Below are 576716 nucleotides of genomic sequence, written 5' to 3' on the forward strand. Positions count from 1 at the left end.
TTGATTTCCAAACCAGTCGAGAAGTTTCTAATCATAAAACTTGTCAAATGCAAGAAAGATGTTGAAAATGCTACTATCAGTGAGTTCTAAGAAATGTATTTAATTACATTCTCTATTATCTTTTCTTCAAAGGAGAAAAAATTACACTATTAGCCCAATATTATTTCATTAAGGATTTAAGATAGATTTATAGGAAATAAGATACGGAATCTGTTATAAATATCCCAATTTATTATACAATATTAATCTCAACCATGATCATTACATAACCACTGGTTTACAAATCTGTGATTTTATAGATTAAGTTAATTATTAAAAAGAAATTTACAGCCTGGATAGCTTGGCTCAGTGGTTGAGCATCAACCTATGACCCAGGAGATCTCGGTTCGATTCCCGGTCAGGGCACATGCCCAGGTTTCGGGCTCAATCCCCAGTAGGGGGCCTGCAGGAGGCAGCTGATCAATGACTCTCTCATCATTGATGCTTCTCTCTCTCTCCCTTCCTCTCTCTGAAATCAATAAAGACATATTTTAAAAAAAGAAAGAAATTTACAGACACCATTTTTACTGTTACAACATAGGGACAAGTCACAAAAATTTAAAAAACCAAAAGTATATTTTATGCTAGAGTTACTTTCTGTCCAGGCCGAAACATTGTTCCACTCTGATATTTCCTCTTCTTTGGATTTTGAAAACTTTCATACCTAAAAAAAAAAGAGAGCGCTAATATTTAATACATGTAAATGCTAAAATTACAAAAGACAGTGGATTGTTTGCAAACACTTTTAAGAAACAGGAAAATAACAAACTGGAAAAAAAATGTTCATAACAGGAATTAAAGTAAGCTCTTACAAATATATTTTCAAAAGTTGAACACCCCACTAGAAAAAGGAGCAAAGGGGATGAACAGACAATTCAGAAAAGATAAAATACAAAGGGCAATGATTAATATAAAAATATAACCTTTATAGTGTTAATCAAAGAAACAAGGTAGAATTTTTCTCCAATTGGCCAAGATTAGAGAAATACTGTGATACTCAATGTTAGTGAGAGTGTGGCGAAGGGGGCACTGAGTATATTGCTGTTGGAATATATACATTAGTATTTTTGGGAGGCAGCATGGCAACAGATTTTGGAAGCCTTACAAAATGTGATTGCCTTGTGATGCAACAATTCTACCTCTACCCCAGTGAAATAATTAAGGATATGTTCAAACATTCAGCTCCAAGAATGTTAGTTATCACATTGATCAGTGAAGAGCTGGAAACAAATGTCCCAAAATTGGATATGTGGCATAGCTATATTATAAAATGTGTTAAAAACGATATAGTAACATATGTGAGATGTGAAAGAATGTTCAAGATGTACGGGTGGATGAAAGGGGGACTGCTATACAGCGGTGTGTGCAGCGTGTCTTCTTTTAGTAAGAAAAATCATCTGAGCACACAAATAAATATGCTTTGGGAGGCAGAGGGATTAAGGGAAATTTGTTTTCTTATTTTTCCTTCCCTTTGTTTTCTGGGTTTTTACCACTCCCTTAACTGTCTAGAATTTAGACAGGGGGCCTGTACCAGAAAGAGAGCCATTACCAAGTACACTTTATCTGAAAGTCTTACCCGCACGGCAGGGCAAACATGATTAGCACACGTGTGCCTCTTCTTGCTGTGAACGGCCTTCCCCCCCTTTCCTCTTTGAAGCCCTGGCCTTTTCCTTAGCTCAGAACAGCATAGAAGCTTCAACTGCCTCACTACCTTTGAGTAGGTACAAAATTAGGTACAAAATTAAATGTTTCTCTCCTGTTAATCTGTTTTATGTCAATTTAATTCATCCAGCCAAAGAGTCCTAGAAGGAACTAAGGGACATTTTTCTACAGCTACAGTTTGGCTGGTGCCCATCATGGAGCTTACCAGTAGCCTGCTGCAGCTGAGATCCTGGGACCTCCCACAAGAGCCGGCAGAAGGTAAGAATTGTTACCTCCTCCGTCTCCTGATCTGCCAGCAGGGTCCAGTGCAAGTGACAGTGGGAGAGTCCTTTTTCTAAATTTAGATCAAGAGGAAAAAATCTTGTGTGAACTAGTTCCTTGGGTATAGCAACTCTGGTAAAGATTTGTTATGAGTACTTGTTTTGTAAATGAATTTAACTTCTAAATTCATTTGTCATAAGGAAAATCCTAGGGCAGAATGTAGACATAGGTCCCATGAGCTTGTGGTTCAGACCAGCCTTACAGACTGGTGAGTTCACAGATCTCACTAGACCTGCATCTGTGTAGATGGACTCTGCTGTGGGTCCCTATATAAAAATGCTGAATGAGGTTTTCCTCGTCTTGTCCTGTCTTGAAAGCTTGGCTTTGTAACCAATGAGAATATTCTCCCTGGTCTCCATCAGTCAGAAGATGCACGTATTGGTTTGCATCTGGCCAAGCTGAGTAGACTCAGGGTCTGAGGCATGAAGTCCCTAGCAGCACTCTCTCCGTCCAACTGTGCCAGCTCTCAGGGAGTTAAGGGCTCCCAACCCATAAGGGGCCTTTGTCGTCTTAACCTTCATGGTTTTGTTAGTGCTGAAAAGGTCCCATTCCAGGAGTGCCTGCCCAGTGCCACAGATTAGCGGGTCTGTCACCAGAGGCATCTCATGTTCTCACGGGAAACCAGACACCGTTTTCAGTACACCATTTTTACCACCTACGACAGTGAAGGTCTTTGCTTCCTTTGGCTAGTTCTGGGAGTAAACTTGATGGATTCTGTGAGGGCTGCATCTTTTGCATCCTCTTGGGCCAATTCTTGCATCCATGGTTAAGTCACAAAAAGGCTTATTGGTCTGAATCACTATTAAGGTTAATGTAAGATCCTACTTGTCAATGGCCAAGTGATGGATCCTTTGAGTTGGAAAAACTTATAAATTTAAAAAAGTTTTAGAGCACTCTCGTGCTAACCAATTGCGCTACTGGCGCTATGGGAAGAAGACACACGGGACAAAGCAGCTAGCCGCAGGGACTCAACCGGGGGGGGGGGGGGGGGGGGGAGGGGGAGAACAGGAGCCACCATATCCAACGTCAGCTCCCCTTCTCAAAGTCCAGCCTGTCTGCCTGGGTTTTTTCAATTAGTTTACATTCAGTATAACTTGTATTAATTTCAGGTGTGCAGCATAGTGGCTAGACAGTCATATACTTTACAAAGTGCTCCCCCTGACATTTCCAGTGCCCACCTGGCACCATAGTTATATTACCGACTGTATTCCCTGTGCTGTACTTTACATCCCTGTGACTGTTTTGTGACTACCAATCTGTACTTCATAATCCCTTCACCCTTTCCACCCAGCTTCCCCGCACCCCCCTCCTTTCTGGCAACCAACTCTCTGTTCTTTGTATCTGAGTCTGTTTACATTTTGTTTGTTTCTTTTACTTTGTTCTTTAGATTCCACATATATGTGAAATCATACAGTATTTGTCTTTTTCTGACATATTTCACTTAGTATAAAATCCTCTAGGTCCATCCATGCTGTCACAGATGGTAAGATTTCATTCTTTTTTATGGCCAAGTAATATTCCATTGTATATATGTACCACTGTCTGCCTGTTTTAACTTCCCTTTCCCTACAAGATTTACAGATAGCACTCAGGCTGGGGGGTTATATAGGTTACTCCCGTAAATGCTGAAAGCCAGGACATGAACTTAGAAGAATCATGTCCTTCAGGGATGTATTTACCTCCATGTTCAGAACATCCTACCAAATTTAGAGAGAAGTCAGTTTTCTCTATTAAAAAAGCTAAAGTTGCTTTTTGTTTGTTTTATAACTGTGTAACTTTCTGTATTTGCCTGCAGAGTTTTTGTCACTTTGGTTAAATGGACTATATATTGTGTTAAATGGACTATATATTGTTTCACAGTGACATATAATCCTATGTGACTGTTTTAAAATCTTTTGATATTTTTGACATATGTCCCACAAGTGAAATTCTGATGAAGTCTTTTGACCTCAAGCTCACTTTGAAATTTTTAAGAAACCTCTCGGACATCTCAAAAGATCTGTTCTCTCCTTGTAGAGAGAGAGATGTTAAACTAATTAGGCTTATTAGATAGATACACAGTCACGGACCACTTGATGACAGGATATGTTGAGGAACGTGTCATTAAGACAGTTTTGTGTAACATCATGGAGTATACTTACCCACCAAAACCTAGAAGTGATACCAAACCTTCTTTTGGTTATATCTGTAGGGATATATGTTGTTATGGATTTCAGAAACTGTATAAAATTTCTAAAACTTGATACATAATATCAGTTTCCAGGTATCATCTTAAAAATGTTGTGTGTCACAGAAATAACCAAGTTACCTTGTCAACTGGATTATAATGAACTCACATCAGATCTTTAATCATGGCCACTTTGGTCATTCACAGACAGTTACTGTCTTAGTTTGATGCTTTTGAAAAAGTGTTTCTGCAAAAGTACTCTAACAAGTACAGGTTTCTGATAACCTTCATTCAGAGCATACCACTGAACTGGGTAAGAATCTGTAGGCCTCTAATGGAGAAACTAATGAGGATTTTTATAATTTTTTGTTTGAAACATTGTCAGTTCTTTTATGTTTTCCCCCCGGTTTAAGGAAACCTTTTCTTTTAAGCTATTAGTAATTTGGTAACATATACCTTTGTAAACAAAGATTAAACATTTTTTTCTCTCTACCTGATCCCTCCAGAATTCAGAAACTCTTAGTGAACATTCTTATTTTTTTTTGACAATATAGTTACTTGCGTAAGTTCAATAAGAATCTTTTCTCCTTATAACAGGACACAGAAACGTTGATTATACTTTGAGGGCTTGAACTGGAATATCATATTTGAGAATGCACATAGGAGGAACTAAGTAAGGTTGACTTTATGGAGCCAATAAAGCACCTTGGAAAATCAGCCTGGTACCTGCTTACAGGGTTCCCAGGTGAGTAAAGAACATCACTTCCTGGAAGATGCAAAAACCTCAGGATATCTTGGGAACTTCAAGAAGAGAGGAACAAACTCAGATATAGGTATTGCAAACAAAATCTGATGAGTCCCTGGCCTGGCTTCCTAAAACCTCGAGAGGCTTTGAAAAGTTCAATCTGAGATTCCTTATGAAAAGTTCCAGTAAAGCAGATTTTTAAGAGCCTATATAGTCAATCACCATTCCTGCTGCACTTATGTAAATAATCAGGCCAAGTTTATTGAAACTACACTTAATTTGCAAACAGATTAGCCTTACTGTGGTTCTCTTCACTAGAAATGGGGGTGAATGTAGAAAGAGGAATTATGTTTGTCTTTAATGTTTTGTTTTCTACAGGTAAACTGGACTGGATCCTGAATTCTTTTACTTTCCTCCAGTATTTGGCTACAACTCTCTAAATTAACATTTCTAAATTCCCCCACTCTGTTGACTTGGAAACACTGTCAACAAAAACTGTTCTTTTCCTGAAGCCCTGAAAACTGAATGTGAACAACCAGATATAAACTTTCCAGAAATCACAACAGCATATGCACAGACAATCTTTGTGCCTGTTGCTGTGTGGGCTACTCAGAAAGTTTACCTGAACACCCAATGACATCATCAGACATTCAACCTGCAAAAGACACTTATATCCAACACCTAGAAATCTCAACTGGCAGCCCTCAGAACTCAGACTGGGTTTATGCTACTCTAATTGATAACCTTTGTTTTTCTTTTGTTTCCTTAGAAACACCTCTTATTAAATACTTGATTGCCTCCTGCAATAAGACACACTGTTTAGTTAAACGGATCTATTCTCAGGACTGACAGACTGCTTCAATGAGATGGAACAATCTACCAACTCAGCTTCTGGACTATGAAACTTCTTGGGGAAATTTCAAAGGTGGGACTGAAAAGAGCAGAATATGCCACTTTGGCAGGTGCATCATTGTGAGCTGAAGGGAATCAAGACCCAGCAGACTCAGGAGTTTTTTTACAGCTCCCTTATCTGTCTAGAAGCATTTATACAGGAGGCCTGTGCCAGAAAAAGAGCTATCACCAGAGGTAACCTTTTATCTGAAAGACTTATCTGCACTGCAGAGCAAACATTGATTACCACACCTGTGCTCTTCTCACCTTCCTTCCCTTTTAAATCCCTGGCCTCTATCCCGAGCTCAGGATAGTATATAAGCCTCAAATGTCTAAGAGTTTTTGAGTCTTAAGTCTCTTATTTTTATGGGGCTCCTATAAGTATGCAACTAAGTTTGTTTTTCTGTTAATCTGTCTTATGTAAATTTAATTATTAGACGAGCCAAAGAATCGAGAAGGGAAAATTTTTCTGCCCTTACAAATGTACACACACATGCATATTCCAAAGTGCTATAAAGTTAAATAAGAAAGAGTTGTAACTTCTAAAGAAGAGGAAAAAGCATTTCTTGAGTTAAATCATTCACCTAGAATGGTCCCTAATCTATGAGCCTCAGATTCCTAAGTCACTACAGAGACAATCGCAAGAAGACTATAAATCCAAATGTGTACAAGTGAGTAAACTTGAATGTATTGAATATTTTGAGATAAAAAAAACAACAAATTATTTTGAAAGTGAAACAGGTATGTTTTTCATAACAATTTTTACAAACTATATACTGAAATCATTTTGAGCTTTTAATTTTCCTTTTATTTCTTTAAAGCTCTTAAAATTAAGTCATTCGTTAATTCAAATGAATTGGTTAATGAAAATGCATTTTTACTTCTGCACACCCCCTACTGGGGATCAAGCCCACAACCAGGGCATGTGCTCTGGCCAGGAATAGGTCAACACTCAACCACTGAGCCACGCCAGCCGGGCACTGGGTGTTTAAAAGCAGAGCTACTAAACAAATTTCTGAATTGGTTTTTAAATATTCAAAATGTTATTTGTGATTTTAACTAAGAACTTTAGAAATGTAAGTGAATAACTGTCACCGCTAATAATATCTATACGTATGAATCAGAATCTGTTACTTACAGCTCCGCAAAATTCTTCCAGTCGTCTTCAGTAATGGATGGCCTTGTGTGACTGAGTGCGGTCAGCAAATGCGACTGACTAATGGCCAGGCTGGTTTTGATTGGTCCTGGTTGGTTAAAGGAATCATCCTCCTTAAATGAAAAAGAAAATGACATGATTAAAAAGCAGCAGTCCCCAGTGTTGTTCTCTTATCAGTTTTTCAGGAGACTACTGATAAGCTACTGAAACTTGTTTGAAAGCAGGAAGCACATAGCAATTTGATCAATGCGTTTCAGTCCCTTGTTTATAAACATAGCTCATAGCTCATTTACAAATCAGATAAATACATATTAAAACAAATTTTTTTAAAAGTTGGGGAGAGAAAAGCCATACTCCACTTTGGCTCCGGTATCTGCTCTTGATAACACTGATATCTGCTCTCAGTTGATCTCTCTGTTCCTGGGTAAGTTCTTGGTAACCTTCCTGTGAAGCTGTTCTGAACATTGGAGGTCGTGAAAACAACTGATCCTTCCCAGGAACTCCAGAAAAATCCTGAGTCATGGAGTTTGGTGCAGACAGACACTGTGAGCTCTGCATGGTTAGGTGTAATAATGAGAGAAGGAAGAGGAGAGAAGAAAAAAAGTATGTATTTATCAAAGAGAAAGTTAAAAACTTTAAGCACTAAAACCTTAACATGGATAAGCTTACATTTTAATTAACTAAAATTAAGCAAACTGTTCATATTCTATAAAGGTCATTTATAGCTATATTGTTGAACCACCAAAGTGGAAACTGCCACAACACAAGGTACTTATAATGCTTTGTTATTAAATCCACCACACTAATGCTCTAGAGATAGAGTCCAAATGGGTCTTATTCTTAGTTTTTAACAAATATAAGGCTCTGAGACATTTACAGAAGAAACAGAAAACAGAATTAAAGACTAGAATTAAAACAAGAGGTTACTATTCTTGGGAATAAAATGGGTCACTTTTATATTTTCAACCTGAATTAATAGGGCAAACTTACCAAAACCAAGAAAAATATAACTATATATAAAAATGTTATATGTGCCAATAATAGCAAACCACCGTTAATGGGGGGGGGTATATGTGTTAAACGCTATTTTAATTTAGAAAAATAAATGATATTGTCCATACTTAATGTCTCAACACAAAAAAATGTTTAGATTATTACTCATAACATTTTTACTGTGCTTATACTTTCTACCAAAAGTGTTACAATTTTCGTTGTCAAAAATTTTTTACATTATTGTACCAAATTTCTCATTATCCTCAAATATTCTATAATAACAGAATTTAAGTTTAATATAAAATGAATCTGCTACTAAAGATGTCTGGAATCAGTGATGAAGGGAGATAAACCTGAAAGAAACCAACTGGCTACTATGGCTCCCCCTCTGTCTTCTAGTTCTTATCAAAGAATGAAAATAACTAATCGGTGTAAGGAAGGAAAACAAGACTGTTTTACTGAAAAACCCACCCATCAGAAAGAACATGTGGGGCTGGTTAGGACACAAATCACTGTCCAACTTTACATCAACATATGGCTTTTTATCTCAGCACTGGGCAATGACTGCACAACATACCAAATCAGAAGAGGTTCCATTTCCAAGTTCTGATTCATAAGAGCTTCCAAAGTAGAGCCGGTATATATTGAATTTTGACTCATCTGGAAGCACCTCAGACATCTCTAGAGAAACAAGGGACTGCTCCAAGCCACTCTCTCCATCCCCAGCTGAATCGTCAGAGCCACTGCTGTGGTTAAGAAAAACCATTGAAGACAGACTTAGGTCACTGTCGGAACTGGAGCTTCCATCCTAAAACACAAAAGGACAACCAGTTATAAAGATCTAAATAATACAACTCAGAAATAAACAACACAACATTTTCTAACAGAAGAGTACAAGGTAACCTGAGGCATTTTTCAAAAAAGCTCTTATTTTCCTTTTTTATTTTTACACTAGTTTCTCCCCTTGGATTTTTTTTTATTTAATATTTCTTTATTGATTTCAGAGAGAGGAAGGCAGAGGGAGAGAGTCATTGATCAGCTGCCTCCTGCACACCTCTGACTGGGGATCGAGCCCTCAACCCAGACATGTGCCCTGACCGGGAATCAAACTGTGATCTGGATCCTAGGTTGCTGCTCAACCCCTGAGCCACGCCCGGCCAGGCGAAAAAGCTCTTATTTTCTAATGGCTCTGAAGACATAATAAAAATCAAACTATTAAAAAAAGACAAGCCTGGCCGGACATGGCTCAGGGGTTGAGCATCGACCTAGGATCCAGGCGATCAGGGTTCGATTCCCGGTCAGGGCATATGACCGGGCTGCGGGCTCAATCCCTGGTTGGGGGAGTGCAGGAGGCAGCCGATCAATGACTCTCTCATCACTGATGTTTCTGTCTCTCTCCCTCTCCTTTCCTCTCTCTGAAATCAATAAAGATATATTTAAAAGAAAAACAAAAAAAAACAAAAAAAAAACCCAAGATGGAATGTGTAGATAATGTGCCATCTCTTCTCAAATTCTGTAACAAACCCAGGAGTCAGACCTCTGGTTTTATTTTTATGTCTTTTTCTATTCATATTTTTCAACTCTGATGAATCAACCATGTTATAGATGCTTTATCATTATAGAGTGCTTTACAGATAAAGAACTTCAATGGCTTACCAAAATTAATAGCAAAAACTTAGTAGTATCTGCTTTAGGAACATCAGGACCTGCAAGAATCTCCAGTAAAAAGTAGGGAAGAGAAGTACACAGGAAAACCCTTCCTAGAAAATGTATGGTAAAGTCTTCACATAGCAGAGTTCAAATTACCTGCCATAAAAAAAATCAAAATACTATCCTCAGAGAACAGGCTGGGATACAGAAAGCACAAGATAAACCAAGAACACCCTGTTGTATCAGGAAGAATGACCAAAGAATGAGAGGACACATCAAAGGGATACAGAAGCCATCCCAAAGCAGCTCCTACTGGCCAGATCCGGGACAATTTGAACTTCAAAATAAATAACTTTTTTAAAAATTAAAGTATAAAACTAAAAACTCCAATATTTTTCTATTATCTAATTCATGATTTCCCAATTTAAATAACATCCTTCTACACATCAACATTTTACCAAGAGTAAGGTAATGTTAAAGAAAAAGACACCAAACTCTTCATTATTACATACAAATTCTCTGCAAAGGCAATATTCCAACTAGGGAATATTTGACTAAAGGTAAATTTTTATACAGTTTACCAAAGTTGCTAAAAAATAGAAATTTTTAAAAATTTTTCATTGATTTCAGAGGGAGGAAGGGAGAAGGAGAGACAGAAACATCAATGATGAGATTCATTGATCGGCTCCCTCCTGCAGGACCCCGACTGGGGATCAAGCCTGCAACCCCGGCATGTGCCCGGACCAGAAATCGAACCCCGATCTCCTAGATCATAGGTCAATGCTGGCTTGGCAAAAATAGGAATTTTTTAAGGTTGAGATTTGGATATTGAACTTTTCTCATCACTCACAAAACACCTTAGTAACGATCTCATATAACTTACTGGGAGCCCACAGGACAGCAGCCTTCCGTGTAGGGCCTCTAACTGGGCATTGTAAAGTAAAGCTTTCAGATCAGCTCCCGTAAAGGAGTCAGTTACAGAGGCCACATACTGAAGGTCCACATCTTCTGCCAGAAGTACAGAGCCACTGAGAACGTTTAAAATTTCAAGACGTGACACCTGAAGGGAGAAAAACTAACTGATTTAACCAATAAAACATAAAATTAATTACTTTAAACTGTATCTTATGATTTTTCATAAATTAACTTTACATATCCAATAAGCTTTACAAGTAAGTTGAAAGATGTACCACCACGTTACTATCTGTCCTCCTGGGAACTTTTTCCTTAACAGAAGGAACACATGGAGGAAAATGAATGAAAATCAACATTCTTAATTATTCAGTGTAAATGATTTCTTATTCAGACAGTGCTTATTTTCTACATCTGGGCAAATGTGCTGAGAAAGTGTTTCAAAAGGAAAATTAAAATAATTTAAATAAAAGCTACATGTGACGCATTTAGATATTTTATACCTCTGACTAATTTATTCTTTAGTTTCTAAATTTGGGAAGAAGAGTTGGGACAACTCAGGACTAAGAAGAGTTAAGAATCATATCTCTATGTAACCTGCTAATGTGCTTACTGGTCATATGCTTGATTCTGTATCAGTCTTTTATTGGGATAATGAAGTGTGTTATCTTTAAACACAGAGAATGGGGACATGCAATACTTGAGGCTTCCTTTCTTTTTTCCCCAACAGGCCAACACTGAAAGATCATACAGTTTTCAGACTTGCATGGAAATGGCTGGACCAAAGGGAGGCTTTGTATCCAATTCAGAACTTTTTCACGTTGTAAGCAAACAGTGACTAAGACCTTTGCCTAAAGAGGATCTTCTGAGGACAATTGCTATTACCTGGCAGAAGTAAAGTTCACAAGGAAAGAGTGTAGCATTTGTTGGGTTTTGGACTCTAAATATAAAATTGTCACCTGATCAGGAGGAGGACAGTATACACATTTATCTAGTCGGCCAGGCCTAAGAAGGGCAGGGTCAATCAAGTCAGGGCGACTAGTAGCAGCTAACACGTAAACACCTAGGGAAAAAAGGAAAAATTCTTTACTAAATCCTGGTGAGATTTTGTTACAATAAAACATTTCAGTATTTACAATTATTACCCTGTAAGCCTTCTACTCCATCCAACTGAGTCAGCAGCTGATTAACCACGCGGTCTGTGACGCCTGTATTATCATGGCCACGTCGAGGAGCAATGGATTCAAACTCATCAAAGAAAAGAATGCAGGGCTTTGCAGCCTGAGCTCTGGGAAAAACACAGTTGAATAGGGCTTCAGAGTTTGCAAAGTAATTTTATATACATACACACACCCATTATGTATTTATTTAAATCTTCACAATGAATCCTTGAAAATGGCAAGGCATATGTAATGAGCCTAGCTTTCAGTAAATGGGTCTTAGAGGGTCAAGGTGTTTGCTTGAGACTCCGGGGTTCTCGACAGGGACTGAAACAAACCCAGAGTCTTAGTCAACAAGTGAAAGGCTGCTTTGGTTCTTAACATAAGTAAACATTTTTATATGCCTAATGGCCACCTTTCTTTTATGAAATGCCTATTCATGTCATTTTGTCCACTTAAAATTTGGAAAGCTCATTATTTTCATATTGTTTTGTAAGAATTCTCTATGAAATATATTTTGGTTATGTATATTATTTTTTTCTAATTTGAACTTTGATTTTGGATTTATTAATTAATTTTGTTTCAATTAAAAAGAGAACAAATTCCAGCTCTGGTAACAGGCTGGGCTAGATGTCTGAAGAATTGCCCCTAATACAAAACACCTGTCATGACTGAAAAAAAACACCCAACAAATACCTTATTAAATGCATGACAAGATAAATTTGGGGCCAACAACAGACTGGAATGATCTCTCATAGAATGACTGCCAACACTCTCCTAGAAAACCAACTGGGTCTGATATTTGTGAAAAGATTTTTAACAAATTACTCATTTTTTTCCTAGTTATAAAACTATTCAGATTGTTTTTTCTTGCCTTGATTTTGGTCACTTATATTTCTGTCTATGTCACCCCAGTTTCAAAGGTATTGGCATAATTTCATAGTATTACTTCATAATTTTCCCTTATCTTTTACATTTCTGGTATATCATTTGTCATGTCCACCTTTTATCCCTAATATTGTTCATTCATACTCTCTTTCTTCTTGATCAGTCTTGCTAGAGCTTGATCAATTGTACTAAGCTTTCAAAAAATATTTGGGTTTGTGAACTTCTCTACTGAACTGTTTTCTATTTCATTAATTTTTGTTCTTACCTTTATTATTTCATTTTTAGTTTATACTTTCCTAATTTCATGCGATGGATACCTACTGATCAACTTTCAACTTTTTTCCTAAGAATTTAAGGCTATAAATTTTCCTTGAAATAAGTTGTGCAGCATCTGATAATTTTAATACATGAACTTATCATTATTTAATAGTGCCAAGCATTTTCTATTATGATCTCCTCTTTAACCCATGAATTATTTAGAAGAGTTTTTTGTTTTTCTAAAAAATATCTAAATGTATGGGAGGGGATTATCCTCTGTTTTCAGAAAATAGAGTCTGTATGATACTGTTTCTTTGAAACCTACTGCCATTGCTATGTATGGTGTGGCACATGGCCAGTTTTCAAATATGTTCCAGGTGTGCTTGAAAAGAATGTATATTCTCCAGTTGTTGGGTCCATGTTCTAAATATGCTTAGATCAATCTTGTTGAATATGTTTAAATATTTTAAATTTTTACTATTTTTAAACCTCAATGTAACTAATTACTGAGACGTGTGTTAAAATCTTCTACTATGAAGGTGGATTTGTCAATTTCTCCTTGCAGTTCTGTCAATTTTTGCCTTAAATATTTTGAGGCTATAGTATTAGATACAAAAATTTTTAGAACTGTACTGTCTTGCTGGTAAATCACCCCTTTTGTCAATATGGGGACTGTCTTTATCTATAACAATGCTTTCCTGGTAATGTTCCATTTCTAAAATTGGGTGGTGGATATACAAGAGTTCATATCATTATTATTCTTCAAAATGTATATATATGTACATTACATATATTCTAATTGCTTATTTTATAATCAAATTTCAGAAGAATGAAACAGAGTAGCTTTTTAATTTAAAAACTCTCTATAATCTGATCATATTTAAATAATTATTTTGATTCTTAAATATTAGCTTCTCATTCATATGTATTTTTATATAAATGCAGTAATCATTATACTCTATTTTAATTAAGTTGACCACATGGAATCTTCACTTAAAAAGAGATAAACTAAAGTGATTATGTGGTTCATATAAGGATCTACTTTGAGATTCCTTTGAATAACCACTTATGATTCCACTTTCAGCATTTCGCGAATATTTCTATTGAAAACATAAAACCAAATAATTTCCAAATCTTAATACTGAAAATGTTTTATATGTAAATGGTATTTGGTAAAACAGAATCTTTATTCATAAATCACAGTTTTCAAACATTAGTCCTTTTAAAACAAAAACAAAAACAACTGAAGACCAGAAAGCATTGACTGATAAATAATAGAGTCTGTTACTTAAAAAACACTCATAGGGAACCAACCTAACAAAAAGATCCCGAACAGCTTGTTCACTTGCTCCAATATATTTGCTGAGTAACTCTGGCCCCTATGAGATAAAATTAAATTAAATTAGAATTAAGATGAAATTATATTTTAAAACAATATATAATTTTTATTTATGATTAAATCTAATGCAGTCATGGAAAAATTTTAATTTGATTAAATAAATGCCTCTTAAACACATTTAAAAATTATGTGGCTAGAATAAATATCACACCAAAAGTTCTACACTTGGTCTTTCCTCTGTCTAGAACATCTGTCCCCAGATAGCCTCATGACCCATGGCTTCACTCTATTTAGATGGGACAAAACACCACATCCTTAGAAAGGCCTTACTTGACAAGCCCAGTGACCCTGCACCTCCTTATCCTGCTTGTTGTCCTATTAAATAGCCTCTACCACCATCTGGCAGTATATCATATATTGAATGTGTCTGCTTTTTGTCTCTCACCATTAGAATGTAAGTTCTAGAAAGGCAGTTTTGTTCACCACTGAATCTCTAGTGCCAATGCCGGCCACGTAGTTAGTACTGAATAATTATTTGTTTAGTAAAGTAATAAATGGTTTACAGGAAAATTTTCCATCTATCTCAAATCTTTGGAGACTCTAAAAAATATGTAATGAGATAAATTACTTTAATCAGCATCTTCAATTACTGAGACAGGTTTATTTGTACAGAAGTTGAAGAATATATAACAAACTTTACTACATATAACAAAATCAATCATGAGAATAGTCTTTTAAAAAACAACTGACTAGACCCTAAAATAGTCTCCAGTGAAAAATCATTACCTTGAAAAGACCAAACACTGATCAGGATATGTGACCAAAATAAAGAACATCTAATACACAGCCATCTACATATCTATTAATGTGCTAGTATTTAATTAGATTTCCTTAATACAATCAGAGAACTATAGAGGATAGAACAAGAAATAACTAAGGCAAAATAGTAGGGACAAGGCAACATACTTGGTCAGTGAAAGAGGCCTCTGTCTTTGATGCATGCCTCTTAGGATTGACCCTGGTCCACTCAAGAGAGAATTAGCTCTCTACCAAAACTGTCCATAGAGAACTGACCCCAAATTGTGATTTGAATATCTACTCGAGGGGTAAGATGTCCTCCCTAATGAAACAATCGAAAATATAACAATATTCACAAGCTTTAATCTTGAGATTATGTTTTTTGAAAAAACAGTGAAACCACATTCCAATGACAAGGAAAAAAGAGCATGGTCACAGTTACTCCAGAAAAAAAGAAGATAGGGAAAGTTAAATGTTACAGTGTTTCTCCATTATTGCCAGAGTACCCATGTAATCAGCTCACAGAAAATCATGTGATAAAAGAAGGGTACACATAACTCAATTGCAAATTACTAAACTGGCTTTCAGATTATAAATCAATTTTTAGCACGGTTACAATATACCTGAAATCTAATCACTCTTTGGTAAACTAATATTGCTGGATGCTGAAACTGTACAACTAAGATATCTGATCCCAGACTAGTGAACTATGAAGCATTACACATGGACTATGAGACATGCTAGCATGTACCTTCATTTCCACACTCACTCTCTTTCTGAAAATATTCAGACCTAGTGTGACACAAGCAAAGGTGAAACAGCCAACAAATTAGGAGAACCAAATGGATCACTGCTCATACTAGCTTTCCAAATATGAGACTAACCCATGATCAAGAAACATAAATGGTGTTGGCAAGGATGTGAAGAAAAAAGCACCCTCGTACACTGCTGGTGAGAACATAAAATAGTGCAATCATTGTGAGAAACAGTTTGGCGGTTCCTCAAAAAGTTACACACAGAATTACCATATTACCCAGCAATTACACTCCAAGGTATATATATTTAAGAGAAATGAAAACATGTCCACACAGAAATTTGTACACAATTTATAGCAGCATTATTCATAATAGCCAAGAAGTGGAAACAACCCAAATGTCTACCAATGATGAATAGATAAACAGTGGCATATCCATAAAAGGAATTATCATTCAGGCATAAAGATGACTAAAGTACATGCTACAACTTGGATGAGCCTTGAAAACATGCTAAGTGAAAGAAGCCAGATACAACATGTGACACATTTCAAGATTCCTTTTATATGACATGCCCAGAATAGGCAAATCCAGAGAGAGAAAGCAGATGAGTGGTTGCCAGGGGACAGAGGAAATAGGCAATGGCATGAAAAAGTTTTGAAACTAGAGGGGTGGTGGTTACACAGCATTGTGACTGCATTAAATGGCACTAAATTGTACACCTTAAAATAGTTAATATGTTACATAAATTTTACCTCAATAAAAAAAGAAAAAAAGAAAGATAAATGCAAAACATACCTTGACACTAATAAAATTCATTCCACTCTCTTGTGCAATTACTCCAGCTAGTAAGGTTTTTCCCGTTCCGGGAGGGCCATACAACAGTACTCCTGTTCTCTGACGTATGGGCAAGTTTGCAAATAATTCTGGGTACTGAAAAATACAAAAATAGACAAAGAGCTCAGATCTAAAATATATGACTAAGCAGCAGCCAAAGATAAATGTATAAAAAAGGTATTCGAATGGAGATAACTGCCACCTTTACTAATAGAGCAATGATAGAATATAAAATTACTCAAAATAATAAATAAATTAAAAGAAACTACTTTAGATTTTTCCCAGTTGGACCATGGAACACAGTCCACATAAAATGCAAGTAGCTGCATCAAATTTCTTTCCATTTTTTTTAACATTATAAAAGTACTACATAAAATAAAACCAATCTTTTAACAAGTATACTGCTTTCCACTTACATTGTTCATGGGCAGTTATGACCAGCTATGTATATTCAAAGAAAGAAAAATAATAGAATGGCTTGTTTAATGGTAACAGACAGTAAAATCTGCCATCTAGTTACATTAATTGAGGTCCTTATTCACCCATTTCTCTCTGCCTGGGTCCCTGATCTCATGCAATGATCATCATCTCTCAGGTTCCCGATTCAAACACACTACCCCCTAGACTCTACCTTCTGATCTGAAGAACAATGTACATTTGCCCCCATATGCTGCCATCTGCCTGGTCTATGCAGTCTGATCACTCTGTCTTTCCAAGTCTGACAGAGTCCGCAAATCTGGCTTAATCCATCAGTCCTGTGACCTAGATGACTTTCCACCTCCCAGTTACTCCTATCTATTTCTGTTCAAATCCCAGCTGACAGTTCATTTGCTTTAGTACAACCTGAATGAGTCAGGCAAAACATAAGAATTATGAAATTCACACCAAAATGTATTTAATGTAGATATCACCCCAGCTTTCTTTACAAGCTGCTTACGGGCAAGGAGTGTGTCAAATATTTTAAAAACCTGTTAGCGTACCAAAAATAGTGCAGGACATTTATTTGGTAACTAAGTAAATACTTGTTGAATCAAACTGAGAATAGGCAGGCCAACCGATAAAGCCAAAGCCAATGACTTGGTGGTTCTTCAGGGGTAAGTACTCGATTTTTTTAAGTACCTTGGCTGGTAACTGGATAGTATCCATAAGTATCTGCCGAACTTCATGTAATCCACCAATCTTATCCCAGCCCAGGTCCTGAGGTTTATGTAGGTTGACATTTCGCAGAGATGCAGGAATAAATCCTTGGAGAGCCTTTTGGAAGTCCAATGTTGTTAAAACTAATTCTGTTTAAAAATAAACAAAACTTCTTTTGGCAGTCATATTGCATATGAATTTTCAAAATATGCCATGAATCCAGCTGGCAATGCCAATTTTCTACTCAAATAACTATGTATTTGAATACTAAAGTGGAACATATTTAATTCTTGCCTTAATACAATTACATTCCTCCATCATGGAATGAAGATTCCAAACTTTGGTTTTAATGGTAAAACATACCTTCCCTGGTGGATATACTCTGATGGGAGAGACGAGAATGTATGGCTCGATCCACAAGCACTGTAAAATCTCTAGCCACAAACCCTTCTGTTTCTTTAGCTATATGCTGCAGGTCAAGATCAGTGAACTTGTTTATATCACAGTCCAGTTTATTTTTTATTACATTATGCAGAATTTCACATCTTTGTTCCTAAAGAAAAAACACAAATTTCTAATTTTGCTCAGCTGTAAATTTTAGTACATATATTTTGAGAACTATCAGGTTGGTGTAATCTACAGTGACAGAAAGCAGATTGGTGGTTGTCTGCAAATGGAGGGAGGGAGGGATGGACTGCAAAGGGCACTAAGAAACTTCTGGGAGTGATGGAAATGTTTGCTACTCTAATTGTGGTGATGGTGTCATGGTATATACACATGTTGAAAGTGATCAAATTATACATCTTAAATAATGAGTTCGTTTTCTTAAATCATATTGATAAATGATTGCTATTTCTTTCTCCAGTAAGAAAAGCCTTTTAAGTAAAATCTGGTTCCTTTAAGGGTGTTTTTTTGCTCCTATAAAACATTTCTAAAAACCTGTTCAATGACCAATACCACTCTCATTTTGTTATGCTTAACAGGTATATTTTATTCTTTTTTAAAAAATGTTATTGATTTTAGAGGAAGGAAGAGGGAGAGAGAAACATCAATCGGTTGCCTCCTGTATACACCGACTGGAGACTGAACCCACAACCTGGATATGTGCCCTGAGTGGGAATCGGACAGACGACCTTTTGGTGCACAGGATGATGCTCAACCTACCTAGACACACTGGCCAGCGCAATACTTTATTCTTCAGTAACAATTAATTAGCACAGGGTCTGAGTATTTAGGGTAGATGCTAGCTAAGAATTTTAAACAAGAAATTAAAATGTGCTTGCCAAGTCCCAGATGAGCCACTGCCATTAAAACCATCATGAACTTGAGTCCCCAAAGGGGACACTGTGCCATGTGCTTGTGAAATTGTGATTTATAATATGAAATATATATTTGGTCTTTGTCCCCATTTCTGGCACAGATTTCCTAAACCCCTTAGAATTTCCTAAGTGATGAGAGTGACAAAGGTGTCTTGACATTCACAACAAACCCCTTTCAATCACATCTGAGTTTATATTAATGAGGTGACTTTTGGAAAGCACTTAAGGATGGGGGCTTGTTGCCAGGGGAACCAACCATAAATAGAAATGAAACTTTCAGTCCCCCCCCACCCCCTGACACTTCCCAGGAGGGGGGAGGGGGCAGGAGGTTTAATCAACTGCCAATGGTCAATGATTTAATCAATCACACCAATGTAATGAAGTCTCCATAAAAACACAAAGGAGAGGGTTCACAGAGCTTCCAACTTGGAGAACCAGACACTACCATGTGCCAGGTACTGGGCCCCAAACTCCACAGGACAGAAGCTCTTTTATGAGGACATACTTTAACATCCTCTGTAATAAGTCAGTAGTCTAGTGAGTAAAATAGTTTCCTGAATTGTGTGAGTTGCTCTAGTAAATTAATCAAACCCAAGGAGGGGGTTCTGGGAACCTCTGATTTACCCAGTCAGAAGCACAGGTAACAACCTGGACTTGAGACTGGCATCTGAAGTGGAGGGCTGAGCCCTCAACCTGTGGGATCTGTTTCTCCAATGTCAGAATTGAGTTGAATTGTAGGTCTCCCAGCTGGTGTCCAAGAATTGCTTAGTGGTGTGAGGAAAAGGCCCACACATTGGAATTAGATGCTGGAATTGTAGTGGGTACAAAATATTAGTGCTGGTAAAAAAAGAAAATTAAAATTTTAAGACATGTATTTGCATTCTCACTGCTCTTACTCATTAAAAAAAATGCTTAAGAAAGGTAACTATGTGAGATGATGGATGTGTTAAGATGATTGTGGTAAATATTTCACAATGTATATCAAATCATCATGTTGTACACTTTAAATACATACAGTTTTGTCAAGCATACCTCAATAAAGCTGAAAAAATTCTAACTTCCATGATGTATTTACAGATTGAATCAATAAAAAATTGAAGCAGCTCAGAATTTTTAGGGTTTTTGTTTCTTTTTAAATGGAATAAAAAAGGAAAACGTTAGTTTTAAAAAAAGAGGAAATAATGTTTTCAAAAAGCCATTTCCTCAGAAAGTATATAGTAATATTTCAGACAGTTATACACGAAAATTGTTCCTAAGCATAATATGCACCAAATGTCACCTTTAAAACAGTCTTAAAGCCTGGCCGGGCGTGGCTCAGCGGTTGAGCATCGACCTAGGATCCAGGAGATCAGGATTCGGTTCCCGGTCAGGGCACATGCCCGGGGTTGCGGGCAGGTGACCAATGACTCTCTCATCATTGATGTTTCTATCTTGCTCCCCATCTCCTTTCCTCTCTCTGAAATCAATCAAGATATATTTAAATAAATAAATAAATAAATAAAAAATAAAATAGTCCTAAAAAATTTTTTTTCCTTGACCAGAGGAGAGAGAAAGAAAGGGAAAAGAGGAAAGGGAGGGAAGGGAGGGAAGGGAGGGGGGAGGGAGGAGGGATAGGGGGAGGGGGAGAAGGGAGGGGGGAGAAGGAGGGGGAGGGAGAAGGAGGGAGGGGAGGGGGAGAAGGAGGGGGAGGGAGAAGGAGGGAGGGGAGGGGGAGAAGGAGGGAGGGGAGGGGGAGAAGGAGGGAGGGGAGGGGGAGGAGAGAGGGGGAGGGGAGAGAAAGAAAGAAAAATCAATTTGTTGTTCTGTTTATTTATGCATTCACTGGTTGCTTCCTGCATGTGCCCCGACTGGGGATGAAACCTACAACCTTGGCATATTGGGATGATGCTCTAACCGAGCCAGGGCCTAAAATATTCTTAAGATCATTAACATAAGCATATGTTTAGAGCCATAAGTCATTAATAAAGTTGAAAAATAATTTACATAAAGGATATAGTTCAACAATCTTCCCAAGCGCTACGTTACCTGATCAGGAGGTTGAATGTGTCGGACACACTGAAATATGTGAACTCCCTGAGCAGAAACAAGTGAAGGGTGTAGAGAATGCTGAGACTGGCTTGTGGCAATCAGTGCAACCAAACTTCCCATGGACATAAACTCTTTCAAAACATTGTTCAAAGCTAGAATTAAGCAATACAGTGTAAAAGCTTAGGAAATATAAACAGAAATTTTCAATGATACATTCATTAAAAATAATAACCTAAAGTCTTGCTTTAAGGCAGAGTATGAATGGTAAGGCTCCTTCATACTTTTAAAAAATTAAATCTTCCATTCGTTCATTCCTAAAATTTTTGGCAGGCTCTAACTAATCTAATGGAGGAGGAATAGGAGGCACTATAAGCTCAGAAAAATGCCTGGTGAAGTTCCTTACTTGTGGATCTTATAAAGTAAATGAAAAGGAGTTTGTGAAATAAATATTATGGAAGGATGATACATTTCCATATTGTGTTCCGTTAATAAAGCAAAATACAGTCATTCCTATGACGTCCTGAACAATCTCTTTCTACCCCAGGTCTTGCAGGTTTGGTTGGTATGAGGTCAAAACTGAACCAGTCTTTGGTAATGTATATCTGAGTCCTGACTAGAAACTTGCAGCATTCCCTTAAACGCTACACTAACAAGTTTTGCAAATGCTATAGGATTCAAAATGTGAGACTAACACTAGTTTATAATAACCCATGCCACTGTGGTTGCATTTTGTACCTATTTTAGCTCTCCAGAACCTTGAGGCAGCTGAATGCTGCCTAGTCCTCCGGTACTGCCGTCCCCAGTCCTCTCCTTGGATTCTAAGCTCCAGTTGGGGGTTATTCCTTAACATACCATGATTCCTGCACCTCTGTGCCTTTGCCTGTGGAACATACTTCCTCTGGTTCTTCATTAGCATGAAGCTGCTTCATGCTAATTTCTACTCCTTCATCAAAACATATCTCAGTTATCAACTCTTCAAAGAAGCCTTCCCTGATAAGTCCTTACCACACCCCGCATCCTAATTTGGTGTATGTGCTCCTTTGGTACCCTGTAATACTCCAAGCAGAGCATATCCAACCACCTCCTATGTTGTGTCACCCTGGTCAAATGACCTATTCTCTGCATTTCTGTTTACCCACCTGTAAAACCAGGAGAATATTTGTGTGTAGAGTACAAGGCAATCCCTAGCCCCGTAGGGGCTCTCAATACATGGCAGCTGTCATTATTAGTATCAGTATTCTCAACTAAAATTGTCTGTTTACTTTTCTCTCTTCTCCTAGACTTTGAGAATGCAGACTGTGCACAAGTGTTAGACAAACATTTGTCAAATGAACAAAGCAAGAGTAAATCTATACAATTAAGCACTTTCTAAACAGTACAGGAGAATTAAAAGGCCCCAAAGCCTGATCATGAAGTTGCAGAATTTCCACACTGCTCTCATTCTACCGATTTTGCTAATACAGAAAACTACAGAATGCTATCAGAAGCTCAATACATAACGTGGCATATATAGTCTATTCTCTGAAAAGAGCAGATTTACCATTAAGATGAAAAACGCTGCCTGGTCAAAGAAAAGGACCTGAAGCCAGTGAGTGGATGCATTACATTACCATGTGCCAGCCGCTGGCTCTGCACCACCTCAGGACCGTGCTCGTGTTCCGGGGCGACAGGCAGGCCCGCAATGAGATCCAGGTCATCCAGCAGAACAACAGAAGGCTGCCTCCATGCTGCCTCTGAGAAAGCCACCTCTAGGGCTTTTTGTATGTTTTCAAGTCTTTTTCCTTAAGACAGAAGATATCAAGTGGTTTAATGTTATTTCATGGCTGGGAAAGTTCAGGTTGCCCTTTGGAAAGCATTAGAAAAGCTCAATATTGACTTAAGTATGAAAATTCGATCCATATTTTGTTAATACACCAATCATTAACATTTGTTAATCATTGACATGGTTTAATTAATACAGCATCAAAGGACTAAGTACTGAATTTTGTAAAACTGAAAAAAGGAATATGCTTCTATAATTTCTGAATGTATGTATTTATCTATACCTAGCATCATTCCATATGGAATTTCAGATGACTTACACAAAATAGTAAAAAAAGGCAGGTTGTGGGAAAATATGAACGAGAACAGGGAATCAAGATCCAGAAAAAAAATCAAACACAAAAATATTCCTAGAGTTGTTGTATTTGAAACATAAATTTGGCTTTAAAGTTCCTGGTGAATGACAAAGGTTTAATTTTCAAAGAACAGAAAACATACCAATTCATAAACCAATGTAAAGAGTTCCTGTAATTTAGCTGTAAAACAAAATTTTCACATGAGGCTTCAAACAGGGCTGGGAGATGGGCAAGCTCTCCAAACCACCTTTATAGCATATGGAGAAATGGGTTTCACGGGCCATTTCTTAGTTTCTTACCATATACTAGATAAAAAACCTGAAAGTAAAATGATGAGTTGAAACTATATGGTAGTGGCACCAAGGGAAAAAAAAGTAAAATCTTTCCAATCATTTTTTTAATTGAATAGATAATAATGTAAATGTTAAGGCTTTTAAAAGTACAGAAGTGCACTTGGTATACTGTAATTCTCCTTTTTACCGTCCACGTCCTCACTTTCCCTCCTAAGGCAACCATGCTGCCAGTTTCCCATAGCTATTCGGGGATAATTTATACCCTTTAGAGCATATTCTAAATAGTAACTTTCTCAGAGTGGCATTTCCAGGAATACAGTCAACAAAGAATTTTGGCTAGAAAAAAAAATTGGCCTCTATTTATATGGAAACTTTTAAAAATTTTATTAAATACATTAGAAAGCCAGCCAAAGATTTAAATTTCTAAGGAATTTAAAATTAGATATTTGTATTTATTAGACTAACAGCATTAAACAATAACCGTTCAGTCTTTCTACCTACTGAGGGATTCATGCAGAGTGCTCCCACATTCATACCTCGTAAAGCCTTACAGTCGACCATCTCCACGTGGGCATCCAATGTGTTGAATGCTTCCTTACAGATCGCCTTGGCTAGAGTTGACTTTCCACTCCCCTACAAAATAATCAACTCATAAGAACTCGCAATACATTCAGTCACAGAAGTGGTCCCTGTCACTGTGGCAACCACAAAGATTAAGCCTCATCAATCAAGTACATACTATATCATGTTATTTGACAATTATAGCTCAATAAAGCTGGGGGGGAAACCCACATCCCTGGAACTCTAGGATCACATTATGGTGAGAGACATTTAACATAAAGTAAACAAACAGGAAGAAGTGAAAATCTAGATTCACAAAGTTGTAAGAGTACAGCAGGAAAAGTGGGGAAAAACTACTTCCTTAGAACTCAAGTCTAGCAAAGAAAACACAAAATATTCTACAAAGAAACCAGGAGGTTCCAGCTTCCTAGCCTTAATAGCAGGATTCCAGTACTCTATAACCATACTAAAGATTAACAGAAGACAACACAATCTCAGAACTATAAACGCTATTAAAAAGGGCATTTCCCTACCCCAACTCCAGTCTCAATTCATACAAATACTAAAAATAATAAATAGCTTTGAAAAAAGTTAAGAAATAAGAGTATATACCAGTTTAGCTGCTGTGTGAGATATGCAGAGGTTACTAACACAGGGCTTTTCTTTTAAGCTTATAGGAGCTGGATGTAATGTATCATATGCTCATTATAGTGTCTACATGGCAAATAAACATCTAATTTGGTTTTTACAATTTGTTAGTTAAAACAATCACTAATACTTAAATCTTTTATCTTTAAAAACAGGTAACGCTTCATATTTGTTACTAGATGGGAATAATATGAACATTAAATAATTATTCTAGATCAATGAAACATTCCTACTTAATTTCAATTATTTTTAATTTTTTTAATCAATTATTTTTAATAGAAAAATATTACCCACTTCTCTATTATCTTAAATTAACTGTTACTTTAATTCAGTTTCTTGGTGACTTACAGTATAACTTGAGCACTAATTAGTGTACAAAGGAGCTGCAGAGACTATTAAGGTAGGTAGACCATTTACTTTTACATTAACTCTAGATTGTATAGGGTTTTGATCCAATATTCATTTTTTCAAGTAAAAGCTTATTTTTTCTTGATTATAAAATACTTTGCAAATAAAACCATAATAATTGTAAATACTTAGAGAATAAAGGTAAAAAATCTCCTATAATCCCACCACAAAGAAGTAACCTTTGTCAATTGTTTTGATGTATCATGCTTACAGACACCCTACATACATTTTATACAAATTTATAAAGATGGGATTACAGTATTTATTTGGGTTTACTTGCCCCAGCTGGTGTTGCTCAGTGGTTAGAGCATTGGCCCTAGCACTGAAGGGTCGGTCACAGGTTCGACTCCCGGTCAAGGGAAGGGCACGTACCTGGGTTTCAGGTTCAATCCTCAGCCCCGCTTGGGGTACATGTGGGAAGCACCCGATCGATGGGTGTTTCTCTCTCTCTCTTTCCTCCCATCCCTCTGTCCCTTACTCTCTCTCTAAAGAAATCAATGGAAAAAACTATCCTTGGGCGAGGATTAACAAAAAAAAAGAAAAAAAGAAAGGAAAAGGGCAGGGGGAGCATCACCTTATTTATCACCACTTTCCTAATATCCACCAGCAGGCACTAAAAATATTAGTGAATGAATGGATGATTTCCATATCTCGTTTCAATAACCCTAGATAACAGGTGATCAAAGCTCAGAGGGGAATTAGAAGTTATTGATGAAAATGAGCACATTTTAACCCCATACCTTTCCTCCTGTGAATAAAAGGGCTCCGTTCCTAAGTCCTGCCATAAGAGACATCAGCTGCCGAGACAAAGGGCGTCCCAGGAGGCTGTGAGTGATGTGCTCCATGGAGGACACAGCTAAGGAACTCACTCCTCTGCAAAACATGCAAATAGTTGTATGACAAAACACTGAAGCAGAATAAAATCTAGCCATAAAAAATTAGGATACTTTCCTTCCCAGGCTAGTTAATGATTTTTAAAAGAGTAAAATCTTAGAAAACTCTTCCTTAGTTCAAAGTAAACTGAATTAATAACAAATCTGAATCACAGCTTTAAAACAAGTTTTTTACTTTCACACATGTGCAATAACTACATTTTGTCCAAATAGGACTCCTTAAGGAATCTGTCTTAACATATACAAACATGCCCCTCAAAATGATTTTCAGTTTGGTAATCAACATAATCATAAACGGGTGCTTTTGAAATGTTAGGACACTTGAAGATTCATTTCCTCTTAAAAATCGCCTTTGAAATCCAGCTTCGATCTGTAGATTACATAAGCATGAACTTCAACCTACTTCCTGCTTCTGACTGCCAATTACTTCTGCTAATATCAGGAAGAGATTTTACTTTATACATGAATATTATGCTATATTTAAACATTGTTACATTATGGTTTAATTCTTTTAATAAAACATTTACAGGCTATGCTATTATAGGAAATCAAATCGCTACTATTACCTTTACTAAAAGCCTCTGTGAAGAATTCTAAGAGGTAATGTTTACATGCGATCTCATATTGTATAAGAGATTTAAAAAATTAAGAGGTTCTTTCAGATTTGATTGTCTAAAAGTTGAGGAAAACACAAATAATCCTGATCGATACATTAATAAGATATTGAAGGAATAACTTAATTTGAAATATTTTTAAACATTGAACTAATGTTTTTAGATTTAACTTTTAAAATAAACTTATCAGCTCTAAGAATTATTGTTTTATTCAAGCACCTATGATCCAGGTCATATCTAGTAGCTTTCTTCTCACAAGTCAAATCTCAAAGTAAAATTTCTAATAAACTTCAGACTTTGTTATCTAAGAAGACAAGGCAAATTATTAAGCTAGGTATGAAAACATAAATAATCCTTAAAAAAAATCTACGAATGCATTAGTAAGATTATTCAATGACATTAACATCTACTTTAATATTTACACATAAAAACCCTGCCAGAGATAATGTTGAACATGTCTCTACACATGCTAGTTTGGCCATAACTTCTTACCCCAAGCAGTTCAGCTTTAAAAAAGGAAGAATAAAGTCAATTTCCTCACTGTTTTCTTCTTTTAGCATAGGATCTAGAAGGACCTATAGTAGCAAGGAAAAATCAGTTTTACATTTCAAAGTTTTATCTTTTGCTTGTTTTTCTTGTGTCCCAGAAAATGAATTGATGATTGTTACACCAGGAGAAAAGATAGAGTGTGCATGCAAAGATCATTACTTAAAATAGCCTTGACAATAATAATTAACTCATCCAAGGAACACAAATATTTATGGTCCACAAGCAGTAAAGAATGTTCTCTCCTTAATGCATTTTATAGATCTATCTTTATTTGCAATTTTGATTTGTGTCATACATTCTTTTCACAATTCTTACATTTATATAGTCTCTGAATGGTATTCCTTCAATTAAATTTTACAAGTAGAGAAACAGCGTCTAGTTCCAAACCACTGAAGTTCTAAATGACCGGAGCATCTTCAACTTTACAATTAAGAGTAAATATCCTAACTAAAACATAATAGTCTAAAATGAAAACTTTAAAAATACTTCTGGAAGAAAAGTGATATAATAATATTTGTAAAGAGTTGAGAATTTAAGAATTGACAAAATAATATGGGTTGTGCAGCAAAACTGCAAGTAAAAATCTGAATTTTAAAACTCAAACCACTGAAGCTAAGTTTTCCTTTGTTTCAATACAGAAGGAATTTTAAATCATGATCCATTTGGCAGTTAACACAATCAACTCTATTCCTGAGACTTAACATTGATTTTAAATTTAGGAAAAATCAACAATTTGTTTAGATAAGTGAAAGAGATTGTGAAATAAAATATTTTAAATCAAGTTATTCCTTATTCTTATCATTTGAGTTTCTAATATACTTTAAGATGCAAGGTGTTACAGGTAAGTCCATATTATCTCATTGAACAGTCAATAGGATGTAGTTACTTGTATTGTGATCTTCTGCAGCAGATTGGGACTCAACAGAAAAATATTTTTTTCTTTTTCTTTTTCCCAAGAATGAACTATATTCAGAGAAAACTCCTTCAACCCTATTGAAAAGAAATAAATGTATAGTACTGAAACTGAGATTTAAAATTTAAGATTTTAAATATCAAATTTATCTAAATTTAAATAAAGACATTCTTTGGTATGTAAAATCTGTTTATCACTGTTATATTTCCTATTCACACGCGTCACAAGTTGGAAAAACAATGAAAAATTTTATGACTTCTTCAACAGAAAAAATATCAAAATAACAAATAAAATTTACACACCATCTTTAATTTCCAGCTTAATATATTCTTCCTCTGATATTATCAAAGGAAGTGTGGTCGAAGTAGACTGTTGTAGCCACGAAGAGAACACAGTTTTTATGTTTTCTTCACTTATGTCTTTAGGCTGCCAAAAAAAAATGAAAGAACAGGAATAAATTATACTAATAGCTGACTCTAACCATAACATCCTTATTTTAACACCTTACCTTGCTAATAAAATATAAGCCTTTCCAAACAAAATGAGGGCGTTCACGTTTTATAGGCACAGGTTTAGGATATAACATTGCAGTCAGTGTAATGAATACAACGTAACCTAAAGAAACATTTAAAAAGTGGCAAAGTTTTAAGGTTATTCTCTATGCCCAGCTGTACACATGCCATAATGTGACTCACTGGGTAACCATTCCAACCCTTCTCCCTTGCCCCTCTCTACTACAGAGGTGGGAAAGCAAACTCTTAGCTTGGATTCCTAGCTTGGGGCATGGCGGGAGGGGGAGTGCGTGTGCACGTGGCTGGACTCTGGCCAGTGGTGCATAACCAGAAAACCTTGGGGAGGGCTTCTCTTCCTAACTAAATGGTAGAGAATCCTAGGAAGGAAAAGGCTTTTGCCTTGTGCCTTTCCATTCTGCTGCCTGGAATGCAGACAATGATGGCTGCTAGGACAGCAAATACCTTGCTTCTAAGAGGAGGAAGGTCACAGGCTAAGGATGGCAGAAGAGAAAGACCAAAAGAGCCTAGATCCTTGATGATATGGTTTAACTACCTAGAGCTCCTCAAACTTCTCTGTACCTGACAAAAATAAACTCGTTACATGCTCAAGTCACTTTTCCCCCTTCTTTTCTATTAAGCAGGCTGGGGTGCTGATATACTCAATCAATAGAGTGTTAATAAATTGTTCAAAAGGTATGAAGAAATTCTGAGAAAAACACTGCTAATGTTAAGGCTTTTAAATTAAAGTTACTATGTTTTTAAAACCTATTTGAAATTAAAAAAAGGAAACACAAAAACTCATATAGGAAAGATGACTAATATCAGCCTAGGAAAATAAAACCTCTTTCTACCATTTCCAACTGGTATATTTATTATTTCTCTTCATTCAAAGTCAAGCATTCATCTGCTGATTAAGAGCAGTTCAAAACTTGACCACTACCAAAAGCAGTCTAAATTAAGAAAAGATATCACTTTCCCATTTTTAAGTATCACAGAAATAGTTACTTCTTTGGATATTATTGGGCAATGGGATTAAAGACCTAAACAAAGTCATAAAAGTGAGGTTTATTTAAAATCAAGAGTTTTAGAATCAGAAAGTAACTCACAATTTCTCCAGAATCAAACATCTTTATGTCCCAAGTGATATAATCATAGCCCAGAAAGACCTGCTAAGGTCATATAGCTTCCACTAAAATATGCAACTTAGGACAGGAAAGGAGTTCTGTAGTAATACTCCATCACTGAGACAAAAATAAAATCTCATAACCAGTAGCTAATAATTTTCACACATAAGAGACCTAACTTTTGAAAAACATCAAGGTCAATAACAAAAAAGTTAAAACAAAACTACAGATCACTGTGTACTGCTGAGCCAATGTGTGAAATGCTCAGTTACATACTGTTATGGAAACGGCATTTATTCTGTGTTCTTCTCTAGTCATATAATATAAGCTATCTTATCTGGGGTTTCATCAACTAGAAAGTTCTGTTAAATTGGCTCTTCCATGACATAATGACCATCATGATCCTGAGGAACCAAAAGTACCATCTGAATGATCAGAGAAGGAATTTTTTAAACACACAGTACAGTAATTTTCCTGCATTATAATTCTCTGAAAACTGGTAAGCCAGACTGGTACAGATGACAGTACTCTACTGAAAAGATTTCATAATTAAGTTCAACACCTCATTTCCCGACCACACCAGTTTCTAAAGAATTAACAGAGTAGAAGAGTAGAAAAGTAAAACAGTCCAGCACTCTTTTAGGCTGCAATATTAATACTAAAACAACATGGGAGGAAATTTTTTAAATTACATAAATGTGGCAAAAATATCAACTTTTAAAAAGCCAAAACTGATCATATTTGTATTGGCACAATACATATAATAAGCATATTAGTTTATTAAGACTTCTTGGTTTCTCAGAAAGTTACATACAGAATTACTAATTCAATTCAATTCCTAGGTATATACCAAAAGAACTGAAAGTGAGGACTTAAAACAGATACTTGTAACCAACATTCACAGCAGCAATATTCACAACAGCCAAAAAGGTGGTAACAACCCAAATGTCAACCAAAAGATTTATGGATAAACCAAACATGGTATATATATGAATGGAATATTATTCAGTCATAAAAAGGGATGAAGTTCTGATACATGCTACAACATGGATGAGCCTTGAAGATGTGTAAGTAAAATAAGCCAGACACGAAGGAAAAATATTATATGATTCCATTTATATGACATATCTAAAATAAGCAAATTCACAGAGACTACAGATTAGAGGTTACCAGGATCCAGGGGATGTGAGGGTAGAGAGCTACTAAATGAGTTCAGATTTTCTGTTGGGTTGATGGAAAAGTTTTGGAAAGAGCGATGATGGTTGCACAACATTATGAATGGAATTAATGCCACTGAATTGTACACCTAAAAATGGTTAAAATAGCATTTTTATGTTACACATATTTTACTACAATAAAGGAAAAAAAGAGACTTCTTTGCCCTTCTAGCAAAAAGGAGTACTGTATAATTATTACTTAGCTAAAGCAACTAGAATTTTACAACACATGTGAAACAATTGTGACACAACATGTAAATGTGAACCTACTAAGTTTTCTCTAGGTTGTAATTTTAGAGATCTTGGAATTTTAGGAGTAATTTTCACTGGAGTTATTCTGACTACTGCATGCATTTCTATATTTAGTCTCTTTCTCAGGTCATCTGGAATCTGAAATTTAAAAATAAACAAAAATATAATTATGTTCAACGCTTGATTAAAAACTATTCCACAGCACATTCATATTAACTTCTATGAATTCAGATGAAACTGTTACCATGATTCACAGTTTAAACGGCCATTGACATCATAGCGTTTTGTTCCCCTACCAGAATGTGACCAACTTGAGCTACCAAGTCAAGCCTGTCTGAGTGCCTGAGGGCACCACTGCCACTCCCCGCGGCCATGGCTCCCAACATTTAAAGTAGTGTGGGAAGTGTGGACTCCTCCCTGCCATCCTATGTGGTCCCCAAGACTTGATCATCACTTCTTCACCCCGTCCTCACCACACAATTTCAAGGAAGTGAAACAGTATTCACACCTAACGCAGAACCATTGATAAAGGAGATAAGTCATAACAAGTCCATAGACAATGCAGTGGTATCTCCTAAACTGAGTTTAGAGCCAACAGGAAATAATGAGGCAATGGTCTGGAACTTTAGAAAATGATGTAGGCCAAAGAGATTAAAACTTCATAAGTTGCCTCCGTAAAGGTCATAGGTTAAACTGGAAGAGTAAAAGAAATGTACAGAGGAAACCCCTATCCCGTCCCACTTTTCTTCACTATTTTAACAATTTCTTCCTTTTCATCATGAAGTTTCACTTCACAGTGGTTCAAAATTAAGTACAAGTAAAGGGGGCTGGTGACTCCTTTCACAAAGGTGTAGCATTTATATTTGAGGATGGAATAAGAGGGTGGAACACCAGTTGCTCTGCTAACTCTTCTTCCAATTACACACAAGTTAAAGAGCTGATACCAGCAAGGTAAGCAGCTTCTGGGTACATGCCAATCCAGACACCGTCAAAGGCAGCTGTCGGCCTCTCCCTGCGCTGGGCATTTCCCCCAATACATAACAAATTCTTTCTTTACTTTCAAGAACTTGGAAACAAACTTGCAGGCATTACAGATGTGAGGCTTTGTAGGGCACCCCGAGGTAAGCATGAACTCGAGTCGCCCTGCCTGGGTTCGACTCCCAGTTCTACTTACTAGCTATTTAATCCCTGACAAGTAATTTTGACCTCTCTGGGCCTGTAACTAAGATTTTACTGTCCAAGTTTACTTAGGCAGAAAATACACAATCTTTACCCAAATAAGGACTTTACCCTGCAACCAGAAATGTGTCCCTGCAGGGACTTCAGATACAATTTCTTATTATACTGGTTTTCAATTTATATATAAAATATTATTCTAATTCGTAATTTCAGGACATTCAAACAACATAAAATTATTTCCTCCCTAATTATAAATTTTATACTAACCCAGACTTTCCCAAGATGGAGAGTGTCTACATTTTTGGTGTATTTTAGGGAGTTCTTCAATTCCTCAAGTCCATTCCAGACTACCTTTAGCACAAAAGCCTTACCAGCTTCTGGACTATGGTCTGGGTTAATTTGTTTTTGATCTAATGGTTCTGACATCTGCTTCTCTTTTTCAGATGATGGGATATTTTGCTTTGTTTTACTTTGCTGTTGCTTTGGAGAAAGCAGTTGAACTAGCTTTCCATAGGTCACAGTAAAGCTGGGCTCCACATCAAAATATTCCTGGTCCCATGGAAATACATGAATGGTAGAGTGTTTGTGAAACACAGAAGTTGCTGATGCGTTGCATATACTGGGAGGCTGAGATTTGCATACTCTGAAAATATTGTCTAGAGGAACAACTTTTGATTGCATATTTTTGAATGCATTGATTTCAGTTATACCCCAGGATGTTTCTTGTTTCTTCTCAGACCCAAAAGAAAAAATGCTTCCTATCCTAGACCACAAGCTTGGTACTGATGGTGAGTCAACTGTATCCTCTGAATCTGTTTCATTAGACCAAGTGACTCCTATAGTGTTTGACTGAAGTTGCTTGGTTTGGAGTTCTTTTGTCAATCCTTTTTGGTCTCTTTCATAATTATGAAATGTTCCATGTGCATTATCTGCTTTTGAAAATACATTCTCTTTGGCTTGACGGGTCTTTGGCTGAATGAGAAGTCTGGTGTCAGTCTCCAACCTTCCAAAAGTAGCAGTTGGTATTAGTGCAACTGTGTAGAAAATAAAGTTTATTAGTGCATGTTCGTCTCTGCTTTGGACTCAATGCTGTGTCATACAGGATAATGGCAAATATTACAATGGCACCTACCAATCTGGATAAATATGTAAGTCTGTTGATCAACCCAAACAGGAAAAATGGCTTTTGGAAAAACTATTCGAATTTGATCTAGAAGATGCTGTTCAAGGGAAACAGCATGCAGTTCCTAGAACCAACAACAAAAAGATTAGCTCATTTTACATTTTGTCCATCCCATATCTAGCAGGAAAATCTCAAGTCATTCTTATAACTAAAATAAAATCAGAATATATGATGAAGCTCAGAGAAGAGAAATCTAAAGACACTGACAGTTTGAAGTAGTTTGATCTTAAACTAGAATAGTTCTCATTTTACTTTCTTTACCAGTATTTCCCAATCATCTGCTGAGAGGGGTTCCACCTCAACTTGTTGACATGATACCACATGGGAACACGGCTTGAGAAACACCTGGAAAAAATTAAAAATGTAAAACTACTTTTAAAAGACTTGTATGTATCCCTGAAAAATAAGTTCTCTCTTTAGGTATGTAATTGTGTGTGCGCGTGCAGTCCTCCATTTGACAAATATTAATACTTTAGGCCTTGATATACTCAGCATTTCAGGAGAAATTATTTCATAATAAATTATTTCATAATAAATTATTGCAAAAAGGAAAATATATCCTAGCACAACACATTTAAAAAAATAAGCCCTAGCCAGTTTGGCTCAGTGGTTAGAGCATCAGCCCACAGACTGAAGGGTCCCGGGTTCGATTCCAGCCAAGGGCATGTACCTCAGTTGCAGGCTCCATGCTCAGCCCCAGTTGGGGCGAGTGTGGGAGGCAACCAATTGATGCCTCTCTCTCACATTGATGTTTCTGTTTCTCTCTCTCTCTCTCTCCCCCTTCTACTCTCACTGAAAAGCAATGGAAAAACTATCCTCAGGTGAGGATTAAAAATAAATAAATAAATAATAATAATAAAAAAACCCGCTTTAATGCAAAAAACAACATCATCAAGTCGTGGCTTGATCCAGTATATAAATACCATTATTTCTAGAAGTTTCACAACTGTTAGTTATATAACTAACTTGAAGCTACGCTGCTTCTATTATAGAAAACTAAAAAACACACTGAAATAGAGATCACAGCCAATTATTTAGATTTAGAGGTATAATGATCTACAGCTAAAAGTAAAGTAAAACAAACACCCCCTCATTCCAGTATAGAGATATATATATTAAATGCTAGTGTGTCGCAAGAAGCTGAAATCTACCATCTTACCTTCTTTCTTCTGTAGGCATTTCTAGAAATTGGAAGACTAAAATTCCAAGCCATCAAGTATTAAATGCTCTAGGTGACCAGCCCTCCCTTGCCTGCTTTTGTGGAATGGAGCAGACTTTCCTCAAGTGCCTCATCTGACTCCCCCGAGAATTTCTCCTCAGTACCTCCAGTAAGCCCTGTTTGAAAGGAGTGACTCTGAGGAAGAACAAAGCAGCTCCTGCCCACTAAGAATAGAGTCCTGGGCAAACCAGTCTATTTCCTGTTCCTATCAATGATTCTTCAGGAGACAGTGCTTTAGTGGCATTGCTATAATATAGGGGGATCTACCAAAATCAGGTAAAAGTTCACTTTGGAGCAAATGGGAGTTATAAACAAGCAGGACTATTCAGCGTGCTGATGAGACATCAAGATCAGGAATAGGAAACTGATGTTCTCCACAGGGGAGTGGCACATACTCAAAGAGAACTAACTTGCTATGAAATCCGGGGCAAAATATTCCATCTCCCTAGGTTTGTAGAGCAAGGCAACAAAGTTAGTGATTTCTAAGGTCACTCTGGTACTAAAGTTTTAAGAGTCTAGTAAATATTTAGGGTAAGCAAAGGACTAGTGCTAGGCCTATTGATTTCTCATCAGGGGTCTATTCTCATCAAAAAACATATGTGGTCTAAACAAGTTAAAAAAATATGAAATTCTTGTGTACTGTTGGGGGACACCAGTAATAGAAAGCAAGTTAGCTCTATTTATCAGATTTTTAAATGTGTAGCCCTCTAGACTTGGTAATTCAATTTTCACTATTTCATTCCATATATACAGAGATGTTCAATGCATACTGTTTTTACTATTGGAAAGGTATTGTGATATGAGATTCCAACATACAGTACAAAATCATTCTGAGGCTGGAGCTAGAGAATGGGGAAAAGGGTTTTTTACTTAAAAGTGTAAATAAAGTATTCATAATAAATAATGTATTACTTCTGTAGTTTAAAATATTTTTAAAAGAATAAATTGATGAATATATTACAATGATAAAATACACATGGGTTCTTAAGCTTTAGAGTTTACAATCTCAGCACATTAAATTCACAGGCATGACAAAAATGGAAAATCAACCTTCTTTGTAGGAGAGATTTTTAGAAATCAAGTACAGCCCTGCAAAGGTTAGAAAATTTGTCAGAAAAAAAAGAAGTTATTATTAATAATAGAAAATAAAATGAAATAATTTATAAAACAAAAATAATTGCACAAAAGCGAAATTAGGGAACCTGGAAAATAGCCAGAGTACAAAATCAACTAGAGCGCCAGGTAGACTGCAACATAATGACCTAACCGCACACTGCAGATAATGACTTAACAACGGCACCCGCAGTAAGCTGGAATGCCCTGGACTCATTACAGCGGCACCCCAGCTAGGTGTCATCTCTCCTCCTTAAAAACCTGAACTTTAAATTCTATTTCCACTGCTACATTATGTGATATTAAAAGAAAGTCACTGTCATGACATTTTGTGCTTACCTGCTCCCCGTTTGAGAGTCCAAGTTTCTGACCAACTTGTCTGTTAATTTCGGCCACATTTTCACCTTGATCACTAAAATGCCTGCCTTCCACCCAGCTCAAGAAGGCAGGCTGGTGACTCCACGATACCTCTATAGCTTGATTCTATGTATTCAATAAGCAGAAAACGGGGGAGAAAGGTTTCAAAAGGTTTACATGCTTTTTTAGATCCACATAAATGATAAAACTATTACTGAAATCCACAAACACAAGAGTTCTACAGATAGTTGATTGTTCTCTGTTAACCACCTCTGGGACAGCATTTAAAAAGCTATAATCATTTCTAACACCCAACACTGGTGATACTATGGATGAAACCAATACAATTACATTTCTACAATGGCATTATAAATTGGTTCAACCATTCCAGAATTCAAAATGGCAACAGATAGCCAATGAACTTATGTAGCCTTGAGATATATATTCTGAATTAATGATTCAAAGAAGAAAAAAAATACAGCAGAACATATCTCTGTAGTATTTTCTATAACAATGAAAACTTAGGACTGGCTTAAGTGTCTATCAGTAGGAAAATTATTAAATAAGCTATAAATTTACTATTTTAGTCAAGTATGAATCAACTAGAAACATATCATGATCATTAAAATATAAGTATTTATTTATTAGAATAATAAAGGTACATGGTAAAAGTGTAAAAGCATAACACGAGGGCAGATCCCTGTTTCCAGAGGTAATTACTGTTAATAGCTTCTTATGTACACTTCCAGAAATTTTATATTATTCAGCTTCTTAAATGTTTAAAGTTCTAGAACTATGAAAACATATTTATAAGTTAAGAAATAGCAAACTAACATTTATTCTCATTAAGAGCATTTACATAAAATATGTAAGTTTGTGGCTAAGGATTAAAACAATGTTTTCTATGATTAAAGAATTACAGCTCACCCGGCCAGGTGTGGCTCCGCGGTTGAATATCGACCTAGGATCCAGGAGACCTAGGTTTGATTCCCACTCAGGCCACACGCCCAGGTTGCGGCCTCAATACCCAGTTGGGGGCGTGCGGGAGGCAGCCAATCAATGACGACTCTCCCATCATTGATGTTTCTATCTCTCTCCCCTCCTCCCTTTCTCTCTCTGAAATCAGTAAAGATATTAAAAAAAGAAAAAGAAAAAAAGATTTACAGCTCGATCCCCAGTTGGGGGCGTGCAGGAGACAGGCAATCAATGACTCTCCATTTATGTTGCTATCTCTCTCCCCTTCTCCCTTCCTGTCTGGAATCAATAAAAGATATATTTAAAAAAAAAAAAAAGAATTACAAACTCACTATAGAAACCTTAGAAAATATATCAGCTTGTAAGGAAAAAGAGATATTGATATTTTCTTCACAAAAAGAAAACCATGTGAACAATTTTGTCTATTTCCGGCTAATCTTTTTTATATGCACAATTTTTCAATTAATTAATTTTAAAAATTAAATGTTTTGGGGTAACATTGGTTAATAAAATTATATAAATTTCAGGTGTACAACTTTATAATATGACATCTGTATATTACTCCATTTGTGCTCACCGCCTTTCATCTAGTCTAGTCTCCCTCCATCACCATATATTTGACCCCTTTTACTCTCTTTGCCCTCCTCGATCCTCCTTCCCTCTGGTAACAAGCTAATTTGTTACATAGTTGTATATTATAGTAATGATTTAGTATCCTTTTTTCCCACTTAACATTGTATCATAAGCATTTTCACACCTAGATCATTTTTTAATAAAAAGTGAGAATTTCATTCATAGCCAGAGACTTAACATATCAGGAAGTTTTAGTATTAAATTCATTTACTTATATAAAAATAAATCCACTAAATTCAAATTATTAAATAATAAACCCATTAATATATATCATATTCTACTACCTCAAAACTGGTGATAGGCTGCTCATTGTGTTTCTTTAAACAGAACAAATTTCAGAGGATATAGGAGCCACTTCTGAGGCACTCTAATGTTCTCTGAATTGACCATGTTAGTAAAATTTTGTATATAAAAAAAAAAATCACAGGGTATCACTAAGTTGTGTAATTTTTCTGACAATTCTTCACAGGCCAGTCCAAGTGCTCTGGCTGACAAAAACCTTTCCACTGAGTACAGTGTGATCCAGCAGAAAGAGCCCTAGATTTGGAGTCAAATGTCCTGAGTTACTATGTCAGCTGTAACTGCTAGAGTTGAGATTACAAGAGTGAAGCTGACCAATCCCAGATGCTTCCTACAGGGTTTCGTCAGTCAGTTACGTATAACACAGATCAATTACCCTATTTCACATAAAATAACTTTTAAAACCAGAGATGCTAAATGAGGAAATATAAAATATGCCCTGAAATATCCAAAAGGAGAATTCTACCAAGTCACTGGAAAAGGGGGAAATCGACTTTATTAAACAGGAAAAATACTTCAATTATTCATTTGGTCAAAATGTAGTAACCAGCCCACAAAAAATCACACTATATGTTCAGCTGGATTTGGTAAATTTTGCAGACTAATAATGTTTTGAGTTTATTTTTATGTCAAAAGTTTTTCATTTGGACCACAGAGCTCCTGGGCATTCAGGTAGAGAAGAAACAGACAGACTGGGGAGAAAAGATCCCCTTTTCCAGTTTAATCTAATCAACAAATGATTGACTGCTGTTACCAAAACCTACAAGTGAAACCATCAGCTGCAATGATTTAGGAATGGCCAGTTCCCAGGCCTGGGTTATCTCTGTCTAACACAAAGGAAATGACAAATTTGTACCTGGCCACTTGTGGAAGGCGATTTAGGTTCATTTGTTTGCATCCAGTGTGGATATGAATCCTCTCGCCTATTTCATCAATCACAGCAAGTCTTCAGCCCAGAGTACAGACAAAGTAAGTGAGTCAAAGTTGTTCTCAAATGGGGGTGATTTTGTTCCCCAGGAGACCTATGGCAATGTCACCCCTGGGAGGAGGGGTGCTACTGGCACCTAGTGGTTAGAGGCCTGGGATGCTGCTAAATATCTTCCAATACCCAGGACAGCCCCCCACAACAAAAAAATTATCCAGCCTAAAATGTCAATAGTGCCAAGGTCAAGAAATCTCGAGTTAAAACAACTACTGCATACCTAGTCCTGAAACAAGGGCTTGGATAAACAAAAGATAATTCTTGAAACACTGAAAGGAGTATAACGTGTGTGTCACATAAACACAGTTATGAAGTTCTGAAAAGGAGACAAATGTAGGCAACAGAGAATTTAAAAACTATATGGAGGTAGGATTATGCTCAGTTTTTAAAGGAATGGAATGAGGCAAAATGTAGAGAAGTGGGAAGGAGCTGGGTTACAGAAGAAACAGTGAGAACACTGTATGGATGATGCAGAGTGAGTTATAGACAAGAAGGCAAATTCATTGCATGGAAATGACACTGGCCTAGGAGTCCCAGTTTCCTTATGTGTTAAAGTACAGAAATGACCTACAGGCATACCTTGCTTTATTGCACTTTGCTTTACTGTGCTTCACAGACGTTGTGTGGTTTGGTTTGCTTTGTTTTTACAAATTGAAAGCAAGATCCTCCACCAGCAAAAAGATTCTGACTCATTTTATTGCCATACTCGCTTTATTGCAATAATCTGGAACTGAACCACAATACTTCTGAGGAATCCCTGTAGATACCTAAGGTCCCTTTCACCATCAACAGTTTATGATTCTACAACAGTGGGTCTCAACTCGTTTGTGCATCCAAGTAGCCTGGAGATATTTTAAAAATTACAGATGCCCACCCTCCCAAGATTCTGATTCAGTAGGTCTGTGGAAGAACCAGAATATCTTTATTTTTAAAAGCTTCAAAGTAAGGCTGACACAGACCAGAAAACCACTGTTCTGACCCTCTTCCCATTACAACATTATCTGTATTATGTACTAAATGCTTCAGCCTATATAATATAATTCAACCTGTTAACTCTTAACTCATGACTTTCTGCTTTAATAATTACCTATGACCTCTAATCCAGCAATTTTCAACTGGTGTGCTGCAATAATTGTTAAAACATGCAATACCTGTTTAGTCAGGGACACTGACCTCTTTTCCCTTTGACTGTAAAATTAAAAAATGACAACAGATAACACAACGATAGCCATCTGGTGTGAATGAATCACAATTATATTTTTTTGTCAGACCGGCAAAAAATATATTTTTTGGTGTGCCACAGATTTTTTAGTAGTTTGTGTGTGCATGAGATGAAAAGGGTTGAAAAATCACTGATCTAACCCAATAATTCTGAGAACCTATCCTACATAACCGAAATAAAAACAATGTTTTATAAACAAAGATGAGCTATTTTTAACATTTTATTAAAATAAAACTAGAGTATCACTTTTAATGTCTAAAAATTGAAAACAATATAAATGTTCAAACACAGTGAATAATTACACAAATTACGCAAATTTATGATAGAATACTAATTAACCACGAAAAATGATTACTTTTTAACAAAGTAAAACAATACTATAGGAAAACAACAAGACAAAACTCTAAGTGTGTGTGTAGGGTGTGCGTGTAGGAGTTCATTTGTGTTAAAAATAAAGAACAGAAACAAAACTGGAAGATCTGATTCAAACTGTTAACATCTATCTCTATGTTTTGGGATTATGGGTAACTTTTATTTTCTTTATAATTTTCTGTGTTTTCCAAATTTTCTATAAATTATGTATTACTTTTAAAATTGGGGAGAAAAGTTGGCCTATTCTGCTGATATAAGCTAAACAGAAACAATTTGTTCTAAGGTTGAAGAGGTTTAAGTTTCAAAAAGATATCCATGAATTCTTATGCATACTTATAGAGGGCTCAAAATTTAAAGCAAAGATCAAAACCACTAAATTCTTAAACAATGATGAATGTAACATAGCATTCACAGTTTAGGATCAAATTATTAGAATGACTATAAGAGAGCACTCCTATAAACTCAGTAGGTGTGGAGTCTATTCTTTAAAACTCATTAGGTGAGGATTGAAAGCACGATGAAAATCTCTGTCAAAGCTGACAGAGCACAGGGCAGGGTCTACCTAGGATTTGATGATAGTGACTAATCTCCAGCCATGAATGAAGCTCGTCAGGGCCAAAAGGCTGTCTATTTTATGGTAAAAGAAATAACGGAAGGATCTTTTTAATCTTTGCAAGATGGTGGGGGAAATAATTTAGAACAGCAATTTTCAACCTTTTTCATCTCATGGTACACATAAACTACTAAAATTCTGCGGCAACCAAAAAAATATTTTTTTTGCCAATCTGACAAAAAAAAAAAAAAAAGGTATGATTTTGATTCATTCACACCAGACGGCTACTGCTGTGTTGGCTGTGGTCATTTTTTAATTTGATAATCTAAGGGAAAAGAGATCCGTGACCCTGACTAAATAGTCAGGTGTTGCATGTTTTAAAAATTCTTGCGGCACACTGGTTGAAAATCGCTGATCTAGAAAAACAGATACCGAGAATTAGCTAAAGTGGAAAGGTGGGATACTTGAAATTATTGCAAACTCTTACCTATTTCCTGCGTGGATTAGCCAGTGGTGGCTACCACATATCCAGGATTTTCGAGGATTTCAAATACAGGTACATCTCCTTGTATTGGGCTTTGCTTTATTGCGCTTCACAGATGCTGGCAGTTTTTACAAATTAAAAGCAAGACCCTCCACCAGCAAAAGATTACCGCCGGCTTTATTGCCATACTCGTTTTATTGCAGTGGCCTGGACAGAACCAATAAGGGAAGCCTGTATTCTAGCCTTTTGCTCCCATAAGCACGCTCAAACTCGTAGACCAGGTGCCTCTGTTTTTAATTATGAAAATAGAGATGTTGTATCTCTGCCAGCGGTTAGAGCCATGAACCACAATCACAACCTCCAGCAGGGCAACTGACAGCATTGGTGCAAATAATCCTCACTGCACACGTCCAAGGATGCATAACCCACGGCACATTCCTGGCACACCTGGACCTTCATGTTATTAACCTATCGCGCTGGTGGGACAAGGTGCTCAGTCCCGGTTAACCCACAGCGACCCAGCAAACCAACCAACCAACCAAGTCTGCCCTCCCTCTGGAGGCCCGGCCCGCAGCCGTCCAGGCACCTGGAAATCTCTGGCGGGAAAATATTTTTGAAAAACAAACACAAACAGCAGCAAAAGGAACGACTTCTCAAGAGCTTTCCAATCTGGAGTAATATCTGAACGCAAAAGTAGAATATAAAATTGCTCGAAAGCCTAATTCACCGAGTGAAAGGCGCTGGAACAAGGCCGGTTAAGTTAAAGGCCGGGCTGCACCAGACGTGGCGGGGCTGCAGAGGCGGCCCCGACCGGCCCTGCCCTCGAGGGGCCCGCGGTCGGCCTGCGCGCCGCCCGAGCCCTGCCGCCGGGAGAGGCCCGCCAGCCGCAGCGCCTCTGGCACGCTCGGCCCACCCGACCCCAGACCACCGGCCAGGTGTGCAGCCTCCGGGGTGGGAGCCCGGCCCGAGGCCGGCGAGTTACCTGCCGCAGGTGCAGCTGGGACACGAGGCGCCGCGGCAAATGGAGGAAGCAGTCGCGAGCGTTGGTGAAGGCCAGAGTCACGGCCGCCCCACTTTCCCCCGTACCCACCAGGCGTTCGCTGCCCCACATCGTCCGCCGACACGGCCGCCGCGACTGCGCACCCTAGCGGACCCGGGCCAAGCCCGTAGGCCCAGCGCGCCGGAGCTGGGTAACGTCGACTGGCCCCGCCCCCTGCGACCCCGCCCCCGAGACCCCGCCCCTTCCCCGTGGCGTGTCTCACCGCGGGTAGGGGGCGGGGCAAGCAAGCCACCTCCGTCTTTTCTGGCCTCTCCACCGCGCCGCTGGGGGGCGGCACCCCGTTCACCGAATCCGCTTGTTTCAGGAAACGATGGCCGACGCTATCGATTCTCCAGCCAATCCCAGCACGTCTTGACCCATCCCTCTCTCTTATTGGGTAAACAGGAGGGCAGCCTGGCGGATGTTGTCGTTTCTGCGAGGGCCAAAGCCGGCAAGATGGCGTCGAGCGGCGGGGAGCTCGGCAGCTTATTCGACCACCACCTCCAAAGGGCTGTTTGCGACACGCGGGCCAAGTATCGGGAGGGGCGACGGCCTCGTGCCGTGAGGGTAAAGTGATTTGGGTTTCATTTGTTATTCTCGGTAGTTTTATGTGAGTTCTCACGCCACACGCCCAGCCTGTGTAGATAAAGGCTTGAAAGGCTGCTGGCAGATCCGTCACTCGTTGCAGTTGGTGGAGGAACCCTGCTAATCAGGTACCAAAGACTCTCAGGGCCCCTTTGGTCAACTGCGAGGACATCAGCTCTGCGACAGGGCTTTGTTTTAATCATAGTGTCTTCCGTGTTTACGGTACTGCTGGGCCCATGGTAAGAATTCAGTGTTTAACGCTTTCCAATAACTTCAACCGAGCCAACTTCTGAAACACGTGTCAATCGAAGGTAGTCTGTCTTTTATGCTTTAGTTGAGTGAAATCACGTGGGGTGAATTCTTTATCAGAGAGAAGGGCCAATTTTTTTATTTTCTATTTTCTGCAAACCGGTTGGAGAATACTGTTTTCAAAGCTTTGGGATATTTTTTAAAGCAGGTTTGTCTTAGGCTTATTAATGAAATATGTTTAACTTTTTTCCATTTCTTTTAGGTATATACAATTAATTTGGAATCTCGGTACTTAATAATACAAGGAGTTCCTGCAGTGGGAGCAATGAAGGAATTAGTTGAGCGATTTGCTTTATATGGTGCAATTGAGCAGTATAATGCTTTAGATGAATACCCAGCAGAAGACTTTACAGAAGTTTATCTTATTAAATTTATGAATTTACAAAGTGCAAGGTAATGTGCAAGTTAAGCACTGTCTTATCTCCTCCATTCCCATTGCTATTATTTTGGCCCCAGGTTTCCCCCACTCATACCTGAATTACCCAATAACCTAACAAGGCCCTGTGTTGTTCCTGTCTTCCTCCAGTCTTTTTAAATGTTAGCCTTACCAGAACACTTTCGATCACATTGTTCTCATGCTTAACAGTTTTGTCATGTAGATTAAAAATTGGGTTTAGATTAAGTTTTCCAGTTCCACTGCTTACTAATATCATGACGTTAGACAAGTTATTAAATCCTATGAAGCCTGTTTTTCCTGTTCTATAAAATTATTATAATAATAGGATCTGTTTATTGAGGTTGTGTGAGGATGAAATGAGGTAATCCATGTAAAGGGCATAGCATAACACCTCCTGTCCAGAATGCAGTAAACATTAGCTATTGGGGTTCTTATTGTTGTGCACCTGTGTGAATTGACCCCATCTCTTCCAGCCTTCTATATAACAGACTCTGCTCCAAAAAGGCTGAAATGTGAAATGCCTTCTCTATTTTTATGTGACCCCTACTAATTTGTTCCAAGACCCATCTGTCCCTGGTTATTATAATTCATATTTTCTTTTCGGTGCCACAAATAGCATTTGTCTGCCATAAAGCACATATTTTATGGGGTCAGGTTGCTCTTATATGTAATTTCACTTCCCTATAACCAACTTGCCAGCTCCTCGTGGTTGGGTAAGGCTATTTTCCACAGTTTTGATGTTTCCCATAGCGCCTAGTACAGTAGCCTTGGAGTTCGACATCTGGATTTGAATCCTGGCTCCACTAACCAATGTGAGCATGGCCAAGTTCTAAATCTCTCCAGGCCTTACTTTATCATAGGGTTGTTGTGAAGTGTTAATTCAAATGAAGCACTTAGGACACTGCCTGGCACGTGGTAAAATCTCAATCAGTATTTCTTACTATCCCTGGGCACAGAAGTACTTAAATATTGATTGTAGTAATGCCTGACCAGTTACAGATGTTTAATAAGTGGTGAATGATACCATCCTCTCATTGATTAGTTGTTACATATTCAGTATTTCCTCAATTATTGGTTTTACAATTATATTTTTATTAACTTTTTATATATGAATCCCGTTATAGGAACACATTGTATTGAAAGGCTAAATTGGATATGAGCTAATTCTCAAGGGCCATTTAACTCCACACAGAGAAAAATCTCTATTTTATGACCACGGATTGTGTACCTTAGGCTACCCAAATTGGTTAAAGGGAGTCTAGATATGTGTGGATGACTTAGCTCAAACCCCATTAACGCTGTTGGGAGAGGGGAGGAAAGGCTCTCAGAGTATGCACTGGATCAATAAAGTCAATTCCATCCATAAGCACATTATCTTAATTTCCAAACCATAGGATGTACACACACATAGCAAAAACTGGACTTTGCTCTTTAGATCAATGCATTGTATACTAGTCAAGATTTTATCCTAAGTAAATCTAAATTAATAAACCATGCTATCATGTATTTCTGTTTAGGATAGCCAAGAGAAAAATGGATGAACAGAGTTTCTTTGGTGGATTGCTTCATGTGTGCTATGCTCCAGAATTTGAGACAGTTGAAGAAACTAGAAAAAAATTACGAGAGAGGAAGGCTTATATAGCAAGAGCTACTAAAGATAAAGGTATGGAAGGCCTATTACTAAACACCTATGTATCAGGCATTCTGCTAGGTATAGCATCATGGAACTCTCAAAGTCTAGTGGGAAGAGTAGCAAGTAATTGTTCAGAATATTCAATAACTATAACAGGGTTCTTTTTAGCACTCAGTGTAATCGGGGCTGGGAAGAGAGAGATGTTGGTTTGTGGAAGACTTTCTACAGGATGAGAGAGGTGGCAGAGCTTTAAAGGGTAAGTAGACATTACTCTAAAGGGGAGAGGAAGAAATGGAAAGGTGGGCCAGGCGGCATGTTTAAAAGCCCAGAGGAATAAATGAACATCGTGCATCTTAAGAAACTGTGAGTAGTACAGGTTAACCACACAAAGAGGCTTCAATGAGGAGTAACAGAAAAGTAGATAAGAAGTGAATTGTGAAGGGCCTTGTGTGTCCTGTGCTAAAGAATTAAGGCTTTGACCTAAAGGAAGTGAGAAACAATTAGGATCCAATTCCCAGTGGCTAATGTAAAACTGCTAAAAGCGGGAACATTTCACTTTGACCAGCAGCTGGCCAGATGCCCCATATGCCCAATTGAATTTCCCTTGGCACAAATTCCAGATGCTTGGAATGGAGTCATGGGATCTGGTACGTGGATTGTAAGACTAGAGCAGTCAGAATTGGATTAAGATAGTGTGTGTAGTCTGAAATCTAAATACTACTAGAGGCTCAGATTATCTAGTTTCCACCCTTTGGTTCAAAGACAAAGCAGTGTCCATACTGAATATCGAGTATGATGAGTTTATGGCTGATTGGGGAATGAACATGTGGTATTGGTTAAGAGAGAAATAAGAGAGGGACACTCTTGAAAAACTTACCTGAAAATTTAGGAAGAGAGCTGTTGAGAGTCCCTGGTCATTTGTAGACACTGAACTTTAACCTGTAAGGTATGTAAATAATTAGCTCCATGCAAACTTGTATGTGTGTGGGGCAAAGGAAATTAGGAAATATGGACCCAGCATATCTCCTTTGAAAACTGACCCAAACTAAGCAACATATACACTCATACAGTAGAATACTCTGAAGCTGGAGCAGGGGAGCAGCTTTGTATGTGTTGACATGGAAAAACTCTCTAGGATCTACAGTTGACTGGAAAATGCAAAGGTGCAGAGAAATGGGTATTACAGGAGAGAAAGAGGGGTAGGTAGAAGGAAGAAAAGTTAACATATTGGACAGATAAGAAAGTAAAAATAGTGATTGCTTATGGGGGGTGGAAACCAGGCATATGGGGAGCAAAGAAAGAGTGTAGCTTGATACCTTTACCCATTTTAGCTTTTAAACCACATGAACGCATTGCCTGCTCAAGAAATAAATTTGTAAGAGTAGCATTTGTTCACATTTTAAAGTAATGTTTGTTTTTAGAGTTACACTTTTCTGAAGAAAACAAATGATCTATTTGTTTGCCTTTCTCTCACCTTTTAATATAAAGATAATTTCATGACAAAGAAGAAACTGGTTACAGAGCATAAAGACACAAAAGATTTTAGATGGGACTTCCATTCAAAGAAGTCTGGATTTTGTGAAGCTGCATTGAACACTTCTGCTGGGAACTCAGATCCTTGTCTTCCTTATTCTTGTGAGTTGCCTTTATGTTATTTCTCAAAATGTACGTGTTCATCAGGAGAGTACATGGGCAGAGCATCAAACTCTCAGGATGGTAGAAACCATGATGAAACAGTGGGGCATTGTAACCACAATGACTCTTTGCAGCAAATGCAGATAAAAACTTTTAAAAATTCAGTGGCCTGCTCTGGCGCACAGAAGGCGGTTACTGCTTCAGAGGCAGTTGACAGATTTATGCCTAGGACAACACAGCTGCAGGAGCGGAAGAGAAGAAGAGAAGATGATCGTAAGCTTGGAACTTTTCTTGAATCAAGCACGAGCAGTAATGAGGTTCTGATTGGGCCTCTGTTACCAGACATACCTAAAGTGGACATGCATGATGATTCATTGAATACGACAGCGAATTTAATTCGGAGTAAACTTCAAGAGGTAAGATCATTGAAGAAAACTAAGAGATGGTTTGGTTATAGGACTAACGCGAAATGGAGAAGTATTTATGAGAACTATAGCATTGTCAATTTTTTTCATTTTTAGTTTTATGTTTTCCTATAATTCTTGGTTGAATTAACTGAATTTGATTGACAAATTTATTTGCTTTGATACCATTAATCTTTGCCTCAACAAGAAACAGAATACTATGTTTTATAATGTGATTAAGGGTGGTGGTTAAAATAGCTTAATTTATTTTATGTACATTTTTTACCTGAAAATTATTGTCCGAAGGATAAGGGGTTGTTTTATAATAATAAAAATCCATGGACACAATTTTTATGCTTAAGGCTCATTTAAATTTTTTTTAGCTTGTTCTGGCAACCCTTCCTTCACATATAGCTGAACTAAGGCATGGGTACAGACACACAGCTGTCTCAGCCAGAGCTGACTGTATTTTCAAGAGAAACGTGTTAGGTCCAAATCCTAGGTATAGAAATAGTAGAACAACTAAAAGGAGAGATGCTAAATATAATTTACTACAGTTTTGAACAATTTTCCATTTTAAGTGAAGTCGTCTTACTTTGCTTTAACTTATTACCTACTCTTCTCATGATGGTTTTGATTTCATTTTTCCTAAGAAATTGAGGATCATACCATTTTCTCATTATTTCTTCAAATTTTTCATCCCCTCTCCCCCCAAACCTCCATGTCTCTATATTAGACATTACCAGTGTTTCAGGTTATGCACGAGGATAACTATCTGTATCCATAAAATAACAAGTGACTTCGGATCTATAAAGAAATATTAAAGTGGAGCATATGTTTACTTCTCACCCCTCAAAATTTTTTTTACATTAAATGGCTTTAGAAATTTCACTCCCATCAAGGTTTGTACAGAAAATTTTGCTCTGTACCTAGCTTGTAGGTTGTACCTTGAACTTGCGTTAGCTCTGCTTCAAATGTGATAGCAAGGATTGGACTACTAGATATATATCCTACATCTTCTGGTAGTTTATTTACTCTTTTACTATAAAAATTTTTCTGGTTCTCTTTTTTGAAACTAGGTGGTTTCATCTGTGCCAAAGCCTCCAGAGGACAAGCTAGAAGATGTGCATACAAGTCATCCATTAAAACAAAGAAGAAGAATATAAGATTACTAGTAGCAAATTAAAATTTTCTAAGAGTATTTATTTTTTATTTTTAGCCTGTCATTTTAATTCTTGAAGAGGTTGTACTGCTGTTTTTTTAATGCACTCCTCTTTGTAATTTCATTCAGGCTACTTGTCTAATTTAGTTTCATCTTTCAAAATTAGTTTATTGTGACAAAATACATGCCAGCCAACTGTTTCCCTTAATAAAACTTTTGCAGAAACTCCACCCAGTGACTTTAGTTACACTTTATTGGCTAGAACTGGGCCCATGACTGTTCCTAACTGATGAGTCTGGAATAGTGAATGTTTCAGGTTTCTAACTTCGGTGGTTTAGGAAGCAAGAGAAAAGAGGTCTAGGAATGCCTGACTCACAGTATGCCACAAGATCCAAGGTCGCTGGCTAACTTAAATAAATAAATTAGCTTATCATTACCTATTATAGATGTTATTTTGATCCATACTTAATATTACAAAAACTGTTCTTATGACATTACCTCTCATTGCAGTAACTATATGTGAACTAACTGAAGGAAATAAACATAGGCAACCAAGATCTGTTTTTTATTTTAATGCAAATATTGAGTGATTTACATTCAAAAACTAGAAGTCAGGATGTGTCTAAATGCCAGGACTTCAAAATCAAGACAAATCTGTAAAGTAAAAAGGATAATAAACTGTTAGAACAAAGCTGAAATTAGAAGCTTACATGCTTTAGTTAACTTGTAAGAAGTATTTACTTGATCTATGGCAGAAACAAATTAGAATTTGTAAATACTAGACTTCTACCACTACTTATAGTACACCCACATTTATTTTTCTCCTATTAGTAGACCACACAATGGGAATCCATTTATGTCCAGGCTGTTTCCATATTGTTACTGATAAAAATAACTGGCGAAGGCCCATACCAAACAGCATCTGTTTTCTTTTCTCCCTGTCCTTAAGAGCCTCTGCCTAGTTGAATTTGAACATATCAGTTAAGAAGGCTCATCTTCATTTACGACTTACTGATCCAACCTTGTTAGGAGGGCACTAAGTGGTGGATGGTCTTAATAGAAGCTGCAGGCAGGGGGTTTAGCCCTAGTTCCTCATAAGGTAATATATTTCTGCTGAATTCAGGTAAAAGGTACATTAGAGACCTCAGCACAGAATTGGAAAGAATATATTGCTGTCTAGATCTGGCTTCTCAGACTTTAAGGCGTTACGAACCTCCACCTCAGGGTCTTACTGTAATTCTGATGGTGGTGGCCAGTGGCTGGCAGGTGGCAGGAACGGGGAGTTGTTTAATGGGCATAGAGTTTCAATTTTGCAAGATAAAAAGTTCTAGAGATTGCAAACAATGTGAATGTACTTGACTAAACTGAATACTTAAAATTGATTTGGATGGTAAAGTTTATGTTAGATGTATTTTACCACAATTAAAAAAAAATTCTCGCCAGGCCGGGCATGGCTCAGTGGTTGAGCATTGACCTAGGATCCAGGAGATGGAGGTTCGATTCCTGGTCAGGGCACATGCCCGGGTTGCAGGCTCGATCCCCAGTACAGGGCATGCAAGAGGCAGCTGATCAATGACTCTCATCATTGATGTTTCTCTCTCTCTCTCCCTCTCCTCCCTCTCTCTGAAATCAATAGATATATTTAAAAAAAAATAAATTCTCTGACAGTTCTAAAGGGAGGAGCTGCTAAGTGGATTCTTTGTTCTTGAATGGATTTCTGTTCTGTTCTGTGTGTAGAGGCCAGTATTCCTCCCCAACCCCACCAACACACGTAATATAGTATTTGACCATGATGAGAGAAAGAAAAGCTTTCTTGTATCAGGCACCAAAAATAGATTCTGATTCAGTTGGTTTGGGGTGGGGTCTGAGATTCTGCATTTCTCATAAGTTCCTAGGTGATCCATAGCACTAGAGCGCTGTTTCACCCATCAGTCTCTTAAAACGAGAAGTCTGCCTTTTACACATTGCGTTTTACCACACATTTCCAGACAACAAAAATGTGGGAATAGCCCTGGCTGGGTGGCTCAGTTAGTTAAAGAATTGTCCCATAGGCCAAAAAGGTTGCAGGTTTGATTCCCAGTCAGGATACATATCTAGGTTTCAGGTTTGACCCCTGGGCAATGGATTATGTCTCTCACTCTCACTCCCCCCCTCTTCTCTTTCTAAAATCAAACATATCCTCAAGTGAGGATTTAAAAAAATATGGGAATAAACTACAGTGGGACAAATTAAGAGTGGATGAGCTGAGATGGCTAAGGATAGCTTAACATGTACATTTGTTCATAAAATCATCTAAATTACCACAGAATAAAAAAGTTTCTTCAAAAAAGAAGTGCTGTCATGTATCACGTTTGCAAAGCATAGTTGCTGAAAGGCAGAATTAAAGAAAATGTTAATGGTCAAATAAATTATTAGGCTGGCTCTTCTAGCTCAGAAAACTTTTGTCAAATCCAAACATGAAAAAAACCTTTATGACCACAAAATGCTCCATACGTGTCCAAATTTTTTAAAATTTACTTCATTCTTATTTGACATTTGGGTTGAAAGACATCAAGTTTTCTCCTAGCAGTTGCTGAATCTACTCTTTATTCACGGTTCTACTCCTTAAGCCCAATAAACCCTTGTCTTTTTAAGGAAAATATTAACAGACAGGAAATCAGGACTTGTGTACAGCTGAAGTTATAAGCTGAAAAGAAAAGTCTGAATATAATTAACTTAAATAGTCATTACTGTCTTGGTTCCTGAAGCACTAGGATGGGGGCTGAGCCTTCCTATGGCTGCCTAAACTTCACAGTGAGCTGAAGCCCTATAGAGGTGAGTATCTAGCAAGTGTTATTTTTAGATCCTTTAAAATGTTCCCTCAACCTTTGGGACTGTCAGCACTGTACCTTTGCTTCTGGTAAACACTGTCCAAACACCTCCAACAAAAGTCTCTCTTCTTTCACTGCTTTTTCAAAGTCAGCAAAAGATATCTTGCCATCGGTGTCATAATCCTAGAGAGAAAGATGGTTTCTTGATAAATGATTGTGTAGTTTTTAAATTTTGCATGGAAAATAACTACCTAGAATAAAAGGTTATACCAAGTAAAACTAAGTTCACATTTTGTAGGCACTACCTACAAATTAAAAAGTACTTATTTAAGGAGGCCACTTTATACTTAATTGTATAGGCATCCCTGGTATTTGGGCTGAATGTTTGTGTCCCTTCCCCGATTCCCAAGTTCACATGTTTTAAAACCCATTGTGATGATATTTGAAGGTGGGGGCCTTTGTGAGTTAATTAGGTTTAGATGAGGTCATGATGTAATTAGTATTCTGTTAAGTAGAGAAAGGGACCAGAGCTCCCTCTCTCTGCCATGTGAGGACATACTGAGGAGGTGGCTGTCTGCAACCCAGGAAAAGAGCCCTCACCAGGGAAGTGAATCAGCTGGCACCTTGATCTTGAACTTCCCAGTCTCCATAACTGTGAGAAATAAGTTCTTGTTGTTTAAGTCACCCAGTCTATGGTAATTTTTTATAGCAGCCCAAGCAGATGAACACCTGAGTTACCTTATACCAAATATAGCCCTATATTCTAGACAAGACAGACAAAAAATTAGAGGAAGCCCAATATTATATTGCTATTTTTGTGATAAAATAAGTGCCATAGGCCAAAAATGCTCAAGCTAAATTTTTAGTAGTAAAACTTGTTCCTGCCCTAGCCGGTTTGGCTCAGTGATTAAAGCGTTGGCCTGGGTTCGATTTCAGCCAAGGGCATGTACCTCAGTTGATCCCTGTCCCTGGTTGGCGTACATGCAGAGGCAACCAATCGATGTTTCTCTCTCTCTCTCTCCCACTCTCTCTGAAAAGCAATGGAAAAAATATCCTTGGGTGAGGGTAAAAAACCCCAAAACACCTATTCCTAAAAGGACCTCTTTCTTGGGAGCTCATCATGCAAAAAGGAGAGAAGTGCAGTTGCTCAGTTAAGGAGCAAGGCACTGGGCATTAGAGCGCTAACAGCCCAGGATGGACTAGTCAGGCAGACCACTGCTAGGCCTTTAAGGATGGCTGGGATCTAGACAGGCGGAGGGGCGTGTGGAGGAAATGCAGAATGGCCCAGCCTGGATTATGACAGGAAGCAGGAATGTAAGTCAGGAAGAAGAGAGACCGGCCAGAAGTACAGCATTCATGACAGGGACTGTGGGTGATTAAATCATGGGGATGGGGTAGGAGGTGTGGAGATTATGAATGCCTTTAACTGCTTAAATGAAATTTGTATTTGATTTGATGGGTCCTTGTTTTTTTTCACTTCTGGGCATAACTAAGTCAGGGTTGCTGAAAGTCTAATTTAGAGAAAGGTGGGAGTAATTGTGAGAAAAAGGTTCACTCGCCTGGCCAGTGTGGCTCAATGGTTAAGCAATGACCTAGGATCCGGGAGATCAAAGTTTGATTCCCAGTCAGGACACATACTCAGTTGTGGGCTCAATCCCTGCTAGGGGGCGTGCATGAGGCAGCCGATCGCTGACTCTCTCCTCATTGAGAGAGTTTGTATCTCTCTAAAATCAATAAAGATATATTTTAAAAAAAGAAAACATTCCTTTCAAAAAAAGAAAGGGGTGGGTTTGGTATGAGGGAACATACTATCTCTCAAGAAGTCTACCCTGAGCCCTGGCAGCATCTAGTGAGAGTATTTCTAAAGGAACACAATACTCTGGAGTCTGTGTTAGCTGAGGCTGAGACTTGGCAGTCCACGTCATTTATTTCTTGAACTCCAGTGTAACGGGTGAGCCAGTCCTGGGTTGCCTTAGGGTCACAAATCTTCACTGGTACCCAGTTTAGGGTCAGAGTTAAGAAAATAAGAGAAATTACTATGTCCATCATACATTGATATTATTGATTTCATCGAAAGATGAATTCTGCACCCAATTTTCTAGTGTGACCTTGAGTAAACCTATCTGTACTCCAGTTTTCTCATCTGCAAAATAGAGATAATATTTCTACTTCATAGGGTGGTTCTGAGGATAAAACAAGTTCATATATTAAAGTTCTGTGAAGGGCCAGGCATATAGCAAGCACTATATAAAGAGCATCTTTTACTATTGTGTTATTTGTTATAATGAGAGTTTAGATGAATTAGAGTTTAGAAAAACTGGAAGGGGAAGGTCAGAAAGACAGACTAGAATAGCATCCAATTTTATACAAATTAAATCTGCTGCCTGCCCGACACAAGTAGTGAGGTTTTACTGATATTAAAACATTTTAAAATAAGAAAATTAACATTCATTTGGTATAGTGATTAATTTAATCGCCCAGCAATTACATAAGTATTTATTGAGCACCCACTATCAGCCAGACACTGTTCTAGGCAATGGACAGAGCAGAGAACAAACAAAACTCCTGCCCTCACAAAGGCCACGTTTATTATGGGGGAAAATAATTTCTTCATCGTTAGCTTTAGCCAACATCCACTGGATTGGATATAATGAATTACAGTATTTCATTCTTACCATTTTCCTCAGTGTTATCTCTACCAACTCTTTTACTGCTTCATCAGTCTCTTCCTCAGATGACGGCTGGTGTAGACTGTTCCTCAGCATGTCAAATATTTCCTCTCGAGAAATGTAACCATCATCGCCATTCAAATAATAAACTTCAAAACAGACTTTTCAAAGTATAAGAAGTTTAAAGACTTAGATGAGGGCAGTTAAAATGTCATTAATCTTCTCCTTAGTTATTTCAATGTATAATAAAAAAGAAAAACAATTCATACAACCTACAATATTGGTCTACATGGTAAAGAGATTCTAAAATAAAGCACCCTTTATTCTATTTCTTTCTACAAGATTAAATACCTTCTTGGAATATGAAAAGAAAGATTTATAACTCCTGGGTTTTGAAATTGAGGGTTTAAAAATGTTATGAAGCTGCAGTAAAGGAGATACATATTTTTAAATCTTTGACCATACAAAACATATATACATATGTATGTAAAAATCTCAGTATTATTCTCTTCTTACATAGAGCACAAAAACTAAGTGCACATTTTGATACATCACCTACATTTTTCAGTGTATTTGGGTAGCGAGTCTGTCATCCCCTTGCACTATCCAAAATGACAGATCTCTCCCTGGAGTGACTTCCATCTCATGGAGTGAGCACCACCACAGTTCACTCATTCATCCACCAGTAACTTAGGTCCTGGGAAGACAGCAGTGAAAGGGCTCTTGTGGCGTTTGTAATCCAATGAAATGTTTTAGCAAAAGCAATAGAACCACATATAAAACTCCAGAGTATCAGATTAGCTGTGTGTTTTTGTTGAGCTTCTCCAATCTCTTGCATACATGAGTTTGCAACACAACCCTCCTGTAAGTAGTATTTCCTCCCAAATTAACATATCTTGAAATTTACATGAAACATTTTTAGAAAGTGGGGTTAGAGAAGGAAAAGTTTTTTGATAGTATGATGCTATTCAATCATGTACAGCTACTTTCAATGTCACAACCGTTTTCACCAGGTATTAGTATTACCACAAGAATTCACGTCCAAGAAACTTAGCTTTTCACTTTTCAGTGAGACTTTTGTACAGGAATGTTGCAGTAAGCTTAAGTGGCAGCTATCCAGGGTGGGGCAAAAGTAGGTTTTCAGTTGTGAATACTTGAAACACAGAGTTTATTCTTGTAGTATTATTTATTATTTATTGTATGATCTTCCATATGAATGTCTATAAACCTACTTTTGCCCCACCTTGTATTTAAATGTTATCCTGTAAAAAATTAGACTGAAGAAAAGAAGAAAAACCACAAAACTAGAAACAAAGTATAAATGGTCAAAAAGTTGGTGATTTTTAAAAAATGTTGCTACCACTTTTTAAATGTTTCATTTAGGGATTTTTTTTTTTTTTAATCATCTGAGGACATTTTTTCCATTGCTTTTCAGAGAGAGTGGAAGGGAGAGTGAGAGAGTGAGAGGAACATCAATGTGAGAGACACATCAGTTGGTTGCCTCCTGGTTCATAGGTCGATACTCAAGCACTGACCCATGCTGGCGGGGCCTAATTTTATATTTTTTAAAAGTATTTAAACATTTACTAAATACAAAATGAACAAAATATATTAATAAGCCAGCAATCCCATATAGAATTCTTACACTTCAGCTTTTCTTCAAAAGTCCCTCGAAGAAGAAACACTGATAATCCTTTAACCCACTCATGTACATTTATGTAGTTATCACTGTCTTTGTCAAATGCAAAAAATACTGAAAAAAAGAACATGTAAGCATATTATAATTTACAACTATTTAACAATTCAAAAATATGCATGTATGAATAGATTTTTAAAATTTCCCTCCCAAACTGAGGGGGAAAAAGGGTTTTGGCACAATCATTCTTGAAAGAATCAGAATTACTGAAAATGTTTTCCCCAGATTTTTTTTTAAAATATATCTTTATTGATTTCAGAGAGAGGAAAGGAGAGGGAGAGAGAGAGATAGAAACATCAGTGATGAGAGAGTCATTGATCGAGCCCGCAACCCGGGCATGTGCCCTGACCAGGAATTGAACCCCGATCGCCTGGATCCTAGGTCGACGCTCAACCTCTGAGCCACACCCGGACAGGCTTCCCCAGATTTTTATAGGAAGAAAAGAGTCATTCTCCTCCATAATCAATGATGAGCTTCATTTGTGATGTTTTGTATAGTGACTCTGAGCCAATAGGTCCAATGATGTAGCCAACATCAAGTGGTAATTTTTATTCTAAAAAAGTGGCAAAATTCTGTTCTAAAGAGTTTGTACGATGTCTAAAGGTAAATTACTAAAATAACACAATTTAAAAATTACCAATGACATCTTAATATTATCCTATGGAAAATAAATTATTATTGACTCTTTTGGGGTGATGAATATATTAATTATTTTGATTATGGTTATGATTTCAATGGTGTATATATATATGTGTATATATATATATATACATATAAACTTACCAAATTGAACACTAAAAATCTGTTAGTGAAAATGACTGGATCACATTAAATAACTCCGTATTTTAAATAAATAAAATCTTTGATTTTTTTCAGTTTAATGAGTATCATTTTTATACTAATATATTTTTCATTTTTATGAGGAAAAATAATTAAAAAATTTACATGTCTACAGCATGTGAATTCATAGATATCAAGATTAAAAGCCACATGCTTATCTTTAAAAAACAATACTGCTAGCTTATTTAGCCCATTACTAGTTATCTCTCAAAGTGGTACAGTTATACAAAATCCCGAGCAAGTTTATGTTAAAAACCATCTTGACAATAAAATCAACTAGTGATTTGTATTGGCAGCACTACCAGATTGTCTTTCTAGTTCAGCATTAAAAAACTCAAAGTCTTTGATGAAAATTAAATATATAATATTTGCCATATATTAATCTATTTTAATATATATATATGTCATATATATATGTTTGCCATCCAGCTGGCCCATTTCAGTCTCTATGACTTCTTACCCCTATTCATTAGCTTATCATCGGTTATTCCAAATAAACTGTGCAGAACCATTAGAAATGTGTTCCGATTTAGTCCAACGTTATCAAGTCTCATACCAGCTCTTTCCGCCAAGTTGTGAAAAAGGATTATGAGACACTCCACTTCACCTTTTTTGACTGTAAAATGAAAATATAAATATGACAATCACTGAGTTCTTCAACCTAATTAAAAATATTTTTAATAAAATCTATGTTTTCCTATGATGCTAGATGCCCTAGTGATTTTTTTAAAAGAACAACATGGACTTGTTACTTAAAAGGTTACACAGTTAAGATGGATCTCACTCAGAAAGAGGAATTGGGCCATTTCCATGGGAGTGGACTTTGAATTGAGCCTTGAAGGATGCATAGCATTTTTATAGGAAGGAATGAGTTGGGGATAGTGAACAAGTGGAGAATTCCAGGGAGAGGGAACACCATGAGTAAAGAAAAGAGGTAGAATGGGGGTTGAGGTTGAACATGTCTTATAGGGAGCAAGAAACTTGGGCAGAAGTAAAAAATGATTGAAGAGAATGGGCTGATGGTAGAGTCTTGAAAGCCTGGTCAGAAGAGTCACATTTATTTCACTGGAACAGTGTTTTTCATGGTGTCATCTTTGGACCATGAGAGGGGGTATGAAAATCAACCCCCTCTTTAAACCCTGATTTGCTTGTTACACGTGCAAATTGCCAGGCCTTGCCCCAGACCTACCTCAGAATTGCTAACAGTGGGCCCAGGAACTAGCTTTTAAACAAGAGCTCAGTTGACGCTTCTGTGCCTCACAGGGCTGAGAAGTGGTTTAGGAAGAGAAGTGGCCAGCTGTACTGAAGGGGAGACCAGAAGCACAGAAGCCAGGCTTGGGGCGATGGGCCTAGGGAGGTGGAAGTGAGGGCAGAGAGCGGGGAGGGAGCCTGAGACACTGCAAAAAACCCGGTAGGACCTGGTGACTGATTTCAAACCGAAGCTTTTTAATACCAATGTACCTGGATCGCACTCCAAACTTAGCGAACTAACGGTGGATTGAAGAGGTGCACAGGTGATTCCAACGCACCATCAGGACTGAGAACTAAGGGGTTAGACTCAGTGGGCTGGTGGTACGACTACAGTTAAGCACGTGGGTTCCCCTTCCGTGTCTGAGACTAAATGGCTGAGAGACACGTCATCTAGATCTTTATGCCTCACCTATGAAAACTGAGTCTTGTCTGTCCTAAGTGATCTCTGAGAGTCCTCAAGTTTCTAAAAGTTTAATTCTATGAATCAAAGATTGAGAGAACTAAAAGGGGAGGGAGCCCGGCTGGCGTGGCTCAGCGGCTGAGCATGACCTAGGATCCAGGCGATGGGGGTTCGATCCGGGTTCAGGGCACCTGCCGGGCTGCGGGCTCGATCCCCAGCAGGGGGCGAGCAGGAGGCAGCCCATCAATGGACCTCTCATCACTGATGTTTCAACTCCCTCTCTCCTTCTCTCTGAAATAACACATATCAAAAAAATAAAGAGGGAAAGCTCGTTACTATTTGTCTTTCTCTCTACCTTGTCCTCCCCCTTCCTTTTTTCTTTTTCTTTCTTTCCGTTCTCCTTCTGCCTCTTCTTTTTTGTGGGGAAGGTGGGGAGGAAAAGAATTCTTTTAGATGCTGTCTTCGAGGCGATTTCAGGTTACACAACTGAAATGAATGACCGCACACAGCAAATGTGCCGCTTACAATAGGGTTTCCACTGCGGGCACAATGACTTGATTCCTAGGACAACGGTTGACACACCTAAAGAATAAGCCATTACAAAGGCACCTAATACTACTATTTTATGAACAGAATTAGACCCTCAGGCTTCACACTGTAGCTATGAGCCCTGAAATACGGCATAAAGGTCTTTTTTATCCATCCAATAAGCATTTAAGGGTCTTCCGTGAACCGGGCAAGGACTGCTCCATGGTTCCTGCCCTCAAGGATGTTACAGTTTAGTGGAGATGAAGAAATAAGGGCAGTAAGGCAATACCAGCGCTGTGATTGATAGTGGTTAGGGGGTGACCCAAAGAAGGAATTACTCAGATGGGGGGAGGTGGGAAGAAATCAGGCAGGGTCCCAAGGAGGTGTCCTGAGCTAAGACCTGCCAAAGGAGTACGCATGAGCCCAGGAGGCAGCCTGCATGCACGGAGGCACGCTCTGGGAGCTGCAGGGGGCTTGGTGTGGCTAGGTGGCAGAACTAAATTAAGACAACGGGAGCTTACTGGAAAACTGGCATGTTAACAGGATCAGATTTGCACTTAAGGAAGATCATTTGGCAGATTCCTGAAATTAACTTATGGATGGGGAGTGCAGATGTGACAGACTGTATTTCCCCAAAGACCATAGAAACAATCTATGCCACCCCATATGCCCTTCTTACAATGAGACTTGATACCCTGGTCTTAGAGAGGTGGGGTCTGTCTCCCTCACTTGAAACTAGAGGGGCTTTTGTACCGGTTTCCTTTCAACCAATAGAGTACAGTGGAAATGAGGCGATGTGACTTTTCAAGGTTAGGTGATAGGGATTCAATTGCTCTGAGGACAATTTGGAAATACATTTCTTTTTTGGAATATGAAGAAAATGGAAGCTCAGATGTGGACACACTCTGCAGAGGGCATAGTAGTATATGCTTGTCTGACAGTCGTCCTGCTCTACTCTGATGGAGAATTACTACCCGAGTGGAAATGTTAGCACCAATGACATTGAATGGATCCCTGAAGAAAGTGAGGAGCTGCTCTGAGTCAAATATTGACAAGCCATCCAACAAAGCAATCAGGGGTTACAGATACAATCTTCAGCAGGTACCTTTTTCTGAGTTTATCCTTGTGGCTCACATTTCACTAAGTGTGAGGACCTTATGCACATGGTCAAGGTATGAGTGTGACATCTGAGAAATCGTGGACAGGGAGAATGGTGTTGAGATGCCAGAGATTGACACGTTATTAAGCTTTTTAGTTTATAATAATTTTAGATTTACAGGAGATGCAATCATAGTACACAGCTCCTGTAAACCCTTCACTGTTTCTCCCTAATGCTGACATCTTACATAACCATGGTACATTTGGCAAAAGGAATACAGCAACTGGCATATTATCAACTAAATTACAGATTTAGTGGTTTTCCCACTGTCCTTTTTGTTTGTTCCAGGATCCATTTGGTCGTCATATCTCCTCTACTCTTTTCAGTTTTTCCTTGCTTTTCATGACTGAATTATTTTAAGAATGTTCCTTAATTTCGCTTTGTCTAATGTTTTTCTCAGGATTATACTATGGTTGTGTTTGGGGGAAGAATGCGAGATAAAGTGCTATCCTTGTCATCACACCTCAGGGGCATACATGTGACCTTGATTACTTGGTTAAGCTAGTGTGCAGGTCTCTCCACTGTACTTACCTTTCCTTTTCCACAATCGTTTCTTTAGAGGCCAGTCTCTCAAAGAAAAGGGACTTAGGCACCACTACTTGGGAAGGGGTATACTACTATTTGGAATTCTTGGGTAAGAAAGATTGGCCTCTTTTCCATTTATGTTCATATGGTCACATTTTATACCAATATTGTTATTTTGTTCTCAAATTGTTCCAGCCTTGGTGATTGGGAGTTTCCAAGCTGGCTCCTGTCTTTCACATATCCCCAACCTTCTGTTTTTCCAACAATTCCTTGCTTTCTGGCACTACTTGCCAGGCTCATTTGTAATATCCCTATGAGATAACAGGAAAATATATGTTGGTCTCTGCCCCCAGTTCCTAGCATAGAGCTCCTAAAACCTCTATAATTTTCCAAGTGATATAAGCACTACGAGCATTTTTTTTTCTAGTTGGTCTTTGACCCAACTAGAAAAAAACTAAATCCCTTAGAATTTCGTGGGTGATAGGAATGTCTTAACATGACTATTGGTGGCTCCTGGTCAACAGAAGGACCAAGCCACAATTAAAACTTGGATCTTTCAGCCCGACCCACCATCCTTTGGAGAGGGGCTGGAAATTTGGGTAACGATCATGCCCATGTGATACTCTCCACAAAACCCCCCAGGGCTGGTGAACATTAAGGTGCAGGGAGAAAGCACAGAAGCTCCACATCCTTCCCCACACACCTGTTCTATGCATCTCTTCCACCTGGCTGTTCCTAATTATATCCTTTTATAATAAATTGCTAACCTAGTAAGTAAACTGTTTCCCCAAGTTCTGTGAGCCACTCTACCAAATTAATTGAACCCAAGGAAGTGGCTGTGGGAACCTCAGATTTACAGCCAGTTGGTCAGAGCCTGTGGCACAGTAACAACCTGGACTTGTGATTGGCATCTGAAGTGGGGGGAGGCACACTCTTGTAGTACTGAACTACTGACCTGCGGGATCTCATTCTATCAGCAGGGAGTGTCAGAATTGAGTTAAACTGTAGGACACCCAGCTGGTGCCAGAATTCCTTGCTGGGGAAAAACTCCAGTTGGCAAATAGAAGTGATAGACGTGTGGTAGTAGTGTCAAAGAGAAACAAAAAGTACTGCAGGTTTTTCCTTTACACTGTTCGGCTTTGTCAAGGAATCCTGTTTTGTTTTGTAATTTTTTAAAATTGGAGATTGCTCTTTTGAAACCAAGGTCTAGGTACTGGGGTGTTATTTATAAGCCTTCTCAGCAGACATAGCCAGGAAAATGTGTATTAACCTATGTAAGCACACCTATTGGCCCATGTTATGTCTTACAAGTGAAAGCCAAAAATATTGGACTGGTGGGCTTGTAGGTGGTCCAGGGCTAAGTGCCAGGAAAAACAATCATATTAAAAACTCATGAACACTTAGGAAAGAAGGGCTCATGAATTCACAAGGGCAAATCACACTAGACTTACTTCTCCCCGTTAGGAGTGGATCAGAGAAATGCAGCCCACAAAGTATTTCAATTTTAACAAGACGTGTGACAAAATCTCTTAACCATCCTTATGTTAGTATCTACTCAGTATCAAGTAGTCCCGACAGAGCATGGTAGTAGGCTAATGTTTGCTAAATAATCATCAGCCACTTGTAAACTGGAGAAGTTAAGGAGCATGCCAGGTGAGAGTTAACATCTAGATGCCAAAATAATCAGCTGAATCAAACAATATGAAGTCAGAGAGTTTTAAAATTCTTCACTTAGCCTGGGTCAATTCCCATTTCCCTATCAATCAAGTTGAGATTGATGTTAGGCCGACAGATTGAAGTTTCATCTGGAAAAGACAGTTTCGGTCAGGAATCCTCAAACTTTAGTGTCTAAGAATACACAGAGTGAACAATCTGGATGTCTGGCCCCACTTCCAGGGATTTTAAAATATGCCTAGGGTAGTGCCCAGGAAGCTGCATTTTCAATACAAACTGTTAGGTGATTCTGACGGTGGAGAGATCCTCCTACCGCACAACGAATGAGGTACAGAGCCAGGATCGACAACAAAACTTGTGGGTCCAAATACAAATTTTTGTCAGGGCACTAAACTGAGCACAGGGCCCTATGAGAACATAGTTTGTATACATTTGAAGCCATTTATTACATCCTGAAGGAATTTATCTGCCTCTCCACATGACATAAAGGAGCTATTGTTTGGGAAAGGGAATGAGATTTGTGACTCTAGAGCAGCACTATTAAAGAACCTAATGAGATGATGGGAATGTTCTGTATCTGTGCTGCTCCAATTTGGTAGCCACAACCCACATTAGTTATTGTGCTTGGAAAAATGGTTGTGACCAAAACTGGACTTTAAATTGCACTTAAGTATAATTTACGTTCAAATAGTCCTCTGTAGCTGGTGGTCACCATATGGGACAATGAAGCTCGAGAGAGCAGTATGAAGATCAATGGAAGTTACAATAGCTCTAGAATATACACTTTAGATCTCTCTGGAAAAAAATGGAAACAGCTGCTTGGTAAGGTGATTAATTTTCCTTTGTGAAGTCACTGGACACCAGTGGAGGGTCTCTGTAAAGAGAGAAATGCAGTGATAGCCCTTTGAATCAAAGAGGCCACGTGGCATATGAGGGCTGAGCAACTTATGAAGGCTCTTTCCTAAGAATCTCTAAAGCAAAGCCCAGGAAAAACCACTTCAACTTTCAGCCACATGAGACAATTAGGACTTTGTGCACCAAGAGAAGTAATAAAAAGACAGTCCCTTATTGAGAAGGCCAAGGCAGCACTAGCAGTAGTCTTTATCACTCCCCATTAAGAACCAAAACCACTCATGAGAGGAACAGTGTCTGTCCCGGTTTCAAATGGAAGGACCCAAGAACTGAGCTGAATTCAACAATGTTCATTGTTCACTATGGGACAGCACTATACAGAATGACCATGAGGGTCTATAATGCTAATTAGGAGAGTTAACTTGAGAAATAAAGATTCCAGTTCTAGCTCTGCCTCCACCAGGAAGAAAAATCCACTAACTGTAACTTCAGACAAACAAAATCTAAGTCTTGGTTTCCTCATCTGAAACTGTGGAAATTACCACCTTACCTGGTTTGTTCTGAGTTAAAGATGATGAACATAAACCACTCAGCACAGTGTCTTGCCAATGGAGAGCTCCATGAACATCAGCTATTAGTAATCTGAGTGTAAAGTATTCATCTGGTTACAGGGAATCAATGTCAAAACTTTGGAAAAATTGTAGGGTGAAGGCCTGGGGAGTGGACAGGAGTGGGGAGGACAATGGGGGGAAAAAGAAGGATACTTGTAGTACTTTCAACAATAAAGATAAATTTTAAAAAAATTGAGAAAACAAAAATAGAAACTTTGGAAAAAGAAATGGTAACTCATTTCTTTTTTCAAACAATGGTTATAAATAACTTCTTTGTAGAAGACTGTGGGATATGGGTCTCATCAAGTATTACATATTCACACTTACAGGCTATTTCAGAGAATTGCTTTCAAATAACAATATGGTATTTAGCAGACATTGCTAAAAATAATTTCATTAGGATGGGGAGAGGGGCTATACTTTTTCAAGTATGCCAAATTTCCTTTTGAATGTCATAAAACTCAGGCTCTGTTAAAAGAAAGCAGCAAATGACAGAAGATATTTATTAAGCACTGGCTAAATCTGCCAATAAGATTTAAGGATTGAACTGACAGCAGGATTGGAAAACAGGCCCTGGAAGTACCTGAAGGGTTTAGATCATTTAAAATCCAACCACAATAAGAAAAAACACAATTAAGTCTACAATGAGATTCTTAGAAAGGTGTTGTCTATCCTTACGAGGGAGGACACATGAGAAGAAGTGGAAGTGCCCAATAATGAGTATATAAAATTATGTGGCTGAAATAAAAGTAACTTCTTCCAATTCTAAAAAGAGATTCTCTAGATCATCAGTCAGGATGGCTTGTGGTCACGCCTGAGAAAAAACATTCACAACATTACTTTTTAAGGTCTGTCAGGGCAAGGAACACCCCCCACCCCTGCCAAATCTGTTAAGTTAGACTAGTTTTCATAAACATTTGTCACATTCAAAGCACCATGCTACTTCAACATCTAGTATCCTGTTATGTATCTCTATCAATCCCCTGAAGCAGAGTAATCATCTCCTTCTATGGATTTATGCCAGAGAACTCAGAGAACTGGTCCAAGTAAACCTTCATACTTTTAAATCTCTTATTAAATTTCAGATAACAAAAAAATCAGTCCTTGGATGGCAGACAGTCCTTTAGCACTTATGATGTCACATAAGTTTTCAAGCACTTCTTTCCACATACACAAATATATTTTAGGACACCTGGTTATTTTCAGCGTAAGTGCAGGAGTAATTGTTCACTTGCTATTTTTTAAAGTGACCAAAATATTATATAGAAAACAGAGGAACTCTAATTTGGAGCTTACGAAGCATAAAGATGCTCAGACAGTGCTGGATGTCTGCTCAGCACTTACAGCTCTTGATAGTTTTACTGATGGATTCCACCAGATTCCTCAGAGCCTTCTGGTCCATGCTGAATGTGGCTTCCGCACACTGCACACTTCTCAAATAGCCTAGCTCCAAGCCTGGGCATCCTGGGCTGCCACTGATTCCAGTCCACTATGTCATACCCAGCACAGAAGGTGACTATGGCAACATTTCAGCAACCAAACACAGAAGGTTCTCAAGTAACTGGAAAAACATGCAATGATTGTTACCACTCAGTAATAATGTAGTGATTTCATTAACGTTACTGTGATCTTAAATATTACAGCAATTCTAACATTTAACTTTTCTTTGGGTCTAACCACCACTGAAAATGGTACTTGATATTATTGCCATTTCTATTTCCTCAGCACAAATTCTACAGTTGATAATGTTTCCCTCCTATTTGAACAAAATTAAGCTACATAATAAAGACCTTAAAACTGAAATAATTTCCCAGGCTATAAAAAGTGCCTTCAAAGGTTATAACCTCATTTGAAAACTCAAACCAAGTACCTTCGCATGATATCCAAACAGAGGCTTCAATCTAGGAGTTTCTAGAGAAACAGTAAACTCTACACTTTTATCCCTCCAACTTATATCTGACTAACTAGTAGGAAAACATGATGTAACTATGTCCAAGGTGGCCAAAACCCAAACTTCCTTTTGGGTACAAAATGTCCCTCAAACTTGCTGTGTACTCAAGAGCATACAGATATCTTTTATTAGGTAAGAATATGAAGCTTTAAGCATAAAATTTAATGAAACTAACCAAGAAACATTCTTATTTTTACAGCTAAAAACTTGGAGACATGTCTTATTCTTCTGCCACTTAACACCTAGTTGTGTTTCTTAATCACTGTAACTTTACTTGTGACTCAAAGGGAGCTGATAGAACACGGCTATTTTTAAGTAAAATAGCTATTTATTCAGCCTCTTGTCATGCCAAAATGTTTTGTGCATATACCACTATAATTAGCACACAGGCAAAATTATACATCAAATTATATTTCATGTTACCCGATTATATAAAAATGTAAAGTGAAAATGATTTATCAATTCCTTTAACATAACTAGTAAACAATTCAGCACGAGATATGAGGCAGAAAAATCTTAGTAAAACGACACAGAAAGAGCAATAATGTAATTCTCAGTTAAGTTTAACTTGTCATATTTTTTATGAATATACAAAGACAAACTTTTAAAACATTATATTTACTAAGATTCTGGCAAGAGCTTTATGTAACAAGACAGAGCATACCAGGCCTGCCACTCAACTTGTATATGGTTTCAGCTTCAATATGAAGCTGTTACAAACAAACCAAACCAAACCAAACCAAAAACCTGCTTTTCACATGCTAAATATTTTGGCAAGAACGCCATTAATGCAGTAAGGAATTTAAGATAGCAAGAATAAAAAGTTAATAAAGGCTAAACATTACAGCCTAACAAAATTCATACAAAAAATAGCTATCACTGGTTACATAAAATTTTCCTGACTGGTTAAAACTTAACAGTATAAAACATGCATTTTAGAATCTTTAGCTATCAAGTTCAAAAAGTACCAGTGTCTACTGGAAATGACTCCTTCCCAAAGCCAAACTGTAGTCAAAATTAATTCAAATGTTACAACACATTCTAATGCTAAAAATCATTCAGTATTATCGAAGTGGAGGTAAATCCCAGAGCTTCTGGGGCTTTCTCGTGTTGCAAAAGGCTGTTTCTCTGGTTCACTCACAGAAGCATACGACAGAGTCCAACGATGTTACTAACTCAGGAAAATGTAAGACTGTCGTACCCAGCTCTGACCTCCCCATGAAGCATGGCTACTGTGTCCACAAAAACAGGGTGTGAGGATAAAAGGCACGCTATTTTGCTAGCTAAAGAAATAGCAAACCACCCCCACCCTTAAAAGCTCCTTTCCCAGGTAAATAAAACTATACAAGGGGAAAAAATTAAAATACACTATCTACAGAGTAAGGATTTTGAAATATCAATGTAATCCCTACTTCAAAAACATTAGAGTCATCTGGTCATTTCTGCTTACATATTAATAATGTATCCAGACTCAATTTCTGTTGGTTTATCATCAGATACTTCTAGTCAAAAATATTAACTTTATTCCCAAATGTCAGCCACCAGTACAACTGCAGTGTATTATCTCCCAGTTAGTAAGCAATGGAAGAGAAAAAGACAGATGTTCAAGCAGCAGGCAACTGTTACGGCCCTTTCACACAGCAGCTCTGAGTGGCTACTGAACAGGTCAGGAATAATTCTAGAAACAACAGAAGTCATGCATTTTAGTAAAGATGCTATTATTTTCACAGTTGAGATCTCCTCCGACATTGCACTTCTTTGTAAGGGAGTCCTGGTTCCCAACGTCACGGTGAGCCAGGACTGGAGCTAGCAGCCTTCTTTTTCTTTTTCTTACTGTGCTTCTTATGCTTCTTTTTCTTTTTTGATTTTTCCTGTAAAGACAGTTCCATGTGAGATATTTCTACATGAACACATGCATTAAAAATAACAAGTTTACCATGGTACTTCTGAGCTAATGCAGTTATTTCAAAGCATTTCTTCTTGAAAAGTCTCAATAATCACTATTAGGACACAGAGTGCACATCGACTTTCAAAAGGGTAAAGAAACACTTAAGTCATCAGCACCTCAAGGGAGCTTACATCAAAATTTCCTGTAGAAAATAAATTTAACTGAATCATGGTATCAATTGCTATATTTCATTTATTTAATTTCTAAAGGTAAAGTCACTATAGTTACGGCAAAGGAATCCCCACACCACAGCTAAGCAACGGTTTTGTCCAAATGTTAGTTTTCAGAGAACAGATCTACTAAACCTGCTATGTAATAGAAACACAGATATCATGTACTGCTTAGGCTGGGAGGACTTGATGCAGCTAACAACTAACTGGTACAAAATATTGACAGAGAGCTGAAAAGTCTTCTTTAGCTCAGTAAGAGATGTTTGACTGTTAAAGGAAAATGCCATTGAAGCCTAGTAAAAGTAGTCAGATTGTCACTGGATAAAGGCAGCTAAAATTTTGCTGAACTCGGATTCTTGTCACTGTTTTAGATGCAGAAGAGAAGGCGGTCCTTAGCTCTTCTCTCTGCCTAGGATGTAATTCCTTTGATCTTCACATGGTTGGCTCTTTCTTGTAAATCAGATTTCAATTTAATTTTACTTCCTCAGACAGGCATTCCCTCCCAGAAGTTACTCTCTCTCACATATCACCCTCTTTTCTTGTACCCCATTATAACAGCTCTATCAAGACCTAGGACAAGTGCCTAGAAAGCTTAATAATTACATGCTAGCTAAATGCATGAAACAGTGAAGAAAGAAAATACAAATCAGAATTATCCAAAATTAGTTAATCTTACATCTTAATTAATCTGAGCCAAAAACCAAAGCAGTCTTCACCCAAATTATTTTAAATGTCACCTTGGTCTTGAAGGCATATAAAATGTTAATTCTGAATCATACATTACCAAGTGAACCTCTTATTAGAGAAGGACCTCATCTTAAGAACTAGGGATATTATGGGAGTTACCCTTAGACCTACAAATGATACTGTTCTCATCTTTATTTTACCTCTCCTTAAGGAAATGCCTGTAAAGACCATGGTACACACTTATACCGAGTGCTCCCAAGTTAGTTCGCTCACAGGGTCACCGTCACTCTTTGGTACGTTCCCACTTCCCTAGGGGAGCCAGCGGCCCATCTGAATACCACTTTCATTTTCGTTGTTTTCCTCCTTCCTCCTTTCCTACTTCTCAATCTGTGTTAATAGCAGAGCTGGCTTTAGAAATGATCAAGAGATTCATCTTTATTAGTGAATCATTTATGCTGTCACATTCCAGCTTATTATTCACTGCAGCCTGTGCGTAGAAAGTTATCACCAGATTTTGTTGATCTAGAAGTAGCTACTATCGAAGACAGAGGGAATCACCATACCTTAATATCATACTACACCTTAAGAAAGTCAAACAAAACACTAAGCTGATATTTCTAACAGCAAAACACTGAAATGGAAACAAAACACATCTGCTGCCAGCGTAGTCTTCCTTTTTCCTGAGCCAATTAGTTTTCTAGAAGCCATTAAGTGAAGCTGCTGAACACCACAATAAATATTTATTTGGTCCTAGTAAATGCAGTCACATGAAATAAAAACAGCTACACTGTTGTCATGTAAAAACATAAGTGATACTTGCTGTTGCTTTTTCTCTGTCTTCACTGCTTTTCTTCTTTTTTGCTCGTACCTAAAGTTTAAGTTTTTGTGGAAAACAGAAGACAAATATGTGAATTGTACTAATGGCATTTCTATTTCATTCCCTAACATACCTTGCATCTATAAAACTTTATGTAAAAAAACTGACAACCAAATGACATTTTAAATGCCTTGTTTTACCTTAAACCCCTGTTACATCACAAAGAGGATTAAATAAAAAATATTTAAAGAGAGGGAAATTAAGATCTTAAACTCCTAAAAGGCTTCTCTTATATTCCCTTTCAGAACCTAAAAAAAGCAATGAGGTACAATGGATAAAAAACATTGCTCTGGCCCAGCTGGAGTGTCTCAGCGGTTGAGCATCGACCTAGGATCGAGGAGATCCCAGTTTGATTCCTGGTCAGGGCACATGCCCAGGTTTCGGGCTCGATCTCCAGTCGGGGGCATGCAGGAGGCAGCCAATCAATGACTCTCTCATCATTGATGTGTCCTTCTCTCTCTCCCTCCCTGTCCCTTCCTCTCTCTGAAATCAATAAAGATATATTTAAACAAACAAACAAACAAACAAAAACATGTGCTCTGAAATAAAACTGACCAAGCTCTGAATCCTACCTCTGCTATGTATTACCCTCAGGGGAAGTGCCTGGAATAAAATGGGTATTTCTCTAACTCTGTGGTGTTCAATAAATAATAGCTATACATATAGTTTACTCAGCATAACCCAACCAGTTAAAATCCTTTTAAGTAAGAATTATTGATTGCTTCATTAATATTTTATTTCAATCTTTTATTTTTAATTTTTTAATTTTTTAAATATCTTTATTGATTTCAGAGTGAGGAAAGGAGAGGGAGAGAGAGAGATAGAAACATCAACGATGACAGTGTCATTGATCGAGCCCGCAACCTGGGCATGTGCCCTGACCAGGAATCGAACCCCGATCACCTGGATCCTAGGTCGATGCTCAACCGCTGAGCCACGCCTGGCTGGGCTTATTTCAATCTTTTAAAGTATGGAACATTGATACAGATTAAATTCAAAGTTGCTAATGCTCAGGTGTACTTAATGTTAAGTCCAAATGTAACATATTTTACATTAAGACAAGTGCTCTAGAAAGCACTTAGGAAATTATTATTTTTTGTTATTCTTGTGACAACAACTGTAGTAGCAGCAGCTGTGTTGCTTAACCAGGCCAAGACACAAGACGCTATCTATCATGCAATGTCCAGGAGAGCCCTGACATGACTTCTCAATAGCCTGCTAGACATTCATGAAATGAATCTATTTATAATAGAAAAGCTAAATTTACTGTACTGTGAACATGTAGTATTTTGTGCAGGGTTTTAAGATAGAGGGAATCACCATACCTTAATATCATTCTACACCTTAAGAAACTCAAACAAAACACTGAGCTGATATTTCTAACAGTAAAACACTGAAATGGAAACAGAATACATCTGCGGCCAGGGTATTCTTCCTTTTTCCTGAGACATTAGTTTCCTAGAAGCATTTATGTATTAAATATTCAAGCATTTATGTAGTAAAATATAATTTAATTAAAAACAATACAATATTTTCTTCTATTTCTGTTAGGGGACAGTAATATAAAAATGTGTAGGTGTTATATATATTAATTAAGGTATTTATATAAAAACTAAATTTCACTTCAAGGTCCATTACAAAATATTGCTACAACATAACAGCAATGAGGAAACCAATTCCAAGAAATACTTTAAGGATGATAACTTACAGACCTAAAACTAACTAAAAATGGACTCCAATTCCAAGAGAGTACAAAATCCAAGACAGGGATATCAGAGCTGAAAAGGACTGTATAACTGACCTCATCCTACTCCTTCACTTTATAGACAGAAAAACTGAGATCATGCCAACATTTCTGCTCCACCTCATCACCTTTCTGCTACCTAAATAGAAGTTCCTAACAAAAACAAGGGAACTCAATCCGCTAAACATCATACAGCATCCTTCATGTAATCGAAAAGATAGTATAATAAAAAGATTATTAGAAGAATAAAAATAACATACATATCTCAGATCGGAAATGTGAAAATATGGTTAATTATAAAAATCGTAATATAATTATGGAAAACTGCAGAACTTATTCTGAAATGAACAACTTCCTTTCCTTTTTAACGGTACATCATACTAAAAAAGTAAATCAAATACTTATGAAGTATTTTTTCAATTAATATTTATTAAATCAAATAACTAAACATTTTAAAGTAAAGAAAATAGATTTGATCATATACTTACCTCCTCAATATAATCTGACTCTGATAAGGACTCAGATGATAAAGGTTTATCTTCAGGATACATCTTTCTCTTTTTGCCGAGTCCTTTAATGTCCTATTAAACAAAAAATACACGTATCTTGACTCAAAAAGACATTACTATGCCTTGCAAATTTTGTTTCTAAGTTCTATTAACATTTCTTCCAATTATCGTAAAAATCATCCATTTTCATTTTAGAGATGTCTAAAATTGGTGACATTTAGCAGGATTCAGTCTTTAATTCCAAGAAAGTAACGCTTTTATTAAATAACCTGAAAACAAATAACTACATATCCACTTAGATATAACATCCTCCTCATCTTCTTTAACTCTGTGACAGAATTTTAAAGTCATAAGGAACTATTTCACAGACGGTGTAAAATGTGGGTCCCTTCTATTCTAATCCTTTTGTTTCTATTCAGTGTTGGATCAGACAGGCCTAGTACTGCAGAGGAGAAAATTCAGTGGGTAATTACTTGCAATGACCTAAGGATCTGTACACAGTAATTCCTTTAGTGTATTAAGTGTTAAATTCACATTTAAAAAAAATCTTAATCCCTAAGTATTTTTAATGATGAAAAAATGCATAACTCTGGGGAAAGAGAGGGTCTCAGAGTGGAACTGGAGGAGTACTTAGGACTTAAATATATATTTTAAGAAATAAAAAGTGTTAGGATTTGTTAAAAACTGTTAGGATTTATTAAAGCTTCAAAGTGGACATGCTGTTATCATTTTATTATTTTCCATATACTTTTTTGGTATATCTCAAGTAGTTTATAACAACAAAACCACACAATAAAAAGTGCTCATCCCTAATCCTACACAGAAAAAGATAATATAAAACTTTATATAGCATGAACCCAATTTTGAAGATATAAACAAAAAATTCATGTAGAAAATAAACAGTGATGACCTTATGTATTAGATTATAGGTGATTAACAGGTTTATTATTTTAGTAGAAATGATAAATGCTCATTGTAAGAAAATTCACCTAAATCCCACTACCAGGTTGATTAAACATCATTAAGATTTTTGGAAACATCCTTCTATGTGTATATTTACAATTTTACACAAATACTTGCTGTTTGGAACCCGCTCTTCTCACCCAATAGTATCTTTCCATGCCAACTACATCGTCATTTATGGCGGCCTTTGACATTCATTGAAAGTATATGCCACAATTTACTTAACCAATCTCCTTCTGGAGGGCAGGCAAATGGGTTCTTTGCTATTAAAGACAAAGTTGAAATACAGTGAAGGGTATCTGAGTGCAAAATCTTTACCTAATAATAATGACTAAGTCAAAGACCAAAGTAGCTTTCACCCAAATGATTTTCTCAATCTCTCACAACCCCACAATAGCCTTTTATTTTATTCTTTTATGAGTCACACTTTACCAAAAAGCCTTTTTTAATCAGGCTCTTTTATCATATTATCAGATTATTGGACTAAAGTTCATATTTACTTTTAGAATTACTAACCACGTAGTTTACCAGTTTTTCTGTATGTGAAATGTTCTTTAATACTGAAGATCACTAAATTTTTGAGTGATGTATTCCTCGTTTTACTTAAATCTGTTCATTATATTTAAACTTTGTTCATGGTTTATTCTTTTGTGATTTTTTTGCCATTCAGAATTAGAATTATGTGGTACAAGTTTGTTTTTTGAGGCACAGTCTTTCCCTACCTCAGGATTATGTTAATCATGTCTTTCTCTAGTTATATTTTTGTAATGTAAAACTCTGATTTATCTGGAATTTATTTGGCCTTAATGAGTGTCCAGCTTTATATTTTCCAAATGGCTAGTCATTTTGTCCCAAGAAAAGCAACCTTTATCATATAGTGAATTACATAAATATTTAAAAATTTTAACCTGAACTCTATTCTGTTCCATTGTCTTTTTCTATTCTGGTACCATACTACACTGTTTTAATCAAAGCATTTAAAACATCTAGTAGGGAAAGTCATACCCAGGAACATTTATTAAATCTTCATATGCATCTCTGAATAGATTTATAGTTTTCTTCAAATAAGTCCTACTCAATTCTTCAAAATTTTCTTATATAGTCTTTGTTACTATTATAACTGGGATATTTTCTTCCACTATGTTTTCTAATTGGATATCACATTGCACTTTCACAACAATTTAAAATAAAAATGGAGCTGAAAACAATGGTTGATATATGACTTAAAATTACCTTTCCCTTACATGATTACAACAGAAACCCTAAACAAGATTAAGAGATGCTATACACCAAAAAGTGTTAATCATTCGTATAAAGGAGTAATAGTATCTAAAATACAGAACTCTTATGAATCAGAAAGGTCAAAAACAATCCAACAAAAAAAGGGCAAAGACTAAACAAGGCAATTCACAACTTACAGAAGATGAAATCTGAATGGCTAACAAGTAAATTAAAAAGTTCAACCATCTATACCAGTGACTTTCAACCTTTTTATCTCATGGCACATAAACTAATTACTCAAATTTGGTAGCACACCAAAAAATACACTTTGCCAATCTGACCAAAAAAAACGAAGGTATAATTTGATTCTTCACTCTAGACAGCTACCGTTGTGTTGGCTGTTGCCATTTTTTTATTTGATAATCTAAGGGAAAAGAGGTAAGTGCCCCTGACTAAATTGTCAGGTATTGCATGTTTTAAAAATTCTTGCAGCACATTGGTTGAAAATTGTTGATCTATACGCATTATACTAACAAAAAGGAAAGCCTCCCAGTATTGACATGTATGTATGTAACAAGAATACTGTCATACGCTACTAGTGGGAATGGAAATTAATAATAAACACTTTGGTGAGCAAAAGGTAGAAAAGTTAAATGTATGTACATCCTAGAACCCAGAAATTACAATCTTAAGCATATCTCAGAAAATTAAAAATAACTTGTGGGAAAGGAAAAATGGATAAAAAATAGCCACTGAAGTACTGTTTGCATTACTGAAAAATGAAAACAGTCTCGATGTCCACAAACAGGAGAATGGAGAAGTAAACTGTGGCAAATTAATATAATGGAATACTATAAGCAAAAGAAGCAAACTTGAGAGGATCAACAAGGATAAATGTCAACAGCACTGTTGAGTGAAAAAAGCAAGTTTCAGAAGGAAACACAATGATACCATTGTGAAAATAGGAAATACCCTATGCTATTTATGAATGTATACAATCAAAGTGTATAAATGTGGAAGGAAGGATGGGCACTAATTTCAGAAATGGCTGCTTCTAAATAAGGAGAAAGTGTCTGGTACTTTTTGTTTTTTAAAATAAAGCAAAACCTGAAGCAAATATGACAAAATGTTAATCATTTGTTAATGGATATTTATATTATTCTTTATTATGTATATTACTCTGTGCCTTATATTATTTTGAAGTGCTTCAAAATCACAACGCAGGAGCAGGTGCTCTAGTATTTCATGTTTGTATATTACCAGGTTTTAGTTTCACACATACATTCAAAAATATGTAAATTTATTGGGGTAACTGGTTAGAAACATTATATAAATTCCAGGTGAACAACTTTATAACACATCACCTGTATAATCCACTGTGCGCCCACTACCCGAAGTCTAGTCTCCCTCCACCACCACATATTTGAACCCCTTGACCCTGTTTGCCCTCCCCAACCTCCTATCCTTTCCCTCTCATAACTATCATTCTGTGTCCGTATCTATGAGTTTGTTTGTTTGGTTTGTTCATTTGTTGCTTTTGTTTTATATCCCACATATGACACATACATTTTTTTTTTTAAAAAACATGAAAATAATCACTTATTCTATAATGGTTTTGAAAGTGAGGAATTAATGTTGAATCACACCACACCCTTTTGAAAACTATTAAAATAATTGTATGGTTTCATTTGGCCAGTTTACACCACACATTATATTAATGCATTTCTTATATTTGAATCCTTGTAATTAACCCAACTTGGTCATGAGATTTTTTTTTTTTTAGTGTCTTAATGGATTTTTATTTGCAAACTGATATCACAAGCACTCCTAGGTATATACCCAAGATAAAAGGAAACATTATTTCCACACAGAAACTTGTACACACATGTTCACAGCAGCATTACTCATCTTAGCCAAAAGGTAGAAACAATTCAAATGTCTACCAATAGATGAATGGATAAATTGTGGTATATACATTCATGAAAAGGAACAAAATACTGATATATATGTTACCACTTGGATGAACCTCAAAAATATTACACTAAATAAAAAAAGCCAGAAAGATGACATATTGTATGATTGCTTTTATATGACATATCCATAATATGAGTATGCAAATCCAGAGAGAGAGAAAGCAGATTAGAGGTTACCTGGGAATGGGAGGAAAGAAAATGGGAACTGAATACTTAACAGGTTGTTTTCAAAGGGGTAATGAAAAAGTTTTAATACTAGAGCAAGGTGGTTGATGCATAGCCATGTACACACACTAAATACTACTGAGTTGTAATTTAAAGATGATTAATAGAATATGTGCATTTCACCTCAATTTTAAAAAATGATATAAAAAGTAAAATATAGTGACACTCATTCATAGTTTTCTTTCATTAGTAATTGCTTTCTTTAGGTTTTCATTTTTAATAATCAGAATAAGATTTTAAAATGTGTATCTGAAACACGGGTAGGGATAAATTTAGCATTAATTATAGTTAAATCACAAGTAAAGATAAAATATCTACTTACAGTAGTAAGCATTTTTTTCAAAACTTATCTAAATATACTCTATTTGAAATATAAGTCCATGTTCTTTCATTAAAAGGGCCTCCTTTATGCCCAGCTGGCGTGGCTCAGCAGTTGAGCATCAACCTAGATTCGATTCCCACTCAGGGCACATGCCCAGGTTTCAGGCTAGATCCCCAGCAGGGGGCGTGCAGGAGGAAGGTGATCAATGATTCTCATCACTGATGTTTCTCTCCCTTCCTCCCTCCCCCTTTCTCTCTGAAATCAATATATTAAAAAAAAAAGTCTCCTTTAAAATGACTTGAAAAAACAAAGGAAATGTTTAATCTCTATTACTTAAAATTTTTAATCTGAGATAATTTATTAGACCACACAAATTCAAACTTTCTGCAGTACTACTCTTTTGATCTCTTACCTTCAATAATGAAACTAATAAATAATTTCCTTAAATCAGCACAAAACATCATAGAAGCAAAAAAAATGTTTAAATCTCAATTTAAAAAGGGGAACACATTATTTCTTGAAGTGAATGAAGTATTGTATGATAGACTACTAAAGGCGATGTAAAATTATAATTACCTTTTCTTTCTCACTTGCATCCTTTGACTTCTTTTTCTTTTTTAAACTATCCTAAACAAATAAATATATATATATGTAAATTTTAAATGTAAAGGATACAGCATAATAGCATAAAGACAAAAATACCAAAAAGGTGATTTGTTCTATAACTGAAAAAAGTTTACTTCAATACCAGAATTTTATTTTAAAAATACAGAAAAAATGTGTTGTGTGTATGCGCTTGTAAGGAAATGAGGCTTCTTCATGTATTTGGCCATATATCAAATCTATGTACACCAAAAATGACATATTGTCTGTGAAGACTTTATGCCATTGCGTATTTTTGTCTGTGGTGGTAACATGCACTGGAGTTCTAATTCACTGTGTGCTCAGGACATCTACCAATCTGATTTCCCTACTCTCCTTATAAGGAGGGAGGTAAGAATTTTTGCTTTTGAATCCCCCAGTTCTAGCTATTAACGTCCCTGAGCCTTTCTTATCCATAAAGTGGGACAACAAATATCTACTTCATAGGGTTAAGAGAACTGAGTTAACATGTCAAGTGCTTAGTAGGCATTCAATAAATGTTAGCTATCGGCTGTCATTAGACTAGCTCTTCGGCTTTAAAAAACAAAGGAAAAAAAATCAACATTTCCTGAATACTTCCTAGACACCAGGCACTTTGTCAGAAGAAATCTCACTGGGGGTAGATATCTGCCACAAAACAATACAGTTGCTTTGTTCTCCTGGGACATTAGGACATTGTTTGTTCAATTGTGGTCCTTGGACACCCATGTCAGAATCACAGAGGACATGTGTTAAAAACATAGACTTTTGAACCTAATCAGACTTACTATATCAGACTCTGAAAATGAGGCCCAGGAATCTACATTTTTATTGCAACATGTATTTCTTATGACCACTACTGTTTGAGAGCAAACTGTGTCAGAAAAATCTGGATAGTACAGAACAGACTTAGGTACAGTAGAAAAGACATTGGACCAAATAGGAGAAGACAGATTCAACTTCCAGTTCTAATACTAGCTGTATACATTTAAGCAAGACATTTTTTCTCTGAACTGTGACTTCATGAAAATGTGAAAAACAATGCCTGCCAGGCTTGTTATAAAGCTGTCATGGAAATGTTGAGAGACAGAAATGTGTGTGTAAGTATTTAAAGAATAATAAAATGCCATATGTAAGGTATTGGCAGAGAGCGTCACAGTATAAAAGATAGTATCTCATTTTTAAACTGAGAGCAATTTAAGATAGGAAAAACTAAAAGAAAAACCTAATTATATGTCTTCGCTACCCAAAATGTTGCTAATTCAAGTAATTTTACCTTGCTGTCTGATTCCGTCTCTGACATGGAGCTCTCAGAAGACTTATGCGAACGGTTCTTCTTTTTCTTTTTTCTTTTTCCTTGTTTCTTATCCTATATAAAAATGTTTAGAAACGTTTGCTTTCTGTTTCAAAAATATAATTGATGCATTTCACTAATATCAAATCTTTATCAATGAACAAAAGTTAATGAAAGGACCAGCTTATAAACATGTTTTATTTAATATTTAAAACTTAACATATCAATTTCCTGTTTTATAAAAAAGTCAAGTGATTTGAGTCACAATTCCTAGCATCTAATCAAATAGCATTTTACATTTTTCCAATCATTTCTTCTCTTATTTTTAAATGAACAAGACAAATTCAGAAATCTAAAAAATATATACATCAATATTTAAATATCTAGATATTTATTTATGTCAGTGCTCTCAGTTATAGATAAGTAATCAAAACCTGGAAGTGAACATTTTTAACTGATATTCCATAATGTGTTTCCTTTGTCATTAAAGAAATTTCAGGTATTTCATGAATCGTTATAGGCAATCCTTACCTCGTCTTCAGAATCTGAAGAACTGCTGGAAGAATCAGAGCTTGATGAAGAAGAAGATGAATACTTGACCAAGCACAAAACAATTAAAGCTTGTGAGATGCAGGAATTTTTTTCTTTTACTAAGTCTCTCAAATACTTAACAAAATCAATCTAGTGTCTGAGAAACAAATGCTATTTTCATAAAACTTAAATATTAAAACATCAAATCTCTCTCTCTCTCTCTCTCTCTCTCTCTCTCTCTCTCTCTCTCACACACACACACACACACACAGAGTAACAGATAAAGCGATGGTGGTCAATTTCCCCTCTTTAATAGCAATACAGAAGTTACTAGGTTATGAGGAGGTTGGCACCTGTTTTTGATATCAGAAATACAACAAAATCACCCATAACAAGCAAAGGGCCTCCAGGCTCTTTGACTGATCTAGAGTTAGCATACAGGCTATATAAATTACTCTTACTTTTTTCATAGACTCTTAATTGTAATATTTAGAAAAATGGAAAAGTTTCGCTCACCCTACCAGATTTCTTCTTTTCTTTTTTCTTTCTCTAAAAGCAAACAAAAGCACAGATCTAAGCAAGTTGGTGTGAATTTTCAAATGTATCTATTAATAATAGTACACAGCAGTATTATGGAAACCCAAATGTGAGATTAAGGACAGCAATAAAGTAAAAATGGTATTACCTGTCTTTTTTTGGAGGAGCTCTCACTTCCACTTAATAATTTCTCCCTGTGTTTTTCTAGTTCTTTCTTCCAGTTCTGTAAAGGTTATAAATACCATCAGGGTACATCTATTCCCTTCTAATAGACCTAATAGATAAGACAGCCACTGTTTCCTTCTCTCCATCCCCTTACCCAACCCAGCCTCTAATTACAAAAGACACTCCAGGTGCCAGAACTACCACCACACGAGCCTCTACCAGCACTTTTCAAAGAGGATATTAAGGGATGAGAACTCTCCACTGTATATTGTATATATTGAGAGTAGGTATTATTACTGAGGCTGAAGAATTTTTTTCCTTCTAACAAAGACGGTTAGATTCTTTTTCCAAACAGTGAAAGTTAAATTAATCTTTACTGTGGATGAAATACTTACTACATACATGTTTGCAATCACACCAAGCAAATATCACCATGGAAATCTCAGGGTAAGATGGGGGCATGGGGATGGGGGAAAGAAGGGGAAAAACCTAACATTTAGAAAACTTCAAGATGATTTAAATTACTATAAGATGGTTTTCCTCTATTTTTTAAAAAGGTCATAAAATTTATATACAAACCTGTACTCAGTATAACAAAAACACCTATAAAATACAGAGCCCCCTTAACCTACAGAACTAGACCCAAACTCTTGGTTTATTAAAAAATTATTTCCTTCTTCTTATAACAAATATTAGTCTATTTTTAAAAAAAGGTACTATTTACAAACCTCATTCATTTTTTCTTCAAATTCAGCCAATGCCTTGGAGCCTTTCTTTTTCTTTTCTAGTTGTTCTTTCACTTCTTCCCTTAAAACACAGAATGTAAAAATGTTTTCAAGCAATTCAAATTAGAGATGGATGCTTATAAACAACACAAAATTTCATAAAAAAGTTTTTCTTAATATCCTAATTTATAAACCTCCATTCCAGTATTGATACAGTTCAAATTTGTGTTCACATCCTTGTAAATCAATTAACATAATAAAGTCTATCAGGCAACACTAATCACTACTTTTCTAAACATGGATTATAAAAGCCAATTCAGCACTACATGCTACAGGCACTGTTTTAAATAAATTTTCCTTTAATTTTCACAACAATCCCAAGACAAAAGTAGTACTATTTTACAGATAAAAGCTGCAGCTTGAGCCCTTGCTGATTCTGCTTAGTGGTTAGAGCCTCAGCCTGTGGACTGAAGGGTCCAGGGTTCGATTCCAGCCAAAGGCACGAACCTTGGTTGCAGGCTCGATCCCCGGCCCAGCTCACAGCACACGCGGGCTGCAACCAATCGATGTGTCTTTCACATCAATGTTTCTGTCTCTCCCCCCCTCCCACTTTCTCTGTAAAGCAACTGAAAAAGTATCCTTGGATGAGGATTTAAAAAAAAAAGCTGCAGCTTGGGGCAGGCAGGAAATCTGCCTAAGGTCACCAAGCTTCGATAGTATCAGCGTTAGCGTGAGCTAAAATCTATTTGATTAAAATACATTCTATTAGTAAATCATCCATCTTATAACGTTCCTCAAACATGTGCAGAAACGAGAACAAGCACATCTGACTGCTTATTCATAGAAAGGCCTGCTTACAAGACTGGCTCTGGCTGGCGCCTGGGAACTTGGATTTTAGGAGGGTCCTTACCACTCCGATAAGAGTGGTTCACTGTGCCTGTTTGTACAAACATTATGGTTTAGGCTGAACACCTGCATTCCTTTGGAGAGTCTGGTGTTTTGGCACCTAATACACAAAGGCTGGCCAGTTCCCAATAAAAACCCTGGGCATACAGACTATCCATGAACTCCTCTGGTTGGCAACATCTCACATGTGTTATCACAACTCTTGCTAACAGAACTAAACACATCCTGGGCGACTGCACAGGAGAGAAGCCTTGGAAGCCTGCCCCCAGTCTCCCTCAGACTTCACCCATGCGCCTTTTCCTTTTACTAACTGTGGCTGGTATCCTCCCACTGTAATAAATCTTTCCTACGAGCACAACTATCTGTGAGTCCTAGGGAATTAGTCAACCTGAGACTTGCCTTGGGGACCTCTGACACACAGGTAATACCTGCTTGAGCACAATCCTTGTTAAGTTCATTACTTCTCTCCAACTTAAATACAAAATATACTTTATTTTGGGATAATTTATTTTCTGGTATTCTGTCACAGTTAACAATAACACCCATGAACACTGTAAAAGGTGACATGCTTACTTCCTGTTTAAGTCAAAGGAAGATTCTGTTACATGTAAGCACAACTTTCAACTACAGTTGCCTAGCTTCTAGAGGAGCTTAGAAAGAGTTTGTAACTCACAACTCTGAAGCATATCATATGTCAAGCTATTTAATAATAAGGAAGAATATGATATGCAATAACAAGGAAGACATACTACAAACAGTAAGGCCAGTGCTATGAGCTTTATTTACAAAAGGTCAGTGCCATTCAACAAGGGCAAAAAACCATCAATTTAAAGCAAAAATCTTACAATGGGAAATTCTAACTCACTGAAAAGCCAGCAGATAAAACTTGAAACAAGACCTAACATTACCCTTCCTAACACCTAGTTACATCTCAGCGAAGGATGAGATTACTCAAATCTACCATTTTAAATAGAACACTGCAAGGTTAAGTTCATTTTTAGGGGACAGAGAAGAGATTGGTATGAAAAGGTTATCTGGTAGTGCCTTAGCTATTTTGGGTGGTGGGCTCTCAAATGTTTCCTTTACACTCATGCATGTGTTTCATACATTAAAAAAAAAAGAGCACATACGAAATATTACTTCAAAAACTACACATCAGACTGATGAATCTCAGAGGGGAGGCGAGTGGGTGGGGAGTGAACTTATATGCATAACCCATGGACACAGACAACAGTGTAGTGAAGGCCTGCAGGGAGGGAGGGCAGGGGCAGGGAGGAAGGGGGCAATGGGGAAAATAAAGGGGACATCTGTAATACTTTTAACAATAAAGATAAATTTTTTAAAAATTACTCATCTGTCAACTGCTTGGCAATCAATACAAGTTATCACAGTAACCTTTAAAATATTTATGAAAACTTCATAAATAGGTAAATTATTTCAAAATACCAGGTAGGCCTTGGTCGATTCAGATAATCTTGGATCGTTGGCCCTGAAGACTGGACTGGACCCCTTGATCTGGCCATTGCTATTGGGTTCATGTAGGCCTTGAGAAAAGAACAAAAATTTACTCCATTAAAATAATCATTACAAATGCAAAAGCTCGCTTACTTATCAAGCAATTTTTATTAAATAAATGCATATTATATCCAACTAAGCACAAGCAATCTGGCTAACCAACTTTCCATTACAAAAAAATAACTTAACACTCTATTAAGCCTCACAAGTTTGAGTGATGAGTAATATTGTGCTTTCATAAAAATTGTGTTTTTACTAGAGATTTGATGAAAGTAATGATACCTCTTTCTTACTGTAAGATGGCTTTATATTGCTTTCTCTTAAAGCCCAATAACCCTGTGAGGGTGATAACACTGCTCTCCTGCAAATGAAAAACTCAGTTCCAAAGAAAGTAAAGAAGATCTAACTCTAAAATCATTGCTTGCCAGGCTGGCGTGGTTCAGCAGTTGAGCATTGAACTATGATCCAGGTGATCGAGGTTCGATTCCTGGTCTGGGCACATGCCCGGGTTTTGGGCCTGATCCCCAAAGGGGGGTATGCAGGAGGCAGCTGATCAATGACTCTCTCATCACTGATGCTTCTATCTCTCGCTCTTCCTTCCTCTACCTGAAGTCAATAAAAACATATTTAAAAAGAAAAAAAATAATTGCTTATTCTACTGTATTTTCTATCTCAGGAAGTATTGTGCCATACTGAAAACAATTTTATTCACAAATTAACATTAAAAGTTAAATTATGCACAGGTAGGAAAAGAAAAATAGGACTTCATCAAAATTTAAAATGTGCATCAATGGGTACTATCAAAAGAGTGAAAACACAATCCACAGAATGGGAGGACATATTTGCAAGTCATGTCTGGTAAGGGATTAAGATCCAGAATGCATTAAGAAATCTTACAACCCAGTAACAAAAAACTCAAACAACTCAATTCAAAAACGCACAAAGGACTTGAATAGACATTTCTCCAAAGAAGATATACAAATGTCCAACAAACACATGAAAAGATGTTCAACATCACTAGTCATCAGGGAAATGCAAATCAAAACACCACAATGAGCCCAGCAGGCGTGGCTCAGTGGTTGAACGTCGACCTATGAACCAGGAAGTCAAGGTTTGATTCCTGGTCAGGGCACGGGGGGGGGGGGGGGGGGGGGGGGGGGGGGGGGAGCGGCAGCAGGGTGCCAGCTCCATCCCCAGTAGGGGGTATGCAGGAGGCAGCCAATCAATGACTCTCTCATCACTGATGTTTCTCTCTCTCTCTCTCTCTCTCTCTCTGAAATCAATAAAAACATCTTTAAAAAACAAAACAAAACAAAACTACAGTGAGCCCTGACCAGGTGGCTCAGTTGGTTGGAACATTATCCCATACATTGAAAGGTTGTGCATTTGATTCTTGGTCAGGGCACATACCTAGGTTTGGGGTTTGATCCCCGAATGGGGCGCATACAGGAGGCAACCAATAGATGTTTCTCTTGCACATCAATGTCTGTCTCTCTCTCGCCTCTTCCTCTCTAAAATCAATAAAAGAAAATATCGTTGGGTAAAGATGAAAAACAAAAACATCTACAATGTGATGCCACCTTACACCCATTAGGGTGGCTATTATCAAGAACACAGAAAGTAACAAGTGTTGCCAAGGATGTAGAGAAAATGGAACCCTTACGAATTACTGGTGAGAATATAAAATGGTGCAGCTGTTGTGGAAAAGTCTAGTGGTGCCTCAGAAAGTTAAACACAGAATTACCACATGACCCAGCAATTCCATCTCTAAATGGAATTGAAAAAGAATGGAAAGCAGGGGCTCAAACGTAAGTATACCATGTTCACAGCAGCTTTATTCACAATAGCCAAAAGGTACAAACCACCCAAATATCCATCTACAGAGGAATGGATAAATAAAATGTGGTATATACATACAATGGAGTATTATTTAGTCTTAGAAAGGAATGAAATTATTACATGCTATAACACAGATAAATCTTGGCAACATGCTAAGTAAATTGAGGCAGACACAAAAGAACAAATATTATATGATTCCACTCATATGAATACCTAGAATAAGCAAATTCATAGAGACAGAAAGTAAATAGAGGTTACCAGGAGCGAGGGGCAGGGAGGCAATTGGGAGTTATTGTTCAGTGGGTACAGAGGAGCTTCTTGTTGAGATGATGAAAAAGTTCTGGAAATAGATAGTGGTGATAGTTGCAGAACACTGTGAAAGTACTTAATGCCAGTGAGCTATACACCTAGAAATATTCAAAACTGAACTTCAGGCTATTTATATTTTAGCACAATAAAAAATATACAGAAAATTAAATTATGCTCTGTATACTGCACTTACTATTTCAGGACAGTTTAGACATATTTTCGAAGATATATTGAGACAAAATAAAGCAGGTTTGTTAATTACAGTGTTTAGCAAAGATATGTTGTTTTATTAAAATTCACTGCTATAGATATAAAATCTGATATTAACTCAGTCTCAACCTCTTGTTCTTTATATTCAGTTTTCCAAATTTAACTCAAGTCAACAAATATTTATAAAAAGAATTTTGGTTGAAAATGACGATTTTCAAGGCTGATTTTTAAGGCCTTAACCCTAATACTTAATGTTCCAAAAGAAGCAAAAGACAACAATGTATTTGTTGAATTTTACTTAACAAAATCTGTAAAAACGACCAACATTTTCCACCTTCAAAACAAATACTAGTTATATATTTCTAGATTTCTCTGTCAGATTAAACAGTACAAAACCACTATAAATACATTCTGAGAACTATTTCCATTCAATTGGACACTGCCTAGTTACTTGGGATGAAAAAGTTAAACCTTTAACATAATTTTCTTACTGGCCGAAATGAATGCTAGAGCTCCTATTGTCAGAGATGTTACAGAAAAAGGGCTAGACATGGATATAAAATGCAACGCTAAAGACAGTGGCATATAATACTTTTTATATTAACTGTTATGCCCTCAAATATTTCATTCAATTACCTTTGCTGAGAATTTCAGTCAGTTCATGTGTAAATATGACAATCACCAGAGGTTGCAATAGAGGAATTGGTTGCCCAGCTAATGATACTGATAACCCTAACCAGAAGCAAGTAAAATGTGTAAGCTAAGTTCATCATTTTTAAAACACAAGTATCACATCATAATTTCAGCAGTACCCAATGGTAAAATATTTTCAGTTTAAATTGTAAAAGTTGTTTATTTCCAAAGAATTCAAATATACACAAGAATATTCAAAACTAAATTCCTAAAGTAGGAAGAAATGAAAATATCCAAATAGCCACCAGAATAATTCATTAAGCATATTAAAGTATACCTACCAAATAAAATACTATGTAGCCATTAAAAAGAATGAGGTAGATCTATAGTAACTGATATGGAAAGATGTCCAAGATTTCTCAAGTGAAAAGCAAAAAAAGCAAGTTGCCCGCAAATAAGATACCATATTAATAAATAGCTATAAAAATTTAAAAACCTAGATGCATATGCACTAAAACATAAAGGGAGATGTCCACTTTTCATCATTTCGTACACTAGAGAAAATTTTTAAAAAATAACTCATTACCTTTATAAAAAAAAAAACCCAAACCACACACAAATATCATCACAATACTGTAAACCCTCGATTTTTCAGACCTTGATTTAATGGACAAAATTTCCGTCTTTATGTCATATGTGAAAATTAACACCCTATTAATTTTAAAATGCTTTTAACCAAGATTTGCTTATAACTAAATTAACAGGTGTTTCTTTTGTTATTAATTCAGGTATTTTTAACAAATTTTATCAAACAGGGCATATGTTGAAAAAGCACTAGTAATTTCACTAACATAAATATTACCTATCTACAACTATAGTCTACATATTTAACGATGTTCGGGAAGTGATTAACACTGATCCCATCACTTCAAGGTTAGTACTGGTTCTGTTGTAGAGTGGCCTGAGTTTGAATGCATGCAGGCCTGAGCCCCGTCTCAGCCATGTGCATTTGTTTACTCTCAGTGACTGGTGAATGCATGCCATTTACTAGGCCTATTCAGTATAAATTTTAAATTATGGCAATACCTATAGAAAACTTTCCTGTTAAATTAGACTTTTTATACATACTTATTTTTAATTACACAAACATGTCTGTGTAAGTAAAAACAGGTAAACCAACTAATTTATCAATTTTTTAAACATTCAGAAAACCTTTATTATATGACAGACTTCTGGTTTTAACAGACACTCCCTTGACCAAATTAGTCCATTATATTAAGGTTTTACTGTATTAGAGGTAAACAAAATGTGAAAAATTTGATCACAATACTGCCACTCCAATTCAGAGAGCTGAATTGTCTTCAAGTAAAAATTCACAAATAGTGCAATAGTAATTTTTCACTCTAATTTAAAAAAATCATAACAGATTTACCATGATTTACAAGTCTTCAATTTACTTTAAAAGTATATTAATATTATTATGTCTTAATGTCTACTGTAAAACTGCTTTCCCAAAGTACATTCCAACCTATCTTACTGCTTATTTTTCAAAGGAAAATAAAATAGTAGTGTCTTCACATGTTAGGGCCATTACTTATAAACAATTTATAGTACAATTACATCAAATATCATTGAGTATGCAATAAAGCTTAACTTCCAAGTTTCTGACCATAAACACTACTCTCATTCATCCCAAACATCTCCATTATTTATTTCAGTTATTTATTAAGTACATCTTATGTACTAGGCTCCTTGCAAAACACTTGATAGTTTGTGCTCATAATCATAAGCAACAGTGCTTTTACTATGCACGAGAAAGGTTTTTAAAACAACAAAAAAAAGTATTTTATAAAGGTAAAGCTTTTTCACTCGTTATGCTTCAGTGTGAAAAAGAATACTCCTAACATTACGGGGATGGGTGGTTAGGCATCGGTTAAAATAAAGAAATTGTACAATTTCTTGAAACATCTATCATTTAATTGCTTTAAATACTGTCAAACACTCATATTCATATAATAACTAGAACTGTCTATGGCACCAAACTGCTGCATCAGTTTGGGCAACAGAAAACAATTTGTTTTTGAAACTCAGGATGGCAAGCTGGGCTCAAAGGAATTTAAGTGGGCAGGTTGGAAAGATAATGCAGTAAAACTAAGGACAAAATGTGCAGAACTTCATTTGTTACTTTGATTACCTATTTTTATCTAGAGGACACATCTATGTAGGGGGCACAAAGTAACAGAAAAAAAATGAAGGAAATTTCTGGAAAACAAAGGGCACAAAGGGTAACTGATCATCATGAATTTAAGGGCCCTTTACAAATTTCGAGAATTAAAATGTTCAACTTAAACAAACAAACCTGTTCAAGAATGCTCAATATCAAAATGAACCCTAATATAACTATGGAGTTCTGGTGAAAATGGTATGTCAATGCCGGTTCATCAATTGTAACAAATGTACCACTCTGGAGCAGGATGTTGATAATGGCGGAGGCTGTATACATGTTGGGGCAGGGAGTATATGGGAACTCTATTTTCTGTTGAATCTTGCTGTAAACCTAAAACTGCTCTAAAATATAGTCTATTTTTTAAAAAAACTTTCAACTTGAAATTTAATGGTTTTTTAAAAAGTAATTCTGTCATCTTTAAAACTATAATTTTATCAATATAAGAAGAAAAAATGCCAATATTTTAATTTTGTTACATAAAATCAAGAATTATGATGTACTGAGCTAAGTGTCAGATAACAAGTTTTGGTCCCAGCTTAAACAGTTACATCTCCTCCTCCATACAATGGAACACTGAATTTGACAATCTGTGTCTTCTATCTCTTAATTTCATGTTTTCATTCCCACAACCTTTGAAGTGCAAACAAATTGTCACCAGAACACTGTGCCAAGACACCATACTGAGAAATAAGCAGAGCCCAGACTAATGCTCTAGGGTAAATGAGATCACTTGAAAAGTTTTTCAAATGCTTTAAAGGGATGCTTTAAGTTTAAACCAACACATTTCCCCAGTAAAACAAAGTATCTTATGCCCCTGTATGAAACTGCACCCAAGGCCTGAAAATTTCTAAGCATTCAAGGCCCAAGCGCATTAAAGAGCCAAAACACTCCTAACACTTCAAGTCTAAAGAATGTTCCAGCAGAACACCATTTCAACTCTATGAGAATCAGGATACAAGCCACTCTGACCTACAGCCCGAGGAGCAGGGGAAAAGAACATTTCTCAACCTTGTAATGAACGTTCACTTTGGCTGTTCCTAAGACATCTTCAATTTATGAAGACTACATAAAATTAAAGCAAACGTTTTAAAGATGGAAAATGTAAAATGTCATCAATTCATAAAAGCAAAGATCACTTAGCACTTCCCATCGCTCCCTCCTTCAAAAAAAAAACAACACCCAAAACGCACAAAGGAAATAATCGTTGAGAAAATGCTCAATTTAGCACATACATTAGCTTTAATTTGCATTTATTTTTTCATTTTGGTGTTCAGTGGCCAAAACTTCGTCATAGGGAAGCCCAGGAATTGTAAGGATGCCACCTAAGTTTATTGCTAATCTTTTATGTTTGCAGCCCATCCAATCTGATGCACAACCTGGGTTTTCCAAACCAACCAACCTAGTAGCCATCTAGAATGACTTCTTCCCATCTCCACCTTGTCAAAAGTACCTTCTCTTTTGGATGCTCTCAAAACCTCAAATCTCTATCAGATACCATGTCTTATTCTATTATTTATGTATCTCGTTTATCTCACTAGAACAGTAACTTTCATGCCAAGCGCTCGCCTGGCCATCTTTCTTTTTGAAGGTTGAAGGTAAATAATGATCTCCTTTTACAGAAGAAACTGAGGCTCAGAGAAAAACAACCTGGCCCACGTCACCCAATTCCCGAGGGGCCCAAACCGACATTCCGGTCAACATTCCAAGTGGACTGCAAAGTCAACTATTTTCAGGCCATTCATTCCTTCAGGGGGCCTCCTAGGTGCCAGGCAGTGCTGGGCGCTGCGGCCACCAACACAAACGCTGCGATTCTGGTTTTCAAACGGGAGCACGCCTGCGCTAGAACCCGGGCGCCGCAGGCCCCGAGCGCGGCGACCGCGCAGGAGGCCTCCGCGCCTCCATCCCACCGGGCTGCGCACGACGCGGGCGCAGAGGGGGTGCGAGACCCCGAGAAGCGGGGCGCGTCCCGGCGCCTCCCTGGACCTCAGACTTTCGGCAAACATGCTGGAGAGGACAGACAGGTCTCCCCGAGCTCTTAAAAAAAAAAAAAAAAGGGGGGGGCGGCACTGCTGGCTCCAGTAAGGCAGGGAAGGGAGCCAGGGAGCATCGCCAAAGGGTGCGGCGTGTTTGGGGGTGCTAGAGCAAAGAGGGGGACAAGAAAAAAGGAAAGAAGGAATAGCGAGGGGGCCCCCGGAGGCGCCAACTGCGTGCGCGGCGCACGCGCGTCCGGAGCCGGCGTGGGGGGCGGGGGGAGAGCCGAGGCTCCGGGCCCCGGGTCCCAGCGCCGCAACCGCCCCTCAGGCCCAGCCGAAAAGAGTGAGGGGCCCCGCTCTTCTGCCGCAGGCCCCACGTCGCCCCATTGTTTTCCCCACCGGGTACTCACCACCCGGTTGTCCCGTTTCCCCATGGTGCTGGACTGAGCGCACAGTCAAACGCCGAGGGAGACGAGACCAGTGGAGCGGCCGAAGCGGGCCCGCACCGGACCTTCTGGCGACTCCCCCGCCCCGCCCAGAGAGCGGCGCCGCGCCGACCGGGCGGCCGCGTCTGGCCACAGCGCCACCTATCGGCGCGGAGGAGAGGCCAGCGCGGGCGATCCCCCGCGGCCCCCAGGGTTCACCCCGGGATTCCAGTTCTTTACCACACACCAGGGACGCGCGGGCACTGCTCTTCTGCGCAGCAGCCCTCACCAAGACAGCTCCGCTCGGTTTGGCCTTGGATTGTCTTGCTCCCTTCCGTTTCCGATGCGCTGAAATTCTCATTCTAGGGGATTCAAAAATTATTGCAACTTTTTGTGTGTGCTTAATATAATGCAAGCGCTGGGAATAAAGTGATGACCAGGACAGAGGTGGTCCTTCACAGAGTGCATCAGGTGGTGAGGGAGAAGACAGTACTGTCGTAGATGTTGCTAATGAAATCGCCCTTTAAGTTCAAGTCCATTTATCCATCACCCACACATTCATTTCACACTAATTTTTGAACATCTACTTTGTGTGATGCACTAACTGGCGACTGGAAGCTGGATCTGGGTCAGGACACAAAGATGATTAAGACACATCCCTACCTTCAAGGGGGCTGTTTATGACGTGGTATAGAAGATAAGCCTACACAGGGCCAAATTTACTGCATGGCCAGTCAGAATATCGTCAGTACAGAATTAAAACTTAAAGGGAGGTGATGGGGGCTCCAGAGGAGTTATATTTATTAAGTATTTACAGACCTGGATAAAGCTAGGCCTTCTGTGCCCATCTCAGCAGTGTCATTAGGAAATAATTAAAAATTAACCTGGATCTTTTCTGGACCCTTGGAAAATGGCAAAATGGGCTCACACATTACATACAAGAAAAATTCTTAAAGTCCTCTTTCCCAGTTTTCTCCTTCCCTTCTTTTCTCATACTGCACAACAGATGCTCCCAACTCCCATTTTCTGTTTCAAAACTTTCTTAAACTCTCTCAAATGCAGCTGTTAGTGGTTCTACTCCCCAGTAAACATTCATTCTCCTGAGTAACCCTCTGCTTTTTACTGCTAATTAGACCTCCGCAGTCATTCGTTTCACCTCCGCTTCCATGACTTAAGCTGGGGGACTCTCTAACCAAAGACAGTTTTTCTGTGTGCACAACAGTAAGAGGAGAATCTGTGAATATTACCTTTTTTTCATGGCTCAGTTATAGTTTTCTTTTTAATATTCCAGGAACTTTACAGATATTACAGCAAACACTCGATTTTTCTGACCTCGATTTAAAGGACTTTGGATTTGATGGACATTTTGGCCCTGTATGTCATATACGAAAATTAACACCCTGTTAATTTTAAAATGCTTTTAACCAAGATTTGCTTATAATTAAATTAACAGGCTATTTTTTTATTATTAATTTACTGTGATTTTTAACAAATTTTAGCAAATAGGCCATATGTTGGAAAAAACACTGTAGTAATTTTGCCGACATAAATAAATGTTACGTATCTACAACTATAGTCTACATATTTAAATCAGAGAGTCACCACTTGAGAACAACGTTTCTCGAATGATTATCACGTGACCACACCGCATCCGTCATGATCATTGGTCCTGTTGTTGCGTGGGGTGACCTTCTGCAGCAGTTTCAAGGAGTGCTGACCGATGTTCCCACGTGCTCTAGGCCCCCCCAGCTGTGTGCACTTGTTTACTCTCAGTGACTGGTGAATGCACGCATTTATTAAATCTACTCAGTGTAAATTTAAAATTACTGTAACACATATAAAAAACTTTTCTGTGAAATTAAACTTTTCATTCATAATTTTTTGTTTTTGTTCTTTCTTGTTAATCCCCACCTGAGGATATTCTTCCCATTGCTCTTCAGAGAGCGTGGAAGGGAGGGAAGAGGGATGGAGAGAGAGAGAGAGAGAGATATGCACTGACTGCTTCCCCCTCGGGAACCTTGGGGGGGGGTGGGGAGGGAACCCGCAACTCAGGCTGCCCTTAACCAGGAATCAAACCTACAACCCTCAGGTGCACCAGCCCACGCTCTAACCACTTAGGCACATTGGCTAGGGCCATACGTATTTCATTTTAATTACACCAAGTGTCTACATAAGTAAAAACAGGTAAACTAACTAATTTGTCAATCTTTTAACATACGCATTTGGAAAACCTGCTTAATTATGTAACTGACTTTCGGCTTTAATGCATACCCACCCCCTGGCCCGAATTAGTCCGTTATATTGAGGCTTTACTGTATTTCCAACACTTCAACATAAGCTTGAAAATACCTATGGCAGAATATGGTGTTTTTCCTCGTTAGCTCTGTCTTACCTTTCACTTCCTTTGGCTGATTATACAGAATACAGAGGTTTTTAAAACATATACTAATGCCGTAAGGCTACAGAAGGGTTTTTTGTTTTCTGTAGATGTCTCCCCCTCTGGCAATGTACACATCCTCCCAGATGGTGCATGGATCCTAGGGGAGACAAAGAAGCAGGAAAATGACCGAGAAGTATGTAGAAATAATGAAGAAGAATGCTAAATCTATTGGGAGGTCCTCTGAGTGGATTCCATAAAGACCGGATCAGTTCTAGCCTTCTTGGGATGTAACTCACAGTGACTCAACGAGAAGAATAAAAAATGCTTTACACATGCTCTATACATGTGTGAACACATTTCCCTTCTAGCTTGGACCTACATGCCTTCCCAAATGTTCTAGGCATAACCAAGAGATTACATTCCATTTTTCAGATAAGAAAAACTGAGGCTAAAGGAAACCAAATAATTTGCCCCAGTTCCCATAGCTAGAAAGTTGAGAAGCTGGGAATTCAAATGCACGTGTGGCAAACTTGAAAGCATGTGCTTTCCTTACAACATCACACTGGCTTTGGAGGGGTGAAGGAGAATTGAGAACTGGCATTGCAGGTGAACTGTGAAAGTGGGCAGAATTCCCACAGAGGACCTGAGGGGGAAGGACATTCCAAACAGAGGCAACAGCCTGAGTAAAAGGAAAGGTGATGGGGTGAGATGTGGCAGCACAGACCACGTGCGGTACAGGGGAAAGAAGGCTGGAAAGGTACATTGGAGCTGGAGACCAAGGGCCTTGAATGCCAAGGGAAGAAGTTTTAATTTACTCTGCAGGCAAAGCTTCTTGAACAGGGAGTAACATGAGCATTGATAAAAGGCAAAGCTTTAACTAGTGACAATAATAATAATAATAATAATAATAATGAGGAGGAGGGGTTTTTAACCTGAAGAGCATTCAAAGATTTTAACTCAAATGGCATCTTTAACATAAAAGATGAACTTGGGTGTGCATCCACATTTAATAATGTAGTTGGCTGAATTTCACATACTTTTCATTGTTGTTGTATGGGTATTTAAAAAATTTAACAATAGTGAGAAACACAGAAACCCAATCCACAAAGCCAAGTGTCTGTCCTTTGACTGGGCACATCCCTAGACTGGAGATGGAAGCATAGCTCTTTCATGTTTGAAGACAATAGCCATTTTCATCATACAACTATATTAACTAAGGGAGCAAAAGACAGGAAACAAGTTAAATTTCCATCACAAGGAAACTGCTTAAATAAAGTATGGTACAACTTTGCAATGACAAACTATCCAGGTATTTAGAAAGTGATGTATAACTGTATGTGTTGATATAAAAAAAATGACCACTATACATTAAGAGAGATAATTGTAGAACACTAAATAGAATCTGAGAGCATGTGCATTAGCAATAGAATATCTTGGTTAAACTATATGAAACTGTTAATATTCGGCAGTCTCTAACCTATACGAATTTCAATTTCATACGGTTCAAATAATTATATATATACATGCTTGAATATGTCCAGAAAATTTTCTGAAAAGTTTACACAATAAACCTTTAGTGCTGGTTACTTCTTAGTAGTACTAGTAGGCTGAGGGGGTGGGGCATAGAAATTTTTATTTTCACCTGTATCCCCTTCTTTTCTGATTTGATTTTTATGAAAGATTGCTGAGCTAATCAACTCCCCTTTCTCTGATTTCACACTCACCATGTAACTTCTGGATGTAATTTTCCCTACACAGAGAAAAAACAATGACTGGTAAACATGATTACCTTGTGCTCTTGACAGGCATATTTGTCACTGTAAAAGACATAGAGAGGATTTTTTTAAAAACAGAATTTGAATTATGAAAACTAAGTAACGATTCACTTCAATAAATCCCTGGTTCATACTACTAATGAACCAAGGCAGTGGAAGTTACCAAGTAAAATGACTCAGAAAGGAAAATTCCTGATATTCATGAGAGCTTCAAGTGAATCAATGTGCAATAGTTTCACTATAATTCTCCCCTTGTTCCATCCCTACTGAGGTGACTCACAAGCTGTAAAAGTTTTTGGCCACTTATTTCAGGTTGGCTTTTGTTAGCATTGAAAGAGAATGCCTTTAATTAAAAAACACACACACCACACACACAGCTCTATTGAAGTACAGTTTACATATAATAAAATTTACCAGTTTAAAATGTACAGTTTGATGAGTTTCGACAAATATATATAATCAAGATATAGAATATTTTCATTTTTCTAAAAAATTCCCTTATATCTCTTTGCAGTTAGCCCCCTTCCCTATCTTCTAGTCTCTGGAAACTACTGATCTGTTTCTTGTCACTATGGTTTTGCTTTTTCTAGAATTTCATATAAGTGGAATCAAATAGCAGTAGCCTTTTGTGTCTGACTCCTTTCACTTACAATACTTTTGAGATTCACTCACGTTGTGTATATCAACAGTTGTTCCCTTTTATTGCTAAGTAGTAGTCTGTTGTATTTGTAAATAACAATTTTCTTATTTGTTGACTTTTTGATGGACATTTGGATTGTTTCCAGTTTTTCGCCTATTATGAATAAAGCTGCTTTGAACATTCATATATAAGTGTTCCTGTATACATGTTACCATGTCTTTCAAGATAAATACCTAGAATATATTTACACTGAATTGTAAATACATTGAACTGTAGATCATTGAATTGAATTGTAAGTATATGTTTAACTCCCCAATTCTTTGCAAAGTGGCTGTATCATTTTGCATTACTGAGATCAATGGTGAGAGTTTCAGTTGTTCCCCATGTTCACTGATACTTGGTGTTGTCAACTTAAAAATATTTAGCCATTCTAGTAGGTGTGTAGTGTATCTCGTTGTGGTTTTAATTTGCATTTCCCTAACGACTAATTCAGTTGTTCATCTTTTCAGGCTCTTGTTTTCTGTTTTTTTTAATCTTCTTTGGTGAAGTGTCATTTTAAATCTTTTTCCTATTTAAAAAAGTGTAGTATTTGTCTGAATACCAATCCTTTGCCAGGATATGTTTTGCAGTCTTTTTCTCCCAATCTGTGGTTTTCCTTTTTATTTTCTTAAGAATGTCTTGCCCGGCTGGTGTGGCTCAGTGGCTACTGTTGACCCATGAACCAAGAGGTCACCGGTTCGATTCCGGGTCAGGGCACAGGCCCGGGTTGCAGCCAGATCCCCAGTGGGAGGTGTGCAGGAGGCAGCCAATTGACGGTCCTCTCACATCAATGTTTCTATATCTCTATCCCTCTCTTCCTCTCTCTTTAAAATTAAAAAAAAATGTCTTTCAAAGAGCCAAAGTTTTAAATTTTGATGAAGTGCCGTTTATCAATTTTTCAATTTGTCTTCTCTAAGAAATTTTTGCCTAACCTGAAGTCACAAAGATTTCCTTTTATGTTTTCTTCTTATGATGTGAGATAACAACCAAGGTTCACTTTTTCCCATATGGATATCCAATTTCTCCAGAACCATTTGTGGAAAAGATGTCCTTCCCTCATTGAATTGCTGTATTATTTTGCTAGAGATTCCACAACAAAGTACCACACTGGGTGGCTTAAGTAACAGAAATTTATTTTCTCACAGTTCTGGAGGCTAGAAGTCCAAGATCAAGGTGTCAGCTGGGCCATGATCCCTGTGAAGGCTTTAGGGAACAATTTCTCCTTGTTTCTTTGGCTCTCTGTGGCCCCAGGCATTTTTTGACTTGTGGTTGAATGAATAAATAAGTCCAAAGACTAGATGACTTAAATCAAACTGCTGACACATGCACATAGATGCACACACAGTACTGCTCATGGAAGCATTGTTTCATATATTGAAAATTGGGAACAGGGTGGAGAAAAATACCTACTAATAGAGCATTGGCTATGTAAATTATAGTACATTTATACAATGGCATGCTATACAGCCATAATAGATGGTGATGTAGATTTGTATTTATTGAAAGGACAAGTTATCTAGGATACTATGTAAAGTAACAAACAAGTAGTCCCCAAAGCACAATTTATTGAATGGGGTGGACAGCTCCACACTCATTCATTCAACACAAATTGAACTTCTGCTCGGTTCCAGGCACCTCTAGACCCTAGAATATGCAATTGTATTTCTTTCTTACGTTATATGCAATCTTATTCCAGAACTGTTTAAAGCTGACCACACCATTTACTTTTCACCCGGAGATAAGAATGACTTGATGAAATAAGATAGAGTTTGTATGGAATGTTCCAGAATGCCTTGCCCTTGGGGGCTCACTGAACCCCCTTCTCCTCTTGAGAGGGCCATTTTTGCTGCACCCACAGTTAAATAACTGTATCACGATGAAATCCAGTTAAGGGTCCGTTAACATCAAGCAACGCCATTGATCCAAGGCCTCTCGACACTTCTGCCTATCAGATGCTCTTTGAGAGTTGAGGCCAGTGGTAGATGCACAGTGAATACATGTAAATTGACTTTCCTTAGCAGCTTTCTGAATACACTGTCAGAACAGATGTCATTTTCCAACGAGGAACCCTGGAGACCACAGGAAGTACAGCCTTCAGAACAATGGGCCCCATTCCAAGTGCTAATGTCTCCTCTTGGCTGATATAGTGCTTTCAAAAATTTCCACAGGAGAGTGAATTATGTCAAGGGGGATCTGGTGGTACAGTCTTATGCAGTTATTAAAATCATAAAATGTCTTTGAAGTTGGCTATATTATCTAAAAATTTTGAATTTTGCATTCTATTCCACTTTTTTATGTATTTAAAAAATAGCATCTTTCTTTAATAAGAAACATTTTTCTCCTTTGAGTAAAATCGAATCTTGAGGAAGGTTGACCTTGTTTATCTAGCTTTGTATTCTCCCTTGCATACCCCTGGTTTCTGGGAACCCCAGTTTGAAAAGTGCGGGCTCTCCTATTTTTGTTCTTATTTACACTTAAATAAGGACACAACTCTTCGACTTAGCTTTTCACTAGCTTGAAGTTACAATGCAGAGCAGGGGCCCCAGAGCAGTGTGGACAGAGAGGAGGCAGCTGTATTAGGATGTTTGCTACAATTAATAGAAATTTAGTTGAGCTACATAAATTGAAAGAAAAAATAAAAGCTGGACGCAGACTTCGTTTTAAGGATATGAGGAGTTTGAGCCCAGGGAACAGGAACCAGAAGGTTGTCTGGATTCAATCTCTGCACATTTCCTTCTCTCCAGATTGGCTCCCCATGATCCTCTGCACACACAGGAGAAATGTGGCCACCCTCAGACATGAATTTACAGGTAGCAGTTCCAGACATGTCACAGGCTGACATGGTCCCCTGGTTTCACATCCCGTGGGATGCTCTGGTTGCTCCATCTGCTATGGCAAGGAAAACAGCGTTTGCAGAACAAGCCTGCCTCCCTAGAGCACAAAGCAGTGTAAATTGGGCTGACGTGGCAAAGGGCAAAATCAGTGGCAAAGGCTGTTAATGGAATGAAGTTCTGTATGAGTAGAGCAGAAATAGAGAACTGACTGGCGGGTCTTTTGGTACACTGCTTTGAGAAAAATGGTCATCGAATCTGGTTGTAGATGCCTATGGTTTGTAAACATGTATAAAACTATGACCTCTTAATAAATTACAAACTAAATTTCATAATGACGATCAAATTCTTGACTCCTTTATTACTCCTCCTGACTATTTCATGTAGTTTTAAAAATTTAGATGCAATTTAGGGCCTGTTAAAAATAATTGAGGCGCTCGGCCAGGCGTGGCTCAGCCCTTGAGCATCTACCTAGGATCCAGGAGATCACGGTTCGATTCTCGGTCAGAGCTCATGCCCGGGTTGCGGGCTCGATCCCCAGTTGGGGTGTGAAGGAGGCAGCTGGTCAATGTCTCTCATCGTTGATGTTTTTCTCTCTCTCTCTCCTTTCCTCTCTCTGAAATCAATAAAGATATATTAAAAGAAAAAAATAACTGAGGCAAGTCCTAATGAGAGTATTCCCAGGGGTTTCTGGAGGATTAATTTAAAAATACCTGGTATTGTACACAAAGAAGGCAACATGTATCAGGCAGCAACCATGGCCCTACTTTTGGTTTGTTGTGTGTATCTCAGGAGCTGCTTGGTCTGTCACTCTGCATCTAGTATGTAAGTGGCCCGAAGAAAAACAGGCCAACATTAACAGATGTTATCTCCCTCTTAAAATCCTTCAGTGGTTCCAAACTTCTTTATATGGCATATTGAGCCCTTTGTGACATCACTTCCTGACTCCTTCGAACACCCCCCTTTACTGACTGTGTTCAAGCATTAAGTCAGGGCCTACTGGTGGAGGTGTGAAATCAGCGTGGTGGGTTGCCACCAGTATTTTCAGAGTGGAAGATAATAAAATAGAAAAGAGAACATATGTGGGATTCATAGTATCATTTGGTGAAATACAAGTTTCTGATATATGTCCATGTGAGTCCATGAACCAGATCATGCTGTTTGATTATCTTTTTTCTATAGGTTATGACCCAGATGTCTGAAAGCTACTGCTCCAGGTGCGGCCTCTCCCAGCTTCCTGCCCGCTCCTTTAGAACTGCATGCCTCTGCACACGCCAAGTATTTTTCCTTTGAGGACTGGCAAACATTGCCTTGTTTTTGAGTCCACTCAGGCATCACTTCCGATGTGAACTCTTAGCTCAACTCCAGGTTATCAGCAATTGGTTACATAAGCCTTTTTCACACTCAAGTCTGTGAGCTTCAGAAAGGACTGCCCATGTCTCATTTTTGGGTCTTCAGTGTTTAGCACAGTCTACTCAGAAGAGCTTATTAAATATCTGTTACTGAAGCTCTAAGCTCAAGGAGCTATTTACTTTTTAAAAACACTTGAAGCTTGAAAAGGAGTCTTTTAAAAGTTTAATACATATTCTGCTAAAACTTATTTTATGTTACTTTATCACTGTGGTTATATTCATTTTACATTATAGTAAAGAAATATAGCTAGGATAGTGATTCATCTCCAAGAAAGCAGTTCATATTGCTGTTTTTATTATTTTTATTTGCTAACAATATTCTTATTGTAAGAAATACAAAAAGCATGACAAATATACAAATAATTTTTTCGTTTTGCTTCTGTTTAGCTTGTGTAAAAGTGAAAACTGGACAGTGACATTTCAACACCAATTCTTAAAAAACAATAAATTTTCCATTTTCTGACAATAAATACCTAAATTTGCATTCTAGCACCCAGTAAGACATCCAGTTTCCAACGGATAATTGATGTGTAACCCTCTGAATTTTCTGACGTGACCTTCGCCACTGCAGCATTCACTCTTGGCAGTTCTCTCTCCAAGCACATCTTAGAGTAAGGCGCATGCTAGAATGGCTACTTCTGACCTCGGAAACCCGGGGTCATAGAGCATCCTTTACTTGAGCTACCTGTAAAAACAGGTTGCTAATGATCGGGTATTTAATGTGAGTTTTGGCAGCCACTGGCTTACATATTTTACACTACACAAACATCTACTTTTCAATTTTTTTTTTCTTCAGGTGGGAAGAGTCTAGATAAACTGACCTGTATTTTCATCTACCTAATGGGAAGGAAGCAAGATCATTCAGCTCAGGGTGCTATGAAGGGGATAACTAAGCTTTATATGCCCTTTTTTTTTTTTTTTTGGCCTCATGTGGGTTTTCTGTTTGGAAAGGAGGGATGGTCACTAGAGTGAGACTGTCCTCCCCCATTCTGTTCCTGTCTACCCCTGAGGCCATTTTTCTTTAAGGGTAAGTGATCTGGATATGCAGGAAGATTCTGTTTTCAGAGAGATGCACCGCACCCCTACTTTTGGAGAGCACAGGGTTTATGTACCTTGTGAGGAAGGATACCCAGGTGAACCTGCCAGGCCAGTGTCAATCTTGCATACGGAGAAGAGAGCAGAAGCTTTATCTACTATCAAGCCATCTGCCAGCATTCTTGTAAGACTGTGTTCCAGGCAGTAAATTTCCACATTGCTTCTTTGACCTGCTGACCCCAAAGCACCAAAACAGAGCATTCTGTGGCAATATGAGCAAACAGAATGAGAGCAATTTTGCACCTTTAAGAAACATGCACCCTTGTAAGTCTGTACCCTGATATTAATATAGCAGAATGAGTTTCAAGTATGAAGAAATACAGTAAAAGTAGAGCCTGTAAATGGATAGAAAACAGCAGCTTGAAATGTGGTTTGTATTCTTGGTTAGTTTTTCTCTTTGTACCACAGCCCAAACGGAATGCTCTGTTGAATGAGCTGGCTTAAAAATCAAGATATATACAAAAATGCTAGATTTGAGATTGGTGTGAGCACACTCTGCGCCGGGCACCAGGAGCTTTCTCTTGACTGTGGCCAGCAGAAGGGCAAGTAAGGATGGTGGCCAAGCCTGAGTTACACCCATGATGCTGAAAGGATCTCTCATCATGTCCCTGATGCCAAGAGCAGCAGAGGGTGGAGAGCACCACATGGACTGGCCAGGATGGGGGCCGGGAGCACCTCAGAGGGGGGGAGGAGGAGATGCAGGGGATAGGCGAGTATTGGTTATCCTGGGCTGGTTCACACAGTCTAGATGAGTGTCTGACATGCACACGCACAGTCTCTACATCTCCAGATCTGTGATTTCAAACACACAAACCAAATTAATATTTTTTCTACTTTTAGAACACTTTCTATTCTAAGTCAAAAAAAGAAAAGCTCACTGGGTGTGACATCCTTGCTGAAACCTAGAAGCAAGCTTTGACTAGGCCCAATGGGAACGCAGAAACACGAATACATTTCACACATCTCAGAAATGATAATCCTGTAAGACCCTCTAGTTCTAACCTGCACTCTACGGGCACTGATATTGTGCTTCTTTGAACACATACTGCTCTGCTAGACCAAACACTTGCCACTCAACCTTCAGATCCAAACGTAAAATACCAGAAATGCAACAAGCTTCTGAGGTTGCTGGGAACTGTTGGTTGTTAAGATCCCACAGCTGACTACTGTACACACAGTCCTTGTTTTTATTACCAGACTGGGTTGCTTCTGTACAAAACCAAGTTGAGCGAAGCACGAACTTGGACTTCTCCATCTAACACGTTCTGGAAGCTTCAAGGCACAAGCTGACAGCTCTGCTTCTACAGAAAACTCACACTGCTCTCCTTTCCACTGCTCTCCTGTTCCCATTACTGCACACAACGCCTATGAGGGCTCTAAATCGCACCGGGGAAGCTTCTCAAGGCCAGACAAGAGGCACTGCCCAGGCATCTACTCCAATGGCCATCAGGCAGTTCCTAAATTAAGGCGGTATCCGATGCTTTTCTACCTGTAGTTTTTATTTTTGCTGTACTTTCACACTATATTATTATATGAATATTTGCAAAAGAACTACTACAAAGTCCTTTGCTTTAATTCCTTTATATAACGATAGTTAAAACATCTAGACACAAGAACACTATATCTATAGACTTAAATTCTACTACCATGTTAAAATGCATGCAGCTTATTTGGGGGCTTCATCTAATTTTTATTTTCCGAGTTCCGTCAAGACCATGATAATGAAGGTTAAATGCATATCTTAATTCGGCTTGCCTTCAGTTGTACTTTCACAGGGCTAGTGTGATACAGAAATAAATAATATAAATGAATAATAATAGAAATAATTTATGCAAATGTAGAAAAACTTGAAATAGATATTCCTTACCTTGTTAAGTGCTGACCCTATGGGTAGTTGATGCTATTCACTCCATGTACTAACTAATGTATTTATTACTTGTCATAGTAAAATAAATGAATGCAAATAAGTGAGGAACCATAATAGTCACGTATACATTGTTGCAAACACAGGACCAAAATGATAAGATACATAATGCACTTGGGGGGAGGTGTGTGTTCAAGAAATCTATTATTGCTGGAATCTCTTTTCATTATTGAGACTTCAAGGTCAAACTGGAAATTGCTGGTGAACACAGAACTATTGCTAGCTAATACACAGTATTGCATTTCATAAAACTTAAAATTAGAAACTTTCAAGTGAGGGTATAAAGGGTAACTTCAGGACTGTAACCTAAGCACATGAATGGAATTTGGCTAGAAACCACGAGAGTTAGAAATTAAATAACTGTGTGGCTCTATGCTTGATTAGTGCTACAGTCATAGCTCTTGGTAGTAATATGTACAATTATGTGCCCCCGTAAGAAAACCTACATTTAACAATCCAAACTCCTAAAATATAGAATGGTTGATTATTTGCCTAACAAAAAAATTAATACAAAAGTTCCTCTAAACAGGAAAATCCCCTACTACATGAGATAATTTGCTTACAAGCCTTTCATTACTTGACAAAGAAAAAAAAAGAGAAAGACAAAAATTAGGAACAAAAGAGTTAGGAGCTTTTGCCAACTGAGGATGAAGCAGAAAATAAAGTTTCACAACAGAACTTTTCCAGGCATATCTTTTGCCTTCATATAATGTAGAATGATAGAAAATAAAAAAATAAACAAAAATCTTTCCTGTAATTATACATCTTAAAAAAACAACAACAAAAAAGCAACTGAGCTTAGAGCTTGCGAGATGCCTGACAGCTTCCTACAGAGCAGCATCTCTTTATTACCTGAACTGTGGGAGAATTGTGTTGTACTTATTTCTGCACAGAAGACACCGGTCTGCGTCCCGGGACATCTGACGGCCTCAGGCTGCAGAGCAGATGCCTCCGAGACAGCAGCGGGCGCGGGGGACGGGGCCGCGCACCCGGGGGCGGGGGTGGGGGTTGTTTCGGGAGGGGGGGACAAATAGAGTAGAGCAAATAGAATTCAGACTGGTCCAGCTGACAGCTGACTCGCGGTCTGCGCTGGGCCTGCAGCTGCACCCCCTTCGGAGGGGCTCCCGGTGGCGGGCCCTGGGGCCCCTCGCGCGGGCTGCGGTCCTGCGGGAACCCCCGAGTCCTGCCTGAGGGCTGCTCCCTAGAGAGAAGCGGGCCCCACGGAGCTCCTGCCGCTCATCAGCAGGAGGCTGCCTCCTGCCCTGCTGTTGAGGGGGCTCCGAAGAAGACTGTGATCTCCTTCCTCCTAGATTTCAGCGACACTACTGGGGAAAGTGCCTTCTAAAAGGAGACGGCATCTGGGGGTTAATGGGCCTCTGGGCAGACCTGTGACTTCAACCAGGAGAGCCCAGCCCGGCGGGCTCCGCGGCTGAGCACGACCTAGGAGCCAGGGGATCCGGGTTCGGTTCCCGGGCAGGGCACAGGCCCGGGCTGCGGGCTCGACCCCCCGGCAGGGGGCGCAGGGGGCAGCCGATCCATGACTCTCTCATTGATGTTTCTCTCTCCCCCTCTCCCTTCCTCTCTCTCTCTGAAATCAATAGATATATTTAAAAAAAAAAAAAAAAAAGCCTTACCTTACCTCCAGTCTTAGGCAACCACTGGTCTGTTTAAAAAAAAAAAAAAGTACATGGATATCTACATTTACATCTATAATAAAGTTGCCAAGAACTTCACGATGGAGAAATTAAAGACTTGTGTAGGTATGCTCATGTTTAGACAAAATTTTTAAAAATTATAATTTGTGAATTTATACTTGTGATTATACAAATGGAAAAATTACCAGGTCTTTCAGTATTTCAGGGCTGTTTCAGCATAGCTGATTCTTTAGAAAAATAGTTTTGCTATTTAATAACTGATGTGTTGCCTATTTTATTCATCTTATTTTTTTTAACTAGGATTAAAAACTTAACGTCTAATGGCCACCATGGTAAAATATGTAGGGAATGTGAAAGCAGCAGACAGGGGGTTTGGTGCTTGGGCTTACACTCCTAACAAAATGAGTGTTGCCTTTTTAGTAATAATAATCCTGTCCATCTTTGAAACTTCTGCACCTAGAAAAGTGAGGTAATTAGGTACCTCAAAAAATGGTTTTTAAATAAATGAATGCCTAGGCTTTCTTTACTTACTTACATGATCAAAATGAGTGTATTATCCATTCTCAAGAACAATTGCAGACAATCCTTCAGAACCTAGCTAACAACTAAAATATCTAAGTTACAGAATAGTATGAAGACTATTTGCCATCCTGAAAAACAAGTACTAGGAAAGAGCTAAGTATGTGCAGAAAAATAAAATTAGAATGAAGTCTTCAGATATATCTCTTCAGCCTTGCTCAGATTCAACCCCGCCCCCCCAAAGTGCCACCTTGTGGAATATACTGGAATAAAACAAAACTCAGGATAGTGTGAATTTTAAAACAGACCTTTGCACCGCTTTTTCCTACCATATTAACTTCCAGTTGCAGTAATACAATTGAAATTGATGCTTGGAAAAAGCCAATACTTATTTTCAGGTGGCTCTTGTTTTCTTCTTGAAGGCCAGAGCACCAGTATCAAGGAAACAAGCATGTTGGTGGAAGTTCATATTCATTTACCTAAATTAACTCCCTGGGAGTGCTGAGAAACAGAAATCATTTTGAAAGGCGCACTCATGCCTCATTAAAGAAAAACACAAACACCTAATTGGCGAAAAGGTTTAAAATCAGAACCTGCCTCTTTTTGTTGTTTACAAAGGTCAGAAGATAGAACAGGCCAAAAGAATATTTTTGGTTTTTCTGAAAAAGTACATGTTAGAAATGCTTGAGATATAAGTGTGTAACAAAACTAGGTTGAAAACTGCACTGTTAAGGAAAATGCTGTTTTCTTATGCTTTTGAGGAAAACACCACTACTAATTATCTGAGGACTTACACTGCTTGACAGGCTTTTGGTAGCTTCAAGAAATTTCTCCACTATGGAGAAGGAATATGTAACTATTTTTCTAATTATACATCTGAATGCATTGAATACACATGCACATGATAAATGGTTTGGGTTTCACAATTTTTCAAAGATCCAGGTGGCATAGGAAATACATGCCTTTTAAAAATTCCTCTTTAAAAAAAAAAAAAAGAACATTCTTAGACTTGCATAACAAGTGTAGCTTCATATGGATGCTTCTTTCCACGAAATGAGAAAGGAATACTGATGGTTTAGTTTGCTCAGCTCAACTTTTGAAATGGTAATTGTTTGGAATGGCTCCTCCAAGTTCATAGTGGTCAGATGACTTCAGTATCAATTCTTACAATATATTTGTGAAAATATATATCCCTCAAAATAGATTTCACTTTGAAATGTCCTTCTTTGAATACCTTCATTTTCTCTAGATTTTCCTCTATCAACTGCCTGCTGTTTTATGATTTTTAAAGATTTAGAAATCATTTAACGTCTTTATTTTTAGAAATACATTATTTTTACATGTCACAATGTAAAATAAGCATTTTTGTGAATTCTGTCACTACCTATGAATTTATAATATTTCAATCTTTTCTTTCCAAAGTAAATATTCTATAGTCTCTATACTAACACAATTAAGTAATTCTCGGGGCTTATTAAATTTTCAACATTATTCTTTCTTAGACCCAAGAATGCAACAAAAGCCTGCTTTTGGAAAATGTGTGACACTCTCATGTGCTTATCATAAAAACAGTCAAGCTGTCACTTAGAAGAAGCAATTCTTTGGAGAGAAGAATTTTAATATGTTTATGATATTCAAAAGCTTACATGATTTAATTTCCATAATGGAATGAGAACTGCTGTTACTGACTTTTACAGGCATGACTTTTAAGAGAAGCAGCTATAGTTAGCTAAAAGATCATTTAAAATACAGAATTTAAGATTCAAAATGTTTGGTACAATTTAAGTTTTTCCTCATCATTATGGATAGTACCACATCCTGGAGTCAAACTATAAATTTCTCAATTAAAAGGTATACGTTTTCTTTAAAATATTAACATCCAGTGCATTCTGAAATCTTCATTTTTACTTAAAACTAAAAGGTTGAGATTCTATTCTTAGGTGAACATTCTGCACTATTTTTAGTAGGTCACCTGGGGCTAAATGAAGTCTGCCGTTCACAGTGTGTGTTTCCTGAGAGAAAATCGTGAGAATACAGGGGGCTGAAATGGCCCAGAGCTTTCTTCCAAAACTGGTTCTTTTGCTCCTTGAGTTCCCATCCACTTCAAAGGGGAGACACAGGGGAGGCTCCAATGCACTGGATTCTTACAAGCTCTTAGAAATTGTGTTTTTAAGGTTATAAGGTTAGGTCTTTATTACCCTTTGCCACCTAATAGCTATGATGACTAAAGGGGCAGGTTTTTCCTTTACTCTTTTTAAATGTACGTTTTTACAATTCCACCCTGCACAACAGTTCCCACAATGCCTGGGCCAGCAGGATGGAGTATGATATAGAAACTGTCGTGCACATTTTTGGACAAGTACTAGAAATTCAAATGCAATTTCAAATCTCTTGCCATATTTTTACTGCTATAAGCTGCTTCAGTATAACTCTGGGGCAGTGTGACCTTTTCAGCTGATCACGGGCTAGCTTTGGGCAAAGATGTTTGAAAACATGTGTCACAGAAGGATAGCTGTAGTCAGTAAGTTTGCATTCTGCTATATGCTTCTAAGAGCCCTGAGGGCAGGTGTGCTGGTGTGGGATCTGGATTTCAGAAGCCAGAAGCCGTGAGCCTGATGTAAAGGACAGAAAACAAGAAAGTAATCACTCAATTGTCACAACCACAACCGTGGAAGAGCTGGGGACAGACCCTTAACAAGTTCAGAGAGGCTGGGATGCCCTCTCATTCGGCTTCTCAGAGGATAATTTACCAAGGATCTAATACCATAATGTTTGTACTTTAAGTTTTCTTTATAAACACTGCTGAGAAATGAACCCAAATAAAAGTTGAGCTCTCATCTGTTTAAAATTCTAAAGAATGCTGAAAGAATTCCAGTTTAGAACTGCTGCATTTTTCTCGAGCAAACTTATGAAAATTTTGCAAAAGCAAAAACTCAAGCTATGGTCACTTCAACCATGGGTACTAACAGAAAAGCTCATGATCAACCAGTGCAGTGAGTTTTAAAATTCAATTTCTAGGCCCCAGCAAAAATGTCTTTGTGTTTTGTTCCCTATCAGAGGAAACACAGAACTCAGGTTTCCAGGGGAGACTGCTAGCACATCTTGCCCTAACTGCTCTGGATTCAATATATCTCAAGCATTTACAGTTATGACAAAGCATAATGCTGTCACAATGAAGAAAGTGTTAAACATTCTTATGGCCCATCTTTTCATCCGCATCTTGCTTTAGAAAAATGTTCCTGCTCTTCAAGTGACCGAATCAGAACAATGTTAAACAATATATGTATTAAAAAAGAATGGTTCCTGATCCAAAAAGCTCTCAAGGAGAAAACTCTCCTAATTTATCTCTTGTTCAAGACAGTCACATACAATATTAAGCTGTGAGGCATTCAGTAAGGCTTGACTATGCACAAACATCCCTTGGAACATTTCCTACTCAGTGAAGCGATGTCCCTTCTTTGAAAACTCTAACCCTAAATGTGGCCTAACTGTCACATGAACTCAAAACATGAGTCAGAAAGCAAAGGTAGCTAAAAGTCCCCTAATCTGGGTCTTCTGGGTATCAGAGCCAGAGGAGCACTCACCACAAATAAGGCAGTGACGGTCCGAAATATAAAGTACTACAGAGAGAAAGGCAAGAGGAAGAGTGAAGCCGTTCTCAATGCCCGAGTCAGGCCGGCTCTGCGGACAGCGGGAGCGTGCGCGAGGCTCTGGAAACGAGCACAGCCCGGGGGGTGGAGCCAACGGTGTTTTATAGAGTAAATATTTCTCTCTAAAAAACAAAGAGATTCTTCCAGATGCTACACGGACGGTGTATCCCGTAAAAACATAAAACACTAAGTAACAGTTTCAAGCCATCTATAGCTGGTGAGAGAATAGCCCGTCTTGAATGCCAGGTAGGGAGAGCGCGTTAGAGCCAGAGCCAGGGGACCCGCTAGGGCCGTGGAACTGCAGCCACCAGCCACGCTCCGGCTCTTTCCGAACGGTCACTGAAGAAAGGAAGGAAGGGAGAAAGAAGAAAGAGCACGCACACAGCTTAAGCAACCTGTTACTGGTTATGTAATGGCAGTAATATATATAGAAGCGCTGGGGGATAGATAAGGTGGATACTTCGAAAACAAGGCAGTGCATTGTAGAAAAAGTACAGTGTCATAGGTGGGGAAAACTTAAATGGCATTCCTGTCTCTAGTCAGAGAACTGCTCTCCAAACCAAACCAGGGAACAGTTTCCGACCAACTCCTAAAATCAAAAACAAAACAACGACGACGAAAAGGAAATACATTTTAAACCAGGAAATAAAGGTTTTCTCTATTCGTTTTTGGACAATTTTACCTATTTGAGGTACATTGCCTAAATCTATACCAAGTAAGAAAGAGCTTATAGGATATTTTTTCAAAAGAAACAATAAAGCATATTATACAGGTTAAAATGGACTCAGAATGAGTCAATTCAGCTTTTTGCAGAGTAAATGGAATGTGTGCTTTAAAAAATAGGTTTCTTAAAAGATACTAGAGTTTTCCCCCCCTTTTGTTATGTGTATAAAACTTCATCTAGACAATGAACCTTTTACTATTAACAAATTTACTATTTTTGACCAGAAGAGAAACTCTGAGGGTATAGGCTCAACTTTCTAACTTGGGGAGCCTATTCTGGTGGGTAAAAAACCTTCAGTCAACCGATGCCTGTTATTGATGGGTCACCTTGAGTATCTAAAATTCAATGATTCTCGTCGTTTACAGAAAGTAACACTTTAAGAGATCAAGAATCACACACACATTCACTCGCACATGCTCACTCCAAAGTACCAAATCAGGCTCGGCAGCTGCTGAGACTACATCAGAATCAGCTGTGCCTGGATTGCTCACTTTACACTGGCAGCATTCAAGGTTAGAAAAATGAAATGGCAGCATGATTGGTCAGCAGCTTCTCTTCTGGAATTTTTCCAGGTTTTTGAAACAGACAGACAGACAAACACACAATGCATGAACATAAAGCTGCAATCACTCTTGCATTGATTTCAAACAGTAAACTAGGCCGTTTCCTTGGAGAAGCAGAGCCCGTCCAGAAGACGGCAGCTAGAAGGTCTCCAGCCAGTGATCTTCAGCAGCTCTGCAGGGCTTACTCAGGGGGACCCATCAGCCACCAACGGTGTTCTCCAGGGGATCCGCTCAAGGCAGCGGCTGGGAGCTCAGGCTGTATTCATCTCTGAGCTGTTCTGGCTGGGAGGCAGGTGGGAATCCAGGTTCTCCTTGCGCCTTTCCAGGTCATGGAAGTATGGGTGAGACAGGGCGCCGTAGGCAGATATTCTTTTGGCTGGATTAAATGTCAAGCACTTCTGTAATAAAGACAAAATAATTGACTGACATAAAACATGTCCGTTAAAAAATGTGCCCATATAGTTATACATCTTCACTGCCATGAGCTATGTGCATCTATGATGAGACAGTACTCATCTGATATATGTGCTTAATCTATAAACTGCCCCTCAGGAAAAGGTGACACCCTTTGGGTTGCCTGTGGACTGTTACTACCCAGAATTTCTCTGCAACCCACTCCAGGTCCTTTAAAAGATATTATTATTATTATTATTATTGTATGAATATAACTTTATTTAGGTAGTGATTTTTTCCTAATGCCATCAAACTTAATGCTATAGTCCGAGACTTCACCCTAACTTTGAATGCTTCCCCAAGATTTGTTAGTGTATAGGGAATGGCAGGGTACTGTTCAGGTGGAAAGGGTAATTACTGAACTATTATCCAAACCAGAACAGTTTCTGACAAATTCCTGAAATCAAAAACAAAAAACAAAATAACAAACACATTTCAAGCCAGGAAATAAAGGCTTTCTTTCTTAAGGAGGAAGTAAGTCAGGGATAAAACCTAGATCCTAATTATCCCCATGTACTAGCGAGCCATGCCCCCCTACCCCAGAGCTGTCCCACCAGAGCAGGGATGCCTTCTTTCCTCAGGCTAGCAGCATCCCTATGAGGAATCCACTGATTCAAGTCCAGCCGCTCAACTCTATTCCAGGCTGTCAACTCTATTCCAGGCAGCAATGTCCATTCCCAAACCATCGATTCGTAATCAATTAGCCAAAAAGTTTCCCGAACCTCAGCTCCATTTCCAACCCAACCCAACCCCAGGCAATCTTCTTTAAATCACCCTCCTCTCCTTCCACCAACACCTCCGGAGTGCCTAGCAGGTGGCAGGCACTGCCCTGGGAGTTCACAAGTAGCAGGGAAGCTATGCCAGCTTTCCCATCCTCATGATGTAGGGTCCACTGAAGTGAGCTGGGTATCGGAACATGTCTATGAATTTGAGTCTTCTATGTAATCTAAGGACTATGCAGACCACTATTATCATGGCTATGCAGACCACGTCCACTTAATCTGGGTTTCTGCTCTTAAGGAGCTCAGCTGAATGCCACTGACCTAGAAAAACATGTACGAACAGAAAATTCTACATATAATTTCAGGCGAACTTTTGGGTCCCCTGAAATCTTTTTTATCCCGAGCTCCCTACCAGTCCATGGCTGCTAGCCTCCTCATAGCATCTTCTGAAAATCAAAGAGCGGAAGGACAAGGAGAGGAAGGAGCTTGTTCATTGAATGGTTCTACTGTCTCTAATAGCAATAAACATCTTGAGAAAAGCTTTACAAGGAAGGGCTGAATTCCAGAAGGACAGGAAAGCAGGGCAAAATTCTTGAGCCTGAGTTCTCTCTTCCCAGAGTCTAAGAAGGAGAAAGTTAGGTAGTGGCACTAGAAAAGGAAGCAGCCAGTTTAATCCCCAGAACATAGAAAAGAAATAAAAAAGTTGTGGGAATATATTCAAGATACAGAGAAATGTCCCTTGAGGATTATCTGGGAGGAAGCCCTGTCCCCACAGTTATACTGATGGCTTAGAGCTGGAAAGAGGGTAGACAGGGGAAGAAATCCTTAGCCTAATGTGGGGGTGTGTGAGAATCTCAAGTCAGAAGTCTTAATGCATTATGTCCTATAGAAATTCTGTGGCTAAGATCTCTTACTGCTCTGCTCCAAAGGAGCAACTGGCTGGCTTGAGAATTAAAAAAATCTTAAGTAATAATATTGTTTCTGCAAGAAAATGTAATTTACTTCCTCAAAATACTGACTTATAAAGTGGGCTTTTGGAATTACAACTTACTCAAGAGTTGAGTACTACAATGGATCTGAACATTTTTCAGCATATATTCCCTTTCTTCCCTTCCCTCCCTCCATGATAGGAGTATTTTTTCCTCTGCTAAGGCCGAGTAACTAGCTTTGGCCAGTGGAAAGTAGACAGAAGTAGCAGGGTGACCCTTCCAAGCATAGGCCTTCTGGGGCATCCCATGTTTCTGCTTGTCCTTCTGGGAACATCCTCCTTCTACCATGAGAAAAATATGCTCTGGGGAGCTGAAGCCTCTCTGGCCTGGGTCCCAGAATAAGACACATGGAAAAGACCTGTACTTGACCTGAAGGCAGGAGGAGAGCTGTCTCCGCCAATTTGCAAAGAAAAAAATGCTCACTGTTACATGCAAGTGAGGTTTTTTCGGTTACTTGTTATGCAGCAAAAGCAGACTAAATAAAATGACCAAAAAAAAAAAAAAAAAAAAGTGTCTCAGACTCTGAAAACAGCAGGAACTCTAACATATTTTTCAGCAAAAGCGTCATATTTGGAATAAGTATTCAGCCTCCCAAGTTAACCATGACCAAGGGGACAAAACTCATAAAGATGTGTAGGTTTTAGTTGTTGAAAATAATTCTTCTCCTGAGTTGTCTTATATACAGGGGTGGACAAAAGTAGGTTTACAGTTGTTTGTATGGAAAAAGACATGCAGGTTATGATGATTTCAATAGCTTTATAACTCAAAAGAATGTCACAACTGTAAACCTATTTTCGCTTGCCCCGTACGTATGTAAGAGCATTTATAAATGTTGATGTATATATGTCCATACATATAGGACTGAGGCATTATATAAAGTCAACCCTTTTTTTTCCAGATAAAAATGAAGAATAACTCTTAATGTGCTAAACTTTGCAAAATTAACTGTTTCTTAAATAACACAAACTTTCTGAAACAGTCTTCACTTTTCTTCCATAGTAAGTGATTTTCAATAGAGGCAACAGGTACTGTCGGGGGCTCAGCTGCCTATTTTGCACCAAGTGGTCCATCTTCTGCTTTCCAGTTCTAGCCTGGGTCCCTCGAGCAGCTCCTGAGGGTTCTGAGCTGTGCGGTTTCGGGCTGTCCTTTCTCTGAATGCCTGTGGATATGACGCTTTATGCTTAAGCTTCCCCTAGTCCTGATGTTACTGGCTCTGTGTCTTACTCCTCAACTCGCTTCTTCTGTCTCTCTTTGGTATGTTTCTTTGTTCCTTTCCTTTGTCTCTGCTACTTTTCCAGTGTAGCACGAGCATGTTGTCTGACTTTGAAAACCACCACCGCTAGTGGGGCACCCTAAATGAGCAGGTGACATTGTCTGTCATTCAACTTTCCTGCTGAGAAGGAAAGCCTATGGTGGCCAAATTTTATACCACACGATCCCTACCCCTTCCCAGCACAGCTGCCTGGACCAGCAGCTTGTCAAAAAGGTAAGGTGTGCCAGTCAGGTTCTTCCTTTTAGGAAATACTGATGGGGCAAATGTTAGCAGTGGGGGTTAGCACTGAAAGAACCATGACTTAGTTGCAGTTCTGACAGTCAAGGGACCAGTTAAAGTTAAGGGGAGTAGGCAGTACAACTGGAAAGCAGCAAAGAGGTGAAAAACGGCACTGTTGCTAAGAGCAGGTGATGCACAAGACAGGGACAGAGCACTTAGGCTCTGAATGGCTTTCCATTTCCAGGCCACATGAAACAGTCCATCAAACCCCCTTTTCTTAAGGTAATGCAAGTACATGTCTGTGCTATTTGAAATCAAGGAAAAATGTTCCTAAGTGGCAGGTGAGTCAGCAAATGTGTGTATGTATTGTGAGCCTTTATCTAGGTAAATATTCTGCCTTCTAATTAATTTATATCAAAGGATGTAGGCCTTCGTGAGTGTCTTAGAAATGAACAGTGGGGAGGAAATATAGATGTCCTTATTCATAACTTGGAAGTGGAGAGAACCATTACCTAAACATCAGAAAAGCAGCCACCATCAGGGGAAGGGGGAGTGGAGCTTCACTTGGAAAACCCATGGCTCTGCAAACATGCCAATCACTGGCCGTGTCCACACAGAGCTGAAGCGCAACATTTCTACTAAGACTATAGACTCTGAGATCTATATTTGAAATTCCGAATACACTGACAGATTGGGAGCACTGGCTCCTGCCAGTCTAGGAGTACTTTCATGGTCAGAGAGCAAAGGTTGTTAATTTAGTGGTGAAAGATATACTCATTACTTATTGGGTTCCAAACACCAAGAGTAGCCAAGTAGGTACACTCCCGTACCTATTGTGTTCTGGCCACCAAGTACAGGGAATTATGTAAAAGGTCATTATTACAATTTGAGTCTCAAATAGGACACCAACATCCTTATATTCAGTGATGTATTTTATATGTGCATGACACATTCAATACTTATTACAAGCATATGTCTAGATGAGTAGAGAGGCTTCAAAAGCTACAGTGAAATGAACATTCAAAGATGAAGAACTGAATGAATGTGTATCAGACTCTTTCTGTAAGAACTGAAAACATTCCAGAATCAAAAGTCACCAGCTGCTTCAGGTGTGGAAATGAGAGCTGCAGAGATTGCGGCCCATGCCTTGTGAGGTTGTAGCCTGTGATGCTGAACTGATGCTGTCCCCACCACCCAGAGAGGACAGGGCAAGTCTCTCATCAGCACAATGCTGATAACTCTGCATCGCCTGAACTTACCAGAAGTAGGTCTTTGCCTTGTTCATCAATATCTGTTACAAAATTCTCAATAGGTTGGGGAGTTTTTGAGTGAAAAGCCTGCCTGGGAAGGGCAACATCTCTAGGCCAGTCTTCTTCTCCTGGGAGTCCAATTACGCTACAAAAGAATCACACGTGAACATAAGCATAAGCTGCTATGCAAAAGATATTTTTCCACCAAATTCTATTTTTAAAAAAATATTTTTATTGATTTCAGAGAGAGGAAGGGAGAGGGAGAGAGAGATAAAAACATCTATAATGAGAGAGTCATTGATCAGCTGCCTCGTGCATGCCTTGCCCTGGGGATTGAGTCTGAAACCCAGGAATGTGCCCTGACTGGGAATCAAACCTCGATCTCCTGGATCCTAGGTCGATGCTCAATGGCTGAGCCATGCCAGCCGGGCACCCACCAAATTCTAGATGAAGGTAAAGTCTAAGGGACAGGCATGGTAGACACAGAGCCCCAGGAGCCCTTCACTTGAATAACTGGCAGGATTCTCATTTCTCTCTGGCCTCAATACGGTAATCAAAGGGTAGAGGGTAATCTCGCAGGAGTATTGTAAAATTCACTGGGAAGAGATAAGAGATTACTCTGGAAGCAGATAGTAAATGGAAGAGATAATGAAGAAATGGAAAATGTTATATTACCCATAAGCCCTGACATACTGACAGAGCAGGATCTATATATTCAAAGTAGACCCACATGGGCATAGAATATTTTCCTTTATGCCCAAGAGTGCTTTTGGTGTTCTGATCAAACACTTGGGTATTGACATGCTTTTATGATGCTCATGTAACATGATTTCTTAACACGTAAGTTTGGTTGCACTCTTGGTTAAAGAGTAATTCCCCAAACAGTAGCTATATACATTAGAATCAGACAAAAAAAAAAAAAAAAAAAAAAAAGAAAAAAAAAAAAAGAGGCTAAAAGGTATGTTAGTCCTGTGTTATGCAAACACCTTTTTATAATTTAATATCAAATTTAATTTATATAATTTTTTATCCCATAACTATTTTAGGGTATTTCAAAGTGAACAAGTAAATAAAAACAATACCATTTAAGTTTTCCCTGAAAATCATTCTGGGATCAGAAATGTGGACAGAGCAATCAGATAATATAAAAATAGCACAGGCTTTGGAAACAGGCAGACCTGGGTTAAAATTCTGCACCTGCCACTTATGGGTAGGTAAGGACAAATTACTTAACTTCTATGAACTTCAGTGTCATTTTCATACAATGGTAATAAGTTATGATTGTTATGAGGATCAGTGACAATTTATACAAAGTGCACATAACACAGTGTCTGATACACAGTACAGGTCAATATCAATACATTACTCATTATTATAAGAGGGAAAAATGTTATTAATCTAAAATGTGTTGGCAATGCATCCCTACCACCCTAACATATGAACTGTTTGAGTTCTATTAATGTGTAATGTGTTCTTTAGAAATATTAATAGGTCAGTGGCCTTACACGCCATAATATACATTATGTAGATATTATTTATAGCTTACATAAAGGTGGAAAAAGTAGGTTTGAACAAAGAAAATCAGGGGATGTAAGAACTTATGTCTCACATAGACTGATTAATTCTGAACTAAAAAAATGATGGTTTAGTGAACAGAATCTATGGCTATTCAAATAGTGACCAAACAATTTAAATGACAGTTAGAGATGCTGCTGGCCTGCCTGCATTAGGGTCTTTCTGGCCTGCACTCACTGGGACTAAGGCCCAGAAGGGGCGTTCTTCTGAATGGATTTCCAGGTTTGGGGAGATGTGGTGGTGAACGCCACAGGATCTTTGTAGGGCTTTGATCTCCTTCTCTTACTTCACAGAGCGCAGGTCCTAGACCTCACTGGGGGAGAGCAAACGCCATGTCTACCTGCACCTGTCACTGGGTGTCCAGGGAAAGACAATCCTACCTCTGTAAGGCATTCCGGGAGAGCCATTGAGGCAGATAAAGACAGACTCAGGGACATAGTTACTGGGACAAATGAAAGGAAATGGCAACTTGAGCCAATATACGAATGTGTTTAATAGCAATATCTAGAGTAAGAGTAGGAAGGACACAAACCTCTTTCTGAATTATTGAAGGAAATAAATGTGTATGTGTTTGGGTAGAATGAGACTGGCAGAGGGTGAAAAGGAAAACGCTTATTAAAGAACTTAAAAAATTTTTCTTCCATTCATTTTTAGTTTTTTAGCCATTTTTATGTCAATGTATTTGCATGTCATCACCAGCTACCTAGAAATTGGTTACAACAACTCTTGTTAATAGTTTAAAATCTTTTTATTTGCAGCTTTCAATATATTTATATTGAGTTAAATCTGGCAACACGCGCAGCTGAATGCCAAAAGCCCTCCGAAAAACTGTGTCTGTATGTATGTGTTTATGTGTGGTGTATAATTATATACATGTTTATATAAATAACTTTTAGAGGTGTTTGCAAATCTATCACCTTCTCTGATCCCCATAACACCCTCCCACGATATGTAAGTCAGGTATTATTATTTCTGTTTATAGATGGGGAAACTGAGTTAGAGGGATGAAATGAACTGCTAGAGTAAAACAGAGAGAGTTTAGCCACAGAGCCTGGAGTGAACCCAGTTCTCCTTATTCCAAATCCAATATTTTGTTTCTATTTAACTATGACTCTGGTCTTAAAAATGCTCTAAAATGCCACAGGCTAAAAGCATTCAGTTTCACTTTCAAAGTACTTGTTGTTCTTTGAAAGTATAAATCTTCCTAAACACAAACATTTTTTTTTCCCCTTAAAGAGAATGTGAATATAACTTCCTTTAAAAAAAAAAAAAAAATTCAGTTTAATACAGTATGTGCTTTTATGGCCCATATGTGAGTGTGGTGAAATTCTGATAGGTCCATTAAAAAGTGCCGGCATCAAATTTCAGTATTTGGACAGCTGAATATAAGCCTTAAAAGTTGACATTTGTACTGGAAAGAATGACAGAGCACAAAACCTATAAATGGCAGTGATGGTGGGGACAGAAATAATTTTTCAAGTACTTCAGAAGTGACACTAGGGTGCAGCATTGTTCCTTTTCTCTATGCCAAAGTAATAACTGTATTCAGAGGAAACAGCACATAATTTCAGTGAAACAATGCCAGAAACCAAGAAGAAAAATCTAAAGGCCCAAAACATGTAGGGCTTTATGGGCTTCTTTCTGCTGGCAACCTAGGATCTCAGGCCTTTGCCGAAAGTGGAACTGGCTTTCCCTCAGAAGCAAGTCAAGCATGCTCATCAAAGGTTCCTTCTGGCCCACCTCGCTGGCTTCGTATACTCAGGGGCACCAACAATGTTAACAAGATTGCAGACGCCAGTGCTGGAGGTGGACCAGACGCCCAGGTGGCGTCCGTAAGGGAAAGCAGGTGAAGGACTTCACTGCCTGGCAAGCCGCTTTCCTTTCCACAGAGGGTCACTGGTGTATGTCTGACTTTCCCAGTTCCCTCTTCAAGATCACATACACACAAAGCATATTCAACAGTGATGGAGAAGAGGAGATGGAGTTCATCACTGAATGACAAAGAACTTGACATTCAGAAGCCAGTTCTACCCTGAACCCACCCATCGTACAGAGTGGTCAGTAGCAGCAGCAGAAGCAGCAGTTGTGGCAGTTGCCTTGGACCCAGGCAGACCTTAAAGCCACCGGGTTCTGACTTAGCAGTGGCACTGGCACGAACAGATGTCTATCAGAGCTGCTTTCAGTCACCCAAAGAACAAAGTCAGGTTCCAGTCGTGTTCCAACTGTTTTAAGCAGTCATGCTTGAGTAGATGGGATTAAAACAGAATTCTTTTCTTTAAGGGTACTTCTCCCCAGTTTTATAGACTAAAAATATAAAAAATCACCGGGATTCCTATAAAATGTCACAGACCAATGATCAGGGGTATTTTGGGTTGTACAACTCCCACTTTCTTCCTATTCCACCCCAATTCTGATGGGACTTGGTAAATGTATAAATCCCCAAAGGATGCCATACTGCATGCTTTGTGAGAAGAAAAGCTCCCTTTTTACATTCTAGAAACATGAAAGCATCCATATCTTCACATGCACACATGCAGACACAAATGGAAACCTGCAAATCAGTGAGGAGCTATGTAACAGACACCTGGAGCCAAAGAACTGGAGCACAAGAAAGGAACTTAAAGAAAATTTAAGCCCCAACTTTCATTTCTCAGGTAAAAAAGTTGAGGAACAAAATGCTTAAACAATTAATAATGAATTATAACAATAGCTAACATTTAAAAATCATTGACTATGTACCAGGCCCTGTATAAAATCTTTTTAGGGTATGTTAAATGACTTACTCAAGGCTGCATAGTTATTTAGCTAAAGACATAGGATTAGAACCTAGGATTCTCGTTTTGTATTTCAGTGCTTCAGAGAAAAATGGATTGTTTAGTATACCATTCTTTGTCCAGGAAAACAATACAAAACCAACCTGGATGACTAAAGGATACTCAATGGGGACAGGAAGCCCAGTGGGCAAGGATGGGTTACCAGGCCACCAAGCACCCCACCTCTGATGGTGGAGGCATGTGAAATGACCTCAGGCAGACAACACATTTGAACTAAAGAACAGAGCTCAGCCAAGCAAAAGCAAAAGGAGCAGCGCAAAGATCCATACGAGCAACATACAGGCCTTCAGAGCAGAGCAGTCAGGCCACCTTTCATGATGGGCTCTGCATAAAACAGCACGTTTACCATGTCCCCACTCACCACACAAACAGTAACATTGTCTGCAGCAGCAGCTTGGGTAGGAAAGACAAGAGATAAACGCATTATATGAACGTCAGAGGAAAGTCACTGTAAATGTTTTAACGCTACAGGCACTGATGTAAAATTACAGTTATTACTTACTCCAAGATCTTTCCTAGTTGATCCACATCTGAACTTCCACGAAAAAGAGGCCTAAAAGAATAAAGATACAGATTAAACAACCAATTTTCTCAGGTTACATTTCAATCATCCTTGTCATTATCACTGTTTAACAGAAAACAAAATATTCTCTAAGGGTGGGAAAGAAGTAAGGGATCGAGACATCTTCCCTTTGGTAAATGAAAGCTATTCTTGGATGTCATTTAGGGCAAGGACCTCTCACCGATAACTGGAGGCATCTGATGCCCATGTTTTATAATCATGACTATCCCCTATTCATGGTCATTGTAACAGTAGTGCCAACATCACATACAGGCACTGGCTTCAAAGTTCTACTTAACTTTGTGACAGATGGAACACATCACTGTCCTGGTCTCAAACCAGAGGTGTGTGGGGTTCTTTCCAACTGGTTTTAGCCAGATCCTTCTCAGAGCACCCTTTCCTCACCACTAGGCGACTCTAGTACTTCCTCTTGAGTCTCTCTCCTTCCACTTGTCCTGAATGCTGGAGTGAGCTACCTCTGGGTCTATTTCTCTGATTTTACCACTTCTCTTCCTCCCAGTATTATGGAATATAAGCATTCAAGGTCAAAGCCCTAACTCTGGACTTGGGAGGCATTTGTGAACACACCACCCCCATTGCCTACCCTGAATATTTAACTGGCATTTAGTTCAGCTCACTTGGTCACACCTCTGGCATATTTCCCCCAGTAGATCAATATCCTTTGAGAGCAGGGACTTCTCTAGGTTTGCCCTTAACCTTTGGCCTAGTGCTTTACCTAAACAGGTGCTGGGTTAAAAAATATTTTATATGCACCTATGGTACACATGTAAACGTTCCCTCTTTGCTCAATGAGTGACATAAACAGGTATTTTTCAGCAATAATGTGTTTAAAAAATATCTGTAGCCTATTAACAAAGCTCATATTTTAAAAATATTATATTTCAGTTTATAAATCTTTAAACCTGACCTCTTAAATATTTTGTATGCCCAGTAAATAAACTCACTATATAGGTCATCTATAAAGAATCCTGCAAAGTCATAGCATTTCAGGTAGAAGGCACCTTAAAATTCTTCAACCACACTTTCTATTTATTATTATTCCCAAAATGGTTATTTTCAAATGCAGTGGAAAATGGATTTGTGGAAATGTTATAGGCTGAATTGTGTTCTCCCCCAATTCATATATGGAAGCCCACACCTAGTACCTCAGAATGTGACTGTATTTGAAGATAGGGCCTTTAAAGAGTCAAAAAGAGGCTGTTGGGGTGGACCCTAATCCAATCTTTCTGGTGTCCTCATAAGAAGAGGAAATTTGGAGACACAAGGAGACAACAGGGGCATGTGTGCACACACAGAAATAACCATGTGAGGACACTTCAGGAAGGCAAGTCAAGGAGAGAGGCCTTAGAAGAAACCAAACCTGCTGACACCTTGTCATGAACTTCCAGCCTCCAAAATTGTGAGAATACATTTCTGTTGCTGAAGCACCTAGTCTGTGGTGTTTTGTTATGGCAGCCCCAGCAAACTCATACGGGCAACTTGCACGTCACTAATGCAGCCACATTCATAAAGAATTATGGGGTTGGGTTCCAAAAGACATCCAGACAGGTCTTAAAGACATTAAGGTAAGAAGTGTAAGTTTTAGAAAAGCCACACAATGGGATCTTAACAGCTATTATTCATAGAGCACTAATGTATGTGGCATAGTGCCACGTGCTCCCCAGACGTGCTCTCACTTAATTCTCACAGTACCTCCCGGAGCACACAGTATTATTATCATCGTCCCTATTTTTAGGTGAGGAAACAGACATTTCATGACTTACCCTAAGGACACATAACAAATTGCAGCCTTAAAATTCAACCCAAGTCTGCCTAGCCCCGAAGCCTGAATGCTTTCATGATTGTGCTGTGATGCTTTCATTTCGGTTACTATGTTCTCTGCGTCAGTCAGTCATGGCAGCTAAGCTTCAGGGTGGGGTGGGGTGGGGGTGAGACAGTCTAGGGACAGCGTGAAGAGCACTTTATGGAGAGAACCTGGGTCTCACAGCAGATGCCTGGCAGATTCTGTACTCAGACGGCTTTGCATGTGTCTAAGTGCCTTTACAGTCTTGCTCTGTTTTAACAAGGAACAAAGCAATTCACCAGAATGACTGAGGCTCTCTATCCTCTCCAGAAACTGACTGACTGATGACCCTTCTAGATTTTTAAAAAATTGGTTTAATGTCATTATTGATTTCAGAGAGAGGAAGGGAGAGGGAGTGAGAGAGAGAGAAACATCAACGATGAGAGTCACTGATTGGCTGCCTCCTGCATGCCCCTGACGGGGGATCGAGCCTGCAACCCGGGCATGTGCCCTGACCGGGAATCGAACTATGACCTCCAGGTTCATGGGTGGATGCTCAACCACTGAGCAACACCAGCCAGGCCAGAGAATATCGGTTTAATCTGATGAGCTGGTAAAGTAGCTGTGTCAATATGTCAAGCCCTCCCCTTCCCCCCGCCCCACTCTTTGGGAAGACTGGCATCCACAGAAGCATGGGTGAAATTACCTTTGAGTATCATGGTTTATTTTATTTTATTTTTTACTTCTCACCTGAGGATATTTTTCCATTGCTTTTCAGAGAGAGTGGAAGGGAGAAAGAGAGATGTCGATTGGTTGCCTCCCACATGCACCCTGACCCAGGGACAGGGATCGAGCCTGCAACCGAGGTACGTGGCCTTGGTAGGAATCGAGCCCAGGACCCTTCAGTCCATAGGTCGACGCTCTAACCACTGAGCAACTGGCTAGGGCTTATGGAGTAGTTTAAAATAAATATGTTGGCCATGGCTATCAGGAAGCAAACCAGGCAGACTAACTTGAATGGGTGTTGTTCCCGGGCAAAGGCACAAGACCATCTCTTTCCTGGGTGGGCACTGAAACCCAAGCCTGAAGCTCAGCAGCAGCAGTGGCTCATGCCCTTACTGTTTTGGTTTTCAGCTCCCTTTTCTGTTTTTGTCTCTTGGCAATATTTCTAACTTTTTTGCTGGTTCCATTATGCATTTAAGCAAATGGTCGCTACCTTCTTTTACATCTACTAGATGTTTTAGCATAGGACTTTGAAATCATGTAATCAGTCCACCATCCTGCCAGAGCCAGAGGTGCTTGTCATCCTTGAGTGAGGGCTGGCTCAGCAGTTTGGCCTCTTTTAATAAAGAGTGTGGCAACTAAAGGTGTGAATCATAATCACTCTTCTGTGACTACTCCGCAAAACCTGCAAGGGAATACAAGAAACCTGGAGGCAGCAATTCAGTGTACAGATCAGACGACTTTTGCCACCTTAGGAAGACCTGGTGTGCAACTCTGAGGTCTGTTAACTTGGCTTTGCAGCAGATGTGGGTTGGCTTCAATTACACAAAACCAGTGAACTCTGACTGTAATTAACTCCTAAAAAATGGATCTTTGGATGTAAATACATAGTCAAAGACAATGGAAATGGAGCACATAAAGGAGTGAAGAGGCCAAATCGGAACTAGGACTCTCAGCTGACCAAGTGGTTGGACACAAATGTGATCAAACTCTAAGAACCACCTATTGATTTCCTGGCTGAAAATTCTGAGTATTTTGCATGAGCCAGTTTTATTACCGAGGATCAGGAGCATGGAAGGGTACAATGGACTCAGAGGAAGGATGAAAACTTTCAACATGATGGACTCTTGGGTGTGCCATGGTGGAGTATGAAGATGTAAGAATAAGACTGCTCTAGGGACCCTGTATGATACAATCTGTTTTGAAATAGGCTCTATGAGAAAAAGTCTTGCTGTATAAGGTCTCTGAGCACCATGTAATGAAGAAACACACAGGGCTGTACTTTCATTGAGATTATTTTGAAGATTTCTTCCTTAGATTAGCTGAGTTAAATATCCTTTAATTCATATAATTTATGGCATACTGCAGGTGAACAAATATGAACATAATCTTTGATTATATTCTTTGGGTTGGTGCGGTGAGGGACAGTTTAATTCTGCTGCCCTGAATAATTTTATAATTACAAGAATGATTCAGCTAAAACACACACATGCATGAGTCGGCCTTGGCTGGCTCTTTATTAGCATGACATAGAGCTGAGCTGGAAGGAAGTAGAGGGTTGAAGGAGCAAAGTGGGGGGAATAAAAGACACTGAAAGACAGACTGAGAGAGAGATGGCCAGATAGACAAGCTGAAGAGGCCCAAAATAGCTTTGAACTGTTTCTTCCCACTGTCTAAAAACGTTCCCCTCCTGGAAATCTTTATAGAGGCCCTGCATGAAGACTGAAGACGGGAGAGGAATGTTCAATTACATACCACGAGACAGAGGCTCATAAAAGATAAAAAGCCATGCATTTTTTCCGAATCACTGCAGGGAGAGAATCCACCAAGCTATCCCATCTTGTCTGTTTTTAGACACAAACCTCCTTACAGGTGACACACTTACTAATTCTTTTAAACAAATTATTTAAAGATAAAATTAGCAATAGAGATATTCTACTGAGAGTAGTAAATCTGAAGCCTATTTTTATAGTTTTAAAAATATTTCTTCCTTAAATACACACTTTTTTGGGGGGGGTTAAGGGGGTTATTAAGTAATAAAATGAAAAATTACACCTACCAAAAACATTCCCAAATAAAGACTATCCAATTGCTTTGACTGGACAAACATATTTAAAAAATCCTTTTATTATACAGGACAATATTTAAAGCCAGTAACTTTTGTGAATTTTGCTATCTCAAAAACTACAATTACTTACTTTTAGATGACTCTCTAGTAGTTTAACCAAGTGCTTGGGTACACAAACGATATCTGCTAAAGACCTTAGTTGGATCTAAATTTCATGAATCCCATTTCTAACTTTATACCTACATTTCTTTTCTCTTTACTTCACTTATGATCCTCCTTTTTCTTTGGAAGATTTTCTCCGCACTCACCTCCTGAGACTGTTACATTCTATTGCATAACCCTCCTTCTGTCTTTCATGGCCCTGAGCCTCTTTCTATTTGGAATTTCCACATAAACTACAGGGGAGCCTACTGGAAGGTCTTTGCCATGCTACCCTTTGAAAGCAATTTATTTGACAAAATAAATAATATTTTGGGGGAAAATATCTGAAATTGAACATTGCTATGAGTTTTTATGAAAGCGAATTTTAGGTTATTTCCAAGTATTTTCTTCAAATATTTTCCTTCACTATTATACTTGATAATACTAGTTAATGATGGTAAGATACACTCTTTTTGAAAGAAATACATTTTTCATTTATACATGTAAGCATTTTTTCTAACTAAAAGGGGATTATTGCAAAATGTAATGGCAAAATTGCATTCGTTTCAAACCACAGCAAAGTCAATTCTCTTCTCATATCACCTTAGGCACAATCATGCCAAAACAAGTATGGCTCTTGGGGGTTTTTAGCAAGGATTTCCCCTAAGGCTTTTTTGAATTTGTGAGAGTTTAAGCCTTAATGTTTTCCCTGCCTGTAACATGTTGGCTTTTCAGGATATCTGTTGACCTGGGAAAGGGCATAAACTTTGGTGATGACGGTCCTGCGTATGAACCCCTACCAGCTAGTTCTCCCTGACTGATGTTAAGAAAGTCACATAGCCTCTTTGAGCTCATCTGCTTCAACTGTAAAATGTCCAGTTTATAGTAGATCCATAGTAAGTGGCAACTAAATACCCACATGCTTTCTCACACTCACACATGGTAGCTATTTCTCTTGTTCCTGGCCACTGTTATACACAGACGATAACATCAAGTATTCATACAGTGAACAAGAAAGGAAGGGGACATTAGTTACCATGTGGTGTGTGTCCAAGTCATAGTTAAGCCTAATAGTCCTTCCTCTGAGGTCACTATATATTCTCTACACCTGTTACAACTCATACCTTTATCATCAAGAAAAGAAAGAATAAATGTCAAATTTTCCAATAAGGGTTAATTAATTTTGAATTGGCAATGTAATTTCTTCTTCTGCATGTAGTTTTAACTAGAAATTCTTTTATCAGTGAAGAGAATTTTCTTGGGTCAGATTACAAAGGAACTACATTTCAGATTATGTGCCTTTTTAAATAAACTAAAAGAACATATAGAACATATAAATGTCCCCCACATCTCAATGAACAGTGGAAAACAACATTTAGAAGCAGGGTATGTTTTCTAGCAGATGAGAAGTGTATGCTGGTGTGTCTGTTATAGAAAGGAAATGATTCATGCAGAATGGAAGATGAAAGGTGTCGTTTACAATAACTTCATTGTACAGAAAAGAAGTCACAGATCACCCTATAGAACACCTTGGTAACCTGCTGTTATGCTTTTACTGTTATTTTTCTTGATTAGACGAGGAAATTTCCATGTTCATAAAGTGACCTTTTGAAAAATATTACCTAGGGAATGTCTACTATTTTATACTTGTTCCCATGTTTAGTTCTAGAGCTGATATCTGTTAAGTTAAAAATGTTTATCACCTTACAGTTACCACCTATTCAAACAACCAGATTAAGCAGAAAATCAATTAATTGATTTACTTCATAAACACTGAGTGATCACTCTTTAAGCACATAGGGCTGCCTTAGGTGCTGGGAGATAGCACTCTCCAAAAACATATACTAAGTGATATATGGCCTTAATATATTATATACATATGTTTAAATTATATTATATATTTAATATAAGTACATTAAAATATAAATACCTGTACATAAATATATATCTGTATGCTACATACTACCATAATAATCCTTGCCCCCATGGGAGGCAAGATATACAAACACAGGACCATGAAACAGAGACATTCATCTCATTTTGCTGGTGGGAGACAGAAGCCCAGGGCAGTAATTTAATTTTCACTAGGATGTCAGGAAGCAGTCTGATTAACTTCTTTCTTTTTAATAGGTGAGAAGTAACTTAAGCAAGGAAAGACAGCTCAGTAAGCGGCTAAGCTGGTCTGGCTCTGATGAGCAGCAAACAGCACTGTGTTTTAGAAAGATCACCATGGCAGAGGTTTACCGAGTCAACCGCAGGCGATGGAGATGGGGCCAGGGAGGCCAGAGGGAGAGGCCAGTGGACAAGTGAGAAGACAAGAACCCAAACTAGGTGGATAGGACCATGGGGAAGGACACAGAGGCATTTGAGGGGAGATGATCATAACTTGGTGGAAGACTATCATTTGGAAGAAGTAGCGTGATTTTAAGTTTGTATTACTGGTAAAGCCAGGCTGAATGAGGAAGGTGGGGAAGAGGGTGATAGGTGGAAAAGATTAAGACTGGATGATAATTAACTTAGTTTTAAACTCGTTCCTTTATAATAACAAATAATGTATAAAATGATATTTATGAAATTTAAGAATGAAAGACATGCAAAAAAGGTATAGTTCATCATATCCAAGAGTATGAAAACGTATGTCCACATAAAAGCTTGTACATGAATGTCCACAGCAGCACTATTTCTAACAGCCAAAAAAGTGGAAACAACCCAAATACCCATCAACTGATGAAGGGAAGAACAGAATGTAATGTAGCAGAGCTATATAATGTGGTAGCTGACACTCAGACATAAGAAATGAAGCACTGATGATACATGCGACAAATGGATGACCCTTAAAGACGTTATGCTCAGTAAAGGAAGCCAGTCTCAAAAGAGCACATATCTATGGTATGATTCCATTTATAAGAAGCAAATCTCTAGAGTCAGAAAGCAGATAAGTGGTTGCCTAGGATGGGGGACCCTGGGGAGAAACAAGGAGTGACTGCTAATGGGCATGGGGTTTCTTTTTGGGTTGATGAGAATGTTCTAAAATGGATTGTGGTGACGGTTGCCCAACTCTGTGGATATGCTGAACGAAAAACCAATGGATTGTACGATTTACACTGGAGAATTATGTGGTATGTGAATTATATGTTAATAAAGTTGTTTAAGAAAAGTACTTAAGAAACTATATTTCCAAGGAAACATTAGATTCAGGACAGTAAAAAAACTGCTAAGAAAATGGCTTTAGGCCTAAACATATGAAAGCACATGGGCTAAGGTATAGTGACAAACACTGATTTTACCATATAGTCAATGAAGTACCCATTTGAAGACATGTGCTCTGAAAGTTATGAATAACTTACTAACATGATCTGAATTTCCCCAAACGCCTGATTTATCAGATTAGGATGAAACAACAGACCAAAAAATGTCTATGTACAAAAAGGGCACTCTTATAAAACTACTATTTTATGCTTTCCTCTGGATGGTGAGATTATGGGGAATTTGTTTTCTGCATTTTTCTATTATTCTGTATTTAGTATTTTATGTGTACTAATTGCTTTGAAAATCAGAAGGAAAAAAATCCCAACATGGCTACTTGCCACATAGTGCATGTATGTGAGCTGTTCATCGCACCTCTTCCTGACTCCTAAGCTAACCCACTTCTATTACTCACTTACTTGTTGGTCTCTACAGCCAAACTGGAAGTTCTTTGAGGAGAGGGCCAACCCCTACTTGTTTCTACAGCCAGGGCACATAATTTACTTCTTACCCTGCCCCTAACTGGAACCCATTGAATACATAAGAATGGTTACTGGTCTTTTCACCAAGAAGGCTTTCTCTCCCTTCTTTCCATAAACTTCAATCTCTCCTGCCTCAAAATTTACTTGCTTGGCTCATTTCATGGTAATGCAAGTGCGAGCATGTGTATTTGCACAGATAAGTATATATGAATAGATACACACACACGTAGAGCCAAACTGGATTTGACTCCTGTATCCATTTATGCTTTAGCTGGTCTGTGGCACTAAACAATATTTGCCTGTAAATAATGGGCATTTAAAAACCAGGGCTGGCTGACAATTAGTTCTCTAAATCTAAAATCTTGCCAAAATCATCAGAGAAGCAAGAGGCACATAGGATGGGAACTTTGGCTTTCGGTGCTGACTTCACCTAGGTATGTAGGGCAGGGATGGGCTCCTTGGAAGACAAAGACAGGCAGGTGTTGAGAAAAAGTGTAGCAAAGGCAAAACACAGAGGGATTAAAGAGGGCATGGAGGGGAAAGGGGCGCTTGAAGGAAACCAGTCCAGAAAGGAAGAGGGGCTGGTGGGAAAGAGCACTGGAGAAAAAATTTAAAAGCCCAAGTTAACACAAGGGAAGCACTGGGGCAAAAAAGAAGAGTCTGAGTTGAAGTTCTGTCACTGAGACAGAGACCATCAGAAAAGATACTTCTACCAGGGAAGGGAGGTGCCACTCATAGTTAAGACCAGATGAACCTAAGTTAGAGTGTGTTCTGCCATATCTGTCCACAGCAGGCGACTCTGAGTCTGGTAATTTCCTTCAAAACAAATAGCTGAATTAACTTTTCCTTGATACCAGATGTGAATAATTTATTTCTCCACAGAGAGCTCATACTTACTGGACTATGAGTAACTTCCGAGAGAGAGAGAGACAGATACACATCACTGTTTTTCAGTTCAAGATTGAGAATGAAAATTAAACCAGAACTCAGCAAACCACTCGAGATTCCTGAAACATTACAAAACTTACAAATTAATATATTAACTGACTTAGTCAATTTTATCTATGACTAAAGAAGCCTAAGCAATCATTAAGATAAAAAAGACCCATTTCTTATCACTTCAACAATTACTGAGTATCTACTATTTTCCAGAAATAATAATTTCTCTTAAATACTTAAAGAATTGCCTTTTCTTCCAGTGCCATCTCTTCCTGGCTTAGTCAGCCTGAGCTGCCCTTACAAAATACCATAGATTGGGTGGCTGAAACAACAGAGATCTATTTCCCACAGCTCTGGAGGCTAGGAAATCCTACATGAAGGTGTCTGGTGAGGACTCTTTCTGGCTTGCAGACCACCACCTGCTTGCTGTGTACTCACATGGCCAAAAAAGGAAGCTCTCTGGTGTCTTTTCTTATAAGGGCTTTAATCCCATCTTGAGGGATCCATCCTCTTGACCTTATCTAACCCTAATTATGCCCCATCTCAAAATACTATCAAATTGGGGTTTAGGGCTTCAACATCTGAATTTCTGGGAGGCACACAAACATCCAGTCCATAATACTTCCTTCCTCACGTTACTAAATCTCTACCTTTCATAACCTCTAAAATTAGAAAGCTGGACTGGCATTATTCTTGTCCAATAGGAGCAATAAATACGATTTGTCTCATTTTGCATCTGGGATCCAAACATTCATTTTATATACTTTCTGGTACATTTTCTTGCCAAATTGTGTAATTTGGCAAGAGATAAGGGAGCCACGTTCATTACTCCCTACAGTGGCTCCCTTATCTCTTGCTCTCGAATCATACTGCTCAGGGGAGTTCTTAAGGCAGGAAAGAAATGATTATGTGTTATGCAGTTTCTAAGTCTGGGTTCCTAAATACATTATTGCATTTCCATTCTCATTCTAACCCTAAAGCCAAACCACTAGCAGTCACTAAGTAACTTTGCATTTGCAAGAAAATTCTAAAACCAGGAAAAGAAATCTGAGTCAAACCTAAGAAGCAATCTTGCAAGGGTGAAGCATTTATATTCATATCACTAATTACTGGGAAGCTGGAGGCCAGTCCAGGGTCTGTAACCCCCACGGAAGCACCTGTCTCACTGTGGGGAACTAGCTTCTTTAACAGGCACCTCAGGCTCAATGCCCTGGGGAATAGCTGCCATCTTCTGTCTCTTCATATAACTACAGAGCTTGGATGACGGTCCTTCTTCCTTGTGGAAATTCCAGCTGTAATACTGTATTTTAAGTTGGGCTTGGTATTGAAAAACTTTAATGGCAACACGCTGGAAGATCATTTGGGGCAAGGGGATGGTGGTGTGTGAAGACAGAATAGATTATCAGAGAATACCAGGGACACCTGGCAAAATCAGTGCCGTAGATTAATTAGTCAGGCTTTAATTATCAACTGGGCTCAGGGCTTATCAATTACCCTCACTCTACAGAAGAAATGTGAACCGAAGACATCACTTAACCAAACTAGAACCTCACCGCACCCCATAATTGTCTCACAGCTCCTAGCCTTTCTTCATACTGTGCCTTCCAGGGATAGAAAGAAAAGCTGTAACAGGGAGGTGGTCCATGAGCGAGAATCGCAGACCTCATGCTCCTCAAGACCTGGCCATTTGGGGGCAGGGCACCCAGGAATAAGGTGACCAACCTGTCCAGTTTGCCCAGGATGGTTCCAGTGTTTTTGTTTGTTTGTTTATTGTTAATCCTTACCTGAGGATATTTTCTTCCCATTGATTCTGAGAGAGAGTGGAAGGGAGGAAGGGAGGGAAGGGAGGGGAGAGAAACAGAGAGAGAGAAAAATATCAATGTGAGAGAGACACATTGATTGGATGCCTCTCTCATATGCCCCAATCAGGACCCACCAGGATCGAACCTGCAACTCAGGTATGTGCCCTTGACCGGGAATTGAACCCGTGACCCTTTGGTGCAAGGGCCGATGCTCTAACCACTGAGCAACGCTGCCAGGCAGGATGGTTCCGGTTTTAACACTGAAAATCCTGTATCCTGGGAAGCCTCTGTCCCAGGTAAACTGGCATGCCTACTCAACCTATCCACGATACCCAGAACAAGAGGTTATAGAAAAAAATTAAAAAAAAAAAATCTTTAAAAAATTATCTTTGTTATTTCAAAGGGCTGTTTTGAAAACTCAGATGAGTATCTCTCAAAATAGTAAGAACAAAAGGTGGTCTAGACAGGTTTCATTCTCTCTTTTCCTAATTACTCACTGCTATTGTGTAATAAGGGATTAGACCATTGGTAGCTCCCTCCCCACACTGTAATTCAAGATGTTATTTCTCTTTTTTAGCAAAAGGCCTTGTAAAACTATATAAATCTTGCTCAAGGAAAGAGCATTATCTATGACTTAATCTACACGGTTAAAGGGACAGTCTGAGGGAAGTGCATGATCAAAAGAGGTGGCCACCAGGAGAGATGCGGTGGAGCTACCTACATTTCTAGAATGACAATTTTGTCCAATTTTGATTGATTGGTAGCCAAGATGAGAATGATTCTTAAGTGCTATCTAGGTAGAGCAGGAAAGTGCTGAGATTAATCAGCAACATCCACCACAGAAAACAAACTAGCTACACAAATCAAGGTGATCCAACTGACTCAAGTTTTCTCTCTCTGATAGATTGACATCAAAGCAATACACAAAAGAATAAAAGTTAGAAAATGTAAAAGCCTATTTAATGGTGATGTACTCCTAAGAGCTAATGTTATATATATTATAACAAAAATGTGGCATTCAAAGCCACTTCTTACTTTTAATCTAGGAATCCACTAGTCTTGTCTTTGACACATTTTTGCCAAAGGGGGTCTTACGGGCTCTACTGTGGGTGTGTCTTTGCGTATATAATTATGGTCACCTCTATGCTCACATGCACATGCTTTCTCTTGCAAACACTCCAACATTGACAAGAGCTATCTGTCAGGGAAATGACATAATACAAGGCTGAAGGTTTTAACGTTGATTTTGGGGGAAAATAATCACTAGGAATTTTTTGAAATAGGAGTGGCTGATTTTTAAAAAAGCAGCTCTGCTCTAAAGGAAACCAAAGTTTCACTCATAGAGTATTACAAATGATCCAAAAATATCCTCAAATTGGATTCATTCATTGGTTAAAAATACTCCTAACAATAGAAGACTGATTGTCTCATTTTTTCCTTAAAAAACAACCCAATTAGTCCTAGCTGGGGTGGCTCAGTTGGTTGGGTATCATCCTGCGCACTGAAAGGCTGCCAGTTTGATTCCCAGTCAGGGCTCGTGCCCAGGTTTGGGGCTCCATCCCTGGTTTGGGGTCATGCAGCAGGCAGCTGATCCATGTTATGCTCTCATGTGGATGTTTCTCTCCCTTCCTCTCTCTCTAAAAATCAATAAACTATTCTTTCAAAAAAACAGAACACAAACAAAAAATCTATTTAGCATACAAATCTGGGTGTGGGCCCTTGAATGTCACTGACGTTATCTACATATGACTCTAATAATGAGAGATCAGTGCAGTGATCAACCAACCGAAGCTAGCATTTATTTTCTCAGGATAAAATTTTACTGACCCAAGAGCTGGCTTAATTTTTTAAGAGGCTTATTTATTGCATTAATATTGTTAATGATGGGTGGGTACTTTAAAAAGGAATTATTTTGTTGATTATAAAAAATATATGCATGTAGAATATTTGCAAAATAGAGAAAAGGAAACAGCATAAAGAAATCACACATCAGTTCTTTTCTCTCTTTTATAAAAAGTGGAAGAGATCTCTAAAGATCTCTTTCAAACAAAAAATTAAGGATGGCACCATACCCCAGAGCAGGATCTGAATCCTGGCTGTACGGTCCTTGGTTGAACAAGACCAAAGAATCAAGAAAGTGGTTAGCAGTCCTACCAAAGCTGAGACTGAGTACAACTTACACCTCTACAAAGAAAAGAATCAGGACATACAGGGTGGGGCCAAAGTAGGTTTACAGTTGTGAGTAATCAAAACAGTTTATTCTTGTAGTATTACTTATTACTTATTGTATTATTTTTCAACCGAACAACTGTAAACCTACTTTGGCCCCACCCTGTTTTTAAAAGAAATTATTTGCACAAACACACACATCTCCACCTACCCTCTTGGAGTTTTTATCTTATGATAAGAAGCAGTAGTAACCTTTTCCCTTTCTAAATGGTAAAGGCAAACCGGTATCCTGCATGACTATAATATTCCTATCCAGCACATTTTGGGTGAAATCCAATAATGTGTGATAACTCAACAATTTAGCACAGGAAGCAAAGCCCACAACATTCCTTAGAAATTTCACAGACTCTGTAGACAGAACAGACCCGTTTGAATGGGATTTTTTTCAGTGATATTTGAAGAATGCAGTTTTTCATGGTGGATGCATTGGGCCTGTGACAGATACAAATTCAGATATGAAAAAACCCCCCCACAATGAAATGATTCAGACTCTTGCAGTTTGCTTCCACAGGCCTTATTTCTGCATGGGTCAAACAAAGGAAAGTTGGTGTTTGACAACTGTGGATGACTCATCAGAGGAAGTTCTTACCATATGGATGTGCTTGTTGAAATGGAGCTGGTTAACAAAGCCAGCCTTTTTTCTCCCTGTGGGCCAATGAGGGTTTCATTTTAGGAAATGGAAGTGTCAATGTGGACAAACTGTCCTGAAGTATTTATAGTATAATGTGTACTTTCCTTGAACTGCCTTTGAACAAAGAATATGTGAATGGAAAATAAGATCTGAGTGTATTTCACTCTCTCATGTCATTTGAACTGTGTTCTCTTTATAAAACTCATTCAGCACTGTGACATACGCGTAATATGACAGGAAAGTGGTAACACTATACTGGGGTGTGCCAGTGGTTTCCCAGTTAATTTTAAGAGCTCTTTATTCATTAAGGATATTATGCCTTTTTCATATTCATTGCAAACATTTTTTCTAAGATTACAATATGCTTTTAAACTTTGCAGCATTTTAATTTTTTTAATGAACAAAAGTTTTCAATTTGTACATAGTCAAATATAGTGACTTTTTAATGGTTTGAGAGTCTATTTGCATTCTTGGGTCATCAATATTTTTCATCTTTTTTTTTTAATCCTTTTATGGTTTCATTTTTAGTATTTAACTTTTTAAGCCATTTATTTGCTCTGTGGTAAGAAACGGAATCTCCTCAGATTACCAGTTTTCCCTCCAATGAGTTGAACCAGTTACCCTATCTCATGTATGGAACAAGCCATTCTGTCCTGCAGGATTTGTGATTTATGATAAATTACATCACTTCTTAAACTGGGGCCTTTTTCTGGGCTCTCCATTCTGTTTCATTAATACTTGTCATGTCTTCTGCTGGAACCAATTTGTTTATTTATTTATTTATTTTTAAAATTTATCTTTATTGTTGAAAGTATTACAGGTGTCCCATCCCCCCCCCACTGACCCCTCCCCCTCGCTCCCACCCCCTCCCGTGGCCTTCCCCACACTATTGACTGTGTCCGTGGGTTATGCTTACGTGCACATAACTTCTCTGATTAATCTCTTCCCACCCCCTGCCAGCCTTCCCTCTTCACTCTGAGATACGACCGTCTACTGCATGCTTCAATGTCTCCTACCCATCTTGATGTGCTTCTTCAGTTCCCTAGTTGTAGGACTTGTGTTCAGCTAGATTTCAGGAGGTTCTGAATGACAGTTGTTCTGTATTTTAGCTGTAATTTTGATGGGTTGTGGGAGGCGGCGGGGACCACTGTGACCTACGCACCATCTTGTCTCCTGTTTTTATTGCTGTAGCTGCATACTGCATTTTAGTGCTTGGTGGTGGGAGTTTCCCATATAACTTAAAAAAACCCTAAAAAACCCAAACCAAAAAATTCTTAGCTATTTTCACTAATTTAAGTCTTCCCAAGTGCATTTTAGAAAATGCTACTGGGATTCTGATTGGAGTTGCATAACCTATAAATTAATTGGCAAAGACTTTATTTCAATATTCAATTTTCTCATTCAGAACATGTAGTATCTTTCTAGTATTCAAACATAAAAGACTTACATAGATGTATAGAATATCTCTCAATCAAGTGTTATAGTTTTCTTAATAGTATAGATTCCACACATTTGTTCATATTACTCTACATTTTTTATTTTTACTGGGAATAAGACGGAGCTGCTACCAACTGGAGAAACTGTCACTCTTGCCTGAGGTCATAACCCTGACTGTTCTCTTAAATCACGGGTTATCCTAGGTTTGAAAAGTAGAAGCAGAAGAAAAAAAGGGACAGATGGGGGATGGTTTATATTTATAGTGTGAAGACTGTGAACCATCTAGAAAAGCTCTAAAGGTTAAATAAAAAACATGTATCCAAAATTACCGGAGGGGTTAGTAAAAAAGAGCAATAATGTGTTAATAAGCCCTTAGAGTGATGACTCACTGCATTGGATCATCCTTGGGAAACTACCTACTAAGCAGAATTTAGCTGTTAAGGGGTTATTTTTGGTACAGGATTTATTGCTACTTCCTCTTGGGAAAAAAATGATTAAACGCTAGCTTCCTAAAACACATGAAAATGGTCATCCTGGCAGACCAGCCTGTCAGGTAACAATACTATTTCTAGAACAGAGGAGGGTTGTGTCTCCTGGAAAGACTCCTTTAAAACAAGACAGGAGGACTCAGCCATGTGTAATGGAAAGAAGGTAAACCAGGAGACAGAAGATCCAGCTCCTAACGCTGGCTCTGTAACTGATTAACAAATTACTGGGTGCAGGCAGGCAGGCCACGTAACCCCTGCTCATCTGTTAAAGAACAGATACTGTACCACAGACGTGCTACAAAAATAATGAACTATGTGGATGAAGCAGAACTGCTGAGAATTAAAATTAGCTGCTCAGTAAAGGCAACGCCATCAATCAGAGGGAAAGAAAATGAACTCTCACTCATTCCAAATTACTCATTTTTGCTCAATACGGTATTAGTTTTTATTCCTCCCTACCTCCCTGGGTTCCTTATGGCTAAATATGAAAAAAAGGAAAAAGTTCAATGCTATTGTTTTGGCTTTATCTCTGAACCAAATCTCTGAATCTAATTTACCCATAATAGTCTGCTTTGCTATGTTTTCAAAGATCGCTGACTTTAAAAATGATGTAGTCAGTCCCTGGATGTAGCTCGGGTGGTCAGAGCGTCGGCCTGATACGCTGAGATTCCGGGTGCAATGTCTGGTCAGGGCACACACAAGAAGCGACCATAAATGCATAAATAAGTGGAACAAGAGGTAGATGTTTCTCTCTCTCTCTCTCTCTCTCTAAAAAATAAGATAAAAATTTTTAAAAAATGATGTAGTCAGGACAATGACAAATACAGAGTGGGGCAAAAGTAGGTTTCCAGTCGTGAGTGCATGCAAGTTTATTGTTGCATTCTTATGTATTAATTGTATTATTTTTCATATGAACAACTGTAAACCTACTCTTGGCCCACCCTCTATGGGGGGAAATGTGTTTGCTTATCCAGCACCCATGGTGGTAGTAAAGCTAATTAGAGCATCTCTCTCCCCTTCAGCGGAGCTTGAATATGGTCTTTTCCTTATACACGAAGTCCTGAGAGATGAAGTGACTTGCTTGAGTCTTCGTATGTATTTCCTTCCTTCCTTCCTTCCTTCCTTCCTTCCTTCCTTCCTTCCTTCCTTCCTTCCTTCCTTCCTTCCTTCCTTCCTTCCCTCCCTCCCTCCCTCCCTCCCTCCCTCCCTCCCTCCCTCCCTCCCTTCCGAGAATATTTACTGTGTCAGATGCTGTTCTGGATGCCAGAGATATTGCAGTAAACAAAATACACTTCTTTCTAAATGCATTAATAAATTGTTAGGATGCGCATTTCCCTGGTTCAGTGGCGAGTTTGAACACTTCTATCCTCATGCTTAGTTACTATTGGTAACACTTCTGTGAATTTCTACTTCTCAATTTCCAACACAGCCAGATAATTTTGCTTAATGGAATGGGTTAAGAACTTATAGGTAAGACATATTTTCCTAATCCTTACAAACAATCCTGAAACATAGGCATTGCTCTCCTTATTTTACAGTTGAGGAAGCTGGGGCTTAGGAGAGTTGTGTAACTTGAACAGACACAGTCATGTAAGTGGTAAGTGTAGGAGCTGGAATCAATATTTTTAATCATGATTTCTTATTGATATTACCTTATCATATATATAAATGCAAGCTACCATAAATTTAAATGCAATCTCTCTATACTTAAAGTGCAAACGGCCACAGCACATTTAAAAATATGTTACAAAATAAAAATTAAGGTGAACTCTGGCCTTATTTATGAAACAAATGAATTTATAAGAATGAGGAGGTTGAGGGCATATGATTCTATTTATGATCTGTTTGCATTACACATGCTCTAGAAGGGAACAGCTCTATCTGCCATGCATTTGGCTTTATAACTATAAGAGGAAGGCATCAAGGGCAAAAGGTTTTGTTAGTCACACTAGCAAAACATTTGGTAAAAAAAAAAATGTACAGAAGTAATTACATTTGGTAAAAATATATATTAAAAAGACTGGAGCTCAGCTGGTATGGCTCAGTTGGCTGAGTGTTAGCCAATGCACCAGGAGATTGCTGGTTCGATTCCGGTCAGGGCACATACCCAGGTTGTGGGCTCGATCCCCAGCAGGGGGCGTGCAGGAGGCAGCTGCCGATTGATGTTTCTCTCTCATGGATGTTTCTCTCTCTCTCTCTCTCTCTCTCTCTCCCCCTCTCCCTTCCTCTCTCTCAAATCAATAAAGACACTTAAAAAATGCCTGGAAATATATATATACATTAAATGTATGTTTATATAATGCAAAATATTAATGTTATATAAAAATATATATCAAAAAGACTAGAAAAAAGGATATGAAGAAAATGCTAAGGTATATGTTATCTACCTACAGGTTATAGGTAATTTTCACCCTCTCCCCCTTTCTCTTTTTGCTTTTCTGAAGTTTTCTAAATAAAACTTTCTAAGATGTTGCTAATATATCAATTTTTAATATGAAAAATGCAATAAAACTTTGTTACAATGAAAATAAAAATCCAATTATATGCTGTCATCTCTATAAATTTATGGTCTTAGAAAAAAGATGAATATAGAGACATTAAAAGAAAAGCTTTCAGGGGGGTATCTATTATATTCTCAACACTATGTGGCTGCAGGGGGCTGTCAGGTTACGTGAGGTTTCACACACTCAACTAAATTGAAGATTTAAATGACAACTAAACATTTTATTCAAAAACTGCTTCTGGATTCGGAAAATACTCTGGTTGCATTTTAGATATGAAGCAAATAAATGTTTACTTTCTAATATAAAGGGTAATTACTTCCTGACCATCTAGACCTCCTGATCATCACTGGCAGGCTCGCACTGTAACTGAGGGACACATTTTCCTTGAAAATGTAACTTAGATCCTTTCGGCCTGGCACCGAAAGTAGGAAGGCCTTGATACCAGGGAAGAGTCTGCAGGCTCAGCCTGGAGCAGCTGAGGAACACAGCCACACCAATCCCACGGCCCATCACGGAACAACGTTTTACTGTCTCGTGTTTAACTGATCCACTCATTTGAGGCTGAACTTTCCTGGTACCTTTCCCCACTTGTTTGGGAGTTCTGCCAATGCCCAGATAGAAGGACGCTTCAGAGCAAATGTGGGGTTTGCCTCACTGAGTCCTGCTTTGTAAGGCTTGGGCTCCAACAGGCGGCAGGACAACACACCCTGTGTGGACCCTCCAGGCTGGGCACAGACCCCAGTCCTGCTCCATCATCGATCAGTTGTGACCCACGAGGGCTTTGCTAACTCTGAGCCTCAGTTTCTTTAGTCTTTTCCTTGAGTGCTCCAAAGAATATCACTTACAGACTGAATTATAATAAAAATGTCCACAAATTAAATGTTTTCTCTGCCAGGACTTGAAAATATCTCATGACCCCTAGACTTAACCAGCTATTGGAAACCAATGGTGTGCAGAAAATTATTAACTTTTGATTTTTAAGCAGAACTACTGTATTTTATACAATCTAAGATGCTACCACGATCAATTGCAATTTACATTCTGATTCTACAAATAATCAACTATAAAATAAGGTACATCTTAGAAACACTGAAATATGGTAGAATAGCTGGTAAAAATAGCTACTTTCTTGTTGGGAGGCAGTAAAACGCTTCAGGTGTAGTGTGCTCGGACTCTCCTGGATGTTACTTTGCAGCTTATGTCTTTTGTTCCTTTATAGATACATTTAATTTTTCAGTTCACTGAATACAGATTTACTTAAAGATTTTTTCTTTTGAAAGCATAAAACAAACACCTCGGTGGGGGGGTGGGGGCAAAGGAAGGGAATGGAGGACATCTGTAATATTCTCAACAACTACAAAATCACACACACACACCTTGGGGCTTTGGTGAACACACATGGAGAGCTGCCAGTCTCAAGTTCTTGAAATAAAAACAGCAAATTGGAGACCTTGACAGCTAAGCACTTCTCAGTTACAACATGCATTTCTTGATAACTGCTGAATGGTGGCAATATTATTGAACATTTGTTCTGGAAAGGTGAGTCAAGAGGATTATGGGGTAAACTCTTTTGACATAATTTGGTGACCAGCCCCCCGGCCTCCTTTGTGCAGTAATGGTCTGAGAAGCTGACAAAAATAGCTTCAGTTAAACTCGTCATTCTCTTCCCTCCAGAAAAGCTTTCCTGCTTAGCAGTATTACTGGAGAGCTTGGGTTTGGTACTTAAAGCCTTCCTGTTCTCACTGGAAAATTGGAGTCTGCCCGAGGCACCACCACGCTAACCTCATCCCTCCTGATGGCATCAGGCTGCAGGCCTAAACCGCCTTGTACAATTTCCTTTGTCCCCCCCCCCCTTTTCCGTAATTTTTTGTTGTTGTCTCTTTGTTATGGGTAGTGACAGTTTCTGGTTTCTTTCGTTTATCAACGGTTTCCTTTACCACAGACTCTATTCCTCCTGCTGGAAGCCTGGCACGACTGGAAGCTGGAAGAGAAACCACAACCGAATAGCCTGGCACTTACTTTAACAGTCATTTCCAACCACAGATTAATACTATTACTGGATTTGACTAACGGCTCTCAATCAGCCCAACTGTCATCACTCGAGAAAATACGAGCCAGTGAAAGCCAGAGGGGAAAATATAAGCACATCCAAATCATGGTACAATTTTCTGATTTCTCATCTTTTGAATCCAAAGGTACCTCTCTGAAATATCCTCCGCTTGGTTTTCCTTAATAATCTGTGTAATGTACGGATCAGGAGACAATATCCCCCTGCTTCAACCAGCTGGAGGCTTAACTCAGCCAGCAAGGGTTGCCCTGGGCGCCGGGCAGCCTCAGAGGGCAAACTGCTCTCAGCTGCCGGTGGAGGGTGCATGCACCCTGCCCTGTCCCCCTTCGGAAACTGCACTGGATGCTGGTGCTGCAGTGTGTTAAGAACCTGGCACCAAAGTCCAAGTGAAGGAGGCCCTCCTGGAGGTTGTGTGTTGACCGCAGGGGTGCTCAATGCTAGCCTACCTCAATGGGGAATCAGGTTTCCCTCTTCATTATTTACTCTGACATAGCGCACTAGAGGCCTAGGGCAGTGATAGGGTTTTCCAGTAGATACTAAAGGAGTATGGTATATATGATGTGATACAGGACTGTATCAAATAAAATCAGATTCTATCCCAACTTGGAGCTTTCTGCACTGACAAACACTCCATTATATAAGACTGAAGCCTTTGGAAAACTGTTCGCGATCGCCATCTCTTGGTCTTGACAGAAGCTAACCTACACACACAGAGAGAAGAGGGCTTGAATGGCTATTATTTCCCTGACTGACGATTGTGGGGTCCTCCTCTGGGTGTTTTGCAGACATTAATCTCAATCTTTCTCCTTAAAACTGTAGTGAAAGGCATGTGTGGGGAAATAAAGCAGAGGGCAATTCAGTTCCATCCATCACAGGCTGTGGGGGTTTGAATATTCTTTACCTCACTATTCCACTTCCAGGAATCAGTCGTGGGAACACAAGAAATGTGCATCCCAATCTTGCTTTAAAGATGCCTGCAAATTCATTTATTCAGCAAACAGTTATTATGCTTGGTATGGGCTGGGGAATATTTAAATAGAAATAAATAAGATCATAATATATTTTTATATGAGAAAAGCAGGTTACAAAAAAGCATGAGCTCATTTTTAGAAGGAAATCAAAACTTTATAATGTATAGGAAATATAGTAGAAACAGTAGTTAAACTATTAATAATGGTCATTTCTTGGTCACTGGCTTATGGTTTATTTTCCTTCTTTTTTCTTACCTTTTTTAAAAAAGTATCTTATAGAGAGCTATTTTGAGACTATATAAATCTCCTGATCTGAATTAGATGTTCACTCAAATTTTTAGCATCCACTGATGATTTTCTAACACTATTTTTCCTTCTATATTTATTAGTTGGCATTATACTGTAGGAAAGAGCTTTCTCTTTCCTTTTTATCTGTTTATATCACTATGGATTCATAGATTTTTATTTTATCCAATTGGCTATAATCCATTCCTATAATTATATATTTTGATGCTCAAACTGGCTTAGATTTGACCAGTGGCCCCTTCAAGCTAAATTCTGTGCCCTTTTGACTGTTCCCATTATTATATTTTTTAACATTTTCTTACTTACTGTAGGCTTGTCTTATATTCTTTATTCATATTTTTTAAAATGTTCTACAATAACCATGTATTACTTTTGTTAAGTGAAAGAACACAATACCTACTATTTTAAAGTAAATCTTATATAAAAGTGTAAGATTTTAAAAAATCCAGATTGTTGACACTGCATGGTTCAGAAATATTAAAACAAATGGAGCTCCTTTTTGAATTCCAACTGAGATGGGAGAGGGGAGCATCTGCCTTACAAATCCGTATGAAAGGCAGTTACGTCCAGTAAGATCATTAAATACATAAGTCATTGCTCTCTCCCTGATTGAAACCAGTGAGCCAGCCACACAACCCCAGATATGAAAGAGAACAGTTAAAGTACATTCTGTTCAATTAATGTCTCATAGCCAAATGTCTCCTGTTCCCACCTCCCCCACTCCCCGTCAGAAAACTGCATAGACAAATGGTGAGACAAAATCTTTTTCATCTGCGATTGAGTTTCTTCCTGCTGACTGTTTGGAGTTTCCCTATGAGCTGGTATGAGACACTTCTTCCTGTGGCTCAGAACAAGACTCTGTCAGAGTCAACACTGGGGACTGTACTCTCGAATCTGTAAGGCACTAAGGGAAACAAAGCCGGAGGCTTTAATTCATCCCTGTCAAGGAGTTAGTAGGCCCCTCACCCCATAATGCCCTGCCTGGTTTCTCTAATCTTATTAGATGACTTGACTAAAACTCAGTGTATGCTCAGCCTCTGGCCAGACTCTAGGATCAGTTCTAGCCTTTGTGGCGACTGTGGTGGGGTGGAGGGGAAGAGACATAGGAGCCCTGCGACGATTAGTCATTACTTAAGTATTGAGTCATTTGGCCATACCGCCCAGCCGACTATGACCTAAGTTCATAATTTGTGCTCTAGGCATATAATTCTGCCTAGAATCCCAGTACTCCAGGTCATAGGCTTTTTGACTCTGAATTCTCCTGTCTGGTGTTACCTCTGCCTAGAAGCCACGCCTATCCTGTTCTACAAAATGATACCCAAGGTACTTGAACAATATGAACAATAACAGTGGCTAAGTTTTACTAAGCATATGCAATGCAAATACAAAGCTCAGTGCTTTACATGTGTTGTTTTATTTAACCTCAGACGAACACGAGGTGGGAGATCTATATTAGTGTCCTCATTTTACAGTTCAGCAAACGGAAGTTGAGAGGTGGCTAATAATGAGTCACCATTACCCAGCTAAGAAGTGAGAGAGCCAGAGCTAGATGCCCCAAAGCCAGTTCTTGCAACCATTTCACTATATTACGTCTTTCAGATATGACTATGGAACTGTTAATGAACTTGAGACTCTGAACAAAAATTCCAGTTTTTTAAAAGAAAAGTAAATGAATGGAAACCACCCTGGTAAGCTGATGTTGAGACCAAGTAATGTTTTTTTAGCTGAATCTAAGAAAAGAAAGAGGCAATTCCAAGGAACCATGAGTCTACTAGAAGACAGAACAAGCTTGCCATACAGCACCTCAGTAGTTCATTCATTCCTTCAGCACACTTGGGGTGTGTAATGCACTCTTTGCTGTGTAGAGTGCAGGGTACACAGAAATGATAGGACTGACATGGTCCCTGACCTTGTAGGGCTTACAGTTTAGGTAGGGAGAAGGAACAGTCATTAAGTAAGTGTGAGTGCTCTGCAGAAAATAAGATACCCTGGTGAAGAATACTAATGGAGTGATCAGAAAAGGCCTCTCTAAGGAGGTGACGTGTAACCTAAAGGGTGACACAGGAGAGGCAGAGCTGAGGAGGTCTGTTCACTTCCTTTTCATCTTTGGAATCAGCTGGAACTGGAGCACTTTTTCAAGGGTGCTTTGCAACTTGGGTTCTGTTAAGCAGGTCAACCTCTACTTTACAGTCCATGTACTTTCTCACGAATACCTTCACCCAGTTCAACATCACAAATATGACATGAACGAGATTTACTCTTCCATCTAGGAGTGTCCTACGTTTATTTTGAAGTAAAGAAAATTACTTCAGAATCAGGGATAAGAGGAAAAACCTCTTTGTGTTTTGCAGAGGTCATCCAAGTGTACTATTTTGTTTCTTCCCTGCAGAACTGTCGTATCAGCTTTAGTAAAGATGATGAAAGAAATGGGCCCAGAGGATCCTAAGGAAACAAGGCCAAACTAGCTATTCCCATGGGCCTTTTGGGGGAGAGTGAAAGGCAAAAGCAATGACCTGGGTCCAAAGTTTTTTTCTATGAATGCAATCTGTGCAGTGGTCAGATGTGGCACTCTACACCCAAAGTCTTTCTGAACCAGCATTGCTGAGTCCTGACCCATCTTCTCTACATTTCTGAGAACTGAAATTTCAGTACCTCACAAGTAGAGATTTTGGAGTCTGCTGAAGACAGCAGCACAGAAGACCTATGGGCCTTCTTTACTGGATTCTGACTGCATTTTCTCCAGGAGAAGACAAGCTCCCTAAGGCTATGTGGGGTTGGGACAGGAGATCATTTATAGTTAAGGAGAGGATATTTTTGATGTGGAGAGCATTCAAATCATGATTATTTCCTTGTGTCCAAAGACTGTAATAAAATGGCTGTGTACTCTCTTCATGGAGCAATTTGATATTCTGAGACCCTCTGCTCTCTGGCTTCCAGAAGACTAATGTTTCTCCATCATAGTATTTCCTCTAACTACTGAATAATTAACCCTAATGACTAATGGAGTCTCACAGGAAAACGGCTTGTGAAATCTGCTCCTGATGCATATAAGTGCAGAAGGACACATTAAGTAATGTGCACAGTTGGAGAATGCCAAAATTCCCTTCCCGAGGCCTGGTCCACCCTGAAAATAGGGAGGAAGCCAGTGCTCTAATGGTCGGAGCAGCCATTTTATTGTTTCACAACCATCTAGGCCCAGAGGTTTCTTCTTTGCACACAGAAGCGACAGGGAGCAGGACGCGCCCCTGCTCCCCTTTGTCTGCCAGTGGAACTCCGCACCAACTGACCGAAGCTGTCACCACCCGGGGCTGCCAATGTGGGCCTCCAGATTGTGAGGCCACAGGGTCAGATATGTGGCCTGGCGCTGGGCCATCAGTGCTGCGTATCCAAAGGGGCCAGCAGCCAGGCAGAGCCCTCTCTGTAATAGCTTGGCCACCTGTCTGTGAGGGAAGACAAATCCCATTTCATGAGGTTTGGCATGGTAAGCAAACTGTCCAACCCCGAATCCAAAAGCACTTGAGTGGCAGAAGAAAGAGAGGAGAAAAGTGCAGACCCCAAGCATGGATATAAAAGTGGATTTCTTCGGGGATGAACCTTTTGGTTAATTTTATTTGGATCCTATGGTGTCTTCACCCAGCTTCCGTCAGTCATAAGCTGTATTTCTCAGGCTTTTAAGATAATTCTCTCAATGAAGTAATGCAATGCCAAAGCAATGGCATCACAGGGCTTTGCCCTTTCCTGCTTTTTAAAGGCCATCAAAACCATCACTCCTTAACATACTCATACAGGGAAAAAGATGAGGCTTATCTTGTTTTTAAGCTATTGTGTTACCGGCATTTCAATGGCACAAGAAAGATAAATACAGGCTTGCAAAATACGGTCTGACCCAGGGCTCACCTGATAGGCAGTTTGTATCTTGCTGAGTGCACATGATAATAAAGATTTCAAACTCATTAGAAACCGGGGTTCAATCAGAAGTGTGCTTCTACAACACAGGGAGGGCTCCTGATTACTTTGCAGTGAAGCCACTGTCACAAACAGGATTTCCTAAAGAGGTTTTAGGGCTAGGAAGCTTCGTTCTAACTTTGGCTCTGCCATCTGGGCAGCCCTGCTGCTCCTCCCCTACTGTAAACAGGCAGTTGGAGGCGACTGGGGAACACTCCTTCCTATTGTTCCTCAGGCCTCTCACTTCCCTTTCATCTCTGGTAATAGCTGGAATTTATGGGAACATTGGATGAACTTCCAAGTCTTTTTTCAGAGTTTATTTACTTCGTGGATACTCCTCAGAAGGGCTCCATCTCTTGGCCTCCCTCATCCCAGCTGTATTTGCCCAAAGGTGTGGCACCATCATTCTACACTGTTAAACTGTATGGGGAAAAAGTCATAAAGACTTGTGTGCAGTTCTCACAGTCCCACAGTGATTGTGCATAAAAAACTATTTCCCAATTTATTCCTTCCACTCCAGCCAGGTATTGCTTTTCCAAGAATACACTGCTATTTCTATGGCTTGCCTAATGAAGTTCTTGTTAAAGATCCAATCAAATATCTCCAAAATCTAGCTCAGGACTAACTGCATGATTTTCTGTTATTCTAGTCTAGTTTGGAGTAACATTGAATTTTTCTAAGCTCTTGTAGTATTTAAATCTGTACCACATAGCTTAGCACTTGCTAATTATTACCTGCTAACACATCATGTCCAGTTTTTCCTCATTTGCCTTGTAGGTTATAACCTCCTGAGGTCTGGCCACAGACCATCGTGAAAAGTGAAAAATGGTCTTTCATTTCTTTGCCATCTCCCCCAGTACCCAGAATAATCTTAACCAACTGGTAGGTTTTTCAAAGAATATTGGATAAACCATAGGAGTTCCTGGTTTCAGTAAGTTTTATTTCTTATTATACGTGTTGAATATATAAGTGTACACATTATGTGATCTAAAGAACTAATGCTAGAATCAGTATGTATTTAATATGTTTCTATCATTTTGCTAATCAAAATGATATAACATCTCTAAATTTAATATCAAGTCTTTCTGGGATCATAAAATAAAAAACAATTAAGCTGCACTGAAGAAAAACCTCTGAGATTGTGTCAATAGGGAGAAACATGGCAAAACTGTTTTGAGGAAGGGCCAAATAATGCATTTGGACCATTTTATGCCAAAGCTACTCAGGATGACAGGCTCTGAGCTACAGGCCGCAACGTGTTCATTCATTCATTACTTATTTACTCAGTGCCCACTTATGCTGAGCTCTGCTAGATATTAGGTATATAGTGGTGAGCAGAAGAGACAGTTCACAGCTACGTAACAGGACAAACAAGTTTTAAAACAGAAAACACTATAGCAATAAATATGTATTTGCAAACTGTGGTAAGTGCCATGATGGAGGAGAACAAGGTGCGGTGTGGCTCAGTGATTACAGCATCAGTCCGCACACCAAAGGGTTGAGGGTTCGATTCCCGGTCCAGGGCACATACCTGAGTTGCGGGATCGCTCGCCGCCCCAGGTTGGGGAGAGTGAAGGAGGCAACCGGTCGATTTCTCCTCCCCCCCTTCCCACTCTCTCTGAAAAGTAATGGGAAAAATATCTCTGGTGACGATTAACAACAACAACAAATGAACAAGGTGCTACTGCAGTGAATACCAGCGGCTTCTGATTTTATTTTGGGTTGGAGAAGGACTCTTTGAGGAATACATTTAAGATGGTGCTTGAAGGATGAGATGGAGTAGCCAGGAGGTGGACTGGGGGTGGGTGGGGAATGTTTCAGGCAGAGGACTCCAGAAACACCGTGGGCAGTCTCTTGAAAGCACTGATATAACTGCTGCGTCTGTACGGCAAAGCCAATACAGTATACTTATGAATCCCAATAAAAGGACATAGGAAGCTCATTTGCTCATTCAACAAATATTTATTGAATGCAGACTATGTGCCAAATACGGTTCTATGCCCTTGGGACAGCCAAGTAAACAAAGCAAATGTCCCTGCCTCTGTAGAGTTTATTTTCTGTGACAGACATAAAAGCATTAAGTTATATGCATCCAACTGCAGGTCTGGCCACCTTGCTATGTACATGATGGGCCTAGAGGAAGTAATAGTGATGTAAAGGATGCAGGAGATTGCTGTTACAATTTTGCACGGGTACCTTGTGTTTTTGCACATGTTGTGAGTAGAGGCACTGACTGCTTTTGTCTTGGACTAGATTTTCAAGTGAACAGCCTTGGATGATAGAGATAGTGTTTCTCATTATCTGCTATCACAGAGAAGGAAACTGAGGCACAGGGAGGTTAAGTAACTGGTCCAGGGCTACCTAGCTGGTAAGTGGAAAAGCTGGGATTAAAACTCAGGCAGCCTGGCTCCGGAGTGTCAATCCCTATGCTCTACTGCTGCTGGAACTACAGCATATGTTAGCAAACGTCCCCATTACCAGTGTAATTCATATCACAAAGCAATTCACTGTAGCTTCAAGCTGGGCTGACGCTTTATGTAAGTAGCCTGCAGGACTTAGGGACATAAAATAACACCCAGAACTTGTGCTAACACATCTTGAAAAGTTGTCAAAGTTTTACAGTCGTACCAAAAGAAATAAAATAGAAATGGGACAGCATGTACCCACTGTCAAAACAATCTTCTCTTTGCATAATTCCTTCTTTTAACCAATTTGTTACTGTACACAACATTAACCTTTAAGTAAACAAACAAGAAACGACGAATATACGCACCCTCTTTTAATCACAGCACTGAACAAGACCACTTGGTTAAAACAGCTCCTCTCCAAAATATTTTTCTCACAAAAATCAGATATACATGTGCATACATATTTGTGTATTCCCCCCAAACACCCAACATTTTGTAAACTCTTAGCAGAGTGCTGAGTGCAGGATCCGACTGGATCCTTTGGCCTTTGGACCTGGTGCTCCTCACGGTACCGACATTCTCAGCTACTCTGAATTGTGTGTTCTGCAATGTTTACTGTTAATTCCAGTGTGTCTTCTTCTTGTTGTTGTTTTGGTCATGTTGCCTTTATTTGATATGTCGGTGTGTTAATTTTCTATTGCCACTGTAACAGATTTAGGGGCTTAGACAACACCCATGATTCATCTCACAGTTCTGTGTATAAAAGTGCAGGTATGGCTTGGCTCAGCTGGTTCTCCGCTTAGAGTCTTACAAAGCTGAAATCAAGGTGGTGGTAGGGCTGTGATTCATTCTGAAGGTTCCGGGGATGAATCAATTCCTACCTCACTCATATTGTTAGCCAAATTCAGTTCCATGTGGTTATGCTGAGGTCTCTGTTTTCTTGTTGGCTATAAGCTGGAGGCTACCCTTAGCTCCTAGAGGACTCTCTTCAGTTCTTAAGGTGGACTCTACATCTCAGAGGCAGCAACAGAAGGCAGAATCCTTCTCACATTTGGGATCTCTCTGACCTCCCCTCCTGCCCCACCTCTTCTGCCTCTAGCCTAAGAAAGTTCCCTTTTTTAAAAAAAATATCTTTATTGATTTCAGAGAGAGGAAGGGAGAGGGAGAGAGACAGAAACATCAATGATGAGAGAGTCATTGATTGGCTGCCTCCTGCATGCCCCCAACTGGGGATCGAGCCTGAAACCCAGGCATGTGCCCTGACCAGGAATCGAACTGTGACCTCCTGGATCCTAGGTGGATGCTCAACCATTGCCTGGCTGAGCAAAAGCTCTCCTTTTTAAGTGGCTTGTGTGATTAGGTTAGGCCCACCCAGATAATCTAGAAGAATCTCCCTATTTTAAGGTTCATAACCTTAATAACATTTGTAAAATCCCTTTTGCTATTATAACAGAAGAAACTTACAGGGATTTGGGTTTAGCCATATTTAAGGTCCATTCTAGGTACAACTTTTGGTGAACATTTCTGTGCCAAGATGGCTAAGAGAGGTGAACGATAATGCTAAACCTGCCTCAAAAGTATACATATAAATAAAAAAAAATAAAACAAAACAAAGAAAAAATTTTATAGCTTAATGTTAAATTCCAAATTTTACCTTGTTTCCAGAAGCATTTAGGTCCAGGAAACATTGTAAAGATCAGCAGCCAGTTAGGGACTGGTAGAAGGTCTTTGATATAAAAAGCATAATGAGCCCGGACGGTGTGGCTCAGTGGTTGAGCATCGACCTATGATCCAGGCAGGAGATCGTGGAGGTCGCAGTTTGATTCCTGGTCAGGGCACATGCCCGGGTTACGGGCTCGATCCTTAGTCGGGGGCGTGCAGGGGGCAGCTGATCAATGACTCTCTCATCATTGATATTTCTTATTCTCTCTCTCCCTTCCTCTCTCTGAAATCAATAAAGATATTTTTTTTAAAAAGCATAATGAATTGCCCTAGATCAGTAATTGTTCAAATGGTAGCTGGAAGAAACGACTGCCGGAGAAGCACAGGACGATGTCAAGGGACTTAAAGGAAGCACTACAAATATATATTCCTAGGCATGCACCTCCATAGCCTGAGATAATATTAAAATTTCCCCCCCCCCAACATGGAAGGGCAGGAGCAGAATTCTTGGTACATCACCTGGTAACCCTTTAATTGGATCCCAAGGAGGCCCTGGAGATCTTGGGAGACATGAAGGGGCATCTAGGGAGCTGAGGTATTCTGGGCAGTGGCTTTTTTACCAATGGGTATGGAAGTATGTCTAACAATGGGTAAGGGGTGCGGTAATATGAGTGACACTAAGACATCCAATAGCATGAGTAGCAGGAGTTGGCGCTCACTTCTAGGGAGGAATACTATAGCACACACACGTTCCTATTTCAACACTCCTCGCAAATGTATCAGTACACTATTATTTATTAAGCAATCTCACTAATGTTGAACAGTTTAATTTCACTTTTGGTATTAATATAATCTTTAAATAGAGAAATTCAGTGTTAAAGCAAAGTGGGAAAATGCGAGAAATCTGAAGGAACAAATCACCACCGAAAGTTTAACCCAATTTGCTTTTCGCATCCCTTCCTCAGTCCTACGAGTCCATTCTGCCTGTGTGCCTCAGAAGGACTGTCATCTGGCTACTCCATCTTATGTCTTTATAATTGTTTCTGATCCCACTCATCTCCCTTTCCACTTCATCTTTCGTTTTTCACTTTGACCTACTCTTCCCTATTTTTTTAAAGATCATTAGAGACCATTTCTTTCTAGCCATAGGTGGGTTAAAATGAAACATAATTTTCGTCGTATCTAATTAGACTTTTAAATCTGATGGTACACACACTGCCTGAAGCTTTTTCAGGGGAATTTCTGAAGCCCAATTATAGGGCTATTCTCATAATAAGGACTATTAATTCATAATGAAATTATTTGCTTTAAGCTTCATCCAGAGGCTGTGGTAAAAAAGATACTAACCCAACTACATTCCTATAGGGTCATTAGTACAGCCAGTACAAACAGGTGAGGTCTGCTGAAGTCACACTTCTCTTCAGCATTTTGTGAAGAGTTGGGTGTTGGATCTGTGGACAGTCCCTCAGAGAATCCTACCAGTCCTTCCATACTGCGGCCTACCATTCTTGATGTGCTAATTTTGATATCCCTCTCAGTCAGCTCAGAGTATGTCCAATTAAATTGGTAGTTAACAAACAGAACAACAATAACCAAATCCTGGCATATCTGTACCTTTCTGTTGCCTTCACACATTTAGGACAACTCACCTGAGAACAAAGTTTTTGGGTTACAGTCTTTCCCTTACAAAGCTATAGATATTTCTCTATTTTCCCCTGGGTTTAGTTTAAAAAAGGGAAGTCTGAGGCCAGTCTGTATTCCTTCTTTTTTGTATCGCTTTCAAATAAATTTATTTGATCCTTGTAGGCTTTTTCTTTCTCCATGCAATTCAAACATGTAGCAGCACGTGCTTTGTGTCAGTCTTTGCAGTGGATTCCACGGGTTGCCTCCCCCAGTATCCATTATTTCCTTTCACCTTGTAACAGAACCTGGTATTCTTCAGTCTACCACCTATCTGATCACCAAATTGCATTTCTCTGGTCTCAGTCCCTGCTTCAACTGTAGGCATATGTCATAAGCAGTCCCAAGGATGAATTCAGCACTCCTCTTTGGACCCCGGGTACAGAGGAATGTGTCCTTTGTCTGAGTGTCCTTGTCTGAGAAACCTGGAACCACTATAATCACTTTGCCATGAGGAAAGACAGACTTTGAGGATGCCAAGACACAGAACATGGAATCTTAAAGAAAGGGAGCTGCAGCTTCTGGATTAAGCCAACCTGTGTCAGTCTTTGCAGTGGATTCCATGTTTCTGGAATCCCTGTTTATGTGAGCCAACAAGTTCTTCAGCTGAACCGACCTGAGTTTGCTATATGCACTGCCCTGAGCATCCCAAATACCAAACACCAGTACCATTTTCCCCCAGTGACTTCCCCCCAAATATTGTGAGACCTTTTAATTCACATACTCGAGTTTTATCTCAGTTTAGGAACATGTTTCTTTCATTATGTTTTTCATTACTGCATTTTAAGACGATCAATTTCTTAGGCCAGCTTTCCCTACCCTTTATATTTGTCATTTTCTCACCATTTTGTTTTTTTCCTTAGCATTCAGATTCCATTTCCTACAGTATTAATTCTAATTTTTACTCCCTCCTATCAGATTTTAATTATGCCACTGCACTTGACTTCCTTACAATCCTACATCTCATTCATCTCCCTTTCCATCCCACTTTCTGTTTTTTCCTTTCAGAATGTTCAATTCTTGTGGCCTCCTGTTTCTGTCTTAGAGAGCATGTCTTCTAGCATTCTTCTGAGTCAGTCTACTGATTTAAAAAATTTTTTCTTCTAACTTTTTAGTTAGTTAATAATTTTCAGAGTTTCGTATCTGTTTTTAGGCTTCTGGATAATGTTACTTGCCTTGTTCAGTCATTTTTTTTCAAAAGTCACAAACATTTTATTCTTTTAGTTTGTTTTCTGGTTCTTCTAAGATGGGCAGTCTACCTAGATAATTTGTAGTCGACACAGCATAGACATTACTTTGAACTCATTTTGTAGTCACTTAATGCTCTCTGAGTAGCTCTTTCAATTTTAACATTTAGCATGTTTTATCTAATATTGCTCTCATGTCTGTCTCTACCTATTCGATACCCCATTCTTCTCACTTCCCAAACTTTTGATCCCATTTTGCACGTTTTTCTGGTATTTGTACTCCGACCTGAGAAAGAGATATAACTCTGACTGTAGAGGGGAGTCAACAACACTGTGGAGATATTGATAAGGAAAGTGTTGGGAACAGCTGCCCATTTTTTGAACTGAAATCAACCTTGTGTTTCTGAAACAAGGGAATAAGGGAGGGAAAAGGTCTATTTAACTATTGCCAGGTGCACATAACAAACCTGAGTCATCAAATGAGTTTTTAAATCTAATTCTGGCAAAATGGGGATTCTTCCAAATAATTTTGCCATTTTAAATCAGGGCCACATAGCACTTAACTAAGTGCCTGTGAAATTAACTTTATAGCATGCTGATACCTGCAGAATTCAATATGACTGACCAGCAAAAAAGACATAGCAATTGGCTTGCAAATTAGTTCTGAATATATATTAGGATTTCAAATTATTGCTAATGAAATGATTGGGCAACATAGCACAATTTGGCAGGCTCCTGATGCCTGACTTCCAAAGTTCTGGATCTTCTCCCAGGTTCTGGACCGAGAATGTCCAGCAAACTCTAACTGTGCCAGTGATAAGACAAGAGCTGGTAGAATCCAATTCAGCTCATAGTAAAATCCAGCTTCCACTGGAAACCTGCCATTCTGAATATTTCAGTTTGCAAGTAAACACAGCCCATGTCTGTAGTTGTCTGTCAGACCTTTCTCATATTAAGACTTCGCAAAATGCTTATAGGAGAACACGAATAAGATTCAGAAATACATTTACCATATTCTTGGTTTTATGAACGTGCATGAGCGTTGTATGCACATGCACGCGTGCACCCTCCCCCCCAAGCAGCCAACAACTCTTAAGCCTATCTCTGAGGAAATTCTAATACCTGTACATTGAACATAGCCAGCAAAACTGGAACAATAAATCAGGAACCCAGTACTACCATGCATTATCAGAGAAGGCATATGCAGAAGGCCACGTGGAGGGCTCTGTGTATCCCACAGTTAAACTGACAGGAAGTGAAGGGATGGAATGAATGAGGCAAAGTGGAGAGAAAGGGCAAGAGGGGTAAAAGAGACACGAGAAGTTTGGAGGAAGGGAAGGGGAAGAAAAGAGGCAAAGGGAGGGAAAGAAAGAAAACGGCGTAATACCTTTTATTTTCATAAGAAAAATGCCCAGTTCCTCTCAGTTAAGCCAAGTACTGGGTCTTATCAGACAACAGCTCCCCCAGCTACCATGGGAGGCCAGGTGGGAGGCAGAGACTCAGTGCCAAACAGTGAAGCGTGGGTATCGGATGGACACAGGCCACCCCACAGCACTGGGCCACATGGAGTTACCGACAGCTTGTCGCTATAGCTTACAATGTGAGGGCAAGATCAAGCAGAATCTTCTGTCATATTTTACCATTTGTTATAATTTAGCGCCTTAGGACTGGTTCTGTGGAAAATTACTTAGGTATACAACAAAATCTCATAAATTTACATTTATCTGTAATACCTTGTACTGCTCACTATATTTATTGTCTTGTCTAGTAAATTTGCAGGAATGTTACAAAGCAACAAGTATAATGTAACATCATGCTTTGAAGGAGTTACCAAGGCCAGACTGTCCTCAGGTCGGAGGCCCCAGCTCCAGCTAAAATTATTTTATATGGGCCTGGTATTATTTTGTAGGGCTGGGAAGCGCCTCTTGCTCATGAGAGCCAACAGACAATGACGGGAAGTTTGCCACCAACTAAAGATTAGACTGGTGAGAAATGGCTTTCAGTGTCTAAAATACCTACTTTCTCTGCCAGTGTTTTATAATAAAAAATGGTGGCTTCTTGCCCGAAACTAAACATTTTTTTAATCCAAATCAATGGTTGACAAATGGGACCAGAAAGACCCAGGTAGAACTGAGACTGTTAGTCTGATTCTTTCCCTATTTAGAGCTAGGGGCTAATGTAAGGGCTTCCAGAGTTAGTCCAATAAGTAGACCCAGAAGGAAAAATCTGAAGTAAAGATGCATGAAGTTTGGTGACGAAGATTTAGAAGGGCCCTGGCTGGGTAGCTCAGTTGCTTAGAGCATCACTGGATACGCCAAGGCTGCAGGTTCAATCCCCGGTCAGAACACGTACAAGAATCAACCAATGAATGCATAAATAAGTGAAATGACAGATGTTTCTCTCTCAAATCAATAAGCAAAAAGAAAAAAGACTTAGAAGGAAGAGAAGACACATGCTCCACATCCTGCCTGGAAGGAAGATCAGAACTCAATGTATGTTATTGGCCAAGCCGAGGAACTCTGGAACTCTGCAGAGTGATCTTCACATGGTCTGTGCACTGGAAAAAAACTGGTCTGAAAAACTGCTTGGAACTTTATCTTAAGATAATTTTTTTTAACTGACAAAATGAGGTTGATTCGGTCCCTATTGCTACACAACTGATAAAAAGGAAACCCACAATGAATTTTACAGTTGAAAGATACTTCAAATCAAGCTTAACAACAACTTTTATAAAATTACCATATTCATTTACATTTTCCTCTTGATATTATTTTTAAATAGGGGTAAAGGGCTAGCCTAGCCAAGGCTTACACAAGAGTCCTTCTCTTGTTTTACTCTTGACAACCTTTCTTAATCTTTGGGAATCTCAATCCTGTCTCCTACCTTAAGCTAAAAACAGAATTTACTTGAAGCTTTTTGGAGGGCAATTTGGTTTAGCTAAGCAGAATTTTAAACATGCGTGTTATCTGACCCTGTAATTTCGCTTCTGGAATTCACTATACAGAAATACTTGGACAAATGTTCCACAAATAAGCACAAGGATTTTACTGCAACACTGGTTGTAATGAGACCACAAACAAACAACCTCTAAATGTCCATCAAATGGGAAATTATAGAATAAATGAGTGGACAATTATTCAGCAGTTTAAAAATAAGTTAGATTTCTTGTGAACTGACATAATATATTATAATAAAGTGAATAAGGCATTGTGTAGAAGAGAATGGTGCAGAGTATAAGCCCATCTCTGTGGGAGAAACTTACAGATGTGCGTGTATGCGTATGAATACATGTACTTATAAAAACACAAACCTTTGAATTTACAATTAAGAGGATCTGGAAGTATATCCAGGGGGTAATCTTTGGGAAGTGGATTGTGGATGGGAGAATGGTAAAGACAATATTCACTTTTTATACTTCTGTACTATTTGACATTTTTCCAACCAGACTATTTCACTTTGTGGTAATTAAAAAAAAAAAAAAAAGCTAACTGGCATCTAGGTCTCCTAACTTGATCCTTCCCTCAGCAATTCCTGTTTCTGAAAGTGGCATGTGGATTGATGGGTCAGAGACACTGGGAGGCTCCCAGGTGCAGGCATTTTTAAAAGAGGACAGATTGGGGAAGATCTGCCAGTGATGATAAACACACTGGTAGGCTGGCACCCAACTGCCACTAATTCAGGGGATGTCACAGCATTATTGCAGCTGCAGTGGACAAATGTGAGCCCAGAAAGAACATGACTGAGAAAAGTGCTGGGAGACACGTACAGAAAGCCAAGGAACCACTGAGGTTGGGGGGGGGGGGGGGGAGTGCAGCAGGTCTGTCCCCTCAAGATGCAGTTTCTTGGTTTAGCTCTGGAAGATGAAAGAGGGCAGGTGGGCATCCAGGGCAAGAGAAGTGCGTGGTTCTAAGGAGGAAAACACTGAAGCAAAATTTAGGGCCATAAGGTGGGTCACTTTCACTAGCATTTTGTAGAGTTATAAATGCTAAGGCCAGAATAAAGTGGGGGCTTCTTTAGAATGTCTTAAGGGCCAAAGATCCTACATTAGTTTTCACAAGTTTTTGTAAAGGGGTGACAATAGGAAGATTAATTTATCCTAAGTCCACGAATGGGTAGGAAACAGAAAAACAGGCTGCTGGTTGAGTGTTAAAGAAGGCCCAAGTCAGAGTGATGGAAGTTGTGACATAAAGGGGCAAGATCTGAGAGACCCTGCAGAGACAGAATCCACAGGACTTGATATATGAGAAGGATGAGGAGGACTCTGAGGTGACTTCAAGGACCCAGCCAGGTAACTGTGGAGATGTGGGTTCCATTAACAGGAAAAGAGAGGCATCAGGAAGAGCTGATTTGAGGGGTCTGATGAAAGTAAGGTGTCTGTGAGATGACTGGTAGGGAGTCAGTCCATCAGGGAACTGAAATGCGGCTCTGGAACCCATCAGAGGGTTATCTGCATCTTATCTAGACAGAAGTCTTTGGGAACATCTAGGTTTGGGAGAAGGGAGATGAAGAAGAGCTGGAAAAGGAATAGAGGCAGAGGCACCCAGCAAGGGCAGGGAAGATGCCAGGGAATGAGTGGCCATGAGACTCAAATGCTGAAGACACCAAGTGTGAGATGAGAATGACAGTAGCTTGAGTGCCAGGAGGACTGTGCAGTTAGATAAGCCTGAGTTCAGAGTCTCCATGCATCATTTATTGGCTATAGTACTCTGCCCTACTTAACCCCTCCAGGCCTCAGTTTTCTCACCTGTAAAATGGGGACAACAGTGCCCTATAAAGTTATTCTGAGATTTAAATGGAATTATATATTTTAAGGCACTGAATACATGCTTAGCTCATAGTAAATATTAGGCATTATTTGTATCACTGGAAGGATTTAAGGAATGAACAAGTGGTGAAGAAGTGGAGGCTGCATGTAGAGACACTATTCTTTTAATAAGTCTGGCTGCCTGGCCGGGTGTGGCTCAGCGGTTGAGTGTTGACCCAGGATCCAGGCGATTGGGGTTTGATTCCCGGTCAGGGCACATGCCCGGGTTGCGGGCTTGATCCCCAGTCGGGGGTGTGCAGAAGGCAGCCGATCAATGACTCTCTCATCACTGATGTTTCTATCTCTCTATCCTTCTCCTTTCCTCTCTCTGAAATCAATAAAGACATATTTAAAAAAAAAAAAAGAAGTCTGGCCATGAAAGGAAGGAGAAAGACTGAGGGCACAGAAGGAGTGAGGTCCTTTCCAGGATGGAGAGATAAGAGCTACTACATGGGGAGATTCTGAAGAGGCAAATCAGGAGACGCAGGGCAGGATCAAGAGCACAGGTTGAGAGATGTGCCTGGGAAGGAGGGAGAAGGCATCCTTCTCAGAAACAGGAGAGAGGGAAGACAGAGGGTGAGGAGAAACAGAGGTATTTTAGTTGAAAGAGGGAGCACAGAGGAGCTCACTTTGGGTAGACTCACTCATCTCAATGAAATGGAGATGAGGCTAAATGCTGGCTTGGGAGTGTGGGAATAGATTGGGGCTTAAGGACTGGGGGGATGGACAGGGAGGGAATCGCAGTACAGGACCAGGTCTGAGACTAAGGGAGGGGAGCCAGAGGACAGAAGATGTGTCCACCAAAGGCCCAGATGCGATGCTGAACAAGGATGCGTGCTCTCATTGCCCTTACTTCTGCCTGTAAGCAGAGCTTTCTTTTTATCGGTGGAGCATTTAGATGATAATGACCTCTGAGAGGCAGTGCCCCTGAGAAGTGAGAGAGGACATGAGTTCATCATAAGGTTGCTGAATGCTTAAGTATGGGCTCGGGGACATGGAGAATACAAGCTGAGTCAATCAGGACCCTCAAACTGCTGTCTCCTCCTATATGTAAAGCACTTTCATCAGTAACATTGCTTCTAACCCAAACCTAATAGTTCTATACTTTAAAAAAAAATCACTGTTTCTAAGACTGGGGAGAGGGAGTAGGAGAGGATGGCAAAAGAAGTTGGGAGGCTTTGGCAGAGCAATGGCCCCAAGCAGCAGATGGCTTAGGTGGATTAGGATATCCCAATTCTCTTCTCAGGGGATAGAGCATCGAGGGAAAAGGCTGGCTTTAGTCACCTTGAAGAAGGTGACTGTCAGGAAAAGTTAAGGGAAGGGGAGCAACCTGTGCCACAGAACAGGGACTCCAAGAGGCAGGGTGGAAGGGTTCAAGTTGAGAGCCAGAGAAGGGACAAGAGGGTTGCTCAGAACAGGGCTAGGACCTTGGGAAGTAGTCATGGACAGTAACTGTCAGTAAAAGGAAGCAATGACTTGGGAAGTCTGAGGGAAGGACATGATGGAAGAACGGCAGGAAGAGTACTAAAAGGATAAAATCTAGTTTAAGGAGAAGACCACGAAACAGGCAGATCCAGGGTGCCAGACTGGAGAGACACAGGGTGGGGAGCTAGAGGGTGGCAGACCTGCCTCAGTAGGGAAATGCCAGGCCTAAAGGTGGCTTCTCAGTGTAAGTCATGAGAACAAACATATTTCTCAAATCCACGTTAAAGTAAGATGCCCATGAAGAATAAATCAGTGCTGATTACATTAAAAGGCACTCATTTGTTCTTTTCCCTGTATGCATTCTTCAGCCAAGAACAGTTCTTTTCCTGGGTACTGTTCTTGGGTATATCCTTACTCAAGAAAAGGCTTCTTTGGAGTTTTTCCCATTTGGTTGGTTCTTTAGAGAGAGAGGGGAAAAAAAAGGTCGAGAAAAATATCCAAGAAGAGATAAGAAATTGCAAAGTCCAGCTGACTGCCTGGTTTCCACACACATGTCTGACCTCACCTGAAGCGATGGGTTTCCTCTCACAGACTAGGCCTTGCTTTCTGGTGCACTGGTGTTTGGGTTAGCTGGTTTAGGTCCTTATTTAGTTTAGGTCATTAAGGAGGACACTCAAATATGGGGAAACAGTAGCACCGTAACCAATGAGAAATTTGGCACGGCACTTGGTGACATTTTAAAGACATTTGCTCACAGACCACTCAGCCACAAAGGACAGTTTTACTGTTAGTTTCTCAACTACTGGGTGTTTTAATTCATAGAAACCAATGACGACAAGCCTAGACTGGCCACCATACATGGGGTAATATAACCGTGAAGTCTTGTTTCTTTCTTTCTAACAGTGACTGTACTTATTTTATTCTTCCTGGTGGCATTTGGCATTTCTTAGCTAGGGATCAGTAGAGCTGGCAACTCAGAACTTCTAAGAATTACTATCTGTTTACCACAATCTCCACGTTCAAAGAATTAGCAGCATGTTTTATTTTTTAAATGTGCATTTTCTTTTTAAGACTTTGCTGTAATCTGGAAAACCCCATAGCTTTCAAACCACAGACAACAGTTCTGACCAGGATTGCAAGGTAACCAATGGATACCTGTAGAGTTAACAACTGTGAAGTTAATTTGCCATGAAGTTAAAAAAAAAAAAAATCAATCTATCTCACCCATCTGTCTATCCATCCATCCCACTCCATCCAATCCCACCATATCCCATCCTAAAGGCTGGCTAGTTGTCTACTGACCAAATTTGTAGCAACATTTTTTAGTATTAAAATATAAGTCAAATGTGGGGTAAAGCTGGATTATCCATGAACAAAGAACTAAAGGAGAAAGATAAAAAATCCAGCTCTTCTCCATTTTGTAGAATGCTACTGTGTGTCACTGTGGGCAATTATTAAATCCAGATTATAGTGACAGATGGCATTTAAACTCTTTGGTTCTTTGTCAACCATCTGTCCTAAGACTCTTTTTATTGAGTTCATATTTCCTAGGTATTCCATTTTATAACAGAAGGCATGCACCCCTTGATATCATAGAGAACTGGTTAACCTTTGCTGTATAAGAGACTAGAAATTAAAGCTATTAATAACATACAGAACATTCTAGAAAAAAAAAAATATGGCCTGGTAGGTAAAACAACAGCAAGGGCAGAAATATGGAAAGAGTGGAAAAATCAAAGGTTAGAGTCAGGCAGGCCTGGGTTCAAATGTGGTTCAGTCATTTAGGAGCTGCGTGCCCACAGACACATTCTGTATTGTCCTGGGGGAAGGCTCTAGTTCGTCCTCAGAATGTGGGTTTAATGAGATAATGCAAGAGAAGGGCCCAACCCTGGGTCTGTCACATGACAGACTGATGTTACACCCTTAGCTTCTTTTTTTCTCCCTAGGTTATGGAGGATGATGAACCCTGCTGATGCATAAATGCTTATTCCTCAGGGACTTTATATAAACAACTAGGATGTGACCTTGAAGGAAGGTTAATCCTGGCTTCTAGGTTTCCACTGAGAAATCTCTTTTCCCCTCCAGTCTTCTCATTATACCCATTAATAGAACCCTCCAGTTCTGCAGAGCTTTTACCCCAGCTCTGGTTAATTAACTAGTTTGCATGCAATGCCTCTCTTCCCCACTAGGATTTAAGTTAATCCTCTGGAGAAGGGCCTTGCATATAGTAACCACTCACTAAGTTATTTGTAGACTAAATGAAAAACAGGATTTTCAACAAGTGATATGTACCACTGATGGTATGAAATGATTTCAGGAACTGAATGTGAACTAAACTACTTTTTTTGGTTAATCCTCACTGGAGGATATTTTTTCCACTGATTTTTAGAGAGAGTGGAAGGGAGGGAGGGAGAAAAAGAGAGAGAGAGAGAAGGAGAAACATCAATGTGAGAGAGACACATTGATTAGTTGCTTCCCAAATGTGCCCTGACCAGGGCTGGGGATTAAAGCTGAAACCCAGGTATGTGACCTTGACAGGGAATCAAACCCGCAATCCTTTGGTGTGCAGGCTGACGCTCTAACCTCTGAGCTACACCAGCCAGGGCTGGACTAAATTTCTTAATAATGTTAATGGTTATACTATATATATTTTAGTGTCCATTAGACAAATAACTGGCTCATCAAATTTGTAATTTTGTGTATTTTTGTTTAGATGAAGCTAAATAAAAAAGTAAACTGATTTCGAGTAATAAAAAATTAAGTAAGTATAGTTGTCATAATATGGCAAAAACCATGAAAGTGTTAAAAGAGATGACAAAATTCAGGGAGTCTGCTTTCAGAATCTATGGCTTATGATTTTTCAGCTGGTCACTGCAACAGGTGGGTCAACCCCAAATCAAGAGTCAAGTCAGAACCAGGTAAAGATGGGAGAAGGACCCCAGAACACACCTGGCATAAGTGAGAAGCATGCACATTCAGATATCAGTGTTATCATAGGAAATGCCAAACGTGAACTAAGCAGGAACAAGGGTCAGGTCCCATGGCCATATTCAAGGCCACAGCCAAACTGGCAGGAACTATCTAGGAGACAAGGCATCCTCCCCAGGAAGGGTGTGTGGTAGGCCCTGATTCATTCCCCTTCAGCTTTAAAGGCACATGGGCCTGGATTCTGATGTTGTTTTCCCTTAGAGGCAATTATTTCTCAGTTTACTACCTCTCCGCAAGGCTTTCTTTTGTGCAATTTGAAGGGCCAATGTGTCTCTACCCTATATCTCAATTTCCCAGAAAACTGAAGCAGACTGTTGCTACTCTCATCAAAGGAACCTTTCTCTGAGTCTCCAACACTGAGTTCCCCTCCCCAGGCCCAATGCTAGGGTGAAGAGACAATCCTCTCATTTTGGATTGGAATATATAATAAATTTTCCCATGGGGAAAAATGTAATAAACAGAAAATAGGTCTTGATGAATTAGTACAAATAATGTTTCATATATGTTCCAGGTTATATAGGATTCTGCAAGCTAGCCTGGGAACCAGATTACCAATCAGACTACCACTTCACTGGGAAAATGTTTTAATACTGTAAAACAAAAATCTGGGTTGCAATTTTTCCATAGGGGGTGACTACCTATACTTACAAATACAGCTCACTAGTGAACATTTAACATTATATATCTTAAGTTTTATCTTTCACATTTTTCAGAAAAATATTGGTTTTGTTATCAATTATGGGTGGTGTTCAAGTCTTGTACTACTGAAAAAAAACTAATCACATTTCTGCCATAACAAAAGAACGACTCAATCTTTACATATGAGGACAATTCAGGCATATAAATATAATTCCAATAAACATTTCTCTAATCAATTCGCAGCTACACCAAGCTGTTCCTGGGGTTAACTTGAATGACAGTCCTAACTCATGCCCTGCAATATGGACAGTAAATGATTCCTTGTTTTCACCATAAGCTTTTAACCCAACAAGTGTTTTCCACACTTGTCTGATGAAAAGAATTACATGAGGCACTTTTAAAAACAAGAATGCTTGGCCTCAGCCTGGTCATGAATCAGAATTTCAAGGGAGAATCTGAGCACTGAACATTTAAAGAATGCCCATTCCTGGTGATCCACGGTGGTTCTTAGCACGAAGAGTGGAGGGCTTGTTAACACCCAGGTTGCAGGGCCCTAGCCCAAAAGCTTCTAATCCAGTCAGTCTGGGGTGGGCCTCAGAATCTGTGTTTCCAACCAGGTCCCCCAGTGATGCTGATGCTGTTGGTCCAAGGACCACGCTTCCAAAACCACTTAAAGGCAAACCTCAGAGACATTGTGGGTTGAGTTCCAGACCACTGCAATAATCCGAGTATTGCCAGGAGAGCGAGTCATAATCTTTTTGCTGGTTGGAGGGTCTTGCCTTCAATTTGTATACAAAAAGCAACATCTGTGAAGGCCAATAAAATGAAGTATGCCTGTATGTAGCCTGTTTGGCAAACACTGCAGCTGAATTCAATATTACTTTTTTTCTTCCCTTCTTGGTAAAAAACAACATTGGATTAGAGTTCACGAGAGTTCCTTTGGAATCATACCCGTTAATTTGTTTCAGTTGCTTGACATTAGACAAATCAATTTACCATAACACCCCGCTTATCTCTTATTGTGAGGAATCAAAAAACTAAAACAATGGAAGAGGTTTGGTCTTGTACTTGGCACACAGTAGGCCTGCATTAAACATCTGTGTACTTTGATCTCCTTGCCATGATCCCCTCCTGTGAGCTACAGAAAAATCTGCCGAGTTCTAGAAATAGGTCCCAAAATTTATTATATGCACAAAACTTAATTTGGCTCAAACAAACAAACAAGCAATGGCTGACCACTTCTCCTCGCAAGCAATCATGTATCTTCGTTTTGAACGTAACATGTCCAATGGGAATACACTCAGCTTGCCAACTCACATTTTCCCATGGAAGTAAAAATAGAAAACAAGGGGCGATTAGATTACAATTAGGTTCTCTGTTTAATTTTGATCAGGCTGAATTTAGTACCCAGGTATGGATTATTTTCCTGGCAGATCTTCATTATATTGTTTGGCTATATCTTATGACCTGACAATCAAACAGATCAGACTCTCCAAGTCAGAGGAACCCTGAGGTCATCTAGCCCACTCACCCACTCTGTGAATGCCGCTGAAAAAACCTCAGTGTGGTGGTCCAGTCTCTTCTTGGACACCTAATGAGAATGCATTATTTTCATGAACCCCAACCTCTTCTTCAGATAACTGTCTGATGATTAGATTTTTACCCCCCTTCTGAACAAAAATCTTTATTTCTGTAATTTTAATATCTTTGGTCCTAGTTCTGTTCACTCTACCTGAATATACCCAATCTCTCCTCCACGTGACAGCATTCTGAAATTGCACTGACATCTTCCTTGCCTGTTCCTTTTCAGTCTAAACATTGCTTTTTTCAAGTATTTCACCATCAAAATGTCCATGTTCTTAACAGCCCTTGTCCTCCTCTTGTGGACAAAGTCCACCTTGAGGCTATTTCCTCACTAAAAAATACCACAATATGCTTCATGTTCACTATGTCCTATCATCACCAACAAAGACAAAATAAATTGCAAGAATGGTGGAGTGTTCCTTTCCAAATAGAGTTCCTAAGAGCTGAAAGTTACAGTCAGACCAAAGGACACTGTAGGGACTGGCTGGCAGTTTCGGGGCTGGCCTGGACGCCGTAGCCTGAAGCAGGTGGGTCTGGATGCTGTGACCCTGCTCAAAACAGAAATACTGTGCTGCCATGTCCATGACCGAAGACCCAGAAAGCTTCTTTCCAAGGAAGACAGAGTGAAACAAAGGTATTTCTTACTTTCTACGAAACATTTCTGCAAATATGCAGCCGACACTCCAGAGGTCCACGGGGGTGGCGTAGCTGGACTGCAGTAGGACTTCGGGAGCTCGGTACCACAGTGTGACGACCTGCAACGGCAAAGGACCCGAGCGTTACTGAGGAACACGGCTGTTTGCATCCCGGGCGGTTTAATCCCAAGACTCGGTCAGAAAAGATCAGATGGGGATACTGAGATAGAAGCATCAGGTAACTAGGACTCATCGCTGACAGGCCAGGAAATGACATCACCACCACAACCTGGGTGACACTCAGACTCTGTGTCTCAGTAGGAGGGTAACATATCTGTGTTTCAGAAAGCAAAGCAAAGGCTTAAAAGAAAAAGTCTTAAAATGATTACATTTTTCTTAAGGGGCTTACAAAATCAATACATGTAAAGCACAGATTGGCAACGACTGCAGCTCAATTCCCAGGTCAGCATCATTGGGAAATGAGAAGATGATTCCAGTGGCTGCTGGATAGTGACTGAAATCTACAGAGCACCCAGGATAAGTCAAAGCTACTCTTATCATGAGACTGTGGGGAATTAAAATCAAGCCTCCTTCAATGTTGATCTTTTCAGAAAACAATTGAAAAAATGAAAATCTTAAGAGACATGTGTAACCCAATTGTATATACCATGTAGCAAAAAAGTCATCCAGAGGAAGGGATTCCAAAATGGGAAGAACCACTTAACAAAGAGCACTGTATAATAATAGATGAAACACAACTGTAATTATTTCTGCCAGGTTAGAGGTGAGGAAAATGTATCATTAAGGCTCCAGATGTGTAAGAGTATATAAGGGCTCAAGTGCTTCTTTTGGGGGGAGAAGGTGGAGCAGATATTTTATGGATGCCTGAACTGAAGGTGTATTCCTTATTGTCAGATAAGAAATTCAATACATATATCTATTACATAAGCTTTTTACATTATTCATATTCCTTTTACCCTTCTTTACTGTTTTGTCTATCTAAATCTCCTGATATTCTGGCTTCATGTATTTTGATGGTAGAGGACTTGGCATATTAAGATGGCAGTAGTAAGTCTCTAAACTGGCTGCCCTCAATTTCCTTCTCTTCTTGTATGCACATACTGCTCCTCCCATCAAGGGATGGCGTCTAATTCACCTTCCATTGAATCTGAGTTGGCCTTAGATGGTAGAAGTGAAATCTGAGACTACCAAAGCTAGGTCACAAGAATTCTGGTGGCCTGAACCTTTTTGAATGCTTGCTCTTGAGATGCTTCCTCTTGGAACACATCTGTCACACAGTGAGAAGCCCACAAAGATGTTCCAGTCAACAGTTTCAACTGAGCTCTCAACTAAAAGCCAAGAGCGAACTATCTTGACGTTCAAGCCCACTTGGTTCTCCAGATGATCGTGGCCCCCTGCCAACATCACTTGGAGTGCAAGAACTACCCAGTTGAGTCCAGTCAACGCACAGAATTGTGAGTGATAATAAAATGGTGGTTGTTCTAAGTTTTGGGGTAATAATATTACATTATCTAACAAGATTCTTGACTGGTTCCTCCTTTTTATCTCATTTAATGTTTTGCTTTGAATTCATGCAAGGGGGTCAAGTTTTGTTTAAGGGATATCTGGTATTGATATCTTATGAAGAGATGGTGGTGATGTAATAAAAATTAAAAAAGAAAACAAACCCACCATACCAAAACAATGTTACTCAGTTATTATCTGGCTCCAACATATCTTTCCAGCATGATCTTCCACAGTACATTTATCTTCCTTACAGTTGAGTCACCTACAAGACCACATCACTGGCTCTCAACCCTGACTCATATCAGAATCATCCATGGGACTTTTAGGAAAACATACCATGCCTGGGCCTTATTTTGCCTTCACTGAATTAGGTCTCCATGGGTGGGGCTCCTGGAGTTCTTTTCTTTCTTTCTTTTTTTAAAAAAAAATTCGTTAGGTAACCCTAACTCTTGGCTAGGGTTGAGCACCAGTCAATTACACACACATATCTTTCAGCTCATGCCTCCAGCCTTTTGTTGACACTGTTCTCCTAGGATGGAAAGCTCTTCTTTCTCCTCTTGACACGCTGACATTCTACTTAGACTGCAAAGCCCAGCTTTGATGCCATTACCTCCCTGAAACCAGTGCCACCTGAAAATCATTCCTTGTAACATAGTTCATAAAAAATATGGTTCTTTCTAGAGGCTATGCATCCAATTTTATCCACTGTTATCTCTGTAAACGTCTACCACAACACTGTGCACACTACAACTGGGGTTTAACAAATATCAAATTAATGATTTCAAGGCGAGCATTTCTACAAGATAAGTGGGCAAAATTCAATTACCAGTCATTACCAAAAAAGAAGGTACTTACTACTTTTGCTAAGTACAGTGTCCAATTCTGAGTGCTGGTTTTCAGTTGTAATTGATTTCTGCTTTACTAATATTTTTAGCTGGAGGAACGCTTACTTCCCTACTTCTCTGATATACTGTAAACAAAAGTGCAGGTGCAAACTGTCCATAAAGTTCCACTTGAGTGGCTTACAGGCATACACAGACACTGTGAGGTCACACATTTATCTTCTAACTTCAATTTGAAATAAAGTCTAGCGTCATATGAGATGAAAAGTTTAATCTGAACAGAGCATTACTTTAGGCTGTTCTAAAGAGGCTGTGATTTCTGATTATTACCCATCCCAAATTACTTTAGTAGGACCATCTTCATCTCAGAACTTTAATCAGTGATACGTATTACAGTCATCAAAAGAATGTTTAGACAGTTTAAAATAAGAACAATATTGATATGTTTAGGAAGTTCCCCTCAATTCCTTTTATTTATTTTTTTCTTAGAGAAAGAGAGAGGGAAACATCGATCTGGTGCCTCTTGTATGTGCCCTGACTGGGGAGCAAACTTGAGACCCTTCAGTGCACAGGACAACGCTCCAACCAACTGAGCCACACTGGCCAGGGCACTTCCATTCCTTTTAAAATATAGTTACTACTCAAAATGGATAATAAATCCAGTGTCTGAAAAAATGTTTATTAATAATGACCATATGACATTCTCTTTTATTCTATTAGTAATATATTCATTATATTAATAGATTTCCTAATATTGTACCATCCTTGCCTTCTTAGAGTAGATCATTCCTAATCATGGTTTATTATTCTTTTAATAGTCTCTTGTATTTTATTTGCTAATATTTATATAGAATATTAACATATTCCTAAGTGAGACTGATCCAGTTTTTGTGTGTGTGTTAGTTTTTCATGTTTTGATATTAGGGATATGCAAGCTTTCCATCTTTTCTATATTCTCAAATATTATAAACAGCATAAGAATAATCAGTCCCTTAAAGGGACTCACTGGTAAAATCATCTGGGTCTGGATCTTTCTTAGTATTGTGTCTTCAACAATCTCGCGAATGTCTTCTTGGCAATTACTTTCAGCTTCTTTTTGAATCAAACTTTGCTACTACTAACAAATTTCCCTATGAAAATATTTAATTTAGATTAAAAAATGTACTGGCTTAATTTTGTACATATTTCTTATAATTATTTTAATATCATCTATTTCCTTGGTTTTCTGAGAAAATCTGATTTTTCTCCTTCTTAATGTTGCATATATTTGTTTTTGCTTTATATCAGTCAGGTTTGTCAGTTTAGCTATGTAATTTATTTAAAAAAACTGACATGGATTTATTTCCATTTTGGGAGGATTATTATTTTATTTTTATAATTTATTGACTTCTACTTTTCTCATTTTTGTTAATCTTTAAATAAACTTTTTCATTTTTGTTAATCTTTGAATAATATGTAATTTGAAGACTTTTAAAATCTTTAAATAATATGTAATTTTCTTTTAAAACAAGAGTAAACTAATTTGAAGAATGAATTATTTAGAAAAGTGTTTTACAATTTCCATATGGTCATAAAATTTCCACAAAATTCATCATTATTTATGGTTGTCTTTTAATTGCTGGATTTCTAATTTTATTGCATCACAGAGAACATAACCTTTACAATTTCCACTTGGTAGAGTTTATTATTGTTTTCTTTGTAACTATGCACAAACTTGGTATAAGGGGAGTATTCTCTTTTAAGTATAAAGTTCTTTACTAACAAGAGCCTTACTTATATTTTCCTGTACTTTATTTGTCAAACTTGAATAGACAATTTGAGTTTTTGTTTTCCTTCCCCCAGAATCTCCTGGTGTTTCTAAGGGTTTCTGCCTTATACACATCGGCCTATGTTTTTGGTAAATAAAATTTATAACAAGAAAAATCTTATTATAAGAAGAATTTAGATGATGGTAGACATATAATATAAAACAAATACACAAATCCTAGTGAGTCAGTTACAAAATATGAGAAAAAGATCCCATCCATATAGTAACAAAAATGTAAAACACTGAGGAATTTTAAGAAAGTGCTATAGACATAAATAAAACAATATATTATTGTTAAAGAACATAGAAACGAACAAACAACTAAATAGGAAGACAGACCATGACTAAGAAGGGGAAAAGCTATATTATAAAGATAATAGTCACTCCTATATTAACACAAACAAATTTAAGACAATCCAATGACTGTGTTGAGGAATTTAGTTTTGAAAATAACGTACCTCTGGCTGAATAATACTTAATAGTTTGAGAAACGAGGATGAGGGGCATTTGCCAAAATATACTCTAAGGTACAGCAAATAAAATGGTGGTGCTAACAGATTAAAAAAAGTGAAGTCCAGAAAGAGACTGATATATTAATGGGGTTTAAAGTTTTTATAGGTGGCTGTATTTCCTCTTAGTGAGAGAGAAAATGTACTTGAACAGATCAAAGTAAGACCACTTGGAAGAAAGTAAGTTTGATCTCTACCTTACACCATCTATGAGAATCTATAATGGGTGGGGAACCTTTTTTCTGCCAAGGGCCATTTGGGTATTTATAACATCATTCAAGGGCCATACAAAATTATCAACTTAAAAACTAGTTATAAAAAAAGCTCCTAGGTTTATTGAATTTTGAGTCCTACCAGTGGTTGCCTTGGCGGGGCCAAACCAAAGGATTTCTCGGGCCCTGTATGGCTGGGCTGAAAGTTTCTCACCCCTGATCTACAAAAAGAAACTGTATACAGATGAAAGACCTAAGCAGAGCTAGAAAAATGTACTGGGAGGAAACAGAAGAGGAGCTTGGGATGTGGATGCCTATTTTAGCATGATGGGAAACCTAGAGGCCTGAGGTAAAAAGATTTATAGATCCAGCTATTTAAAACAAACCCTCTTCAGGAAACACTATGAAGAAAGGATAAATGACAAACTGGAAAAAAACATCTAAAACAAATTATATCCATAAAATACTACAGAAAAGTAGATAAAAATATGAAAGATAATTTACAAGAAGAAAAAACTATCAAAGATATTCAATCTCGCCCTGGCCAGTTGGACTCGATGGTTAGAGTGTCGGCCTGCAGACTGAAGGGAGTCGGGCTTGATTCCGGCCAAGGGCATGTAGCTCAGCTGCAGGCTCCATCCCTGGCTCTGGTCAGGGAGCGTGCAGGGGACAACCAACTGATATGTCTCTGTCACACTGATGTTCTTCTCTCTATCTTCCTTCTACTCTCTCTTAAAAGCAATGGGAAAAATATCCTCCAGTGAGGATTAAAAAAATTTTTTTTAAAAAGATACTCAATCTCATTAAAAAGAAGGAAGACAGGCCCTGGCAGGTGTGGCTCAGTGGTCAGAGTGTTGGCCTGCACACTGAAGAGCTGTGGGTTTGATTTTTGGTCAAGGACACATATCTAGGTTGCAGGTTCGATCCCCGGCCCTCCAGTGGGGGTGCGTGCGGGAGGCATCCAATGGATGTGTCTCACATCAATATTTCTCTCTTTCTCACTCTCTCTCTCCCCCTCCCTCTCATCCCTCCCTTTCACTCTCTCTAAAAAAAAAAAAAAAAATTAATGGAAAAAATACCCTCGGGTGATGATTAACAAAACAAAAAAACAAAAAAAGAAGGAAGAAAGGACAAGCCATCACAATGAAGGGCCTGATTGGCAGAAATGAACAGAACGACACCACTCAGGATTGTCTACGGTATGGGAAGACTTTTAAATTGCAAATGGGCACAACCTTTTCAGAGGACAATCTGGCATTATGAATAAAATTAACAGTGTCCATGTCCCTGACCCAGAGTTCCACTTGTGGAAATTTATCCTACAGAAATATTCATACTAGTCCACAAAGAGGTATTCACAAGGATGCTTACTTCACAACAATTTCCAACAGGGGAATATTATTCAGCCATCAAAAAGATGAGCAAGTTATATATTCTGCTCATTCCTGCTCTTGTACAAAGATGTCTAGGATATACTGTTAAGTGAATAAATAAGTTTTGCAACTGTGTGAAATACATCCTAATTTTATTAATGGGTCATGTGTGGGTGTAAATATAATAATCATATGTGCATACAAAACTGTCTTCCAGGGCACACAGACATCAAGCTTTAAAAGGACAGTGGACCCAAAAACGTGGCAGTGCAGGAGGTAGAAAGCTGGAAGGAAAAGAGGGTCTGCACGACAATTTCAGAGGTGCAAGACCAGTCCTGTGGCATCAGCAAGCACATTTTATAGCCGAAAAAATGAAGTTTCAGAGAGGCTGAGTAATTTGGCCAGAGTCACTGAGCCGAGATGTGAAAGGGCAGGGTTCTCATCAGAACTGTCTGACTTCCACCCTGTGCTCCTCCCTCAACAGCCTGCACAGCACCTTGAGTTCAGCGTCCCAAACATCCACATGTCAACCGGCAAACATACAGGTTGCAATGATATAACCAACAGGAAAAGATGTTAAATTTACTTTGAAATATTTAATGTGAACTTTTAAAAGAGTTTGTAAATCTCAAAAACTTCAGCTAGCCTTTGGAGTTAACGAGAGTTTCTTAAAAAAAGGATTTAAGAAAAAAGTTTCTATTACTCGGTTCTGATTCACAACAGTGCTCTGTATGGTATGACATTTATTCACCAAATTCCCGTTTAATAACTTCAATGAAAGCTAAGATTTTAAAATCTCTTTGGTATTCCCAAGATTTCTGCTTGGTCTGTGTGTACGTAAGTCACTGTAACAAAGTGAGAGGAATTAGATTCATTAATTAGGTTTATGTTCACACTCTATTTGAACTGTCAGTATTTGTCTAACAAGACATCTTCTAGTTTTAATCTTTGTGGAATTCAACATGCTTAAATTCAAAAACTAAGAATGAATCCTACAAGACTTACATTTCTGGTTAATTCTCTAAGAAGATAACTCCAACAACACCCAAGGCCTACATTTAAAAATAAGAAATTACTACCTTTTGCAATAGCTAAAAATCTAATAGTTGTTCCCCAGTTTACGTAATATTATGTCATAAATTAAGAGAGCTTCCCCAGTTTTAATTTCCTAGTTTATGTGGCTACTCAACATTCTGTAACCCAGTGTTCTTTAATCCTCTCTTTAAGCCACTGCAATTTAAAATATATCAAATGATGACAATTTCTGTAATTTCTTGGGATTTAAAACGTATAAATTCCAAGTTTTTGAGGACAAATTGTAACAATTTTCCCTAACAGTAAAATATAAATTCTGTTTGCTTAGGAATTATTATATTTCTGTGCCTCTAAAATGGAAGACTGCTTAACTTAAAACCAGTTTAGGTCACACATCTGCAAATTTATTAATTTTTGTTTGAGAGCTTTATAAAGAACGGCCAAAATTGATAGAAATATTTGAAGATTTTAATGCACGAAATAAGGAAGTTCTCAACAATGTAATTAACTTCCACCTAAAAGTTCTCTACGTTTTATAATTCTAAGTATCCTTAAAAACAAAATATAAGGGTACATGTAAAAACATGTTGAGGGGAACAATGATTGCAACGTATAAAGATCAACATTTAGAAATCTATGACAAAGGTGGCTTCTAAAGATAACAATGCAGTTATCTAATAAGCAAAGATAACAATAGGAACTATGGACAGAGTTTGGTGGTTGGAGCCAGCTGGAACCAAAGCAAATACGATGTTTATTACAATCATTACATGTATTAACAGCCTCTAGAGGCGCTGAATGGATTTGGCAACCAGAGGGGGAGCGGAAGCCTGGTGGGGGGGCATTCAAGGATATTTACACAAGTGGATGTATCTGTTTAAAGTGCTTTGATCTCTATTCACAATTTTTTGAACCAAATCAATAACAGTATAAGATAAAGTAGAGCCAAGGCCAACTGTGACTCAAAATACATGTCAGAGGAAACCACTCCTACTAAATACTCAATTTAACAGGATTTTTTTTTATTCATGTACCCTTTCAACCAAGAACCTGAAACAACTTTGCAGATGCTTTCTGAATCATCCTTATTATATGGCGACATGCTCATAGAGCAGAAAAGCATGTCACGAACATTGCCCTGGGTATCTTCCTTTTGCCTCTCTGAATGGTCTCTGCCCTGGGGGGTGGATCTGTATGTATCACATGCTTTCAGCTTCTTATTGGTTTGGCCAATGGGAAGACTAGGCAGGAGTTCAGAGAGAGGGAGAAGGGTGAGGCAGAGTCTTTCACTCCCTGATTTCCTCCCATCAAGGTCGTCTGGCGTTGGCTGTGCTGCCACTGAAAAGTCAAATGTCTATTCTGGCAGCAAACTCTGATTCTCTTCAAGCTGCAACCAGAACTAAAGTCAGCACCATGCCCTGCACTTCTCCTAAACCTACTTCTTCGTAAATCTTGTCTCTGTAAACAAGCCTTCCTTGAACTATCTTATTTTGAGTGTGCCATCTATTTCCTGTACATTCAGTTTGTAGAAGAAAGTAGCAAGAGTGGCAAGTTCTCTAAGCCTCAGTCTTTTCATCTGTCAAACAGGATGTTTAGACTGATGGTCTGTAAGCATTCTAAGGGTCCCTAAATGATGGGGCAGTGGTAATAAAGGTTTAAAAATGGCATATACTGTAGAGACCCAGACCCAGGAACTCTATCTTTGGACATCCTCACCTGTCCTTTGGTTTAGTAATTACTCATGGAGTGCACCAGTGTGGGGATGTTCTTCTGTTGGGGCCCCTTCAACAAGTCTTAGATAATGATGTCTGAGGAATATAGATGCAATGCTTGGAATAACTCACAATCTTTATATTGACAAAGTGAAGGCTTTCTAAGGTGTCCTGGAACCAATCCTCCGTGGATACCACGGGACGACTATAATTATGTACCTTTGAAAAAGGAACTGGACCTGTGGAGGGAGATGGGGCTAAACTGATTCGATTCAGATGTGTCAGAAGACCCAAAGGGCAACGACACAGGAAAAATGAGCTGAAATGAGTGTCCCCTCCAAGTACAGGGGAAGGGAATCTTTGGGGAAGAGTCCCTCAGTAGGCAGGGCTAGTGTACGTGCCTGAGGGGGGATGAGAATGACCCACTGGTGGATGAATGGAAGCGGAGTTCAGGGATCCAGGCCTCTGACCTTTCACGGTACCAGCGGCACTAACCATCTCTTTCTGAGCCCATACCTCTCTGTCATTTGGTTAGTGTTTACGAAGATTTACCTAAAAAAGGTCTTACTCCAGACATCAATCAAGCCTTAAATGAGCTTCAATTCAATTTGTCATGTGAGTGCCCGCACTATGAGAGGTATCATCCTGTTAGTCCTGGAAAGGGTGGTCCCAAATTAGGAAAGCAGCAAGGCCAATGAGTTGGCTGAAGGACTACTGGGGGTGGGGGTAGGGGGTCTGTGTAGTGATTTAAGTGCAGAATGCTAGGGTCCTGTGCTAGTGTTCCTCCTACTTTCCCAGGAACTCCCTGGAGGTCTCTTCTCCCTTAAATAATTGTTTTCTCTACGGCTAGATCCTCAGACAGTTCCTTTTCTTATGCGATGCACAATCCCTGGGGAGCATCACATGTGGATGCCCCCCAGGTCCATACTCTGCAGAGTATCGGACCACATTTCCAACTGTCTCCGCACATCGCCACTTAGTACTCCCACAGGTACTTGAATTTCAAAATGGGTGAGCTGTCTTTCCTCTGACACTTACTTTTCTTAGATTCTCTCTCTGCAAGCAAAACCATCACCTATCCAGGCTTCCCATCCATCTCCACTGTCAGAGAAGATCCTGACAACTCCACTGTGAACCCTGTCCTCTCCTGATGGGGCTTTTTCCTACTGGTCCATCTCCTTCCTCTCTGTCCTCTCTACTGCATACGAAGCTGTGCTCATCACACTCCTGCTTAAAATCCGCCATCCACTCTCCAGAGCTTTTAAGGTCAAGTTCAAGCCCGATTTACTCACAACGCACTCATGATCTGGCTTCCACCTCTCTCTGGTTTCATCACCTGTTCCTCCTTCATACGAAAGCGCTCAGAGGCTTTGTGGTTGTTCAAATAGGCATGCTGGGTCACGTCTCACATGCTGAGACCTTCCCACACGCTGAGGCTTTCCTCTGGAATGTCCTCTCACAACACCATTCTTAATTCTTGTGACCCTTGCCCTGCCTAGTCATCTCCAATTACACGTATCACAGCACTTACCACACTGTATCCCGTTCGTGTACTTACGGCCTACTAGACCCAAAGCCGGTCCTTTGAGGATAGAGACCATTCCTAAATGGACTTTTCCTCCCCAGCACCTCACAGACCACTGTGTACAGCAGGCATAAAATAAATGTATGTTCTAGTAAATGTATGGGTAGCCAGAAGACAACTGAATGGAGGGTTAGAGAATTAGGATGGATAACCTAGGGCAGGCACAGGGGTTTCTATTACAGTATAAATTTACAGACCATAGTATGTCCTCATGCCTACACCAGGCATTCTGAGAGTCCACCTACATTATCTTTAGTGAGCGGATGACTTTTTAATATAGTGTGATGACCATTTTATTTTTGTAACATGAAGTTTTAAAATGCCTGAAAGGCCCATGTTTTCCTTCAGGCTGTATTGTTTAAATTTCATCTTGAACTTGTGGAACTTAAAATAGTTACCACTTGCTAAATGACTATTATGTTTCAAGTAACAAACTCATTCTCTTTTTAGAAGTATAGTATAGTTTTGATTTTGACACTAAACAATCACACACTTGATCTCTCTCTGCCTTCACCATAGAAACCAAGCAAATATTTGTAGACATTCCTTCAACCTTCACAGATAAGTAGAAATGAAAATTATTCTCCATACAGGATATGGCAGGCTATAAGAGCTCATTTCCTTTTAAAAGTTGTTTTAACTCTTAAGAAAATCTATATGCTTTGGGAGGCTAAACAAGCAGTCAGATTTGTAAGAGAATTTAAAAACTGACGCTTCATAATGAAAACAGTCAAATGTTTCTAAAGCCCATGACTTCCTTCTCCCTGGTTACTATGTTCATTTTTATGTAGGCTGCATGTAAACCTACTAAATGAGCACTTGCAGGATATATGGTTAGTGCAAATGATGAGCAAAACGGAAGCACGGTTTTAAGATCAAAGTTCAGGCTCAAACATTCAACATCTAAAAATTGTGTGGGCACTGCCTTCCTTAAATGGGAAGGATTTGGAGATCCTCTGCTGGAAGGTGCCACCAAGGTGAGGTTCATTCTGCAATACCTACTCTCCTCCATCGTTTCTGCAACACATTTCCATCTAGAAAGGTTCACAGAGATACATGCAAGAAGGGAAAACCAACTGTGCAATTTCAAACTAATCTGGGCAACCAGAAATGAATTTAATGTCTAAAGAGGGGCCTGGAACTCCCACCATATATTGTGCTTTCAGCTTTAAAGGCAAGAACTGAGAAAATATGCTTCTGAAGATTAGGACGTTTCATGCTGTTCATTTAACAAGATTAAAACTGCAAACAAAAAAGGACACGACTGGAGAAAAGACCTTCGATCGAGGGTAGCATTAGGGATTTGGGTCAGGTAGATGGAAGTACTTTCTGACAAGAAGAACTGTTAAACGTCAGATGGATTATTGTGGGAGTTTTGTGAAAAATCTTTTCTTGAAAAACTTTGCATTTTTATTCTCTCTGAGGCAAAGAGATGGGCGAGGGAAGGAGGGAAAGAAAGCATTTGTGCTCCAGCACAGAACATGTAAAGTACTTTGCTGGGCTGACTTCTTTATAACCTTCAGTTTAATGGTCTGAGGTATGAATGATGCTATTTTTACAGATAAGGAAGCTGACATTCACAGAAGTTAAAAACTTGTGCAGGACCAATCATCCAGTAAATGGCGAGAACCAGGATTTGAAGCAGAGCTTATCTGAACCAGGTTCACTCTCCTCACTGTGGAGGCTGAAACCTAATCACAATAAAAAAAGGTCTGTATTTCCAAAACAATCATTTCCATAGCAATGTAGGTTTTACAGAAAAGCTGACAGGAACAAAAGAAATTATTTTTCCAGGATAACGGTATCCCAAAGGATTTCACCAAGATGGTCACCAGTTGGGGGATCAGGGCAGTGGAGGTGCCAAGGGCTGGGTGGCAGGTGGGGCCAGGGGAAGCCTCCCGACCTGCAATGCCCTGCCCGGGACCTGGAGTCTGGTGATCTGTGCACAGCATGCTGCTGCTGACAAAAGTTTCACGCTGTCCTCCCAGAACACTCCTTCCTTCCCAAATGTATTCCCCTTTTGTATTCCCTACCTCTGCGAACGAAGTCACCATCTAACCAGTTCTCGAAGTCAGACTTCCTCACACTCACCCCCCCATCCAGTTATGCAGACAGTGTAAGGAGGGTGCCCACTTATCTTTACAAAAGAGCAAAATGCACAGAGGACTAAAGTCGTGGAACTAGGAGAATGGAAAATACACAGTTTGGAGACCCTGACTACTCTCACCCACCATTTTATAACACCGTTCCAGAGTAGGAGAAAAATTCACACCACTGGATGGAAGGCATGCTCAGGTTTGAAGGCCCCAGTGCGTCTGTATAGATGTGATGACATCACTCTGGATTTTACTATCTGATTTCAAAGTTACTAAAAAAAGAAGTCTGATATGAAACATGTGTCCTAGCCCTTTATTTCTTTTATAAACTTTATTCTTTTAATTCTTCCCTTTCTTTTCTTCTTTTAATTTCCCCCATTTTTCCTTTCTAAAATATGCTTCTATACTTACAGATTTTAAAAATATCTTTATGTCTTCTTTGAGTGAAGGGGAAGGAAAGGCTCACTAAAGGGAATATAGTTCCATTAATTAAATAGATAATTATAAAATATATAAATTCATTTGTTCTTCATGAGCCGCAATGCTTCTCTTAAAATTGTCTCAGTTTCTAAGAAGAACCACACTACTACTGAGGACTTTGCAGAGTATTTCTAGGTACATCCGCTATCAGGAGAGATACATGTGTGAGCATAAAACCAGCGGAAGGCTTCTCACCTAGGCTCAGGCCCTCACCAGCACATGAGCTCGGGCCAGTGTGGTTGCCACTGCAAACACGACTTGAAAGGAAAAGTAACCCTCCAGTTTGGGTAAAACTTGGCTTTTACCTCAGAACTAATTCAAAGAAATACTACTTTTCCATTTATAAACATTTCAAAGAATGTTGCTGCTTTCTAGAAACCTGTGGCAGATAGATTTTTTTCATCCTTGAAATTGCTAGGGCTTTGAAAAATGGTCTAAGAAGTGACTACGATGATATCTGAAAAAACACTTAGATCACACAAAATATTTAAAATATTCTTTAGTAACTGAGGGGTAGTCTTAAATAACCACTGTAGATGTTTAATATAAAGAGGACCTTGATATATGGCAAAAATAGAAGCAGGACCTAATGATGCCATCTATGAAAACCTTCCAGAACATTCTGAGAGGGGGAGTGGCTCCTTGCATTACACAGCACACGTCTCTTATAGCCCCTGCTGATGTGTGGTGTTACCACAAGAATCTGTTCCCATCTCTGTCACCCCTACAAGACCAAATAGCAGAGACTGGGTTTTAATGATCTTTGGATCTACAAGGCCTGGCACACATCAGACATTCAATAACTATTGTTAAATGTAGGACCAAGGAGTTCTCACAAATGTGCTTCCAAACTACAAAAACAAAACAAAACCAGGGAGGAAAGAAGTCCATCTGTCTTTGGATTACTCTGAATGTATGAGAGCTGTTACAGATTCATAAATATGGCAACAGAACCAAATTTATATCTTAGAGGAAATTCCCTATAAACAAACAGCAAGTAAACTTTTCTACCTATTGGCACCTACTGATAGACCGGTAGGTAGTTTAAGGCATTCATTTATTTGTTTTTATTAAAGTATACACAGGTCTTCAAATGCACTGCATTTTTCCATATGTATGCACCTACATGGCCACCACTCAGACCAAGACATAGAATATTTGCATCACCACAGAAGGCCCAGTTGTGCCTTTCCTAGCCAATATTGTTCCGGCACCACCATTCTGACTTTTATCACCACAGATTAATGTTGCTGGTTCTTGAACTTTTTATAAAAGGAAATATGCAGTTTCTGTGTGTGGCTTCTTTTGCTCAACCTGATTGTCCATGTTGTTGTGCATATCAGTCATTTGTTGACTGTCATTGTTGTTTAGTATTTCACTGTGTCAATATGCCAGAATTTATTTAGGGCCCCTTCCCCCGTTGATGGGTGTTTCAGGTTCTTGGCTATGGTGAATGAACATTCTTATATGAACGTTTCTGTGTATGTCTCTTGTTGGACATGGTATATATATATACTTGTATATGTGTGTGTATATATAGATAGAGAAGATATCTATTTAGCAGATTCTACAAAACAGTTTTTCCAAGTAGTTGAACAATTTTATATTCCTACTAGGAATGTACGAGAGTTTCTAATTTCTCCATATCTTTGCTACCACTTGATAATCTCAACTATTCAAGATAGTGTATGGTGGTACTGCTATACTTTTGACTGACTATAAGAATATATGATTCTAAAAATGGTATTATAGTTTGGATTTATTAAAACACTAAACTCTCTCGGTAAAGATATAATAAATAATATTTATCATTTGTGCACAGATGTGTGACTCAATAGTTTAAGACAATTCTTAAAATGTTAGGTTTCTCTTCTCAGCTTTGGCCCTCCTACATCTGACTAGAAAATTCCCAACTCTTTTAAACATCTGTTTGTCCTCTGAAAGTGTATAAACTATACATTGATACAGAGTTCTTAGGCAATTTGGGCATTAAATAGGGAAACTAAACTGAAAAATATTTTGAAATGTTTGTGCCAAGATCCTAAGTTAAAATATTAATAATGTAAAAGTCTTAAAAGTTGTTGGATGATGGATTTTTACTAGCTTTCCTCTATGAAAATAATTCTGAAACATCATTATAAACTACAGAAACATTCCTGTCAGTTTAGTTCTCGAGCTCATTTAAGAGGCAAACCCAATGTTGCCACATTTCCTTCTGGAGAGGTCCTGTTGTCAGGTTCCCAGGCATGAAATTTAAACATGGCAACTATTTTGGGGGTGGGCTACAGAACAACCATCAGTGTACATGTGGTAGCGTTTTTCCTTGTTTAGAAACTCTGAAAAACTGTAGAAATTATTTCTTCATTTAGTGGACAAGCATTTGCAGAGTGCTGCTTGGTGGCTGGTGCTCAGAGCTGGTGAATGAAGCACAGTTTCTACCCTTATGGGGCTTGCAGTCTGACCAACTGAAAAAGGGTCTTGGAGAAGATATGCAAGGAATCCATTTGGCTATACTGTTAAATCTTGGACACATTTTTACTCTATTTACTATATTAAAGGCTCTGAGAAGCTCTACAGTTTAAAAAGAGACCTATTCGATGCAACACTAACCAAGTATTGTCCACGGAATGATTTCCCCCCCTCATATAACACCTACTATCATTCCATGGAATTAGGGATCCTTGGAAAATGATTTGAAGAGCAATAGTATGTAACAACACACAAGGTTAGGAGCACAAGTAATCCAAAAAAAAATCTGAAATGTATGTATGCTTGCAGCTTAACATTTTAACAAGTGTCATTCTGAAAAATGAGAGTTGATATAACTTGCTTTAAGCAACATATATAAAAAATGGGGTTTTGCATTGCAAATGAAAGTACAAAATGAAAACTAAAGTTGCAAAAGTACCCTTCAGGGGTTTGGTATAACCATTATGACATCGATTACCACTCTAAAGAGTTAGATGGTGAGGAAGTCTTGATATGACTTTATTAAGTATTCTATTTCTGTTAGTACAGATATGCTCACATTTAGGAAGTGACTGTTCTGAATAAATACTTTACTTTCAATGACCTTTTTATGGCAAAAGGAGAATGCTGAAAAATTTTGGCTATTTAAACTTTCTGGCTGTTTGTACACCATTTGGGTTATTGTAGTGTAATGTTGAAGTTCACCAACATTTACTGGGCAACTGAACATGAAGATTGAGACTCTAAAGACAGATATTGGACAATGTCTGTTCTAGAGGAGTTTGTAGTCTAGTGAGGCAACTGTGAAAAGAAACAATGGCTATACAGTGTGGTTGGAATTATAGTAAGGCATGGAGAAAGTGCTATGGAAACACAGATGATTTCGTTCAAGAGAATAGGTGATTTATTGCTCCTACAATAAAGTACATGCAATCTGTATACAATGAAAATCTGACTGCAACCAAGAAATTCAGAAGTATTTATTGAGCACCTATTTTACACTATAAATATACATGCCAGACTCTCTTAAATGCCAAATTACTACTGGTCTCATAGAATTTCATCTTGTTCTCAAAAGGAATGTAAAATATCTCAGATTCTTGGGTGATTTTGTATCCTGAATTAGATGGAGCCAAACTAAAGTTTAATTTTACACTTTGGAAAAAAGTCTAAGGCAACAATCATGTGCACGCAATCCCCCGGGAAAATTAACCAGAAATACAACAAGTCCTTGAACAATGTCATTTCCTTACAATGCTGATGAGGATTCCTGGCTGGGGCCACTGTATGGAGTTTGCTGTTCTCCTCATGTTGTGCGGGTTTTCTCCAGGTGCTCTGGTTTCCTGCACGGATGTACATGTGAGGGGAACTGGAGTGTTTACACCCTCCCAGTTTGAGTGAGTGTGGGTGTGATTGGCCCTTCAGTGGAAGGGTGTCCTGTCCAGGGTGGGTTCCTGCCTGGTTCCCTGAGTTGCTGGGACAGGCTCTGGCCACCCATGACCTTGAGCTGGAGTAAGTGGGTTGGAAAATAATTATCTTATTTGTTTTAATTAATCCTTCTTAGATGTATGTATAGCTCAAATTTATTTCAATATTTAGTATTAGAAGTGTTTTGGGTCTTGATTTGGAAGTTTGGTGATGTTTATGTGACCAGAATATGCCATAGGAACTTAATTCTTGTTCATATCAATTAGCCTATGGTAAAATTGGTTTTGTTATACACAGTTTCACTTAAAGTCACAGCTTTTAGCCCTGGCTGGTATGGCTCAGTGATTAGAGTGTCAGCCCACACACGGAAGAGTCACGGGCTTGATTCCCAGTCAAGGGCACACACCTGGGTTGCAGGTTTGATCCCCAGGCCCAGTTGGGGAGCCCATGGGAGGCAACCAATGGATGTGTCTCTTTCACATTGATGTTTCTCTCTCTCTCTCCCCCTCCCTCCTTTGCACTCTCTAAAAATAAAACAATGGAAAAAATATCCTAGTGTGAGGATTAACAAACAACAACAAAAAGCCATAGCTTTCAACTCCCTATCAATGACATTAAGTGAGGACTTAACGTATACTTACTACATGCTTTCATTTCATAGAGCCAGCAGAGGGAGTAAACCTCTTTTAAAAAGCCTCAGTATATATGGAGAAATGTTAAGACTTCAGATGTAGAGAAAGTCTTTGATGTAAAAGAAAACCTGGGTGCAGAGACACATATTTCAAATACAGGGAAGTAATTTAACTGTATTTTTTAAATTCCTGAAATACATGATATAAGAGAGTAATAAGGAATCACTGAATACACAGAACCACGTCATCTTACTACCCAATGAGCCAGGACCAAAAGTATGAACTCTCCCATCTGAAAGCCACGGTTATTAGAAATTTCTGTAAAATACATCCCACAGCAAAATCTAACTAACTGACAATAGGAAGAAACTTCAACAGTGCATTTACTGATTAGCAACAGCTACTGTCTGCCCAGGGCCAGTTTCACTCCAAAGATAAGTCCATATACAACAATCACAGTATATTTCTGCCTTAATTTCCAAGATTAAGAAGCTGTTACTATGAAGAGAATGGAAACTTCTTCCTTGGAATTCTCAAATCCTTTGTGACTATTATAATGAATTCATTTTTTAACAGAGCTACACAGGACTAAGCCTTTCCACGATTTTCCTCATAGGAAATACTATGAGAAATAAGTTTTATTCCTGAAACCAGGCATTTTATTTGTTTTATTTCTGGTACATCCATACATTTACTCCTATCTCCTGATTTATATAGGCATTTTCTGATTAAGTTATCATCATGTGCAATTTTTCATAATGATTATATATAACATTTGTGTTTAAAAAACAAGAAATTCAATAGGTACTTGTAGAAAAGAATTCATTTTCTTTTACGGTCCTTGCATTGAAGACTTTTACCTTTATATTCAATCTTTCCTATCTATCATAAAAGCATTTAGTGCTCCTCAATTAGTCTCTGCGCATAGTGTAATGGCTTTGGTTGTACCGGTCAGCTTTTATGTAGAGTTCACTGTTGCCGTGTGAAGTCATTTTCATTGGACAAGGCGAGAGAAAAAAGAGGATTCTAGAGAAATTGTGAGAAACTCATCACACTGAAATTGAGGCATGACACACTGATGAGGTGGATGGTTGACATGCCAGGCCCCAGGTACCTTGGGGACACATGAAGACCAAGACTTCATGTTACCTCCTACTCAGTGTACAAAACATCTGCTCATAATCACGTATGCGGCCTTCTACATGCTAAGGTGCGCCCATGATGCAAATACCAGCTACCTCTTCATCTCATCTTTGGTCATCAGTAAACCGATCATACAGTACACGGGGTACAAAACTGGATGGAGTAAGGGAAGGAATCCTGGATTGAGATTTGGAAGCCTGGGTTTTTAGTCTCAGATAAATCACTAAATAACATTGCAAAAATAAAAAAAGGGAATTTTATTATCCAACTATAAAATCAAGGTCACATTAGATAATTTCTGAAGTCCTTTCAGCCTTAGAATCCCATCAACAAGAATAAAAAAATTCTATATGCAGGTCTACATCCAGGTCTGGGATGCTGTTCACAGAAACTTCACATTTAAAAAAAATAGAACTTTGATCAGAAGGAAAGTTTGAAGAATATTAATTAGTATCCAATAGAATTTGTGATTCTATAAAGTAAAACCAGAATTCCAGAAGAGACTGTGAAGAACCTTAAACAGTCATTTAGATGGCGAGGCAAACGGCAAAGCCACATATCTCTTATCAAGTGTGGTGACAGGCCAGAGAGCAGCCCTGTCTGCATGCCTGTGCAAAGGGGTTGGGACTGTTGTTGGTCTCGTAGTCTTTTCATAATCATAATAAGTATCGTTATTCAAACAGGAATGTACAGTGACTGATTGTACTTTCTGCAGGCAAGCATCCAACTTTATTACAAAATATGCTCATAATAGCCATTTCAGAAGAAAGGGGTAAGATTTTATATGTCTGCCCAAGAAATACAGTCCCTTCTAAAAAGACCATAACAAAGAGAAATGGTCCGGGTTATAATCTTTCTGCCCCTACCTACTGTAACATATGGAGCTATCAAAATGAATTCCCTGTTAACGTCTTTAGAAATCACTGAAGAGAAAAATTATTGTATCATATGACTGAAATTACACGAAATTACTGAGAGATGGAATGATATTAACCCCTGTACAATATATTGAAAAGTTCAGGAGGGAGATATCAAGGCTATACGTAATACCTCTGGAAAGTCCATTCTGTTTTCCTGCAGCTGAATCAATGAAGGTTATTATGATAAGTCACAGACTGTTGAAGAATCAGGTAGGAATGGCAACATAAATACATGTATCACCTTGGTTTCTTTTAAACATTATCAAACAGCTATGATCCTAGGACTGAAACAACTTTATTTAAATGAAAGTAAACCCCACAACTTCTTTGTTGGTGATAAAAGAACTGAGTTTTTTTTTAAAAAAAGGAAACCCAGAAGCAAGGCTCAAGGTAATAAGTGCTTTCATGTTACCAGTTCTCCTATCCGAGGGCACTGGATGGAGCTAAAGGACAGAGAGATAAGGGCAATATTGCTAGTTACTAACAAATGGCAGATAAAAGAGCTCTTCTGGGTTCTGATTAAGTGACAGCATTCTACACATTCTTTTGACTTGAGAAAGTCAGACCAAGAGCAGCAGCTAAGTTACATGGGAAGCACCGCTAAATAAGCGTGTCTGCATGCTTTCACATTCCAGCAGGACAGGATTCCTCCCCTTTCATTGAACAGAAACATGTTCTCTGTGCTCACAGCAATAATGCGCCTTTGCTTCAGCTTCCATAAAAAAGCATAAATGTATATGCTGAAAGCACAGAGAAGTTTTGTGCAGTGGGACGCGGTGGCCGGGAGCCAATGTTTACAATCCCCTGGGTGGGAAAGGCAGGGTGAAAGGCTCAGGACGGCAGGCTTTAAAAGTCTTTGCTGTTGCCGCCAGTGACCTTCGCCTCTGTTTTCAAAGCAGCTCTCAGGTTAACCCCTTGGATTCTGTGTGCACTGGTGCTGCACAAAGGAAATACCTTTCTTTGAAGGACACCTCTCTCATGCACATCGGTTTCTGATTTCAGTCAGAGCAGCTCAGAAACCCTGGATTAAGAAGCATGTATTCAATCTGCTGTCGGATGCACGGCCACGTCAGGGGTATTGAATCTGGATTTCGATGTGTGCTGTGTTCTACAAAGTGAAAGTTTCCAGCTTCAGGCAATGGACTCAAGCTTACAAACCAGGGGATTGTGAAACATGAGCATATTTGGTCTCCAGGGGAGAAGGAAGCATCCAATTTATGCAGAAATGCTCTTTTCCCAGCTAGCCAATGAGAGGCGAGGCTACAAGAGTGGGGCTTCCTATAGGGATCTCCGGACTGGAAGAATGGTGCTTAAAATTAAAGACAGGCTAAATTGCTAACAGCCCAAACTTAAAAAGCAGCTGAAGAGAAAAAGCCAATTGTAGAAACGAAAAGGGAGTTTTCCAGTTTTAAGTTAAAGCTGACCACATTCGGCTTATTATTATAGTTGTTATTGTGTCGGTGGGAGGCGATTAAAAAATCCCTTGTTCTTAATGCAAAGAAGTAAAGATCCCATAAAAAAACTTGCCATCCATGTGTATGTTTTATTAGTCTTTACCCAATGATTTAAAAGATGTTATTCAACAGTAACATTATTTAAGGCCTCAAAATGTTTTCAGGACATAAGATTTACTTTGAGAAAAACTGGTTTGACGTCAAGGACTCGTGTTTATTTTAAGAAATGCTTTGGCCTATGAGAAACTTTGTGGATTTAAAAAAATGTTTGAGACCTATATATACATGGATCATCATTAATACTGTTTTCCCTTTATTGAATAAAGATTCCATTGAATCGTTGGGGTGTTTAAATGAATTGTGTAAATCCAATATTCAGTGTGCGTGAACCTTTTATGCATGATTAAGGTTAAGGAGTCAGACTTCTGACCCCTTGAGACATAAATGAAGAACAACAAACACCAGAAAAGGTAATTAATATGTACAAAAGTCATTAAAATAAGTCTTATGAATATCATTCAATGAAATATGAGACAGTGATGGCCTTTGTGTTACCAGGCAGTTGTCTATAACATCATAAAGTATGCATATCCTGTAGCCAGAAGTCCATCTCTAGAAGAATGACGCTATTTGAGAACACTGTTTTTCAGTTTTTCTCAACTAATAACCGGGTTTTAATAAACGCTTCTGAAAACAGTTATTAAAACTTCAGCTTCTCAAAGAATGTTTAAGAGTAATCAGAGCCACTGTCCCAGCTCCCATGCAGACCAAACAACCTGCTCCTTGCTATCTACTGCAGAAGTCAATGGTGATTAAGTAAATACCTTCAACTCTAGTGCAGACACCGACCAGAAATAATGTTTTGAGAATCTAAAAGAAACCCCAGACCTTCACAGCAGAGAAGATGTAATAACAGCAGCCAAAGTCTATTGTGGGTTTCCCATATGGCTGGTACTTCATTAAGGACTTTTCCAATTTTATGTCATTTAATCCTGTAATAGCTTGTGAGGTAGGTACTTTTTTTTACCTATCTTTCTAAGAAAGAGACTGATTTTCAGAATATGTTAATAACTATAGTAAATAAAGTCCCACAGCTAGCCATGTGTTAGAGCTAGATTTCAAACCCAGTGTAACCCAGACTGCAGGTGTAACCACTGGGTCTGAGAGCCATACATGCAGACAGATCCCTAGCCTGCAAAAGAAGGCCCTGGGAAACATATTTCACAGCTCTAACAGTTTGGTATACATTATAATTATTATTACTAGGGACTCCAAAGCTTATCAATCTTTCAAGAAGGGAGCGGCATTCTGTTGGAGATTTCTCATTTTATTGCTGAATTAAAACAGTAACATATGACTTCTAACTGAGGTCATGAAACTGCAAGACTTTGTTTCTGCAATAGATTTACTAATATTTATATATTACTCTTGCATTTTAAATGGAATCTAAAAGTAGCAAAGGGGATTATCCCTATCACATATTTTCATGTTTTACAAACCAGTTGGGGAATATTTTATTTGCAGGCTACAAGATCTAGTCACTCCCAGTCTGTACATCCCACTCTTATCCCAGGTTTTAAAGACACTGTTTATGGTTTGTCTCCACAAATGAATATTGTCCTTAAAAAAAAAAAAAAACTGTTGTGAAATCAATGAAAATAATTGTTGCCATCTTTTATACAGTAATGACATGCCACTTAAAAGAAGTTTTCAGCTTAGATTTGCTGTTTGAGACAGCTTCTAAATAACTAAGAACATAACAGCTATCCATGCACTTTAATGATTGCAATATAATTATTAGGAACAACCAGTCACAACTGAGCTTCTCCACACACAGTATAAAGTTAAAACTGTACAAATGAAGCCAAAATATGCACAGCTAAAAGGAATGTTACAGGGGGGCCTCTCTTAGTGAACAAAGCAAGCTCAGTTTGGCTCTTTTTCCCTCGCGCTACCACATCCGCACATCGTTAGTTGGAAAATTCCTGATATATGCTGTAATTTTTTGTGCTTTTCTTCCCCCCAGTACACTTGGGGCTTTAATGTCCAGATGCCATTTTCCCCCTTATCTGTCCCTGTTTGGTGCTCTGCCAGCTACGGTCAACAATTAATACAGCTGAAGAGAAAATACAGTACACTCCCTGGCAACTGGTACAGCCTCGCAGGAAATACCAAATAAAAACTTGATTATGTATTGTTTAACCATTTTGTTTGCCTGTAGGCCACCCTGTCGTCGGTGTAATTCAGACGAGCCGGCTTCATCTGGACGGTCTGTGCGCTGCACCATTGTTCCCAGAGTCTGTCACGCACAATCACCGGCTTCAGCCTGTGGCCCTCTAAATGAAAGGAGCAGATTTGTGGCAGCTTTCCAACCCGCATTCCTTTTAATTAGTCAACTTGTGGCCCAATGTTATAATAGATAAGTAACCTCTTAATATTCATGCAATTAATTAATTTTTCTCTCATTCGGTTATAAGCCTTTGCATCGGGAAAAAAGAAAGCTTTTCTTCCTATAGGGGCCTGGTTTATGAAATAAGCATGTTACTATTACAAAAGACGATCGGAGACCATGTTTCAATGATTCTCCATAAGGACAGTTCCAGAAACCACAGGCTACCATATCTATATTTGAAGCATATATATATATGTTTTGCATGTAAAACAGTAACTGAAATAGATGCAAGATGAATAATCTTGCCAACTCGACTGGGCTGGGAAGCCTCCCTTCCATTTTAACTGATAAACTACTTTGCCATCAGAAGATGGAACGCTCACCCTTCTTTAGGATCCCTTGCAAAGCAAGGCTGATGTGAGAAGTGGCCAGCAGTTCTCAAAGTGCTAGGAAGTCTGTCTGCTCTAGATCTTGATGAAGTCAATAATTAAACGGCTGTTGCTCTTAGCTATGAGCACATAACGAACCCTTAAAAAGATAAAGTTACTTCCTATAAATATTAATAATGTCCATTAGGAACAGGAATAAGAATACCTTTTAAAGCTCAATATTTAAGTTCTTTCAGTGGTTTAAGTTTCTCATTTAAACCAAATTCTTCTCAAAGGCAGTAACAACATTTATTTGTGTTAGGTCCTCAAGGACAAAATACATGGTGGGTGAAATACAGATATATCTGCACTGCTCCCACGCACTCCCTGTACCACGTCTCACGCGGTCATGAGACATTTACAACATCACTTCAGTGATTCACTCATCCACATGTATACTAATGGCCTACTATGTGACAAGCGCTGGATCCTGGTTATTAAGATGATATGAAGATGACCGAAGGCATGGCACTAAAAAGGTCACATCTGAGCAGGGGAGGCAGACTAACTGCCAATTGTATAAGCTTTTGTGCCAGGTAGAGACATAACCGAAGAGCCTGGGTTCAAATCCTGAGTCTTGGATTACGGGCTGTATCACCTTGGCAGAATATATTAGCTTCTCCATGCCTTTGTTTCCTCATCTGCAAAATGGGGAATCATACCACCTATTTCATAGGACAATTGAGAATTATGTGATGTAAGGTCCATACAGTGCTCTGCAGGTTCCTGGCTCTATAGAAATTTTGGCTATCAGCGAATGTTACATACACATCAACTCCGCAAGGGTAGGGCAGGGTGCAGAACAGGGGTGTGCAGTGTTGCAGGCTTCAGAGAGGAGGCATAAAGGCATGACCGGCGGAGGGAAGAGCCTGAGTAGGAAAGCTGGGGAGCATGGAGCTGCCTGAAGCAGATGACAGAGGACCTCGAGTGCCAAGCGATGGAGCCTAGGCCTTATCCTGAGGGGCAGGGGAGGCACTGAAGGGCTTTCTGCAGAGGCTGCAGGTCAGATTTGCATTTCAGAATGAATACTCTCCTAACTGTGCAGGACAAAACTGGAGCGCAATCCAGGTGCACTGGCGGGACAACCTACAGTCCTAAGCAGTGACGAGGGGAGGTGTAGGAAGAATCATTTTATACGAGGCAGAAGGAGAGAGAAATCTAGGACAAGTCCCAGGTTTCTGGCCTGGGTTGATAGGGCGGATGGTGGGGACATCAACCAGAGCAGGGACTCAGAAGGGGAATGACAGGTAGACCTGCTGCTTGTGATGATGCCCATTGGATATGTGGATCTGGAGCTCAAGGAAGTGGACTGAGTTGGACAGAAGATGAGTTCTCTTCCTTGTGGTGATCCCCAGGAAGGACAGGAGGCTGCTGAGGGAGAGAGCACACAGGGGACAGATCTAGGGGGGACACGGAGGGGGGCAGTCAGCACCGAGGAGGGGACAGGCAGGGGGAGGAGCAGGAACTATGGTGTCACAGAAGCCAAGGCCTTTAGAAAATCTAGGATAGTAGCATGGAGGGAGCAGAAGGCTGCCTGCATAAACGGAGGGGTTAACAGCACCCAGAGTGAAGGCCACTCCAGTGCCACCTGCGACGAGGGAGAGGTGCTGAGCCTTAACTAACTGCGTTGAAAACAGTGTAGCTCTGCAATTAAAAAGAAAAGACCACATGAACACGTAGCTGGGTCTTTCCCCTGGCCGTGGTGTGTGTGTGGCAAGGGCTGCAAGTCAGGGGTTCTGATGCTTAGAATCCATTAGGCACAGTGAACCCACTTTTGCTCATAAATAGTCCCAGCTGAACTTAATTTTGTAATGAGTCATGACAGACTTTTTTTTTTAAATTCTCTTTTTATACTGCATAATAATTAATGATACTACTACTCCTATCACACACATATTGCAAATCTTGGGACGGGCAAAAACACATTTCAATGATCTCATTAATCATTACAATATCACTTACAGTTGAGGGACTAAAGCACAAAGTCAGTATTCTCAAGACTCTGATTAGAAATGGCACATTTTTATGGCTTGAGTGCGTCATGAAAAGAACATGTGGTATGTGTGTGTCTGTGTTGTGTGTGTATAAGCAAGTAACTGATATTTTCATATCTCATTTATCTGGGAAGATGAATGAAGACTTAGATATAACAAAGTTTCCTAGATTAAGATTCTCTCTTCAAGCTCTGAAAGAGTATTGCTTTAATCATTTAAATTTTTCCTGCTTGTATACTATTCTCAATTGTCTTTCCCCACTGGCTGCAATACTGCTTGTTTAGCAGCCTAACTCCTTTCCTAGTTTCTGCTTCTGACATGGGCTAGGTCCCTTATTTAAAGCCCTGAGATGGCTTCCTATTACACTTAAAAATGAATTCAACACTTTCACTAGGCACCCCCAGAGTAGGACCTCAGACTCTCTCCCTGATCCCAGCCCTGATCACCTTCTCTCCCTAAAATATTCACGGCCTGTCACACTTTATCCCCTCACAGTGCTTCCTAGGAGTTATCCACTACTTGAAATTACATAACACATTAATTTGTTTACCTACTTATCATGCATCTTCCTCACAAGAGTAAGGGGAGATTTATTTTCTGTTTCATCAATGCTTACACTCCCAATTCAGTGCCTGACCAGCAGAAACGACATAGCAAAACTTGAAGAGATCAAGTTAAATGAGAGCATGTGTCTAAATAGAGCCCAAGGAAGAAAGCACAAGACTTTAATGATGTTCTAGCTATTTGGTGTTCAGAGCACTCCTCCCTCCTTTTTAATTTCATTCCCTTGCTTCCTTACCTTTCTTTGCCCCTGCTATTCTAAGTCTCCTGTTTTCCATTTCCTTACTTTAAAAAATGTTAGTTTTAGCACATAAATATACCTAAATAATATAATCTTTAGTATTGTTTGATTCTGAAGTCTATAAATATTTCATATACTCGATAACTTTCTTCAATTTGTTTTTTTTTGCTCAATACTATTTCTAAGATTCATCCATGGTATTGCCTATAACTACAGTTCATTCATTTTCATTTTCACTGCTGTATAATTAATTCTATTGTATGAATATACCAGGGTTGATTTAATCATTCTTTTGTCTGTGAACATTTGAGTTGTTTCAGTTTTTTGCTATTACAAACAGTGTTGCTGTGAATAATCCTGAATATAACTCTTGGTGCACACGTGCAAGTTTCTGTAAGGTATGTAACTAGGCACAGAAGTGCAGGGTTTCCTGGTATGAGGATGGTAAACTATGTAGTTCATGTCAAGTTATTTTCTAAAGTAGTGCACCATTTTATGTTCCTACCAGCAGAGGATCAAAGTTTTATGTGATTCTTGGAAAAAAAGCACAGAGTTGGTGTTTGGTAAATATTTTAAAAATGCAACCTAACATTCTCTATCTTTTAACTGGTGAGTTTTGCACATTTATATTTACTGTGGTTAATGACTTATTTGGACATATTCACCAATTTATGTACTCTCCATTCTTTCTTGCATCACAGACATTCCTTTTAGGTTTATTTTCCTTCTCTTAGACGTATGCCCTTTAGAAGTTTCTTTAGTGAAAAGCTGGTGGGAGTTCACTGTCTCGGTTTTTGTTTATCTGAAAATGTCTTTGTCTCGTGAGTATGCTCTATACTAAGAATTCTACATGTACACATTGATAGTAATAACATATCTGTAATAGTAGTGGTATTTCTACTACAATGTCCTATAGGCACCAAGAGAAGAGCATAAGGACTAGTAATTCACCCGTCTCCGAGGCCTCTGGTCCACATTAAGGATGCTAGGTGTGCTTAACAAACACAAGTGATTGTCCCTAATATCAAGGAGCTATGAGCAGCATTAAAAAAAAAAAAAAAAAGTCACAATAAACTTTAGAGAATGAAAGTCTTCATGTAAGGGCAGAATTGGACGGCTTAAGGAGTACTGTGGGAGTTCAGAGCAGGAAGTGTCTAAAGAGAGCTGGATCCTAGTCAGGTCATGTTGCAGAAGCTCCCGACTTACATTTCCACACAGCACTGCTTATGTGGCCAAACCACACCTTTCCCTTGAATCTAACAGAAGCCAGAGTATGTTTTCTTCAGAGACAGCATCATGGTTTAATCTGAATCCTGAATCAGGCAGGAGGTAGATAAGAGCAATACTAAGGCAATTGTTCTTAAAAACTAAATGAGAGAGCAAGCAAGTGCATAAAATGCCACACACCAATTCCCTGAATGGCAGATTGAACATGCCATTGAGGTATTAGTTTAGGTACCGACTCCTTTTCTGAATGGGGGGCATTCCAGCATGGCTCTGTGAAACAAAACAAGACAGTGCAGGTTATACAAGGGCTGGGCTGAAAGCCTCAGGAATTTCTTTCAACTAATTTCTTTGAAAGGTTAATAGCTGGGAGGATTATGTGACACATCTTGAAGAGACTATGGGAAAGAAGTGTATGCTATTTGTGACATTAATTCCTAATCCATGGTACAATGAGTCACTTATTGACCAGGGAAGAATCTAACCTATTTGGGAAATGAAACTTTCTGAATATTAACTACTGAGCACCTACCCCAAGAGAAAGTGATAACTGTAATACAAAATGGTTTAGTCTAGAAATGAGATTAAAAGACCCATTTTGACTACAGTGAGGAAAGGAATTTACTCTCATAGTTTAGAAATTGTTATTCTTCAGTCATCTACCCTCCTCTCTGTAGAGATTAAATGGAGAACATACACATTATGAAAAAATGTTTTTTCTTTCTAGAGTTTGTCCTGTAGGTGGTAAAGACAAAAAGTACAATCATGAAGGTTTGTGTTGCGGGGCCAAAACTCAGTTTCTCTTTCCCACCCTTAACTACTTGCCTGGCAAGTGAAAGTAAGCAGGGAGCAAGGACTGACTAAAACAGCACTGGATTTCTTGGACTCTGAGACCTTACACTGAGAGATGGTGCCTGGAAACTAGACAGTTCGTATGGTCGGTCTATAGCTTCATTCACAGTAACATGCTCACCCATTCTCAGTTTCTTAGTGAAAATTCTGCAACTTTTTGGATTTGCATATTCAATTTCCTGAATTCAAAGATCAGGAACGTGTAGTCTTGGAAAGAATTTTCCAAACTTGGACACTTTAAAAAATAGTGACAGTGGAAAGAAGATTTCCTCAACATATTCATTTCAGGAATACTAGACAGTTCTCCCTTTTGAGAAACACTTAAATAATAATGAAAAAGGAGAGAATGGTCTCCCTGAGATATCAGTAACCTAAACTCTATTATGAGTGGTCTGGTAAGTGGTCAGTAGTAGGAAAATGGTTTAGCTGGTTATACTCATTTCTGTATCTGTCTTCATGTTCAGGTGCAAAGATGAATATTACTACTATGTAATCCAGTTATGAGAATTTATTGAGTACTTACTCTTTTTACTTATTAAGTTAATTCCCACAATAGTTCTATAATGGAGGTATGGTTATTTTCTCCACTTTAACAAGTAAGAAACCCACATTGTAGGCTAAAGAATTTATTTAAGTTCACACAGATAGCAAGACAAACTTCAAACAAAGGGTCTGGGTCCAACATATGTCCTTTTAACAAATGTGCTATGCTGTAGCGCCTCCTGAATGAAGATTATTGGGGAAAAAAGTCTCCTTGCCTTTAGTTGAAAATGATAGGAGAGAAAAAGAAATATTCCAGGAACACTTGAATCAATTTAAGACTTCAAAAACAATGTTGCCAAGAAGGAAGAGAGAACCAAGGGAAGAAATTTTAAAACAGAATCAATGGAGTCACTGTTTAAGGAAAATAAAGGACGTATTCTCTTGGGAGGGTGTGAACTATTTATTCACCTGATGAGATATAGAAAACACACACACACTCTCTCACACACACACGATAAACAAATACAATATCAGAAAGAGCACCGGCCATGTGCTGTTTAAAATTCTTATTATCTTCCCAAACGCTTCCAACTTAAGAACATCTGGCCTCAAGAAAGTGGCAGTGCTCTTTTAAGAGAAATGGCCATTATCTAGTGTATGATATTTGGGGCTGGGGGAGCACATGGTGGTGCTGGTGAATTTTTTATTTTGTTTTTTTTAAAAAAATTCTCCAACTCAAGAGACTTATTGCAATTACATCCAATACCTAATTTCTATATTCATTATTCCTAGGAGCAGTGAGGGAAGAAAGGTGAAGGTAAGCAGCCCCAGGAGAAGAACAATCCAATACAGGGTGGAAAAAATATTCCACACCTTTATTTATTTACACCTTCCTTTCAAATCCCACTTTGACTTTCTCACTTTGAAAATTGAAAAGCCAACCCATGATGCCATTTTAAAAAAATGAATGGAGCCCAGCTGGCGTAGCTCATTGGTTGGACATTGACCTAGGATCCAGGAAATGGAAGTTCGATTCCTGGTCAGGGCACATGCCAGGGTTTCGAGCTCGGTCCCCAGCAGGGGGCGTGCAGGAGGCAGCCGATCAATGACTCTCATCGTTGATGTTTCTATCTCCCTCTTCCTTCCTCTCTCTGAAATCAATAATAATATTGATAATAATATTCATTTTTAAAAAAATGAATGGACAAGCTGAAACAAGAGAATGGAGAAGGGAGATAAACTGAGACCACACAAATTTGCCTATAATGAGTATATATTACTTTTATAATGGACATAAACATCTTAAAAGTACAACATCATTACCAATTACTATTTTTAGTGAGCATAATATATGTGATGCCCAGTTTCTTTCCTGAAGGTGCTTGTTGTCTAATGAAGAGAGTAAATTATGGTATTTTGTGGCTGTTGACATTATATAACCCTCATTAGGGGTTAGTCATATAATGACCACATGTAAGGTATATAATTTGCCAACTTTAGCAAAAGCTGGATTATGGGGATGAAAAAGGAGAAAGAGAAAGGCAGGTGGCTAATTAGATAGAACACAGCCATGTTGCTGGGTTTTTAGGCCCAATAAGCTAAAGCATGTGTCATGTGAGTCCTGATGAAAAGATCTATTTATAGAAAAAGACTCTGTAAATGAAAAAAAGTCATTTTATGATAGGTGCATCTTAATTACAATCAGGTAAACATTAAGCCATTCGAAAATTTTTGATCCACACAATTACTAGTGAGATGTCTAATGCAGACTCTATATTATAGGACCTATTCCATTTTGAATGGAAATGTTCATCATATTAGAAGAAATTATTCTATATATTTATGCAACTGGCAATAGAAATAGCAATAATTACATCAATAGTGACTACTATGTCCTGAGCATGGATCTACATGAACAACAGCAGTGCTAAGATCACAGACACTTATTTGACTAAAGGAATATTATTTTTTGTTTTGCTTCTTTCATAAGGTAAATTGCATATCAGACTGTGGCATGGATATGTTTTCCCTACTTTTCTCTGGATCTACATTTAACTATCTCCAGTTTCTATCCCTTCTCTTTCCTGCCTTCATTCAGCCCTCCCTTGTGTATGATATGATAGCTACTATATTGGAGGCAAATCAAAAGTACACAGAAGAGAAAGTGCCAGAACTTTATCCTAGAACTTTATCCTAGAGTCAGGTGCACTTCAGGGAGGAGGTGGCATTTGCACTGAGTCTTGAAGAATGAACAGGAGTTTGTTAGGCTGACAAGGGGAAAGGTAATCTAAATGGAGAGAAGACAGTCTAATGGCATGCAGGCACAAAATCTAATGGTGTGTTGTTTCAAACAGGAGAAAACAGGTCTAGAGTGGCAAGATCACAGGAGTGTGTAGATGGATTTGGGGTGGGTGGGAAGGAAAAAGGGGAGAGAAAAGTTAAGAACAGACTGTTGCATTCCAGAGCTCAGAATATACCGACCTGTGGGCAATAGGCAATTTTTACTCCTACGTCTCCCAAAGCCTGCTGGTTTCCCACGGTTGGTCCACGCTAAGTAGCCCCTCCCATAGCTCCTTTCTATAAGCCAGTTTTGTCTTTCCAGGAAAAAGAAAATCTGCTTTTCTGACTAACTGTCCTCCTGATCTTTCATCCACTCTCGAAGAGGGGGATTTTATAGGTAAGCAAAGAAATGTTCATGAATATATGTGAAGACCATCATTTTCGGAATTCATTTCATATTCTTAAGAGCAACTTTCCCCATTCTTTAGAAAGCTTTAGTTGTAATTTTTCGAATCTGCTTTTTTTAAACTAGTAAAAGCTAGTTTTCTGGAACTAGGTTACAGACAGACTTTGGCCCATTTAACAAGGTCAGACTGTTTATTCTTGACAGAATTCTTTCCCACTGTAAAAAGGTACTTTTAAATGCCACATTCCAAGAGCAGTGCCAGTAAAGCCACTGAAGCATATTTTCCCACAAGACCTGATACCATGTGCAGTCCCCACCTCACTGAAATCAGCCAGAGTTACATAAGGTGCAGATAGCATTCAACGTCACTGTGAAATCTATTAACTGAAGTATGCCAGCCAGTATTCAGAAACCTTCTATACCCTTCAAGACATCATAAACTTTAAAATCTAATCTAAAGTAGGAAAAAAGAAAGGCAAGGATGGCTTCAGAAAAATAAAAAAGAATTTAAGACAGTAGAATAGAAATCTTGTAAACTTTATATTAGTACCCAAACCTAGAAGTAGTAGAGATTTCTCTCTCTTATTTTGGGGTTTTTATGGTTGACTTGTTAAATTTACAGCCCCACTTTTAGATTCTGCCAGCCTTCAAAATAAATATATGAGCAGTGCTAAAGTAAATTCTCCTACGCTTTCCCCTTCTTTCTTTTGGATGTTTCCCTGAGCCTTGAAGGTAGATTATTCCTCCACAGCCAACTGTAAAGTTTAACATTCAAATTTATGAGGATTTAAAAAATCATCAGTATCCTTACAGATGCTGGGTGCACCGGTGTCACTCACTCTGTGTTTCGATCCCTAGAGTAAAGGAAAGCAGAACACAGGAGCAACAAGAGGGAAAGCTCAGCAGCCCAAAGAGTATTATTTAGAAACAAACTTGGAATATTAGCAATAACACAGAAAGAAAATCCAGTCTTACAAAGCAATCAAAAAGTCTGAGCTTAGATGAACAAAGACATGTACCTAATCTTCTCAAGGATCCAAATGGAGTAAATAAAATGACTAAAAGAAATTACAATGCAGACATTTTCAATCTTTTCCTGTGACAGCCTCCAAAGATCTTAATTTTTTTTTTTTAAAAACACACCATCCAGAAAATGTTAAGTGCACAATTCGGGGAGGTGTAGGAAGGTTTGTGACCTTGGATAAGGAGGGATGAAGCACAGTAACTATCTGAAGGTTAGGAATGGCTGTCCAGGCAGATATTCGAAGTGTAAATGTTACTCCCTCAAAGCTCAAGTTACTATCAGGGAGTGACGCAGGTAATTCAGAAGATTAGCTAAAAGTTGCGTCTAAAACAAATAAAAAAAAAAACTTTAGATGCTTATAATTGATGATGCAATGGCCCCAGCAGCAACATGGAAAATGCAGAGTTGAAAATTCATTCATTGATTCATTTATGAAAGCAGGGAGTTGGGAAAGCACTTAAATAAGTTCAAAGAGTAGTGAGAAATTTGATGGGTGTTAGATGATAAGGAATATGCATTTTTGTGTATGGCGAGTGGTCTCTGGGTAGGAGTGGGAATGGGAGCACAGAGGGGTAGGTTGGGGCTACACTGCAAAAAAATTCTGCATGCCTAGCTAAAGGGTTTGGAACTCATTCTTTAGGCACCGGAGAATCATGAGGATTCATTTGATTCATTCAACCATGTATTTATCCAGTGCCTTACCATGTGTCAGGAAGGCACCATGGGAACCAGTAAAATAGTATAAGATTTGGATTGAGTGATTAAAAATGGATATGTCCGGTGTAACATGTCTAACGTAGCAGAATTTCAATAACATACCTTGGCGTAAGACCTTACACTAAGAGACTATCAAAGCCCGAGCAAAATGAAGATACTGCCACCTTTTCCTTCCTTACAAGGAAGTAAGGAATGATATCTGCAAAACCGAGAAGCTCACATATCCAAAGAATTTAAAAGAGGACATCAAAATCCAAGTTATAGAAACATTGTTTTATATTCAATTCCAAGGACCTCCTACTCCTTTGAACGAACGTAACACTTGAGTTAAACAAACTGAGAGGCTATGGAATTATCTCATTAAATACAGTTTGTGAGACTAGCTCCTGACCAAGCATAGAAGACATATTACCATAAGAATGTTAAATGTAAGTGGAAACAATTTTTTCCCCCATCTTCTGAATCCCCGAGAAACCCTCTGCTTGCAAATCTTCTCTAAAGCATTTGGCGTTGTCAACCTCAGGACAAGACTTGGTCTTTACACTCAAACTTGGCCTCAAGCTTCTGAGATCTGAATGGCATCATCCAAGGTGTGTCTATAATGGGATATGAAAAACAGGCTACCACCAGACCCTGTCTATATCACACCCTGATGGGACAGGCTGGCCAAACAGACACATGGTTAGCAAAGAACATGCTGTCCTTTCTCTGGATAGAATATCCTCCAGGCGGTAGCATTACAGTGACACTCTTTTCGTCCAGAACTAATTCGCAACACTGACCACTTATGAAGAAGCTAGAATTAGGCGGGTCAAACGAATAACTATCTTTTATAAACAAGGAAAGCAGTCATTTGGTTAACTTCACAAGTATACTTGGTGCAATTAAATACCCACATGCATGCCCCCTCCACCCAAGCAGCTTTCTGTACAGTATCTTCCCACACGGGACACATTCATTCTCGCAGTGGTCATCAATGTTTGCTTTCACTGCGGAGGCAGAGCTAACCTATCAGATGGTAACTGAAAATGTGTTTTATTACCACTGAGAATGCGTAACGGAGGATCTGGATGGGTTTCCATGTTTGTTTTGGCCCTGGCATTTTCCACGTACCCAGCCTTGGGAATCCTGAAGAAAACGTGTCCTGTTCCCAGCTCTGTGCACTGCCCCATTGTGTTCCACTTCCCTCACTGGCGAAAGTGAAAACGAAACCGGCACAAACACCCCATTGTTAACTCTGAAATATGTACTGGCAACTGGAAGTTTTCACAAAACAGCCCTGGTTGTGTCATGGCAAGGAGATGGTGAGCAGGGAGGGAGTTACAGGAGCCTTTCCGGCTTCGGAGGTGTGTCCTGCCCTTCCCCTGAGGTGCTGGGGCGACGGGGCTTTGGGGTTTTTCCATTATATTCATGTAACGCGCTTGGTTTGATTTACTCAGTGTGCGCTGGCAGCGTCTGCGGGCTTCTGTGGGAGCAGCTCGGCTGCCCGAGCCGGGGCGCAAACCCTGCCAGGTCTCCATAGTAAATACAACACGCACGGAGAGGAAACAAGCATAAACAATTTATTTTCTCATGTAAAAGATGACATTGTTCCCCGGTCTCTGGTCCTGTTTCACTTTGTCAACTTGGTGGTGCCAACTGGGTGCTGTACAATTGAGTGATTCCAAACACAGACACAGAAGAGAAGCGGGGATTGTATGGGGCGCACATCCGTGGGGCCTGTGTCCAGGTGGGTTGCGAGGGGAGCACGCTGGAGACCTCTTGGAGCATCCGCGCCCTGGCATGGGTCACATGGCCCCACGGAACTGTGTCCCTTTTGAGTTATCTCTGTTTCTAACCATCAGTTTCTTTGTGTGACTATCTGATTAAGATCTGTCTCCCCATTTTGATTATAAGTTCTGTGAGAGCAGAGACCTTATCCATTTCTGTTCACCATCGCCTCTCAGGTTCCCTGACACATGGAAAGTGATCAATCATGGTTTGTTGACTGAATGCCACAGCTCCATTTCATTAATTCTCTCCCCTAGGCTTATCAAAAAGGGTCTGAATCCTAAAGGTTCCTTTAGTATTTACTAAATACTATCCACCCTGGGGTTAGATTAGGGTAAGGAAACCATCTATTGCTACAGGCATATAAAAGGGAATGTAAGCAATTCAATTTTTGTAATACTGGTGGCATTAAATAAAAGAATGATCTTAAATAAGGCAAATTTGGGAATTTTCAGTTCCATACAAGAAAAATGTCCCAGTGAATGTTTGTATTTTGTAGAGCTAATAAAAGTCTCCCTATGTTTACTATTTATTTATTGTCTTTTGATGATTTCTAGAGTTGAAGACATTTTTGGAACATACATGTCTTTTAATAGGGAAGATAATATGCAGAAGAAGGCCTTTGGAGAAGGGGCATGTAATTCACTGAGAATTTTAATAAGTCATTAAGAAGACAGAAGGACATTCTCACTCTTCTGTTATTGAATAAAGTGGATTTTTTCTCCAAACTATGTGTGTTAGGCACAGGCATCTGGAGGAAAAATGCTAATTCCACACCTTTTGTCTAATGATTATATAAAAGCCCTCCAAATATACTGGAAAGTCGCTGTAATACTGTTTACTGGAGAGCAGAAATTAGTAATTAGTTTAAGGCAGGCCAATCCTGGGCTCCACCCCAGGATGTTAAGTTACCAAGTCACCTCATTTTCAGGTGTAGACTGAATCCACAGGCAGCTTTATGGTGACTGTCCTGGAGAGGAGTGGCTCTAAATGCCTGGGTATCAGCAATCACATACTCATATAGAAATGTCCACACTGGTCTCATGTACAGTGACTGCAGCATCGTGAGTGTGCTGTTGCAATTAGGCCCTTAGGGGATTTTAAGGGGGCCCACAGAGGAATGAAGAGAATGCTTCATTTTTCCTAAGCAATGATACATTTATAGGACATTCTGCTGTGCACAAGGATGGCAGAAGAAGTTTCCTTCTGATGTCTACAGTTAGTTCAACCAGGAGGCACAAATTCATGCCTTGGTGTTCACCACTGTGTCAAAATGTGGCATGAGCTAGTTGTTTTTTTCACATTATAATTTCAGCAAGACTTACAATATATTTTTAAAAATGGACTGTTGAATATTTGTGGAACCTCTGGACACCCTCTGTAGAACCAGAGAGTTCCAAGGAACATAGTTTGATGTGCTGTGAAGTACTGGAACCTATGGTGGGGAGAAGGGCAAAGGAGTGGGGCTGGGGGATTTACAATCTGTCTGGTGAATTCAGACTTAACCTGGTCACAAACTGCCTGTTGGAGTGTCACTTTCCTCACCTGCACAATGAGGCAGTTCATAAGGAGTTCCTAAAACACCAATTCCAATGGCAATAGTATTGCCCTGCATGCTATGATTCAGTGCAGAAAAAAAGTAATAAAGATCTTGCATCATTATTAGAGTTATCACGGGGTGGCTAGTGATACCCCAGGCTCTGCTTGAGGCTCTCTCAGTCAGGTATGACTAAGACTTCTGGCTGAGTAGTTGGTCTCTATTTCCCTTTTGTCTTGACAGACAAAAGGAAGTTGCCCCCTACAGAGCATTTGACATGGGAAGTACTTAGAAATGTTGACATTAGAATGACTCTAAATAGAATTTTAGCTAGTTGTATAGTCATTCTATTGAATAAGCATATATTCTTGAAACATTTCTGCTACCAGGATTATATAATTGCGCCAGTCATGATTTTTATGTATCACTTATGTGCAATGGAAAGGACCTTTCTGTAACCTGTTCTCCTTGGTTTTCCACAAAGGTAATATTTCAATGCAGATCACAAAGGTTGATTTTCATGGTTTCAGACAAACTTTTCTGATAAAAATAACTCATGCGAAGTGTAACAGTCCCCATTTCTCTTCACATTCTCAGCTCCTTGTATCCTAAAGGTCCTTCGAATCTTATAGACACTCCAGTCCACAGGTCCACTCTGCCCCTATGCCTGCAAACTGCTGGGGTGGGCACACAGGGGGCACAATCTGCTGTCAGGAGGAAGAACCCAAGAACTGCTCATGCAGTTCCCATTTAGTCAGGGAATTCCAATGTCCTGAGTGTGGTGGGGGGGGTGGGGGTGTCTCAGGCTCTAGGTGGCACATCTTCTTTGCATGCTGCGTTTCATGCCCCATGAAGGGAGGCATGGCTGAAGCAGGGCCAGCGTAGTCTCCTCTAAAACACAAGACCCAGGCCGGGGGCCCTCTTGTCAGGTCTAAGGTACACATTGTAGTCATCCATATCTTAATTCTACAACCTTTAAAGAAACAGGTATAAACACCAGTCTGTCCGGGTACATGTGCATGCCTGACTCCTAATGACACCCGAGTGTCAGTCAAGTTAGGCATCTAAAGGGTACTTAACCTCCCTTACCAGATGGAGGCAAGTTACTTCACGTGGACGTATGTTACTACATACCTACAGAGAAAACTGCAGTCCAGACTTAGTGATTGTCCTCAATTAATATCTACCCAAAAGGCCAACTCCTTCAAGGAGCTTACAGCCTAATAAATAAAACCCCCCAAATAATTACCCACAAGACAGAAAGCAGTTTATGAAATCAGTGAGGGAGAAAGGAGGGATTAAGTTCTGAAGGAGGTACCAGAAGGGAACATCTGAATCAGGCTTTGGAAGATCATTAATACATGGCATTCCTCATGCTGTAAGATGTCAGTTTTGAATCACTTAACTTGCAATTCCTTTAACATTCCACAGATTAAGTCGATTCCCAGTTCCTGTATGACATAACCCACGAAAAATGTGTATTTTCAGGAAGTGGAAAAATAAATACCAGTTTGGCCTGGAAAATTGCAATTCCAAGTCTTTATATGTCACCATGTGTATGTGAACCAATGTATCACTATACTAAATGGACTTTTTTCTTTACATAACAAAATATAAAACAAAGGAAAAAATTTAAAAGCAGTACTGTATAGGAATCATACCCTTTATTAGTACCATTAAATTCCAACCATCAGTTTCAAGTAAAGTCTGCATTTGTTCCAGTGTCTTTTCCAGTTGCTTTTTTTTACTTTATGTCTTAATACAGAGTAAGCAGTACAAACTAGATACTGAAAAATCAGGTATTTATGACTGCCTTTCCCCTTTTCTCTATGAAGTAATTTGCCTGCATTTTCCTGTCTGAACCTACCAACTTTCAGCAAGAATGGAATGTTAATTGATGTTACGCACAAGCTGGGCTATCATTCTTCAAATTTAATAAGCAAAAAAAAAAAAAAAAAATCAAAACCAACTGGGTTTCCTGTTTTTATTTATGGCTTTTAGTGCCCATTTGGGGGGAATCAAAAAAAGTGTCTGTGCCAGTGATGGCTCATTCTTCCCTCAATTAATGTACCCAAGGAGACCAGTTCCTTCCATCTGCTCCTCTGATGACTGTCCGGGTCATAAAGCCCATTCAAACCTCTCCCCAGGGCCCTGAAACAACATGCGCAACTACTTCCTAGGGAAGCCTGCAGCCTACCTCACCCTTCCCACTAGGGAAACACACAGACGCAGCCCTTTCTGGTGTGATTATATAAGAATACAAGGGCTTGCCTGGCCCAGCCCAAAGCTGAGGCGTATTCTTTAAACACCATCCTGTCCCTTGTCTTCTCAAAAACGATGGTGCATGCTGGACAAACAGGAAACAAGTACAATGTATCTTTCAACAATGGAGACACCCAAGGAATCCCCTGTAAAAATTCTGATGCCCTAGGTAAAGTATATAATGTTGGGAAAGTATGTAATCTCATATGCCCAGGTTGTAGTATTTTAGGGGTGGGGAAGCAGAACTCTTTTGGAAATTGAATGTTTTTCTATAGCAAGTTGTCTCAGAGAATTTCCAACTCCCCTCCCAATAGAAATTTTCTACGTCTCAGCTGAGGCATTACCAGAATGTGGGGAAACAATTTTTGTTGTGCAGAATATTAGCCTCCTTGTAGCCGCTTCCACCCCCCAAGTCACTGCGATCACCAGACATGGTCATAGGTCATAAATTTCTCAACAACGCTTCACACCCAGGGTGGTGCTGCCCCTGACTGAGAACCACTTCAAGGCTAAAGATGCACTGTATATGCCCTATGCTGTACTTTACATCTTCGTGACTGTTTTTATAACTAGCAACTTTTACTTATTAATACTTTCCCCTTTTTTGCCCATCTCCCCAATCTCCCTCCCATATGTATGGTGTCAGGTGGGTACTAGACTTCTTGGGGTGATCACTCTGTAAATTACATAAATGTTTAATCACTATGTTGTACACCTGAAACTAATAAAAGACTGTTAACTGTAACTGCATAATTTCAAGGCAGAAATTAATGAAAAGAAAGAAAACATAAAAAAGATGGATTATATGCAAAAAATGACTGATTTTCCCAAGAAGATTCTTTTACATAAGCCTTAATCTAATGCTTTGAGGGCTATTTCTATAGTCAACATAGAATCAAAGGGATTCTCCACATCAACCTTATGTCCCTGATCAGTAGCACAGCAAAGGGACATTCCTTGGCTATTTTTTTTAATCTATACATGAATTCACTGTATATAAAACAGGTTTTTCAAAGAGAAGGGTTATCAGTACCTACTTCTAGGCTCCTCTTCTTATCTTTTGGGTGCAGAATTTCATAAAAATTCATTTCAGAAACAATGAACGAGAAGAAGAAATAGAAGCTAACCAAAGTCAACAGCTATTATGTTTTTTGGGGTCGGAATGAGACACAGAATAGGATATCGTAACTGTCATTCTTTGCCGAAACAGAAACCTTTCTCTTTTGGCCTGGATGAGCCTTTGCCCAGAAGGGTGGTGCTACTTGTTTATGGGTCATCCAAGCTCACTGTACATTTAATTTTTTTCTGCACAGTTGGCACCAGAGCTTCAGAAGAGTGCTTCCACACACCTGTGCAGACACCCTGGCTGCTCCTCCAACCAGGATGCTGCAGACAGGTCACGGTTCCTGGTGCTCCGCTTTCCCAGATGTTATATATGCAGCTCTGAAAATAGTGTTATGGCAAAAAAATTTTGGAAATTTGTAACTGATTCCCTTCTAGTGGCTAAGATGCAACAGGCTATTTCTGCAATGGGTGCTCTCCACGACAAGCCCAGCCCGGATGTGTCTGCAGTGTAAGCAGAATGCTTTCCTCTTACCCACTGTTATATAAAAAAGTACAGACGTTTTGCCCACCAGCTAACCATAGGCAGTAATAACATTAGGGGCATGGAATGGGGGCAGTTTGTCATTCAAAAGAGGAAAAATGAGTTTAATGAAAGAACAGCACTTTCTCACTCACCACTGAGGTAAGAGCCATCTGAAAACTGTAGATGCGGGCAAGGCCGAAGTCAGCCAGTTTTATTTGTCCACTGCTGGTCACCAGAATATTCTGTGGTTTTAGATCACGATGCACCACTCGGTGAGAATGAAGAAAGTCCAGACCTCGGAGAAGCTGAAACATCATGTCCTAAATAAGGCCAAAAAAGAAAATCAATAAACAGTCAAAACAGAAACTCAAATGCCAAACCCTCAGCGCTTAGGAGAGTGCTTGGCACAAAGAAAGCATTTGGTAAATATTTGCTGAATGAATGAATTTGTCTCCCTTCCTACCTCTCCATGCTCCCATTCTCAAATCACTACAAAAAATTTTACTCTAGACCTGTATTTTATTAATGAAAGGACAATTTAAAAATAGTTTTAGATGGTATAGGAAATGTTCTGGAAGAATATAAACCAAACTGGTGTCAGCGGTTAATGCTGGGGAGAGGAAGTGGGAGGTAGTGAGGGGGGGATATTTTTTACTTCATATATTTCTATATGGTTTAATATTTGATCTCAATAATTAAAATCCAATGAATCATAACAATATTAATGGTAATTACTAATTTCATAGCACCAAATAGTAAGCAGACACTGTATCAAGCACTGTTCTAAGTATCTTCTGTTTAGTAACTCACTTAATCCACACCACAACATTAAGGTAAATAATATCATCACACCATTTTACAGGTCAAAAAAGTGATATACAGTAGGTATATGTAATTAGTCCAAAGTAACACCACTAGCAAGACAGTGGTGTTAAACTTATCTTTTATTGTTGAAAGTATTACAGATGCTCCCCTTTTTCCCCCATTGACCCCCTCTCCGCCCTGCTCCCGCCCCTGCCCCAGGCCTTCACTGCACTACGGTCTATGTCCATGGGTTATGCATACATGCATATAAGTTTTTTGGTTAATCAGCAAGAGATAATCTTGATTCAAATAGAGTCCAGAAAAACTGAATTCAAATCCCCAATGCACTCCTTTATTAGATCAATGATCAAATGAATATGTAAACCCAGGTAAGCCATCTAACCTTGCTGAGCCCCAGTTTTCCCATCTGTAAAATGGTAAAGTACCAAAACCTATTTTGTAGGATCATTGTTTGTAAAGCACTAAGCACAGTAGCAAGCATTCAATAAATGGTAGCTGTAACTGCCATACTTATTAACCAGCATAAAGCAGGGCACATTCAGAAAATAAACCAGTATCATCACTTCTCTTTCTAATTTTAGAACTGATAAAATTAGATACAAGACTTAAAACTCAGAAACAGTGTATGAAAGTAGGAATTTAAAATTTGACCATGATATGATCCTCTGAAATCTGGGGTTAATAAGATTGATTGACCTCTCAAAATACTGTGAGAATGGTGCGTACAAGAGAAGAGAGAATTATGTTGTTCATATAAAGGTTAGAAAAATGATTAGTCAGCATCATGGGCTTTACAGCTGGGGGAGGGGGTCGTGAAGACACACTAGTTCAGCTGCTGGACCACTAACCCTCTCACGGAGAATAGCATGTTCGGTTATTGGTTTAAGGTACTAGTTCTTCCTTCAGTGATGGGGGTTCTGTCTTCACATCCCACCTCTTTAAAACCAAAGTCTTAGCTTTTTTCCATTTATACAATCGAGAAAATAGCGCTTCCTTTTCATAATGAGATTTATTTATTTTTGTTAATTCTCACTGGAGGATATTTTTTCCATTGATTTTTAGAGAGGGAGGGAGGGAGGGAGGGAGGGAGGGAGAAATATTGATGTGAGAGAGACACAATTGGGAGCCTCCTGAACATGCCCCGACTGGGGATGGGAATCAAACCCACAACCCAGGTAGGTGCCCTTGACCGACACTCTAACCACTGACCCACACCAGGGCTATATTATGAGATTTAAATGAAGTAATGTACGCAAAGGGGTTGTGCAGTTCTGGCATATGGTATCATTAAACACATGACAGTTATTAAAGTGTCTTGTTTCCTAGGGGAGGCAGAGTCTCAAACAACTACAGGAAAATGTGGCCAGTCCCACAAGGTAGGAAAAAGGGCGAAGGGTGGGGGGGTATGCAATGCAGAGGTGAACTGGAATCCTTCCTGAGAGCCACCTAAATGGGTGCAATAGTCCCCCCTTATCCGCAGTTTCATTCTCCATGGTTTCAGCCACCCACATCAACTACAGTCCAAAAATATTAAACGGAAAATTCCAGAAATAATTCATAAGTTTTAACTGCTGTTCCACTCTGTCCCACCTGGAACTCGGATCATCTCTTTGTCCAGCTTACCCACATTGTATACGCTACCCGGTTGTCAGTCACTTAGTAGCCCTCTCAGTCATTAGACGGGTTATCAGATGTTTTGAGACAGAGAGAGAGAGAGAGAGAGAGAGAGACATGGGGGTGGGGTGGGGGAGCAATTGAGGACATTCACATAACTTTTTTTTAAAATTGGGTTTATTATTGCTATCAGGGAGCTTTAATGGGGATGCTAAAACCTAAAATATTTGACATACATGTAAAATGACTGAAATTTAGTAAGCATTTGTTTACTGCTAAGCCAAGCCATCTCAGATGTGCCTTCTCTTTTCCTGAGAGCTTCACATGGCCCAGGAAGGGAAACCAGCTTATTTCTCAGCATAATTCAGAAACTGTCTCAAGGCTTTATTGAGTGTGGGTGTTTAGATTTCTTTTTAGTTATTTGTTTAAATTATGAAACATCATAGACCTATATAATATGCAGATGACAATATAATGAATCCTCAATATACAGGTTACCTGGTGTAATAAGATTACTAACACAACTGAAGTCCTCATGAAACCCTGTCATGATCCTCTCTCCCCCATCCTTCCGTTTTTATACTCTTACTATATACATATGTAGCCTTTAAAATTATGGTATATTTGGCATATCTTTAATTTGTATAAAGATTGTATCATAATGCATGAATCTTTCTTCAATAACTTTTTTGTTTGTTTAACAATATATTTTTGACATTTAATCATGGTGACAGAAGTAGTTCTACTTTGTTCACTTTCACCGATGTTTGGTATTTTACTAGGTGAATAGACCAAAAAGTTTTTCAGCTGTTCTATTGATTGATTGTTTCCAATTTTTTCAGTTTCAAAAAAATATTCTTTAATGTTCTTTAAATATTCTTTAACATTTAAACATTCTTTAACATTTCTCCATATCTCTTATGCAAGAATCTCTTTAGGGATATATATGTAGGCATGAAATTGCTGGGTCAAAGGTATGTACAACTTTACCAAGACTAGTTATGGCTAAATTGTCCACTAAAATGGTTGTTCCAGAAGGTGCCTTTTACAGCCTTCCCTAAGAGAGAGAGACGGGAGTGGGGTGGGGGAGCAATCGAGCACATTCACATAACTTTTATTACAGTATACTGTTAAAACTTGTTCTACTTTATTATTAGTTATTGTTGTTAATCTCTTACAGTGCCTAATTTGTAGATTAAACTTTATCATAGGTATGTAAGAATAGGAAAAAACAGAGTATATATAGGGTTTGGTACTATCATGGTTTCAGGCTCCACTGGGGCTCCTGGAACATATGCCCTTCCTTCCCTGTGGAACTGGAAGAGGTAACCTTCTAAATTTCCAAAGGTAAAAACTCTAGAGAAGACTGTACTGTCAGTACTTCAAGTCTTAAACCACTACAGGCCAAACAACAATGAATAAACATGAGTGTGAAAATGAAGCACAAAATATTAAAGAAAGTCCTCTTCTGCTGTGGCAAATAAGTCTTTATTGGAAACATATGCACACACTTGTAAGCACTAAATTTTAAATAGCATGACTAACCTAAAGTAATGTCATGCTGGCTCATCATTTTTAGCTTCTTGTACACTAAGTACCAACCAATTAAAACGGCACAAAGAATAAGTCTGCTTGGTTCATATTTCAGTGTACAAACGATAAGCAGCAAATTAGCAGAATAAAAATTTGAACTAATTAATCATAAGGCTCATCTAATGTTATAAAAAGCCTGAACTACAGAGTAAAAAAAATGTGCATCATTTTTATTTGTGCATTTATTTATACAGAACATACTATATATTTTTTTAAATTATAAAACTGGTGCATGCTTTAGGAAATTATAAAATTTTAAAAATTCCTACTCCTCAGAGAACAGAGAAATCTTCACTGTAATTTTTGTGTCTTTGTCTGTGTTTCAAATATTACATGTACTGCTATATTTGTAGGTATAAATATAATGTATATTATTATAAGTTACATAAGTACTACAGTCATAAAATAATTTATATAAATATTATATATTTGTGTCATAGTATATTAAATATATTTATAAATAAAAATGATTATTCTGTAGATATTATTTTACAGTTCTTTTAAAAACATTTAATAATTCATTGTAAATATTTTGCCACTACAACAAAACTACAAAAACGTTTTTTATATGATTTTTAAGGGCTGCATGGTTTTCCTCCCTGTGATATGCCATAATCACATTTGGTTTTAGTTGTGTTATTTTGGAACTTATACTAAGAGTCTAGTTATCCTTTATTTAAAGGCGAGAGTAGATGAAAATGACTTAGCATCATATCTAAGCACAGGCTATGTGAATCCACATAACTGCACTAACACTGCTTCATGTAAGTGAATGTAGGAAAAGTTAGTTCTAAATAAGAATTACCATTCTTCAGATTTTGTTAGGCTACTTAAAATTTTTTTTTCATTAGCAAACTGGGTTTTCTTTAAAAATTACAATGTGTACCCACAAGTAGAGTTTTGAACCACTGAGCCCTGAATTAATGATTTAAAAAAAAATCTTGCCAAAAATCTCATTACTTTCAGTAAAATTCAATTATAAGGTAGGCTAATGAACACAATAGACCTGTAATAAGTATGATTTGGGGACCCCCTCAATTTTTTAAAAATTTATCTTTATTGTTGGAAGTATTACAGATGTCCCCTTCTCCCCCAGTGAACTCCTTCACTCCACATCCACCCTACACCCTACCCCAGGCCTTCCCCATACCAATGTCTGTGTCCATAGATCATGGATATAAGCATATAAGTTCTTTGATTAATCTCTCCCCACCCATTCCCTTACTCCCACCTTCCCTCTGAGATCCCTCAGTCTGTTCCATGCTTCTATGTCTCTGTATCTATTTTGTTCATCAGTTTATTTTGTTTATTATATTCCACATATGAGTGAGACCATGTGGTACTTGTCTTTCTCTGACTGGCTTATTTCACTTAGCATAATACACTCCAGTTCCCTCCATGCTTTCCCAAAAGGTAAGAGATCCTTCTTTTTTACAGTGCATAGTATTCCACGGTGTAAATACCACAGCTTTTTTATTTACTCACCTACTGATGGGCACTTGGGCCGTTTCCAGATCTTAGCTATTGCAAATTGCACTGCTATGAACATAGGGGTGTGTAAGTTCTTTCTGATTGGTGTTTCAGGATTCTTAGGATATATTCCTAGAAGTGGGATCACTGGATCGAATGGCAGTTCCATTTTTAATTTTTTGAGGAAACCTCCAGACTGTTTTCCATAGTGGCTGCACCAGTCTGCATTCCCAGCAGCTGGGTACCAGGGTTCCCCTTTCTCCACATCTTTGCCAGCACCTGTCATTTGATTTGTTGATGGCAGCCATTCTGGCAGGTGTGAAGTGACACCTCATTGTGGTTTTAAGTTCCATCTCTCTGATGATTAGTGACTTTGGGCATTTTTTATATGCATCTTGGCCATCTGTATGTCCTCTTTGGAGAAGTGTCTATTTAAGTCCTTTGCCCATTTTTAAATTGGATTGTTTGTCTGCCTTTTGTTAAGTTGTATAAATTCCTTATATATTTTGGATATTAACCCTTTATCAGATGTGTCATTGACAAATATGTTCTCCTATACAGTGGGCTCTCTTTTTGTTTTGTTGATGGTTTCTTTTGCTGTGCAGAAGCTTTTAAAAAATATATATCTTATTGACTGGCTGCCTCCTGCATGCCCCTGACTGGGGATCGAGCCTGCAACCCAGGCTTGTGCCCTGATTAGGAATCAAACCATGATCTCCTAGATCCTAGGTCGATGCTCAACCACTGAGCCATGCCTGGCCAGGCCAGAAGCTTTTTATTTTGATGTAGTTCCATTTATTTATTTTCTCGTTTGTTTCTCTTGCTCTAGGAGATGTATTGGCAAACATATTGCTACGAGAGATGTCTGAGATTTGCTGCCTACGTTTTCTTCTAGGATTTTTATGGTTTCATGTCTTACATTTAAGTCTTTTCCCCCCCAAAGAACCAGCAGCTCTTGGTTTCATTGATCTTTTGTAGTGTTTTTTAGTCTCTCTGTCATTTATTTCTGCTCTGATCTTTATTATTTCCTTCCTTCTGCTTACTCTGGGCTTTTCCTGTTCTCTTTCTAAGTCTTTAAGTTGTAGGGTTAGAGAGTCTATTAGAAGTTTTTCTTGTTTTTTGAAGTAGGCCTGTAGTGCTATGAACTTCCCTCTCAGGACTGCTTTCATTGTGTCCCATAGATTTGGGGTTGTTGTAAGTTCATTTTCATTTATTTACAGGAAGCTTTTGATTTCTTTCTTGATCTCTTTGGTAACCCATTCATTGTTTAATAACATGCTATTTAGCCTCCATGTGTTTGAATGTTTTTTAGTGTTTTTATTGTAGCTGATTTCTAATTTTATGTCATTGTGGGGGGAATCCCCTCAAGTTTAACCATTGTTCATCAGAACACCTAATCGTAAAGGAAAAACACACTCAACTATCTCAGGAACTCTGGTCACAATTAACACATGGTCCCAATTTTTGAGAAAGATATGAGAAGTCTTAACACTAAACAAGGTGTGTATGAAAAAATACCCTTTCCTTCAGAATCACAAGAAGTCCTCTGATCAAAGATATTTCAAAGGATCCTCTACTTACATTTATTATCTGTTCTATCTTAGTTTATAGTATCATGAGACAGACTTTTAAATGAGCTCCTCAAGATTTTAATCTAAATGAATCTGTCTTATACAAGACTCAAATATTTCACAGTAGTCTTAGTGACACAATGCAATGAAACTCCAGATACTGCCAATTAAGGCTCTTTAAGTTAAACACAGGTTAAACCTTTTTATGTTACAGTGCACAGTCCTGAAGAAAAGGTTTGAACGCCTCGCCATAAACTGTTTACAGTTTATAAACACTGTATCTTTCTGAAACACATGAGGTAAAGCATGTTTCAACAGGACACCACCATGGAATGAAGTCTGACTTCCAGTGACGTTAGGTGGGGTTTTTGTCCTTGGCAACTCCCCTAAAAAGTCTATGGACTTCAGTCTGAAAACCAGAATTCTTTAAAGCCTTGTAATTGTTTCTTTTAGGTGTTCTATTAACTCTAATCCTCTTCTTTAAAAACAAGCAAACTGAAAACTTTTTCTAATGGGAAAAAGTTTTATCACTGGGTCTTTTTCCAACTACAAAATAGTATAAATAGGTCCAAAAGACACTAACAACACCCAATTTATTCCACAGAGCAAATCACAGAAATGACAGCTTTCAATAGAGAATTCTGGATTTTTGGATACCTCTACCTAATCCAAGTGATATATTCACATCCTTAAAGGTTTAGCAACAAAAATGTATACATCAATAGTTTATCTATTGAAAAATTTAAAATAAGACATACAATTTTTAGACAAAGATAGACATTTTCCTCCCTCCTTATAATGTGTAAACCAGTCTTCTCAAATTTGTCTCCAAGTTTCAATAGAATTATTTTCAAAATGATTTGTTTCCTATGAAGGTTTCCAATCTAGTTTGTTTCCTATGAAGGGTATCAGAGGAGTCTATAGTTTAAAATAGGTCACGGATAACAAAAGTTTTTTACACTGAACTAATAACATGTTGAATTCTAATTGGGGTTATGATTATAGGAATAGAAGTAAAAAATCACATGAGCCTTTACATAAACGGTGATAATAAAGTCATGTAGAAAGTAGAGGATTATTGACAATAACAAGGGCTAGTTCCAGGGCCTTTTAAGATTTCCGTATTTTTGCTGATAACTAATATATATTTTTAGTTGCAATCAAATACACATAATCAAATTTACCATCTTAACCACTTTAAGTGCATAGTTTAGTCTTAAGTATATTCACGCTGCTGTACAACCAATCTCTAGAACTTTTCCTTCTCGTGGAACTGAAATTCTATACCAATTAAACATCTATCTCCCCATTTCTCCCTCCCTGCCCAGATCCTGACAACCACCTTCTGCTTTCAGTCGTTATGAATTTGAATACTCTAGATACCTCATATAAGTGCAATCATACTGTATTTGTGTTTTTGTGACTGGCTTATTACACTTAACATGATGTCCTCGAGGTTCATCCATGTGGTAGCATATGTCAGAACTTCCTTCCTTTTTAAGGCTGAATAATATTCAACTGTATGTATAGACCACATTGTGCTTATCCACTCATCTGTTGATGGACACCTGGGTTGCTCCCACTTTTTGGCTATTATAAATAATGCTGCTATGAACATGGGCGTACGAGTATGTCTTTGTGATCCTTTTGGATATTTATACCCACAGGTGGAACTGCTGGATCTAGTCCCAGGATCTTTGAAAATCACAGGTCCCCAGTAAAATGTGGTGCAGTATTACTACATAAGCAGTGAAGTAGTGCATAGCAAAGTCATGACTAGGTCCAGAACAGTCAGTGAGGTGGGTTCTTCCGCTCGCTCCTTCCACTCGTGGGCTCAGGGAGAATCTGCCATAAAAGTCACAGGAGCAAGCTGACCGTACGATGCACACCTTTTACTCTTGGTCAAAACTCGACAGGGACTCCTTATGCTTTCACTGAGCCATTGACCAAAGACAGTTAACAGGATGCAAAAACTGCTATGTAAGCAGATGTCCCCCCTTCCCTCCCACCTTGGTCCTCAGGAGTACCCAAATGCTTCACCAAAATCCCAAAGGGCAAAACACACCCTGACAAAGCAAAAGGAAGGTTAAAGCAGGTTCTTTAAAACTTCAAGTCACTTGGAAAGCTGCAACTTTTGGTGAATTCAAAGCAAGCAATAAACGAAAGGACCTGGAGACAAGCTACAAGAGACACTTGTGAGTGCTGTTCCAAAGAAGAGCTGTCAAGCTGCGCCATGCAACCAGTTACTTCAGCACACTGCATGGTGGGGATGTGCTAGGAGGAGGGGAGGAGGCTGGGGAAGGAAATAACATCGCCTTGGGGCTCTTCAGCAGAAACAAATGCAAGGCCTCTAATCGCAAGTGCTGGATTTCTATTTTTACTGCTCCTAGGCGACTAGATAAAAGCATAATAAAAGTGGCTTTGTATATAGATTTTATTAATAAAATATATAGTCTGAAGAGAGAATGAAAATAATTCATTCCTGGAAGCAAAGATAATGCTGAGTAAGTGAAGAATCTGTCTCAACTAACTAGAAATAAGAATAATTGATTTTCACCAGTCCTGGAAGTGTTGCTGGTGTTTGAGGAACAATGCAATGACTAAATGGACAATCTGAAAGAAGAAATCATTACTTCATCATGATGGCTATTACTAACCCACAGTGGAAAGTCATCAGGAACTGAAACTACAAATATGCAATGTTAATTATAACTTCAGAGCAGGATATAACAATCAGCATTACATAAATAAGAAAACACAAAGTATAAGTTGCCTAGGTTGTTGGCTTATGACCCAAATAGTTTCTGTTCTATGAACATTGTTTTATAATCCTTTAAAAAGCGTTTAATAATATGCTGTGGGTATTTCCCCATTTCAACACATATTCTTTTTTTTTTTTAAAATATATTTTTTAATATCTCTCTTTATTGATTTCGGAGAGAAGAAAGGAGAGGGAGAGAGAGAAACATCAAAGATGAGAGAGTCACTGATCGAGCCCACAACCCGGGCATGTGCCCTTACCAGGAATCGAACCCCAATCGCCTGGATCCTAGGTCGAAGCTCAACCGCTGAGCCACACCTGGCAGGGCTCAACACATATTCTTTATAAATTTTTGAAAATATTACGCTTTATAATGGTTGCATTTGCACAAAATATCTTCTTTCCCCATTCTCCCTCTCAATTCCCTCTTTTGAGAATGTTCCCCTATGCACTTCCCTCCTCTCCAAATGAGGTAATGTATTAGAGAAGCTGGTTTTCCATAGAGTGGAACACACTATCATTTTCCTTCTACAGTAGACATTGTTGGTGTCAGCCAGGAAGGATCAGTCCCAGGCAATCACATTCCCACTTGCTAGGAATTGATGTAGGGATGGCCATGAGACCCAGGCCTGGCCAATGAGGTGTATGGGCAAGTCTCCTATAGAGTTCTGGTAAGAAATTGTTGCTTTCACAAGACGAGCGCGGTACAAAACTCTCTGGTGTACTTCCTCCCCATGTCCAAGAATCTTAGACTAAACGCTACTGCTTGAGGGCATGAACTTGCAGCTGTAGCAACCATCTTGAAACAGAAAGAGAGACAGCTCTGCGCACAGAAAACGCCAGAGTGTAATTAGAAAAAGAGTCTGGATCTTTGATGACACTGAACAACTAATCAACTTTGGGGCTGCCCACCTCTGGCCTTGTAGTCATATCAACAACAACACCCTTATTTAAAGCCTTGTTGTTGACTGTTCTGTAACTTGGTGAAACTTATTCTAACAAACCTAACTTAACTAAAATTATATTAAGTAAAATCTTTTTGGGCCCCTACCTTTCATTTACAGCCCTCATACCCCTCCCCACACAGGGCACGTACCAACATCCTTTCTTATTTCCAATTATCCCTTCCACGTGGTTATGCTTTTCTCTTGGGGACTTATACCTCCTTCCATTAATGTTTACAATATCCCCTTCCTCATCGCTATCATTTGCCGTCAGTCCTCCAAATCCCTCAGGGACTATGGCTCATCCTCTCTAGCCCACCCTCACCATCTTCCCGCACAACTTCAACATCCCTAGGATGCCCCGGCGATACCTTAGCTTCAGAGAACTCTTACTTCTTTAACCCCATTCCATTTTTTTCCCAACTATTCCCATGGCTAAAACCTGGAATGTATTATTACTCACCTCTGATCTATTTTTTAATTAAAAAATTTAAAGTTACTTTAATTACATTTGTTTGAATATCAAAATACCACTTAAATTTACATAAGCTTATTAGATAGCATAATTAATTAAATTTGGACAGCAACTTAACTCATGCATCACTTGCTAGCTCTTCCAATTCCCTCCCCTCTTTTGTCCCACGGTCATTCTACCTTATCCTTTATGCAAAGCTTCATCCTTAGTTAGCCCCACTGTTTTTCTCAACTGTTAAACTTGTGTTGCGGAGAGCTGTTATGGGGAAAAAACAATCACATACTTGTTAATTATCAATATGAAGTGAGTCTCCAACCCTGACTACCTTAGTGACACCAGGTAATCCTGCAGGTCCCCAGTCAACTCTCTTGTTGTCCTTGTAGGGCAGTCTAAATTTTTACTGCTGTTCCCTACCTTGTCATCTCCCTTCCTCCTCTCAGCTCACTAGTGTCCACTCCACTTGAGAGAAACACAGACCCCAAGGGAAAGCTATCAACTCCCTGCTCTCCACCTACATGTTTAGGAGCACTGGCACTGACCCCCTCCCTCATCTCCCGGTGGGAAAGGGCCGGCAGTATTCTCCCTCCTGCGCTCCCGGTCGCACGCACTCCACTTTCTCAACCAGGCTGGCTCTCCTAACTAGTCCCCTTCTCTACTGCTCCTTGGCCAATAAGCAACCCGAGCAGCCCCCTTCCTTTCTCAGCCAACAGTCTTCACACAGCGGTGCCCATGTTCTCATTCCTCTCACATCGCTGCGGTGGAAGGAGGTGCAGCAGCTCTTGCAAGGTGACCACTAAGCACTTGCTTGACTCAATCAATGGGACACTGCACTTCTAACTTAACCTTGCCATGGCCTTTCACACTGGATCCCTTCCTCCTCTCCGCTGTTCTCCAATGAAAAGGTCTACAGTTCTGATTAGAAGTGTAACGCATATATACTGTTAAATTAAAATCAAGATACAGGAAAAGGAAGGAAACAAATACCACCCACAATCCTTCCATTCAGAGGTAACCACAATTAACATACTGGTGTATCCTTCCATAATTTTTCTATACATATACACTTATATGGATATTCTGTTTCACAAATGAAATGCCAGTGTATATGATTTTATAACTGCCCTTTTCACATCATAATGTATACTGAATCATTTGCATGTCAATACAGATCTATTGCTCAGTTTTCAGTGGATGTGTGCTATTACTACTATATACTATTTTTAGCCAAAGGTTTTACAGTTATAAAATTTTCCACTTTTTTAAAGAGGACATTTTTATCACATAAACAATGATAATTATCTAACGCTTCATGTGAGAATTCAAGTATAAATAAGGCATAGAAATTAATACATGCAATTTAGATACTTTTGTTAGTCTTAAATAATCCTAATACTCTGAGACTCTAGGCTGAGAATAGAATACTAAGTGTGACAACAGAGAAAACACAATTCAATGTATGTTTAAGCAAGACATTTTCAAAAGAAATGTTAGTAAGTCACCTACTTTTTATTTATTTATTTTTTATTTTTTTTAAAAAAATATCTTAATTGATTCCAGAGAGAGGAAGGGAGAGGGAGAGACAGAGGTAGAAACATCAATGATGAGAGAGTCATTGATCGAGCCCCCAACCCGGGCATGTGCCCTGACTAGGAATCGAACCCCGATCGCCTGGATCCTAGGTCGATGCTCAATCGCTGAGCCACGACTGGCCGGGCTCACCCACTTTTTAAATGCCACTTTTATCACATTCTAAATTACTTGAATTTGCTTCTGGATTTTGACTCGTTTGGTTCTGTTTAGAGTGCCTTTCTCTTTTAATAATCAAATATTTAGAATATGCTTTAATATATGACAGGGCAAGTTTCCTCTTTCCATTCTTTAGAAAACAGTCCTGGATATTCTTACATGTTGTTATTCTAGACTGATTTTAAGTTCATTCTATTGAGTTCCCATATCCTCCCTGAATCCCTTTAGTATTTTCACCGATTTTTAAGAAATTAAAGATTAACTTGGGGAGAACTGGTACTTTCACAATACCAACTCTTTCCTTTCCTCAACATGCTGTGGTTCTTTACTTATTCAAGTCTTCTTCTGGGTCCCTCAGTGAAACTGTGTCATTTTCTTCATAAATCTGAAGCCCCCACTATAGTGGATCTGATCCTAAACTTTCCTTACATGTGTTCCTTACCCTTTCCCACTGATCTCATTCCTCAAATCCACCCTTTACACTCTGGCTAGTCTGATCTTTTTAACATGCAGACCTGATCCTATCAGATCATTCTCACGCCTGATCGACCTCAGACAAAGCCCACCTAACTCTGGGCTTCGCCTCCTGGAGCTCCTGTGGACTCCTGCAGCCTTTACTCACTCGCTGCCCCTTGGCCGCATCTTCTGGGAGTGGGATCTGCTCTCATCACTCTTCCTCCAGATACGCTAGACTCTTAGCACACTGTATCTACAGGTGTCGATAAACGTTCCCTGGCTTTTCATAGTGAAGTGAGTACCAAACTAAATTGGAACATGACCATGAAATCTACAAAGGCTGTGAGCTTAAAAAGAACTCACTGATCCTACTAAGGAGGGAAACTTCAGTGGATGATAAAACTCCAGGGGAATCAGAAAAAGTAGGTTTAGAATAGGGAGTAAGGACCTAAGAGGCATAGCATATAAGTCAGTACTCCCACCTATTAGCAGTTAAAACATCTTCATTTCTGTTAAAACTTTCGTTCATTATTTTAGAAATATAATATCCTATGCCTATAATGAACATGGAAGTATGGAATAAAAATAGTGAAGGAGGTTTCCTTTCTACTTTCCCACCCCTATTCAGAATTCTTTTAGCAACCTGCCCATCAAAAGGCATGGTTTTTTTGCACACTGTTCCAAAGCTAGGGTTATGACTATGAGCAAGTCACTTCGTTAGCCTCTCTCATCCCTAAGATGAGCATTCTATGGATCAAATCACTTTGCCCGAGTCACTACTTGGATACAGAATTGTACTACTGGCTAAATCTCCTAATAATACTTTTAATTTCATATTGCCACACCAGTATTTCTCAAATACTTCTGCTCAAAGTATTTCTCTTAATCCAGTGCTGCTAAATTCCATTTCTCCTAACCACTAGCCAATTGACTAACCAAATCCCAACTTTTCTGAACCTCAGTTTTTCATTTATAAAAATCAGGATAAATCCTGCCTTGCCTCCATCGTAAGACTACAGAGAACTGAGATATCTGATTGTCTTGTGTTATATATTGGATTTGTCTTTTTAAACTGTCAAGTGCTGTTGAGCTAGACTGTGAATTCCCTGAGGAACAGGAATGTGGTATATTTTTATATTCTCCACAGAATCTAACAAGGCACCTTAACAGGCATATCTGTCAATTTTACTTGATTTGACGAAACCTCAATAGTTTGTAGAAAGGCATTATGATGTATAATGGCTTCTGCTCTTGGCTTTGTGCACAGGAGTTATATGGACCATCCTTGCTAATTAAACCGATTCCTGAGTTGTTAGTGAAAAAGGCCACACATCTTCATTGTGGTTTATTGGTTACTCATAAGAATTTACTGAATGCTTGCCAAGTGGAGGCAAAAATGAGTACAAAATAAATTCCTCTTGGACATGTATATAACCAAAGTGAGCCACCTGCATTTTAGATGTAAATTTCCATTTTTGAGGGCCGTATGATTTACAAGAGCGAGCACTGAATTCAAGCTAAAAGCACTGGATCTGAATTTCTACTCATTAGTTATATAACTTAAGGCAGGTCCCTTGCAACCTTCATGAGCCTTTATTTTCACAGGTATAAAGACGAAAATAACCTCAAAAAGGAGATATTTAATAATTACTATATTTAAATAATATATAATATATTAACTAGGACATTAAACATTGAAGTACTTTATAAAGTGTAAAGTACATGCACATAATGAATTGCTACCATTTATACAAAAGAAATATGAAGCCCTTACTATGTGTAAGGCGCTGTGCTGGGGGTTGTTACACACAAACACCTGAAGACGGGGGCCCAGGGAGCTCCTGTTTTCATGGGGGAGAGAAGACATAAGTATGCACCTACACACTTCAAATCGGTATGTAGCGAGGACCACAAATGACAGAGTAATGGCACAGGGCACTGAGTAAGCATGGAGGAGGAAGCGGCACCCAAGCTGATCTTGGGGCTGGGCTGCTATTAGGTTTGGCTGGGGAAGCGTCTGCCTGGAAGGCCACACTAGCAGAGGCTTAGAGGAGAGTAAGTGCTTAGGTATTCGGAGACCAAATAGCCCCTGGACAGGGTGCACTGCTAAAAGGGCCCACACTGCAAAGAGCTTTATCACTGGGCCAGTGTAGGGAGCTTATTGCGCCTTACCTGGTAGTCAACGGGAAACCAGTGAAAATGTGTGAAAGAATGGCATGTTATTATCGATACTTTATTATATAGAATGGGTGGGAGGTGCTGTCAGGAGTCTATTATTCTACTCTGGACATAAGAGTAGGGTTCTGAACTAGAAATGCTAGAAAGGGGAAAGGCAATTTAAGAGACAAATGTAGTATAATGTTTATTTTCTCAGGTCAACTTTAATGGCACATCTTGAGGGGTCTACTACATCCCCAGGTTACACGCTGGGTGACTTTGGACCTGTTATTTTAATTTTTATTATTAAATATATCTTTATTGATTTCAGAGAGAGGAAAGGAGAGGGAGAGACAGAGATAGAAACATCAATGATGAGACAGTCACTGATAGGCTGCCCCCTGCACGCCCCCGACTGGGGACAGAGCCCGCAACCCGGGCATGTGCCCTGACCGGGAACCAAACCCCAATAGCCTGGATCCTAGGTCGACGCTCAACCGCTGAGCCACGCCCGGCCGGGCTGGACCTGTTATTTAACCTCCTCTCCCCTAGCATCTAGCCTTAGTTTCCTCATCTGTAAAATGGGTCAGATAACATTCTTTTGCAGAGAGGTTATGAGGACTAAAAACAATGTGTAAACCTCTCAGTTTGGGTAACAGCTTTGAAACTGGAGCCACTAAATCGAGAAGAGGACCCACCATTAGCAATGGCATCTGGCAACCCTCTAGTAAGTTCATCTATCTAGTTTTCTCCAGTTAGTGCATGGACAGCCTCCCATCTTTTGGGACAATCATTATTAAGATCAACAAATGTAATTGTATGCATATTAGAGGATACAATCTTTAAATATTTATTACTTTAATTAAATCAATGTTGTGTTACCTGTTCTTAATTTTGAGAGTCTACAGATTACTAGGTATAGGAGGGAAAGGTTTTAAGTATAGAAGGTCCTTAGAAATTACCTGTTATTATTCGCTGAATGTATTTATGTCTCTTTTAGTAAATAACCCAACTTTCTAGGGTGGCTTTAAGTTACTTTTTACCTGTTCTTGAACTGATTTCTCTGTGGGGCCTCCAACTGTTGAGATTCCCTCCAACTGTTCTATGTGTGCTTTCATGGTATAATAACAATGTACTATAAAAAATGCAATATAAATTTTTACTTAATCAACATACATATTCAGAAGCTACTACTGAGTAGGAAAAAGCATTTCTAATGAACTTTCTTACATAATTAAGTTTGGTTGCTTTCCCAGCTTAACAAATAGGAACTAGAATTTGCGATATTATTTCCTCATGTTATCCATTAATGCTGAACTGTGTGCATTCCAATGCAGAGAAGGGGAGAGGAACAGGCGAGGACTCTGAAAAGAACACTTAGCTTCATTTGGTCAAAAAATGGTCTTTACAAGGGTTTTTATTACAGGTCATAAAACACTGCTTACCACAACGTACCTCTTCCTTGAAGGAGAAAAGAAATCCTTGCAGTGGTGAGAAGCTGAAAACAACACAGAGCGTATTCGTGCCTCCTTCCCATAAACACATCTGTGCGTATTATCTGTTTTGGGTACAGCTGCATGCACAGCTGTTTATGGGGGCCTTAGAAGAGGCGGCACAACATTTTTTCTTTCGTGTTGTTGCAAGGACTGAAAATTTAAGCTGAAGCCTGTTAGGAGAGAGGCAGCAAATGTATCTCCAGGGGGAGGAGGACCATATGCTCCTCACTAATAACTTCTTCAATCCACAGGAAGAAGAGGCTCTGGGTGGTCATATCTAGTCAGGAAAAGCACTGAGGCCAAGAGAAAAGGGGATCTCTAGGCTACGTGGAACTGAAGAGCTATTCACCAGGGCAAAAATGCTAACGAGGTTAAGAACCCAGTGACTACCTTACAAAGAACCATTCAAGGTAACATTAAAATAGGCATTACAGTAGGAATTGTCCAGGAAGGATGGGCAAAGCCATGGCTAGGAAACTCTTAGTCTTAAGAGTATCCAGTCACTCCTTGGACTGGCTGTTGTCTCAAACATGTCCCTCTTGCCTTCGAATCTTTTCCTGGCTCACCTAAAACTCCCAGTCAGCTTTTCAGATCATTGTCTTTCCAGATGCCCCCAAATCATCCTCCATTTCGCCTAACACGGATCTTCCAAGGCCTCACCTTAGTAGCTCCCTGCCCAACCCCACTCCTACAATTAAAACTGCTGAGGGAAAATCACCACACAGAATAGTGGCTACATATCACAGTGGCTGATTTCATCTGGGCTTTCAGTATTACTTTCTGTGGGTCCCTGCTAATTAAGCTCCCTTTGCTGTTGTCCACAATGGTTACCGCAAACGTTCACCATTTGCCTGTGTTCCCAATCATGCGTCTCATAAATATCTTAAATTCTAAATTCTGCCTTCACCTCCTCCAACCGTGATTTAGTCATAATCTGAGGCATCCCAAGTCACAATGGCAGCTGGGACTGTCCTCTTGAGTTTCAAACACACAGGCTTCAATGCTTCCTGCTCATGTTTTCTAGAATACTCTACAGCAACTGTGATCTCACTATGTCCCCAAATAACAGCACAGTTTCTTCACCCTGAACAAAATCTCTTCCTAAACCTGTATTTCTTACCTTATATAACGGTACCACCAGGCACAAAAATGACTGCTCCAGAAATCTGACATTTTAGATTCCTTCTCAACTCTCAACCACACTGCTAATCAGTTTCTAAATTACCGTTCAAATCAGCCCGTCTCGCTCATCTCCACAGTCCTTGTCAAGTCACCAGTAAGCCTTCCCTGGATGACTGCAACAGTGTTCCAATACAGGTATCTCCTGTCTTTAGATCAAAGCATCTGTAATGTTTGCTCCACAGTGTTGGCTAAATGATATCCCTCAGATGTAAATCTGAATCATACAGAGGTCCCCTTCTGTTCACTATAAGACAAAGGCATTGCTCTAGCCTCCACTGCTCTATCCCCAACATACACTTCCTGTCCATCTGGCTCTTTCCAATTTGTCTTTCAAGATTTACTTTAAATAGACCTTGGTCAAGTCCCGGGCAATTCCCCTCACTCACAGGCTGGTAAGTAAGCTCGGTGCTCCTCTGCTGTATCTCACAGCCCTCTTAGTCCAGTGCTGTTGCAGAACTCACCTACCTTACTGTAACCCTGGCGTCCCCCTCACCAGGTCAGTAAGCCCCTGCACCCTGAAGAAGAACCCGGGATGCGGATGGTGTGAGAAAAGATAAAGGAACATCCCAGGCATTTTACAGACATTATACTTTCCCCAGGCACTCCGTATACATTATTTCATGTCTCTGGGACGATTCTGCGAGGTCAAGCAAGGTGCCTGCCACGCAAATCAGCTTCACCTGGCTGCTGCTTCAGCGGCTCAGCTCTCATGCCTCGGGCCCCAGTGACAATGTTTCAAAAATATGCTATGACCTAGCAATTGGACTTCTAGAAATTCATCCTACAGAGCCAACAGCACAAGTTTATAGGTCAGTGCAAAGAGGGTCCACGCTGTTTTGTTTGAAACAGTAAAAAACCAAACCAAAACAAAAAACACACACCTAAAATCTCTACCAATAGAGGAATAAATTATGATAAGGATTATTTAAAAAATATTCCATAGAAACAATTTCCAGAATTTTCGAAGAAAAGATACGTCATTTTCTAAATTATATTAACTGTTGTTTATGTCCTCAGTGCATTACTGCTGCTTAAAAATTTAAGTACAACTTATTCAGGTTTTCTTTTTAACCAACACTTCCTAACACGGATCCTACAGAAGGAATGGTGGCTCAATAAATTTTATACTTTTAACATTTAAAGTAAAAGCTAGAGAGGTGGTTCTGAAAGACAATGGAATGATCTATTTTAAGGAAAGGGTAACAATATAAATAACTTTGGTTTGTGTTTAGACTCTTACTTAGCTTAACCGTTGAAATATTTTAGAATGAAAGCTAAAACAACAATGCCCTCTCAGGATAATCCCAAACTTCCTTTAGGCTGAGAGTTAAAAGCATGAGAGTTTGCAGGCAAACTAACCCACGTAAAAACCCAAGTTGCACCCATCACAGCAAGACATTATCTTGCCCTATTTCCAATCCCTGCTTCTCTCCTCTTGTTTGTTAGCATCAACATATGGAATCTTTCAAAATGTTTTTTAAAATGCTTCATCTGGCTGTGAGCAGGCAACTGTTTAACACAGATTTTAGGGTCATCTCAGACTGTCAGACAAGACACTTGTTGGTTTGCCAAGAGATACCAGGTCTGCCAGTGTTGGTGTTTCCTTAACAGCTTATACTTGAACGTAGTTTGCTTTTTAAAATATACTTTTGTAAGACATCTAAGAGGAATATGGCATTTATACCCACACCACCTTCACATTAGACTTTACGTATTTATGAAGCTAAAAGGCAGCTAAAAGTTTTTCTTCCTTATAGTTTATAAAACTCCTTTTTTTCTCCTGTCATTGTACTTTATATCTTTTTTGGTAAACAAAATGCACAAAGGAAATGGAAATTCTTAGCATTTAAAAGCCTAGCTATGAGGTTTCACTATCTGTCACATATATTTAGTTTGTAGTTAAAAATATTTTACTGCAGACTCAAAACGTATCATATAGAATGTTAGAATTCCACACATCGAGTTGTCAAAATAGGCCAGAAAGGCATTAGGGAAACGTTGGTTGGTGCATCATCCCGTACAACAAAAGGCTACAGGTTCGATTCCCAGTCAGGGCAAATGCCTAGGTTTCGGGTTTGATCCCAAATCGGGGCATGCACGGGAGGCAGCTGATCGATGTATCCCTCTCTCTCTCTCCCTTCCTTTCTCTCTAAAAATCAATAAAAACATATATTTAGGGGAGGATTAAAAAATAAAAAAATAAAATGCATTCCAAAATGGGCATCTTAGAACTGATAAAATATAGTACTTACCCTCTTTGAACCCCCATTTCTTCTTTAATAAAACAATATTTATCCTGACAAGATTGTTACAAAGATTAAATCTGATAATGTTCTGAGGTAGCATATTATAGTTTGAAAATAATTTTCCATGAGAAATGATAAAATGTGGCTTCATTATTTCTAGGAACCCGTGTTGCTGATAAGTCTGTTGCTTTTTCACTTTGGGTTGCAAATATGCTTCATACTACAATTTCTCCATTCAGCTACCCCACAGACATTCACGGAACAGTACATAGCAAAAGAATACGGTGGGCACTCAGCTAAATGCTGGGGATCCTAAATTAGAGTCTTTGTCAATAAAAATCTTGCATAGCTATAATATTCTTTGGTCTACCAGTTTAGCAATCCTATCTGACATAAATGAGACTAGGTGGCAGGACAATTTCTTAGCGATTATTTTTTCTTTATATACAGTTCAATCTTTTTTTCCCCCCACAGGAAGAACATATGAATACATTTGTGTTATGAAAAGATGCAAAACAAACACAGAGTTGAAGTTTTACTTGACCACCTACTAGGACTGCCAGATAAAATAGAGGGTGTTCAGTTAAATTTGAATTTCAGATAAACAATGAATAATTTTTTAGAGTTAGCATGCCCCAAATATTGTATTAAACATACTTATACTAAACTTACTTGTTGTTTATTTGAAATGGAAATTTAACTAAACATCCTATATTTTTATTTGCTAAATCTGGCAAACTTGCCACCTGTTCCAACCTTAGGGTGTCTTCCAAAGAGGTAGCCATTTAAATTACTTTGTTGTATAATTCTTTCAGGCTTGTTCTGTGAATTATATGAAATATCCATGTACTTCAGATAAATGGAACCATGCTGTCCTCATAGTTCTAAAATTGCCTTTTTACCTGTTCCTCACTCAACACTTTGCTTTAAAGGTAATTTCTTATGGATCTACATAATTCTTTTTAAGTGGCATATAGAATCCCATACAGTATCACAGTCTATTTGGCCTTCCCTCCACTGATAAACCCTTAGGCTATTTCCTTTCTCCCCCATTATGATTAATGTTACATCAAACTTTCTTATTCATACCTCCTTTTGCACTAGTACCAGGGTCTCTCTGAGAAGTAAAAATGCTTGGTTACTGAATATATGCAGTTTTAGTTTTAATAGATACTATCAGGTCTATTAAAATGCTGTACCAATTTATATTCCCATCAGACTATCCATTTCTTAATGGTCTCACTAATACATTATCAAACTTTTTTTTGTTTGCCCCAATTTGACGGAAGAAGTATTTTACTTTTGTTTTAATTTTAATTTTTCTAATTACACTCAAGTTTGGGTAGCTTTTTATATTTATTAACCAGTTATTTTTCTATATGCTTACAACTCATTCGGTATCAATCTTGCTGGATTATATTTCGTAGAGTCCATCTTTTTTTCTATCTAAAAAAAAAAAGAACCACTTTTTTCCTATCTGAAAAAAAGAACCACTTTCCATTTCCATTTCCAGTATTTTGGCGTTTCTAGATTCCATGCAACCTCAAAGGTTACCGGGCCTCAGCTGTTGCAGCCATAAGTTCTTGCAGTGCTCTCAGATATAATCTCCCATTTCAGGACAAATTCAACAAGGCTAAAGTAAAGTAAATAATCGCCTTCCTCTCCAAACTAACAACTGGTCTCTATTTACCTACCCCTGCTTCTTCCTTACTCGGGATGAACAAGTAACCAAGTCTCATCAAGTCCTCCTTCACAGTTCCTCATTTCTTCCTGTTTAATCACCACTGCTCCCCTTCTAGCAGACACCCAGATTAGCTCATTCCCAAACCACTGGAGCAACCTCTGACCGATCTGTTGCAAGCTCTCCTACCAGATTAGTCGCCTTAAAACACTACAATGATTGTGTCAGCCACCCACCCCAAACGTACCATATTATTTCCCAGTACTTACATGATCAAGTCCATTTCTCTCCTGTTTAACTAATCATCCCTCTGGTGTGTTCAGCTAAATGCTGTCTTTCCTCAAGTAGACATGACAGCTCTTGAGCAAGACTTCCAAATCCTGGCCTCTTGTGGCTTGTGTCACTCATGTCTCAGAGTAACATCTTCAAGGCACTACACCACTGCCACTTTCTCCATGGAGCCAGTCCTTATCTTTCCCTCCTCTGAATTTCTGTAGCACTCTAATTTTACCACTTACATGGCATTTGTCATATACTGCCTATTTCTCTATATTTTAGTGTCCCTTCTAGATTTTAAAACACAGGCTTTCCTGTTCCCATTTCAAGCATGCCAATACAAGTCCATGCATTGGAAGTACATCTAATATTAGAATATTTTAAAACAGCATTTCAATTTGATCAGCTGCCACAGGAAAATATGACTAAAAAATAGAGGGAAAATGCACAGGTGTTAAATATATTATTCTCAGGGCTTTCACTTTTTAGGTGTTCCAGTACACAATGGAAACTTCTTGAAATCAATTACATATACTTAAGATGGCATGTTATGTGTTCTATACTTAGAAATTTCAGAGATAAAAGTTTATAGGATTTAACTTCCCTGAGAATCTCAAGTGTTTTTTTTTTTACAGTAAGTCAGGAGGTAACTGTTATATCATTACAAAAATGAGATGGAAGGAAATGCAAAAAAGGCATTTTATAGTCAACAAAGGCCCAGAACAGAAGGAAGAAAGGCCTTTAAGAATCCAACTAGTCAAGTGACGTTGGCGGGTCATTAAGGCCTGCATGCCTTATGTCACTGTAGACAATTTTGGTAAGCCAATGTCACCAGTCAGACCCTGCCATAGTGCTGTGACCAGCTTGGGTCTCTACATTTGAAAAGTACATGAGAGTAACTAGAAAGTACACAGGAGGACAATCATCACCCTTTATATCATTAGGATGCTGACTATTTATAAAACACTATACATTTTAACTCCTTTGACTTGCACATTTTAATCCTTGTTTTACAGTCAGGGAAACTGAGGCTCAGGTAAGTTAGGTTGACTTGCTCAGGTCACACGGCTAGTAACCAGGTATCTGGCTGCTATGAATTTTCTTTCTCTACATCAAATAAATAAAAAGAAATAGGCACACCTGAAGACCTTTAAGTAGTGCTAGTGCTTCCCCTAATCCAGTTGAGGCGCTGCTTCCTGAGGCTGCACAGAGGCAAATGCATAACTAGCATAACTACTCATATTCCTCTCCCTCACTTCCCCATCCCCACCTGTGGAGTTCATGAATGTTAATGCAAAGTGGGCAAAGTGATTCTGTAACTTAATGTCAACTGAGAAAATAAAATACATGCCAGAGTCCAAACCAAACCTCAAATTCTTCAGGGTGGGTGTGCTAAGATTTTTATTCCTTTAGTCACATGGGCCTCTTTATCCTGAGCCTCTTCTGCGCCTCCTTCCCGCATCTCACAGGGAATGCCTGACAGTTTTGTTGCACCTGCCCTGTGCAGCCCGAATGTGTTTGAAGGCATTCAAAACTAAAAAATACAATTTACTTCCGTCAGCCATCGCTAGTCCTGCGATAGCACCATACTTCGCATATATAAGACACAAAATAATGTTTATCGAGTTGAACAAAAGCCGTGTATTTATTCGGCATATATCCCTATTTGATAAATATGCAAGTAACTGTGCCAGAAGCTACTGGGGAAATAGAGCAGGAATAAGAACTCTGGTGCTCCATGGGCATTACTGAAAGGAGAAAGGAAGGCACAAATCATTATAACTCAATTCTTCATGGGGAAAAAGAAACGCACTTGGAATCAGGCTCTAACTGAAGGGAATAAAATGTTAAGAGTGAAAGTTATAGCAAAGAAAGCAACATAGATCCTGGGCATAGGTCAGTAAAAATGAGGGCGAAGTCCATACTGACATTATTTTTAGAGGAATGTGCGAGTAACTCATTAAAACCAGAAACGAAATACTTTAAGTATAATTCTGTAGTATAGGAAATCATTCTATATAAATGAGAACAAAATCACATTTATGTAACTTTTTGAAAGTCTACTGGACTGGAATAATAGGACCTCGGTTATAGTTCTAGCACTAGTCCTAACTGCATGATTTTGGGCTACTCACCTGACTTCTTTGGGATTTACTTTCTTAAATGTAACGGGCAAAGGCTGGGCTATATAGATTCCAAGGTATTTTCCAATTTAAAAAAAATTATAATTTCACTGATTTATGTATAAGTGATACTTTCAAGCCTTTAAAAAATGCCCTCCTGAACAGGTTAAAAATGATCCCTCCAGTTTTGTTGACACTTTTAATTTGTAGATACTACTATACAACCATGTTAACTTCTCAAGATTTCAAGTTGAGTCGGCACCATACCAACATATTTAGGAAATTACAAGACAGAGTAAAATGGAAATGGGATAGATGTACATAATGGAGGAAGACTAATACTGAGTCACAATGACAACTTGCCATTGTGACTGCAACATGCCATTTCTGAAGTAAAACAAAGAAGAGGACCTTATGTCACATTGTGGAAGGTGAGCCTTTTTCAATGTTCCAGTCATCTTTTGGGACCTGGTGGAACAATTAGAACACCAGCTTTGAAAATGTGTCCTGTTACATTTGCAATGTGAATTTCAAGAGCATTGCAATATGTTTTTACAAGCCCTGACTGCTTTGCTTTAATGCAGCTCTCACAATATAAAAATGTACCTGGCATAAATGAGGTTTTAAAAAAGAGATTTAATGATATTTAATGATAGAGTTTATAATGGCTTATTAAAACTATCCCTAGGTTTTGAGGCAGAGTGTGGATTACCAGCTAAACAACTATAAGGTATATTTTCTACAGGGATGTCATATTTACCATTACAAAAGTCGACAATTACAGCCTTGGAAGCCTTCCTATTTTTTACAAAGGAAGCAGACACAGATTCTAATATCTATAAAGCACTAAAGAAAGAAATTCCAGGAGTGGTTTCTGAACTGCTTGGAGGAATAATGTAATACAATAATTCCTTCAAAATACTAAAATTCTATTTTCAGTGATCTCTCACAATCTTCATTTGGTCTCAAATACAAACATAAAATACCAAGTCACACAAGAAAAACTAAGAAGTTTTAAGGTGATGATAAATCTATTTCAGCTGCCAGATTAGTACCAATATTTTAAGGAGAAAGGGATGTTTGTCTTGAACTAAGTTGGGCTCCAATTCGTAACTGCGTTGAAGTTCCTGTGTCATTCTCCCAAAATTAAAAAAAAATCCTAAAAGGCAGGTTCTTTTTATTAAAGAGAAGGTAATTTAACTAGAGATTATCCTAACGTGGGCCCTTTTTTCAATGACAACAAGATGGCAATAGCAGTTATAAACAGGTGACAATTCACAGATCTGGGAGGAAATATAAAACTAGTGATCACAGAGGCCTTTCTGTTAACTTTTTATAGGACTGTTATGCTAAAGAAACAGGATGCATCTTTGAAAACACACTGTGTAATAGTTTAAAAGTAAGTCTGTAGACATAAGGGTATATTCTCCTAAACTCTGAATTTAATTTTAGAGGTGTTTAAACAATGTATGTAACAAATAGCCAATATCTAATGAAAAGCTTTTATTTCTGAATCCTATCACTGACACCAAAGGGTTTAATCATAATAAAATTAAATGGATCTGTCTTCATTTTGTTTCTGAATTTATTTTATACACTCAGAGGCTTATAATAATTAAAATTATAAAAATAAATTGCCTTACTGGCCCAGAGGGCACGGAAATGCTAAAGCATTTATGTAAATAGGCCTTACTCATTAAATAGCACTGACAAAGATATATAAATTATATTTAATCCCACTATGATGATTTAGATGAAAACAGTCTAATGGATTGTGCAAGAGTCACAAATCTAGCTCCTGGCTTTTTACTTGTGTGAACTTGGGCAAGTCATTAATTAAGCTGGGTATGCTAGCTGCCTCCATCTGTAAAATGAGGCCAGGGCTACTTCCCAACAGCATGAGAATGTCCCAGGTCACCTTTGAAAAGTCTCCCCCAAAATTTAATCTCTAAAGATTCAACCCAAATCCAATCAAGATATAAATGTATAGGAAATGTTAATTTTACTTTAACCTGCAGACGAGGCAATGTTTTCCAAGCACGTTACGGATGTTGAACTATTCAACTGTTCATGAAAGTAGTCATGCCTATTGATTCACTAGGCTTGTGTCTACTTGAGAGAGAACTCTGAGGGTAAACAGGGGATAAGTTCTGGGGAAAAGAATGCAGTGAGTCATTAGACCTAGAAGTGAAATGAAATGCTATACCAAATCCTATTGAAACTTCAGGACTTAAAATGAGAAGCTACTTTTTCCCACGAGAACTCAGCAATTATAATTTTAATGAATGCTAGGACAGATTTTCAAGTTCTTAGTTGACATGTTTAAACGCAAGTGTTTCCAATGAAATATGCCATTTTATAAAATATAGTCACTATTAATGCCAAAACCAAGAGAATTTTTATGGAATTACATATTATGGACACATGACTACTAAAGCAGTTCATCATGATTGATGTTATGATTCTGAATACCACAGGAGTTAGTAATGATTCGGTGCCGTCCATGAAGTTCAAGCCAGTGTTTTTTGTCTAATTGGCTCCATCACTGCTCACTGAATTGGTATTTTCTCTCTATCCTGTTTCCCATCATCTGGTATTCCTCTGGAGCCCACACAATCTTCAGGTATATGCTTCAATTGAAACCTGATGCCAAATGACAGGTCCTGAAATCAGGCCTAAGAAACAATTCTGAATAAACAATGGTATTTAAACATGAAAAAGGATAATTTAGTTTCTGTATGTTTTCATTTTTAATGAAATAAGAATCTACTTTATGATTCTGATATTTAACCTATTAAATTATATGCTCTCATATTTGCCTAAGCTCAAAGAGAAGTCAATGACTGATTATCCCCTAAAAGCAGAGCTCAGTAACACGAGTAATAGGAAAACTCATGTACAGTCTACCCATCTATAAGACAAGATGAGATCCCACAGTAAGGGATTGAGCACATATTTACGGGGACTCACATTAATGTATACTTTACTGATTCTTCTTTGTGATCTAATAGTTAAAAGATTATAAATACCTAAAGGGGTAAATTTCTCCAAACTATATATTATTTTGACATTAAAATTACGAAATACTTTTATGAATTACTAGATATTCTTAAAATTGGACAAGAAGACAACTTTTAAAACTGGCATTTCTTGCTCTAATAGGGCCAACTAAAACTGGTGTATCCAATTTACAGCCTGACATCAGGTGGAAGTTGACTATGTCCCTTACTGAAGAAAGTCACACCCCAGATTTGTGGTTCCTTCGTAGTCCCTTGTGTCAACAGGGCAGGGAACCCCTTTGTTGCCGCTCTACTAAGTCATCCCATGGTATGATATAAACAGTTCACCTGGGAATGAAAGACTTGAGTTCTGCCCCTGCTTCACAGTGAAATCTTAGCTTGAACCTCCCTGAGCTTCTGATTCCTTAAACCTATAAAATGACGGCCTCAGACTAGATGAAGCCTTTAGAGGGTTGCAATAGCTTTAACATTCATCATTGACAATCTCTCCAAGTTCTCCTTGGTGATCATGCCACCTCTTCTTCCACAAAGAGATGAAATCTAGATACTATGACCCAGTATTACGTCTACTCAATTATCCTAACGGTTGGTCCCAGCTCTCACTTCAAGTTATTTTCAATGGTGTCAGAATTTTCCTTAGTAACATTAAGTAAGAACTCAGTGAAATCCAAGTAAATTCCTTCCAATGTTTTGTTCTTGGTGCAATCATACAGATGAACATTAGTTCATCATTTCTGATCATTTTTAGAACACCTGTCTGATAAAGAAATACTTACGCCCCAAGCAAAATGGCATCTTTTCAGAAGAGAAAGTTCACAAATATGAACCCAATAGCCATTGGGGTTAAAACATTGTGATACACCATATTCTGTTTTTCTCTAAACACTTTTAATGATTAGACAAATAAGTTTCGATAAATGTAATTTCACACGGGACTGTCTCCTTCATCCGTCCCACCCGTGCTGACAATCAGATTTTCACTAGGCAAGTCTACCCCAATAAAGTATTTGCTTACAAAAGGTTAGTGAGGACTCTTTGGATAACAACAGCTTCAATCTTTAAAAAATAAAACAGTTTTGGGAAGCTGCTAATTTATTTTGAGTTTTTTTTTCATCTTGGATGGCCCTCCTCTAAAACTGGTTCTCATTTCCCAAAGCTCTTGTTTGTGCTCTAAAAACCACCCCATCTCTTGGAGAAGCCCGAGTCCGTCAGCAAGATCGATCTCTTTGGAAATGGAAGCCGTCTGGAGCCCACCAATTTTAACAACTTCAGTTTGACCTGAAGAGGAGTTTATTGCCTCTCTAAGTCCCCTTCCCTGTGGCAGTAAATTACCGACGATTGAAGAGGCCGGTTGCCCTCACCCTCGTTGCCCCCACCACTCCTCTCTGCTCCCAGCAAAGACAGACCCCCCCCCCCAAAAACCACACCCAACAACGCTGCTCCCCAAAGGACAAAAACCCGCCACCAAGGCAGCAGCACTGTGGTAATTTCCCAGGCATTCTGATTGATAACAATCAGCAGAGCGTGGGATAATAGCTCCCCCTAATTTACCGGGCCCTTTGAAGGGTTAAAATATGGCAGATGTTGATAGCTGACACTCCTTGCTAACAGGAAAGACACATTGCTGTGGGGCCCACTTCTAGGCTTTCCCTTCCCCGCAGCTGTCTGTGTAGAGCTAATTGTATCCACTTGTTTAACCTCGGGGAACGTCTGGAGGGGACCCACTGCCACAAGGGTACCTTTTTTTTTTTAACGGTCATTTCCTCTCTGGTGTAACTTGCATGACAGTATGTGACAAGCAGAAATTAATGGGGACACTGCTGTGCCAAGTCCTCCTGAATTGCTGACACTGGCTACAGGCTGCCTGCTTGCCACCCAGCCAAGACCTCACATGAAACATGGCGAGGGGCCCACGGCTCTATTCACCAGCAAGCCAGCTGGTCAGTGATGAGAGGATCCGAAACAATGTGGGGCGCACAAACCAGGAAGAAAGGGCTTTACAAACCGCGTCAAACCAAGGAGGTAGCATTTGCTGGGAGTTAATATGCTGGTTTATTTTCCTGAGTGGTGAACTGCAGGACTCCAATCCCCAAAGTCCTTCAGATGGGAGGCGTATTCCTCTCCCGAGGCCTTCTAAGGTGTAAGTCAGGATGGCACAGCCCTCAGGCAAAAGGAAGCCACTGGGATTCATCTCCAAGGAGTGTTTCCTAGCCAGCAGCTTCCAGGAAGGCCCAGGAGCCAGCAGCGTATCTCTGGCCTCTAGCTAACTACCACAGTGCTGCCCAGTTTCAAAATTCTATGCATGGGCTATCTCTTTCACTCTTTCTCCCACATACAAGCACACACACAAAAGAACCTCGAATTCAAGCCCATTAATTGCCTGCAACGTTTTGCAAGATTGGGGAAATCTGCCCCAACCTTGGCAAGATCCGCTTTCTTCTCTTGATATAATCAGGGATCAAACTCTGCCGGTGGTCACTAAACATGGTGGCTCTGTCATAGATTAGGTCCTGCTGATTTCAGCTCAGATGAACAAATGAACAGACTTAATTTAAAAAAAACAAAAAACGTACAGCACAGGATCACCTAACCACAATCTTGTGTACCACTCAAAAGTCAAATTTAGGGAGAAAAAATGGAAAGTTGTAATGGGAAAATCACACTGGTGAGCGTTTTTATAAAAATCTGTGAAGTTCTAAGAGCGTTTCAAAAATACACATCAGAGAGACTCCTCAATTTTGTGTCTGGGCATGGTGCGGAGTAAAAATTTGGTGGCTCTGAAGTAGCAGATAGTCTCATAAAACCAAGAATCTATTCAATTCACTTTTTCTTCTCTCCAAAATTTTAAAGTGTGCTAGTTGATGTGAAAATGTACCCAGTTTCTGAGAAAATAAAAAATACTCGCAGCAACTAGGGAATTCAGCAAATGAACAGTGCTAAGGTTTTGGTCTGAGTTAGAAAGTTCTCTTGCTTCTGGGGGGAATATTAGGGGAAGAAAGCAATAACCTGCAGCGCTACCAGTTGACCCTGGAGAGAAAGAGGACATGTGTTTCCGCTTCCAAAGCCATCTTAGAGTGGTGGCTTCAGAATGGGCATTCTTTGGCCACAAAGAGTTAGTTGCAGGGACAGGCAATCTATCTTTCCACCAGAAAATGGAATTAACAAAATTCTCCAATTCACTCTGGTAAGAAGCACAAGATCAGAGAGAGAATAAAATGGTATGCATGACCGCTTCCACCAGATAAAGGCTCTGGAAATACCTTCAGTGGATGGGCTGTTATTTCTGTAAATATAATCTGTGAGAGAACTACTGAATTTAAGAAAGGCCTAACATGTCCCCAACTCAGAACTATTCATGGAGGCCTGGAAAAGACACCAAAGAAGAACTCATGGAAGTGGAAATGCTCATTTTTAAAGCACATTTCCCAAATAAACTAGTATATAATGCAACCTGAGCCTTTTTTCAATGTTTGGTGCCAACAGAGTCTTTAAGGATCCCTGCTTCCTGATCATAAAGTAATATTTTAATGAAAATTTAAATACTCCAAATCCATATGGTGCTAAGAATATACTGTGTAAGTAATAGGTCCTTTTTGCCAAGACCAACGTGGAAACATTAATAAATAGGAATCCGGTTCAACTTCAGACATTCCCGCTTATGTGACAGCTAGATGGTATGAACCAGAATCTCTCAAAATTGATTCCTCAAATATTACCAAAGACACGTGCATGGGCAAACCTGAGCGTGAAGAGTGATGCCTATGGCTCCCTCAGCAGCTCTGCAGCTACCATCAAGGGCTCCGGGCAAGAGGTGTGCTGGGGGGGTGCTTCTTATGTCATTTCTCATTAATTAAAATACTATTTGCATTTGTGAATTTAGTTCCAGCTCACATTTCTGAGCTCCCAAGTTTTTCCAGACAATAAGTACCAAATTTAACAATGCCAGAAGGAGTAAAAGAATTCTACACATGGAATTTCATTTCATAGGTACATTTTAGAAATGCATATTTTTAGGTTAAATAGGGGATACCTGTCCTTATTAAAATAGCCTCTCTCAGCTCACATGCCACACTGTTGTGATCAAAAGCTTCCAGGCTTATCAAAGGCTATCCCCAATGGCCCACATGTTTGATCTGAGAGTTAGGGAACTATGAGATGTATTTTAAAAGGCAATCCAGCCAGCAGCTGGATATAACACATTTACAGGCTTCACAGGCCTCCCTGATGCTTCCTTAGGCCTCTTATCAGAACAAGAAGAATGGAGATCTCTGTTATGGCTTTCCTGTGGCAAGTAAAAGACAAGGCGATGATTTTCCAGTCCATTTCCCCTGGCAGCATGCTCATCAATCACCAGAGGCTGGGACTTTGTTATTCTGACTGGAGGAAAGAAAGCTCAGTGGTTTCTGTCTGAGTGAAATGGGGTTCTCTTCCAACCAGTGGTGCCTCCACCTTTGACAGCTGAGGGCTCACAGGGCTAAGCTGGAACACAGCAATTCTACCTAGTGTACAGATGGTTCAGTCCGGGATAAAAGATATTTTAATGTGTCTGGTGATGCCAATTTTCTAAGTCCAACAAGGGGGCTACCAAAGCCGTGGGTACTTAACTTTCTGTAAACAGTGTGTCTGCCGCAGTTTTAATTTACTATCATCCACACTGTTTTCACCTTCGTATGTTCAAAGGGCCTCAATGGGAAAGGACAACAGACTTTAAAGGAAGACAGGAAAAAAAGCTTAAAGAATAATAAACATACATTCAAATGCCCTTTGTTTGGCATTACCCCCCCACCCCCCCACCCTCCTTGCATTTAGAAGAAAAATGTCTTTGGTGGATGGTGGAGTTATGTGTGTTACTATAAGGGCAAATGCATGTTATGAAGATCACTGCTAGCATTTCAAGTCTCAAATATTTTATTACTTCAGGAAAAACTGGTAAGACATATGACACTCCATTAAACTAATTCTGTATCCACAATATCTTATCTATTTGTGGGCAATCTCCCTGTATAGGCCAATACAGGTTTGAAAAGAAAGGTTCCTTTTTAGCAGACACAGAATAATGCACATGCCCTAAAAAGCCTCTGCTTAACTATATTATGTAATTGTTATGAGCTCATTTTTAACAAGAGGGCTGAAAGTTGATTTCAAGTAAAAAATATTGAAAAGCTAAAGATTATTAAAGTAACCCACACCAGTGCCTGCCACTGTAGTAAAAATAGGCCCATTACTCAACTTTACTCTATATGCAGACATTAATTTAAAAGTTTACTACTCACCAGCAATTGCTTCCATTATAATCTAATGAAATTTCTCCACAGCCCAGTTACACTAAATGTTCAAATGCCAATAAGATTACAGATAAAAACAATGGTATCAGTCAGTCTTATTAGAAAACCTGCCACATTTTTTTCTAGTCTCTCAATGTTTGCCATTTTATCAATAACTGCATCAATAAAAATGTACTATATGTTTTAAATATATATACATTATTTTACAAAACATGTTCTATTGTGTTGCCTAACAGCAAAGAAAATGATACTATGTTGCTAATTCTTATTTGGGCTATACAGAAAATATCTATGTAAATATAAGAACTTCTCTGCAACAGAATGCATTCTCCATAAAAAAATGTTAAAACAACCTTGTCAGATTATAAAAATATTAGGTTAAATATTATGAAAATGCCATTTTTGTAGGGCAAAAGCAGTCTACTAGCAATTCATATGGCTTAATATAGTCACAGTACATGCTCATTTTAGACCAAAAATATAAACAGAGATAGACACTATTAGTATTTTAATATATTTTCTTTTAGTTTTCTATACATGTATGTGAAATGTATTTCAAAATGGGGATCATATCATATATAGTTTGTATCTCATTCTTTTGTCAATTATTCTTCAAAAATATGTTTAAAAAAATCATCCTATTAAATGAATTTTCATACTTTATTTAATCATTTGCTATCCTGGTATACTCTGATTTTTAATGTACAATTCTCTGGTTATTTGTGAGGTTGAATATTTTCCCCATCTATCTACCAGCCATTGGTTATACATGTTATTTCTTTGTGAATCTATTTCATATTCTTATTCATATCTAAACTAGGTAATTTTCTTTTCCTTATTGGTTTGTAAGAGCTTTTTATATGTTAAGGATAGTAAACCTCTGGCATAATTTTTGCAAATATTTTATTTGCCTTTTATTTTTATTTAAATATTTTAAGTATAAAATTTTTGTAGGATAATCTATGAATTACTTCTTTTATAATATCTACATTTTAGCCTAGAAAATTCATGTCTACTCCCAAGTCTAATATTTGCTTATATATTATTCTAGTTATTAAAAAATTAGTAGCAGCCCTACTCACACACATACTTTTTGAAACTATAAAGGGTTTAGACCATACATGAGAGTACTTGCTTGGTATCCGAAGCTGAAAGTGCTGTCTTCAGCCTCCTAACCAGCACTAAATGTTACTAAATCAGGCCTGTTTCTAGCAAAATTTACAAGCAAACTCAGCTGTCTCTTTTCTAAGGAAAATTTCCTGCTGTACAAAGGGTTACCTCTGAACAGTATCTCCATTATTTCACCCATGACTCCATTCCTAATTTTCTGTTTTCTGGCAGCTGCTCTCTAACTTACAAATAATGCATGTCTTTGTTTAGAGTTCCTTTAAAAAAGTGTATATTCTAAATGTGGAAGAAAGCTCAATTTATTTTACTTTGAAACCTGAGAAATCAATAACATGAACCATATGTTAATTATGGAACTTGGTGATAAATAAAGTAAGAAGTCCTGTGAAACTGTGGTGGTGAAAGTGATGGTGAAGTTGAAACAGAAAAGGAGAGAAGTCCTTTCTCTTGGAGTGTGATGCTTTCATAAATCTCTCCACTTGGGAGAATACCAAAATGCAGTTCTTTGCTTAATTCATTCTAATGTAATTTATATTTTACTTTCTTTCCAGTTCCTAAGTGTTTTTATCAAGATCTTACAGCAATGATGAGATGCATATCAAGGGCTGTTAGTTTAGTAGCAACATTTAGAACAGATGAAGTCAAGGACAAAACTTGACCAATATTTTTGTCTTTGTATGTCATTTATTTGCATTCATATAGTTTTGCACTGGAGACATAAATCAACCCATCTTTAATATCTGGTTTAAATATTAAAGAACTTCAGGATTATACTAAATTGCTATGATTAAAAATCATAATGAGGGAACAAGAATTAGTAATGTAATGTTTTTGATATTTACACTCAATATAATTGCATGCTTTTAAAAAAGCTACTTTTGGGGGTTTATTGCAGGTATATAAAACTCTTCTTTTTTCCTGGGACCCATTCACTCAATTCTCTTGTTACCACCAACCTATCTCTTCCCTTTTCTTGTATCCCATCCCTCTGACCCAGAATATATTTTCATAAAAGGAGGGAGCAGAGGGAAACAGAGTTCTCACCTACAGCTTTTACACTATCTTAGTCTCAATGAACACTTTAGGTTGTCAGCCATGGGTGATGATGAATTTCTCAATTCTGGATTTGAACATTAAAATGTGATATATTAGTGAAATAAAAATGTCAACAAGGAGCAATTCAAGTGTTCATTCCATGCTAACCTTATCCTCAATACATCTTCAATTGAGGATAACTGTTTCCAGATCAATCAATATCTGATTGCTGAATGTAGACTTAATTAACCTTTAATGTTGAAGTTCCTAAACTTAATTCATGGTGAAACTCCTATGCCCTGTGGTCCCCAATTCCCTGCTATGTTCTATTTTAGCTTTCCAATCTAAAAGTGGTGTGACTATACTAGAATAGAATGATAACTATTTCTTTGGTTTTGTCCAAAAAAGGGAAAATGAACAAGTATGGTCAGGGACAACAGAGAGCAATGGTAAATATAAAAATCAACAAAGCTAATAGTTTGTATTTGTTAAAGGCTTAGAACCACAACTGGAAGAAATCTGAGCAATAAAAACTTCTAATACATGAGCCTCAAAGGAGTACCTAAATACTATGGCCACATTGGAGTCAATGCTAAAAGTCTGACTATCACCCACTTAAGCTTCACATGGTTTTGGTTCCTCATCTATAACACAGGGTTAGGAATTCTGACCAGTTACACTTGCAAGTCTGGTAATGCTAGCTAATTTAAAATCACAGAGAACTATGAAAACATAAGTGAAATAAAACAAAAAGCCTCTTTCAAAGGTCAAATCATGAACACTTTTTTTTTAAAGAGTAGATTTCTGGGTGGCCTAAAAATTTCTAGTTAGAATTCTCATATTCCTAAGCGTCTTCTCTTCATTCATATTAATGAGTTAGCATTTTCCAACAGAATATCTTAAGGATTAAAAACTTGACTGCTTTTAAACCGGTATCCTATGTCTGGGCGACTTTAGTTAAAATGCCACACCTGACTTCACCTGGTCTTAGGTTAGAGCCTTCTGAATGGCTGAGGTTATCCTTGCAGAGGCAAGCAAATAATTCACAGGTCTGAGTCATTTTAGAATGTAAGGGAGATGTTTTCCATTTCCCAGCTATGTCATATGAGCTTATTAGAAACTCCCTCCTGAGATTATGTTTGGGGGATAACTGGGGGATGGGCTGGGGTAGGGCTATGTTAAATAAGCCCCTGGGTTGTAGTTATGTAGGTGATTCACTGACCATACTTGGAGAATACAGCATCATGCTTACCTCGCTTCATTAACCTTTCATTAGATAGTAAACTCATTTTTGCAGAATTTGTTGGGTTTAGTCTATTTCTCAGACATCCAAATTAAGCTTACTGTTGTATGGTAGAAGCCAGAGTTTTTAGAGATTAGATTTATACTTGAATATTCCTAATATCTGAGGAATTCTCTTTTACTTCCTAAGACTTCGTCACAGTGTCCAGATTCCTGGCATCAAGGCTGTGATTTACATACACGAGTCCAAATTCAGGTCAAACACTCCTCGGATTTCCCACTGGAGTAGATCTTTTAGGAGAATTCTGCTCTTTGAGAGTTATGATAAGGAAGAGGAAGAGCAGGGTGATATTAATCTCAACAATATTTCATATGCTGGAGATATCGGACTCTCATGATTTCCATTACGAGGTTACCAGCTGTTTGTGAAAGCCCTTGTTCATTCAACAAATATTTACTAGAACCAGTAGCCATGTTCTTAACTGCAGTGAAAGGGCTGATTAATCCTCCCACCTTTCTGAGGAATGAGGGGTAAGGCCCCACCTTCAGTGGCCGATGGATGCCTTCTCTACAAGCCCTTTGCCAGCTCCAATTCAGTGACTGCAAGCTGTTAGCAAGTGTGCTGGTACAGTGGCGCTTTCCTAACTTCCAAACTTCACAATACATTTGGGTCCCTGACATTTCTGGATAAGAATGATAAAAACCCAAGTGAATAAATATAGGAGAGTATTTTCAATTGGATTATGAAAGAGTAACTTAACTCTCTGAAGTTGCTTATTTCTTAGGGTGGGGACTGGGAAGACCTTTGCACACAATGGTGAATTACTGGAATCCTATGTTTAAATTTTTAAAAATGTGTAAGTAACCAAATTATCCTTTAGATATATAGCCCTGAGAGGTGAGAATGGGGTCTAAGATTCATAGCATCAATCAAGTTCTTCACTAGACCTGGTTTCCCATCCTTAGAATAAAAGATATTTAACACGGTCCGACAATGAAAGATCAATTTCTGGAACTGTGTTAAGTCAGTGCTGTATTAAAGGAGAAAATGCTTTTTGTTCAGTGAAGATCAGTTGCTGGTTTTAGACTATATCTAAACCAAACCAACAAAGCAAACCCTTAATTACAGTATGGATAATCCCACAGAGTCCCTGTCCACCATAAACATTAATGTGAAAGAACCAATGGGTGTGCCGAGATAGGACATGCCCTCAGCTTATTTTTCCATTGTGTGTGTGTGTACATAAAATCTAACCTTGAAACAGTAGTTTACTCCCTTGTATAAGGGGAACACTGATGCCTAAATTTCAGAGTTAGAGGGTTAAAGGTAAGACCTAGGCTAGTTACCAATGCTTGTTTATAGGGTCCCTTATATTCAGACACTATGCTAGTCCTGGGGATGCTGTAATAACTACAGGTCTGACTTCAAAGCTCTTACCTTCTAGTTGGGAAAGATAAACAACACACATGAAAAGTAATGAGCTACTGTCAGCTCAGTCTTATGAACAGGACAAGGTGGTGTAATATGGTAAACCATCACCCAATGTGGAGCTTTAGCTGAGGTGGTAAGGGAAGGAATCATGAAAATATGACATGAGTTGGGACTAGAATGATAAGAACTAGACATCCTCTTGTGGGGCTTGGGAGAGAGAGGAGTGGAACATTCCACACAATGAACAGGAAGCACACACTGAGCTGGAAGCAGCTGGAAGAAGAGAAAGGAGGCAGGTATGGCAGACGAACGGTGAACCAGAAGGATGGCGGCAGGTGAGAGCTTGGAGGGTGTAGGAGAAAGAACAGCGGATCATGCAGAACTTTTGACTTGATTCTACGGGTCAGGTCACAGGCAGCCCTGGAGAAAAGTTTTCAGTAGGGAGGTAACACTTTTATTTATTATTTTAATAAGGTTGTTATACAAAGGGTGATCCAGAAAGGGGCGGAAGTGGAAGCCACATGTTGAGTTAGGAAGCTGGTTTGCCGCTTTAGCCATGAAGATATTGAGAAGTAGTCAGTAGTCAGGGATCTCTCTGGGGGCTAAAACCAAACGTACTTGCTAATGAACTGGATAAAGATAGTGAAGGAAGGCAAGAAGCCAAACACGATGCCTAGGTTTTGGCCTCGAACAGCTGGGCAGATGGGGAAGGCTTGAGGTAGGGAGAGAATTCTTGGACGATGTGTTGTGTTTTTTTAAAATTTATCTTTATCGTTGAAAGTATCAGATGTCCCTCTCCCCCCCCCATTGATACCCTCCACCCACATCTGCCCCCCCACTTCCCCCACACTATTGTCTGTGTCCCTGGGTGATGCCTATATGCAAATAAGTTCTTTGGTTAACCTCTCCCCACCCACTTCTCCACCCCTGCCTTCCCTCTGAGATTCAACAGTCTGTTCCATGCTGCTATGTCTCTCAACCTATTTTGTTCATCAGGTTTTTTTGCTCATTAGATTCCACATGTGAGTGAGATCATGTGATACCTGTCTTTCTCTCACTGGCTTATTTTGCTGAGCATAGCACTCTCCAGGTCCCTCCATGCTTTGGACGATGTTTTGATCAAGAGGTTTCAAATGCTTGGGAGAGGTCAGGCTGGAGAATAAATGATATATGAAAATTTGGGGCTAAATGATATCACTTGCCGGAAAGTGTAGACAGGGAAAAGAAGAGGGCTGGGGGGTGAGCCAGAAAGGAGACTGTCACGAAGTTTAGGCACATGCTCAACTTGGATGAGAAATATGCCTCTTCCAGGCAGAGTGTCTCTGCTATCTGTCACCATGGTGATATAGGCTGGTATATACTGCGGGTAACTTTTTAATGGGCTCTATAAACAGATTCAATGCCTAAGGTGAGGAAGTATTTTCTAAAGAGATTCCAACTTAGCTTGATCAAACTCTCATTTGCTTATTTTAGTCATTATTTATTTTAGTGAGTCAGCCTAGCAGTACCTTTAGAATGACACTAGCTTTTATTTTTTAACCCCTATTTCCTTTTAGAAAAGAAGCCAAACCACTAAGTAACTGTTAGAGTTTATTACATACTTTTAGATAAATGCATTTGCATAATCTGTTCTCTTTCTCTGGATATGAATTCAGCTACTATAAGGGCCTGGGAAACTGCTTAAGGATTTGTTTCTGGGAGAAACCTCAGAACCTAGATGATCTAAAAATGCTTCCCTGAAGAAGCTTCTTGAATTATTGAGAGTTACCACAGTTGTAGTTCACTCGCCCTACATTTACCCCTAAAGCCAATGGTCAGTTGCTGGTGCTACTTTGATCTACCCCTCTAGCTACTCAGACAGGCTGCTTAACTTTTGCTTAGCAATATGTAGGATGTTCCTCTTTTTAAAATCCCCCAGATTCTGTGTGTGTGGTGCAGAAGGACATACATAAGTAAGGGTGTGTATGAGGGTCTGGTTTGTGTGGAGAAAACATTTTCTTTGAGTCAAAAGACTGTATTTGAAGCTAACTTTCCACAGAGAAAAACTATGTTACATGCCTAATGAAAGCTCAGATGCCTATTTTTTTTTTTATTAAAAAAAACAGAGTGCCTCTAAGCACAACAGGTAATACGCTACGAATAATGTGCTTTTTATAAGGCATAATACAGGTCTAGAATGTGCATACATCGATTGGATAAAACATTACAAATACTCAGTCTTATAAAATGCTACACTTATGTGGAAGGGGAGTGAAACTAAAATGAAAGACTCTTAGGACTCAGGCTGGAGAGAGCCTAAAGCCAGAGACTGAAGAGGAAGCTGTGGCCCAGCTATGCATAGGCTAGGAAAGCTCTGTGTGTGTGTGTGTGTGTGTGTGTGTGTGTGTGTGTGTGTGTGTGTGAGAGAGAGAGAGAGAGAGAGAGAGAGAGAGAGAGAGAGAGAGAGCGAGAGAGCGAGAGAGAGAGGGAGAGCATGTATGGGGGGAACAAAGGATCTTGAGGATCAATAAAAATAGACTGTCTGGGCATCCATGCTGGCCAGCTATGAGCCCTAAGAGATCCAACTATGCTATAGGCATGAACTATTGGAAGTCAAATTGCTCTAAGTTGAGACTCACCTTAGAGTAAAAGACTGACCTATGAGGTCTTTTGCACCAGAACTACAGTTATAACATCCCACTTTGCTTATTAAAATGAAATTTATTAAACAGTCCTCTCAGGCATCTTTCAAATATGTACTTTCTTTTCAAATTATTTCATGTTACTATGAAAAGCAGTCCATATTAAATATCAGGAGAGATGTGTGTAGATGGGTTTTAAAAAACATGGTCTCTTCAATTACTCCAATCATGATATTAGACTGAAAAGAATTTCCTTCCAGGATCCTTATCATTATTGTGGAGTATTTGTTCTTTGAATTTCTTGCCTTGTTTTTAAGATCACCTTATTATGCAACATCTGCTCTGAATTTCAAATGTGATAAACAGAGTATGAGTGTCGCTGGCAGATGGCTAATGACCAGGAGCGACAGGGCATTCAAGCCTGCCTTGTTTTCTGAGAAGCGATATTTTCATGTTAATTTGCTCTGTGTCCTGCAAAGATGAGACAAATCACCTGCTCATAATTCAGGCAAAGTGGAGACCACCAGGAGCAGAGAGGGGCCATGGCTTGATCCCTTTGGGGTGAAAGGAGAGGAGGCTCTGGGAGACTTTCCTCATCTGCAGTACAGGGGACTGGTCAGTCACTTTGCATTATGTCAGCTCAAGAAAGATGAATCAGCCCTGGGCATCCCATACTGACACCACAGACACTGTTTGCTGCAAGCAGATATTATTCATTAAAACAGATATTTCCCAGAGGCAGAAAACAGGTGCTATTAAGAGTGTGTGTCAGACTCTGAAGTCTGGGTTTTGTAAAAACAAACCTAATAGTACATTTTATCTCCTACTGAAACTATTACTACCAACAGAAATCTCTAAGAAACATTCAACGGAAGATAAAATGAAATGTAATTCACAGAGAAAATGACCCACGCAGACACACAAACCTGTTTTTCTTTCTCAAGCCCTATAGAATTTATCTGTCCAAGATGCATAAATAAAATATAATTTCTATTCTAGGATTGAGTCATCCAAAGGGGCCATATGGTTTTGAACTAAAAGAACCCTGTCCCTATTTTGGAGAGGTGGCTGACCTTTTGTGTGCCCTGTCAGGATCTTCGAAGTCCTACTTGTGAAATTATATTGCTATTTTCATCAAACATGTTACATTCACAGAATGCCCAAAGAATATTAGGTTCTCAAAGAGTTTATTAGATAGTTGACAAGCCAGGTCACTTACTAGGAAAGATAATGTACATAAAGGGAGGCCTAAGTGCCAAGTGATAGTTGAGGAAAAGAGGACATTACCTTCTGAAAGCATTATGATTTTACACAGGAATCTCTCCCTATATGTATCCTGCCATACAGTAGTTCTTTTTCTGGGTAGCAGTTACAAATGACTATGGAACAAGGTGAAGGAATTTATTTATAGTTCTCTCTGATCCTTTCTCATAGCGTAGCAGATAAAGGCATGAAAGAGAAAAAAACAACAACAATCTGAAAGCCCCCTTTTTTTTTTTTTTTGCTCATAAAGTCCCCACGAAAGAAAGGTGCGATATAAGCAAAGATACTTAAAATTTATCATGAATCCTAAAAGAAAAAAATGTATCAATTTCTGCCGCATAAATTTAAACATGAAAGTCCAAGAAGACAATATCAAATCTCAAGTGATCAAATAAAAGTTAAACAAAGACAGCAATGAATTCCTCCAAGATCAAAAAATAACTTCTGGATTAGAAAGAGGAAAGCAAGATATGGCAATGATAAGCCCAGAGGCAAAATTTGGTATTTGTTGACTTCCGAGCACAGCAGGCACGAAGCTTTATGCAAAGGTCGCCATCAACATGAATGGATATACCTTGGGACATTAAGAAAAGAGATTAAAGAAAGATGAAAACCTTGAGATGAAGTATGAGTAAGACGTATCTGTGTGTCTATTTTTTTAGAATAAGGTGTTTTTTCAAATGTTGGAAAGAGTCACCTATGATTTCATTTTATTCTCAGGAGCCTCTCAATGACAATGATCAGTTTAGGACTGTACCCATAAATTATTTCATCAAAGTCTAACGTGAGCCCTATATACAATAATTATAAGATTTCCGCAATGGGTTCACCCAACTATCAACCTTCACAAATAGGGCGATTTTCTGCCTTAAAAAACACACCAAAAGGTATTTAAAAGAACTTGAAAAATTGTTATATGATAAATGTAAATGGGGAAAATAAACCCATTAGAGGCTCTTTTCTGACAAACAGGTTGATGAAAGTGGTACTGAGCACAAAGATTTTATCCCTAAATATCTAGTCAGAGACCATGGAGCATCCCAGTTTCATTCTGCTCTCCTAATGCAATTTATGTCCTCAACATGCACTACAATATCCTGAATTTAAGTGGGCTAACACATAAACAGGTGGTTACGGAAAATTCCTTTAGCCTAAATGATCTGATATGAGGTCTTTTCTAGATTTTGTTTTATATTTACTTCATGTTAAAATATTTTACATTTTTATAATTATTTTGCAACATGAAGGGTTCTGACCTATGCCAGACAATGCCAATAACAGTACCTATGACTTTGAAGAACATTTTAGAAAATATTTTGGTAGCATAATACAGAGAATCAGCTATAGATTGTGCTTATGGATAAATACGTTTTTTAAACTTGAAAATAGACCCTGAAGTATTTAGGTAACCATAGAGAATGTGTACCACATGGGTCTGTGCGCACTTCATCTCTTCCCTTATACTCTAAGGTGCTTGAGTGTAGTTTGATGACTAATTCAGTTTTGTGTCCCCAATGTGTCTAGCACAGAACTCTCCCTGTAAATATTCAATTAATATTTGTACAAGTATACTCAGAAAAGTACTCGTATTACAACAAAGCATTCTAAATAAAGAATACAATCTGTGTTCCCAATAGGTTGTTCATAATAACAATATTCTCTTGATATAGTTATTGAGATGTCTCACAAGTGAACCTATACAATGACATACTTCTGTTCTCTGGTTATGTGCTTAAAAAATTCAATTAACCAGAATCTCAACTAGCCAGAACCTCCTAATTAGCAGATGCTTATCCTACATTCCAACTGATAAAAAATAGCCAGTTACAGAAACAAAAGGTACAAGTGTTTATTAAAAATAAATTTGTATCAATTATATATTCAGCTTAAAACTATTCATTTGATGGTATTCTAGTGTGTTTAAATGATTATTCATGTTTGCAATAATGACCTTAAGGAATCACAAATGCTCCAATTACAAAAAACCCTATATTTAATAAGGAAGAAAAATATATTAGCACAGCTTAGAAAATTTTCTAAAATTTAGGATGAAGACAAAACAGATATTGTGATTAGCCTTTAAGTAAGCAAAAAATGTTCAATTAGTCATTAAGATACAAATTAATTGCCTAAAATATTTCAGTTGACCATAGCTTTACTTTACTATGAAAACCTCAATACACTATTAACCACAAACTTCAAATGACCACAGCCCCTCTGCCCACCTCCACTCCTCCCAGCTAAAATGGTCCCTGTAGATCAATGGTGCTGCCCTGATGGCTGAAGAAATTTTAACAGCCTCTGGGGAAATCTCCTGTTCAACACAAAACGAAATGACATTCCCTTTCCCTGGAGAGAGATGAAAAACTCAGAAATACTTTTAAAAAGTCACCTTGTCAAAAGCTTCTGGTGAGAAGCACCATCCCCTGCCCCCCAATCAACCCTTGCCAGGTCACTTCGCCACTCCTCTCCTCTCCTCTCCTCTATCTCACTTTGGTCAGCGCCCTTCTGTCTGTTCCTCATTTTATCCTGCTTACCTCTCCCTCCCTCGAGAATTCCCCCCACCTCACTGCATTTCTATTCCTGCCAGATGAAGCCTTAGTTTAACTCCACTCTGGCTTATCAATCATTTTAACTACAGAGGCTTTTCCAAACAATTCTGAAACTTAGCAGCCTCTAACATCCTAGGAGAATTCAATGTGAAGCTCTAAAGATCTCTGCAGGTGGCAATGCATGGTATAAATCTATGGTTACCTTCTCCTGCTGTTTGAAAAAATATGACCTCCCTGAAACAAAAAATTTGGACTCATAAATATATCAGAAGAAGCCAATGATTATTTTGTCAGACTATGCTTATGCTGTTGGTTGGCAATCTACCTTATTGATTGAGTACCTAGGAGTATAAATCATTGTGTAGGGACCATCAGTATACAAAAATGAGTAGGTAAAAAAGATATGGACATAAATAATCACAATTAAAGGTAAAAAACATGATAAAGAGGGAGAGATATGTAGAACAAGGGCTGTAAGACAAACAAGGTTGCATCCAGCTATAAAAGTTATCAAATGATATCTGAGGTGGACCTTGACAATTTTAAGCAGTGATTATTGGATGGGGGAGCAAAGAAGCGGCAATAAGAAGGGCCACAGAAACAGGAAATTATGAGCCACCCTAAGGGAAACGGGATTAGTCCAATGTGAACCCAAAAAACAGAGTATGTGAAAAGGGGCCCTGCTCTGCCCCTGGCGTGCTGAACTGGGGTTTTGGACAAACTCAAAAAGGAGAGAATTAAAACCACTGGAATAGAATGTGAGAGGAAAGACAGGTGCAGAGATAGAAGAAAACCAAGAACAGGTGGTCAGGATACCTACATTTAAAGGGATTTAATGTCCTTGAAACCGCTCAGAAAGAAATGAGACCATTACTGAGATCCATATTCTTTATGAAAGGCAGACGGGAGAAAACAAATTCTGTATTAGACTAAAATCAAAGGAGTAAATAAAGTTCGACATGTCAGTATCTGGGAATACCACCAGCTATCACTAAAAGACATTTCTTACTCTGTTTAGGAGAGAAACTATTTTCATCTATTTATTCCTATAAAAATGATACAACTCATTTCTAAATAGTGAATGATAAGAGAAGGAGTCTGTTTAATTAAGTCACATAATTCACAAAAACAAAAGGGTCTTCCTGAAGGCCTGCACGTAAAAGATCTGCTGGGAAGTTCAATTAAGCAGAATGAAGACAGTCCAACAAAACTTTCTAAGTAGCTCTTTCCGTCAGACTTAAAGGAAGAAAAATTTCTAATCAGTCCACTGCATTTAGTTTGCTGACTCCAAAAAAATCTGAAGTCATCTTTGAATCCCTAGGGTTTGGGACGGTATCTGGCACTTGGCTTCCTGTAATTATTTTATTACTGAGAAATAATGGATAACGAAGGGCCTGACACCAGTATTTCAGATTTACATAGCGTGGGTATGTCCTGGAGCCAGTGTACAAGTATAATATTCAATGTGCTCATAAATGAGGCTTCAAACTGTATCTCTCAGAGTCCATGAACATCAGCAAAAGACTGAGATGTATTTACTACACTATACTTTCCAAGGTAAGAGCCAGGTAATGTATGAATAGATATTTTCCAATAAATGTATTAGAACTAAAGGATTTTCCACTGAGCCCTAAAATTAATGAACTAGAATACATCCTATTTTGTACACATCCCACTTAGCTATATTAAATATATTTACCTATATACTGAGTTACAAAAGCTCTAATTCTGGCAATTTTCATAAGGAAAGAATATCATTGCTTAACAGACTATAAGAGTGTGACTGTTTGACTAGGCAGGAAGATCATTCTTGGTACCTTTATGGTTTCAGTGGGCACTCCAGGCTCTGGAACTTTATTCAAATAAGTGGTCAAGTCTTGATCAACATGTTCAAACACTAATGTTAGCTTAGTTTCTCTGTCTGTTCGTGACACCGTGCACACATCAAATAACCTAAAAGAAAAAAGAAAGATATTAAGTAGGTGGCAATAAGCAAAGAAGTAACCTGTGTGTCTTACACATGTCCTTCAATTTGATCAAATAGTAATAAAAAAAAGGCCAGTGTTGACCATTCCTTGTGATAATACGTAAGGATACCTAAAAGGACCTAACACTTGAATATCAATATGAAAGTTCAGGAGAGGAGCACTTGGCTAAGGGGTGACGAAATGCATAGCAGCAAAGAGAAAGGAACAGGACCAGAGCATGAAAATATCTGCGTGGAGTGTTTCCTTATTTAGGACCTTAGGTAGAACATGCTGATGAAGAGAGTTTCAAAACCTGCAGCCTAGGAAAAAGATGGTTCTTCTTAGCTCACAGTTCGAGTATTATTAAAAAGACCGACGGAGCATTCTTTGGATGCTGGACTTGGCAATGAAGTTTTTCCCGGAATTTAAGGTGTTAACAATCATGCCCGTGAAAATAAGTAGGACGGAATATGGAGAAATCTGGTTTATTTCTAGGAGAGCCTTCTCATCCTGGTGATCCCTAGAAAGGGTATAAATTCTTAGTTTTAAAATTCCAACTATCATGCTAATCAAAACTGTGAAATTCAAACTTTATTTTTCGGGGGCTGGGGGGAGAAACTGCATTGGTAAACTACGTCACCCTTAAATGATGAAGGGAGACTGACCAACTGGACTACCAAGTTCAGATGGGCGAATTCAATTTCTTTCATAAAATCCTAGAGCCAATTCAAAATTCAAGTTTCAAAAACAAAGTTTTCAGTAGCAAAACAATCTTCAAGTCAAAGGACAAATTTTCCTTTAATTTCAACCATACACAGCACACTATCTGGTACATGAGATGTTTGCCAAATGTTTGAAGAATTAAACAAAGCACTCATCAACAAGCTGTAAGTAAATTTCTTGACAAGACTGCAACAGAAACACTAAGAAAAGGCTAATAAAATGCTATTCATATTATTTTCTTTCATTTAAAAAATTTAATAACACTCTTCAAAGAGACTATAAATGTGCACATAACCCAATTACTAAAATGCAGGGTTGATTCTCAATTATCCACTTTGTGTATTATCTCTGTGAAATTTTTAATGCCTGGATGGTTCACCATCCCACCCCGACCGCATTTCTAGGCTATATGGGCCCCACAACATTGGTGCTTCTCTGTGAAGCTAAACTGAACGTTAAGAGAAACTAAAGAACACTATAATTAAGTTAAATCTAGTGGGGTGAACAATACCGCCACCAACCACACACATTTCACAGCCAGATTCAAACTGCTTTTTCATTATGGGCAGTTTGGGGTGAGTTCTACAACTCCATTAAAATAAGGTAAGATCGTCTGAATTTCTTCCTCACCTTTATCTACTTCCAAATATCCCAACTGCTCAAGTTTTAATCATCTACTTCCAAAGTTATTTTTTTCTAAATTCTAAAGTCTTCCAATGTGACTAATGTGACTTATTCTGGAATATTGTTCTAATAAAGTAAAAACTCCTGGTTAGTAAATTTATTAGAGCTAGTACCAAGTCACCTGAGTGCCATACTATGAAAAATATGATCGCTATTATGCATGGACCTGACACCGGGGCTGTTTATCAAAACAACTCTTTATATTTGGTAACTGAAGCAACTACCATTTATTCATGGGCTCCTGTGAACCCCTTTTCCTCTTCTCCCACATACTTTAACAGCTTCACTTTTTGCTTCCTTTTGAAGAAAAAGGAGTTCCACAGTCACCGAACTTCTTCCTATCCGTTGCCGCTACTTTTGTAATAAAATAAAGCAGCAAGGAACCGAAGATCGTATGTCTAAAATCAAGCACAAACATGGGGACTGCACCACTGCAGCTGTGCTTCTTAAATGTTACTTTAAATATGTTTTCCATTATAATTAATACACAGCGCTTATCACTGCCTCGGGTCGGCAATGATTTTAGTAACTCTAGTTCTTACTACACTTAGAGTTAATACCTAAGACATTTTAGTCACTTCCAAAAGGAAAAGAAAAGTTTGACTGGGATGTAACTGGGGAACGAAGTGATCCTAAAACACTGCTGAGCCAGTCACCTGCTCTCAAGCCGTTAGGTTACCTAACAGCAGCGGCAGTGTGCTGTTGCTTCATCTCGAGAAACCGTTTCAAACACTCTTTGTATGACACAATTCAAGAATAACATCCAACCCACCCAAGTTCTTTTCTTCTAAGTTATATCACTTTCTTCAAAATATTAAGACTCACCATTTTGAGACAGGCCTTAATTTTGTTTTATTAATTTTTTTAAGTTTTATTGTTCCATTACAATTGACAATATTATTCTGTATTAGTTTCAGGTGTACAGCATAGTGACTAGACATTCATATACTTCACAAAATGTTTCCCCTGATATTTCAAGTACCCACCTGGCACCTTTACGTAGTTATTACAATATTATCGACTGTATTCCCTGTGCTGTACTATGTCCCCGTGACTATTTTGTAACTACCAATTTGAAAGGCCCTAATTTTAAGTGGAAATTTTTAAAAAGTGGAATTTTTAAAGAATTGTGTCACAGTTGCACAGAGTAGAATCTTCTTATATGAATTGTAATGTATATAATAATATATTCTAGGCTATAAAAAGAATGGTGTGAGGTCAAAGGGGCTCATGCTGGTTCAAGGAGATAATCCCTTTTTAAAGGTGGCATTATTAAGATTATTTGGGAAATGGAGCGTATTACATTCTCTTTCAAACTTCACAAGTGACCTGAGGGAAAATTAAAGTCCTAGTAGGACCTGCAGGTAATCCCCTTTTTGGTTCTAATGCTGGATATCAACATCCCATAGGCTTAGTACTCCATTTTGGCAAATACTGCTCTACACTAAAATAAGAAACTCAGTTTGACTTAATTGTTTAGCAAACATTATCAGAGTAAAAATTAAGTTATATTAGTCATAATGGGTAGAAAAATGCCATTTGAATCAACAGTTAAAAATATTAATCGTAAGAATTTTAGAACATAATATATATATGATGCTTTTTCATCTAAAATGTCTCCCTCTAGAATATCCCAAATTCAATAATAGTCACTTTGGTGGGAAAGAAAGAAGATAGATGCAAATCTCACATAAAGTAACTGAGCTACTGAAGAACTGAAATCCCTGATATTTGGCAAGAGGTTAATGATCTGTAATATATTTATATAAATCAGTGAGGAATGTGGCCAGGCTGCCTAGAACCCCTATACTTGCAAAACAAAAGGCCAGACAGGTCTGAACATTTGAACATAAACACTGGAAAATAACTTTGACTGTATGATTCCTTATGTTGACCGACATCTCAAGACTTTTTAAAACTTTTTTTTTTGCTCTTCAGTAAACTGACAAAAATACCATTTCAGTGACTGCATGACTGCAGTTCCGTAAGAGAAATAAAATCACACTGTGTTGACTATGAACAATATCTCAGATTACTTTTGGAGGAAATGAAAACTGCCATTCAATATTTATCCATTAGAGAGCTTAGCTTAATGCGACCCAAGTGAATGTTCAAAAAGTAGAAGTGAGAAGGGGTTCTCACCGCTTAATGAGCCTATGAATCCAGTTTAGCTCTGAAAACGCAATCCAAAAAGAGGCAGATAGGTTAGCATGTCACAATTAAGTCCGCCAAGCCCCTCACTATCCCACAAAGCAATTCTCTTGCTGTCTCTATTGTCCTGACCCCCAGCTGCAGGGCCGAGAGCAAGCACTGTGGTCCAGCACAGCACTCAGCTTTCCAGCTGTCCCGATGATGTAATTATCTCATAACAAAATATCTCCGTGAATTAACACTGCATCCTACCCATTGTAATCCTTAATGACTGCTTCCCGTCCATGTTCTCTATTTAACTTGCTATTCTGGATCTACTGCATAGGCAAGCTGTCTTCATCTAATGGATGGGATTACATCCAATAAATTTGGGATTTCCAAAGATTATGATTTACAGAGGTCTCCCAAACAACATGCTTTGGAAACACAAGCCCTGCCTTTCTATTGTGCTTATAATAAAAGGGAAATCTACATTATTTGCTGTGATTAAACTTTGACCTGTCACAGGAAGGAAGTTCTATGAGGATTTTTTTCCTGTCACTTTTTCCCCCATACTCTTGAATGTTTGGACATTAAAGAAGTAAGGCGTTTGGAACAGCTGACTAAAGACATAAAACAAAACTGTATTTGAACTACAGCCTGTCTTTGGAATTAAGAAGAATATTTAAAAATTTTTTCTCTCTTCCTTTATAGTCCACAAAGCGCATTCTGTGGCTATAGCTCGCATGCACCAAATTTATGTCCACACATCCCACTAGCCCTACACTGCTGGATACTGGTTGGATGCTCTCATTTTGCTCATTAAACATGGACTGGGCGTGCATTTATTCTCAACTGACACTGGATGGTGTAACTCCAGAAGTATCTGCCACCAACAATAGCGAGCATGCTGCCAGAAGGAAATCACCATTTCAGCGGTACTCATAAAACATTTATCAGTACCTACCATGTGCAGGCACTGTGCTTGGTTTTAGAGATTCCAAAAGATCTAAAGATGGGTATTGTCCTTGAGAGCTTTACTATCTAGATGTGGGAGAGAAGACTGATACGCAAAACTAAAAGTAATGATGTATGGGTATGTATTAATTACAAATTCTATAAACAATATATGAAACTTTATATATTGGAGTAAATTCATTCCACATCCTATTATAGTATACATCGGTGGTGTCTGCCTTTCTACATCTATCACCTCTTCTGGAAACCATATTCTCACATTTTATTGAGGAGCTACTCTATTGCATACTCAGGTAATATGGTATTGGGGGCATGGGTGTAGAATAGCATGTAACCTACCATGGACAGAGTGACAATGACTGATTCAGGAATGAACAGGACCATGAGAATCAGTTCCAGGAATTTTACTAAACTTCTAGGACAGAAGAGCTCTCTTTATTCTGGGATTACCAAATTTGCAACATGTAAGCCTGCAGCTGCTGATGGCCATCTCTGCCACTACTTTAGCGAGCCTATCATGGTGAACACTCAGCCAACACCAAACAGAACCAGAGCAGAGAAGTGACAGGCAAGAGACTCCGATGACATTGTGTAAGCACCTGGACCCACCTGTGCCCGACCCACCCCTGGATTTATTAGTGATGTGAGCCAGTCACTTTTGCGCTTACCCAGTTTGAGTTGGGTTTCTATCCCTTACAACAAAAAATAGTCCTAAGGCATGTATCATTATTTTGAAATGATCAAATGACTTTGAAACATCAATATCGATTTCAAATACATCTTATATATTAGACAAAATGAACTAAGCTCAAGCACATCAGTAGTGGTAATTTCCTCCAGGTAACTATACCAGTTCTCTGACCTGCTGGAAGACTATTCACCTTAAATGGTTCCTCCATGAGCATGTCCACTGGGCAAAAGTAACCGACAGCAGCAGAGCAGACTAATTTATCTTTCCCAAGGAGCCAGGAGGCTTCTTCCCAGGATTCCTATTTGAGTTTCCTGGTCTGAGGAATATTTTATAGCAAAAAAGTAGAGAAAGGAAGAAGACAGACAAGATCATTGCAAACAGAAATATGGCACCTAGAATAGGAAAGGACTCAATGGTACGAGAAAGTGAGGAGGCAAGAAGTACTTTAAAATAATACAAAGGTACAGAATTTAATTAATTTAAAGGTTGAGTCCAATGATGGGACATACGTTGCTCAGAAGCGGATCAGGAAGGTGTATCAACAGTAACTCGAATGCAGGGAAACCCTTTTGTTACTCACTGTTACGCTTGAGGCTACCCTACCCTGACAAGGAAAATACAAAGGCAACAGCTTACTTACTAAGTCATTTTATTCCTTAGAGCCTTAACGAGCATATTATAAGAAAGTTTCATAGTTCATTTTCTTCCAGTTCATCTTTAAAGATTCTATTAATCTAGTTTTAGCTTCTATCTACATACACTGGCAATGTAGATCTATGAGTTATTATCTTTGTATCCTTTAACCAAAAAATGTTTTACAAATTAAATGGGAATCCCCCAATCTGGGCAAGTTTACAAAATGTGACTTGCATTACAGTAAATATTTAAAATTAAGCAAAGCTAAAACTTGTGTACATAGAAACACACTGTTACTGTTCAGCACAAAACTGGTATACTATTAGCTCGGCCCCAAATAAGCTATTTGGGATGTCTTAATGGGCACACACGCTGCTCATATTCAAGGTGAATTCCTGAAATGGACATTAAATAACAGAAATTAAACTTCTTTCACAGTCCTACAGCAAGCGTGAGAGTCACTCATAATTATCAAACACAATTCTTTGAACTGCTAATGCATTTTATCTGAATGAAAGGCAGAGAGAAGAATTAGCAGCATCACGGTTATGCTAACTGTACAGTTATGGGAAGAAGAAAACATAAGAGCAAAATCAAATGAAGAAATCATAAAAATAATTTTTTTCTTTTACAGGGAGGAGAAAGGTAGCAGGAACAAAATATCCAAGTGGATTCTGAGTCACTATGTCCCCTAAGTCACGAGAAGGAAAACAGCTAGACAATGATGAGTTGATACTTTGGCTGCGTCTACTTCCAATACAAATGTTTTGTAAATTCAAAAAACATAAAGTCAACTCGACAAAAAGAAACGTGGTGATTGAGAAAACTAGGCATGTTTACATCTTGATTAAAAAAACACTATCCCCAGCTACAGCCAGGAATGAGAAAGTACTTTTACCTGTTGAGGTCTCTACCTAGACGTGATTACCTTAGTTTCAGCCTTTTCCTTACACAACAGTTAGCTTTCATCAGCCACTTCACAAACATAAATGTGTTGATCAAAATAAGAGCCTGACAGGAGTGAATGAATTAAAGAGGCAAAAAAAACCTGTGACATTTGGTGTGAGGAAGGGGTTGGGAGTCCCCATGTCCTAAAACCTACTGGCAGGTCAGAGACTACAGAGTAGTAAACAAGATAGCCATAAACTAAAAATGTGTTTCTATAACTTTGCTTATTCTTTTATTTTAATTCTCCGCAGCACCCAACACACTGTCTGAAACACACTGGGCATTCAATGTTTATTGAATGAATGAAATTTTTCAAAATTATAACTAAGGGAAAAGTCAGGAGCAAAGTAAAAGAGAAAACCTTTAGGTCATTAGAAAAGCGTGGCACTCTGACTAAGCCAAATCTTGCAACTGATGGTAAATGAAGACTCGCACCCTATTATATCGCATTTATTAACTAACTCTTGTTAGTTTGCTCCCTGTCTACTAGCAACGTCTCCATATTTTGACATTTTGAGTTCTCACAACAACTCTGTGAGATGTTGCTCGTTTTACAGATGAAGAAACAGATGTATGTAAACAAATGTTCACTGCAGCATCATTCATAATAGCTATAAAGTAGAAACCATCTAAATGTCCATCAACTGACGAATAGATAAACAGAATGGAACATCATTTGGTAATTAAAAGGAATGAAGTACAGAAACATGCTATGAGATGAATAAACCTTGAGAAATTATGCTAAGTAAAGGGAAACAGTCTCAAAAGGCCGCATGTCGCATGATTTCTTTTATACGAAATGTCTAGAACACGCAGTCCTCAGTGACAGTGACTGCACAGGGCTGGGGGCAGTGGGAAAGGAGAGGAGGGGGAGGCATGAAGAATGACTGCTAATGGGTAGCGGGTTTCTTTGTAGGGTGATAAAATGTCCTAAAATTAGATCATGTTAATGATTACACAACTCAGTGAAGATACGAAAAACCACTGAACTGTACATTTATACAGGTGAATCTCATGTTATGTAAAGTATATCTCAATAAAGCCCTTTAAAAACAAAAAGAGGAAAGAAATAGCCATGCAGAGGTTTAGTACTTTGCCTAAGGCACAAAGACAGTACCCTGTAAGTGGTGGAGATGTGAAGTCAGGCTATCTGGTTCTATAGCCTAATTTCCTAACCCCTCTGTATGCAGCACAGTGTTTGGGGATAGAGACCTCTCTGTGGCAAATGAGACACCCTGCTGAGACTCACTGTGGGAATGCCAATTCCCAAATGTCTTTGGTAAGCTGGGATATCCCAGTGTATGCTTTACATGCTGGGCAGAAAAAAGCAGGTGTTCAAATAATTCACAGGAAAAATTAAGCTGAAGACTGTTGATCTCCTAAACCTGTTTATATCCTTCCGTTGACCAGATAGAAAAATAGCATGCTTCAATTCACCCAACAGAGCTTAAAAAGATATTCTGATCTCAAAAATACGTGAATTAAATGATGTTTTTGAAAGCAAAATGAACAGCTCTGGCTTGAGTCAAGAAGAGTACAGGTGCATTCTGAACTTTCAACATTTAATTCTGTCTCCACTTCTGCCCTGTAAGGTCCCTGTTCTCCAGCTCTGGGCCTCTCTTGAGGAAAAATGATGAATTAGTCAAAACTAGGCAACTGTCTGTGATGAAGACTGTCTTCTGGGTCATAAAATAAAACAAGTTTTACCTACACCATACGTCAAAAATTTTTTATAATCACATCCTTACTTGGTGAGTAAATTTATCTCCAACACTAATTCACTCAGGTCCTTGTGCTTAGGTTCTTATCTAATAAAACAGCCACTGAAATTGGTTCCTTTTAAGGAAACATATAGGAACATAAACATATGAGAAAATGTTAAAATATAGTAATAACTTAAAAGACACATAAACAAAAACATCAGGAATATACTATTTCAGCCCTTCAAATTGGGTAACAAAAGTTTTAAAATGATATTATAGCCCAGTACTTGTGAGGGGTTGTGAAAATGGGTCCATATCGCTGTGGGAATATCAATTGGTAAAAAAACAAACAAACCCTGGCAAAAAATTTAGATTTATATAATTTACATAAATTATATATGTATCACACACACACATACACACATCATGTGGTTCTTCAAGTGATGATAAAGATTCATATTTATTGAACATAGAAACATGGAAAGGCATTCATGATACATTATAAACAGAAAATGCAGAGTTGAAAAAGAGTATGTACCATATAATTCCACATATAAAATGGTAGAAAGACAAATCAAGATGCTAATACTGCTTGTTTCTAGGTAATGAGATTATGAAATTGTGTTTTCTGTTATTTGCTTATCTGAACTTTCTACAATGAGAATTTTTATTTTATTTTTACTCCTCACCTGAGAACATTTTTTTTCCTCATTGCTTTTTAGTGCTTAATTTTGTTTTAGGAGAAAAAATTAGAAGCGTGCATCATGGCCTCATTAAAGGTACGGGACTTTTGACCCTCCCCCAATATGGGGTAACTCTATAAAAAAGAATGTGGGAAAAACAAAATTATTTTCCCAATATCTGGATAATTGTCAGGTCGAAAGTAACAGAATAACTATGGAACACAAGAGAAACAATGACATCTCACAGAGTCTTCAAATTACTCTAATGGGCATCATACAAGCCAAAGAAAAGTCCTGCATGGTATAATAATTGAATTTTGTAAGTATGGAGAGAGTTTTAGAGATTATCTGGTTCTGTACTTCTCTACAGCTGTTTTAAAAATGAGGAAACATAGGTCAAGAGAATGCACAATGGCAAAGCTAAATAAAGGAGTCAGACACCTAGGTATCATGACTAAAAATTCAGTGCCCTTTCTAATATAACAAGGTAAAAGTGACCAAAATAACCAGAACGTGGTTTTTTAAAAAGTCACTATAAAAATTAATGTCTAACATCTTACATTTAAAAATGAGACTTATTCCAGCAAAATTTCCAGGACCTACTGTGTTAAAAACACCATCAGGAAACTATTAAAAGATAAGAAAACAGCCCTGGCCGGTTTTGCTCAGTGGTTAGAGCATCAGCCCTGGGCTGAAGAGTCCCGGGTTCAATTCTGTCCAAAAATGTACCTCGGTTGTAGGCTTGATCCCTGGCCCCAGTAAGGACTAGAGGGGAAGGCAACCAATCGATGTGTCTCTCTCACATCAATGTTTGTCTCTCTCTCTCTCGCCCTTCCACTCTCTAAAAAAGCAATGGAAAAAATATTCTTGGATAAGGACTACAAAAAAAAAGATAAGAAAACAGAACACAACTGGAAAAGTTAAAAGAACTAGTATCTCGATCAATTGCTAAACTTAAGGATCTGAAATTAGGTTGTTTTGTTCAGATGTAAAAATGTGTAAATACTAAGTTATGATTCTTAATGTCAACATATCAATTTTATTTTAGAATTTGATCTTTGGTCAAGGAATATTTCAGATAACACGGTAAATATTTTATGGTTTTAAGAGTGATTAAAAACTAAAGCAGATAAGAATTTGTAAATGTAGCTGTAACCATAACTTGTCCAAGGCAGAATTATTCTTTTGCAAAAAACCATAGGAACAACTCATACTGGGAATCTGTTAGGCAACTAGGTGTTCCACAAAAGTGAGTATTTTAAGTACCTTATTCTTACCCATCTTAAGCCTTCAAACTATTACTTTTTTTTTAATCCTTACCCAAGGATATTTTTTCCCCATTGCTTTTTAGAGAGAGTAAAAGGGAGAGAGAGAAAAACATCAATGTGAGAGAGAACACTGATTGGTTGCCTCCCGCATGCACCCCAACCAGGGCTGGGGATCGAGCCTGCAACCGAGGTACATGCCCTTGATTGGAATCAAACCCGGGACCCTTCAGTCCGCAGGCTGACGCTCTAACTGCTGAGCCAAACCAGGTAGGGCTAGTCCTCAAACTATTTTTAAAAGTTAAAGTTTTTCAAACAAAAATAAACTCATAGATATAGACAACAAAATAGTAGTTATCAGAGGGAAAGGGTGGGGGGAGTGTGAAGTAGGTAAAGAGGGTCATATATATTGTAACAGAAAGAAACTAGACTTTGGTAGGGGAGCACGCAATAAAGTAAACAAATGTCAAATTATAATCTTGTACACCTGAAAATTATATAATGTTATTAGCCAATGTTATCCCGATACATTTAATTTAAAAAATAATAAAGTTTTAAATGGAATTCTTTGTAGCATGCATTAAACATTTTCTTGACTTTTTAAGCACAATATACTGATTATGTTCTACTGATGGATGATTCATGATCATTATTATTATCATTAAATTATAGTAGTTTAACTCACCACCGTTATTGTGATCCTTCACTTGAGTGCTTTCTAGACACACAAATATGAGGCAAGGAGATTCACACTGAGACAGATTATAAATCAAACTGTCAAAAAGCAAAAATCTAGACAGCAGCATGAGATAAGCAACTCATTACCTATAAAGGAAACTCAGTAAGATCAGCAGCTGACTTCTCATCAGAAACCATGGAGGGCAGAAGGCAGTGGGATGACAAATTTAAAGTGCTGAATGAAAAAACTGTTAACCAAGAATTCTATATTCAGAAAAGAGATCCTTCAAAAATGAAGGTGAAATTAAGACATTATCAGGTAAACAAAAGCTGAGGGAGTTTGTTGTCAGTACACCTCGCTAAAGGGAGAAATGCTAAGGGAAGTCCTTCAGGTTGAAATAAAAGGACACTACAGAGTTACTCAAAGCTGTATGAAGGAAAAAAAAAACAACACTGGCAAAGACAACTACACAGAGGTAAATATAAAAGCCAATATTACTGTATTTTGGTTTCAAACTCTTTTTTTCTTATATGATTAAAAAGACAAATGCATATGACAATAATAAATCTATGTTAATGGCCACACAATGTATAAAGATGTAATTAGTGACAAAAACAACATAAAGGGGGAGAGACAGCTGTATATGAAAAAACTTTTTAAAACATTTATTGATTGATTTTAGACAGAGAGGAAGAGGGAGAGAGAAAGAGAGAGAGAGAGAAAGATCTGTTGTTCCACCCATGTATGCATTCATCTGTTGACTCCTGCATGTGCCCGAACCTGGTATTGAACCCACAACCTTGGTGTATATGGATGACACTTGAACCCACTGAGCCACCCGGCCAATGTGGACAAAAATTTTTATATACTATAAAAACTAAGTTAGTATTATTTCAGACTAGATTGGTTATAAGTTTAAGATGTTAACTGTCATCACCAGTGCAATCACTAAGAAATTCTTTGTTTTGAAACTATCTTCATGTCCTGAGAAATATTTTCTTGAATCTCCTATCATTTATGAGCATTAGAGTGAGACTGGGACTGTACCAGGAACTTTACATATGCAAACTCAATGAATTCTTACAATATCCCTATTAAGTATGTACTGTTATTTGCATTTTAGAGATGAAGAAGCTGAGATTCAGAGGGTAATTTGTCCAGAGTGACAAAGTTCATAAGATGCAGAACCAGGATTTCAATTAGAAGCCTTCACAGGTTTCTCCGTCTCCTCCATCCGAACCTTCCACATTTAGAGCCTCATGTTCCTATTCTCTTATCACCAAATGCACCTATTCTCTTCTCACCACACCACCACCACCACCACAACATAACAAACAAGTGATAATTATCTCCTTTATGGCCATGGCTTCAGATATACCCAAAGGAAGTAAATTCCTCATCTGTCTCTCCAAAAACAGTTCTCTCCCCATACTCAGTTACCTCTTGGACAACTTCAACCAATATTCTGAACACCTCAATTTCAAATGTCTAGAACAGAGTTCATCTCCTTGGTGAATCACACCACCACCCAACCAATTTCCTAAGTCCAGAGATCTTCAAATGAGCCTAGATGCTTCCATTTTCCCACACCTCCAACCAATCACCAATCCATCACCAAAGTGTTTCACCATCCACTTCCATGTCCTGAATTCAAGTACTCATCATTCTTGCCCAGACTTTTACAGAGGGCCTTTATCCTGTCTCCCTGCCTCATGGAAAATCCCTGTCCTCACCTCTCACTCTGGTCAGTTGAACCTTCTACAATGTTTATCTGATTATAACACTGAACAAATGCATTTAGCCAACAAATTACTTACTAAATATTTGTTATTCCCTAGCATTGTATTGAGTGCCAGGAATAGAAAGATCAAAGGATAAAATACATTGTCTTAAGTTTTTCAGGGTCTAGTGGGAAGGTAGAAATAAAAAGATGACTATCAACTAATCTGGAAATGCTAAGGTAGAGATATATTCAGGGTATTTTAAGAATAATAAAGAGGGACTCCTTACCCAAAACTGTAGAAAAAGGTCTGTAGAGGAAGTAGCAACTAAACTGTCTTAGAACATCAGGAGTTACCCAAGCGAGTGGCAAAGAAGGGGCATGTGAAACCAAGAGAAAGTGTTAACAAGGGACAGCAAGAAATCTTACTGGAGAGAAATCTTGTATGTCACAAGGAACTTTTATTCTGTGGGAAATGGGCATGTACTTTTAATTTTTAAATAGCTCACTCTGATGGATGTGGATAAGAGGGGAATAGTGGCAAGAAGATCAGTAAGGAGACTCTTACTGCAGGAAAATAAAGAGGGCCTGTCCTAAGGAATTGGCAGCAAGGATGGAGAGGAGAGTGCAGATTCCAGAAATATTTAGGAGGTTGAATTGGCAGGATTTGCTAAGTGTCTGAATGTGGCGGGGGTGGAGGGATGAGGAAGGAGAAGCAGCCAAAGATGACTCACAGGCTTTTGACTTTGGGGACTTGGTGCCACCCCATGAGATACAGCAGTGTTCCCAGATCTTTGGTTTGCAGAGACGTGTAAAATTCCCAACAAATGTAGGGCTCTGACAGAACATTGCCAACTAAAGACATAAATACACCTTACCACCTACTATCAAGTATCATTTCATAAAGAAGGCACATTTTAACGCCCAAAAATGTAAATAGATTTAGCTCTCTGCAAAATTCACCACAGGCACTTATTTTTCTAATTTCATCATAAATGATGGAAAATTGGTACCAGGCCTCAGACCCACACTGGGAAGCTCTGAGATGGAGATATAGGAGAAGAAGTCCATTTGGTTGTAAGATGAGTTGAAGACAGAATATACAGTCCTTGCCCTCACTAACTCTCTAGCCTAATAGAGTTATCTATCCCATATACATTAAGGGTATAAAAAGAGTTCAAGACATTACGGAAGCCCTGAAGAAGAGGCACCTAAACGTGCCTAGAGTGGGAGTGGCTGGGGAGATGGGTCTCAAAAGATGATCTGGAATTTGCCAGATGAATAAAGGAAGTTTAGTATGGTCTGGGCAGAAGGAACGGCACATCCAAAGGTATGTAAGCATGCAGGAAATTCATATTTAGGGAACTGTGGGTAGTTTGGCATGACTTGGTGATTATCTTGGAAAATGGCAAGAGAAGAGCTGGAAAAGTACACAGAAGCGAAACTGAGAAGAGTTGGTAATCCAGGCTAAGAAGTCTGGAAATTATCTTATGGGCATTGGGGAATAACCAAAGGACTTTGCAGTGAGCAATACTAAGGTCAGTTTTAACAGTTGGAACTACCGCTCTGACTGCAGAGTAGAAGCTGGACTGTAGGGGAATAAAGTTGGAGGTGAGGAAAATGGGTAAGAAGTGTCTGCAAAAGCCCAGGTAAGAAATAAAATAGATTAGAGAAATAGGAGCAGCAGAGAAAGACCAATACAACCAACAAATATTTACTGAGTGCCTACATTCTTCTGGGAATATTAAGGCCAATGAGCCAAGATCCCTGATCTCTTACAGCTTCTTTTCTATTTTTGTTAAACCAAAAAAGAATCATACTTTACATAATGTTTTGCAATTCAGAAAATTTAACAATGCATCAAATGCTTTCACAAGTCTTTCTGTGTGTGTGTGTGTGTGTGTGTGTGTAAAACATTTTTTAAAAAAAATCCTCACCCGAGGGTATTTTTTCCATTGTTTTTCAGAGAGGGAGAGAGAGAAACATCAATCAATGTGAGATACATCAATTGATTGTCTCCCACGGGCGCACCCCCCCCCCCCCCCCCGGAGATGGGATCAAGCCTGCAATCGAGGTACATGCCCTCGGCCAGAATTGAACCCGGGATCCTTCATTCCAGGGGCTAACACTCTAACCACTGAGCAAAAATGGCTAGGGCTATAAAACCATTTTTAAATTGCACTAAATAATGTTATGTATGTAATTTATTACACCAATTCCCTATTCTTGTAATGCTGGCTCAGTATTTTATAATAAATTCTTGTAAGTGCCACTGCAGAAATAAAAAGATACACACTTTTTCTATATAAAAATATATACACTTTTTAAAAGTTCTTGATCCAAATGGCCTTAAAGATGACTATCAATATACTCCCATGGTGAAATCTAGAAGGTGGAATCTATAGGATTTGGTGATCAAGCAGGATATACAAGTTGAAGGAAGGGAAGAAAAAATGATTTTCAAGTTCTGGTTTAAGCAGATAACGGTCCTATTCCCAAATAGTAGAATAAAAGAGGAAAAGAAGATTTGAGGAGTAATTAATGAATTCACTCCAGAAGAGATGAACTTGAGATGTTTGTAACATTCAGGCAGTAATAATATCCAGTGAATAATTTTAAATATATACTTGGAGCTTTGGACACAGGTCAAATAATAGTTTGGAAACCTATCAGAATACAAATAAGACAGAATCTTGGGGCTATAACATGTAACAAGAAGAATAGCATCCCTGAATGAATCAGAGAGGTGGGCAAGAAAACAGCTGAAGAAAATGATGGCGCAAAAACAGAAGGGAATTAAGAAAACAATTCCATTTACAATCGCATCAAAACAACAAAGTAGCAGTATAAAAAGCTAACATTTATTGAGTGCTTACTATGTGCCAGGCATGGTGCTAATGTATTTCAATCTCTTAACCCTATAAGGTAGGTCTCATCATCTCTTTTACAGATGAAAAGAATTAAGGCCTTGAAGATGAGTACAATGACCAGCAGCAATGAAGGAGCCAGGATTTTACCTCAGATAGTCAAGCATGAGAACTCTCATTCTTAACTACTGTATTCTTCATTCCACAGTTTACTAGGACCCTCCTGATCTTGACACTAATCACCTCTCCATTTTTTTCGTTTAACTAGATTCTACCCATCCTGAAATATTTGCAGTTCCTGATATGTGCGTAGTTTCTGTGTTATACCTTGACACAGCTGCTACTTCTGCCTAGAAAGTTCTCCTTTTCTCTCTCTGGTGACCTCCTCTACTCACCCATAAAGACTACTCAGGGGTGAACACCGTTCATGATCCTCACTTACCGCCCTCCTATCCTCCCACTTCCAGAGTCAAGACTCCTATGTGTTATCACAACATACCTGACTCATTGGAGGCACTCAGCCATGATTGTTGAGTCAATAAATAAATAAATAAAAATATTCAATTGTTCTATAAAAGAGTTCACTATATTTTTAGAAATAGCCTGAGCCAAGTCTGATAAATTAAGTGGGGGATTAGGCTGAGTAATATTCTTTTGGGTCCAAAAAGAGGTGTGATAATAAAGTAAAGATGTTGATTTTGGGGTTTGGCACATAAAACAATTCTGAAGACAATTCCAAGAGTCTGAAAATGTTTTGCTCAATTAGAGCAGAGCTAGAAAAATTGGACTGCCTCCCATGGGACAAGATTTATTTGTTCATATAAGTTCTTGTATGGCGGTTTTCATTTTTTCCTTCAACTCATTATTTTCAAGTCACACGGTATAATAAGGCAACTGCACTTTCATTAAACATATTCCATTTCCTAAAGAGCAAGCAACTAAAGAAGTTATCCCCATTTCCCCCTTCATGTTGTCTTTCCTCAGTAAGTGTCTTGACATGTTAAAGAAATATTTTATTATCAGAGGGTGATTTTGCTTATTTCCAAAGAGGGAAGCAATTTGCTACTCTTTAATTTAAACCTACCCTTAAATCCAAGGAATGTCTGGCTAATGGAAGGAAAAACAAAGTCCAGATTCTATTAACTTATGATGCAAAGCTTTCAAAGCAATTTACATTCAGTATACATTTGAGTTCATTTAACTCTTAGAGGAAAGCTTAAATCTCCTGTGTATTTTGCCAGTACAAGAGCATGCTTAGCTCAAAACTAGGTCATAAAATGTTTTAACACAACATGTTTCACTCTTCCAACATTTTGAGAAATTTCCAAGGATAAAAGAAAGCTTCCTGAAAGAAACAACCTCATACCCTAAATCACATCCTAGATAAGCCTTGCCCCAATTTGGATTCAGGGCACTATCAAAATAGAAGATAATTAATCTGTGCCACAGCACACATTGGATCTCACTGTTTCTCCCAAGTCTAAATCTTGACACATCAATAAGCCCATAGTGTTGAACTGTTCTTCAAAGATTTTGTCCAATTCTCACACAACTACCCATATATTTTAATTTAACCAGTTTTTCTTAGGTCGGAATTTTACAGGTCTTTACATGATGCCTTTTGAATTAGTAGTACATATGACGGTTAGATCTAAGCATTAGCCTAATAAGCATATTTCTGCTAACATCAGTTACTAGTGTTTTTTAGCCAACAGGATTTCACTCTACTTAAAGTCACCCTCTTATATTCTGACATGAGTTAACTGAGTATAAGATCAATGTCTGCAGTGATCACTGGAACTGACAGAGCAATGATATCAAAACAAAACAAAGGCAACATCACCAGAAGCTGAAATTAATTGGAAAAAGGAATCCTATCCTAAAAAAATAAATAATTCAATTTTGTTAGGTAATGGTCAATAGTTTTGAAAAATATAACCCTAGGAATGAACATATTTATACAATTTTTAAGTTCCATACATGTGGATATTTAATCACTGCCCTCCTGGCTTACATTTCTGTTAGAAGTAAAACCAAAAAGCAAAATTAGTTATATATTACCCTTTAACAGAGAAATGAGCAGGCAATAAGCAGCTCTATGAGTTCTCAGATGCTAAAATGATATTAAACCCAATAGTTTAGTCTCTTTTTAATCATTCTCATAGTATAATTTGAGAGAAAATTATATTTTACAAGTTGCTAAACATATAAATATTGTTTATTGTAAACATTATACTGTTTCTGATCTCCTTCTTTGATATTTCACTTCTCTTTTCTTTGTTTTTCTATATACAGTGTATTTAGAGTTAGAATAGCAGTTTCTTAAAGGAAAAAATGAGTTGGTAAGAGTGGGACATTTCCCCCCCTTAAATATATACATATTAGTTTTTAAAATAAAAAAATCATCTACAAAAAATTTTAAACCTCAAAGTATACAATTTATAGTTTGGTACTTACCAATGACAGAGGTAAATAAGATAGTAGGGAACTCTAAAATACTAAGTACTGGTGAAATATTTTTCAAACACCACTATCAAATGATATGCCAAAAAGTTATCTCTAGGACATTAATTTTAGGGAAGTTATTTCAGTAAACAGACACAAAAGTATCCGTAAGTAGGACATGAGACAAAAAACATGTCAGCCCCTGAACTCCTGAACCATACTGAAAGGAAAAACTCTAAGACTGAAGTAGGGGAAATTGAAATTTAAGTGATGAGAATGAGCTACCAGCAGAAAGGCCCAAGAGACTATGACCACCCCAACTCTAAGACGAGGCTGAGATGGCTATTAACAGAGAGCAATATAATCAATTGAATTTACTTTTACAAGAAGCCCCTATTTTATCTACATAACAGCAAAGTCTGGACAGACATCATTTGGCAGTGTGGCCTGGACCCTGTCATAGGTGACGGAGTTTGTGTGATACACAGAACTTCCTTCTCCTCAAGGAGATGCATCAGGCACAGGGCTGGAGGCCATCAGACAGTGAGGTCATCAGCCAACTCCCTTCATGGAGTCCACGCTCACTAATCAACTGTCCCACTACCATCCGGCTTTCCCATAGATGAGCACGCAAGGAAGGCAATGCCCTAGCTGGCAAATCCCAGCGCACTTGAAAAGTACAGCTTTTACTGGAAAAGAGTAAATGAACATTTTGGTTCAAACCTCGGTTTCTTGTGAGGTTGGCACGTGTCCACCATCCCTGGACTCTCAATCCCTCTAGGTATACTAATAAAAGCGGGCTTCCAGCCTTTAACGCCAGGCGGATCCTGGAACATGGCAACCACACCACAGAACTGGCTCCCCGCGTGTAGGCAGCCAGCCATCATTCTGCCTGCCTCCTGAGAAGGCAACAGTGGGTACCTTGACCCTGAGACATACTTTTCTTCACATGGTAACAGACTGTTTCTGCATTCTGACTTTTAATTCACGCAACTTTGAAACTATAAGAATAAAAGCAACATCTCAGGACATATTCACCCAGGTTTGCTAGAAGAACTTCTAAAGAAACCATCTCTTTGGGCAGCACAAATGAGCACTTTTGAAAAGGCTAATTCTTAGATTTAGTTTATACAGTACTGAATTGTTTTTATTATGAATTGCCTCAAGGGGTGGGAAATGCTGGAGGGTGAGGAGTTGATAATATAAAATCCCCTCTAGGCCCTTGTCAAATACCTCTTCCTTACCCTCCACTCAGAATCAGCCAATTAATCAACAGTGGGTTCTTGGACACCTTCAATGTGCTATCATGGGAGATATGACAGCAAGATTGTCCCCTAGGGAGTTACTGGAATCACTGTCCTGGGGAGCCACGATAGCTGATGAGCCTATGTCCTATCTCGGGTGTACTGGGGTAGAAATAATACTGAAAATGACTTACCCTGAGTAAGATTAGACTTTTCAAGTGAATTTTGTCAACACTGTTATAGAGAATTTTGTTCCTGGCTTTAACTATTCAAAACACAAATTTGTCCTATTCATCTGATGTAAGACTAAACAAAAGCATTCATTAATAAAAAGCAGAGAAAACATAGTGCCAAAATCTTTGTATATTCTAGTGCACAATACATTTCTTTTCTTCCAGGCAAATGGCATGCAACTTGTTTCTAATTCAAAGAAAGACAATGAAAAAAACTGTTTATAGAACAATCATCAATAATTCATAGCTTGATGATCTAATGAAATTACTTAAAAATGTCAAATGTCAAAGTGCTGTATCAAATCTCTTTTGCATTTCAACTCTAAGTTAACATTTTGATGGAAAATGAATTCAACAAATAGTAACTGTGTTTTATGGAAGGCTCGCCCAAGTTTTACTAAGTCTAGTTAAGCACAATAACTTTGACAGATTGGCTAAATAAGAGTTCTTACTTTTTATAAAATGTCACCCTAACAATTTTTAAGTGTCTACACATAAGTTAATTAATCCACTCTTAGTATATACCAAAAAATTGGTATGTATATCTAGAGCTTTTAAATAATGAACAAAGGATAAAAAAAAAGGAAATTACTTTAAGGTAAACTCATCTATACAGTAGGTTTGCTGTGAAGATAAAACCATTTATTACAGGCACACTTGAGCTTGGGGCATCTCAAGTGTTCAATTACAGATTAATTTGATTAAAGATTAGATGATGACAATGATGATGACTTAAGAATTTTAGTTTTTATTTCATTTATTAGAGCTATTTTTAAAACCATAAGGCTTCTCTTGATGCACGGCTTTATTTAGCATATTACAAAGCCTTCGTTTATTGATGAGTGAGGGACGGTCTCCCTGTGGTTAAGGGGCTCCAAGGGTGTTGACCACTTTAGATACTTCTACTCATTCAAGTTCATCTTAGGACAGCCAACACCTCCACTTCCTGGTCTTCAACATATGGCTCTTCCTTCTCCTGCCCTCTCTGCCCAATTCTAGACACTTCCTTCAGCCCTCATTTAAGGCTCCCAATGCCTCACCTCTCTTGTAATAGAAGAAAATCAAAGCTGTTCCCCTCATCTACGGATCTTCTGCCCCTTATGTTTCATAGGAAAGTCTCCTCCTCTCCAAGGACAGGAGTGACCCCCACCAACTGTGCCCTCCGCCCTCTGCTAAGTCCTACTTTCGTCAATTTTTACTCCCTAGCACTGTTCCTCAATCTCTCCTCCACCGGCTCCTTCTTACACACCTACAAACACATTCATATTTCCTTTGTATGACAACCACCACCGAAACCACACCCTCTTACTTCAATCTGGCTGCCATTCTACCAACAACATTCCATCCCCCCGATTTATTTAATGATAGTCTACACTTTGTGCTTCACTTTCTCACTCCTTCGCTATCTGTCAGCTGGCTTCTCCTCTCTCTCTTCCAGCAAAATCTGTCTTCAAATGGAGACTGGTAACTTTCCACTACTAAAGGCAGTCTTCCTTCTTTCCCCCTCGTGGCACCACCTGAGATGCCTGAGTGAAACGCCTGAGTGAAACGCCTGCTTTTCCTCAAAACTCTCCCCTCCCAGGGCTTCTCTGGGTTTTCTTCTTTTTCTCCCTTACTTCACTGGTCTCTGCCTTCCCTCTGTCCTATTTTTCTCCTTCAATCCCAAATGCTGGTAATCTTAAATTTCTATTTTCAGTCTTATTTTCCCCTCAAAATATAGGAGGTTCTAGCTCATTCACTGTTGTAACATTACAGCCCTATTTGCCAGGGACCTTGGAAATCTACTTCAGATGGCAATTATGTCTGAGGCACGATCAGAACCACCTGTGCTGTGAAGGCTGGTGTGAGCGAACAAGTCTCTTGTTCCAAGTGTGGGGCTCAAAAAGACCTATGTCTCCTTTAAGAATGTGACAGGTATTCTGTACTCCTCTCTGGAGCTCTTGATTTCCTGTACTTCAACTATAACTCTGCCTTGGTTATTTCCTCAGAGCACATACAATTGAACATACTCAAAATGGAACTCATCCATGTCCCATCAAACCCACCTACTCCTTGTCCTATGAATCCTGTTTCTAACTGTGGCACCACCATCCTCTTACTCAAGCTTAAAACTGCAATTCATCTTGTGGGTTAACCCTGTTCACCCACATACCCAACCCACTACCCAGAAGGGCCCTTCTTGCACTCAACTATCTCTTGAATTTAACCTCTCTCCTCATTGCAAGGGAACTACCCCCAATTTAGGCCATCAGTTTTTTCTCTCTCCCCAGGAAAAGGCCCATCTCCTAACTTGTTGGCTTGTCTCTAGATTCTGTTTCAACCAGGCTTACCCTCTGCTATCATTCTGACCCCACCACTTGAGCATATCACTTCTATTCCCCTTCCCCTCACGCTCCGGTCAACTCAGCACCTCAGGCTTGTCCATCACGCATCATATGTCATTCATCTCCACTTTTGTGATTCTGCTCCTATCGTTCACCTCTTCTGTGGAGCCTAAATTTTCTGCTCCACAGTTAAACAATTTCTTCTTCTGAAGAATTGTATCTGCAACCCTGTGTGGTTCTCATCCTTTATTCTTTGCATTAAAGCACTTTGCATAGGTCCTCTCTCTCCTCCCACTAAGTTATAAGCTCACTTATAACCCCACTTAGATAAGATAGGGACTGAGCAACATACATTTTGATTCCTCACTGTGCATGCTGCCTGTAGTAGGTGCCTTGCACTGAGGAGGTGCTGCTCAGGTAACCTCTGATGAATGGAAAGTCATTTAAGACACTATTTTATAAATGTATCCCATGTCATATACTGCTATTCCTTGTAAGCAAAATACACTCTGGGAGTGAAGTCCAAACTACAGCTGATGCCCTTGGCATCTTGGGTCCATCCTAAAAGCATCTTCAATTCAAGCAATCCCATCGGCCAAGTTCTAGAATAGGGCTGGGGAAATCAGAATACGTCAGAACCAACCCCCTGAGTCTCTTCCGAATAGAGAGACACCAGAAGCAAGTTTCATTTCTTGGGATACTGTAATATCCCCAACATATCCAAATTGCCAACTTTAGGAACAGAAAAAAGAGAAAATTATCAAAGTTCCATTTAAATTTACCATCCAGTAAACAGGAAAACTTCATCATTTCATTTCAGAGCCCAATAACTTACTAAATCGTAGACTGAAAACCTTAATAAAGCTTCCAAATGTGTTTCACCTTTACAAACAGGAAATTTCTTAGATCTGGAAGCAGCTAGCTTAACATAAATTGTGTGAAATATGAGATACTGTTAGTACTATTAAAATATTTCCTTTATACTTAAGTACAAACAATATATAAAGTGAGAAAACTTTTCAAAATTAGCCAACAATGATATTTTACAATCAGTTGTAAATTTCATTTGACTTTGTATTTTGTTTGGAGGTGGGTGACAACTTCTACTTATCACAGGAATTCCTTTCTTTCTTTAAACACTGGATGTAAGCCTTTGTAGAATGGGGTATTTCTGAAGATTTGAAGAAACAAACTGGAATAATTAATGCCTTTAAAGTTTCTCTCCTAAAAGATTTTGCATAAACAATCTCAAATTTTTTATTATTTGAAACTAAAATTACAGGAACATAAAATTTTAAAGCTAACGGTCATCAAGCCATAGTCCTGCCCTTTGAAAATGAAAAAATTGAGGCCGGGAATGGTTAAGAGGACCTGCCCAGGTTCTTGCTGTGAATGTTCCTCTCCACTCTGCCATCCTGCCCCTGAATACAGGAAAAATGCCTCCAAAATTAATTTCAGGAGGGAAAACGTAGTATTCTTATACCTTAAAAATGATGAAGTATTCTTCAGGGAAGCTTTTAAAATATTTGGAAAAAGAGAAGAATGTATGTTTTGATATTTTAATATAACTATCGATCCTTCTAGAGGAATTCTAGCTTATCAAAACTGTGACCTACTATCCTAACACATCCTTTTGGGTTAGCAAATGCCTCTCATTTCCTAAAGTCATGGTATATGCACAGTCAGCCTTAAGAGATTCACTCTCCTCCTGTGGGCACAGAGACTTACAGTGCCCGTTTATTACACAAACACTATCACATGTCTTTTTAACTGTCAGACTATTCTGGTTTATGTACACAGCTACAGTTCTCACTGCTTAGCGTTTATAATGCATGATCATTTCCTCCGTACTAAAAAATGCGTTACCTATGCAAGTGCTCATTCCTTTAGGCGCTAGAGAATGTTGACGGTGGTCTCCACCCAACACTATAGGTTTGGGGTTTCTCAGCCTTGGCACTGTTCACATCTGAGGCCAGATAACTCTGTTGTAGGGGCTGTCTTGTGCATTTACGGTGTTTAGCAGGTTCCTTAGCCTCTACCCACTAGAAACCAGTATATATAAGTTGTCAACCGAAAAATATCTCCAGACACTGCCAAGTGTTCACTCAGAGCAAATCTGCCCTCAGCTGAGAACTACTGCTATTAAGGGAGGAGAGTTTACTCTGCATATGCTCTGACACAATCTTAAAAATATGCCCTTCCCACGTAACCCCAATGTTAGGATGATCAGTAGTGATTAATCTTTTCAACTTATATACTATAATCATTACTGTATTTGTGCATATCATTTCAATGTAATTTTTAAAGAAATAGAATATCTCACACAATCGGCTAAACAACAAGCATTTATGAAGCGCCTGCGCTATGGTCAGCAGTATGCTAACCAATGAAGAAAAAAGTCATAGGCTCTACTCACAGGATGCTTTCATTATAGTTGAGGAAAGAAGATGTGCTCATGTGAAATACTCCCGGCACCACAGAACAAGACAGAACACAGAACTGGCGAAACAGGTGGTTCAGTGGTTAGAGCGTCATCCCACTACGTCAAGGTTGCAGGTTGGATATCAGATCAGGGCACATACAAGAATCAACCAGTGAATGCATACATAAGTGGAACAACAAATCTCTCTCTCCCCCGCCCTTCTCTCTCTAGAAAAAATCAATAAACCAGGTGAAATGAACTTCTCTAGGGAGAAATGACCAATGGTAGCACTGAAGTTTCCAGAAATGCTCTTATGAAGCTGATATATCTGAGCTTAACCTTTGAAGATGAGTGCATATCAAATAGGCAAATTACAAGAGAAGGTGAGCCATACAAGGGAGCTCCATGAGCAAGGCTTGTTGGAGAAAGCAATGAGTCTCTGTTGAGAACCAAGCAGGCAGAGTTCATTCAAAGGATGGTGGAGCAGGAACATGTAAGACAAAGACAGATCCAGATTATGGAGGGCTCTGTAAGACAGGAAAATCTGGCCTTGATGTGGCAGACATTAAAGGTCATTTTGAGCACACAGTGACATGAGACGAGAACATGATATAAACTAGAAGATGGTCAACACAAAAGAAGGGCAAAGGCCTTATAGCTCTATATTGATGGAACCCTGGAACAGTAACAATGACAATGAAGAGGAAAAATGGACACGAGGAACACTGGAAGGGAAAACTTATAGGACTTGGTCAATATCAGACCATGTCAAGTAGATGGGAAATTAATCTTCAAGGGTTCAAGTCTGGATGACTAGAAAAACAAGGGAAGCCTCAACTTAACTATGCTATCTACCATATTCATAGATTTCAGTCTTACCCACCTTAATTAATCTTAGGAGTTCTTCTCCACTGATTATTTTGTTCAATCACCTCATATGGATTAATGACATTTTATAAATGGAGGCATGAGGATTAGAAGGACAATCATAAACCATGACATAGCAACCACTGCGATATACACAATAAAGAGCAGAGATGAGGCAATGTGTCAGTTGTCTGGAATTACCTTATACTCTCTTCACTTGAGTCTAAGTGTATCCTCTTGTATGGACAAGTCACTGAGCCATTACACTTCGTCTTTTTATTTAAAAAAAAAAAAAAAAATCCCCAGTTCCCTAGCAGGATCCAAATACAGCTAATTCAAAAATTCAATTTAAAAAGACAAAAAATTTCAACCACCAATTACCTCTCAACCTCCATCATGGATTCCAGTTCTGAGACACACTAAGGAAATCCCCAAATTTCCAGCTGCCTTTAGTTCCATCCATCACAGCCATCTCATCTTACTCCAAATTAAACAATTAAGGAAAAAGGTTATCCCTCCTCTGGGTTTTCCTTCTCCACCACTGATGGTTAGGGAAGCTACTAACATTGGGAATGCTGATTATATGAACGTTAGGCTTATTAATGCTTGATAGTGTTGGGGCTGTGTGTTTTCTCCAATTTATGCCACAGGCTTTTTTCCCTCCTACAAACTGATGCTAACTAGTGCCTTTTTCTAATGCAGGGCTTCTGAACCTTGGCACTATTGACATTTTGAATTTTCTTTGTTGTAGGAGCTGTCCCATGCATTGTAGGATACTGAACAGTATCTGTGGCCTCTACCTATTAGACACTAGTAGCAACATCCCACCCCAGCTGTGACAAAGAAAATGTGTCCAGAAATTGCCAAATACCCTCTAGAAGGTAAAAGACCAGTGGTCCCCACTTCAAGACCATTGCTGTAATGTGATCCTGGGAGACAAACGCTGGTCAAGCAGAGCCTGTATAACGCAGGTTCAAAGACTGAACAAATGAGAAGGAATAGATAGGAGTAGCTCTGAAAGTCTATGATTTCTTCAACTCTAAAAAAAGTACTGCCCTTTCTCTTCATTCGAGAGAGCTTAAAGCCCCAGTGAAAGAAAACTGGACGTAAAACCTGTGCCCCCAAAGTAGGAACACACAGAGCAGCACAGATGGATCTGGGAAGAGTCAAAAGCTGAATCATGTAGCTGCCCTTCCCCTCCACCACCGCTACCACCACCACCACCACCGCTGCCACCACTGCCACCACCACGTTGCCACTTCCCCGAGCTCAACTCATTCAGGATCAATGAGATGCTGCTTTGGGGTTTGCTGATAAAACAAAGTATCATCTAGTGAGTTAATTATCCTTAAATGTGTCTTCCAGCCACCATGAAGTCAAGTGGCATTTCTGCCCAATGGTTTAAAATAAAAATCTATTTTCTGTAATGATGGCCCAACATTTCAATCTGAAGAGCATGACTGTCCCACCAAAATGAGGGAGCTCAAGACATCACTGTGGCCAGGAACTGATTTCATTCAACCTACTCTTCATGAACTCCTTCAGTGCTCTCCAAATGTGCTCCAGTTAAAATTTCTCCAAGTTTTTATGACTAAAAACTACTGTTACTCTTGACATGCAATTTTAAACCTGTCTAGTTAAACACAGAAATCACGTTGAAATGCTTTGTCAAACTTCGAAATGATACAAAAATTATCCTGAAGATGCGTTTTTCATGACAAACATTATATTTTGCTTCTTGAAGACTCAGACCTTCACCAGAACAACGAATTAAATGTCAAACAATTTTCTTAATCATGTGACATAAGGATCAAAATCCAGTCTTTCCTAAACTGGAGCTTCTTCCCCCACACCATGCCTCAGATGCCCTGAAATAGGGACTAAGAACCAGTAGCTGCTCGCTGGTGTTGAGCACCACCCCAAAAACCTCAAGCTGCGCCAGCTATAGGAAGACCATGACGGGCTGGTAAAAATGAAGGTTATGACGGAGGCCTGGGTATGAAGGCACACAGAAAGCCGTGAGGACAGACGCTCAGAGGCAATTCCTTGGTACAAGACAGACCATAGCACTCCTTACAGACTCCTGGAGGCCAGGACCCCTGTCCCAGTAGGCCAAATGTATCAAGATTCTCATGAGGGCCCTGTGCCCCTGCAACAAAATCCCTTTCTCCTAAGCTAGCTTTGGTGGATCCCCATTACATCTAATCCTAACACTAAGACTATTGGTTATGGTATGAACTACCCCCCTGGTTCTCACCTTATGGTCATAAAATGTCATTTAAAAACCTATCTGCATGTGAAGGGGAGGGGGGGAATAGGTGGCTATTATTTAATGAGTACAATTTCCATTTTTGACAATACAAAAGTTCTTGGGATGGATAGTAGAGATGGTCGCACAACAATGTGGGTGTATTTAATGCCACTGAAATGTACACTTGAAAGTGATTAAAATGGTAAACTTTATGTTTTGCATATTTTACCACTAAAAAAAGAGGTAAAAATACAATCTACCTTCTCGAAAAAGTATGACTGAAATATCCTGTCTACAGAAGCTTCTAATCCTCAACATCAAGTAAAACTAGACAGCAGCTGAAGATTTTCCCCTCATAGAATACAATATAAAAGTATGTTCCAAACACCCCCCGAATTCAGCCATGTATTTTAAGAATGTATCCAGGACTGTTTAAAATGTCCCTTTTAAAAATAAACAACTGTAGACTCTAAAGTGCCTGTTTCTCAGTGCTTCCTCACCACCACCATTCCTTTATTTTCATCACTACTTACCACTTCATTAGCATCTTTATAAACAAATGCAATTACATGCAAAATGGATAAGCACAGGAAGCCACATGAAGAAGGAGAACCTGGAGAGGAGGGGTGGGGAATGTGAGAGGAAGAAAAGAAAAACACAACGTCCTAAATTGATTACCACTTATACATATGTTTAAAGAAGTCAGTTCATGTTTTAACATAACAGGACCAAGGTTTCTCCATAACCTTGTACACCTGAAACTAATATAATATTGTATGTCAACTATAATTGAAAAGTATAAATTTAACAAAGAGTTTCTCTGTAACCAGATAATAGGCACAGGATATACCATGTATAATAAAGTCAACAATAAAAGCCAACAGGAATTTTACAACATGTGGAACAGACCAAAAAATCTTGTTTGCTTGTCAAGTATAACAACTCTTATCCGTATTTTTCTACTATAAAACCAAAAGCTGGATGAATGCAAGATGGATTTACCTTACATTTCCCACAAGAGACAGACTATGAAGCGAACAAACAAATTCATGTTTGTTTAGGTTTTGGGCAACAGGTCAACAATTTAAGAGACAGCATCATGAAGTTGTAGCTTTTCTGTTAATTCTCACTCGAGGATATTTTTTCCATTGATTTTTCAGACAGAGTGGAAGGGAGAGGGACAGAGAAACATCGATGTGAGAGAGACACTCGATTGGTTGCCTCCTGCACATGCCCTGACATCGAACCTGCAAACCAGGTACATGCCCTTGACCTGGAACTGAACCTGAGACCCTTCAGTGCTCAGGCCAACATTCTAACCCCTGGGCCATACTGGCCAGGGAGAAGTTGTAGCGTTTACCAATTTTAGAGCCAAGCTTATTTTAATTTATATTACTCCTTTGCACTTTGAGGGGTTTTTCTTCTCTTTCCCCTTTAATTTCATTTCTTCTTTCTGTCTAGTCTACAGATACTCTCTCAGAACCAGAAGTTTTTTGCTCCACTAATTTTGATCTTTTGATGGTAATTCAAACCTAAGAAATAATTTATTTCTTTAATTTGATCTCTTCTCATTTTTTTGGTCATTTTCTATTCTATTTATCTCTATGTCTTGAGAATTTTCCTCTTCCTATATATTTTTTCTTTTCCATTATTTTATTCTTCATCTAAACTTCGGCTTGCCCGTCACTATTACTGTCTAAACCTCTCAACCTTTCCCTCCATAATATGTAAGTTTAAAAGAGTGAAATTTTGATTGTAACCAAAATGAAATACAATTGATTTTGTTTCTTCAATAGACATTACATAAGGCCTTCTCTCACCTCTCACCAATAGCCAAACCATATAAGGAAGTAAACATTTTATTACCATAATTCTCTAACAGCAGGCATAGTCAGTGCTCATCATAACTGGTCATAAGGGTTACAATAAAGGATGAATCTTGAATTATTTTCTCAATCAACAAAGTATTAAATTATAAGTTTTTGTGTTAAATGTATCTTGTCATATTCTAATTCTTTGAAAATGGGGCGATGCACAGAAGAGATGCCAGCTTTCTATTAACTAGGCCTTATTAACTGAACTGCTCAATTCCTCAATTATTAACAGTTCACAAAAAGACTTCCCTATAAATGTCAAAAAATTTTAGATTAGAAATACCAAAAATACCAATCTCATTTGGAATTTTTCTTTTTTAGTGATAATTAAGTAGAATGTCCTGCTACAGTTCAATATGCAGAATGCTCACTAAGTCAGCAGATGAAAAAAAAGCAAAAGGAACAAAAATGCCAGTTTTTGTATTGTGGGTAGCACCAGACACTTGGGAGTCTTGAGCACATGCTACAAACTCTCAGATTTCTATAGCAGCATCTCAGAGAACACACAAGAAAAGAAGGGGTTTTGTTTGCTTTCATCTATACTGGTCATTCTTCTTCATTCTGTATTTCAAGTTGGCCAATAGTTTGGTGGAAATGCTTACAGACATGTCTGAAACAAATGATTCACACATTAAACACGTCCTAGAAAGTAAATGCTATTTAAAGTAATTTACTATTGATTGGGCAGATGTTCTGACTGGGAAAAAGTGGGCTTTTAAATTCTGTTTATCTTCTCCCTTTATTTGCTTTTTATTTTAATAATCAATGGAGTGGAATTCTGCATTCTATTTTCCAATAGTCTAAACCTTTCTGAAAACCTTGTGCTTTGGAATGAAGCTCTTTATGTAATTTCTCAAGGATTCTGAGGTTGGGTGGTTATATGAATATCTAGAACATAACCCATTTTCAGCTGGAAGGATAGTCAAATAAGCAAAATAAATTTCTGAATGAAAGACATTCAAAGGAATACACATTACTGCATATTTCCAGTGTGATTATGTAATAAGACGCCACTTCAAAGCTAACTTTTTGTTTGGATTACACGTGCAAAAAGGTCAGGGCTATGTATTCTGTAGGGATTTTCACTTATGCTTATTTGGAAGCAGTTAAAGGCTCAGAAATTCTTACTATTTAGAGACCTTTGTAAAGATGAAAACAACCAAGAAACAGTTAATAATAAATATCTGTTTTAAACACAGAAATATTCTTGCTATAATATAGGTATGTATTTCTTCACTGCTTTAAAATTGTTTTCAATAAAAAAAGTATATTTCTCAAGAAACTTGGATAATCTATAAAATGGTTTTTAAATTGTTTAATAAATTTTAAAACAAGTTGGTTATGAACATGGATAAGCTCTCCACCATGTCCTGTAATTATTAAATAGCCCAGAAAAACAGGTAAAGAGGTTTCAAGATTTTCTAAAGTTTTCAAGATTTTCTGAAATATTTTACCTCCAGATGTTTCAATATTAATAACTGTAGAGTCTAATCATTTTGGCTCCTTCTAATTATAAAACTAATTAATAAAAACACTCTGCTTTTACACACAAAGAGGCCGTATTCTGGACTATTCAGAAAGTGATGAGGGTCCACTGAACAGATTGGTGATTTCCCTCTTTGGTCACCAGGCCTTTCCTAAAATCAAGTAGCAAATACACTGCAACTGTACTTTGAACTTTATTTCCCTCCATTCCTGCCCCAGTTATTAGATTGCACAGAAACAATACAAAGACCAAATAAATTATACCAGGACTGCTTTAAATTGAGAGGTAAGGATATACTTATTTATAGTTTAAGGCCAAAGATACTTCCTTAGATTGTGAACATCTTAAGAACAAAAATATGCTCAATGTCACTAATCATTAGGGAAATGCAAATTAAAACCACAATGAGATTATCACCTCACACCTGTCAGAATGGCTACCATCAATAAATCGACAAACAACAAGTGTTGGTGAGTATGTGGAAAAAAGGGAACCCTCCTGCACTCTTGGTGGGAAAGCAGACTAGTGCATCCACTGTGGAAAGCAGTATGGAGTTTCCCCAAGAAAGTAATAATGGAACTGCCTTAGGACGCAGCGATTCCATTTCTTGTAAATATATCCGAAGAAACCTGAAACACTGATTTGAAAGAATATATGCACCCCTGTGCTCATTTTCGTGTTGTTTACAATAGCTGAGATCTGGAAACAGCCCAAGCGCCCATCAGTAGATGAGTGGATGAAAGAGCTGTGGTACATTTACACAGTGGAATATTACTTGGCTGTAAAAAAGAAGGAAATCTTACCCTTTGTGACAGCATGGATGAACTTGGAGAGCATTATGCTAAGTGAAATAAGCCAGTCAGAGAAAGACAAATACCGTATGATTTCACTCACATGTGGAACCTAATGAACAAAATAAACTAACAAAATAGAAACCAACTCATAGAGAACAGGCTGACAGCTGTCAGAGGGGAGGGGGCTTGCAGGGCTGGGTGAAAATGGTGAAGGGATTAAGAAAAAAACAAACTCATAGACGCAGAAAACAGCATGGTGATTCCCAGAGGGAAGGGTGTTGGAAGGAGGTAGAAGAGAGTAAGGGGGGATAAATGATGATGGAAGGAGACCTGACTTGGGGTGGTGAACACACAATTCAATATACAGATGATGTATTATAGAACTGTACAGCTGAATCCTATATAATTTTATTAACCAATATCACCTCCATAAATTCAATAAAAAAGATAAAAGACTTCCCCCCCAAAAAAAGGAGGGGGGAAAAAAAAGAACAAAAAACACTTAATTCAGGGTGTAGTCTAATGGTTTATATTTAATACCATTAATTAATTAAAAACCAAAAGAAAGCAATGATTTCTGATTTCAAACTTTTGATGAGGAGGAAACCCAAGGTTTCCTGAGACCCTCGGTTTAGACCAAGGTCATTTGATATTATTAGCCGAGGCAGGGCTGCAAAGAGAAACCAGGAAGTGCTGAGTCATCGTGAGCCCAAGTGACACTGCTGTCAGCACTTCTGGAGCCAGATTCAGAGGTTAGCGTACTTCCTTTGACCCGTCAACTCTTCCTTCCTTTTCTCACTGGCCTAGGGTAGGTAATGGAAAGCTGACTGCCACCAAGGTGAGGAGCAGCATGAACTACAAATCACACCATGTAACAGCCCCCATTCCATGTGCACTTGTCTCTATTTATGGCTATTACAACAAACAAAACACACACACAAACATGGAATTTAATATCTGTCAGAATTAGGTAATTATACCTCTAGTTTCTGGTAATAGACACATTTCCTCCTCAAATAATCAGCATGCCCTTTTTAGCATTCAGTTTCTATGTATTTAATTTCCAAATAGGACTTACCAAAACAGTCATATTCAAATGGTCTGTGCATAACTAAAACACATGTAATACTAGATAGAAAACTCTAAAATGGGAAATAACGCCAGGAGTCCAATGACCTTTAACAGGTCATTTAAATTTTCATTCTCTGTGTCAGTTTCTTTATGTACAAAATGAGAATGACAATCTTCCCCCAGCCTCCCTTACTCCTGATGTGAGAGTAACTATGTTACATAAGAAGTGTGCTTCGGTCTTTCATTATCTATAAACAAAATAAGACAAACCTCAGTCTTAGGTTAGCTTCTATGTATTTCATTAGAAATGATCAATAATTTCATTGAATTTGAACATGTACATTGTCACCCAGGTTTGAGTCCACATAAGACAATAAGCTTGGGAACACTAACAGTAGTACATGGACAGTGTTCACCAGTGCTGGGCTATATAAAAGTAAACTCTTATAAAAGGCAATTAATTATATATGAGAAATATCACAATGATACTTTATCGAGGAAAAAATTTGAAGTGACACAAAAAATCAATATTCAGCATTTTCCTGTAGAATCCCTACAGGTCTCCAAACACCTTATTCAAATAAAGTCAAATTTTCCTCAATCACCAGCAATCAATTTTTAAAATCCTATTTAACGTTATAATTGTGGTAACCGAACAAAACAAAAACAGCAAGTATTACTTTTTGCAATATTTTATTGCATTGCAGTAAATTATTCAGTTATATTATGAAACAAATAAGCATTATGAGCTAGCCAGGGATTCAATAACATTTACCAAATTTTATCTACTAGAAAAGCCTTGAGTTCCCACATCCAGAGGCCTTTGGGCAATCATCTTCGTAGTTCCTTTACCATCTTTGTACACTAAGATGACATAAATGTGACTGAAAATATTTATGTTCTTCCTACTGTGTATAAGGACAAAACAGGAAGACTGCTTCTTGCCTTTCAAAAGAACAGACTAGGGTGACTTTAAGTGCATTAAGTCTTATGATTAAACGTGGAAATGATTCTAGCACCCAAAGAATGGCAGAAGATGGAAAAGAATTCAAGATGACAATGTAAGTCTATCTAATAGCAAACACTTACTGAACAGTTCCCATGTCCACAGTGCCCACGTCTTGCAACTATGTACTACCTGACAGAATGTCTGCCTAGGGCTTGTTATATAAAGGAAAACTAGACAGACCTGATAGATTCCTGCTGGACTTAATCATTTCATTCTAGAGAATAAAAATACGCAAGTAGCATTAGAATTTGAAGAGGATGTTATTGAGTTCAGCCACCCATTCCATGAAGAAAATCATTCTCCTTCAAAACATGCCAAGTAGTTGAATGGCTGTACCAAGTAGGAGAGAAATGGGCAGTGAGGTAATTAAATATTTGCCAAGTGTCAAGCACGTAACTGGAACCTAAATTCAGAATCATTATTTAATGCGTCCTAATTTTACAAAACAAGAAACTGAAGCTCAGCAGTAAGAAGCATAGTTTGGCCAAGTCATACGGTCATACTGTAGAATGAGAATGTGAATTCACACGTGATCTCCACTCTTACGTTATCAGTAATACCCAAGAGTCAGTAAATAAGAATGTGGTTCTGTTTCCAAGGCCCCATGTGTGTACTCAAACTTTTTATTTAAAATTTCATGCTCAGCCCTAGCCAGTTTGGCTCAGTGGTTAGAGCACTGGCTCACAAACTGAAGGGTGCCAGGTTCAATTCCAGCCAAGGGCACGTGCCTTGGTTGCAGGCTCCGGCCCCAGTCTATGTGCATGTAGGAGGAAACCAATAGATGTGCCCCTTTCACATTGATGTTTCCCTCCCTCCCTCCCTCCCTCCCTCCCTCCCTCCCTCCCCACCCCCCTTTCACTCTCTCTGAAAAAGCGATGGAAAAAATATTCTCAGGTGAGGATTTAAACAAACAAAATATTTCATGCTGAAATTTTTAAATTTGAGATGCCAGAATAGTAACTTTCCCAAGACATCATATATTAAATTATGGAACTATGGTTCGTGAATTTGTTCACGGTTTACCCTATAGACATTAAGCTCATGCTCAAACATTTGCAATAATATATGTATGAAGTTGATATCAACTCATAATCAGCAGAATATATTTTCAACTGTCATACTGAGCCAAGATTAGAACTCCTATCTCAGACGGGAGTACACATATGTGAGGTAAATGCCCAGTACTAGGGCTACAGGCTTCTGATGGGGAGCGATTTTCTTCTATGCAAGCTACAACTAAATTCCCAACCTTGCTCTACGTACCCATGGCCTAAAAACTGTTGAAGCCATTCCCAACAGTAGCCAAAAAGCACATGCAATTCAGTCATTTATGATTGAATTTGGGGTTCTATTTCTATATAAGATGGGATAATTTTTAAGAACCTCATCAAAGTCCTTCAGTCGTGTTAGGTTAGCAATCTACCTCTGCCAAAATAGGTTTACTGGAATTATTAAGAAAATAACTGAAAAGTAGAGGTGAAAATCAAGGTTGTAGAAAATTTGCAAGGGAAAGAGAAAGAGAATCAATCCTATATAACACTGTTTGCCTCAAAAGAAAAAGCTTTCTTCATTCGAGCTGTTGGTTTTGTTCCCTGTCTGCTCCCCCACATATCTAAGTGCAGTGAGTACATTCCCAACTCCTACTGCCAAGTTAAAATGAAAACGTTCTCAGTTTAGAAATGATTGAGGTGGTTTTCTTTAATCAAATTAGAGCAGCCAAATGTTCCTTTCAAAGGTAACTGTCTACTCTGCAGCTGTATGCAAACTACCACATCAAATGTGAGGGAAAAATAGCGATAGAACTGTGTCCTTACAGTACAGTGCTGGCTGCAGAGATGGAGAAACAAAAGCATCAGTACAGCTAAGAATTACATTCACAGTGAGCTTCCAGAAATATGCTGACTTCACAAACTGAGAACAATGTACTGAAACTTTCAGTTTATAATTAGCTATTTTGGGGAGGGTAGGGGTAAATTTCCCCTTAAAACCAGCTGAAGCAATAGATACCTTGATGAGCCTCAATGAGAAACATTAAGTGACTGGCTGAGACTTCACACACAAATCTCATAGACCTTGCTCTTTTACTTCCTGTCCCCGTCAAAAACATACCACATTGAGTAATCTTGAATATCCAACAAGCTTCAATTAAGCTTGCAATGATTCATTTACATGCAGAGTTTATTCTTTTAAATCATAAGACATGGGAAATTCCTGCAAAGAATTAATAATGGGCTTATTTTTTCAGTTTGTCTCTCCTAAGAAAAATCAATTGGTTACCATTCCCAATATATCACATTAGTTACTGTTACGGGTATATGCTGCTGGCTCTAGGGATGGTGTATTAACAGTATGAAAACCTAGAATAACAATGAATGTAGACAGCCTGGCGCAACAAGCAGTGGAAGAGTGGGATCGTATTCTTTCTGTATTTATAGCTCCCCCAAATTAAGGAATGTAACATAAATAGGGGAGAAGTCTATCTCACATGATCCCCAAATTTCTCCAGAGCAGTTGGTTCTCAACTTTTTTGCTCCCAGTGAAATTTGCAGATTACTTCCTTGGGTCACAGTCCCTTTGATATACCCAAATTTAAAGACTGTTGCATTAAAAAACAAAACAAAAACAAAAACCTCTTGCAGGTTATAAGCAATTCTGAGACCACTACCTTTCGGTATGCCTTTCTACTTCCACTCAGGAAAGCAAACTGAACTGCAAGAAATAATGACATTTTAATTATTCAAAAATTTAAGAACTATTTCAGATGGACTTACAGTTCAAAAAGGCAGGCCCATCACAAACATTTGCCCCAGTCTTTCTCAGATAGTGCTGAAGTAAAAGAAATAAACTCATAAGCACAGAAGGCTATCACCAAAAAAATGAGTTTAGTGATTTTTCTGGATGATCAAAAATAAATAGAAGCAAGTTGATGGGGGAAATTGATGGAGCAAGTCACCAAAGTAACAGTGGTCTCAAAAGTGGAGAACATATAATCCAGGAGATACATTAAGAAAATTCCTTTTATTTACAGGCATCTTTTAATCTCTTCATTTCAGAATCATTATTTTTGTGCATTTTAATATATATCTGTATATGTATTACCTCTTTTATGTTAGTGAATATCAGTGGCATACTCAAATATTTTAATGGATGGGAAGTCAATGCCCTAGAACAAGCTATGAAGAACTGGAGGAAGCAGGAGCTGGATTGGGTCAGCAGGTGCAGTGGAGAATGGTAGAGAGGAAAGCAACCCAAGCAGGGGAGTAAGCTGAAGGTCTGCACCAGTTAACATCTCCACTGTCATCCCCATACCTAGGACCTTTCTTGTGATGGCATTTAGGGGTTCCTCTACATCCTGATAACTGGTTTTACCATTCAAGTAAAGCCTGATAAAGGACGCTCTCACCCCAAGACTCCCTACTCCAAATAAGCCTCCCAGAAATTTTACTCACTAATGAGCTCTAGCAGGGGGGAAAAAGTCATATTTAACAGCCATACCAGCTAGTCAGTTTTTATAAAAACTAATGGACATATAAGGCAGTAAGAGGGCAAGAGTTCAGACTTACCTATGTGCTATAAACAACTCGGAACTGGACAAATATATGAAACAACTGTTCTCAGATACTGGACTGTAGGTAGTATAGGACTGTGATCCCTGAGAGAAGGAAAGCAAATATGGAAATAAATTGCCAGGGGGCTTTCTGCACTTTCCAGGCCACAGGCACATGAAGAAAGGTCCCTGCGAGGTCTACAGTTGCACTGAGTTGAGCAGGTAGAGTTGAGAAGTCAAGGAAGTTGAGGTAACTAAAATCTGTGCAACACAGTACTGAAGAAAGAGCTACCCAGAAAAAGTGTTTCAGGTATCACATGGGGTCTGTTGAGTCCTTACCTGAATATCAACTTACACATGTGGAGCTGCACAAGGCCAGGCAAAGGACTACTTCTGAGGAAAGAACAATTACCAGGAAGTTGTAAACGGAATGATTCCTAGAGCTCACACAGGGCAAGAGATCTTCCTAGTTCCCAGCAGCCAAAGAAGAGAGACCATAAAAGATAAATGCCTTAGTAGTGGGCCTAATCTAGCCCTACAGTGAAACCTATACTACACTCCTTCCCATAAAAAAAATAAATTAAAAAAAAAAAGCCTTGGAATGATCAAAATTACCCACAAGTAACTTCACTGCCCATCAGAACAAAGTCCAACATCTTTAAAGAAATAGAAAAAAATCTAGCTGTCAACAATGCAACATTCACAATGTTTGGCGTCCAATAAAAGTATCAGACATTAAGATATACAGAAAAATGTAGCCCATAACCAGGAGAAAAATCAGCCAATAGAAACAGACCCAGAAATAACAAAGATTATGGAAGAGCAAAGACATTAGAACAACTATTATAAATAGTATTAATATGCTCAAAGACTTAAAGGAAAACATGAACATAATGAGGGGGGAAATGAGAAATATTAAAAATGAATCAAATGAAACATGTACCAAGACAGATTATATGGACCAAAACAGGACTTGTGAAATTTTAAAAGGACGAAAATCAAATAGAGTTATTCTCAGATAACAACAGAATTTAATTAGACAGAAAGTTATTTGAAAACTCCTGTACATGTTTTGGAAATTTAAAAACACAAATCTAAATAACTCATGGGTCAATGAAGAAATCACCAAAATAAGGTTAAAATGTTTTGAATCCAATAAAAATGGAACCACAATATATCAAAATTTATGGGAAGCAAATAAAGCAACATAAATGCTTTATATTAGAAGAGAAGAAAATTCCAGAAATGAGTTAAGCTTCTATTTTAAGCTAAAAATGTAAACACAAAGTAAGTACGAAAAGGAAATAAAAGTAAAAGTAAATATCAATGGAATAGACAGTAAAAAAATGATAGAGGAAATAAATGAAATAAAAAACTGGTTTACCATCAATAAGATTGACAAATTTGTTACCTGTATTGTCAAGAAAAACAAAGGCAGAACATACAAGTTACCAAAGGAGACATTACTACAGATTCCACAGACATTAAAAAAGATAAGAGGATAAAGATAAAAAATTTATACTAATATACTAAAAACCTAGGTGAAACATATAAATTCCTTGAAAAACACAAATTACAAAAAGTGGTTCAATCTATATAGCTTATGTCCCTTAAGGAAATACAATTTATCAATTCATTTATGAGGTCAACATTACCCCAAAGTCAACGCCTGAGTCATTATGAAAAAAGAAAATTACAGAACAATACCCTCATAAACATAAATGAAAAAATTCTTAGCAAAACTTGCAAAAACAATTTTGAAAAACAACAAAGTTGGATAACTTACACTACCTGATTTCAAGCAGTACAATAAATCTATAGCAATCGAAATATCATGGCATTGGCAAAAGAACAGATATATAAACCAATGGAACAGAAGAGAGTCCAGAAATAGAGCCAAATTTATATGGTCAATTGATTTTTGGCAAAGGTGCCAAGGAAATGAAGAAAGCATAGTCTTTTCAACAAATGAGGCTAGAACAGCTGGATATCCATATAGGAAAAAAGTGAACTTTGACTCTTACCTCAAGCCACACGCCAAGATTTAACTTGAATGTATCAAGGACTTAATATAAAAGCAAAAACTATAAAATTCTAGAATAAAACAGAAAAAGAATCTATGTATAAGCAAAGATTTCGTAGGTAGGATACAAAAAAACGAAAGCACATACCATCAAAGAAGAAAAAGGTAAATACGATTTTAGAAAAATTAAAATCTTCTCTTTGAGAGACACTTAATAAAAAGGCAATTATTTGCAATACATATTATACCTGACAAAAGACTGTTCCAGAATGTATAAATAACCCTTACAAATGCAATAGGATAACTCCGTTTTTAAATACTTAACTTCCCCAAAGAAGGAAAGAGAATGGCCAATAAGCAAATAAAAAGATGTTCCATATTAGTCATTAAATGCAAATTAAAACCATAATGTGATATCAGGTCACGCCTAGAATACAATGGTTAAAATTTAAAAGGCTGACAATACCCGAAGTGTTGAGTAGGATGTAAATCAAATGAAACCTTTGTACACTGCTGGTGGAGATATGAAATGGTAAGACTAGTTTGGAAAAGACTGGCAGTTTCTTGAAAAATTAAACACACATCTGCCACATTAGCCAACAAACTACTTCTAGGTATTTACTCAAATGAAATGCAAGCATGTCATATCAGCACGAAGACTTGTACATGAATGAATGTTCAAAGCAGTTTTATTCATAATAACTCCAAACTGGAAGAAACACAAATAACATCAACATATGGATAAACTTATTGTAGCAAATCCACATAATGGCAAAGAATGAACTACTGAAACCGTCAACATGAATAAATCTCAAAAACAGTATCTGTGAAAGCCAGATACAAAAGAACACAATACAGTTTAACCCTGTGTAGAACTCTGGAAAGGACAAATATCTATGACGACAAAAAGATTAGTGGTTGCCAAGGGTCCAGGTTAAGGGGAGGATATTGACTGCAAAGAGGCCTCAGGGAACTTTTAGGGTAAGAGAAGTGTTTTAGTTAGATCTCGATTGTGATGGTGGTTATATGGGTGTATAAATTTGTCAGAACTCATTGGAAAAAACACACTCTTAAAATGGATGTCTTTTACAGCATATAAATTATATCTCAATAAACTTGATTTTTAAAAAATGTTTGTATTGCTTAGAGAGGAAGGGAGAGGGATAGATAGATAGAAACATCGATGAGGGAGAAACATCATCAATCAGCTGCCTCCTGCACACCCCCTTCTGGGGATCAAGCCTGCCACCCAGGCATGTGCAGTTACCAGGAATCCACCTGTGACCCCTTGGTTCCTGGGTCAACGCCCTACCCCTGAGACACACCAGCCAGGCTAAACTTGATTTTTTTTTAAAAAGCAAAAGGATACGTAAAACATCACCAGGCATTTAAGGAATCTAGCAACAAGAAAAACAAAATAGTTAAAAACTAAACACTAACTAAAACAGAGATAATGTGGAGAACTTCATAAAAAATTTAGAGCAATTCAAGGATATATTACACCCATGTAACCAGGATAGGATGCTTTAAAAAACAAACAAGGGGACAAAACAAAAAGAGGATGTTTTGAGGTTAAAATAACTGTCAAAACAATAAATTTAACAGATGTTTGGAAAGTAATATAAAAGATTTCTTTAGCATGCATATAGAGAAAAACAAAACCAAAGAAAATAGAATCGTTAGAAAACAGAGGGAAAAAAGGTAAGAAGACACACAGAGGTCCAATCTGTGAGACTGAACTTTGAGACGGAGAGGTCCCAACTGAAAGATGGAATATCTGACTAACATGAGAACCTCAGAAAGAAAGAATAGAGGAAAAAGCTATTTTTAAAAATAAAACAAATCTGCACAGAGAAAGATCCCAAGGAATGCCCAGCAAATGGAATTTTCAAAAGCATCACACCTAGACACATATTTCTGAAGAACATAACAGCTCCCAGACAAAAAAGTCACGAAAAATTAATTAGGAAATCATATCGGCAGATGATTTCTCAATGGCACACTCAATACAGAGAGAACAGCTTTAGATTTTGTGGGAAATTTTTTCATCCTGAACTTCTAAAAACTGTCAAAACATAATCAAATGTGAAGGGCAATAAAGATGTTTCCAAGTAAGTGAGGATTCAGAAAGTTTCTCTCTCATACACAATTTCTTAGGATGTTGCTCACAAATGTACACTAGCACAACGAGGGTGTGAAGCACTGAAAAGGAAGAGCCATGATGCAGGAATGAGTGGCTCCAATCCAGAGTTAGTCAAAAAAGCCCCAGGAAGACAACTGATCATCAGGTCAGTACATCAACAGGCCAGAGTAGACCAAAACTTCAGGAAATGGGACAAGTCAATAGATTGATGGTATGATGAAGGGTTTTGGAGGGGAGGGAGGGAGAGTTTAGGCTATGATAAAGGCAAACCATACAAGAAAAAAAAATACAAAGGCAATTATAGACTCCAGAAAAAACAAAACTACAAGAAAGCCACAGTCAGAGTAAGAAGCATGCAAAATACAGTATAAATTTTTAAAAAGTGAGGCAGGATAAGAAAACAGAATCCAGATGTCTGTATTTAAGAAAGAAGGCTTCCTATGGCCTCATAGAATTGTAACACCGGACCTGCAACTGTGCTTGTAGAACAGAGGCAAATGCTTAAGAACTTTAGCAAAGTAGCTGATGGAAGTTATGTTGTTAAAGGGAGTAGAGATGGAAAAAAGATTAGGGGAATAAAATATTCTCTTCTTACTAAACAGAGAATCAAGAGATCTGCCAGGAGTGAAAGAACAAAAACATGACATTTAAATATAAAATTGTATTTATATTATGTTACATTTAAAATTATTATATGAAATAAAAATACCCCTATGTAACAAAAGTTGAAGATGAATAGGAAGTAGTATTGATGAGCTAAATCCCCATCTTTCAGAGTAGGATGTCAATAGATTATCTGAGGTTTAAATATCAAGAAAGAGAGCATAGCATATTATCTGGACTTGTGGAGGGAACAGCCAGAGGCACCAAAAACCAGTCAAAAGATGTTGCGTCTGAGTACTGGAAATAGGAATAGCTGGGGCAGGAGCCTTGCTTTTTTTTTTTTTTTAATCATAAACCTCTCTGTACTAATCACTAAATACTAATGTCATGATTCCAAAAAGAAAAAAAGGAACAAAGTCTTTTAACACTCTTTCCAGTAAGAGATACTGTACATACCCTCCCCTGAATCTCTGTACTTACTTGTAAACAACCAAATGTGGGCAGAAGTAACATTACCTGCTCCTGGGGACACTGCCTGGCTCTTGGAGCCATAAGCCAGCATGTAAGTCCAACTACTTCGCAGCCTTGATGCTGAGAGGAAGCCCTGGCCACATGGAGAGGCAAGAAATAGGTACTTTGGTCCACAGCCCCCGCTCAGGTTCCAGCCTTCATCAACCAGCCCACATGAAACCAGGTCTTTATAGTGAAGACATCTCAAAATGAATCAAACCCTCAGCTGCTCGGTCATTTCCAGCTGAAGCCTCAGACATCACAGGGAGAGAGATACCATTCTCACTGTGCTTTGTCTGAATTCCCCACCCAAAGAATCCTTGAGCATAAGAAAATGATAGTCTTATGCCCCTAAATTTTGGAACAATATACTACACAGCAACATTAACCCATTCCCTTCCCCTTTCCCCATTCCCCATTCCATTCCTTCCTTTTCCCCTTCTGTCTTTTCCTTTCTTTCCTTCTTTATTATTATTGTTCTTTATAACTGGTCATGACTAAGAACCATCAGACCCCTTAGATGATCACAATCAACCAATCTAAGCAGAGAATGAAGGTGCCTGGAATGGTAGCACAGAATTGGGGCAAGGTTCATGATGGGACTGGCCACTTGGGCTACACGACTTCTAAAGACAAATGTAGCTCTTTATGCAGGCTTTACACCTTGTGTTGAATTCTTTAGGACAGCAATTTTTAACCCATGTGCCGCAATAATTTTTAAAACACGCCAATACCTGACTAGTCAGGGGGCACTGACTTCTTTCCCCTTAGACTGTCAAATAAAAAATGACAACAGCCAACACGATAGCCTTCCCGTGTGAATGAATAAAAATTATACCTATTTTTTGGTCAAATGGGCAAAAAATGTATTTTTGGTGTGCCGCAGAATTTTAGTAACTAGTTTATGTGCCATGAGATGAAAAAGGTTGAAAATCATCGCTTTAGGAAACGTATGTCAGTCAATGCTCCTCTCCTTACAGAATTTCACAACCCAGAGAATCTGAAACCATGTCTTAAAATTTCCACCAAAATATCAAAATCAGTTCTGCTACGAATGATATGACCATCTAAATACTGTTTGTTTAAAATTATATTCGAAATTTAATGAAACATCAGCGGAAGACTTAGCTTAGAAGGGATATATCTTAGTGTCCAATCTACTTGCTAAGCATTAAAGTATTAAATGATTCCTAATTTCTGTCAGAATCCAATTTACGATGATATTAGAGATTATATAATCAAATAAATGCAATAGTAAAAAGTGAATAAAAAAATAACGTATCAGCTAAATTTTGGTGTTAGTTTATATTTTTACTGTCAATAAAATTACTGTAAAAGAGTAATCTTTAGTCACAGTTTGTTCACTCAGTCACTCAACAGACATTTATTGAACTATGTGTCAGGCACTGTTCTAGATTTTAAGGATAAAGCAGTGAACAAAACAGACAAAAATTCCTGCCCTCGTGGAGTCTATGTTCTAAATGGAAGCCTACATTCTATGTTAATTCATGCATTACTTCAACAAATATTTGAGTGGTAGGCAAAATGGACAATGTAAAGATGTGTTAAAATAAAGGCCCCCAGAACAAGAAATCAGACAACTATATTATTTTATTATTATAGAATTAAAAGAATTGCACTGGTTGGGGACTTTCTAAATATGCCAGAATTTTCATCTACTTTCGTACCACCAGCGTTCAGATTTTGACATCTAAGAGACTTCAGATATACAGGGTGGGGCAAAAGTGGATGTACAGTTGTTCATATGGAAAATACAATAAGTAATAATACAAGATAGATTCTGTGTTTGTTGTACTTACAGCTGTAAACCTACTTTTGCCCCACCCTGTACATAAGTGATCCCTGTTCTGTCACCGTGTTTTTATCTTTACCATATTGCATTTCTCACCTCTACCTCAACTTAGCTCATCTTCTGCCACTTTTTCCCCTCTTTTTAATGAGTGTGTGGTCCCTTCAGATCACAAAATACATCTCTAGACCACTCTCTATTTGACTAATGATGGATTCACCTCTTAATTTTATCAATTAAACGGGGGGGGGGGACACACACACACGACTATACTCTTTCAAAAACAAAGTCGCTACTCCTGACTCATCTCAAAAGTCCTGTTTTTCTAAGATTAGGAATTGGTACCAATGAGTCAACCATGCTCTTACATAGTTCTCTTCGAAATCAACCCCATCACTGTGCGTCAGCCAACATTTAAGGGGTAGACAGTAATGACTCTGAAACAGCCTTTTTCTCTTCACAAAACTAACTGGTTTAGTGGAGAACCCAACTGGCATCAACAACCTGAAGTTCTAGTCTAATGAATAATAGTTAACTAAATAACTACAGATTAAATCCCACGGGCTTAAAAGAATTTGTAATGACTAGCAGGATATCACAACTTTTCTTCTGTGTCTTAATGTGTGAAACAACGTTATTTCAAAAAGGGGATTCTTTATCAGTTCTTTGAGGGCACCCCCATATTTTAATCCACTTCATTCACAATTAGCTCTGAGAGTCTGTCCTAGCCCAATCTCTAAATCTGTCTCTTGGTTTCTTGTGGTACAAGAAAACATCCCATTTTTACCCAAGGCTATTTAATAACTTCTTTAAGTGATTCTACAGGGTTGGAATGCAGACGACATCATCTCAATCTCCCACTCAGATAATTTCTTGGTTTCTACTAATAAATTTTAAAATGTACCGGTCAGAGCCAGTAAACTAAAGTCTGAAAGTCTGCCCTCAAAATGCAGATGTTGGTTGTTTTTCCTGTTTTGTTGCAGAATAGGGGTTAAGTGTTAATGTTCCCAACTTTGTACTTTGTATCTTCTATAAATAAAGCATTTTAGGAAAAGCACATGTTTTATACTAACCATTAGGAATACCTAACACAGAAATTATGACATTACTTAGCAATAAAAGGAAGCAAAGGAAAAAGATACAGTAGCCCCCACCCTTATCCATAGGGGATAGAGTCCAAGACTCTCATTGGATGTCTGAAGCCATGGATATAGAACCCCATCTATACTGTATCTTTTGTTATATATTCATAAGTATGCTAAAGTTTAACTTATAAATTAGACACAGCAAGAGATTAACAACGATAAAACAGAACAATTATAATACACTATAAATAAAAATTAGGTGAAGATGGTCTCTTTCTCTCTCAAAATCTCTTATTGCATTACACTCACCCTTCATCGCCTAGTGATGATGTAAGATGATAAAATGCCTGCTCGATGAGATGAAGTGAAGTAAATGACGTAGCAACCTCAGCATACGAATTTTTTTCCCCTTAAGTTGAGAGTGTTCACCTTTTCACTTAAAGGAAACATTTTATAGTTTCTCTTTGGCACGTCTGAATTGCCAGCATCACTACTCTTGTGCTCTGGGCCATTAGTAAGTAAAATAAAGGTGACTTGGACACAAGCACTGCGATACCCTGACCAGTCGATCTGAAAACCAGGATGGCTACTAAGCGACTAAAGGGTGGGGCGACACGGACAGAGGGGTGATCACATCCCTGGTGGGACGGCGGGAGATTTCATCACGCTCCTCAGAACTGCACAGGATTGAAAAGTTGTGACTTGGTTTATTCTTGGAATTTTCCATTTAATATTTTCAGACAGTCGCTGACTGTGGATAACTGAAACCACAAAAGACAAAACTTTGGATAAGGGTGGGGGACTACTGTATCTCACTACAGATCAGTGGCCCTGAAAGAAAACTGCTTCCTTTCTGTGGACAGAAGTTCTTGGGGACTTCAATACAGAATACATGGAATAAAATTTCAAAAGTCACACAGTAACCATGGCATAAGGAGAGCCTCACAAAATGAACAAGCAGGAATTCCAACATGTGACATAAAAAGGAATAAATCTGTTTGAGAGTTTGAAATTTAAAAAGAGAAAGAGAAAAAACAAGCAAAGAATTCAACTCCTCTCTGAGGTAATCTGAATAGTAAAATACAAAAAAAAATCATGAGGCTCCCACCCATTCCGACAATGTTCTCAGGAGCACTGTGTGCTCAGGCCCTCCCCCACAACAAATTTATTAATGAATAGCATACAGACTGGGTAAACGCGACACCAACTACCAATACCCAGATTAAAGACTGTATTTTGCTATAATTAATTTAAGTCCAACACACATCTTTTCAGAAACACCTAGCTCCATCATACTTTAACACTGTGTGGGCGAGGAGCACATCCTGTCAGCAATATAGATACCTGTGTGCATTCCAGTTTTCTCCACAAAATTATAAACTACTTGAGGAGAGGAATTCCTGTTGTTACTAACACCTTATATTTGTATAATACTTGATCTTTATATACATAATTTCATTTGATCATAGCAATTCTCTGAGGTCAAAGGAGTAGTAATAATTCCTATTATAGGGAAACAGCAATTAAGACACATAAAGGAATTTACTTTAGTCATTCAGCTAATAGGTAGAGGAGTCAGGATGGAATCAAAGTATCCTGACTCCTTTACAAACATATATAAGGAACTTCACAGCTTCAACAACAATCAGCTTTTTTCATCTATACCCCATTTTGAGACAAACTCTAGACCTAATACCATTTTTTTTTGGTAAGCATTTTAAGATATAGGTACTTTCTGTGATCCTTGTCAGTCACCTTTAATAAAATTTTGAATATAGCAGATAATCAATAAATACTTTTGAATGTTATAGATCTCAAATGTGATTTCAGACACTGTTACCCAACTCTGAATAAATAAATAAATTAAATAAATAAACAATTCTGAATTCCTAGACGGCACCTACTCACTCATTCATTCACAAATACTGATTGTGGGCTACAAGATGCCAGCCACCATGTTAAGTGCTTGGGGGCAAGACACAAAAAAAACCCCAGACAAGAAAAACCTAAAGGAATTCACCACCACGCCAGTATTACAAGAAATGTTAAAGGGACTTCTTGAAGAAAAAGAAGAAAAATAAAAAATTATAATAAAACGGCAATAACTGCATACCTATAATAATTACTTTAAATGTAAATGAACTAAAGGCTCCAATCAAGACACAGGGTGGCCAAAGGATAAGAAAATAAGACCCGCATATATGTGTCTACAAGAGACTTCAGATCGAAAGACACACACAGACTGAAAGTAAAGGGATGGAAAAAGATGTTTCATGCAAATGGAAACAAAAATAAAAAAGCTGGGGTAGCAATACTTATATCAGACAAAATTGACTTTAAAACAAAGACTGTATCACAAGACAAAGAAGGACCCAACAATTCCACTTCTGGGTATTTATCCAAAGAAACTCAAGACATTAATTCGAAAAGACATATGTATCCTTATGTTCACTGCAACGTTATTTACAATAGCCAAGACATGGAAGCAACCTAAGTGTCCATCAATAGATGAGTGGATAAAGAAGAGTGGTACGTATGCACAATGGAATATGACTCAGCCGTACAAAAGAATGAAATCTTGCCATCTGCAACCACATAGATGGACCTAGAGGGCACTAATTATGCTAAGAGAGAGAAGTCAGACAGAGAAAGACAAATACCACATGATTTCACTTATATGTGGGATCTAAAAAAGCAAACAAACGAAACAGAAACAAACTCAGAGATATACAAAGAACATTTTAATGGTGGCCAAATAGAAGGGAGATTGGGGGGGGTGTGTGAAAAAGGGGACGGGATTAAGATGTGCAAATTGCCAGTTATAAAAACAGTCACGGGGATGTAAAGTACAGCGAAGGGAATATAGTCAATAATATTGTAATTACTACATATGGTGTCAGATGGATTGTAATAACTATGTATGGTGTCAGATGGGTACTAGACTTATTGGAGTGCTCACTTCGTAAGCTATATAAGTGTCTAATCACTATGTTGTATACCTGAAACTACCATAATATTGTATGTCAACTGTAATTGAAAAATAAAAAAATTTTAAAAACACAAGAAAACAGATCCTTCTTTTGACACCTTACATTGAACTGTCTGGGTGTGCACTGTGTGCACATACACACATGTACACACACACACACATACACATCCTACTACATGTGGCTTGAGACACTAGGATTAGTTTAGGCTGGAATACTTCTGAACTAAACCTACCAGTTTTTCAAGGTGGAATCCAAATTATCTGTATACAAATTATGAAAAGAAGTAGAAGACAAAGTTTTAATGGAATTCAGTATCTTGATATTCTTTTAGAAATTATTAGGAAAAGTTTTACTTAATTCTGTTCCTCCTCCTGAGAGTTTTTCCAGTATAGAAAGCCAACAATATTAAAATTAGTGGGGGGAAAAATAAAAGAATTCAAGCAATTGATTAAAATGTATTCCTTACATTCTTACATTTTAAAGGGTTCAAATCATTTTTAACTTTTACTGAACGTGCGCCTGTTTCCTAATGTTAATGTCTTCTTTACAGTATATGGAATTAAGTGCAAGACTGTACAGTTCCTTAACTATGGGAATGACTTAAATTTAAAACTTTCTTTAATATAAACTATATTGGAGTAAAACAAAATGAAAGTTCCTCTTTTCAGTATTCTTTATTTTTCCCAGGAACCAAGCAAGTACAATCCAATATACAGATCCACTTTCCCTCTTATTTGACACTCCTTAGTATTAACATTCATGGGACGGAAACACTCCATATGGTTTCCTCCTTAATAACCGGACCTCTTTTCCATTATTCATTCGTTCTTATTTTCATTTTCTTTCCACTGGATGTAGAATGTAAATGGCTATGACCACAAGACACATCCTGTCTCCAGGGCTTACAATTGGGGTATGGAAGGGTAGAGGATCAGAAGAGGGTGGTTAGGGGGAAGATTAACATTTTATCTTATATAATAGACATAATAATGTAAAGGGGCAGACATAGACCAAGTGCCATAAAGGAGGTCCAAAGTTTTCAGGGTTCAAAGGAAGCAGAAGTTTTATCAAATGGAGGTATTAAGGAGTATACCACCAAAAAAAGAGAAAGAAAAAGGTGGCATCAGAGCTTGGCTCTGAAGGATGGGTAGCATTTTAACATGTGGAAGCAGTGGTACAGGGAGGAGCACTGCACGCACACATTCTGAGATCAGCCCCAATTAAAGTCACGGAGGCAGATGGCAAGGAGCACATTCAGGGGAAACAGAGTAGACTGTTCGCGTGTAGGATACATGCAGCAAATGCACACAAAGAACACAAGAAAATCCTATCAGAGGAAGGCAGTACTGAAGACAAAAAACTGACAGTCACGGGAAAAGTTTAAAACATCAATAAATATTTGAAGGCTCTTACTAAATAGTCTTTGGTGTGCACGTGCGTTACAGTTAATGCCCAATGATCTCCCAGTGTTTAGCCTGTGATACCTGCTAATGCAATAGGCAACTCCAGAAGAACAAAAAGTTCTCATTGGAGGGGTTTACCATTTAACTTATTTTACTTCGTGCATTCAGGAAACATATCCCGGGCAACTAGTAGTTACGAACACTGTGTTATTTATGAATATAAAAGATATAATCCTTGTCCTCATGTCAGGAAACAGAATCATTAAACTGAAAATACTTTTACATCCCAAGAGAGTGTTTTCAGATATGCAGCGACCATTAGTCATCCTGTCCTGCTGACACTGCATGTAAACCTGTGTTTGAACCTTCACTATCCTCAATTTGTACCTACAATGTATGTAAATGTGGAATAAAATAGTTGACTAAAAATAAGACAATCCTGTTATGCATTTACAAAACAATTCCTATACAGACCAAAGAGGGTTGGACTAAGTTAAATCTAAGACGCCTTCCAATTCCAAAATTCTTATACTGTGATCCTAATTCTATTGAACTAAAATCCTTTAGGAAGGCCAGATAATAAGAATCAATAATTAAAATGGCTACATAAATGACAAACCCAGTAGTTGCCCAAATTTAGGTAAATTTCTAAATGTTTAATAATTATCCTATCCTAAATGGACTTCCAGACTACTACTGCACACTCACAAAGATTACTGTCACATGCCTTAAGGTGCCTTTACTTCACCTCTCAGTGAAGAGCAGCTACATGTGCAGCTGGCAAAACAAAATCAAGTATGGCAGCCAGCTGGTGATATTCAAAACAACTGCCCAGAGAGTCTTATGCTGACCTGCCTGCCCCAGCAGACTTGGCATCTATAGATTGTCACTCAAATAGTGACCTTTATGTAGGCATGCTTGTTACCAACCACCGAAGCCCATTTTCAGTGCTGCCTCCTGGCCCTTCGAGAAAGCCCAATTCTACCTTCTCCTATCACCAATCCTCCTGCACCCAGATTTCGTCGCCGCTATGATCTACCACACCAGGAAGCTCGCAATTATTTTCCTTCCTGAGAAGACAGAAAAGCTCATCTGACCGTCACGAGAAATAGCAATAATAGTGCAATTAGTTCCAGAAGCATGGGTAACATATTTGTTTATATGTCTGGAGGTTGTTATGCTGCCTAATTTTCAAGTATTATGGTGTTTATTTCATTAAATGAGTAGGAGATGCCAGAGCCATATTATGCAATAGTTCAATCATCAGACAAGTACTAAGCATTTAGATTTTTCCTATTGTTCTTTGTCTAAAATGAACTCAATGTTATTACTTATTTACATTATTCACTTATTATTTAACTATAGCTATTTAAATTATCATAATCATTACCAAATTCTTTTTTAAAATATTTATTTTTTTTTTAGAGAGAGAGAGAAAGAAAACATTGATTTGTTGCTCCACTTATTTATGCATTCATTGGTTGATTCTTGTATGTGCGGACTGGGGATTAGGCCCACAACCTTGGCATATCGGGATGACACTCTAACCAACTGAGCTACCCGGCCAGGGCCTACCCAAATTCTTTAAAAGAAGAATTTAGTGGATAATCATCATACTTTTTACAGATCTACTTTAATAGGGCATACTGTAGAATTCAAGAATTTCCTGAATTGGTGTGTCATTTATTCCTGGCAAATCATCACCTTTGTCTACATATAGTTCACTTTTTCCAAACTAGAAATGTACTCATTTGATTTAACTTCTTCCATCAAACACAATTAAAAAGAATTTTTTAAAAAATTGCTACTCAGCTTTAAGAACAAGTCAAGAACTTCAACATGGCATGATAGATACGTTGCTTGACCTCTGGGCTTTAGTTTCTTTATAACATACAAGGGCTGAAAGACTTCCAGAGTGTCTTCCAACCTTAATATCCATGAGTTTTACAATGACATAGTACAAGTACTGGATGTCTCATTCTTTAAAAAAACGCACACATTCCTAGGGAATCATTAATAGTGAGGCACATTGTTTTTTAAAGATAATTTACTTTTAATAAGGAGTCTCTTTTCATAGATATTCATTTACCCATGTCTTAAACATAGGAAAATTTACCACCAGGCATTCAAGTTTATACAAGTTTCCCTCTTATATGCCATTTTCTTCTTGATAGAGAAATTCTAATAATTCTATGGTGATAATAGTTACGTAAAAAGAACACAAGTACAATGTCAACAATTCAGCATTACCAAGTTGTTCTGCAGGAACAAGGCATGGGCAGAATATCATTGTGAAAATGTTTATTTACTAAATAACCTTGATAAATTGGAAACTCTTCAAGGCACTCGTAGAGAATGAGGGACCAAACATACTTTTAACATACTGAAACTTAAAAAAGGGATTCAACCCCTGCTTTTCCTTTCACTGAACAAGCCCTAATAAGTGTGTTACCCACAAAATAACACTTTTATTCAGAAGGATTCCCAGAGGACTCAGCTTTTGCTGCATCAAATAAAACGCCATGTTTCTTCTACCCTGTTAGGTTTTCCTAGAGAATATCACATTTTTAATGCTCTTTTTATGATATGTAATACTGAGACCTTTAAAAAGAAAAAGTTGGAAAACTCTCCTTGAATTATAACCACTAAGCTGTGTGGATTTTTCTGTTGGCTTTATTATTTATTTATTTTTAACAAGAGGAAATAATCAAATTTAAAACATACATATGTATGGAAACCCCACATACATGAGAGAGTCAGAGACCCACATGCAAGAGAGGTTCCTCTGTTGGCTCTTTTAAAAGCACTGATTACCTATGCTAATATAATAATTGAACAGAATTAGACTCTCAAGTTTATTCACTGAAATGCCATGAGTTTTACTTTCTGGAACCATTACTTGAATTTGAATTACTTTTACTGCTACTCTAACAAATTTGATCCATAAGGACAACACTGGTAGCACTTCCCAGGATCTCTGTAATGACACAATACTATCGTGTATCAGGGTTATGGTGACCATCTTACTCCTTCAAACACAAGGAAAATTACTCGAGGAGAAGAGCCAGGTGTGATTTACCCCAGGATCTTTCCCATCACTGAGCCCCATGGTTTTTAAACAGTAGGTTCTTCCTAAGTCCTTGTTGAACAAATAGAGTTCAAATGTTCATCATATATATACATATTAGTTATGTGTCAATGTCTTCTTATATACATCTATCTGTATGTCTCTCAGGTAAAATTTAATCTTCAAAAAGCATTTGATTCTGATTAATGTTTTGGTTATCTTACCTATTCAATCAGCAAACTCCTGGTAACCAAATTATCACAAAAAGTAGTTGCTCTATAAAACTGGTTATGTTAAATATAGCAACGCAAGCCAATGGAAATAAAGATATGTGAATTTTTAAAAAGAAAAAAGAACTTATCCCATTACCAGGTTAAGTTCTAAAAGTGTAGACTTTTTCTGACTTGTTCACTGCTGTATCCCCAGCTTCTAGCAGTGTCTGGCACATAAGATATATTATTTTACCTGCCTGTATATATTTAGTTCAGAATGTAAAACAGAATTCATTTGCGGAGTGCAGGAGCTCCAATATAGGTTCATAATGAAGTTTGATTCTGGCTAAGGCTCTAGGATTTGGGATTACCAACTCTAAAGTAAGAATAAATTTACATCCCAGGCACTGATCAAGCCTGCGATACATCACATGCAGGTGAGCAAGAGTTTCAAGTCATTATCCCTGTGCATGCAGGCAGTACCAGTGCCAGTGCCAGCAATAACAAGTCAGCTTTTCTGGCAAATCCATCAAAATTAAACCTCCAACTTTTGAAAAAAACTAGTATGTTCATTATGGTCCTTCAAGCTTAGAGGCTTAACTATCTGTAGGAAGCACCTATAGTTATGATCAATTACTTATGACTTGAAGGCACTTATAAAGGCATCTGCCCTTTTAAAAAACCTTTAAAGAACCAGGCAACAATCCTGTGGGGCAACAATAAATCACAGGTTTGGGGGCTCAACTGTGACAACTCTACCTTGGAAGGAAAAGAACTCCTGTCACCTCTCCTTGATTTCCTGACCCTGCATGAACACATATCAGCAACCTCTGATGTCCACAACCCTAGTCTAGCCAAGCAAGTCATGGGGGCCAGTGATTGCCCCAAGGCAGAGACGGAAGAGAAGAAACTGGAAGGAAACAAACTGGAATGGAGATCTGTATCTTGTGAGGATGACATCATTGATAATTTTCTCAAGTGTCACTGAATTTCATGGCATTCGACCAATTGGCTTTTCTGAAAAACTACAGGCTCATTATATTTGAGTAGCCTCTTGGTTTCAGAGCCCATAATGTCTGGGTTTGAGTATGATTTTTTTCTATAGTATAAGCCAGGGGAACTGATGATGCCTTATTGGGGACCTTGCTCTAGGCAAGGGCCCCACTAATCTGCCTGCACACAAATAATACTTGGGCATTTGAAACACTTCTAAATTGACAAAGCTCTCTCATATATACTATCTCAGTTTCTCCTCACAACTTGTAAGAGGTAGGTGTCATCATCAAAACTTAACATGGAAGGATAATTTTAGAAAATGACCCATGTCTTCAATTTGTAAGTATAGCTTCCTGAAAGTTCTCAGTACAGAATCTAAGTCATGGGTCAGTTAGAAATCTCTGAAGACACACCAACCTCAGGGGGAAAAATCAAGAGATTAAGAAAGATTAGCCAAAATCGACTGGAACAATGGCAGAAAACAACCCTCCTCTGATACAAGAATAAACTGTGCTTTGTAAAAAATAGTGTTGCAGAAGGGTGCCTAATATCTCTACATTGCAAGGACAGCATCTTATTTATATACACAATGACCATCCTTGGTTAGACACTCCATAGGTAACAGACAAAATAAACAAGAATTTTGGTCCTAAAATTCTGGTGGTGAAATTCATCCTTTGGGAAACACCTAGGTGATTCCTCTAAGAAGATAACTAAGTTACAGGGGACAAAATGTACCCTCCCCTTTCCCTTCAATATCCCAAAAGGGTTTTTGAACAAAGAAAACACACAGACAAAAGGGAACCTATTGCTTTTATGTATGATCCCATCTTCCTAAAACACTATTCTCCTAGTCTCATTATCTTCTGTCCCTCTCAGCATTACCGGTTAAAGTGGAGGTATAATAGGGTCTTTATCTTTATAGCCATTTACTACCTTATTTACGCATTTATGATTCTTTGCTGCCTTCTAGCCTGAGTCTAACTGTGTCCAGAACAAAGTGCCACACAAATCACGGGGCCTGGGATAAGAGAAGACAAGTTAAAACCTCCCAGGACGATTCTGTAGACTCCTGGGCTCCCTGAGTCTGTAGAAAGCTTGGTATTTCAAAGGTCAGTCTTGGGTCTCTCCACTTTGATGACTAATGTTAAATTGTTTGACTTGTTACAAAAATATTTAGCTGTCCTTATTTACATATTTCATCCACAGCGCACACAGTAGGCACATATTTGTTGAACAGAATCCCAAGATGGATGAAAAGACAGGAAGAACCCAAGACCTTTTTCCAACGCATTATCTTAAGAGTTGAGAAAGGTAAAATACACCCTAATTAATAGAAGTTTCTGTGCATTCCTTTCTGACTTAAAACTATGCTTCTGTTTAGAAAATAAAAGGAGAACACACCACACAATGTCAACCACACAATGGGGAAATTTAGGATCACTAAGAAAACACCATTATCCCAAGTCATACACACTTGACTATTTGTTACTACACAGGAGAGGCTTCAAGAACTGCTGTCTTCGCATCACGGCACAACCCTCCAGAAAAAGCAAAGGCAGAGTTTAGATTTAGAATCTAAAGATTCCATATCTTGAACTCATATCTACCCCTTTGGAGAAGTAGTCCACAGACTACGCTGGCCCACCAACATAAAATAATACAGACAGGCAATATTTTTGGAATGGGTATTTTAAATGACACTGCTGGAAAATGGTAAAGCACTTTAGTCCTTACACCGTCAGGAATCCTGCTTATCATTATCTCTTTAATATAGAGAAACTGTGGGTGTGATTGGCAAAAGTATTTTCTGCATTTTTTTAACCTTATTTATACCAGTCAAGTTCTTTTCCTTCTAATTATCACTGCGTCCTGCTACCTCTCGCTTATACCCAGTCTCTCAAAAATTCCCCAATGGCCAGGGGGGCTGGCAGGGCGTGTCGCAGGTTGGCCAGTTCTGTGCCTAAGAGGCACCCAACTTCCTGGACCCCCTCTCAGGGCCGGCAGGACGAAAAGCCTGCGCAGGTCCCATTTTCTGATTAGTCTTTCTTCTTACAGTCTGGCAAGGTCACCGGCTCTGGCTTGTGGCTCTGTCGACAAAACTTTCCCTCACTCTGTAAGGTCAACAGGTCGCGCCATGCCTCCCCAGCCGCCCTCCTCCCCGGCACTTCACCGCGCCAGTGGATCCCCCGACCCCGCATTTCTCGTGCGCGCGGCCCCGACGGCGCCGGCAAGGTTCCCCGGCTCACCTGACGACGTTGGGGTGCTCGAAGGTCTCCAGGTGCCTCAGCACCGCCACCTCGCGGATGGTGGAGAGCGGCATGCCCTCTTCGCCCGTCTGCACCCGCACGCGCTTCAGCGCCACGAAACGGCCTCCGTTCTTCAGGTCGCGAGCCTTGAACACCTTCCCATAGGCCCCCTCCCCGATCTCCGCCACGCACTCGTACTGCTGGTCCGCACGGCTCAGGCCGTCCTTCTCCATGCCGCCTGGACGCCGCGCGGCGCGGTGCCGCTGGAGCGGGCTGGGAGCGCGCTCGGCTCGTCCGCACCCGCCGCTCGCCTCCTCCAGGACTCCCTGGCCCGCTCCCTCGTGCCCCGGAGCTGGGTCTAGCTCTCCCTCACCCCCGCCGACTACCGCGCTCCGGCGCTCGGGCTCTCGCGGTCGCCGCGGCTGGATGGAGCGACCTCCCCGCGGGCGGGCGCAACCCTGGTGCCGCTCTGAAACTCCGCCTGCTGAGTCGCAGAGGAGCCAGGCGATCCCTCCTCTTCCCTCCCCGAAGTGCAGTCCTCAGCCGATTACATAGTCTCTGCCGGAGCGCGTCTCAGTCCACGGGCATTCCACCTAAAAGACGAGATGGGAGGACAAGAAGAAAGTGCAATCAGACATCCCAGGCGCCTTCCTTGGGGTTCCGGCACACTCCCCTCCTCCTCCTTCTCGAAGCCCCAGCCGCTACCCTCCGCGCGCTCCTGCCTTCTCCCTGGCCGATTAATCCTTCCTGGGTCCTCCGAGAAAAGCGAAGTTAACTTTTCTTTCCCTGTGGGGCTGGAACCGTCTTCGCGCGCGGAAAGGTTGCAGGGGCCCCTCGGGGATGAACGCGCGGCGCGGCGCGGGACGCAGTGGAACGGGAGGGGGCGTGCCGAGCAGCCCAGAGTGTGCCGGGAGCGCGGGGGAGGGGAGGCGCCGGGCACGTCAATGTCACGGCTTAATATTTATCCCCATATCACTGCGTTGCGTTGCTATCCTCCGTGCCTCCCCCGGCCCGGACGCGCAGGGAGAGGGGCTCCCGGGTGCCGTGGGACGTTCAGGGGTCGCGCACGAGCTGCTGCGGAGGGACTGTGAGTCCACCCGTGTGGGGCCGCAGTGTGTGGGTGGGGGCTCCCAGGACCTTGTAACCCGATGCTTGGGAGTGTGCGAGAAGGGGTGGTCAGACATCTGCTCGAAAATTGCTTCCTTTCTACTTTCAGTTTTTCTGCGAGGAGACATTTAAAAACGACTTGCATCACAAATGGTCTTTTGGGGGGTAAAGGAGCCAGGGTTGGAAACGGCATTCGTCTTCCTTCACCGACGCGGAGGACCTCCCTGGTGGAAACCCATCAGGTCTGGAGAGCCGGAGTTCCCGCTACTCGGGGGTGGGTGGGTGGGTGGACGGTGGGGTGCTGGATTGAGGGAGTCGCCCACGGGACCCTAAGTGTGGGAGAGTGGGTGTTCGCCACATTTTAGCTCCTCTCTTTAAAGAATAACTTCAGGAGTAAGGTGACAACTGTGACCACCTTGAAATTTCCAACCGATTTCAACCTGAGTGAAACTCAATTTCCCCTGAAAAAGGTTGGTGGTGGGGGGGGAGGGGGTAAATGCTGAGCCTCCGGGGGTGAGAAAGAGGAGGCTCCACTCTCGCGGCCAGGACTCGCGAACCCTTCCTCACTCCCAGGATCATCTCCGATGTAGGTAGCAGACAGGTTTCCATTCCCCTTTCGGCTTAAGGCCTGGTGCCTTCTGCAGCCAGTTGCCCCCCGGATCCCTCCGCACGGCAAAGTGCGGGATGGTGCGTGGGGGCGGGGGTGTCACCCTCCCTCCCCATTCATTTTGCAATCCAGTCACCAGGAAACCTCCAACCCACGGCTACCGCCGCCTCGGCAGGATGTTCGCCACGCCGGCCGCGTGTCCGGAATTCCCGTGCCACCTCGGAATTACCTGCCCCGCACCGTTGGCCTGCCTGCCCTCTTCCAGGAATTAAAGAAACAAATGGCGCGACCCCCACAGCGTACGGACTGAGGGGACCGCGGCGAAGATGGAGCCTCTCACACTCACTCCATTCAAAACTCTCCTTAAAGGGAGTAGGCGAATCCTGGGGGAGCCGAGGAACAAGCCCCCGGAGCCCGCCCGCGGATCTGAGCCAGGCCGAGGGCCACACAGGTAGCGGAGAAGCCGCCGCCGGCAGCGTAGCCCGCCCTCCCGCGTCACCCCCCCACACCCCATCCCCGCCCCTCCAGCCGGAGGCTCCGCTGCGGAGGAAGCGTCCGGACGTCCCACCCCCGCAGGGAACTGCGCCCGCCGCCCCCGCCGGGCCCCGCACCACCCGCCCCAGCTGCCCCCACCCCCCCATCCCCGGACCGTCGGCTCCGGCGGGGAGAAGCGGGAGCAGCAGTGCCTTCCCCACCCCCCCTCCACTTTTTTTTGTTGTTGTTGTTGCTTTCCCACGCTGGCTGAATGTGACTTGACCCCATTTCAAAAAGTTTGACATAGTGCTTCAACATTTCCGCATTCCTCCGCGACTACAAAGGCTGCAGCCGCCTCCTTCTGCTTTCTGTCTCTGCTCTCTGTCTTCACACTCAATGAAATCCTTCATGTGCCTCTCTCGAAGCCTGCCAAGCACCGCAAGGGTCGCCACCAGCGCAGCGACAAGAGGCCGCACCAGGGACCACGGCTCCCGCGTGCGCGCACACACAGATGCGCCCACGTGCACACTGACCGGCGCGCTGCGGGGCCGGCGCTGCTCACCGCGGGCTGTGCGTTTGAACTCCGGTACTTTGAAATTCTAAAAGTAAACTGGGAAACTAAAGCAAACGTGAGTCCTTGCGGGGCTCCAAGCCCGGGCGCTGGCAGTCTGCATACGCTCCTCCAAGTGTGCATAACACGCCCGCAGGGGTTGCCAGCCAGAAGCCTGCGTTAACATTCACCGCGTGGTGGGAAGGTGGAGCCCACACCCACACCCACACCCACACCTCGGCGAGCTGGAGAGGGAGCTCGCACGGGGAAATCAATATGGGGACGGAAACACATTCTCCCGCACGGAGTCCCCAGAGGCAGGGCATTTTCAACCCCAAATGTGGATTATTGCATGGCTCCCAGTGGAGTCTGAATTCCGCTTGTAGAAGCTGGATAAGGAGTGTTTGTGTGTGTGTTTTTGCGCACGGCTATGTAGAAGCAGGCACAGGATCTCAGTGTGGGGGGTGTCCCTAGTGTGTGACGTCCTCTTCTAGCCAGACTAGGAGAGACTCCCTTAGGTCCCCCAAACTGGCCCCCTTAACTACCCCGCCTCGGTTCATAAGGGGTTAACCAAAGTGAATTTCCAGGACATACCCCCACCCCAACAGTCACCCCCACCCACACCCTCGCTTCCGACCCTAGCCAAGCCCCCAAATCTCCCCCGGGGACCCCTCCCCCCACTACGCCGCCCACCCACCCGAGCGCCCAGATCCTCACCTGCGGGACCTGGCCGCATCCGGCCTCCCGAGGGGGCTGCGCGTGTCAGCCGGCCCTCCGCACGTGTCGGCGGCGGCGCGGAGCAGGTAACCGGGCTCGGAGGAAGGAGTCACTGGCGCTCTCCGCGGCTAGGGGGTGGGCACAGAGGCGGAGGGAGGAGGGACGGCGGAGGGCGCCGCCCGCGCGGCTCGCTGGGGCGGACGGGGGCCGTGGGGCTCCGGCCGGGGCTCGGGGCCCGAGCCGGGGAGGCGCAGGGAGGGGGACGGGGGCGGAGGCCGGGAGGCCACCTCCGCCCGAGACCCACCGGGCGGCGGCGGGGCGGGGGGCTCGCGGCTCGGTGGCAGCAAGTGTGCAAATTAAAGCCTTCCGGAGGAGAGGAGGCGGCGGGACCCGGCTGCGCCGCAGCCTCCCGGCGCCCCGGCTCGCGGCTCCGAGTGGGGGGCGAGCCGGAGGGGGGGGGAGTTAAATGAAAATTTCCGGCTTTCACGGCAACTGGAGTGGGAGAATCTTGCGACAAAAGTGAGAAGCGTGAGAGGGAGAGAGGGATGTGTCGTCGCGAGTCGGCGGAGTTTCCAAACCCAGGGGCGCCCGGAGTTGGGGTTTTGACAGAGTGAGGCGGGGGTCACAGCAGCTCGAGATGTAGGCGGATGGGAAAAACGCGAAACAAGCGACACTCATGATGAGGGGCCGGGGGGGCTGGTAAACACGTACACTTTCCAAGAAACTGAAAAATCAGACCGAAAAATAACTCTTCTCTATTAAAAAAAAAAAAAAAAAAAAAAGTTTGGCAGGACGCCTCGCAGAAAAGAAAATACTAATCTGTCCAAGCCCTTTTCACTTTCAGCATGAGCTACATTTGTTTTGTTTTCCTTCGCTTCCTTTCGGCCTCACAAAGCCCTGTCTTTTCCTTCTGGACAGAAGGTATGATTTGGAAATTGTCAGGCACTCTTGTGGTTAACGATCTGCTTGAAGGGACTGGCCGCTTCACAGTTATTAAGCGGTTAGCAAATGCTGAGGGTTCACGAAGGTATTTCTGAGGAGCTAAAAAGACTAAAATTCGACGTAAATAACAGAACCGCAAGATCACACACACGCACTCACACACGCACTCACACACACACACAAAGAGACGAGAACGTGATTCGGTGGGTGCTCGGTTTCAATGCATTATTGGAATTCTGAAATTTGAAACCTTGTAAGAATGTATACTTTACCTGCTAAGAAAACCTGAATACAATTATTTCAGGTGAAAATGAGATTTTGGAGGAAAAAAAAAAGTCTTCAATACTTTCCACCCTGGAGTAAAACAAAACTTAAAATAACTGTGTGGTTTGGTGTTTTTTTTTGTTGGTTTTTTTTTTTTTTTTTGAAAGAATTTGCTGTTGTCCAAAATCTGTATCTGTAGAATACTTGAAACCTTTAAAACATCTTAAAACAAAGTTTCAAAAATTATTTATTTCAGTGCTCTGTGGAAAAATGAAAACCCAGCAAAATTCTGTGTGAATTAGAAATATTACCTCTATAAATCTTTTGACTTTTTGAATTAAACCATGTTGCTAATTTCACACTAGATCAGAATTTTACCTTTTTAAAATTAACTCTAACTACAGTGTGAAGTAACAGGGTAGGTAAATAAAAATTGTTGCATTCCCATTAGCAAATATTTTGCAATTCTTTATAATAATTTCTTCTTAAATAATAAAAGTGAATAATTGTGTTTCTTTATGCTTAAGATAATTCATAAAATACATTTTGTGTTTAGGAATATATCTCCTAAAATAAAATCCAATTTCTGAACAAAATTTGTACTTGTAAAGGTATCTATAAACTCATATACCTTCTAGACTTAAAGCAAATTATTGAATTTTGTATTTTTATAAAATATTAGATTACTACAAATCACTAATTAGACTTTAAACCAGAGACAGGAATGGGAATCCTCCATTTGATCACTGTTCCACTTATCAATGCTTTTTAAAACAAGATTTACTTGCTGGTAATCAACACATTTATATAATTCAGAAATAATTGTTAATAGGTAGTCATAGGAACCAACAAATGATTGTAAGGATTTATTTGAGTATATAATTTGTTTTAAAAATATTAAGCTGCAAATGTCTTGAAAATTAACAGAAAAATGTCTTTTTTACACTGCATTGCATTTTTAATTACTGAATTTGACAACAATTTTAAGTGGATTAGAAATCCTGTAACTTAGGTTACTAGAGTACTTGGTCAATGTAAAAAAAATGAAACTATTTAATTACATGTGTTAATACTGAGTGTTAACTCTCTTTATGTCATCTGCTTTCTCTGATATTTTAACTTATCATTGTTCACTCTCCCTGGTTATGGTTCACATTACTATCTAGTTGCTTAAAGGTTCAGACCAGGAAGTTTTACAATGGATTTTATAAAATTAGCAAAATACCAGATTGTTTTTGTTTATGGATAACTTCCTCTGTGGATAACAGGTTATCATAACAAAATTTGTGCAAAGTTTATAAACTCTGAACTAAATTCCGACTCTTTTGTTTAGGAATCTTGGATGAATGAAAATGTAGCACTCAAGAATAAATAGTTATTTGCATCAATTTTTTCACACTGCATATCAGATAGTCTAAAGTTGCAAATCATTTTACAAGTTTTTAAAAATTAGAACTCATGAATCTGTCTCCAAAATGATGTTGTAGTTTACACTGAAAGTTTTCTTAGTGTCACAGAAGAGATGTATTCCATGAATGAATATTTTATATCAAATATCTGTAGGTTTTTATTTTCACTAAAATTGAAATAAAGTTTTAAATTCTGGTCTATCATTTATAACCTTGTTTAAGAAGTAATTTATTTAAGAAGTAATTTATTTAAAATTAATAGTTATATAATATATATCTAATTTTAAATTATCTCTGAATTATATTAGCTATTTGAATTTATAACATACATTTTCCAGAAACTCAGAAATGAGGTTTTGCTATAATCTACCATAGAATAATTTTAATTGGATGTCCATGTAAATGTATACTTTTTGTCTGTAAACCTCTCCTGTTTTTTTGACTTGATAACTGTGAAATCAGTTACACTTATTTTAAACTTGATTTATATGTGTATGTAAATGTTATCTTTGTCGAGTAATTACCATGAAAAACTATCATTTAAACAGAAATAGCATAATAAAATGCAGTGCATTTTAATGCATTCTTCCCCCACCCCCAGACATTTCCAAGGTGTTTTCTTGGGTCTTCCCTTAAGATATAGTATTGAAAATTTTCTAAATACCCTAGGAAAAATCATTTGTACTACCAACTTTTTCAGCTGTAAAATTATGAACTTTATTTTTTAAGTTCAATCTTCTCAATAAATTATTTCCCATCAATTTGGAAATGACCGGGGTTTTTCTTTTTGTTTTTGCATGTGATCTAGTGTATTGCATTTGAGCAGTGAAACTTGGAAAGATTTTGGTATTTGCAGTGAGAGAAAAAATATATGGGGTAGTAGCTTATAAATTTAAGGAGAAAAAAACAGACATTACTATCTACTGGAACATTCCGTTTTCATGGATTCTACTGTTCTATAATTATCCCTGGGTAACATGTCAGTACTATGTTCATATCTGTATGATTGTCATCATCTTTCCTATTTTTTCCATTTTGATAGACACCCATATCTTCTTTTTCCTTTATGTGTGTGTGTGTCTGTGTGTGTTTACCTGTATATTCTAGGCATATCGTTGTGACATGTTTGCAATATGTTCTTAAGATCCTTTCATCTACTATATTAGGATTCTGAGTAATCAGAAAAATAACTGTGGAAATACACTTATGAAAGTTGATGATAATCACATGGAAATACCCACATTTCCTCCCTATTTATAGTGTTCTGCAATTTTGACTGACTTCTAACATTTCTTTTTTTAAATAATAAATACTTGCATCTTAACTACACAGATGGCCTAACAATTGTGTTGCCATAGCTGCCTTTGGTTGAGCTAAAAGGTGTGTACACGCTTTAGGTAGACCATTCAGGTGAAGCAATAAGGTACAACACAGTGCAGGGGGAATATCTGGGAGGTAGGAGGAAAGACTAAGAAAGGCACCTGGGAAAAACTTCTGTGAATGGCCTGGTAGCAGGTACAGGTGAAGAAAGCACATGTTGAGGTCCTGGGGCCAAGAGATGTTCCTCAGTCCTCTAGGTATGGCATATCCAGGCAACCCGATTCTTTCAGAATGAATAACCTTCTGTCTATCCTATTATATAATAAAATCTGTCTTACTGAATGAGATTGTATAATGTACGTGTCCATATACATGTAACTATTTTATGCTGTCTCACTATGGATTGTCCATGAAAATAATACACAATGGAATTCTTTGTAGAATTCCTTGAATGCCTAGGAAAAAAGTATATAATAACATAGCTCTCTGGATCATTTTACCATAAGTTGAAGAGAGGGTCCAATTTTTAAACTCTACTATAAATTTGTTCAAAGTTAACTCATAGCTTCTTATACCCAATACACAGCACAGTAACTGGCAAGTATTTTATATCCAATAAATGCGTGTCAATGGGAAAATTGGCTTTATATCTCTTAGTCTGTCTTCTTTGGGACTATTTCTTTCAATTTCCTTAAGGGGGATATTTTAGAATAACTTTTTTATATAATTCCAGCAAAGTTTATGGATCAGTGTGCTGATTTCAGGACCTCAGAAATGTGTCGTCTCTACCTGCAGTTCCTTTCCTTTCAGCCCTCTTCTCTCAATTCTATCATACTTTCAAGGCCCAGCTCCTTCTTAAAATCTAGAAGATTCCCTCAGTTGAGTGGTATCCCTCTTTGCTCTAACTCCTTGAGGACATCTGCTTTCTACCTTCCTAAAAGCTTGCTGCTCTGCTATGTACCATTCTGAAGTCCCCAAGAGTGTCCACCATGCCTTGTTCCCCTTGGCAATGCTCCAGCACCTGGCTGTGCCACCTAGTTATAGTTGGTGGTCAATCAACGCAACAGTGGTTCTTGTCGCTCTCCATGAGCGTGGCCGAGTCAAGCAGGCACAGAACAGACTGGACCAGTGTGACATAAGAAGAATAACATTTGAAAAGTTGAGGACAATGTTCCACTTTCCTTAAACGGGGAAAAACAACAACAGATCACTTGCTACTTTGTGTGGATTTATGTTTTCTCTGGTGTTGCATATATTAGTTATTGAAAACATTTTAGTCTAAAAGAAAATGTGTTTAGATGAATTTCTGAATTTGTCAGAAAGACAAAGTCTTAAATCTTATCTGAAAGAAAATGTATTTAGATAATTTTCTCCATTTCCTACCACTGAAAGCGTCAATTAAATGACTTTTTTTTAAAAAGAGCAAATGCTAAACTCTGAGGTAAATTAGATACTGTATAGCCCAGAACCTGGAAAGATTGATAATTTTATTTGTTAATATCCTTAATAACTATGTGAGCATATCCTAAAGGACAGAATCCTTGATTTCTAAGCCTGGAGCCTTGTGTTTTGTTCCTAGTTGTTCCTCTCTCAGTAACGCGCATGGTACACTCGGGGACCAGTCATTTGACCTTTCTGACCTTCAGGGTCTGTGTCTATTAAATGGGTTTGCTAATCATTCAGGAAGATGTTATGAAAATAGCGTAGAGGCAATAAAATGTTTTACCTTCACAAGATTGTCAGGTATAATGGAAGGTGGTGGGCTGTATGTCAGAGGACCTGAAATTTAACTTGAAGTTGGCCACAAACCACTGTGTGACCTTGGGCAACACACTTAAGCCTGGGGGGCCTTAAGGTCCTTGTCAGTAAAAGAAAGGATTCGACTGGATGATTTGTGTAGCTGCTGCAGCTTAAAAATGCTATAGTTCAGTCCAGCATTCTGTGCCTGGCACCATCATTATACAGCTGGTTTTATAAATCCCCTAAACGGGAGTAGTGCCAGAGGATGGGACTCTGATGTCAGAAACCCACAGAGGGGTCTGGATTTCAAATGTGAATTATTATTGGGGGTCTCTCTAACTTAACCCTCTGGATTTTCAAGACCGAACAGAAATGAGGACTTCTGGGAAAATACTGGGGAAATTCACTACTGTTTTCATTAGAAATGGGAGAGAGGAGACATATTTTAATTTTTTGGCTGAAACTATGATGAATTAAATTAATCAACCCTCATTAATAAAATGTGATAAACAAATTACAGTAGTACACATAGAACCAAGAAACTCAAGATTAGAAATTTTGGGTGATCACAGAAATTCTTCAGTGATATGAAGCATAACTTGAGGAGATGTGACATGCCTATAAACCACTGAAAACGTCAGTGACAGCCAGCCCTCCGTGAGGCCGTGGGAAGTGGAGGGTCAAAGGCAGTAGGCTGGGAATCTGAGGGGCTCCAGCGATATTTGAAATCCCGAGAGCTGCTGAGCCAAAGTCATTATTAAAACGTAGGTAGAGGACCAGGCTGTTGCTTCTGTATTCCTATTTTCCACCACACTGGCCCAAGTGCATGGTTTTAAGGTCCTTCCTAGATGTGCAGGGAAAGGACGTTTAGGCAGTTGGAACCAGAGAGTCCTGGATGAGAAACATGGCCCCACCATGTGACCTTGGACTAGATTCTTAAACTCTCAGATCCCCAGTTTCCCTCACCCATAAAGTAGGGATACTATTATTTGCCACAATAGGTTGGTGTGAGAATTAAATAAGCCCCTACTGTGCATTTTGCACTTAATAGACACTTAATAAATATTATTACACAATCAATATTCCTTTCAAAAAATCACATTTCCTATTCTTTCTCTTTTTAGGGATAGCTAACCCTTTGACTAACATGTCCTTTTAAACTGGATACAATATATGCACCCATTGCAGGAGGACCAACCGTAAAACAGACTATGCCTAAAATTATCTTGGGCCCTGACAAAACCACAGCTGTCTCTGGGCAGGTGAGGAATGGACGAGAGGGTGGGTTGTCTCACCTGAGCGCTCTCTTTCCTGTCCAGATCTTATCCCAGAACTGCTCAGTCTCCTTAGACTGTTCTTCACTGTCTTCCTCACTTTCTCCCCTCCAGAAAAAAAAGTGTTGTTCTTTTCTCCACTGCACCCCATCCTGCCCCTTAAATGTGTACCCATAATTTTTGACATCTGTCTTTAAAGCCCTGGGATCGCGCTTCACAGTCGCTGGCTACCTCTCACTTCTCTTGCCTGAAGCCTCGAGTATCACCCTATTTGCCCTCATGTCAATCTCTTCCTTACCCTCAGCCTGGTCTTCTTGGCTTAGCAGAAGTTTCCTTTTCTTAATGACGTTGTACATCCTACCGAGTACTCTCTCCCTAGAGACCCTCTAGGAGAAACCCTGCCTCCCCTCCCTTCTTTTTCCTTCTTTTAACTTACCAGGAATATTTCCACAGTTCCTCAGCTTCTTATCCTTTGCCACTCAAATGCTCCCCTGTGAGCCATTTTCCTTACAGCTTTCTTATCCCTACCCATGGGCCACCAGATACTTGGACCACATGTTCCTGGACATGTGTCCTCCACTCTCTCCTACTGACATTCCCAAAATGACGGTGGACTCCTTCAAAGTGGGGTCTGTGGCTTTTATTTCTTCTTTAAGTCCTGACCCAGAGTCAGTGAACAAGAAGGGCTGGTTGAATGAAAGGTAGGACATAAGAAGCGTAGGTACCACCAGATGGTTTCCCATCTGAGCGATGACCTGGCACTCTCCCAGGCCACATCTGGCTCGCCTATGTCCTCCCTGTCCTGGACTCCATGCTCTCTCCTTAACGGGTGAACCTTTCAGCACCGTAGGTAATGGTCTCCATTTCAGTTGTTCCAGCACCCCCAGTTCTCCACCTTTGGGTTGCACCATCGTGGCCTCCCTCAACAAGAACACACAGGATGGTTTATGCAAAGCTCATGAAACTGAGTTGATCTGACCAACCTGGGTGTGTTCTTGGTTGGAAAGAGCCATAACATCCAGGCAGGGAAGTTGAAACTTGATTATTAAGCAAAACAAAACCAGTTTAAGATTTCTGAGCAGTGATAGGACAAAGTTGTGTGCAAGGAAGATGATTTTGGTAGCAGCAGGCCCAAAAGACTGGAGTGAGGAAGGCCAGTTTACTGGTTCCTGTAGTGGTAAAAAAGACCCAGGATGATGGCTAGAAATGGGAAGGAAAAGAATGGCTACAGGAAAGAATTAAATGGAAGCATTTGAAAGGATTTGGTAAATAACAAAGTAAACAGAATAATGAGAAGAGTCAATACATATGTGTACACACACACACACACACACACATACACCCCCGCCAGGATAGCTCCGAGCACTTTATATAAATTAACTTATTAACTTATTTAAACCTCTTAATTAAAAAAAAAATATCTTTACTATTGAAACTATTACAGATGTCCCGCTTTTCCCCCCCATTGATCCCCTCCACCCTGCATCTGCTTCCCCCCATCCCAGGCCTTCCCCATACTTAATTATGTCCATTTTGCAGGCAATGAAACTGAGGCATAGGACCAAACTCGTAACCAGGTTTTGGGTCCAAGATATCAAAATAATAATAATAATAATAATAATAATAATAATAATAATGGTGATGTAGTTCATAATAGATAAAAAAAAAAAAATGGCAAAAGAAGATAGCTTGGTGAAGGTTTAGGTGTTCCACTTCTGAATTTCAGAATGACAGCTAAATTTCAGACCACAGCTACTCCATGTGGTCATACGGAGTAGAGGCTTTTCTCTTTTGCCTGACGCTGCCTTAAAATATACCCAGATCTGCCATCCTGGTGAAACCCACTGCTGTTTTCAAATGACATTCTGCTTTTCTTCTTTCTTACCTACATGGCGAGTTTCATGGGCTGCACAGAAGCCCCATGCTTGGTACAATGCTTTGCTGTTGCCAACCTAATAATTTTTGAACGAGGTGCCCACATTTTCGTTTGGGACTGGGTCCTGCAAATTATCTATGGGGTTTTGCCTTCCTGATTGACATTTCGGATATGGGCACTCACTTCATTGTTCAGGCCTCCATCACCTTCAAGAAATGGTTGCTGCTTCCACAGCTTCCATGAAACTGTTCTTTCCAACATCATCACTGATGCTGTCAACTGCAGTTTTTTCTCAGTTAAGCTCTGCACTTCTAATGCTTGTTTTCCATCTTTTGTTGAAATGATCTCCTCTCTTAGCTGTCACAACACATGATTTCTGCCACTTCTTGATTTGATGGGTTTTTTTGGTCTTGCATTGCCAGCATTTCCTCTTGGTACTGTTCCACATCTAGAGGTACCTTCCGAGTCTGAACAATCAGTGGTTGGATTGTCCTGCTCTTTCACCCCCATACAAGCTGTCAGACTTCCCTGTGGTATGCATGTAAAAACGGAGTTCCATCATCCCCATAGTGTTCACTGTCTCAACCCTAACCACAAACCTCACCTGTTTCACTCTCCTTTCCCCTACCTGTTCTTAATTTTTCCACCTGTTTACTTCATAACTCTTCAAATCTACGGATTCTTTTCAATCTGTTGGCTTTCACCTTTGACGTCTCTACTCAGCCAACAGTCAGTTGTAAGGCATTTCCTGATTCTAATTGTTTTAGACCACCCTGGGAAATACTTTGCCTAATCTAACCCTGTTCCCTGACCAGATACTAGAGGTTGATGTTCCTACCAAGTTTGCCTTAATTCTGCAGGGTCCTCTCCCCAACCTCTGCAAATCTTCTGTCTGACACTGAAGCTAAATAAGCCTGAGATTTAATTTTGCCTCTCAGAGCCACCCCACCCACCTTGCTCCTGTCCATGTGTTTGCCAGAGAAGTAGCTTTCTTGAACAGCCCACTGCCTCTGAACAGTGCTACTATATTTCCCTATCCAATTCCCTATGCTGCTTTCCAGAAGATAATTTCCTCCCTTCTCCTGTCTTCTCAAATTTCCAGCACTTTCGTTCCGTCCTCATTGTCATGATGCCCTGGCTTTTTATTTCACTAAGAAAATAGAAGAAATCAAGGGAGAAATTCCACACACTTCCATTGCTCACCCTTCTTGAATTGCGTTTTTCACTGTCTCCAGGACTCTACTCTCTTACTGTTTTTTCCCCTCACAGCCACTCCTATTTACTCTTTTTGTTGGTTACTTTTCTTCTCCCCAACCTCTCAGTTAGTGTGTGTCAGTCATTTCTGGCTTCTATAACAAAAATACCAAAGATTGGGTGACTTAAACAACAAACATTTATTTCTCATAGTTCTGGAGTCTGGAAAGTCCGAGATCAGGATCTCCTCATGGTTGGGTTCTTGCTGAAGACCCTCTTCCTGGTTTATAGACAACATGATTGTATCCTCACATGGCAGAGAGCAGAGAGAAAAGCAAACTCTCTAGTGTCTCTTCTTATAAGGGTACTAATCTCTTCACCAGGGCTCCACCTTCATGATCTAATTACCTCCCAAGACACCATGTCCAAACACCACCACCTTGGGGGGTAGGACTTCAACACAAACATGAAGTCCATAGCTGTGTTCTGAGGAACAGTCCTTAGACCTGATTTCTCTTCACTCTCAGACTCTAAGTAACCTCATCTAGAACCAAGGCTTTAAATATCATTTACTTACTGATAATAAAAAATTTACATCTTCATTTGGATAGCCTTTCTTGATTCCAGACATATATATCTATATATCTATATATCTATATATCTATATATCTATATATCTATATATCTATATATCTATATATCTATATACCTATATACCTATATACCTATACACACACACACACACACACATATATATATATCTAACTGCCTACATGGTATTTCTGCATAGATGTCTGATAGGCATCTCAAATTTAACACATACAAAACTGAATTCTTCATATTCTTGCCAAACATTCTTTTCCCATACTTTCCCCTAACTTAGTAAAAAACAAACAAACAAAAACACCCCACATTCTTCTGGTTGCTTAGTCTAAAATCTAGCAACGAAGTTTGACTACTGTCTCTTTTTCACACCCTATTTGCATTCCATCAACAAATCCTGCTAGCCTTCCAGTCACACCTTGACCAGTAGTATAGCCACCTTCATCTGTTACCTGGTCCACTGCAATAGCCTCCTACTTCATCTCCCTGTTTCTATCCTTGCCTTTCTGCCTTCACACAGCAATCAAAGTGATCCTTTTAAAATTGAAGTTAGATCATATCACAACTCTCCAGAGTGAAGACTCCAATGTCATCCCATGTAAAATCAAAGTCGCTTGCATGCTTTACAAGACCTTACATTATCTTGACACTACTCTGATTTTTCTCATCATTCTCCTTGCTTCCTCTGCGGCAGCCACACTGGCCTCCTTGCTGTTCCTCAAACCAACCAAGCACGTTCACACCTCTGAGCCTTTGCACTTACTGTTCCCTCTGGTTAAAATGCTTTTCACGCACTCATCTGCATGGCTACCTTCCTCACTTCCTTCAGGTCTCACTCAAAAGTCCCAGAGGGATGTTCTCTAACCACCTTTCAGGTTGCATCCATTCCAGTCTCTATCCACCTTACTTCGCTTTACTTTTCTTTCTTAGCATCATCACCATCTGACACATTATAGGTTTATCTGTTTATTTGTTTAGTGTCAGTTTCCACCCCACTTCCCCAATGTAATTTACAGAAGATCAGCACCTTTGATTTATATTCTCTTGTATCACTAAAATAATCCCTTGGTACATTGTGGGACTGAATACATATTTGTGGAATGAATGAATAAATGAGTTCTCCTCCTTACTTCCCAGGCTAACTACTAGCCAGTCTTCTGTTGGGTGACAGTTTATTAACTAAGAATAACTATCTATAATATGTACCTTTGTGAAATCCTTCTAATTTAGGTATTTTATAGCCAACCAATATTCTGCTAGAGGCTTCAGCTGGGACTGTTCACAAAGGTGTTGCTTGAGGATAGCAAGACTTATACACCATAGATAAAGATGGTAAGTCAGCATATTCAATTGAAATTGTCTCTTACACTTGAATGTGTATGTAACAAATGTGAGTTTTGTTTAAAATATTTGTCTCTCCTCATATAAGAGTGGGAAGCAGTTTGGAAGCCAGAGGTGGCCAGATTCATGTTTTAATCCATCATACTTCCTTTCTACCATCTTTTTTTATATTTTATTAAATATATCCTATTGATTCCAGAGAGAAAAAGGGAGAGGGAGAGAGATACAGAAATATTAATAGTGAGAGAGTCATTGATTGGCTGGCTCCTGCACACCCCCTACTGTGGATTGAGCCCACAATCCAGGCATGTGCCCTGGCCGGGAATCCAACCACGATCTCCTGGATCCGAGGTTGATGCTCCACTGCTGAGCCACACTGGCAGGGCCCTACCATCTTTTTTTTTTTTTTTAATTTTTAAATTTTATTTTTGTTTAAAATATTACAGATGTCTCTTTTTCTCCCCAATGACCCATTCCACCCCGTCCCATCCCCCTCCCCAGTACCTCTCCCCACCATTGTCCGTGTCCTTGGGTTGTGCATACATGCATATAAATTCTTTGGTTACTCTCTCCCCCTCCACCCACCCGCCCTCCTCCATCCCTCTGACATTCGTCAGTCTCATCTATGCTTCCATGTCATTGAACCTATTCTGTTCATCAGTTTATTAAGTTCTTTAGATTCCACGTATAAGCGAGATCATGTGATGTTTGTCTTTTGCTGCCTGGCTTATTTCACTTAGCATAATTTTCTCCAGGTCCATCCATACTGTCTCAAAGGGTACAAGATCCTTCTTCTTTACAGCTGCGTAGTATTCCATGGTGTAAATGTCCCACAGCTTTTTTACCCACTCATCTACTGATGGGCACTTGGGCTGTTTCCATATCTTAGCTATTGTAAACTCTGCTGCTATGAACATCAGGGTACATATATTCTTTCGGATTAGTGTTTCAGGATTCTTAAGATACATTCCTAGGAGTGGAATCACTGGGTCAAAAGGCAGCTCCATTTTTAATTTTTTGAGGAACCTTCATACTGTTTTCCATAGTGGTTGCACCAGTCTGCATTCCCACCAGCGGTGTACTAGGGTTCCCCTTTCTCCACACCCTCGCCAGCATAGGTCATTTGTTGATTTGCTGATGGCAGCCATTCTGACAGGTGTGAAGTGATACCTCATTGTGGTTTTAATTTGCATCTCTCTGATGATTAGCAATGTTGAGCATTTTCTCAAGTGTCTCTTGGCCATCTGTATGTCCTCTTTGGAGAAGTGTCTATTCAGGTCCTTTGTCCATTTCTTAATTGGGTTGTTTGTTTTCCTCTTGCTGAGTAATATGAGTTCTTTGTACACTTTGGAAATTAGCCCCTTATCAGATAACACCCCACTGTTAGCATTGGACAGATCATCAAGACAAAAAATCAACAGGGAAACACAGTCCTTAAATGACTCACTAGACCTAATGGATTTAATTGACATTTACAGAACATTTCACCCCAAAGCAGCAGAATACACATTCTTCTCAAGTGCACATGGAACATTCTCAAAAATAGACTACATGTTAGGGCACAAGGCAAGTCTCTACAAATATAAGAAGATTGAAATCATATCAAGCATCTTCTTGGATCACAATGCCATGAAACTAGAAATCAACCACTATAAAAAAACTCAAAAATATTCAAACACATGGAGGCTAAATAGCATGTTATTAAACAATGAATGGGTTACCAATGAGATCAAGGAAGAAATCAAACACTTCATGGAAAGTAAAGAAAATGAACAGACAACAACCCAAAATCTATGCGACACGGCGAAAACAGTCCTGAGAGGAAAATTCATAGCATTACAGGCCTATCTCAAGAAACAAGAAAAAGATCTAATGAACCATCTAACACAACAACTAAAAGAACTAGAATGAGAACAGCAAGAAAAGCCCCGAGGAAGTAGAAGGAAGGAAATAATAAAAATCAGAGCAGAAATTAATGACATAGAGACTAAAAAAACAATACCAAAAAATCAATGAAACCAAGAGCTGGTTCTTTGAAAAGGTAAATAAGATTGATGCACCTTTAGCCAGGCTCACTAAGAAACAAAGAGAAAGGACCCAAAAAATAAAAGCAGAAATGAAAAAGGCGATATAACAACTGACCCTACCCTCTTATTACTCCAAGTTCTTGTGTGCCTGATGATAGCCAGTGAGGGGTAGCATAGTACATAAGAGTAGGAACTCTGGAGCCAAGTAATGTTGATTCAAATCCAGGCCCTGCCACATGTTAGCTTGTGTTCTTGGGTAAGTTACTTCTGTAAGTCTCAGTTTCTCTATTTGGGCTGAGATTCTCTGCCTCTGGGGTTGTCCTAAAGATTTAATAAGCTAATCCAAGTAAAGCACAGGACTGGCACATAGGAAGTACATGTTAGCTATAATTATAGCCCAGCTAGCGTGGCTCAGTGGTTGAGCACTGGCCTATGATCCAGGAGATTGCTCTTTGATTCCCAGTCAGGGCACACGCCTGGGTTGCGGTCTCGATCCCCAGTGGGGGGCGTGCAGGAGGCAGCTGATCAATGAAAACTCTCTCATCATTGATGTTTCTCTCTCTCTCCCTCTCTCTTCCCCTTCCTCTCTCTGAAATCAATAAAGACATATTAAAAAAAAATTCTGACTACACAAAGACTAAAAAAATAAAACCAGGAATAAGGGCAGTGCTTTATGTGATTGCATCAGGTAACTTTGTAAAACACAAAATTCTAAGCACTGTATTGGCACACTGGTTAAAAAAATTACCACAAATCTCTATAGTCCTATGAATTTTTATTGCATCTCTTCTGTGGCAATTATTACTATAAGTTAAAGTGATATGGAAATATATCTTAATTCTCTCTATTGCTTGTAAAACTCCTTGGGGAACTAGTTCCTAACTGTTGTACCATACATATCATTATACATTGAATAACAGTCTGCTGAATAAATGAATGAATGACTATTAAATGGGATACATTATAGTTCCATTCACTCAGAATGTTTGAAAATATTCTACATAATCAAATGGTCTTAGTAAGTAAAAGTTACTATTTATATGACCTACATGGATTGGCATTATTTAAGTAAAAATTAAACATGTTTTATTTATGAGTTTTGGTTAAGATGGTAGAGTAGTTTTATTGAGGTATAATTGACAAATAAAAATGGCATATTTTGTGGAAACACAAAACAAAAGTCAGTTCAAGATCTTTGAGTTATAAAATTAGGAGAAACCAACTGGCCTCCTAAAAATATATAAAAATATATATTTCATCTTTTGTTTTTGTCTACCAGTACTTTAACATGCCTTTAAAGAAATATGCTTTTTCAAGTTGTCTAGTTGTATGGGTTCTGAATAAAAGGCAATTTTATATTTTGGTTGGAAAGATTTAAGAAAGCTAAAGTGCCTCAAAGAGACAATATAACACTGAACCAAAGTGATTGAAATGACTGCATTTAAATTTTTCTTTAATACATTTGCATCTTGACATATTACATTTCTAGACCAAAATGGTTTGCACATCTCTGTTGCTTGAGCAGGAGGAAATCATTATAATGAAAAGAGTTATTGAAAATGGTCCATGTTGTGTAATTCCCAGGATAAATGGGCTGAGTAGCAAATATTTCTGTTGTGAACTGTCTTATACAGAAATGTGCATTATTAAACCCATTTGTTGAACACACTGAAAGATTGAATATCTTCCTAACCCAATGCTGGAAAATGTTTATTTGCCATTCCTCTCTTTCTTCTGCTCAGATCTTGTTAGATATTGTTTCTGGGTTTTCTGGAATCCATCCCCCATTAGAGAAAAAAGATCATAGATGAAGAAAACAGAATTTACAATTTATAAACACATTTTAAACAAGATTGTAAGAAATTTAAAATAGTATACATAATAGAAACAGCATGTGGGAAAGCATATAGAATGACATGGTGGATGACTATTTTTTACACTATCATAAAGATCCTATGCATTTGAAGAACACAGAAAAGCACATTAGTCATTAGGCTACAAGAACTTGAGTGTAGCTAAAAGAATGCTCATGATAAGGATGGTTGGGGGTGATGTCATGTGCTTTTGATTTTACAAGTATGTTACTTTATGTATACTGTGTGTTTTTACACATTTAACTATTGTCCTTTAAAACACTGTGTGTGCAATTAAGTTGTTTTATTTCATTTGGAGTAATCACATGTGAGCTCCATTCCATGTTCCAAATACCACCAAAAATAGTTAAAGCCTTTGCTGAAACATCAGTGGAACACCCAGCCACTAGAGTTGAAGGTAATATCAACAGCTGGAGTGGAGCAGCAGAAAGCAGTCCCCTCTTAGAGGATCCTTTTCTTGCCTCTCCAGTAACATTATTTATTAGAGTTGAATTGGAAGTAGGACATCCAGGTGTAGATTCATTCACTTACTTATTCATTCAGTAAATATCTATTGAGTGCCTACCAGCTTGGTACTAAGCATGGGGGACATTATAGAAAGTTGATAATGTGGTATTGAGAGTTCTGGAGAGATCTCAAAATTAAAAACAGAGGGTTGGAAGTCATAAATGGTGGTAAAAGTGCCTTTGAAGCAGACGGAAATTGAGGGACGTGGAGAGACAGGTGTCATATTGAGATGTGAAGGGGATATGAGACCAGTAATGTTCGATTGCTTCAGGAAGTCTTTGCCATAAATGACATAGGAAAGATTCAAAAGAGGTTTAAGGTACACAGGTGAGAATTCTGTGTGTAGTGATGTTCAGGAGACTATTCCCAGGGGGAATGTTGTAGGCACTCCCAGCACAGTGGAAGCGAGCGTGAGTGTGTTAGAGTGAGCCAGAGCACTCAGGTTTTCTCCAGCAGTGCTCTTGGGCTTAAACGGAAAAATCAGACAGTGTGTACGTTGTGAGTTTGCCCACTGACGTGGTGGATCCCAAGAACACGATGGGAGCCTTGGTGTTGGAGAGGGCAGTAATGGCTGAGAAGTTCATGAACGTGAGGGATTTAGTGCTTACTGAACCTGGTGAGCAGAAAGCAGAGCGGGTCATGGGAAGGGGAGGGGTGCCCCTGGTAGCTACTGGGGCTGTGTATTAAAAAACAAACATTCCAAATGCGGGTAATGGTTAAATTAGGTGTGATCTTGTTGATACATGCTGAAGCAGGGTGGAGTTGGAGGACTGCAGTTAATAAGATCATGGGACCCTACAGTAGAGGTAACTGATGGGTCCCTAGTATGAATTTTGAAATTGTCAGAAGTGATGATGAGGAGTGAGGATCTGGAAGAAAATTATAGGCCAGGTGTTGTATTCATCTAGAAAGGTGGAAGTGGGTCTCATAGGAGTTCAGTAAACAACACCTGTGATGTCTTTAAGATAGTGGAACAGAGAACTGGTGTCGATTTTAAATGAGGAAAAAGAAGTGGGCAGTTGAGTAGTCCATAGGTTTAAAGTCTGGACTTGTAGGTTGAGGGGGGAAAATTTCTGAGAGAACCAGAATTTATTTAGAAGATATTCTTGTACTATATGTAATCAGATAACTACATTTTTTTTCTAGATTCATTTAAATAAATGTGAATTTGTTGTTGTTGGTTTGATGATTCATCCTTATGGATATTGTTTCCCAAAAGAAAAAGTTGTTATTTTATATTCTGCCTCAATTCCTTTTCTTAATTCCTTTTTGTAGTATTTCTTTTCTTTTTTTAAAAAAATTTATCTTTATTGTTGAAAGTATTATAGATGTCCCCTTTTTACCCCCATCGATCCCCTCCACCCTGCATCCACCCCACTCCCAGGCCTTTCCCGTACCAATGTCTGTGTCCATAGGTCATGCATATAAGCATATAAGTTCTTTGATTAATCTCTCCCCACCCATTCCCCCACTCCCGCCTTCCCTCTGAGATCCCTCAGTCTGTTCCATGCTTTTATGTCTCTGAATCTATTTTGTTCATCAGTTTATTTTGTTTATTATATTCTACATATGAGTGAGATCATGTGGTGCTTGTCTTTCTCTGACTGGCTTATTTCACTTAGCATAATATTCTCCAGTTCCATCCATGCTGTCCCAAAGGGTAAGAGATCCTTCTTTTTTATAGCTGCATAGTATTCCATGGTGTAAATGTCCCACAGCTTTTTTATTTACTCACCTACTGATGGGCACTTGGGCTGTTTCCAGATCTTAGCTATTGTAAATTGCGCTGCTATGAACATAGGGGTGCATAAGTTCTTTGTGATTAGTGTTTCCGGTTTCTTAGGATATATTCCTAGAAGTGGGATCACTGGGTCAAAAGGCAGTTCCATTTTTAATTTTTTGAGGAACCTCCATACTGTTTTCCATAGTGGCAGCACCAGACTACATCCCACCAATAGTACACAAGGGTTCCCCTTTCTCCACACCCTCCCCAACACTTGTTGTTTGTTGATTTGTTGATGGCAGCCATTCTGACAGGTGTGAAGTGATACCTCATTGTGGTTTTAATTTGCATCTCTCTGATTAGCTATGTTGAGATTTTTTTCATATGTCCCTTGGCCATCTGTATGTCCTCTTTGGAGAAGTGTCTGTTTAGGTCCTTTGCCCATTTTTTAATTGGATTGTTTGTCTTCCTTTTGTTAAGTTGTATGAGCTCCTAAAATATTTTGGATATTAACGTCTATCAGATGTGTCATTGGCAAATATGTTCTCCCATACAGTAGGCTCCCTTTTAATTTTGTTGATGGTTTCTTTAGCTGTTCAGAAACTTTTTATTTTGATGTAGTGCCATTTATTTATTTTCTCCTTTGTTTCTCTTGCCCTAGGAGATGTATTGGCAAACATACTGCTACGAGAGATGTCTGAGATTTTGCTGCTTATAGTTTCTTCTAGGATTTTAATGGTTTCATGTCTTACATTTCAGTCTTTTATCCATTTTGAGTTTATTTTTGTGTATAGTGTAAATTGGTGGTCTACTTTCATTTTTTTGCATGTACCTGTCCAATTTTTCCAGCACCATTTATTGAAGACACTGTCTTTCCTCCATTGTATGTTCTTGCCTCCTTTGTCAAATATTAATTGAGCGTAATGGCATGGGGCAATTTCTGGGTTCTCTGTTCTGTTCCACTGATCTGTATGTCTGTTCTTGTGCCAGTACCAGACTGTTTTGATTACAGTGGCTTTGTAGTATAACTTGATGTCTGGTATTGTGATCCCTCCAACTTTGTTCTTCTTTCTCAAGATTGCCGTGGCTATTCAGGGTCTTTTTGGTTCCATATAAATTTTCGAAGTGTTTGTTCTAGATCTGTGAAATATGCTGTTGGTATTTTAATAGGGATTGCATTGTATTTATGGACTGCTTTGAGTAGTATGGACATTTTAATGATGTTGATTATTCCAATCCATGAACACAGTATATTCTTCCACTTGTTTATTTCTTCCTCTATCTCTTTTTGCAACATCCTGTAGTTTTCCAATTACAGGTCTTTTACCTCCTTGGTTAAGTTTATTCCTAAGTATCTTAATTTTTTTGTTGCAATGGTAAATGGGATTTTTTTTTAGTTTCTGTTTCTGAGAGTTCATTACTGCTGTATAAAAATGCTATCGATTTCCGGATGTTAATTTTGTATCCTGCTACCTTGCCAAATTCATTTATTAAATCTAGTAGTTTTTTGGTGGATTCTTTAGGATTTTCTATGTACAATATCATTCATCTTCAGTTGCAGTTGATTATTCAGGATGGTTTTTCCAAATTTTAGTTGTAATTCCAGTTTGGTCCCAGGAGAGTGACAGTGTAGCTTCCACTCAGTCCACTGCCATCTTTAATCTCCTCCTATAGTATTTCTTCATAGTTTCCCAGCTTTCAAATAGAGGCCCTGGCCAAGTAGCTCAGTTGGTTAGAGCATCATCCTGATACGCCAAGGCTTGCTTCCTGTTCAGGTACATACAGGAATCAACCAATGAATGCATAAATTAGTGGAACAACAAATTGAGGTTTTTCTCTCTCTCTTTCTCTCTCCCTCCCCTCCCGTCCACTCTCCCTCTAAAAACAGTAAAAAATGAAAATTAAAAATGTCAAATAGTGGGAGGATACACTTTCCCAAATATCAGGTACCCTAGGCTTTTTACATAATTAGGAATTAGATCCAATTGGTAGAACCACTGAAGTAGAGAGTATGTTATTTTTCAGAACAATCCTCTGTATCTAAAAGAAAGACAATGTATTATTCCTAATTTTTTCTCACTAATACCATAATTTATTTAATCTTGGGCTAGTCTTGGACTAGTTTTTGAAACCACCATTATATTGTATATGTAAAATACAACTTGATAAGATTATTGAAATGTGCACCTTTTGCATTAGAATAGAGAACACAAATTTTTATTTTTCTGACGTATGAATAATGGTCTGATTTACAAGCACATTAGTATATTTGCAGATAGTCTGACTTTTGCAAAGCCAGTTTCTTGCATGAATAGTTACCTAATTTATAAAGCACAGTGAATGCTATTTAAATCACAATATAATAAATCCCTTCCAAGAAATAGGGGTAGTACATTGTAGCAGTAAATGTTGACATTGACAAACACCTGTCCTTTACAGTTACATGTTAAAAGGCGGGTATTCTTACATTTATTATACTTACATTTATTATCACTACTATAATACTTGCCTGATAATTTGAAAGATTTCATAGCGACAATACTGTTGTGCTTTATCACTAAGAGCAAACAAACTCTATGCATTTATTGAGAGAATTTATTACTCTTCAGTCCTTAAGTATACAAGTTCATGGCATTCCAAAGTAAGGTACTACCACTTTCCTTCCTGCAGTGTTAATTTTCCTTTGGAAGACGGTTATCTCATCTGCTGGATCCTTCTCTAAGTCTGACTCTGTTTGATATGAGATCAAAGGGCTTTCATTTTCTATATCAATTAGACTGTCTATCTTGTCTCAATAAGATTAAGCAGCCTCTGGAGACTAGTGACACCAGAGCAGGGGTCTATGAGCTGATGGTTAGCATACAATATGGCTGTCTTAATTCTTTCTAAATGATAGTTTGTCTAGTCTGATGTCTTTCTTTTATGACTGTGTTCCTGCCTTATTTGTTCAGTGCAACCATGCAGCACACACCAGATCTGATAATCAGTTGTTTGAGTTTCTAACAAGGCTGGAGACACACATGGGTTCTCTCCTAGGGTTAACATGTTTCTCATACTAAGGAAAGGCCCAGCTGTTTGTTGTTTCTTTGACTTCTTTTTGTAGAATATGAAGTACTAGACTATTTAACTCCAAATAAAGTCTAAATCCTATATTCAGAATTTACCCCAAAGTTGCTTAAAGGAAGTATTATCAAAAGCATTTGTTGAGCTCTGGCCAGTGTGGCTCAGTTGGTTGGGTGTCATCCTGTGCATTGAAAGGTTGCATGTTCAATTCCTGGTCAGGGTACATGCCTGGGTTTCAGGCTCCATACCCAGTGGGTATTGTGCAGGAAGCAGCAGATCCTGGTTCCACTCTCATATCAATGTTTCTCTCTCTCTCCCCCCTCCCTTCTTCTCTCTCTAAAGATGAATAAAATATATTAATAAAAAGAAACAAAAGCATTTGTTGAGCCCCAGGCAAAGCTATGTAAGCCTAGTATTAGTCCTGCTATACTGTAGGCTCTTCTGTAGTTAGAAGTTTATAATCTGAATTTTCCACAGTCATATTTAATCATGTTTCTTGAGATAAGACTTTAATGATCTCACTAGGGAAAGTGAAGCAATGTTTTTAAAAGAGTAAACAAGACAGTGGTATTTATTCAAAACATTCTCTCTCAGTATATTCAGTCTCACGTCACACTGAGAGATTTTTTAGCCAGCCGCTTCTTCAAGAAAAAAGAGATTGTCAGACATAAACTCACTGGGTTTGCCTTTCTCATTTCCAGATGTCTCTAGGCTTCAATCTATTCTTTCCTTCTTCCCTTTTATCCCAGAAGAAAAATGTCTACCCCTTTCGAAGACTCAGGCTTCAACCTGTGCCCCAAAGATCTGGCTTCTTCAGTGCCTCCCCTAATACAGTACCCCTCTGTTTTTGACCCATCTTTTCTCTTCTGGGTACAGATGTGCTCAAGACTCCACCAGATGTTAAAGAACTAAAACACAGCAACAAAAAACAACAACCACTCTTTCTTTAACTCAATTTCCCTTTTTTTCTGGGCTAACACCTTACATTTCACCTTTTCTTCATCATTAAATCCTTAAGAAAGAAGACTACATGGCTTATTCTGTTCATTAGCTCCTATTTTCCTTTTAATCCACTACCACCTGATTTCTGTCCACACCCACTGCTCTCACCAAGGTGGGTAAGAATCTTCAGTTACCAATGTTCAGTTCTCCTAGTTGCCTGTCTTCTCCATTTGCCACTAACAATTAGTCTCTCCAGCGGAAAGTATATTCCCTTCTGAGTTCAGTCTCACTTGCTTCTCTTGGTCCCCTTCATATATCCTTCTAGTGTTCTGTCTCTTCCCTTATTTTCTGTCCCTCTGTCCATCCCTTTGAAGTTGGGGTTCCCTAGGGTTCCTTTTTCATCCTTCTTTCCTCCTCACTTTCCCCCCATTCCTAGGCGATCTCATGATTTGGCCTGACTTCTTCTCCATCCACAGATCTGCATGTCCAGCTACTCAGAGGGATTCTTCTTGAGGCATCTCAAAATTCAACACACAGTAAAGGATTGACACGGTGCCCTCCCTATGGATTGTTCACGCACATTTCTCTTCCCATTCCCTGGCTCAGTCAGGACCCCATTATCCTCTAGGTACCCAAGAGTGACTCATGACCCCCTATCTTACCTCCTCCCTTCTTCTCAGTTCTACCTCCTGAGAAGCCTTCTTCTGGGCCTTCATTCTTCATTCTACCGCTTCAATCTAGATCATAGCTCATCACCTCACACCTAGAAGGTTGCATCCAGGCTTTTCTATAGTCACATTTCTACACGTCATTACCAGGAGTAAAGACTTTCACTTTCAGCTGCCTTCAGGATATACTTCAGTCCAAACTCCTTAGAGTGGCATATGATCCCCTTCAGAATATGTTTAAGTCTAGTTTCCTAATTACTTTCTGGTCTCCCACCCTCATATGCCTTTACACACACCAGACTGTTCCCCATCTGTGCCTTCAGAGTAGGAGCAAGGTGCTCCTTTCTCCTGGTATGTTCATTTTTTCTTGTCTCCTCTTCTCTGCCTGGCAAATCTTGATTTCTCCTTTCATTTGGAGCTCCAGTGTCACCTCCTTTCTATTGCACGAGTCTTCACTGACCACAGTCCTCACCCCATTCCCACAGCTTCCACAAAATTAAGTGTCCTGCTTTTGGTGTTTCCAGAGCATTTTGAGCATACTTCCACTTAAAGTCCTTGTTTCATTGTCTCATAGCTATTTGTCTGCCGATCTGTCTCTCCCAGCGGACCATCTGCTCCTCTAAAGCCATGCTCACCTTCTCCCCTATGCCAAAGAAACTTCCCAAGCTCTGACTGTGTCTTCAGGATGAAATAGAGAGCCTTAGCTGACTGTCTCAGGCAACATTAATAGCCCTCTGTCCTCCTACAATTTTCTACTCATGTTCTCTGGTAAAGCAATTATTATATTGAAGCTACATGTTTACTTCTTACTTTTCCATCTCTTCTCACTAGACTGAGAATATCTTAAGAGCAGGGACCTCGTCTTTTCTTTTTAGTACTTAAAACCACAAATATTTATTTTTCATTCATAATCCAGTGTGAACTGACAAGGGCTCTTGTTCATTGTAATTGCTTGGGACTTATTCTAACAGAGATATCCCTCAACACAGGCTTTCACAATTGCTGCATGAAGGAAGAGCTGGGCTGGAGAACTGATCTTCAGCTTATTAGTGACACATGGCAGGGACCTCATCTTACTCGTCATTGCGATCCAAGTGGTTAGCGTGCTGTCCAAAACATAAGAGGTACCAAATAAAGTTTGTTAAACTGTCAAACCCTAAGCCTTTATTATTTGTATTTTAGTTGTTTTTTTTATGTCAAATGTGCTTCTGTTTGGTTTGATTTTTATTGAGCTATTGGTGCTTTTGTTTTGAACAGCTATATAGGATACATTTTGTTGTTTACTAATTTACTCTGAACATTTTACATACATGACCGATACCTGCATAAATAATTGGAAAATTTTAATTGTCAGAGAAGAATCATATTAAACTGATAGAGAACAATCTTGATGTGTAGAAACTGAGCCTTGAGAGAGTAGTGAATTAAAAGGAAAGGAGTGAACACGTAAAGTGATATATAGTGCTTACTCAGGACACCGGAATGCCAATAAATGTGTAACGTCCCACACCCTGGAATTATTTTTTTAAAAATAATTATTAATCCCATCTACTAGAAAAGTGAGAATCAAAAAGAAGGTAGCTGAAGTTACTTAAATTTGTGCTAAAAACTAAGGTAAAACTGCACTAAAAATCCCGTTAGTTCCAAGAACCATAGTGTCTCTGTAGAGTGTCTTCCTACTGGTATTTCCCTCCTAATCACCAAGTTATGGGACAGAAGAAAACATAATCATATTTTTGATCAGCTGAGGTGTCCTTAAGGGTGAACTGGGGGAAAGTTATGGGGAAGCAAAGATCAGAAGAACAAGCTCTTTTCTCTTCCCCCACATCTCCCTGCCCTTACAGATATGCACAGATAATACATATTCACTCTATAGAAATCAGTCAACATGGATAAGCCCTCTGGGCTATAAATTGGAAGACTGAGCTGAGTGAGTCTAGTTTCAGAGTCCCCATCTTCTATGTGCTAACAAACTGTGAGTTATTTTGTGAACTCTCCATTACCTATTTACCTTAGGTGATTTAAAGCACTAGTGATATGAATTAGTAATCATATTAAATAACCCCACATTTTCTTTTAGCATGGGGAGTCCTCTCAAAATAAGGCTGTTTGTGCCAGGCCAATACAGCAGATATCACTGTTTCCCCTTTACTTTTTTCTTTATTTCTCTTGAGTCATGTTGTGCTGCGTTATGGGTATTTCCCAGTATTACCAACCTATGTACATACATTTTCACTCAGCCCATATCCTGCTTCCTACACTCCTCTATCTTTATTTATGAATCGCTCAAAATTTTACCTATTCCAGAAATTACAAACTTGGGTTTCAGTACATAATAGCCACTCTTCCTCCCTTATTTGAAATAGTTTTACCATTCTTCCTAAATGAGCTCACCAGTGCTCATCCTAATCTGCATAATTATAGTTGGCTCTTATGAGTAATTATCAAGACTTTTTTTTCTTTTTCCCTTGCTCATCTCTTCTATTTTTTGTAGGGGGGGGGGGAAGATGGGGGCAGTTCTCTCACTGAGAGAAGGCACATGGCTGTGAGGGCACTTCTATTTAACATTAATTACCTATTGGACATGGGCTCATTTAAAGAGTGTTAGGCAGCTTGGGATCTGAGACGGGAGGAACCAGGTGGAAAGCGGTTTGTCTGCATTAGAAAAGAAGAGATGGAGAGCCCCAGGCTCAGAGACACGATGCAGGCTTGTTGGAGGACTTTGGATCTGGGAGTTTTTAACTTAAAGGATGAAGAAATCCTAATGCCTGTTATACTGGCATTAGGAAGCAGCACTTCAAGTTTAAAAAGAATAATTTCAGCTTTATACAATGAGATAAAATTTGGAAATTTCCAAATTATAAGATGCTTCCTGAGAATAAAAGCATAATCAATTATTGAGGGTAGATGGGATGTTTAGGAGTTCATAACTGTCATTTTCAATATATAATAAGTATAAACAAATATGTATGTATAATAAACATTTACTTTTTTATTGATTTTTAAAGAGAGGGAGGGGGAGAGAGAGAGGGAGAGAGAGAGAGATCTACTGTTGCACTTACTTATGCATTCATTGGTTGATAATTGTATGTGCCCTGGTCAGGAATTGAACGGAAAACCTTAGCGTATCAGGATGATGCTCTAAACAACTGAGCTACCTGGCCAGGCCCAGCAAGATGTATTTAAATAGGTCATTTGTACTATGGCTTTAAAAATTCAAACAATGAAAAGTAAGTCCTCTTGCTTCCCTCCCTTCCTTGTTCCTGGTCTGCCTTTGCATCTTCCCCTCCCCCTAGTTCCTCTCACTGCACAAAACCAGTTACCTAGTTGCTATTTATCCCATAAAAGATCTGTGAATTTACATGTTTGTGTGCATTACCCTTTTCTTCACCACACGAATGATAGCACACCGCTGAGACGGCCTGCACCTTGCTTTCTCCTCTTATCAGTGTCTTAGAGAGCTTTTCTTAGGAACTCACCTAGAGCTGCCTCATGCTTACAACCACATGTAATTCCTCTTACAAAACTATACGGCATCATGACTGAGCACAAAGAACACATGAAAGTCTCCTGATGGGAGAGTTGGAGGCAGGGTTGGACAGAATGAACTGTTACTTTCACACGAACCATATATTTTGAGGTTCCAGTTCTCTGTGTGCCTCATTGCCGTGCATAAATGTGTGTGGGGGGGAAACACAGGAATTCCCTGAGAGGACCACTTGCTGTTCCCCTTTTAGGTTAGGCATTTCTATTATGTGGAGTCATCATGTAGAGCATCCCAAGTCCTATATGGAGTTGGGATACATGTTAGGAATGTACTTGAGTTGGAGAGAACTACAATGTTGTGGAAAGAGCTTTGGGCTTGGGTCACAAGAACTTGGTTCAAGCCTCAGTTTTGCCTTTTACTGGTGTGATCATTGAAAACCATTTTAGCTTCTCTGAGCCTTATTTTCTTCTTCTGTGAAATGGAGATAAGAGTACCAAACTCATGTATTGAGGATTTAACAAGATAATGATTATGAAGTGATTATGTAAGCTGGTGGTTCTCAAACTTTAGAGAGTTTTTGATTCAGAAGGTCTGGAGTGGAGTTTGAGATTTTTACATTGTATTTCTAATAAACTCACATGGGAAGCTGATGCGGCTGGCCTGGGGGCCAGAATTTGAAACACTGGTATAAGCCATAAAACACTGATAGTGTTGTTATTGTTTTTGTCGTTATATTCTCCAAGAAAGAACACTACCTTTACATATGTCCTTAGAGAAATGAGAGAGGCAATGGTGATCACCTGTGAACTAAAGTAAAAATTCGGCCAGCGGATTGACTGCAATGAAAACCACAAAAATGTCTAAAGAAATTGAATTTGTTTGGGGAAGGGAATTAAACACATAATTATGCACACTTTAAGTTTATTGAAATGTTCATGCACCTCTGAACTTGCTGGTTAACAGCACTTGACAGGAAGTGGAAGTACAAAAATAAACAAGAAAGGCTCATCTCGTGGCATTGCTGCCTTAACTGAACACAGGAAGTCCTGGAAATCTTGCAAGACTGTCTGTTCCTTCATGATGTCTAGCCTGATTTCAAGACCCCAGAGTATTGCATGTTTGTATTAGTCAGGGTTGTCCATAGAAACAGAACCAACTGTAATATATATCCCTATCTCTGTCTATGTATCTACATATCTACGTATCTATGGATCTATCTGTCTGTCTATCTATCATATGTATATCTCCAAAGAGATGTATTATAAGGAATTTACTCATGCAGTTATGGAAGCTGAGAAGTCTAGACCCAGGAGAGCCTACTGGTGCAGTTCCATCCAGTCTGAGTCTAAGACCCAGGAAAGACAATGGTATAAATTTCATTCCAAGTCCAAATCCAAAGGCAGTGAAAGACCCATGTTCAGTTCAAAGACAGGCAGAGAGAGAGAATTCTTTCTACTCAGACTTTTATTTTATTCAGATCTTCCATAGATTGAACCACACTGGGGAGGGAAATCTGTTTTACTCAGTACCTACTGATTCAAATGTTACTCTCACCCGGAAACACCTAACACCTTCACAGACATACTCAGAAATAATGTTTAACTTCATATCTGGGCACCCTGTGGTCCTGTCAAGTTGACACATGACATTAACTATCACAATGTTGTTAATGAATATCTGAAATGAGCTACTTTTACTCTGCTTATCATTGGCTTTCCAGTCTACAATGCTGCTTCAAAACACACAAAGTTTCAAGGAGCACAAACTTGAACTGTGGCAATGTATGTAGTCACTTTCATTTTCTAGTTGTCACACATTTTACAGTAAAATATTTTAATGGACCACTTACAGATAAACCTCCAAGATCTGGAAACAGCCTAAGTGCCCATCAATAGATGAGTGGATTAAAAAGCTATGGTACATTTACACAACGGAATACTACTTGGCCATAAAAAACCCCACACACAACAGAAATCTTACCTTTTGTGACAGCATGGATGGACCTGGAGATTATTATGCTAAACTAAATAAGCCAGTCAGAGAAAGACAAATACCATATGATCTCACTTATGTGTGGAATCTAATGAACAACATAAACTGCTGACGAACAAAATAGAAACAGAGGCATGGATACATGGAACAGACTGACAGCTGTGACAGGGGAGGGGGGTTAGGGGACTGGATGAAAGAAGGTGAAGGGATTAAACAAAAAAACATATGTATAACACATAGACACAAACAGTGATGATAGCCAGAGGGAAAATGAGGGTGGGAGGCTGGTGGAGGTGGGCAAAGTGGGGGAAATGGGGACGGAAAGAGACTCTGCTTGGTGTGATGGGCACACAAGGCGTGTGCAGAAGATGTTTTATTGAGTTGTACACTTGAAACCTATGTGGCTTTTTGAACCAATATCACCCCAGTAAATTCAATTAAAAAAATGCAGAAAATTTTGTGTAATAATAGCCAGTGGCTGTCGTCAACCGTCACTATTATTATATTTTTTACAAGAAAGGTAATGACAATAGATCTATCTGACAGTATACAGAGTGCCCTCAAAAATGTGTACACACTTTGAATGAATATAAAGTCAGTGTTTACTGACATACAGTTCATTTTCAAAATTTAAAAGAATCTACAGAAATGAATAATTTTTGTCAATGCCTGTTTTCAAACTGATGACCATTCTGTTCTGGTCCAGGCACTGCTGATAACTTGAAGCAATGGAATCACGAACATCAAGAATCATTTCATTGGGTATTTGTGAGCCCTCAATTCATCGACTGTTGCCGGTTTTATAGTGTTAACTTTATTTTTTATGTATCCCCATAAAAAATGTCTAGTGGAACTTTAGGGTATATTTTCTTTGTTCAAAGCTTAGTCTGCCTTACCCATTATTTCAAATCAGTTAATCCTGAAAAGGAGTGAAAATTTAGTGAGTTGTCAGCTGTTAAAGTGTATATACATTTTTTGGGGGGACACCCTATATAAAATAATGTTCAATATTTAAATACAGGGGTGGGCAAAAGTAGGTTTACAGTTATAATACAAATAAATAATACAATAATTAATAAATAATAATACAAGAATAAACTCACATACTCACAACTGTAAACCTACTTTTGCCCACCCTGTGTATGCTGAGAATAATTCAGTCACTTATTCATTTGTTGTCACACATGTGTAGGAGTCTAGACATTCAGCTTTTAGCGCTGAAGTATTATCTTCTGAAAATTGCCATAGACATTCCCCCCACCCCCATCCCAGCTAATAAATGCAGTCTGTGGAATGGTAGACATACCATAATACATTCCTGGGATCCCAAGAGGTATTTTAGAATACAAATATTAAAACAGCCACAAAAGTTTCATGTTCAATTATAAGAGTGATGAAGCAAAATTTCCTACCATGGCACAGTAAGAAGAAAATGCTGAGTTTATATGTGAATAAAGCTCTTGTGAATACGCCATCTTAGTGTGCTGTGCTTCCCTGCTTTCCAGCTCACGGATTCCCTTCCTGACAATGTACAGCTATTTCCTTTGTAATACAGAAACTCTCCCTTACAGAATCTTTCCCACAGCTGGCTTTCATCACTCCTTGATAGGTACCTAAATATTTCAGTTTCTTCCACTTTATTTTCCCTTAACAATAACTGCTGCCCAATCAAATCATTCATCTCGTCCCCTGTATAAGTATTTGTGGTATTGAATGAGTGTTTATCAAGCACCATTTAGAATCCCCTACTTTCTCTTGTTTGGCATTTTCATAGGCTCTTGGTCTCAGTTATGCTTGGAAGTTCAAATTTATTTAACCATTTACAAATTTGACTTAAAAATGCATTGTGAACTTTTTCTTTTTGTCTTGCCCTATAGAGTTTTTCGTGTATAAACAAAAGACTAACCGTAAAATCTAAGACTATTGTGGGACAGAGCTCCAGACCTACCCACGGTGCCAGCCCAGGATGCCTGGGGAAAGCCACTGCTGCCCACATCCCCTTTCACCCCTGCAGCTCCTAACCCCGGTGGCTAGTGGCCGGATCTGACCATGAGCCACCCACTCTATCTTCTGCCCGCAGGTGGCTACCTCCCAGTTGTACCAGGTGGTGGTGCCTGGGGAGGTGCTGGCTACTCCCCACCCAGCATGCCCCCTGTTGGGCTGGATAACATGGCCAACTACATACGCAGGGCAGTTCAACCAGGGCTGCCTCTTGGAAATGATGGTCAATAGGTCCAGGATGTTCCGAGGAGTCAATGTGCCAATCCTGTACCCTGAGGCTCCTGGGGGCAGTTACCTCCTATCCCCCTGGGGGTTTGGGGCAGCTCCCAAGGGCCTACCCTGGGCAGCCTGCAATGCCACCTCCTAGGCAGCAGCAAGAGCCAGTGCCCAGCTACCCAGGGTCTGGGACTGTCACCCCTGCTGTGCCCCCAGCCCAGTTTGGAAAGTGAGGCACCACCACCGATGCTTTGACCCCCTGCAAGAGGCCGAGGCCCTGAGACAGGCTATGAAAGGCTTTGGAACTGACAAGCAGGCCATCTCTACTGTCTGGGGAGTTGTTCCAACAAGCAGCGGCCGTAGATCAGCCTGTCCTTCAAGACAGCTTATGGGGAGGATTTGATCAACAATCTGAAACCTGAACTGGCAGAAAACTTTGAGAAGACCACCTTGGCTATGCTGAAGACCTCAGTCCTCTTTGATGTTCATGAGATAAAGGAAGCCATCAAAGGGGCTGGCACTGATGAAACTCCTCGTGTCCCATAGCAATACACATCCAGGAATTGAGCAGAGGCTACCAAAGAGAATTCGAAAGTACCCTGGAGGAGGCCATCTGAAGTGACACATCAGGACCCTTCCAGCGGCTCCTCATTTCTCTCTCTCAGGGAAACCGGGATGAAGCATAAATGTAGACATGTCACTCACTCCAGAGAGATGTCCAGGAGTTGTACGCAGCTGGAGAGAACTGCCTGGGAACAGATGAGTCAAAGCTCAATGCAATCAATGTGCTCCCGGAGCCGGGCCCACCTGGAGGCAGTTTTCAGCCAGCATCAGCGACATTGAGAAGAGCATCTGCTGGGAGATGTCCGGGGACCCCGAACAGGGCCTGCTGGCCATGGTGAAATGTCTCAAGAGTACTGCTGCCTTCTTTGCTGAAGGGCTCAACAAGGCCCCGAGGGAGCCGGAAACAAAGGACTGGAGTCTGATTCACATCAAGGTGGCTTCCAGCAAGCTGGACCTCCTGGACACGCACGGCAGGTCTCTATACCACAACATCCCTGGAGGCTGCTTGGGGGAAGGCAGAAGATTCTGATGAAGATCTGTGGTGGCAAAGACTGAACCATGACTGGTGACTCACGTCTCTGTCCACGTGCCAGCAACAGTGATGACAGGGAAAGGCCAAAAGAATGCTTGTCTGTTTCCATCAAACCCACAAAATAACCTGCAGGTATCCCAGTGCTGACAACCTGTGGAGCCTGGCCCTGTCCTGACCATAAGCTGTGCTCCTGAAGGGCCTGGGTTGGTCTGGAACACTCTCAGGATGGGATGCCTTTTCCTCCCCGCCCCTCACAGCCTCTTGCTGCTAAAATAGATGTTTTGTTTTCTGACTCATGCAGTCATTCCCCTTTGCTTGTAGCTGAGACACTGGGCTTCCTTTTAGTCATGTAATTTTAATATTTGGAGGCATTTTTTTCTTATGGTCATTGCCAGACAGGTGCATACAAGTCTCTCTGCTGCCACATGCATTTCAGGTGAGAGAGGTCAGGTGGAGCAGCACCGTGTCCTCACCGAAGAGTAAAAGGGGAGATCTGTAAGGGCAATCTTTGAATCTGGTGAGAATGTGTCATGAGCCTTGTTATTGCCAAACTCACTGCTTTTTAGAAAAGGGGGAAAAAAAGGCCAGAAAGTTATCTGTTCCTTCTTCCATGTAAAACCACGAAAACAAAACCAGCTCCCTGCTAGTGACAGGGCTTCTTGAAGTTGTTTCTAAATTTAAAAGTCAGCCAGTTTTGGGAAAAAAAAAAATCTAAGACTTATTTTGTAACTTGTATAATAGATTGTGCACATTTATAAATAGTATTCAGGCATGTGGTACATAAAACAAATATTGTGTTTTAAAAGGTCCACAAATGATACAAACAACTAATGTTTATTTTCTGTTTACTAGGAAATAGGTGCCTAAGTATTTTTATGTGCATTAATTTATTTCATCTTTCTATCAACCCTGGAAGTTGGGAATTTTATTAAGTGCTTTATTGCCCTTGGTGTTCATGGGAAATCTCAGTATGATGACAATAGTTTGAGTTGAATTTCAGGTATTTGTAGACATGTTCTTATGTTTGCATGTGTCTTTGTGGGTGTGTAAAACAGAGTTTATCCTGGACGAGGGGAGATCAGGTAGAAAAGGCACGTGCTCTGTCTGTCCCATACTCGTTTACACTGACTGAATTTACAGATCTCCAGAGAAAACTCCTGGGGGTGGGGAAAACTCCACGGGACCAGGAAGCCCACTTGCAAGGATTTCACCTGCATGGCCCCATGGGAAGAACTTGACCTTAAGAGAAGAAAATCTGAAGCTCTGAATAGGTACAACATAAATATGGTTTAAAAACTAATAATGTAAAAAGATATTCAATAAAAAAACCTCCCTACCATCCTTGCCCTCCACCTGACCAATTCTCACCTAGTACCTCCCACTGATAACCAATGTCCTTAATTTCTTTGGTAAATTTCCACAGTTTCTTCATATAGAAGCAAAAACAAATATAGATTCTTATTTACCTTCATTTGTTTACAAAGGTGGCCTACTTTACATATCATTCTGCACCTTGCTCTTCTGTTTGTTTTTTGTCCTGGGCTTCTTTCTCTGCTGGTATAAAGAAAGCTTCCTCCTTCTTCTTCACAGCTGCCTAATGTTTTCTGGTATAGATAGGTCGTCATTTATTTAACCAGTTTCTTTTGATGGCTGTTTGGGTTGTTACTAATTTTTAGCTATTACACACAATGGTACAATGGAAAAACTTCGCTTAAAAGTCATTTAAAATATATATATATGTTTTTATTGATTTCTGAGAGAGGAAGGAAGAGGGAGAGAGAGAGATAGAAGCATCAACGATGAGAGTCACTGGTCGGCTGCCTCCTGCACGCCCCCTGCTGGGGATCGAGCTGGCAACTCGGGCATGTGCCCTGACTGGGAATCAAACTGTGACCTCCTGGTTCATAGGTCGACACTCAACCACTGAGCCACGCTGGCAGGGCTAAAAGTCATTTCTTACCTGCACATTGAATAGCTGCATGATAAATTTCCCCCTAAGTAATTCTGAGTCTTTAGTGGCTTTTATTTGAAAGTGAACACCCAGCTATCCTCTCTATGGAAATATACCCTGGTAGGAGAAAGGATGTGTGGGGTGTGTGTGTGTGTGTGTGTGTGTGTGTGTGTGTGTGTGTGTGTGTGTATAAACTTAGCTATAACAACTTAGCATCCAAGCCCCTGTTGTGGGAACCACCGTAGACAGCCCAACCCAGAGAGAAGAACCATATTTCTGTCCACTTTCAGAGGAAGGATGAGCATGGGTTTTAAAAGTTGCTGAAGAGGTAACACTGGAGTGGAGAGAGTGACCTGAGGGAAGCATGGGCCTAGGGTTCCAATGTGAAGCCATGATTGTGTGTGGGCTGCTGAGGCTTGAGCAGAACTTTGCAAAGATTAGTGACCCTATTAGTGCAGGTGGCCCTGGGGTAAAGGGTGGCACAAGGGTAACTCTTTCCAACATTCTCACATTTTCTCACATGGTACTAACAAGCTAACAAAAGCCATAGTACTGTGAAGCCCAGTGATATTTGGGTAATAGATGCTTAGAAAGGGTTTGAAGAATAGAAAGAATTAACAAAGGTTTTCTCTAGAGTACAGGGTAAGCAGTTAATGTCCCACTTAGCCCATCTCTTGATGTTAATAAATGTTAATCAACTCTGTTGAGAGTTGATGTGTATCTTCTTTGATTTTTTTCATAAAGGTCCATATATGTACCAACATGAATAATTTTTTATTATTTAAATAGGATAATTCTATATATACATATTATTTTGTAATTATCTTGTTTCATTTTAAATATATATTTTGGAGATCTTTCCAAGTTAACATGTAAAGACCTACTTCAATCTTTGACCATTCCTGATTGGGGACTATTAAAGACAATGCTATGGTAAATACCTTTGTACTCATTTCTGGCCTCTGAGCATATATGTGGGTGCTTCCCAAGGACACTTAGACCTAGAAATCCTGGATTGAAAGGTATGCACACCTAAAATTTTGATAGATACTCTTTATTGTCTTCTAAAAAAGGCTTTATTAGTTTACTATCTTGCCAAAAGTATAGAAAAGAGACTGCTTACATTCTTACTAATATTGATTCTCATCAGATCTTATATATTTTGCCGATTATATTTTTAAATTATATCACTAGCCAAATGTCCACTTTTCATGGCTTACAAGTTCTACCTTCCACAAAACACTAGGACAGGAACACAATCCAGCCAAGCTCTTTGCCACTTTATAATAAGGATGTCCTTTCCTCCAGTTTCCAAAAACATGTTCCTCATTTCCATCTGAGACCTCAACAGAATATCCTTTCTCAACCATATTTCTATCAACATTCTGTAACAACCATGTAGCTATCCTCGAAGATGCCTGGGCTTTTACTACAGCTCGCCTCAGCTGAGCTCTCTCCAGAATTGTGCTTTCCCGTTTGTTCACAGCAAGGCAGGCTTTTTCCAGCATCCACCTTAAAACCCTTCCAGCCTCTACCCATTATCCAGTTCCAAAGCCACCCCCACATTTTTGGGTATTTGTTACAGCAGCAACTCTACTCTTGGTACCAATTTCCCATCTTAGGCTGTTGGGGCTGCTATAACAAAATACCACAGACTGAGCAGCTTATAAGCAACAGAAGTCCATTTCTCACAGTTCTGGAAGCTAGAAATCTGAGATCAGGGTGCCAGCGTGGTCAGGTGAGGGCTCTTTTCCGGGTCACAAACTTCTTGTTGAATCCCATGTGAGGATACACCACGTGAACTGAAGGGGCTGGGGAGCTCTGTGGAATCTCTTTTAATGAATGAATGAGTTTATTATTAATTTTTATTAATAACCTCAGATTACACAGAGTTGAAGTAAATAAAGAATAAGAAGGTAGGTAGGGAGAAAAAGATTATAAAATACAATATAATTTGTGCTACAGTATAGCACCTCCAGGTAAGTGCAAAGGGGGAAGAAAGCCGTGAAAGCCACAAGAGGAGGCTGAAGGGGCTGTTTTTGGAGTGTCAGGAGAGAGGCCAACAGAAAACACCCATCTACCCCTATGGATTTTGGCACCAACTGAGAGAAGCAAATGGAGATCAAAACAATCACTGTCATCACTAATAAAAGTTAGAAGACATGCCTTTAGGTCTGCTAACGGAGCTGTAAGGTCTGACACTGTCAGTGGGTGACAGCCTCTGCACTGCTCTGCGGCAGGCAAGGCAGCCAGGAAAAATGCAGGCTCCCCTGCAAGAAGAGGCTGAGGCAGCCCTATTCCGCCAGGTGCACCGATCCGGATTCATTTAAACCATTTCCTGTCATTGAGGAAGCAACTCTGCCCCTTCTCCCAGACTCATAGAAGAGAAAATTCACTCCTTCCCCATGCAGGGCAAAGAAAGTGTTACCCTAGTGGCCTTCGCTTCACATAAAAACATGAAACCAGAAAAAAATTGAGGCACCCTCCCGACACCAGGGAGTGTTCAAGAGGGTCAAATACCGCAGGCAGATTAATGGGGAAGGGACCGAGGTCGTTTTTTGGAGAACGGTGAGGGAGAAATCAAACTTGAAGAATTCATTGGAAGTAGGGCAGTGGAGGTAATCTGTGCAGATTACCATTTTGAGACGTGTGCCAGTTGAAAATGAGAGGGTTATAAATTGAGGGAGCGCAGAGAAGAAACAAGGTTTACCTTTTGTTTCATTTCGATGTATTTATTTTAAAAGTTTTAGAATCAGAGAAACTTAAGCCTGATTATAGCCTGAAGGGAGAGAACAGAGGGAGACTTTGAAGACGGAAGAGAGTAACTGATAGGATGGGGTTCAGAGGGGGTAGCAGACAGGATAAAGTATTTTTTCCGTCATTCATTCAGTCCAAGAGAGAAGCCATGGAGTTGATTAAAGACAGTAGAATCATATTTGGGTAAGTGCGAAGTCCCCAACAAATTTTTAATTGAACCCATTAATATAGTTATTTAATTTAATTTTTCTAGGAGTGCAGAAGCAAAGGAAATGAAGATTTTAGTAGATTTGGTTTCATGAATCAGCAAGGCAGACATGGCTTTTAAGGACTGAACAAAACAAAACAATAAAAAACCCAAACCAATAAAATTTAACAATGACAGCAGCATATTCTTTTTCTCTTTTTCTGAAAAGAAACTTGTTCTAGAGAATAAAAGTCAAAACAAATTTTTAAGAAGCATAAGGTTTAGGGGATGGTAAGCTTGAAAAATAAAGATTTATAATATTGAGCCACCCTCTAAATTATGCTTTATGTTATTATCAAGTCCAGTTCTATTGAAAACAAGTGTGTCTAATAAAGTGAGCTAATATGTAAGATACATTAGAAAACTTGAAGTGATGTAAATATCGTAAATGACCTATGGAAGGGAGAAGGTATGCCTGTAGCAGTTCCCGATTTGGATTACATATGCAGATTTGGATGTGTTCAATGAAACAAAGCAGGCAAAGATACGTAAGCTTTGGTTTTATCTTGTTACTATGATCGTTAAATCCTTTGCTCTCATGGAACTTCAAAACTGGCAAAAGAACAAAGTTAGAACTTAACAGTGCTGCTATTTTTCATCAGTGATGTGTTCCAAATACATTAATTGCATACCAACCCTTTAAAATAAGTGTGCTTGGCTAGGAGACAGGACATTGTGTTTTAGAAAGAAAGCATTTCCTCCAATGCCTACTTTCCAAACATGTAATCCATGTGAAGATTTTATTGCAGATTGATCACCAGTGTGATACTACTACAATACAAAGTGAGGAAACACAATACTTAGTATTTGACCTTCTCCACATTTGATCCTTTGGCACCGATGAGCTCTTTTCATTAGAAGACTTTTATGTTTGTGGAGGGGCTCATCCCTCTCTCCTAAATCAAGTAACGAAGGAAGTAACAGAGATTCAGGGTTCAGTTACCAGGTCTGAGTAAAAATATGAAGGGGAGAATCTAGGAAAGTTGGGGAGCAGAAGCAGGTGGCCATGTTTAAATCAGGACTTGAAAAACAAAGCCAGGCTTGCGTAAGGCAAGGTCAGGAGAATGTAGGATTTGGTAAAGTAAGAGAAGGTAAGGGAAACAGACCAACAAAGGGCAGGTAGAGAGGGTTTTAAATAGCATAGTAATTCTTCTATCTCCCATCTGACTCACCTATCAGATAAGCCCCTATTTTGGCAACCCACGTGTTTCTCTGAATATACATAATAGTATGTTCCATGAAAACAAGTCATCTACTGTAGGTAAACAGGATGTTTCTGAACCACCGTAGAAGGGTGTATTTCTTGAATAACTGCATCAGTAGTGATGATGAATCTTGGAGGGCCAAAGTGCCCCTGGGCACAGCTTTGTGATCATCTGCTGTTTTGTCTTTTTTGGACTTGCCCCAGTCTTATGCAAGTCACATTCATCTCTTGCCTGTATAACTGGAATCCCAACCTCACTCCTTCAGTGTCTTCTCCACTCTGCAGTGATCTTTCTAAAACTCAAATCTGATTACAATACCCCAGGCCTGAAACTCTTTCATGGCTTCCCCTGCCCAAACCCTTTAACAAGATGACAAGGTCCTCATGATCTGGCCCCTGCTTGCTTCTGCAGCCTGTGTTGTCTCCCCTCTACATCCAACCACTCCCAGGGTCTTAAAGAAGCCACACTCTCTTAGGACTCTAGGCCTGCACATGTAACTCCTTTTTCTGAAACACTTCTCCTCATTACACACATCATCTATCCCACATCTCTCTTTGGCTGACACTTTTCTTTTTTCCTCCTACTTTTGGTCTCAGCTCGCATATCTCTTCCTCCAGGAAGTTCTCCCAGATGCTTCAACCCAGTATTGGGCTTGCAGCCCCTCCTCTGTGCTCTCATAGCATGCTGACCTTTCCCTACCATAGCATTTCCTACAAAACAATAATTTTGTTGGTTTACCTTCCCTGCCACACTGTAAGCTCATAAAGACACGGACCATGTTGTTTTGATTAACCATCATCTCCCTTGAGCCCTTCGATTGACTAGCTCCTAGGCGCTCAATAGAACTGTGAGTAAATGAATTAATGTGTTTGATCATTGCTTTTTATTTGAAATGCTTTTATTAGTGGATGTATCACTTAGTCCCAACAGGAAACAGCACACTTACAGTAGGAAAATTCAAGGATAGGTGATTTACCAAGGGGTCGTGTACAAGTATGGAGCACAGAAAAACCACTAGTAATGACACAGTAACTTAGGATGTTACCACCTTTAGGCCAGAGGCAGTTACCCAGCGTGAAAGAGAGAGTCATACAGAGTCAGCTTGAGAGGAGCAATGGCCTTTGATTAAGAGACACAGTTAGCTCAAGGTTGCTGCATCAGTCAGGGTTCAACTAGAAAAATAAAACTAGTAGGGGATGAACACTGAGAGATTAAGTACAAGGAGTTGGTTTGTATAACTGTGGGAACTGGCAGGGCCAGGCGAACATCTGTACGACAGGCCATCAGGAGGGGCAGAAAGAGCTCTCAGGCACAGCTTCAAGCTCCTGCCCACAGGCAGAATTTGCTCTTCTTCTGAGAAGCCTCAGTTCTGCTGCTAAGGCCTTGCAACTGATTGAGTCAGGCCCACCCAGGTTACCTAGGATAACCTCTCTTACTCACAGTCAATTAATTATGGACTTTAATCCCATCTACAAAATTCCTTCACAGCAACCCCTGGATCAGTGTTTGAGTGAATAACTGGGAACTATAGTTTAGCCAAGTTGATACATAAACCTGACCACCTCAGCTAACATGAAGGACATGAACCAGGGAAGACATATCCTGACCTCGCTCTTCAAGGCTCTCCATTGGCAGATTGTTCCTAAGTGCGCTGTGCCATTGTGACTTTCTTTTGAGTTAGTAAAGCTATTGTAATAATCATAACCTGTATGTCTTTTTCCATACAAACAACTGTAAACCTACTTTCGTCAACCCTGTATGTTAATCATCCAGATAAGCAGGACCCCATAACCGTGGTCAATGGGGCCAATTAAAAAGAAAGAAGCAATCTTTTGCAAAATAAAACATATCTGAAACATGCAGGGTTAATTTGATAAGCTCCGTGTGCTGCTGCATATATCAGTAATTCCCAAATGACAGACCAAGAAGTTTTTTCTCATGCAAGGCAAAATGACAAAAATGCAAATAATGAGGTAAATTCAAATATATTCAATTTAAAAAATTTTTTCCATTGATTTTTAGAGAGAGTGGAAGGGAGGGAGAGGAAGAGAGAATGAGAAACATCGATGTGAGAGAGACACATTAACTGGTTGCCTCCCCCACGCACCCTGATCAGGGCCAGAGATCGAACCTGCAACTCAGGTACATGCCCTTGACCGGGAATTGAACCCAAGGCCTTTTGGGCTCAATTGATGTGCTGACCAGCGCTCTAACCACTTAGCAACACCGGCCAGGGCTAAATATATTCAATTTCAATAATTGCCCTTTAGTTTTAAGTTATATTATTCCTTCACTTTTTTGGTTGTTAAATGTTTCTCTTTTTAGAAACCATGCTAATAATAAGTGATGATTTATTTTAATGACCTTCCTTGGCAAGATAAAATAGTGACAACTTATTGATTTTACTGGTCTTTGAAATCTCCACACTTGTGAATATTTCAGTGTGATATAATTTGTTCACACCAATTAGTAATTAGGAAGGCAGGACTTAAATATTAATTGATGTAATAATTTTTCTGTCAGTTGCCAAGTAACAAGCACTAGCATCCCCTTTGGAACACAGTTTGGGGAAGCTAGCGAATGTACCAGAATTCTGAGTTCTGCACTCAATTGCACTTAGTAAATCTTGCATACCAAATCTCTCTCCTGGGTTCCATAATGCACATATCACACGAAAGACTGAGAAGTCCTGGAGTCAAGAAATCAATTAAATTTTGTTTAATGGATAAACAAACAAATTTGTTTGCTGCAGGAAAAAAAAAAATTCTGGGACACCTAATTAACATCTCCTGGAATAATCTTCTGTTAAGACCAGTTTGAGAAGTGTTTGAACAGTTGCTCTTGAACAATTAGCAAATATATGCCCCAATGCTATAATATTATAGCCAGATATCTAAGGAAATCCAATCAAGCTGATGCCTACTAAGTGCAATTTCTTTTGTTTTTAATTATATCATACTGGTTTTTAGATTCCTCAATCTGTTGGCCATGCTAAAAAATAACAATAGCAAATACTTATGTGACATTTACCAGGCACTATTCTAAGCACTTTTAGATGTACGAACTCATTCATTCCTTAAAATCAACTATAAGGTAAGTACTGTTATTGTCCCTGTTTTATAGATGAAGGTACTGAGGCACAGAGAGGTTATGTCAGTTACCCAAGATCATACCGTTGGGTCCAGACCTCTAGCCATTGGTCACTTGGCTCTTCATAGCCAGCATTTCCCTCTGCACAGTGGGGCTGGCCATCTGCAAACTTGCTGAAAAAATGGATGATGGATTGAGGGGCTCTGAAACTATTCAGGAAGGGTACACCTGATCTGGACTGTTTCTCAGGTATGGTTCCACCACAAGACTTTATGAATTTTCCACAGACTTTGGAATTAGTAGCAGGTGGAACAAACCCTCTTTGAAAGTAGTCACCAAGGTATGGACTGACCACACTTTTAAGGTGCCATTAACTCAGAAGATGAGTCTACCTCTGGTCTCTCTGGAAGGTTTTGTCCAGGGTGGACTAACTTCTTGATCTGTATTTACTCTGGGAGAGGCTCAAGTTTCAAAGGCTCCTGGGAAATGGTTACACTAGAGCTGGCTAGTGTCTGAGGCTGGCGGTGACAGAACTAGTGGGGAGGGGGGCAGAGGCTTGCTGATCTCTAGTTGGGCCTCCACCCCAATTCTCTGTTCAATTCTTAGGCTGTCATATACAATTAACCTTTCATTTGAGAAGAAATAAGATTCTGCTTTCATGCCCTCTAGGAAATTGTTCACTTAAAAATCAATGACTCAGTTGGCCTCCAATGAAAAAATTACTGTATGTCACTAGTAGAAGGCCTGTAACTTTTAGTACTAATTTAAGTCTAAGACTGTTCTGCTCCCAATTTATTGGAAAATTATATTGGGAAAAACGCTTCTAAGAACCTCTGGATATCTTTAAAGCTCATCCTGTATTTCAACAATATGTAGGTTTTTGTTGTTTGTTTGTTTGTTTTTAGCATACCAAAGCCAATACTATTGGAGAGTGGGGTGGGAGAAGATGGAAACACTTAATGTCAAAGAATTAGGACATCTGTTTGGCTAATTGAGAGTGTAACCAGGCTTAGGAGGTGAGAAAGGGTGTTTGTTTGTTCCTAGGGCATTAGCAATAAAGTCCAAGGGTAGAAGGGAACAAAACTCTTCTGTGATGGGGTAGTTTCTTATCTTTTTTCTAAAATAAAAGTTTTCTTCCTTTTATCATGGTTTTGCCCCTTTTTCACTAAACTGACAAAAGAAATTTCAATTTTGTCACAACAGGAGATGGTCAGTCTAGGAATCAAATGGTAGGGTGTCTTTGTAATTGCTTGACAAATCATACTGAGATAAAAGCACTTTGCTCATTCAGAGATAGAGGAAAATATTTGGGGTCCAAAACTGGTTTACAGGCCATTTGCTGATAAGCTCCTGTTTCAGAGGAATTCAACCTTTTGAGAAATCCCATCCTTGTATTCTTTTGGGCTGCCAGTTTGTTTTTCTGAGTAATTGCACATTAAAACTACACTTTGGTTAATCGAAGATGATAGATGGCAAAAGACAGGTTATCAAGGGAAGTTGTAGAAAATCCTTCTAAACTATTTTAAGAAAAAAAAATTAAACCCATCCAGGCCTAAAGTCAAGATGCACAGAGCAAATATTGGAGTCCCTTCTATCCCTATAATTAAATCACTTTGTGGTTCAGCCCAGTCTTTCACAGACTCATAGAGATGAGTCTGCTGTTTGATAGAGCAAAATAACATACACAAAAAAATCTTAACTATTAGCAGATAAATTAGGGTCAGCAATAGATTTTCTTAATTATCTGTGTTCTTATTAAAAAATGCAGGATAAAGAATGCCTGTAAATGTTGCAAGCCACACACTCATGTCTTTTATTCTTTAGATAGCTTTATGGCATATCCAGTGTCGTTTTGGTATTTATTTAATTCTGTTTGGTTTTTAGATAAGGGCAGAATATAAACACTGGTTTAATAGCATAACAAGAACCTTATATGCATGGCAAAAACACCGAGAGGGCATTGCTGGCATTTTCTTTTCATTCTCCAAGACCCAGCAGGAAGGCCACCTTCACAGAATCTGTCTCAGTTTTACTCAGGCCAAGTCAGTTGTTCCCTCCTCTGCTCCTACAGTTCTTAGTCTAAACGTCTGCTGTGGCATTTACCCATTACTTTCTTGTCATTATTTGCTTCCTTTCAAGCTGGGATCCTCTCAGAAGCAGAGAGCTTACCTTCCTCACTGTTACGCTCCAGCCCCTATCACGGTGAGTGGCGTGCAGTAGGCACATAACAATTACTATTGACCAACAATCTTTCCAGTGGGTAGTGAATATAGAAACTACATTTGGCTTGTAGATATGGCTGCAGTTCAGAGGCTGAAACTGTTTGAAACTTCTTTTTTTGCTCTTTAGCTTGTCTACTACCTCTGTCCGAAAGGTCAGCCCATCCCTGAGTTTAACACATCATCTTGTTCAGGCTTCTAGTCTGTCAAAACTCTCAGAGAATGGTCCAAAGCTTTGGTTAGACTCAATTGCACTATAGTGAATTCAATTTGAGATTAGGATGCTGTAGAAGGAATATTTGGAAGTCTTTGGGTTTTATATAAAGGTTTGATATAAGAGTTAACCAGTTTTTATATGTCCAACAATGGTGTACTTTTATAGTTACCCCACTCCACTCACTATAGGGCTAAGACTGGGCAGTCTTTCTGTCATCCAGTCTTTAATTTAACTTAATTTTATTGTGTTTTTAAAAATAGCACCCTTATTGAGTTATAATTCATAGCCACACACTTCACCTATTCGAAATATACAAGTCAAGGGTTTTCAGTGCTATATTTATAGAGGTATGCAACCAGCACTACTAATTCCAGAACAGTTTCAACACTTTCCCCCAAACTTTGTACCCATTAGTAGTTATTCCCTATTTCTCCCCAACCCCTACCCCACCCAGCCCTAAGCAATCACAAATTTACTTTTTGCTTCTATAAATTTGTCTATTTTGGACATTTCATATGAATGTAATTATACAATATTATGGCTTTCTGTGACAGACTTCTTTTATTTAGAATGTTTTCAAAGGTCGTTTATGTTGTATATGAATCAGTACTTTATTCCTTTTTATTGCTGAATAATATTCTATTATATGGATAGACCACATTTTATTTATCCATTCACTAATTGATGGACATTTGGGTTATCTCCACTTGTTGGCTATTATAATGCTATGTACATTCCTGTACAAGTTTTTGTGTGGACATATATTTTCATTTTTCTTTGGTATATACCTAGGAGTGGCATTTTGGATTGCATGGTAACTCTTATGATTAAGTTTTTGAGGAACTGCCATTCTGTTTTCCAAAACAATAACATTGTTTTACATCGCCACCAGTGGTGTATGAGACTTGCAATTTTTCCATGTCCTTATCAATTATTGTTTGTCTTTTTGATTATAGTCAATCTTGTGGGTATAAAGTGGTAGTTCATTGTGGTTTTGATTTTTTAAAAATATTTTTAAAAATATGTCTTTATTGACTTCAGAGAGAGGAAGCAGAGGGAGAGAGAGATAGGGACATCAATGATGAGAGAGTCATTGACTGACCCCACAACCTGGGCATGTGCCTTGACCGGGAATCGAACTGCAATCTTTTGGATCGTAGGTCAATGCTCAACTGCTGCACTATGCCGGCCCAGCTGGTTTTGATTTTTATTTATCATGGCTAATGATACTGAGCATTTTTCATGCTTACTGGCCATTTATATACCTTCTTTGGAGAAATGTCTATTCATATCTGTTGCTCATTTGGGCTATCTTTTAATTATTGAGTTGTAAGGGTTCCTATATATTTTAGGTCTCTTATCAGGTGTTTCCTCCTATTTTGTTGCCTTTCTTTTTCTTTTTTTTGATAGTAACATTTATAGCACAAAAGTTTTTCATTTTGATGTAATCTAATTTATCTATCTTTTGGTGTCATATCTAAGAAATCACTCCTTATCTAAGGTCATAAAAATTTAGGCTTTTAAAAAAGAGTTTTATAGTTTCAGCTCTTACATTTAGGTCTTTGATCCATTTTGAATTAAATTTGTATATGCTGTGAGGCAAAGGTCTAACCTTATTATTTTGCATGATATCCAGCTGTCCCACCATTTGTTGAGATGATTATTCTTTCCCCACTGAATGGTCTTGACACCCTTGTTGAAAATTAACTGTAAATATAGGCTTTATTTCTGGACTCTGAATTCTATTTCATTGATCTATATGTTTATCTTTACAACAATTCCATTCTATCATTGTAACTTTGTAGTAAGTTTTGAAGTTTTGAAAGTGTAAGTCCACTAACTTTGTTCTTCTATTTCAAGTGTGTGTGTGTGTGTGTGTATGTGTGTATTTTGGGTCTCTAGGATTTCCATATGAATTTTAGGATTAGTTTGTAAAATTTTTCAAAGAAGCCACTTCAGATTTTTACAGGAATTGAGTTGGATCTATAAATCAATTTGGGGAGTACTGCCCATGAACATGGGTGTAACCATAGTATCTAATACATGAAAATGAGATGTCTTTCCATTTATTTAGATTGTCTTCCATTTCTTTCAACAATGTTTCACTGTTTCCAGAATACAATTTTTGTACTTCTTTTGTTGAATTTCTTTCTGAGTATTTTTTTTATGCTACAGTAGATGGAATTGCTTTCTTAATTTTATTTTGTATTGCTCGCTATAAGGGTATAGAAACACAATTGATTTTTGTATATTGATCTTGTATCCCACAGCTTTGCTGAACTCATTCATTAGTTTTAGTTGCTTTTTCAGTGGATTCCTTAGGATTTTTTGTATACACGATCATGTCATCTGTAAATAGAGATAGTTTTACTTCTTTCAAATCTGGAGCCATTGTTTTCATTCTTTCCCCCAATACACGTCCCATATTGGTTCACCTAGAACCTCCAGTAGTAGACGTCTTTGTCTTGTTCCTGATCTTAAGGGAAAACATTCAGTCTTTCGCCATTAGGTATTGGGTATGAGCTGTGTGTTTTTCATAGACGCACTTTATCAGATTGAGGGGGTTCATTCTATTCTTAGTTTTTTAATGTTGTTGTTTTTTAAACATGAAAGGGTGTTGGATTTTGTGAAATGCTTTTTCTGCATCTATTGAGATGATTATGTGAGCTTTTGTCCTTTATTCTATTGATATGATGTATTACATTAATTAATTTGTTTTTGGCTTTTAAACTCACCTTCCATTCCTAGGCCATTTTCCATTCTTGTACCTGCTCAAGTCAGACTTATATCCTGATAAATATGAAGTCAATGCTGAATCCTGGTCATGTTGCTGCCCTTCACTTAAAATGGACTGTTAATTACAAACATTCAACGTGGATGACTCTCAAAAAATATTGTTGGGCAAAAGAAGGAAAATCCAAAGAAAACATAAAATATAACTCCATTTAAACAAAGTTCAAAATAGGCAAAACGAAACTACCTTATTTAGGGATGCATACCTAAGTGGTAAAACCATAAAGAAAGCAAGGAAATAAATGATTATTCCAAATGTTAGAGCAGTGATTTCCTTGGGTGGAAATGATTGGGGAGGTGAATTCAGGACACTCCTGGGATGCTATTGATCTTAGACTTTTTGACCTTGATGGTAATGACATATTAAACTAAACATACACATTTTATGGTTTGTCTCTATTCTCATACTTAAAAAAAAATGCCACTAGGAAAATTTCTGAAGTCCTGGGAGTCTTCTATTTCTCTTTTCCCTCTAGCTTTGTTGAGATATAATTGACATATAATACTGTGCAAGTTTAAAGTGTACAACATGTTGATTTGATACATTTGTTGACCTTTAACACATAAACAGTTAGATATTTCTCCAGAAAAATGGGTTTATTTGGAAATAAAGATTGCAATTTGGAACATGAGGTCTAATGGTGAACCATGTGCAAATTCAGAGAAACAAAGGAGAGGAACACTCTTTTATGGATTTGGGAAGAGCTGTTGTAAATGAAGAGGTCATTCGAGGAAACCAAAAGTTTGTAGTGACTTTTCGTTGGCAGAGTTATGGCAGTCTCCTGTTGGCTGAGCTGTTACCGGGCAAGGAAGAATCTTTTCTTCTTACGGAGAGTGCAATGTAGTATCTCTTTCTGCTGGGGTCAGTTATGTGCATTGAGCGAAATGTACATGAGAGTTTTCTCTTCTAGCCTCTTGACTCCATTTTGAGATTTCTGTTTATTAATGTTCACACATTTATAAATTGCAAAATGATTACCACCATAGTATTAGCTACTACCTCCATCCTGTCACAAGTGGTGCTTGTACAAATTTTGCTTTATCATTTCGTAAATTAAATTTCCATATGATTTCTATACTTTTGTTTGTTGTATTTGACTTGAAAATCATAAGAAGTAAGTTAGATTTTTAAAATCTTTATGAATTACTACTCCCTGTCTACAGAATAATTTTCAGACTCCTTAGTCTGAGCTTTCAAATTCCTCCATATACCGACTGCCTCAGGCTTTGTAATCCTAACTCCCACTACTGTCTTCAGTGGAAACCATAAAAACCCCAAACAAAACAAAACAAAACAAAAGCCCCAACAGATACTAATTTTACTAAATTGCTTTTACCAAAAATATATAAAAAAAAAGACCTTTCTTCTTACTGTTTATTTGAAAGTCAATGGGGGAGGATTTTGAACCGCCTACCACACGTTTTTCTCAGATGAACCAGAGCAGGACAAAATGCCTGCCTAGCCTTTGGCTGTAATGAATATGTGTCTGTGAGAAAATTCTCAGAAAGGACACATTTCTCCCAAGTTATTATCTAGCTGATGTTGCGTGTTTAAGTCAAGAATTTTCTTTCAGCTTAAATAAGCTAAAAAAGTTTGTTAAAGGTTAAGTATATGTGATGTTAAATGTTAGTTTGTGTCCACAAAAATATAGTGAAAAATACATAACAACCCAAGTTGAGCTGAGTCTTCATGCACAGACTATCAGTTTCACACTTAGTCATAGTCAGCTTCACACATAGATGCCACTGAAAGAAGCAGGGCCAAATGTTCCTGGAAAATGAGACTCTTGGGTTCACTGACATTTGCTGCAAATACCTGAGCTCCATGCTTTGGGTGGAGATCTGAAAGAGAAGATTGATGGGCAGCTTCCAGGGGGAAAAATGAGGGAGGGGCAGGATGTGGTCTTGGTGATTCAGACTTGGCCCCCCTTCACCAGCAATCTGAGTCAGCATGAAGCCACATGGACCCACATGGGGCAGTGATGGTTCTAGATGAGCTGTTAGACCAGGTCCTCTCTCTTGGCTTCATTAAAGCATTTGGTGATTTCAGAAGCCCAATGTATGATTAGTTTTATTCTGTTTTCTAAATTAGTCAAGCAACAAATTGTTGAAGCTTTCTGATTTACATGATATGGTGGCATGAAGTGTTATTGGACATTTTAATGCTTGCTTTCCTCACTTGGTCCTTAAAATGGTAAAGTAATATCATGTGTTTGGATTCAGTCTAGCATAGTAGTTGAGCCCCCAGGTGTTGGGGCCAACCCACCTGGGTTCAGATCCCTGCTTTTCACCCCCAGACTTGTGATTTTAGAAAATGTGCATATATTATTGCTTTTTGCCCCATGTCATGAGCTGTGTACTGTGAGAACTGAGAATCATCCTTGCAGGTGAAGAGTGACAGAGGTTGCAGCAAGCTCCAGCAGAGCAGTGGCAGTTCTGCTGGTGGCCCTGTCTGACTTCCAGGACTGGCAGAGTGGCAGAGTGGCTCACACTGTCCAATGCTGGGCACTAACTTCCTATGACTTGATTTGGGGTATTTTTCATGACTGCAGAGTTCTCAACCCGGCCATGCTGGCAATTCTGGGAGTTATACAATGACCTTTTAATACATTCTTTTTTGCTTACACCCAACTTTTGGTTTCTTTTAAATGTAACAAAGGATATTGACTGATACAATGACCTTGGGAAAATTTGTTAAGTTTTCTCAACCTGTTTTCTCATATGTAAAGTAGGTAGTAATATTTATCTTCTAGGGTTGGTGGGAGACTTAAATATGTTAATGACTACAAGCACACAATATGGTGCTGGCATATAGTGAGAGTCCCTAAAATATTAACAATTTGTCAGGCACAGGAAGAACATTGGACTGTCTGTAGTAGGAGTGACTCTTGGTATGAGGAGGTACTCACCATTTATCTTAGAGTTAGGAATGATAGCTGGAGTCTTAGAAATTAGAGGTCATTTTGTTAGCTTTAAGATTTAAGTATAGTGACTCTATCTGAATGGTTAAGCAGGAGAAAGAATTCCCTCCTTATTACAATGATAGAATTAAAAGTAACCTAGGAATTTTCATGGCTCATGTCTTTAATTTATGGTTGGTTGATTTGTGAAACCACCTATCTTTTGTTTTACTTAATTTAACACATAGACTGAAAAAGGCACAAGTCTGAAGATTATAGCTAGATTGTCACACAAAGAAAGATACTGAACATTAAGTGTTGCCTGCTTTTGAACTTTATATAAATAAAATTATACAGTATATATTCTTTTTGTTGCTAAATTTTATGGTTTTGAGATGCATCCATGTTGTTACACATAGAAAAATTTTCTTCATTGTGGTACAGTATTCCACTATGCATATATACCACACTTTATTTATCCATTCCATCATTAATGGACATTTGAGTTGCTTCTAGTTTGGTGTTATTAAGAATAAGGTACTATGGCCTGACCGGAATGGCTCAGCGGTTGAGCATAGGCCTAGGATCCAGGAGATCGAGGTTCGATTCCCCGTCAGGGCGCATGCCCGGGCTGCGGGCTCCATCTCTGGTTGAGGGCGTGCAGGAGGCAGCCGATCAATGACTCTCTCATCATTGATGTTTCTATCTCTCTCTCTCCCTCTCCTTTCCTCTCTCTGAAATCAATAAAGATATATTTTTTAAAAATAGAATAATGTACTACGAATATTCTTGTAACCATCTTTGTGTGCACATATGTAAGCATTTCTTTTGGATTTACACCTAGGGGTTGAGTTGCTGAGTCAGAGGTTGGACATATGCTTGACTTTACTGGTAACAGAATTTTCAAAGTAGTTACACCAACTTAAACTTCCACAGCACTGTATGAGTTTCTGGCAGTTCTGTATCCTCACAACATTTGGCATTGTCAATCTTTCAATTTTAGCCATTCTGGGAACTAGGAAGAACCGAAGTGGAACTGGCCTCAGATACATTCCAAAGCTCGCTTGCTCTCTCTCTGTCTCTCTGTCTCTCTGTCTCTCTCTCTCTGCCCCCATTCTCTCTCATTTAGAGGATTTCAACAATAAGAAAAAACTCACCCCCCCCCCACACACACACCTCCTACTCTCTTAAAGAATAGTCCTTTGTTTCCCTCAAGCGTTTGTTCAAATCTCACTTCTTCAGTGAGGTTGACCAACCCTTACTTTATTCAACACCAAACCTCTCCTCTCTACGCCAGCACTCCTGATCCTTTTTACCATGCTCCACTTTTACATTTTCCCATTTACTACTTCCTTACGTACTATAGGATTTTCTTATTTATGTTTTTAGTTTATTATATCTCTTGGTTAGAATGTTAGTTCCACAAAGGCAGGGCTCTTGTATATTTTGTTCACTGAGATGTTCCAGGAACCTAGAAGAGGGCACCTAGAACATCCCCCATGGTAAGTGCTTAATAAATACTGTTGAATGAATAAAAGGGAATTTATTATCTCACATTAGAAGTAATGAGTAGGGTGGTTCCAGGATTGTTGGTTCTGTAACTCAATGTGAACTGCATTCTCTTCATTCTCCCAGTCTGCCATCCTCAGCATGCTAGCTTGTTCCCCTAGGCTAGCTGTTCATGGGTGCAGGGTGACTGCTGCAGTTCCAGGCATCACATGTATCACGTGTTGACATGACACATCCAACAGCAGCAGAAGGATGGCTGCTATCTGCTTCTCATTTATTTCCCTTTTTTTCTTTAATCAACAAGGAGTCATATATTATTTTTTAAAAACCACACTCGCATATATAGCAATTGAAATAAAAATAAATGCATATAATTGCATTAGTTTCCAAGCTAACCCTTACAGACAAGAATACATATTTTAAATATAAATTACTCGATAACAACAATGTTAGGTTTGGAAGAAATACGTCAATGTAAATTTATGAAATGTTAAGAAGGTGTTTCTGGGTATAGTGAGTATAATAATTTCCCATTATTTTTGAAAAGTTTAATAGCAGGAAAATTATTTTTAAAAATTTATATTGTTATTTATTTTGATAAAATTTTTTAGAGAGAAAAGTGAATAAATCTGTCATGAGGATGATCAAAAGATTGACCACTATATTAAAGTAAGAAAAAGTATCTTTAAAAACTCTAAAAATATATTTAAAAATTCAAAATGTCTATAAAGCATGATGCAATCAAAACACATGAAAGACAACTTACAATTTTTTTTTTTTTGGTCTGATCAAGTGAATACATATTTTATTTAACTTAGGTTATAGGTCAAATGGATTAAGAAAATTAACTTTTACTGAGAAAATGAGAAAGTGGTTAAGGACCTGTGGAGCCTGTCTAATATTAACTGTTTCTGAAAAAATAAAGAATATTTTATGTGAAAATGTTAATTTAAAATGGACTATATTGGTTACAATATTGCTTAACTTATCTGTAAGGCCCACGCTTATAACATCTGAAGAGAAAATAACTACAAATTACGCTGTTAATTCATTGGACATTTCTAGCTGAATTAAGTTTGTCCTTGTTAAAGAAATTATCTTTGTTTCCCCCACCTCAGGAATGCATGTAAAACAGTTCCTGTCTCAATGTACGCCTAAGGCAAAAAGTTCCGTGCTCAATTACCTGCTGTCTGAAGTCTCATATTTTGCAGTGAGCAAGCGAAATAGCATTTTAATCAGAAGTCTTGACCTATGCTCTTCTTTCCCCCTTCCCAGCCCTGCAAGCTTTCTGGCATATGAAGGTCCTGACCTGAGAAAACCATCTTGGATAACCACCGCAAGGAGAAAGAAAAATGCAACACCTAGGAGATTTCAGTAAACAGTAGAATCATGCCAACCTAATCTGTGTTAAAATGCTTGGAATGTGGGAGCCGCTGATGATGCCTGTTGTCTGTGTGTCTGACTGAATCCTTTCTTTTCTCAGAGCAGCAAAGCAAAGCCTGGGAACCAGGCCAAATGCCTGCCACTTACCTTAAATTGATCAGCCACTTTGAGATTAAAACCCCTGAAAGCTGCCACACCGTGAAAACAAGGCCTCCTTCACATTAAAGGCAAATTGCGACTTTGGGTTTGCTGTGATCTTTTTTCCATTTTATCCAGTTTTTCACAGTGCACACTTCTCCCCCCCCCCCCTTTCCATTTATGCTCCATCATAGAAGCCAATAGTTATAGCATCTTGGCCAAGCATTCATTAAGGTTTATAAGAACAAAATTTATGGTTATTTAGGAGTTGGCACAAAGACAGACTGCTGCTAGAAAAAGAAAAAGAAATACAGGTGGGAAATAGAAGCCTCAACAAAGACCCATACTATACAGTAGTGTGCTAGGCTCCCTGTAGTGGTCTAGGAGGAAAATTATACCGTATTTAAAACCAGCGACTCCTCTATTCTGGATCCTTCCCATTTTATGGTTCTGTAGATGACTGAAACAAATATACTGGTCCTTCCAAGAGACTTTTCTGTCTTGTGTAAGTGCTAACCTAAGTGATAATCTGTCAGTTTGGCTAATGGACAAAGTGCACTGGAAATGCATATATATTATGGATCAGAATATGGGCTCTCCCGTGAAGAGAAGAGTCATGCTATCCGTCTCAGCAGACCTTACATAATGGCAGGGCTTGTGTTCCCAAAAATGTAGGGTGTGGGCAAAACACACCCTTAATCTTTGAATTCGGGTAGTAATGTGGAATTCTGGCACAGGCTGGAAGTTTATATGCTCCCTCAGGAAATATTGTTAATGATTTTAAAAAAACTTTATGTTTCTCTGCTCTAGGGGAATAAGAAAGCTCCTTGTCCTGTCATTTGCAATATTTGTGAAGCAAGCATTTTAAGAATATATTTCAGTTTCTCCTCATTGTTGTCCAAGAAGTACCTAGGAGTACTTGCGTGTACTAAAAAATATACAGCTTCAGTGTTTCATGATGTAAACTCTTCTCAAAATATCACTTGTTTTAGCTGTGCCCCAAACTCACTGTAAGATGTAGGGAAAATTAATAAATGCCTGACCATCTCCTATTAACAAATGGGAACATGAATGCTAATAATAATAATAATAATAATAATAATAAACTATACCAGGTGCACTGTGCTAAGGTGTTGTATCCACTTCCACAATCTCGCACACGCTAGAATGTTTTCTCCCTTCTCCACGGAATTAATTTTATCTTTTTTACTGACTTTGTTTTGAAGTTTTCCACCTAATTCCTTTTGTTTCTTTTTATCAGTATCACCTCAACATGGAATTACATGGAGTGTTATATGAACTTGCAATTGTTTGCATGTTGCTCTGCAAAGGATCTGTTTACTCGTGCACAGATATGAGCACTTTCCCCTAACTACACACATGGCACGGCGCAGGACCTTCTTGACATGTCTCCACCAACAAGATCCTCGTTCATTTTGGAAAACTGAATATGCACACAATCTTTTGCATCATTTCACAAAATGCTAATACAACTTCGGCTGCATGAGCACATGATGTGATCATCATTTGCAGATAAAACTGATTATTTATGAGCATGGGAAAGCCTGTTTGTTAAGTAGTGATTAGAAGTTGCTTCCCTTGATTGGGAGAATACCAAAAAGCCAGAGCCGTCATAGAAGGAACAGAAAAAGCTATGGTTCATTCTGGTGCTGAGCTCTGTCTCTGTATCTTTTTAACCAGTTTACCTTAAAACTCTGTCACTTAATATTTCTGTCACGCCTAATAGACTTTCATCTTGACTACCGATTTCATCATAACTTCCAAGTCTTCATACTTTGCATTTCCTATTCTGATTCTCCCATATTTCATCAGTTATTGAGTATTTATGAAGGGCCTGGTATATGTTCAATGTTAGGCTAAGGGTAATTGGAAAATCCCTATATAACAAGAAGTAGTTGATAAAAAAAAAAATAACAAAGCAAGCAAACTGCTTGTGGTGATTTGCTTTGCATTTTGTTGCAAAGGGTAACAATTTGAGGACGATTCAAGAGAATGTACAAGAGAGTCATGTTTCACTATGAACAACCAATATGGTAGTTCAGAAAGTGTGCACCAGGGATTACACAATGTCTTGGACTTGAACAGGACCTAGGGGGATGATGGAGGAAGGAGGGAAGTCTCTCAAAGAGTGGGGAACGGCATAAACAAAGGCATAGAGGTGGGAATAAACTTGGTGAACTCACAAATCAGCCACGACATGCTTTGGGTGGGGAGGTGAGAGTGTGGCTAAGAGTGTGTTGAGAAATAGGACTGAGAGAGACCAGAGCCAATTATTAGAATTGACTCTAATTAAAAATCAAACATAAGAGTTATGATTGTCTTGGGGGGAAAAGTGGGACCCCCTTAAGTTTTTGAGTAGGGAATAAAAGATTTAAGATAACTATCAATTTTTGTTGTTGCAAAGGGCCCTAGACTTGGAATCAGAACACCCAGGCTTTGGTCTCCGCTTCACTATTTTCAAGACTTGCAATCTTGAGCTAGTCAGTGAATCTGCCTGAGCCTTAGTTCTTACATTCATAAGACAGGAATGATAATGCTTGCCTTGCCAGTCGGGTTTAGCACGTCGCTGACGGCCGCTGCAGCCACACGGGTGTGATGGAATCAGGGTGAGGAGGGCAGCAGTGGCTACAGAAACTGCGTGGAGGAAACAAATCACAGAGATGCTACAGACACTGACACAGTATCATATAGGTGACTCTGGTCCAGATAAAATAATACTTCCAATTGACGCCTTTCCCTGAAACTGTCACCTCTCCTTGGCTACTCTGTGAACCCTCACATTTTGCTGCTCTCTCTCTCTACCCTTGTTCCTTTTCAGAAAGAGTTTTTCTGTTCCTACTTACACCACCCAAGAAAGCTCAGGCCCTCTCTGAGATGTCACCAACGGACTCCCAAAAGGGCTGTGCCTACTGTTCCTCTTCTACTCACTTTACACACGCCCTCTGTTAACACTGTCTTGTTACCATGCCTCCTCATTTTCTGTAAGTCTGTAGAATTTCTCCTGAGTTGGACCCTGAATGATTTTTTAATTTCCTACCTAAAAGAACTCATTTCCCCCAACTTTTCCAAATCTCCCACTGATTCCTTCTCTCCTCCTGGTCGTCTGATCTTTCTGATTACTCCTTACCAGCACACCTCTGATCTCATTCTCTCATCTCACCCTTCCATCTTCTTGCATTTGACAGATTGCCAAGTCCTGGTGAGAATGTGGGGGACAGGAACTCATAGAGTGCTGGTGAGAATATAAATTGCTACAACCGACTGGAAGTCAGTTTGGCATTACTTAGTAAAGTCAAAGATGCTCAGACCCGCTTCCTAAGTTCTCCCCCAATAACCACCGCTCTTGTAGCCGAGTGTTTGGTTTATGTAAGACTCTTTCTTCTCACTTCTGCTCTCTTGAAGGAGGTGCTGTCGTTACCCTAGTTTTACTGAAGTGGAAACTGAGGCACAGGAAATTCAGTAACACACCCACGATCACACTGTTGGGACTTGGTGGTGCAGCTTGGACTTGGAGTGGGCGCTGGGCTTCAGTGCCTAAGCTGTTATCAATCAAACTCCGCCTGGACAAGTTCATGCCCCAGGAGCAGTGTTTACGAATGTTCTCTGTAGCACTGCTTAGAACAGCAAAAAGGTGTGAGTGGCCCAACTGCCCCGCCAAAAGGGAATGGAATACTGTTCAGGAGCAGAAATGAATGAACTGGATTCACAGATATCAACATGGATGAATCTCAAAAATAGACTTATATGAAAAAAGCGAGGTGCAGCAAGATATATACAATACCACCAGGGATGTAAAAATTTAAAATACACAAAACAATAATACATAGCCTATAGTTACATATGTAGTAGTCAAAAACCTGAGATGTGAATGAACTAGATCACTTGAAGCATTGGGACGATTTTCTCTGCATTTCTAACATTCAAACACAAAAGAGAGGGCTAATGAAAATATGGCAAAATATTAACATTTGTTTAATCCAGGTACTGGGTTCATAAGTATCACATTATTTTTTGGTACTCTTAGAAATACTTTACATACACAATGCAGAAACATTTAAAAAAGAAATGAGAGAGCAGGCAAAATGATAGAGGGGTGGTACATATATACATAGTACTCAGCCATCAGAAAAGACGAAATGCGGCATTTGTGCCAACGTGAATGGATCTTGAAAATATCACGCTAAGCAAAATAAATCAGACAGAAAAAGTTAAGAACCATATGATATCACTCATACGTGGGATATAAAACTGAAGGCAGCCCTGGCCTGGTGGCTCAGCTGGTCGGAGCACCGTGCTACACACCAAAAGGTTGCGGGTTTGACCCCTGGTCCGGGTGCGTACAGGAGGCGACCGATGAATGTTTCTCTCTCACATCGATGTTTCTCTCTCTCTCTCTAAAATCAATGACCATATCCTTGGGTGATGATTAAAAAAAGACAAACCTGACGGCAACAAATGGACAAGCAAGACAAACAAACAGAAACTCATAGACACAGACAAGAGCGTGGTGGTTATGAGAGGGAGGGGCTGGCAGGGTAGTAAAGGGCAAAGACTTTGTAAACACTGTCCCACAACCACCACCACTACCCTTTTCTGAAAAGGTCAGAAATAGGGCATCAAAAGCTGTCAGTGCCACACATGAACAGGGTTGTGAGCTGGATTGTTCGGAAATATCGAGGAGAACCTGGATGTGTAAGGGTTGATCGCCATAAGAGTGACTGGCAGGGGGCAGGGAAAGGTGGCTTGAGGATCAGTAGGATTAAGAAATCAAGATGAAGACATAAAGGGTCATAGGGGATTGTCATGGCAAAGTGGTTTTGTCTATTGCATGTTGGGGCAGTGGTCAGATTAAGGAACTTTGTGGTATTCATAAAAATAGAGGGTGCTTACCATAGGGAGGGTGTAGAACTGAGGACTCAATATTTTGATGTAATAAATTTGTTTTTGGTTCGACTGACCCTATTTGGCACAAAGAGCTCTCTCTGGCATTGAATTGATGGAAGAATTAAAACTTAACAATGCATTACATCATTACAACCCCCCAGAATTCCAAAGTACAGGGATGGGCTGACTCCACACTACCACAGACAACTTTTACTACAGTGACACTTAATTCTTGTTAAGGTAGCTCCTGTGGACCTGTGTCCTTGTATGGGATCTTAGGTCCTCAACAAAGAATTTACAGAAATGTACCCTGAAGACCGTCAAGCTAGATCTGGGAGGGCTGTAGCACCCTCTGGATATGTAGCACTGTGGGGACAGGCTCCCCTGTGCTGAAACAGGCCAGTGGCTGACTCACTGGAATGTAATCTGTGCACTCAAAGTTGAGGTGACGAGTGAGAGGGAATCTATTGCTGAGCCCCACAGATATTGCTCCCATTAGAGAAAAAAACACCACGACCCTGCTAAACCACATATTCTTCTATTTCTTACAGGAAATTCAGCTCCACTATAATCTTATGGACCACTGTCTTATACGCAGTCCATCTTCAATTGAAATGCTATGCATGCATGACTGTAATAGGGTGAGTATAGAAGAACCATTTTGTACTTTAGCAGCAGCTATAATGTATGAAGCTACCATATACCAGACCATGTGCTAGGCTCCTTGTATAAATTATTTCACCAAGTCTGGACGGCTGATTTTTCTGTCATCACTTTATATATGTGGAAGCTGTGGTTCAGAGAGGTTAGGTAAATTGCTCAAGGTAACACAGCTATATGTGGATGAGCATGAATTCTAAGTCAGATCAGACTCCAAAGTCCATTCTTTTTATTCTGTTCTTACCCCCAATGCAAAGAGAACATCAAAGAATGAGGAACAGACCGGAAGGCTAAACAAAGTCAGGCTAACTGTACACCTTCGGCAACAATAACCTTTGGCAACAATACAATGCAGCCACCTCAGCATTTAAGGGAACACATTTCCTTATTTGAGAAAAGGCAGTGACTGCTGGTAGGTTTAGTGACTGACCTGAATTGCACTTACCACTAGCACATAAAGAAAGAAAAATCTGTTGAGATTTATGCTAATGTCCTGAGAGAGCAGTCAGGGAGTAGAAATATACGGTATGACCATAGAGAAAAAGATCCACGGGGAAAGATGAGCAGAATACGCTTTAAACCTCCCCAAGAAATGGCCATTTAAGAGCTCTGGATTTGCAAGTAATTGTGCCTTTCATTCTTGTGTCTTAGATCAGGCTTTGTTTTGGCTGCCTACCTCTTTTTCCCCAATTGCATAAGAATCCACTGGCATGAAAATCTGTCTGGCTCTCTATCTATTCTACCATCTCCCATCTCTTTTCCCAGGAGGATTTAAAGCAATTTTAATAAAATATACCTACACAACAAGGTTAATAAAAGTTAAATAATTACAAATTTACCTGCAATGCTCTTTCCCAGCCCACCCCTAGTCAAACACCATCCATCAAACTCAATCTCATACTTTGAGATCCAACTCAAAACTCATCAATCTGACCCTTCTATCTTGTCCTAATATTATTCTGTGAGCATAATTTTACTGTAGCACTTATCATACTGTCTTACAGTTAGTTGGTTCAGGTAAGTTTTCTCATTAGACTATGGGGTCCTTGAAGGTGGGAACCATGACGTGTTCATCTTTGTATCCACTGTACTCGGCAAATTGTCTGACACGTATCAGGCATACAAATAGATAACTATAGGTGAATGATAAAAATAAAATAGGAATCAAGGTAAAAAAAAAGAGAAGGCAAGTATTCTAAACATATAGATTAATATATATTTTTGGTGAGCATCAAATTTGGCTCTGGAAGCTAGGGGGAAAAAAGAAACACAGAAAAATCACATTATCATTACCAAAAGGAAAAGGCAAACATTCTCAGGGAAGCCTGTAATTTCTACCTAATTACATTACCCCCCCCCCCTTATCTGCAGGGGACACATCCCAAGACCCCCAGTGGATGCCTAAAACCACTGCATGAGATGATGAAATGCTTACGTGAAGAGATACAGTGACAGTGACACAGGCGCCGTGACAGAGCTTTAGGCCGCAATCACCTTTTAGACAGTATTTCAGAGGAGCATCAGCATGAGCACAAATTTCTTTTTGATCTTCACAATTTCCCGGATGGAAGATTCATTCTTACCATAGATCTTAGCAACCTCAGCACACAGTTTGTTTTCTTTCCTTATTAAGCCAAGAACTTTCACCTTTTCACTTAAGGAAACATTGTACGGCTTCTCATACCAGAGCCCTCAGCCTCACTGCTCTTCAGCTTTGGGGCCGTTCGCGAGCAGAGTAAGAGTGACACGAACATGAATGCTGAGATACTGCGGCAGTGGGCCCGGTAACCAAGACGGCCCCTGAGAGAGGAATGGGCCCGGAGCATGGACAGTGTGGGGACACGGGACAAAGGGGTCATTCAGGTCCTGGATGGGACAGAGGGAGATTTCATCACGCTACTCAGGACAGCACACAATGTAAAACTTAAGAATTGTTTATTTTCCATGGAATATTTTCAGATGGTGGTTGACTGAGGGTAACAAAACCATGAACGAAAAATTGCAGATGAGACTGTATAGCACGTCCTGGAATAACATTGTTTCGTTATAATGTTGATTAGAAAAAAACATCAAGTCCCATCATGGTAACTGTCTGTGTGGATTCGTACATTCTCCCGTTACATGGGTTTTCTCCAGGGGCTCCAGTTTCCTCCCACATCCTCCCGAGGATGTGCATGGGAGGTGGACTGGCATGTCTACACTGTCCCAGGATGAGTGAGCTGGCGGGGGGGGGGGGGGGGGGAGTGGCCCTGTGATGGAAGGGCCTCCTGCCCAGGGTGGGTCCCTCCTGGCACCCTGAGCTGCCAGGAGAAGCTCTGGCCACCTGAACCACAATAAGCAGTTTGGAAAATAATGATCTCACTTATTTTTATTCATCCTTCCTCAATGTGTATATAGCTTACTTGTTCGTAAATCCTCACGTGAAGATATTCTTTTCATTGCTTTTCAGACAGAGTGGAAGGGGGGAAGAGAGAGAGACTGGTTGCCTCCTCCACGCACCCCAATCGTGCAGCTCCTGCAACTGAGGTATGTGTCCTTGGCTGGAATTGAACCTGGGACCCTTCAGTCCGCAGGCCTACGCTCTTATCACTGAGCCAAACCGGCTAGGGCTATATAGTTCACATTTATGTCAATGTTTAATATTAGAAGCATTTGGGTCTTTATTTGAAGGTTAGTGATGTTTTTGTGACCAGAAATATGCTGTAGGAACTTAACTCTTGTTTAACTCTCAATTAGCCTTGGTAAAATTGGTTTTATTTTAGTGATAATACATCCTTTAACCCTTTGCGGTCGTTTGTCTACTCTCAGCCACCAAAGCTTTTTTACCGTTCCGGTCGTATGTCTGCTCTCAGCCACCACAGCAAGGAACCGTATGAATCTTAACTCTATTCATTCATGTATCAGTTCATAATTTCTCTGAAAGCTCTTAATTCCGACCTGTACGAAACCCGTGTCCAAATTTAATACGACCACAAAGGGTTAAAGTCACATTTCCAAGAACTTATCCATGACTTTAAGTGAGGACTTTCTGCATGTCTAATTAACCTTTGTTTGAATGCATTTAAGTAATATGTTATAAATTGATTTTTCCAAGCAGAAGTTTTATATTAAATAAAGAATATGCATCTACAAGCGATGATCTGTTTGTCAAAGAGTTATAACCAGAATTTTCTAGTACCACTGACAAAAGATCCCTAAATTTATTTTTTAAATGTGACATTACCATGAAAATACATTTTGCTGTGTTGCTGGTGAAATACCATTCTAATCAATCATCAATGTCATTCACGAGGGCATTATTTTTTAATCATATGTCAAGTGCCCTGTCAGCACACAGGTTGGCAAAAGTAGGTTTACAGTTGTGAGAATGCAAAACAGTTTGTTCTTTATTATTATTAATTTTTGTATTGTTTTCCACATGAACAACTGTAAACCTACTTTGCCCACCCCTGTACGTGTTTTGAGACACTATAAGTTTCAGTAAATAGGGGATGTACTTGGAATCATGTATCCTTAGGTTCAGTTCCTCAGTATGCCATTTATTTGCTATGAGACCTGGAAAAATTCTAGAACCTCTCTGAGCTTTTGTTCCTTGGCTGTAAAAACTGTATCAATAGTATGAGACAGTATACTTAAGGACATAATATAGTGGCCCTCATATAGTAGCGACTCAATCAATGGTGGTTATTATTAAGGATAAAATTCAATCATCCCCTGGTTGCCCTTAATCAGGACACTTGAAAGCATTTCATGTATTTTAGGGCATATATTATATTCCATACATTTTAGGAGTGAAAGCCTTTTAGGTTGTACACCTGGGGCACATTGCCTTTGTTGCCTTGCTGATTGTTGCCAAAACAATCACTGTCTTAGGTAGGGCTCACCCTCAGGATGTTGCCAAATGTTGTAACAGGGGAGCTGGGATTTTCTGCCTATCTGAAGCCCTCTTGCTTCCAATGGTACTATTTTCCCCTGGTATCTATCATAAAATTCTGCTGGAGCAGACACTAGAATTTTCTTACATTTTTACTGTTCTTTTTTAATCTCCACGGCCTTCATCCTGGTCTTTGTCACCTGCTTTCACTTACCTTGTTCCAGTTATTTCTATACAAATGACCAGGACAATCTTCCTCAAACTCTGAGTTCAGTGTTTAATTAACCCTTTCAAAAATTTAAGAGAGAAGATGTGCTAACCTGTCAGATCATGGGTTCATCCACATCACTATTTTGTTTCTAAACCAAGGGAAATTTTATGGGGCATCTCAAAAGGTTATGAAAATACTTTAGTCATCTTTAACAACTTCCTAATAACCTATTATCTGTATATCTTTGTTTCCTCAGGATCTGTTTCTTGATATAGATAATGACATACTGTATGGTAGAGAGAGACCCAAAGGAGAAAGAATGTGGTTCCTTCTTCAGTTTAATCTCAAGATTTCTGCAGAGGATGGGAAACCGTCACCTAAAGCATGTAAGCTAGAGGTGCTTGAACTGCGGTGATAATTGGGATCATGTGTTTATTTCAACAAAGAAGTGAAGGGGAAAATGCTCTGATCTGGTGATTTCTGCTTCTCCCAGAAAGTGGGGCTTCAGGAGGAAAAAGCAAGGGGATATCTAGGCCCACATAGAAAATCATGACAAAGCTCTGCCTGGGAGGAAGGACAGTCATAACCATGTTAAGTGTCACCATTAACTTAGAACTTTCTGTTTCCAAGTTTCTTTCCCTTTCTAAATCCTGATTTGTGCTCATCCAATACTAACTCAGTATTTAGGTGATGAATTCTATAGCTTCCCACTTAATTCCTATATAGTTAAACTACTAAGCTCTTCATCAATTTCAAATATTTCTTCATTGACTACTGTGAGAAAGCATCATAGCCAGACATTGTAACACAAAATAAAGTAGACTACAAAAGTGGACTTTTGTAGGATATTTGGACTTTTTGGGCTGCTCAGTGTTCAAGCTCCCTCCTATTTGCAGGAATGCCTCAGTGTGTGGTATTGGAGAGATGGAAAGAGAATGGGGCAGGTGTCCCTTTTCCCTGTCTCTCTTGTAGCTCAGATATGGACATACAATATAGGCTGAGATCATTTCTCCCCTTGGTGCTTTTATCCTGAAAGAAGTGATACAAAGAGACAGGGGTCATTTAGAAATTAATGGCAGCAAAAACAGTCCAGCAGCAGTGGTGTCTGCAAGGCAAGCGTGGTGTGGCCAGCAGGAGCGCCTTGGCCTGACAGTTCCTGTGGCCTGAACTTGACTGGGATTCTTACTGCTGAGCCTCTGGCTCCTGTCTACACTCAGAATCTGCCTCTCCAGCCTCCCTTTGTATTTTGCCTGAGTTAGTTAGAGAAGATTGCTGTTGCTTTTCAGCTAAGTCTGACTAATGAAATATAAATACAGTTCCTTTCTACCCATGCTGTCTCAGGGATTCAGCCTACCTCCTTCTTCTGGCTCCACTATTTCATCATGACTTCCTTGCTTGCTGCAGCAGAAAAAGAATGAGTCATAGTAGGAGTCATAGTTGGGGACTTTAACACCCCACTGACTTTACTGGATAGATCTTCCAGACAAAAAATCAACAAGGAAACAGTGACTCTAAATGACACAGTAGATCAGGTGGATTTAATTGACATTTGCACAACATTTCATCCCAAAGCTGCAGAATATACATTCCTCTCAAGTGCACATGGGTCATTCTCAAAGACAGACCACATGTCAGGACACAAGACAAGTCTCTACAAGTTCAAGAAGATTGAAATCATATCAAGCATCTTCTCAGACATGTACACAATGGAATACTATGCAGCTGTACAAAAGGATTCCTTACCCTTTGAGACAGCATTGTGGGACCTGGAGAATATTATGCTAAGCGAAATAAGCCAGTCAGAGAAAGACAACTATCACATGATCTCACTCATATGTGGAATCTAAGGAACAAAATAAACAGATGAACAAAATAGATCCAGAGACACAGAAGCATAGTTACAGACTGATGAATCTCAGAGGGAAGGTGGGGGTGGGTGGGTGGGTGGGTGGGATGAGATTAACCTAAGAACTTGTATGCATATATGCATAACCCATGGACACAGACAATAGTGTGATGAAGGCCTGGGGAGGGGCTGCAGGGTGGAGGGGATCAATGGGGGTGGGGAAAGGGGACATTTGTAATACTTTCAACAACAGAGATAAAACATTAAGAAAATAAAATTTTTAAAAGATAAAATCTTTTTTAAAAAAGGTGAGAACTTATACTTGCTCTTACATGTTGGCCCAGAAGCACACAAGGCACTTCTCATGACCATTAGTCAGAGCAAGTCATATGACCCCACCTGACCGCAAGGAGGCAGGCCGTGTCATCTTCCTGTGTGTCTAGGAGGGAGAGGAGGTTTGCATATGGTAGACACTAGGAGTCTGTGCCATAAAGAGCATAGACTAAGTGCTAAGAGTTCACTAAAGGTGGAAAGTGATAAAGGCTTAGAGAGTCAGAGAAGGTATATCCAAAACAGCTTGAGTGCTTCCTTAGGGTTACTCTGTACTGTCTCCTGGACCCTCAGCCACTGGCTCTGCCTCTTTCTCAGCTGCAGAGTCCAAGTGGTTCTAGTGCCTGGTTCTGACCAGTCACTGGGAGGGATGGGCTGTGTAGCTTCTCCTGTCTCTTCTGGGCTTGAATGCAATGCTGCACAGCAGGGTGCGGAATCTGGCTTTCCAAAAAGATGCCAAAGGGGCTGAATGTGGAAACCTTGAAAGGCTGGGAAGCTACTCTGACTAATGGAAAACAAGAGTCAGGAGGTAAGTAGGCAGATACATTCCATGTTCTTCCGCCTTTCCTGGAGGCACAGTTTCTCCATAAGGTCAGACAGGAGACCTGCTGTGTCTTGCCCATTGTAAAGCACTGGCCAGCACAGATCTTCCAGCATGTATAACTTTCACCCTGTATGGCTTACCTTCTCTTCCAGTTTCACTTTCTTTTCCCCTTTACTCTTGCTGGCTTGGGACTGTATTCCCAGTATTATAAGAAAAACTTCAGTTTCCTCCTCTGTTGCTTGAGTCTCACCACTACCACACCCACACTTCTGGCCACCAAATATGTGAGATCTTCCCCTACACATTAAACATGGCTCTGATTCTCAGTGGACACCTACAATTCAATTTTATGGACACTATCTACCTCAAGTTATTGTCAGATACCATAAGTTAAGTGCTCAGTCCCACGTGACTATCCCCATCTGAGATCAACTGGAAGTCTTAAGGTGTCACCTGTACTTTTGACAATTAGCAATAATTCAGGGTTCCCATGACTCCCTTTTCAAGTTCAATAATTTGCTAGAACAGCTCACAGAAATTAGGGAAACACTTATATTTACTGGTTTATTATATAATAAGGGCTATGATAAAGGATACAGATAAATAGCCAGATGAAGAGATACATAGGGTGAGGTCTGGGAGGGTCCTGAGAGCTGGGGGGCTTCTATCGCCATGGAGTTGGGATGTGTGACTCTTCCAGTGCGAGGATGTGTTCACCAACCAAGAAGCTCTCTGAACTCCATAGTTTTGGGGGTTTTATGGACGCTTCCTTACATAGGCATAATTGATTACTAACTCAGCCTCCAAACACTTTCTGCTCCCGAGAAGATGGGGGATTATGCTGAAAATTCCAAGCTTCTAATCATGGCTTGGTCTTCAATTTGACTAACACCCATCCTGAAGTTATCCAGAAGCCCACCAAGAGTCACCTCATTAAAATAAAATAGTCTCCTATCATCCAAGAAATTCCAATGGATTTAGGAGCTTTGTGTCAGGAACTGAGGTCAAAGACCAAGTATTAGAGTAAAAGATATTCCTAGCAACTTTATCGATTAGAAAATCACAAAGGTTTTGGGAGCTCTGGCCAGGAGCCAGGGGTGAAGACCGAAGCATATATTTCTTGTTACATCACAATCATCAACACATCAGGTATTCCCACATGCAGCTCTGCTTTCTAGATAACTCAGACTAAAAGAAGGCTTCATGCAAAATGAATTAATATTACACAATATATTAAAGGTTTAAAAATACTAATTATATCTGAGATTTACATTAAGAAAACTCAAAGAATAACAGTTTAGATAATTATAAATAAAGAGGTATATTCAGAAAAGATTCCTTTTTATATTTACCAATCTTTCAGGTTTTTTTCCCCCAAAGTTAAAATGGCAAGCCATTTAGCATCATATATAGTACAAGGTGGCACAGGTCAATGTAGCTAGGAAAACAAAAAATAGAATTTGCAATGCAGAATATTTAAATATAAAGCAAATAATTTAAGATACAAATAGGTACAAGAAGGCAGGTGAAACAGAGCCAAAGCAGTTAACCAAGTTCAAACCATTGAATGGGTTGAGAACCAACTGAAGTTGCTGTTAAAATTATTGCTGCTCTATACACAAATTTGATAAATATGCAAACTGTTGTGTAAGATTCTGAATGAGATGTATGTCTAGAAAAAAATAACTTCTACTGGAAACAAGTCCAGCCAATCAAAAATCTGGAAAAGCATTAAGAGAATATCATACTATAAGTATTTATCATAAAAAAGCTCGAGTCAAAGAGTTAGAAATTCAGTCTTCTATGCCTGAATCCTTCCCACAATCCCTCACCATTGGTCCTTCAGCTTCTGTTTGCAGAATTTTAATCATGGGGAATTTGCTTCCTCAATAGAAAGATGGTTTCTGATGTTACTATGTGTGAGTGTATGTGTATGTGTTCTAAAAGAAAAATCTACCTCCCTTTAACTCTAACTGATCCTAGGCCCAGACAAAAATGGTCTAATTCCTCTTCTACATGACAATTCTTAAAATGCTCGAAGGCAGTTTTCATGTTCCCCCTGGGTCTCCTGTACTCCAGGCTAAATGTGTACTACTTCATGAATCACCTCTCCCATGATTACGTTTTTGTTGTAGTATGGCGCATGTGTAGTTTCTAAGTGAGGGGGGAGCATCTGAGTCACAGTCTCTGACTGAGGTATTACATCCTTCAAAAATCGATGCCCAGACTTGAACAATGTATTAAGTAAGGTATTGTCAGGTTAGTGCCGAATGAACAGGATTATCAGTTCCTTCATTAAAGGTCCCATCCTCCCATTAACATAGTATAAAATTGCATTGCTTTTTATAATGGCCACTGTTGACTAATTGAAACTTACAATCAGCTAAACCATTAATTTTTCCCCTCTCCTCAGCCAGATCTCTCTTGTTTTGTCTTTTATACTGATTTTTTAAATCCAAATTAGATGCTTTTTAGTAATTGTTATTAAATGTCATCATATTTGACACAGACCATCATTAAGGCCTCTGGAGATTTTTTTTTTTAAATAAAAATTTTCTACCTAATATATTTACTATCTGCTTAGATTTTGATCACATGCCTTCAATGATAAGCAAATGGACAAGACAGAACCAAGGATGGTGCCCTGTGGCATACTGGTAGATAGTGCAGTTGACATCAACCTGATAATCAGTTCTCATTGGGTACCATCACCGCTCGGTTAATATGGTAGTACCAAGCCCTAAAAGATTTTATTAGAAGACCTGTTGAAATACATTTCCTCCAATGGGTTTACCGCTTTTCTCTTTTACTATGTTAGGAACTGACATTCTACCCCATGCCAGGCACAATCAGCCAGGTCTAGGTGCTGCCAACTGGCTTGGCGCTCATAGGTAGATCTTGGGGTGTGCCTATTGAACATAAACAATTTCACCAAGCATCAACATCAGACAAGGCCGCTGTCTGACCATGATGGATCAAGACTATGACTTTGTAATCACACTTGAACACATAGACAAACCATGAATATTGCCCAAGCCAAAAATTACCAAAAACCCCCTTCTGACTAATGTGATTACTACTCCTTTGGCAATTACAGCTTTATCCTTACTCTAGTCTGTCCTTCCTAAAGACAAGATTTATTGAGATACCTAATCATAGAATTATCCCTGCTTTCTGACAGCACCCAAACTAGAATAAACTCCCACTTTCCTAGAGTCTCCCCCAAATTACCCAACCAAACCCTAAATCCTATAATATGTTCTTTCTAACACTCTGTTGCTAAGAGACCCCATGATTTCCCCATAATAAGTGCTGTTCCTTACTGGAACAAGTAATAAACCAAACTTAGTCCATTACAGGTGTGTTCCTGGTGGCCTTTGGTTGGAGAGTGTTGACACACAGTCAGAAAAAAAGGAAATGGTGTACACACACACACACACACACACACACACACACGCCAGATTTATTATTTTCACTTTTTCCCTGGGGGTCAGACACAAGCCCACAGTCACAGAGCCCTATTACTATTTTCCCTGCTAAGGATCCAGAACGGTACCCTGGGTTCCTATCAGGAGGAGACAGCCTTTTCTCCCCTCCACATGGGCACAGTTCTGTTCATGCTGGTTCATTTCAAACACTAGTGATGAAAACTGAGGCAGAATCTAAGCTATCCTGGCCCCATGTCCCTCACACAAGTCTTCTGCTTCTGAATGCGATGACTCTTGAAGTGGTATAAGGAAACTGCTTTGCTTGTGGTGAGTGTGGTGTCTGGCTCTGGGAAGACAATTCTTCTCTTGAGTCATGGGCAAGCCTAGCTCATGGGCTGAGGCCAGGGGTGGGAGAGAGATAAAAGCTTTTCTCCCCTCTGCAGTACCCAGCTAGAAGCAGACTCCCTGAACCAGACCCAGCATTACAAATTTTGTATTCATATGTAGCTTGATACATTCGTTTAGTTTCAGGGAACTTCAGTGTTTTCTTGGCACTGGATTCTATTTGCACTCGAAGCCTGTGATTTTTTTTTTTCTTTCAGTTTACACACTAACTGTTGCCTCTTATATTGTGATAGCCTTTCTCTTTCCAATTAATTCAGCAAATATTTATTCAGCACCCACCGTAAAGCTGGGGCGAACACAAAGATGAATGAACTGCAGCTCTGATGTTGAGAAGTATATAATCTAGAGAAGAGTATCGGACATTTGCATAAGTAACTGGACATCACTCCTTCAGTAAATGAAGCACATACTCAATGCCAGGCACTGTAACATGTAAGTCACATGTTGATAAATGCTATGAGTCTACATGCTAAAAAACAGTGTTCGAAGGATAATAATCTTATGATTGAGTACCTTCTACTTGCAAGTACTAAACCAAGAACTTTTACCTGAATGTATCCCATAATCTTCAGCACGGCCCTTTGAGATCAATACTGCTATCATTCTGCTTTGAGGATGAGATAGCTGCGGTCATGGTATAACTTGGTAAGATCCCAGAGCTAGTTAAGTACTAGTGGCAGGATTCAAACCCAAACAGTCTGTCTTTGGATCTATGCCCTTAGCAAATAATTATAACTTGTGTTTTTAAAATTCTTTTGGTCTGTAGTTGCTTGGGATGTTATTGATCTCTGAGATTCTGCTTTGGGGAAGCTTAGAAAGACTACAATGCAGCCAGACATTTTAGAAGGTGTATGAATTTCCCCCCTGCAGTTGCACTTCACATAGGAAGGCGCCCATGTGAACACACAGGCACCGAAGCAGGGCCCGGAGTCTGCAGCTATGACTGTGCTCTCGTTGTTCTATGTATTCTGTACAGTCTTGGGAGGCTATTTTTAATGCAACATGCCAGAGTGGCATGTTGAAAGATCCATAGTAACCAGCTAACAGTAACAGCAGGGCCTGCCAAGTAAAAGTTCCGTAAATCAGTCATAAATGCAGTTACAAAATCCGGCCAGCGTCGTGTGCATGAGGGAGTGTCCTTGGAGGAGGCACAATTCTCGCACAGTTTCATGGGATCTCCTCAAAATTCCATGGGAGTAAAGAGTCCTTGTAGCATTTTTTTTTTTTTTAAAGGGGGGGGAGTAAGAAAGAGGTTTCCTATAACTTTATTCTAATAGGCATCTTTCTCCCATATGATCAGGTAACTCACAGAAGCTAAGGAAAAGGCTCAGAGAAACAAATTTTTCGGGTACCACGTGCCCTTCTTTCTCATGTTTTTCATATTTTTGGAATCATTCCTTTTCCACTACCACAGCCCACGTTCAGGCCTTAATAACTTGGTGTACTAAAAAACCTCAATGCTTTTATCTAGCCTCCCTCAAATCTACCAAATTCACAATGGTAAAAACCACCCCAGGCAGAATTTTGGACATCTTACCCTCTGAGTGAGAATTTTAAAAGGAGCTCAAGTGCTACCAAACCAAATAAAACCTCACGCTTTGAAACTGGAGGGGCCTTCTCCTGTGACAGACTTAGAGCAAACTCTGAGGGAGCAAGATCCTTTACTTGGGGTTTAGAAATTAGGAGGCTTTGGGATAAGGACTTTCGTATCAGGCAATGGGTACATCATCAACAGTACTAACAAGTAATGTGTTACCTTTGAAAAGTCAGAGAAATCACTTTGATGTATTTGGATCCCTGCTGTTACAGAAAATCTGGGCATGGGGAGCAGCCCATTCATTACAGACAGAGAATAATGCACAAGACTGAAATACACCAGGGGCAGGAAACTGGAGCATTAATAACTTAAAGCGCAATAAAAGACTTAATTGGGGATTGCAGGAGTGGACTTTGGTGCCCTTCCCCGACCATGACAATTTCACATCATGCATACTTTACAAGTGGCTGCTTCTCTCCTTGCTTACTTTTTTTTTTTTTTTTTTTTACAAATCATTGTCCTCTTAGAGAGGGAGATGTTGGGTCAGGGTAGTAGAGGACTGAAGAAACCTGAAGGGAAAGCTTTTGGAGCAATGCCACCTGAGGAGCAATTTAAAATGGGATACCCCCCCCCCACCCGCCTATATAACCTGTTATTGGAAAAATATGATTTGGCTTCCAACTTTACAGAAACATTGGTACTGGGAAACAAAGCGTGGTGTGGCTCTGTAACCAGAAAGGCTAGAGATAAGTTTAAGTGGAAAGCCCTTTACTCGCTCAGGACGCCTACATTGGTTGGGAATTCCCCAGTTCAGGTTTCCACCCAGAATGAAATTCTTATTGAACAGAATGGAGTTATAAAATGGGTTTTTCTCTATTTACTATGAAAGTTTTAATTTCAAGGACTTTGGACACTTTCTTTTTAAAAATTGTGGTGTAAGATACATAACAAAATTTACCATTTAATCAAGTTTCATGTACAAAATTCAGGGGCACTCAATATATTCACAATGTTGTACAACCATCACCACTATCCATACCCAGAACTTCTTCATCATCCCAGAAAGAAACTTGGAATCCACTAAGCGATAACTCCTCATTTCCCCCTTTCCCAGCCCCTGGTAACCTCTGTTCTACTTTCTGTCTCTATGAATCTGCTTATTCTAGATATTTCATATAAGTGGAATCATATAATATTTGCCCTTTTGTGTCTGGCTTATTTCACTTAGCATAATGTACTCTAGGTTCATCCAGGTTGTGGCCTGTATCAGAATTTTGTTCCTTTTTAAATACTGAATAATATTCCATTGAATGTATATACCACATTTTGATTATCCACTCATCTCCATGATGGAGGTTTGGGTTCTTTGTACCTTTTGACTATTGAATAATTCTACCATGAATTTCAGTGTACAAGTATCTGTGTGAGTTTTTGCTTTCAATTCCTTTGGGTATACACTTAGAGGTGGAATTGCTGGGTCATATGATAATTCTGTGCCTAAGTTTTGGAGGACCTTTGGGCACTTTTAAAGGAAGTACAAACCACAGAAGCAAACTTTTTCAGAAGGTGAGCTTTTCAAGCCCAAACTAGGATTGATGACTCTGATGTGAACAGTTTGGGCGGAGGGTTCGAGACAGAAGCCAGATGGGAGTGGGTTGACAACAGAATAGGAAGTAAACTGAGGGTGTCATTTGTTCACCTTTTGAGAATTTAGATGGTGAAGGTGGGAGAAAGGTAAGGCTGTAGCTGGAGGGGCGAAGCTGAGCACAGGCTTTGTTAAGATGGGAGAATCTTGAGCATGTTTAAATGCTTAACTGGGAGACAGGGAAGGGGGTGGGACAGATAATGAGCGGAGGTCTCCAAGAAGGCAGGACAGGATAGTGGTGGGAGCTGCCTTGAGGGTCTGCCTCTGTATACTGAGAGAAAGGTGCAACGAAGTTTAATCATTCAAAGGTGTGTTTTGAGTTTGGCATTTTGGGGGAATAAAAAGTGAAACACTACCTGGATTTTACTGTCAATGTTACAGTATTGGAAGGAAGGCTTGAACCCCAAACTAAAAATAGGGCAGAAAATACTAAATGTTGCAAGGGAAAGATACAGAGAAAGTATTATGACTTTCAGAGAGGGAGAAAGTAACTTCCAGCGTGGAGCGGGACCAGTAATAAGGGAAGACGTCGCCAGAGGGTAAACGATTTGAGATCCAGATAGACAGCTAGCAAAGTGGGGCAAAGGTCATGTTTCCCAAGTTGTGTTCACAGGATACTTCAGTATTCTATGAGAAATGGGTATGGTGGTCAAATTTATTTAGAAAGCACTATATATAGGAAAATCATATCATCAACATGAGGCATTTTAAAAGCTAAAAATGACTATTAATTATGCTGGGGCAACAGGTATAAATTGGGGCTGTCTCTGGTAACTAGGATGAGTGCTTACCCTCATTTTATACTATATTCCCCTTTTGGAGATTTAAATGAACATTAGGATTTTAAAAGGTGTTGAGTATTACAGTAAAAAAACCCTGTTTTATACTGATTAATGCAGCATTTCCCAGATTTATTTGGCCAGGGAATCCCCTCCTTGGTTTTCTGTTCCCCCATGAGGAGCATATACTGGCACTAATAAGTGCTGGAAAGGCAGAGAAGGGAAAGGGAGTCAGGGAGGGTCTGGTCTGGCACAGGGAAAGCAGTAGACAATGAGATTAGGAAGGGGGGTTGAGCCACATCCTAGAGGCTGTTGAGGGCCAGACTGAAAACTTTTGATTGATGAAAGCCATTTCTCACAGCAGCAAACAGTGCGTGCCTATAGCTTGAAATGAATTTCAAAGAATCATGACTCTCAGGAGGGTAATATGGTATATTTTCCCTGTTTTCCTATTTCTGTTCCTTCCCTAATCTGAGAGATTAGGGAAGGTGAAAAACTCCAATTTAGGGACTGTCTTCCATTCATGAGGTATTAATGGCTGAGTTCTAAAACTCCTGTCTGAAGTCATGCCTTCTTTTCTTATTATGGTTTCATTCCTCTTTAGAGATGGAGGGATGCTAGGTTTTGAAGAGAAAAGTTACTTAGATTCATTTGGCTATTGTGGGTGCTTCATTTTAAAATGTAGATTTGAATACAAAGAGTTCCCCTGCCTAGAGCAGCGTGCTAATAAAGCAAACCTCAGTGACCATCATTACATGACCACAGCCACACTTTTCTTAACTAGAGGTTATCTGGCAACCTGATTATAGGACAGTAGGTCAGAAGCAGGGATAGTTCAATAATAAACTCCTCGAGAGGCTAAACCTCATGGCACAACCTCTACACACACTAAGGAGTCACAGAATTCTCAGAACGACTCCCCTTACTCATTTGCACACACTTCCAGTAAGTTCAGTAACCCAGATTCCTAGCACACAATAAATTTAACAGCAAATTAAAAGGGAAGGAAAAATTAACAGTGGGCGGCACATTTAAGTGAAAAGGAAAAGTGTAATACTGTAAAAATTCAATGAAAGGACTAACATAGTGTAAGGTTCTGAAGGTATTTTAGAGGAAAAAGTCAACCAAATCTCAGCTGTACTCTCTGAGGATACCAATCGGTTCTACAACAGAATCACTCTTATATATAAGGATTATTATTATTTTAAAAAATATTTTTATTGATTTCAGAGAGAGGAAGGAAGAGAGAGAGAGACAGAAACATCAATGATGAGAAAGAGTCATTGCACGCCCCTGTCTGGAGATCAAGCCCACAACCCAGGCATGTGCCCTGACCGGGATCTCCTGGATCATAGGTCAATGCTCAACCACTGAGCCATGCCAGCTGGGTTATAAGGACTATTTTGATTCATTAAAAGATATTAAGGTGTGTCCCATTGCTCTATTTAAGATAGTAAGAAAGCCTATAAGACATTTTAGAAAGATTTCAATCCAAAATGCTTGTGATTTTAAAGGTATCTTTTATCTAGGGGAGTTATTGCATACATCTGATATTCTGTTCAGGTGTCGTTTCTTTCAGAAAGAAGTTCATTGTCAATTTTTTTCCTACCGCATTTCAACATCAGTTATTAATCCCGTAGGTTAAAAGAGGATCAACATGGCAACAAAGTGTTTTGAAAACAGCCTCTTGTGATTTGAAGATTAAACAAATCATTAAATTAAATTACTCCACAATCAAATGTTTGTGACTTAAAGTTGGCCAACCAGTTGCACCCAGTAAAGGAACACCGGCTAAATTATGTCATAAAATACAGCAGCTAAACTCTATCTTATCAACTTTAAAGCCACTTGCGGTTCTTATATGGGGATGCTGGCTGTTCAGGTTGGCGGGGGACAGTCCTGTGTGTAAAGAGCAGCTGTGGGCACTGCATCAGCTGCTTTCCAGGAAGCAGAAGGTCAGTGGTGCAGTTATGGAGAGCTCTTTTCTTTTCACATTTGACTTTGGATTGTTTTTGCCTATTTTAAGGACGCTGAGCAATTTTTACCTCACTAAAAAAGTAGATAAAAACAAATAAAGCTGCTCTTAAGGTAAATATGAGTAGAGTTTGGAAGTTCTGAAACATTAACACTATTTAATGCTCAGTTAGCCACTGTTGAAAATAATAAAACACTGTTTCGAACATATGGTCATTGTCCTTATTTCTTGGCAAACAATAGCATTTTCATTTCCCATTCCAAATTGAGCTAGACAGCTGAAGAGTGAATCATACTAGAAAAGTACATTTCCTCTCAGATAATTAGAAGATGCTAAGATTTATCGGTCCCCTGTCTCATAATTTAATGAAGTTGGCCTTTATTAATTCTTATCAGAAATATAGATGGATCGCTAAAAAACAAACCAAAAAAGACCTGTCTCTAATGTATGAGCAATCTCTGGGAATTAAAAAAACAACAATGCACAGCTATTAAAAGGCTACATTAAAAACATGTAGGACACCCTATTGACTGATATAACTCAGTCAATAAGAAAAAAGTGAACAAATAAGATTTGTATGGTTTAGGGGCGTGATGGCTGCAACTCCATGAAAGAGGTTGTGAATTACACAAAATTTGTCCAACCCATGGAGTTTGATTTTAGAAAGTAATAGAATTTTAGGGTTTGAAAAAAAAAATCTCAATGTGTAATCCTGGACCAGAATTACTGGTATCATCTGGAAGCTTGACAGAATTACAAATTCCTCACCACCCCAGGACATCTGAATCAGAATTTATGGGAGTGGAGCATAGGAATCTTGTTATAAAGCTCTCCCAGGTGATGCTCATGCATACTGAAGTCTGAGATCCCTCTCACACCACTCCTGACCTACATTAAATGTATAGAGGGACAGGAAAGTGCACCTGGAAGGCCAGGCCTGCAGCACTAGATGGAATGCCTGTAGGTCTTGAAGAGTGGGCTGCAGCAGGTCAGAGGTGGTCTCTGAGGCTATGCATTCTCTTCAGGGCAAATGATTTAAGGGTTGGGACGTTAGTAGGGGAAGATAAATGTGGGAACAAATACTATGAAGACAAGAAGTGGTTTTTTGGCTGTCACTGATGGGCTATATATACTACTGAAATGACTGGCAAAAACATATTCTCTGGTGTGGATGGAAGCATGGTGCCCCTTGAATGGCATGGTTAGCTTCACTGTGTGACTGATGATCCTCCAACAACAAAACCACCTATTGCTCATAAACTCACCTGGACAAGCCATGAACTCAACATGAGTGGCAGTCCAGAACAACATGGACCTAATTCCACCACGAGAAAGAGGACTCAAGAGTGGTCCCACCACCAACACCTTACAAGTAAAAATAATGAAAAACAATTTAAACATGTAAAATATGGAGCTTTTCATGTAATTGCACTTTTACTGCTTACTTTTAACTTGATTCAAATTATTTGATTAAATAAACAAACAAAAATAAATGTATGAGGGATTCATTATTTTCCATGGCAACCCATTCCCTAGTTGGAGAATTTTGATTTTTCTGAGATAAATCTTCCGAGTATAGAGATATCTTCTGTGGCCTAATTATATTCACTCGGCTCCACATAAACAAGCCCAGTCCCTTTTTCTTTGTTGGGAGGTGAGATAGAAAGAGCCCGGTTTGAATGCTGGCTCTATCATTAAAGCATGTATGACTTTGGGCAAGTGACCTGACCTTTCTGAGCTTCAGTTTCCTCATCTGTAAAGAAATAATAGTATTAGTTTCTCCTTTATAAAGTTGTGGTGAAGATTAGTGAGCACTCAATAAATAGAGGTTGCTTATGATTATTATTTTAAGTGATAACCCTTTAAAAATTTAAGACAGTTATTATGTCTGTTTCTTTAAGTCTGTTCCTTTCTAAGCCTGTTTCTTTCTAAGCTAGATGTCCCCAGTTCTCTCAACCATCTTTATTATGAAATGATTTTGGATTCTCTCACCATTCTGATTGCTTTTCTCTAAATACCCTTCAAAGGTCTCTATGCCAGTGTTCCTTTCAAAGTGTGGTGTCCTAAATGGAAGGAGCTCTATATTCCCAAATGGAAGGAGCTCATCTGATCTGTGCATTGTTGAACACTACTGTGGCCTCTTCAAAAAAAACAAAACTATTCTCTGTCAATGTAGCCAAACTTAGGTATTTTGACAGTCATTTCATCCTGTGGACTCATATTGATCTTGCTTTCAACTAAAACACTGAAGTATTTTTAAATAAATATTATTTTAATTACACAAATGAGACAGCTTCAATAATCAAAAAGAGAACAGTAATGCCAAAAGTGCTAGCCACTAAAGCAAAAATAAACAAGTGGGACTACATCAAACTGAAAAGTTTCTGCACAACAAAGGAAATGATAAAAAAAAAAATGAAAAGACAACCTACGGAATGGGAGAAAGTATTGGCAAACCATCTATCTGATAAGGGGCTGATAACAAAAATATATAGAGAACACTACAACTCAACAACAACAACTGCAAAGCTACTTCATTGAAAGATGGACAAAGGATGTGAACAAACATTTCTCTGAAGAAGATAAACATGTAGCCAACAGGTACATGAAAAGATGCTATCACCCACTAATCATCAAGAAAATGCAAATTAAAACCACAGTGAAATATTACCTCACATCTGTTAGGGTGTCTATTATAAAAAAGACAAAAATAAGTATTGGCAAGGATGTGCAGAAAAGGGAGCCTTTGTGCCTGTTGGTGGGAATGTAAATTGATGCAGCCTCTATGAAAAACAGTATGGAGGTTCCTCAAAATATTAAAAATAGAACTACCAGATTATCCAGCAATTTCTACTTCTGGGTATTTATCCAAAGGAAAGGAAATCAGGATCTTGAAGAGATATCGGCACTCCCATGTTCACTGCATCAGTCACAAAAATATACAAAGGCACAGTACACGTGGTCCTCTGTATCCTCAGGTTTCTGCAGATTCAACCAACCATGGGTTGAAACTACTTGGGGAAAAAAATTTCATAAAGTTCCAAAGAGCAAAACTTGAATTTGCCATATGCCAAGCAGTATGTCAAATACATGTGAAGTGATAGGTAGGCATACTCTGCTGTAGTCTATATACAAATATAGGTTATAATCAAATGCCGTATCATTCTATATAAGGGACTTGAGCAGCTGTGGATATTTTGGATCTGAAGGAGTGAAAGAAGGGCTGGAGTTCTGAAACCAATCCCCAGCAGATACTGAGGGATGACTGTAGAATGCCAAGGGCCAAGGGCTTGGGGAAAGTAGGGAGATATTGGTCAAAGGGTACAAACTTCCAGCTGTAAGATGAATAAGTTCTGGGGAATCTAATGTATAGCATGGTGACTACAGTTAACAATACTGTATTATATACTTGAAAGTTCTTAAGGGAGTAGCTCTTGAATGTTATTGCCACAAAAAGAAAAAATGGTAATTATGCAAGATGACTAATGTATTAACTAACTTTGTTGTGGTAACCATTCTCTCTCTCTCTCTCTCTCTCTCTCTCTCTCTCTCTCTCTCTCTATATATATATATATATATATATATATATATGTATATGTGTGTGTGTATAAAATCAAATATCACATTATACACCTTAAACTTCCATATGTTATATGTCAATAATATTTCAGTACAGCTGGAAAAAATAAATGTGGTTAGCACTCCAGTGGCTAAATACTTATGTGCATCCTTAATTATTTAATTAAGAAAATTCCCAGATGTGTAATTATTTGAATAAAAGGGCTGTATGGTTTTTTGATTTCCAATACATATCACCAAACTGCTGCAGAATTTATCAACTCACACTTTGACATGAAGTATATGAGAATGCCCATTTCTTCATACCTTTCTCATCCAGCATGAGAATTGCCATTCTTACTATCTTTAATAGCTTGGTAGATTAAGGGATTACTGTTGCAATTTTCATTTACTTGATTAAAATGAGAATAAACAGTTTTGTTTATCAATACTTTACATTTCTTCTTTGTATGGTTGTCATTTCAAGCCAGTTCAAGTTTGATTCTTTGAAACACACACACAGACACACAGACACACACAGACTGTTCCATGCCTCTCCCATCCTGTATTTGTACGCAGTGTTTTTTAATGGGCCAGAGTGCAGGAACTTACATTTTCCCCTTTGTAGTCATCTTGTTAAACATTCAGCCAAATATTTCAGCTTTTCGGACCTTGATTCTCTCATCCGGTGTTTGCTGTCTTTTCTGGTTTGTTTTTAACTGCTAATCTGATCAATTTGTAAAATATATTTTTGTTCTCATTTTTCTAAAAAGTGTTAGCGGGACAGGGCTCTGCCCAGAGCCTGTGGCACGCCCTCAGGAACTGGCCCTGTCTTGATATCAATACATTAATTATATGGGTTTACAGGGTTACTTATTAGTAGAGAGAGAGCTGCCAGCACCACCGTGGATGCTGCTGGAATCCTGAGTGTTCAAATGTTCTCTCGTCCTTACAGTTGATCACTGCACCCGGGTTCCGAGGTCGACTGAAGAAACAGGATTACAGAGTTTTGATTTCCCCTTTGGCTATAAACTTCTAAGAAGTTGGTGACAGTATCTCACTCACCTCTTTATGTCTTTCCTCCTCCCTCCCCCAGTTCCTTCTCCATAGCAGTCATTCAATAAAAGTGTCTAAAAATTAATATAAGTTTTCTGGCTGCTCTGCACATAGGAACAAATGATTCACCTCCTCTCCCACCCCGATGAACCCTATCAGTCCTACATAAAGTAACTATATATGCGCAATAAAGCTTCAATTAACCGGACTCCAACAAGAGAAGCATGTTACGCATTCCCTAGATGAAAAGGCATGAAAACTGCGTGAAAGATCCTTATACCCTGTCTTTTTAAAGGGTAATTTCTGTTTTGCATACGTCCTGCAATGATGGGCCTATGGTAAGACTATTTTTGAAAGGTGAAACTGAGGCACTGACAGTTTCTAAGTCATAAAATAAAGATCAAATTATCTTCTTTAATGAGGAAAGCAAACCAATACGCTGTAAAAATACTTTCAAGGCGGAAACAAGATGGCGGCGTCGGTAACAGCTGCACCCGCCGCCTCCCGCAACCACATCAAAATCACAACTAAAACACAGAACCATCAGCACCCAGAGCCTCCTGAGATCTGGCTGAACAGAAGCCCCACAACCAGGGAGCTGAAGGAGCATCGAGACCAGGAGGAGGGGCGGAGACTCGGGCGGGTCAGGGCTGAATTGGAGACGAGCCGCTGGCCCACACCCGGTGCCACAGTTGAAACCCAGGAGGACATCTCGGCGGTGGGGTTTTCCCAAAGGAGTGAGGGGTCCCAGTCCCACATCCGGCTCCCAGCCCAGGGCTCCAGGGCCAGGAAGAGATGCCCCCACAGCTTTGGGCTGTGAAACCAGCGGGGACTGTCCCTGAGGGTCGCGGAGGCTGCAGGAGCCCCAGCAGCTCCTCCTAAAGGGCCCGGCACGGACTCACTCGGACGCTCCCTCTGAGCCCAGCGCCGGGCAGCAGCCTGAAAGGACCCGGGACACTCGGGGAGGAACTAACCTGCCTGGAATCCGGGTAAGAGCTGGAGGGTGGCTTCCTCCCAGGCAGAAGGGCTGGCGGAGGCCATGGCTCCTGTGGCGAGTCCTCCCCGCACACAGCCCGCAGGCAGGCGCCATATTTGAATCCCCAGCGCCTGACTCACACCTTTGGCCCCGCCCCGTGATTCCCGGAGGCCCCGCCCCTCCCCACCTGCAGCTCATCCAGGCCATTTCCAGGGGCTTTTCTGTGCAAGTGGCCTCTCGAGCCTCATGCTTAGGACTTTCCTAAAATCTCTCAAACAAGCAGCAGCGGGCCCCATACGGCTTGATAAGTGGCCCCAGGCCTGGCACTAGCGGCAGCTGCACTGGCTCATAGCTTGGCCTCTCCTGGGCACCTCCAAGCCCAGCACAAGTAGCAGCCAACTACGGTTTGCTGTGCAGCTCATGCTGGGTGGCCCTGGGCAAGGGGCACTTGCAGAGGCTGACTTTGCTCCTCCCAGGAGGCCCCAGAGAAAGTGCACCTGGTGGTCAGAGTCGACCATGCTGGATTACAACCCTACCACATCCACAAGTGACACACTCAAGGGGCGCACTTGGTGAACACCAAAGCCCCACTTAAGTAAATTCTGCTCCATAGGGGTGCCTCCAGCACAGCAGCTCGATGGCTGTAGTTGCAGCTGGTCCTCACAGCGGATTGGTCAGTTCCTCCCAGTGATGCCAACAGCCACCAAGGCTCAACTACAACAGGACAATGCACACAGCCCACACAGGGGAGCATCTAGAAGGCCCAGCCCAGGTGACTGGGGAGGCTGAGCCACTGGACCCTACAGGACACCTACTACACAAAGCCACTCTACAAATTCCAGGAGACATAGCAGCTCTACCTAATACATAGAAACAAACACCTGGAAGCAGCCAAAATGTGGAGGCAAAGAAACATGTCACAAAGGAAAGAACAGAAGAAACCTCTCAAAGAGGAACTAAGTGAAATAGATCCAAGCAAGCTAACAGATACAGAGTTCAGAATTTTGTTTATAAGGATGCTCAGCCATATTAGTAAGAGTATGATGAAAATAACTGAGAAAATTGATGACATAATAAAGCACCAATTTGAAATGAAGGCTACACGAACTGAAAGGAATAATAATTTACAGGGAACCAATAGAAGAGCAGAGGACACTGAGAATCAAATCAGCAATTTGGAACTTGAGGAAACAAAAAACACCCAACCAGAAGAGCAAAAAGAAAAAAGAATCCAAAAATATGAAGATAGCATAAGGAGCCTCTGGGACAACTTCAAGAGGCCCAACATTCATATTATTGGGGTTCCAGAAGGACAAGAAAGAGACCAAGAAATTGAAAACCTATTTGAAAAAGTAATTACAGAAAACTTCCCCTACCTGGGGAAAGAAATAGACTTACAAGTCCAGGAAGCACAGAGGGTCCCAAACAAGAGGAACCCAAGGAAGACACATCATAATTAAAATGCCAAAGGTTAAAGACAAAGAGAGAATCTTAAAAGCAGCAAGAGAAAATCAATTAGTTACCTGCAAGGAAGCACCCATACAACTGTTAGCTGATTTCTCAACAGAAACTTTGCAGGCCAGAAGGGAGTGGCAAGAAATATTCAAAGTGATGAAAAAGATGGAACTACAACCAAGATTGCTCTCCCCAGCAAAGCTATCATTTAGAATTGAAGGTCAGATAAAGAGCTTCACAGATAAGAAAAAGCTAAAGGAGTTCATCACCACTAGACCAGCACTACAGGAAATGTTGAAGGGTCTTCTTTAAGGAGAAGCTAATGAACAAAAGAATCTGACGAATGAAACAGATCTAGAGACATTGACACATGCAACAGAGGATCATATTTCAGAGGAAAGAGGGAAGAGGGGTGGAGGGAGGGAAAAGATTAACCAAAAAAGTTATATGCATATATGCATAACCCATGGACACAGTCAATAATAGGGTGAAGGCCTGAGGATGGGGTGGGAGCCAGGTGGAGGGAGTCAATTGGGGGGGGAAATGGGACACCTGTAATACTTTCAACAATAAAAATAAATTTAAAAATATATATTTTCAAGAACGCTTTGAAGCTTAAAAATAAATTTCTGGTTATTCAAAACACATTGGTCTCATCCCATTCTAGTTAACTGAGGTTACCTATGTTCTTTCTTCTCTGACGTCTACCTCGCTTCATTGCAATTTCAGACCATGAACATTTTGATCATTTAGTTATTTGCCCAAGTCAAACATCTTCACTTCTTGCCTAAGCACTTTACAAACTGTCTCACTGAATTCTCACAATAAAGAAATCACAGAATATTTTTAGAGATAACTTACATGGACTTCTAATGCTGAGGTCAGTTATTTTTAATATCATATTTCTATGTACAGTGATAAAACTAGATTTAAACTCATAATACTTAATGCTCTCCTTAAAATAACAAAACAAATATAAGAATCTACTATAAAGAAAATTGCAAAACAGTGTAATTCAGATGAACAATTACATGCTTGAGGTATGATAATGGATGGTCTGGTTTGAGCTCTGAGTTCAGTATAGGAAAGAAATGTTTACATTAACTTGATTCAAACATGGACCATGTTTTAAATCATTATCATTATCATTATCAACATCAGTTGTTTTCCTCTTAATAATCTAGTTTTTAACATTGACCCAATCACTTGAATATTGTACCCTACAAACAATACTACACAGTTTTAAAAAGTTGTCTTATAACAAATCCTTCATTGTGAGTTTGCTATTACTCTTACTGCTAATACCACGAAAGAAGGAGATACAGGACTCACAGCATATCCACTCCCAGGGTGAAGGTGTTCCTGTGGGTGGATTCTTTGAGTCTGGTTTCTCTTTCCTGCTATTCATCAGGACAGCTAGGTGTCCCCGCCATTTTCTTAATGACTCTGAGTCTCTGATGACGGAATCTGAATCTGAATGACTACGACCCTCTAATCTGTGTTACTTACCTACCCTTTGGTTTTTCACTTGGTGAGAATGAGTTTATAAGCACGAGTAGGCATGAGCACTAGTCCTACCTGCTGGGGATTATAGGAAATCCATCCAGACAGCGTCAACAAATGTTTATATTACTTTAAACATTTTTGTTGAAGGGAAAATTCCAAATTAAAAGTTTTTAAGACAATTTTACAGGGCTTCACATAGATATGTGCAACCATCGTGGGATCAATTTTAAGGACATTTTTTAATCACCTCAAAAAGAAATCCGGTACCCTTTAGCTATCATCACACTATTCCTCCCTTTTCCCCCTGCATCCCACGCCAATTCTAATCAAACATTAATTTACTTTCTGCCTCTGTAGTTTTCTCTACTCTAGACTCTAATATGAACAAAATCATATAGCATAAGGTTCTTTAGTGACTAGCTTTTTTTTTTTACTTAGTATAAAGTTTTCAAGATTTATTCAAGATGTAGCATGTATCAGTACTTCATTTCATTTTATGGCTGAGTCAAATTCTATCATATGGATATTCCAGTTTGTTTATCTCTTCATCAGTTGATCGACATCTGGGTTGTTTCCATCTTTTGGCGATCATGAGTAATACTGCTATAAACATTCATGTACAAGTTTCTGTATGTACATATGTTTTCATTTCTCTTAGGTATATACCTAGGAGTAGAATTACTGGGTCAAACAGTAACTCTATATTTAATTGTTTCAGGACGTGCCATACTATTTTCCAAAGTGCTGCATCATTTTACATTACCTCAACCAATGTAGGAAGGTTCTTGTCAACACTTGTTATTGCCTGACTTTTTAATTTTAGCTGTCCTAGTGGGTGTAAAAAGAAATCTCATTGTGGTTCTAATTCTCTTTTAAATTATGTTCAGTATTAATTTTGTTTGCCTATTTTTGTTTCATCACTTCCTGCTCTTTTTTTTTTTTTAAAAAAGGAAGTCATTCCTTGTGTTTTACTTGAACATTCTAAACTTACTTAAAGTTTTTACCAGATTATTTCATAAATTATTTTCATTTAGAGCAAATTCCTGTTCTCATTATTTAGTCTTTCTTAGTGTTATGTATTTCCTCAAATATTTTGGAATTTCAGTGTGTAGGCTCCTTTTCAGTTGGAGGTATTTGATTACAACCCTCTCCACACTGTGCTCACATCTCCCTGTCCAACAGTTTGGTGGTGGACTTACTTGACTCACCATGTACCTCTCTAACCAGAACCAGAATTTATAATAGCATTTTGAGGATTCATCTTAATACTGGGGATATTACAGATTCAGTTTGTGAGCCAGCGGTAGACTTTTTCAAAAAGCTGTATTTTATCTGTAGACTTTTTGTTGTTGTTGTTCAAAATATTACAGATGTCCCTTTTTCTTCCCAATGACCCATTCCACCCCATCCCACCTCCCTCCCCAGTCCCTCTCCACACCATTGTTCATGTCCTTGGGTTGTGGATACATGCATAGAAGCTCTTTGGTTAATCTCTCCCCTTCCACCTTATCTGTAGACTTTCACCTTGTTAAAGGCATAGCCCTAGTTGTTCGTCAGTAATAGCTTTTTTCAGTCTTCTTTCACATGTCACTGTCACGTGGTCAGAGGGGCTGATAATATAGAGGATTGAGAACTGAGTTGGAAATGAGGAGAGTCCAACTTGCTCTTAACTTTAAATATTGAAACCATCGTATGTCTACCAGCTATAGATCTGCTCCGAGCTTTATGTTTCTTTGGTTGTTTATTTTTCTACCTATTTCTTTTAAAAATTTTCTATTTTATCTTTCTTTTTTATGTTTTTGGAGCAGAGGGGGTATATTAAAGGGTGGACTCCCTGCACTATTCTCACTAGAAGTCTCACTTTACTTAAGGAAGGAAAGCTGGGGGCTGCAGTCATCTTGCAGCAGAAGCTAGAGTTAATAGTTCTCCATGTGAGAAGGAGAGTAAATATTTTGTTTTGCCTTCTCAGCATTCTTTCTTACATTAGGTAACCCTAGCTTTCTTTTGAAACCTCGCCTCCTCTCTGACATCCGTCAATGTGACTTGAGGTTTGGCTCATCTGACCCCCATAGCATCAGTATGTAGTACAAGTACATACTGTACAAGTACAGTATGAACCACAGAAATTGGTTCAGGGATGGGCAAATAATCAAAATTGTCCAATGAGATCCCTCCTTGTTATTTTTCTATCAGGAAAGAAACCTTTTCTTTTCATGTCTCTCATTCCCAAAGTTCTCACCTATAAAATGGGGGTTAATAATAATATCTGTTTCATAGAGAATCAGAGGCTAGGAATAAATGAGATAAGTGTTGGTTATGATCATCATCATTATTATTATGATTTCATGTGAAATTAGTGGAGTAAGAAATCACCCTGGACTGGTTTGGTCTTGGAGGGATTCATTGAGAAGGTGGGAGTTTAAGTGGATTTTAGAGAATAAGTAGAGTTTGATGGAGAGGAATACAGAAAAGGCATCATTCAGAGGTAGAGCAATATGGCAGTGGGCTACAGAGGATTGTAAGGAGGAGGGTCAGGTGGAAGCTGAGGGCTTGCGTGGCATCAGAGCACATGTGGGAAGCTCCCTGGAACTGAACTAAAGAGTTGGGACTTGGTTTTGCAGGTATTGGGAAACCAGGGAGGCTTTTGGATTAGAAAATAACATGACCGACGTGGGATGACTTACAATGAAATAACTCTTCTATAGGCAGAGGAGAAGTGAGCAATAACCCACATGCTCCTTCATTATAACTTCTTGGTGACTTAAATCCCACACACTAAGCCAAAACACACATAGGAGATGACCTAGGAGCATGAAGGAAGAAAGCGAAGCAGGAAAACACCCCTTTCCCCACTGGACTCAGCTCATGGTTCAGTTTTTTGTGTATTAACTAAATCAGCTTTCCTTTATCTCTAGGCATTGTACCCCGAGTGTGTGTATGTGTGTGTGTACATTACATTTTTAATACAGATTTGTGATTTGTACAAAATTACACAGCATTCTTAATGACTTATGAATGTGTAAGAGTCAGCTGTGTCCCTTTTACTGTTCTTTCTTTAAATAAACAGATCATTGTGGGGACTCCAGCAAGATATGGGCAGAGCAAACCTAGCCTCTGAAATATCTGAAGACATGGCATCAAATGGCTGGACTGGAGCAGTGATTGTTCCCTTTAGAGAAGAAATGTATTCTATACTTTGATACAGTTGTCATTACTCCCTGTTACCCCCCAAGTCTGAGCCTGTGTGTCTCTGGGGTTGATCATCACACTAGTGTTATTGTTTTGCTCCTGCTCAGTTCCATACATTGATTTTCATTCCCTACTTGGCCTCTGCGGGCATATTAGCTGTGACTCATGGATAAAACCAATTTTCATTTTTCCTGTTGAAGTTCAATTTTTATAGGTATTTCTTCTAAGTATTCTAAGACAAGCTAAAAAGCAGCATTAATTATCCTAAATACTGAACAGCTGAGGTCAGTCCAACTCTTGGTTGTAACTCATGTATGCCACCTTTCTTGGCCTGGCTAATTTTGTGCAATTATTGAGAGAGAGGATCTGCCAGCAGTTGTTTTCTAGCTGGTGGCAGGCCAACAGATGCTGTGAAATCATGCCAACATGTGCCAAGTTGTCACTTTTGCATCCCTGTCTATCAGGGAGTTCATTGTATAAGTCCCCTGCCTACCATTATGTCATATTTAGTTGCTCAGATAGATAAAGATTCATACCCAGGTGAACAAATTCTTAGGAAAATGCTATTTTTACCCAATTCTCTAAACCACATATGAGTGACAAATATTTCCATAGGATTAATGAATAGGTGTTTCAGTCTCCTCCGCCCTTATTAAATACTAGCCTTTTCTTTCATACTTGGAACTCTGTTGAATTTGTGGATGAGAAACATTTTCCATATGTAATGAATCCAAGGGCTTTTTAACCTATTAGATTTTGTTGCATATGTTGGTCACTCTTTTAAATCTAACCAAGAATCAAATAACACTGGAATCTGGTACTCCTTCATTTAGAATATTTTTATATTCTTAAGCAATATACATAGAGAATATTTCTTGATAAGATCAAGAATTGACCAAGGGAATCATAGTTTTGGCCATCCTTGTTTTTATCATTTGCCAAAAAATTTTCTTAGCTTCATAAAAACCACATAGAAACCAAATGACTTGGTTTTCTTTCCACTTCTCTAGGCAACAAACCAACTTTTCAGTTTCCATGGACACCCAGTTGAGCAACAGTAGTTAGATCTGTAAAAATTGCTATCTGATTTGGGAGTCTGATGGTGATCTACCAATCAGCATTGGGATGGCAATTCCACTTGACCTCAAAGGGACTGATACGTATGAGACTGCACACGAGCATCTGGGACAGTGTCAAGTTACTGTCCCTGGTACCTTACCAGTTTCTTAATTGGTGGATGTTCTTGTCTTGATATCTGGATAGTTAGAAAACTCCAAAATATAATAGTGAGAATGGTAATAAAACAGATCTGGTTGAAACAGATTTACTTTCCACTTGGAAAGCAAGAGGCTTCACGTACTGATGGCTATGTTAACTCATTTCCAAGAACTACATACTTGGAAATCCCTTGGAAAGCCCAAAATATACTTGAAATGAGAGAAGACTAGAAGGACAGCTTTGAATCTAGGCAGTAATGAAAGTCTGTTCATTCAAACTCAGCTGAAATATAAAAAAAGATTGAACTGAATTGTCCTGTATCATGTACTAATTTTCCAATGCCTGATTCATCCTAGCTTAAGATAAAGTGAGTAATTATTTGAAAAGATTAATCTGGTTTTTAAGTTCTGAATATGTTGTTTTTGCTTTTGCTTGTATTGTGTAAAATTCTCTATTCTCCAGTTGCTCCAAAATTAACAAATTAAAAAGTGGATCTTATAAACCATTAATCAGTATTGTAAATATTGAAAAATAAAAGCATTGAAAAATATTGAAAATTATACTTTAATAGGCATTAAGGGACACAACTCTACCATAAATATGCTAGAACATTGTAGGTTATGACATTTCTTTTTTTAGTCTCTGTCTCCTCCTTCATAACAGAAGAGAGTGATTGCTAATATTCCTTCTAGCACTAATGCTCTACTATTACATAAAAAATCAATTTCAATTCTATATACAACAGAAGCCATGTTATAATCTTGAGAGATCTAGCTCTTCACAGGAATAAAACCTGTAAGTTCATGGTCACAGGAAATTGGATGAAAAGAATTGATCTTGTATTTCCAAAAAAACCTCTAATCACTTCTAATTTCTCTTTGTACTCTGGAAGTTTTCTATAAATACAATAGAAAATGAATTCCTGGGAGAAAAGAGTGGGTATTTCTCAGAGAGTTTTATTTTTGGATTGCTTCTAGTAATTTGAGATAGATAAATAGGAAAGAGATTTAAAAAAAGAAGAGGTAGTAATAGATGGTAGCTAGTTATCAGAAATCAGTCAAGAAGAGATAGTAATAGATGGTAGTTAGTTATCAGAAATCAGTCCAGGTTTTGTGGATATATAAAGAACTGATTATTTGAGATGATATATTTAGTCCTTAGTAAATCAGGAACAGGGAAGAGATTTAGGAGAAATATGACAAAGTTTCTACAGTTCCTTGACAGCTCCTTTATTGTGTGCAGAGTTTTCCACTTCACTAAAGTAACCTGGGCAAGTTAGGAGGAGAGGGCTTTGTGGGTAGAAGTGGCATCATGACAAGACTGAGGAGTGTAAGACACGGTGGTGTGTGGAGGCGGCGAAAGGAATTTGCTTAATCCTTTTGAACTATAAAGTGCAGAGGGAGGCTAGTTTGTTCAAAGTTCGGTGTAGATTACAGAAACCACAGTAACAATGTTAAGAGAATGGTGGAACAAAATTGTGGAGGAATGTGGACCAGAAGCCAAATGAAGAGAGAGTTAGTTACTCAAGGAACTCAAATATATATATAATGTCAAGTAAGATCCAGGCTGAAGAGTGTTCAGTGGCTTTGACAATGAGGAGACTTTTGATGTCCTTAGCAAAAACAGGCTGTGAGGTGAACTGGGCCACCCTGTGTGATTAAAATATGAATGGGAAAAATAAAAATAAAAAATAAAATAAAATATGAATGGGAGATGCAGACGGGGAGTGGGGTCATCTGTTTCCTGGGAGCTTGGCCCCGAAGGAAGAAAAGGAAGGAAAGGAAGGAAAGGAAGGAAAGTTTTATCTGAAGAGTATAAAATGAGGGAGAGTTTTGATCTTAAACTGCAGGAATCTTAAATGGGTTTGGATGCAGAAGGAAAGGCGTCAATGGTAAGGTAAGAATTGAAGATACAGGAAAAAAATGAATATTAGATACTAGATGCCTACAGATTTGGGGGAGAAAGATCCAGAGTCTAGGAGGCAGTGCTGGCCTTACATAAGAGGAGCATGTGTTTCTCTTACAGAAGGCAGAGGGAGGGAGCTTGGGGGGGAAGGCAGATATGTTTATAAATTGGAGAAAAGGAGGGAGTAGAAATCATACCTAATAGATTATTTCCTTGATGATATAAGAAGCAGATCATCTCCTGTGAGAGGGGAGAATGTGTTGGGGTGAAATAGAGTGGGGTAAGAGATTTGAGGGAGAAACGGGCTGGGCGAAATGAGCCGGAAGTGATCAAAGACCAGTGTGAGAATTGCCAAGCAGGACTGATGTAGAAGAAGTATGTAGGTTTCTGAGGAAAGGAATAAAGTAATACCATAATTGCCATGACCTTGGGATCTTTGGTGTTTTAGAGAGTGGTGGTAGGTGCTTAAAATGCTGATGTTTCTCTTTCAAATACATTTGTTTTAGAAACTTTTAAATCATCATCATCATCATTATCTGTTAATCATCTATTAATAAGATTAATTTTTTATTTCTACTGCAACCATGAGTGCTTTGAATAGGAATAAGAAATGGCAGGAGTGAATCATTAAAGGAAGAATTTCCTAAGAATTTACATATTGAAATATTCTTCCGTGACTGAAAGTGACTAATTTAGGTTAAACCTGGTTGAAAATCTGAGAAATCTACCCAGGAGACTGAGTAAGAACATAAAAGATGCACATTATTAGTAATCAGGGGGATGCAAAATAAAATCATAATGAGATACTGCTATAAACCTATTAGAATATCTAAAACTAAAAAGATTGTACATACCAGGTGTAGGCAAGGATGTGGAGCAACTGGAACCCTCATGAACAGTTGGTGGGAATAAAAATGGTTTAAACACTTTGGAAAACAGCTTGGCAGTTTCTCAGAAACACACACACATCATATGACCAAGACATTGCTTCCTCAGATACTGTAAACATTTGTGTATATGTCTTTGTATAGGTGACCCAAGAGAAAACAATATGACTATACAAAGGTACACACAACCTTCATAGCAGTTTTATTTGTAATAATAAAAAAATGGAAACAACAAAAATGTCCATCAACAAGTAAATGAATTAATAAATTGTGGTATATCCATACAATGAAATACTACTGGGCAATATGGAAATAACTGCTAATTACACAGCACAATAAATGAATCTCAAAATAATTATGATGAGTGAAAGAAGTAGACAAAAAAGAGTACATACTATATTATCCCATCTATGATATAGTCTAGAAAACCCAAACTAATCTATAGAGAAAGAAAACAGATCAGAGTTGCCTGGAAGTGGGGGTGACAATGGGGAAGGGCAGGAGGGACGGATTACAGAAAAGCACAAGGAAACTTTCAGGTAACTCCTATGTTCATTCTCTTCATTGTGGTGGCTTCATAGGTACATTCATAAGTCACAATTTAGCAAACTGTACACTTTAAATATGTGCAGTTTATTATAATTTAATAAATCTGTTACAAAAGATATGTGTATGTTCAAAAATCGAAGAATGATTTAATCTGTTAACAGTAAATTTTTTGAACATTGTTTTTAAAAATCATGTCTTTGAAGAGCATTTAAGATTATCAGAAAATGCTTGTAACATTCAGAGGCAAATGCAGTTCTGTTTTATAATGGTTCATGAATATTTTTCAAATGTTAAATGAATAATGTATTGCTAAATTTAAAAAGTAGGAAACAAAAAATGCATATGTAATTTAATATGATCCCAATTGGGGTAACCCTCTCTTCGTCTCTCATAATTGAAAGAAAATACCTCAAAATGTTGCCATTTTTCTCTCTGTGAGGTGTAATGATGTTGATTTTTAGGTTCCTCTTTATGTTTTTGAGGCTTTTCTAAAGCTGAACTTTCATTACTGTCACAAGCAGACAAAAACCCAATACATGCTCTTTTAAAAGATTCTTTCCTACACAGGAACTCAATGGTGCAAATATTTTTAGAAAATATATCAATCTAATTGAGGCACAGAGCATCTTTCTCCACACTTTGTGCACAGTAACATGCTACCACGTGCTGGGGATGTTAGTGTGGAATGGTGGATGTGCTGGGAAGAAAGGCTGTTAAACCAGCTGCAGCCTGCAACTCCTAGAAATGCCTACTTATAAATAAGTTTTATGTAGCCTCAGGAATTTGCTTACCTTTGTTACTTTTGCACTAGCAGTGTCTTGATCAAACAAGGTCAAAGACAAGGAGAGGCCTGGATAGTGTGACTCAATGGTTGAGCATCGACCTATGATGCAGGAGATCGTGGTTTGATTCCTGGTCAGGGCACTTGCCCGGGTTGTGAACTTGATGCCCATTCTGGGGCGTGCAGGAGGCAGCCGATCAATGACTCTCATCATTGATGTTTCTCTCTCTCTCCCTCTCCCTTCTTCTCTCTGAAATCAATAAAGACATATTAAAAAAAAAAAAAGACAAGGAGAATAAACTCCATGGGTCGCTCTCAGCACAGCTCTGTCAGGAATTTTTCAGCAAAGATGTCCTGAGAAAAGAAGAGCAGTTGTATGGGGGAGTCCCTATGAAAGTAGATAATTCCTCAGTCTTTTGTCCATCAACAGTGAGCTTTATGCGTCTTTGACTACTTCCCTCTTTGAGTCAAAAAGAAAACCAGAGTAGGTCTAAGCCTGTGGGGTGAGGGCAGAGGAGGAAGGCTTGTAAAAATGAGGGTCAAGGTTCAAGGAGTTGGGAGAGCTCTCATGCACAATGAACTGCCTTTATTACTGTCCCCCAAATGCGATGGCCATTTGTCTTGTGAGACTTGCATTCTGTGTGGGGAACAACAATGACTAGATGCTGTCGGCAATGAGGTGTGATTTGGGGGGGTGTGTATGTGGGTGAAGCTGGGGTCTGAGGGAGAAATACTGGTGATATCCAAGGTAGGCCTCATACCTTGCTTTGCCAGGACGTTAGGATTGTACGTTATAGCCTGATCTTTTCCTGTCCAGTAAGATAAAAGTAAAAAATAAAAAGGAGCTTGAGCTTGAGGTGAGCAGGGCCAGAGATGAGGCTGGCCTGGGGGGCAGCTTGGAGGCAGAAAAGAGAGTAACTCCCTTACCTGTGGTTTCCTTTCCATGGTTTCAGTTACCCAAGTTCAACCTCGGTCCAAAAATATTAAATGGCAAATTCCAGAAAAAACAATTCATAAGTTTCAGATTGCATGTTATTCTGAGTAGTATGATGAAATCGCCTGCCATCCTGCTCAGTCCCACCTAGGATGTGACCCACCCTGTTGTCCAGTGTACCCATGCTCCCAGCCCAGTAGGCACTTCGTAGCCATCTGGGTTATCAGACTGGCTGTCGGGGTATCACAGAGATTGTGCTCAAATAATCCATATTTTACTTAATAATGGCCCCAAAGCACGAGAGCAGCGAAGCTGAAAATTTGGACATGCCAAAGAGAAGCCAGGAAGTGCCTCTTTAAGGGAAAAGGTGAGTATCGTACAATAAGATAGTTTGAGATGGAGACAGAGAGATAGGGAGAGCAATTGCATAACTTTTGTCACAGTATGTTGTTATAATTGTTCTATTTTATTATTAGTTATAGTTAATCTCTTACTGTGCTGAATTTATAAACTTTATTACGGGTATGTATGGATAGTAAAAAACATAGTACAGGGTGGGCAAAGGCAGGTTTACAGTTGTGAGTATGAGAAACAGTGTTATTCTTGTATTCTTATTTATTAATTACTGTGTTATTTTTCCATATGAACAACTGTAAACCTATTTTGCCAACCCCTGTATATACAGGGCTTGGTTCTACCCACGGATCCAGGCACCCACTGGTGGTCTTGGAACATACACTCCATGGGTAAGGGGAGGCCACTGCAATAGCTCTTCAAGTTTGCAATAAAAAATGGCCTCCGAAAAAACTATCTTGCAAAAAATGGGAAAGAAACAGAATGGAAAAGGTAAAAAAGTTGAAGAGGCAGGGCCTGAAGAATTTGTGGTGGGAAAAGCACAGGACCAGCGTATAGCAAACGGGAAGGTGGAATATCTCCTGAAATGGAAGGTAATACAGTGTTGGGAAGCTGAAGAAAGTTTCGATTGGCCAGAGTTTATGAAAATGTCCCTTGATTCTCAAAGAGCTGGGAAGGAAAAGTGGTACAAAAAGAAAACCTTCCCCTGACAGTGAACCCGATGATCGCGCATCAAAGAAGGAAAGGGATGTTGCTGACAAAATGGGAGGCTTCGCCAGAGGCCTTGATCCTGAACCAATAATTGGTGCCACAGACAGCGGTGGAGAATTGATGTTTCTCATGAAATGGAAGGATTCTAATGAGGTACAGTTGGTGCTGGCAAAGGGGGCAAATATAAAGCCTTTTCAGGTTGTTATGGCTTATTTGTGAGGAGAGACTAATTTGGCATTCTGGTCCAGAAAATGAAGTTCAATTATTGTTTGCATTGCTATAGATAGATAGATGATGGATAGATACAGATATAAATAAATATAGATCAGATTACACACACACACACACACACACACACACATACATATATATATATATATGTATATATGTATATATATGTATATGTAATCTGGGCCTTGGTCTTCTGATTTATTAATGTGAAGAAATAACTACATTCCAATGGAAATTAAGCTTGACTATTCATTTTAAAGTAGTATTGGGGAAGTTGTGTTTTTTTTTCCATCTATAGCACCGGTTACGTTGAACAAAAAAATAAAGTTTTTTAACTTGCTTCCTTTATCAGAAAAAGATTTGATATCATGGTATATTATTTCCTCTGTATTAGAAAACAGCTTTTCTAAATGTGGGGGAATTTCTTCATAGTCATTCTTCAATCAGAATTTGTGTTTAAGTCATATATGCCTAAGGACCATTCTGGGTTTTTTGTTTATGTGTGGATTTGTGTGTGTATATATAAAATACAGATGTAAGTGATTTTCCATTCCTCCCCATCTTCTCTCCCCCTCCCACCATTTCACAACCATGGATAGGCCCATGTCGCTGGGATACCATCATTCTGAATAACCTAAGAAAGAAGTCAGTTCATGTGAAATTGAAAATTTTTCTGAGGCCTTAATCTTTCAAATTAAATAGGGAATTCTGTAATTAATTAAACAAGTTAAATATAATGTAAACAAATTAAATCAGACAATTTAAAAGCAGCCATGTCGCCCAGCTGGTGTGGCTCAGTGGTTGAGCATCTATCTATGATCCAGGAGATCATGGTTCAATTCTCGGTCAGGGCACATGCCAGGGTTGCGGGCTCAATCCCCAGTAGGGGGTTGCAGGAGGCAGCTGATCAATGACTCTTTCTTATCACTGATGTTTCTATCTCTCTCTCTCTCTCCCTCCCTCTCTCTGAAATCAATAAAAATATATATATTTTTAAAAAGCAGCCATGTCAGAATCCATATCTATCTCTATAGTCATATAAATACAAATTTATTTGCAAGACTCCTGACAGGAAAATTTTATCACTGCCAATGACATGGGCCCAGGACAAACCTGCAACCCAGGTACAAGCCATTGACTGGGGGGAATCAAACCCTTAACCCTTCAGTGTGTGGGGTGATGCTCTAACCACTGAAACACACCAGTCAGGGCTCCTGGTGTGTTTTAATTAACTAAGCAAGACTTAGTTAATTGGACACTTAAAAATTCTTTCTCACAAAACTTTACAAGTTGAAATCCCTGTGCTATATTGACTAAAAGGTCAATGTTTATAACTTTGCTTATGGAAACCTAATCAGATGGCTAGAGATGTTGGCAATTTAAGAAGACCTGTTGGATTAAATGGGTGAACAAACTTTTGTCATCTAAACTATTGATTTGCATGATTTTTCTTTACCCTGAACTTATTCCTTGAGTATACTGTAGGCTCAATCTTTTCAATATAGGGTGTCCCCCAAAAATGTATACACGCACTTTGAATAATTATAAGGGCAGTGTTTATTAAAATACATTTCATTTTCAAAATTGAGCTATCAACTGTTAAAGTGTATGTACATTTTTGGGGGGACGCCTGTATTTGGGTTACTGCTTTAGCAGAAGCCTGGAAAAATAATTTTGTAGTACTCAGAATGTTATATATTGTTTACTTCACTATAAATACCAGTGAACAGTGGTCAATAAATACTTTTATATTAAAAAATAAAATGGATATGTAAGCTTCCATTTTTGAAAATCATTAGTAGCTTAAAACATGTTAGCCTTTGCTTTCTTCCTTTGTTAATTATTTTAAAGAGTTACAAGCAAATGCTTGAAAATGTGTTTCTTCAAATATCTTTGAGATCCATTGCTCTGTGAATGTCTCACCCTTTAATTTATCAGTTCTCAAATTTATCTTCAGATACTTAAGTGTTCTGCCCACTCCCTCGTCCCACATCCCTCAGTTTTCCGAAGAATTTTGAGTTGGACCTCTGGTCACTTCATCATAGCTCTTCAGCAGTCTGGGTTTACCCTCAGCCTCTACAGCTCCTCAGCTGGATCATCAGGCCATAGAGTCTACCATCATTGAGTAAAAGCTGTGGGAAACCAGTCCCTACTGCCCGACTAGGATAAGGGGTGGCAAGTGGAACAGGGAGCAAGGACAGTCCTCTATCTAGGAACGAAGTTTTAGGCATGATCAGCAAGAATTATATATGCTTTCTTCCTTAGAAACATTGTCATACATGTAGATCAGTGATTGGCAACCTTTTTCATCTCATGGCACACATAAACTAATTACTAAAATTGTGTGGCACACCAAAAAATACATTTTTTTGCCAGTCTGACAAAAATATAGGTATCGTTTTTATTGATTAACAAAAGATAATAATAGTAATTACCTACCCTTTTTTGCTCCAAAGTGACATTTTAAAAAATCAGGTGCCTATAGTAGTATATAAGGATTTCTGGTACCAAGAATTAACCACTCAGATGCAACCTTATTTTTTTATTTTTTAAAAATATATCTTTATTGATTTCAGGGAGAGGAAACGAGAGGGAGAGAGAGATAGAAACATAAATGATGAGGGAGTCATTGATCGGCTGCCTCCTGCACGTCCCTGACTGGGGATCGAGCCCGCAACCTGGGCATGTGCCCTGACCGGGAATCAAACCCCGATCTCCTGGATCCTAGGTTGATGCTCAACCGCTGAGCCACGCCTGGCCGGGCAGGTGCAACCTTATGTGATGTGACCAATCAGATGCAACTCTATTATATGACCTACATATTTATAGTTCAAGACAGGGCATTCACACTGGATGGCTATTGTTGTTTTGGATCTTGTCATTTTTTTATTTGACAATCTAAGGGAAAAGATGTCAGTGTCCTTGACTAAATAGTCAGGTAGTGCATGTTTTAAAAATTCTTGCAGCACACCAGTTGAAAATCACTGATGTAGATTAAGTTCTAGAATGTTATGATGATGGTATTTAATGCATTTGTGGTTAAATAACTTTTAGTGGCTCACCTGTGTTGTGAAATTCTATGAAAGTTGGTACATATGTGTGTGTATGTTATATATCTGTTATGTATCTATTTATATGTTATATTTCTATACAAAATTTTCGTTGAACTAATTCTTTATTTAACCTGAACCTCTGATTAAGCAGAACATATTCCCCAATTATGCTTGATAACAGAATTTGCCACATTTAAACCTGAAAGAATGAAATGATGTAAAAGAGTTATATGTTCATAAATGTTTTCTTAAATTATATTACCATAGTATAAGATCTGGTCATTGATCAGAATTCTCTCCTGTTACAAATTGTTCCTAACATTTAGTTGAACAATAGCTTACTCAGAGTTCCCTCTACCAGACTATTACAGAGTTATTCAATTATGTACAGGCAGTAATTGTTTCATAAATAGTTTAAGTCCTTTCAGTATTTTTAAAAATGTCTTTGTATCTCAGGTGAATTTCACACATTTGTGACTAAATAGTGAAATTCTGAATGAGTTGTTGATTAAAGCATGCTTTTAAGACACTCTTGAGAATCTGAAGAATGATCTTGGTAGAAATCAGCACTCAAAAATGAGATATCCATAATTAATTTGAGGAGGGACTATTTCTAAAGTCTGCAACAAAAGCATCTAGAAAATCTGAAATAAAACCTGGGCAATTTAGGCTTGGGTAATCAATTTTAGAATACATTTAAAGTGCCATTTTCAATCTTTAAACCCTAAGATTTATTCCCAGCAGCAGTTTATTAAGATATGCTTGTCAATAGATCACTGTTCTCTTTAAACACAGTTTTAACTCAGATGAGAAGTTAATCCTTACATTAGTTTTTCAGCTCCGAAGATTATAGATATGCGACATTTATACTCTCTTGCACACACAGAGGGGGGAAAACTCATTTTGAAGCAGAAAACTGCTTCATTCCATAAGCATCCCATTAATGCATGATTCAAGATGTCATAGTTTGGATGAGATAACCAAATTCCTCAGATGAATCAGCTGAAAGCAGATGCTTCGTTCAAAAATGACTTAGAGACATGTAAATTGAAGACAGTTAGATTGAAAGGGAAACAAAAGAGATGTGTAAAGATATTACTAAAAATGCAAAATGATTAAAAATTGCCATTATGACTATTGGGCCAAGGGAAAAATTTTAAGCTCATTCGTCTTTCAAGGAACTACCTCCAAATAAAAGTACATCTCAAGTTGTACTATTAGCAAGTACATGTTTGATACTGACAGATGGACATGCCATCATCTTGAAACTGCATTTGAAACCCTTGGGAATCATCATAGAAAGAATGAACTAACATTCTATGAAATTCCCAGTCCAAGAAAGTTTGTTCTTGATAATAATTCATGTTTATAAGGTGCTTTTTATTCAACTCTTACGACTTTATATAGATGTTTAAATATGCATGGTCATATATCACTGTCATCATACATCATAGCCCAAATGTTTCAATTCCTTGTACATAAAGCAACTCTTTATTTCATATGTGAAAATACAATCCCTACCCTTGCCACACAAATTCTCCACAAATAGCACCTTCTTATTTGGGCTCCTATATTGCTTGTGTTCAAGGATTGTTAATGCAATCTTTTCTTAAAGCAATGTTTTAAAAATTCTTTAAAAACAAAACACCTGTGTTTTCTGGCAGGACAACAATGTGTCAGCCAAAATAGCTTTATTTAATGACTGACTGTGGTTAGCTAGCGCCCCATAATTCATTTCATAATTGGAAAAAAATGTAACATTTGCTGACATCATCTGAGTGCTGATCTGGACCCATTGAACAGGGAGTTTTCCAACAAAAACGATTTAATTTTCCACTTCACAATTCAGGAAGGATTTAGGATTGGGGCATTCATGGAGTCTAGAAATGATTTTCATTTTCAGGATTTTCATTTCAGCTCGAAATTTGAACAGGCAGGAAGACTGTCCAAACATAGTTTGACTTACAAGCCAAAATTTTATCTATAAAATATCACTTCCTCTTAGACATACTGATACCAGTCTGAGATCAAACAATATAAGCCCTGAAGGGAAAATAGTATTAGGAAGTAAATATCTAATGGGTGAGGAGAGATAGAGTTATTATAAGTTTTATTCTGAAAAGAGTTTCTTAAACAGGTATGTATTCACCTGATTCTTGTCTACCTGGATCTACAGTTTATTTGGAAGTTTGCAGTGCAAAATACACATAAGTTGCATCGATTATTTAAAAGTAATGTACTACCCATTGTAGTGGTATTATATGATATCGATATTGTAGTGGGTTCAAAATTTTACACACTGTACTGCAAATAAAGGTAAAGAATATCTAGCCTAATCTTTCTTAAGAAAATCTATCTTTATATCAGACAGGAGAAAGATAAACTGATTTTTAACATTATTATCTTAAATATTTTTGTTTCTTTTCATTTAATTACTGTCTTGGGAATTCCATTAATTCTCTGTCTACTTTTCTTAGCTGGATTTGCCTCCAAATGCATGATTTGAGCTAAACCCATCTGTCTGTTTACTCTATACTGGCATCTGAGCAGCTGAAATGACTGGAAAAAACATATACAACTGTATGTCCTGGTCTGTCTTTAAGTTCCACAACCGCAGATCTCAGGTGGGCACTGAACACGTCCAGAATCTTACCCACAGCAACTGAGAGTCAGGGAGGAGTGTCAATGTGGCTCTGTCACATCAATGTTTCTCTCTCTCTCCCCCTCTCCCTTCCTCCATTCCACTCTCTCTGAAAAAGCAATGGAAAAAATGTCTCAGGTGACGATTAACAACAACAAATAAAACACAAAAAACATCTATGTGAGAGAGAAACATTGATCGATTGCTTCCTGGACATGCTCCAGTCAGGGACTGAACCTGCACAACCTAGGTATGTGCCCTAACTGGGAATCGAACCCGCAACCTTTTTGGTATATGGGATGATGCTCCAACCAACTGAGCCACCCGGCCAGGGCAGAATTGGTGTGTTTTTTAAATAGAATTAATGACTACTCCACTTTAGCCATTGCTTCTGCTAAAATGTAGAGTATTTGGAACATTCTCTTTTCCATCCATCTTAAGATACATTTCTCAGCGAGGTTACACGCCCAAGTTAAAGAGGCATGAACAACTATCGACTGCATTTAAGTTGTGTAGATACGCACTTGAAATCAGTATGGGGATGGTCTGAAATCGATGATTCTTCTCTAAACCATCAGGAAATTATTCACTCTGTTGATGTCTGCCGTGGAAAACCAATAACGTGTTTTATTTTAAAAAGAAAACAAAAATAAAAACAAAACAGAAAACTCTTTTAATTCAACTCTTTTTTTACCCTCCCAAAAGGGAAAAATGGATAAATGGCTGACTCTGGTTTTGTTAAAAGAGGAGACATTCTTTTTCATGTCTTGAATTATACCCACACTCCTCATTACTAAATATCTGTTTAGGCTTCATCACTTGAAAAGAAGCCATACTCAGCAGATTGAAAAGTCACAGCAAGCACCAATGAGTTACTTGCTGGTCATATGTCAGCTGTGTTGGCTGCTTTTAGTGTGTGATATGGGAAGTGACTCTAAGAATGGAGGTTTACTGCCTTTCTTACACTTCCTTGAAGGTGTGTTGGCTTCTTTGGACTCTATATACCTTGTGGATTTGACTTTTCAAGTCAATGTTTATCAGTGCTAAAAGAATTTAAGATGTAACACATAATTTTGTTAATTAGCACCATGGAACTCATATGCATTGAATGTTCAATAGTAACAACAATAACAATAGCACCGATACCAACAACAATATATTGAAATTTAAAATAACATTTATTGAGTATTTTCTATATACCTACCATTATGCTAAACACATTACATGGAAGATCTCATTAAATCCTTACAACAACCCTATGAGGTAGTTATTATGATCCCTATTTGATGGCAAGCACCAGGTAATCTATCTAAGTTCACACAACTATAAAATGGCTGAGACAAGTTTTAGTGCAGTCTGTCTCCATGCATATCCACCTACTCTTTTCTCTTAGTGACTAATGGATTTACAATTCCAATGAGGATGTGTTCTGTGGTAATGTTTTTAGTTGACAAGGAGGAAGACAAGACTAGCAAGACCATCTTAAGTATGACTGAATCAATGACCTTACTTCATTAACTCCACTCAGGTAAATGAGCTTAGCACAGACTTGGGTGTTTCTGAACACTTGGAAGTGATTAAAGCCTTGGCTCTGGGTTGAAGGCTCCTGGGCTGGGAACAAACCGGCTTTAGGAGGCCAGGCTGTCTGTTGGTGTGGGATAGACAGGTTATATTCACAGGATAAAGGCAAATGATCATGCAAGTAGAAACCTGCATCCTTTAAGTTCAATGAAAGCAAGAACCAAACTCATTCATTTACAGCCACCACCAAGAAGTCTTCATTTATTCAACCCATGTCTCCAAGGAAAATTTTTCAATTTTTCAAAATTCACTTCCATATTAATTTTATTTCTCTGAAAAGAAAACTTTTCTTGGTCTTTTAATTAGCCTCTTGAAAAGTTAGAAGTAGCCCCATGATCTCCAAAACTAGTTTGAATTAGGTGCTCAACTTGAGTCCATCAAATTGGAGAAAGATTTGAACTTTCCAACACTTTTAATAAAACAGGTATCAACAAAAGAAAAAAGAAAGCTTGCTCAACAACCCTATGTGAGCCTTCCAGTTTGTTTTTTCTTTAATTATTGTCAGTCCTTGAGAAATGTACATATCTGTTGCAATAAGCAGGAGTTGTGGCATGCTCTGTGAAGATGGGCCAAACCTCCTGCAGGACTGTGTGAATGGAATTCAGTATACATTGCAGACTAAAAATATTGTAAGAGCATTCCACTCTTCTCATGTGACTTTTCTTTCTTTCTTATTCAGCTGTACTCAGGTCTCTGTGGGGAGCAAATGAGAATCTGTGGATTCAATGAAATGTAAAAGCAGTGGAGGCTTCCACAGAGCCTCTTTCAGGTCTTCATTTGTCTACAATGCTTGATAGATCAGTTTAGTCCAGAACTCACTGATACAGGAGAGATATTGACTTGCCCTATTGTGTAAACACAGAAAGCCCCAAATCAAAACCCCTGCCAGTGACCCCAAGCCCTAAGCTCTAGGAGCTATGGGATTGAGACAAGAAATTGTGAGAGTCAACAATGGCACTGACAACCATACGTTATTGACTCAGACTGATTAGAAATTAAAGCACCAACCCCAGAGGAAAATTTGCAGAGAAATCAGGGAGTGATCGGGTGCTCTGTATTCTTGAGCCCTTCTTCTTGCCTTGGCTGGATCATTATTAGCAAAGACAAGTGGAAAAACTGCAAATGTTTTTGTAAACTTTAAAAAACTTGTCACTGACTAAGGTCCCATGTGAAAAGCTGGTATGAAACTTGGATGGTTTATATTAAGTTTTGCCTCTACCTCCAAACTGATGTGACTTTAAGGAATTCATATCACTTCTGGATGTCTCTATTTTTTTAAATTTACAAAAAGTGAGGTAATCATAGTTTTCTCCTTCCTGATCCTCCAAGACAGTTATCAATCAGGCTGTGGAGAGTGATGTGTTGAATTCTGAGCAAAGAAGGCCCTGTGAAATTTAGGAGAATACCTTTTCCTCCTCACTGTTTGTAGTTTCCCTTTGTTAAGAATCATTGTAGTTCATTTGCACTCAACAGACAACAGAGTAGCACAGATATGTCCTGTCTTGTTCCTGGTATCTTTCTTTCCTCCAAAACACTATCAGTGATTTCACCAATAGGAAAGCAGAGTTTGGGAGCTTAGCTTTGCCAGTTAACTTGTACTCCCTCTGCTGGTTGGATGGCTTGTATTTCTTTTTCCCTTACTCCCAGGCTCTAAAATTAATTAATTAATAATTAACTTTATTTATTTTCAATAAAGTTGAAAATTATGTCCATTTTTTTGAGAGTGGCCAACTTAGAATAAATTTGTGATATTGTATGTCTTCCAGTATTTGGAAGAGTTGCCATTTTATTTAGCACTAATGTGAAGGCCAGGTTCATAAGACAAGGTTTTATTAAGGTGGTGTTATCAAGAATTAGAAAATCTATCAAACTCCAATTTTCCAATGGCACTAACAAATAAAAGACACAAGAGATAAATACTTATCTGGCATCAGGTATCAACCATTGCCTTTAGAGTCCTGGAGGTGTAGCTCAGCCCACATGGGAGCAATCTGATAAAAGCAACCAGAACATTAAATATGTTTAAATTCATGCGTTCATAATAATATGAATAAAACCCTAATCAGTCACCTTTAAATGATGATAAAGAATCAATTCATTATTTTGAACACTGGTAAATAAAAGGAAAAAAGATGAAGCAATTATCCTGTCTTTCCTGTGTGAATTATATTACTGAGTAATTGAAAACATATGAAAGAAGTAGTTCTTCGTATAAATATTCCAGCCAATAAATGTAAAAGAAATGATAGAATATCACCATTCTGTAATCCTTAACCAATTAATGTATCTAGGCATATGGCATCAAAGGCTACTAACATCACGTAAATTCATAGCTTAATGAATTATTGTAAGGGGAGCACCTCATAATCACCACCCAGGTCACGAAATAGACCTTTGCCAACATCCCTGAAGTACCTCCATTCTAATCTCAACACCCTTCCTCTTTCCAGAAGTAAGCACCAACCATTCCTTCTGTTTCTTCATAGTTTTATCATCCAAGGCTGCACTTTACAGATACTCCGTTTAAGATTCGCCTGATGAAAGGACACATTAGAGCCTATGAACTTGCTAAAGGTTCCGAACCTGAGTCTGATCAAGCCTCGATTCGGGTGCCAATTTGTAGGAAATACAGAGGACAGAGGAATAGTGAACTGCATCCTGAGCATGCAGTCAGTGAAATCCAGACTGTGGGAATCCCTACAAGTCAAATGCCCTGGGTTTTACAACAAATAAATGGCAAAGAATGGATAGAGAGGAGATTTCTAGAATAAAAATGACCTAAAAGAGATAGCTATTTTTTAAGGGCAAGTCTTCAAAAAATATTTTTTTCAATTACAGTTTATATTCAGTATTATTTTGTATTAGTTTTAGGTGTACAGCAGAGTGGTTAAACAATCATATACTTTACAAAGTGTTCCCCCCCCCCGATATTTCCACCTGGCACCATACATAGTTATTACAATATTATTGACTATATTCCCTATGCTGTGCTTTACATCCCTATGACTCTTTGTAGCTACCAATCTGTATTTCTTAATCCCTTCACCAATTTTACCCAGTCCCTCAACTGCTCTCCCCTCTGGCAACCATCTGTTGCCCTCTGTGTCTATGAGTCTGTTTCAATATTGTTTGTTCATTTATTTTGTTCTTTAGAGTCCACATAAAAGTGAAATCATATGGTATTTGTCTTTCTCTGACTTGCTTCACTTAGCGTATTAAGGGCAAGTCTTAACCCGAGTGACTGATGTGCAGCCTTGGGTGATAAAACTATGAAGAAACAGAAGGAATGGTTGGTGCTTACTTCTGGAAAGAGGAAGGGTGTTGAGATGAGAATGGAGGTGCTTCAGGGATGTTAGCAAAGTTCTGTTTCATGACCCGGGTGATGGTTACAGGGTGTTCCCCTTATAATAATTTATTAAGCCATGAATTTGTGTGGCTTTTGGTTTCTATGGTTTAGTGTACCATAATAAGTTTTTAAAATGGACCTCCTGAATGAGAAAGGAGCCCGTTAGCTGTCTTAGTCAGTTCCCTCCTCCCTGTGTCCTACATTTCTCTCTTTCTGTTCTCTTTCTCTCTCTCTCTCATCATCATGATTGCTCTTCCCAGTAACAGAGGTTTTATGTGTTGATAACATGCTGCTGATTTCGTGGTAAATTGATGGAAAATGACTTTTATTCTGGGCTATTAGGTATTGATAAAGAACCAGAATACTTAAAAGGAGAATTGACCCCATATTATATTCAACCTCAGAACTTTTTGTGTTTGGACATGCAGGAGACAGTAAACAAGATCAGACAAAAGAGAACATACTCATTTTATTATAAAATTGTTCTTCATGTGACCTAATTCTCACCTAGAAAAAAGCTACTTGATGTTGGGTGTGTTTTTATTCTGGGGATTTGTACAATCCATCTTATTTACTGCATGGGAATAAATATGCATAGAGAAGGGGGTAAGAACTTGGCTGGTTTCTTGTTTAGTAGCAATCTTATAAGAAACAAACTTTTATTTCATTTAAAAATTACCTTTTTAATTTCTCTCTTTAGCTTTTCAGATGGAATTTGAATTGGATTATGATTTTTTTGGGGGGGTGGAGAACTGTTTTCTAATTTGCATAAGCAATGTATTGGCAAGGTTTACTTAACTAATTTGTTACAGATGCAGCAGAAGGAGCATTAACACATTATATTTGTATGAATCTTACTTTCATAAACCTATATATTTTTTATATTTGTAAAAATATGGATATACCTGATAGAATCCAAACTTCCCCATCACTCCCCCACTCCCCCACCCCCAACACACACACAAACCAAACAAAAACCTGTGTTTTTCTTATTGAATTTCTTCAAGAGAGAAAAAGGCTTCTCATACCTAGGAATGAGTTTTGGCTATTTTTGTTTTTTTTATGAACCTAACGATAGATTTTTAAGGTGCTAAACATGACCTTGGGAACTATTTGTATGTTAACACCTGGACTTATGGAATGTTTGCAAAGCAATCAAGTAAAATATCTTTCTTTTGAAGAACCTGGCTACTATTAGAGAAACTCAAAACACTCCACAGACACAGTAATGATAGGTCAACCTAGAGATCATTAAAAAACAAGAGTTCCAGGATTCTGACCCTACCATACAAAGTAAAATTACTTGGCCAAGTGAGATGCTTAAGTTAGTGGGCTACAATAAAGAAAATCCCATAACCATTAAAACAAAGAGTTCTAAAAAGCAGTCGTCCCTCAACAGCTAGTGGTTCTTAACCTGGCTGTTTGTTAGAATTACCGGGAGGTGGTGTATATGAATGTTTTCAATAAATACTGATGCCCAGGCCCTTCCCAGGTCTCTAGGTATGGATTGAAGGCATCAATCAGTATTCTTAAAAGCTCCCAGGTAATTTTTATGTGCAGCTGTGTTGAGAGCCACTGCTCTACAAGATAATTTCCAAACATGCTGTGAATTCTGGGGAAATGTGGAATGATTTAGTTCATGATCAGAAGGCCTGATTTAAATATGGAAGGCAATCAGTGAGTTTTGCTCACTTATAATTCCTTTATTTCATTTAGAAGACACTGTTTCATGGGGGGGGGGCAAGGAGGGGATTGTGTGAAGGCTCCAAAAACATATTGCCAGACATCTGTGGCACAAAAGTGAGTGGAAACTTTGAAAATGATATGTTACCAGGCTGCAGAAGGTTTATTCACTCTGAACAATGTCAAACAGTGCTTTTGGGGATCTAGGAGAGCTTTTTACATTAAGGTCAGTTAGGGAAAAGGAGCTAGAAAAGCTTCCTCTCCTCCCCTTCATTTTTATTTTTTGAAACATGTTGGTGGTACCTGCACCGATCAAGGAATAGCGATAGTCACATGGCTAACTCAGAGCGATGTTTCCCCTAATGAAGGGCAGTTTGGCAGAGGGCCGCAGGTCAAACTTTACATCAAAACCCTGACCTGACCTTCATGTTCAAAACCATCCTCTCCCATTGGTGAAAACTTCAGGTCCTTTTGATCTAGTGGGCATTTTGCCACGTTGGAGGCATTTGGATTGCTCATTTTATCCAACCTGAAACAAGGGTGATATGTAGAGTGGATTTGCTTTCTGAACACTATGGCATTTTAGTGAAAACAGACCAGCCTGTGTGGCTCGCTCTAATTTATCAGGAGCTGCCAGGCTTGGCTACACTGCCAATCTAGCGATCTACTTCAGTCTTCAATGTAAACATTTTAATTACTATTTCTAACATTTGGCTTTCATTAAAAGTTAAGAAAAAATTAAAACTTTTTTTTGGTAAATACAGGAAAACCCCTTTAAAGAGCATCTCTCTCTCCTCCACCCCTGCCCCCACAAGGTTTTGATTTAAAAACAAAAAGAAAAATCTATAAATGAAAAACAAGAACACAAGTGGGAGAGAGGAATGGAGGGGGGAGGAAAGGATGGAAGAAGGAAGGAAGCAGGGAAGATAGAAAAGAAGGAAAAAAAATGGACCCCTGTCATATAACACTCACAGAAATGAACTCGAAATGGATTAAAGACTTAAACACACGACCTGATACCGTAAAACTCTTAGGAGAAAGCAGAGTGAAGAAGGCTGTCAATCTTTAAAACTGGTCTTGGTAATATTTTTTGATTATGGTACCAAAAACACAAGCAACAAAAGCAAAAATCAGCAAGGGGGACCACATAAAACAGAAATGCTTCTGCACAGCAGAAGCAACAATCAACAAAATGAAAAGGCAGCCTATGGAATGGGAGAAAATATTTGCCAACTGCATATTGGCTAAGGGGTTAATACCCAAAATACATAAAGAACTCATACAACTCAATAGCCAAAAACACCAAATAATTCAATTACAAAAAATGGACAGAGGACCTGAATAGACAGTTTTACGAAGACAGTTTTTCAGTAGTGGGCTTCTATCTAAATGTCCAATAAGTTCATGAAAAGGTACTCAGCATCACTAATCATCAGGGAAATGAAAATCAAAATCACAATGAAATATCACCTCACACCTGTTAGAATGAATGTCTTCAAAGAGATGAGATAACAAGTGTTGGAGATGATGTGGAAAAAAGGAAACCCTTGTACACTGCTGGTGAGAATGCAAATTAGTACAGACTCTATGGAAAACAGTATGGAGATTCCTCAAAAAATAAAAACAGCTACCATATAATCCAGCAACCCCACTTCTGAGTATACATACAAAGGAAATAAAAACAGGGTATCGAAATCAGGATACTGAAAAGATAACTGCATTCCCACATTTACTGCAGCATTATCCAAATAGCTAAGATATATCTGTTGATGGATGGATGGGTAAAGAAGATGTGGTCTATATATGCACAATGGAACCTTATTTAGTCATGAGAAAGAAGGAAATCCCGCCAGTAGCAACAATTCTGATAGGCCTTGAGGGATTATGTTTAGTGAGATAAGCCAGTCAAAGAAAGACAAATATGGTATGGTATTACTCATATGTGGAATCTAAAAACAACAACCTCTTAAAAACAGAGAGTAGAATGGTGGTTAGCAGAGGCCTGGTGTGGGGCAATTGGGTGGAGGCTGTTAAAGGGTACAAACTTGCAACTAGAAGATGAAGACATTCTGGTGATCTGATTTACAGCATAGTGGTTATAGACAGCAATACTTGTATTATATATTTCAAACTGCTAAGAGACTAGGTCATAAATGTTCTCACCAGAAAAAAAGAAATGATAAATATGTGATGATGTTAGCTAAAGTTACGTTGGTAATCACATTGCAATATATAAAGCATCAAATCAACAGGTTGTACACCTAAAGTTATTCAATGTTATACATAAATTGTATCTCAAAAAAAGCAAATAAATAGATTTTTTAAAACCCCAGCAACTCAACAACCCAAACCTGAGACAAAGTTTAGATTCTAAGAATGTGAATAGAAAAGGGAACGCCTTGAATTAATTCTGAAATATCTTTTTGGTAAAGAATTTTTAAAAATATGATGCATGATGAAATTTAAAAACATTTTGGAGATGTATTTTCCTGCCTGCTTTAGAAAAGATCTATGGTAGTATATAAGGTGTACTATGGTCTAAAATAGTAAAATTAACATTGTAAACAGAACCTAGGCTATCTGATAGGATCTAAAAGGATGTTACCAGGAATATGGGATGAGTTGCTTACTTCATCTGGGCAATGGAGTTGCCTTTAATTTTCTTGGAAGTTAAGGCATAAAAGGAAACATGTTTTTTTATAGTTTCCTTCCTTCCTCCATTCCTTCCTTCCCTTCTCTTAAACAAATAAAAGAACATATAATGTTGCCTAACAGATGGAACTGTTATAGGATAGGATTTACAATGAGTTGCAAATGTAAATATTTTCAATAGTGGGCTTCTTTTTAACTTCTAAAGGTTATTGTATCATGACAACAACCTTCACTGTAAGGTTTGCTTTGGCAGGATGTACATGAGAGCGAACTCCTCAACATTGTTGCATAACACAAGCTGCAGCTTTATCCTTCGATGCCAGGAGTATTCCTGCCGTTGATATGTATTTCTTGTTCTGACATGCAACTCAATGTTATATAGTTAGTCTTAGTTGAAAGACTAACTTTATATTCTAGTAAGTAGTAAAGTATCAAGATCTCATTGGTTCTTCACAAAACAAAAAATGAGAGCAACACAGGTTAGAGAGGTAGTGGGATGTCAAGAGAGGTGGTGGCAAAAACATTGGATATTACCTCGATTGATATGGGAAGCCATTGGAGGGTGTGGACTAGAGGAATGATACAAGCTGGCTTCTGTTTTAAAGCAATCACCTTGATTACCAGGTTAAGGATAGACTGTAGGAGGCATGGACAGAAGCAGTTGGATCAGTTAGGAGAAGATTGCAACAGCCCGAGAGAGAGTTGATATAACTTGGACCAGGATTATAATGGTGGAGATAGAGATATATTTTAAATGTAGAAGCAACAGGATTTGGTGATGGGTTGAATGTTTGAGAGAAAGAGAGGAAGGAGTTGAGAGTATAAGGCTTTGGCTCTGGAACAACCAAAATCTTAGTAGCCATGAACTGAATGAGGGAGACTGCTAGAGGAGCAGGTTTTAGCAGGCAGATTTGGGGTTTCTTTTTGGATTTGTTAAGTTTGAGAAGCCTGCTAAATTTCCAAATGAAGAAGGCAGAGAACAGAAGGAACTCTTCAGGGAGTTTGGAGTTCAGTGGAGAGGCTGGGGCCAGAGATAAGAATTTGATTTAGAACCAAACAGTGTGGCATATTATGTTTCTGTGGAATATTGGCAAAGGTATTGCTTATAAAAGGGTGACTTTTACATTATGTCCATTCTAAAGCCATTGCACTTTAAAAATTGTAGCTGTTTTAATTTAATCTTTTATATGCCTTTACTATTATTTATTATAAGTATTTATGCTTTATGTATCTCCAGATCAACTCTGTCCCCCGTTTTTAGCCCAGAGAGTCGCTCAATACATAATTGGGGATGGCATGACAAGTATGTCTTTATGTTATCTTTAAAATGTAATCTAAAATATCCTCTATATTGTTTGATATGACTTGTGAATATCTTAAGTCTTAAATTTCCCCTAAAGAAGCTAATCTCTTACATTATATGAAAGGTATTAGGAAAATACAATTCAAGAACTCAAGCAATCAGTGAGGAAACCTCAGGCCAGAGGCCAATAATGAACCTCTTCATCCTGGTCTGGACACTGGGCATGACCTAATGCAGGACTGAGGTCCTGGTAGTGCTTGGGATGAAAATAAGTCTAAAAATTCTAGCCAAGCTAGCACAAGATTAACCACGGTAATATTCAAGAGGCCGTTGCTATTACAGCAGGCCTGGGGATACATGTTAGTATGTGATGACTTTAGGAGTTCTGCACCAAGTACAGTCAAAAAAGCAAGTAGCACAGCCGGGCATGGCTCAGCGGTTGAGCATCGACCTAGGATCCAGGCCATCAGGGTTTGATTCCTGGTCAGGGCACATGCCCCGGTTGTGGGCTGCAGCCAATCAATGACTCTCATCATTGATGTTTCTCTCTCTCTCTCCCTCTCCCTTCCTCTCTCTGAAACCAATAAAGATATATTTAAAAAAAAAAAAAAAAGAGCAAGTGAAGTGTCCATAGAATTTGACTGATCAGCCCAAGCAAGGTTTGAAATAGTTCTTTGGTATAGAGAGGACTTAGAGTTTGGTTGTTTTCCTCGGGTCACCTCAAGATGGAACAGGCTTCTTCTGAGAGAAACTAGGAACTGGAGGTAAAGTGGTACTTGCTTAAATGCCTTTTTGGTATTTTGTCTCTGATACCTCTCAATCCATTCAAGTCAGAAGGAAGATGGAACTTTAAGGAAAATAGAAAGGTTGTAACTTTATCACTTGGATTTTGGCTTTCTGTGCACTATTCACGCAGCAATGGCTTATTGGACACCTACTCTGTATTGGGGGCTGTGGCTTATGAATTGGGCTTTGTTATTGTTCTTACTAAGTGCAGTATATGAATTTATTAAAAATTAGAAAATAATTCTTAATAACTGTTACAATCAAACATTCAAAACAGCCAACACTGACAGTAGAACTCAGTAAAATTTAACTACAGGTAAAAATTCTTCACAGTGAAGTAAAACTATTCACTCAAATAGGATATTAAAAGACAATAAGTTGGAAGAAAAAGTTTTGCTACATATACAACAAATAAATGGGTCTCCTTTACAGAGAAACATCCTTATGCATTGTGATTAAAATACCATAAAAGTAGAAAAATAGATAAAATAACTTAATTATTCAAATAAAAAGTACATGTCACTGATAAACATGGAAAAACTTGAATGTTATTAGTAATAAAAATTTCTGCAACTACAAATGACAACAAAATACTATTTTTTCCTGTTAACATTTTATGAATTGGCTTTTGAAGGTTGTGTAGAGTTTTATCTATCCATCCATCCATCAGATGAGTTGATATGAATTAACCAAGTGGACAAGAGGGTGAGGATCTAAGAGGAGCACGCTCTAGAGGTTTGAAGTAGTACTTTGTGTTCAGAGATATGTGAAAAATTCTGCACTGAAGTTTACAATGCCAAGAGGGAGGAGAAGAGTATAGAGTGAGGCAAGGTACATAGGAAGGGTCAAGGTCATGGAGGACATTGGGTAGATAACGGTGAAGACCTTTGACTATATCCAGAGGATGACCAGGAATTAGTGAAATCCTTTCTATAAGGGAAATCCTCGTTGGATTAGAGTTTTAGGACAAATCCTTTGAGCTCGGAGGCAGGGTGAGGCTGAAGACAGACCATCTACTCAAACACTATAGGTGGTCCAATGAGATGGGGGAGCTTGAAGCTAGCCAAGGACAGAGGGCTGGGGAGGAGAGCAAAGGAGAAACTAGTAGGTTCTGTAGCACCCCTCCCCTTAGTTTACAGGTTTAACTTGTGATACATGCTTCCATTCAAAGGAAAACACCACCAACGACAGACACATTTAGACTTTTCCATTTTAACATAGGTTCACCTTCAGAGTTAAAATGCCTCTTCCTTTTTGTTTCCACTGGTGGCACTGTAGGGTGGGGGGTGGGAGGCTGTTATTCCAGAGCTGGGTGTAGCCTGTGGTCAGTAAAAGTTGTGGGCTTCTTTCTGCGTGTCACTGTGGTTAGCTGGTCCTCACCCTGGCTGGAGGTATCTGATAATGTAAGGATTTGGACTCAAGTTGTAGGTACCTCCTATCTTAAGGCTCTTGCCTAGACCCTAGGGGAGTTTCTTGGAACCCTAAGCTCTATTGCTAGCCTCTAATCAGCTCCACTTGAAATAGCAACCAGGGAGAGACTTGGGCTTTCAGGAGAAAAGAACCCTACAGATCTCAAGAAAGACCGAGAGGGTCTTCAAATTCTCATTTGGAATTCCTTTTTTTGCTTTTCTATGAACATAATACATCTGGTTACTCCTCCATCATTTCATTTTTTATTTTAAGAAAAAATGTTGTACATAATTTCACAAGTAGATCATGAACATACAATTTCACATTTAAATTATAAATTATACTTTTATTATTTAGGAAAATTTTTATGACTAATATTTTTTAAATTACAGAGAATAGTTAGTGGATCTAACTATAGTTAGGTTAGTGGATTTACATCAAATATTCAGAAATAATTGAGATGCTTTATGTTGGGTTTAAGCTGAGCCCTTTAGAGCTAGTAAGAGTATCACTTCGCAAAAACTAAAAGTCAAATATTGAAATAAAGTAAAAGCAGTTTTCTGCTGAGTAGTAGGAAATGGATGGGAAAGCCCATAGATGTAAGGATGGGCACTTCAGAGGTGAAGGTTTACAGAGCACAGACCTGAAAGGGAGTATGTATTCTCTCTATATTTTATAGATAAGGAATCTGAAACCCAAAGCAGTTAACTATCTTGGCAAGGTGATATAGCTAGTCAGTGGCAGAGCCTAGATAAAAACTTACTTCTCTTGACTCAAAGTAAATTATTTTTTCCTGTACCCCATGTTACCCTGTGACAAACTATGAAGTTAGAGATTTCAATGACTGTGGAGCCACATGAATAAGGAGCCACACAGATAAAGGCACAGGTAAGATTCTATGAGAAAATAACAAAAACAGAGCTGTAAAACTAAAATAATAGGTTTGATTAATCTTTTCAGATTGTAGGAAAGAACATCACTAATCATCAGGTTTGGGGGATGTTATTCACAGAAGGGTGCTTTGGGCCTTTATTTGGGATTTAACTCAGGAAATTATGTAAGAATCCAACTTTAAGAAAAACCTTCAGGTGATGTTTCTCTCTCTCTCTCTCTCTCTCTCTCTCTCTCTCTCTCTCTCTCTCACACACACACACACACACACACACAAGTGGCAAAAGATGAAACGATCCAATTAAGGAGCTTACCGGATAGAAGACTGTAGCACATTGTTAAACAATTATATTGCCCTTCTAATTGCTAGGAAGAGGGTGGAGATCTGTTAAAACTGTACAATAGACAAGGCACTGCAAGAAATCCAGATAACAGCCAACAGAACTGGTTATAAAAAGATTAGAAGCACTTGAAGTTGACCAAACAGCAGGAGCAGATAACACACATCTGCAGGTTCTAAAGGGGTGAATGAGGGAACTGGTGAACCTTAGGACTGCAGCCTGCACAGAGCCAAGTAGAGGGCTGAGTAAGAATCTGACTTAGTCAGGTGTCAATTGTCGAAGATATTTTGGTTAAACAATTTTCTAAGCAAAGTTGGTCTGAACGACTGGTTCTGTTTTGGACAGTCTTCTGAAACTGAGTCACAAACTTTCATGATAGGTGTGAGAAAGTGCACTCCAGGGACCTATGATTCATACAACTTAAGTGTAGTGTTCTAACAAAAGGGAAATAAAAATACAGATTTTGAGCATCTCTTGTAACCAGGCACTCTGCTAGTGGCTAAATTCTGAGACCCTACCAGCTTAGGTGATATCATCCCTATTGGATGGATCTCAGAAAGAATGGATTCATTTGGATGAGGCCATTCCACTCATAAGTGAGGGAGCAGGAATTATTCCTGGTTGTGTTTGATACCTGCCTATTTCTCATACACCACAAAGTAGATTGATGGGAAGGGTTGTAACTTCTCATTGTCTTCTCTGTCAAAGTTGGAGTTGAGGGAGATGAGGAAGATGCTTAAGGGGGCAGGTCAGTTTATCCAGTGTTGGTTAATATGTGCTTGACCCTACAGAAAGTTATATGCTACAAAATGTCCCAAGTTGTTTTTAGGGGAACTTAGAAAGAGGTTCCAAACATTGTACAGATAGCAATGGTTCCCCTATAGCTACAGGATAAAATTTGGCACCTAAACTTTAAACTCTGGCCTTCTATGTTGCTTAAAGAATTTTAGTGTGAACTATATCAAATACACAGAGAAAATACATAAAATATGTATGTACTGTTTAAGAAATGATAATTTATAAGAGTAGCTCTTATTCTAGGCACAGTGATCCGTACCTTCTTCCTATTGCCATATTTGATCTTCACAAAAACGTAAGGTAACCTTATTTTATGGGGAGGAAAAAGGCAGACTCTGAGGGTGGGTGTTGTGGGGGAGTTTAAGTAACTTGCTCAAAGTCATATAATCACACAGCTAGTAAGAGAGAGAAGAATTTGAATTTCCACCTGTCTGAAAAGAGAGGTGTGTACTTCCTGTTTGGCAAAGCATGTCCTTCCAGTGCTGCTTAGGCAGGTCATTGGGAGGACTCTGCTCCATCACCATCTTCATCAGACTCAGCCATAGAGGTTGTTCCTCACAGCTGTCCTGATCTCAGCCGAGGAAACGGTCAGGGGGAAGAAATGATAGGAAGCCAAGGTTTTTGCATGGGGGTTGATGACCTTCTTTCTAATGCTTATTTGCTTTAGGGCAAAAAAAATCTTCATAGTTGTGAACCACATATTGTTTGGTCCCTGATAGGGTTGACAAATAAGCTGCCAGGATAAGTATGTTCCAAATATTTCCAAGTGGAATTTAAAAATTATGCATTGTTGACATGAAATCCAAATCTAACCGGGTGCCCGGTGTTTCATTTGCTAAATCTGGCAATCATAGTCTCTGAACACAAAGGCTTCCTATTGCTTCCCATTCTTGAAATAAAAAATAAATGAAAATAGCTAAAGTAAACACAGAGTCAGAAGCAAAGGAGTTCGTGATCCCTAAATACATAGAGTAAAACTCTCCTCTCCCTCAGATCTCCCTCCAGCTCTTGTAGTTGGGGCATCATTGAGGTAGGTACTTTAGGAAAAAGATCTGCGTGAAATGGAAGCTGGACTTTTAACTCCAACTTTGTGAGCTGGGAATACATTTAACCTCATTGAACTGAGTTTTCTCATTTGTGAAACTAAGATTGGACAAAATAACCTCTGAGGTATTTCCAGTTCTAAAAATATTCTCCTTTTCTTAAAGGAAGTGAAAGGAAATCATTATTTGGTGCATATATATTGGGTGCCCAGTATTGTGCAAGATACCTTAATATGATACCTTATTTTATTCTCAAACTAATTTAGAGAAGCAAATTGTATTCTTACATACAAGTACATGGCTGCTTCTTAGTGGTAACCTTCATTTCTCCCTACTCTCACTTTGAAAAAAGCCTAAGTACAGTACTTAGACGCTTTGTAGAAATGGTTTAATTGCACAACACATTAATGAGAAATGAATAGCTTACTCATTTTGGTGGAGTGAGAAGTACCACTATCACACCAGATCCAACCTGGCAGCAGCTACCATCTTCCCTCTCAATTCTCAAGTTCCTTTCTTTCAAACTCTTACCAATCATATTGTCCCCAGTCTGCTTTTTCAATGAGGTTAGACACAAAAATAAGGTAGAATTCAGGGAAATTTCAAAGTGTGGACAAGCTCTTTGAATTGGTCAAGTGTCACCAACAACTATCTTTCCAGCACTGAACATCTGATGGTGGAAAGCTTCTGGCTGAATCTAACTTCTGTCTGACTTTAACTAAAGAGAAACTCTTTAACTTCTATTGATAAAGGGAAAATTCAGTTAAGCAGGGATGGGCTATGAATTTAATGAAGCAGAAAATGCACACAATAACCCTGTATTCTGCAATACGTCTCCATGTTGTTCTGTAATCCTAATTGTGTTAGAGGCTAAGTTCAGGAAAGGAAATCATGTAGTAGGGAGCCTTCTGAATCTGGCTTCTTTCACTCAGCACAATGCTCTTGAGATTCATCTACACCATTGTGCATATCAGCACTCTGTTACTGAGTAGTAGTCTATTGCATGGATGTACTACCGTTTGTTTAGCCATTCAACTGTTGAACACTCAGGTTTTTTCCAGATTTTGGTGACTAAGAATAAAGCTGTTATAAACATTTGCATATAGGTTTTTGTGTGATGGTATGCTTTTGATTTCGCTTGGGTAAATTCTTAGAAGTGAAACTGGTACATTGTATGCTAAGTGTATGTTTAAATTTAATGTTAAAAGCTAAACTCTTTCAAATGTGGTCGTGACATTTCACATTCCCACTAGTAATGTATGAGAATTTCAGGTACTCCACATCCTCTACACTTGCTATTTTAAAATTGTAGCCACTCTGATGGGTCTGTAACACTATCATATCTCGGTTTCAATCTGTATTTCCCCGATAACTAATGCTATTAAGCATCTTTTCATGTGCTTATTTGCCATATGTATATGTATATTTTTAATGATTTAATGATTTTAATGATTTGCCTAGTTAAATCTTTTGTGTATTAGGTGATTTGCTTTCTTATGAGTTTTGAGGGCTCTTTTATATAACCTGGACATAAGCCCTTTATCAGATATGTAATTTTAAACTATATTTTCCCTTTGCTTTTAAATTTTCTTAACATCATCTTTCAAAGAGCAGGTATTTTTTAATATAATGTAATCCAATTTACCAAATTTTTCTTTCGTGGTTCATAATTTCTATGTCCTAAGAATTATTTGCCTAACCCAAGATTTAATTAAGATTTTCTCCTATTCTTTTTTTTCTAGACCTTTTATAGATTTAGCACTTATGCTTAATTTTGTAGTCCATTTTGAGTTAATTTTTGTATGTGGTGAGAAAGACCAAGGTTCATAAACTTTGCTTATAAATATTCATTTTTTCCAGTATCATTTATTGAAAATAATTATTTCCCCCATTGACTAACCTTGGCATGTTAATAAAAAATTAATCAGCTCTATATGTGTGGATCTATTTCTGAGTCTCTTCTATGTTAGTAATTATGTCAATACCACATAAACTTAATTACTGTAGTTTTATACTAAGTTTTGAAATCAGATGCTGGACCACCTCCAAATTTCACTATCCTCTTTATAGAGTGGTAACTTTTGGAAACACTGGGAGGGAATAAATCTTTTTCTCACATAAGTATTCTGGGCATTTGCACATATCTTGGAAGCATCTCTTTGCTTCCTGTAATAATTTACATCAGTTGCTACTAACCTTTAAGTATTCCAAGTGTTTGTCATAAGTTACTATTTTCATGTTCTCTTGCAAATGAACCCCTTAAATGATCCCTTCATGTCCAGGATGTGTGTAACCTGTCACGCTGGTCACTAATGCCAGCTCTCCAGCACCATGGGAGCCAACTGGGCAGCATTATGGAACAGCTCTGCTTCAGGCTGCCAAGGTAGCTTGTTCTCCCATGGTTTCCTGATGCTTGGGAGTCTGGCCTCTTACTTCAGAGACTTTGAAAACAAGTAGTGCAGGTTGCATTTAAAATGGCAAAGAGCTCACTTTTAAGTGTTGGGAATTCCAGAGAAAGTAGAATCACTTTCACCAGTTTAGTACCTGGAAATGAGGAATGGGGGGGGGAGAAAAGAGAAAAAAAGAAATGAAAGAAAGAAGAAACAAAAAGGGGGACATCTGTAATACTTTCAACAATAAAGATAATTTTTAAAAAAAAATATTAGTCATGCAAACTATTATGGCACAAATCAAGGGGAGCCCTGATTTGTGTAGGTCAGTGGTAGAGTGTTGGCCTGCACACTGAAGAGTCTCGGGTTCAATTCCCAGTCAAGGGCTGGGTTGCAGGTTTGTTCCCCAACCCCAGCTGGGGGCATGCAGGAGGCAAACAACCGACGTTTCTTTCTCTCTCCCTCCTCCCTTTTACTCTCTTTAAAAATCAATGGAATAAGCCAGGCAGCGAAAGACAAATATCACATGATCTTGCTTATATGTGGAATCTAAAGAACTTAATAAACTGATGAACAGAATAGATTCAATGACATGGAAGCATAGATGAGACTGATGAATGTCAGAGGGATGGAGGAGGGTGGGTGGGTGGAGGGGGAGAGAGTAACCAAAGAATTTATGTGCATATATACACAACCCAAGGACATGGACAATGGTGGGGAGAGGGACAGGGGAGGGGGAAGGAACGGGGTGGAACGGGTCATTGGGGAGAAAAAGGGACATCTATAATATTTTAAACCATAATAAAAATTTTAAAAAAAATCAATGGAAAAAATATCCTTGGGTGATGATTAACAAGGGGATTTATGCTGAACGTCTCTATATACCTGCGTCTGGTATAAACTAAACCCTCAATAAGTGTGTGTTGAATAAATGAAAAAATATGTAGACTGCATTTATCGATAGGGGATAGTTATAACAATTTCAACAATTTTCTAATTCTTCCTGCAATGTGGGAAATATGTCAACCCTGGAATGATACCTCAATTTATTTTGGAAGAGATGCTAACAATTCTGATAGCATTGTTATGACTACTGGCCACACCAACCTTTGGGGCTAAACTTCCAGGTAACCAGCTTTGTGTAGAAGAGTTTTAAGTCTTCCACACTTACCCACCCTGCTTAAAACTCCTCTCAAGGGACAGGGGGCACCTTCAGTCTAGTTTTCCTAAAAAATTAAAGAGCATATTAGCCCCTTTCTAGTTAATAAAATGATATCTAGAATATTGATATCAAAAGGCAGTTGCAACATCAAGATTTTCATATTGCTGTTGGACTGAAAGGGAGTGCATTTTTTAACTGTTAATGCTATTGAGAGTCAAGAAAATAAAGCAGACTTTAATGGTTTAGAAGCAATGAATTATATTTCCCTACTAGAATCAACCAGTGAAATACAGTTGATTTGAAACTGGAGAAAGGGTTATTGGACCCAGTATCTCACATAGTTAGGTCTGAGATAAATTTAAAAATTAGGATTAATAAAATTAGACTGTCCATGAAATAAGATATTTTATTTGACTGAGTCTTGCTTAAAAATTGTTTTTATTAACTTTTTAAAATCCTTTTTAATGATGTTCAGAGTCTTCATCTATGAAGGACCAGTTATTTCTAATGGTATCTGTCATATTTCTTTTATTAAAATAATTTTTTTCTATATACTTTTCTATATTGTTGAGTGCACCTAATGAAGGTGTGCTTTCTTTTTATTTATTTTATTTTACTTTTGTAGTATATTTTTATTGATTTTAGAGAGAGAGGAAGGGAGAGGGGAGAGAAAGATAGAAACATTGATGAGAGAGAGGCATCAACATTGATCGGCTGCCTCCTGCACACCCCATGCCGGGGATCGAGCCGGCAACGCAGGCATGTGCTCTGACGGTAATTTAACCAGTGATCTCTTGGTGCATGGGTCGATGCTCAACCACTGAACCACACTGGCTGGGCCATATTTCTCTTTAATTCTTATCAGATTAGCTTTGCATTCACACCCTCTTTAAATAATGTACCTTGACATTTAAAATACTTAAGACTAGTTTAGATCTCCAGTTGCTTGAAGTTGGCTTTAATTTTGAATCAGCTTACTTTACCTACATTGACAAGTCATATCAGCAGCAAGTGAGCCCTTAGATCATATTGTAATTGCTGATGGCAAGACTATAGGCAGGGGGAACACAAGAGAATACAGAAACTCATGGAATACTCCAGTGCAAAGTCTCTAATGATCCCTTTGTCAACTCAGGGGATCTGATCTAGCGCTCAACAGCCTAACTCTGCATGTCCTTCTAATCGAGATAATCCTGGGGTTATGATATCTGCTGGAGCTCAAATTCAAGAGTAAGTGCCCACCCTGTCATTTGGACAAATATGATGAAGAGTTAACCTTATGATATGGAAATATTAACACAACATGGATCTTTGTAGAACTGTAACAGACTTTCCCGCTGCAGAGACATAGCCCTTCTTTTAGTCTAGGCATTGTACGACTGACCCAAAGTGTATTCATTCATGCAGCATTCATTTTTTAGGGAAAGGTACTGGTACCGGTGGTGGATATATCAGGAAGCTAATGGAGCTTAAACAATTATTTGTCATTAAAAACTTTTTTTTTCTTAAAGAAGGCCCAATATAGTGTCAGCATCTGGCCCATAAGACCTGGCTTTGCCCAGCTGTTACTAATGGGGATTCAACCTGTGGATGATGTGATGGAAACAGGTGGGCAGAGGTCTTTTCTACCAACACATACCATCTAAACATTATCCTTTTGTTTCCTCTGCTTATCCAAGTTGGTTTTGTTTCTAATTCTAAGTGTTGCCAGATAGTTTGTATGTTGTTTGTCCAAATGACATTTTCCTATGTCAGACTGGTCTATCCACCTCTAATATTTCAGGAAAAGCCATGAATCCCTCCTTCAATAACACAGCAGCCTACAACTGCTCAGGCATTCTGCACACACCTGGTCTGATGTAAGCAGGCAATAGTCAGCCTTGCTTGGGGTTTGGTTGATGGGCTGTTACACATGCATATCTGAAAATCTCAAGTGCTTCTCATCCTTGGAGTTATGTGTACCTGTTGCACAGATTTGCAAGTATTTTTCTCTTCAGTCAGATGTCCCTACAAACATTATCAAGCTCATTGTTGGAAACATTTGTGTGTTTGAGTGTCATAGAGACTCTAATACAAAATAATTTCTGCAGTTAAACTGGGAAGACAAAAGTTTGAAAAGTTAGGGCAAATTATTTTATCACAGAAAGTCAGCATTATAAAAAATAAAACCGAACATGTCCTTTCCTGGACTTGAAAACACAGCTCTCTTTGATGATTTATAAAAGGTGGGGGGCGGGGCACTGAAAGCTGTGCAAATATTTAGAAATGTATCGCCTTGTCTGAATGAAAGGAATTTTAATTCTGTCAGGTTGGGTGTGTGGGCACTGGTAAGATCCGTTCGTGATCGCAGTGCTGTGACACTGCTGGCAGCGTACAAGCGCTTTCCTACCTGCCTGATGGCCAGCTTCTGGGTGGAGGAAAGGACTCCCTTCCACATTGCTTGGGCCCAGCACTCCCACTGCTGGCTTTTCAAGTGCAGCTGAATGGAACACGCTGTGGGAAAACTACCATCCCATGCTAATTTTCATAGCCATTAGGAATGAACAGAGTCCTTCTCCCTACTCAGCAGGCTGGACAACAGCTTTCTTCTCACCAAAGCTATCAGTAAGGCCAACCACTTATAAACACAGCCCTCTGATTACAAACTATAGGAAGTTCCTGGAAAGTTCTGAATATGCGTTCCAGCTAGAGTCTGACTGCTGTCCCTGCTTAGACACAATGCCCCTTGACTTCAGTGATGTCCCACATGAGGGAGGGCTCTGGGATTTGCTTTGAAAGTTTAATATTTTAAGTTGTTAAAGCTGGGGACTAGCCACACACCCATTGACTAGCTCCTTTTCTTTTCAGGCTCCTATGAAAATGAGATGTCTATTATGACTCAAAGATGCGGCAGTAAGTGATTATTAAAATAAATAATTTTATACAAGGAAAAATTATTTTTTTATGTCTACTTATTTAAGAATTATTATTTTTTCTTTCTGTCTGCTTATTTAGAACTCTTTCTGAGCCTACATGGAACATCCCAATGCTCTTCTCTAAGAAATATTAAGAATTAAGTTCCCTACCCTTCCCATCCATTTCTTCTTAAAAATGTTCTCAGGCTTTCTTCCTGCACTTTGCCTGGGATCATGACAGAGGCACACAGATGAAGACTGATTTCAAAATAAGCATGCCAGTGCAAAGAAGTGAATAAAGGAGAAAGAATGGTGGCCTGAAAGAATGTGGAGGTTTCCAGAACTGATGTACCTCCTGTAAAAATCTTAACTGCTCAGAGAGTCTCAGTTTCATGGAATGCCTCTTTGGAATGATTTTTTTTTTCAGTGGCTGCAATACATAAAGGCCACTGAAACTTGCTGTTACCCTCCCCCTGCTTTTTATAACTCCTCAAGTTCGGGTCAGTTTTCATGCATCTAAGCCCGGGTGGCAACTCTGGTTTAAATGCCATTTCATGCCTGATAAAATTTCATTAGGCATTTTAACTTTTAATTTCTTTTATTGACTTATCGTGCAGATGGAGAGAAATGTTTAGAAAGGGGAAAAAATTTAAACGGGGATTTACTGAAGTCATGTTTCAGTAAGGAAGGAAATACCACTGACTTTATTACAGCTGCCTAATGTTTTCCACAAACTGTAGAAATAATGCGTTGTATCTTGGTGACCTACAATAGCAGCTGACTGCTTGCACATGATGGAAATGCAATTTGGGTTTGCTAAAAATTAACTATTTAATGCCCTTGTGTCCATGCCTCGCTGTATCTTGTGTGTCTGTTTTGTTCTGCATGCTCTTTTCAAGCTGTGGATAGTCATTGCTACACGTTTGAATGAGAGCGTGCAGCTTCCTGAGAAGTGGCTGGGGTCGGATAGGGAAAGACCACCCCGATCCCCGTGTGTCTGGGGTTGCTGTCCCTATGTGGTCTTAAGAGCTGAAGTAAAGATTTCTTCTGCCTCCTTCCTGTGCCCCCTTCACATGCTCCCCTACTCCCCACCAGCTAACCCAGCCCAGACTCCTCCCTCTCCCTCCCTCCCTGAGCTGGGCCTTATCTGGTATGTTCAGTGATGTGATAAAACAAAAAGAGAAGTTTCTGAATGCATGAACACACCCTTTGGAGGGACTCCAGCTAGAGAAGAGTCCGTTAAGGAAAGCAAGAGCAGCGTAGGGAGGCCTAGGTGCCAGGACTGAGGAAAATGCAAGCTTAGGAGGAAAAAATAATAACATGCTAGAATGGCGGTGGCGGTTTTGAGAGGTCTGGAGGGTGGAGGGAGTTCAAAAAGGAACTCGCCTAATGAGGCCTCTCTGAAGATTTACTGCTATGGCTGCTGCTAAGAAGAGGATCCGGAGAAAAGATGTTCTGCCCTGACAGGCTTCACAGGAAGTCAGACAGGGCTCGTATTCTCTGGCAGGCAGAGGAGAGAGACTGCTTGGCCTGCAGCATCTAGGGACTTTCAGTTTAATTGTTTTTAAAGAGCCCCCTTCCACAAAGCATTTGTGACCCTTGCACATATAGTTCTCAAGGCAGAGAAGCAAACAGAGAAAAGATTCTGGATGAAAGCCAGTCCCTAGTTTGTCCTAAGGATGACCGCATCGGTTTCAGGGAGCACCATTTCTTTCCCCCCTGACTGCACCTCTCCCATAGCGCAGAGCTCATTCTGCAGCCATCAGCTCCTGGGCTGAAAGGACAAGAGGCCATCCACGGAGGTCGGAATATTGTCTCTCCTTTACCCAGTGGATGGGGTCCTGGCCTCTTCCCAGTTCCTGCTGCAGGGCCCAAAGCCCCTCTAACTTCCAGGGACTCGAGGTGGAACTCTGCGGTGCAGATACCACAGCAGCGGGCCTGCGCTCACATGGGGATGCTCTCTCCTGCTGAAGGAGCCACGAGGATGGACTCTTGTGGAAAATACCACCTTTCAGGTGAAAGAACTTCATCTCTCCACATCTGAAGCAGATAGGATCACAGCCATTTTCAATTTATGCGGAAATGGGGGCTTAGTGAGCAGAAAGTGATCTGCCCAAGCACACAGAGATACTTGGCCTTAGGACACTCCTATCCCATCTGACCACCGGAGCACACATGCACCTCGCCCCCATGGACTGGCTGATGTCATCTTGAGAACTCATTCTGGGAAATAAATCAGCATCCTTCAAGGGAAAGACAGATAAATGGAGTTCTGGGTGTTTTCTCACAAAAGACAGGAAAGCAGTCCATCTGCTTCACCATGTAAATCATAGCAAGTGAGGCAGAATATGGAAAGAGATCCGGAGTTTGGGGTCCTGTCCCACCCTACAAGTGAGCTTGAATAAAGTGAATTCAACTCACCAGGAAGGCCCAGGCAGAGATCCAAGGAAGGGCTGACTGAGCCATGGCCTGGGGAGAAAAGCAGAGGAATTCTACTATGGCAGAGACAGTGCTTCGTTCAGTGTTTTAACAGAGAGAGAAGCGGAGAAGTGGGCACCCAGTGCTGGGTGGCCGCAGGTAGAATGCCACGGGAAGGGAGGCGCGCTTGGGACAGGTGAGCGTGGACGCCAGGCTGAGGTCTGTCAGTTCTTTAATTAGGTGCAAGTGCCTTGGCAGTGTTGCGCGAGTGTGTACGTGCGTGTGTGTGGGTGAGAGGGACCAAGAGGCAGGGCGACCATGGGAGATTCACAAATATGCAGATTAGTGTATTTCAAAGAGACATGCTTCTGCTTTCTTAATGACCAGGCGATACAAAGACACCCCCCACTGAGCTGTACTGAACTTGTCTTTCCTTTGCTCCTTAGTAACAAAAACTTGATTTGGGGGGTGGAGGGTGGGAGAGCTTTTATTTCTCAACCTCCCTTGCTGCTAAGTTCTGGCCAATAGGATGTAAAGTAAATTTATTTGGTGGAACATCTAGAAAAGTTCCTTAAAAACAAATAAACAAAAAAACAGATGAATGGCAGGTCTCTTGTTATTGCAAAGTGCAAGTAGGTGCTGAGGATGTCAGAGCAGAAAGATAGAAGTAGCCAGTGTCTCTAATGGAGTCTTTTTGGTGGGTAGTCTCTGGATTTCCTTTCTGAGATTTCCCTTACAAGAAAGAAAAAATCTCTAATTTGTTAAAGCCACAGTGACAGGGTCTATGTTACTAGCAGGCAAAGCCAGCTCCTGACTGATACAGAAGGCAAGCAGCTTACTTTTTTTCTCAATGTGTGGGTAGTACACATGACACAGAGAAGTGAATGCTCAGACTATAAAGTAAGTCAATAAACAGAAGGGGTAGATTCTAACCCAGCTCTATTACATTGAACCTTTAGATGTGAATGTAATAACCATAATGTCACAGATCCTTTTGAGAAACTGCAGGAAGCTGTGGACAGTTTCCTTAGGGAAATGCATATACATAGTCACGCAGAAAATCTTCACACACAATCTCAACAATTTTATGGAATCAGTGAAGCTTGTCCACAGAACCCTTGTTAAGAATTTCTGCATTAAATTACAGTTACGTCAAAAGTCAGAACAGAAGGGGCCAGATCTGGCTTGGCGAGTGGTCTGTGCTGTCTTTCTCAATGAAGTTCAGGATTAGATTGGGTTACCTGGGTAGCCATACATCTTTCCAGGGTCCTCTAGAACAGCAACCTAGAACTTTTGCATGTGGAGGTGACTAATGAGACCATTTGATGTGGAAGAAATCAGATGCCACTGAGACCTTGTCAGCCCCCAGGACCCAGAAACAGGCCAGGCCATCACAGGGAACTTCAAGAGGCTTCTGAGGCTAGCTGTAGCCCAAGGTTAGGTAGATAGATGATAGATGATAGATATAGATAGATAGACAGACAGACAGACAGACAGACAGACAGACAGACAGACAGACAGATAGATAGATAGATAGATAGATAGATAGATAGATAGATAGATAGATAATCCATTCTGCAAACCTGAACAAAGAATGTTGAGAAGGGGTTTGTGGCCAAATGTGAACCGTTTTTGGAGAAGTACGCATTTCTGTTTATTAGATTTTAGTTGATTTTGATTAGTTTTACAGGACTTTATGTGTTTGTGGGACACACTGACAAATCAGCCTGAATAGTTGGTTGGTTAATGAAAATGTAACAAGATATTTTACTTATAGAGCAGCTGTTCCAGTGTTTGGGCATTCCATTTCAAGCTGCCACGAGTTGATCTAGTCCAGAAAGGCTTTACTGAAAGTATGTTGTTATAAACAAGTGTCCATTGGGTGAATTTGCCTAAATCGTTTTTTTTTGTGCATTATGTCTGTGGGAAAAGACATACGATATTTTGGAAGCTGTTTTGCTTTGATTTCCCAGCAAAGTAATCTTTCACAAAATTGTAATTGTATGACTCCATAGAACAGGCTTAATCCAACGTGTGAAAATGTGTAGGTCCTACCGTATTAATCTCCCTTCTTTAGATCTTTATCATGCATGCTTTCCTCTGGAACTATTTGCATATCTTTCACTCCTTTAAAAAACACAAAACCTCACAAACAAAACAACAAATGTCCCGATTCCATTCATTTCAACCTCTAAGATTATGTGAGGAAGATAAAAACATAGTGTTTGTGGAGCATTTTCTCATGTTTAGATAGCTAACTAGAATATTCTGGGCCAGTTGTTCTCAGATTTCAGCATGCAGAAGAATACCTGTGGAGGACACTAACATACAGATCCCAAGGTCCCTCAGGGCTCACATTCAGGGGGTACAGTTGGTAGCTGTTGTGTTTTAAGACAGCCACAGTTTGCATTATAGAGCCAAAAGTCTCTTCTGATTAAAAGGTGGGATTATTTACTTCCTTTATTTGATTCTTTCCATTTGAAGACTTTGGAATTCCATTGCTTTTCTGAGAGAGTAGAAAGGAGAGAGAGAGAGAGAGGGAGAGAGAAACAGTGATGTGAGAGAGACATCGACCGGTTGCCTCCTGCATGCACCCCAACTGGGAGCTGGGGATTGAGCTTGCAACCGAGGTATGTGCCCTTGGCCGGAATCGAACCCAGGACCCTTCGGTCTGTGGGCTGATGCTCTAACCTAACTGGCTAGGGCCCATGTAAAAAGTTTTAAAACTTCTGCTAAACAGTAATGGAAATAGTGACATCAAGGAGAAACTAGAAGGGAAAACGTTTGGTTTTTACAGCCGCTTTGCCCTGGTTAGGATACAGGGTTACATTTTACAACACTTGAGATGATGGGTATATGTTGGGAACATATTTGATGCTCAGTCATTGGGGTGAATTCTGATGAACCCCATCATGTCTGTGGTGCTCCCTAAACACTGTGTCACTTAGGATTTGAAAACACCCTTCTCAGACAATTCAAGCGATGATTGCACTGATGGCTCTATCAGGAAGAGAAACATTTAAGCCCTGCTCCGATGCTGGTCCATCTGCTTCATGTCATAAGCCCACAGATGGTCTCTTCTTTCTTTAGGGGACTTCTGACATTCTTGTTTTACAATGTTAGGAATGATAATATATACAACATGCTTCTCCTAAAGTGTCATTTATGTTTGTAATACACTGTCCTTTAACCTAGAAGCATGTATCGTGTAAGCTACAGATGTCTATTTTTGCATTTATGTGGAGGGTCTCAATTCCTTGCTGTCTGCTTTCACTAAACCTTAGTGTGCAAAGGGTTTTTCTCTGTATGTTTGACTCCACTTGTGAGAAGCAGGGCAAAGCCGGGAGGAGGAATGGGCCTCCTCCTAAGAGAGGTCTACACTGAATGGGGGTGTAATCCACAGTAAACAGTGTCCAAGAAAGAGAAAGGCCAAAATGAGGAGGAGCACAATGAATTCACTACCAGGGCAAAGTGGGGTGTGGATAGCCAGGAACAAGAAGGAAGGCCAGGGTGATAGGAAGGGGAAGGAGTTGATAAGAAAGGTGGGGAAAAGACCATTTTTCCATGAGTGGGTCTGGGAGTCTCAAAACTCATTTTTAGTAGCATAAAATTTCATTTTTCAGACAACACAAGTCTTTCTGGGTCACATTTTAGGTAATCATTCTAGGCATCTAGCTCTTTCAACTAACTCCGAACATGGGATGTATGGCAATTTTGGAATCTCATCTATTTTTTCGCAGAAGGCGCTGGAGGTATCTAAAGGGAACTCACACCTAATATCCTTGTGTGATTTTGCTATGGCTTCTCTGTTGGTTTCAGGCATCTTTGAAGGCATTGAATGGTACCACCATCCCATGGCCACTGCTCACTTGTGGGCCCTGATGCCTTCACCTGGGGTAGAGGTCCCTCAATGCCTTTCAAGCTGCCAGTGTTTAAAGTGCATGTGTGTAGGGCAGTGAGTCCAAGGTACCCAATGCTGTCTACCCAGATTCTGAGGCTTTAAACCAAGTCAACCAGAGCCTGCATGGGGAAGTGGACCCCACAGCTCTAAATGCATTGTGAGGAGGGGACTAGCAAGGTTGTGGCATACCGTGGACATTTAAATCATTTAAATACTTTGAGTTGATTAAGGTTCTAGTGGTGAATCTGAAAACTGTATTATTACTGAAGGTATTTGCATTATTAAATCATTGTACAAATCCTAAAAGTGTTTCTTTCATTTAACAAACTGCTGTTGAGCACCTACTGTGTGTCAAGCACTGTGCTATATGTACTGTAGTATAGAAGCTGGTAATGTCTCTGTATTTGTGGAACTTTGAACCTAACAAACCAAAAATGATAATAGTGGGATTTAAAATACTGGTGACTGTGTAGGGAGGGAAGTCAACTTCGGGCATTCTCTTACAAATCAGTACGTTTTATTTTTGATAGGGTCTGGCGGGGATGATGGAGGAGAGTTTTAGGAATATTAGGATATTGGGAGGAATGATGGTGAGTAACGAATTAAAAGAGATATAATTAAAGGGACAGTTTAAGTTCTAAGTAGAAGACTATTTTAACAGGATGAAAACAATCACACACACGCAGCCCCAATTTCACATGGTCTCGTGATTGAGATTCAAGATTGCAGACTAGCTCCCAAAAGTAGTTGGGGCTGAGATTTAGTAAAACATGCATTTATGGCCTGACTCAGGACTAGGGTCATTCCATAAAAATAGATATTCTGGGGAAAAAGGAAATTGACACTTTTCTCAATAATTTTATTGATAAAAATTCTCCTTCAGCAATCAAATGCATGTACTTCCATTTCTGTTAATAAATTAAGATATACAAGAACCTAATAAAATTACATAAATACAAGATTATTTAAACTTTTGCCAGTTACTTTGCATAAAACCACCACATTTCAGATGGGATTGTACAAGAACAAAAATTTTTATTGTAAATTAAACCAAATCTTGGAACTTTGGAAGGGCTGATAAATTTTGTGCAATATGTAGTTTTATTAGTCTCCAAATGCAATTGGTTTTTAAAGGATTTATAACTCATAAACATTAACTGCCCCTCCTACAGTGGACCAGGCACTGTGGTAGGTGCATTTATAAAGATTTTCTCTTTTAATTTCATTTAATCGTTGACATCACCCCATGAGGTTGGCTTTGTGCTCATTTTACTGCTAGAAAACTGAGATTTAAGAGAGATTAAGAGAGTGGCTTAAGGTCTCCTGCCCGGTCAGTGGAAGCACCACCAGTGTTTAAACCTCCAGTCTGGAGCTTTTTCCACTAGGCTGAATGGATAATAATTGTAGCAACTTAGATTTTGCCTTTTATCTGAAAATGGTTTATAGATTATTCTCTGATTTATAATCTGCAAAGGATGTGGAGTGAGTTGTTCCACTGAAGCAATTAGTCTGGTCATGAAGGGACTTTGAATCACCTTTGTATGACAGAACCACAAAATCCCTTAATATTCTCACCCCTGCAAGAAGAAAAAAAAAAAAGAAGGGAAGGGTGAGCATAGGGCAACAAGGAAAAGGAAGAATAAAGGGCTTTTTGTACAACAGCAAGGAGTAAGAGACAGATTCCCGTGAGCTACTTCTAAATGATTGAGGGAGAGACCCATGCTCAGTCCTTCAGGACCTCTTGCTTGCCTATTGCAGGCTCCTGAAGGCCTTGTGAACTTTTATTCAGGGAATGCTACTAGGACAGTGTCAGAACTGTTTATTCTGGGAAGAAAGTGGGCATTTAGAGATCAAATATCTCTTGCAGGAGGAAGCTCACTGAAATGTAGTACTTGGTACTCATACTCATACAAAAACTAAAACAGCTAAATACTATAAGATTTTGGGTGATTCCTGGAAATATGTATTTGGTTTCAAGTAAGTGCAGACAATAATCTGTTCATTTCCATTTCTATCTAGATCAGAAACCAATGTCACTGACCAATTTTATCTTAGATATATGTTTCAGGCCTGTATTGCATTTTGATAACGCCAAACACAATAAGAACCAGAAACAACTTAAGCTAAAATGGAGTAAAGAGGTATTTGAAATCCAGAATCAGCATTTACAGTACAGCTATGATCTAGGCTTCTGCACGACAAGTGGTAGAAATTTGGTTGAATTTGAAATGTATGCTCCCAAAGGGGCGTATATCAAAAGCAGGAAAATATGGAATATAAATTTGAATATGCTATGTTTACTTATTTCTAACAAAATTGTTTCATTACTATCCCTTTATTTCTATAAATTACTTGTAAAATGACTTAAAATATAAAAAATAAAATAAAAAGGCTTTATTGGCTTAGATGATAATGAAGATTTTTCCTGGTTTACTGAAGATTATTGAGTTCTATTATATCCCAATGTATATCAATAATTGAATGGATAAAGGACTGAATCTAGACCCAATTAATAAGAATGTGAGAGATCTTAAAAAAGAATATACAATAAAAGAAGGTAAAATAGTGAGGAGATAAAACTGAAGGAAAAATAAATTTTAATTTATTTCAATTTTTGACCTTGAGAAATATAGACAAATATGGCTACAGGTTGTAGGAACCACTGAAGTCTTTTTGGCTGCAGAGAACTCTATGACTGTTTCTACCCTTCTCATCAGTATTTCAAAGTTACATGGTGGATCCAATTCCACCCCCAGTTTAGTTACAAAGTTGGAGACAGAGCTTTGCATGTGGGCAGGTATGTTATCTAAAAGAACATACTCTTTGTGAGAATGAAGAGTTTCGTGACTATGAAAAATAATACATTATGCACCCAAGTGCAATTTTAATGAGTCCAATTTCTGTTTCTATAAGCCAGTTGCAACTCGCTGCTTTGCAACTTACAGCTTTATACTTTATGCAACACCTGTACTTCACTTCTTTTGCCTCTGTCTGATAAAGTGATAGTTTCAGTTTCCACAGAAGCAACTGCATCTAAATACAATATGCTTATAATTTATGATGTATATGCAAGAATGTTTATGGCACTATTATTTATGTTACTAAAAATTTGGGATAACTTAAATGGCCATAAATATATGAAGAACTAAATAAATCACTCTACACTGACACCCTGGGGTATTAGAGAACCATTAAAAAGTAATATATGTTGCTATGAGAGATGTCTGAGATTTTGCTGCCTATGGTTTCTTCTAGGACTTTTATGGTTTTACAACTTACATTTAAGTCTTTTATCCATTTTGAGTTTATTCTTGTGTATGGTATAAGTTGGTGGTCTAGTTTCAGTTTTTTGCATGTACCTGTCCAATTTTCCCAGCATCATTTATTGAAGAGACTGTCTTTACTCCATTGTATGCTCTTGCCTCCTTTATCAAACATTAATTGACCATAATGGCGTGGGTTGATTTCTGGGGTCTCTTCTCTGTTCCATTGCTCTATATGCCTCTCCTTGTGACAGTACCAGGCTGTTTTGATTACAGTGACTTTGTAGTATAACTTGATATCGGGTATTGTGATCCCTCCAACTTTGTTCTTCTTTCTCAAGATTGCCGTGGGGCTATTCAGGGTCTTTTTGGTTCCATTAAAATTTTTGGAGTATTTGTTCTAGATCTGTGAAATATGCTGTTTGTATTTTACATAGGGATTGCATTGAATCTATAGGTTGCTTTGGGTAGTATGGACATTTTAATGATGTTAATTCTACCAATTCATGAACACAGTATATGCCAATACATCTAGGGCTAGGGAAACAAAAGAGAAAATAAACAAATGGGACTACATCAAAACAAAAAGCTTCTGTACAGCAAAAGAAATCATCAACAACATGAAAAGGGAGCACACTGAATGGGAGGACATATTTGCCGATGACACATCTGATAAGGGGTTAATATCTAATATATATTAGGAACTCAAACAATTTAACAAAAGGAAGACAAACAATCCAATTAAAAAATGGGCAAAGGACCTAAACCGACACTTTTCCAAAGTGGACATACAGATGGCCAAGAAACATATGAAAAAATTCTCAAAGTCACTAACCATCAGAGAGATGCAAATTAAAACCACAATAAGGTACCACTTCACACCTGTCAGAATGGCTTCATCAACAAATCAACAAACAACAAGTGCTGGCGAGGGTGTGGAGAAAGGAGAACCCTGGTACACTGCTGGTGGGAATGCAGACTGGTGCAGCCACTGTGGAAAACAGTGTGGAGTTTCCTCAAAAAATTAAATATGGAACTGCCGTTTGACCCAGTGATCCCACTTCTAGAAATATATCCTAAGAAACCCAAATCACCAATCCAAAAAAATATATGTACCCCTATGTTCATAGCCACACAATTTATAATAGCTAAGATCTGGAAACAGCCCAAGTGCCCATCAATAGATGAGTGGATAAAAAAGCTGTGGTACATTTACACCATGGAGTACTACGCAGCTGTAAAAAAGAAGGATCTCGTACCCTTTGAGGCAGCATGGAGGGACTTGGAGGGTATTATGCTAAGTGAAATAAGCCAGTCAGAGAAAGACACATGATCTCACTCATATGTGGAATCTAAAGAACAAAATAAACTGATGAACAAAATAGATCCAGAGACTTAGAAGCATAGAATAGACTGACAAATCTCAGAGGGAAGGCAGGGGTGGGTGAGTGGGAAGATATTAACCAAAGAATTTATATACATATATGCATAACCCATGGACACAGACAATAATAGTATGGTGAAGGCCTGGGGTGGAGTGGGGTTGGGTAAAAGGGGGAAAGGGGGAAAAAAGGGGACATATGTAATACTTTCAACAATAAAGATAAATTTTTAAATTTTATTTATTTTTTTAAATATGTCTTTATTGATTTCAGAGAGAGGAAGGGAGAGGGAGAGGGAGAGAGAGAGATAGAAACATCAATGATGAGAGTCATTGATCGGCTGCCTCCTGCACACCCCCGACTGGGGATCAAGCCCGCAAACCGGGCATGTGCCCTGACTGGGAATCGAACCCCAATTGCCTGGATCCTAGGTCAAAGCTCAACCACTGAGCCATGCCTGGCCGGGCAAGATAAATTTTTAAAAAGTAATATATATGGTTCATGATATATATCTTTGAGTTAAAAAGAAGGAACTTACAGAACAATATATATATATATATATATATATATATACATTTATTTATTTTAATTTTTAAAACTTTTAATTAAAATTTTAAATTACAGTTTACATTCAATATTATTTTGTATTAGTTTCAGGTGTACAGCATAGTGGTTAGACAATCATATACTTTACAGAGTGTTCCCCCAGATATTTTCATTACCCACCTGGCACCATACATCGTTATTACAATACCATTGACTATATTTCCGATGCTGTGCTATATATATATCCCCATGACTATTTTGTAGCTACCAATCTGTGCTTCTCAATCCCTTCACTTTTTCCACCCAGTTCTCCAACCACCTTCCCCTCTGGCAGTCTGTTCTCTGTATCTATGAGTCTGTTTCTATTTTGTTTGTTCATTTATATTGTTCTTTAGATTTCACATATAAGTGAAATCATATAATATTTGTCTTTCTTGTTTCAGTTAGCATAATACCCTCCAGTTCCATCCATGCTGTCACAAATGGAAAGACTTTGTTCTTTTTTGTGACCAAGTAATATTCCATTGCATATATTACCACAGCTTTTTAATCCACTTGTCTACTGATGGACACTTGGGTTGCTTCCATAGCTTGGCTATTGTAAATAAAGCTGCAGTGAACATAGGGGAACACATAGTCTTTTGAATTAGTATTTTGGGTTTCTTTGGATATATTCCCAGAAGTGGAATTGCTGGGTTATAAGGCAGTTCAATTTGTAATTTTTTGAGGTAACTCCATACTGCTTTCAACATTGGCTGCACCAGTCTGCATTCCCACCAACAGTGCAGGAGGCAGAACAATATATTTAAAAGCTCCCATCAAAAAGAATAAATCCTCTCTATCTAGATATGTTAAATACATATTTCATTTATGTGCATATGTAATACACACATATATAAGTGTGTGTATAAAAAGACTGGAAGGATACTCAGTAGATTTGGAAATGTTTATTTCTGGGGAGTGAGAATGACAGAATGTTCATTTTTTATTTTAAACATGTCTGTATTATATTTTTTTTACAAGGTAGTACATTTATAATTTAAAAATTTTTTTTTAAAGTTAGAGCATATCTGCTTTCAAGGCTTTATAAGTAGATATCCACTTTTTCATGTCTTCTCCAAAAATGAATTGTGTGTAAAATAAGCTCTACAATACCTGATTTTTCATCCCTGGCTCAAATATATGTTTCCTAGATTCTTGAATCTGCCATTGTAATTTTCTATTTGAAGCATAGAGAAGACAAAGAGAGGTAAAATGACTGTACAGTCATCATCCTATCTCTTGGTGGTGGAAGGTCTCGTACTTTTATATCCCAGAGGCTACATTGGTAGGCAGGAGACCCTTTGGACCAACTTGACATTGAAACAAAAAACGAGAATAACTTCCCCCAAACAACCCAATGTCCCAACAGACAAACAAGTGAGAATTAATATTTTGATTGGTCACCGATGAAGTGATACTGTATTTTATCACATATAATGAATTAAAACTTCATGTCTGAAATAAATATAAGTCACAGACTACCTGCAAGTGTTCACACTCTCTTCTGAGACGTGCAATTCTAAGAATGACTTGGCTTTTTCCACTCCCACTTTGACACCCCAGACAACACAGTTACTGAGAAAACACAAAGCTGCGTTTCAAATTATTTTATAGGGACAATTTTTTTTTTTTATTCCCCTCCCCACTTTCAACTCAATCAAGTGCTTTCCTGCTTGCTGGTTGCCTGGCTGTAAGATATCTTCACGTAAATCCCCCAGTAATGGAAGCACGAATAAATATGTTATAGCAACACATACTTTTCCAGATATTTGCCTTTTACAGAAATGCACCAGTTCTTCCACCTTCTTTTAAAAAAGTCATTCATTCATTCATTCATTCATTCATTCATTCATTCATTCAGTTGTGCAAAGAGTTAGCACCTTTATGCCTGAATAGGAGCTCAGACACCCATGCATGCACAGAACATGGGCACATGCACACACACACACACACACACACACACAGAATGCCCAAGTACTCAGATGGTACAGCAGGCCCCTGCAGTCAGCCATTTACTAAACAAATCTATGCCGAAGAGCACTGTGGTCCAGTAGCCCTACAAAGAGCTCAATGTGTGCATCCCGCGCAGAATTAGTGCAGGCACAGTTCCTGGAAGGGTGAAAGCTCGTCTGTAAACTGCGAGCACATCAGTTTCCCTGGGCCACGGCCCAGTGCCACAGCCAGCTAGGCCAGGAAGCACCTTCCCCAGGACAAGGCTGGCCAGGCAGAGACGCAGGAACATGAAACACATTCCAGAGGTTGGCATCTGGCCGTGGGACTGTGGGGGCTGGGGGTGGGCTGGGGCAGGTCCAGCACCAGGGCCTGCAGAAAGCAGCCCCAGGACCCGCTTGGCCCTGTGGGCTCTGGCTTGGTTACTGAGAGCAACAACAGTTCTATCTAGAAAGTATGCTTAGGGAGGCTGGACTCCCCTGTGGGGCAGGGGCATGGGGAGTAATTTGGGCACTCCTGAGGCTGTGGGGTGTGGGGAGTATTCCATGTACCTTTGTGCTCCTGACGCAGGCCAAAGAGAAACCCCAGAATTACCCCAAAGCCAACCCAGTCCTGACTTGGTGTCAACAATCAGCGAAAAGCAATTTTTGGAGGGTGATCCATCTAGCATGTTCGTATACAAATGTGTGTGTACACCTAGGCCTATCTCTAAGAATGAACTCTCCAGATTCTCATCTTTGCAAACAGACTGCGAATTGCGCGAGGTAATGCCTATTAGAACGTCAAGGAATGGTTTTCACACAAAAGACCTTCAGAAATGAGAAATTGCTGAAATGATCTGGTAGCAGTTTCTGAAGGACGTTTACCTTGGATTCACTTTTTAAATGTCATTCACTTGAAAGCCGGTATGGTTAAATTAACCAACACCTAAATTAAAAAAAAAAAAAAATTCCTCAATTCTTCCAGGCCTTCTTCACGTCATCAAACCAGGCCCCGCCGGAGGCCCCATTAAAATGGCAGCTCCCACTGAGACAGAGACAAAAGCCCCCTCTCTGAATGGGGATGCTGGAACAGTGATGGGCTCTTAGAACTGCTTTTTTTTTTTTTTTTTTTAATCCATTAAAAAAAAGTTACCTCTGCATTGACTGTGAGAGAATATTTATTTAGCTCTCTACACTGTGGGAAACGGGGCATTCTCCCTTATAAGGACACTCAGGCCTTCTTGGGAGAGGAAAGAAATATGAATCCCTACCATGGCTGAACAAATTCCTCCTCGCAACTGAATTCATGGAATGTTTCGGACTTGAGAAGCTTAATTTTGGTGTGGTCTGGGACCAGCTAATGTGACTGAAGCCCCACCTCACGCAGGAAGCTCCCGATGAGGCGGGTGGGGCGAGGGCACCCGCGACCTCAGAATTCTGACAGTCGCCTCTATTGCATTTAGATGTGACTCCCCTGGCAAGAAAAAACTTCTGACAGGAGCAGAGAAATCAAGAAAACCTAAAAATATATCTAAAAAACACTAGCTGTGCAAAGTGTTCAGCATGTAATCACATGCTGTGATATTTTAACTATATGAATGATACTTGAGTTTTTAAGCAACAGAATAAAAGCTCCTAGAGGGTAGCCCAGCACCTTTGTCATTGGGGAGTAAATACATGAAGCACAATGATTGCTTTTCCAGTGTTTCTCATGAAGCCCCTGGGACAGTTGTTCCAGTCACACAGGCTTAGGGACTAATAAGGAAGTGTCGTTTTCTTGTAGAAGATGGACAGAGCTCAGGACTGCCCTCTTATAGAGAGCTCAGCCTCTTTAGCAGTGAAGGACAGTTACCTGCATCATAAAATGAACTTGATGTCATCCTCTCCAGGATTAAATTTCTATGCTTTTGCAAAGTGGGGGTAACCATAATTATTAACACACATGAGAATAGGTTCTCGAGTGAAGGCTACTATAGCTATCACAGATGTGCTGTGAATTGAGGAACCTACTTTGAGATTGTTCACACACTTTACTTCATTAGTGACTCTGCATTTGTAGAAGGGAGTAGTGACAAAGTTTACTTCTCAGTGATCAATAATAGAAATGACTTGTATTTGACTTTGAAATGCCTCATATGATTACTCTTTCCACAGATCTATGCAGGTAATGATGTTGGGGTTCAGTTCTTATTAAAATTAGGGTACTTTCACCCTCGCCAGTGTGGCTCAGTGGTTAGGGTGTTGGCCCGTGCACTGAAGGGACGTGGGTTCAATTCTCTGTCAAGGGTATATACTTGGGTTGCAGGTTCGATCCCCAGCCCTGGTCAGGGTGTGTGCAGGAGGCAACCAATCAGTGTCTCTCTCTCACATCATTGTTTCTCTCTCTTTCCTTCCCTCTCCCTCCCTCTCCCCACCACTCTCTCTAAAAATCAATGGAGAAAATATCCTTGGGTGAAGATTAAAAACAAATTAGGTTACTTTCCTTGAGCAACTGATAATTGGGAGAGGTTCCCAAGAAGCAAAATGGGTAGTTAGGCACTTAGGGATGGCATACGAGGCAAGATGCTATTTTGGGGATACTCTTAGGGTGTGGTAACCAGATGAGGGTGGTAAAACTTAGAGACCATGAACTGTGAACAGAATCAGCAGACAACACCCTCTGTGGTACTATCGCCATAGTGGGGAGTGGTGTATATGCTTAGGACAGTGCTCCATTTCCAGACTAGGCTTTGCAGAACATGTGTCTTTCCATATGCATCGCATCTGTAGTAAATTATTTTTCTATCAGAATAGTATTTTGGTCAAGAGTCAATAGGGGAGATATGTAATTTAATATCACTGATAGGAGCCTCTGAAAATTTTTATCAATAAAAGGTATCATTTATGCATTCTTTTTTCATTACAAGAATTACAGATCTGGCCCTGACTAGATAGCTCAGTTGGGTAGAGCATCGTCCCACGGCGATACACCAAGGTTGCAAGTTCGATCCCTGGTCAGGGCACATACAAGAAACAACCAATGAATGCATAAATAAGCGGAACAATAAATCAATGTTTTTCTTTCTCTCTCCCATCCTCTCTCTCTAAAATCAATCAATAAAAAAATGTTAAGAAAAGAATTATAGACCCTCAGAGGTAGAAAGAACACCCTTGAGATGGGTTTTCAAACGCTTTTCCCCCCCTCTAGTAATGGACTTCTTTTAAAAATAAAATAATAAAATAAAAATAAAATAAAACTTAATAAAGGACAACATGGAATTACAATACATAAAAAAATACTAGGGCATCTTATTGTACTGAGGGAATATTTAGAGTTTCTGGAGCTCATTTCCAACATGACTGTGTTAACATAGTTTTTAAACTTCCTGGACAGATAGTCTCAGAATGCAAAGGAACAATAACAAATACAGATGTCCTAAAATATCAGGTAAATGGGATCATTGTACTTTGAGAGTACCTACTTGATATACAGACGGAAAATGATATTTTGCAGCAAATGGCCAAAGGTTACACGGCTACTTTGTGACAAACTCAGGATCCAAATTCAATTTTTCTTTTCCCTGTTTATAAACTACTATATGATGCTGTCGCTGGAGTCTGGAATGCCTTTGAAATCAGGCTGCGTGACACTCTAATCAATTTTAATGATATATTCTAAAGCTTTTAGAACTTGGTGAACAATGTTACAGCAAAGAGCAACTTTTGACATTATTTTATGCTGCCACAAAACTGATCATTATTTTCAGGGATATTTTATGTTGGTAATAATTATTCCTTCTGTTTATTCAGCCTGATATACATGGTTTAAACACCATCACTTGCGTTCTGAAGTTGGACATCAGACATGACATCCCTGACCAGTAAATCCCCTGAATGAGAGCATTTTCCCCCCTCTGTGCATGTCTCCTTCTCTCCCATTGTCTGTCTGCTTTTCATGCCTGTCAGGCGGTGGCCATGACTGTGCACTTATAAAGGTCAGTGACCCAGCAGAGAGGGCAGGCCCTGCAGAAGGCGTGTGGATGAAGCATTTCAATGCACACTGAATTTGTTAGCTCTGGCTTACTCCCAGGGGCGGGCTACAATTGTTTCCTGTGTGGCATGGCACCCACCCGGAACTCTTAAGGTATGGGCCATTCCAACCAGGAATCTCTAAACCACATCCTAGCAAAACAGACACCCCACATTTCCCAGCTCACTCAATTATTTTACCTGGCTTTCCTTCCCTTAGTTTGTCCAGTATACCCAGTAAAACTAATTAAAACAAAGGTTTCCTTTATTTACATGTACGGTCAGTCATGGGATGTTTTCAAGGGATTATTTGTAAAACTGCGAGGCCACATAGACAGTAAACTCACATCTTTCAGACTGATGAATTTTAGAAGGCTGAGGTCCTAAGTCTCTATTACAAATACAAAATTAACAAAAGCAGACATGGTATTTGAGATTGTCTCAGGGAAGGTAACATTTGTTTCTCTCTTGGGAGCATCTACCTTTTCATAAAGCTAGGATAATCCAAAAGTGGAAACCAACAATTCAAAAACGAAAGGCTGGTCTCCAAATTTCAAACTGTTGCAGTATTTGCTGCAAGTGAAGAAGGCAGCTCTTACATGAAATGAACAGTAAAAGTTGATCTATGTGTTCTGGTTCTGACCATGGTGGAATAGCCTGTATAGACTGTCCTTCCTACAGATAGCAATTACAAACTACAAAATACTAAAAGACAACTATTGCAACATACTGCAGAGAGACCAAAGGAGGCAGAAACTGGAAGGAATTTGATCCTCAAAATAAGGAACCATACTGAATAAGGTCAATGTTTATGGATTTTCCCAGGACTACTGTATAGTCCACCTGGTGTAGGACAACCAGAATTCAAGCAGAATGCCATTGGCTTATTGGCCTGAGGATCTGGAGAATGGCATTTGGGGACTATTACAATAACTGGGAATTGAGGGGTAAAAATCTGAGAAAGAGGGATCACAGAGGAAGTAGGCCTAAAATCTGCTTCTATCATCCTCTCAAATCCCTGGCTGACCTCTGAACAGCACATGTGCAGGAGAGACTCCAAGGAGCTCAGTGGAAAACTACAGCTGGGAGACTGAAAGAGCAGAAGAGAGATTTCAGCTTCTGTTCACTGAATGGAGACAGAACTTAGAGTTTGAGTCCTGCCAAGTTAGAGAGGCTTCCACCTAAACTCTAGAAAAGTCATGCCTGAGGTATAAAGACTAGATATCATAATTAAAGGATTTATCATAGGACTGCTGACAAAATTGAAACAGAACCCATCAAAGCATCAAACCAAGCCTCTACAAGTTCAAAGTGATCTGCCATTAATTTAACTCCCAGCTAGAAAAAATTCTGTATAGTTCAGACAAAAATAATAGAAACCAGAGTCTATAATGTACCCTCTATAATGTCTAGTATACAATAAAAATTACTAGACATAATGAAGAAAAAGAAAAATGTGACCAGATTCTAAATGACCCAAGGTGACTGGGATGTTACAAAGACTTTAATGCAGCTATATTTGTTTAGATATATTATTTAATATACTTATATGTGTTTAAAGGACAAGATAATCATAATGAGCAGACAGATGGAAAATTACAGCAAAGAAATAGAATCTATAAAAATGAACCTAATGGAAATTCTAGAACTGAACAGTATACTATTTGAAATAAAATTCACCAGATAGGCTTAAGAGCAGTAAATTTAAAGACAGTAATAGAAAATATTCAATCTGAAGAATAGAGAGAGAAAAAAGTTTTACAAGTATGTGAAAAGAATGTTAGTGTCCTGTGAGAAAATATTGGTCTAACATACATGTAATTAGGTTCCTAGAAGAAAGAGAGAAAATAAAAGAGAAAACATCAATTGAAAAAAATAGAAGAAAATTTCCCAAGTTTTATGGAATATATCAAGTTACAGATCCAAGCAGCCCAGCAAACCCCTTGCAAGATAAGTACAAAGAAAACTACATCTAGGCACAATTTAGCCAAGTTTCTGAAAACCAAGGATAAAGAGAAAGCCCTGAAAAGTTGTCAGAGGAAAAAGATATCACATAAGGGGACAATGATACAGGGAATTACTGACTTTCCAACAGGCAATGGGGACAGAGACAATATAACAACATCTTTAAAGTGCTGAATGATGCCTGGCCGGGCGTGGCTCAGCAGTTGAGCATTGACCTAGGATCCAGGTGATCGCGGTTCGATTCCCTGTCAGGGCACATGCCCGGGTTGCGGGCTTGATCAGTGACTCTCTCATCGTTGATGTTTCTGTCTCTCTCTCTCCCTCTCCTTTCCTCTCTCTGAAATCAATAAAGATATATTAAAAATAATAATAATAATAAAATAAAGTGCTGAATGATACATTCAGTCAATCCAGAATTCTGCATCCAGCAAAAATATCCAAAAATAAAAAATAAGAAATAGCTGACTTGCTAAAGATATGTTAAAGGAAAATTTTCAGGCTGAAAGAAAATGATAGCAGGTACAAGCCCAGATCAACAGAAGGATTAACACCAGAAACAGTTTTTTTTAAGTGGGTGAATATAAAATATTGTTTCTTCCAATTTCAACAAATAACTGCTTAAAGCAAAATATATAACATTATATTTTGGTACTTAAAAGACTGTGGATATATAATATGTGATTAGGCATTAATGAAATTTTACTGTTGCTGCATTTTTACATTGCACATGAAGGGTAATATATTCACTCAAAGTAGGCTGTGATGAGTTAAAAATGGATATTATGATAACTAGAGGAATCATTTAAAATACAAAAAAATAGAGTTAAACCCACAGGGAAATTAAAATGAATATTTACAAAATGTGATTAAAACAAAATAACTAGGAAAGAAGAAATGAGGGGGGAAAGATTGGACAAGAAGAAAACAAATAGCAAAATCGTAAATTTAAATTCACTACATCAATATTAAATGTAAATAAACTGAACACTAATTAAAAGACATATATTGACAAATTGAATTAAAAAGCAAGCTTCTACCATATGCACTCTATAAGAGATGCACTTTAAATATAAAGAGACAGGTTGAAAATAAAAGTGAAAAGATCTACCATGCAAACTGTGAGCAAAACATAGATGATGTTGCTATATTAACCCAAGAGAAACGTGGACTTTGAGCAAAAGAATATTACTGGAACTTAAAAGCATTTCATAATGATAAAAAGGTCAATTCAATAGGAAGACATAATCCTAAATGTGTATGCAGTTAATAGCAGTGTTTCAAAACTGACGGAACTAAGGAGAGAAATAAATCCACAATCACTTAAAGACTTTAACATCCCTCTCTCAGTATGTGATAGAAAAGCTAGATGAAAAATTAAGAATATAGAATATATGAACATTATCAGCCACCTTGACCTAGTTGGCATTTATAGAATGCTATACCAAACAGCTTCAGGATAAACACTCTTCTCAAGGACACAGAGAGTATACATTAAGATAGACCATGTGCTGGAACATAAAACAGGTCTGGAATTTCAAAGGGTTGAAATTTTACAAAGTTATTTTCTTACACAGTGGAGTTGAATCAGAACTTAACAACAATAAGATATTTTGAAGACTGCTAAATGAACTGTGTCAAAGACGAAATTAAAAAAGGGAAGTTAGCCCGGCCGGGCGTGGCTCAGCGTTTGAGCGTCGACCTGGGATCCAGGCGATCGGGGTTCGATTCCCGGTCAGGGCACATGCTGGGGTTGCTGGCTCGATCAATGACTCTCTCATTATTGATGTTTCTATCTCTCTCTCTCTCCCCCTCCTTTCCTCTCTCTGAAATCAATAAAGATATATATTTTTTAAAAAATAAAATAAGTTTTAAAAAAATAAAAAAGGGAAGTTAGAAACTATTCCAAAATGAATGATAATGAACATATATAAAAATTTGTGGAATATAGCTAAATCACTGCATAGAGAGAATAAACTTTAAATGCTTACATTTTAACAAAAGAAAGACATAAAATCAATGATATAAATTTTCACTTTAAATTGCTATAAAAATAAGAAACCATGTATACATATACAATTAAATTAAATTATTAGATTAATTAAAGATAAATGGAAGGAAATAGAAAAGAGTAGATATCAGTAAAATAGAAACAAATAGAGAAAATTAACAAAGGCCAAAAGTTGTTTCTTTGAAAAGATTAATAAAATTTACAAACTGCTAGTAAGGTTAATCAAGGAAAAAGAGAAGCACAGATGACCTTTATCAGGAATAAAATAGAGAATAATACTATAGATAAAAGAAAGTAAGGAAGCATTATACCTTTATGCCAATGAATAGTACTAGAAGAATTGGATAAACATACAGAAAAATATGAGCCTTAGCTCCTACCTCATACCATATACAGAAATTGAGATACATTTTATATCTAAACCTAAAAGCTAAAACTAGAAAGTTTCTAGGAGAAAGCATAGGAGAATATCTTTGAGATCATGGGTTGGCAAATATTTCTTAGGAGATGAAAACACTAAATATGAAAGGAAAATTTATAATTTGAATTTCATCAAAATTTAAAAACTTCTGCTTATCTAAAGGACCCATCAACAAAGTAAAATAATAAGCCATATTATTTTACTGTAAGAAAATATAATACACACATCTGAGAAAGAACTTATATAGAGAATACTCAAAGAACTCCTACATCAACAATTAAAAACCAAATAAGAATCCGGTTGGGTGTGGCTCAGCAGTTGAGTGTCGACCTAGGATCCAGGTGATCGGGGTTCAGTCCCGGTCAGGGCACATGCCCGGGTTGTGGGCTCAATCCCTAGTCAGGGGCATGCAGGAGGCAGCCGATCAATGACTCTCTCATCACTGATGTTTCTATCTCTCTCTCTCCCTCTCCTTTCCTCTCTCTGAAATCAATAAAGATATATTTTAAAACAAACAAAAACCAAAAACAATTTAAAAATGGAAAAAACACTTGAACAGATACTTCACCAATATATATATATGCAAGAATAAATGCCCAAACACCATTAACTGTCATAAAATTGCAAATTAAACCTTAATAATATATAATTTCACACCAAATCTTGGCAAGACTGGAATACCCAAAACTTTCATATAGCATTAGTGGGAATATAAAATGGTGCCATCTATATGGTCATTTTAAATGAAGTTAATATAAAACTACCCTATCACTCAGTAATTTTACTCCTGGGTACTCACTCAAAGGAACTGCAAACATGTCCATAAAAAGATTTATATGGGAATATTTAGGATTTACTGGATGTGAGTATAAGGGAACTTTCTGAGGTGACAAATATTTTCATGACATTTACCCAAACCCATTGAATTGTACACTTTAGATACGTGAGCTTCACTGTACATATAAATTTTTACTAAAAAAAAAAAAAAAAAGCCGACAATATTGTCAAGGTGTCAGTTCTTCCTAACTTGATCCATTGATTCAATAAAGCACCAACCAAAGTTCCAGCAAGTTATTTTGTGGATCTTGACAAAAGTTTATATGAAGAGGCAAAAGACGCATAACAGCAAACACAGTATTAAGGAACAAATGTGGAGAATGGACACCACCTAACTTCAAGACTTACTCTAAAGCTACAATAATCAAAATAGCGTGGTGCTGGCAAAAGAACAGACAGAGATCAATGGGACAGAATAGAGAGCCCACAAGTAGACCTGCATCAATAGAGTGAACTGATCATTGATAAAGGAGCAAAGACAATACATAATGCATAAAAGACAGCCTCTTCAACACATTGTGCTGGGACAATATGACATCCACATGCAAAAAAGTGAATCTAGACACAGACCTTGTACCCTTCACAAAAATTATCTCAAAATGGATCATAGACCTAGATGTAAAAAAATACAAAACTATAGAATTCTTAGGAGATAATACAGGAAAAAACCTGGATGAAGCTGAGTGTAGCAATAACTTTTAAAAAATTATTTTTAATGACTTGTAAAATGTAATTTTATTTTCTGTTACTCTGTTGTGACATAGGGCACAACATTTTCACAAGGCTTTTTGGGGACTACAGTCAATAATTAGCGGCACATAATAGTGGTCCAACTCTCCAAGTAACAATCACTAGACAAACTGGACACCCTCTCACAGGTGCACAAATCTGCATGGAAAAATACTAACGTTTTAGACTAGGACCTGTGCGCTTTAATCTCCCCCCCTTTTTAGCGTGTTAAGGAGTGACATGTACTTTAATTTGCCAAAAGCCACACTACAAAGGCAGGAGGTGTAAGTGCATTTTTATTGGGAAGGGGACTTGTCAACTGAAACAGCAGCAAATGAAGAGTGAGTAAGGAAACTCCCTGTTGTAACAGAATCACAAGGCCTCCATCATATGTAGCAAGGACTTTTTAGATACACCACCAAAAACATGATCCATGAAAAGAATAATGGATGAGCTGGACTTCACAATTAAAATTAAAAACTGTTACTCTGGGAAAGACAATGTCGAGAGACTAAGACCAGCCACAGACTGGGAGAAAATATTTGCAAAGGACACAAATGATTAAGAACTGTTATCCGAAATGTATAAAGAACACTTAAAACTCAACAAAAAGAAAACAACAAGCCCGATTACAAAATGGGCCAAAGACCGTAAGAGACGCCTACCTCGCTGATAAAGATACACAGATGGCAAATAATCATATGAAAAGATGCTCCACAACAAATGTCATCAGGGAGATGCAAATGAAAACAACAAGGAGATGACACCTAGTAGAATGGGCAAAATCCAAAATACCGACAGTGCCAATACAGCCATTTTGGAAGACAGTCTGGCGGTTCCTTACCAAATTTAACATGCTCTTACCATATTACTCCAGCAATTGCACTCCTTGGTATTTACCCAAGGGAGTTGAAAACTTATGTCCACACAAAAACTCACAGACAGATATTTCTAGCAGCCTTATTCTTAAGTGCCAAAACTTGGAAGTAACTACGATGTCTTTTGGTAGGTGAATGGATAAACTGTGGTACCTCCGGACGATGGGATATTACTCAGGGCTAAGAAGAAATGGACTGTCAAGCTATGAAAATCCATGAAGTAAATTTAAATGCGTATTACTAAGTGAAAGAAGCCAATCTGAAAAGGCTACCTACTGTATGGTTCAACCATAGGACATTTAAAAAAACACACAAAACTGTGGAGATAGTAAAAAGATTAGTGGTTACCAGGGACCGTGGGCGTGAATCGGTGGAACACAGAGGAGTTTCAGGGCAGTGAAATACTCTGTGTGATACTATAATGATGAACACATGTCATTATACATTTGTCCAAACCCATAGAATGTATAACACCAAAGGAGAACCCTAATGAAAACTATGGACTTTGTATGGTTATGATATGTCAATGAGAGTTCATCAGTTATAACAAAGGTGGCACTCTGATGGGGGATGATGATGAATGGGGGAGGCTTTGCATGTGCGGGAGCAGGGAGTATATGGGAAATCTCTGAAGCTCCCTCTTAATTTTGCTGTTTTGGGTGAAAGAAACAGGCTACAGAACAATATGAACAATATTATCGAAGTTCTGTAAAAATAACTCCCTCCGTTCTTTCTTCCTCCTGTCTCTGCTCACCTTTTTTCTTTGTAAATAAATAGACAATCCCTGAAGGATATGCATCAAACTATTTATTATCAGTGGTTACCTCCTGGAGAGGAGGGGTGTAGAGAGGGCAAGTGAGAACTTCAATCCTTTTTAAATTTTCTATATGCCTATACTGTTTAATTTTATTCTCAATGAATGTATGGTTCTTTTGTAATTTTTTCCAGTTTTGAGATGTAATTGACATATAATATCCTGTTAGTTTAAGGTGTACAATATAATGCTTTGATATTTGTATATATTGCAAAATGATTATCACAATAAGTCTAGTTAACCTCCAACAGCTCACATAGTTTAACATTTTTTTCTTGTGATGAGAACTTTTAAGATCTCGGCAACTTTCAGATATACTACACAGTATTATCAACTAGTCACCATGCTGTACACTCCATGACTTATTTTATAACTGCAAGTCTGTACCTTCCTCCTCCCCACCCCCACTCCCACCTCTGGTGGTTTCAAAAAGAAAAGAAGATGATAAAAAGAAAATCAAAAAGAAAGGAAAAAGGGAAAGGAAATAACAGGTATTTGTACTGCAGAGGCAAAGGACAACCTAATCATCAGTATTTAAGATCAATCAGGGGCTGGGGTGGATGATTCTTTCTAGTCCACGCTCTGACTTTAGGTAGGGCTAAATTTAACTACCCCAGGTGATTGTGAATATTTTTAATTTTTAAAGTGTAATGATCTTTACTATGAGCACTACTTTCTTATATTTGAGCGCCTCTGTCCCTAGTGTGGAAACAGAACAACCGAGCATCGTATGTTAAGTCACAGTGTTAACTTTCAATTACCTATGTTAAGGTTAAAGGAGGAGCAGTGACTTGGATGAGGAAACCCACCCTGCCTCCTATTTTTATGTTTCTTTTTTAAGAGCCATTTCTGTAAACTTGAAGACCTTGAAGAACAGAGGTGTACTGTATTAGGCCAGCCTTGGAGTCCTGACAGAACTGAGAGTCCAGCTCTGTCTCCTACCAGCTGTATGCCCTTGGGCAAAATAATTAATCTTCCTGGGCCTCAGTTTCCTTCTCTGGAGGTGGTTATAATCATAATGGTAATGATGATAATAATCCCTTCTACCTTGCAGGCCAGTTATAAGGATTATAAGAATGAATTAAAGCACCTTGCTCATAGTAGCTGCTCAATCATGATTATATTTAATCCAACCTCCTAAGGTAACCCAGATTGCTAATGGAGTAAAGTAGAGATAAGAACCCATATCTGTTTACTTCAAGATCAGGTCTCTATGTTATCAAAAACTTTTGTTAGAGAGTCTCTTTGAAACCCATTGACTTTTGAGCTCTTATTACTTTACCTGATAGTTGCTCATTGCTATCTCCCTTGTTGAGACTCACTTTGTAGTTCATGAAAGCCTTATTATATACACATATTCCAGGATGTAAAGGGTTATGCTCTACATGAGGATGGTGGGCTGTTTGTTCCTCCATCCTCAGTGGAAAGGTTCACGCTAGAGGAAATGGCATTAACTTCACCAGGAGGGATTTAGATTAGACTGGAAGAACTTCCTGACTGATGATTTCCTTCCCTGCAGTATTCAAAAATAGAAGAGTTCTCAATTTGTGAATTGAAGACAACTTAGAGGAATTCCCCCCACAAAGCAACAGGGAATCAGTTAGTTTTGCCTGTGTCTCTTCTTAAAAAATTTTTAAATTTTTTATTTTTTGACTTTAAGTAATTTTTTATTTTTAATTACAGTTGACATACAATGTTATATTAGATTGAGGTATACAACCCAGTGAGTAGATAGTATATAACTTGCTAAGTGGTCATCCCAATAAATCTTGTACCTATCTGACACCATACATAGTTATTACTATACACACACACACACACACACACACACACACACACATACATATATTTAATCCTCACCTGAGGGTGTTTATTGATTTTTAGAGAGACAATAAGAGAAAGAGAGAAAAATCACCGTGAGAGAGAAACATCAATCGGTTGCCTTCTGTATGCACCCCAACTGGGAATCAAACCCGCAGCCTAGGTATGTGCCCTGACTGGGAAATGAACCTACAACCTTTTGGTGTTTGGGACGATGTTCCAACAGAGCCACCTGGCCAGGGCATTTATTACAATATTGTTGACTATATTCCCTATGCTGTACTTTACATCCCTGTGACTATTCTGTAACTGCCAATTTGTACTTTTTAATCCCTTCACCCTTTTCACCCAACCCCTCTATCATCAGGCAATTGCCAAAATGTTCTCTGTATCTATGAGTCTGTTTATGTTCTTCTTGTTTGTTTATTTTGATTTTTAAATTCAATTGTTGATAGATATGTATTTATTGCCATTTTATTATTTTATATTTTTGATCCCTCCTTCTTTCTTCTTGTTCTTGACCCTTTAAATTTCATGTAACAGTGATTTGTTGGTGATGAACTCCTTTAGCTTTTTCTTGTCTGGGAAGCTCTTTATCTGTCCTCTGATTTTAAATGATAGCTTTTCCTGGGTAGAGAAATCTTGGTTGTAGGCCCTTGCATTTCATCACTTTGAATATTTCTTGCCAATCCCTTCCCTTCTGGCCTAAAAAGTTTCTGTTGGGAAATCAGCTAACAGTCTTATGGGAGCTCCCGTGTAGGTAACTAATTGCTTTCCTCTTGCTGCTTTTAAGATTTGCCCTTTATCTTTAACCTGGCATTTTAACTATGATGTGTCTTGGTGTGGGCCTCTTCAGGTTCATCTTGTTTGGGACTCTCTATGTGCTTCCTGGATCTGTATGTCTATCTCCTTCACCAGGTTAGGGAAGTTTCCTGTCATAATTTTTTCACTTATGTTTTCAATTTCTTGCTCTCTCCTCTTCCTGGCAAACCCACGATGCAAATGTTGGTATGCTTGAAATTGTCCCAGAGGCTTCTTATGCTATCTTCATTTTTTTGGATTCTTTTTCCTTTTCTTACTTGGTGTTTTCTGCTTCCTTATCTTCCAAATCTCTAATTTGATTTTCTGCTCCATCTACTCCACTGTTGGTTCCCTGTAATATATTCTTCATTTCTGACTGGTTCCTTTTAATGTTTTCTCTCTCCGTTTCTATGTTTCCTATCTCTTTGTTGAAGTTCTCACTAAGTTTCTTTACTCTTCCCCTAAGTTAATTGAGGATCCTTCTAACCAGTGTTTTGAACTCTACATCTGGTAAATTGCTTGTCTCAATTTTAATTCTTTTTCTGGAGTTTGTTCTGTTCTCACATTTGTGACATGTTTTTTTGTCTCCTTATTTTGGCAGCCTCCTTGTATTTGTTTCTATGTATTAGGTAGGGCTGCTACATCTCCCAGGCTTGGTAGAGTGGCCTTATGTAGTAGGTGTCCTATAGGGTCCAGTGACACAGCCTCCCTATTCACCTGTGCTGGGCAACCCGGGTGCACCCACTTGTGGGCTATATACACCCTCCTGTTGTAGTTGAGCCTTTATTGTCATTGGCACATCAATAGGAGAGATTTACCCCAGGCCGATAGGCTTTGAGGACTGCCTGTGATTAAAGCATAGGATCTGCTGTGCACAAGATGATCCCTTGGAGCAGGATTGCTTCAGTGGTGGTCCAGTGTCTGCTTAGTTCACCCCTTGAGTATGTTGCTTGTGGATGTAGTTGGGTGGTGCTTCCACGTGCTCTGAAACTGTCCACTGGGTGTGCTGGCTCTGGGGCCTCACCAGAGATGCTGGCCAAGGCCAGCCACTGCCTGTGTTCTGCCCCAGGCCACCTGGCATGAGCTACAAGGTGATATGCAGATGGTTGCTACTTGTGCTGGGCTTGGGGGTGCCCAGGAGAGGTCAAGCTGTGAACCAAGGCCAGCTGCTACTAGTGGTGGGTCTGGAGTGGCCTTAGTGAGAAGTACAAGGCACACTGAGGCCCGATGCTGCTTGTTTGAGAGATTTTAGGAAAGTCTGAAGCATGATCCAAAACAGGCATTTGTATTGCCGTTACCTCTTAAAAGGCCTTTAAAATTTTATAAAACTGCTTTAGCAAGGTAATAAATAATTCACCAAAAATATACGGAAAGAGATTTAGGGAACTGTTGTGTGATAAAAATTTACATTTGTATAGCAATTAAAATTATTCACTATAAATATTATTATTTTCTCATTATTAGATATTTGAGTCACCCCTAAAAGAATTTAGGATTGGGTTTGAAATCTTAATTCGTTGGCCTGGATGATCTGTGTACTGTACCATTTGGACAAATGAGAATAAATATAAAGTAACACTGACATCTAGTGGACTTTAAGTGTTACTGCTATTGTTTGAGGTGGCACTTAAACTCTGATCTAATTCTAGTACATATTTTATAAATTTGACTGGACAGGACCTGAGAGTCACTTCTTATTTTAAGAGTCCATTAAAACAAAGTTTTCAAACATATGTTAGTACTTAAAATTATCATTTTATTGTTGTTTTCTAATTTATTTTTATTGTGGTAACGGAGTGTGAACTGTGTGATGATGACTTGGAATTTGTTGAAACTTCTTTTGAAAGCTAACCTGTGTTAGCTTTTTGTCATTGTTCTATATGGACACTTGAAAGAACCTTATACAGTAGTCTCTCTTATTTGTGGTTTCACATTCCACCGTTTCATTTACCCATGGTCAACTGTGGTCCAAAAATATTAAATGGAAAATTCCAGAAATAAACAATTTATAAATTTAAAAAATTGGGCATTGCTCCAAATAGCATGGTATAATCTCAAACCTACCTGTTCCATGCAGCCTGTGAGGTGAATCATCCATTTGCCCAGTGACTCCACACTGTGTACACTCTCTGCCCATTAGTCACTAACTAGACACCTGGATTATCACATGGGCTATTGTAGTATCACAGTACTTGTGTTCAAATAACCCTTGTTTTACTTAATAATGGCCCCAAAGCACAAGAGTTATGTCAAAGAGAAGCTGGAAAGTGCCTCTTTAAGTGAAAACGTAAGTAGAGGTCCATAAGGTATTTGGAGAGAGTGAGATAAAGGGAAGATCATATTCACATAACTTGTATTACATATATTGCTATAATTGTTCTATTTTATTATTAGCTGTTTTTGTTTAACTTCTTACTGTGCCCAGTTTTAAATTAAGCTTTATCATAGGTATGTATGTATAAGAAAAAAACCTAATATATATAGGATTTGGTACTACCCAAAATTTCAGGCATCTAGTGGGCGGTCTTGGAATGTATCCCCTTTGGAAAAGGGGGGCTACAGTACTTTCATTTTGTTTTCTTTTTTCAGGGTTCTATCTGTATATACCTATGAAGTCTAAATAATAATTTGGTTGTTCAAGTTTTCTATATCCTGTAGATTTGGGAGGTGGGGAAGTTATTCAATTTATCATATTGTGACATAAACAAGATAAAAATCTTTCTCCATCATTGTGGTTTGTCAATATCTTATACTTTTGTCAGTTTTTTGCTTTTTGTATATGCGTTGTTAAATGCACATAGATTTAAGACCATTCGACCTCATTTTTAATTATTCAGTTTCTCTCTTTAACCCCATTATTTCCTTTTGCCTTAAATTCCATTTTATCTAACATTAATATATCTACAATAGCTTTTCTTAAGAAAGAATTTGCCTGATATTTCTTAAATCTCTTATCTGTATCCGTTGTGTGCCATTTTGTTTAAGTTGTGTCTCTTGTAAGCCTTACATGGTTGGCATAAAAAAAAAATCACAGGGTCTCTGTTTTTTAACAGTGACTTTATTCTCCTTACATATATTGTAATTATTGACTTATTTAAACTTCTATCACCTTTTTTGTTCATTTTTTCTTTGTATTTTATTTTTCTTTTTTTCTATGATCTGTTGGATTGATAATTTAAAAAAATTCTTCCCTGTGCCACTTGAGGATACACTGTATTACTGTCTTTCTTTTATATATTGTCTTTTACTGTTAGCTATTTTTATTAAGAAATTATTCAAATCTACATATAGGTGTGTCTAACAACCAATATGCCCACCTCCCAGCTTTACAAAGTTTTAATAACTCTAACTTTTGACTGTAACTGCCTTAGATTTATTAAATAAGAAAAAAAATTACAGGTTCAGTTGCAGCTCCTGTGTACAGCCTTCTTAATTTCATTTCCCTTTTCTTCCTTATGAGAGTTAACCTCTGTCATGAATTTGATGTTTATTAATTCCATGAATGTTTTAAACTTTTATTCTATATTTTCTAGTTAAACAATATATTTCAATAGTTTTAAACGTTTTTCTGGTTAAGACATATATATCTTTCTTATCAACATCATGTTTTTGACATTCATTCATATTTATTTATATACATCTGGTTCATCATTTTAGTTCCTGTACAGTAAGTAGTATACCATTATTTTCCCACACATTTTTCCCTACATTCTCCTGTTGATGAATATTTTGTTTTCCCCTAAGTTTTTCTTATTTCAAGCAACATTAGAATGATGTTCTTTTACATTTCCCCAAATCCATGTGCATGAAAATTTCTTTAAAGCAACTCTTTTGTTTCTGTACCCCCTAAAATATTCTTAAACTATGTGATTCCTTGCACAGTTTTAAGATAATATTGCATTTTTTTCATTTCAAATTTGAATAGTGGCAAATGTGATTTTTGTTTTTCATAAATATTGATATTTTAAAATACAACTGTTCAGATATAAAAAGAGGTTGATAGGCACCATCACCATCAATATAAAGAAACATAGCTCTATCATCTATCATATAATAGTCTGAAATTTCACATTGTTTTTATTTGCTCCTTGAACTCACATTTCTATTCTAATCAACAGTTTATCCGAATGCATTTTTTGATGTTTGAAAATATTTTCTTAATCTTCCTATCGTATTTCTTTACAACTAAATATAAATCAAAAATTTAAAAAGATTTTTTTTCCATGACCAAAGACTCTGAATGTTAAAACATCTTATTCTGAACATCTTATTAACACTGTTATTAGTAGTACAAAATTGGCCAAGGCAATATCATTATATGGATGAATAGTTATTTAACATAAACATAAAAGTTTTGTTATAAACATTTGATAAAATTTGTTTTTTGTTGCTGTTTTTAGTTTATATATCCATGGAAAAATAATAGTTATTACTAGAAAGATATGAGTTAAATATCAATTCTATTCCTGCTTTTTATTATTATAGCTGACGCTGCTGAGAATCTTACACGAAAAGGTGCGAGGGCGGTGGGGCCTCGCTGTTGGCGTAGGAGTGCGGTTCTGCGGCTTCCGCGCTAACCCAGGGGAGGTGGAGGCACCTCGGCGGGGATACAGGGGTCCTCAGACTGACGAGGAATATTATCGCCACGTGGCAGAGCTGCCTGAGGAGGAGCCGTCTGGGCGGGAGCGATGAAACTGAGCTGTGTTTGAAGACCCACTGATCAGTGAGTTCACCAAGGTGGTGATGAAAGGGGGAAGCAAAGTCCTGGCCGGGCCCCGCGCCTCACGGGCTCTGGGAGCTGCGCGAGGGCCGCCGCTTGGGAAGCCCCGGGCGCTGCTTCCGCGGAGGACCTGGCAGCCTCGTCTGCCACCAAGCCCGGGAAAGCTGTGGGCCTGGGGCGGGGCGGGCACCCGGGCTCAAGGGCACCGTTTCTACAGGCCTCTGCCACCAACTGAGCGGCGCGGGTGGCTCCTGAGTGTGGGGAGGCGCACCGGGGCGCCCGAGGCCGGGGGAGCCGCCTGCGGCCTGCTGGAGGCTGTGCACCACCAGGGCCCTGGGGTCGAGAGGAGGCAGGCCACGCACCGCAGGCCCGAGGCCCTCCTGGGGGAGGAGGGTGGAGGCCGCAGGAGTGGCCCAGGGCTCTCTGCTGCAAGAAGCAACGTGAGCCGCTGTCCCGCTGAAAAATACTTGCAGCTAAGAACGTAGTTCCTCTGCAAGGGCAGGAGGGAGGCCCCGCAGGAAGAACGGAGCAATATGTTTGTGGCCTGCTAGCCCTTCCTCCGTGGGCTGCAGGCGGCTCTCCCTGCCCTGTTTCCTTGCAAAGAGGCAGCTCGTGGACTTGGAGTTCCCCCGAGAAACTCAGAGCCCACCCGGGCTTCTCTTCGCTCTGCTTGGGGTAGACCTTCGGGTGGTATGAAGGGAAGCATTTTAATAGCAGAAAGGTTTACTAGAAAATTCTCACCCTGAACTGTGTAGCAAGTGATGCAATACTGTCACTCCTTAAAACCCACTGGAGGAAATTGAGAAAGAAAAAAAAGTGGATGGGAGCGGAGTATTTTGCTAAAACTATACCGATTATTTGAACTTAAGTTATGCTGAGAAAATAATGCCATTATATATCATAAACATTAATGATGTGTCATCTGACGACTCAATTAGGTCTGCCTTCAGTTGGATTGAAAACAAAGATTTGGAAACAACCTGACTTGTAAAAGAGTTTGTTATACAGATATTATAGTCACTACTTTCTCAGTTATGGAAAAACCATTAATTATACTTGTTCCTCTTTTACTTAGGGACATCTTGTTTAACCAAATATAATCAGAAAGTTTTGGGAAGAGTAAATATGTTGTTAATTTTAATACAGCTTTGCTAATATAATAATTTTTTAATAAAATACACTACTTTCATGTTTTAAAGATATTTTCATCAAAATCTAGAACTATATATTTATCTTTATTCAATTAATTGAAATGCAATTTGCAAAGCTATTAGCCAAATTAAACATTCTCTTAAAGTATGACTTCATTTTAAAAAATTCAAATATGTGTTAATACAAATTTTAAGGTATATTCGGAAATCCAATGAGAAAGAAAAATGCCCTCTTCATTCAAAAATGGGTTTTTACACTGGGGGACTAATTCACCGTAATATAGTTTAAAGTCTCCAGGGGCTTGTTTTTGTATCAGTCAGGAGAGGCAGTGTATGTGGTAGTAACAAACAGCACATTTCAGTGGCTTAACACAACAGGGCTTAATTATTTTATTCTACATGTCATCTTGGATTAGCTGGGGCTCTGCTGTGTATTATCCCACTGTGAGACCCAGGCTAATATAGCTGCCTTGACCCGAGGAGGAGTTGCCAGTTACTGTAGCCAAGGGAGGAGAGTTCTAAAATGGCTTATTCTGGTAATTCAGTGCTCTGAGGACAGTAGAGCTGGAAGGGTATTTGTAAGTGGCTTGGAGGAAAAGGACAGGGTATATGAACCTTAGAGTGAACGAAGCGGCATTTTTTGCTTGGCTTGTTTTTAAGTGGATCACTGTTAGAAAGAATAGATATGAAAATTAAAAGTCTAAAACTAATTTTATTTTCAATGCCCTAGTATCCATTGGAATGCTTTCCTATACCCAAAAAACAAATATTCTGGTTTGAAGATCAACAATTTAAAGGAATATAATTAAAAGTGGAATTGCTGGGTTAGAAAATGCACATCTTCAACTTTATAGAATATTGCTAAATAAATCAATTATAAGTATATTATACATAATAGTATATATTATATCACATAGATAATTAATAAGGAAACATTGGCCTTGAATTATACTTTTAGCCAAATGTACTTAACAGACATATACAGAACATTCCATCCAACAGCAGCAGAATACATATCCTTCTTATGCTTACCTGGAACATTCTTGAGGATGGATCATATGTTAGCTCACAAAATAAGTCTTAGCAAATTTAAGAAGACTGAAATTATACCAAGTATCTTTTTCAGCCACAGTGGTATGAAATTAGAAATTAATAGCAGGAGGAAAGTGGGAAAATTCACAAATATGTGAAAATTAAATAACACACTCCTGAACAACAAAGGGGTCAACGAAGAAATAAAAGGGGAAATAAAAAGAATTTCTTGAGACAAATAAAAATGGAAACGACATACTAAAACTCATGATATGCAGCTAAAGCAGTTCTAAGTGGGAAGTTTATAGTGATGAATGTCTAAAGAAAAAAGAAAGATCTTAGATAAACTAACTATACACCTCAGGGAACTAGAAAAAGAACAGCAAACTAAGCCCAAAGTTAGCAGAAAGGAGGAAATAGCAAAAATCAGAGCAGAAATAAACTAGAGACCAGAAGAACAATAGAAAAGATTAATGAAACTAAGAGCTTCTGTTTATTTTGAAGGACAAACAAAATTGACAAACCTTTAGCTAGACTAAGAAAAAAGAGGAAAACTCAAATAAAATCACATAGAAGAGACATTACAGATGATACCACAGAAATACAAAGGATCGTAAGTGATTACTTTGAACAATTATAAGCCAACAAATTGGGTAATCTTGAAGAAAAAAATAAATTCCTAGAAAAATATAACTTATTAAAACTGAATCATTAAGAAATAGATAATTTGAATAGACCAATAATGAGTAAGAAGATTGAGCCAGTAATCAAAAACCTCCCAAAAAGGAAAAGTTCAGGACCAGATGGCTTCTGGATCTATAGAAGTCACCAAACAATTATATAAAAATTAGTGCCAATTCTTCTCAAACCTTTCCAGAAAGTTGAAGAGAAGGGAACAATCCCAAACTCATTTTACAAGGCCAACATTACCCTGTCACCAAAGCCAGATAGGGACACTGCAAGAAAAAAACACTATAGGCCAATATTTCTGATGAATATAGATACAAAAATTCTCAACAAAATACTATCAAATCAAATTCAACAGCACATCATTATCAAATGGGAGTTATCCCTGGGATGCAAGGATGATTCAACATATACAAATCAATAATAGAATGCATCACAATAGTAGAATTAAAAGTAAAATAATATGACAAGCCATGGCTGGTTTTGCTCAGTGGTTAGAGCGTTGGCCAGCAAACTGAAGGGTCCCCCAGGTTCAGTTCCAGCCAAGGGCACATACTTTGGTTGCAGGCTCGATCCCCGGCCCATGGGCATGTTCAGGGGCAACCAATCAATATATCTCTCTCACATTGATGTTTCTCTCTCTCTCCTCGCTTTCCACTCTCTTTGAATAGCAAAGGAAAAAACATTCTCAGGTGAGGATTTAAAAAAAAAAAAAGGCTTATCTGAATAGATACAGAAAAAGATACTTTTGACAAAATTTAACATTCTTTAATGACAAATATATACAAATCAGGTATAGAAGGAACATACCTCAATATAATAAAGACCATATATGACAAGTCCATAGCTAATATCATACTCAATGGTGAAAGATCTCTAAGATCAGGAACAAGACAAGGGCGCCCACTCTCACCACTACTATTCAACATGGTACTGGAAGTCCTAGCCAGAGCAATTAGGCACGAAAAAGAAACAAAAGGCATTCAAATATGAAAGAAAGAAGTAAAATTGTCTATGTAAACAGATGATATGATATTACATATGCAAAACCCTAAAGATTTGCTGTTAAAACCAATAAATAAATTCAGTCAAGTTGCAGGTTACAAAATCAACATACCAAAATCAGTTGCATTTCTGTACATTAACAATGAAATATCTGAAAAAAGAAAGAAAACAATTCAATTTACAATAGCATAAAAATACTTAGGAATAAATTTAACCAAAGAGGTGAAAGATGTGTATACTGAAATCCATAAGATATAAGTAGATCTAAATAAATGGAAAGATATCTTATGTTTATGGACTGGAAGAAATTAATATTGTTAAAATGTCCATACCACCCAAAGCCATCTATAGAATCAATGCAATCTCTATCAAAATTCCAATTTCATGTTTCACAGAAATAGAAAAAAAAAAGTCCTAAAATTTTATGGAACCACAAAATACCCTGAATAGCCAAAGCAATTCTGAGAAAGAAAACAAAGCTGGAGGCATCATGTTTTCTGATTTTAAAATGAAACCAGAAAATATGATGCCTCCAGCTATAATGAAAAGTGATAGTAATCAAAACAGTATGTAGTGGCATATAGACACATAGCCAAAGGTACAGAACTGACAGCCCAGATACAAACGCACACACACACAGACATTTGGTAAGGGAGCCTCTGAACCTTGCGAATATTCTGTTAAATGAAAAAGATAGAGAAGGAGAAATAATATATGTTTTCAGTTATATGTGGAATCTAAAAAAGCCAAACTCACACAAATAGAGAGCAGAATGGTGGTTGTCAGGGGCTAGGGGTTGGAGGAAGTGGGGAGATGTTAGTAAAAGGGTACAAACTTCCAGTTATAAGATGAGTAAGTCCTGGGGATATAATGTACAGCATGGATAACTATAGATAATAGTAATGCATTGTATACTTGAAAGTTAAGAGAATCAATCTTAAATGTTATCACCACAAAAATAAAAATAATTAGATAAAGATTGACTCAGCTGGAGATTAGGATTTGGAAATCACCAACCAGCCATCCCTGATGACAAAGAAACAGATCATCAGAGCTTTTGAGTGGCTGTTCATAATAAGTAGCCTCTTATGAGGCACAATTTGAAGCACATTGGACTGGAATAAGTTCACTCTAAATCTCTATACTGTTACCAGATATATTTCTTTCATTATGTGAAGTTTTACTGTTAAAGGTTTCTTTTTGAATCTTAAAGAGTTTGATTTATCAGTGATTACTTAGCAAAGTGAATTAAACCAGTTGTTAAAAACTTTTTAATTGGTGGAATGAAAAATTTTTTTCAAGTAAGATTTTATTGGGGATGATAGCATATAGATTAAAAAAATTAAAAGTATTCTTAATGCAATGGGTGCCAGAAAGTCCTACCTGCTTAGGCTGTCTCTTTTTTTGTTTTTTTGTTAATCCTCACCTGAGGATATTTTTTCCATTGACTTTTTTTAAAGAGAGAGTGGAAGGGAGGGGGCAAGACAGAGGGAGAGGCACATCAGTGAGAGAGAGACACATCAACTGGTTGCCTCCTGCATGTTCCCTGACCTGGGCCAGGGATGGAGCCTACAAACTCGGTACGCGCCCTTTACTGGAATCCAAGCCAAGACCCTTCAGTTTGCAGGCCGACACTCGAACCGAGCCAAACCAGCTAGGGTGTGTCTTCATTTTTGCTATAATTTTTCCCCCCATAGAACTGCCCAAAGACCCTGCACCAAAATTTTGAGTTTTGCAGGGCAAAGTTTAGAAAACAATCCACAAAATTACCTGAGGAAAGTGGAGGAGAAAAAGGGCCATAGGAAAATTGTTCCTGTTTTCTCATTTGGGTGAGAGCCAGGCTTCCTAGTACCAAGTGTGAGACTTTCTACAAAGGTTTCATCCCTTCTGGAATTGGCTAAGCTCCTTCCTTGTTAATCACATACAGCTACTAGGAGATGCTTTAGGACAAAACTCAGAATGTGCATGCATCAGTCAGACCCAAGGAAGAAATAGATGACACATGCAAATTAGGATAATTTGAGGAAGATTATTAAAGTTAACATGGAAAAGTGTCAGTGGAGGGAAACCGTAAGCACTGACCTGGAGTTAGTGGCAGCAGAGCTGCTTCCCATGAGGCCTGAAGAAATGAAGACAAAGAGAGGTTTTGGAAAACCAAAGGAGAGAAAATCTTGTCAAGCAGGATACTTATAAGGAAGCAATTACCTTCAGCCAGGAACAAAGCCAGAAAGGTGGCTTTGTAAAGAGAAAGACAGGGTAATAAATGTTCTTACTCTTCTCCTTCCTTTCAGTTTCTTACTGAGTCATCCTAATGGCCAGCCCCAACTGGAAGCAAGAAGACCAGAGGGGCCTATTGATGTAGTCCTTATAGGTGAGCAACTTGGGCAGAAAGAAGGGTGGAGAAGGGAAGAGAGTTGAGCTACAGGGTAAATGGAAGCTATCAGAACAATAAAAACCTTTGGAGAATAAAATCTACCAACCAATAAACATGTTTCCAATGCTGGGTAATGCAAAATAATACACTACATACAAGTAGGAGAGGAATTACTACTAAAACCTTCAGCAGTAATTCAGATTAGTCAGCTGAGGAGCCTTGGGGTGTTAGACAATGAAATCCGACTTCTACAACCCTACTATGACTTGAGCGTGTTATTTTCTCTTCATTGCATAGGGCCTAGCAACTACCAGCTAATTCCAAATGCCAGACGTATTACATAGGTCAGTGCATCTCCTTCCACTGTACTCCATCCAGATTTACCACAGATGAAAATCTTAGTAACTGCAGTGCTACAGCATGCCAGAGCTAGTAACAGTTATTTTAAGTCACATGTATTATTTATGCATATACTTTGTATATATTCTATATTATTTGTTATGCACACTATATATATACACACATACATATGCACATATATATACATTTATTCTTTTACTCAAGTTTACCTAAGTTATAGAAAACTTACAAATTGACTAAAAAGTAAATTTGAAAAGTTCTATTACAATTAAGGAATTTGCAACCATGGTTTTAAACCTTTCTACAAAGACAACTGATAAGCCGATCAGATTTATATACAATTTCATGAATATATACATATGTAATAAATATGAATTTATTCATATATATGAATAAATTTATAAATACAAATTCATATACATATATGCATTTATTTGTTTTCAAAGTTGTTGGTGTAAATTATTGATAGTATTCCTTTAACTTTTTAAAAAATGTTTTTATTGATTTTTTGAGAGAGAGAGAGAGAGAGGGAGAGCGATATAGAGATAGAAATATCGATGTGAGAGGAACATCCATTGGCTGCCTCCTGCAAGCCCCTTACTGGGGATTGAGCCCAAAGCCCTGGCATGTGCCCTGACTGAGAATCAAACTGGTGACCTCATCATGCATGGGTTGACGCTCAATCTGCTGAGCCACCGCTACTGGGCTTCTTTAACTTCTTTAAATTAAAAAACTTTGGAGGGGAAGATTGTAGATTCACAAGCAGTTGTAAGAAATAATACATTGCAATGATGTGAATTTCTTACTGAATTAAACCTTGAAGGGCAAGTACATGAGCTTTTAACCATGAAAAAAAAGTAATACAGACAGACCCAGCGTATCTTTTGGCTAGTTTCCCCCAATGCTAACGTGTTGGAAAGCTAAGGATGAAACCACAGCAGGGTATTGACATTGATATGGTCAACATACAGATAATTCCGTACCTAAAGGATCACGCTAGATTCTCCAAGATGGCAGTGGACAGGACCTGATGGATGCTTAAAGTGTGAGTGGGTGAGTGTGTGGGGGGAGTGTGTGCGTGCATGTGAGTGTGGGGGCATCTGTCAGTCAGTGCCGGTGATCCTTGGGGGTACCGCAGCTCGTGGTAGGGGAGTTGCCACAGCTGCAGCGCTGCTCAGCCTGGAGCTTCTCTCGGATTGAGTGTGGAGAGCGTGCCATTTTGCAAGATCCCCAGGGTCCTCCTCTGGAGGAGGTTGCAGGGAGCAGCCCTACCTGGCCACCCAAGGCCACAGAGGGATGGGCACACCAACCCCCTGACACAGCACCCACACCGGGCCTGACTGCAGCCTTGATAGGGTCGTGACTCTCTGACAGGGTGCACAGACCTAACCTACCTGCCCCCTTGATGGGGTCCTGCCTCTTTGACACTGTGGGCACAGCCTCCCTGCCTGCCTGCCTGCCTCATCTCCTCCTGGGACCTTCCTGACTCCTCCACCCAGAGCAACCAGCTCACCTGCCTACCTGGCCTACAGCCTTGACTTGCTGCACCTGGCCCTGGCATCATGGCCAACGCCTACCAAACACACAGGCCTGCCCTCAGGACCCGGCTGACAGACCCAGGGTCCTGGGGCTACCAGAAACCAGGCCCTGTTCACACCCTGCAGCCCTGACCTGGTACCCCAGAACAACTGGCACAATAAAATGGGGAGACAAAGAAATAACACCCACATGAAAGGAAAGGAGGAATCGCCAGAAAAAGAACTAGATGAAATAGAGGCAAGCGATTTATCAGATATAGAGTTCAAAATAATGGTTATAAGGATGCTCAAGCAACTTAATGAGAACTTCAAAAGCCTGCATAAGAGTCAATTGGAAATGAAGAATGACATAGCGGAAATAAAGAATACACCGGGAGGAGGAAACAAGATGGCGGCATCAGTAGCAGCTGCGCCCACCGCCTCCCGCTACCACATCAAAACTACAACTAAATACAGACCCACCATCACTCAGAGCCTCTTGAAATCTGACTGAACAGAAGCCCCACAACCAGGGAGCTGAAGAAGCACGGAGACCAGTAAGAGGGGCGGAGACGAGGGCGGATGGGGGCTGAATCCTGGAGACTCGGCCGTGGTCCCACACCCGGTGCCACGGTTGAAACCCAGGAGGGAATCTCGGCGGTGGGGGTTTCCCAGAGGAGGGAGGGGTCCCAGCCCCACAGCAGGCCCCCAGGGCTGGGAAGAGGCGTCCCCACAACTCTGGGCTGTGAAAACCACCGGGGACTGTCCCTGAGGGTCGCAGAGGCTGCGGGAGCCCCAGCAGCTCCTCCTAAAGGGCCCGGCACGGACTCACTCGGACGCTCCCTCTGAGCCCAGCGCCAGGCAGCAGCTTGAAAGGACCTGGGACATTTGGGGACAAACTAACCTGTCTGAAATTGGGTGAGAGGTGGAGGGGCGGCTTCCTCCCAGGCAGAAGGGCTGGCGGAGGCCATGGCTCCTTTGGCGAGTCCTCCCCACACACAGCCGCAGGCAGGCGCCATGTTTGAATCTCGGACACTCACATCTTTGGCCCCGCCCCGTGATTCCTGGAGGCCCCGCCCCTCCCTACCTGCAGCTCATCCAGGCCATTTCCAGGGGCTTTTCTGTGCAAGTGGCCTCTCGAGCCTCATGCTTAGGACTTTCCTAAAATCTCTCAGACAACCAGCAGCGTGCCCTGTATGACTTGATAAGTGGCCCAAGGCCTGGCACTAGCGACAGCCTGCACTGGCTCATAGCTTGGCCTCTCCTGGACAATGCCAAGCCCAGCACAAGTAGCAGCCAACTATGGTTTGCTGAGTATCTCATGCTGGGTGGCCCAGGGCAAGGCGCCTGGTGGTCAGACTTGACCACACTGGATTACAACCCTACCACATCCACGAGTGACACACTCAAGGGGCGCACTTGGTGAACACCAAAGCTCCACTGAAGTAAATCCTGCTCCATAGGGGTGTCTCCAGCACAGTAGCTCTTTGGCTGTAGTTGCAGCTGGTCCTCACAGCTGATTGGCCTGGGAGCCAATTCCTCCCAGCAACAGCAACCAAGGCTCAACTACAACAGGACAGTGCACACAGCCCACGCAGGGGAGCACCTAGAAGACCCAGCTCAGGTGACTGGGGAGGCTGAGCCCCTGGGCCTTCCAGTACACCTACTACACAAAGCCACTCTATAGATTCCAGGAGACATAGCAGCTCTACCTAATACATAGAAACAAACACCAGGAAGCAGCCAAAATGTGGAGGCAAAGAAACATGTCACAAAGGAAAGAACAGAAGAAATCTCTAGAGGAGGAACTAAATGAAATAGATCCAAGCAAGCTAACAGATACAGAGTTCAGAATTTTGTTTATAAGGATGCTCAGCCATATTAGTAAGAGTATGATGAAAACAACTGAGAAAATTGATGACATAATAAAGTACCAATTTGAAATGAAGGCTACATGAACTGAAATGAAGAATAATTGACAAGGAACCAATAGTAGAGTAGAGGATGCTGAGATTCAAATCAGCAATTTGGAACATGAGGAAACAAGAAACACCCAACCAGAAGAGCAAAAAGAAAAAAAATCCAGAAATATGAAGATAGTATAAGGAGCCTCTGGGACAACTTCAAGAGACCCAACATTCGTATTATTGGGGTGCCAGAAGGACAAGAAAGAGACCAAGAAATTGAAAACCTATTTGAAAAAGTAATTACAGGAAACTTCCCCTACCTGGGGAAAGAAATAGACTTACAAGTCCAGGAAGCACAGAGAGTCCCAAACAAGAGGAACCCAAAGAGGCCCACAGAAAGACACATCATAATTAAAATCCAAAGGTTAAAGACAAAGAGAGAATCTTAAAAGTAGCAAGAGAAAAGCAGTTACCTACAAGGGAGCCCCCATATGACTGTCAGCTGATTTCTCAACAGAAACTTTGCAGGCCAGAAGGGAGTGACAAGAAATATTCAAAGTGATGAAAAACATGGAACTACAACCAAGATTGCTCTCCCCAGCAAAGCTATCATTTAGAACTGAAGGTCAGATAAAGAGCTTCACAGATAAGAAAAAGCTAAAGGAGTTCATCACCACCAGACCAGCAATACAGGAAATGTTGAAGGGTCTTCTTTAAGAAGAAGCTAATGAACAAAAGACTCTGATGAATGAAACAGATCTAGAGACAATGACACATGCAACAGAGGATCATATTTCAGAGGGAAGGGGGCAGAGGGGTGGAGGGTGGGAAGAGATTAACCAAAGAAGCTATATGCATATAAGCATAACCCAAGGACACAGTCAATAACAGGGTGAAGGCCTGGGGAGGGGGTGGGAGCGAGGTGGAGGGGATCAATTGGGGGGGGGGGGAAATGGGACATCTGTAATACTTTCAACATTAAAGATAAATTAAAAAAAAAGAAGAATGAAAAGAAAAATCTGACTTTTTCAAGTGGGAAAAAAAGAAGAAGAAGAATACACTGGAAGGAATCAACAGTAGATTAGAAGACGCCTGAGGCCAGAATAAGGGAATTGGAAGACAGGGTAGAAAAAACATTCACTCAGAGCAGGAAATAGAAAAAAAAATTAAAAAGCAAGAAGACAGTTTAAGGGAGCTTTGGGACAACATGAAACATAACAATATTCAAATCATAGGGGTATCAGAAGGAAAAGAATCCAAGCAAGAATTAGAAAACGTGTTTGAAGAAATAATGACAGAAAACTTCCCTAACCTGGTAAAGGAAAATGTCACTCAAGTTCAGAAAACACAGAGAGTCCCAATCAAAATGAACCCTAAAAGACTCACACCTAGACATTTAATTAAAATGGCGAACATTAAAAATAAAGGAAAAATCTTAAAAGCAGCAAGAGAGAGAAAGTAACCTACAAGAAAACACCCATTATACTGACAACTGATTTCTCAATAGAAACACTTCAGGCCAGAAGGGAATGGTGTAAAGTATTCAAAGTAATGAAAAATAAGGGACTGAATGCAAGAATACTCTATCCAGCAAGGCTATCATTCAAAATTGAAGGTGAAATAAAGAGCTGTGCAGACAAAAAAGGCTAAAGGAGTTCATTACTACCAAAAAGCACTGTAAGAAATGCTAAAGGGGCCAGTGTAAGAAGCAGAAGAAGAAATGTAGAGAAAGAGAGGAACACAGACATAAAGAAAGAATGGCAACAAATAAGTACCTGTCAATAATAACCTTAAATGTAAATGGCTTAAATGCTCCAATCAAAAAACATAGGGTAGCTGAAAGGATAAGAAAACATGACCCATATATATGTTGCCTACAAGAGACCCATCTCAGAACAAAGGACTCACACAGGATAAAAGTGAAGGGATGGAAAAAATTTTTCATGCAAATGGAAATGAAAAAAAAAGCAGGGGTCGCAACACTCATATCTGACAAAATAGACTTCAAAATGAAGACCATAATGAGAGACAATGGTGGTCACTGCATACTACTAAAGGGATCGATCCAACAAGAGTATATAACTCCGATAAACATATGCACCAAATATAAGAGCACCCAAATATATAAAAAAAACTTCTAGAGGACTTTAAGGGAGAGATTGACAGCAATACAATCATAGTAGGAGACTTTAACACCCCATTGACATCACTGGATAGATCTTCTAGACAAAAAATCAACAAGGACACAGCGATCCTAAATGACACACTAGATCAGATGGAATTAACTGACATTTACAGAACATTCCACCCCAAAGATACAGAATATACATTCTTCTCAGTGCACATGGGACATTCTCAAAGATAGACCACATGTTAGGACACAAAGCAAGTCTCTACAAGTTCAAGAAGATTAAAATCATATCAAGCATCTTCTCAGATCACAATGGTATGAAATTAGAAATCAACTACAATAAAAATACTAAAAGACATTCACACACATGGGAGCTAAATAACATATTATTAAACAATGAATGGTTACCAAAGAGGTCAAGCAAGAAATCAAAAACTTCATGGGAAAAAATGAAAATGAACACACAACAACCCCCCCCCCCCAAACCTATGGGATGCAATGAAAGCAGTCCTGAGAGGGAAATTCATAGCACTACAAGCTTACCTCAAAAAATAAGAAAAACTTTTAATAAATTCTCTAACCCTACAACTTAAAGACTTAGAGAACAACAAGAAAAGCCCAAAGTAAGTAAGAGAAAGGAAATAGTAAAGATCAGAGCAGAAATAAATGACATAGAGACTAAAAAACAATACAAAAGATCAATGAAACCAAGAGCTTGTTCTTTGAAAAGATAAACAAGATTGATGCACTTTTAGCCAGACTTACCAAGAAACAAAGAGAGAGGACCCAAATAAATAAAATCAGAAATGAAAGGCAATATAGCAAGTGACTCAACAGATATACAAAGGATTGTAAGAAACTACCATGAGCAACTATACACCAACAAACTGGACAACCTGGGTGAAATGGACAAATTCCTAGAAACTTACAATCTTCCAAAGCTGAATCAGAAAGAATCAGAACACCTGAATAGGCCAATAACAACTAATGAAATTGAAGCAGTAATCAAAAAACTCCCAGCAAACGAAAGTCCAGGACCCAATTGATTTACAAGCAAGCTTTACCAAACATTCAAAGAAGAAGTAACACCTATTTTCCTCAAACTATTTCAGAAATTCAAGAGGAGAGAAGACTCCCAAGCTCTTTTCATGAGGCCAACATTATCCTAACCTCAAAACCAGATAAAGACACTACAAAGAAAGAAAATCACAGACCAATATCTCTAATGAACATAGATGCTAAAATCCTGAACAAAATACTATCAAACCGAATCCAACAACACGTTAAACAGATCATATACCACGGCCAAGTGGGATTTATCCTCAGGATGCAAGGCTGGTATAATATCTGTAAATCAATAAATGTGATAAATTATATAAACAAAATGAACAAAAATCATATGATCACATCAGTAGATGTAGAAAAAGCATTAGACAAAATCCAGCACCCATTTTTTTATAAAAACTCTCAGCAAAGTGAGACTAGAGGGATCATACCTCAACATAATAAAGGCCATATATAACAAAACTACAGCCAACGTAATACTCGACGGTCAAGAACTAAAACCACTTCCCTTAAAAACAGGAACAAGACAAGGATGTCCACTTTCACTACTCTTATTCAACATAGTACTGGAAGTCCTTGCCACAGCCAGCAGACAGGAAGAAAGCATAAAGAGTATCCAAATTGGAAGGGAGGAAGTAGAAGTGTCATTATTCGCAGATGATATGATATTGCACATAGAAAACCTTAAAGTCTCCACCAAAATACTACTAGATTTGATAAACGAATTCAGCAAGATAGCTGGATACAAAATTAACATCTGAAAATTGATGGCATTTTTATACACCAATGATGAACTCTCAGAAAGAGAAACTAAAAAAATAATACCATTTACCATTGCAACTAAAAAAATAAGATACCTAGGAATAAACTTAACCAACAATGTGAAAGACCTGTACTCAGGAAACTACAGGATACTGAAAAAAGACATAGAGGAAGATATAAACAAGTGGAAGAACGTACCATGTTCATGGATTGGAAGAATTAATATCATTAAAATGTCCATACTACCCAAAGCAATCTATAGATTCAATGCAGTTCCTATTAAAATACCAACAATGTATTCCACAGAGCTAGAACAAATACTCCAAAAATTTATATGGAACCATAAAAAGACCCCAATTAGCCACAACAATCTTTAGAAAGAAGAAAAGAGTTGGAGGGATCACTTTACCGGATATCAAACTATACTACAAAGCCATTGTAATAAAAACAGCTTAGTATTGGCACAACAACAGACATATAGATCAATGAAACAGAACAGAGACCCCAGAAACCTACCCAAGCTATTATGGCCAATTAATATTTGACAAAGGAGGCAAGAGCATACAGTGGAGTAAAGACAGCCTCTTCAATAAATGGTGTTGGGAAAATTGAACAGGTACATTCAAAAAAATGAAACTTGACCACCAACTTATTCCATACACAAAGAATAAATTCAAAATGGGTAAAAGACTTAAATGTAAGACATGAAACCATAAAAATCCTGGAAGTAAACAGGCCGTAAAGTCACAGACATCTCATATAGTGGAATTTTCACCAATGAATCTCCTAGGGCAAGGAAAACAGGAAAAAATAAACAAATGGGACTACATAAAAATAAAAAGCTTCTTCACAGCAAAAGAAAACATCCTCAAAATACAAAGGAACCCCACAGTATGGGAGAACATATTTGCTAAAGAGACATCTGATAAGGGACTAATTTTGAAAGTGTACAGAGAACTCATACAACTCAACAAGAGGAAGACAAACAATCCAATTAAAAAATGGGCAAAGAACCTGAATAGACACTTCTCCAAAGAGGAAATACAGACGGCCAAGAGGTATATGAAAAAATGCTCAACGTTTCTAATCATCAGAGAGATGCAAATTAAAATCACAATGAGGTATCACTTCACACCTGTCAGAATGGCTGCCAGCAACAAATCAACAAATGACAAGTGCTGGCGACGGTGTGGAGAAAGGGGAACCCTGGTACCCTGCTGGTGGGAATGCAGACTGATGCAGCCACTATGGAAAACAGTGTGGAGGTCCCTCAAAAAATTAAAAATGGAACTGCCTTTTGACCCAGTGATTCCACTTCTAGGAATGTATCCTAAGAATCCTGAAACACTAATCAGAAAGAATGTATATACCCCTATGTTCAATTTACTATATATAGCTAAGATCTGGAAATAGCCAAAGTGCTCATCAGTAGATGAATGGATAAAAAAGCTGTGGTGCATTTACACCATGGAATACTACCCAGCTGTAAAGAAGAAGGATCTCATACCCTTTGGGACAGTATGGATGGATCTGGAGAATATTATGCTAAACGAAATAAGCCAGGCAGAGAAAAACAAATATCACATGATCTCAGTTATATGTGGACTCTAAAGAACATAATAAACTGCTGAACAATATAAATTCAGTGATGTAGAAGCATGGAACAGACTGACCAATCTCAGAAGAAAGATAGGGGTGGGTGCGTGGGTGGTTTTGGAGCGATTAACCAATGAATTTATATGCATATACGCATAACCCATAGACACAGACAATAATGTGGTGAAGGCTTGGGGCGTGGAGTGGGTGGGGGTGGAAGGGGTTAATGGGGGAAAAAGGGGACATCTGTAATATTTTCAACAATAAAGATAAATTTTAAAAAGAAAAAAACAAAAAGAGTCACTTCTGTTGCCCTTTAATAACTATACCCATCTTTCTCCCTACTTTCCCACACTGGAACTTAACTCTTGGCAACCAATAATCTGTTCCCCATTAATGTAACATTCTTGAAATGACAAAATTATACAAATGGAGAACATTGAAATCATGTGTTGATTCCTCAACTTTATTATTCTTTTTAAAAATTGTTTTAGCTATTCTACTTCCTTTGTCTTTCCAAATAAATTTTATGATAATCTTGTCTATATCCATGAAGAATCTTGCTGTATTTTTGATAGAAATTGCATTAAGGCTATGTATCAAGTTGAGCAGAATAGATACTTTATTGTGCTGAGCCTTCTAATTCATGGACATGATACGTGTCTCCACTTACTTAGATAAGAGTTATAAACATGTTTTATTAGACTTCCATTTAAATATTTTGTCTTTTGAGTGATTACAAATGGTATTGATATTTTAGTGTCCATGTGTTCATTGCTCATATGTAGAAAGAAAATTGACTTTTGTATGGTTATTTTGTATCCTGCGATCTTGCTGAACTCACTTGGTAGTTCTAGGTGGATTTTTTTTTTTTTTTGTAGATTCCATTGGATTTTGTGCGTAGAAAATTATGTCATTTTGAAGTGAACAGTTTTATTTCTTCTTTTCTGTTTGTTGTTCTTTCCTTTTCTTGCCTTGAACTTCCAGTACAATGTTGAATAAGAGTGGTAAGACCAAGCATCTTTACCTTGTTCTCAATTTTAAAGGAAAAGCATTCAGTCTTTTACCATTAAGTACGTTAACTGTGGGTTTATTTTATAGATGCTCTTTATTAAGTTGAGGAAGTCCTCCTCTGTTCCTACTGTTTTATGATATTTTATCACAAATGAATGTTCAATATTGTCCCATGCTTTCTTCCTATCATTTGATATAATCATATGAATTTTCTACTTTAGCCTGTTAATATGGTAGCTGATTAATTTTTGAGTATTTAATCAGCCTTGTATCCCTGGTATAAACCCTACCTACACTTTTCTAAGTAATTCTTTTATTAAACCCTCATCAAATGGCTCCTTCTTAATGTGCCATTTGCTTTGTGCCAGGACTTATACTTGTAAATCATCATCTTAAGTGAAGCACTAAAATATAGGCTTAAACTCTATTTCCTGCAGCTAGGAAGAGATTATGATAGCATCTTATTAAAGGGTAGATTTCTGGATTTAAAACTGAACACTTATACTAATGAAAGAAAATGCACTTTTTACCTATGTGGAAGGTTTTCAGTGGAGATGTACGATCATCAGGCTATAAAGGCTGCCTTAGAATTGGAAACTTGGCTATAATATTATAGTGATGGTATACATACATATGTAAGTTTAAAATATACAAAAAGAACACAGAATAATAACATACATATTTTAACTAGAGCTGTGTTTTCTGCTGATAAGGTGAAAAAAATTATAAATATTTCAGTGCACATGAACTCTTTTCTAGTATGTTTCAAATTGTGCAGCAGGGATACCACTGGAAGAGCAAGGGATATAAAAATAATACAATATTAGTGAGAAAATACTTTTTAAGAGAGATAAGTTAGTCTGTTTAATAAATGATCTTCCCATTAGTATTACTTTCTGAGAGCTTTTTGCTAATCCACATTCCAAATAGCTAGAAGCAGAATTTTATAGTTTCCAAAGCTCATTTGTTCAGGACACTGTTTGTTCTGGGAGTGTTAATAAACATTTTCTTTTGAACACTGAGTTGGGAAACTGCTTTATTATAATGACCTCAGCAATGATTTTCATGGGACAGTTTAAAAAAATTCTGATGCCGTCTCACTCCAGGCTCTCTCTGAAATGGGAGATAGAATATACAACTTGAAAAGATCTCTTGAGGGGTTTTGCTCAGTTGAGAACTGCTGGCTTATGGAATAGTAGATTATTAATATTTAAATCTCACTTTCCAAATTTCTATTTTTCAAGACTAAATTCCATGGACCTAAGGAAAATATAAAGCTAAATGGGTAAAAAGAATTTTGATAGATCAATGAGCTTGACAAATTTATCCAGCATAATTCAGCTGTATTTTTATTAGCAAGAGGAAAACCCACTTACACTTATTACTCTGCTGTTTCTTGGAAAAGTTAGACCTGTATTATTATAATGTGGAAAATAAATTTTTTGTTAAAACATTAAGTTTTAACTTTGTCCCTAAAATGATAAAAATCAGATATTAAATTAGGTCATATACTAAAATGCATATTTTCAAAATAAATGTCTAAGAACCAGTTGGACAGCTGACCTATGAAAAAGACATAAGAGTTGATAGCATAGAGCAGGTGTTGGCAAACTTTTTCCCCAAAGACCCAGACAGTAAATATTTTAGGGTCGTGGGCTGTATGGTTTCTGTTGCTACTACTCAACTCTGTTGTTGCAATGCAAAAGCAGCCATAGCCAATATTTAAACAAATGAGTATGGCTGTGTGCCAGTAAAATTTTATTTAAAAGATAGGCTGGATTTGGCCTACCGGCTATAGTTTGCCTGCTGCTGGCATTCAGGAAGAGAGGCATTTATGAAGAGGTTCTTTTGGCAAAAGTTCTCCTAGGCACCTTGAGAATCTCATCTCCAGCCTAGAGAGCAGGGGTTGGGGGCATGGGAGGGGGCTTCAAGGGGTCTCTGTGGAGTGCCTGACCTGTGTCTTCCTGACTTTATGGGGCATATTGTTCCCAAGACTGGAAATTAATTTGACTCCCTACCAATGGTAGAAATAACATCCATGAGTGTTTCCCATGCACCCAAGGTAGGTCATGGGAGAGAGAGCAGCTGTCTAAGCTGGTTTAGCTTGAATTCAACAGAATCACCTGGTAAGGCATGAGGATTCCAACAGAGACAGTCTGTGTAGAGTAGATTGAAACCTGGGACAAGATGGGAAGTGGACCCAGAGAAAAATGTGACTGGACATTCTCATTTTTTTAAATTGAGGCTGTGCTTGACCAGGGGATTTTTTTCTTTTTTAAACCATGAGTAAGCTGAGAAGTTAGGGCGCTGAAATTTCATTCAGGAGCAAGAGAACCCTCCCCCTCACCTCCCAGTAAAAAATCTGAATGGAACTGTGAAGCAAAAACAAACTGCATTTTGCCTGGCCAATAGTGGCTCAGTGGTTGAGCATCGACCTAGGATCCAGGAGATCGTGGTTCGAGTCCTGATCAGAGCACATGCCCAGGTTGCGGGCTCCATCCCCAGTAGGAGGCGCGCAGGAGGCAGCCGATCAATGACTCTCTCATCATTGGAGTTTCAACTCTCTCTTTCCCTTTCCCTTCCTCTCTCTGAAATCAATAAAGATATATTTTAAAAACAACAACAAAACAAACAAAAAATTTTAGTTTTAGAAATTTTTTATAACAGAAAATTTCAAAAGTACAGTCTAAAGAAAAGAGTATAAAGAACTCCCAAATATACACTGTGAAGCAATTGTTAACTCAGGTCCAATCTAGTTGCAGCTACTGCTTATCGGCTTTCCTTTCACCATCTCCATACATTTCACATTACTTTGAAGCATATCCAACATCTGTATTTCCTTTCAATTGGAAGAAAGATCCAGAAGCTTGATCAGATTCAGGTTCATTTATTTGGCAAGACTACGTCATAGGTGATGTGAGCACTCCTATAGTCCCAAAATGTCTGTCTCTCTCTCTACAATGTTAATATTGATCAGTATTTAGGAAAGTCTGGTTCATCTGGTATAAAGTTGTTTATCAGCTTTTTATCACTTTTGGCAACCATTGGTGATTGTCCATGTCCATAATTTTAGAGGAAAATTGCATTTTGATTACCTCTCCCTGGTTGTGCTTTTTCAACGCATAGGTTGCCAGTATGTTAGGATCCCCTAGATGGGGGACAAATTAGTCTTTTTTTCACAAGAGTCCTTTTTATTCATTAGCTTTGGAGTCCAAGTGTATTTTTTTGTTTGTTTGTGTAAACGTCTTTAAGCTCACTTTTTTCCCCCTGCTTTTGCTCAGCTGCCTCCTACTGCATGAAAAGGCAGTCTAATTCTCCAGCCTACTTTGGTAAGATCTGCTGACTTCTTTGGGCATGGCCTTCAAGGAATTGGTTGCTCCTGTGCTTTGAAAGATCCTTGAGTGCTGGTGTGCTCGGTAAGAATAAATGTTGCTCCTCATCTTGAGAGGATTTCACTTCTTTTATGAAATGGTTTCCCAACATTGTAATGCCTTAGAATCATAATTCTTTTTTCCTATTCTGAAAATTGTTTACAATTGAGAGGAAATGAGACACCCTTCCTCAATCCATGGCTTGGTTGGGTAACTGGGGGAAGTGGTGGGGCTCTGTGAGGCTGACTTATTATATTCACCTCTCCTAATTCCATCCCTGGCTCCTTCTTATCTTGTCCTTCATGGTGTTATCCAAACCAAGGAAGATATTTGATACTGTCCACATTTCTCACTTTTTTCTTTTTCACCACAGTCTGTGTAGGACTCATAACATACTTAAGAGGAATTTAAAGTCTTGGTTTCTAAAAAAAAAAAAAAAAAGGTGGTACTGAGACCACATTCCTGGAGGGAGAAGATCAGGCTCTTAAATAATCTCAATGTCATAAGCAAGTGGGCCTCCAATGGAAAATCCCAGGTAAAAAGACACTTTTTCTATGCTTCTACCACTTCTTAGTTCACCCCAGAAAGTAGGTGTGATGGGTATTGTGATTTTTTCATTGGTTCCATATTCTATGCATAAACAATTATTTTCAGCTCGCCCCTTTAAACGAAGCAGAAGTTCTTGGACTTTTTGCTCCTTCCATACCTCCCCACTCTGCCAGAAGTTAGTATCAGGCGTCTTTCCACAGCATTCATCAATTTTCCCTTTGTGGACAAGTCTGTTCATATTCTTACCTTTCCCAAGAAAGAAATATGCAATTGGTTGCTTCGTACGATACATATGTTTATATTGTCCCCTGAAAGAATTTTGCAGTGACCGAGCATACTTTTCCATTTGTTTAGAATCTTGATCTAGATTTTGGTTTTCTGGCCAGAATAAGAGGGAAGCTAAGAAATAAGGTTCTGAATATCGATAATTCAGTCCTATTTGTTGTAAGAGTTCTCGAAGCTGATCTTTCAGTGTTTTAGTTGGCTTCACAATTTTGGAAGTAGGTTTAATACAGTAGAGAATGATATTGGCCAAGATGAAATTTTGTTTTTCCTTTGGCTGGATTCTGACACTGGATTGTTCAAAGAGAAAAGTGTATTTTTTCACTATGTCTTCCATGGTGTTAATAGCATCTCCTTGACTTTTGATAAGGTATTCCAAGAGCCCAGAAAACTTGTCTGCTTTGAAAACTTCCAGGCTTCTCCGACACAGCTCTGCTTGAAGTGGAATACTAAGCTTTGATGTGAGATCTCTGTTTTGTAATTCCTCTAAGGGACCAAATATATCTGCATACTTCTTAAAACATCCAGCCACCTTTCCCCAAGTTTTGGACTGTTCATATTGCTTAACGTTGTTCCTGGGTTTTAGAAGGACAAAATAATCGTCAAAAAAATCAAAGCACTTTTTCAAAGAATACCGTAAATTAGTTAGGTAGGGAATAAAGTTCTTGAGGACTAATTTAAATTCATTGTTTGGATCTCCAGGAATATCACTAACTCCTGATATAAAATTGATCATGTCTCTTTTAGATAGTTTATTTTTATTGTCAAAAAAAGGAATGAGCTGGAGAATCTGGATTGCATAGAGCCCGACTTCTATCTCCCCATGATAACCAGCAATGTTGTAAGTATCATATCGCCTCTTTGACTTCTGATAAAACCTTTCTGCTGCCTCACTCTCTCTGTCTTCGCTTTGCTGCTGAGATTCCTTGAACGCGTTCGAGGCGTGTACCACCAAATCCAAAAGTTCGTTTAGATCAGCAACGGAAACGTTCCTTTTTCTTTCATTATTCTCTAGCCACCATCTTACTTTACTTTTGTAGACTTGACCCAGCGTATCTGAGACATAAGAATTGCTAGGTTCTATCTTTTTTGCTTCATTTGCCCAATGAAGGGCACTGGTAAAGTTCCTCTCTTTAATGTAGAAATGTCTTGCCAAGGCTTGGCAAATGAATGCGTTTGGGTGGAACCGATGAATACCTTCCAGCAATACTTTTTCGACTGCTGTGTTCCCTTCGTCTTTATGTAACGCTTCAATGAATGGGGAGAACCAAGTTCCCATTTCACCTTCATGCTCATTGCGCTGTCTCGTGAGCAGCAGTGTTTGCATATCTCGGAAAAATTTGCTTCTTCCCATATCAGTATCGTAGAGCGCATTTTCTGTTAGCATATCCAGCATAATTTGACTTTTATCCAAATCATAGCTTATCTTCAGTTCTTCCAGGGAGCGAATGGCAATCAAAGGATGAATGATGCGCAGCCCACAGTATTTTTTACATTCCACCACCTCTGTTTTTATCAGAATCGTAGAGTAGGTGCCCATCTTGTCTTCAAGTTTTTCTGTTCCCCAGTAAGCCTTTTTGTGTGTAATCCCTAAAAACTTTTCACACTGTGAAAGTGAAATGGTGGTATCAGGCACATATGAATTAAGAAGAGCCAGGAAAGAAAAGAGCTCTGCTTCCTTGGTGGACATATTTTGTCCTTTCAGGATATTCCTGACCACATTTTCTATGTACTTCTTATCAAAATTGGTTTTCATGATCATGAAGGAGTAAAAATCTTTAAAGTTTTTATGTTGCTCTTCAATTTCTTTCAGTTTAAGCTCAAACGCTCTCTGCTCTTTGGAAGACAGTTGTTGTATTAAGGCGATATTGTCTGACACCTTTGGACATTTTTCAGGGTTCTGCGATCTTACACAATTTAGGATTATCACTAGAGGTTTCTCATACCGAATGCACTTATTAACTATGGCTGCTTGAATGGAGGCCTGCAGAAGATAGATGTCCCCTTGCTCCTCAAAATCATCAACAAGAAGCAGCACAGGTAAGTACTCCTGATGGCTTGCTGTCCCATAGGTGATTAAATTAGTCACTTGTTTTCCAATTTCAGAAAAATCCGCTGTCTTGTTCTTCAGCACAGCACACCTGAATTTCTTCCTTAGTTCCCAGAGAATATGCATTGCCAAGGTAGTCCCACCACAGCCTGGATGATGATACAGATGAATAATTTTGACAGATATTGACTTTGAAGAATCTACACACTTGTGTATCTTTTCTTCAAGTTTTTCATACTTATCCCTTTTGACAAAAGGCGAAGAATAGTTTTCAGAAGAAAAGTAGAAGTTCCACCAGGATACTTTACCACCTCGATAGAAGTCTTCCTCTTTTGAAGCTTTGAATTCATGAAATTTGCTTTTATCATTTTCTAAGAGTGTACCTTCGCATTCATTTTCACAGAGAATTTCCAGAGCGGTCATGATATCTTCATCTTTTTTCAGAAGGACAGTAGATGAACCAATAGATGGCAAAAATCTCTTTGAAGATTTAGTCACAGATTTTAGTTTAAGAATAGTACCATTTATCTCTTCAAGGCTTAAAGAGGAAATACATTGGCTTGATAATTCATCTTGTTGTTTTGTTAATCTTGCTTCAAGTAGATCTTTCCACCTCTGACATATGTGTGGTTGTACACAAATACACAATATATTTTCCATTCCTTTCAGATCTTGATAGAAAGCACAGAAGGTCTCAATGAGGGGGTCTCTTGGGTCATCCACGGAGGAGAGTAACAGAAATACCACCAAAAACTTCCCTCTTGGCATGATGTCTTCATGTGTAAGAAATGATATCAGTTTCCTGACTTCAGATGCTTTTTCTCTTTGCCAGGAACTTGGATCTAAGGGTTCATATTTTTCACTGTCAAGGTCTAATCTGCCATTGCAGAAAATCCAGCTGGGTTGTACATAAAGATTCAGACTAGAAATCTTCTCATTTGTTGTGGTTTTCCCCTCTATGTACAGACTTGGCAGGTGTAGGTTTACTACTCGGCTTTCTTTGTAAGCACTGACTATCCCCTTGCTCACAGATTCAGGATCAAACTCCAACACAGCAAACCATTTTATCTCCTTTATGAAATCTAAGTGTTTTATTTGATTAGGATGGCATTTATTTGTTACAAGAATGTACCAGTCATAGTATGAATTATCTAACAAATCTTGATTTCCTGTTAACAATTCAATAAGCTTTGGCCCCTCACTGTTCTTTTCATTTGTTTTTACTCTGCATTTTTCTTCTGCTTCTTTTCTACGCCCTGCCAGTGCTTCTAAATCTAATTTAAATATTTTGAAATCTGCATTATTTTTCATGATGTCTTTAGAGCTGGCCCCATCTCGCACAAACACCGAGAATTTTTCTCTCTGTTCCCATATTTTGTTGTTGCAATTTTGCATTTTAATCTGGAAATAATCATGTCCACATTCAGAGTATTGCGGAATGACATCCACTTCAATAACAAATCTGTCAGATGGCACACTGTTTGGCAGTAAAACTTCTACAAATCTTGGCTCTCGAATGCACTTCTTTGCTTTTTGGACCTGATGGTCTTCAAAATACTGGTGGATCATCAGATTGAAGTGGTTGATGAGGGCTTCCTTGGTGACAGTGGTGAGGCTCACTCCAACAATTTTTCCATGGGGTTTGTCTATGACTCCAAAATGAATGGTGCCATTGGTCCGTGAATTCATACAAGCTGATGCGAATTTGAAGACTTCATTGCTAAATTTCATTTTAGCATCCAATTCTGTGCCTTTATTTGTATTCGTGAAGTCTTTGAATTCATGTATTGGATCAATGAGATTGAGTGGCCCTGTTTCAGGCTGTAGACAAAAGTTCATTTTGTAGCGATATGGGTCACTGAATTCATCAAAAGGGTATGCCGCACATGTCAGTTCTACGGATGGCTGCTTTCCCTTTGTGTTATCTATTTCCCTTTCCATGAGCTCATTTTCTAGTGACTTAGAAACTTGAGTAACTGTGCTCATCGTAGAGGCATTAGCCACATCTGATTTCTCTTTCTCTTTTTGTTTAGAAGTTTCTTCATTTTCCCCTTGCATCAGAGTTTGTGTTTTAGGAACATTTTTACTGCCTTTTTTCTTCTGACATGTTTTATGAGGATCTTCAGAGGGTGCTTTCTGCAATTCTTTAAATAAATGTTCTATTTGGATAGCTGGTCCATGTGTTATGCCCATATCAATGAGGTGATGTTTTGTTAACCACTTCAGGACGGCTCCATTCACATCTTGTGCAGTCAAGATTTGCCTGTGTTTTTGGTCAATTTTATGACTTTCTAACCACCGACTGACATCCTCTTTTGTCCAGTCATCTGTATTTTCTGGCAGGTTTAGTTGTGCTGCCATTCTGAGATCTGTATATAGAAAAAGAAAAATAATTTAGTATGCTTATAAGTAAATTTTTAAATAATCAACTAATTTTCAATAGGTAATATGTATGTCTTATGCAGTTTTAAAAGTTCAAAACAATATGCATGTTATCTAGTTTTCTTCCTGAGAGGAAATTATTATTACCATTTTCTTCTGTATCCTACCACAAAAATGCTCTCAAATACAAGCACCTCCCCCCCCCCCCCCACGAATGATAGCATAGTATACACAATTCTTGTTACTTTGCTTTACTCACTAACTGTATCTTGGGGACACTTCCAGTCAGTATATATAGAGAAGTTTCATCCTTATTAATGTTTGTTTGCTATACTGCGTATTAGCTGTATTATTTTAAAATACTCAGTTCTGCTATAGAAAATAAGAGAAACAAAGGAGGCTACGTGAAATTAAATAGAGAAGTAAGTAGTTGTGAAACGTTATGATGGGTGTAGATAAAGTATATTGAGCATATGAGTGTTAAACATAGGGAGGAACAGAAGGGCCAAATAGATATTAAGCATTAGTAAGACACAATTGAAGCACTTGATATTGTTGAGGTCTTAAATGGGTCTTAACTGGGTGACACCCACTTTATCTTTTGGGTCTTCTACTTGAGAAACATAAATAAAATTCAGAGTAGATTATCAGGCAAATTGATGAGCTATAGTTGTGGTCAGGCATCCATGTCCCTCTGCATCTCTCTGGTTAGAGCAAGTGCATGTCATTGGCCCAGTGTATCTTCTATATGTTGATCCCTTTGGACAGACCTCAACTTTGGTTAGCAAAATTACATAATCAGTGGAGAATGTTGATACAGTACAGAGGGAAAGAGGATATATGATTTTGCATAACTCAGGTAGTAAGATCCTTCTACCCCTCTTGTATCTTATCCAAAGTGAGTTGCCCATATCTTCTCCCTGCTTTTTGTTGTGTATTTAAGTTGATTTAATAAGGCATGTGCCTTAAGCATCTTTATTTGGTGTGTGAGCCATTCTATTCCATGACTTCTGGGATAGCTTGCTGGGTAGTGAACTTAGAGGCTACTATTATATTAATTTTCACTAATAATTGATAATAGTGGATTCCTGGGCAGTAACAAATGGCATTAATATTGGTCTGCAAATTGGCAGACTAGTATCTGGAAAATTCATGGCAATATAGGTTACAGAAATATAGCAATGGTTAGAAAAAACAAAATACAAATAATAATAGCTTTATGTACAATCCAATAATGGCTCCAAAATGTGAGCCATTTCAGTGAATCCATCATGGGAGAAATCAAATTAACAGAGCAGATAAACTTGGGAAATTATGGCAAGTAGGTTATATAGGCCCACTTCTATGAAATAATACACAGGAATATTGCCTCCCAGTGGTAGATATAAATTCAAGATTAGGATTTATCTTTCCTTTCAGAATAAAGATGCCAGAGCACTGGTCCAGGATTAAAGCTGTTATTTTTCATTAGTAATTCCTGCATAAAAAGTGAGTAAAAAACATATCTTATGCCATGGCCAATGTGGCTCAGTTGGTTGATGGTCATCCTGTGCACTGAAAGGTTCCCATTTCGATTCTGGGTCAGGGCACATGCCCAGGTTGTAGGTTTGGTCCCTGGTCAGGGTGTAGCAGGAGGCAACCAATTGATGTTTCTCTTTCACATCAATGTTTCTCTCTCTAAAAAATTAATACAAATAAAAAAACCACGTATCTCACAGCTACAGTAATACAAAATAGTAAAAATATGCAAAATTGATAGAAATTTTACTCCCTTACAACATTATGATAATGAGAAGCCTAGAAGATTTAATGCCTTATTTAAAAAGTGAATTAGATGAAGTTTCCTCCAGCAATTTAGCCTATAGAGATTAAGAAGTTCAAATTTTAAATGATCTGAGAAAAGAAATAAGGGTGAAGGGGGAAAACTTCTTTAGGTGTACTAATCTTCAAAGTAAGCCCCTTTTGTAGGACTACACCAAACTTAAGACTGTACATCAAAGGACACAATTAACAGAATGAAAAGACAAGCTATGGAATGGGAGAAAATACTTGCAAATCATGTAACTGATATGATAATATCCAGAATATAGTAAAAACTCCTGCACCTCAACTACAGCAACAAAATAACCCACTTAAAAAATGAACAGTGGACTTGCACATGAAAAGATGCTCAACATCACTAATCACTAGAAAAAAGCAAACCAAAACCACAATGATATAGCATTTCACAACCATTATGATGACTGCTAAAAAAAAACCACACCCCTGAAAATAATAAGTATTGGTGGGCATGTGGAGAAATTGGAAGGCATTCCTGTGTATTGTTGGTGGGAATGTAAAATGGTGCAACCTACATGACCTACCCTAAAAGAATGGTTAAAGCAAGTTCTCTGAACAAAAAGAAATTGATAAAAGAAGGGACCTTGGAACATAAGGGAGGAAAAAAGAGAACATGATAAGAAAAATATTGGTAAATATGATAGAGTTTCTCCTATTTGGCTTTCTAAATTTTTTGATGAAGCACTTTCTGATTTGGTTCCAAATGTATATAGTGGAACTAGTTAAGATAATTATAAGTGGATAGGGTAAGGGGAAAACAGGAACTAAGATTTCTACACATCACTTAAACTAGCAAAATCACACCACTAGATTGTCATAAATTTTACATAAATAATGCAACATCTAGAGCAACCACTAGAAAAAACTTCAAAGTAATACACTCAAAAACTCTGTAGATAAAGGTGGAATTGTAAAAAAGTTTTGAGTGATGCACAGGAAGCCAGAAAAATAAAACAGAGAAATGAAAACCAGAGAACAAACAGAAGCAAAAAAAGGTAGACATAATATTAACATATAAATAACTACATTAAATATAAGTAGCCTAAATACAGAAATTAAAAGACAGAATTGGTATACTGGATTAAAAACATGACCCAAGATATCCTGTCATTAAGACACTTACTTGAAATAAAACAACATAGGTAGGTTGAAAGTAAAAGTATGGGTAAAATATATAACATAAACATTAACTATTAAACACAGAAGTAGCTATATTAGTGCCAGATAAAGTAGATTTTAGAGCAAAGAAAATTACTTCAGACAGAGGAATATTATGTAGTGATAAAAGAGTCAGTCCAACAAGACTCCAGAGTAATCCTAACATGTTTGCACCAAACAAGGAAGTTGCAAAATGTTTGAAGCAAACACTGATAGGACTTTTTCAGTTTTAGGCAAACCCACAGTTATAGTTGCATATATATCAACATCTTCAACGACTGATAGGACAATTAGACAGAATATTAGTGAGAATACAGAAGAATTTAACACCATTGATCAACTGGTTGTTGTTGTTTTTTTAAAAAGTTGTCACCAGAGGATATTTTTTCCATTGCTTTTGAGAATGAAAGGGAGGTAGAGAGAGAGAGAGAAAGAGAAACTTCGTTGTGAGAGAGAGACACAGATCGGTCTCCTCCCACAGGACCCTGGTGGGGATGGAGCCTGCAGCGGGGATGAAGCCTGCAACCAAGTTATGTGCCCTTGGCTGGAATCGAACCTGGGACACTTTAGTCCACAGGCTGACACTCTAACCACTGAGCAAAACCAACTAGGGTGACCAACAGGTTTTAAATCACACACACTCCATCCAACAACAGCAGAATATCAATCTTTTTAAGTATCCAAGACAGACCATATCCTAAATGATAAAACAAAGTTCAACAAATTTAAAACAATTCAAATCCTACAGAAATATGTTTACCAACTACAATGGAATCTTATAAAAAATTTGTAATAGAAAGATAAGAAGAAAATTACTAAATACCAAAGCCACACATTCCTAAATAATTCATAGGCCAAAGAAAAGTCTCAAGAAAAGTAAAAGAAATACATTGCAATGAATGGAAATGAATATACAACATATCAAAATTTGGAGGACATAGTTAAAGCAGTGTTAAAAGAAGACATATCAATAAATGCATATATTGGAAAGAAGAAAAGTCTCAAAACAATAATTTAAGCTTTTAACCCAGAAACCTAGACAACTTTGGAAAAGAAGAGCAAAGTAAAACACAAGCAAGCAGAAGAAAGGAAATAATAAAGAACAGAAATAAATTAAATTGAAAACAAATTTAATGGAGAAAGTCAATGATGCAAAGATCTGCTTACTTGAAAAGATCATAAAATCTACAAACCTCTAGCAAGGCTGAAGAAGAATAAAAAAGAGAAGACACATTTACAGTATCAGACATGAAACAGTGGATATAATTCTAAACCTTTTAGACATCAAAAAGAAATTAAGAGTCCTATGAACAACTTCACACACATAAATTTGACAACTCAAATGAAATGGACCAATTCCTCCAAAAACACAAATTTCTACAACTCTGTATGAAATAGTCCCAGAACTTCGAAGAAAACTGGATTTTTAAATATGATTTTATTGATTTTTAGAGAGAGAGGAAAGAAGAGGGAGAGAGGGAGAAACATCAATTGGCTGCCTCCTGCACGCTTCCCGCTGGGGATCAAACCAGTAACCCAATCATGTGCACTGACCAGGAATCCAAACAGCGACCTTCTGGTGCACAAGATGATGCTCAACCAACTGAGCCACACTGTCCAGGGAAGAAAACTGGATTTTTTAACTTAAAAAATCTCCCCTCAAATCTCCCGGCCCAGACAGATTCACTGGAGAATACTACCAAGCATTTAAAGAATTAACACTGATTCTATACAGTCTCTTCCAAAAAAAACAGTAAAAGAGGGAATACTCACCAATTCATTTTATGAAGTTAGTATTACCCTCATAGAGAAACCCTGGCAGACCTAACCTTCAGGTGGGCTCCCATGGACCCCGCTTCTGCCCCACCTCAGGTCCAGGCCAGCTCCTATAGACCCAGGCTCTCTATTTGCCCCAGTGCTGGGCTGGGCCCCATGGTCCCAGACTCCAGATTAGCTCCTGGGACTGAAGCTCCCAGGCTGCCCCAGCCTCCAGGCTGGCTTTTATAGACCTAGGCACATGTCCTAGCCCAGGAACAGACTGGATAATAATAATAATGATAACAATAATAATAATATAAATAACAAGTGTTGGTGAAGATATGGAGAAAAAGGAACACTTGCACACTGTTGGTGGGAACGTAAATTGGTACAGCTATTACCAATTTGGAGTATGGAGATTCTTCCCAAAATTAAAAATAGAATTATTATAGATGATTCAGCTATTTCACTTCTGGGTTTATATCAGAAGGAAATGAAATCAGTATCTGAAAGAAATAATCTGCACTCACATTTATTGTAGCATTTCCACAATAGCCAAGATCTGGAAACAACCTAAATGCCCATCGAAAGATGAATAGATAAAGAAGACGTGGTGCATATACACAATGGAATATTATTCAGCCACGAGAAAGAAGGAAGTCCTGAGATTAGTGACAACATGGATGAAACTTGAGGATATTATGCTAAATGAAATAAGTCAGAAAGAGAAACACAGTTACTGTATCATCTTATTTATATGTGAAATCCAAAAAAAAAAAGTATAGAGCAAGGCATACCAGGGGCTGGAGGGGGAAAAGGTGGGCAGATGTAGGTAAAACTAACAAATTTGCAGTTATGTAGGATGAATGTCTAGAGATCTTAATGTACAAGCATGATGACTATACTTAATAGTACTGTTTTGAACACTGGAAATATGCTAAGAGAGTAGATTTCTGGTGCACTCATCACAAAAATAAATGGCAACTGTGTGAGATGATATGTCAACTAGCCTGACCATAGAAGTCATTTTACTATACATACGTATGTCAAATCATTATGTTTTATATCTTAAACATATACAATTTTTATTTTAAAATGCCGCATTAAAAAACTTGTAAGATAAAGTTTCAACAGTATTTGGAGAGGATATTTATAGACTAAATGCTTTTATAAAACTAGAAGAATTATTGAAAAGTATAAGCTAAATGTCAACTTAATAAGTTCAAAGAAGAAAAACAGAATAAAGCAGAAGTAAGTAGAAGGAAGGACAAATAAAGATAAGAGCAGAAATCTTTAACATGGAAAACAAAGTTATAAGAGAATCAAAGAATTCCAAAATTTGTTCATGATAAAGAGTAATAAATTTACACACCTGTGGAGTGACCAAGAAATAAAAAAGATGGCACAAATAATATCAGATGCTGTAAATTTGAAGACTGAAGTGAACTGAACAAATTCCTTGAAAAATGTACTTACCAAAACTAACTCAAGAAGAAATGGAAAGAGTCCCACTTCCCAGTGTGATGTTGTAGTTTCCAGCAGGCCACCAACACTTCTACTATAACAACTAGTAAAAAAATCAGATAAATTACAAAACATATTTTTGAAGTTATCACAGAGTTATAGATGGACTTGATGACAAAGACTGGTTGAATTAAGATTCCAGAGAGGGAAGATCCCTTCCTAGGTAAACTTTGGGGCATTTGCTAATTCTGGGCAGGGGTTGGGGACTAGTCTTGTCTTGCTGGGAAACCAATAGGGCTTTTCATAGTCGCATGGGTGGATGTGATGAATTGGAATCTAAAAGTACTCCAGAATCTTTAACTATCATGGAAATGCAAAGTAAGGGATCTTCCCTCTTTGGAATCTTAATTCAACCAGTCTTTGTCATCTGATTTTGTTCAGTTCACTTCAGTCTTCAAATTTACAGTGAGATAATATGACATACCTAGCAGAATGGCTAAAAATAAAGTCTGACAATACCAAATGGTGGTGAGGTAGAGTCAATGGAACACTCGTACATTGCTGGTGGAAATATAAACTGTTTTAGCCACTTTGGGAAACTATTTGGCAATTTTAATAAGTGTGCCAGTAACAAGAGAAACATAATGTAGGATTCCATTTATATGAAGCACAATAACAGGCAAATTAATCTATTGTAGAATTCAGTGGTTACCTTTTGGCAGGGCAATATTTTCTGGGAAGTGGCACAAAAAACATTTTGTGAAAATGAATAAAAGAAACCTCATTCAACATGGATCTGGGAAGCCATGAAGGGAGAGCTCTGTCTTTCCTTGCTTGTCTCAGGAATTGCAACTGCCTTTCACTTGCTGCCAATAAGAACCACAACCTTGTACACATCTCCCCCCACCCCCTGCCCATGTGCTCCTGTTAAAACAACCCTTCCCAGTATCCTCCAATACCCCTCTCCCAAACTGACCTCCCTTTTGTTTTTTGTACTTGCCTATGATCTGCCATAGTTTGCATGTTCCTAATTGCAATTCCTCTGCTATTCCCAAATCAACTCATTTGCTGCTCGATAACTTCTGTTGTTTAATTTTTAAGATTGATAATTTTATATCTTGATCTAGTTAGTGGTTACACCGATGAATACATAAAAATTTCATAGAGCTGTACCTTAAGATTTCTTCATTTCACATAAATTATACTTCATGTAAAAAGCCAATGACATCTCCAAAATGCATGGTAAAATAAACATGAATAAGATAAAAGAGGTACATGATCTCATATACAGAATCTAAGGAACAGAATAAATTGACTAACAAGATAGGACCACAGACATGGAAGCATGAAACAGACTGTCAGATCTCAGAGGGAAAGTAGGAAGGAGGGCGGGAAGAGATTAACCAAAGAATTTATAAGCATATATGCATAGTCCATGGACACAGACAATAGACAGGTGAAGGCCTGGGGGTGGGGTGGGGATGGAGGAGAGCAAAAGGGTTTGGGAAATGGGGGACATCTGTAATACTCTCAACAATAAGTTATTTTAAAAAGGTAGTTGCATAGAAAAAGTAATGGTATGTTACCAATCAAGGATAGTGATTAATTCAATTATGGCACCTGAGGTCCAAATGTTACACTAGAGATTTATTTTGCAGCCTCAACCACGGGATCAGCTTTTAGTTTTACATGATACTGTTGATTCATACTGGTTTTATAGTCGTCTAAAACCCAATCCCACTGTCATGTAGGAACTCTGCTATGTGAGTCATTTTCGTGTGCCCATCTGCTAAGTCTCATCTACTCCACCCTATAAAATACAGCTGACGTCTGTCGCACCCACACTATTGTAATGCCGAAGGCAGGGGGCGCCCCGATCATTCTGTTGCCAGCTGTGTTCAGGCTCCTGAATCCTCCCCCCTGTAGTTCTCATGCCCCATCTCCTGCTCCACCCTATCAGTATGCTTCTCCGGGGGCGTTTCCCTGGCTTCCAGGAACAGTTTTATAAATTCAGCCCTTGTCTCCTAAGTGATACCTCAACAATCAGATTATGAGACTGAGTGTTGATTTAGATGGATTATTTGATTCACGTATGAGCTGCGTACCATATACATGTGAAAACATAAAGCCAAGGTGAACGGGGAGCTGGGCCTGGATGTTTGGTCGGGAATGTGAACAAATGAAAAAGGAATAGCTTTTGACTATTTTCTCTACCGGATTATGGACCTTTTCTATTTTTTTTAAATTAAATTTATTAGGATGACATTGGTTAATAACATCATATAAGTTTCAAGTGTACAATTCTGTGATACATCATGTGTATATTGCATGGTGTGCTCACCACCCGAAGTCTAGTCTCCTTTCGTCATCCTGTATTTGACCCCCTTTCCCCTCTCTACCCTCCCCCAGCCCCGTTCCCCTCTGGTAACCACCAGACTGTTGTCTGTGTCTACGATCTTTAAGTCATGATTGAACAGCTTGCACTTTCACACTGCTTCCCCTGAAGCCTTCATCAGAGTCTTGATAGCTGTGCCTTTCGATAACTTACTTTTAAAAAGTTGTTGCGGATGCCACTCGGGGAGGATATAAACTACAGCAGTGATTTTCAACCAGTGTGCCAAAAGAATTTTTAAAACATGCAATAATGACTTTTTAGTCAGGGGCACTGACCTCTTTTCTCTTAGATTATCAAATTTAAAAAAATGACAACAGCCAACACAACAGTAGCTGTCTGGTGTGAACAAGTCAAAACTACACCTATGCTTTTTTCGTGTGCCGCAGAACTTTAGTAAGTAGTTCATGAGATGAAAAAGGTTGAAAATTGCTGCACCAGAGGAATTAGGGCTAACTTCTACGTTTTCCACATTCACACTACTGTTCAGAGGTACTTCACATATTAGTGATTCCTTTATACCCTCCCTTGTTCCAAATCGGCTTTTAGATAATTCAGAAAGTTATGCAGGATCACATATATGAGAAAACCCTTGGGTAAAGAAATCAGGGAGAAGGCTAATTGGGGAAGACAGAAGGCAGGAAAAAAAATGGAGTAAAGTTAGTGTCTAAAATAACTTTTCAGTTCTATATACTTTACTAGAAGTGGCCTGAAGTTTTGGTTCTGAGCTTCTCTCAGCAACCAGGATGAAAAAGGAAACAGTTTGTTACAAGATAGAACCCACATACATGTATTAACTGTAGGGTTAACTGCAGGGTTTGTCAGCTTTTCTAAAGAGAGTTGAATATCAGGCCTTTAGTTGGAAATGTAATCCTTCACCCCTTTGTCCCCTACTTTGGAGGAAATCAGACATAAAAACCTAGGATATTTAACAGGAACATATAGCTGCCATAAGTTCAAGGACTTCTCTTAGCAAGTTGTCTCTCTCTCATTGTCTCTCTGTCTCTGGTCTGTCTCTCTATATCATCTGACACTAAATATCTAAGAATTGGTGGTGAGGGAGTTTCATTTTCCGGCCGCTGCCTACTTCTTAGAATAGATGTGGAAAATATCTTTGATTAATATAAAGCACATCTTTAAATTTTCATTATATGTTCTTTCTGAAGATGCTAATGCCTTGGAGGACTTCATCAATAAAAGTGCCTTTAGTTTACAATTGCATTTTTTGTGAAATGTTATTACTCATTTTCAACTAATATAAAGCTGACTCCCGTCACAGCAATGAAATCTAGAATGTCTAGGCTTAAATATCATTTTTGGTTTGGGGGTGTATTTCAGTTTTCTACTTGAAAAGTAGATTCCTTCCCATTCAATAAATGCTGCTATAGATAATAATAATATTAATAATAGATATTGTACTTACCCAGATTGCCTTGCAAATTTCTTCTACATAAATGAGAGGAAAACCACGTATTTCAGTGCAGAAGATATCTAATGTCTGTGCTTTCTTCCGCCTCCGATGTCAGAGAAAGACATCCTTCCTTTCAGTTTTCATGAACATTTATATGTCCTCTGCTTCTACCTCAGTCCGGGCTCTAACTGGCTCAGGAACCATAGGGTGTGTCTCAGGAACGGGTGTGTGGAAACTGGCAGGTTGGGGAAGGGCGCCATGGTCTGCTTTTAGTTTCGTTTCCCTGGATCTGAGTTTACAGAAGTGACTTTGCTCTGTAATATGACTTTTTTGTTGTGGTGGTTAGCCGTTAGTCTGCCACCTCCTGGTCTGTTTTGTTAAAATCCCAAGATATCAAATCTGTTCTTTGCTTGAGAGTTTTGGGGACTGCTGAGCGCCCTGTTGTCTTGGCTACAGAAAAACTCTGGGACAGCCTGAATGGATCTTCCGGGAATACCCGTTTTCATTGTTGGGGGACTTGTGGAGCTCTGGGTAGGAAACAGCTTAGGTTGATTTTTCCCCCTGGCCTTCTAGGGTGGGCTAACCATCCTTAAGTTTTCCTAGAGCATAAAGGAATGGCTTCCAGAGACTCTTTTGAGTTCTCTATAAATACTAAAGGCCTCTGAATTATTTCCACAGGGCAGGGGTTAGGGGCCCCCATGGCCACTTTTCAGAGATTTATCTTTTTAAGGTCAGTCTCAGGGCTGGATAGAGAACTGCCTAAGAGCCACACAAATAGTTAACATTAAAAAAATTAATAGCAGGTGCTAACACTTATTGTGTCTGCTCAATTAGCTTTTGGTTTCTACATTCCACTGTTGAATCACACCGGATTTTATACGGGCTTTAAACATTTATTGGGCACTTACTATGTACCATGCACTGTTAACTTACTTCCTCCTTGCAAAAATCCTCTGAGGCAGAAGCTGTTTTTATCTCCATTTTACAGCTGAAGAAACTGAGGCACAGAGATGTTAAATAATGTGACTCACTCTATATATAGTTTAAATATTTATATATCTATATAAACATATATAGATACATATATATGTATACACACATATGTCTATATTTATTTACATGCTATTGGTTCTGTTTCCCTGGAGAACTCTGACTAATACACCCAGGGCACAAGTGGTTTGACAAACCAGAATAACCCACATTCCAATCTAGGCATAAAACATTTCTGTATGGCATGTCCCTCCCCAGTCACTCCTAACATCCTCCAGAGGAAACCATTCTTCTGGCTTTCTCCCCCACCATAGATTTAGTTTTATATGCTCCAGGTTTTCATATACATGGGATCATATAGAATATACTCTTCTGTGACTGGCTTCTTTTATTCAACATAACGTAATTGAGACTGGTCCTAGTGTTGCATGTATCAGTAGTTCTTTTTTATTGTCCAATAGTATTCTGTTTTGTCAATATAACACAATTTATTTATCCAATTTCCTTTAAATAGACATTCGAATAATTTTGGTTTTTGGAAGTCATGAATAAAGCTGCTATGACTATTTTTGTACAAGTCTTTTTGTCGATATGTGTTTTTACTTCTCTTTGGTAAAAACCTTGACATGGAATTGCTGGATCAAATAGATGTGTGTTTAACTTTATAAAAAACTGTCAGGTCCTTGCTAAAATTTGTACCAGAAGCAGTACTCTTTAAGGTATGCTGAATCTCTGTGTCAGGCCACTGTATAAGTCAAAATGAAATAAGGAACTGGTGTCATCTCACCTGCTAGTATAGGAATAAAGAAATAATGATATTCAGCACATCAGTAGCAAGTGTCTGAGGCTGCCAGGCATCACAATTTACCCCACCCCCGAACCTAGAAGTAACTGGTGATTTCCTATCATCAGTACCCATAATACCTGGCCTGTCTCACCATCTTAAGAATGGTCAGATGTGGTACCCATTGGCAAATGTTTATATTTTTACACTATCTGTAATGAGCATCATTTCAGAATTCCCAAGATGCTCCAGCAAAACAAATCTGCTTTATACACATTGAGCGGGCAGTTAGAAACTTAATACAGTTAATTGGAAGAACAAGATAAAGTGACATTATGAGGGTAACATATGGTATTTTACCAGGCAGACTTTGTTCCTTTTCAGACAATTGAGATACCTTTTAAGTAATAGCAGACCACATGGATATTTCCTGTTAACTCTCTAGCTATTACTAATTTTTCTTTCTAGAAGGACCCATATATCATATACCATGCATGACTCACTTTGAATGATATTTTCCATTTTTCTAAGACTGTAAGAACAAGTTGAATCTTCCTGTGGCTATTTATACTCAATACACAGCTTCAGATTTTGTTTTTTTTGTTTTTTGGTTTTTTTAAATATGTCTTTATTGGTTTCAGAGAGAGGAAAGGAGAGGGAGAGAGAGAGACAGAAACATCAATGATGAGAGAGTCATTGATCAGCTGCAGCCCGCAACCCGGGCATGTGCCCTGACTGGAAATCGAACCCTGATCGCCTGGATCCTAGGTCAATGCTTAACTGCTGAGCCACGCCCGGCCGGGCACAGCTTCAGATTTTGAACACATGAGGCTCCTTGAAGAGTTGACTCCCTTCAGGAACTGGCTTGTGCCCTAGGAGCGTGAGATACAACATTGTCAGAGTCTCTATTCTACATAATGTTGACAAAAAGAAAAGATTGGTTAGACTCAGAGGATGTAGGTATGCTTTATTTACCCAAGGATTACTCAGCTTCAAGCAGACCTTTGACCTTTGACTTCTCTTTAAAAATTTCTCCCTTCCTTGTTGCTACATTTCTCTTAGTTAAGAGTCTATTTGGTAACTTTAAGTACTATTCACATGATTATAAATCCCACATTGGATGTGTATTTCATATCATTGGTATTTCCAAACTAATATACCAGTTATCCCTTCAGGGAAATACTGAGCTTAATGTACATTTAATTTTCTGTAATCTAGTCTCTTTGTTTATCTAGTCATATGTTTTGATGAAATGTTTAAAGCATTGTTAATATGGGAAAATAGAATGATTGCTCTCCAAGGGATTTGGTGATGTGATGGGTCTGTATTTATCCACCCCTGACGAGATATTATAAGGTGGCTTCATAGTGGTCAGTAGAAGTCAACCATGTTTAAAATATTCTTCCTCTTAAATCACTCATGCATATTTGATTCTCAGGAATAATATTTTCTCTCTCAAATAAGAATGAAAAAAATAAACATTTCAAATTGTTTGAAGAAACATCCAGGGTGTAATTTTTTTTTTCCAGTTTTTACTTAATTCGGGCATGAGTATGAACTAAAAAACTATGAGTATGTTTTGTTTCATTTTGTTTTCATCTAACTGTTTTGTTCCCTGTTACCAATGTGATAATTAATTTTTTAACTATTGAAGAAATATTGTTTTTGTTTAAACTCATAAAAATTGATGTAATACAACATACCTACATATGAGGATGAGTGTTGGAAAAGGGATAAACAATATAACGTGAGAAAACTAAGGTTGTGTGGTTAGGGGAAGGGGCTTGAATTAGAGTATCAGTAAGTAAGTTCCTTTAACCAAAGACTGAATTGGAGCTACACTGATAGCTAGTGTTTAAATTCAAGAAGGCCTAAGCAAAGCTGGTAAAATACACCCTTCTTAGATCAATAAAACAATATTTACTTAGTACTTTATAAAAGTAAATAGCCTTAGTTACTGGATAAACAAAATGTGGTCTATCGGTACATGAAATTTTATTTGACAATTAAAAAGAATCACGTATTCATACATGATACTATATGGGTGGACCTTGAAAACATTATACAAAGTGAAAAAAGCCATTCACAAAGATTACATATTGTATGACTCCATTATATAAATGCCCAGAATAGGCAGAGTGTTCTAAAATTGGTTGTGCTGATGGTGCTGATGATATACTAACAAACATTGAATTGTATACTTTTTTTTTTTTTAATATATCTACATTGATTTCAGAGAGAGGAAGGGAGAGGGAGAGAGAAAGAAACATCAATGATGAGAGGGTCGTCATTGATCGGCTTCCTCCTGATTGCCCCCGACTGGGGATCGAGCTGGCAACCCGGGCATGTGCCCTGATCAGGAATCGAACCGTGATCTCCTGGATCCTAGGTCAAAGCTCAACCACTGAGCCACACCTGGCTGGGAGAATTGTATACTTTAAATGGGAGAACTTTATGGTATTTGAGTTATCTCAAGAAAGATGTTTACATTGCCTCCTAGTAAGAGCCTGCTAAGTGGCAGACATGTAACTTATGATATCTAGTTTAATCCTCATCAGATGCCTGCAAACTAAGTCTATTTTCCTCATCTTACAAATGAGAAAACCAGGGTTCTAATTTACCTGTGTATACTAACTCAATGAAGGACTGTCACAGTTAGGCTTGCATTGTAAGCCTGTTTATTTTCTAAGTATGAACTTTTCCCACTGGCTGTCTTGATTCAACCTGTTTCCAAATAAGACCTCCTTGGGTAACCATTTGTTGTGCTGTTATCAGTTGTGAGTTAATTTACCTGTGTGGATAGAGCTGGTGCTTTGCTGGTAGGTGGAGCCCTGAATAGGCTGCAGATAACCAGGGGGCACTGAGTCCTCATGAGTAGGGAGTTGAGGAAAGGGGTGGGAGAATTAACACGTAGTGTTACAAACACTCAGTCCAACAATTTCGGTTTTTACTTTGTTTTCTCCAATGGCAATTCAGACAAAAAAAAAAAAAGAGAGAAAAGGGAGAAAAGAATCAGTTAAAAATTATTGTTTTTATTTTCAATGGACTTCTCTGAGCAGAAATTGGACCCCAATATTTTGAAATATAGATGGTGGGAATGGTATAAACTGGAATTTAAGGCTACATTTTCTTGCAGGTAAAACATGAATTCACCTTTGAAGAAAGACTAAGCATTTATTTTGGGAAAAGCATTTTAATGGGCTCTTTGATTCTAGAAGAGTAAAGCACAGAATCTCTTCTGAAATGGGGAGTTGAACTTCTCTGCATAAGAATGTAAAACCTTGTCCTCATTGTGGGTGGAGTGACATCTCTGCATTTTATATTTCTTTTCAGAAAAGACATAATTCTCTCTGGGATCTTAGAGGGTTTGTAGCCTAAGCTCTGAGCCTAAGATTCATATTTAGGGTTTGTCTCATCTGGGAGAGCTGAGCAAAGGCTACCTACAACATAGCTATTGAAAGGAGTGCTGAGGAGAGGGAAGCCCCTTGAAAAACCTTGTGTAGAAGCTGGGCTTATAAACTCTTAAGGATAGTCATGGATAACAGGAACATATAACAGTTTTTCTTCTATTATAACTTTTTCCCTCTTGTGAAGCCTTTAATTAAGTATAGCTAAATACTGTAGCCCAGTCTTAGCTGAGCTATGAAGAATTAGGGACTGGCCTATGAGCACTTCAGGGACTATAGCCACTTGGGAGAGCCTGCAACCAGATGAACAGGTGGACTGTAGAAAGGGGAAGCAGCAGTTTGGGGCAGGATCAGCAGCAGATGTGGCTTCTAGCAACAGGGTCGTGTTCATGGAGCATGTGAGAATTCCCCAGAGATCCATAGAAACTGGTGAAAAGAACCCTGATGGGAAATAGACATCTTGATGACAAGAGGAATTGGGTTTGAAGCCTGCAATTTCTAAGTTACATTATACGGAGATATAAAGTAATGGATAAATAAATATATACATTTAAGTATTCAATTTAATCTATATTAGCATGTGTTTTACTTCTTAGGCAATAGACATCTCTTAAAACCCAAGTTCTAGAATGTTGTTCAAGGTTGTTTTGGCTGGTGTAAGACTAGGAACAAGCTTCTGGGGCGGCGTTCCTGGTGCTAGAAAGTTGAGAGCACATATTGCCATGAGGAAGTCATCTAATTGGGCAGGGGTTACAGTGGTCAGGGCAGACTTCCTGGTGGTTGGTTACTCAAATGAGTTGTGATGGAGAAATCAGAATAGCCATATCCTGAAAATGTTGGATGAAAATAAGGAACTATTTGACAGAGAGAACAGCATTCAAATAGCAAAGACTGAGAAGTAAAGAGAGTAGCAAATGAAAAAAGAAGGCAGGGAGATGGGGTCTAAAGAACAAGTGGAGATAAGACTATGTTGACAGGAGGCAAGAATGGAGAAAGAAACAGTTTCACCTGTAAATGGGAGCAAGAAGATGGACAGAGTTCAATCCTGTGGCTACTTGGTTGTCTTATCTCGTTCCCCTCCCAAGCAATGAACTGAGAGAAGGGCAGGGAGTATAAGGAACTGTGTATGTGTGTGTGCGTGTGGAGGGGTAGGTGTGAATGGGAACAAAATGTGTACCTTCTACATACATTTTTATTGGTACCAAGATGGACAAGTGGCGCTCTGGTGTGGACCTCTGTGTTTGAGTTCAATAAACTAAGGAGGGGCTTTCTCTTCCGTATTCATCTTATTTAAATCTTGGCTTTCACAGTGAAGGGGTAACTCATCATTCAGAAAACGCATACGAGTGATAGAATCAAAACAGATTTTATTGACATAGAACCAGTAATGATGTGACCAGTAGATATCAATGGAAACTTCTTAATTAAGTATCTTAGTCTGAAAGCACATATTTAAAACATTGAACAATTGATTCTACTTGTGTGTAGACATGCTTAATGCTCTACAAAGGCTTATAATTTACTTGGGAGACAGAAGCAAAATCTGTGATTACAGGTAAGCTGCTAATGCCATGGGGATAGAGGGAATAAGGCCAGAGAGAAGTATGAATAAACATATTTGAGTTAATATATCCTGTTTAAATAACTTCTATATCATATGCTAGAGGGCCCTCAATGGAAAACCCTAGGTAGAAGGACACTCTGTCTATGTTGCCACCACTTCTGAGTGGACCTGAATAAACAGATGTCACGGGTATTTTTATTTTTTTCTCTGTTCCATATTCGATAGAGATTTTCTTGCCTTCGGCGAGACCAGTGAGACGACGCAAGAGGTCCTTGACTTCCCCTTTTTTCCACACATCTCCACTCTGCCAGAGGGAGTTTATATTTTGTACTTTAGTGAAGTACTGCTCTATCTCGGCCTTGTGCACCAGGCTGTTGAGACCCTTCCTCTTCCCCAGGTAGAAAAGTGTGCTTGCCTGCTTGGACCTACACATGCTCTTGTACTGTCTTTTGAAGGACCTATTTAAGGATGACACATATTTTTCCATTAGTTTAGCATCTTCATCTAGCTCTTCATTTTCTGGCCAGAACAGGAGGCAGGCCAAGAAATAAGGGTCTGGATATTGGTAACTTAGTTCTACGAATTGCAATACTTCTCGGAGATGTTTTTTAAGTATGGTAAGTGGCTGAATGGACTTGGAGTTGGGTTTTAGACAATTGAGAATAATGTTGGCCAAAATGAAATTTTGTTTCTCCTTTGCCAGCCGTTTATTTGGATTTTGCTGCAAGAGGAAAGTGTATTTATTCACTATATTTTCCATAATGGTTGCAGCCTCTTTGTGATTTGGATTAAGATATTCTAGAAGTCCAGAAAACCTGTCTGCTCTCAAAGCTTCTAGGTCCTTCCTGCAGTTCTCCTCTTGGAGTAACTGACTCTCTTTGCTTTGTAATGGGCCCAAATCTACATGGCAGAAATGTTCCTTGTATTTACTGAAACAGCGACTAATTTTCTTGCTTAATAAGATTTCCGTTATTTCTTTTTGGGCATTCCTTGTTTTCAGAAAAACCATATAATCAGCAAAAAAGTCAAAGCACTTTTTCATATCTGATTGTAAATTTTGTAAGTAGGATATGAAGTTAGTAAGAGCCAAATAATATTCATTTTTTTGATTTGTAGGAATATTGCTCTTTCCTGATAAAAACTCTGCCATAGTTTTTTTAGTTGATTCATTTTCTTTGTGGAAACAGGGAGTGAGCTGAAGAATCTGAATAGTGTAAAGACCAACTTCTATTTCACCCAAGAAACCAGCTGTATTATACATGTCATATTTTCTTTGGGACTTCTGTAGTGACCAGGTCTCTGTTTCATAGTCTTTCCTATCAGTTTGCTCTTGGGATTTTTTGAAAGCTCTTGACGCATTTTCTGCAGCTTTTAGAAGATGTGTTAGATCATTAATTGTGATATCCCTACAGTTTCTGTTTTCATCCAACCACCATTTGATTTTACTTTTGTAGACCTGACCAAGTGTGTCTGAGATAAAGGAATTTTTAGGTGCTTTCTTTTGGGCCTGATTTGCCCAATCCAGAGCAGTGTCAAAGTTCTTCTCTTTAATGTAGAAATGCCTTGCTAAGGCCTGACAAATAAATGCATTTTGTGGGAATCGAATAGTTCCTTCAGTCAAGACCCTTTCAACTTCATCATTCTGTAAAGCTTCAATTAACGGAGAAAACAAAGTGTCTGTTTCATCTCCATACTCTTTGCGTTGTCTTGTAAGCAGAAGAGTTTGTACATCATGTTGAAATTTGTCTCTCCCTATTCCAGAAACATAGAATAATTTCTCTTTTAATATCTTCAATGCAATTTGACACTTATCCAAGTGATAGCTTCTTTCCAGTTCTTTTAGACAGCAGTTGGCAATCAGAGGATGAATGATGCGTACACCTGAACATCCCCCATATTCTGTGACTTCTGTGTTTATTAGAAGTGCAGAATAGGTTCCCATCTTGTCTTCTAGGCTTTCAGGTTTCCAGGGAGTACTAATGCATGTGATTCCCAAAAATGTTTCACACTGTGACACTGAAATTGTAAAATCAGTAACATAAGAGTTGAGTAGAGCCAGGAAAGAAATGAGTTGTGCTTCCTTGCTGTCAATAGTCTGTCCTTTTAGGATATTCTTGACTACATTTTCTATATACATTTTATTAAAATTTTCTTTCATTATCATGAAGGAATAAAAGTTTTCACAGTTCTTGTGTTGCTTTTCAATTTCCTCCAGTTTGGCCTCAAATGCTCTTTGTTCCTTGGGAGAAAGTTGGTATTTTAGTGCAATACTATCTGCTAATTTTGCACTTTCATCAGGACTCTGAGATCTCATACAGTTTAAGATAATTACCAGTGTTTTTTCATATCTCAAACCCTTCTCTGCTAAAATGGAATGAATGGTATTCTGTAAAATGTAGACATTTTCCTGTTCTTCAAAATCATCCACTAGGAGAAGTACAGGAATGTAATCCTGATGGCTGGTTACTTTATAGGTAATCAACTTGGTTACTTGCTCTCCAATTTCTGCAAAATCAATTGCTTTGTTTTTTAACACAGCACACCTGAAGTCTTTCTTTAGGTCCCAGAGAACATTCATGGCCAATGTAGTACCCCCACAGCCTGCATGATGATAGAGATTGATAATTTTTACGAACGTTGGTTTAGGAGACTCTGCCCCACGCTGTATCAGACGTTTAAGGTTTTCATAATTGTCTCTTTTGACAAAGGCTTTAGAATAGTTTTCAGAAGAAAAATAGAAGTTCCACCAGGATACTTTGCCACCTCGATAAAAGTGCTCTTCTTTTACCTTCTTAAATTCTTGGAATTTAGATGTATTTTTCTCGATATCTGTGTCTTTACACTCATTTTCACAGAGAATTTCCAGTGCAGTCAAGATATCTTCTTCCTTTTTCTCTAGGATAATTGAAGATGATCCATGTGAGGGCAAAAACCTTTTTGATGACTGAGTGACTGGTTTTAGTTTAAGGATAGTACTGTTTATCAATTCTAAATTTAAAGTGGAAATACTGTGGTTTGTTAATTCATCTGATATTGTCAGTCTTGCTTGTAGTAGATCTTTCCACCGTTGATAAATCTGGGAGTTTACACAGATACACAATATATTTTCCATTCCATTGAGAACTTGGTAGAAAGCACTGAAGGTTTCAATGAGTGGGTCTCCTGAGCTTTCCACTGGAGAGAGCAATAGAAACACTACCAAAAGTTTCCCTCTTGTTATTAGATTTTCATCTGTAAGAAATAAAATCAGTTTCCTGACTTCAGAAGCTCGTTCTTTCTGCCATAAACCTGGTTCTAGAGGCTTATGTCTCTCATCTTTCAAGTCAGATCTGCCATTGCAGAAGATCCAGCTGGGCTGATCAAAAAGATTCAGGCTAGCAATTTTCTCCCTTAAAGTAGTTGTCTTTTCCTCATATTGTCTTGGAAAGTGAAGGTTTGCTACCCGGCTTCTTTTGTAAGCTTTGGCCACCCCCTTGCTCTCAGATTCAGGATCAAACTCCAACACAGCAAACCATTTAATTTCTTTTATAAAATCTAAGTGCTTTGTTTGGTTTGGATGGCACTTATTTGTTACAAGAATGTACCTGTTGTAGTATGAATTATCCAGTGACTCTCGGTTTCCTATGAGAAGTTTAACCAGCTTTTGTCCTTCATGCTCCTTCCTATTTGTCTTCACCTTATATTCTTCTTCAGCCTCTTTTCTAGATGCTACTAGTGACTTTAATTTTTTCAGAAATGCTTTGAAAGCCACATCCCGTTGCTTGACATTGGCCAGGATATCCTTAGAGCTAGCCCCATCCCTCACAAACAGTGAAGTGTCTTGGTTTTGTTTCCATGTTCCAGTTTCATAGTTTTGCAACTTAATGTAGAAATACTTTTCTTTACATACAGAGTGTTTTGGAATAATATCTACCTCAATGACAAATCTGTCAGATGGTGTACTGTTCTGCAGAAGGACTTCCACGAACCTTGGCTCCCGAATGCACTTCTTGGCTTCATTGATCTCGCTTTCTTCAAAATACTGTTTGATCATTGTATTGAAGTGGTCAATGAAGGCATTCTTATTGGTGACTTGTACACCAACAATTTCTCCATGGGGTTTGTCCATGACTCCAAAATGGATGGTGCCATTGGTGCGTGAATTCATACAAGCTGATGCGAATCTGAAGACTTCATTGCTAAATTTCATCCTAATGTCCTTTTCTGTGGCTGCTTCTGTATTTGTGAGGGCTTTGAACTCATGTATTGGGTCTATGAGATTGAGTGGTCCTGTTTCAGGTTGTATAAGATAATGTTCTATGTAACGATGGCAGCTGTGGAACTGATCAAAAGGATATGGCATACACGTCAACTGCTCGATTTTTAGCTTATTTTTTTTGTCTTGAGTGGTCACTACTTCATTTAATGCATTTTCTTTCATAAGAACTGATTCTTGTTCTTTGGTATTTCTGGTCTCTCTGAGATTATCATCAATCTTGGATGACATTGATTGTTCCTCTTCTTTTTTTATCCGTTGTGGCTTTTTTTGGTGTTCTTTTTTGGAGGGTTTTGTGTGATTTAATTGTCCAGAATCCTGATTGTGATTTTCAGGGAGACTATTATTCAATCTGTCATACGCACGTTTTATCAAAAGTGCTGGGCCCCGTGGTAACCCCATATCTCTAAGGTCCTTTTCAGTTAATTCCTGCAGGACTAATCCTGTCACTTCTTCATTGAACAGAATCTGCCCATATTTCTCATCAATCTCAAGGTCTTTGGTTACCCAGCGTTTCACATGCTCTTTGCTCCAGCTTTTGGTCATTTCAGGTAGATCTACTTGTTCACTCATCACAGCTGCAACTTTCTTCCTTGGAAAAAGTAATACAATAAGTAGTTTAGTGTGATACTTTATCATTAAAGTCACAGAGTCAATTAAATATATAATTTCACATAAACAGCATACATAAAACACTGTTCAAGGTTGATTCTTAAAACTGCTTGGTACTTATTTTAACTATTTTATAGTTCCAGTTAGTGTCATTGTTCCCTAAATGATTATAATTATGATTATGAAATAAACAGTAGCTGTTAACAGGGATGACACATCCCTTTATCCTTATAATAATTTTCCCTTTTAAGCTTAATTTGGTGAACATTGGGGGTTTTTGTATCTCAAAACCAGAATCTTAACTAAACAGAAATCGGTTCCCATCGTTGAACATTGCAAATAAACTTGAAAATACGAATCTGGGTAAGTGGAAGTGGGCTGGAGAACAGGAGATTTAGTCTGCAGCTAGGGAGTTGGCTATTTTTGTCACACAGTTACAAGGCAGTTGGTTGACTCGTTGCCCACTATCTTTTGGAAATCAAGCTGTTAGGCCCCCCAAGTCTGGAGCTTTGGGGGATATGGTAGCAAAATGTTAATTGATTTGGTTGCCTAAGTCTTGTGGCCCTCAGAGGTACTATAGAGTTAATTGTAGTTGACACTGGCCTGGCCTGCCTGAAATTAGATAAGGAAAATAATATGACTTTTTAATTTTGTTAAAGCCACTTTAGCTTAAATTATTGATATGAGACTAATGAAGGTCCTACAATTATGTACTTTGTTGAACTGCAAGAGCTGGATATCCTGGAACACCCTAGATTAGGGGTTCTAAACCTTGGCTCACAGTAGAATCACTGGGACTCCACATTCTGAGACTGATTTAATTGATTGAGAGAGTGGAGTTGAGTTCAGGTATTAGTATTTTTAAAATTTGTCTGGAATATTCTATTGTTTAGATCAGGTTGAGAGCAGTTCTCAAAATGTTATCTTTAGATCAGCAGCATTAGCATCACTTGGAAGCTTGCTAGAAATGTAAATGTCCAGCCCCCAACCCAGACCTACTAAATCAGAATTAAAACGATGAATCAATGCTGTTGTTTAAATAAGAGAAAATAGGAAAGTAATAGTATTATAAGGATAAACAGACTAAAAGCATTAAGGATAAAACAAAACAAAATGTTAAATTATAAAGAGAGAAAATACAAACATTTACAAATATTTTTAATTTTTTAAATGAAAGATTTAAGGGACTAAGTTTTTAAAAACTGTAGTGTATAACAAGTCACAAAGCCTAGCCAGCCTGAAAAGTTGCTTGCAAAAGCTTTCCTGTAAGGTCTCCTTGAAGTCAGATATGAAGAATGAGCTAAACTGAGACCTCAGCCTGCAGCCCTGTGAATGGCCAAGAAGAAACCCATGCTAGTTACTTATGGTGTGAATATCTTAGCACGCCACAATCCTTCATTCCACCTATAGGTTTGCAAACACTGGGTGTAGAAGCTTCACTTACCTTGATGAAACTTTCTTGGTGCCTTTGTGTCTTGGATGCTCTTAGTCACTCTGACTTCAGTCTACAGGACACACCCAGCCCTGAGCAAATTAGCCAAACTTCGAGCAACTAGAATAATGAACATTATGAACATATTTCAGATGATCAATCCTGTTTATTTTCAATGTTCAATGTAGATGGCAGAGGTCTTAGAGGTTCCACAAGAATTAGTGCACATATTGTAACCAGAGATAACTATTATATTACCTTAAATTGTGTTATTTGTTCATTCATTCAACAAGTGTTTATTGAGCACCTGTTATACCAAATATTTATTGAGCACCTATTGGGCATCATGGTAAACAAAATCATGGTAAACAAAAGAGATGTGAAGTTCTTTCATAGTACTTGTAGTCCAATGGAGGGGGGGGGAATTAAAACACACACACACATTCAAAAAAGTTTTATCACAAATGACCAATTGTGGTAAGTGTTTTGTGTAAGACAGAATAAGGGGCAGAGAATTGGGAGCTGTGAAGAGGAGGGGCGTATTACTAGGAGGAGAGTGGGGACACTGGGCAGGTGAAGTTAAAGGAGGGCTGCTAGAGTAGGATGGGAGACTGGTGGAGGGAGGAAGTCTAGGGGACAGAGTTAAGGGGATAAGAAATAGTATACTGGTAGACTACTGAAGAGCTATCTAGGGCAGCGATTTTTAACCTTTTTTATCTCACGACGCACATAAACTAACTACTAAAATTCTGTGGCACACCAAAAAGTACATTGCATTTTTTGCTGATCTGACAAAAGTTAGACATAATTTTGATTCGTTCACACTGGGTGGCTATTGGGCTATTGCTGTATTGATTGTTGTCAATTTTTTCTTTGACAATCTAAGGGGAAAAGGTTAGTGCCCCTGACTAGCAGGTATTGCATGTTTTAAAAATTCTTGCTGCACACCAGTTGAAAACTGCTGATCTAGTGGGTCTAAGGAGTATTGTGCAGTGGTGCTCCAACAGCAGGCAGTGTCTGTTTCTGCTCCCAGAGCCAGGTACTGGTCCTGGCCTGTAATGCCCTCAGACACTATTTCTGTCATAATTTTTGATGACTCAATAGACAGGAAGATGATCTCAATATATTGACCTTTCACCTTCTTGACTACCTCTCGTCTAATGATCTTGACCTCCATCCATCTCCTCTCCCATGGTGACACTATTGACCTTATCATAATTGTTATGAGTTGAATTGTGACCCCCCCCCCCCAAATTCATGTGTTGAAGTCCTAACTTCAGTACATCAGAATGTGAGCTTGTTTGGAGATACGGATGGTTGCAGATGTAACTAGTTAACTTGAGGTCATTAAAGTTGGCCCTAATTCAATATGATTGGTGTCCTTAAAAGAAGGGAAATTCTGGACACAGAGGCACGTGCAAAGGGATAACACCACAAGGAGATGAAGGCAGAGATGGGGGTGGTGCCTCTATAAGCCAAAGAATGCCAGAGGTTGCCAACAAACCACCAGAAGCTAGGGGAGACACATGGAACATCAATGATGAGAGAGTCATTGATCGAGCCCGCAATCCAGGCATGTACCCTGACCGGGAATCGAACCCCGATCTCCTGGATCCCAGGTCGAAGCTCAACCGCTGAGCCACACCCGGCCGGGCTCAGATATCTTTTTGAGAGAGTGTTTTTGTTTTCTCTGCATAAATACCCAGAAGTGAAATTGCTGGGTCATGTGGTAGTTCTTTCTATTTTTAATTTTTTGAGAAACATCCCTAATATTTTCCATTGGTGGCTGCACCGCTTTACATTTCCACCAACAGTGTTCGAGGGTTCCCTTTTCTCTATATTCTCACCAACACTTGTTATTTTTTGTCTTCTTTATAATAGTCATTCTAACAGGTGTGGGGTGATATCTCATTGTGGTTTTGAAATTTCTTCATTTGTCACCCATTAAACCAGAACCACATCCAGCTTCCAAGTCAGACGGTCATAATGAGTGAGAAAGTGGTTTAATTTTTTTTAAAGTTAGTAGACATATGTTCTTCATCCACAGGCACATTACAGCAACCTAAGCCCCAGTTTTCTAACACCCCTTATAAGCTTTTGCTGTGTCACAGCCCCTGAAGGAGCACGTTTCTCCTAGGACTTTCTCCTAACCCTAAAATAGTAGAAGCTCCTAGGAAAATCCCATACAGGGTTTTCTATCCTAGGTCCTCAGTGAGCCAGACCTACAGGGACCTCAGGATCACCTCTGCCGTGTTAACTGTGCTATGTTATCTGCTTTCACTACCCTGGGCACATGGACTCTCCTCTGGAGATGGTCTTATCACTCTCCACAGGCTTACTCTGTTCACATCCAAAGCAGTATCTTCTCTTAGCCAGAGTATTCCAGCATTCTACAAGAAGCAGCACATAAAGGATTTTGGCAACATGCCCAGAGACACTGTGTGTGACGTGTGTGTGTGTGTGTGTGTGTGTGTGTGTGTGTGTGTGTGTGTGAGAGAGAGAGAAAGAGAGAGAGAGAGAGAGAAAGAGAGAGAGAGAGAGAGAGAGAAAGAGAGAGAGAGAGAAAGAGAAAGAGAGAGAGAGAGAGATGTGGGGATGGTGGAAGGGCTATGACTTCTTACTGTTTGAGTTCTGCTGGGAGCCACCAGGGAGATGGAAGCCCCTGTCTCAAACAGGATGAATGATATCAGTTATCTGTCCAAGTCAGTTTTTTTACGTTATCTTACAGATTCCCCCATTGTTCAAAGATAAAGACCCTTTGTAACATCAAAAAATTCTCATCTGCCCACTCCTATGATGGGAGCTAAGAAAATACATAATGCTTTGAGGCTATCATATATTTGGTAATGCTCTCATATGAATTTTTCACTCTGTCAATTATGAATATCTTATAAGATCTATGATCCATATTTGGTTGGAGCCATGTATTTAATTCAAGGTGACAGTGATTTGGGCCAAAAGGTTTCAATAATGCTCTGACATAATTTCTTGGCATAATCAGTGTCTTCAACCTAGTTTAGGGTGATACTTGTTAATGTATATATAAAACTTTAGTATATTTCACTATCCTGAGGTTTACAAAGTCCTTTTGTGAACATTTCTGATTGGATTTACGTCCTAAAGTATTGGCATAGTTTTTAAACAGGAGGGTCCTTTATATTTGTCAAGAAGCTACCTAGCAGTTGTGATCAGGCAAATAAAGCCATGATTAAATTGTGTCTCCTTCCAGCTGACTTGTTTCCCATTCATGGTGCAGGGAATAGGACTGGAACCAAAGTTGTCTTGGCTGTTGTTTTTGTTCTGCTTCTTTAAATGGGTGAAGGTGTTGCTCGGGATGGAGTTGGGGAGAAAACCTCCACTTTATCTCCTTTATTCTGTTCTGGGAACATTTTCAACCCCCAAGTTCTCCTTATGAGTAATTCATTTCAGGATCTATTCCCTAAGGATTTATATTTTCTCTCAGGGGTGGGGTGGGGTGGGGCAGGTGATCAGGAAGGATCAAACCAGCAGGGCAAATACCTGTGCCCAGCCCTGTCTCTAGGAGGCTGGGCCTTAGCAACCCCCAGGTGTTTTTACGTCAAGGAAGGAATTTGTGCAAGCTTGGCTCTAGACCAGCAGGTCCACGCCCTGCTCTGATGCTCTTTGGAACTGAAACTGTACAGCAAGCTAGTTTCGTTTTACAAAGTACACATTAAAATTATGTATTTCTTCACATAGTCTCTGTCCAAGCTAGTTATGAAGGAAATCCTTAAGTAAAATAAACTTTGGAGGGCTTAATCTTTAACTGGATGAAAACTTCTGATATCATCTTGAGTTACATAGGGCAGTGTTTGGCATAGCTGCACTTGGTTACAATTTTCTACACAGCCTGGTATGTTTCAGTTCCTGATCCTCTGATCTATATTTTATTTGGCTCTTCGAGCCTCATCCCCAGAGCCTTCCACCTCCAGAAACAGTATGCACCCTGCCTGTGGGAAGGTTTCTTGTTAAAAGAATTCTGCACTCAGCCTAAGTTACTTCTAGCAATATGTATATGAAGGCAGTACGGTTCCGCATTCCTTTTATTTTTTTTATTTTTATTTATTTATTTTTAATTTATCTTTATTGTTGAAAGTATTACAGGTGTCCCATTTTTTTCTCCCCATTGGTTCCCTCCACCTTGCTCCCACCCCCTCCCCGGGCCTGCACCCCATTATTGTCTGTGTCTATGGGTTATGCGTATATGCATGTAACTTCTTTGGTTAATCTCTTCCCTCCCCCCCCACCCTCCTTCCCTCTTCCCTCTGAGATAAGGTCTGTTGCCTGTGTCAGTGTCTCTGGGTCTATTTTGTTTGTCAATTTCTTTTGTTCATTAGTTCCTTCTTAAATAACACCCTTCAACATTTCTCCTCATTTCTTTTAGAATTGTTTTGCTAGAAAAAGCTTATGTACACTTGAAAGAATATTCATTTTCATAGTTCTGATTAGTTTTTAGAATTAATTTTAAAAGATAGCTTTTAAAGAAAGTTGATGAAACATATCTTTAATGATTAGAAACTTACCAGGGCTTTACTAAAAACTTCCACTTTCTATATTGACAACTTGAAATAAGTCTTCATGAGGCTATTTGATCCAGAGTTGTTAAATTAGTTGCGTTTTCTTGAGTTTGCAGGAGTCATGTTCCGGGAAGCACCTACAAGGAAGTAGAGATGTAGACAATACAGACCCAGCCCTGAGTCATATTTGCTGAGAATCTGTTAACATCAAAAAATTATGTCACAGCAAATTAAAGTGCAATTGATTGGACAGTTGCTTAAGAATTTTTTATGGGAACTATTTTCCTCTAAACCTTCTACTATGACAATTTTCAATCATACAGAAGATTTGAAAGAACAGTGAAAGGAACATTCTTCACCTAGCACATCTCTTCTATATTTAAATATTTTTAATAAAATAAGCAACCACAAAAGTGTTGTAGGCATTCTTTTTCTCTTCTTCCATATTTCACTCTCAGCGTGGAGCAAATCCTGTAGGTTGTATCTTCAAAACATGTCCAGCATCTGCCCTCGCCAGTGTGGCTGAGTAGTTAGAGCATTGGCCAGGGCACCAAAGGGTCACAGGTTTGATTCCTGGTCAAGGGCGTGTATCTGGGTTGCAGGTTTGATCCCCGCCCCAGTCGGGGTGCATGTGGGAGTCAACCCTCTCTCCCTCCGTTCTTCCCTCTCACTCTATAAAAATCAATGGGAAAAATATCCTCCAATGAGAATTAACAAAAAACAAACAAAGTGTCCAGGGTCTGACCACCAGCTACTACCTCACTGCCGCCACCTGGTCCATGCCCCCATCCTCTCTTCCTGGATTATAGGAGTAGCACCTTCACTAGTTTCCCTCTGGCTGTTGTTGATCCCTTTGGGGACTTCTCAAAATAGCAGCCGGAGTGAGCCTGTTCAAATGTAAATAACATACCAATACTCTGTTCAATCCCTCCCAGTGGCTTTGCATTTGACTCAGAATGAAGCTGAGCTCGTTATGAACTACAAAGCCTTCTAGAAGACCTGGCACCTTGTTAGCCCATCTTACTTTTATTTCTCCCTCCCCAATTCCCTGGTTGCTCGCAGCAGGCAGTACCTGCTCTTGCTTCTGGCACTGCACTTGTTTCCTCTCCCTGGAGTGTCCTTGGATACCTGCAAGGTTCACGGCTTCACTTTCCTCAGGTGTTTTGTTTTGTTTTGTTTTTAATCAAATGTCACCTTCTCACTGAGGCGCTGCTTGGCCTACCTACAGAAAACTGTATCTTATCTCCCAACACTTCTTATTCCTCTATTGGCTTAAAAAAAAAATCTACTCGGGACTCATCACAGTAAAATATTACATATATTTTTACCTCTTTATTTTCTGTCCTATCCATTATTCTGTGCTCTTCATGAGAACAAGAGCTTTTGTGCATTTTGTTAACTATTTTATAGTGCCTAGCACATAGTAGCTCCTTAACAAAAATTTGTTGGACGAATAACATACTTTCTTAGAGTAGTTAAAAATAATGAATTTTTGAAAAGCCTTGAGTTAGCAATGACTGTGGGTCAAAGGACTAGGACAATTATTTCATTTGGCTTCAATTCCAGACAGAAATCTGGAGAAATCTCTTCCGTACTACCTGTTAGGCCAGAACTAACTCTAACTTCAGTTATCTGGTAACAAAGAATGAAAAGGAAGTTTTATCAAAAGGAAACGAAAATTAATAAACATTTTTCTCCTGCAGTCCTTCTAGGTACCCTAGTTTCATAACACCCTGTATCAGTTTTCTGCTAGGTCTGTAAATAAGGCCATTACTCACACGGGGTTTTCCCCAGAGGAGGCCCCTTTCTACCCCAGGACCTGGGTGTCAGAGCTTCCCTCCATCTGCTGTTTTCATCTGCTGCTTGGGCAGCTGATCCTGGTGAGGGGCTTGCCGCTTCCCGCAGGCTCACTCTGTTCAGGTCTCATGATGCAGTACCTTCCCTTAGCCAGAGTCCTCTTTCAGTAAGTTAACCATCCACCCCCTCTCTGACTAATCGAAAGATTTCAAGGACAGAGTCCAGATTTTCTATTTTAGTTTAGCCAGTGATTACAACATTCAAATAGGGCATAACATTCTAGAAATGAAACAACACTTCAGGAGATTTCCATTGCAGTCCATCCCTTTTTATTATAGCTCTTTGGCCTCTGCACAGCTAGTGGCTCATTGTGTGCTATGTCTAGTGTAGGGGATGCTACGAGGGCTTTGTGCCACCTAATAGGTGACAGCATTCTCTTACTTCCTTTTGTTCGTATTCTGCCAATAGATACCAGGGAGATAGAAATACTCTTCTCTAATAAGTTACTGACATTTATTCCACCAAATCTGGAGCTTTCTTTCTGTTAAAAGGAAAAATTGACAATATCTTGTCTCAATATAATATACTAAACTCCTCAATAATAGCCTGGGGCTGATAATAATGTTAAAATTATTCCCTCCTACATGGTAACAGTTGTGACATAAGGATTTGAACCTATTATATTTAATAATGCTTTTAAAGCAGTTTGTACTTTACCAACTTTAAGAGAATCTGCATATATATTGTTGGAGCTAAGTAAAAATAAAAATTACTTAGCTCCAACAATGACTGGTATTGACAAATTTTGAGAATGACTTGACATAATTCTTGGCTTCCCAGAGGCCTTCAGTCTCCTGTTTTGAAACAATGATGAACATAAATCTTCTTGTTAGAGTAACATTAATTATTGGCAAAGGAGCACCAGGATGTCATTCTCGAGTTATTGCTCTAATTTTCTCTCTTTAGATATTGCACAAGAAGTACCAATTTAGCAGAGCTCTTAGGGGCGCTGCTGGTTCCCACCCACCCTCATCTCAGGGGGTTCCTCAGGAGCGCTCCAGATATCCATGCTTTGCAGGATTCTTAGAGTTGATAGTAGGAGAAAGGCATTTCTGGAATCCTGGCTCTCGCCCAGAAGGACTGCTCATACCTTTCTCTAAGGATCTGATGAAATGAAACCACCACAAACAAGTTAAGTTTCATTTCCTGAAGTTCTTTTCATTTTAGTTTTTAACCAGTTTACTGTATGAGATGGCTTTGAAGGAAACACATAGAAAAATAGCCTCTGCCGGGTACCTTTGATGAAATGTGAAACTTTTAAGAACACTTAGGTTACTGAAGACAGAATTTTGCATAATTTCACATGACCCTTAGTTCCTTTATAATCTTTTATGCTTAAATTCCTGAACTTTTTAACATTGTTTCTCTAATCACCTTTCCTACTGTCTACTCAACCAGGAACACTCTCTTCCCGGAAATACACTGAGAGAGAGAGCCTCAGTGAAATATATTGATATGCATTTTGTCCATTCATATTTTTAATTCTAGTATTTTTTACAAGTACAAACAGATGTTCTTATATAAAAAGTACAACTGAAGTTTAAAAAAATAGCTGTCCCCTTATAAGTATAAAAATAAAGTTTGATTCAGCAACTTACCAGGATTTTCCTGAAAACTTTCACTTGTTATATCAAAAACTTGAAACAGTTGTTTTCTTACTCTTCTTCTGAAGGCTAGGTGACATATAATTCTGAGGGTCTTTTAAAAAAAGTTAAGACCTTAAGGAGTGATGTTTACCGATCTTTTGATGCCCTGCGATGCGATGCTGTGCCTCTCCCGGAGGGTGTGTGAGAGCTGCAGGGCTGGCTCGGAAAGAGGAAATAGGACTGCAGGCAGTTTCACTTTTGCTTGAGAACGTATTTTTTTTATGGATTTGGAAGAATGTTAAATACTGAAAAACTGACAGAGCAAAAATTATCAGTAAATTGGAACAATTGCTTAGAGACTTTTCACCAAACAGAATTTTCAGTCGTAAGAAACCAGTAGGGGTGAGGGAAGGGGGTAGGGGGAAACTGCAGAAAAAAGAAAAAGGAAATATCAAGAGAAAATTCAAGTCTCAGTGTGATCTAAGAACCTCTTATGGGCTGAATTGTGTCCCTCAAAACTCATATGTTGAAGTCCTAATCTCAGGACCTCAGCATGTGACTGTATTTGGAGACCCGGTCTTTAAAAAGGTAAAGTGAGCTCATTAGGGTGGACCCTAATCCAATATGATTGGTGTCCTTGTAAGAAGAGGAGATTAGGACACAGATACACACAGAAATACCAGGTGAGGACACAGGGGGAATATCTCATCTATAAGCTAAGGAGAAAGGCCTCTGAACAAACAGCCCTGCCATGCCTTGATCTCATACTTTTGGCCTCTAGAATTGTAAGGAAATAATTTTCTGATCTTTAAGCCACCCAGTCTGGGGTACTAGTTGACCCTAGCAAACTAATATAGTGTCCCTAAACTCTTCTGTGTGCTGAATCACCATTTATTTCATTATGTTTTGAAAAGTAAAACATTATTTTTTTCTATTATGGATATAATAAGAGTTCATTTTCAAACTTAAGGTATACAGAATACACAAAGAAGGGGGAAGAATATCATAGTATCCAAACACAACATCTATTTTTCATTGTTTAATTTCTTTCATTTTTTTCTATATATACTTTAAAAAATATATAAATTGTAATACTTAGAAATTTTACTAGGTCCTGAAGCTTATAACTTCGAATAAGCAATGTACACTGCCCATTAATCTACATTTATTAAGCTTGTCTCCCTCTTTGAATAAGCTTATTCATAATTCCCTTCTTCCCACCCCCTAACAGTTTTGACCACCATTGCTCTCACCTGATGACATTGCTTTTGACCCAAAGGACAAAGTTGAAGCCATCAGACGAGCTTTCTCACATGCTCCATTCTTCAGATCTTCAAACTCACCTGCACTCCTACATTCCACTCCTATTTGTCCCTAATAAGCAGTGGATCTCAACCCAGACCCCACTTAACATCATCTGGGGGTTTTCAAAGAAGCACATGCACAGGACCTCTATTGGACAAATATCTATCTCTAGGAAAAGAATCAAACAGTATTTATTTATTTATTTATTCCTCACTGGGGAATATTCTTTCCATTGATTTTTAGAGAGAGAGAGAGAGAGAGAGAGAGAAACATTGATATGAGAGTGATACATTCAATGGTTGCCTCCTGCACGTACCTCAGTAGGGCTAGGAATTGAACCTGCAACCCAGGTACATGCCTTTGACCCGGATCAAACCTGTGACCCTTTAGTCTGGGGACCAGCTCTCTAACCACTGAGCCACACCAGCCGGGCAAGCATCAGTAATTTTTAAAAACTCCCTAAGCAGTTCTAATGTACAATCAGAGCAAAAACATCAGGAATAAAATAAATGGACTCTTCCTCTTCCTCTTACCTTCTCTTTCCTTTTCTTCCATTTTCAAACAATTCAGTCCCAAAACCATTATATGGGCAGAAAAAGGTAGGTGTCTGGTGGAAGGGAGGGGGGGTATGGGTGGCCCAGAATGGTATATCAGGGCCCAGGATGGTGGCCCTTCAGAGGGGTGATCTCAGGTCCGGAGTCAGAAGCTGGACAGTGTGAAAATAGTATCCACCTGCAGGGGTGACCTAGCTTGGGGAATCGGAGCCTGAGGAAGGTGAGGAGGGTGTACGTGTAAGGGGGCAGCCCAGTATGGGGTGTCAGAGCTCAAGCACCATGAGCGAGGCACCTAGATGGAGGGCTGGCCTGGTATGGGATATCAGAGCCTAGGCAGAAGAGGAAGGTGTTCCTCTGGGAGAGTAGTCTGAAATGAAGGGTGTCAGTACAAAAATTTCACTGCATAAATTTAAAGGGGCAAGGAAGACTTTACTCAAGACTATGGCAATAGTGGGGAGAGAGGCTGAACTCAATTGTACTGAAGCAAAAAGTGGGGAGGCCTTTAAGCCCTGGGATGAGCTAATGGAAAAATACTGAACTACCAGGGGGTGGGGTGGTCAATGGGATGTGTGGAGAACATTGAGTAACTCCTGAGTTTGCAAATAATTTTCTCTGTGATTAGGCCATCTGGGTTTGCTGTTGACACACATCTAAGTTAGGCTTTCACCTTCCCACTGAGACTGGGAGACAGGGGTCCTATCTCTTTTTTGGTGTTCACATTTCAAAGACATGGTTCCCTGGTGCTTGAGGAAGACAATCCTGGGTTTAAAACTGGCAACAGGCTGGGAGAATATTTACGTATATTTTAAAGGGACAGAGAAAGAATTTGCAATTACCCATTTTCTAAAGAAAAGGGAGGCCTTTAGTCAGGTGCCCATGATTGGGAAGAAGCCTATACAAAATTTAGTCACGCTGAGAGGATAATTAAGGGCTTCAGAGCTGAGTGGGGGGAGAGGACATCTGTATTCCACAGGGAACTGCAGCATTGAGGCGGGAGATTGATTACATAGAAGAACTGATCAAATAAGAAATTATATTAAAAAGATAAAAGCTCAGCCCAGCCGGGCCTGGCTCAGTGGTTGAGCATCAACTTAGCATCCAGGAGATTGCGGTTCGATTCCTGGTCAGGGCACATGCCCAGGTTGTGGGCTCAATCCCCAGTCGGGAGTGTGCAGGAGGCAATAGATCAATGACTCTCTCATCATTGATGTTTCTTTCTCTCTCTCTCTCCCTTCCTCTCTCTGAAATTAATAAAGATATAAAAAAAGATAAAAACTGATTTCTTTATTGAAGAAGTGAGTTACAAATACTGAAAGAGAGTAACTTGTGATATGGTACTACAATTGGAGATATCATTATGACCTCAAGGTTTTCAAAATATTTAGATATAGAAATAAATACAGCTGTGAATGTATTGTCTTGGATTGTTCAATTGAGAGGGGAGGGGAGATACCTCAACAGCAATGAACATAGCTAGCACCCAGATCTTGGCTTCTAAATGCTGTTGTTAGTTTAGTTTTGCTTTGTTTTCCTATAAAGAACCAGGGAACCTTGGAAAAACATCTGATTCCAGGGATGGGACAGGAAAAGTATAGGATAAACTTGGGACATTGTTTGTGCAGAAAGCAAAGAAAGGCACAAAGAAAGACGGACATATTAGAAGTTCTCAAAAGCCAACTGAAGTAGCCAAATCTAGGACAATTTGAGCATCAAAATAAATAATGTAGTAACAGATTTTAATCCACTGAATGAAATAGAAAACCATAGGTCCATACAGATATAGACAAATAAATGAATAAATGAGGTCAGTGAGAAATAGCATATTTAGAACTTTCAAAATTACCTCCCTACAAAATACTTATTAGTGACAAAATACTTATTACTGACACTAACACTACAGTGGATAAGCCTGGCCAGTATGCCTTTACAGTGATTTTTAAATTTAAATATATCTTTATTGATTTCAGAGAGAGGAAGGGAGAGGGAGAAAGAGATAGGCTTCCTGCTGCTTTCAGTGATATTTTCAAGTCATCAGGGTGAACATCAATATGGGACAAATAAGAATTATGTTCCACATGGTAGGATGCAATGAGAACACAACATCACTTCTGTGATATGTTCCTGCCAAGAAGCATAGCTTAAATCTAAGAATCTTGAAACATTAGACAAACCTAAATTGAGAGACATTCTACAAAATAACTGGTCTGTAAACTTAAAAAGTGCTGAGGTCATGAATATCACAGAAAGACTGAGGAATTATTCCAGACTGGAGGAAACTGAAGGCAATATGTGATTCCAAACTGGGTCTTTTTGCTATAAAAGACATTATTGAGACAAGTGGTGAAGCTAGAATGAAGTGTGAGGCTTAGATCAACATTAACATCTGTTAGCAAACATCAGGGTTAACTTTCTGATTTTGATGGTTATGTTTTCTTCTGTTGTGGTTAGAATTTCCTTATTTGTTAAAATACACACTAAAGCATTGGGGGGTGACTGAACATCTTATTCAAATTATTCAGTGAAAGATTTTTGTCCTTATACTTCCTACTAAAAAAATTTTAAAAGGATAATACAGCTAATAACTGTGTAACAACACTCTCAACCCCCAATAAAAGAAAGAGATAATCTTCTGAAGTCTATACTTTTCACTCTCAGGGACTTAGTTCCCTTCTTATCTTTACACTTTCAATTTCCAACTTTAAATGGCATCTTTCTCATGAGTATACAAATAGGTTTAGGGTTCCTCATTCTCTCAGCCATATTTTGCTTAGTTTTGTTTATTGGAACTGGCTTGTATTCAGGCACTCAGCATTGTTTCTGAGATCTGTCCAAGTTGATGTAATTGTAGTTAATTTTTTTCATTGCTATTTAATATTCCATTGTGTGGATTTGTCACATCTGACTTATCCATGCTTCTAATGAATATTTGGCATAAATCAGTTCTGAACATCCTTGTTCATGTCTTCTGATGCACGTGAGCAAGAGCTATTCCAGAGAAGATGGCCTGGAGGGCAAGTGCTGTTTGGTGCTCATGCACATGATCAGTGTTCCTAAATAATGCTAAATATAAAGGATCTGTACAAACCAGTAAGGAAAACTCAGGAGCTCAATTTACAAATATAAGCAAGGGATATGAAGAGGATTTATAAGAAAAAAATAATCAATAAACATAATAATTTCAACCTCATTCATAACCAAATGTCTTAAAGCAAAACACTATAAATATCATTTTATCATATCATGTTGCCAAAATGAAATTTTTAATAACACCTGGTGTTGAGGAAGGCATGGAAGAAACAAGCTAACTCATAAACTGTAGGTAGAGATGTACATGAGAATAATTTTGAAAGAAATTCAGCATCATCTATCAAAAGTATAAGTATTCAAAACCAAAACAAAGTTTAAAGAAAAAAATTCTAGGGGAATATGAAGGCAGACAAAGATTTTTTGAATAGGACAAAAAAAGTGTTAACAATAAAGGAATAAAGAGACTTTCAAATAAGATGCACTTCCCCTGAAAGAGGAAGAAATTCCTTTTAAAAATATTTGTTCACCACTAGATATGTCACCAATTGAGATGTGGCAGTCTCATCCGTACATGTGAGAAGTGGAACAGGAGAAGGAAGCAGCTTTTGTGAAATGCAGTGAGGCAGTAACATGGGGCAAGGTCTGACAAATCTTGATTGTGTGATTTCTTATATTTTTGGTTCATTTTGTCACCCGCCATTCAACTAACAACAAAATATAGACTCAACAATTTTAGCACAAAAGATAGATTTATCAAATGATACATAATGCTTTTGTAACTATCAGTAGCAATATCTTTAAGGACATGAGTCTTTTTTAAAAAATATATCTTTATTGATTTCAGAGAGAGGAAGGGAGAGGGAGAGAGAGAGAGAAACATCAATGATGAGAGTCATTGATCCGCTGCCTCCTGCACGCCCCCAACTGGGGATCGAGCCCGCAACCCGGGCATGTGCCCTGACTGGGAGTCGAACTGCTGTCTCCTGGATCCTAGGTGGATGCTCAACCGCTGAGAAATGCCCGGTCAGGTGGGCATGAGTCTTTCTTAATGTTATATTGAAAAATAGGTACAAACAGGGAGTAAGCTTAAACTTAATGACATTTGTTGAAGCCACTCAATTACTACTTTTAATCATTCGTAATTTGTTTTCTTATCTTGCCATTTGCTCACGTGTTAAAAATGCCATATAATTGGTTGTTCTGGCCATTGAAATGTATGAATTAAAATTTTCAAAAAAAATTTTTTTCATTTTTCTCATTTAAGAAAAAAAACAAAACAAGGCAATGATATCCCCTCTCATCACTCCTACTCAACACTGCATGGAAGTCCTAGCTAGTGTATTTAGACAAAAGAGTAAATAAATGGTATACAGAATGGGAAAAAAGAAATAAAACTATAAAGACTATTAAACCTTCAAAGACTATTACTGTAAGACAGGCAAGAGATAATAGTGACTTGAATGAATACAGTGGTAGGGATGGAGAGAAGAAGATGGAGTTAGGAGGTCGGAGTTAGAAGCAACAGAGCTTGGAGGCGGTTGAAATGTGCATAGTGAAACCGAGAGAAGCATCAAGAATGTTAGAATTTTAGCTTGCGTGACTAGATTGGTGATGGGGCCAGTTAGAGAACTGAAAGAGGGGACTAAAAGAGTAAATTTAGAAGGAAAAACCATGAGTTAAGTTTCAGTCAAATAGAGATTGACACACATTAGAGACCTCTAAGAAGTGAAGAAATCTCTATCTATCTGGACAGGTTCCTGGAGCTCAGGGGAAAGCACTGGGCTAGAAGCTAGGGTTTGTGAATCATTTGTGTATAGGTGGTAATTGAAATCATAGCTACTAAGAAATTGCCTAGGAAGAGATGAGGGAGTGAGAAGAGGGCCACAGACCAAGCTATGATATTTAATGGTGAAGGGGAGCAGGAAAAGAAACAGGGGTGTGGCTAGAGAAGGGGGGCCAAGCGAGAGGAGTGAGTGTTTCAGGAAGGAGGCGTGGGTCAACGGTGTTGCCTGCTGCTGAGACACTGCACTGAATGCTGAAACAATCCATGAATTTAGTAATGTGGATTTTACAGAGAGCTACTTTAATGGCGTGATGGGGGCATATACTAGACTAGAATGAGTTTAAGATTGAGCAGGAGATGTGGAAATTGTGATAACATAAAAATTTATAAGTTGACTGTGAAGTGAGAGCTAGGGATAGGACTACAGTTTGCCAGAAGTGAGGAGGTGGTAGACAAGGGTTTGAGTGAGGGATTATTTATTATTATTATTTTAGGTAATAGACACTTGAGTATAGTTTTAAGCTGGTGGAACACATTGAACGGAAAGGTTGAATGTACAAAAGAGAAGAAAAGGGATAGTGGATGGCGCACATTCTTGATTAGGTAACAAGGGGTAGGTCCCAAAGCAGAGGTGAAGAGATTGGGCCCCTTTATGATAATTAGACCAGGATAGAAGCCCAAGGGCAGTGTGTGTTTTATTTTAGAAGGATGGAACTTCCATCTAGTGACTTATGCTTATTTTATTCTGAAAAGCAGGAACTTTATCTCATTTGTCTTCACTGGTATGTATGCAAAAGACAATAATCTCTTCTAGCATATTAATACATTCTATGTTCTAGGCTCATAGCTGCTTAGTTTTGTGGGTTATGAATTATATTATTTTGATGTGCTATTGCACAGAATACAGTTATATGTCTCTTTAGGGTTTTGACAGTTTATAAGAGACCTAAAATCCTTCTATAAAGAGAAACATTATAGAAATGGACTAAAGGTAATTTTCTTTTTCTGGCATATTTTTAATTGGATGCATCATATTCCATCCCAATATATGTGCCGAAATCATTTAAACATTAAGCTCTTTTAAATAATACTGTAATAAATATTCTTATACATGTGCCTTTCCTTTTCTTCATTTCCTAAACACAGATTACCGGGTTAAAGAGTCTAAACATTTTAAAATCTCAATGCATATTGTCAAATGCCCTCTAGAATGATACTCCATTTATTTAGTCAAACCCCAAAGGCAAAATATAATTGAGCGATAAATATGCTAATATTTAAAACCAGGATACTGTTCTCTGTATCTAGTATTTTATTTTAAACTGACACTTCCTAATTTGGAACCATAGGTGGCACTAAAGGATGAAGAAATGGAACCAGACTCCTAAATCAGAAGGGATTTTGAACCAACATCTCAGCCACCTGCTTCTATAGCAGACAAGCTATAAGCAATTCTAGAAAAATAATCCCTTCTGTTCTTAACATGATCTGTAAATCACCTTAGTTGCACATTATAATTTTATACTTTTAGTCCTAATTGTCAGTCACACAGGAGACTCTGCGACAATGCAAGCCTATTTGCATTTATCTTGTCCTCTAGGCTTGGAATACACTTCACGTCATTTGCAAATTGTTCTTCCAAACCAATTGTCTTATGCAGAACCTTTCACTCTGCTTCAATAACTTGTTCTGTTTTGTTTTTAAGAAGGAAACATAGTCATGAGTCAGAATGGTAAAGTGCTCTCTCATGATCTGATCACAGAGATGAGCACTATAATACTCTGGATATGAATTTATGTGACATATTTAGTTTGCTAAGTTGTTTGATGACTTTCTAAATTTTCAGTGTGAGAGTTATGTTTTAAACAAAATAAACAAAATATATAAATGCCAAATTGATGTGTCCTGGTAGAGACAGTTTTGCATGCCCCCACTGTCCACTGTTTACAATGTCAGGGGTAGTTGCTTAGCTATTCTTGCGATTTCTATGACTTCTTGCCCAACACTTCCAGGTTTCATAGGCCAGTGACAGCAGTAAACAGGCTCGCAGGGTACCTGCTTTCCTTATAAAACCAAATAGCCCCTGCGGGTGCTGATGAAACCTGCATTAAATACTGCTTGCTTTGACTTAGCTTGAAATGAAAATCTGGGAGCTAGCTTTCCCTCTGTAATGTCCTTTAGCAATGACAGTAGAAAATGTTTTTATCACTCCCAATTTATGGTTGGGAGATATAGGAAGGGGGGAGCAGCCATGAGAAGCATTCACTTTAGTGTCTTTTTAAACATATTTCCAAAATGCTAACCCTTACTACTTGCCACTCAGAGTAAAAAAGCATTCAATGCAGAGGACATATGAATTGAGTCTAACCATAGCAACTAGTTAACACTAGTTTAAACAAGTACCCATGGCTTGAAAGTCCTTTCAGAGACATTAAACACACACACACACACACACACCCTTACTTCATCTGGGCCTTTTTGTTTCTATATAAATAAAGGTCTCATGACAACATTCTGGGAATAGCTTGGTATCTGAGATATGAGTTAAAATTCTGGGGACCCAATTATAGGAATGTCAAGAGCACCACCTTATCTTTTTCTCTCTGCAAGATAAAGAAGTTTGCCGTCTGCCTCACTGCAATGGAAACATTGCCTGAATATATATGTCTGTGTGTATGCATATATATGTGTGTGTATATACATATATATGTGTGTGTGTACATATATATGTATATACACACATATATGTATATAGAATTCTATGTAGAAATAAATATATTTATATGTATATATTAGTATATGTTATATACATATTGGGAGACATATTCCTTTTCATTTTAGTTTGTTGATTTGCCTTTTGGTCTAGTTTCCATCTGTAAAGTGGAACCCACCAGGGCACTGAACAGTTCAATAGTTGATATTCTACAGCCATTTGACTCCAGCGAGCTCAGAGGCGTTAGCTGGGGACGTTGTAAGTAAATACATGGCTTCTTGAGGCCTCCCATATAATTTCAGAAAGCAGTCTTTGCCAGGTTGGGCCAGGAGGGAGGTGAGAGCGATATAGACATTTATTAATTGGTGACATTGGAGGGGTGACCTAACTTCTCTTCACCTCAGTTTCTTCATCTGTAAGGTATGGCGGACAATGACTTATGTAGTTATTCTGAGGGTCAAGGGCGTATTTTGCACAAAAAAGTGCAATAATGTGTTTAGTTTTATAAGAAACTGACTGCCAGACTGCCTTCCAAAGTGGCTGTACCATTTTGCATGCCCACCTGCAATAAATGAGAATTCCTGTTGTTCCACTTACTCTCCAGCATTTGGTGCTGTCCACGTTCTGGATTTTGTCCATTCTACTAGGTGTGTATCTCGTTGTTTTAATTTGCATTTCCCTGATGATATTTGTTGTGGAGCATCTTTTTATATGCTTGTTCTCCACTTATATATCTTCTTTAGTGAGGTGTTTGTTAATGTCTTTGGTCCATTTTATAATCACGTTGTTTGTTTTCTTGTTGAGTTTTAAGAGTTCTTTATATATTTTGGATAACAGTCCTTTATCAGATGTGTCTTTTGCAAATGCTTTCTCTCAGTCTGTGGCTGGTCTTATTCTCTCTCTCTCTTTTTTAAAATATGTTTTCTTTTATTTCAGAGAGAGGAAAGGAGAGGGAGAGAGAGATGGAAACATCAGTGATGAGAGAGAGTCATTGATCGGCTGCCTCCTGCATGCCCCTTACTGGGATCAAGCCCGCAACCCGGGCATGTGCCCTGCCCGGGAATTAAACCGTGATCTCCTGGTTCATGGGTCGATGCTCAACCGCTGAGCCACACCAGCCAGGTTGGTTTTATTCTCTTGATATTGTTTTCCTCAGAGCAAATGTTTTCAATTTTAATGAAGTCCAACTTATTTATTAATATTTCTCGTGGATCCTGCTTTTGTTGTTCTATATCTAAAAAGTCATTGTTATACCTGAGGTCATCCACATTGTCTCCTGCATTATCTGTATTATCTAGGAATTTCTTGTTCCCTTCCTTTAAGCAGATAATTTAGAAAAGAAAAAAATTCAAAAATACTGACTGGAAAAAGTGTGAACATTTTACTGGCACAACACGACACTGTGTGTAATTACTTATTGGTGCTTACACTAAGTAGTGCTGCATAAACATGATAAGGCTACAATGAGGTGGCATGCTGAGTTCTCAAATGAGAAAAAAACACCCTTTTGTGTCTAATTCCTGGTTCAGTTATTTAAGCAAAGGCAGCAGCTTGGTTAAAAGTTTTGGACCTTAAAATATCTGCCTGCAAAGAAGATACAGATATTTTTAGTAAATTAATAAAATCATAGGCCGTAGAATCTAAAGAAATTAAAGAGCTTCGGTGTTTTTCTCTCATATTACAGACTAGACAGTCAGGACTGGCACTAACAACAGTGTTTGGTTTTGCATGTATATTGCGAAATACACACTAATGTTTTGCTAATATTATTTCTGTTTATAACCTAGTAACTAAATGTTATTTCATGTATTTAAAATTATTTCATCCATTGTCTTATAAGAGAAAGTAGTCAATGATCAGGGCTCCAACAGAGTTTTGTGGGCAGCACTATGGCACTGTGTAGGAATCTTGGGCATTACTGGGGTGGCTGCATAGAGGAGGTGATATTGATTTTAATAGCTTTGAAGAATAAAGTGGAATTTTCCAGAAGGACAAGCAGGCAGATCAGAGCTTTCCATGTATGGTCAAGATGTAATTTATTGTTTAAATTGGGACATTTTTGAAAGCAGAATGCATGAAGTGAATGCATTTTAAGTGCATGTATTAGAACAGTGGGGAGATGATGGGAAACTAAATCAAAGCCAGAGGTTGTTTGATGGATATAGAATCAAGCAAATCTATTTGTCTAGTAGCATCCAATTATGATTGCTCTGCAGGTCAGTCTCTACTATTGAAGGTTACACACCAAGAATCAGGACTCCCTGTTGGTAAATTTCTTAATATAAAAATATCATAAAGATAAAAATTAAGTTTAATTTAATCATATATTAAGTATATGCTAAGTAGACTAATAAAATTTCATTGAAATAGAACTGGTCTGAGAAAATGTGGTATTGAGTGGTGGTCATTGTAAGCACAGGAACCTCCCTCATCAGGAACCAGAATAGATGGGACCACCTCTTTCTTAGATATTGATAGACACATAACAATAAAATTCCTGTTAAATTTCTCTCTCTCTCTGCCTGTTTTTGCTGTGCCCAGTTATCCTTTGTTTTTGTCTTGAGGAGGCAGCAAAAGTTATGCTCAGACACTGATTGTATCTTTGCCAGCAATTTATTTAGAACAGGTTGGCTGTGGGAATTATAATAAGCCAATAGCATACAGGATACTATCTCTTAATAAGTCAAATAAAGAAATAACTCCAAACAAATGTCAGATCAGTCACACTATTGTTCCAGGCAAGGGGCAGGGAAGGAATAAAGCCCAAATTTAATATGATGTGCACCTTTTTATAAGAGGCGGCACCTTAAGAGTCAGTGACGAACTAAGTGCTGATTTCTAGTTGCCAGTGCAAAAGTAAAAGTCCCCTGTTGCTAGAGCACGTTGCTAGGGAACAAAGATGCCAGTGTGTTGGTAGGTGGGCTAATCTTTATCGAGGGACCACTGAGTGGTTAGCACCACTGTCTATGGAGTGTCTCCCCAAGACAGGAGCCAAAGCCCCAAAGGTCTTCAGAGAGTTTTTAGGTTAGGGAACAGCCACTTCCTCTAAACCCAAACTCAAATAGTCCTCACAAACTCTTAGTATTTATAGTCTAAATATGCCTTTGCCATAGTTGCTTCACTACACATTCTTGTCAATAAGCCCCCAGTGTGGCCCCTCAGCCGCTGGGCTGCTGGCTGCTTATCAACCACAACAGATGTAGAATGATGGCAGGACTTCATACTTATTTAAAAGCAACTTTTAAATTTGTCTTTGTCATGAACAAGTAGATTAAAACAACTTCACTTAAGTCATGAACAAGTGGATTCAAAATCATATTAAACCTACATACAGCATCCTAAACATTTCTTTCCGAGTTCTCTTACTCCCTTAACTACTGCCTCTTAACCTTCCTTGACTTCTCTTTAATTTCCTGAAGTAGGTATTTCCCTCTTTATTTGCTTTCATTCAAGTTATCTTGTATCATGTCCAAGTTCCTTTTTTCCATAAAAACTTCCAGTTTTGTTAGATATCCACCCTTCCTCCACTCAACTAGGTGCTTCTGGGGCTTTATCTCTCTCTCCAGGGGAGTAAATTCTGAGTATTTATCAATCAAGGTAATCCCATTCCTCTTGTCAGTAATTCCTTAGGAAAGAACTTGTAGTGTGGCCAAGGGAACACTATTGGAATTTTGGTGGAAGCATTGGAATTGACCCTGGACTTGGAGCCAGAGGTGCTGTTTAAGATCAGCTCTGCCACTTACTGGTTCAGTGACTTTAGGAAAGTCTTTTGAACTTCCTGAGTCTTTGTTTTTTTCATCTGTAAAGTGGGCATGCAGGCTTCTAGCCCACAACGTTCTTAGGAAGATCCAAGGAAATAAGGGCATGAAAGTGTTTATAAGGTTAACGTGGTAATCGCAATAAGCAGTGTGTCTGGGAGACAGAAGGAAGGAGAGTAACAGTGTTAAATCCACGTGCCATGTCTGATTTCCATGTCTGCTTATGAGAAAGAAATGTTTGTTTTCAACTAAAACATACACAATCATATACAGGGTGGGGCAAAAGTAGGTTTACAGTTGTGAGTATGCTAAACAGAATTTATTTTTGTATTACTATTTATTATTGTATTATTTTCCATACAAACAACTGTAAATCTACTTTTGTCCCACCGTGTATATCTGACCATGAACTTTAGAGGAGTATATAAGAATGACATGGGAATTCACAGGGATACATAGCAATATAGAAGCAGAAAATAAAAACTTTAAAACTAAATCTTTAATAATATATAGTAAAATAGCTACCTACATGCCATGTACTTTATTACTTAATTTTATTATTTTAATGAAACTTTATAAGGTACATGATCTTGCGGAACTGAGGGATCACATGGACCTTCTCTGAGTGTGCATGTGCAGTTTCACTGAAATTGTCTTACTAACAGACATGCACAAATGTCAGATAAACAAGGAAAACGGTTTTATTCATAAGTACTTTTTTTTACTTAAAAAGTCTATCAGTAGGATATACTATTTAAAAATAATACTCACTGGGAATATAATTCTATTCCAAGTTAGAAGCAGTAATATAAAGTTAAAAACTTTAACAATAGCTAAGATTATGTTTAGTAATAAGGAAAGAACTTGAGGCTGGATTTTAAAGATTAATTTGTTAATTAGGGTGAACATCTGGGTTTGGTTCATCCCTTCCCTTAGAAACCTTGATTAATTTATGAGATTTTCATCCCCATTTACTAAAAAAGCAGTGAGTCATTCGGTGTCACACCCCAATGACAGCAAAGTTAATTGGATTCTAGATCCTTTCACATTTTCCCCTTGAGCAGTTCCTCGCTGCCGAGTGGAACCATGCGCTAAGAGAGTCTGTGTATTTTTGTGTGTGAGAGAGAGATACAGAAATGAGAGGAATTACAAGCGATTGAAAGTGAGTTTGAAAAAAATAAGAATATGTGTTTGAATTTCCTTTGGCTTGTGGTAAGACACTCTGGAGGGATACACAAAAGTAGCCAAAACCAAAACCCAAACCAAAAACTAATAAAAACAGCTATCTTGGTGCAAACTTTATAAGATTTTGATTTGTGCGTCATGTGACCGTCTGAGGTTTAAAGTGTCCCAGGGTTGGGTCTAGGAAGGGGAACGGGGAGAAGAAAGCACAGCTCTTTGTAGCCGGTGCCTGCCCTCCAAGGGAGAGAGGAGAGGGCCTCGGGCAGGGAGAGAGAGGGGAGGGTTCAGGGTTGAGAAAGGGGGGGGAGGCGGACGGGCCTGGGTAGCGGGGGCCTGGGGAAGCTGACCTGCCCTCTTCTAGCCCTGCAGCAGAATCGCAACCTTTCTCTGGCTCTGATAACGACCCATGGCATTCAGCTTTCACATGCACCTGTACGCGCTCCGTGATCTCAGCGGTATAAAACCACACTCAGAGGTGGAGGGGAATTCACCATCCTGCTTATTAGCATCATTTCCACTTTCACCTTGCCTTTGGAAACTCTCATTGTTCCGTCATCCTGTTTTCTTTGTCAACTTAATATATTTGCGTGTATTTTATCTTGTTATAGTATGCATTTATATGAGTTACCACAAATCCTTCCTGGAACTGGAATGAATATGAATAAATATGCCTAACTAATCTAGGAAAATGCTAACAGATTATTTCTAAGAGGTGAGATTACAAGTGATATTATTTGAAATATAACTGACATATAACACTGTGTAAGGTTAAGGTATAAATATTTGGTATATTTATATATTGTAAAGTATTTACCACAATAAGGTTAGTTAGCACATCCATTACCTCACATAATTACAATTTTTTGGTCATGAGAGCATTTAAGATCTACCCTCTACTGGTCTTTTGAATTGTCTTATGGCTAGCCTTCTGCATTTTTAACTCTCTATACATTGTTTACAATGAGCATGAATTCCTTTTCTAATCAGATAAAATATATTTTACTAATTGGAAAAGAAAAGATTTGTGGTAGAACTGATAGACTTTTTCAGCAGAAAAATATATAAGGGCAGTTGTGGAACTTAGTCTTAATTTTCTTTTTACCATGTGCTTCTATGGAAATATGGGAGGTACAGTGTAAATATAGTAGTTCACTTGAAATACTCTAAACAAGAAATGCTATTCTTTTGACTTATTTCTTCTGGATAAAATAAGGCCGTGAGACATAGTTTTAAAGTCAGTTTAAATATAGTCGTATATTTTCTTTTTCAATAATTGCAGTATGAACCATTGTATGGATATAGTGTCATTAATGCCATTTTTAAATCCCCTATGGTTGGATATTTAGGTTGTTTCTACCTTTATACGGCTAGGAGAAAATTCTAAAGGGTGGCATTACCAGGTCAGAGTGTTTGCAGCCAATAAGACTCAGATGACTGTTCTGTCCCCATTCCCTGGACCTCACTGTGCCCTAACTGCTGACTATTGCCACTTTGTATACCTGCTTCTCCCTAGGCCTCAGACCACCTTCCTCTCACAGTCTCTGCAACTTGACCTTTGGTTATCCAGTAGTTTTATCTGGTATCTTTGATCTAGCAGTCTTGCCTCATGATGATTGCTACCTGAATCACTTATTTCATCTGGGGTTTGTGAAATAGTGTTATCTAATTCTGTCATTTGACTTCTAACTGATTTTTTAAAATACTGCAACATACAAGGAAGGAGACCTTCCCCAGAATCAGCAATTCAATACAGTAAAAATTTCAAGTCTGAAAAAAGATAGCAGCGAGAGAGCAAGATTCTTATTTTAGTAGTTCTCTATAATCTACATTTAATTACACATTCAGAAATAAGGAAAAGAAACCTAATTCTACAATTTAACTTTTATGCAAAATTTTTACTCTATAAGACAAAGAATCAAGACCATATAAAAGCAAAAAAACCCACAAAAAAACAGAATAATTTATTCAGAATCCATCTTTTCTTGAACAGAAATTAAAAGACTTTAATGAGTCATTTCTTTCAGCATTTTATGTCTTTTCAAAAACACTATTGGTGATTGACAACCTAGGAGAAGGCACCGTCTTGCTTTTGTGACAACCATCATTATTCTGTGTTACAAATAGCAGGAAGGAAATTTGGGAATGAAATATAACAGCCATCTCAACGGTAGTGAGAATTTAATGAAACAAAGCCTGCTGAAATTTTTCCAAATATAAAGTTTCAACTTTATTTGTAGGTTAGATATGATAGTGTCAATGTTGTTGAAAGTGAAAGTATAGGTTAGAACTAATTGAGCTTTTTAGAGCAACTTGATACAAAAAGACAAATTGGAAAGTCGCAGCCTTTTCTTTCTGCCGGTCAGCATGATAAAACTGTCCACCAAGGACATTGCCCAGCCATGCTCCTCTATAGCAGAATGCATTCTGTGTGTGCTGGGAAACCAGCAGTCCAATTTTTATAAATGTCTCTAGCCTGCGTTTAAAGGGATCAAGCTGTATTGGGCTTGATTTCTTCACTGATTCCGGATGAATATACATTCCCACTGTTTTTCCTCAAAATGTTCCTTCATTGTTTCACTCCAGTGTACTGCTTGCCCACCAGTGCTCACCTGGCAAAGAGATGTTAAAATATGTGACATATTCTATAGATTTCCAATTCTCAAGATAGATGAGCCTTATATCCTTTCATTCCTTCCCATAGCTGCAAATAACATGAGTGTTTTGACTTAGTTCAAGAAAATTACACTTATAAGCTAAAAAGTGAAAAGAGTAAGCAATCACTAAATTCTATAGATAATTTCCTTTTGAAACTAAAGGTTTTCCCACTTGAATGTCCTGTTTTTTAAGATCCTAACAGCCAATCTTGGGGTCAAAACAAACCGTGCTAAGGGCAATTAATGATGTCAACAGACAGCATTTAAATAAATGCAGCCATAAGTTCAATGAACAAATAATTAGGCTGAGTATCAGAATATGAACATAGGTCAACTTACCAATTTGTTAAACACCAGTCCAATTAGGTAATAGACACATGTAGTTATGAAAACACTGCTAGAAGAGCCAAAGAAAATAACTTTTTGGCTGTTGTTGCTATCTCAGAAGCAACTGTCAGATAGAGGTAAAAGAAAGCAGTGAGTTAGGACCCTTTACCAGAACTAGCACATTCACCTTGCGAAAGGGGGCTGGGGAGATTCACTAACCACATGCAATACTGCATTATTCATGAAATTGATCTTTGAATTTAATTGGACCTAGAGCATAAAACCACAGGCAATCAGGAGAGAAAAATGGGCTCTGTATGTTTAGGCCACGTTTATTCTACTGAGGAATATTTATTCTACTAAGGACCACTAGTCTTTAGTTAAAATAAGCAAATAGGAACCCACTAAAGTATGAAATCCTTAAAAGACTGAGTCTCATTTAATCTCTATCCCTGACACATAGTTAATGTCCTGGAAATGTTTGTGGATTGACTGTAAATAAAATAAGTGCAAAACAGTTTCTGATGGAATAAAAAGAAAATATTCTACTCGTTTGTTTTTAAAACTTAGAATAGGTCACCTAAACCTGTATTCAAGGAAAATAGCACTGTGAAAAGTGCTGGCTGCCCGTTAGGATGGGTTTGGAAGAGAGACAGAGGGAAAATTTTAAATAGATATTAGAGAGAAGGGAGAGAGTCTTACAGAGAAAGAGAAAAAGAGTAGGGCAGAATCAGAGACTGACAACATCAGAGGATGGAGGTAAAGGAAGAGAGTCACTGGGAGACAAAGACACACAAAGGGAAACAAGGGCTCCAGGGGAAGAGGTCGGTGAGAAGAGAGAGGCCACGGGGATGGGGGGCACTAGGGCTGGGGGTGTGGGCTGGTGCTCTTGGGTCCACTGTCCCCGGAAGAAGCATGTCCTCAACAGCAGTTTTGAATAGTCCTTTATGTGCTTGAAAAAGAGCATTTCTGCTTTACTTTCATCCTTCAAATTTTATTTTTGAAATACAGTTTATATTTCCCAAAAGTTGTGAAGATATTGCTCATGTCTTGCTCATGTCTGAAAGCATTCTCATTTCAGAGGGTGATTTTTTAATTTTTTTTTTTAATTTGGAGATATATTTTTTTTTCACATGCAAAACCACCTCATCATTTTGTGATCTAAAATTGCCATATTCCACAGTTTAAATGAGCATTTATTTCATTATGGGGAGCCTTAAAAGTTAAATTCAAGTTTTCATCTGGTTTGTTTGCATTCTAATTGGAAAAATAGATATGTAGGTTAAAGGACATGTAGAAAAACAAGTGAATTTAAATAGGATACATTTTTTAATTGGATACAATTTTAAAATTAGGAAGCAGACATACTCTCAAAATTCTTTCTATTCTTTATATTAAACAAAGAAAACTATTCCTTAATTTTCTATTCCAGAAAGTAAAGAGGGTTAGGTATCATTTTAGAGAGTTGTTTTTTTTTAAATTGTCATGGAATAATATTCCACTCTTGCGTTTTACTAGATTAAAAATATGCTTTAAAACAACTTTCTTTTTAAAACAGAAGTTCCTAGCTCCATCAGGGTCTTCTCTTAATTTACCGGACTCCCTTTTCTCCATGCTTCCTGGGGCAAGAAGGAATGCACTGTGGGCCTCTCGGAGGTTGCTCTTACCACTTATTTAGCCCTTAAATGACCACATAGCTCCCAAGGCTGGGTCTCCTCCCTGCGTGGTGATTTCCCATGCATTCATCTGCTGCTGGCTGTTATTTTTGGTATTTACCCAGAGGTGTGCATGAATTACTTCAGTAGAACTGTTTCTTTTGCCAGAGGGGAAGTTCCTGTGTGGTTATTGATGTTCTTTTCAAAGTCAATAAATGACAAATAAAGAAATGATGGAAGATGATTTGTGGCAGTTATGCCTGTAAGCAGCTAAAGCCCACAAAAAAGGGGAAGTTCATTTCATTATTTCAAAAGGCGGTAAGTTTAGCTTCTCTGAGGCTGGGAAGGTTGGGGGCTCCTCAGTGCTAGTCCTGAGGTTAACAGGGTAAGCAGTTTCCTGGCATTGGCCTCAGCTAAGGTTCTGTCCTCTCAGTGGGAGGCCAGTCCTCTCTCTGGTTCTGTTCACTTGGGAGTAGACTGCTTTGAGTCTGTGAGAGGTTGGGCATTTGGGTAGTGACAGTGTTGAGCACATTTTGTAGATTATTTTGCTGTTGTTGTTGTCTTCCTGGTCCTGTTTATAGTGAGAGATCATTGGCCTTAAAACCACCATAGCCACTGGAAAATCATCAAGATAACCATGGTGGTTTGAGCCCTGGCCTGAAGGTCACTTTCATACCCAGATGTGGATTCATTGGGGGAAATGCTGGATTCCAGAGCTCCTCATTTCCTCCACTGGCCCAAGTGCACGGCCCCGGGAGATACTTGTATGTTTACTTGTTTTGTTTCTTAAGATTATTTTCAGATGGGGAACTATGTACAGAAGCTATAATTTTCCATTTTAGCATTTTTCTTCTGAGACTTAAATTCTGGGGAAAGCCGGAGCTGAATGCCAAGCCCTACCAACGTAGCATCGCCAAAGGCAGGTTCATACTTACTCTAGGTGGTCTTGCTGTTGGGCAGGGATGTGCTGAATAACTTCATAAATTGTATTGTGCAAGTCTTGCCCTGATACACCATCAGAGGCTGGAACAGACCTACTGGGCATCTAGAAAATGTAGCACATTAAAAATAATTAGCAGACTAGTAAATAGTATTTCCACTATGCTGCACAGTTGCAAACAACTGAAGGTAGTGATGAGAATTAGAGCCGTTCATCTTCCCTACAATGCTCATTTCCTCCTTGCTACAGTTCCCTGCACGTAACCTATGGTATTTAGTGTAGCAGCACAGCTGTCGGGTCAGAAGAGGGATAGCTTGGCAAAGCTATCATTTTTTTCTTCATTTAAGAACAAAAGCTGGCAGTACTGTAAAGGAAATATTATAGGAAGAAAAATGGCAAAAGAGAAGATATCAGGACAGCTTAGAATCAGAGAGCACATATTATTATCTTTCATATTACATCTCGATGACTTTTTTGCACCCTTTGCCAATTTTGTTTGCAAGGGTGGTTGAAAAGAAGATAAAAGCCCTCATCACATTGCAAGTTAGTAAAAAGACAGTGCCAAGCAACATAGAACACACAGAGGGAGATGTTTACGTTTGAATGTGGTAATGGGCTCTAAAAACTAAAGGCTTGGATGAATGTGGAAAGTATAGTAGTGTATTTCTGTCTGGTTAAAAACCAACATGTATTTTATTGAAACTGGGATTCATGTTTTATTAACTCCTATTCTTTGTATTTAATGACTTTATATTAAATTTTGTAAACACTGCCTACCGATTATTTAGCTAAAGCCTGGTTCCCCTCCCTATCCCAAACTCCTTCTATTCATCCTGTTTCTGATCACTTTCTGCCCTTTATGTGGCTCCATTTAGAGGACTCTTTGCCCTTGATAAATCATCTGAAAGTTCTTATCTCATCCCAGTTTGGCTTGCTAGGCTATACTGGAACATCTTAGCTTTGTGTTTTTCTGGAGACTGCCTGTTTCCATTCCACTTGCTAAAACTATCACGGGCAGCCAAAGAATATATGATTTGTTCTACTTTTGTGTGTCAAAGAGATTTTGGTTTACAGTTTATACTTGAGATCAACTCTTGATTTTCTTTGGTATGGAGGCATTCAGGGGTTATGATAAAAAGCAGTCTGTAAATAATAACTAACTTACCTAACCTAATATTAGAGCTGTTAGCATGTAAGAAATTTGTTGATTTCATGCCATTGCTTTCTGTCCAGCTTCTGGAAGAGGTGCTACTGGGACAGTGAAATGTAGAGCAACTAGAGAGAGGAGGAGTGTTCCATCTGTACACGCACCACAACCAGGTAGGAGACGATTCTGATTTTTTCAAAACTCAAAAATTAGTAGTTGAATTTATTTCCCTTCTTAACTTCAATGTTCACTTCTTGGTTTTATTAGTATTTCTCCCTTTCTTCTGCAAGCCATTGCATTTTGCTGCTAGTCTTCACACATAATTGCCATTCTAGCTTCTTCTCCTACATATGTCCTGTTCTCCTCCTTCTGGTATTGATTTTTCACTTCTCCCCAAAGCACCGGGCCCAGTGAAGAGCCTAGGCTAATTCCTTAGGAGATTTCAGCTCTCAAGATGCGCATAGCTCCAAATTACGTTATTCTACTTATGATGGAAATAAGTGGGGCTTCCGATGCATAATGAAAACACTCATTTCTTCCTCAAGTTCTTGCCGATTGTAGCATTTCCAGCAAATAGAGGTCCTCCCAACAAAACCTTCAAACTGCGTACTGATTAATCACAAGTTTCACTGTAAAGCTTCTTACATAGATCTCACTCTTTTCTAATGAATTCCTAGGAATAAAAACTGTGCCTGGTTTAAAATGAAAAAACTCCTGACTTCAAAAATTCAGCTCCAAGTCTTATTAGCTGTTTGGTTTTCTGCTCTCCCATTTAAAGGCCACACCTAAAAGGGGTGCTTCTGCCATGGTGGGAAGCTCTTTGAAATAACTGATCCACCACGTATTTGTTTTTTTGGTTGTAAAGTAAAGGGTGAGCCAATCCTGTCTGAGACTGCAAAGTGTTTGCAATGCAGTCCTGCCCTTCCTCTACGAAGATGTGGGCACTGGCACTACTGACCCATCCATAGGAGGGTGGGTCCCATCAGTCCCCCTGCATTAGTCACATGGCTTTTGTGAAATAAAGCCTGTGGCCAGGAACCTTACATTGATAGGATTCTCTGAACAATTGAGGTAACCATCCCTAACAGCAAATCTTTTAAAACTGCCCAGAAGCAAGTAGTCTATTTATGGCTCCTTCCTTATGTGAACTATGGCAGGGGAGTAAGGAAGCTGGGGAAAGATTGCTTCTAGAGAAATCTTGAAAGATGTTAATGAGCTGAATAGCTCAGAGCAACATTTCGCATGTCTATGAAACAAAACTGATTGCTTTAAAAGACCCTGTCTCTGTAGACTGAAAAAAAATGGCTTCAACTGTGTAAAAGGCCCCCTCCCCCCCATCTCATGCACCTTTAGGATAAAAATAAAGATGTGTGTTTGCATACTTTGGATTTATATGGTACTTTTCTTCTGAAGAGCATAAGGCACCTTCAAGGGTATGATCAGTGTGATCAGCTGTCTGCAGCGTCCTCAAGAGATATGAGGGAAATGCAGGGGAAGCTGAGGAGCAGAGAGAGCTCAGTGAGGCTGACAGCCGCAGTCACTGCAGTGACGCAGAGTGGTTTCAACTGGGGTCTCCCGACTCCCCCTTTATTCAGCTCTCTTAACCTTCTACCTAGTTAATTCTCTCTTCACTGAGCTTCCCAGGCAAAGAATGTTGAAGAATTAGTGTCGCTTCCTGATTTGTGTTAGCCTTATTTATAAAGTCTAGGGAAGATGCTGTAGCCCCCCAGACCCAGCAGCGTGGTCCAGAGTCAACACTGCGGCCGGGAGGCACCATTTGGCCACACTGCCCCAGGGCCTGACCGATTGCGGCTTGCACCTCTGGTGCAGCCAAATTCTACTTTGTTGCTAATCAGCCACTAGGGAAACCAACCCTGGGAACGCCAGAAGCATCCGGAAAAGCAACAAATTCATATATTCCGAAGTCATCCAGAGCATCTTCATGGCCTGAAAGGGAAAACAAATACTGTTTACAAACCAAATGCCTCAACTTGCTAGTGTTGTTTCTAAGCCTTTGTAAAACTTACCTGTATTGTTTGCTTCAGGCGGTGTGTGTATAAAACCAATTTAACGATTCCCTATCCCTTATAGTCATATTGGCGCTAAGCAGTGTTGGAAATCCCTCCTTTTGAAACCAAGAACTGAAACTGAATTGGGACAAGTATTCTTAAAGCCTGCTGTGGGAACAGTGTATTATATATGCAAATAAATACACGTGGGCTGTCTTGTCCTTTGTAACTCTCATTACCAGAGACTTACAGCCACAGCAGGTCTTAATCCACTCATAATATCTACTGCACCCTGCTGGATCTAACAGAGACCATCAGGACTAATAAGAGTAAATAAATAACTATAGCTGCCCATACATACAAAATAGAATACAATACAACATCAAGATCACTAAACTATCATCTGAAAAATAGCAGGACGAACCAGATGGTCTCTCAGGGGTCTTTCCCAGCTCCGACGTGCTATCATTTATGAGAAAGGACTAGATAAGAGGAGGAAGACCTGTATTTACTAAGTGTCCAGGCATCATATTAGGCACTCCACACACATCATGGCATTGAATTCTCTTAGCAACCCTGGGGGGACGTTATTATCTTTATTCTATAGATGAGGACGTTGAGGTCAGGAAAAATAATTTTCCCAAGGTGACACCTGGGGAAAGTGGCATATATGGGACTAAAACCCAGCTCTGTGTGACTCCAAGTCTCATTGTTAACTTTTAACAACTCAGTAGGGAGTCAGTAGGGATGGCAAGGAGGAGCATGCTGGGGACAAAGAGGCAGCAAACCTGTGGAGCCCCCTTTCTTCTCCCAGGGATGGAGCTGCCAGCTCTGTATCTGCCTTTGGAATGAACAAAGTGAGGGAACCCTGGGCATTTTCAAAATAATGATAGGATCAATGGAATAGAGTTCAGCAGAACTCAGTGAGGGCAGGCCAGTGACTTCAGCTTTCTGAGCCTTAGTTCTGCTGAGTGCCTTTCCTTCTTAAGAGTGCTTGTCTTACAGGCTTGTGCGACTTACATAAACCAGGGCGAGGGATATCCCTTTGCAAAGTGAAGGCACTATTCAAAGGTAAGGGATTGTTGGTATCACATTAATATTAGCTCATGCGAATTCTATTATTTCATTAGTGCTTTATGTAGAATAATTAATATCAACAATATTCATTAATATGCATGACATTGATAATAGCCCCTTTCAGCTTGGCCATTACCTGAAAATGTTCGTGCTTTTCTGTATTCTGTTTCTGGCCTGAAAAAACAAATTGGCATTTCTGTCAGTCTCATAACTGAGAAAAAAGCATTAAAAAAAATTCCTTTCATAGACATATATGCATTACCTGCTGTCTAGCTTCTGTCTTATTACTAGAACCAAGAGAGGAAAAAACACAGTAAGATACTTTTTAGTACATATATAAAGCTATTTAAAATTTTTTTCTAATTTTCACCTACCTTTGTAGGGTTGGTATTTTTTCCATAGGAGAAGAAGACACATGGATATAATCAAAAAGAGTGATATTCCAGTTATACTTGCTAAAGGGGACAGTGACTTCCCTTTTTGTGCAAGCTTCTCCAGTCCTAAATGAAGGGACAGACAGAGTTTTAACATTTTTATTGAAGATCAATAATAAATTGCTCTAAATGTTTGACTGGTTCATGCTTTATTCTAAATGAGACGCTGCTGCAAGTATACAGGGTGTCCCCCAAAATGTATACACACATTTTGAAAATGAAATGTATTTTAATAAACAGTGCCTTTATAACTATTTGAACTGTGTACACATTTTGGGGGACACCCTGTATATATGAGAGAGAATATGAATGAGAGTCTAAATGAAAGGAATGTACTTATTTTAAAGCACACAGCAAACTCTTTGAGGACATCTGTGATTGGAAATGTCGTGATTTGGCCAGGATAATACTGATTTGTTGTACTAGAGATAGCAAATAGCTCATGTCATACTTTTTTTTTTCCTTTTTCATGTTCTCGATGTATACAACATCCCCAGAGGCTAGGTTGTTCTGTCTCTCCTTCCATCTTGCTCTTTCAGAATAATTCAGGTATGTGAATTTTCTAGGGCGGTGGCATATGATTAAAGATGTGAAAGGGGAGGTGTTTATTTTAAATACACTTTACTAGTTTTTGACCAATAAAGAAATTTCATTCCTAAAATAGAATGTGTGTATGATTGTTAAAATGTTTAAAGTCCCACCTTGTGACTAAAATTCACTTTGTTTTGCAAGTCATTCCTTTTATTAGTGCTTATAGCTAACATCTGCTGAGTGCTTACCATGTGTCAGGCTCTATTCTAAGAATACATGAAGCAGAGCGACCCACTGAATGTCTACCATAATCTTACTGGGGAGATATTATTATCCCCTCTTACAGATGAGGAAGCTGAGGCTTGCCCAAAGTGACTCAGCTAGTAAGTGGCAGAGTCCAGAGGGGACCCCAGATTCTCGACACTTTGAGCTGCATCACTTTGATGTTATTTTAACACAACTTATTAACCAGGGCAATGTTAACACCAGTTTCGGACTGTAATATGTTTAGTCATAGAGTTCATCTATAAAGTGGGAAGTAGTTGTGACCTCCCACAAGTGGGAGTAACAGGTGTCTTTCATTTTATCGTGTGGATCAGATATCGATGTGGAAATGAATCATGGAGTTGCCTGTCTCTGTCTAGCTTAATGGGGAGTGAAAGTCATGGAATGTCACTCCTGTTCCACAGTGCTGATAACGGCCTGGAGCACGTGGGTGTGGTGAAGACATGGTGGCCACTTGGCTCTGTCATCTTTCACCATACAACCTCTGCTGAGGTCTCCAGCAGCCAAGACAAGGAGGAAACCGCAATCTTTCCCCATTTCACTGCAGACCTGTATACACTTTCCTGGCTTTCCACTTAAACACTTTCATTTTCCATTTCCCAGTATCTTTCTATAATGTGGTATAGATCACATATGTCAAACTCCAGTTCAAAAGTCATGGAAATCATTCTGTCTCTTTTAATTTTCCCATACAATGCTGTTCGCACATTCTCTTTAAGTCTTTAAGAGTTAAGCAGTTTGTTTCACATTATTAAAAGTCTTTACGATCTCAAATGAGAAGTTTATAGATTTCTGAAATGCATTGAGAGAACTGTGTTTTAAAAATGTTCTTTTCAAGGGATTATGATACCTGTGTAAAATTTTTTCCTTTAATCAGATTTTATATTAAACTCTTTTTATTTATTTATTTATTTATTTTTTATAGTTCAAAATATTACAGATGTTCCCTTTTTCCTCCATTGACCCCTTTCACCCTGCACCCACTCTAACTCTTTTTAACTCTGGGAGGAAGAAATAAATGTGAGGTGGTTTAAGTTAGAGCGTCGTCCTGATCCACCACGGTTGCAGGTTTGATCTCTGGTCAGGGCACATACAAGAATCAACTAATGAATGCATAAATAAGTGGAAGAACAAATCATTGCTTCTCTCCCTCTCTCTCTCCTCACCCTCTCTAAAATCAATAAATAAAAAATTTAAAAAATTAACAGAATGGCAACTTGCTGCTTCTAGACCTGGTCTAGAACATCATAAAACGTATTAGGATCGTTTTTCCTCCTTTTCTCCTTGCTAATAATTTGTAGAACAATTTCATATTCTCCCACTATTAGAAAGCTGAGCTTTTAGTTTGGAATTACTTCCGCACTTGGTTGATCTCTTTGTGAAGTTTCAGCTCCACTTCGCAAGTTTGTTCTCTTTAAAGAGCTGGGCAACTCTGGGTGAGGCCCCTTGACTCTGAAGGTCTGGATTTCCACATTAGTAAAATGAGGAGGTTAGAGTGATTGATTTTCAAGTTCTCTGTTGCTCTGCTATTATGTGATTTGGGGCAGCCAGAGAGTTTTACATGTTTATTATGCAAATATGACATTATATTTATTGGCATGCTAGTAACTGAACTGCAAAAAAATTGTGTGCATATATACCTACAAAAGTTGTAATTTTTACTGATATAAAGGATGTGTAGCACATAATTTAGAAATAATAGTAAAACACTCAATACTCTATTTTTAATTCCCTGGATAGCTAATCGATTCTCACAGGGTACTTTTGTTGAGCATTATGTACACATAAAACCAAATGTATATGTTTTTCCCATTTATTTGGTATAATGCCAGTAATAATGAAAATAGTAAGAAAAATTAAAGCACCATTTCTAGGTACTGATAAAGAAATAGTCTCAGAGAAACTAAAATATTTGCCAGAGTCAGTAAGTCCTAGAACTGATATTGGAACATAAGGTTTTTTTTTTCTGACTGCAAGTTCAGGTTTTTCCTGTTAATCTGTGGTTAAAGAATGGTTCTATAACTGGCAAGTAGACTCCCATATATTTAGTTTTTTCTTTAGCCTTTTCTAACACCAGACTCGATGTGCTTTACTCTCTCTCTCTTCTTGATGGCCAGATTACCTTCACCAAAACTTAATAACCCCTGAACCCTCAAAAAAGTATTCAACGTTAACTTATTCTAGTCAAGTTTCTGCAATGTGCTTTACCCTGAGAAACTGCAGAAAAACATTTTAGTATAGTCTCAGCTATTTTCCCCCTTGTAAACTTGAAAATATGCTAATAGTTATTATTTCAGAGTACTTCTCATTCTAATGAAGCTACACCCCGGCATATTGGCTCTTAGCCAGGCAGTCCAGGATTCTGAGGCCTGGTAGGAGGTTTAACATATGATGAATGGATGTCTTCCACTAGATAAGACAGAGAGAGTAAAGCACATCAAGTCTGGTGTTAGGACACATCTCTCCTCTCTGCCATTTTTAACTTTCTATCACCTTTGATATGTGTGTTCTGAAATGACCAACTTTGCTCATTCTGTCCTACAGGGGATCCCTCTCATTCCCTTTCCCATCACCTCCTTATTTCTTCAGACTCCTCCCTGTTGCCCTCTTGCCTCTCTTCCCCTTGGCCTCTGGCCTCTGTCAGAGAACCACCCTGCAGAGACCAGCACCTGTCAGCCCAAATCCTTGGCTTCATTCTGTCTCAGAACATTCAAGATTTACCAGGTCCACAACTTGCAATATTCTCCCTTTCTCAAAATAAAAAGTGCCAAACATGTCAAGGGTCAAATCAAGGGGCATAGTTGCTGCAGTCTCAGCTATAGGCAAGTGTTTAAGAAGATGTGCTTCCAGAAGCACAACCTGAAATAAGACAGCAGGGAAATTCTGACCCAGGTGCCACGGAGAATGTGTGGGGTCCTGAATGTAGTTCTGGACACTTCCAGGAGCCCCAGTCTTTCTCCTTCCAGAGAGGTTTCTACTTTTTAGGACACAGCATGCCATTCTCCCCATTATTTAAACACGATTGACTCATTTACCAAAGCCTTAGTGCAAATGCTGTTTGCCCCCTCCTTAGGCAAACAAATAAAATGAAATCACATATTAAGTGTAAATATGGGCAAGAGGTGTGGTATCCATGGTATCGCAACCCGGCTGTTTGAGAGACTGCACCCAAAACGGGACAGCCATATGCTACCAGTCAGCGTGCCTATTTCTAGATCAGAATGGGGGTCTGAGTTCGCTCCCATCCAATATGTTCGCGGATTATGGCAGCTGATTCATGTCCCCGCAGAGATGAAGGTGCCATATTGGGGGATGTGCTATTTTCACACTCCACCATGGCCCCATCTGACAGATCCAGTTATTCTGTGCTAGATGCTCATGGGGATGTCACCTAAGTTCTCAGGATCTGGATATCAGGGATGTAGTTCTATCTCAGTCATTTTCTCCTGTGGCCCAAAGTGAAATACACCTCCTGGATATCTTAACCTGAGAAATTTCTAGGTAGATGGAAGAAATTAGTAAATTCATTTTCCTGCCTTGGGTCATTTCCCTATTCCCTTCTCAGGATTGCATACAAATTAAAAACATCTCTATTATGTCTAAATCTCAAATTACAGCCATGTGGACCTTGGGAACTCAAATAATTAGAATGTCTTCATTAAATGTGGATGCTTGAATTCTAATCGTACATACTTTCATTTTATATATATTCATGGCATGATAGTGATTTAGACCCCATTAAAACTTAAAAGTGGGAACACCTGCATTCAAGGAAGTCTTTAATTAGCATAATAAAATTGTTTTTTTAAAACACAGATGCTAATTTACTATCTTAATTTCTATTCTTTCTTCCTTGACACTTATATCCTAGATATTTTTAGTTACAGATATTTCATAATTTCTAATTAATATGAATGTGTACACATATCATGGACAGACCTGAGTGTCTCTTTGTATATAGCATAAAATTAGTTAAGGTGGTAAGAAAATACACACTATCTTGTATATGTGACATATCTTTTAGGAAGATCATAGTCTTATTGATATTCTCAATAAAAAGCAGTTTATATAGTGGTTTAAAACAAGGGCTTTGAATTCAGATATTATTTTATTACTTATTAGCTGTGTGATCTTAACCACTGCCCTGTTTCCTTTAGGCTATCTCCAGTGAGATACAGAAAGGTCAATTAATATCTCCAAGTAGATGTGACTCATAGCCCACAGTGGTGGAAGGCACTATCTTACACAGGCAGGAAAACACAGATCTAATTGTGGCACTCACCAGCCTTCCTCTCCCCAAATGAAAGTCCCCAATAAAACTTTTGATTATTTCCTGACCTCATTATTTTCTTTCCATATTGGCGACCTCGGAGTCATCTTTGATTCCCCTTTCCTTTGCCCTCTACATCTTATTGCTGAGACTTTTTCACTGGCCACATCCTCTGCCTCATTAAAAATAAAGAGGTTCATCTGTTTCTTATAACCTGATTCTGGTTACACCAAACACAGCTTGGTTCTGAAAATATCTCAAAGGCAGGTGCATTTTCCCTCAAAATTATTTCAAATCCTCCACAGATATTAATACAGATTGCTCATCAGAGTGGATGGTCAGTAGTGTTCAATTGACAGTTACAAGTAATGTTCATTTTTCTTACTGTAGGTTGGTATACACTTAATCTGCATTGCAGAGATTCATTCATATGGAAAACTTTAAAAAATCAAATATTTAACAAAACGCATCAATACTACTAATTTTCTTTGCCATTTGCCACTGTTTTAAAGTTCTGTGGACATTTGGGGGTTGAAATATAGTTCTAAAAACCATAAAGAGGTCACTAATGTTGACAACCCTGAATCCCTCTGAAAAATAAGCACCTGCTCCTCTTATTTACTATAATAGCAAATGCGTGGTCTTTGTACAGGTCAAACAGGTTTTTTAGAATTTGCAAAAGGCAATATTTGATATTAAGACTGTTGCTGTCTTTCAACCTTAGTAATAAGACCTTAATCAAATATTAGGAGTTTCTGATCTTATGAAAATACCTTGGCTGAACATTAATGAAGAAAGTTTAGACAGTGGGAAAGGCAGTATATATCTACATATTATAACCGTGTTTTCACCTGCAATAAGCATGACATTCAGATTACCGATAAAGATGCAATAAAATAAAACTTCAGTTCCTCAATTGCATAACCATATTTTAAGTATTTAAAAGCCAAATGAGGCTAGTGACTACTACATTGGTTAGTGTAGACAATGAACATTTCCTTCATTGCAGGAAGTTCTACTGGATAGCACTCTTCTAGAGAGTGTGGTATTTTCTTCATATAAAACCCCCCAAATCCCACCATGCTAGTGTATAACTTCCAATATACTCAGATGTTTTTGCAATTATGAGTACCCTCAGCTTTAAAGAGTCCAGGAGGACCCCATCCACTATATATTTCTCTATCAATCTGTAGGTTTGTGATAGTCTTATAATTATTAATTGTTCTTTAAGAGATTTTTACTAAATTCAAAAGGCAATAGAGAGATAAAAACACCTAACCAAGTAGTTGTCCCACGTTTGCTTGCTAAATATTCAGATTCTCAGGTCCTAGCTGCAAGATCCTGCTCCAAGAGGTTTGCTGTGCCTTCATAAAAATACATGATTAGACCGCCCTAGGTCGTGTTGATGCACATGGCCCAAGGGCCGCATCCTGAAAAATGTTGCCTATGAATTACAGGGATTATATTCTTGCTTCATTTATTCAAGAAAATAAATGAGCTATAAAGACAGAGAAAGAGAAGACATCCGTGGAGAAGGTATTAATGGTGGTTCCTTTTGCAAACTTGTTCCCCCGGCCATAGGCACTGTGAACACTGATGCCTGCCCAGGTGTTTCCCAAGCAGGATCTGGCTTCTTTGTATGCAAAGGTGAATCCAGGAAGGATTCGATAGTAGGAATAGAAATAGTGGTGGCAGAGGAAGAAATAAAAGGAGAAGGTGAGAGAGGAGAAGGTGGCAGAGGAGGAGGAGAGGGAGAAGAAAAGAAAGAAGCATGAAGAAAGGAGAGAAAAGAATGGGTCTGAGAGATAGGAAGGAAGACGAATGTACAAAGTTGGCGACTGGATGTTGGGCAGGGCAATAAGCAAGAAAAGAGCCTGACATGGCATTTATATTTCTGGCTCAGGCTGGTAGATAGTAGGGCCATTCACTGAAACAGGGAATACAGGAAGAGTAGTAATTTGGAGGGAAAGTAGTAATTTGGTTTCGTTTTGATATGTTGGACTTGTGTGCGGCCTTTGGTACTTCTAAGCGAAGACATCTAGAGGGGAATTAGGTATGCAGCTGTAGAGCTTTAAAGATGGAGATTTGGGATGCACCAGTGTTGCATGAAGCCATGGGAGTGAATGAATCATATGAGAGAATAAAATCATACTATAGAAAGAGAAAATGAGGCTCAGGAGGGCAGGACTTTGGTGGACATAAATATCTTAAGCAGTGATTCTTAACCTTTTATGGTTCCATGAACTTTCTGGAAAATCAGATGGTTTCTAGAGAATGTCAAATATCACAGACTACTAAGAGCTTCCAGGACCCCTTTTGAGAATTTCCACAGATTTCAGGTATTTAAATTATGAAAGAGGAAGGGAAGCCCATGACAGACAGTGAGAAGGGGAGTCAAATAGTAGGAAAACCAGATTTCCAACTCTTGGAAATTTATTCATCTGACCGAATGCAACACAAGATATAAGCCTTTTAAGTGAGTAGCCTGCTTCTATTATATTCCTGTTTGTAAAATCAGGAGAGCAAGAACGCATATTTAGAAGTACATAATTTATTGAATTCTCTTTTTCTTTTCAGTCCCTCAGAGTTAGAAATTGGATTTCTTCTCCATTCTCTTTTTGGTTTTCTTTCTCTTATAGAAGCCATTGCTTAGTTAACTCAGGAAAGAGGTTCTTATAGTATATCAACAATCAAACCCACAATGATATTCTCTTCCACACGGTTATCAAATATGGGTAGAGTAAGGCCAGCATGTGTGTGTGTTTCACTGGGATCCCTGCCTTTGATGTCACACTTACCTACAGAAGTGATAATGACTGTGAAACGAGTTTCATCTTGCCTTCCAGTTACGTTGTTGTAAGCACAGCACACATAGTCAGTTGTCTTCTGGTCTACTTTCTCAGATGCAACTTCCAAGTGAGGCCCATGTTTAATGACATATGTTGCATTGTCAGTCCTCTGGATCCAGGAGTAGGTGTTGGGAGGATACGAATCAGCAGAGCAATCAAACAGGATGGCTTCTCCAATTTCAACAGTGAATACTTCCCCTACTTTTAGTCCTTTATCAGAATTAACTCGAAGTCCGTAAGGTCCATCTGCATTAGTTGAAAAAAAAAATAAAGGGATAACATAAATCTTCATGACATAGTTTATAAGTTTGGGAGCTTAGCAGCATTTTATTTTCTATGAAAGACTTCATATTAAACTTGGGCAAATAGGTCCTCATTTAGACTCCCAATAAATGATAAGGACCTAAAAATGTTTTATCCTTATATCCATGGAAATAGTAATTATTTGAGATGTGATTGAACTTATATGAAATAGTGAAAGCCTTGAAACTTGGTATATACAGTTTTATAGACAACTGTTGTGATAATCATGGTGCTATGCTTTTGAGCAATATATTGATAAATATGCAATCTTGTTAGACAAGTTCAATCTTTCTGAAATAGTAATTGTATTTGAAAGCCTTTTAAAAATAGATTATGGCCACTGTTTTCTCTTTCACAATCATACTTTGAGTATTATGTGTTTTTTCTCAGGGCTAGGGTATGTGATGCAAATATTTATAAAATGCATAGTTTCACATGGAACATAAATGTGTATAAATAGATATAACAAGTGTTCCATATATGTGTATTTTCATGACATTTTAACAACAAAATTAAAAAATTCCTCTCCACAAACTAAGCCTAAAATTTCACTTGGAAAAAATACATCTTCATTATCATTAACAAATACTCATTGGTCATCAATAAACTACTTAATCATGGCTAGCCCATAGTGTTTTTCCTCACACTACAATATTCCTGTAGCATTTTGCTGTTTCTATAGCATCAGATTGCCTGCAGATGAAGACACATTTCCCATTGCTTTCCTCAGAGAATAAAGAGAGAGGTTTAAAAAACGTTCCCCCAGCTAGATAGGTTTTTCTCATTCAATCTAAATCCTGGCTTATGTTCCAAAAACTTCAAGGTTTAGGCATGATTGTGCCCATTTTTTAGCTGATCATAACCAGTATTTATTGGATATTTGCCATCTGAAGGCACTTTACTTATGTAGACAACCACATTTAATCTTTAAAACAGTCACATGAAGTAGATGATATTATTCCCATTATAAGGTGAAGGAAGAGATATTGAAAAAATTGATTTTGCCTTAGTCACATAGCTATTACATAATGCAGCTGGGACTCTAAAATACATGCATTTAATCATTCATATTACCTCTCTAAAAAAATGTAAATGATATAACTTTTACAACAGTTTCTTTTTATCTAATTATATTATTAGTTCTACAATAAATTATCTAATTATATATTAATTCTGCACTCAGTCAATCAAGTAATCAACTGACAAATACTAAGTGTTAGATAATATAGTATAGGAGAGATAAAAAATGTGTAAGACACAGTTCCTACTCTCAAGAAGTTTATAAACTGGGTAAGGCTGTGGATGGCTTGCTCAGTAATAACCCAATCTTAGAGGTTCTGATTGTAAAAGCTGTTTCATCTCTCATGTGTAATAATGTAGTAACTAGGCAATAGGATAGATAAATAGGTTAAATCCTGATTTTTCTCAATGATTTGTTAAGTGTTCTTCAGAAGTCATTAACACTTTTTAAGTCTCATTTTCCTCACCTTTACTATAAAAAGGTTGACTAGATGACTTGTTGTTAAAGTTCTTTTTACCTTTGAAACACCACGATTCATGCCATACTAAAGCTATTTTGGATACTAGCAAGCCAGCCTCAAATTTGCAGATGCCCAGAGTAGTTCTCTATTATAGATATATTGATTTTTCTATCTTTCACATTCCACACACTGCTTATACTCAATCTATTTTCTTCTTAATATACTATAATGTTATTTCCTTTTTCATTAGCACTTCAGGCTGACCATCCTTTTACTTTGAGGTGCAGCCTAGTACATTATTCATGGGACTGAGCAATCCAATTGAAGACACCTGCAGGGCCTCAACCAGCGCGGCCTCTGACATTGAAGATGAAAGTAGAAGGATAACTCTATTTTGACTTTGGATTGTGGTTCAGTTTCTTGCCTTTGGCAGAGAACTCCCAATAGAAATGAACTCTTTGCCTCAGGATTGGCTGTTTCCTAAATGACTTGTAAAGTCACATATCATCTGTTCTCTTTAACAATTTATGGCTGGGCGGGACCAGTACCTAAATGTTCATCGTGATGTTGCTTGCCACCCTGCTTGGGAGCAGATGGTAAGTATTTACTGTGAATGACCTTTTATTTTTTCTTTAATTTTTATCACTTAGAGTACTTCCCTGCAGCGGTGCCATATGCTACACACAAAATGCAGTGGTTACTGGGTTATTATTTACAACTGGAGCTGGAAGGTATATACACTGCATGAACTGCAAGCAGATATTTGTCTGAATTACTGGTTGACATTATATTCCACCAGGACCAATACCAGATTATGACATCATATCCTCATAAATAGATGGTCGATCTTGATAGACTTTGTTATACTTTTTTACTGCCAGAATAAAAAATAATTCCTGCTTTCATGAAAGAAGCTGTTATAGAAACAGTGCCTTAAGAAAACAGAATAGGCGATTCATGCTGAAATTTTAAATTATGATGCAGACCTCTATGGGGGAATATTGGAATATGGCACTTACTAGATTATTGAGGAACTTTGCCAAAGGTCAGAAAAACAACAAAGAAGGGCACAATCACTCTAAGATGCTGTTATCTTATAAAGGGAATTTAGCCTCTCTACAGCATCAAGTAACACTGGCATGTGAAAAGGATATGAAGAAAGATAAGCTGTTCCATTTTAGTCAAGTTCAAGGAACCTCAATTGAGTTCTTAATCTGTGTTAAGTATTGCCCTAGGGATACGAAGATGAATGAGGTAGAGCTCCTATTTGGGGATGGGCACTGACGAGGGGAAGAGACGCAGGAAAATATAATGCAATGAGTACCGGGGGAGATGTGTGTGGGGTACTGCAGGAGCACAGCGAACCTCTGAGCGACACAGGAGAGGTGAGACCAAGTGGGGGCAGGTGAGCCTTTCTAGAGAAGATGTAAGAGGAGGTAACCCAGAGCGTGTAAGCAGGCGGAGAGAGGGAAGGGGGCACAGCATCAACTGAGGGCGGACCCCCAGCTTGCACGGAATGATGAAGACTGCAAACATGTTGATGCCACATCGACAGAAAGGATCAGTGACAAATCTTCAGATTATATATTTTATTTAATTCTTATAACCCCCAACCAAGAAAACAACAACAAACAATAAAATAGGATTAAAAGAGTGATAGCAAGAAAAATTAATAAATTAAGTCTGGGTTGTGTTTCTACTGTATATGTTACATATGTTCCATGCATGTTCCTACAGGTAATAATTGCTTAGAATAAACAAGACAATGATATTTGATTTTTGAATCAAAATATGAGTGAACAAGTGAAGGAATGAGTGAATGAATGTCATTAAGTGGTGTTGGCCAAGTGAAGGCTTTTGCATTTGAATGTGAAAATAATCCAGAAAATTAATTACAATAATACTATCTTTACAATTACTCCTTAATCAGAGTAAAAATCTTAAGTCATGCAGGCATTCATCTTTACAATGTGTAAACAGAACCCATGTTTGTAAATTTCCTCAATGTTCTTCTTTCTACTGTCATTAGTCTATACTCATGACAGATGTTTCTCTGTGAGATTTTCAGAGATTACATCTAAAAGAATGTGAAGAAGAGAGTTCAGTCTGTAAAAGAAGATATATTGGAAAATCTGAATTTATTCAAATTGGGATATTTTAATTCTTTCAAATAACACAACAAGGAAAGAAGGTACAGCATTTAAAGTATAATATTTAACACAGGTGTGATTATGGGTTCCTATTTTCCACTAGAAATAAGGTCGCACAATGCACTGAGTCATAAAATGTATCCTGAAAGGCCCCTGGCCAGTATCTCAAGTTGAACTTCAAGAAACAGGATTGTGCAAGTAAATGTATTTCATGATCAGACAGTGCCTAGGAAGTGTGACTACAACTGCGCTACAGTAATAGTAAAAACCAAATGACATCTGGTGTTGATAGTCTCTGTTACTACCCTTGTGAGAACTTCCCAGAAGAAAACTCATGCTTTTTTTTTAACTTACAATATATGGTGGGCATAATGGTGTTACTTTCCATCTCACTGACAGGGTTCTTCACCAGGCAGCTGTAATTCCCAATGTCTTCTTTGGTCACTGGAGCAATATGAAGAACGTTGTTTTGGGGAGAAAAGGAGTTGGTGGAGCTGGTATGGACAGGTTTTCCATTTTTTAACCACTGGTAAGCCAGCCGGGTGCCTTCTTCCACAAGGCATGTCAGGGTCATGTTCCCCACATACTCCACAGCCCCAGAGGAAGGCTGGATCTGCACCACTGGTTTTGTGACAGGGTCTTCAATATTGAGAGAGAGAGAAATGACTTTTACCACCACAACATTAAAATAAAAAATTTATTAAAAAAAATCTATACAGTCTCTCAAATATTAAATCCTGGGGAAATGATTCTACAGTTTTACATGTCGTAAATGTAGACAGTTCAGGCAATAATTAAAGAAGAGAATTAAAAAGCTGTGGGAAATGCAAAGCAGTAAAATATAAAAATATCATTTACAGCAGAAATAACCACATTCTAGAACTTACTCTTCAAGGGTTTTCTAATGAAAACCTTTTATAGACAATGACATTAGTGGTAGAGAACATCAGCTACCTTCTCTCCTGTTTGTGTGCTTGCCAATAGTATAAAAGTATACTCTCACAGACAACATTAACATGCATAATCCCTTCTCTTGATTTGTCCTAAGTCCAAGAGCAACTGGTGGGGTGGATGTGCTAACCTCAAATTTCTATCTACCATTTGCAAAATATAAAGCTCATATATATTATACTTGTGGGGAATTGGAAAGCTTTAGAGAATAATATATGTACCAATTATTTTTCTTTTTATGTAAGCAAACTAATTATATGTTTTGTTTGGTTTTTAGTTTTTTTAAAAATTTTATGGACTTCAGTGAGAGGAAGGGAGAGGAAGAGAGAGGGAGAAACATCAATGATGAGAGAGTCACTGATCAGCTGCCTCCTGCACGGCCCCTACTGGGGATTGGACCCACAACCTGGGCATTTGCCCTGGCCTGGAATTGAACCATGACCTCCTGGTTCATAGGTTGATGTTCAATCACTGAGCCACACTGGCCAGGCTAATTATATATTTTAATTGCTGTGCATTTGTGTTGCAACATTATGTTTGTCACTCTAACAAACCAACTCCTACATTTCAAAACTGACTCAGGGTATTCAAAACTGAAAATAGGGTATTTTCAGATTGGGATCATATCAAATCAGAGCATAAAAGACAAATCCAATAGAAATTCCCATTGGAACTTAGAGACATAAGAAAATAATTTTATGTCATGAGCCTGATACACTGTAGTCACATAATATCTGTGACAAGTGAAAACAAGTGAATTTCCAAGAATGAGTATGTATTTCTTCCCTGAGTTTTAACTCTAATATTGTTGGATAAGAGTGGAAATTACATCAGTGTCCACAACCATTTTCAGCAACCTTCATTAAATGTTGAGGTTCTTGACTCTGTTTGATAAGCGATGGTGACTTGCCCAGAGTTACGCAGCAGTCAGTGGCAAAGTGAAGAGGGCTTTAAATCTGATGACGCTTCTCTCGGGCACTTTGGAGAGATACGTGTTTAATAACCTCCTTCTGTGTATGACTACAGGACACAGAGAGACTGAGATGATGTATAAGTGACAGATGATTGGCTCCAATATTAAGATTTCAATTTCCTATCAAGTTTTTAACTGAGGTTGATGTATCTTAAGTAAATCTGTCTCGATTCATACAATTTCCTACACTGAAACATGTTTATTACGGAACAAACAGACCCAAGCCTTCAGCCCAGAGGAGATAGGAAAATACGAAAGACAAGGAGAAGGGGAGTTGAAAGCGCAGCATGCAAGGGAACTGAGTGGTTCTGAAGCCTCCGGCCTTTCTCAAGATGGGTGCAATCAACTGGCTTGTCCATTTAATTTAATCCTTCATCTTTGCTGGCAAGAACAAAGGATTTGGAATAGCTTTGTTTACATTATTATGATTTTAAAAGAAAAACAAGTTGTGTACTTATTACATCAAAAAAGCATATGTTTCAAATATGTCTGTGTGTGGATATATACACGGTATAAGTCAAATAGGTACTATGTCAAAAGTTTCATATGGAGAGAATCAATTATTAGGACAGACGTTAGGATTGTAATCACAGATTTGTCTAAAATACTGTAGCTCAGATGTGAAAGTTTCCCCAGAAGACTTTGCGTGGGCCCTAAACCCTTAGTAAGGCTTTTTGGTTGCATTTCTCTAAACAGGTTCGATTTTACTACACGTTAACAAGTAATGGATGTTCTGTTAAAAGTTTTGGGGCAAGAAGGGATACTACACAGGAGAATTTCATGAAAACTCCATTTAGAGTTTTTTCCTATTCCCTAAATTTGCTCCCTAGGCATCTGCTTCCACATCCTGTGTATTTGCTGCCCTGCAAATTTGCTCTCCAGTCTCCACTCATTTACTCCACAGATATACACTGAGTACCTACTAATGGCCAGCAACAGGTTTAGGCACTGAGGACAAAGAGGAAAATAATACAAAGTTCCTGCTCTTGTGGACCTTATATTCTATGTGGCGAAGGGAAACAATAAACAAATAAAAATATATAATATGTTGAGTGGAAATAAGTGCTATGAAAGGAACTCAAGCAGAAATTTGCCTTTCTCTTCCTCTCCCTCTGTCTCTCTCTCTGTCTCTCTCCCTGTATTTGGGAGTGTTGTTATACTTTATATAAGGTGGTCAAGAAAGGCTTCACAGATAGTGACACTTCAGCTAACACCTAAAGGAAATAGGGGAGAGAACCATGCTATTATCTAGGAGAAAAGTAATGTAGGTAGATGGAACAGCAAGTACAAAGGTCCTGAGATGTGAGTGTCTGGCCTGTTCTAGGGAGAACAAAGAGGCCAGAGTGGCCACAACAGAGCGAGGGGAAGTAGGAAATGGGGTCACATAGGCATTGGGTATGCTGGGGAGATCATGGTGGGCCTTGTAGACCATTGTTAGTACTTTGACTTTTATTCTGAGTGGGCTAGAAAGCCATGGGAGAATTTTAAGCTACAGGAGGCAGGAGCAGAAGCAGGGAGTTTAGGTGGCAGGCTATTTGGCTAGTCTAGGCCAGAACTGATGGTGGGGTGGAGCGGGGCAGTGGGGGTGGTGAGATGGTGGGGGTGGGGGGTGAGAAGAGATGGAACTCTGTGTATTTTGAAGGTGAGGCTGACAGGATTAACTCATGGACTGGATGTGGGATGTAAGAGAAAGAGGGGGGTCAATGGTGATGGCAAGGTTTTGGTCTAAGCAATTGATGGAATAGAGTTGGTATTTATGAAAATTTAGGAGAAACATTGTTAAAAAAATGAGTTTAGAGGGAAAATGAGAAATTGGGCTTTGGACGTAATTTATTTAAGGTATGCTGCTTAAATATCTCAATAAAGAAAATAAATATCTTAAAGTTAGCTGACCCCACTCTCCCTCCAATGACATTTCCCACAACTTCTATTGTTCCTTAAGAATGGTCCTTGTGCAGATCTCATCCTCCCCCACACAGTGTGCTAAAATAAAAATCTCCAGGTGACCCCTATGTTCATAGCAGCGCAATTTCCAGTAGCTAAGATCTGGAAGCAGCCCAAGTGCCCATCAGTAGAAGAGTGGATAAAAAAGCTGTGGCACATTTATACTGTGGAATATTAAGCAGCTGTAAAAAAAGAAGGAGCTCTTACCCTTTGGGACAGCATGTAGGGAACTAGAAAGTATTATGCTAAGTGAAATAAGCCATTCAGAGAAAGACAAGCACCACATGATCTCACTCATATGAAATATAATGAACAAAATTATCTGATGAACAAAATAGATCCAGAGACATAGAAGCATGGAACAGACTGAGGGATCTCAGAGGGAAGGCAGGGATGGGGGAGTGGGTGGGGAGAGATTAATCAAAGACCTTATATGCCTAAATGCATAACCCATGGACACAGACAATAGTATGGGGAAGGCCTGGGGGTGGGGCAGATGCTGGGTGGAGGGGACCAATGGGGGGGAGGGACATCTGTAATACTTTCAACAATAAAGATAAATTTTAAAAATAAATAAATAAAAATCTCCATGTGACAAAATTAGGGCTCTTCCCAGTGTGCATTCTGCTACTGAGAAAATAAAATTTTCTCCATCTCACTATATTCTCAACTTTATACTTGATAGTCTCCAGGCAAACAAATACTAAGTTCTATTTATTGCTTGATTACCTTTGGCTGGGCACTGTGCATATCCTCTACATGCATGTCGTATCTAATCTTCAGAAAGCCTCATGAGGTAAGTAATGCCATTTGTGCTACGAGACACTGAGGCTTTGCAGGTTGATTAATTTGCCCAAAGTTGGAGAGCCAGGACCTAAAGCCGGGTAGTCTGATCTGAGTCATTATTAACTTAAAGTGGACTCACCATCAACAGTGACTTGGATCTTCTGACTCGCTGAGAGAGTTCCATTTCCCTGAATGTTGACCTTCACGATGTAGTTGCCTTCGTCAGTGAACTGCAGTGGGTTGATGAGCAGGGATGCGTTGGGCGGCCTCATGGTGAACTTGTGTTGGTATTCCAAGTCGGGAACCACAGACTTGTTTACAGAGCCCAGCAGGTATTTGGGCATCGTGTGGTGTCTCTCAAACAGCCATATGATCTGGATGCCTGATGCTGGAGTGTGGAATCCGTAGTGTACAGGGAGGTAGAGGGCCTGACCCCTGATGCCATGGACGGTGTGTGATGGCACCACCACCTTCAGCCCCGAGCAAGCACCTGTTATAAAGGAAAGAAAAGCAGTAAAGACTCTGAGCCACATTTCATAATCTAAAGAGACAGTGCAGCGAGAACCTGATCAGGCGATAATTCCTTTCAAAGAAGAGCGGTTTCTAGGCACTGACCATCCTAGAACCGGTTACCTGTAGAGGTAAATATTTGTCTCTAAAGCCTTCTGCATTTGAAAAACTCCACCCAAAGACTGTGTTGATTGCATGACTTCTTTAAGGAAAAGCAGAAGTTATTATCTATGACTGTTAAAGTATAGTGGGAAAAGGAGAACTGGGAGAGATCATTAGTTCTAAAGTCCATGAAACTTTTTAAAAACTTGAAATTGTGACTATCTTAATGTCTGAGTCATATCATATCCTAATCAATCTATGTGATTCAAGAAATATTGAGGGCTAGTTCCTCCAAAAAACCTTCCTCCAAAGTCTTCTGAAATAGCTTAATAGTTGGAAGTTTTTCCTTTTAGCCAAAGCCTTGCCAAATGCAGATATCCCAAGGACAGTGACATTAAATCATTATCAATCATGATCAGTTATTCCTGCCCAAAGGCAGGAATCTGACTGGAGTGTTTGAGAAACAACAAAGGGCAGACGTAGATGGAACAGAGAGGAGGAGGAGGAGCGTGGTAAGACATGAGGTTGGCAAGGTGGCTGGGGCCAGATCAGGCCATGTCTTAGGGTCATGGGAAACACCTTGGCAATTACTCTCTGGGACAGGGATACAACTAGAATTTTGTGAGCAGAGAAGGACATGACCTCTCTCTTCTGTTTTTCAGGTGTACTCTAGCTGCTGTGAGAATAGATAGAAATATGGTCAAGAGAAGGAGTAGGAGAACACTTAAGAGGTGACTGCAATAAAGTAGGCAAGAGATGATTGTGCTATAGACCAGGGTGATAGTAAAAGATACTGTGATAAAAGGCTGGTGGTGCTAACAGAATTTGATGACACATTGCGGGTGGCATATAAGAAACCAAGAGGAGTCAAGAATGGTTCCAAGGTTGCTGGCCTGATCAATTGGAGGAGTGGAGTTGTCATTTATTAATGGACAGCTAATAAATTAATCATGGTGAAGACTATGGGGGAGAACAGCTTTCCTGGGGGAAGATCGGGAGTCAGTTTTGGACATGTTCATTTTAAATGCCCACTAAAAATCCAAGAGGAAATACTGAAAGGATATACTAGGCATGAACACTGGATTAAAGCGGGTTAAGAGGGAATGAGGGTTCTAGAGGGTCTTGGTGCAAGGAGCTCTGCCCAGTGCATAGCCCTGGCTCCTGGTCTCCTCTTTGCCTGGGTTGTTTGGCCTATGTACTCACTGCTAGGTCTGCAGGTTTCTTTCTAGTTTCTGACAGTTAGAGGTTTCCTCTTCTTTACCTTGAGCCATGATATTTTATTTTATTTTATTTTATTTTATTTTATTTTATTTTATTTTATTTTATTATTTTATTTTATTTTATATTTTATTTTATTTATTTTTTTTTTTATTTTATTTTATTTATTTTATTTTATCTAGCATGCCTGTGTATTTGCAATTGAAAAGAGAACCTTCCTTGGTTTAGGCTACCATGTTGCTGAAGTCCTAATTAAAATCTCTGCTTCAAAATCTTCATTTTTAAAAGTAGCAACATGATACCTATATCATATGAACATTTAAAATAGTGGGGGAGGGGATGGAAGGAACTGAAATGTGAAGTATTTTAAATAGTAAGGAAAAAAAGAAAGAAAGGAAAGGAAATCGGAGACAGTGAATATTATCAGCACTTCTGGGGAGCTTTGCTGTGCAGGGGAGCCGAAAAATGTTTCTTCTTTTTTTCCTAGATGGATACTGAACAGCATGTTTGCAGCTATTGGAATGATGCACTAGGAAGAGAAATCTTGATGAAGCAGAATACATATGAAGTGAAGATGGAATAAAATTTGAGGTGAGAAGAGATGGGAATTTGGACACAAATAAGTATCTTACAATTGTTATTGAAAAGAAAGAGTCTGTCCAGGTGGCATTAGCAGAGCCAAACACTAAGCATCGATCATTGCAGAGGAGAAAGAAAATTGGCTAGTTTATTATGAATGACACACTAATGCTCAAAAACCTGAACTCCCCGATGAAGTATAGATTACAGATTATACAGGGCAAAAATCACAGGACAATGTAGGTTAGAGGTTCAGGGTCATGTTGGGAGCTGACTGATAATAAATCCTTTCTTCAGATCTTAAGGACAGCTCTGAGGTCTACTCTGGAATCCCTCTGCCTGGTTTCATGAGAAAGGAGCTAGGGGGTTGTTCCACCTTAGGGCTCAGGAACTGAAACATAATTTAGGGAAGATGTTATCTTTAGCTTAACATGCCTTGTGACCCTTAGTTAAGACATGGACATTGTTTCTGGCTGCCTCAGGCAGGTCATGACTTGTAAGGAAAGGGTTAAGGCTTTAGGGCATCCTGAGCAGAAACTGCATAGTGTTGGGCTACATATTAATTCAAAATTATACGTTAAATCAGGTTTCACAATTTCAATTTCCTCATATACAAAGCGTTTATCTTGATTGCTTCCCCTTTTCATCCCTACTAAGAAGGGGATCTTTAAGCTTTATCTAAGTCTTGTTATGAAAGGCCATGAATATTAGGAAGGGAAAGGTGTAAAGGTCTGTTATACAATGATTTCTTTGGAGAAAGTGAAAGGCGTAGGCTTGCTCCTAGGAGGTATCATGTTCTAGTGACAGTAAATTTCTCTCTTTCTTTCCCAGGGTAGAGGTGGGGACAAAGATTTCCATGGTTTTGGTCTTTCGCTAGCTGCTAGCAGAAAGTAAGACCCTGGGGCCAGCAGGGAAGTTAGAGCAAAGAAGTCAGGAGGGGAAAGAGGAAGACCAGAGGGGGTAGAGAGAGAAGGAACTCCCAGGTACTCAACTGCAACTGACCATATGGACTGAAAGTTAGGTGACCCTGTGGGAAAAATAAACATGTGTCTTACAGTCTCCTTGGGCTCTGTGTGTATTTGTGGTTGATTTGTAATTTTTTTTTTTCTTTTCTCATAATGGGCTGTACCTGCACATTCCTTTCAGTGATTTGGTCCATAACAAAAGAATTAGAGAGCTATGAAGATTTGCTTCTGTTTTCTTTTCTGGAAAGTGCAAGAATGTTAAATTTGTAGTTGTTTCCAATTTGAATCATTAGTAAAAGAAGGAGCTGGTGGCTGGGAACTCTAAAGAGGAAGTAAAGTGAACCAAAGAACTCATACGCATATATGCACAACCCAAGGACAGGGACAATGGTGTGAAGAGGGACTGGGGAGGGGGGTGGGGCAAGGTGGAATGGGTCATTGGGGAGATAAAAGGGACATCTGTAATATTTTTTTAAAAAAGATTAAAGTTATGGAGGTAACATTGGTTTCTAACATCACATAAAAAAAAGAGGAAGTAAAGTGGATTGCAGGAAAGGAGTAATGGTTTCTGCTAGGGAATCATAAGAGAGGGAAAGGGAGATGAGAGAGTAAATTTAGGACTCAACACTAATGATGCCTGAGATACGTGAAGCAAAGGCTGATAGAAGGGAATGAGGCTCTTGAACTCATAGATTTAGAAAGACAAGGGGCATTTGGATGGGGGAACCAGTTCAGGAAAAAATTCACTTCGGTATATGTGTTATCTGCACAAAACAACAACAGTTTCATGCCTTTCATTGAAATTGGTGATAGGAAGCTCCTGGCAAGTTCCTGGTAAGCAATAAATCAAAACTAACTTTTTAATACCCATTATTATTTTTTGTAAAATGTAATTTCCACTATTTTTATTGTGTGTTACTGTCTTCTTTTCTACTGGAGTGCACATAAAAATATTTATGGTTTCATCGTTCAGTCCTCATCTTGGACTCCCTTATCCCACTTCTACCATATAGTCTTAAATCTATCACTTGCTAATTGCCTTGAAATAAGGATTTCAGGAAACTATTCTCTAAATTTGGAGAGAGGTTACTGTATTTGATACTTTAATAACATTAAAAATCCACTGAATGTGAGGTCTTAGTAAAGGACGCACACTTGGGATAGAAATGGGGATCGGTCAGTTAAGTGACCTTAATAAGTTTTTTTATTTTATTCTCTTGACTTGCTTTCTCCTGTGCAAAAAGGGGTAGTATCAGATGAGGGCTAAGGCCTCTCTTACTCTTTATGTTCTTGACATTCTGAGGTGCTTTTCTCAGGATAGCAGGTACCCTGCATTTGAAGGTGAAGGGTCCATGTTTAATTGAGAGAGAGCACAACGTATTTTGAAGTCTTGAGTCTTAGGTGTTAGTCCACTTAACACATTGCCAATCCCTGGATATCCTTTAATAACGTGGCGATTCTATGTTTGTTACCAAGGCATCAAGGGGGATGGTGGGAATCCACATCGCTGCCTTGAGAATGCACTGGGAAAAGCTGCATGGCTGCTGACGTAAAACTCAGTAGCTGCATCTGTTTGTGAGCAGGTTGGTCATTGATATGTTGGTCCCTCGAATGCATTTCACAGCTCAGCCTAGAAACCACTGTTGTACTGAGATGTATATCTAGATGGCCTGAATGCAGTCTGGCCAGTCTGTTCTTGTCATTTGGGGAAGTCATTGCATAAGCCCTTGTTCACTTTTTTTTTTTTTTGAAAAAGATAAGAACCCTTTCTTATCTACTTTCTTTTTTGTGTGTGGTTGAAGTTGAAGAAAATTAACTGAGATTGTAATATTCTGGAAATGGTTGGGAAACACTTTATGACTGTGGAGTGACAGCTTGACTAGACCAGAAATGTTGGTGACTTTTGAATCCTGAATCAGAATGTTAAATCTTAAGTATGAAAAGACTGATTAGGAAGTCTATGACTAGAATTATGGGAAGCAAGTTTTATTTAATAAAATGTTAAATATGAATATTGCAGCCTAGTTAAAAATGAAACTACTTTAGCAGAAAATAATTTTATACGGCACTTACAGTACTGTTTAATTAGGGTGAACTCGTTCTTTGGACCATTTTAGAAACTGCATCACATAAACAATACCTTAAGTAATATGTTGCCATTAATACCTCTGCATATATTCAATGTTTATCACATCAAATGGTATGAAGTTACATCATTTGAATTTTCTCACATAGATGTATGACAGCGAGAGCACACTTGTGACAATAGCTGTTTTTTAGGTTGCCTATGCCATTTTTTTATCAGATAATTTATAGGTAGCAAGTTATAAGAATGTCATCAAGGAATAACATTTTCTTTATTTCAGCCACCTAAAATAAAGTTTCATTTTGCGGGGAAGGCATGAAGCTATTGATATGGTGCAGTCCTTACTTGTAGTGAACTTGGGGCAATAAACAGATAATTGAGTGCTTCCTCTACATTTTAGGAACACAGACGCTCTTGCCATTGCTGTATTTCCCACTAAAGATGTGGCAAATTCATGTTGTCAAACAGCAGTTTGTTAACTTTTAAAAAATTAGCTTCGTTTGTAGTATTTTTCAAGTGTCCTTTTAGGGTAGTATGAGAAAACCTAAAGGACTAAATCTGTTGATTTTAGAAAAACAACCTCAGTGTGAACAAATAAACTTCAAAACAGGTAAATGATATAAAATTGATGAAATCTTAACTTTTGATATTCCAAATATTTTGACGTAAATGAAAATTCATTTTATTATTAGATTAACTAATACTTTCTTAGTATAAAAAAGGGAAAACGCTTATATTTTTGCATATAAGGCATACTAATCTGGAGAAACCTTGCTAATACCATTAATAATCTGACACTAAAATTATAGCCATAGACTCCCCATTAGAGACTCCCTTAAACAGTGTAGCATTAGCATTTTAAGGGAATGTCCAGTGTTAAGGAACACCTGAAGTCATTGTAAAATTGATCTATATTCCAGAAACAAAAGACTCCCTAGGCCAGTTTCACTGTGTTGAATATAAACATCAAACTTTCACAAAGTGACCTCTAGCTGTAGCTCAAAATAGTTGGCATTTACTTCCCCATTATCATGTATGATATTAGCAAGCATAACACAACTATTGTTGACTGAAAATAAACTTTTGTGTATTTAGAGAAAATAGAAATTATGAAATTTTACTTTAAATAGACTTTACAAACTACATTTTGGGCTTCAAATATTTAAATTTTTTGTTAAAGAAAAAAACAAATGGATAATTCAGTATGCCAAAAGACAAAAAGATTCCCACATGTCCTATGGTCTTTACGACACACTACTAATGGGAAAAGGTAAATTTGTGTAAGAAAGTCTTAAGGGTAATAACTGCTTTGACTACTTATGAACACGCTATTTCTCTAAAGTATATCTTAATTTATTTTAGTTGAAATCCTCAAGTGAATTGTCTTTAAGTTCTTCTTTAAGCCAATTCAAAAGCATTAGTTGTGAAATGACAGCAGTCCTGTTGTAAAATTAAAAATAAGTGTCCTGACACACAGGATACTTGCAAATAACAGAAAAATGCAAAAGATAAAAAGCCAGTTATGGCAATTGTTTGATTTTTTTTTAATTAAAAAAAACCCACTAAATATCAATATAGGTTTGAACTTGACAACATACACACTTGGAACATTCACAACTATGGAAAACTCAAACACTTTTAAAAAAAATTTACAAATTGTACATGTCAAATATATGGACTATGTGATACATTAGGTGTAAATTTTACTAACAATTTCATTTACATTGAAAACTATAATGAAATACACCAGTGAAAGCAAAGCTCTAAACTACTGAAGAAGGCTGAAACTTAAATTGCTCATTTAGCTAAGTTGTTCTTAACATTTAAGAAATAAAAAGCATTTTAAAATTCCCATCTGTTGAATGTAAACAAGGAACTAACCTTGACTTTTAAAACTGATTAATAGGAAGAATGAAAAAGAGAACATCTGGTAAAAATAATGATGTTAGAAACAGTGGGAATGTTGGCGAAAGACTCTTTTAAACTCTAAGGATAAAGAGATTGAGGAAAAAATATTCGTATAGAGAAATTTTTTTTAATAGAAATAGCCATTGGGCAAAGAGAAAGGCTAAAGGCATTTTGGAGAAATAATACTTTTTAAAACACATTTCTCCCTATTGCGTATAAAATATTTCTTTATCAGTTTGGAACCTCATCTTTTTCCATATTTCATAAGATAGGTAATTTAAAATGAAGTAAAGCTAATGGTTTGCTACAATATCTTGAACAAAAATAGCAAAAAAATTTTGCATAAATTGTTTTGAGTTTCACTATAAGCAGTCACAAATTCATGGCCTATAAGAATATTTGCCAAAATTAAATGTACTAAAGACTATTTCGACTATATGTAAATTCTCTAAGAAGAAGACATTCATTAGGTTTTAAGAATGTCTTAACTTTCTTAATGGGAGCTATTGACAAAAATTATTGTTTCAAGAAAACAATAACCATCTATTTATTGAACCTTATTTCTACGAAATGTTCCTGCTTCTTTGTTGGAACAAAGCGTGTTATTGTTTAAAAGGTCCTGAGCTGTTCTTCAATTATCTGAGTGAATCTACAGCTTAAAGCAAATATTAACCTTAAGGCCACAATTAAAAAACACACCAGACAGCTAAAACACAAATCATGCAGTAGCTTACCTAAGAGAAGGAGGTATATTTGGCACTGAAAGACCCCGACGGTACTGCTGGAGGGCTCCATGAAAGCATCCTGCCCCATGTATACGGTGCCCTGTTCGTAGTGGCAACTTGGTTCATGGACCAGCAGCTGCTGGTTTATTTGCTAGGGAAATTAGCAGTGAGGTAACAGACCCTATCCTGCCTCTTGCTTCTGTGATTTGAATACAGAATGAATGTGTATACAAAGGACACAGGGAGTGGGAACACCTGTTATGTGTTCTGCAAGAACACAGGTTTATGACTTTCAGAACAGCTTCGTAGCAATTATCAGTAATTGTCAATATATCTCATGAATTATTCCCAGTTATTAATAATCACATGAAGGAAAATATCCTTTTTGGTGACTTTCTTGAAAAACAGTGTGCTTTCATAATGAAATAGCCTGAAAAACAAAAGCTGTTTTCCTATCATGGGAAACTATGCCTTTATTTTGAAATTACATTTCTTTCTATGAAAATTGAAGTATTTCATAGATCTGCTAAATGGTTATAAATCATCATGAAGTCACTAAGTAACAGGTACAAGTTATACCAAAGAATCAAAACAGAACACCTGAATGTCTTTAGAAATGTATTTTTCTATGTAGTATTTACTATTACAAATATCTGTTTTGATTTTATTGAATCTGTGGATTCACGTTATTTTTAAAAACAAACCACAGGTGTGTTTCCAGGTAACACTGAATTATGGGCTGGTATAGTTATAATGAAAAGCCTATGCCAACAGATAATATCTGAGGCCACATTTTCACCGCCAAAGCCTAGAGGAGGTGAACCAATGGCCCGGAGAAGATCTTACCGCTGCCGTGGGGTTTGGGCCTCCGCTTTGCAGCCTGGCCTCTGCACTGCCCTGGCAGCAGGCAGTCTGAACGTTTCCGCTTAATTTACTAAGTTATAAGTTAACCCTCATTTCATTCCACTTCTTGCAAGAAAGCTCTAGACCAAGCCTTCCACTATATAAAATAAAAAGTGTATAACCAAGTGTGCATCAAATGGAGCAACATTCCTTGCATAAATTCTTTTTCACACTAAAAGCTCACTGCAGAAGTTCAATGAGAACAGGGAAGGAAGAATATTCCTCAAGCATAATTAAAAGTAAAAAAGGAAATGATAGTTATTTCAGAATTCAAGTCTGGAAACACATTTTGCGTTGAGGCTCCCAATTCTTCTGTAGGTGCTTCTATAGGCAAAGAAAGTGAGTGACTGTTGGAAAACCTGCAGCCTCTTTGGAGGTCACTTTGTGATCTCTCCATGGTTCAGAAAAATGGCAAGAACTGCCCCCCAAGTAATCACTATACCACAGCTTTCTCTGCACTTGTACATATGTCTATTGCAGTACTTATCTCGTTAACCTCAATTCATTTTATTGCATGTTTATTTTCCCTCTGGGCTCCTTGAATACAGACCTTACTTATTTATGAATCCTTAGCACCTAGCAAAGCGCTTAACTAGTATTTTTGTTAAGTTGTTCCCCCAGAAATAAACCCCAAATCCTCTTTAGCCCAGGTCTTCTGATTCTCAGTTCATGCTTAAGAAATGTATATAAATTTTAATATTGGGTTGCACAAAATACAACTTGGAAAATATTGTGGAAGTTCTATAGATTTCACATGGACTACCCCTCACATATTTTAAATCAATATTAGTCTGCAATTGCCTTTATTAAATAAGCTCTTTCCAGTTTCAAACCCAGTGCTGGCTCATGATGAAGCTTTTTGGGTCCTACACAAAATGAGAGAAATAAGGCAATGTAGTGAGTTTTCCCTAATGTTAACTTAAATCTATTTGATTTAAAGGAGTAATTTTTACTGTTGTTTTTTTTTGTTTATTTCTTTTGTGTTATATTTTAAAATATCCTTTCTTTTCTGACATAGGTGATAACAGATGCTATGTAAATAAATTATAATAAATATTATTATCAAATAAATAATCTGTAAACAAATGCAAAATTAATCATAGTTGTGATCTTTTCACATCATGGACAATATTAAAAAATAACAATACATGTATGACACAAGTTTAAGTGCTACCTAGCATAACCGTGACAAAGCGCCCTCTAGCAGCAGGTGGAAGGTATAAAATCTTGCTTGCTGGAGTAATTCCTGAATTCAGGATGTTTACACAGAAAGCCTTACAGGTAATGTTAAAATATAACTTCGTTTTAATTTATACATGATTGTTAAAAATGGTTTAAAGTGTTTTATAATTATAAGAAATTTTCCATCATCAGTATCTCACATTTCATTTGTAACAAGCAGGGGAGCTCTGCTCAACCATTCTATTCAGGAGCCTGTTTGTTGATCTTAGTTATATATGCATTGACAACGAGAAAGCTGATGAATCTAAAGCTATTTATACCCATGATGATTAAATTTCAAGCAATGCAAGGAGCCAGTGGGGCGTGTGTGTGTGTGTGTGTGTGTGTAGTGTGTGGTGGTGGTGATGGTGGTAGTTAGTGGGAAGGTTTTAATAAATTGTAAGTAGGTCTGGTCTTACTTTATAAAGCCAACTGTCTGCTGCATTCATTCCAAAACACCTACATCCTTTATTTACTAGTAGCACATGAGCATTTTGCAATGGGAACAACTGGGAAGGAGAGGTGGTGAAATGACAAGTTAACGTAGAACAGTGGGGACTAAGAAGAACTGGGAGAGGAAGCACTGTTTTATGTTGTAATTAGATAGATTACAGTTTACAGGGAAGAGCTGGCTGCTAGGGAGGCCATGGCAAGCACCCGTGTCTGTGCTGGAGTTCTCTTCTGTATAGTTATGTCTGCAGTGCTGCCTCCCAGGAGCCTAGTCTACTGATGCGGCTGCTAAATGACGATGCAGCAATGTCTCCCTTCCTGGGTCCCTCTCCAGGTCACTGTTGTATCTTCAGCAAGGGTTCTGTTTTCTGCTACTGCTTGCTCAGGAGTGTTAATGACATCATCTTGGAGAAGTCACATTTTTTCTCTGCTTTGATATTTATAGGATGATGAGAAATGTATCTTCTTAATCAAGCCAAGATCTCAGCTTTTATTTAAACCTTTAGAGTCTCCTCCCATTCCGATCATTGGAAATGTCCTTACCCTACTTTACTGCTAATGCTACTGCCCCAAATCAGATCAACTTAGCTCTTAGAACTGATGTTCCTGTCTGCACAAATGGAGCCAGCACTCGTTTATAAAATGACTCAAGCTTTCCTTAAGACTTGTTGGCAGGCCATCCATACTTTCCACTACTGTGCTCTGGCCTACCACTAACAGCCTTCAGGCAAGTGTGCAAGTCGTAAATAAATCTTATATATGTATTTTTGAAAAGTGGAAATGAAATAACATGCTTCACCTTTTTTTTTTTCTTTTACTATATCTTTATTGATTTCAGAGAGAGGAAAGGAGAGGGAGAGAGAGATAGAAACATCAATGATGAGAGAGTCATTGATCGGCTGCAGCCCGCAACCCGGGCATGTGCCCTGACTGGGAATCGAACCCCGATCGCCTGGATCCTAGGTCAACGCTCAACCGCTGAGCCACGCCTGGCGGGGCAACATGCTTCACCTTTTAAAAACGTGTTCTTTAAGGCTGTGGGTTTTTTTTAAGGCAGTTAAAAATGCATCATGTATGGCTCAATTATTTTCTATAGTGTTAGGGTATGTTGAATTAGAAAATATAGTTTATTTAGATAACAGCACTGATTTACTTTACATGTTTTCAATATTAGAGTAACAGCTTTTGAACTTTCAGAAGGCTGAGTTGTCCATCTCTTTTTAGTTTATGAGAAATAGAATAAAATGTACATTATTGGAGTAAACCAAGGTTTTAAAGCTTTCTTGCCTTTTCAGGGTCAAATAGATACAGAAAACACTAACTTCCCCAAATTTGGCTGATAGGAAACAAAACCAAATACACTGAATAAAAAAACATTAAAAAAAAATTAGTATCTGGGTTTGGATCTGCATTTTATTCCTGGATCAATCTCTAATAAATTGTGCGGCCTCAGCAGCTTAGGTGGATAAATTTTCCCATTTCATAAAGAATGGATTTGAAAGGCGAGCGCTGGCTGCCTATAAGAATTGCTGAATTTTTAAAACACAGAACCCCAAAGAGAACAAGAGCACACTCCTCAGGTGAATATAAACATTCAGGCTCAAAAACTACTGCATTTGGATCGTCCCAAATGCGTGCTTTTCAACAAAATCGGAGTCATAAACTCCTTGAGGACCATAACTGTATCTTATTAAAGGGCTTCGTATCCTCCTGCCTTGTGCCCAACAATCAACAAGTGTTTACTGAATTGGGTTTTAGCTTACAGGCTAACATGATGAGCAGTTTCTGTTTCTTTTTGTTTTAATCTTCACCTGAGGATATTTTTTCCATTGCTTTTCAGTTTCAGAGAGAGTGGAAGGGGAGGAGAGAGAGATAGAGAGAGAGGGGGGGAGAGGGAGAGAGAGACATCAATGTGAGAAAGATGTATGGATTGGTTGCTTCCCACACGTGCCCCGACTGGGGACCGAGATACATGCCCTTGGCCGGAATTGAACCCTGGCCCTTCAGTCCAAGGGCCGATGCTCTAACCACTGGGCAACTGGCTAGGGCAGCACTTTCTGTTTCTTTTGATGCTTTCAGGAACTTCTAAATCTTAAAGACTTGCACACACTGAGAACTGTCTGGCAATTAGGATTGGAGCAGGTAAAAGAAAAATGAAACTAGTACTGCTCTGAAGTCACTGGAATTTCTTTATACAGTTAACAATAACAGAGTCAGAGAAGCACATAGGTAAACAAAAAATTTTAAAAGGGATTTTTAAGCACAGGGTTATTCTGTTGGAGCAGAGAACCGGGGAGGATTATGACTATAACACCTCATAATTGTAAAGTGCTTTACAATTTATAAATTGCATTTAATTGCCTCATCTCCTTTATTCTTACAACCTCTAGGTTAAATATTATAACTTTATTAGTAAAAATTAATAAGACAAGACTCTGAGAGGTCAAAGAACAGAATTTTAGAGTTGAAATGAACTGATGGTTAGTGTCCCCCAACCATCAGTCATTTCCAAACTACTTTTATTTTTGCCATAACTGACTACCACTCATACTATTGTTTACCTAATACAGGGTGTCTCCCAAAAATGTGTGCACACTTTACTAGCTGATAGCTCAATTTTGGAAATGAAATGTATTTTGATAAACACTGCCTTTATAATTATTCAAAGTGTGTGTAGACATTTTTGGGGACACCCTATATTTTTCATTTGTGTGTCACACTTTAACATTTTTTTAGTTGTCTTCAGAAACGTTTTTGAAATCATGGTCTGTTCCCCCCCCCAATAAACACTAAATATAAATAAATGAATCTTAAAAAATCACTGGTACCATGTGTCAACATAAGAAACATCTAAACCTATAGAGAATTTCTAGGAGTTTATTTGAGCCAAACTGATGACAACTGCAGGGAAGCAAAATCTCAAAGAATTGAGAAAATGCTTCAAAGGATGGCAGTGTTTCAACTTATTTTATACATTAGAATCAAAGGAGGAGACCTAAGGGAGGTTACATGAAATCCATTGGTGGTAGATTAAGGTGATGGCAGAAAACAAAGCTGGGAAATCTCCAAGAATGAAGAGCAAAATGGAGAGACACATAGTTCTTTTACACTGGTGGGTACAGGATCGTTAACAATTAACATTTACTGCACACAGACTGGTATTTGGGAAACAAGATAACCACGAGGGGTTCTAAGGGGTTCTGTGGTCTCCTGCTCTGGTGCTGAGTGTGCCCTGAGGGGTCTGGAAAAGGGGTTTACTCTGACCTTCCAAAGGTCTGTTATCTGAGATGCAGAAAGACAACAGATGTGCTCACTTACGGTAAAGATTGACCTAGGATGTGACCACCTGCCATGATCTATTTTTAGTTAGAAATTTTTATTTCAGACCACCCTATGTAGTTACTTCTGGTCTCTGAGTTTGTAGGGCCAGCCATGCAGGCCTCCCCTGAGCGTGGCAGGTTTAGTATGTGGCCCCCTTTGCGTCCACACATGCTTTAGGACTCACTCTTCAACCCTACACATAAAACCTTTACTTAAAACACCTGGATAACCAGGCCT

The 576716-nt window shown here is 38.7% G+C and overlaps 8 protein-coding genes, 1 non-coding gene and 3 pseudogenes across 13 annotated transcripts; 5 read left to right on the forward strand and 7 right to left on the reverse strand.

The window, feature by feature from the left end:
• Nucleotides 1–425: 425 nt before the first annotated feature.
• Nucleotides 426–42836, reverse strand: PEX1 (peroxisomal biogenesis factor 1). Of its 3 annotated transcripts, XM_087821154.1 has the most exons (24): nucleotides 42708–42836; nucleotides 36187–36330; nucleotides 33777–33860; nucleotides 33465–33579; nucleotides 32600–33366; nucleotides 31172–31291; nucleotides 28351–28474; nucleotides 28022–28125; nucleotides 27079–27161; nucleotides 25820–25952; nucleotides 23999–24095; nucleotides 22663–22833; nucleotides 21050–21204; nucleotides 18069–18258; nucleotides 17688–17854; nucleotides 16530–16664; nucleotides 14157–14221; nucleotides 11682–11824; nucleotides 11496–11599; nucleotides 10508–10684; nucleotides 8552–8782; nucleotides 7336–7533; nucleotides 6964–7094; nucleotides 426–703 (listed from the first exon to the last, which is right to left on the reverse strand). In XM_087821154.1, exons 1-24 carry the CDS (start codon nucleotides 42834–42836, stop codon nucleotides 619–621), a joined length of 3852 nt encoding a protein of 1283 aa, XP_087677280.1. In that variant the 3' UTR covers nucleotides 426–618. The 3 variants fall into 3 exon arrangements, 2 of the variants coding, with proteins under 2 accessions (XP_087677280.1, XP_087677281.1); XM_087821155.1 differs by lacking the exon at nucleotides 426–703 and having other exon boundaries at nucleotides 7007–7094; nucleotides 7341–7533; XR_015715182.1 differs by lacking the exons at nucleotides 426–703; nucleotides 6964–7094; nucleotides 7336–7533 and adding an exon at nucleotides 9631–9780 and having other exon boundaries at nucleotides 8700–8782.
• Nucleotides 42837–43220: 384 nt separating this feature from the next.
• Nucleotides 43221–49119, forward strand: RBM48 (RNA binding motif protein 48). Its single transcript, XM_016218849.2, has 5 exons — nucleotides 43221–43331; nucleotides 43861–44051; nucleotides 45573–45718; nucleotides 47177–47739; nucleotides 48807–49119. The coding sequence occupies exons 1-5, from the start codon at nucleotides 43221–43223 to the stop codon at nucleotides 48891–48893; spliced, it is 1098 nt and encodes a 365-aa protein (XP_016074335.2). The 3' UTR covers nucleotides 48894–49119.
• A 367-nt stretch (nucleotides 49120–49486) lies between these two features.
• On the reverse strand, nucleotides 49487–66583 carry LOC107541714 (calaxin-like). Its single transcript, XM_016218851.2, has 6 exons — nucleotides 65249–66583; nucleotides 57365–57520; nucleotides 56014–56121; nucleotides 54375–54529; nucleotides 51778–51882; nucleotides 49487–49543 (listed from the first exon to the last, which is right to left on the reverse strand). Exons 1-6 carry the CDS (start codon nucleotides 65304–65306, stop codon nucleotides 49487–49489), a joined length of 639 nt encoding a protein of 212 aa, XP_016074337.2. The 5' UTR covers nucleotides 65307–66583.
• On the reverse strand, nucleotides 66517–90454 carry FAM133B (family with sequence similarity 133 member B). Of its 2 annotated transcripts, XM_016218850.2 has the most exons (11): nucleotides 90390–90454; nucleotides 82720–82817; nucleotides 80371–80449; nucleotides 79626–79700; nucleotides 79457–79489; nucleotides 78941–79003; nucleotides 78392–78484; nucleotides 77071–77121; nucleotides 71770–71862; nucleotides 69481–69528; nucleotides 66517–67726 (listed from the first exon to the last, which is right to left on the reverse strand). In XM_016218850.2, the coding sequence occupies exons 1-11, from the start codon at nucleotides 90411–90413 to the stop codon at nucleotides 67640–67642; spliced, it is 744 nt and encodes a 247-aa protein (XP_016074336.1). In that variant the 5' UTR covers nucleotides 90414–90454; the 3' UTR covers nucleotides 66517–67639. The 2 variants fall into 2 exon arrangements, with proteins under 2 accessions (XP_016074336.1, XP_087677282.1); XM_087821156.1 differs by lacking the exon at nucleotides 77071–77121.
• A 9301-nt stretch (nucleotides 90455–99755) lies between these two features.
• Nucleotides 99756–308041, reverse strand: CDK6 (cyclin dependent kinase 6). Its single transcript, XM_016218819.2, has 7 exons — nucleotides 307794–308041; nucleotides 251279–251414; nucleotides 205420–205587; nucleotides 164295–164404; nucleotides 119429–119479; nucleotides 114527–114662; nucleotides 99756–110009 (listed from the first exon to the last, which is right to left on the reverse strand). The coding sequence occupies exons 1-7, from the start codon at nucleotides 308024–308026 to the stop codon at nucleotides 109863–109865; spliced, it is 981 nt and encodes a 326-aa protein (XP_016074305.1). The 5' UTR covers nucleotides 308027–308041; the 3' UTR covers nucleotides 99756–109862.
• Nucleotides 308042–341070: 33029 nt separating this feature from the next.
• LOC107541650 (annexin A11 pseudogene) lies at nucleotides 341071–342830 on the forward strand (annotated as a pseudogene).
• Nucleotides 342831–386298: 43468 nt separating this feature from the next.
• LOC107541681 (NADH dehydrogenase [ubiquinone] 1 alpha subcomplex subunit 12 pseudogene) lies at nucleotides 386299–386731 on the forward strand (annotated as a pseudogene).
• Nucleotides 386732–404160: 17429 nt separating this feature from the next.
• On the forward strand, nucleotides 404161–404717 carry LOC107541649 (chromobox protein homolog 3 pseudogene; annotated as a pseudogene).
• A 67799-nt stretch (nucleotides 404718–472516) lies between these two features.
• Nucleotides 472517–472588, forward strand: LOC148092274 (small nucleolar RNA SNORD36). Its single transcript, XR_015715210.1, has one exon. It is a non-coding gene; the product is annotated as a small nucleolar RNA SNORD36 (small nucleolar RNA).
• A 12790-nt stretch (nucleotides 472589–485378) lies between these two features.
• SAMD9 (sterile alpha motif domain containing 9) lies at nucleotides 485379–500620 on the reverse strand. Of its 2 annotated transcripts, XM_016218785.2 has the most exons (3): nucleotides 500394–500620; nucleotides 496591–496681; nucleotides 485379–490346 (listed from the first exon to the last, which is right to left on the reverse strand). In XM_016218785.2, the coding sequence occupies exon 3, from the start codon at nucleotides 490336–490338 to the stop codon at nucleotides 485581–485583; it is 4758 nt and encodes a 1585-aa protein (XP_016074271.2). In that variant the 5' UTR covers nucleotides 490339–490346; nucleotides 496591–496681; nucleotides 500394–500620; the 3' UTR covers nucleotides 485379–485580. The 2 variants fall into 2 exon arrangements, with proteins under 2 accessions (XP_016074271.2, XP_016074272.2); XM_016218786.2 differs by lacking the exon at nucleotides 496591–496681.
• Nucleotides 500621–507199: 6579 nt separating this feature from the next.
• On the reverse strand, nucleotides 507200–511954 carry SAMD9L (sterile alpha motif domain containing 9 like). Its single transcript, XM_087821409.1, has one exon. It carries the CDS (start codon nucleotides 511952–511954, stop codon nucleotides 507200–507202), a length of 4755 nt encoding a protein of 1584 aa, XP_087677535.1.
• A 29338-nt stretch (nucleotides 511955–541292) lies between these two features.
• Nucleotides 541293–570710, reverse strand: HEPACAM2 (HEPACAM family member 2). Its single transcript, XM_016218797.2, has 9 exons — nucleotides 570594–570710; nucleotides 562631–562981; nucleotides 558192–558476; nucleotides 553853–554149; nucleotides 545909–546034; nucleotides 545797–545821; nucleotides 545671–545708; nucleotides 544322–544395; nucleotides 541293–541406 (listed from the first exon to the last, which is right to left on the reverse strand). The coding sequence occupies exons 1-9, from the start codon at nucleotides 570670–570672 to the stop codon at nucleotides 541293–541295; spliced, it is 1389 nt and encodes a 462-aa protein (XP_016074283.2). The 5' UTR covers nucleotides 570673–570710.
• Nucleotides 570711–576716: the final 6006 nt, after the last annotated feature.

Source organism: Miniopterus natalensis, chromosome 10, assembly GCF_054644295.1.
Source record: "Miniopterus natalensis isolate mMinNat1 chromosome 10, mMinNat1.hap1, whole genome shotgun sequence".
Taxonomy (NCBI): Eukaryota; Metazoa; Chordata; class Mammalia; order Chiroptera; family Miniopteridae; genus Miniopterus; species Miniopterus natalensis.

What these genes read in the sequence shown, in the direction of transcription:
- RBM48 (XM_016218849.2), top strand. Translation starts at nt 43,221, where the DNA reads ATGGCGTCGAGCGGCGGGGAGCTCGGCAGCTTATTCGACCACCACCTC. An exon ending in ATGAATTTACAAAGTGCAAG is followed by an intron (nt 44,052 to 45,572) that starts GTAATGTGCAAG and finishes ATTTCTGTTTAG; the next exon opens with GATAGCCAAGAGAAAAATGG. An exon ending in AAGAGCTACTAAAGATAAAG is followed by an intron (nt 45,719 to 47,176) that starts GTATGGAAGGCC and finishes TTTAATATAAAG; the next exon opens with ATAATTTCATGACAAAGAAG.
- PEX1 (XM_087821154.1), bottom strand. Translation starts at nt 42,836, where the DNA reads ATGTGGGGCAGCGAACGCCTGGTGGGTACGGGGGAAAGTGGGGCGGCC. An exon ending in GACTCTCAAACGGGGAGCAG is followed by an intron (nt 33,861 to 36,186) that starts GTAAGCACAAAA and finishes AATTTTTTCCAG; the next exon opens with GTGTTTCTCAAGCCGTGTTC. An exon ending in TGAATTTTATTAGTGTCAAG is followed by an intron (nt 14,222 to 16,529) that starts GTATGTTTTGCA and finishes TTTATCTCATAG; the next exon opens with GGGCCAGAGTTACTCAGCAA.
- HEPACAM2 (XM_016218797.2), bottom strand. Translation starts at nt 570,672, where the DNA reads ATGGGGCAGGATGCTTTCATGGAGCCCTCCAGCAGTACCGTCGGGGTC. An exon ending in CATTATGCCCACCATATATT is followed by an intron (nt 554,150 to 558,191) that starts GTAAGTTAAAAA and finishes CAACTAATGCAG; the next exon opens with ATGGACCTTACGGACTTCGA. An exon ending in AAAATACCAACCCTACAAAG is followed by an intron (nt 545,822 to 545,908) that starts GTAGGTGAAAAT and finishes TCTTGGTTCTAG; the next exon opens with TAATAAGACAGAAGCTAGAC.
- FAM133B (XM_016218850.2), bottom strand. Translation starts at nt 90,413, where the DNA reads ATGGGGAAACGGGACAACCGGGTG. An exon ending in AATCGACCAAGGCCTACCTG is followed by an intron (nt 80,450 to 82,719) that starts GTATTTTGAAAT and finishes CTGTGTTTTAAG; the next exon opens with GGAAGAAGTGAAAGAACAAC. An exon ending in AGACGGAATCAGACAGCAAG is followed by an intron (nt 77,122 to 78,391) that starts GTAAAATTACTT and finishes TTATTTGTTTAG; the next exon opens with GATAGTTTAAAAAAGAAAAA.
- CDK6 (XM_016218819.2), bottom strand. Translation starts at nt 308,026, where the DNA reads ATGGAGAAGGACGGCCTGAGCCGTGCGGACCAGCAGTACGAGTGCGTG. An exon ending in TGCCCACTGAAACCATAAAG is followed by an intron (nt 205,588 to 251,278) that starts GTACCAAGAATG and finishes GGCCTTATTTAG; the next exon opens with GACATGATGTTTCAGCTTCT. An exon ending in AAGGCAAAGACCTACTTCTG is followed by an intron (nt 110,010 to 114,526) that starts GTAAGTTCAGGC and finishes TCTTTATTACAG; the next exon opens with AAGTGCTTGACATTTAATCC.
- SAMD9L (XM_087821409.1), bottom strand. Translation starts at nt 511,954, where the DNA reads ATGAGTGAACAAGTAGATCTACCTGAAATGACCAAAAGCTGGAGCAAA.
- SAMD9 (XM_016218786.2), bottom strand. Translation starts at nt 490,338, where the DNA reads ATGGCAGCACAACTAAACCTGCCAGAAAATACAGATGACTGGACAAAA.
- LOC107541714 (XM_016218851.2), bottom strand. Translation starts at nt 65,306, where the DNA reads ATGGACCAGAAGGCTCTGAGGAATCTGGTGGAATCCATCAGTAAAACT. An exon ending in CAGTAAAACTATCAAGAGCT is followed by an intron (nt 57,521 to 65,248) that starts GTAAGTGCTGAG and finishes TTCATTTTACAG; the next exon opens with TCAAAAAAGGTGAAGTGGAG. An exon ending in AGATAACACTGAGGAAAATG is followed by an intron (nt 51,883 to 54,374) that starts GTAAGAATGAAA and finishes CTTTCTCTCTAG; the next exon opens with GATTATGACACCGATGGCAA.